Source organism: Aphis gossypii, chromosome 2 (genome assembly GCF_020184175.1).
Source record: "Aphis gossypii isolate Hap1 chromosome 2, ASM2018417v2, whole genome shotgun sequence".
In the NCBI taxonomy this organism is placed as follows: domain Eukaryota; kingdom Metazoa; phylum Arthropoda; class Insecta; order Hemiptera; family Aphididae; genus Aphis; species Aphis gossypii.
Window position 1 is genome coordinate 74,559,547 of NC_065531.1, and position 536,634 is coordinate 75,096,180.

General features: G+C 27.0%; 20 protein-coding genes, 5 long non-coding RNA genes and 2 pseudogenes across 51 annotated transcripts; 16 read left to right on the forward strand and 11 right to left on the reverse strand.

Moving 5' to 3' along the window:
* LOC126550484 (uncharacterized) overlaps positions 1–721 on the reverse strand; it is a 1,733-nt pseudogene extending 1,012 nt beyond the window's left edge.
* Positions 722–9,394: 8,673 nt separating this feature from the next.
* LOC126549857 (uncharacterized) lies at positions 9,395–15,642 on the reverse strand (annotated as a pseudogene).
* A 10,941-nt stretch (positions 15,643–26,583) lies between these two features.
* Positions 26,584–27,059, forward strand: LOC126550487 (uncharacterized). Its single transcript, XR_007604602.1, has 3 exons — positions 26,584–26,677; positions 26,739–26,789; positions 26,847–27,059. It is a non-coding gene; the product is annotated as an uncharacterized LOC126550487 (long non-coding RNA).
* A 9,181-nt stretch (positions 27,060–36,240) lies between these two features.
* On the forward strand, positions 36,241–36,751 carry LOC126550489 (uncharacterized). Its single transcript, XR_007604604.1, has 3 exons — positions 36,241–36,359; positions 36,475–36,560; positions 36,635–36,751. It is a non-coding gene; the product is annotated as an uncharacterized LOC126550489 (long non-coding RNA).
* A 2,271-nt stretch (positions 36,752–39,022) lies between these two features.
* On the forward strand, positions 39,023–39,861 carry LOC126550488 (uncharacterized). Its single transcript, XR_007604603.1, has 3 exons — positions 39,023–39,189; positions 39,244–39,518; positions 39,736–39,861. It is a non-coding gene; the product is annotated as an uncharacterized LOC126550488 (long non-coding RNA).
* Positions 39,862–60,633: 20,772 nt separating this feature from the next.
* LOC114128478 (uncharacterized) lies at positions 60,634–67,471 on the reverse strand. The gene is made up of 8 exons (XM_027992996.2): positions 67,033–67,471; positions 66,889–66,961; positions 66,372–66,642; positions 64,386–64,590; positions 63,160–63,554; positions 62,463–62,646; positions 62,094–62,390; positions 60,634–61,634 (listed from the first exon to the last, which is right to left on the reverse strand). The coding sequence occupies exons 3-8, from the start codon at positions 66,626–66,628 to the stop codon at positions 60,837–60,839; spliced, it is 2,136 nt and encodes a 711-aa protein (XP_027848797.2). The 5' UTR covers positions 66,629–66,642; positions 66,889–66,961; positions 67,033–67,471; the 3' UTR covers positions 60,634–60,836.
* A 1,364-nt stretch (positions 67,472–68,835) lies between these two features.
* LOC114128479 (uncharacterized protein KIAA1143 homolog) lies at positions 68,836–70,878 on the forward strand. Its single transcript, XM_027992997.2, has 4 exons — positions 68,836–69,191; positions 69,482–69,608; positions 69,712–69,874; positions 70,539–70,878. Exons 1-3 carry the CDS (start codon positions 69,084–69,086, stop codon positions 69,867–69,869), a joined length of 393 nt encoding a protein of 130 aa, XP_027848798.1. The 5' UTR covers positions 68,836–69,083; the 3' UTR covers positions 69,870–69,874; positions 70,539–70,878.
* Positions 70,879–73,492: 2,614 nt separating this feature from the next.
* Positions 73,493–76,243, forward strand: LOC126549765 (antifreeze protein Maxi-like). The gene has a single exon (XM_050200125.1). The coding sequence runs from the start codon at positions 74,544–74,546 to the stop codon at positions 75,324–75,326; it is 783 nt and encodes a 260-aa protein (XP_050056082.1). The 5' UTR covers positions 73,493–74,543; the 3' UTR covers positions 75,327–76,243.
* A 6,089-nt stretch (positions 76,244–82,332) lies between these two features.
* LOC114128477 (uncharacterized) lies at positions 82,333–131,244 on the reverse strand. 4 transcript variants are annotated; one of them, XM_050199141.1, is made up of 7 exons: positions 131,138–131,244; positions 130,981–131,075; positions 92,331–92,482; positions 84,945–86,202; positions 84,372–84,829; positions 83,353–83,494; positions 82,333–82,605 (listed from the first exon to the last, which is right to left on the reverse strand). In XM_050199141.1, coding segments are annotated over exons 2-7 (2,094 nt in total). In that variant the 5' UTR covers positions 130,983–131,075; positions 131,138–131,244; the 3' UTR covers positions 82,333–82,523. The 4 variants fall into 4 exon arrangements, with proteins under 4 accessions (XP_050055098.1, XP_050055097.1, XP_027848793.2 ...); XM_050199140.1 differs by having other exon boundaries at positions 130,981–131,217; XM_027992992.2 differs by lacking the exons at positions 130,981–131,075; positions 131,138–131,244 and adding an exon at positions 108,501–108,889.
* Positions 131,245–148,338: 17,094 nt separating this feature from the next.
* Positions 148,339–256,552, reverse strand: LOC114123005 (G protein-activated inward rectifier potassium channel 3-like). 6 transcript variants are annotated; one of them, XM_050199143.1, is made up of 8 exons: positions 256,549–256,552; positions 166,940–166,981; positions 155,306–155,420; positions 152,456–152,690; positions 151,969–152,243; positions 150,897–151,089; positions 149,974–150,192; positions 148,339–148,718 (listed from the first exon to the last, which is right to left on the reverse strand). In XM_050199143.1, coding segments are annotated over exons 2-8 (1,236 nt in total). In that variant the 5' UTR covers positions 166,942–166,981; positions 256,549–256,552; the 3' UTR covers positions 148,339–148,521. The 6 variants fall into 6 exon arrangements, with proteins under 6 accessions (XP_050055100.1, XP_027841644.2, XP_027841647.2 ...); XM_027985843.2 differs by lacking the exon at positions 256,549–256,552 and adding an exon at positions 178,062–178,803; XM_027985846.2 differs by lacking the exon at positions 256,549–256,552 and adding an exon at positions 178,054–178,187.
* LOC114122999 (DNA excision repair protein ERCC-6-like) lies at positions 193,432–202,571 on the reverse strand. 3 transcript variants are annotated; one of them, XM_027985830.2, is made up of 17 exons: positions 202,343–202,571; positions 198,514–198,648; positions 198,209–198,450; positions 197,943–198,121; positions 197,731–197,859; positions 197,479–197,644; positions 197,128–197,408; positions 196,778–196,935; positions 196,408–196,605; positions 196,058–196,339; positions 195,858–195,974; positions 195,675–195,785; positions 195,411–195,614; positions 195,154–195,324; positions 194,597–195,092; positions 194,294–194,507; positions 193,432–194,148 (listed from the first exon to the last, which is right to left on the reverse strand). In XM_027985830.2, exons 2-17 carry the CDS (start codon positions 198,640–198,642, stop codon positions 193,872–193,874), a joined length of 3,354 nt encoding a protein of 1,117 aa, XP_027841631.2. In that variant the 5' UTR covers positions 198,643–198,648; positions 202,343–202,571; the 3' UTR covers positions 193,432–193,871. The 3 variants fall into 3 exon arrangements, with proteins under 3 accessions (XP_027841631.2, XP_050055096.1, XP_027841630.2); XM_050199139.1 differs by lacking the exon at positions 202,343–202,571 and adding an exon at positions 198,883–198,898 and having other exon boundaries at positions 197,731–197,856; XM_027985829.2 differs by lacking the exon at positions 202,343–202,571 and adding an exon at positions 198,883–198,898.
* Positions 200,114–202,345, reverse strand: LOC114123000 (sarcolemmal membrane-associated protein). Its single transcript, XM_027985832.2, has one exon. It carries the CDS (start codon positions 202,268–202,270, stop codon positions 200,168–200,170), a length of 2,103 nt encoding a protein of 700 aa, XP_027841633.2. The 5' UTR covers positions 202,271–202,345; the 3' UTR covers positions 200,114–200,167.
* Positions 202,725–206,213, forward strand: LOC114123004 (protein KRTCAP2 homolog). Its single transcript, XM_027985842.2, has 5 exons — positions 202,725–203,218; positions 203,365–203,519; positions 203,983–204,046; positions 204,653–204,719; positions 205,853–206,213. Exons 1-5 carry the CDS (start codon positions 203,215–203,217, stop codon positions 205,965–205,967), a joined length of 405 nt encoding a protein of 134 aa, XP_027841643.1. The 5' UTR covers positions 202,725–203,214; the 3' UTR covers positions 205,968–206,213.
* On the reverse strand, positions 206,892–213,550 carry LOC114123003 (BLOC-1-related complex subunit 8 homolog). Of its 4 annotated transcripts, none has more exons than XM_050199151.1 (5): positions 213,383–213,550; positions 208,635–208,713; positions 208,383–208,560; positions 208,190–208,297; positions 206,892–207,783 (listed from the first exon to the last, which is right to left on the reverse strand). In XM_050199151.1, exons 2-5 carry the CDS (start codon positions 208,678–208,680, stop codon positions 207,633–207,635), a joined length of 483 nt encoding a protein of 160 aa, XP_050055108.1. In that variant the 5' UTR covers positions 208,681–208,713; positions 213,383–213,550; the 3' UTR covers positions 206,892–207,632. The 4 variants fall into 4 exon arrangements, with proteins under 4 accessions (XP_050055108.1, XP_027841641.1, XP_027841640.1 ...); XM_027985840.2 differs by having other exon boundaries at positions 208,635–208,787; positions 213,383–213,549; XM_027985841.2 differs by lacking the exon at positions 213,383–213,550 and adding an exon at positions 207,900–208,000 and having other exon boundaries at positions 207,638–207,783; positions 208,635–209,114.
* LOC114123002 (enoyl-CoA delta isomerase 2-like) lies at positions 209,401–212,669 on the forward strand. 4 transcript variants are annotated; one of them, XM_027985836.2, is made up of 7 exons: positions 209,401–209,673; positions 210,016–210,107; positions 210,202–210,356; positions 210,452–210,572; positions 210,630–210,719; positions 211,143–211,289; positions 211,375–212,669. In XM_027985836.2, exons 1-7 carry the CDS (start codon positions 209,658–209,660, stop codon positions 211,543–211,545), a joined length of 792 nt encoding a protein of 263 aa, XP_027841637.2. In that variant the 5' UTR covers positions 209,401–209,657; the 3' UTR covers positions 211,546–212,669. The 4 variants fall into 4 exon arrangements, with proteins under 4 accessions (XP_027841637.2, XP_027841638.2, XP_050055105.1 ...); XM_027985837.2 differs by having other exon boundaries at positions 209,402–209,680; XM_050199148.1 differs by having other exon boundaries at positions 209,402–209,630.
* LOC114123001 (eukaryotic translation initiation factor 3 subunit H) lies at positions 213,802–217,175 on the forward strand. Its single transcript, XM_027985833.2, has 6 exons — positions 213,802–214,022; positions 214,106–214,259; positions 215,109–215,276; positions 216,310–216,559; positions 216,637–216,772; positions 216,843–217,175. Exons 1-6 carry the CDS (start codon positions 213,948–213,950, stop codon positions 217,053–217,055), a joined length of 996 nt encoding a protein of 331 aa, XP_027841634.2. The 5' UTR covers positions 213,802–213,947; the 3' UTR covers positions 217,056–217,175.
* On the forward strand, positions 222,802–225,197 carry LOC126549582 (uncharacterized). The gene is made up of 3 exons (XR_007603678.1): positions 222,802–222,895; positions 224,748–225,016; positions 225,088–225,197. It is a non-coding gene; the product is annotated as an uncharacterized LOC126549582 (long non-coding RNA).
* On the forward strand, positions 232,578–242,421 carry LOC114123007 (protein tweety). 4 transcript variants are annotated; one of them, XM_027985850.2, is made up of 11 exons: positions 232,578–233,356; positions 236,924–237,131; positions 237,190–237,350; positions 237,424–237,535; positions 237,601–237,839; positions 237,902–237,997; positions 238,082–238,154; positions 238,232–238,626; positions 238,702–238,803; positions 239,064–239,249; positions 240,806–240,954. In XM_027985850.2, the coding sequence occupies exons 2-10, from the start codon at positions 236,991–236,993 to the stop codon at positions 239,245–239,247; spliced, it is 1,503 nt and encodes a 500-aa protein (XP_027841651.1). In that variant the 5' UTR covers positions 232,578–233,356; positions 236,924–236,990; the 3' UTR covers positions 239,248–239,249; positions 240,806–240,954. The 4 variants fall into 4 exon arrangements, with proteins under 4 accessions (XP_027841651.1, XP_027841652.1, XP_027841650.1 ...); XM_027985851.2 differs by having other exon boundaries at positions 239,064–239,275; positions 240,806–240,948; XM_027985849.2 differs by having other exon boundaries at positions 232,579–233,356; positions 239,064–239,177; positions 240,806–242,421.
* On the forward strand, positions 242,819–264,248 carry LOC114123010 (pH-sensitive chloride channel 2-like). 5 transcript variants are annotated; one of them, XM_050199146.1, is made up of 9 exons: positions 242,819–245,291; positions 248,949–249,138; positions 249,799–250,031; positions 250,936–251,018; positions 253,146–253,316; positions 253,573–253,728; positions 258,776–258,941; positions 260,171–260,330; positions 263,702–264,248. In XM_050199146.1, exons 1-9 carry the CDS (start codon positions 245,218–245,220, stop codon positions 263,921–263,923), a joined length of 1,455 nt encoding a protein of 484 aa, XP_050055103.1. In that variant the 5' UTR covers positions 242,819–245,217; the 3' UTR covers positions 263,924–264,248. The 5 variants fall into 5 exon arrangements, 4 of the variants coding, with proteins under 4 accessions (XP_050055103.1, XP_050055104.1, XP_050055102.1 ...); XR_007603677.1 differs by lacking the exons at positions 242,819–245,291; positions 263,702–264,248 and adding exons at positions 245,298–245,663; positions 259,441–259,594 and having other exon boundaries at positions 260,171–260,303; XM_050199147.1 differs by lacking the exon at positions 242,819–245,291 and adding an exon at positions 245,299–245,663 and having other exon boundaries at positions 260,171–260,317; positions 263,702–263,856.
* Positions 264,249–264,666: 418 nt separating this feature from the next.
* Positions 264,667–270,572, reverse strand: LOC114123008 (maspardin-like). The gene is made up of 7 exons (XM_027985852.2): positions 270,206–270,572; positions 268,711–268,845; positions 268,522–268,627; positions 266,276–266,402; positions 265,817–265,931; positions 265,479–265,730; positions 264,667–265,418 (listed from the first exon to the last, which is right to left on the reverse strand). Exons 1-7 carry the CDS (start codon positions 270,305–270,307, stop codon positions 265,353–265,355), a joined length of 903 nt encoding a protein of 300 aa, XP_027841653.1. The 5' UTR covers positions 270,308–270,572; the 3' UTR covers positions 264,667–265,352.
* LOC114123009 (peroxisomal membrane protein 11B) lies at positions 266,621–273,684 on the forward strand. 3 transcript variants are annotated; one of them, XM_050199149.1, is made up of 3 exons: positions 266,621–266,746; positions 272,040–272,155; positions 272,605–273,684. In XM_050199149.1, exons 1-3 carry the CDS (start codon positions 266,670–266,672, stop codon positions 273,135–273,137), a joined length of 726 nt encoding a protein of 241 aa, XP_050055106.1. In that variant the 5' UTR covers positions 266,621–266,669; the 3' UTR covers positions 273,138–273,684. The 3 variants fall into 3 exon arrangements, with proteins under 3 accessions (XP_050055106.1, XP_050055107.1, XP_027841654.1); XM_050199150.1 differs by lacking the exon at positions 266,621–266,746 and adding an exon at positions 267,840–268,250; XM_027985853.2 differs by lacking the exon at positions 266,621–266,746 and adding an exon at positions 270,723–271,203.
* Positions 273,685–289,128: 15,444 nt separating this feature from the next.
* LOC114122998 (putative ferric-chelate reductase 1 homolog) lies at positions 289,129–332,918 on the forward strand. Of its 2 annotated transcripts, none has more exons than XM_027985827.2 (14): positions 289,129–289,566; positions 325,678–326,084; positions 327,113–327,207; positions 327,358–327,481; positions 327,582–327,782; positions 328,641–328,908; positions 328,985–329,253; positions 329,997–330,104; positions 330,196–330,352; positions 330,498–330,724; positions 331,094–331,340; positions 331,436–331,548; positions 331,659–331,772; positions 332,024–332,918. In XM_027985827.2, exons 2-14 carry the CDS (start codon positions 325,734–325,736, stop codon positions 332,156–332,158), a joined length of 2,409 nt encoding a protein of 802 aa, XP_027841628.2. In that variant the 5' UTR covers positions 289,129–289,566; positions 325,678–325,733; the 3' UTR covers positions 332,159–332,918. The 2 variants fall into 2 exon arrangements, with proteins under 2 accessions (XP_027841628.2, XP_050055787.1); XM_050199830.1 differs by lacking the exon at positions 289,129–289,566 and adding an exon at positions 320,175–320,194.
* Positions 332,919–341,057: 8,139 nt separating this feature from the next.
* Positions 341,058–344,286, forward strand: LOC114123016 (cuticle protein 18.6-like). Its single transcript, XM_027985859.2, has 2 exons — positions 341,058–341,194; positions 343,527–344,286. Exons 1-2 carry the CDS (start codon positions 341,183–341,185, stop codon positions 343,959–343,961), a joined length of 447 nt encoding a protein of 148 aa, XP_027841660.2. The 5' UTR covers positions 341,058–341,182; the 3' UTR covers positions 343,962–344,286.
* A 4,749-nt stretch (positions 344,287–349,035) lies between these two features.
* Positions 349,036–349,950, reverse strand: LOC114123015 (uncharacterized). The gene is made up of 2 exons (XM_027985857.2): positions 349,635–349,950; positions 349,036–349,541 (listed from the first exon to the last, which is right to left on the reverse strand). Exons 1-2 carry the CDS (start codon positions 349,796–349,798, stop codon positions 349,181–349,183), a joined length of 525 nt encoding a protein of 174 aa, XP_027841658.2. The 5' UTR covers positions 349,799–349,950; the 3' UTR covers positions 349,036–349,180.
* Positions 349,951–355,277: 5,327 nt separating this feature from the next.
* LOC126550157 (uncharacterized) lies at positions 355,278–358,811 on the forward strand. The gene is made up of 3 exons (XR_007604201.1): positions 355,278–355,381; positions 358,328–358,427; positions 358,495–358,811. It is a non-coding gene; the product is annotated as an uncharacterized LOC126550157 (long non-coding RNA).
* A 4,331-nt stretch (positions 358,812–363,142) lies between these two features.
* LOC114123012 (protein HBS1-like) lies at positions 363,143–364,426 on the reverse strand. Its single transcript, XM_027985855.2, has 4 exons — positions 364,204–364,426; positions 363,912–364,145; positions 363,689–363,853; positions 363,143–363,610 (listed from the first exon to the last, which is right to left on the reverse strand). The coding sequence occupies exons 1-4, from the start codon at positions 364,340–364,342 to the stop codon at positions 363,162–363,164; spliced, it is 987 nt and encodes a 328-aa protein (XP_027841656.2). The 5' UTR covers positions 364,343–364,426; the 3' UTR covers positions 363,143–363,161.
* A 22,210-nt stretch (positions 364,427–386,636) lies between these two features.
* On the forward strand, positions 386,637–520,081 carry LOC114126333 (probable G-protein coupled receptor CG31760). The gene is made up of 14 exons (XM_050199889.1): positions 386,637–387,154; positions 404,083–404,483; positions 479,545–479,899; positions 490,867–491,050; positions 499,242–499,365; positions 502,241–502,384; positions 502,489–502,689; positions 507,811–507,879; positions 508,724–508,833; positions 510,146–510,360; positions 510,679–510,817; positions 514,427–514,532; positions 517,496–517,645; positions 518,593–520,081. The coding sequence occupies exons 2-14, from the start codon at positions 404,178–404,180 to the stop codon at positions 518,815–518,817; spliced, it is 2,328 nt and encodes a 775-aa protein (XP_050055846.1). The 5' UTR covers positions 386,637–387,154; positions 404,083–404,177; the 3' UTR covers positions 518,818–520,081.
* Positions 520,082–536,634: the final 16,553 nt, after the last annotated feature.

Sequence of the window (536,634 nt, forward strand, 5' to 3'; positions counted from 1 at the left end):
CAGCCATAAAGTCAGATATTATACATGGTTTTGAAGATATTGTATTTGATGATTCACTTGCATCTTTGGTCTGAATTTTTTGGAATGTATATTTTTTAGGCTGAGCTAAAAAAATATAATATTAATTGGTATAAAATACTATATTTAAAAGTGAAAAAATTCCAAACCGCCATCATATATATATTTATAATTTTTAGTTACTTTCTGAACATATGTGATTTTTGTCATTCAAACCCATCAAATGATTGCACTTTCTGCATAGAATACCCTATAACATTCAACATTGCACTTAGTCAAATTCCTGGGATCAATAATATTGTTGATTATCGAGGTTTCATGAATTTACATATCAATTTTTCTAAGTAATATTTAATGCTAGATGACATGGAAATCCACTTCAAGATACCATTAAGATTAAATATGAAGTTTTTTTTTGCATTGTTTTGTATTGTATCATAAATGAAATTGTGTGTACCTAATACCTATGTAGTATATTGTATTGAGTGGACAACAAAATAGTAATAATTGATTATAATAAGTAAATATTTTAAGGTACTTACTAATATTTTAGACGACTCCATTGTGAATTGTGATCAAAATATCAAATACTGTAAATGATTTACATATACATTTATTTTTTTATCATTTACAGTATTTGTTGTGATTCCACAGATTTATTTATATTTTATATTGATCTGATCTGATATTTGATAACAATGTACTGTGTACACGAAAAATGTTAAAATAAATTTATGTATGTATTAATTTATGGATCTAGTGATATGGCCATATGGATATGGACTACTATATTATTATAATATTATACATTAATTAAATCTACATTAAATTTGTATTTTGTTGTTATTCATACCTACATTTGTTGTATACTTGTCTATGGTTCATACTATAGTTGCGTTTGTGGACTAGTACTATGTTTAGACTTTAGTGTATTTTTAACTATTCAATAATAAGTACCTACTGGTAAGTAAATGTTATAGTTATACTAATTTATATTACTAAATACATGTTTAAATTATTAAAAGTTTAACATTGTTTTTTCTAGTTGTTTATATATATGTCAAGTGATGACAGTAATGACACAGATAGAGAACTACAACAACCTCACATGGCAAAACGGAGAAAAAAATCATACCAGCATAAATTTTGTGCTAGTTGGCTGAAATTACCAGAGTTTAAATCTTGGTTGACTGAAACTAAAAAAGGTTCGACATTTTACCATTGTGAAGTTTGCCAAGAGGATCATACAGGAGATATTTCAGCCGTACGGAAACATTTCAACTCGAAACAACATATACAAGGTATGAAATCAATAATGAATGTTCTGCCAATTAACCAGGTTATGCAAAATAGCCGTATTGTGAATTTGGATAATCTAACTAAAGAAGCTGCCATACGGGTGTAGTAAACCGACGTTTTCAACATAAAAACGTAGTTCTAAAGTCCAGTGGCCTAGAACTATATCACGCCACTGAGTCGGACCACTGATGCTGTCTCCTGATTGGATTAGACACATCACGTTATTTCATAGACGTAGATCATCCTCTCCTCCATCACGGCATGTTCCATATAAATATGAGTCCTCATCATAGATTTAATTAGAGTTAGTTAAGAGTCAGTTAGACTTAGTCAGTGTTGTCACTTGCTCTCCGGTAGTTTAGTACTTGTGCTTACGCTATCGAAAGCTTTTTCATTTATTGTTTAACAAGTTAATAAACATCTTAATTATCTTATTAATCTATTGTTTAACTTATATACCTCATCTGTCCAACCTACGACGGAACGTGCATTCGTCGTAAAAGAGGCGTGCAGCAACCATCATTGGTTACTACATAAAATTTGGTGTCAGGTGTGGGGTCCTCTAATGTTTTTTTTTTATTGTTATAAGTAGTCATAGTTATATCATTATTATTATTATTTAGTAAACTCGTTTATCAGGTATGTTGTTATTGGAAAATAATTAGATATTAATTCTTCCAACATTTATAATTTTTTCTTATTTTCATTGTCTCTTGAAATTGTTTTTGGAAATATAATTATCTTTAACTCCTAATTATTAGTCTAAATCCCATGTTCGGTATTAAGACAAATGCGAGACAGCATAAATACGAGAAACAGCAATCTTAACATTAAATACATTAAATGATATTTAGAAAAGAATACAATTAAACCAATTATTGTATTTTGGAATGGAAGTACGGACAAAGAAATAATGGAACGATTAGGTCTAGGAAATTATCCAATGTTAGAAATAAGTAGTTATGATGTAATGAATAATCATTTTTTTTATATACAACTCAAAAACATAAGAACAAAACAAGTAATTGTTTCAGAAGAAATAGGGCACGTCGAAAAAAAAGGAAGGTTACTAAATTTAACAGAAACACATAATCAAATATGTAATAAAAATCACGCGATAACATACGCGCACAGCCCTTGTACCGACGTGACCATAACTAAATGTTTATTCGATAAATTGTTTCGTGTATGTAATAAAAAACAAATTAATATCATAAGTTATTTATAAAAAAAAAAAAAAAAAAAAACGATAATAAATATATTATAATATATATTAAGAAAAATATCTAATTTTATTTTATTATCATAACGTATCTACAATATACACTATTTTCAGAATAACAGTTGTATTATTGGTTGCATGTTGTTCCATTTACGGCATTGAAAGATATGCTGACGAGAGAATCATATCGCATTCCGGTTTATTTTTCAAAAACCAGGGTCCAATAAAATTTATGACAACAAAATGGGATCTAGTGGCTTTTTATGATATATCATCATTTCGCCAACGAACAAAAGTAATTAACAATTTGATGGAGACAACCAATAGTGTGTGTGCTCATTTTGAGGAACATAAAATTGTTCAAACAAATTGTGAAACCAATTTCGCGCTAAGTAAATTATTAGTTTATACAGCAGAAGAAAAGAAAAGAGTAATTTTCACTTAAGAGTGATTACGCAACGGTATCCGGAGACGTTTACAAATCGGCGTTCAACAAACAATATAATATATTTTTTGACGCTGAATTATTAGACGACAACGGGCACGCTGTGTACATGAAAGATATTTGCGATTATAATGAGTTTTAAGGAGTAATCCAAAAAATGAAGTCGTTAAAATCAGCATTTACCACAAGCATGTCGAGTCAGTTTCCGGTTACGGCGTCGACCTTTCACAAAATATATTCGGAAGACGTCACCGGGCACGTGAATGTTGTACCGGATCCGGTCGGACGTGATAAAAATGGTATGTTTGTATAAAATATAATATTATATCGATTAAGTTTTATAATAAAAATATATACTCACTCACAATCACAAATAACCTTGGTAAATGAAAGACTAAACCAATTTATAAGTGTAATCATTTGTGGCTTTCTCAAATTACATATTTATATTTTTATTATTTCAGATGATGTAAGTACAAAACAATATGTTTTTTATATAATTTATATTTATTAGTTATATTTTGAAGATGACTAAATACAATATTTTTTATTTTTTATAATACTGAACTATGTTTGTTCGATATTATACTTAAAGATATAAATAAATAGGTGTAGCGTATATATTTTTACTAGATTTTTAGTTACCAAATTTTATTTTATTTCAGAACGATTATAACAATGAGAGTATGAATGATAAGGTTAAATCAGTTAAATCAGTGAAAAAACAAAACATACGTAATAAAAATAAAAAACAAGTAAAATCAAATAAGAACAAAACAATGGTTAAAAAAGTAAATAAAATAAAACATTTACAGTAAAGTAAAGAAAAAAAAATTTAAATAAATTTATTTATTTATTTTTTTGTTTTAGAATATTTCATATTTGGATAATATTGAAAGTTTGCTAAAAAATGAAAAAATTGAAACTGATATCATAAATACTATTACGGTAAAACAAGATGATGATTTGATAAATATTAAATCTCCAACTGACGAAAAAAGTTCCTAGTACTGGACCATCAGCCACCTAGCTGTATCAAGATGTACTTTTCAACAATAATACCTTCTCACTCATACAACAAACACTAGGATTCATTGCATATGACTGTAATGGACCTAAAATAAACATAACGGCTTTCAATAGTTTGAATGTAGATTTTTGTGACCATCCAACCGCAATCGATATCAGACCTATTCAGAGTGTTTAGTTATTACAAAAAACAGACACTTAATCAATACCTTATAAATCATGTTCAATAATAAACTATTATACTATTTAATAACGCGGTGCTCGGTACTAGAAGATGCTCAAATGGTAGAAGGTGGCTACTTCACAGAAATTTCAGAACTAGGCAGCTCACGTTGTTCGAAAATTCACCAAAGGTTAGTCTACCCGCTTCCACTTGACGGCATGATCACAGAATTAAAAATAAACGAAACAAGACTTTTTTCTACCACAATAGCTGGATTCGTTGACATACATGGTAATTGCAAAGGTACAACATTCACTTCAGACAAAGGTACGTGGCAAGATGTTATTGTACAAACTCACTTTAAAATATTTCTGATCACTGGGATGGCAATAGTAAATAGCAAAGACAGTATTCTAATACTCCCAACGGGCACTTCATTTAAGCTAACTGACCAATATGGCATAGATACATACAAAGGAGAAGTTATATATGGGATTTAAATGTATATAATTGTGATACCCATGAGTTTACAATATTATACGATGGACCTGCATCTATAGTCACATCGGATAAAAATAAAAATCAACAAACTTATTTGGTTGAATTTGACTAAATAGTTTTTGCCCTCACAACTATAAGACAAACATATGCTTTAGAACTTATAAAATATCTTTCTGAGAAAGTTGGATATAGGTATTTGATGACTAGACGTATCAAACAAGATGCCCTAGAAGTATGAAATAAATCTAAAACATTTTATGAATAAAATTTACCTGAAATTAACTACAGCGTAATTCAAAAAGAGTTGTTAGCCATCGTATGGGCCGTAAAATATTTCCGGCCATACTTATATGGACAAAAATTTCGAATCATAACTGACCATCGTCCGCTTACGTATCTGTTTAACATTAAGGACGCATCATCCCAATTAATGAGGTGGCGATTACAGCTGGAGGAATATGATTACGAGATTGTTTACCGAGCCGGGTCCCTACACGCTAACGCTGACTGTTTATCACGTATACATGTGATAACGGACGATACAACACAAAATGAATATGCGTCATTTATTAAAGCAACCGAGAAACCGATATTAAAAGCTAAAATTATAGAAATGCCTAACAGTATAAGGAATGCAGCGATAAGCGAAAATATATTATTACCTATTCCCAATGATCTAGTAATTACGCATGACGGTATACGAGCTTTTATGTCGAAAAACGCGATAACAACACAAATTAAATTTACGGACGAAAATAAATTTTATATGATAACTGATAATAATAGTCGATTAATAATTTTCTACAAATTGAAAGATAATTATTTAAATGAATTAACTGCGGAAGCATTTTTAAAAGCACTTATAGAAATCAAAGAGTTTTGTATCGACAAACAAATCACGCAGTTCTCGACTATTCGATTAGAAGGGGTAACCACACTCACCAGTTTTGAAAAAATTCGTACCATGTTCAGATACGTGTTTAAAGAAACCGACATAGGCATTTCTATTTATACCGAACAAAGCTGGACAGCGGAGGAAAGGGAAAAGTTAATATATGAATACCACGATACACCATTAGGGGGGCACTCGGGAGTGTCGCGTACCATGAAAAGATTGCAAATGAATTATAGTTGGAAAAATTTGAAAAAAGATGTTAAGCGATATATTAAGAAATGTGACATTTGTCAGAAAAATAAATCACATTTAAAAACCAAACAGCATATGCTGATTACGTCAACGGTCACAAAAACATTTGAGCGCATCTGTTTAGATATAGTAGGACCACTTCCACCTACAGTAGGGGGGAATGTTTATATTTTAACACTACAAGACGAGTTGTCACGTTATGCTCTAGCAATCGCAATAGCCACAACAGACGCGTTCACAGTTGCACAAGCATTCGTAGAGAATTTCGTATGCATTTACGGTATACCCAATTCAATACTTACCGATTGCGGTACAAATTTCCTATCAGACATTTTCAAAAACATGTGTAAATTATTGGACATAGAGAAGTCAAAGACAACGCCGTGGCATCCGCAAACAAATGGGTTTTTGGAGCGATCGCATAAGACGTTGAAAACTTATTTACGTAGTTTTGTCGATAGCGATAATAATTGGGACCGCCTACTCATTTACGCGATGTTCTGTTATAATACTACCGTGCACACATCGACCGCGTATAAACCGTATGAGTTAGTTTTTGGGCATAAACCCAACATCCCGTCTGCATTTTATAGAGAACCGGAAGCTCAATATAATTATGACAATTATGTGTTAGACCTAAAACGTATGATGCAGGAAGCACATAAGATCGCGCGAAACAATCTAATTACGAAGAAAGAAACCAATAAGAAATATTATGATAAGACAATTAATAATATTAATGTAAATATAGGGGACAAAGTCCTAATAAAAGAGCACAATAAAAGAAATACGTTAAGCCGGAATTGGACCTGGCCGTACGAAGTAATTGAAATACATGATAACGAAAACATAACGATTAATAAAGGTCGAAAGGGTTACCGCATACATAAGAATAATGCAAAATTATTCCACGAGACGGAACTCTAATGTAGTATGAATTAATAATTATTTTTTTTTTAATCGTTATAGTTTAGTTATTACATAGTATAGGAAATAGTAGAAAAGAATGTAGTTTGTTTTTATTAACGATAAAAGTATTAAATAGGAAATAATTTTTTTTTACTAAATAGAGAAGAGACGCATAAATTTGTCATTATGGATTTCGAGTTTTCACCAGTAGATCGCTACTGTAAAGTCTTAATATCCGGGGCAATATCTAATAGCTTGGACCGTTTCAAAACAACAAAGTTGGAGGGTAGACCGTTGTATTTACTCCTAGCACACGAGGAGGTCAGACCTATGAGTGACCAAGAAATGAGGAGAGCTATAAAAGAAATTCACCGGATATTTACTAAGAAGCCCGAAATAAGAGATGCGTGTCTAAAACAATTTACGTTAAGTTTAAAAACTTCAAAGAATACATTAAATACTAATTTTATACAAAATTATATAAAAAAAGACAATAAAAGAAGTGTAATCGTGCTGTTTAGTGGGTCTAGTGATATGGATATATTATTTAAATTAGGTATTAACCAATACCCGATTTTAAACATATTGTGCTATGATACCACAAACACACGAAGGTTTTATTTACAATTAGAGGACTTGCGTACCGGGAAACTTATCCATGAAATCGAATTGGGCCATTATGATAAGCAAGGGAGACTACTAAATTTAGTAGAAACACATAATTTAATATGCAAGAAAAAACATAAAGTGACATACGCACACGACCCGTGTACGGATGTCAAATACACGAAGTGTTTGTTCGATTTCATAATAAGGGATTTCCGGTATAGCAATTTAATAAAATACTGTTAAGAGTTTTCTTTGTATATATATATATATATAGAATAGAATTTCAAATAAAGCATTTGCAAACATGTTTTTTTTTGCTTATACGATATACTTTATTGTATTATAGTATGGTATGGTTACTTTTGGGAATACAATTGGCAATGGCACAATTACATTACCAAGACAATCAAATACGACAAAAATCTGGAATATATTATGAGAATTTAGGACCTATTAAAATCGTAACTAATACATGGGATTTAGCCATTTCTCTGGATACATCCTGTTACGGGGAACAATAGACCGTTTTTGAGGATCGTCTAGAGAAAGTTAAAACCATGTGTACTGAACTTAACAAGTGGGAGGACCTAGCAAGCTGTGAACCAATGTTAACGCACGCGACACTAAAGAAAAAGAAAGTATACGAACGTAGGGAGCTTTTGTTAGGATCTGTTGAAGCGCGAGCTCGTCGCGGCATTTGGCAACACGTTACACAGGCGGCACAGATACTCTATGGGTTATGTAATTTAGACTGTATGAAAAAATTTGATTTTTCTATTCATAAATTAAAAGATTCTCAAATTGACCAGATAAATATTATAAAAGAAAATATACGGGTAATAAATATTAAGCACGAAATGTACGAACAACGAATTACGTATTTAAATGAAACGCTTGAGCATTTTTTAAATATATCTAATACTTTATTGCCTAAAATAGAAGCTGATAAAATTAATAAACAATTTTTGATCATTAACCAAATTATGATAATACAAATGATGAGGGTAAACACTTTAGTCGAGATTATACAAAGTGCAAGGTTAGGTCAAATACACCCGAGCTTAATAAATAACAAGGCTTTATTGGAACAATTTAAAGACATGAAACTTGTTCTAGCTAGTGGGTGGGACCAATATGCCACTTGAGGTAGAGATTAATAATGTCTATGATTTAGTAAAATTATCAGATTTGACGGTATGCTATAATAAAAATAACCTTGTATTTATTTTAAATATTCCTTTAGTGTACCAGCACGATTTAAGTTTACATAAATTAATACCGTTACCGGTATGCGTTGCTGATAATAAAAAGAAATGTATGTATATTAGACCTAAGCATGATTTTTTAGCTGTTACTAAATCTAAGGAACTCTACTCGACATATGATAACTTTAACCCTACAATTTGTAAAACTGCTCACGAATTTCTGATATGTCCCGAAACCCATCCATTGCACCCCAGGAGTATGAGACCTGTGTGTGAAATACTCCTGATGCAGGAACCTAGGGAGGTCCCAGAAAGTTGTGAGATACGTTACGTGGAAATGGCTACTACAGTTTTTCACAAATTGAGACATAAGAATGAGTGGTTATATGTCACTAATAACGATTCAGTATTTGTCACTTGCGAAGAAGATAAGGAATCGAAAAATCACATATTAGAAGGAGCAGGCATTATCGCACTAAACGAAACTTGTCGCGGATATGCCAACAGAGATGTCCTTATACCCGGACGCATTGCCGGAAGAACACAATATACGGATTTCATTCCAACATCAGTAATCAAGGAGCCAGCAGCGACAGTGGAAATGACCAGTTTGTCAAAACAATGAAATTTCATCATATCAAGACAAACCAAATGAGCGATTTAAATGAGATTACAATCACGCAAGAGCAAGCTGCGGAACAGCTACAACATAAGTTATTATACCAACAAATGGAATCGAAAATGTATGTGGTTGTCGTCATTGGAGTAACAACAATTATTGTTATTCTAATAATCAGTTGTGCATTATCATTGTTGTTGAAATTGGTAACAAACAAAACAGGGCGAAAACCATGTGAGGAACCACTACAGCTCGAAGAAAAGTGGACACAAGTCAATACCAATGACCTGCTGGAAGCCACAGCACCTAGTAAGAGATCTTTAGCAACGATTCCAGAGGAAGTGACTGAGACAACTTTTTCATTTTACCCAAAATTAAAAACGTAGGATTTTTTTTTTATATATATGACTTTATACATTGTTTTTTTTGGAAAGTCGAGGGACTTTCATTTTAGAGGGGAGGAATGTAGTAAACCCAATAAACCTGCATTGTGTTATACTATATTATACTATATTATATTGGGTTATATTATTAAATTATGGGGAAAATGTGTATTAATTATGTAATACACCTGCATTATAAGCAATAGGCCAGAGATCAGAAAAACATGTTCTTTCCGTCGATTGATTAATGATTAACTCAGCGGAAACACTTGGTGATGCTTACGTAGGGCAAAGAGCACCGGAGATACGTGTTTTCCGCACATAGCAAGTTTAGCCACAATCAGCGGAAACAACATGATAAATTCCATAATTATGCAAATCATCATACCACTCTAAAATAGACTTAATTAAAATGATTAATAATACTAGTCCCCTGTACGTCATTGAGAACTCATATAAATACGAGTAGAGGACTTAGTATTATTCAGAAGGTAGTTAATTCCAGTGTAAGACTATTGATCGTCGTGGACTTTGTCACAGCCACATCGTCGAGAGTTTACGGTCATTCCCAGTACTTGTAATTTTACACAGCAGTAAGCTATTTTACTTTTGTTTTATGCTATTATTTAATGTTTCATTTTGTTTAACTTAATAAAACATTTACTTAATTTAAATTAAAACAACAAGTGTTTTTAATTTACGACACCTACCTTTCTCACAACTCAAGCTCAACCACGGAACGTGCTATGTCGTTTAAATAATTAATTTGTACGAAGTCGCAGTGTCCTGCACAGCGATCACTACACCGTTTACAGTAAATTTAATAGCAGAAAACAATAATTTAACCTTCGAAATTGATACAGTTTGTGAACATAGCAATTTCAAAAAGATTATGCAGTCAACTGGTTTAGTCATATCAAATTAATAAATAATGACATTTCGCTTTCTGATTACGTCGACAACGACATTAAACCGATGGGCATGGGAAAACTATTTGTCGACTCAGTATATCAAAATAAAAAAATTACAATGTGCTTATATGTAATCGACAATGGTGGTCCCCCATTAATAGATCGAAATGACATACAAAATATAAAATATTTTACTTTGTTCAAAATGGAAAATGACGTAAGTGTCGATAATATTATAAAAAAATATAACGTTTTTAAAGGATGAAATAGGTACTTTTAATAAATATGAAGTGTCATTAAATATCAAAGCTGGGGTGGTACCTAAATTTTACAAACGCAGATCTATCCCTTTAACATTAAAAGAAAAAATAGAAACCGAAATTGATCGTTTAGTTAAAAGCAATATTTTAGTTCCCGTTGACCACAGTAAATAGGCAACTCCAATAGTACCAATATTAAAACCAGGTGGCATACGGTTAGAATTTGTGGTGATTTTAAAATAACAATAAATCCAGTATTGGAAGGGACTGAATATTATAGTGCGTTTCACGAAATTAGAGACTCGATAGTAGCGCGACCGGTGGTAAAATATCGGTAGGGGTACTCAACATATGGACTAAATAGAGCGCGAAAATTGAACAGCTGTACGGACCGTAGCTGCATACCTACCGACACACCATTAATGAGTATCTTGATACAATATTGCTACTATTGTATGCTTACATACGGTTTTATAAACCACTGGATATTTTGATAACAAAATAATGATACCAGATTAATGATAATAATGTTGACACGTACAACACATCGCACATGTTTATTTTGTATATCGACGTAATCGTGATTCACAATTAATTATCTTAACCAGCTGTGCCATTATCGTTTGTTTTACTGATTGCCATTAGCCCGCGTTATTTCAAATACACAGTGTAATTTTATTTTGAAAATGGTACGTGCTGATATTCACTCGCAAACAAAAGAAACAATTTTTAACGTTTACAATTATTTTAAAAAATTGTCAAAAGACCAAACACATACCGAAGTTGCCAAGTATTTTCACCAACCTCAACAAATTACTGCGGATGCATGTGGAGTCAGTCTTAGCACAGTAAAAAGAATTACTAGTGGAGGTTTCAAATCGATGGTGAGTGCAGAACCAGAAGCTGGCCCTTCAAAGCCATCATTTACTTCTCCACGAAAACAATATAAGCGAGCTAAATATGCAACGGACATTGACGACTTTGATGCGGATATTGTACGGAGAACTATTCATGAGTTCTACGACAATCGTGAATATCCGACATCAACTAAATTACTGAGTAAGTACCATGAAAAAACTAATTATAAGGGATCCAAAACTTCAATGTGGCGAATTTTTAAGTCCTTGCATTTCAAATACAAGAAATGCAACGATGGTAGAAAATTTCTTATGGAGAGGAACGATATAGTGGCAATGCGAGTAAAATTTTTACGAACAATGTGTAATTTAAGGCACAATAATGATACGCACCCTGTCGTTTATTTGGACGAGACCTGGGTAAATCAAAACCACACTCGTGGATACATATGGCAGAACGAACAAAACTCCGAAGGGTTGAAGGTGCCTACTGGAAAAGGGAGTCGTTTGATTATCTGCCATGCCGGGTCAAGTTCGTTTGGATTTGTAGCAGGTTCGAAATTAGTGTTCCGTTGTCAATCTGGCACAAGTGTAGACTACCATACCCAAATGAATTCAGCCATATTTAAAGAATGGTTCATTCAAATGTTGAAACATTTGGAAGAACCATCCATTATAGTTATTGACAACGCGTCATACCACTCCACTACAACAATAAATTACCGAAGTCAAACGCCAAAAAATCTGATATTCAACAGTGGTTAACAGAAAAATGTATAGATATTTCGTCGATTGAAACTGTGAGTGAGTTACGTGAACGGGTAAAAGCTGCAACGCCTAGGGAAAAGGAGTACGAACTTGATGGCATTGCTTTAGAAATGGGACATACAGTTGTACGATTGCCACCATACCACTGTTAATATAATCCCATCGAGCTTATATGGGCTCAAATTAAAAATAAAGTGGCGGAATTGAACACCACTTTTAAAATTGCCGATGTCGAAAAATTTGTAAACGAAGTCATAGACTCAGTAACGGTCGATGATTGGAAGCGTTGTGTCAAGCAATGCGAACAATTGCAGAAATCGGATTATATAAAAGAAGGGTTAAGGGACGAGATTTTAGAACCAATTATTATGACTATAAATCCTGACGAAACTAGTGACAGTGAAGATGACGACAAAGACTTTTAATTTTATAATTTTTTTTTTAAATGTTATAATCTTTTTTTTATATAAATATTTTTGAAACCTAATAAAAATGCATACAATTTAAATTGTTATTGGATACTTGTTTGTATTAATTATTTATAGTTAGTATTATTAATTAAGGTTGTGAATAATTTAGTGGTGCGATATTAATATTATGAATGAAAACTCAAAAATACACTCACATATAAAAATGTTTAATTCATACGTACATATTATGAAAATGTACATATAATTTCAAATTTCCCGCACAAGTCGAAAGTTTGGATAACACTGAAATTCAAATTTTTGGCCGCTGGTCGAGCCACTATCGAGTCTCTAATTTCGTGAAATGCACTATAGTGATTGGAACAAACGAGAGAAAATAATCGAAATACTCGATTGTTTGAATCACTCGACTATATCGATTACTATAAAACTAATCGAGTGATTCATTCGATCTCGGTATCAACTAAAAACAATCGAATGAAAAATAACTCGTCGAGCGATTCTCTCGATCTCTCGAAATCAATCCTCTCAAAATATTGACTATAATATAAAGATAAACATTTCATTAAGTAGATATGTAAAAACTACTAACTACCAAGTATAAGCTATATCAATTATCAGTTTATTCATTTCGGTATTTGATTCTCTCAAAGCAAAACACTATTATAGTATTATTTAATATTTTTGTTTGGGTTTTAATTGTAATACTGCAGGATAATCTAAACTAAGAACTATACTATACTATATTTAGTATGTTTCAGAATTTAATATTTATTATTCTTATCTATCTCAATATAATTATTTATAGTTTACATTTAATTTCTTATTGGTACACATATTTATATTTAAACATACAAATAATAATAATACACACGATAAGAAAATCAGAATAATAATAAGTAGATTTTTAAATTATTTTAGTTTCTTATTTCTGATATGCACATGCCAGTTTTTGTTGTATTAAAATATAATTTTGATTTTTTCAACTTTAAATTGAAAGAGTATAATTAGTGATTACATACAATATAGGTGTACTAACATTTAAAATAAAATTGATTTCTAAAAATATTTTCTAGCATTTTTCTTGTATTATAATTGAATATAAAATATTGTATAATAATAAACGGCTGTTGTATATGACACGTTCTAATATTATTCTATAGCAGTAAATAAGATACTGATTAACTGACAACATTACAACAGGTCACAAACATTTTAAATATAACATGGTGCACAAATTGAGAGGGAATTTAAAACTAAAATAAACATGGTAACTTATAAAATATTATTGTACTTATTAATTAAAAACATAATAATAATAATATAAATAATGAAAAATATTTATAATAAAGTATATTCCTATAATCATAAAATTAGATTTTAATTAATTTTATAAAATGGATTTCACATACTATTCTGTCATGGTACTGCTCCTTCATTTGAAAAATATTCTTTAAAAGCATCACGTACTATAATGCCTTTTGCATTTGTAAATCCACTTTCATTTAAAAATGGTACCATGTTTTTATTTTGAGTTGAGTTTTCTAGATCAAATTGATAGTAAGCTCTGCCAGTATTTTCCAAATATGCTTCCCGAAGCATATTATGTAAACAACAAGTTACAATGATCAAGTCATCACAAGTTTTTGGAGATAAGTTAATTGGCTGATAATATACTCTAAACACTTGACTCAGAAGTCCAAAAGCATTTTCGGTTACTCGCCTAGCTCGACTTAACCGATAATTAAAAATAACTTTTTGAGCATCAGCCTTTGCAGCTTTTTGAAAATAAGGTTTTAAAATGTGTTTATGAAGTCTAAATGCTTGGTCACCCAATAAAACGTAGGGTAATACTTTATCTGTCCTCGGTAAAGCACTCTCTTTTGGGAAGTTGAATGAACCATTTAGAATTTGTTACCCTAAAATTGACTTTAAAAATATACCACTATCTCCTTCTCCACCAAACGAACCAACATCTATTACTACAAATTTATAATTCGCATCGACCATAGCCAATAAAACAATTGAAAAATAATCTTAATAATTATAAAATTGAGAACCACAATTACTGGGACATCGTATTTTTACGTGTTTTCCATCTATGGCCAGAATACAATTAGGGAAATTCCATTTAATCATGAATTCTTCTGACTTACTTTTAAAATCAACTTTGGTGGGATCTGGCAAAAATATTGGCATTAAATATTGTTTTAAAATTGCTAATGTTCCTTTTACTAAGACACTAATATAACTAAACGTTATACGGAAAGCAAATGCTAATGATCGGAATGATTCTCCAGTTGCAAGATATCTAAAAATAAAATAAATACATTTTATTAAATTTAGGTAATGGTCTATTTGCAAAGTGATTATATTGGTCATAGTGTATATCAATATCAACATATATTTTTATTATTAATATAATCGCTTAAATGCGAATAAAATTTATCTTAATCGACATTGAATAGAACAAGAATTATTTCATTAAATTTACATAAACACAAATTAATACAATACAATTTTATAAACAAATTATCTAGTAAAATTACATTATAAATTATTGCCTTAATGTAATTGCCAATTTTTCAACTGATGTTATTGGATCAGGAACTCGTAAAGATGGCTCTTTTGTAAGCGACTCTCTAACCAATCATAAAACAAAATCAAATTGCTGGCGATTGAGACGAAAAAACTCTCAAAATTTCTTGTCATCAGTAGAAAGATGTCCTTTGATTAGTTTTTCAAAAAACCCTTCAGATTTCTTTCTTGAAAATAAAGAACTAATTTGATTTCTTTTTTGATTTGTTAAATTAAAAAGTAATTCATCATCTTCAGCTTCTGCTTTTAACAACTCATATAATATACGGTTATTGTTTAAAATTTGATTTTAAATTATTTTGTGATCCATATTAAAAAATATTGACGATATCGTACAAACACGTCCACGCAGAACCAAAGTAAGAATGGTTTTAAGGTAATATACTAATATGAGAAAACTATGGGCCGCGATAAATGGTTGCGTAAAATTTGTTGCCAACATGAAACTTTTAAAAATTATACTATAAAAGGTATTTGCAGTGTACCACTCTGCTTTACAAAAGGCATCAGAATATATGTGTTACCTAGTTGAATGCAATGATATATTTAATGGTATTGTAATGATATTGACGCGGTCCCGCGTAACAGCCGTTTGAATCCAAACGGCATTTACGCGGAAATCCGCCGATTACTTCTCTTACCAACCGCCAGGTAACAACGGACGACACCGATGCGCGATAACCGCGCGCGGACGGATCGAACCGGTGACACCGCGCACCGGACCCAAGACCGTTAGTCTTGTGATCCGCGTCCTAGCACCCACACACACCTACTCGCCTAATATATATTTTCAGCTTCACATTTTTTTTGACTCCATCGCCAATTGTTTTTTTTTGTTTTTTTTTTTGTTCTCTTCTTTTCAAAATTACGTAGTGTAACGATAATAAAACACCACCTCATTTTCCCCAAATTGTGCGTTCAATTATTTATTTTGTTTTTCCTTCACGTCTCACACCTCAGCCATCCCGTCCTCATCCATCAACCGACGTCGTCGCACTAACAGGCACCCCGTCAATATATACATTATGATATATCATTATTTAGAATTATAATAAAATGTCAATACAACAGCTGCACAAATAAAATCGGAAAATAAAATATCTTTAGTTATTAAATACTTTTAGATTAAAGAAAATAAATAGAATATTATTTATACAACTGTATAAACATTAAACAAATTACTATTAATTAACTAATTTAATTAATTAGATTTTGGACAGTAAATAATCATAATCTTTGCAGCTGTATAAACATAAATTATCTTTTTTTTTTTTTCAGTTTGGAACCGATGACCGGGAGGAGACTGCTTTCGCATTACTTCCTCCCGACAAACATAAATTATCTAGTACATATTATAACAACTCATTCATAGTATCACGAATTTAGTTAGGTCCGAAGTCGCAAAGTCGAGTACAAGGGCGGCTATCAACATTTATAAAAGCCGATACGACAATCGACACGGCGCTCAGTCATCCAGTAGCTCACCCAATGTAATATTTTTTAACAATTTGTAATTTTTATATACCTATGTTGATTTTTATAAGTGAAAATAAATTCTATTTACCGTAATCACATTTACCAGTTTATTCATTTACAATATTCTAATATACCTATCACTACTTTGGTCAGTCAACTTCAATAGTACTTCAAGTCATACAAGATACAGTTTTCTGCCAGTGGGTTCTTCGAAAGGTAAGTAAATATTATACGCAACAAATACTCCAATACATTTATTTATTTGGAAAGAAAAACTCTCGTACCTATCCCCCGTAATTTATTATATGAAGTGATGAGTCAGAAATATATATAACAAATAATTGATACTTAGAATACTTTTCAATACGATAACTTTACTTCTTATTTTTAACTCATTACACTGATGATCGACATATATTTATTTATTTGCATTTTTTTTATACTAAAACATGAAGTTTATACAAGATATGTGTTATGGCTTAATTAAAAATAATTTTAATTCCCCAGCCACCAAAAATATAAAAAATGTATATAGTTTGTAAATTTATAACGGCGACACAAGGTCCCCAGTATAACCAGTATAATCAGTATAACCAGTATAATCAGTATAATCAGTATAATCAGTATAATCAGTATAATTATTATCAGTAAAGTTGGTATTTAACTTATCAAAGTAATAGTCGAAAACTGTTTGCATACGTTCCTAACTTGTGTTTTATCATCCAACTCAGACGCGGTGCGGCAGTTTTCTACCATTACTTTTCACTTTTTGCTTGCTGCATGTTCGAGAAGGTCGTCCGTGTGTGGCTCGACTTGTCTATTTTTTATGTCGTCAAAACACGTGTTGTCTTGGCACATTTTTACATTGCTGCCATTCGGGTAAATATCGTTCGATATTATTATTCATATTATTATTTACATTGCTGTCGTTAAATTTAGGATGTTTCGACTCTCGTTTGCATTTGATTATTTCAATTCTTCTGTTTACCTGCGTTAATGCGCTGTGATGGTAGTTAGCGTTCTCATCATTGGCAGCAGACTCATCGGTGACTCTTCTGTGAGTGAGTTAGCGGAGGTGCTGTGTGTGTGCGGGATCACACCTGTTATTTTTATTGTATTTAAAGAGTTACCTACAGATCCCGGCGCCACGCACCCCATAACCTCAGAATAGGTAGGTGGTGCACCACAATCTTTTATTTATTTGTATCTGTGCCACCAGGCCAGAATTGTTAATTAATCTATTATTTATTGTATCTGTGCCACCAGGCCAGAATTGTTAATTATTCTTTTATTTATTTGTATCTGTGCCACCAGGCCAGAATTGTTAATTTATCTATTATTTATTGTACCTGTGCCACCAGGCCAGACACATTTCATTTATATTAAATTTATATTTCACATTATTTGTTTATTGTTTTATTATTTATTGCCAACTGGTTTATACAACAACGACACCCTAAAAGGTCATTCACAAATACAGTCCACTAAAACACTAAAACACTAAAAATATTAAACCAGTAAAACATTCACCAAAGCCCGCCTAATAAGCTCTTTGGTCTTAACAATATGTATCGTGTATACATTTTTATTGCGATAGACTTAATTCCTATAAAGATCGACTGATTGGTGATGCTTTCTTAATTCCTGATTTCGATTTGTAAAAGTTTTTTAACAATTTAGAAAAAAATTGACAAAAAATTTGCTTTTGGTCATTTTTTGATTGAATATTTGTAAAAAAAAAATGGAGCGGTCGCAGCGTTTAGACGCTGTGTGGAAAACAGTTTTGATGCGGCGTCCAGACGCTGCAGGGAAAACGTACCTTAATGCTAGGGGTACATGGAACAATGTCATAGTGCAAGCTAAATACAAAATTCATTTATCCGAGGGTATAGCGCTAGCAAATAATAAAGAAAATATACTATATTACCTACGGGTTCCAAACTAAAATTATCAGAGTCATATAGACTTGACCAATACAAAGGGGAAATAATTTGGAGAAACGAGAAGTCAGACTGTAGCATTACAGAATATGACGTATTATACGATGGACCGGCCTCCTTAGTTATATCATTAGGTCATAACAACTACAAAACCGAGACGTACATTGTAGAGACAACATACATTGCATTTGCATTAAAAAAGACTTCCATGACATTTGCCTGCAACATTTGCCCAAACTGAAAACAACCAACTACTCATATTATCCAACCCCATGTACGTTAACATATTTTCACCCAAAAAAAATTCAACCATTTAATACTGATTTATTCTCATACATAAATACAAAATTCGTTTATCTAGAAAATACAATGAAAAGAACAGTCACAAATCTTTACGAAGATTTGACTAAAAAACAAAGTAACTTGGAAATGGCAACACTTATTGCAAAAATTGTCACTAGCATCGTACAATCTTTCTGAATTTGCTTACACCATAAGTGAAGGGCCCGGCTTCGTAGCCATTAAAAATGGCGAAATAATATATCTTCAAAAATGCAAGCCCGTAAACGTAGAGATATCGATACAAAATTCTTGCTTCAACGAACTTCCAGTACTATTTAACAGTAAAACATTCTTTATGACTCCGAAAACCCACATATTACAAACATATGGCAATCAAATAGATTGCAACGAATACTTATTCGTACTAATTAGGTACTGCTTTATGTGGAATGAGTCTCAAGCCAAGCGAGGAGCTAATGAAATTGATACCTGCTTATTCATATTCTTAAAAATTATGATAGCTAAAGGTGTTAAAGAATTTTCATTTTATTCAGACAATTGTGGAGGTCATAATAGAAATCGCTTCTTATTTTCCATGTGGGAGTATGCTAGTTTTACGCTTAAAATCGAAATAATACACAGGTTTTTAGAAAAAGGGCACACCCAAAATGACGGAGACAGCATGCACGCCACTATTGAAAATGCTAAGGAAAGTCAATTTATGTACCTGAAGACTGGATATCATTAGTAACTTCTGCAAAAATTAATGGTGAACCCTATAAGGTCCGGACAGTAAGAAGTGAAGAATTTTTAAATTTTAAACCATTGTTTGAGAATGATAATAATATGAATTGGAAAATTCAAACTAACAAAGACAAAGTTTTATGATCACAAATTAAAGAAATTTCAACTTCCTATAGAAATCCATTCCAATTTGAAATTAAATACAAACTAAACTGTACAGATAAATTCAATGTATCCCTTCTAAAAACAAACAACAAGGGAAGATTCCAACCTCGTGTAGAACCTACTCAAGCATACTTAGAAAAATTACGAATTGATAAAGCAAAATTAGCAGACTTACTATCTCTCTGTCAGATGGGTTTAATACCAACTGAACATCATGGCTTCTATAAATCTTTAGTAGCCAAGTAATTTTGGTTAACATTATTTTAATTAAATTGTATTTATGCATTTCAGATTATTATAATTAAATTATTAGACTTTATTATTAAGTGTTGATTATTTGTATTATCTTAATTATTAACTATGAATATTATTTTATCTATTGGTTATTTTATAGTATTAATGAGTATGTAAAAGTACTACAAAATCATTTGTTTTTAAATAAAGAAATACGGGACTGTTTTATTAAGTGTTTATTATTTTATTTAACTAAAAATGTGTACAAGTGCTGCAAAAATGTTACTTAAACCTTTGCTTGAGTGTCAAAAGTTATAAAAACATTTGTGTGAGTGCTCGTTTCAGAATAATTGACTTAAATAAAAATTGAATTGTATAATGCACAATGAATGAAAATGCCACAAAAAAATTAAAAATTAATTTTAATGCATAGTGTGCTGTGGCCGTAAGTATACCCATGGCATAAAAAAACATAAAAATAGCTTATCTTTGTTACCTGTGGATATTTTACACAATTCTTACAATAACTATGTTGGTAAGTTTTAGTATTAATTTCGTAAAAATTAGTTGTAACTCAAGATACAACATAAAATATCGGTCGAAAGAAGTCGTAACTCTAGATACATCATAATATTTCCGTCGAAAAAAGTCGTAACTGAAATCATTTAAGAAAAAATGTAAATTATTTAACTCCATCTCTAACTGTTTCAAAATTCTTAGTTATAATCTGTTTCCTTAATAGTTATAGTTAACATTTAAAACTTGTGTAAAAATCCATCCACGATAAGAATAAAAAATCAAATTTTAAATTGAGTATCTAATCTCCAGAAAAATAGTAAAATTCAGTAACGCGAGTTTTCGTTGCGGCAATCGAAGTAATCTATAATGATATAAATAATATTCAAATAAAATAATGATTTTTAACTTTGATTTTCAATCATATATTTTTTAATCTGATCGTATTTTACAAATTTTATTATATATATATAAAATAAATAAAATTAAAAATTAAATATAAATCAATATAAAACAATATAATAATAAATAAATTACAAAATATAATATAATAATATAATATACAAATTAAATTTAATCAATTAAATATAAAGTACATTCAATAATCTAAATTTTATGTAAAATAAAAAAATATGAAATCAGTATTTTATTTTATTAAAATATATTTAAGTCACATAGATAAAATAATACTATGATACTATTAATTTGTGTTGTTTAATTACAGGCAAAAACCAAAAAATAAAATAATTATAATTGATTTTGAATTCAGCAACTATCAACGTACAGATTTAATACTTATTTCTACAGTTATATCACAGACTCACGTAAAATCTGAAATTATTCGTCTACGAGTTCGACCTTTAATAGTATCACCTGATGGAAGAATAAGATTAATGAATAATTATTCATATATAAAAACTAGAGATTTGTTACTAAACATTTTTAAAAAAACCAGATCAGCTTCAAGTTATATTAAACGTATTACATTTAGCTATGAAAACAAAAACGTCGAACCTAACTACAAGCTTTTTAAAAAAACTATCTTGATTTTAATAATCAAAATGCAATTATTTTACTATGGAATGGTAATTCAGATAAAAATATTTTACAAAGATTAGGTTTTAATACAAATATAATGTTGAATATGACTGCATACGATACTGATAATAATAGAGTATTTTATTTAAAATTAATTAATTTTAAAAGTAATGAAATTATATTAAACCATAAATTAGGTTATATAATTAAAAATGGTAGATTTTTATCGTTGAAGGAATCTCACGATTCAATTTGTAATCAAAACCATGCTATAACTTATATACACGACGCAGTTAGTGATGTAAAATTAACGAAATGTATTTTCAACTATTTATGTATAAAAAACAATTATCAGTTTTTATTAAGTAAAATAATAAAATAATATAACACTAATAGTTCGCAATTAGTAACACATTATAAAACTAGTGCTATTAAGGACATTCCGTCACTTGAAAGGTAAAAACCATAATAAAAAAACCAATGATTAAATGATGAACTATAGTTAAACAACAGCGATACAGTCATTTATTGATCATCAGATTATTTTTTTAATTTAACCGTTAACTATTATTACACATCACAAATAAATTATTTAATTCTAATTAAAATAATAAGATTGAGGATTTTATCGTTGATATTTAACTATAACATGATTAAATAATAAAACATATTACGAATATTATTAAATAATGATTTTTTATAATAGATGGAAACATTCTGAAGCTAGTGTGAAGTTGTATACTAGCAATAACTATCCTGCTGATAACGAAATATCGATCAAAATAAATGAACTTATTCGCACAATTTTAAGTCGATGTTCATCGGATCCAAAACGGAAGATTGTAAAAAACAGTAAAAAATAAAAATGCAAATATATTATTATGTAAAAACTTTTTATTGGTAGTATAAATTAAAACATTTAATAAAATTATTAAAATTTATAAAATTAATTAATCTTATTCTTTTACTATAACATTGAAATCAATTCTTAGAGTAATTATAACAATTATAATGGTATAAAGTTCAATACAAATTTTATTTTAAATCGTCATTAAATCATATAATATCATATCTGATAGTGAATTATTGATGTATTTGCCAAATGTTCACAGAGAACAACAAATTGGACAATGAAGTATGTTTGAAAAAGTATTTTATAGTTCATATAGGTACTCTTTTCAAAATAAGAATAGATTATTTTTATTTTATTCTTCAAGAAGATAATGTACCCCACTGAACATGTTTGTGTGTAGGCCCATGAGTTCACAATTTGAAATATAAATACATTAATTAGTTCTTATAAATTAAATACTTACAATTATTACTTTGAATAATCTTATTCTGAATAGAGTATAGTTTATAATAAATGTTAGGTACTGATAATTAAAATATTAAATTAAATACATTTATTATTTTGAGTATTTGGAATAATATGAGTTTTATAACCTGTATGGGTGGTACCTACCTATTTTATTATTATTTATATTTTATTATTATAGGTAAAGTATACTGAACTGCACTTGGCATTGTTTATAGCTGAACACAATTTACCCTACTCAATTATGAATCACCTACCTAAGCTGATCAAAAAAATTTGTCCTGATTCAAAAATTGCACAACAGTTAAAATGCGGGGACAATAAATGCAAATCCATCATCTCAAACGTATTAGCATCCGTAAGTCACAATAACCTTATGAATGATCTCAAAACCCATAAATTTTCAATCATTTTGGATGAAAGCACCGATAGATCGGCAATTAAACACTTGGCTCTTGTAATCCGTATAGTCAAAGAACCATTTAACATAATGGATAGATTTGTAACTTTGATTGAAGTGAATAGTGCAACATCACAAGCTTTATACGATCATGTAATACAGTTTTTTAATTCCAATAATATACCATACCAAAATAATATGATAGGATATGCAAGTGACGGGGGCGAACAATATGATGGGATCACACAATTCATTGGCAACAAAATTGCGCAACGACATACCAAACTTTTTTATATTTAAGTGTATCTGCCATTCATTTCATTTATGTGCCTCATATGCCTGTATGAAATTACCTAGATATGTAGAGGATGTTGCACGTGATGTATATAATTACATAAGTAACAATCCAAAACGCCTATGCGAGTATAAAGAATTTCAGCAATTTTTACATTTAAAACCACATAAACTTTTACATCCAGCCCAGACGAGATGGCTATCTCTGCATTCAGTTGTAAAAAGAATACTTTCACAATATCCATCTTTAAAACTGTACTTCACATCTGCAGCATTAAATGATGGATTGGAGAATGCAAAAATTATTTTGGATAGATTAACAAATCCGTTAACATTACTTTATTTTGAATTCCTTGATTTTGTTTTGCCATTCTTCATAGACCTTAACATTGAAATGCAATCTACAACAGTCAAAATACATGTAGTCTATGATAGAATTGGATCTTTATATAAAGAAATACTGAATTGTTATATGAAACAGAATTATATTTCTAACAAAGATGTTATTGAAATTCAGTACAGAAATCCTGAATTCTATTTAGATTTGAAAGATTTATATTTAGGTGGTAAAGTTAAGGCTTCAATAAGCCACATGTTGGCTGAAAAGAAAATAACTAGTACAATGATATAAGACTTCAAATTAAGATGTCAATCTTTTTACGTAGAAGCAGCTAAACAAGTGTATCAAAGATTTCCGTTTAAGCTATTACAACCACTGAAGCATTTGAAAATTATTTGTCCAGATACTATATTTGATAATGAAATAAGTTCATTAGGATCAATGTTTGCTGATCTACCAATTTTATTTAATATATACCGTATATATTAGTTAAACACTCCAATGTTCTGTTAACCGAAAATAGAAACACCGAAGATGGAATAGACGTCAGTATTCTTAACATTCGTGAATGTTTAACCAGTGAAGTTATCGAATTTACTAATTTAATAACCAATTCTTTTCATCAATTTCAATAAATTAATAATGACTTGGCTCAAATTGAATCCAATTTTGGAACAAGTTATATTTAAATTTCAAACAGTTGTATGGATTTGTTAAATTAATTTGGATCCGAGGTATATACTACAAATAATAAATACATATAATATAAATAATGTATGTTAAATCTTCAAGACAGATAAATTATGACAATTATTTATTTTAAAGGCCTTATGCATGGATGGCCATAATTCTATCAGCGGCCTAGAGGAGGAAGGTGGGCAATATGTCACAGGATATGTTGCATCTAGATTTGCAAAAAAATATCCTCTAATGGTACTGAAGAGCAAACCACCAATGATGAAAATTAGATTAGATAGACCTAACCTCAACAGGCGGGACAGATAGTATAATATATTTTATTACTGCATTAATAGAATAATTCAATAAATAAATTTACATTAAATGTTTGATATTTTGGAATTGTATTATAGATAAAATAAAATTGTGTATATGTTCGAACACCACCGCCGTTTAAAAGCATTTTACATTACAATGCCGATTCGTGTTGCGACGTACATAAAAATATCAAAAACGGTGACATGATGTGCATTTCTAATCATTCGAAATGATGATCTCATTCGCCTTTGCCAAGAGGATCATACAGGAGGTTTTTCAGCCGTACGGAAACATTTCAACTCGAAACAACATATACAAGGTATGAAATCAATAATGAATGTTCTGCCAATTAACCAGGTTATGCAAAATAGCCGTATTGTGAATTTGGATAATCTAACTAAAGAAGCTGCCATACGGGTGTAGTAAACCGACGTTTTCAACATAAAAACGTAGTTCTAAAGTCCAGTGGCCTAGAACTATATCACGCCACCGAGTCGGACCACTGATGCTGTCTCCTGATTCTACTGATCCTAAGAGTCAGTTAGACTTAGTCAGTGTTGTCACTTGCTCTCCGGTAGTTTAGTACTTGTGCTTACGCTATCGAAAGCTTTTTCATTTATTGTTTAACAAGTTAATAAACATCTTAATTATCTTATTAATCTATTGTTTAACTTATATACCTCATCTCTCCAACCTACAACGGAACGTGCATTCGTCGTAAAAGAAGCGTGCAGCAACCATCATTGGTTACTACATAAAATTTGGTGTCAGGTGTAGGGTCCTCTAATGTTTTTTTTTTTATTTTTATAAGTAGTCATAGTTATATCATTTTTATTATTATTTAGTAAACTCGTTTATCAGGTATGTTGTTATTGGAAAATAATTAGATATTAATTCTTCCAACATTTATAATTTTTTCTTATTTTCATTGTCTCTTGAAATTGTTTTTGGAAATATAATTATCTTTAACTCCCATTATCAGTCTAAATCCCATGTTCGGTATTAAGACAAATGCGAGACAGCATAAATACGAGAAACAGCAATCTTAACATTAAATACATTAAATGATATTTAGAAAAGAATACAATTAAACCAATTATTGTATTTTTGAATGGAAGTACGGACAAAGAAATAATGGAACGATTAGGTCTAGGAAATTATCCAATGTTAGAAATAAGTAGTTATGATGTAATGAATAATCATTTTTTTTATTTACAACTCAAAAACATAAGAACAAAACAAGTAATTGTTTCAGAAGAAATAGGGCACGTCGAAAAAAAAGGAAGGTAACTAAATTTAACAGAAACACATAATCAAATATATAATAAAAATCATGCGATAACATACGCGCACAACCCTTGTACCGACGTGACCATAACTAAATGTTTATTCGATAAATTGTTTCGTGTATGTAAACGTAATTTAAAAATCGTTAAACCGCTCGTAATACAGAAAATTAATCAAATCGCGTCATACTTAAAAACAAATACCAAGGTTGAAACTAAAACGCTTGAAAATATGACAAATCTCGTGAAAAGCATTAACATTTTTATTGCAACACATGTAAATGACTACAATTTCACAAGTCAGTCTTATACCAATATTAATATATTATATTTTATAGGGATACGAGAAACCTTTTTCACCGCCATCATTTTACACTATATTTAATGAGGTAATATAACAAAACCTACTTTATAAAAAACAAATATTTTAATATTTCATGTTTTAGGAAATTCTTTCTGATATCTCCCCTCAATCACAGACAAGCTGTACAGACGAAAACGATGGACCATACGGACCACAGTATAACATTACCAACTCACTACCCAAAAGACGACACACTGTTTAATGTACTTTTGTGTAAAATAAAAACAAGTCAGTTATTTTTTAGTATATGAAGTATTCTATTTTTATTTGAATACTACGTTTGAAGAATTAATTAAAGTTACTTGTAAAGAATGTAGTTTAGATTTATTATGTTTAGATTGTAGGTTAAGAAAAAGAAATTTCTATAGTAAGTACCATCTTGGAAAAAGCTCAAGATGGTTTAAGTTTATTAATAATAAGTTTATTGGTAGACCGCAATGGTTAATCGAGGATATAACCAAATACTCGAGCTTCGATATTGAATTTTTCTTACGTGAAATCTTCGAAGAAGCCTATCAATTACATTGCGACGATGGGCATACCAATGGAAACTCCATCTAATAGATAATAGTTTAGTTTGTAATTATTATATATTTAAAATAAATCATAATAATTGGTTAGATAAAATATTAAATAAGTGTTTTTATCGTAACTCCTCCATAGGAAAAAACTATTGGGAGGAGTTATTATATAAGATTTATATTCATAGGTTAAATAATGTAAATAATTTTAATATTAGCTTAAGTAATATTATATTTAATTTAAATTTAAAATTAGGTAAAAAGTAAGAAAATAAGAAAAAATTAGAATTAGTAAAAACGAAAAAAATTAGATGTTTAATTTTAGATGTATTAAATATTGAATATAATTATAAGATATTAGAATATATGAACAAAAAAAAATCTTTCCATGAAAAAAATGATGAGTAGGAGTCATGGTGAAAAACGTATAGTACAATCACATCTTTAGGTGAGTAATATAAATCATATATAAAATGTGTTACAAATTAAATAATACGTCGTTGGGTTTTACGAGACTATTGGTTCGAGAAACACTACATGTATAAGTATTCTATTGTTAGCGGAAATGCCCTGTCCCAACCGGTCTATTCTCGACATGCGCAGGTCAGTTTCAGGAATTTTATCGATACCCAAAATAGTTAAAAATCTATAGTGATATACCTAATTGTCATACTCATATACACTTGCTCCGTTAACCGTCGATGTACGTTCAGTCTGTTGAACAGATGTGTTGCCAGGTCTGGTGATTTATCACCAGATATGGTGATTTTTGATGCAACTTGGTGACTGGTGAAAAACTTTTGAAAATTATGTAAAATCTGGTGATTTTAGCCCATTAATGGTTTTATATATTTTATCGTTTTTTAGCGTTGATTTTTTTTTAAAATTATACCACATTTTACACCATCCCTGAATAATATACCTACTATGACAAAATGACCAATGTAAATCAAAGGTGGGCGGGTGACGGGGGATGGCCCGCCCGCTAAAGGTGCCTCTGTTATCAACACTCATAATCGAATGTTTTGAAAGTGCTATCAGTGGTTTTATTTATCGTCGTTATAAATTTATAATATCATTTCCCCCCAAAACATTGTAAACAAATAAAGCAATGGACAATAGCAGCTAGTCAAACGTCAAACTGTCAAAGTTCACTATAGTTCGCCATCAGACGACAAATCCCAATCTCCACATTTGGTATTTCGTGTCACTATTAAGTATTTATTAAGTTAAAATGTTTTATTCTTCATACAATTACTTTATATGTATTTATTAATTTTAGGATGTCTGAATCCGATGGGTATAATACAGAAGAAGAGAAAAGGAGAAATTTGACAAAAAAGAGAAAACTAAATTATGATCACAAGTACAATACATTATGGGAAAATGAATACACATGGATATGTTCAAGTACAAAAGGCCCACGTTTTTTCAAATGTAAAGCTTGTCGAAGTGACTACAAAGGAGGTATTGCATCTGTCAAAAAACACGAATCTACGTCAAAACATGAAAAAAGTATGTCCTGTTCAAAATTACCTTCCGTCCGTGATCTGGCAAGTACTAAAAATCATTTAGTTGCAAAAAAAAAAAATAGAAATCGCTGAAATTAAAATAGCTTCATTTATAGCCGAACATAATATTTCTATTAATTCAGTTGATCATTTGGTTACAATGTTATTGTCCTTAAAACTTAATGAAGATTCTTCAAAAATAACGTGCAATCGTACAAAATCAACGGCTATAATTAATAATGTTATCGGTTTAACTGACTTTGATAACATTCTTAATGAAATGAAAACGAATAAATTTTCGTTAATGGTGGATGAATCCACTGATATTAGTTCCATTAAACATATTGCCCTAGTTGTAAGAATGAACATTGATTGGAATATAAAAGACAAATTTTTAAACCTAATGCCTTTATCTGATGCCACTTCCAAAAATATGTATTTTGTTATTAAAAACTTTTTTATTGAGCACCAAATACCATATCAAACAAATATGATTGGTTTTGCATCCGATGGAGCCAATTCCATGATGGGATTAAATAATTCGTTGAAAACATTACTTCAAAAAGATATACCAAAATTGTTCGTAATGAAGTGTGTGTGCCATTCATTAGCTCTGTGTGCAAATTATGCATGTACAAAACTTCCTGTTGAAGTAGAGACGTTAATCAGGGATATCTACATTTTTATGCACCAGAGTTATAAAAGGCAAACTGAATTTGAGGAATTCCAAATATTTTATGATTTAAAACCAAATAAGTTGTTACAACCATCACAGACTCGTTGGCTATCAGTCAATGCTGCTGTAAAACGTGTTATAGAGCAGTTTGAAGCATTAAAAGCATACTTTACCCTACAAAATTTTGAAAACGATAAGTTGGCTACCCATGCTTGTAAAAATATTTATAAATGTTTACACAATCCAATTTATAAACTGTTATTTTGAATTTCTTGAATATATATTACCTGTTATAACTGATTTGAATGCTGAATTTCAATCAGAAAAACCGAAAGTATATCTTTTATACTCACGTATGGCTGAAACGTACAAATTCATCCTGAGCTGTTACATAAGAGACAATATTTTAAAATCTATTGACATAAGTGAACTACAATACAGAAATCCTGTTAATTTTAAACCAAATGAGGACATTTATTTTGGACCTAAAGTAGCTGCAGCTTTATCCAATAATGTTTTAAATACCATCGATAAAATATTTTTTCAAACCAAATGTCTTGAATTTTACATTGAGTTGGCCAAACAAATATTTACAAGATTCCCATTTAACAGCAATGAAATGAAGATTTTAAAAGGAATGTCATTTCTTGACCCTAAAAATGTTGGTAACGTCGAATCATTAGGACCTATAGCACAGCATTTCAATAATTTAATACCTGATGTCAACAGTTTGGATAGAGAATGGCGATTGTTTAACACGTTGACTACCATGAGAGTACTAGGGTACTCTCATTATTTTTACTCGTGTGTACTGTGCATATTTTTAGGTTTTTCCCTCTTGTACCAAACCAATATTTCATTAACATTTAATGATACAAAAAATCGTCTTATATAAAATATGACTGAATTTACATATATTTTATGATTATGAAATTATTTAGGCGTGAGAACTCGAGTCTTCACACGGTACACAAGTGATATAATTGAGTGTTCAAATTTTTGTGAGTCCCCGAGTTCCCTCATAAAATTTTTATTTATTTTTAAGAAAATATAACCATCTGATGAAAAATTATTATTTTAATCTCCTTTGATAAGAATATTATCATATGATTATTGTTTTATCTAATTAATATAATATTAATTAATTTGGAGGGAAATCTAATAATTATTATCATTGATTATGGAACAGATATGAATATGATATAAGTTTGTATATTTATTGTTAATTTAGTAAATTTGATTCTAAATATTTGATCTTCATTTTATTATAACTCTACACAAAATATAATGGACTTAGATAATATTTTAGAAGCTTTAGACGAGTCTTTTGAATATGATTCTGGCAGTGATTATAAACCTACTAGTTCTGACCAAAGTTCAGACAGTTCAGATTCTGATATTCCTAGTGTAAATGATACTTCCCAAAGTAGTTTTTCTAATACCACTACTGAAAATTCTCAACAGTGGAATAATGTTACTAGTATGTATATGATATAAATTATAAATATTATACTTAGGTATAAGATATTTAGTTATAATTTTTATATCAGCATTCAATCAAAGTCATTTTGTATTTGAGGAAAACAGATCTTTGTTATGTGACTTAGGACCAGATTGTAAGCCTATAGATGTTTATAATTTATTTCTTAATGATGATATATTGGATACTATTGTTGTTGAAACAAATAGACAGGCATTAAGGTATAAAAATACATGGACAAATACTAATTCTATGGAAGTGAAACAATTTTTAGGAATTGTTATGTATACAGGACTTGTATCCTATCCTAAAATATCAGACTATTGGAGTAGGCAAAAATTTTTTCATAATACTTTCATCTCTAAAATTATGCCCAGAAATAGATTTCAAGAGTTGCTGAGATTTTTTCATGTAGCTGATAATGATTCAATAATTGAAGGTGATAGATTGGGTAAAATTCAACCTCTAGTTTGTAAATTAGTTAGTATTTTTAAAAAAATTAAGGTACCTGGAGAAAATATTGTGATTGATGAAACCATGATTCCATTTAGAGGCAGACTAATATTTAAACAGTACATACCAAATAAAACTTCTAAATATGGTGTTAAATTATTTAAAATATGTGATAACATAGGTTACACATATGATTGTATTATTTATAGTGGTAAAAATACAACCCCAACATGTTCTGAAATAACTACTGCTACTAAAGTAGTTTTACAACTTATGAATGATTACCTATATAAAGGAAGGACATTAATTATTGACAATTATTATACTAGTTTAAATCTTGCCCATATATTACTAAGTAAAGATACTCATATGGTTGGTACCCTAAGAAAAAATGCAAAAGGATTTCCAAAAGATATAACAAATGCAAAAATTAAAAAAGGTGAAATTAAAGGTAAAGAAGATGATAAAGGTGTAGTGGTGAGCATTTGGAAAGATAAAAGGGATGTTAGAATGGTGTCAACTAAACATGGTATAGAAATGATTAGTACTGGAAAGACAAGTAGAAATGGTGTTGTAATAAAAAAGCCAGAGGCTATAATTTTTTATAATAAGAACAAACAAGGGATTGATGTGTCAGATCAAATGACAAGTTATTTTACACCTCTTAGAAAAACCATTAGATGGTACCACAAAGTGGCATTTCAACTTTTATTGGGTACAGCTGTGGTAAATTCATTATTAATTTATAAAGAATTAACTGGAAATAAAATTCAGATCTCAAATTTTAGACAGCAAATTATAGAAGAGTTAGTCAAATCACAAGATTTTAATTTAGTTTCACCATCTTCTAGAAAACATAAATTTATTGAAACAGATGAAAAATTAGGACAAGGCAATAAAAAGAAAAGGCGTAGGTGTGTCAAGTGCTATGAAAAACTGGTCAGTGAAAAAGGAAGAGCAGTTGCACAAAAAACTTGTAAAACTACCACATTATATTGCAATTCTTGTGAAAAAAATCCAGCCTTTTGTTTAGAATGTTTCCAAGCTTCTCATAAGTAATTAATTTTAATGTTTTGATTTGTATATTTTATATACTTAATATTATATTTGTCATTTTCAGTTTATTACATTTTTTTAAAAAATAACAGGATGTTCATAATTATTAAAGGATTTAATATTTTATTTTTGTTTATTTTATCTTTTAGATTTATTGTAAAATGTTTAATGATTTTGTTATATTTTTTAAATTGTTAATTTTGCTGTTCAATTATATTTTAACATTAACAAAAGTATGAATTATATATAAATTATACACAATTGAGATATTTTAAAAAATAATTTAGTATCTTGATTTTTGAGAGAGCTCCAGTGCTCCCACGGCCAATAGAGGTTAAAAACATGTATTATTAGATAATTATATACTTTTGGTACAAATATAAACAAATAGATGGCGCTAATGATGAATAAAATAAAAATTTTATTGAGATAATTCGAGTATACTCATGGTACAGAATGAATGATTCAGTGAGAAAACTTGAGTACTCTCATGGTACTATAGGACAATTTTTAAAAATAATGCTTGGTAGTCAACGTGTTAAATCAAGAGAATTAGCAGTTCCTTATAGTAAAAGTCAAGATATAAATAACTTTTGGAAAACAAACTTAAGTGTTACAAAAGGTGATGATGAGTTGTTATTTCCTATGTTAAATGAATTCTTTTCATATTTATTTGTACTACCGCATAGTAGTGCGTGTGTGGAAAGAGTTTTTAGTTGTATAAGTTTAAATAAAACTAAAACTAGAAATAGATTGTCTACAAAAACATTGTCTGGTTTATTACACTCTAAACAGTTGATAACAAGTCATGGTAATAATTGTTTTGACTATGATATAACTGATGACATGTTAAAAAAGCTCAATAATTCAATGTATACCTAAGTAATTCTATTATATATTATATAATATATAATTCTTAAATTATATTTGTTATTTATACCTGTTTAATGTTAAGAACCTATGCGAGTTGCAAAATATTATTTCTTAAAGACTGTTTAATTTTTTATGTTATTTTATTAAAAAAATATATATTTGTTATTTATACCTGTTTAATATTAAGAACCTATACTATATAATACCTATGCGAGTTGCAAAATATTATTTCTTTAAGACTGTTTAATTTTTAATGTTATTTTATTAAAAAAATATATATTTGTTATTTATACCTGTTTAATATTAAGAACCTATACTATATAATACCTATGCGAGTTGCAAAATATTATTTCTTAAAGACTGTTTAATTTTTAATGTTAACTACCTACACAATAATATGTGAGTTGCAGATGTTAGGTATTTTATTAAAACAAAAAAGATTTGTTTATACCTGTTTTAACATTTTATTATTCATATACAAGACTATAAGACTATGTATATAAGACTTGTTAATGTTTATATTATACTATACGCTATATTATATCAATTACAAAATGTTGTTTCAATAAAAATAAAAGATATTTATTTGGTATATTTTGTGTCATTCTTTTAAAACTAATATTTCAATTTTCAACCTTTATTAGATCTATTATATATTTATATATTGTTATTTGTTCGACTTTATGCAGTCTAGTAACTTAGTATCAGTTGATTGGAAGTTCAAAAAAAAAAAAAAAAAAAATGGTGAATTTAGAACGATTTTTTGGTTATCTGATGATTTTTCCGTATCATATCGATGGTGATAACTGGTGATTTATGAAAGGAGTATCTGGTAATAATACAATATTTGACCTGGCAACACTGGTCTGTTCAAGACAATCATATCGTACATAGTATCTCCGCGTTTCGTCGCCTTTATTTTTTCGTTTTTACTTAAAACATTTACAACATGTTTAAATGCGAATAAGTGCCCATCGGTTTTTAACGCGAAGCGTAATTTGTCGACTCATCAAAAAACACATATCGGTATACGTTTCCCGTGCACTTTTTGCCCAACGACATTTAAATACAAGTCAGATCTTAATAGACACCAAAAAAAATCTTCATGGTACGTATTTATATGATATTGTTTTTCATCATTTATGATATTAATTTATAATAATTTTTTCAAGGTATCATTAACGTGCCTGCACATCGTCAACCCACCGTACGTGAAGATATACAGATAGCACCACAAATAACTGTTCCAGATATACCGGCTGGTGGTTCAAACATGTTATCTGATGACGATATTTGTATGCTTGCAAACACATTTTTAGATATTAATTAGGTTTTTTTTGTTTACATATATATATATATATATCTTATTAGAGCCCCAGTGGGACGAACCACCATCATTTATCGTGAATTAGTACCACCGACTCTGACAGGAGAGGAAAGCATTTTGAGGGCACTTCAGACCCTAGCGTATAGAGTATCATCAGAATTCTATGAGGCAAACCCCAGTATAAACTGAGAGTCATGGAGATGCTATGCTTATAAGTGTATGAGAAAACGAATGATAAGAAGAAGTCGTATTCACATTTCAGAATAACTGAATAATTTGATTATATATATATATATATATAAAAGGGGGATAATTGTATTATTATATTATTACATTATTATTATTTTTTTCTTTATTTTTATTTTTATTTTATTTAATATATTTTCGTATAGATGTAGTAAACCCAATGCACCTGCATTGTGTTGTACTATATTATATTATATTAGGTTATATTATTAAATTATGTAGAAAATGTGTATTAATTTAAGTAATACACCTGCATTGTAAGCAATAGCAATAGGCCAGAGATCAGAAAAACATGCTCTTTCCGTCGATTGATTAACTCAGCGGAAACACCTGGTGATACTTACGTAGGGCAAAGATCACCGGAGATACGTGTTTTCCGCAAATAGTAAGTTTTAGCCACAATCAGCGGAAACAACATGATAGATTCCATAATTATGTAAATCAGCATGATAATATAATACCACTCTAAAATAGATTTAATTAAAATGATTAAAATGATTAATAATATTAGTCCCCTGTACGTCATTGAGGACTCATATAAATATGAGTAGAGGACTTAGTATTATTCAGAAGGTAGTTAACTCCAGAGTAAGACTATTGCTCGTCGTGGACTTTGTCACAGCCACATCGCCGCGAGTTTACGGTCAATCCCCAGTACTTGTAATCTTACATAGCAGTAAGCTATTTTAACTTTGTTTTATGTCATTTATTTATTATTTTATTGTTCAAACTTAATAAAACATTGATTTTATTCCAATTAAAACAACAAGTGTTTTAATTTACAAACATCTATCTTTCTCATAAACAACTCAAGTTCAACCAAGGAACGTGCTACGTCGTTTAAATAATAATTAGTACGTAGTCGCAGTGTCCTGCACAGCGATCACTACAACCGTTACAAAATTACGAAACTCGAGGGCAGGCCATTATACCTACCCCGAAACGAAGAGGTCAGACCAATGAGCGACCGTGAAATAGTCAAAGCCATGAAAGAGATACACCGGGTATTCGCGAAGAAACCAGAACTGCGTGACACATGCCTTGCGCAATTTAAACTAAGCATAAAATCCAAAAGCGACAATTTAAACTCCGCGTTTATACGAAATTATTTACGTAAGGATAATATCCAATGCGTGATCGTGCAATTTGGGGGATCAAGCAATAAACAAATATTAGATAAACTAAACATTAATGAATACAGTATGTTAAACATCATATGTTACGATACCACTAACACACAACATTTTTATGTACAGTTAGAAAATTTGCGTACCAGAGTACGTATTTGTGAAATCGAACTGGGCTATTATGAGAAAAGGGGGAGACTACTAAACCTAGTCGAAACACACAATTAATATGTAAAAAGAAACATAAGGTCACGTACGCGCATGACCCATGCACGGACGTAAAATATACGAAATGCATTTTCGATTTCTTAATAAGGTTCTATAGGTACGAAAATTTAATAAAACGTTGCTAAAGATAAGAACTTAGATATATTTATAATAATCGGAATAAATATTTTTAATACTATCGATTATTTTGTTTTGTTTTATGTCCGATTCAGTCTGATTATTATCCAGATAATCACCGGATGCTATCTAGTGGTGTCCCAAGTACGTTTTTCCGACAACCGATTTACACCAAAATCTGGTATATATTATGAAAACTTAGGACCAATTAAAATCATTACTAATAGTTACTAATACTCAGCATACTATATACAGGACTTAACATCTCACTTCTCTACCAAACTTTTGGCTGGAACCTAAAAATTATGGCTGGCATCTTCTCCAACCTCACTCAGTTCTTCATGCACAAACAACATAAGAACAATTACAAAGAAAACAAAAAAAATACCATAGAACAAAAAAAAGACTTGCAACTACAACACCAACAGAACCAAGATGTCTGGATAAAAACCAAGGATAACATACCTAAGGAAACAACTGAATGTAAAATTCAATGGTCTCAAGCTTCCAATATTAGGAAAATATCTATATTTAACTATTTTAAACAAAATTATTTAACCAATTTTATTTATATTATATAACTATTTTAAACAAAACTATTTAACCAATTTTATTACATAACTATTTTAATCAAACTATTTATCCACTTTCAATTTATATAAATATCTTTATAACAAATAAAAATTCTTATAATTGAGGACATAATATAAAAAAACTAGGGTGGATGTAAATATGTAATGATATTCATAATATTACGAATATCATCATTTCAATTATGTTAATCATAACACACCTATTATTAATATCTAAACGCTGTATTTAATACAATATCCAAAAATATTCATAATATCAAAATATATATCTGACCATAACACATCTTTGTACCTTTAACCTTGATAATAAACGACAATAACATAACAAATCTGTCAACAAGTACCAAGAGTCAATACTATAAGTAGAGCCCTCTTTACATGATACAGCCAGTGGCCAGTCTGCTAATATCATTCTAGCCTGTCATATACCTTTTACACCGACTTATTGAGTTGATCGCTATACTCTCCATTCACGGATCATTGCTGCTTGGTTGACGGAAATTGTTACTGTTATAATTTCTTACAAATTAAAAACATCAAGTGTTATTAATTGATTTTATTATATACCTCTTGATTTCAAAAGATCTTTGTAACCTACCATCAATCAACCAACTTCGATACAGTTAAGGTAAGAAATTATATTAATACATCTGATAAATAATAAAATATCAGATTATTATAAATAAATATATTCACGACATGCAGACTCAGGCATCCTAGTTGATTTAAATAATCTTAATAAATCCATACACTCACGACCTCTATTAATCGTAATAATACATGGGATTTAATAAAAAAATAAGATATAAAATTGAGAACGTCGACACTCTTGATTTTATCACTTATAGTTCATTAAAAAAATACTTAACTATTGACATCCCAGCTAACATATTATTATAAGGTGAAGTTTCATCAATAGCAACGCGCAAGCTTATTTTTGATTCATTACAAAATATTTAACTGCCTTTTTTTTAATGTAGGTTATACATTTTAATAAATAATAGTATTTAAATAGTAAAATAGTTTTAATACTTTAAAGCTATAATACCTTTTTATTTGAACATGGAAATACCACGTTTTGTTTTGACATTAAATGTGGCAATACCACGTTATGCATTGAACATCGGTTTTTAAATCGATTTTATTCACAAAAATAATCGGTATAATTTAATTCTGACTACAAAATCAAATTTTTTGCATTTTTTTCCATAAGAATCGATGTTTAACTCGATTTTCGAAATTTTAGCAATTAAAATCGGTGTATCGGTATTTACAGTCAGCCGTTTGGAAATTTTTTTGGGTATTTTAGTAATACCTTTTTCCTACGGGAGCCGTTTGGGAGTTGACCTGTTCGTAAAACCTTTTTCGACGGGAGCCATTTGGGAATAAGCAAACAATGGACGGGAGCCGTTTGGGAATAAGCAAACAATGAACGGGAGCCGTTTGGGATGCGCCGAAAATAATATATTTAATATGGGTTTAAGTTTATGTTGTAAGTTAAATATAAACATAAATAATTTTCATAATAAATTAAAAATACAGCTGATAAGTACTTAAATTTAGTTTTCTCTTTTCCATAAACTTTATTATTGTCTAATTCTGATACAAAACATCTTTATTAAAAACTAAATTGAACACCTCCCATGGAGATCGGTGTATGTTACAATTTTTCAAAAACCGTTTTATTACATTAATTGATAAAGCTCGAGTGTTGCCAACAGATTGTTGTACATAATGTATGAATAAACGTACGTTAAGAATTCAGAAAGTTTATTTCAAGAAAGATTTTTTGTATGTGAAGTTGTTGACGTTTTTTGAAATCGGTGTATGTTACATCTGATAACATAATCAGTATATATTAGTCAATACGTTAAAACTTGAATATTACAACTCACATGTACACGTTTTTCGTTTCAAATTTTCAACAATAAATTTTCAAATATGGAGAAAGCAAAAACGGTAACACAATGCACACCCGAGTCAACAGTTGTTTATAAATGCTCGTATGAATGTAAAAAATTGATTGTGAATCGTATTGTTATGACTCGTAAACAGTTTGCGTCTTTGCGTTATAAACAACAAGCAGATTATTTGTTGAGCAGAATTTCCTTGATCAGTATTCAGCGGCGTAGAAAGGAAAAATAAGAAATTCCTGATAGCAGTCGTAAACAATGTTCAATCAAATATACAGTGCCGGGCGAAGAGAATTTGCTACAGGTTTGTAAACAGTCATTTATGCGTTTACTTCCCTAATCGAATAGTTGGTTACAGAATTTAATTGAGCACACAAAAAAGGGTAAGATATCTTTTATAAGTAACATCGGAAAGAATCCAAATTTACATGTACATAAAATAAAGTACTAAGAAGAAACGCGAAACTCTATTATATTACACGTGATGCAATTCCCAAAAGAAGAATCACATTATACTTGTAATAAAAATAATAAAAAATTTATTCTGTAAGTTCTGTTTGCTCAAATAGGTATTGAACATGTTATTGCTACTCTTCCTATACCAAAAGTTGAAACAGTTGAAGATAATGCAAGGTATTTATTTTTCTTTGACATAGATATAAAGGAAGCATAAACTGAACATGCTAACCTTTTTATAATGTAAAAATTATTATGTTTTATCACATTTTCATGCTTAAATAGAACAGCAAATTACTTATTTTATTAATTTTTACTTATATTTTTATTGGAATTTTATTTTTTGTTTATTATATTAACATGTTGTAAAAGTCATACCTAATAAATATTTAAGGAATAATACAATTTTCTTTGGAGACGCCGACACCTTTGATCGGGCCGCCGATGACTCTGGTGGGCATGACCAAGTCATCTCCTCTCATCAGTGCATGAGCACCCTTCAAAGCAATAAGTGCATGAGCGCCTCTCGATCAGACACAAGTGCAGAAGCCCCTAAAACTACCCAAGACACACTCACAAGATCCTGCGAGCGACAACTGAGCCGTTTCTTTTTTTCTTAAAACGAAATTAATCAGTGTAAAATAATTCTTTTCGTCCTTATCACGTCAACTGCATGTTCAAACAGCTACGAATAAGGTAAGGTGCATGCGCATCTATATTTATATAGTTATATAATTTTGTAGGTATTACATTTTATTTATTAAATTTATTATAATTTAATAATTTAATAAATCAACAAATATTTTACTAACTGTATACTTGACCGTTCTCAAACTACGACCTCAAGAGCCCTCCGACGATCAGGAGGAAGGTAATCGCGCAAATTTTTTAAATAATAACTCATAAGTTAAAACAACTTCTAATGACTAACTTCTTATATGAATACGGCATTCGTTCAAGGCGTATGTCCCTTGTGTTTGCCGGTGATTTATTTAAACTAATATTCCCCAATATGTTCTTATCCTCCATTTATAATTAATTGTTTCTTTTATTTTTCTTTCTACGTTATTACAGTAAATAAATACTCAAAAAACGATTTGGTGAGACAGCGTTTTCGTTTTGCAGTAGTTAATAATGTCAGAAAAAAAATCCCGACTTCATCTACAAAAAACACACAATCGTCGTCTGGGTTCAAGCCTAAAGAATAACTACTAAAAGTCTATGTTGATATGCGAACAGAAACTTTGCTGAAAACGCTCGAATGAAAGATGGTCTATCACCGTTGGACAAACATACACCGAAACCGCAGTTTCCGCTATTTAGAACAAAACAAAACTTGAGTCAAATGAAAGATTGTGTAATGATGTGCGCTTAGCCATCATATATCTTAAATTTTAAATGTATAATAAATAATATTCAATAAAATACAATAATATGTATAATAATTGGAATAATAACATATGTATAATAATTATAATAATTGATAGCTTTAAATGTAAGATAAAACTCACACATATGAACATATACACACGCACACACTCTTGTCTGTATAAGAATTAGAGATATAAGGAGACTATTAGTCGCCGACAGGGCCGTGTGTGTTGTTGCCGTCTTTTTGTATTAGGATTCATTATATAACAAGTAATTATTTAGAAATATATAATAGTCCCCGATTAACTTACCACCGTTTTCTCAATCATTACAATTGGAAAAAGAAATGATACCAATAAAAAAAAATGTGCATCAATCATCTTGCGAAAAATAAATGAACAAAAAAATAATTTTAAATTCATGTCATGAGTTTGATGTAAGGGCACATCACAAAAAAATTGGGGTACATGGAATGATATATATATAATACTGATGTATGGGGGTGCATATGTAGATTAGGAAGGGAGGAGCTCTTGAAATGTTTAGACAAACTTGTGAATACTTGAGAAATGCTAAATACGGTAAGGGTCAAAAGTATTTACGTATAAAGCCAGTTAAACTAGTTAACTCGGCTGAATTTCCGTTAGTAGTCAAAATTGAATTCAAGACTACCACATATGTCGTTAAAGTCAGAAATATAGAACTCACTTGGTTAATAAAAGTAGCATTTATACCGACTCTGACCAGATTGGTTGTTTTAAAAAACAGGCAGAGGGATTTCATGCATTACGTAAAATTCCGGTAATTCAAACAGAACATATGCAATTAATTATTCTTACAGATGTCGTGTTTTTAAATAAATTTCAAACAAAAACCCATTTCTCCGCAAAACACTAATTTAATCGCTTATGTAAATACAAAATGTGTATACATCGAAAATGTTTTTAAATCAACGATAACCGCATTATATAATGACTTATTATAGGTAAAAGCCATTGCTTTTTAATTGAACGACAATTATTACAGCAAAGATTTACATAAGCCTCTAACAATCTTCCAGAGTTCGCATATATTATGGACGAAGGGCCTGGATTCATGGCCATCAAGCCCGGTGAAATAATTTATTTAATTAAATGCAAAAGAGTTAGTATCGATGTATCTAAAAAAGACTTGTTATAATGAATTACCAGTGTTGTATAACAACCAGACATTCTTCATGGCTCCAAAAACACATATGTTGCAAAAATGTGATATCCACCTGCATTCAATTTAGATAGTAATTGGTATGGATTTTTCCCTAATGTCTAGGAAATAAAGATGTCACCAAAATTGAAACCAAATAAAGCATGGACATGGACATACAACAATTTAGATTTTCTTATGAATTCTGGCTTATATACAAAAGATACAATTAAAACTTTCCAACAACATATAATACACCCCAAGAAGTGGACGGCGTCAAAAACAATATATAGTTAGACAGTCCATAGGTATATAAGTTCAACATTCCTCGATTAGAAAAACATAATAGAAATTTTATAAATTCTACAAAAGTCCAGGAAAACATCTATTCAGTTGAGAGTATGAGTGACGATGTTATTGATAGTATACTTGCCAAAAGTTTAAAAAATACAAAAGAAATGGCAACAAACCTTGGTAATTATAAATAATTTAAAATACTATAGTTATTTTTTTTTTAATGTTTGCTAATTTTTTTTTATTTTAAGGTATATAAATATATGAAGATTTTTTGTTAAGACCTCAGTATTTATCAAATTTAGTTCTTCAAAATGTAAATGAAGATTTAGATGAACTTATGGATGAAAATATATCATCATCTGTTAGCATGACAGCTTCAATAGTTAATGACGAGGTTAATGACATTTCAGAAGATACATTTAAGGATTTAAATAATATATCAGAATTTGGTGATTTTGGTAGTGCTTTAAATTTAAAAGATTTTTCAATATCTGACAAATTCTTAAACACTTTATATTTAAATCAAAAAAAAAATTTAGGCAGCAATAATATTAATTCTCAAACAGAGTTTGTTAATGAATCATTAGATGAAGATTCAATGACAGTAGTGAAAAAGTCTAGCCTTTGCTGGCTGTTTGATAATAAAAATAAAAAAGTAAGCAATGAGCGGCTACAAAGGTTTATAAATAATAAGCCTGGTAAAAACTACAATACAAACAAAAGGAATAAGCAAAAAGTACCCTCACACAAAGATAAATCTAAATCCATTTACAAAAAACAAAAGACTAAAGTATTGTTTCAAGATTCAGAAGACTCTAATGGAGAGTTAAAATTATGTGTTAATGGACCAGATAATAATGATGTTGTTTTGTTGGATTCAAAAGAGTTACAAGTTACTAACACCGAAGAAGAATATAAAAAACCGGAATGGAATGACATTAAACCAGGAGTTTATTTATTAGTAAGATTTATGGGATACAATAAAAACCTCGTAGAGAAGAAACAAAATTTCAGTATGTTTGTTGTGATTCAAGTAGAAACTGATGAAGATGAAGGTATCATACAAGTTCAAGGCATGGCAAATGAAAAAACAAACAAACATTTCTCTATGAACGAAAATGACACTTCGTGTTAGTATGGATATGGTTTTAACAGTTCTTCCCGAACCCATACAAGACAATAGAAAATTATTATATGTCTTTCCCATAAATATTGATGTATATGAAAAATAATATTAATTAAAAACAAAAAATAATTTTTACATACATAATTTTATTATATATTTTGTTTTAATTAATTTATTATGTATATTATTAATGTGTAGGTACCGAGGTAGGTAGGTAGGTACTTTATTGTAATGTTATATTAAAAATTATTTTAATTATTTTAAAATATAGGTTTAACTGAGGGTATACATTTTATAAAATAATAAATTTATATAGGTACCTATATAATGTGTGTGTGTATTCAAATACTTTTTTATGTAGGTATTGAATATGTTTTTAAATATTATGAGCCTCAAAGTATTTTCAAAAGTAGGTATTTTAAATAATTTTTTTGAATTAAATACTAATTTATTATGAATAATTTTGGTTTTGTTTTTGAACATTTTATTATTGTATTGCCTACTCTAAGAATAGATTTATTTGGTGTTAAGTGATAGCCAAAGACAGCCAGACATGTGAAACCTAAAAATATTTAAATTTTATTGGTAATCATAGCTAATCAATGGTAATCAAAGGTAATCATTGGTATTCATAGGTAATCGGTAATCTGGTGCACACAAAAGTTAACAGTGGTTTACCCCTCGCATTTGGCTATAATACAGTAGGTATGCCCTAATCGAACATAAAGAGATGCAATTGATTTTATATTTTGGTGTAACAATTGTACAGGTCAAAATAAGAATTGGATTCTATTTACAGCATTAGTTTGTATTTTAAATTCCTATCATAATTCTGTAGAAAGTGTAACTATAAAATATTTAACAAAAGGTCACACTCATATGTCTGCTGATGGAGTACATGGAAATATAGAAACAAAAATAAGGTAAGTTAGAAATATTTACGATTATGATGACCTAAAAAATACAATTAAAGCTAGCAGGCAGAATTTAGATATAATTGATCAAAAAAATTTCAGACAATGGATAAGTAAAAAGAGCTATAAACATTAAATCTGATCCACTTAAAAATTTTTAACTAGGTAATATAGTATGGCTAAATTTAAAAGAGGTTTTGTTACAATGTTTTATTCAACTGACTTTGATAATGAAATTCTTCAGGAACTGGACTTTTTACAAAAAAAATTCACAAAAAACATCACCAGTTTATGAGCCAGACATAATAATACAAAACAGAGGAATACCTCCAACTAAAAAAAAATATAATTAAAAAATTAGTCCCATTGATGCCAGCTAATAGAGAACTATTTTGGACTGAACTTCCAGTCTTGTTGACTTCAACTGACTTGGTTGAAAATATTGATTTGTCTGATACTTTCATTAATGAATGTTATTAATAATTAGTAATTTTTAAAATGTTTTAGGTAGTTACTAGTTTGATATACAGACATTATAATTATATAAATATTTGGTATTTTATATTTTTATGATTATGAGTTATTTATTGTTTATACTAAATTAAAAAATTGAAAGCTGTATTTTTTAATATTTAAATAAGTTTATAATATGTTCATGATATTTTTAATGAAAATAGGTTGTTGTTTAAATTTGCAAAGACTGCCAAAATGTAACATTGTCAATTTATTAATTAATTGTGATACTTTTAAAATGTTTCAGTTATAAATAAAGACTGCTTATTATAACAATATGTTAACATAATATTTGTTATGGCTATTTACTTTAATAATATAAACTCATATTAAACAATTAAATTATCACTTATAATTTAATATTAGAGATTTATTCAGATTTAATATCATTTATTTATATTTTGAAAACCAAAATTAAAACACAGTAAAAGCCATTGCTGTGTTTTTAATTTTATCATACTATTTAATTCTCTACCATTATCAAAATCAAAACAAAGTAGCTGTCCTTAACTCCTAATTGACAAACAGAAAATGACAAACTATTGATATCAAAAAATGTAGAAAATGGTCCCAATTCATTTATAAGTGAGGTTTCAGGTTTAAATTTTGTGAGATAGATAGCGGCTTTTTGGTATTTACTGATATTGCTCTCCTATAAAATTTTGTCAAACGTAGTTACTGTGTTATGTTTTTGGGTAGCCGTACTGTAGAGACTACGTTAGTATGAGATATTGAATTATAGAAAAAAGTATGGAAAGAGACTCCAAATTCGCGACAGCTGCTTGAGTTTCGGTAAACATATTTTATGTCTGCGACTGTTCTGCCGGTTCTATGTTCCAAGGAGTTTATGTGATCAAAATAGTAAATGACAAAATTAAAAAAATAGATTTCAATAACGAATTGAAAGTAGAAATGATATTGATATGATTTTTAGGAACTATAATGCTATTACGGTGTATATAATGGAAAAAGAGATCATACTGAAATTGACCAACGACAGCATAAGAGCGATAAATTCTAAGAGATCAAGATAGAAATCGAGAAAAAGCAGATATTTCAGTTATAAAAAAAATTAAGCAATTATATCAAATTAAGAGTTACAGATTTCAAAATATTATACAAAAAAAGTAATATAAAACACAAAGCTACATATAGTTTTAATTGTTACATTTTATTAATAGTTAACTATTTTTGTAGTATGTATACTATATTTAATTGCTGGTCACGTCACATCATGATTGGTCATTTAATTTAAATTTTTTCTAATATTATTATTTAAAATATTAAGATATGAATCAATTTTATCAGACATAATTTAATCATGGTAATAAATATTTGCAAAATATTATGAACGTTACTCAATTACCTTCTCTAAATTAATATTTTAGTTAATTTTCTAAAATGTATTATAGCTTGTCATTTTTTCTTATTATTAGCACAGAAAAATTTCCCAACAAACATAATTGAATATGAAATATGACAAAACTCTTTGAATACTTATTATACAGCAAAGTTATGTATACAAATTATTAACAACAAATGCTATATTAATGTATATATTTCAAATTATGTATAAATACAAATTATATTCTATTATAAGACTAACTTTCATAAGTTTAGAGGAAATAAAGACACATCAAAAATGGCTCAAAAATTGTATATTTATACAGTCAACTTTAAGCTTAGAGAACGCAATGTCATGCCAGGGGCTTAAAAACATTAACTGTCCACATACGTGAATCATATTTTGAGCTATATGTTTGTCATAATAAGAATACAATTAAAAGTAGCAGATGTTATGTTAAAATATTGTATATAAATAACAGTGAAGTATAGAATCAAGTGGTAATATTGTATAAAAATACATAATAATATGTCTCATACATATTATGTTATCAGTACCTCACCTGTAAGTTCTCATCAAACACAATTATGTCAATTGATCATTTTCAATCAAATTTTGATTACATATTTAATAATTCATTTTTTTATTAGATGCCAATAATAATTCATAATTAAACCTTTTTTAAGTAATATAATTTATTTTCATCATTACTAAACAATTGTAAAATATTAAATTAATTTAAATCTATTTCATAGTCAATTGCAAATATTTCCAAATTATATCATTCACGAAAAAATTAAAACATTAAATAGTTTAGTACTATACTTTATTTGTATTATATTCAATGAAAAGAGAAGTCTATAAATAAATAGACATTTTAGTAGTAATTTATATCTTTAATCTCAACTATACACTAAAGAAAGACATTTAACTTATGTTTTCCATTTTTAAAGATTTAATGCAAGTCTACAAACAATAATAAAAGTATTGATTCATTTTATGTAAATATAAGTCAATGATTAATGTTAAACTAAATGTATTAATTATTATGTTTTGTTTTAAACATTTATTATCTTTTATTCTGAAGTATAATATTGTTTTCTACTTAAATAAATGAACATAGTTTTGTTTCAAAACATGATGCAATAAAAAAAAACAATACAATAAAATTCAATCACTCAAAATGCGGTCCAACAATTTTACTATTTTTAAGGGTCAATAAGTCTAAAGGAATGTTGTATAAAACATTGTAGCATTAATTATATTATAATAATTTGTAGTTACTAATTAGTATACAATTAACACGCAATGTTTAATACACTTTTGTATAATATTCTGTATATTCTGTAACTTGTAAATATTGTACAAAAAAACATTTTTAAGCTGCATTACTTTTAATACGTTTTTGTTTAAATAATTAATGTTATTTTTGATTCAGATAAATCTAACTCAATCTGGGATATACTCCCATTCACTAACCATGCTAAATATATTCCACAAATATGCTAATTTGCATACATCTTCAAAGAAACTTATTACACCCAGGTGTAATATGGAGAATGTATTAGGACCCTCAAAAACAATTGGCTGCAATATTTAATGATATCAGAAAGGACTATATATCACAAAAGCAAACGGGAAAATTTACTAAAAGACAAAGTAGCTCCACAGATGATAGGGGAACCACCAATGACCTAGACGATTCCTCAGATGACAATGGCTCAACCAACGGAGATGATCCAGACAACAAAAACAAGGGAGAAGAGGAAGCCGATGAACAACCGAAAACCTTCATCGCCAATTTGTAATGATATCTACATCATTACGCTTACACAGCTTCATGATTTAATATCATCATAATACTATTAAAATATATGTCATTACTAAAAAAAACCACAATAAATAATCTGTACCCATGTACCCATTATATTATAATTATACTTGCCACACACTGTCTTCACTGGCCACTTGGCCAGCGTTAACTTTATATTCTCATTTTTGGTCTTTAACTCTTGTTGTGAATTATTAAAGTGATTTTTATTCAAATGAAAATTGTATTTACATTATTTCAAAAATACTAACGTCATCATAACTCATGCTTCAAAATCCATCATCATTCAAGTCAAGCAACACCATCCAGATAAGAAATTATAGTTACACATATTCACATATCCTCAGCAGTAAAATCATCATCAATGATAAATTAACAAAGACACGCAGACTCAGATGTTTCACAAATCATTTCATCCTACGTTTATAAATCTATACTCATGATACTAAATCGAAACTGATACTAAATTGTGCGTAGCTGTATTTGATTTACAGAAAGTATTAATATCACCTCAAAGTGAAGTTAGTAGTTTCTATTAGAAGAGAAAATTTGCCAGCTATAACTTTACTATTTTTGACATAGGGAAAAAACATGGATATTGTTTTATTTGGACTGAAACAGATGCAAATAGAGGTTCTAACGAGATATCTACATGTTTATTGAAGTTTATGAAAATTATGAAGGAAAGAGGTGTTGAAGAGTTCAGTTTTTTGTCTGACAACTGTGCAGGGCAAAATCGAAACAGATACATTCACGCTATGTGGGAGTATGCAGCTTTTACACTTAAAGTCAAAATCAAACATACATTTTTAGAAAAAAGACATACACAAAACGAAGGCGATAGCATGCATGCAACCATTGAATGCTCTAAAAAACATACAACAATTTACATTCCATCCCAATGGATTACGTTAGTAAGACGTGCCAAAATATCTGGGAAACCTTATGAGGTGTTTGAATTATCATATGAAGACTTTTTAGATTTTAAACCCTTGGTAGAAAATTCACAATTATCAACTGATAATAAAGTAATTGAATGGAATAGTGTGAAAGAAATAACTACATCATATAAAACACCAAACAATGGTGCAATTGTACAATTTAAATAGTACAAGTACAGTTACCATGAGCATGTTGGCTAAAAAAAAAAGAGGAAGGTTTCAAGAGCGATGTATACCGTTAAGAGCTTATAAAGAAAAATTACCAGTTGATAAATTGAAAATCGATGATTTATTATCATTGTGTAACAAAGGCCTTATACCATCTTGTTATCATGACTTTTATAGATCCTTGGCTTCAAAATAATTTATGTTATAATATAATATTAAAATAATATAATGTCACTGCTTAATAATAATACTATTATATTGTTTTATTTCCAATATTATTTTTAATTAATGATAATGTTATAAAGTGTTGTTTTTTTTTAATATTTATTTTATCAGTTGTTGTTTTATTTAAATAAAAATGTGTAATAACAATGTTATAAATAATAACAATAATAATGTTTATGTTTATTTATTATTTTTTAATACTTAATTATGTTTATTAATAATAATAATGACATAATGAGTTGTCAGCATATTGATATTATTATTAAAAAAGTTTTACAAAAGAAAAAGGTTATAATTTGACTTCCTTTTATATTTATATTTATTTTTCTACCGAAAATATGTAGTCGTAACTTGACTTACGTTTAAATTAATATTTTTTTTTCAAACGAAAATAGTTGTAACTCAGATATTTTTTAGATAAGTCCATTTTATTATGGTTAAAAAAGAGAGTTACCTGAAAATGAAATTAGTGGATTTTAAGATCCGAATGATTAAAAAAATATTTTTAAAATCTATAATTTTTGAAATCTAAAATTAGAATATATTTTCGAATGTTTATATTATTTTTCCTGAACATTTGTGAAAAGTGAGTTACGACACTCTTCTTTGGGGGCGTCGTTATACAAACTGCTTTACAATAACTATTAAGCACATTTTTGCAGAGGAACCAAGAGCAAACAGTTTACTAGAAACCGTTTTGTCGATAATTTTAAGTCAAAACTGTTAACTATTAACCAAAATGTTTGGTCCTATCACTAAACGACCATTTCAAGTTTTTTACCGTTTCTGGTAGGTACCTTTGATAATGCAATAATTGGATCATTTTACATTAGATAAAAGAGACAAAATAAATATATTAAGTACCAATTTGCAAATTTGCATTTTCCGATGTGTTTAGTTGTTAACGTGAAACGTCATGTAGAGTTGTTCTTATATAGTATACTACTTTATATTATGTTTATAATACCTACAACAAATATCTTATATAATAAATATAGGTATAAAGTGTTTACAAAAATGTCAAATTGTAATGCACTTAAATTTGTATAACTAGTTTTGAATAAAAACAAGATTCGAATTTATCTTGAAAATAACTCAAATCAAGTTTTGTGTGAAGTACTAACACCAGGAACGAACGTATGAATAACAATTATATTTACAGTAACGTCGCGAAATATTTCAATAATAATATAATCACAATTTATTTAAATAGTGACTACTGAGCTTTATCAACAAAAATTTAAAGATAAATGAACACCAAAATATAAAGTTTGGCAAGAAATTATTATTGAACTATATAACCTGGGTTACAAAGTGGCTGCAAATGAAAAGGAAAGTGGTAAAAAGTGCTATCAGAAGTGGAGGAACTTAGAAAATAAATACAATGCTTTTAAAGATAATGCAAATCAAACAGGAGAAGCTGCAACAAAGAAACCTATGTATTATGATGTTTATGCGATCAAAATAGTAAAAGACAAAATTAAAGAAGTTAATTTCAATAACGAATTGAGAGTAGAAATGATATTGATATGATTTTTAAAAGCTGTAAAGCTATTACGATGTATATAATAGAGATCATACTGAGATTGACCAACGACAGCATAAGAGCGATAAATCTTAAGAGATCAAGATAGAAGTTGAGAAAAAGCAGATATTACAGTTATAGAAAAAATTAAGCAATTATATCAAATTAAGAGTTACAGATTTCATAACATTATACAAAAAAAAGTAATAAAAAGGAAAGCTACATTAAAGATTTGCTCCCATCTGTAACATGTATAGAAGGCGCGCCCATATGGATAGCAAAACCCCTCAGACAAATAGGATACAGTGTACTCAGTCTGTATAATGCTCACGTTGGATCAAACGTCTCATCCAAGGCATGGTGCTGTTCCCAATGATACACGTCATGGGAATCATTCTCACGTTATTTTGCTGTCTTGTACTATTATGTAGATATTCAAGGCGTTTGATCATCTTAAGATAAAACCAGTCAATCTGTTATATGTTGAGGATACCCAGAGATTATAAAAATTGAATTTATTTATTTATTGAGCCAAAACAAATGCATGCGCTATTCAGAATGATTGTAACCTAGAAATGGCATGATCATAACAAGGGGAAAATAATTAGGTAGCATAAATCCAAGGGCAACAGAGATTCAAGAAGTCTGCATTGGGATACGGACGTCATAGTGTAATAATCCATACCTATTATTAGTTTATCAAATAATAATGTATGGGTGTATTTGTAGTAACTGACATTCAATGACTTTGCTAGAAAAGCATATTAAAGGAAAGCCTGTATAAAGATCAAAGGTGTAAACTAATGATAGAACACACCTCTAGATTGTACGGAGAGCATCATAACAAGGTGACTCCACTAAGTCTTAGCATAAATAGGAAAGTTATGGATTAAGTCGAGGAGTCGGATATTAGAGACAACGAGAGAATGTACTTGTAGTAATTAACCGACGTTTGATTATTGTAATAAAAAATACTTTAAGTATACGAAAATTTGTGTATCTTTATTATACCTCTAATTCGAATAAGAGTCCTAGAGCGGACACGTTACAACAGTAGTACTTAAGCTTCTGATTGTTTAAATGTATTGTAAAATACTTTGAAATATAAGTGTATTAGTGTTATTCATACTTGTATACCTCATTTCTTTCCATATCTCAGTTTTTATAAAAGTACTTGCTGGACACGTTACACAACAGTGCGAAAAATTCCAGTCAGAAGAGCACTACACTTTAAAATCGGCGAAAGATCCCACAGATCTTACGGCTACCACAGAATATATTTTTAATTGAAGCTCGAGGAGACCATTCAGAACTCGTAGACTAGTCAAAATTTATTTGTTAACTATAAATTGACATTGTAAAAATACTCGGTGTATCGAAACACTTACGATTGATAAATATAAAAAAATAAATAAAAACCGATCAACTGACCGGTCGAACGGGTTCCTTTCGACACGCTCAAAAAGTCATAATTACCATGCAAATTATTACAACGATCTGGTTTATCAGAAATGCGAATTTCCACAATGACTTTCAAATCCAAAAAATCGAAGATCATATTAAAACACTAACAAAAAATGTCCACTATTCTCTCCCAAACTCATCAGGTGCAGTTCACTATAATCTCCTCACTCATCCAACTCATCGTCGCTTAAAACGAGGTCATCCCCACGACCTCCTACACTAAATCACCCTCAACATCCAAATCTTCACTCTACACATGCGCTACTTCCAGATCACTCTTCGACCTCTCTGTTACTTATAGTTACTAAATTATTGTAAATATGTAAAGTAAATATTAGTATAGGTATTATTATTCACATTGTTACCTTCTGTATAGCTTAAAATTACCAATTGTTAATTATTATCCATAGTACTTATGAAATATTTTTAATTATCACGTTAATCTGTTAAAAAAAATATATATATATGTAAATTGTCAATATCCCTAGATATAGATAGCCTTAGGCTAGGAATGTCTTGTTTAAATAATAAACAAAAAAAAAAAAAAATACGACGATCATACCCACCAACCGGTAACCTCATCGGTCTTCGCGGAATCGTGAACCGCAGCGGACAAACAGCTCGGACGGTCTGGCGTAGGCGAAAAAACCAAACCGACGATGGCGACCGCGACGAAAACGTGGTTTTGGGCGGCTGCAAAACGTGGAGCCGAGTGGACAGCGAGCAACAACTAACAAGTCGGAGAGCGGCTGACCGGCAAAGAGGGACTCCGGTCCGCAGGCCGCGACGGACGCGGAGCAAATGCGCAGTGCCGCAGTGGCGTACCCGCCACCCGGTACCGTCTTGTGAAAATGTGAACACGTTATAGTGTAGGAGAGAGAGTGAGTGAGAGAGAGAGAGAGAGAGAAAGAGTGATCGAACGAGCGAGAACGCCGATAACCGTTTCCGACTATACAGCCAAATGTCTTTAGTCCACCGTATAAATAATAAATATAATAATATAATATAAAATATATATAATAAGTAATATTAATGGGTATCGAATACTGATACTATGAACATTGGACTGAACCGAGTACAGTGAATAATATTGCAGCTAAAGAGCCGCGTCCGCCGAGGCGATTATAATACTGCCGTTCTGTAATATTGTTTGATTATTATTATTATTATAGGTCGAAGTCCGTCATTATTCAAATCGGCTTTTACCATAAACGCCGCAACAACGCAGCATAAATTATTAATTTAAGCCTTATAAAATACTAAAATATTTATAATATTATTCATTATGCATATTATTGTGTTTGAACTTAGACCCCGCAACAGAAATTACGGCAAACACATTTCGTCATTTCGACACACGCTTATATAACGCGACTATCGTACAGATAAAATATTATGTTGTACATTTTAATTCGACATTTATACTGTACTACTGTACAGTGTATAAAATTCGTATAGTTTGTACACGAAAGGCTTTTGATTTTTGAATAATTCAATACACCACAAACGGCCCGTTGAAACGAATTTCAAATTTGTAATATTTGAAATTTTAATAAATAGGTACACTTATTTACATTAAATATATTTACAATATTCGACATTTATGAACGATTTACTAAATTTATATATTTAAATGTAAACGTTTGACAAGGTATTTTTCCAGCTAACTAATTTTTAGACTTGAAATTTCAAAAATAGTATTAAAAATCAAAAATTACAAAATCATTTTTTTCTTTTAATTTAATTTTTAGAAAGAAAAAATGTAGGCTCCTGGTGTCTTATATAGTCTAGAATTTTATGCTATTATTTTAACACAACTAAACAAGACGAAAACACACGATACGAACAAACGAATTGATCACAGGCCTCGAGTATACTACTTATCAGCCGATTTTATGTTTTTCATATTTCATAACACACAGATATTTGTATTCGAAAAAATACACGATAGTTATAAAAAAATAGGTTTTTTAATGAATTACGCCTATATTTAATTATTTTTTGTTATTAAAATTTATATTATATATTTTTTAATTTTATTTAAAATTGAAGACAGACAATATTGTTATTTCATTAATACAATTTTAATTAGATCAATGAATTTTTATTCAGAGTTTGTAGATTATATACCTATGTTAAAATATTAAAAATATGATAAATAAAAATAAAATGTGTTACAACTTTTATTAATTCATTATTCGAAATAAACATATAATAATATGTATATATATAATAAATTAACAATTTAACATGGGTTAAACGATTATCATTGTAAAATCCGAACAGATGTTTGAAATCCGAACGTATAGTAACCCTCTACTAGGTATATTACTATATATCTAAACGAAAGATTATGACAACCATGGCTAAATACTAAATAGTAAATACTAAGTATTTAGCCATGATGACAACTAGCCAAGTCAGACCTTAGGCTTCAAAACATTATCCTAAGTGATAAGAAGAAATTATATTTTATGTTGTTATAAATAAATTTCAGGACTGACCATTGAACTTGGCATCCATTTAGATCTCACTTCTTTTGTCGTTGAAGTCAACAACCAAAGCATATTATTTAATTGAACTTGGCTATCATTTTACATATATGTTTTGTTGGGATATAAACTTACAGCATACTTTTGAAACTAGTTAACGAAAATTTAGGTAAATATAAATACTAAAAATTATATATATTTTCAATTTTCAACTACAAAATAACTTACAAATTTTCACGATTTTGACATAGGTACTTCATAAAAATTTAAACTTTAAACACATAAAAATATCATAATGATTTATAATTATATTTTTCTTAATTGTTGTTTCATTATCTGATTAGTGTTAAAATATAAATAATGATGTAAGGTCTAAAGAGTCTAATAATAAGTAAGTTTATGTGAAAGTAAATCTAGTAACTCCAATGATATAATGAATAAAAATCAAATTAAAAAATCAATTAATAAAATAGTTAATGATCTTGATGAGAATGTGTGTATTGATAAAATTATTAAAAGTCAAGATGTTTAACAAACCCAATGAAATGTATCAGAAATATATTATTAGGTATATTATAATATATATTGTTGTATTAAGATTTAATGAATTTCAATAATTAAGCAATAATAAAAAAAAGAATTTAAATAGGTTATGATAACAATTATGAAATATAGTGTTGTTAAACTTTTATATTTTAGTTAGCATAGTAATAAAAACATAGTAGTAAGAAATGTAAATAAAATTAGTTATTAATTGGGTTAAAATAATAATTATGTAAGTTAAGGTGTATGAAATGTAAATTAGTATATAAGAGATATGGTTAAGGCAGAAAAGGGGTCAGTGGTGGTAATCATGTGACTCGATCACCACCGGACGTCGCGTTCAAATAAAGTATTTCACATCATTTTTGGTTTTACTTTATTTTGGTATACGTCCGAGTAATCGGAGTATACGACAATATTTAATATCTAACCCGCCTAGTCTTAATCCTATAGGTACTAGAATATTAATTTACTTTATTTTATTTATACTTAATTAATTAAGTATTACTTTATTATGTAATTGTTTTTGTATAAGTATTTTACTATAAACGAATTATGATATTGTAATTGACTTAGTAGTGATAGAAATGACACTACAATATCGAGGACAATTATGTGTTTTACTGTTGTCTTTAAATCTATTACTTAATAGTTAATATATTATAATTTAGTAATTATATTACTTCTCCGATCCTAATAGCGATTTGCTCGTTTGAACCGTGGCTAGCGTCTGATATGTGAAATGAGGTGACCGATTTATATTTCAGAGTAAAAAGACTTTTTTCTTTGAATCACTACTTGTTAATTTTATTTAATTTTTTGACACACATTAATATATATATATTATATTATATATATTAAATTATTATTACAAATGTTTATAACTAATTAACTATGTCTTATTGCCCAGATGATCTGACTGTAGTCTTTTACACTAGCCTTTGACCGTCCGACGTCCGTACAAAAAGACAAACGTAGCTTAACGCGACAGCCGCGTGACTGAAAATTGGACTCCTTATATAGTTATATCCTATGTTATGTGTGTAAATAATTCTATCTATCATCTATGTAACATTTATTGTCTTAATTCTAAAGATTATTAATTGAAGTTATAAATTAGTATATAAATTGATGTAATGTATAATAATTATAATAATTAATGTTGTCTGAATAATATGTATAAATGTATAATTATAGTGTACATAATAATATGATCTTTAAATTTAAATATCATTCGATAAATATTATGCATAATTAAATATGACATATATTATACCATATATATGTACATTATATACATTATACTTAAATTTCGTTCGATAAACATTATATATAATTAAATATGATACATAAACATTATATATATATATTTTAAATCATTACAATATCCATGAACTCCGTTTACCAAGTACGAGCTTTTAACTCAGTTGGTGTACGTTATACGTATGACGTATTACTGTATTAGCTATTATTAATGTAATTGATTGTAACTGTAATTGATTTGACTGAATAACTAAACTGTTTGTGACATGTTTTCTCTTATATTGATAGGAATGTAAAAATAGTCGCGGAAATAATGCAAAAGCAGTCTCCGCGGCCTCAACAAGTCAAAACTGAAAAAAAAAAGGAACGTAAAAATTAAATTGTTATGTATAGATAGTTAGAACTTAATTTTAAAGCATTCATTTCAACTAATTAATGTGAAATTTTAAATTAACAATAGCATTTTTCTCTAATAAATAAAATGTCTCCATTGATTTGATAATTTAAGGGAGCATTTTCCTCCATCTGATATTAAAAACAATCCGATGGGCTGGTGTCAGGTTGTTGCCGTTTAATAATTAATAACATTTTTATATTTTATTAGCTCAAAAACATGTCTATTTTAAATATTTTTATAATATTTTCAGAAAATATACTGTGTAGTGTGTACCAAGAAATTATTGTCACAATACTACATTTTTAATTAACAATTGATATTTGGAATATATCTACCTATCTTTAGACACATGCAGGAACGTGCATGTATATTATAATATGTTTGTGTTTTGTGAAGGAAAAGGAACATAATAATTAATATTATTGTATGCACTACAATATTAATAATATTAATATCAAAATCCCGTAGTTTTATTTCTAAAATCTAAAATTAATACTAATTCTAAAAACAACAATCTATTGGCATTAACGATTAATATTTATTATTTATTGATCTCAAACTTCTGTAGTTCATTTAATCATCGACAGGTGACTGTCGTGATCTTAATCTTGTGAACAATGTGAAATATTCTGAAATTTGTTTATTTAATTGAGTATTCGGATATCTGACAAAAATGTGTCTAAATAAAAAAGAAACGGTGGTACCTATACGGATAAAAACCGACGTGCCAAAAATATTAAATTGCTGCAAAGTGCAAATCGTTCAAGAATCGAAAAAAATTTCCGATGTGGACTTAACCAGTAAGTGAGCAATAAAAAAATAAAAAAATTATTATAACTTAAAATAATATTAATTTGTAAATATTATATCGTGTACCTATATATTTAAATTGATTTACAATTAATACAACCAGTAATTAAAAATATTTAAATTATAAAATAAGTGAGCTGGGAATAGTAATTTGAAAAAATGTAAGTAGATTTTTGCTTTTTTTTTTTTGAATGCGAAGCGATTGGTTTTTTTACTCATTCGAGCCGGTATAAACCTTTGCTCCTTCTATTGAAAACTTAAATGACGACCACTGAATTACTACCACATTATGGAAACTATTATATCTATGAATATAAATTATTTTTTACAAAAAAATAAAAATTTGATTAACACTGCTCTTGGCCTATAGCCTGTCGCCACTATAATATTCCATAAACAATAGGTATTTGTAATTCATAATCGAGTGTACTTAATAAAAATTACTTGATAAAACAATTTTAGTAATATTTATTTTGTGATATTTTATATTACATAATCATGATAATTTACCCAGAAAATATCCAATGGACAATTGCCCCTACTTGCCCCCCTGTAGACGCTCTTGCATCAGCTATTAAACAGTTATGGATATTTGACCAAATAAAATATGTCTGTTAATAAGTACATTGGATTTTTATTCTTATATATACATTTTTGAAGTTTATTTATTAGAATGTGTAGAATATAATATAAATTGATAATATCAAAGATACCTACATAGTGGTATTTTTATTGAAACTATCAGTCTATAAATTATTGTCTATTGGATGAATGTCTATAATATGTAATATTTTGTATATTTCTTGAATATTATCTTCATTAAATTTTATAGAGGTTTGTAAATTTTCAGATTGAATATTTTTCTGTTTTTCTAACAAAAACTGATCTGGTGTAATTATATAAACATCTAATTTATTTGTGAAATTAATAAAAATAAAATGTTCAAATGTCAAAATTATCAGAAAAATAAACCACTCTATAAAATGCCTATCTTCATTTTATTTTGAAAATAATTAGATACCTAGGTAAATAAAAAATATTTTTTAATTTTTTTTATTTAAAACATTAAATTAAATTAAAATATAAAATACTTGTAGTGCTTAACTCCATGAGTCATATACCTATATGTATATAAATATATTTATAAAAAAAAGAATTATGAGATCTCCATTATTTGAGAAAATACAACAATAAGTAAATCCATTCAGGACACCTGTATATATGATACATATATATATATAAGCAAAAGTAACTGTGATCACTGGATGGTTTCTTCCCTTACCTTTTTTCATTTATTTATTGCTTGTAGCACATTTTATTAATATGTCCTTGGGTATAAATTGTAATAATTGTGTGTTTTTTATAAAAATAATAATATAAAAAAAAAAATTGTGTAGGTACAACAGGAAAGTCCCATTTTAAAAGTTAGATAGCAAATATAATAGGGCCTCTAGAAAATAGTGTTTGTATTATTGTGGTTTGAATATTAACAATTTGAAATCCTACGGTACATTTATTTTCTGAATAATTTTTATTTTTGATGCCTATATTTTTACTAGCTGCTAAAAGTATATTAAAAGACTATCCCCCAAAAAACATATAAAAATTGAAATAGATAATACAAGAAAAAATAAGATAAAGAAATGCTAAACAATTAATATTTATGCTTTTATGCTTATATTATTGATCACTTGGGTTGAATGATTCAACTTGAATGTATAAGTATTATATTTTCTTTAAACTATAATAAATCAAAAGAAATAATGAACATGTAACTATATTAGAAATAAAAAGTTAATTGTTAAGTAATATAACTAATGATATTATTTTAAAATGTAAAATAAATAAATAATTTTCTTAAACATTTTCTTGTTATTAGATAATACAGTAAATATTAAATTAAATTATTACTATTATTTGTTTAATTAGTTAGATGCAAGTGATGCAATAGTTATTTGTCCTTGTAACCTCTTTTTAAAATTTTCCAATAGGCCAAAAATTGACTATAAATACATTTTTAGATAACTTGGTTAGTATTAAATTGGATTAATAGAAAAAAAAAACAATGCAATTTCATATAAACAACCATTTTCTACTAATTAATGATTACTGATTATAGTGCGGCCAACAAGATTAGAAGTGTGACCGTCACACTCCCGGTGGCTAATTTCCTTTAGGGCTTCTACAAATGCCTTCCCTGCATAAAATATATATATAATGAAGATTTGTAAAAAAAAGGTAGTAAAACTCTTAGAGACTTTGATTTTCACGAATATGGCCACTAAATGCGTGACGATCACACTTCTAATTTCGTTGGCCGCACTATAGTACTTAGGTATGTATATTTTATACTATAGTATTTTAATTTTTCATTACTAATTATAACACATTGTGTTTTATTAATATATAATAATATAATAAGTTAATTTATGTTTTTTAACTTGTAAATAGTTAGAAGTTTTCTGCAAATTAAAAATTTATTTTTACATTATATCATATTATTTTTTTTTTCTTGTATTTCGAGTAATTACAAATAAATAAAAAAATCATATTATAATCCAATGCAAAACATTTCTTTCGATGTAGTTACATAGACATAATTATTGTACAAATCATTTTTTTTTTTATTCTATGACCTAGTTAAGACTAGCGAATTGTCAAATAGCATGTTATATAGACATGTATCCTATTAACAACCACTATCAATCACTACTAATCTACTTGTCTAATCTTAATAAATTCCACTTCAGATTATTAAATTTAAAATTTAAACAGTTAATGGTTATTGCTAAGTGTTAAGATAATTATTATTGTTTTAAAAAATTAGTTCTATAAAATTTTTTTTTTTTTTAATTTTATTTTAATTGTTAAAAAAATGTAAATAATTTAGGTAAATAAAAAAATGATCAGTTATTTAATTAACTCAATACAGCTATAGTCAACATAATATAAAAATTCACAAATAACAGATGATAAAATTAATAGCTAATTGATTTACTAATACATAGATTATATATTATAATATAGAAAAAATAGTAAGTAAATAAGTTGTACAATTTCATTTAAAATAAAATGTGAATAATACATTTTACGCTAAATCATTAGTATCTTTATTTGACCGACCAAATAGAGAATGATTGCCAAATTCATGTTTTGGGTTTCCAGTATCTTGATTTTTCGAGTATACATTTTTATCTCCTCGAAAGCGTTGAGAATTAATACCATTACTATGAAATATTTCAAAGCTGTTTTGATTTTGAGAAACATCTTGCTGATTTCGCCAACTTGGTCTAGAACCATTATATCTGTTACTACCTCTAACATGTACTCTACTACTTAATGGTTTTTTGATAGAATTGTTTTCTAATGACACAACATGTAAACCTCCCAAGGAACTAAATTTGTTTTCAAATTTTTTTAGTTTTGTTTCAGTACTATTTGAATCTTTCAAACTCTTCATTGGTTCATCAATAGGGGTTTTTAAAGGTAATTCAACACTTTTATCAATTAATTTATGTTGATTTGTTAATGGTTCTATAACTGGAGTCCCATGATTTTCTAAAGACTTCTTAAAAGAAAATGGGTGTTGTTGACTCTTATTAGACAAATTTTCTGACGAATCAACTTTTTGTTTTCGCCAAGATTCATTTCTTCTATTATTATTAGGATATCTTTTGGTTTCATTTTTACTGTGAAAAGCAGTTTTATTATCATCATTAAAATGCAATCTTGAAATTCTAATCAACCGTTCGAATATATTATCTATCATCTTTTTTTCTTCTGAATTCCATTTATAATTGTTAACTAATTCTTTTACTTCCATAGATAGAACGTTTAAAAATTGTTTTGGTTTGAATCCATTTACCTTAAAAAGTGGATGAGCAAACTGAAATCAAACATAATAGTATTGTATTACTATAAAACATAATAATAAAAATAATGTTAACAATTTATTCATGCACATATGACAATGACATACACATCAATATAAGTTTCAACAAATTATTTTGATTATAATATAATTTATTAAAAATTGTATTCCTTGTTTTAATTTTATTTGTAATTTAAAATTATGTTGAAAGATTTTTCTCTTTTTATATATTTGTTAAGACACAAAAAAAATCCATTATTTACAAATTATTTAATTTATAATTATTAATTTCAAGAACAACAAAACTACAATGTAAAATAAATCTAAAATTGTGTATACCTACTTTAGTATAAGCTACACATTTAAAATTTAGAAAATTGATAGTGTGATAACTTAAAAAACGAAGATATATAGTTTCCTAAACATTTAAGCATTAAGCATATGGTATGAAGTAAATAAATTTTATTAACTTACAATTAAATGACGTTTTTTAAATGTATCTTCAATGTCTTGATCAATATACATTTTTAAGTAGCGCATCATTTCTTTAGGATTATTTTCACAGTAATTGTAATAAATCAATATTTGTGATAAAATAATAAGCCTTCTTTTTGGGCTGGGAAAAACATCATACATCATTTTTAATGTTTGAACAAGAGGAAATTTATCGACAGGTTGTAAAAGGCACTCTACTTTTATTAACTGCAATGAACTACTAAAATGACCAGCAGCCATTCCACGAGATAAATGAATTTTTGCTTTTTCATAATCCTAAAATAAAATAAAACCAACAATTTGTATTTTTTTTATCCACCCAATAACAATAATGAATAAATATTTTACCCTTTCATTTTTTAAATAATATTTGCCTAGAACTTGATCCACGCGGCTATTTTTCACATTTGTCAGTTTTGCAATTAAGTTGTCCATCATAGATTTTGATAATAACTCTTTAGGATAATCAATACATGTCAGTAGGCAAGAATAAAGCTGTTTTATGTCATCTTTGGCTAATTCAACTGATTTTCTATCCAAAAACCAACCAAATAAATATATATTTTGTAATTAATAAACGAATAAGTAAATAAAACTAGCAGGGATCATGGAGACAATATAAATTATTTGATTATACTATAATAGTTAAAATATAATTGATCCCAAAAAATAGAAATTATTTATGATAAGCTATAATTTAGAAAACATCTTACTGACAACCCACCTCATCATCTCAAAAGATGCTGATGCTGTGATCTTTTAATTTAAATAAAATAAAATCAAGTTATTAAGGGCTCTATCAATATATAGCCTCTCTTAACAGATTAGTCTAAGTTATATTTGTGTACAATAAGGTTAGATTAATTCTTCAGATTTACTTAGGTATTGTTTAATTTAAAGACAGATGGTAAGTTTTCTAATAATAAAAAAAAGAACATATAAGGACTTATAAATGTTAACAGAACTTTTAAATGATTGCTAACTTAGTAATATTAATTACTTTTTAATGTATTTTAGCTGATACTTACATAAAACAAATACTCACTTAGTAATATCAGACGAAAGTTTATAATATTTATTTGATTCTTCTTTATTATTTTTTAATTTATTAGCAAATGCTGCTTCCATATAAACTTTAGAAGCTTGAATTAAAAGTCGAGCCTTTGTTTTGGTAGAGCATAACATTTCTGCAGCGTCCATTTCATTGTCGTCTGGAATTGTATATTGTTCGTAATAACGTCTTACTCGTCCTTTAGCTTTTAGCCAAATTACTATCCATTCAGGTTCAGTAGAATGAAAGGTACGAGCTTGATCAGCAAATTTTAATGCTATATCATTTCCTTTAGGCGGATACTCCATAAAAATTCTAGCTTTAACAGCACAAACTGCAGCTTTTTCAGCTCGATTAAAATTGTTGATTTGCTTAAGATTCTTCAATAACTAAAAAAATAAAAAATAACATTAGCTTAATAATTCTAATGGTTTTTACATCTTTACAAACATCATAGTATGACCCTATATTAACAGGCAATATTGATATGGTGTATAGTAATATTTAGATAAAATATGTTTAAAATGGATCTGTATAACATCGATAGTGTGAACAGTGTACAAGCATGTACAGCATGCGTACAAATTTATAATATTATGTAAACTCCACCTTACGAATTTAACTTTTAAGGCTCCAAAATGGTATTAGAAGTGACATATGGTAAAATATTAACTCATTTTTTTTTTACAAACCTTAATATATTACAACAGTTATGTATTTAATTATATCTAAACATTCTAAACAAATATAATGGATTTAACAAAAAAAATATAATATTTTATTTATTTAATTAATTCTATTCAGTAACCTTATTTTAGATATTTTATCTATATATTGAATTTAAATGGTCTTAAATGATTTAATAAATATTATAATAGCCTTTATATTTCATTAAAGGCTAGATTAATAAATAATTTTAATTTGCAATATACGTAAAATAATAGTTTAAATAGTCAACAATTTAAAAGATTAAAATAATGAGTAGGTATTAGCATATTTTTTTAATCAACATTTATTACTTACATTGTATTAATAAAATTATAGACTTTTTGTAACTAATAAAAAGTAATTTACTTTACTCATTACTTTATTACTTATTAAATTAATCCATTTAAATTATAACAGATATTGGTTATTATAATTATAAATGAAGAATTTACTTATTATTGATACTTGATATATTTTTTGAATTAAATAAATGATAAGTAATTATAATTTACCTTTTCTGAGTCAATTTGTAATGTTAAAGCAATGTAAGCTAAGGTGGCACGAGCAATATGGTTATATGCATCAGAGTACTGTTCGTTTGATTCATCATATTTACACGTTTCCATAAATTTAACAACATTTTCGATTTCCCAGTATGACTCTTTATAACTTTTGTTAATATAAAGTTCATAACTAACTATTAGTTGTAAATAAAATCTAAAAAATAAAATAATTTCACTAGATATTTTATCTAAATTTATACATACAACAAAGTAAGTGAATATGGTAGAATACATTTCACATTTTCTAGAAACAAGTCTAATATTTCACCCATTTGCAAAAATCTAACAAAGACTCACAACTTTAAGTATATGGCAAAGAACTTCATCGTAAAAATAATATTTAATTTCATGCTTCTGTTGTCTGTCAATCATCTACCAATCTAAATTCATTCAGAGATGAGGCTACATATTAATTACCCCCTTTGCTATGCCACTGAGTGCATACAATTTGATTTATGAAACATTCGTTTTTCTAACAAAAAATTAATAATAATATTACCTATATTATATAAAATATTATCTAAAATTATATATTAATCACTCATAAGTCATAATGGACATAATGGTTTTAAAAATTAATATAGACCTATGTAAACAATATCTAATAAATAGAGCCCGGATTTGTATGTTTTTGCATATTTTTTCCTTTTCACTTTTTTATATTTTTGTTAATAATCTTCACGGATCACACTAATTGGAATTCACTGTTAAATTCTTATTTTGCATATTTGTTTATAAATGCTTATTTCAATAAATGCGCTGTTGCGAAAAGAATTTGGCCTTTTGAACGTGGAATTAGCGACACTGTTTAATCTTAATTTAAAATACGTACTATATGTGAAATATTTTATATACATTAGACATAGTTGAGGTGATGCTATCATATTAAAAGAAATAGTTCATCTGATATAATTTAATTGTATCGTTGTTATCAATGTAGGTAATACATTTAGTTTTATTAATAATACCTATAGTTGTTATATTTAGTTCTAATAACTATCAAGACCCAATTATTTTAATCTCTTTTAAATTTGCCTCAATAACTTCAGTTGATTGTGAACGATCATTTTCGATATACAAGCATTTATTAACAACAAAAGGCGATGAAAGGAAACTAATAATATTTGAGAGAAAAGTACTCCGTAATATCTATGGACCACGTTTCAACTAAGAGACCAATACCTACGAAAGAAGAACAAACGATGAATTACAGAAATTGTACAAAAGACCAAATATCCTAGCATTTATTAGAAACAAACAACTAGAGTGGTTTGGAGTTTGGACACACTTGGAGAGCAGATGGTCTATTAATAAAAAAAGTACTTGTTGAAAAAATTAACAAAACAAGGCCCCTAGAAAGAACAAGAACCCGGTGGATAGATGTGATAACCAGAGACTTGAAAGAGATAGGCCAAAATGTAACTTTTGAGCTGACGTACAACAGAGAGAGATGGCGAGACCTCTTGAAGGCAGCAATGGTTCTCAACGGACCGGTAAGCTGAGAAGAAGAAGAAGAAGCATTTATTAACAGATAGACGGCATAGTTTTACCAATGAAAATCTTGAATATCATTTAATAAACCTATTTTATTTTATTTTTAAACAGTAATATTTATGTAATTATTTATACATTTATATTTCATTATAATATATATTATCTTATATTTTTTTCATACTTATTACAACTTTGAATTTTTAAATAAAAATTTTGTAAATGCATATTTGTTTTATATATTAATGAATTTTACTGTATATTTGTTGCATATTTTAATGATTTTTACTGCATATTATATGGCATATTTTGATACTTTTTAGTGCATATAAATCCGGGCTCTACAGTAATAAATTATATTTTGGTACTTATGAGTCTCTGTATATTAATAAAACAATGGCATAGAAAATTTAGGTTTTACATGAATACATTTATTACAGTTACCTATTTAAATTGTATTCATCGTCCTTGTCAATAATCATTTCTATCTTTTCTCGAACCTTATCAATACGATTAATCAAAAGATTTTGATTACATCCAGTTAATCGTTGGATGTCCCATGAAAAAATACTCTCACATTCGTTTTCAATTTTTTTCAACTGTTTTCGAATATTTTCATCCAATCCAAGTTCATTCCAGTGGTCATCATTCACTGACAAAGTGCCCATGGCATCAGATAAGTGTTCAACACATCCAGCCATTTTTCAATATTATACTAAATGAACAAAAACACGGGTAAATATTACTGTTGCATTTGATTGGTGTATTAAACTATAACAAGAGTGATTTTCATGAAATTCATGATACATTGATACATAAATATATAATACAGTCTTCAAAAAAAATTCAAAAAATAAAATGCATTTAAGTAACACTCATAGACATAATAATAATTATAGTAACACTACTCAATAAGTAGTTGATAACTAATAAGAAACCATCTGATAGTGCGAGTACTTACTCTCGAATTTTCCAACCATAAATCGAAAAACAAGAACAGGAACTGTGCAATGAAAACCTCAAATGTATAAAATCTAAAGAAGTAATAGCAAAGTACGATCACGGAATAAAGTACAAAACAAGCCGATTATATAGGTAATATTACGTTACTATTAACAAAGTACTGCCTGCAAATTATTATAATAAATAATGTCCATAGAAAAAAGATAATTCCGCTTGATCGATTTTCTGAACAGTGGTACAGTCATAGTGTCATACGTCATAATTTCGAAATAATTAATATTATTATGTCTCATTAAATACAATATTTTATATTATTGTACTGTCAATAGTCGGGTCCAATAATAATATACCGGAGTATTGAAATGGTGGGAGTGTTTGACGTCTGTGCAGCTGTATGCAGTACTGCAGTCTGCAGTGTGCCTTGCATCTAATAAAATTAATAATTAATTATTGAGCTCGTTGAAACAAAAGACAAAACCACAGAGGCGTAAGACAACAATAGGAAGACCTGCGACAATTCGCGATTCGTTTGAATAACAGCTGATGATACTTTTATAATCATAATATTAATATGTAATCAATCGCAGATATTTTGTATAGCTTATTTATGATATTTGTATTTGTGATATTATACGTGATTAGTAAACGATTTTATTCTGCGTCTAAAATAATATCAAACAATTGATTACCTATTTATTTTAATGATAAATGTACGATTATATATTATTTATGTCGTGACACGACACGTCGTGGATTATACACATTGTTATAATATAATTTAGATTTTAGGTACATCGTACAATGTACATACTCTATATTATCATTAACTGTTATCGTCATTCTTTCTTATTTCTTTATTGGTCACCGACTTCGGAAAACTAATTTTGTACATTGTGTATCTGTAGGAATTGTAGAAATTAAATTATTACGTAATATTAATCTTAATAAGCATAAATCGGATCAAATCCGAATTCAACACATTTGTTATAATGATGCTGACTGCTGACTAGAGTGCTGAGGTACGCTCTACACCTGTAAGCTAATGGTTAAGGGGATTGGTGACGGTGATTTCCTGTCTTTGTCTAACACACGCACAACATAAGAATTCAGACGTTTTTTTTGTCCAACGTACCGATTGATACAGTAAAGCGATAAGAATTCTGAAAACAGATTTGAATTCGTTGTCAAGTCTACTTGAGAACGGCCAGTCCACATTTTTGATATTATCTGCCAAAATCTTAAAATTATTATATTACAAACGAGTAATTAAAAAATTTTCATATTTCAATTATTTAAAAAGTTATATTTTAATATAAAAATGTGGACTGGCCGTTCTCAAGTAGACTTGACGACGAATTCAAATCTGTTTTCAGAATTCTTATCGCTTTACTGTATCAATCGGTACGTTGGACAAAAAACACGTCTGAATTCTTATGTTGCGCGTGTGTTAGACAAAGACAGGCAATCACCGTCACCAATCCCCTTAATACCTAATATACAACAGAACGACTTCTCCAGTTTATTTTTATATTTTATTCGTGATATAACTAATACAACTAAGTACATCATAACTTATTAACTTATTTATAAAGTTATAATTTTATAAACTTTTAAATGATATTTTAGCAGAGAACATAAATTTCAAATGTCTGTTTTACGACTATCACAGTTAGTAATGATAATGTTATCATTGACAAGTTATCAATAGCTGCTTTAGTATTAACTTTTATTAAGCTATTTTATAAATAATTTATTAATATAATATAATAATAGGTAGTAATAAGAGTGTAAGATTTGTAAGTATCAAGTAATTTAATTTTTTTATTAATAAATAATAAATAATAATACTTATTAGTTATTACAATATAGTAATACAGTAGCTGTGTAGCTGTAATATTGTAATCAAATGATAGTGTGATAGTGTGATATACATCTTAATAATCAGTAAAGTTATTGAATAATTGATAAATTATTTTTTATTCAACTGTTAAATTTCATTATTCAAACTCCAGTAATTATAAACAGATTTTTACTTAGTGTTCTATTTTCTGGTTGGTTAATAGTATTTTAAAAGTTTTTGAATTGATTATAGGTATACTTCCCTAAGACACATTTATAAACTGTTTGTGTTCAAGATTAGGAATCTAAGTACTTAAACATACACTATTTGTATTTGATAAAATAAGTTTTAAAATGTCAAAACGAAATAAGATTTCATATATTAAACCTCGAGAACCATCATTTATAAAAAAATTAAAAGAAGCAGCCAACTATAAAGAAGGACCAACAGTTGATACAAAAGTGGGTATTATTATTATTTATTACTAAAAACTAAATATGTCAAAGCCCATGATAAGGTGTACTTTGAATAACAAATTTGAAAGAAAAGTCCTTTTTAATTATATAAATTAATAATTATTGCCATAAATTATAAATACTACAAAATTAATGCCTAAATAATTTATTATTTTTTTTTATATCTTAAAATGTACCTAATATAACTATTATATAGTTAATATTAATATTAATATATAATAATTAATGTAATATTCACAAACATTTTTTTAATGTCATATTTTGTTTGTTTTTAGAAACTTGAACTTCCAACTCTTGATGATGACGAATCATATGATGATGATAAGCCTACTGTGGTTGTATTAACTGAAGGTGATTTAACTTCAGAAGAAGCATCTAAAGAGGCATTAGCCAAAGAACAAGGTATACAATTATTAAATGTTTAATTTCCTTAAATAGTTATTAATATCATTTTGCTTTTAAATACCTGGAAAATCTAAATAATAAGTATTTAAAATATTTTCAGAAGAAAATAGTAAGCCAGCAGATTTATCTAAGCGGATAATCTTCAAGCGTCCAGCTAAAAGTACACCGCAATCTGAAGAAAAACATAGAGTTAATAAAAAGAAAAAACGAACAGAAAAATTAGTTTTATCTTTTGATGACGAAGAAGAATATTCTTAAACTTGGTTTGTTTAAAATGCATTAATTTATTAGAATGGTCTGAACTAGTTTTTAATTAGTTCATAGACTATTATAGAAAAAATAAAATTTGTTGTTTTAAATATTTTGCTATTATGTCAATAATAGCAATATAATCAGATTTTATTAAACATACGTTTTAGTAACAAATTAGGATCAATTAAAATTATTGTTTATTAAAATTGTGTTTATCTAAAGAAAACTATTTTTGTTTTATTTATATTTTTACTATGCTTTGGGAGTAGGTTTTCTGTTTTGGGAAAGTTAAGTTTCTATTGTATGTGTGTATGTTATATACAAATTATTGTTCTTTTAAATATTGTATACATGTTATATTAAGTATTGGTGGTAGGTACATACTATTTAAAACTTGTCTGTATCAATAAGATAATAAAGGTAGGTTAAATTAGTAGCTACGTTATGCTCTTGGTACATTATTGTATGTAATACCTTATTGATATAAAATCAAATCTAAAAGTTGTTTGTCTTATTTACATGAGTCATCTTATTTTAATGAAATCAGGGAAATATTTTATGGTATAATACGGTATAATAAGAGAAATTAAATTGTTTTAAATATTTATTATTACATTTAATAATGTAGTTATTTCAATAGAATATGTAATATAATAAATATATATATATTTTTAGGGTACTGCAAGATTCATTTTTTTTATCAAGATATGGTTGTCTCAATAGTTGACTGCAACAATGTCTTTTCAAGCAAACACCTATCTATGTATATAATATATATATTTTAATAAAATATGTACTTATAATAGCAATATATTTTTTTAACAAATTATGATGACTCATTTGATTGCCAAATAAATTAATTATATAAGCTTATTATCAGTAAAATATTTAAGAATTAAGTTATTTTAAGTTTATTTAAATTTTGTAAATTATTTCAAAAGAGTTTACTGACAATGTTATAAAATCTATTCTAATTATTTTAATTATCAAACAATAATAAACAATATTTCTTGAATATTTCTTTGTATTGTTTTTTTTTTTTTTTTTTAATAAGTGTTATAATTTATAATTATTTAGACCTAAGAACTTTGACTATTTTTTAAATTTTTATAGTGTTTTACATCATAAGTATTATTAATTGTTAATATTATAAGTTAAATTGTGAGTAAAAAAATATGTTTTACCATTAAAAAATTAATTTCTCTCAAATTTGAGATTAAAATAGAACTTATTAATAGAACTTTGAATTTAATACATTAAAATTATATTAGTTAAGTACCTATGTCCTATATAGTATATACGATCATAATGTGTAAGATATTTATAAGTGAAAAATTAAAAAAAAAATCATAAAATATGTGATAAAACTATAAAAATAATAATAAAATGCAAACTCATTAAAAAATTATTAATTAAAAACTCAAAAATAGTATGACTAATAAGTTTCAAATTTGAATTTATTAAAATGTTGTACCCAATTTAAACTTTGTGATAAAGAAGCCGTTTTGCAGAATGTGAAAATAATACATTTTTCTAAAAATCTACAACCTTTTTTTTTTATCTATTTAGCTATTCATTTTCTCAGAGTTTGTTAAAATTATAATTAGGTATAATAATTTATATGATGTATTATATAAAAATAAAATAACCCTTGTTTCCTTATATTATATGTTATTAAACAATGTAATTTTAACTGATATTTGTAAGACAAAATAATTTACATAGACATTATAAAAAAATTAAGTGTATTCAACTATATAAGTTATAATTGACTATAAAAATTTGTTTTATAGTTTCTTATAACTAGGGCTCGTGAGTTCATGCATTTGTATATCAATCTTGGTAAGTCGTATTTAATGCTAAGTGACATGGAAATTCATTTCAAGATACTGTGGTTGAGATGTGAAATGTTATTGTTTATATTTTGAATATTTTTACCAAAATTTGATCAAAATACAACAATTTTTATTTTTGCACAGTATAAAATAAATGGGAGTTTTTGCAACACTACATTATTATTAAAAATAAAATGTGTAGAGCAAATAAAGCGCTTACAAACGTGCAGACACAAACGACTGACTGACTGGATGTTTATTTTATTAGATTTTTGATTGATATTTTTAATTTTTTTTTTTGGAATTACATTAATTAAAAAAATGAACTATAACTTTTACAAATATGAATTGAAATTTTTTGTTATTCCAAAATTTATTTATAATATTTTTATTTTTTAATCTACATATTTTTAGATTTTTAGTGCATATAAATGCATATTTCTGAACTTTTAAAGGCATATTTCAACGCATATTTTTCCAGTTTTTAGTGCATAAGTGCATACTTGTTTAGACATTTTTTAGAGTATGAACTCACAAACCTTGCTTATCACTAATGATTAATTTTTATTAAATCTTAACACTTAAGCACTCTTGTAGCAGATATCTGCGGTGGAATGGTAATAAATAATAATCTGCTAATTTAACAAAAGCGATTTAATTCAAAGTTTGTATTCCTTCATGTATATACTGTTTATTATTGATTTTATTGCTTATTAGTTATGAATAATTATATATAGGTATTATATTATATTACACCAAGGGGATAAAGACTGGGTATAGGTACTGAATATAATAATATGTTGTGCATTATGGTTCACCACTGGGCAAAATATAAAACAGCTATGAGCTAACAGTCTATAATATATTATAATGTTTGCAATGTGTATAAAAACGGGTTCGAAATAAAACTATAAATCTGTTTATCCGTAATACATTTTATTATAATAAATACGTTTAGGCGACGGACGACGACTAAGATGATGTTGGGCCGGTGGGAGGAGAAGGAGGAGGTCATAGTTTTTGGCGCGCTTGTAACTTGGTCATCGTCGGCACTCGGTATTTAATAAGTACATATTATTATATATTGTTAATATAATACTTACTCGCTTACGACGTGCTCACGTCTGCGCGCAACAGTAGACCTAAAATATATACAATTAATAAAACAATGATGATTGTCATCCGTCCAAATACCGGCGACGACGAGGAGGTTGGCGCCGCGGCGGTAATAAGTCACGACGCGCGCTTGCTATACATTATTATATTGTGACAATCGCGACGTCCGCGCGAGGACAACGACCGCGAAGATAGTCGATAATATTATAATATTCTACCAATATCATAATAATATAATATAGTAGGTACATTATGTTATTATTTTAGTGTTATTTTATACGGCTCGTATAAGCGTTTGTAAGTTATTGCATTGCATATTTTTATCTGCATATTTTTATAAATATTATTTATAAATAATATTTTACAGTTTAATAAACTACCTACCTTCAATTTCAACTCATCATTGACTTTTGATTTTTTTTTTGGTACAGTTTTCGATGTACCGTGATTTTCTTGTAAATTATAAAAGTTCTCGTCGATTTTAGAGATACTATAACGACGTAGACGTGAAAATGCAACAATAAAAAATAAAAAAAAAAAAAAACGAAATTTTTCCATTTATATTCGTATATATTATATTTACTTATTTTTTTTTTTTTTTTTTGTAAAAATTGTTCGTGTATTCTCACGTGTCATATAAAGTTTTATCTTTCTAAATATTAAATCGTAATGATTTTGTAAAGTTAATAGTAACGACTAAAACTAGTAAAACTATACCTACATTATAATATACTATTATTATAGCGATTTATAGCCTACGAGTGTTACGCTCGCAGTGTCCACTCGACTATGACGATGACGTACTCACCTAACCGCGGATAATGTCGTTTTAAAATATTCTGGAATTATTACATATTTTAAAAACATCCGTGTAACGAGAAAAAGTCGATTTAGTGCGATTTCGGTTACTTTTTCTACGGAAATATATTATACACCGATACAGGTACACTTTGCTATATAATAGTCCTTTTTATAGACTTATTGGTACAGCAAAACTGCAAAACGTATATGAACCGCGCGGATAAATATACGTATTTGATTTTTGCAATTGCTAAAACTTAAATCATCACGTCGCCGACGACGACCGTCCGAAATATAATATACGTTCGATCGACATTTATTATCATAATATTGTCATGACAATATTATATAGTCGATCGCAGTGCGTCGTTTTTCCGGCAAAAATGATATCGCGTCAGACAAAAGTCGCCTTGTGTTTTCGAAACGCCGACACGAACGTTTTCGTACGACTCGGCCGCGTCCCTGGCACGTACCTACGTTAATAACAATAATAATAATATTACGCACAATTTATTATTATTACTATCGGTCGAGTCGAAGCGTTATCGTCACGCGCGATTCAGTGTTATTGCGGGCCGATGCGAAAATCGTAATCCGTTTCGGCGAAAACCGCGGTCTTGGCATCAGCGGACGAGGTTGCGGTTCAGCGGCGGCCGCTCGGTCCGCGCCCCGGGCTCGAAAAGATAGTTATAAAAATAAACGTCGCGGGGCCGATATATCGACGCGCGCGCGATATCTCGTATGGGCAATACCGACGCCGCCGCCGTCGTCGCCAGTACACAATAATAATAATATTATACGCGCATCATCGTTGTACCTATATTACTACTATCGTTTTATACAACGTCGTCGTCGTCGTCGTTTCGCGATCGCTCGCACGACCTACCGCGCGGCGTCATTCGATATCGCCATCATCGCCGCGATCACGATGACGGCGCGGCGTCACCGCGGGAGCGATGACGACGATTATCGCCGCCCGCAGCCGCTGCAGCAGAAGACGGTACGCCGCACAGCCGCCGTCGTCGTCGCCGCCGTGGCCGTGGTCGTCGCCGCGGTGGCCGTCACCGCGGCGCGCGCCACCACGTTCGAGGGCGGCGAGACGGCCACGGTGCCGCCCGACGACACGGTGTACATGACCGAGGAGGTGGCCGCGTGGAACGCGACGGCCGCGGCCGCTGGCGATTACGCGTACGACGACTACGACTCGTCCACCGCGGACGTGTTGCACGAGCCCGGCGGCCACCGTCACCATCCGTCCAAACCGGTGAAGCCGGTAGCGCGCGTGGACGCCAGCACCGCGGTGCCCGCGGCCACCATTACCGTGCAGATATACTCCGTCACCGAGGAGGTTCCCGTCACCGCCGCCACCGTCACCAACGCGACCGTCACCGCCACAGCCGCCACCAACACGACCGCCGCCGCCACAGCCGCCACCAACACGACTGCCGCCGCCACAGCCGCCACCAACACGACTGCCGCCGCCACAGCCGACAACACGACCGCGGCAGTGGATACGACCACGGCGGCCACCACCGAATCCGCAGTGCTGATGCAGGTCGCCAGTCCGCCGGGCTACGGAGCGACGACCGCCGTCACCGCCACCACTACGCCCTCTCCGAGCACCGCTCCGAATTCTTCGGCGTCGCTGTCGGGTCGCCGTCGGTGGACTGCGACACTTTTGCTAGCCCTAATCGCTACGGTCGCGTCATAACCGCGGTTAGGTTATACGATATACCTATATAGGTACGACCGCGATTCGTATATTATATATGTTGTATGGATATAGCGCGCGCGCCAACTATAGTCGCGACTGGCATTTTAAACATTTTATAGGCGAGCGGTAATAACGATATAAATATGGTACTATATAAGTTTTTTATACGTTTTCCGTCGTTGGATTTGTTTTTCTCCGCCAAGTATGTTTTATGTAGGTATACCGCGAAAGACGCGACGTCAATCCCATTTCTTAATTGTGCTATATAACTGCTTTTCTTTTTTTCAAACATTAAAAATCCCCCATACCTTTGCAGCTCGAGTCCGGTCTTTTATTGTGCTTTTTGAATTCGCACGACAATAAAAAATTCACCCCTCATTGTTGCGCATATAGTCTATATAATAATATATACTTTCTGATTTCAATCGATTATATACCTATCTAAACCTAATTAAGTTTATTTCACAATTTACATACTTTTTTTTTTATGTGCTTGGATTGCCATTGGCCAAAACGTCAGACTTTTTTCCGATCCCTAGCCAAAAGTATTACAACACTTTTATTTCGCGCGCGAATTCCTTTAGCTCGAACTGCAGAACTCTATATACTCTTTCAAATCTTTTCAAGTACTCACGCATACAATAATTTATACATATCTTTTGATTTTTTTGCCGTTGGCGTGGAATTGTACGACAACATTTAATTTTCACCAAATTGTCAATTTTGTTATGATTGTTAATAATATAATATATAATTGATATAACTATACTATATTTAGTATAAAAGCTGTTAAAAATATATTTTTGTAATACATAAACTATTGTTTGTAGTTGTAATGTAGCTGTAATGGCGTAATGATACTTATGTTTGTTAAACCTTGATTAAATTACAAAAATGATGGTTTTATTTAAAAAGTATATTTACTTTTCAATGTACCTGCTCATCTACATAATATACAATTAAATAATATTTTTACGTTTAAGTTTGGCTATAACCTTGACTATTGTACAAATTTAATTTGTAAACTTGCAGTTTACATATCGCATATGTCATTCGTATATTGATCATTATAAAAAAAATTGTTTTAACCACGGAAAAAAATTGAATCATGTATATGTCCTATATGTTCTATATATATACCTATCACACTAAAAATACTACGTTATAACTTTGTGTAAAAAAAGCTAAGTTAAAAAAAATTAAATATGGTAATGATTAAATCTTTAAAAGACGTGAATATTTGAAATTTCGATAAAACATTTTTGAAAAAAACTTAAAAATGTAATACAAAGTTTTTTATAAGTTATTCTTATCGCAGTTAAAAAAATTAAAAATCGTTAATCAAGATTTTTTTTTATAAGCGTTTAAAGTTCAAATTTTTATAAAATATGTCAAAATCTTAAAAATTTGCAAATAATTTTATAGTTGAAAATTTATAAAATTCAATACAAGGTTTTCCTTTTAATAGCTATAGAGAAAACTCGAGCATCATTATAGGAGAAAAGTGTTACGAGTGTCTAAATTTAAAATGTTTACGAAATCGCGTAACGATAACGATTTATCGTCAAATGATTTTAAATATATGTTATTATTCAAAATTTATAAGTTCTAAGTACTTTACCTTTACTACTTATACCTTTGCTACTTTATTTAGTTATTTAGATTGGCATTTTCTTCAGATGATTTAATTTTCAAAATTTCCGCTTATTTAAAGGCTCTTTACAGGCATTTGAAATACTCGTTTTTGCTTAGTTTTGTTTTTATAAATGTTAATAAAAATGTTTTGGCTGAGTCAATATACTTGAAAATATAATACAAAGTTCCTCATACGTTAGTTTTATAGTGGTTCAAAAATTATAAGAATACATAGGCATTTTAAAGTTCAAATGTTAACAAAAATTCATCAAAATTATGAATATTTGAAATTTATTTTGTAGTTAAAATTTATAAAAATGTTTGTATAAGTAGTTAAGAATCGAAAATTTAATACAATATTTACCATAAAGTTTGCAGGCTTACAATAATTATAAAAAAATTTGAAAGTTGGCCAATTAAAAAAAATTTATCCTTAGTTTAAATTTTTACGAAATCAAAAATGCACGCGTAAAATAACGATTTAGGTACTATCAAATAATTTTAGATTAAAAATTAATATTCGTAGAAACTTGAAACATACACCAGTTATTGTTATAAAATTGGTATTTTATGTACATGATTTAATTTTAAGACATTGACCACTTTTTTCATCAACCACTGGAAATTTTATCCTAGGCTGACAAATCATCTCCGTTAAGAATCGTTTTTCGTATACAATAATACCTATCAATTATCATTGGGTTCAAATTTAATACATCCATTATAGTGATCTACTCTATGTCTGAGGTCCACTCGATACCTACTATACAGCAAAGCTTGATAACCCTTTTTTTATTGATTAAAAATTCTATTTGAGAAATTCGCATGCAATTATAAGAGCCATTTATAATCAATAACTAGGTATAGTTAGTAGTCAAGACTGCTTATACAAGGACATATAGTTAATATATTGTTATATATTATTTATAATAATATAACTATAATAATATAATATTTTAGGAAATTTATATTTTATTTTTAGGTTTAAGAATTTAAGATCGACGGAGAAAGAATAATTTTTTTCCTATTTTGTATTTGGATAATACTGGCAATGGGTTATTGTATATTGTTTAAATATTGTATGTTATCTATTTTATTTCTAGGTATTTCAAATTTTAAATAAAATATTAGTGTTTAATTTTTATTTATTTACGTTAAAATCAAAACTTAACTAGGTTTTACTTTCTTGTGTTTATTATTATATTAAGTTTTCTTTAATTCTTTAGCATAGTGGAAAATTACCTACGAGTTTGCTTATTTTAAAATAGTCGGTGAATGATGATAGCCAATCAAATTTATTTAATAAATGGTTATTTTTCGTGTTTTTTCTTTAATGAAAAAATAAAGAAAAATAGGAAAATTATATTGGTGTAAATGTGTAATGTAACTACAATAAACTATATAGCACATAATATAGATATGTGTATATTTATTTGCACACTTAGAAATCAATATTTTATATTGTTTATAGTTTTGAAATATCCATTAGTACTCAAAAAAAAAAAAAAAAAAACGATAATACTTAATAATTTTGTTGTAGCGATTTTGTGAAGGATTTTTTAAAATAGTGTATTTAATGTCAATATTTTGAACTATTTTGTGTATTTTATTTTATATTGCTATAATTCATAACAAGGAAAAAAAATGTTGATGTCTTATACAGTCATACGTGCGTATTATGACAAATTGTTTAAATTGTTTCTTTTGAAGCGTAAGTATGGACATTGACTACTCTCTAGAAAAAACACGTATTCCATACATGATAATAGTGTGTTTACGTTATTATTTATCATGCAGAATGCAGATATGAATAAATTTGAATTTATAGTAAGACAAATGGCTCTTTCGGGACCGTACACATTTATAAGCATTTAGCTCCTACAAGTTTAATACATTGGCTTCATGCTTGATCCGTCTCTGATAATATTATGGGAATAGTATACAATATTATGACCTGTAGTAATCTATACTAGTATACTGTACTGACCGTTGACGATCGTTGTAGATCAATAAAATACTTATATTGAAATGAGTTAAAAATAAGATAATAAAAAGGATAACGGCGAAAGGTGAATTAGTTTAAGATTAGGATATTAATACTCTAGATTAAAGGTTATTATTGTATTTGCATTAAAGTGTATTATGAATACATTATAATATGATATCCTCAACTCATCACTAAGTCTTAAATATTATTACTTAATATAATATCTTAGTACGGGGATGAGTACGAGAGTTTTCCATTATGTATTTATAATAATATTTATATTATTTATTATACTTATATACATATATTAATATAATTAAGCGTGATACGTATTGAATACAAATGTCACACCTTACCTTTAGCAGAATTTGCACTGTGGAATTATCGTCTTGAATATTGAATGGATTGATATTTTAGGCGAGTTATAATAACATTTTTGGCACTTAGTTAAAATTATTATTTTGATGTATATATTATCAAAACTGTTGACACTTTACAGCATACTGCGCTTTTACGGAAGTCGATCTTCACATAGGCGAAGTAAATTTTTAGTAGATCTCGGCCAAAAAAAGTTTGGTCCATGGCTATCATTGGGCATTGTCCAATGCTGTAAAATTTGCTACCCACTATATGCGTATAGTAAACCTCGCCGTATTCAACCGATATTCCACCAGAGTTAATCTCAAACCATCTCTAACATGTAATATATCTGCAGTATATCTGACTGTTAGGTTAGGAATTCTCAAATACAGCGGCGCGATCTTATCGTTTTAAATTCTTCCACGTCCTCAGATATTGGCGGTTCGACGGAACAAACCGTTTCGCATATCTCCGAGAAAAGAACTCGGAGCGGAGTAATGTAAAAAACTTTCCACTGTAAAACAAGTGACCCGAGGCGCCATCGGTAAAAAGTGACAAATCGTTATGCGATTTTCGCCGGTGGTTGAGAAATCGTACATCGTCAGCAGTTGGCTCTTGGAGCTTTAAAGGCGGGGAAACAAGACACAATGAGATTGTATCACGGCCACGGTTCTCTATCGAAGCCTTTAGAGAGATCGACGAGCAGTTCCGTTTGAGAATTACCGACAAAGTGACGTTTTACGTAACCATCTCACCGCGCATAAGCGGGAAAGCCAACCTCGAACCTCGGAAATGCGTACGATTTATACGAATCACGACGATACCTGCAATATCGAGACCGTATGTATACCGCGAGTATATCGAAAACACGTTACAATTGTATATAATATTATTGTTATAATAAATGATCGCATAATATGAAACTCATCACTCGCCCAATAATAATATAATCAAAATATTTTAAATAGAATTATAAGAAAACGGTTCAAGTGGACTATACTCATACACAACACATTATAATATTATTATATAATAGTCAATCGCACGCGATAAAGACGTCGTCAATACGAATGGGGGCATTAAACGCATATTATCTAGCGAAATTCCGATAGCTCCTCTATCTCTGAGAATATCTACTGCAGCTGCCGCGCATACGATTCGCATTTGCGTAAATCCCAATGGACAGTGAAACGATAAATTTTGCATACCTATATACGAGGAAATTACGCGAGGAACGTCGCGGACAATATTATTGCGGCGGCGGCGGCGGCGGTCGTTTATCCGTCATTATTTTTCGACGAGACGACGTAGGTACCCAGATAATTAGAGCGATGACTTCCGGAGCCTTATATAATATATACGTGTATACATTATACATTCGTTGGTGTACGTATAAAATAATAATACACTCTTTACGGAGTCGCGCCGTGTTTGCGTCTAATGAATAGCGAGATACCGATCGTGCGAAATCCGGATTGATCTTCTTGTATAATACGCGTAAAACAATGAGACTGCCTTTATCCGTCTATTTATATACATATATATATATAATATATATGGCGTGTACCTATAACTATAATTTGAGAACGAAAAAAAACCGCCAAGTCCTCGTCTCCGTAGTACAAAAATACAATAGGCTTTTAGTATAAAAATAATATACGTTTTTGTACGCATGTATTATAACATCTTAAATGCGCGTGTGTGTCGTAAGCGAACATAATAATATAACATGCACCGCATTGTGGTACACTGGTACCTATACGCATAATTAAAACAGTTATATTATAATGTAGGTACCTTCTAAGTATGATAATATTATTGTTCACAACTGCACTAACTGGCTTTTTATTAAGTTATAAAGGATTGAGGTCTTGATAACATATTAACAATAATTACACGTTAAAAACGTGTACTCGTGCTACTCTAGTCGCCCAATATTTAGGTGCTTACTATATAGAAACTAAATTAGTACTTTTCTAATTTATTAAAATCGGTGTCATTAAGATGACCGTATCGTTGCGATGATAAACAAAAACATCATCTCACTTATTATTAAACTGACTTGAGAAAATTACAGTTTAATACTATTATTAATATAAATGTATTATATTTATTTATTTTTAAGTTGATAGGTATTATTCATTTTGAGTTTTATATTCTATTTCCACTGACTACCTAAACTTTTGGTTTCGAATTATATCCAATAGAGAGAATGAAAAATATATGTGATACTAAAATAAGTACATAACAATAAAAATTGGTACCAATACACTGTTATGTCATTAACTATATACTCTTCGCGAATTTTTCAGTTTTTTAAAAATATTATATTTAATTTTAAAAATTGATATTTTAGCAACCTTGCTAATTATTATACTTCACACTGATGTAGTGAAATGTCGTGGGTTACCAAACTACATAATTTTCTTGTTATTATAATAACTTGTATAATCTTGTTGTATTATAATAGATTACCCTTTTAACAGCATGACGATGATTGATGATATACTAATTTTAAAAATCAACTTATAAATCAGATAATACAACTCAAAATTGATCAGGCATAAATTACACGATGATAACACGTGACGATTATGGTTAATTTTTTAAAGTTTTAACACTAAATATTACATATAGGTAATAGAAAAACGAGGTACAGATTAATTATACACATGCATTATAATATCGTACGTATTCTACCTACATAGGTAGACTTAGGGCTTTAAATCTGTAGGGTGGCTTTAACGCTTTATACTATAATACCATTCAAAACTTTCTATTCAGCTACTTATTTTTTAGTCTCAGAGGGGGGAGGTAGGGCATAGAAAAATAAATTGACTGCCACACTTATGGCCTATAAGTATACGTATTATACAGCTATATATCGATAAGTATAGTCATATGGATGTATATCGTTAAACTGAATTTTTTAGATTGGGGGGAGCTACAACGCTCACTCAAAAAATCCTTTTATGTATTTGACGAATATTATTACACATCATAATATACAAAACATACATGTAAAAATATAAGAAACAACATATAATATATAATATAATACATGATATATACGTAAAACCGTAAAGGTACAATGTTTTATTATATTATTTTACAATTTTTCACGTGGAGTCATAATAATAATATAATATATAGGTATATACACACAAAATGTAACAATAAAAACGAAAACATCAAATCCATGAGCGAGTTCTTCAAAACGTTTGAGTACTTGTAGTCGTAATTGTCGTTGTTGACACCGTCGTTATTATGTCGTTGTTGAAACTTCGATTGTCACTGGAAAAACAAATATGGAATTAGCCATAGGTAATACGTCATAATGACATAATCATAAATATACTGCTGTCGACGACACACAAATAATTGAGGTGCATATTACCAGAAAAGCTTAAGGACTTTCAAAAAAATGTCACATAATAATATAATATTTTATTCTCTCGCTTGTATTTAAATAGTTATTTTTAGTTCTATAATGCTACATATTATTATGTGTAATATTGATTGGTGGGCTTAACTATTTCGGTGTTATATTTATCTATTTATAATATGTAAAATATGCTTTGCAGTACCGTGTTAATACATTTTCACATTAGGAAGATAAATTTCATAAAAATATCTATCGGTTATCGCAATAAAATGTAATAAAAAATAATTCACACATTGTTGCATTTTTATATTTTATTTAAGGTATTTTAGTTAAAATCACTTTTTTTTAAATCATGTTTTCCAATAAGCGTACAAACTATAGGAAATTGCTTAAAAAATTATTGCATGCACCAGTATATTATATAAAATAAACGTAAAAAACACTTAAACATTTTCATTTTACAAGAATATATCATTCGCGGCAAACTAGCTGGTAGCTAACATGTTTGTCTACTACCTTCATTAAAACGACGCTAAAGTTCTACTGTACGTATATGTAAAAAATATATAAAATTAATATCGGTCGTGTGTACAACAAAATTGGGTCATTCGGTTTTCAGGCGTAACAAAAAGATGGACGTCGTTCGCTCTACTCACTTGCTACAGGTGTCTGGAATTATTTTTCTCCGGCATAATTTTATTTCCAGTGGACCCTGACGCACCTTTTTAAAACAATTTATGGCCAGCGCGTGCGTCATCCCGTTGACGGATTCGCCGTTTACACTCAGTATTTCGTCACCTGCAAAAAATCCGAATACATGAGACGTTAAATAAAATATATAATTATCTTACGCATGGAATGTGACAAGCACTGCTATTATTGACTATAATGTATAATATAGTGTGTATCATCGAGATGTGTAACATATTAATTCAATGTAAAAGTGTAAAATATTCGTGATACACCCTGTACAACCGTAGCGGTGAGTCGGGATTGTGTGGGGGTTGACGAGTGCTTTCACGATTTTGAATTCCTCGTGTTCACTCTCGTATAATCTTTCTCCCTTTCTCCCTAACCTATCGTACCTATTTATATTCATTGAAATAGTTTTCTTTTATATTGTGTAGGTATACATTATACGCATTACGCGTGTACACAATTATATTATAGAGTCGAACGAGTCGCTTCGTCGGTGTACAGAGGTAGATTTACCACTTGTTAAACCCGACATAATATATTATTATTCGAACTTTGACCGCTAACAGTAGAATTTATTTATAACCTATGAGCTATAATACTTATAGCCTTATTTGAAGATATATTGGTAAATATTGTAAAAAAATAAAATGTGTTCCTTTTATTATACTATATAGGAAGTGTAAAACGTTTTTATTTTCGATTATAATAGGACTATAAAATACGATAATGTGTCGGTTATATAGATTTTATAATCATTTACAAAACCATTCTATTCTAGGTAAACGTTTTCATGCGATCAGTGTTCATATGATTTCGTTATTCATCTATAGTTTTTAATTAAAATCTTTAAATAAATCTTTAAAATTTTAAATAAACATTTCATTTAATCCTGTTAATCTTTTTTATTTTATTTACGGAGTAAGTATTATGTTTTACCATACGAGTATACGTTTCTATAATAGTATAACATACATACCTTCCATCAATGACCCGTTTTCGGCGGCCTGGCCACTTGTGAAAATGGTCTTAACAAATATTCCCATCTCGCCTTTCGGCGAATCGGACCCACCCACGATGCTAAATCCCAACGATTTATGACCGGTACCCTTGTAGAACGTTACGGACATGTAAACAGTACTCATGCTCGGGGTTGGGGATTTTGACGAGTGGTTGTTCATTTTGTTGGCCAGCACTCGGTTGATGACGGAAATTGCGTTCTGTTTAGAAGATTCAGCGGCACTGTGGCTATGATCAAAGGCCATCACGGTCGAGTCTAGTTGTTCGGATCTGGACAATACGATGTCCACGTAATACTTGTTTGCAATGGAAAAACTGTGATTCAGTATTTTCTCTACCTCGAACATGTCGGTGATACCACGCAATAATTTACCGTTGACGTTTATTATCTCATCATTGACTCTAATCCTGCCATCTCTAAATAATAACACAAATATAAACATTAGTAAAAATACAAAAAAAATTATATTATCGCCGTCCAGAAAAGTCATCAACAATGGACATTCCTCGTGTTGACGGGTTTTCATCATACCTGTAAGCTATTTTTCCCGGTTCTAGTTTTATCACGACGAACCGGGTCTCGTTGTAATTCGCTACGTGTTTGACAACCATTTTCAAATAAACGCCGATGTCGTCCTCGTACCGCGACTTGAGCAACCGGACCATTTGCATGCGGGATCGCAGGTTGTTGAGATCGACCGGTAACGACGACAGTTGGTCGGCGGCGGTGCTGGGCGGCGGTGACGAACGGTTCTTGATGAACATCCGACGGTGGAAGTTGGGCGTGTCTTTCGATGACTGTCTGTCCGACCTTATGCGATCGTTGATCTCGCGGTTCTTCTTGTAGAAGAGACACATAGACGGCACGTTGTAGTCCTTGTCGCTGTGGCGCCTGGACGGCGGCTCCGAGTGTTCCTCGAACTCGTTAAGGCTGTCCGTGGCCAACGATTTGGTGTCCCCGAACCCGCTGTCCTCGTCGGCGGCTTTCTGATGGCCGCCGTGATGGCTGTGGTACGTGTCGGGCGTCCTGCCGGGACCGTCGCTGTCGTATCCCGACTCGTTGGACGAACTCATGTTGCTGAACACCCGCCGGTATTCCCTGTCGTTGTCCATCTCTCTGAACAACTCCTCGGTGACCACGATTTCGTGAGGCGCCGGTCCGCCCGCACAGCTCCGCGGCCGGCAGCCCGACAACGCCGTCGGGCGGCCGCCGACCGCGCTACCACCTCCCCCTCCCCCACCGTTCTCTTCGGGCAGCACCGACAGCCTGGACCTGAGGAACGCGTACGGAAAGTTGGGCTTCTTGGACGTGCCCAACTTGGATATGTTGTCGCAGCTCCTAGTCTTCAGCGGCACGTAACCCGGTTCGGTGGGCGATTCGATTTGGGTGTCGTGGTCGGCGGTTGCGCGCGTCCGCGGCTCGCTCCCCCGGTCCAGGCAGTCGGCCGGGTCGTCGCCCTTCATGTACGACGTGGCCAGATGGGACGTGGACACACTCCTGTACAGCTGGCATTCGGATTGCTTCTTGGACAGTTGCAACTTGTCTCGAAAGCTGTTGCTGTACAGTCGCGAGTAGCTCAGCATGCCGGTGGACCCGATGCGCGTGAAAAACCCCTTAAGCGTGGACGACTTGTCGCCACTGGACGACGGCTGTCCCAGCGGCCACACGGGCTGGTGTTTGGCGGTGGAAGCGCTGTCCCTGGACGAAAGGCTGTCCAACGAGTCGCGAGACTCGCTCCTCCGCAACCCCTCCAGCCGCTTGCCCATTTTCCTGCCCCAAGTAATCAATTCTGCAACGATAAAAACAAATTTTAAACTCGAATATTATTATATCCATCTTATAATATTATATTATCATTAATCAGCTCGTGGTTTCCGGCAGACCGAAAACAACATTCTTGTTATATAGCTCATACATGTATTACAATATTATATCGGCAGAAATTTGGTATGATTTCCGGGAGGTGGGGCTGGCTGCCAAATTGTTTTGCACCTATACATACATCAAAATCGCATGACCCATTCGCCAAGGACTGTGTTGTCACAAAATTATACACTGTTTATTAATGTTTTAAATTACGCGTACTATAATAATCTGTTATAGTATAAAATACTATATAGTAATTTAGCTAGTGAAGTATTAATAATAAATACCAATACTGAATACATCACTATAGGCACCTTATAAAGATGGTTCGGATTCAGCTGTACTTAATGTAGTAATTTCATATCTGTTTAGATAATTTATAAAAATATCCTACTAATCTCTTACAGAGGATTCAAGTACTAAAATTATTTTTGAATATTTTGCAATTTTCGCTTATTTAAAGAGTTAATTTTTGTAAAGTAAATTGAACCAAGTATTACCTATATATGTATTTATTATATATTATGCATTTTAGCTGAAATACCTATGAAGTTATAAGGATAATCTACAACTATCGTAATATATAGGCAATAAGCTTTAAACTTTTTAAGGGACTAAGTCTTTTCACGGCAACACCACGATTCCTGTCTATGAGTACATATTATAAACAACTTACACCGCCGTATCAGAAGAAGATTTCAATGTATGAGGTAATGATTCTTTTCCTAGTAGGTATTTATATCAACATTCGTGTACATACCTACCTGCGCTACAACGAGCTGTCAATTAACGAACGCGTACTAATCGTCTCTCAAGATTGCTTATACACGCATTGTGCGTAGTGTGGATATACGAGTATACACAGTGGCGTATCTATGTGGTGCGGCGATATCGTGACCGGCAACAATCGCACTTAAGAAACCTTTTTTTTTTACTTTAGATTCCTTTTTCATAACGCTGCTAAAGTCGTCTTCTGATTTCCCTCACATCCGCCGTTCCTACTGAGATCAACCACTCGAGTACCACTCAAGGTTGTCCGGTTTACTGTACGTCCGAAATTTCATTACCGCCGTGTCCCAAGGTCGTTGGAACGAGACGACGTTGTTGTGTAGTGTTTCTTTCAGACCGCGGTGTATAATGGTATTATACGAACGTGCTACTGCCGCTGATATATAATAAAAGGGTTAACGTTTTGCCCCCGGGTCGAGATTTTTATTTAAATTAGTGTGATTTATTTATAGACACCGACTATAGGTATTAAGGACGGTTAGAACTTAGAATTAATTATTTTATTGTTGTGAATATTGTGATGCGGTTTAATAGAAATACTGCAGCAAATACATATACAAAAACGTATATGGGTTCTTTTGATTACACGGTTAGTTTGTTTGTTTTAAATAATTTTTTCACGCACAACCATGTCTACGAAAGTCGTCGTAAAACTAGTTTCGATGGTCGTATATTTTGTGAATATATAAGTACATATTGCGGACCAATTTTTTTTTATTACGACAAAAAAAGGTGCGGTTCTTTTTTACAGTGCACGATTTTGATTATTCAAAAGTGTTAGCATTATAATTATTATTTATAACATATTATAAGCACGTGGATAGGTATACATATTTATTGTACCAGGCGCCAGTGTTTTAATTGAAAAGTATCAATCTTAAATGTACAGTATAAACTATAAAAAATCATTTGGGAATTCAAAATGTATATGAACATAATACCTATCCGTGACCACCATATAGTTATGCCCTATATAGTATTATAATATATACGCATAATTTGAAAAGTAATTAGCAAAAATGTTTTACTCGTATTTTTATTTGTCAAAATAATAATCAGATGCAGTCAATGAATGCGCATTATTTTTGCTATGAAATTTTACAATTATAAATCGTATTATTTAAGATTTATTTATAATTTATTATGATTTATCAAAGTTATTTTAATAATTATAATATAAATGTTTACACAGAGTTTAATGATATGCATATTATGTTTCAAATAAATATCATATTATAATTGTTTGACAACGACGTAAAAATGTAAAACGTACATTATACAATATAATTAAAATCAAATGGAATAAATCATTAATAATAATTACATTAAATTAATTAAAATTTTATTACTACCAGAAAAATATTCCGTTTCATTTTGTCTATAGTATCAAATATATATTCTTTAAATATGTTTATTTGACACCGACATGACATTTATTATAATTTAATATAGGGGATTAATTGCCTTGAAAGTCACAAATAACAACCATTGTGTGAGTAGGTCAATACTCGGAGGATTATAAAAATAATAACAAACATAGAAGGTAGTAAATCTAATATATTATAAAATAGTGACTAAAATTAAGAACTGCTGATTTTCAACATGACTTTGGGTTCAGGGCTGTAATTAATAATTATAACTATAATATAATATATTAATATACATATATTATGTGAAACCGAATCACTAAGTGCTTTAAATTACGCGTGCTGTGCGCATTTTTTTTTCAAACCATCACTATGAAAATATGTCATAAATTTAAAATTGTTAAGAACAGTTTTTATAACGTCTCACCTGAGTATCGATCAAATACAACAGTGTGACCCGTCGTCTGCAGGTTATACGAATTACGAACTACACTACTCAAATGTCAGAATACGAATATTTTATATCTATACATAATATATTATAAATTATATATTATGTTCTGCGTATAAACATAATATGTAATATAACTTTTAATCAGGATTGTGTTGGATCAGAATGTTCAACAAAATCAGGTTCTTTAGTTTTCCAGTCGGTCATGTAGAATAATGTGTTTTAATATTTTAATAGCGGTTTGAACATTATAACATAATAATTTGCATGTTCTTATTATACACACTATGTATATCTATATATAAATATGGTTAAAAGAAACTACGTGTCTATTTTTGTATATAATTATCAAATAATTCGATGTAAATATAGTAATATTGACAAATTCTTACGGTTTTGTATTAAGATGTTACTGCACTTTTGAATAAGTAATTAGAGAGAGGTGAAGGAAAAACATGTTTATATTAATTTGAAAGGCGGTTGAATATGTGTTAAGAGGCACATGCGTTTCAGGCGGAGCTTTATACCACATATGGTTATCAAACGTGTAATGATCGAACACTGAGATTGTGAAACGACGTAATCAAGTAAATATAGGAAATTAATTACGGGGCTCCGTTTCTTGCTCTTAGATTTGACACTTGGGTTGTGTAATTTTTATCGGTACTCGTTCGATCTTCAGGCGAGTTTATTTCAGTAATCGTTCCAAAATCAGATAACCGACTTGTGAACAAAAATTATTTGTTACTCATAGAAATTATTGAGGAGTTTATTACTCATAGAAATTATCGAGAAGTTTATTATGTCTAGATACCTACACTGATACAAGCAATTGAAGCAAACCCTATATACAATACTAAAAATATAAGTACACCAGACTTTTTAGACGCTTAACGCGAAGACGTTACAACCGAAAAAATGTAAATCACCAGACAGACAGACTCATTAAAATATTATAGTGTTCGCAGTTAGGTATGTCAAATATGCGATCGAAAGCAGTGAAGGATGTTTACTCAAGGCATTTTGAAATGTTAAATATTACAATAAATATTATGTAAAACGGTCGAGTAAAAAAAAAATTAAAAAAAAAAAAAAAAAAAAAATACAATGCAACAAATACATTGACTGGAAGCGTTTTTAACGAGTTTATCTCTTTATATTGTACTATATATATGTACATATATACATATAGTACATATAATATAATATAGTCTATCTTTTCTCTCTTTTTATCGTTCTCGACAGACGTCTGAAGTCTTCCAGACTATATAGCTCATATGATGTATTTCCACCAAAACCTATATACCTACACATGTTATTTATATACGATTACGTGTGCGGTGTGCACTTGCATATTGATCTACAGCAATTAAACTGCATTGCAGTAGTAATTAGAACGTGTGCATATAATGTAAAACGTGAGTTACGTGGCGTGCTGCCTGATGTGCCTCTACCTTGTTTATACATATACATATATATATTTATAACAAGTTATACTATATAACACTATATACATAAGACACATACACGCACTCACACACACACACACGCCCTAGGTACTACTGTCGTAGCCATCGTATTATACATGTATGATATATTATTTCTTTCTTTCTTTCTTTCGTTTTATTATTGCCATTTTTTTTTTGCGTCCAGCCACACCACTACGAACCATGTAATACCAGTAACCGAAGCCATAAAAAATGTTTAATGGTCAAGAATCGTGTTTTAGAGATCTACAGTCTAATGGCATTTAAACGTATACTCAACAACACTCGAATACGTATACATATATATATGTGTGTACACAATATTATTATAGTCGGACATAGTGCGGCTGCTTCCAGTGAGATACGACGAAAACCACGTCAAATAATGAAAAAAAACCGATCACCGCAGCGCTTGTTACTTATTTGTTTATTTACATTTCTTTTCACGCCGCTACCCACTACACCACACCACACCACACCACATCACACCATAATAATATAATATCTTACACATACACTGCACTATGCGACGTAGACGTATAATAGTAGTGTAAAATAATGTAATACACTGGTATATTTCACTTAAAAATCTACACACAAAACCGGAATGCTCGGAGGACATTGTAACCGATGGTATTTGAATGATATGTAGTGTACACATAATATATACACGTACAGAACATACGTAAAACACACACAGATACCCACACTTACACATATAAATATATAATATGCAATATACCTATATTTACGAATATTTTAACGATTAGGTTAAATTGTAAATTTAAATGCCTATAAATATGTTAAATTTTCGACCATTATTTATACCGCGATATCCCATATACTTCTCTTTCTCTCTCACTCTGTATACATATATATATATATATATATATATATATCTACAATATATTATATACTATACATTATGCACAAACGTACTCTTAAAATGTGTTTGAACAAAGCGTATGCTAAAAAAAATGTATGTATAATATGTTTATATGTAAAAAGGTTTATGTAGAGAATCTTAACCTATAAAGGTTTATGCCAAATTCGTTTAGTGTATGGGTTCTTACGTGTATAGTGTGTGTCAACCGCATGGGGAGCTTGCCAAGCCCATAATATTGTGACTGGTGAATGTATTCTAAACGTGTTTGATGTCCTCTGCTTAGCGTTCAAACCACGGTCATTGTTACAAATAAAATGCATAACAATTTATTGTATACAATGTATATAGGGAAGAAATAGCGGATTGTGTATACGCACTGACGCACTGCAGTATTGGTTTTTTAAACTTTTAATTTACGAGAAATTTTTACAACACTGATTTGCCGTCTTATTTCAATTTTCAACATACTGCTATTGTAATGTCGTATCTCTTCGAATATCTGCAATATCTTTTTTTTAAATTTAATTCATCTTGGTAAGCCGATTTTACAGTATATTATTAATGTTTAAGAATTCGAAATTTGAAAGCCTAATAAAAATCAATACCTAACATAATTAATAACCTCGGTGTACCGTTAAATTATAGTAAATACACGACCTATAATATTTTTGAACGTAAACATGAGAAGTGACGGTAATAATACAGTGACGTAAAGTAATTATTATGACGAAACGTTGAATGTGGATAAAAACATAACGCATCTGTATTCGCGGTAATTTGTAGTTTATTAGTATCTAATTTATAGTCAAAATCGCGTCTAGATAATCACATATACCTTCAATGGTCGACTTAAAAGACCTTCGATGTAGAAATCGTTCCAGATTTTCTATTATTGTGAATGTAAATTCAAACTACAATGTACGCGTTTATAACTTTACAAAAATGAGTAAACACATTTTTAAGATACGTTTACCATAATAAATAATAATATACCTGCTATACTTAAATATAATATTATGATCTAGTTATTTATTATTATATTATAAAATAAACATTAAATAATGGACATACTTCTTTTGACTTCGGCAGATTTTGGGCTCTCTTCGAGAACGATCGCCGGTACGGCGGTAACCGTTTGGTAGAAACGACCGTCCATGTCCGGTGTTACCAACGGTTTGCCATTTTTTTCCGCAACGTTTGTTTGTCTAAACATTCGCATGGTCCTGTAAGACGGAAAAAAACATTTTTCAATAAATTAATAACAGCTCAACGGAAACAAATCGATAGCAACAAATAAAATGATTTTAAAACTGTGAGAACAGAAGACGAATACTATAAATACCTATAATATATTATACATTGTGTAATGGGATATAAACGCGTATATAAACCGATAGGCGCAGAGGTACCTTTACCGTATAGTGTACTCGTATCCCTGGTAAATATGGTTACGAAATCGAGCTCATGTAAATATATTATCGATGACGGTATACGATGATTAGACATTATAATATGTGTATTATTATTATGTATAGTGTTGTTGTAGCGGCAGCCGCGTCCGAAATTCTCGCGAAGTATGTCTCCGAGAAGAAACCTGCAGCAGCTGCCGAGAGGCGGGTGTGTTTCGTAATCTCCTTGACCGGAATATACCTACATGATAATATTGCCTATATCACATCAATTCCGACGTTCGCCGCGTACGTATAATATTATAAGTATTATATAGGTAGTATATTAATTCAGTATCGTACAGGTGCGACGAGACAAACCGATCGTCGGGCGAAACGTCGCGGTATTGTGCACAATATGATACACGATAAAATATTATAATATTGGCATCGAATTTTCGATACAACTCGAATAGGAAGACCAAAAATCTAATAATTCGATCATTGCACATTATTATTTAATTCTGTGTGCGGTGGGTTCGACAATCGCGTAGGTACTCGCGTTTCTAACTGACCGCCATCGTCGTTTATTATTGTCGCGGTCTGGTCTACGCACGCTGTAATAATGTAATATAATATATTATGCGCGCGATAATTCGATTATATCGAAACAGCTAGAGAAAATAGCCTGCAGGAAAAGCGTGGTGCGGTCTGCCGAGTATAATATTATTGTAAATGTGGTTTCTCGTTTATTATTATTATTATTATTATTTTTTAAGAATTCTAGAAATATTGAATTTCGTTTGTAAATCAGTTCTCTCGTGAATTGTATTCGTGCGATTTGATATTTATTTTACAATTTTGTTGTTTTAGACATCCTCTATACACCATTCGTTATATACGCGTATAAAAAAATAACCCGTAATCCTTAAGTGTAGAATTTTAAGGCGCTGGCTCCAATAATTAGCTGAAACACTGCATAAACAGAGAACTCAGCCCTTATAGATGAACTTCGTCTGCTAATGTCGCATACAGCACGACAACGGCAGAGATATAAGCGCTATAGTGGTTATGTTTAGTTGTATATGTGTACAGTGTACACACACTCACACATATGTATGTATTATATTTAATATATATTTATCATATATGCATATTTTAGTGTATATATAATGTATGGTAGCTGGACCGGAGGCAGGTGATCAACATCTGGCTCGTGACTGGCTCGGAGAGAAAAAAAAATAAAAATAAATAATAATCGTTACATTACCGTTCATGTATATAGTATAATATAATATCCGTATGAGACTCGCAACCCTCTTAGGCCAGAACCGTTCACATGAAACGATATTTTATATTTTATATTATGTATATACGAACCGGAGGTTTAGTCTATGAGACCCGCTATGTACACATATATATATGCATTATACATGGCGATATAGACACACACTTCTCCTCCTTGCCCGACCGACAATACTCTGGTTTGTTTATAATATAAATATACGTCGAACGAGACGCGTCATTGGTTGTCACTAAACTGTAGTAGTCTGCAATAACAATATTGTGACGTATAGATAGCTGGTGAGTCGTAAGTTGTATACATGGTATATTTAATATATATAGGTACAACATAATATATCCGATTATAATAAGAGAATGATTAACTTATTTTTAAAAATTCGCACTAAACAAAACGGAAAGAAGACCTTTCAATAAATATTTTTTTCCTATAATTCATTTAATATAGGTACATTTATATACTACATAAATAATATGTATTATGCACACATTTATATAATGCAATTTGCTAAGGTTTCGTAGTTATTAATTTTATCTTATTAACTTTTAAATAAATCTTAATAAAATATTCGAACACAATGTTGTTTAACTATCTTATATAAGACTACTTTATCTTATGAATGTTTCTAGATTTAATTGATATAAGTTACCTTTTTTGAGATAATATACATAATAGTATAAAATATGTACAAATAACAATTAACAGTATAACCAAACATAATATTTTTATTCCTGCAGCAAAAAATTAGTGCATTCTTTTATTTTTTAATTTATACTTATATCTTTTTTGGATGAAACTGGAGAACAAGACCCCTTTGGAGACGCTTGAAAATTATTTAAGAAAACTTAACCTCTGCCACCTTGATTTTGACTTATTATTATACCTAGCTACATATATTATTCTTATAATATAGTTGATAAATCTTTATATAAATATCACAAAACACATTGCTTGTATTATAATTTATAATAAACAGTATTATGATTTACGATCACCAAAATGATTCAATTATCATTTACGCGCACGTGATAATATATTAATTTATCGACAGTTTAGCCCACGAGGATTGTTTATTTGTCATGGTTCAATATCCGCTGTGCCAGCTATCCCAGACGCCGGATGAAAAAAACAAATTTTAAAATTAAATCCGGTTTGATTTTTATCGTTTTTTTCACTATATAAAACGATCGTGGTAACGGTTTTTTATTAGAATAGGTCATTGCGAAAATTGAAATTTCTTACTGAAACTAATTATCAAGAATGCAGGGGTTTATAATGTTTATATATATGTACGTCATTATCTCGCCCGTGTATACGTCGATCAATAATGCCGCCGATCATGTCGATTTTTCTATGCATTCTGATATTTGATCGAGAAGCGGTAAACTGCAATTGAATATATTATTTAGCGAATTGGCAATAATTTCGCCACAGCACGTAAATTATATCCAGAATAATACATACTGTAAAAGCATACCTATACTGCTGTTTAAAAGGTCGATTGACGGCAGCACGAACTCTATAATTGTATTATATGTTCATGGTGAACAAAATAAAAACCGCATACACGATAAATTCGTTTTCGGTAGTTCAAAATCAGCGAAGCTTGTATTCTACAGATTCTTTAGATCGTATTTTTTCACTTGTCCAAAATCATTGTGCGTTATTTCACAATTTTGTACATATGATATTATAATCGATCGACCTGTAGTCGATCCAATATAATTCAATGCCTTTTATTACCAAATGATATATAGCACGATATCAAAGAATATAACATAAATACATAACATGTGTATTACCAGTGCCGCGGGGGACGCACTAATAATTTTTAAAGTATTTCAATAGGATAGGTACCCGGTACCTACATTATATATTATAGTATAAATAGGTAGGTATAGGCACTAAAATTATACGTAGAAATGCGCAATGCGGCGCAAGGAACGGAATCAGTTGCAGACTTCAGTTGTCTAATAGTCGATTGATAAATAGTCGGACATCATCGGTCTAAACGTGACCACTGGCCACGTATCATGGCGTGCAGATATGATATAGCAATATTATACAACACGAATATTTATCATCCATACGCACGCGGCGTTTATAATAACACACGTAAATGGATAGTATGTGATCATTGTAAATCGTGTAAATTTAATCTGCGTACATCATGTATAAAATAATGCGTTAAAACGCAAACACACACACACATATATTTATATTATGTAATATGTTTGTGTGTGTGTATTTATGTATGTTATTATCTCGTATCTGCAGACGACTTACGATGAAGTTTTCACCAACACCCGTAAAGCTGCACGTACCTATGTTATAAGTTTATACGATGACTCTCGTGCACTAATATATTACGGTTTTCAGGACGCGCTTGTAACATTCTCGAAAGATAACCACCAAACAACTTATCAGTAAGTTGATGATACGTATGTATATATAGTGATTATACCCGAGTATATATTATAGTTGTTTTAAGCGAGTTGTCGATCGCTGCACGGTTGTCCATGGTCGTTCAAATACAACATAATATAACTTGGGTCTTGGAAGTTTCATAATCTCCGGTTCATAGCACATTCATCGTACATGTAACTATAACCTATTAGAATATAATATTACTAAACATGGATTTGGGTATATTATGTTTTACGCCGAAGATTTCAACCGAGAGTCATAAATTTGAGACCTATTTTCAAAATAATATAAATACATGAACTCGCAAGTGTTATTGACTTATCGTATTTACTATTTTGTCTGTTGACATTGGAGGTGATCATCGGCATTTGAAACGTTTACGATGTTGTACGCTCATACAGCGGTGGTATTATAAGTAATAATATATTGTACGTTTCGTATGATTTAAATATGTATTTGACGATAGAAAATGACGAAGATAAAACACTGTACATTAACAACGTGATCTAACTGCATTATTGTCTCAGTAGAGAAATGCTTAAGGGACAACTTTAACCTTTAATTTAATTTATCACCTATTCTCCCACGTGTTGATTTTTGTGAAAAAAAATGAAAGGAAACAACTTGAACGTTGAAAAACTGTATCGGATAAAAAATGCATTCATATTCCATTTAATTTATTTTTATTTCAAATTTTAATACTAAAATGAGTAAACCGTTGTTATAAGTTATTGTATCCTTTAAACTCTAAATTTTAGAGTCTTAAACAATGTATATTCTCATAAAGTTATAAAATATTTATGTATGAATGTATAATATAAAACTTGTTGAATAATCGACGTATGCATATTGCATACTCGTATGCATATTACATACGATTCTCAAAATCAGGGTACAGCTTTATAGTTTGCTCATTAAATTTTTGTTAACTAATAAGACGGAACTACAATTATTATTATATAGTCACATAATTTTAACACGGTGTGTCGGTGTATAATAATAATATGTTCATCAGTTCATGTCTATTTAGTAAGTTATGCCTGGAGTGCAGGTTATCTCACAACAATTATAATAGGTATATTACGTATGTATAATATCGTTCTAATAACTAGTTTACTTTTATAGAACGTGATATTTTAATGTATAGCGTACGCGTTACATCATTTTATAGATAAGGATTTTACTGTTTTACGAATCTTTACCTGGGCAATGTTTAAATCATTTCACCCGTTCACTGTTTATATGCGTTTGTTGCGTGGCGTATCGTACGAGGATTTTTTTCTATTTCGGAAATGATATTATATACGATTGTCATCGATCGCGCGCACACAAACACACGCGACTCATGTGTCATCACTATATAGGTATATTACGGCTATGGCGGCAGCATCCGACTGACAGACTCGTTTATCGTCGTATCGCGCCGACAGCATTGTTACGCGTATCCGCGAGAACCGGACGAATTATTTCGATCATACCTATATACCGCGGCGATACGTCTTAAACAATGTAATATAATCTCCATCTCCGCGCTGCAGTCTTCGAGCCAAATCGTTTTTATTATTGTACTTTATACTCGTCAGTTTCCTAACGAGTTTGATTCCGATTTGATGTTTCTCATCATATTCTATATATATTTACTCCTATACTCGTATGTGTAGGTACCTACGTCCTACGGTTGATTTATACAGGTGCGAATTTTTTTCCATCTTCATTTTTTTTTCGCCATTCGAATTGTTTTAAACGTACTCGCGCGACTAAGTCGACACCGCTGTAATGCTGCGGCAGTGGCGACGACTATAGTGACTACTACCGTCGGCGACGGTTAATGACTTGGATATACAATACGCGTTTCTTTGGTTCCCTTCATATACCCACCTACCTTCGTCGCAGAGGCGCATATACAATTCGTCTTTACTATACTCTTTACCTCGCCGGTTGTTGTAGTGCACACACATACACACACGCATATAATAATATAATATAATATAATATAATTCTTTTTAACGATCGCCAGTGTGTGCTATTTGAATATTCTACGCACAAACTATGCAGTCGGAATGTGTTTATGAATGATCGGCCCCCGAGGTACGTAGTCTCGCGTGTGTGTATAAGTAGAAGTTTTCATCGACGACAACGTCGTAACGCGTTTCTCGTTATGTAAACCGGAGCGGCTGTACTCTCTTTCTGCTGCTGCCTCTACCTACTGTAGGTACTGTATAACCGCCGCCATCGACTACCGTGTATGCATTTTTCGATTCTTCCAAGTCGGTTAACGTAAATATTTTCCAAAAAATGCCAACTATATATAATACCCGTCGAATTTCGACTATCGAGAAACATACCAAAAACACATCGCTAAGAATCCGCAACAGCTGTGACACTACGTTTGTGTAATAATATCTTATGTGTTCAAAAGTCTTGAAAACGAATTTAATTGTCACTACTTTATACTTCGTATAATCAAGTGTGTAGTCGGTGGTTTTTTGTTGGACGGAGGGTAGTAGCTCTTTAATATTTTATCCTTATTAATCTGCGTGGATATTTATTCTACACGCTAAATCTTTCTACCAAGTTGGTAGGTATATTTTTAAATGAGGTATATTTTAAATGTTAATTATGATGTATCCAATATGATTCAGCAAGCATGCACCTCTTCCATATTTCTCTTTAATAATGTAGGTATTTACTCAAATTTTAATTATTGAAATTTTTAAATATACTCACAGTACCATATTTTAAATTAATTCTTAGGTTTATTTTAGTACAAAATCAGCTTAATAATAAATTAATATAGAAATAAAGGTTATTCATTATTTGAAAAAATACGTTGATACGCTACAGGAAACTCCTTGAATGGTGCAAATGGTACAACAAATTTAAATATTTGCCTAATGTGAGAAACAGTCTAGCAGCATACTTATTCTTTTACCTAGTTGATGAAAACATTTTACGTGAGTTATTAACCAATATGTATTTGAGGGCCTAAGCCTCAAAAAGCTTTCACTTATAGTTGCGCCTATGTGATACTCATTCTCCACTGTAGTCATCAATCTTCATATTAATAACACCAATTATTAGACAACATATTTTCTACAAATCCAAATCATATAATACATACACATTTTGCATAAAAAAGGCCGACTTGTGAGGGGGGAGTATTTCAACCATAAATATTATACATATGTAGGACATTCCTATATTTAATACGCGAACACTGTGAGTGAAGAACCTATACTAGTTACCATAATGGCTGTATACAGTTAAGCCGGGTTCACGGGTAAGTTGTCTGTCGTGTCTTGTTCCTTATGTATCATATTCTGATTGGCTGTTGTATCCATGGTATCATTCATTAACCGCATGAGCAACCGTGAGTTGGATCGAACTCAACTTTTAGACACATCATCACGACAAATGACGTAGCTCTGAACCGTGCTTTATAAAATTATACATATTGGTATATAATAAAGATGAATTTCTTTTATCAGTACAATAACTGCCAATTTTTAATTTTTCAATTAATTTAAAATAATTGTTATCATTATTTATTACTATAATCACCTATACTAATTACTAATATGAATTATGAAAATAAAAAAATGATCAAAAATTAGATCTAAGTACACCAAATTAACATGATTTAAACACCAATAAATATAGCTGCTCATATTTTTTGTTATCGTTATTGCAGTTATTATTTTAAGACTTATTGTTTTTTTACTAAAAATATCTGTTTGTTTTTTTTCAGACTTGTTGTTTAATATTTTTTAAACAGAATTGTGAATTGTAGCGTTTGTCACGTATTACAGTAGTAAATAGTAATGATACTACAATTTAATTATGCATATAACCACTTTGGTAACTTTATAGTATGCTCTTCGATCACATAAAATGGTAAAAAATGTACTGCGTTTGATCTATAGTTTCAACTTCCAAAATACTCCCCTCTATAAACTATGTAACCAAGTATTACGTGGTTAAATTTTATTTGATTTTCCGGAAGTCGACTGATGAATCTGCCGGACTGCTCTACCGCCACGTCGTTACGAAATATAATTCGATTATGTATAGATAAATGATAATATAATTATAACAAGCGCATGGTGAAATTAAACGAGTTGCATATTATGCACGCATATACGTAGACCATTAAATCGAATCGGAGTATATTGTGCATCAATTATGATGTATACATAATATAATGTTCGATTGCGTCATCGAAAGTCGTCAGAGACGAGTTGAGTAGAAAATAAGCGGAAAACACGAATTATATTATAAATTGCGGCTCGTGTACATACTTACTACGATTCATCGATTCGACATGGATATTAATTCGATTTGAGACATTATTTTTGTGACAATATCGTTTTGGCAGTGAATTTCACGAACGCATTGGCCTCTGCGTGTGTACAGACTACAACAGGTGTATTATAATACTGTAACTTCGGGATTCGCAAACGCAATGATATAATATCTGCAGTAATAAACTTGCGGCCGTCTAAATAAACTCTGAAGGTAATCATAAAATTGTAGAAAAATATTATTTAATCCCGATAGGTTATGTGCAGCGTGCAGGGAATGCGAGGTGAAATCCATATTCCTAATAATAACGCAACAAACTGCTGTATAGCGCGTATAATAGTATAATCAATAATCATACCATTACTGCCTATATGCACGTTTATTCGTTGTGTATATATAAATTAAAGCGACACTAGTGATGGCTAAATAATATAAAATGCCGCATACACGACAAAATTAATGATAAATGCGCAGTGATTTCCCTTGACCTCGTGCGCGTAAACGGTGACAATATTGTTTGTACCTCTACTACTTATTATAGACAACCTATATGTAATAAATAGTTTATTGTCATTTGTCGCTATCTATAATATACAAAAACATATTATAGGTATCATATTATGTTTAAGATCGTTTCATTAAGTTTATAGCGATGGCACTGCAGTGTAAGGCTTCAATCTCTGCAGTAGGCATTTAAATAGCTATCGAATTACTGGAGTCTACCGGAAGGGACACCGTCTATATTGTTAAGCATGCGCATGTATAATGACTATGTTACATGTATAATGACTTGACCCACATATTATAATATATTTCTTGTATATCTTCCTTACTCGAATAGTAAGGCACCTATATAAAGTCTGTAATTTAATAAGTACTGCACTGACTTACAAATACTTTAACGTCTGTTATATTATTATAGAGCTACCTATATAATAATATAGGTCATACTCATATAGCAGTGTACGCGTAACATTGGTCTAACACAACTAAACTGATATATTATTTTCAACATAATATATAGCTAATAACTAATAGGACGTATGCGATGTATAACTTGGAAACCGAATAAGAAAAATCCATTTTACCATTTGGATTATTGTTTCATAAATTAAATCATACTTTTAAAAAGAAAAAAACCTACATCACAGACACATTATCCTGTGATTATATAACTATTATAAATTCTACTTATCTGAAACTACCTATAATTAAAAATGCGCGAGTTAGCTGTTTGGTAAGCTGATTTTATAACGTAAGTATAAAATCCTGCAGAATTCATAATTTTCCGTTTGTGTACACATACGAGCTTATAGTTCTTATACCTATATTATACAAAAACGTTTGAAGTTATTAGGTACAATTTTTCTACACGTATATATGGACAACTGAAACTAAAAAAAAAAAAATCTACTACCTATGAAATCCGTTATTAAAATGTAATTCAATGAATAATATGTATTATATACGAGTATACATACGGCGTCGTTATGATATAATTTATCGCAACTAGTAGTGAGTGACGTATACCCGATACTGTGCGTATTAGTTTTTCTATTAAAATTTCAGAACGAATGTAGGCAATAAGTTATAATAATTGCAAAAATGAAAAAACAATATGTACTCCACCCGAGGCACTCCAATGTATAATTTGGGTTAGGTTTGATGTCTATATATTATGTATGTTGCGGATCGCTGAAATGTGAACAAATCTAAAAATAAATTTGCGATACTTATACCTCTATACTCGATACACTAGAGTACTAGACTCATTATTTTGAAATCGATACTTCAATTATTTTATACATAGTGCCATAGTGGACTCGCTTTATACGTTGCGCATAGAATATTATAATATGTTATACTTTCAACCGAATATTTCAAGTTTACTTGTCCACTACAACCGTATAATATATATACTATGAAGTTTTCAAACAATATTGACATTGGATATTCTTGAAATAGTTTTTTATACGGGTTTACCTACCATTTTTTCAAACATAAGTAAGGTATAAATGTATATAAAAAAATAATAAATAATAAACAAATAATACTTCACCATTCTGACAATGCGAGTTTTAATAAACAGCGATTTGTTTGTGCAAAGACAATTTTTTTTTTACTCGATATACGAGTAGGTACGTTATAAACTTATAAATTATAATCGTTACGAAATAGTAAATACCTATTATTTGAACACACAGCGGTATAATTTGAAAAATCTAAAAAAAAAAAAATCTACTCCATTATTATTATTATATATTATTATGTACTATCCTCCGTAACTAACTATTACTTTCGGTCATTGACCATATTGTGTGTTAATAAACCTTCGTGAAATTAAAAAAAAAATGTTATATATTGTACTATGCATTATAAATTATAACATATAATAATATTACTCACTCTCAGTATGTTTATGTTTAAATAAGCATAATACATAAAAGCAATATAATTAAACAAAATTCTAACGTTTTTTTACCCAGTTAACAAAAAATATACTGAGTACATAATATAGACAATATTATTCAAATGATTTATAAGACAATATTTCGGTTTCGTATTTAAATTTTTTTTTTTTTTCGATAACTCGTAAATAAAAGAAATTTTTTATCTGTATTCGTAAAACTATTTTCACGATTTTATTGAAATTACAACGTGCGTGGTTTATCGTTTTCATAATAATATTCAATTACGTTATGGGCATAAACTATAAGTATTATCATATTATATGATAATTGACTATTAACACCAAAAAAATCACAGTTCCGTGAAAACAACTGATCACATAACAAGATTATCAGGAAATACGTAGGCACCTATACCTATGAAGTAATTTTGAACCGATGGGGGTATTCAAATTCGGTCGGGAAGTTTTATAGATAAACAAAAAACAACAATAAACACTAGGCGTATATAAAATTATTGGCTTTACCTATCCTATCCTATTACTTATAACCTATCGGCTTTACCTATAATGAATGATAATATTTTCCAGAGAAATGCTGAGCTGCAGCATCACAATATTATTATTATTATTATTATATATTGTAATTTAAAATACATCTCGTGCGAGCGCGACCATGATCACACCGCGTAGTCGGCCGTGATAAATTCGATACGCACACCGTATAGGCATATACAAAACCGATTTCTCGAATGATATCGCGCTTATGTAATTTATATAATATTATTAATCCGATCGATTTTCGAAATTGTTTTGGGTCGTGTTCGTGTTCTTCGATGGTCTCGGTCGTCGGACATTGTCGACTCCGGATGATGACCGACACGTCGCAGCACCAACCGCACTTTTCATTATATAGTTTCGTCTTTATAATATTATAATGTAATTCTTTACACTGGCCACACCTATTGGCTATTATTATCGTTATTTAATATTAGTATATATTGTTATTATTTTACTATTTACCCGCGATAACAATAAGACGACGGACACTCAACGAGAAGTCGAAAACTCACATCCTCCGGTGTCGCGCCCCGGACCGGTTCGCGCGTATTATAATATTGTATTATCATCACACTAATCGCACGTGCCCGATCGCGGACCGAAATATGTTGAATAGTGAATACGATACCGTGATCGTCTTTTCAAGGTGTCGTGTGGTCATTGCTTGTTAGGTATATTATTTTTCGGGAAATATTTACTTACATCGACAATCATAATTTATAATATGTGCAATTTCGACAATCCATATTACATAATATTTTTTTGTTATATACCACACCATCGGTATCGTTTCGGTTTTAGTACGAAACTGTTTTTTTTTCTAGCAAATGAACGAGATTTCACGTTTCAGTACAATATAATTCATTGTATGCAATTAGTCCTGATGTAGTAGTCGTTTATACCATAGCAAGTATAATATTGAATTTGTACGAAATCTATAAAAAAAAAAAATGAAGCGCGTAAAAGTTATGATGAACCTTCGGACAAGTGGACAGTTATAGTAGACATAATATTATAAATAAAAATAATATGCAACGTATTTACTCGTTGATACGCCTCAATATGTCATTATTCCGATATTATTCTGTTATCCGTGTATTTATAATGCAATAAATGCGTTTCGACTGTACTGAACATGCGATGCGGCAACGGCACATCTTATACCGGTGGTCTTATACAGGTGGAACCTAAATCTATTATGTATTATACTTAATATTACGTATCGTGTTGAAACAATAGTGTAACAGGCAACAGGAACATAATAATAATATAATTGTTTCAATTCAAATAATTTTAATTCGGCGATTACGCGCGTGCGCATTGTCTGCAGTAGTGCGAGGCTGCAGATGGGTATTTAATTTTTGTACTTCGTGTCCACTTTCACTCCACCAAGCAAATGTAGTCTTATAAGAGTAAAAAAAAAAAAAAATCGTTAATTCGAAACGTGTATGTATACAGGTAGATACCGTGTGTTTCGTAATGGTCGTGTTGTTTGAGCTAATAACGACACTCTTTTAACAACACACTGAATAATTAATTATAATTGCTATAACAGTGTAATTTATCATTTCAGGGAGCTTCTTTTTTTAAACTGTTCACGGAGGAGTTATGCCCGCAAATACCACTTGTTGCGTATAAAGCCGGTTAATATAAATTATAATCGGTAAAGCTAAGACATAATTTTTTTTAAAAAAAAAATAATTTTTATAATTGTATAATAAGTCTGCGAAGGATTAAAAAAAAAAACCGGTCGTCTATATAGCTTTAATATACTTAATTTTTTCCGTATATTAATACGAGGATTTTTATTTTATTTATTTTTTAATTTTATATTTTACATACTTTTGCGTCGCAACAAGCACACCCACTTGCCTTACCAATACTGATAAAGTCTTGATGGACCCACAAATGCATTTTACGAGACAAAAATTACCATAGGTCGAAAAGTTAGTAGTATAATAAGTGCTTATTTTATTGTCTGGAAAAGGCATTATATTAATAGCGTCCTGTCGGAACTCGGAAATATAAAAAGTTGTTCGGTGTTCCACACTTCACAGTTAATAAACATTGTCAAGTGCTAATTATGTTACCCATGCAATAATAACAATACTAAATATTATCCAGTACTTGCGAATGAGTCCATTTACTACTAAATTTTCTATAACTTTGATTTTTAACGTATATAAAGTATTTTTAATTTGTGATGTTTTTTTTTTTTTAGGCAACGATTAATATATCGTGTAAATATCATTTTACAATATAAATTATTATATAATACATTTATACTCAAGTACCTTACTTAATATTTTATTTTAATTACCTATTTAGATAAATATAGTTTGTTAAATTCTCAAATATATAACAATATTACTATGATCAATTAGTGCTATTATTTATTTGAATTTCATGATTATTGATATTTGATAAGAATATTAAAAAATAAAATCATAAAATAATGTTAAAATATTATGTTAAACGCTCCAAGTGGTGGAATCAATTTAGTTTGATATTAAACCTATTGTTCAATAATATTAATAATGGTAATATATTTATACTATAATAAAGTACTCCACATCACAATTTGCTGTGTAATATAACTATTCAATAAATTGTGAAAACAAATTTTATTAATAAAAATAAATAAACTTTAAGATGTTACTTATATTTTTTAAAAAGTGACTATACACTATCGATGCAATAAGTAGTATTGTAGTTATACACTAGAAACTGTTTATAATCATATACAAGGGACCAAGGAAAATAGGTCATAATAACCGTTAGTCATTATAACCAATAATAGGACTCTATATAACTCCATATAGGAGCTTTTGCAGGGACTTTCAATCTGAGGTCATTATACTCAATATGTCACTGCAACCGGTGTCATTATTAACAGTTTCTACTGTATTTAGTATCTACTATATTTATAGAAACAATTCAAATAATTTAATAATATGCTACTTATGCTACTTAGTAAAAATAAATGTGAAGTGTAATCTTATATTCATAAGTCTGAAATAATAATAATTTATGTTTATAGCATTGTGTTTTCTATTCATGAACATTTCAAAATCTAGTAAGTATATCTCAAGCATAAGATTAGTTTTATATTTGACAGAGCATGAACATTATGTTTGCGAAAATATTTGCAATACTTTTGTATAGTAAAAAGTGAATGCACTACTAATAATTATATACTTAATATCTATAATTATACTAATTTTATTTCTATTGTTTCTTTTTTTCATATATAAATATATTACTTATATAAACTATAACTCTTATGGTAAATTAATTTCCCATCATATCATATTAAAAATAATTCGTTAAAATAAATATTTTATAAACCATAATATAAATTGAAAAACAATATTATATTTTTCATTTATTTTTTCGTTTATTATTATTATGTATTGTATCATAAGTAATATGCATGAAATATTTTAAATAAACAGTATATTTTTAAAGTTACAAGCATACATTACGGTAGTAAAACGAATATTATAAATTTAGTGTTTAAATTATTATCCGTATACCAACAAAGTATGAATAATGGATAACAAATGAGATTTATAATAACAGTTAATAAATGACGATCCATGAATATAAAATGATTTATGTTCAACTAAATAGCCCTATATTTGGATGTATTTCATAATAAACTCGTTATTTATAGTCTGTAATCTATAACCCTTAATTATCAACGTACGTGAACAAAATACCTACATTTGTGATGCTGATGATTTTGCAATGTGTTTTAAAAACTGTATAATTTAGACTAAAAAAAAAGAAAACTAAAATGCATATCGGTACAATGTATATATTTCTGTTCACGGAATTCTTCACGCGCGATTTGAAATGTATTTAATCCAGTATTATAAGTATATACATCGAATACAATAGGTTGCATTGCTACAACAGCTTCATATATTATCTTTATGTAGGGTAGGGTGCATGTAAATATATAGGTGTTAAGCATGTTTTATTATGCCATCAATTGTGACGTTCAAAATAATATTATATAACATTATTGATTTCTTTAGAATATTATGAATTTTATCTAAATATTTTTTTAGAAGTTTCGTTTAATATCGACGGGTTCTATAACACGTACAAAGTTATAACATAATAAAAAGTATAGATACAATTTACTTATTTTCAGAGATAAATAAATAACTACGCTATGATCCTTTAAAACTGTAATACCAAACAACAAAATTAAAAAGCAATCTAAGAGCGGTATTTGAAACCTTGAACATTTCTAAAAACATATTGTATATAATTAATATATTTTTAATTAAAAATATTATTTTTTAACAATTTTTTATTAAGTAGATTTTTTTGAAAACTATGGGGTGAAGTTTTAACAAACGATATTTTATGAAACACGATATAGGTTATATCTCCAGCCTTAATTTAATATTAGGTACACATATTTACGAAAACAAATATGTCGAGTTAATATTATTCTGACATTTAAAACTTTTACACTTGGAAAATGATGAAGTAGCAAAATCACGTTTTTCTTTTACCAATAGTAATGGCATGGCCTTAATATACGAGTATTATGAGTATGTGATACGTATTAATAAGACAACCTCAAAGTTGAGCGGATATCATCGTGGTTGAGAAGAGAGACTACTATATATTCGACAGTATATACGCTGTGACTACAGACCGGGGAAAACGTTTATAAGAAATAAAATACGGCAAATTGCCCTTCTGACAAGACCGCATCATGATTAAAAAAAAACCAACAAATCTGTAGTTCACGTCAACGACGATAATAATAATATAGGCATATAACATAACATTATTTAGCTTAAAGTACATACAAAATTACAAACATATACCAAGATGAAGTCGACTGTGGGCTGCAGAGATCGATTGGCCGCTAATAACCATTGCATGTCCAGTCCGGGTATCACGATCGAGATTCGCGTGGTGGCGTCGTATTCCCACAGAAAACGTAAAACTCGTGTATGGATTACACTGGTTAGTGGTTATATCGTGAATATATCTCGCGTAATATTGTTAAATTTTTCGTTAATTGTCGTTGACACGCAAAACTGAGGATAATATTATAACTGCAGACACACGGGCACACAGAAAAAAAAAAAGGGAGACAGAGAAAGAAAGCGAGAAAGACTGACCGCTGCAGACGAGACGCGAGTGCGTGGCGGAGGAAACGCGCGACGACTGCGACTCGAGGCGGCCGCCGACCGGCGATTGTCGTGATAAACGATAGTAGTAATAATAATACGAACGAGTGTGTTGTATGCGGCTCTCTAGCCGGCGCGCGCGTGAAAACTTACAAGGTCCACCCACGCACCACCCCGCCGGCGCGTCACGCGGTAGGGAGACTCAACACACATATATGTATACATATACTGCACAATCCGTTCGGGATTTTTTCCTTTCCCATTTCGGGAGGTTTTTTTTAATACTTTACGTAACGCGTGCGCCTCGGTCGATCGGTCAGCGACTCGCCGCGGACACACACTTCCGGGTATAATAATATCGACTATATAATATTATATACGCGTGCGGGGCTGGCGGCGACGGCGGCGCCCGAGGGCCCGAAATCAAATAAAACACGTGTTGTTATTATTATTATACATACGGAATATCTATGATATACCTATAATACGTAATATATGTATAAATAATTATTATATTACACTGCAGCGCCGGTCGGATATAAGCACGGTGGCGGCGTGGGTGTGTACGATGTATAATATTATATACGTGGTTATAAACGGAAATCGAATATTCACGGGGACGACTCGCGTCGACGATACCGTCGTCGATAAATAATATCATAACCGAATAGGTGTGTATACCTACCTACACGTTAAGCTTTACGGATATAGGTACCGGGTCTATACCGCAAACGGTTTCCGGCCAATTATAACGATATATATTATGTGATATATTAATAATTTTTTTATGTATATATATAAAAGCGATACACGTTATGTTGAAGCTACTCGATCACGATGATGTGGAAATATCGATTTGATTCTTCTTGAATAGATGTAGATAGGTCCACCGCACCGTTTGCAATATTTGTTAAAAAAAAAAAAAAGTGTTTAATCGGTATTTGATCTCTATCCACTCCATAATATACCTATATATTTAGAGCGAATAATATGTATGTAAAGAACACGTTTATATGGTACGTCCATACTCGAAAACGCTAATCGATTTTCAGTTATAAATATTAATAGTAACGCGTATGCTATTATATATGACGGACAAATATTATGTGTAGGTGCCTATCATCATATACACCTATAAAAAAACTGTTTTAAAATATGCTCATGCATATATTACCTCGTATGTATATACATTGTGCAGTTGTGTATTTTACGATTATCAGAACATCGCGATATTATATGCAATTTTTTGTAACGTTTTTTCTGCATATCATTGCAGAATATATTCAAACGAATAAACGATATATTTATGATTTATCCACTCAGCTTTTTATAATATAGAATCTATATGGCTATGCATTATTGTTTAAAGTGCGTATCATTATAATTGTATTTTTAATAAATATAATACCACGATTTTGTTAATTTATATGGTATTTATGATTATTATCTCAGTGGATCTCAGAAATAATATTTAAATTTTAACGATAAATGTTCAATTTAATTGCGTACATTTATTAAATCATAATATTTATATACATATACCCATCATAAAAAAATGAGTATTAAACAAACGATGCATTTGCTGTAAACACGGATATCTTTAAGACATTTGAAATTAAAATAACTTAGCATCTGCAGTATTATAACCCATATAATATATTATGTAGATACCTATACATTTATAATATATACATTTATTAGTACTTTTTATTAAATTATAAATGTTGTTTTACTATACCATATAAATTTAATGAAATACATGGGTAATAGTAGTATAAATAAAATGAAGAAAAAAATTTTCTATTTACACGAGCTTTTTATACAGAAGGCTGGGCGGTCATTTTTTTTAGTTTTGTCTACTGTCTAAAGTTCAAGTTTAAAAGTAACTATTATATGTTTTTGTTACAATTAACATTGTTCTAAGGATAATGGTCATTAGTATAGTCATTTATTTCGGTCCCTTCTGTATTAATATTAATAAAATGTTGGAGTAAGTTTATCTGTAGGTATATTGTGTAATGTGTATTATAACTGCTGAGGTATGGTTAGGTTAATATGCTGTGTCGCTGTAATACAATGTTATATATAATATACTATATACATTAATAATTTTAAATATATTTATTTTTAAATAATTAAATATAATATATACTTATAAATTTTTTTAAAATATTTAAGCATTTAAACATACTGTTTTATATCTTTAGTTTGTTACATAGTGTTCTGAGCCTGAAGCTATTAAATTCTATTATCGTATAAGCCACTTTTAATTCTAAATAACAGTATGGTAACAAAAAACAACTGAATTCAATTAAAAAAAAAATAATAGCAATCTTATCAAATCACTATGAATTAATTTTCTACATACTGATAAAATAATTTAGTAATAATTAAGGAATGGAAAAATTTAATTAAACGCGAAATACGGTGCGTTTTTGTTGCACGAAACTCGTGTTGCTATACTGTTTACATGTATTGCCTCACCACTATATTATAATTAAAAGAAAATTCAAATCGATTTCTTTTCATTGTTATTAAAAAGTGAAAGAATTAGACACATAATTATACATAATTTACTCTAATGAATAAATTACGTTTGATTTTATTCCGATAAGTTTTTGAAAGTAACCTATCAATGCCATGAAAAATGATACGAATTTAAAACACTAAATTATTAATTCGTTAATATTACAATACACAGTACATATAATATACGGAATGTGATTGTGACAAGAATGTAGTTACTGGCACATACACACACACACACACACACGCACACACACACATATATTATATTATACATTATTATACACTTAAATAACTTCTGGTTCGTTGCGCTGCAGTTACAAACTACCGCCGATAGTTTCGGATAATAACGTATTTTGTTATTAATTGCCCGGTAAAATATTAATTACGGCCATTTGCATAAACGGATAATCTATTTGAATTGCTTTTCTAATCGATACGCCGTAATAATAATATTGTAATGGCACGAAAAGAATGCAGAGAAAAAATGATATAAAGTAACGTCTATACTCGCAGTTGCTGCCCTAATGCTTGTGTATATATACTGTATACGTAAATATAATAATAATAATAGTAATAGTAATAATATAGTCGTATAGTGTATAAGTGTGTGCGTATAATAACATATAAATGTATATATGTCGGTAACCAGTTTTCCGCGCGCGCTATAATATTATAATACATTAGCGCACAACTGTCTGCGACCAACAGCTCCAAGTGTCAAGCGGTAAGACACGACATAATATAATAATGATAATAATAACAACAATAAGACTGTCTAATAAGGATATGCATTTTTTCAGTTAACGCATTGTTTTTTGATATAAAGTTTGAATCGTGATTACTAATTACCATATATAATTTACATATATAAGTTTATTTTTTAACGTTTTTGGTTTTTAGAAAATGTTATGTAGTCGTACCTATTAGGTACTTGTAAAATTACTTCACAACGGTGATTATATATACAAAAAAAAAAATATTTCATAGATGTTACAAATCGCTAAAATATATACCTGAGAAAATGTAAAGTAAATGATTTCAAACTAGGTAATAAATATTGATTTTTTTTTTAAACTCGATTAGTTGTAATTTTTCTTTGTATTTTTAAGGTCTTGAGTTTTTTGTTATTTTAAAAGGTTTTATAAGTGCCATCATATCCATAACTTAATAAAAACTGAGTAACCGCATAGTATAAACCGCGTCTACATTACACGCATATACGATATCTTTACGGGATTAAGTTTCTGAAATCGAAACTCGAAACTAAGACGTAAACGGAGTTTTTGAAAAAAAAAAAAAATTCACGCATCTCTGAAAAACACCTGTGGATTAAACATAATTTTCTGTCCGTCCGGCATATGTCCAGCTCGAGTGTCTCGAGAACATTCTGTCGACTGGCGTGCCGCGAACACTCGCGAGTATTGCAAAGCTGATGCCGCCGAATAATTATTAGTACACGATTAAAGTCACACGACTGATCACGTAATAATTTAATAATAAGAACAATAATACCGTTCAGACACGTCATCTGCAACGGGCCTTCATTGTGGGTACCCTACGAATAAGTACTTTGTACATGCATATCATATACCTAAGTGGCTAAGTAGATATTATACAGTGTGGACACAAACACAGCTATATAGCAAATGGCGATACATATAATATGATTCGTAGCGCATTGACAACGTATAATTTGAACGGATTACCTACGTTTTCATTAGAAACATTCCGACGATTCTGAGCGGATTTCTGAGTGATCGCGAGTGATTCAATATTACAATATAATCGCCCACAGAATGGTATGCAAAAATGCATCATAGGTGTTGCTCTAGTATTATAGTATGCGGTATGTGTGTGTGTGTGTGTGTTTTTTAATTTTTCATCTCGTAAAACACTTTCTGGAAGAATACTATACATTAAGAATACTTATTTTTTTACGACCAAGTCATATATTATTATATTGTCATTATAATTTTTGAATCGTTGCGAGATAACATTGATTTTCTTCGTAAAATCTCAAACTGAGTTAGTCATTAATTATTTTAACACTTAAAACACTCAAAACATACTTTTACAATCTTGCTGCGTATACCTATAGGTACGAGCGTACCTACGACTGATTTCACAGTTCACATACAACTGCTGGAATTGCGGCATCCCGCAGACACAAACTCAATTAAAAAATTCTTTTCAAAGTGTAGTACTTCTGAGCATTTTAACATAGACAAGAAAATCATAAATGGACACATTTAAAACCATGACTACGCCACAAGACATCCTTCTTTCAGACTCTGAAATAGGAAATACCGCTATTATATTAAAGCGATGAACTCGTTTAACAAAAATATAGTATACCTATCTACCATGTATAAATATATCAAAACTAAGTATAATATTAGGTAGGTATGTAGGTATACATATTCTTATTACTTAACTGTTATTAATTACCCTTATATTTCTTTATTCCTTATCAAAACAGTTTTATTCAATTATTTGAAACATATATTTATTTTTATCTTGTTTCAAAAAAAATCAATCTCATTAATTCCGCATAAAATGTATAATGGAATAAATTCTTATTTGAAAAAAAAACTGACTTGAATCAAGATTTGTGCTTATTTTTTATATGAACGTTATTTAAACACATAACTTGACATTAAAACATATTGCCATAATTCATAAGCATGATTCCGTAAAACAATATGAGTAAATATATTATCATTATCCTTATATAAGTCAAGTCTAATGCATTTAGGTCTAGGATAAAAAAAGTAATAGTGAATATTATATAATATTATACTCGTGCCACAATACAAGCGTGTTAAAAATATATTTACAAACGAATGACTGCTGTGATAATTGTACCTAATACCTAGGTACATAAAATAATAGCAATAATTTCTTTTTAAACACTTCTATATAATATGATAATAATAACGTTTTAATGATCGTGTGCGACAAACTCAAGTTGATATTAATAACTTCAAATGATTTAAATAATTGTTATCTGAAAATGTTTTTATAATTCTCGAGAGTATCATACATGTAGATTGTAGGTACACAGAAACATTAAATATTAAATTGAGTACCTATATATAATTCTCCTAACGTTCGTTCAATGGCACTATTTATTTTGAAAAGAAATAATTGACATGAATTGTTATATTCAACTTTATAGCGTCAATGTGAAGAATATCGTTTCAAGTATATGAAGCAATATTCAGAATTTTTAAATGTACATCACTCCATTGGTTACACTAAGCACATTAACTTTGTGATGATTGATCTAGTACGCACTTGAATATTACATTCAATTTCTGTCCAGCAACACTTTGTTACATTGTCTTAAAAATAATTAATATTATTATTTTTAAGAGTGTTGTAAAGTAATTTACTTGGTTTAGGCTTAAATCTCACGCGCCTTAGGAATCTAGTTGAAATGTATGTCAATGACAAATTGTTTGATTTACAAATAATGGTCAGTTGTCTTATTTAGATTAGTGTTAAATCAATTTATGAGTATGTTTTCATGTTTTCTTTATTACGAAATTATCGTAAAAGTAATAATTTAACTCAAATAATATGCGGTTATGTCCCGTACGGACACAAATACTATACTATAACACAAAATTAAGTTAGGTTTAATTCTCCTTTTAAGTTTAAACGCCTTGAACGAGAAATGAAATAACGATTTGGAAGTAACACATTGTCGATTATTATTATTTGTTTTAGATTTTGTACAATATTTAATAAATACAATTACTATAAATAAAATTAATGTACTATTATATAAAACAACAAAACACAATATTATTAATCCTCCAGTATAATTTCGCGGTTTCGTCTAAAAACTTTGATACCTAATATGTTTGATAAGATTATATAGACACAATAAAGTTTTATCAATCAGTCTACAACCAATCATATATACCGATACAATACTTTACTACAGCTTCACAACAAGTGGTTTTAATTTATGACATTTTTATACATTATTATATATGGATGCGATTATTGCGATTGAAGAATTAACAAAACAAAAAAAAAAAAATCACGTATTTTTTTCGCGTTATTCTCTCTGGATGCCTGACAGCCGCAACTAGTATGACATACCTATAAAAATATGACGTATGTACTGCCCCGCGACGGATATCGCTTATTAATTTTTTTCCTCGTCGATATTGCACGTGCACGACGTCCGTCTCGTACGCCAAGGCGGGCTGATCAGCCGCTATTGCAGCCATTGCAGTGCGAGACGACAGACACGAAGATGCGACTTCCTTCTGGAAGTCGCGTTAAAAAAAACTTCGATAGTTTATTATTATCAAAGAGCCTAGTGGAGGGAAGGTAAAAAAAATTGAAAATACCATCAACGTTTCAACTCGCGCGTAGGTATATAAAATATATACAGCCTCATTTTTTTCCTTCTTACGATCGCAACTGCTGTCGTACATAATAAAGTATTATATACACATTCGCGACACACGTATTATAAATATATATATATATATATATATATATATATACATAGGCATATACAAAGAAAGATAGAGAGAGAGAGAAGTACACGACACGCATTACGAAAGAAACGATATAAAGTTTATGGAAATGTGTATATCGGCGGGACAGTTCATTACAAGTTCCGCCGTTACAGTCGTATGAAAACCTCGTCAGTGACTGCACAGCCTCTCGGCGACGGCGGAGATCGCTTTCGTATAATATACATATGGTGAGAGAGAGAGAGAGAGAGAGATACGTGTGTATACGTATACGTAGGTACGTTATGATGATGTCCAGACTGGAGGCTGTTGACGCGCGACCGTCCAATTAAAAGGTCAACAATACGAGCGAAACATATTATTATTATTCTTATAACGTCGATCTCCGTGTGATTTATGTACAACTGAGTTGTGCTCGCGTTTGCTCAGGATTTGCTCTGCATATACAACCCTATTTTCTCGTCGACTTTGACCGTTCCGCGGTTTTTATTTTACCTTGCTAACATTTAAATTATTTTATGCGACAAGTGAAATTTTACTCCAATTGACTTTTTGGAATTTTTATTTCGACTTTAATCATGATAATAAAACCTATCGGCACGTGTCAATAATCAATAAATTAACCAAAAATAGCCAAAAAGGCTATTTGATAAAAACTGTTTCGTTACAAATTTCGCTCTAAATCATTATTAATTTATAGCACCGATCCAAAAGTGTATTGTGCAACGTAATGTACCATATTAGTTGTGTTCAAGTGTACCTATACTGTATAATGAAATCGTATAATTATTATATTTTAATTTGGTGATTTTTAATTTAAATGTTTTTTTGTTTAAAATCAACATTCAGTTTTTGCAATGTACTAAAAATATGAGCAATTTATTATCCTATATTGACTCATAAACATAAGGTAGGTAGTAAGCAAGTATCATTCGAATAATATGAAACAATTTTTTCCCCCAAAAAATTACCATCAAATGATGAGTCTTATGTAAAAAAATATCACCATGTGCAACATACGAAAAACGACAACGGTCGACGCGGAGTCGGCAATCAAGCGTTTTATTTTCATTTTTATACAACCAAAAGTTTTTTATTCGGGTGTAACACGACACGGGAAACCGATTAACAACGCTTTGACAACGCTTCCTACAAGAGTACGTGCATCGTTGAATAAAAAAATAAAAATAAAACACGGTAATAAGTTGAGCTACTCGAATGTCAAACGGACGTATACTATGAAAAATAATATCATTGTTACCATAGTCGTTGTAACCAAAGGAGAACCCTTTAACCGGTACATAAAGCACAATATGGTGTTTTGTTGCACTCGACTGCCCGCGCTTAACGCGAGTTTATAGTAATATTTTGGGAAAAACTACACACTTACATTTTTTTTTTCATTCTTTTTACACACGAAGAAACTGTGATCGAACAATTATTTACTTGTATTATTATAAGACGAGAGATGCGATGAGGTAATGAGGAAGTCGCGGCCGATGAACCGTATACACCGACGGATACCTGCTGTCCGAACACCGAAATTATCTCAAAAAATTTTATGTTCCTGGTGTCTTAAATACATTACTGTAGCTTGCATGTACGCTCTATAATAAGTAATAAGTACGTAATAACTACATCATATATAGTTATGTATAATAATCGTTGAAGCACTGTGACCACATTAAATTTGATCGCAACGACCAACAAGAAAATAATTGACACCTGGTATTATTATTGATACCCGTATTCAAGTTATGTAGATCAATTTTTTTCAAGCGTCTATAAATAAACTTTAAATACTATAATAGTAAATATTTTTTCAACATTTTTTTATTTTACATTCCTCAAGACCTGTTGTATTATTTATATTGTATATAGTTACATTGTACACAGTACACGTAATTATAAAATTGTTAGGTTAGGCGTATAATTAGTTTCAATTAATGTCGCACATTGTCACTATAATTTTAACATAACTCCATGTTGTTTGACAATTAAAGCAATAACTATTGATATTCTGATTATAAGATTAAAAAATATTTAAAGACGCATTTACAGTTTTTAATCTTGAGTTGTTTTTGTTATAAAAACAATTTTTACAACCAAACTGGATTATATATATATATTTTGTTTATGTATTACAACTTTACCGAATAACTGAAATATAATAAGGTTGATTTTGTAGATTTATTTTTATTTTAACTATAAATTATATTATATTCATTTATAGGTAATAATTATTACAACAAATCTAAAAAAACACGTTTGTTGTTAGAGTTTACGATCGATGATGGTTATTAGTTATTACTTATTACTAATAACTTATAAAGTACCTACATAATATAATACCTATTGATATTCAATATTCATCGTATTCGAACATCGCCATAATAGATTAAGACTCGAATACTACTTTCATTAACATTGGAATACTCGGGATTGTTTTTGAATGACAAATATTCGCATTTTACTTATACATAAATTACATGGGATCGTGGTATGCTAATGCATCTATTTGAATGAACATAATCTATAATTACTATCGAGAACATTTTTAGATTCTATAAGTAGGTGTCTACGTAACGTTAGTTACGATTTATGAATGTAAATTTGAAATTCTCCAAATCACACTTGTAAAATGTAAATATATGTAATGTACTCAAATTTAAAGGTTAACAAATTTTAATAAAATTCTTTCAAGTTATTACCATTTACCAATGTAAATATTTGGATTCAAGATGGGTGTTATTTTGTTGTCATAATATTATAATATTTAATAAGGCTAATATAATATACCCTACCCTTAATGATATTACATATATAGACAATAGACATAATATAGTTATATACCTACTTTCTACATGTAATAACCACTAATGAGTAATGACTTCTGATTAAACACATTAAAATCACAAAATATAATTTATAAAGTTACATTTCGCTATGAACATAGGTATCGTTTTTAATCTTACTGAAAAAAAAAATCCTATGGACATTAGCTAAAGCACGACTGCTGTATCATCTATTTGAACACACAGGTATACGACCTAATTACGTAATGATGATTCCTGAATGTATTTTATAAGTTTTCTATTGATTTACATTTATTCAAAATATAAAACATAATTACCGAACATTTAACATTTGTAACTATAGTAGTAATATTATCATCATGAATAGTATTTGTACAAAGCAGGTAATTTACAAACAGTGACACAGTGTTAATATTTTAAAAACATCCAATAGTATATTTAGGTGGCACTTTTTATCAAAATTAAATGTATAACGATACAGCACTACAGCAGATTTATCAGCTTACTGTTTAGTATTTAAATTTTAAATTATACTTTAACAAGATTGAAATCATCAATTTTTTTTTCTTCTAAAAATGTAATGTATTTATTAACTTAAGAGTTATATCTTCAAATATGGTTTCCGTCTTACAAATGTAAAATATACTTAATTTAAGTTCAGAAGAATTAATTGTTAACAGTTCAATTTAATATTAGAATGAAATAATCTGTTATCAAACTTAAAGGTCCCTAAAAACATTACTTGTATTAAGTATACTGGTTGTTTAATATACAACATGTACACATTTATGTTTAAATAAAAAAAAGTAAATAAATAATAAATTTATAAGTTATTTATAAATAAACGTATAAGATAGTCATAAGTGTGTAAAATATTTCAATATGAAAATGATTATAACTCACTTAAAATTAAAGTATCTACAAATATTATATAGATAATATGATAATATCAAATAAATCGTACCTTATGGTAAAATTTTTAGAGCAGTTTTCAGAATTGTCACTAGGTAAAGGTTATTACTTTTAAAGCAATAATAAATTATTTGTTATTCAAGCAATCAAGCTATGCTCACAATAGTCACAACGCTAAGCAATACTGAATACAGTATACTAGTATACAATATACATATTAGGCCATCGTCCGAGTAATTTGCTGATGGTATAAAATTGTTTAAATAACGTAAACTACATTTTATGTGTAACATTAAATAGCTAACAATATAACAAAAAAAAAAAAAAATTGGAAGGGAATTTTTTAATTTGCAAAAATTCAATTCAATCGTTTTTCAATGATTCGGCGAGTCGCGTCCGATGTATGCACAAGCGTATAACGTCTATTATTATATATACTGGCGGCGTTTACAGAGCGAAATAACAAGGATATTATTATAGTACAAATTGTTTCAGACATAGTGATGAAAATTACATGCAATATAATGGTTCTTATAGCTCGTGCTACTACGGATCGTAATAATATTTTCCATCAAATCGATTTTAACCTGGTTTGTGTCCCATAATAGCTTAAGTCAGACTTCCATTCAAAATAATAATAAAAAAAAAAAATTATAAATATACATGTATAATATTAAAAACCGCTTTTGATTCCGATGTGTGTGTGTGTGTGTGTTGTGTTTACCTTGTGATTAACATTATACCGGCTACCGTATATGCATCCAATGCACACACACACACACACATACTCACACACAAACGCGTGCGTATTTATAATATATATATATATTTATAAATTTAAATATGTATAAAAAAAACATATATACAGAACACACACCTTAGATACGGTATGCATACTGCAGCACAGCATCTCATCAGGCCATCAGTTATTGTTTTTACCTCCTTATTATAAATATATAAGGTACACACGGAATATTTTTTTCCTTCTTTGTTTTTCTTTTTATACCTTATATATATATGTATACACACACACACACACACACACACCTAAATAGCGGCCCATAATTATCGTCGACCTTGGGCTCCGTTGGGTGGTCTGTCCGGACCGGTTGTTTCGCTTTTGCCTTCTGGGCCCCCTTCTCCCTCCCCTTTGACACGGAACGGGCAGGCGTGTGTGTACACCGTACGGTGTATATTATATAATATATATACATAGGTACTTACACCAAACATCACGCATCACGAGGACGCTTCGTTTGCACGTCGGATTTAAATTGCGGTGTGTGTGTGTGTGTGTGTGTGTGTATGTGTGTGAGGGGGGTTAGATCATTTGCACTCTTTTTGCAAGATTATCAATTGTGAACAAGTTCGGGAAAAACGTTTTTATATTTTCGAAACCGCCGTGTCCGTGTATAATTGCAGGAGGACATCCTATCCTATCCCTCCGGCAGAGGAAACGACAACAAACGAAAATAAGAACGTGCACCGCACCAATAATAACACGCCGCACCGGTTTGTTGGCTCATAAAACACACGAGCTAGTATTCTGATGATAACATGCAGCTCGTTAAACAATGCGTGTTAGTTACTCGGAATACAAATTACATTATGCGTGTAGACGCTGATGAGCCAGTAGGAAATTTTTTATACACATTATAATATATATGTACACACTTTTATACGCCTCTGGAATCTGCTACATTGCGAGTGGCTTTTGACGTTAGTGTTACTGAATAATAATATAAATAGATATAAATAGGTATATACTGCTGCAGCGTGTGAAGACTTAGCGGAAAATCTTAAGCTCTTAATCGTTTATTTATCTTTAGGTGTATAAGTGTGCTCTTATTAAACTAGGCTTTACGAATAGTCACACTTGCTATAATTTTCATTTTATTGTTTATTGTTATAAAAAAATAGAAGTATCACCGTGATTATTATAATATATAGGCATAAATATTAAGTACCTACGTAATAGATATAAGTGCCTACTCGATTATTTGAAATGTTTACGTTTAGCAGATGATCAATGGCTGACTCACGACTCGTTAATAAAAATCAGATGACGGCATTTACTGTGCCATAAACTATAGAAAATCATATTTATAATCGTAATAAAATAATTGTATGGTGCAGTTTTCTCTTGGCGACAATAAAAAAGCTCTTCCAGTGTTTCAGACTTTTAGTCTATAATCAACTGCATCTCACTAAGCATATACAGTCAACATATATCGACACGATAAAAATTAATTTTGTGTCTTTACTTAAATTTTAAAACTACTAATAAATAATAATATTAGCCCATCATATTCGTTATGTATATGTATATAATTATTATGTAAATAATATACTGTTAAGAACTCGAAATTATATCTTATTAAGTATTAAAAATAATAATTGTATATACATAATTTATAATTGTTTTGATAATAAATGTTTCAATGATTTATAAGCTGTACTTTTTATACAAAAATAAGTGATGATTACAACTTCTGATACTAAACTTAAATCTGAAGAAACATTATGTTTAAACTTAGAACATCTTCTTACGAACAATTAGGTAGTAAACAATAAATTCAACGACATATTTTCTTTACGATACATATATCACTCATTAAAAAATAAATATTATCTACTATTTATCCTCTGTATAATCACTACGGATTTATTAAAGTAGGTACCTATATAAGTGTTATAATTTATTATGTAAATATTGTCTACACGCTAATAACCAGATACATTGTTGAAGTATAGTGTTAAATGGAATAAAAATATAGTTATATAATTTCTTCAAAGAAATAAATTCTCGTGACTCTTGATGTTCGTTGTTTATATAAATTATAAATTATGAAGAGTGAGCTTGATTTTTGAAGAGTTTATGATAGTTTTAAAATGATTGCGATAAAAAAAATAGAATTGTTTTCATATACTAATAAAATATTTATGAGTTCGAAAATACTGTTTTTACTTATTTTTTTTTATAAAATTAAATAATCAATATATTACATTCTAAATAAATTGTAATATTTTAAAATTAAATTATCCCTCTTAGTAAATTCTAGTGGTGGGATAATTGAGTTATTATACATTTTTTTTTTATATATACTAAAGCTTTAAGAATTTCATAACATAGGATTTCTAAACGTTAAAATTTTTTTTTAAAAAGAATATGATTATTCTGAGATATGTTTTGTTGTAAAACACATTTTTAATCAACTGACATATTATATATTAATAATCTAACAAAGATTTATTCGTTGATTGCATTTTTTTCTATCCAAAACAAATGCTCATTGTAAGAACATAATAGAAATATATTAAAATATTATTAAAGGGTATAATAAGGCACAAAACCGCTTCCGGGGTTGAAGGTAAAAACAATAAGAGGTTACTCGAGAACGCAACGTGTGACGCGATATTATAATATTTTCTTTTCGTTTAAATCCGAACGCCGCACAAAAAGAAGGAAATGCGATATTATGGTCCAGTGAATCTGTCATATTGCAGTTATATGTATATTATATACACATAAATATATAATATATTCTACATCACAGCGTGCGGTATACCACTTTCCAGGTACATATATTATGTATTAAACTGCACAAATGCTTCACCTTCTGTCGATCGTCCCAGCGAACGACCACCTTTCGCAATTACTATTTACTAATAATACGATATTATAAATGTATACATTATAGGTACGGTAGTTCGGTGAAAACTTCTAAAAAGCCAATAATGATCGAACGTGCGAACCAGTGGACAACGACAGTCGATAATAGAAAGCAACACGAGCACATGAGGAGAATGTTTTTTCTTCTTTTTAAAATGACCACTGGTGAAAGTTTTCTCAAATATAGGTATATAATATTGAATATAATATTATGTATACAGCGAATGGGACACTTTTATTACGGTTGATTATTATTCCACACGCGTTATCTCACGTATTGGGTTGCGGTACGACGACTGCAACAGAGAGAATAAGACGATAGATAGAAATAATAAATATAAAAAAAAAAACATCGACACCGTCGAAAAGCCGAAATTATTATAACACACGATGAAATACCTGTATATATTGTAACCAGTGACAAGACTATAACGTGGTTACGAATAAAATAATGCAGCGGTTAATACCGTTAATAACGTCGGGGGAGGAGGAAGAGAAGAAAAATATAACACCGACTAAATATAAAACCCGTTTTTGATTTGTTCTATTTCAATATCACTATAATATATTATAGGTAGGCAGTAGGTATGCTATATATATATGATATTCGTGTATTTCTGTTTAATTAGCCAGGGTATTAATAATTGTTGCGTCCGTATAATATATTAAATAATCCCTGACTATCTGCCGTCGGTAATAATAATAATTGCTTTCGGTGGCTGAATTATGTGGCTACCTGAAGTTACGCCCGTAGACGGTAGTCCCGAAAGGTGGAGCGTATATACCGGCCCCGGGGGAAGATGCTCTCTAAGACGTGTTTCTCCGTGCTCGAGAGTACACACGAGCCGACTGGCGGCGAGCGGGTTGACGTGTAGTGAATAATATAGTATTATATTCTATAAATATTGTATACACATTGCCGAACCAGAGAAGATTGTCTTCGCTTCGATTCGGGTAGTGCGTTAAACCGCGAAGTAATAATATAACGTTTGGTGTGACGCGGCAGGTACCTATACCTCGCACAAGACACGGAAAACGATTTTATTTTTCGTATAAAACATTGAAAACAGACAGGCAAAAGGTGAAGAAAAAATAACCCGCAGATGCTCGACCGCTTGTATTATACATTTGTAAGCGTCGACTCATGCAGGTTTCTGACAAAGTGTTTTTTCAACAAATCGTTTTGCGATATACATACCTTATATAATAATATTATGATAAACGTAAAATATTATACAGGATGATTCATCAAGCATGTTCACCCCCGTTTTTTTTTTCATTTAATAATCGGTTTATTAAAAGTTTGATGTTTGGAGTTTTTTTATTATTCTTGAAATAACTTCAAAGTAGATGTAATATACTTATTATAGGATGTAGTATTCATTATACTTGGACCATATAAATTATAGATATTTATGGATTAATAAAAATTATAAATTGTTAAAATTATTAAATTACCATAGTCTAAAAATCTTCTGAACTTATATTTTGGACCTATTGTGTTAGTACACTATGTTAAATAACTGGTTAAATTTTTTATTAAAATATATATTTATATATATAATAAATAATTTATGATATAAAAGGGGGTTGTCGTTTTAAAACAGAATTTTGTATTTTCGCGGACATACTTGAAGTAGTACAAAAAACACAAGAACTTAAAAATAAAAATGTCAAAAATTAGATCTTGAATAACTGTATTACTGTGAAAGATAACGGAGGTGAATATACTTGGTGAATCACCCTGTATATTAAATTATGTTATACATTTGTATGAGATCAACTGATGCGTATGTGCTATAGCGCGCGCTTTTTCATGAGCTCCGCGCGCGTCAGTGTTGTGTATAGTGTGGACTGCACATAAGACATAACGTTACAAGAAATATTATAATATTGACGACCAAGAACGTCCAACGCGCATTCCGTTACAGCCGACAACGTTGTACACACCTTATAAGAGCTGCACATGCTGCAATGCGTACAGAAATCGAAATTTTAACTCGATATACTCATCGTGTGTCTAATAATGTATATAATGGATATGTATAAGTATATTTATATCGTATTATATACCTTGAACCAAGTGCTTATTTTTTCAAAAAAACCTTTGAGTGGATCTTCAAGACGTTATCGTCGTCTTAAATTATTATTAATTATTGTCAGTGGGTGGACTATAATATAAAACAAAAATAAATTCACAGTCCGCATCAAATACATATGAATATGGTTAAATGGAAAATAATGCCTTAGACGTATTTGGAAAAAAAATGACTGTAGACGTGTATGGTAGCTGTTGCAGTGATAGGTGCATGGTGCATAGATTATAGATTTCTGTCGGCGGGGCCGCGGGGGCGTTGATTTGAATTCGTATATTAATTTTGGATTTAATGGCTGTGCGACTGCAGGATAATATAATATATTATATATATAGTGCGTATACCGTAAAAAGCGTTCACGTCGACAAACGACAAAGAATTGTCGTGGTCTTCGCCCTTCGATAGTGAAAATATAATACGTTACAACTTACAACCGTATTATAATATTAAATTGTATTTGTGTGTTCGATAATATAGCTTCGACATTCAGTCGGTATATATATGCGTCTGCTGCTGCAGGTGGCAGTAAAAACGTTCAAGTACGTATATATTAGGTATATGTTCACGAGAATCGATGTCCATTGTCCCTTGTACCATCATTAGTGGTCACAGCACAACGGCGTATAAAATTATGTACCTAGCTATAATATATAACTTATAAGTGTATACTACGTATATATATATATTATAATATATGATATCAGAAACTCAGAACTCGGAAGGTACTCGTCTTTTTTAGATAATTCGGTATAAAACCTATACAGGAAACTCGTTACTAGTTTTAGTGTTTATATATTATATTCGATCGATCGATTATGGTTGTAGCAGACAGCATCGTGTTCCGTTTAAATATACGTATGCCTGGAATAACGTAATTTTTTAGTTAAAATTCCGTTACACACACTACAACAGTACAATACCACACACAATCACGTACGTTTCGCGGAAATACGAAACGTGTACACCTCATCTATATATTGTAGTAACGACAATTACTGATGTAATACACGGGAAAATTAATTCGGTGTATGCATTTTTATTTTTCCGCGTCATGTAAACTAATATATTATAACATTTATTTTATATAGATTTCTGTCAAACGGTATCGACCGATTTACTATACGGTACGTCCAACGTCTAATGTAGACGATTCTGGTTAATCCGGAAGTGACAAACGTAGGTGTACACGAGACGCGATGACGGTAAAAACAAGGAGAAGAAGAAAAAAAGAGTCGGTAGACCGTGCAATGATGAACGGGGTAAAAAAACCGTATCGGCCGTCGTAAATAGTAGTCGTCTCGCGCGATATATATATAATATTATTATTTATTTATATACCTACATCTATATATAGGTATATTTTATTATATTTTCGTGTTCCAGGGCAAGCGTACTAATCATAATAATATCTTCTCTCCGCCGAGCCGCTTCGTTGCGGTTGTGGTAGGGTTTATAATTTAGACGCGTACATCACGCTCGACACCACCGAGGGGTAAGTTGTATAAGACATACCATACAATAATAATGGGAATCGGTCTTTTTCGTTGTCGGCAGCAGCCGTCGAGAGCCGGTCGGGCTAATGATGACCGCGCGGTCGTTACCATCGTTATTATTACACATATTATACCTGCCCGGTACCTAGGTATAGTGTTCGGACTGGGAGACGTGTGATCTATAGCGCGCGGGGTGTACGCTCGGAGATCGATCTCTGACCGACCGTATCCGTCGACGTATGCACACCGTATTATATATTGTGTTATAGGTACACGTTATTGAGTATAGGTATGTACACTGTACCTATCTATGTACATAGTCTGGTTGCACCACCGCGATGCGGTTATCCACGCGATTATACCTCGCCGCAAACGCTTAATACGATATTGCAATATATGTACATATATACCGCAAGTACGTTATACATGTACAGCCGTCAGTGCAGGTCGTGATTCGTGGCTTACATATATGTAGGTAGGTATAAACCTGTGCGATCGTATAATAATGTAAAGTATATAAACCGCCCTCATACAAGTGGAGATGTGCAGTGATCTATAAACAAATAACAAATTTGACTTTTGGAAAAACGGGAATTTCTTTTTTTTATTAAATCTCAGGAGTTGTTGTTACTATATTCTTTTGTATTTTTTTTAATTTTCTACACATATCATTTTGCCCAATTATTGACAACGGATAATGTGTTTTAACCTCAAACAATATAATAATATAACTATTTACTTTAAAAATAATACATTGAAATAGTTCATAAGCAGTCGGTTTCCACAGCACAATGCACTACCCGTTGCATTATTATATCTTTTTTAAATCAAAATATTTTCTTTGTGTGTGACCAAAATAAATATGTTATATTATTGATGTATGCTTATACGAGGGTTCAATAATGATGTCGACAGTGGTTATGTAGAGAATTAATGACATTTTTTACTCAAATTTTGTTTGAATTTATAAATTTTTCAATTTTTAACACTGGTTGCAACCTTACTTTCTGGACGTTCCTCGTAGAAAAATAAACACCACTATACATTTAAAAAACTTAATATTATTGTTCTTTTTATAACAAAACTAATGTTCATTAAAATATTTTTAGCTTATAAATTACAATGAGGTAAAATTGTAAACAATTATAATTATAACATTTTTTTCTTCAGCATCAATTGATTTTTATTACGACATCTGCTTCATGAAGAATCAAGATTTAATTTCCATAATAACTACCGAAACGTGTTTAAAAAATAGCAAAAAGTGTCTTAAAAACGACCTAATTTTTATTTTATTATTACAAAAAATGAATAATATTTACAATATATTTTAATATTTAAAGAAGTCTAATGATTTTAGTATTGGATAATTATGAAAATAACTCATCGGCGATAGTTTTTTTTTTGTGAATAATATCAACTTATTATTCCTTTAAAACATACAAATATTCAATTATATTATAAATTCTACGTTTAAAATATAATTTTTATCTGTTAAATTATGAGTATTGCATATTTGCATATTGCATTAAGCCCAATAAAAATAATTGAGGTAATATTTTTGAATTATCTAATTTTACAATGAAAATTTGATAAATGAATAAATATGCTCTGGAAATGATCAAAGGCGATAAAAACTTGCAAGATAAAATTTTAATTTAAGTATCTGTTACATAAATCGATGGAAATGGAATGCATATTTCTGGAATAACCAAAATAAAAAACAAAAATGCACTTAAAATTGGAATTCAGGCTCTAATAATAGAATGTAGGTATCCTAACATTAAATATGTATCAATGATTTTAAATTACTTATTATATGAAGTGTAATGGGGTTCACGATACTTCGAAACTGTTAAATCTCATATTACATACTATATCAGTATACAACTATAAAATAAACATAGTAATATATAGTATATGAATATTCAATATCTATAAGTATACCGTATATACGTTAAGCTTTATTCCTTAACTAGGGTGTATTGTATTATATGAGTTACATTATAATATAAAACTGTTATACGTACAACATATGCGGACAGTATATTTTAGTGGGCACATATTACATTTAAAACAAGTCATTTTTACAGCAGAAGTTTAAGTTTTTTTAAAAAAAATAATTAATCGTCTGCACTTCTCCACTATAATAGGGAGGCATACTGCACCCTTAAATGCTCCAATGCGGTACAATGCGACGGGAAACAAAGATCCGATAACCACCAAGTTATAATCGTATAGTATAGGTATATACTACATACATACATACATTTTATATATAGTACGTAGGTTGACGACAACGCCGCTGCGGCCGTATAAGTCGTTTTGCGGTTTTTTCTTTATTTTATTATTATATTTATATACATATATTTTTCCCTTCAGGGGGGCGTGGCGCGTTTGGAATAAAATCTTGGTTTATTTTCCAACCTGCTACATTCGAATTCCACCGGACCGGGTCATCGCGTTATGGGCCCACCTGTCCACCTGTTAAAAGGTGTACACACACACGCACACACACACACACACACACAAATACACTCACATATGGTAGGTACGTGAACGCGCGGTCCAGGAGACATTCGATATGTTAGTCGAGTGGTACCACGCAGCAGCCAGCCAACTCGGTGATTCAAAGATGTTACTATGCTGCGATAACATTGCGGTTCTCGTAATACACTCTTGTCAGGAAAAAAATCTTCAAATGCGATAATTATAGTAATAATAATAATGTTACATCAAATTGACCGGTAGGTACATGAGTACGTATTATATGACGCAACGAAACCGGAAGCATCAATCCGCATTCTTCAAATCGGATGTGCATAATATTTATTCGGCGTTTACCCATTATAAAACACTATAGTCCTCAGACATAGTTTTATCTCTCTTTTTCTGTACCTCTACCACGCTTTTATCTACATTTATACACGACCACGGCATGACATAACCATATTCTAGGTATTATTTGAAGTACCTAGGTTACTATTATTAATTTCGTAGTTATTATTCTCGGCGTCTAATTGACGAGTATATTATGCACTACCGGCTTTTTAAGATGGACATTTTTTTTATTTCGTATAATCAAACCAATTTATTGATTCTCGTGATAGATTCCAAACTCTTTTCCCAAAATGAATGAACGCAATCATTCAGAATTCATTAATCGTTTTGGAATGCATACGTGCAATACAAAGGATACCGCCGAGAATTGTTTCGCCCACAGACATCAACGAAAAAAATTTGATCATCGATCAACTGACAAGTACAAAATAGGTTTATAAAAAAAGAGCCAAATCACCGTTTGTATTTATTTTTTATTTTTTTAAATTTTGTTTGTAAACATTTAGTTGTCCAATATAGTAAGTTTTTCTTTGTCGAAGAGAAGTTACCAAGTATTTTTATTTTATTTTTACTACTTTAAACGATTTTATACACGAGTACTCAAATAACACTATACGTCACTTATAAATGATGTATATGTATATACATTTTTTTTTAATCGAAAATGGGTAATTGAATTTTAATTTTTTTTATGCAATCAAATTTAAATGGTTTCTTGTATGACAAACGTGTAATTCGAAAGTGTAACAACATTAAGCGCGAATGTTTCGCACTGTTGCAAACTAATGCATACAGATTATAAAGCATTATAAGAATAACAAATAATTAAGTCTACAATAAAAAGGAAAACGCACACATACACTAGTTAAAATTAATTAGGATATGTAGGTGCTATAACAGTTCATAATTTTAGTAGGAATTAACAGACTACTGGTTTCACAATGCCTATACATTACTTAGGTATACATTTGATTGATACCTATAATGATAAATAAGAGCGGGTATACAAAAGCGGTTGTATTAAAATTACAGATAAATTTGTCTTTAATATTAAGCTTTATGTTACAGAGTTATAAAACCTTTAAATGGACTGTCTTTATTGGTTTATTTATGGTATTTAGCGTTGTAGTGTCCTGGTGTTTGGTTAGATTATAATACCTATTATTGATACTATTTAATTTGTTTATGAGATTACCTAATTAGAAAACACGGTTCATGTTCATGGTCAAATAATTATTCTAATAGCTCCTTTAAGCGTCGAGCTTGCCAATCGATTATATACTACAATTAAATTATAAATAAAAGTACTTACATTTATACGGTAGTTATAGTTTGAGTTTTTGGCATTCGTTTCATTATCAGCACATTGCACAATTTGTTCTTAAAACGTTTTGCACTTCAACGGTACTATTAACAAAAATATATATAAAAAAAAAAAATATTTGAAATTAAAGCACTTGGTAAAATACCTCGTATTTAAATTGTTTATAAACATTAATGACACAGACACAATCGACCGTGACAGACGAACACCGCCGGTGCGTGTGGAAGACTCAGCCCCAGACGCACATGCCACTACGAGTATACATAATATTGTAGTTGTTTAAGTAACAACCTACGCGCCATCTGGCGGATAAATATAAATGAGAGTATCATCTTTGACGAAAAGCTTTATTCTTGTTCATACTTCCAATAATCCAATACCTTCGTTGTTTTTATTTTTTTTAATCAGTGTTGTTTTATACCAAATAAATCATTAATCTATTTATGGTTTAAAAAAAGTTAATAAAATTAAAATTTTTATCATAATACTTGCAAGCATTTTAAGGGCCAGTTGTACCATCTCCGATTAAAGTTAACCGTAGTTGAATCGGCCGAATTTGGCCGGTTAAAAATCTGTTATCAGCTGATTAACTCTTAATCACTGATTAATCACGGACTGTACAATCAGACCAAAATGTTATTAAAATAATTAGTAGTAGGTAAGTACCTACCTACCTACCTATTACCATTGATTATACATGTATTATATTATTTAATATATATAATATTATACTACAATCAATGCTATTACTATTATAATCAATATTAATCATACAGTTCTTCTAAAAAATCGGTTAATTCGTATGATTTCAAAGTAGTATTCGTAATCGAAAGCTAAAATAGTTGTACATTAATATGTGTGTTAATAATAAATGTAACATTTTAGTAAAGGTTATAAACACATTTCAAATTGTAATATTTTAATTTGTATGTGCTTCTATTGCTTCTATCTACACATTAATATAGTATAGTTTAGTCATCATTAAAAATAATAGTATCAAAATTAATGATTCAAACTATATGTAAATAAATTAAACAACCGATAACAATTAGTTACCGATAGGATTGATATAAATTAGTTTATCAAAATTAGTATAAACAGATAACAATAAACTAAAAATTGTATAAATCATTTATTTAATTGGTATTGATTAAATTATAATATCCTATAGGCTATAGCTGATAAATAAAGAAATGACTTGTACAATCTATATATATTTGTTAACTAAGTAATTATTATAATTTTGTGATTTGGCTTTAGATTTTAATAGACATATTAATTAAAGATTTAACTTAAGAAAGATCATAAAAGGATAGGTACCGCATAATACGAATAAATTCATGCATTATTAATTATTAATGATTAGCATATTATTATTTCATTTTATGTAAGTACAAATATAAGTAGGTACTTATAAAACTTCAATTGCTGTAATTAATTCGTTGTACCTATACCTATACATTATTATTATAATAATATACAAAATATAATTCATGAATACTATTATGTTATACCTATGGTTTGTTGAATAAATTTTGATTTCAATAAACTATATGTAAACAAAATGTTATCAGTATTTGTTTTTAAATAATAAAATTTAAATACCTGTATAAAAATGTCATTCTTAATTTATTTTATATGTAAATATCAATTTATTTATTACTAAAGATAAATGGAAATGTCGGGAATACAAACTTGCATTGAATTATTAACATTTTTTATCTTTATCTATCAAAAAAATTATTTTCATATTTTAAATAATCTACGATTCATCAATATAGCTACATAAATTGATAATAACTATAGGTAGATATTTGTAATTACTAATTACTAACAACACTACATGTCTACATACAATTTTTAAGTCTTCAGAAAGTATCTAGTCAGTATTATTACTAATAGTACTATTCTATCGTAAAATTTAATATTCTATATTTTTATTTACTATATTTTAATCAACAAGTAGCATTATAAGTTATTAAAGTTTTAAAATTCAAAATTAGCTAAAATTTTAAAACTTATTAATCACCTGTTATCAGTTTTATCACTTTATTCAAAGATAACTTTAAAATTATTATTAAATCTCATATATTTTATCATACATAGTCGTATAGGACAAACATTATAATATCAGCGTTACAAATTACTGGTTTAAAAGTAAAAGCATAATAAAGTAGTTGTTAAAATGTCTAGCTCATTAAATACTTATGTATATGAATATAATATTAAAAAACTATATAACTAACTTGTTAAACTATTTTACTAGAATTTTGAAGAAGTCATGTAATTGTATTTTTTTTAATGTAAAAAATATATAATTTACAACTGCAATATATTTTTACTATAAGAAATGTTAATAACTCTAAGGTTTAGGTATACTTATAGGTACTGTATATATTCTGTAGGCTTGATTGGAGAGAAAACATCTATTAACATACCTCTATGGTTTTTATTTTTTTTTAGTACCTATACTTATTCCTCGACATTTATCTGTTTTTAAGTAATAGCTCTCTATTTTAATAATTGATTTAAGATAGTAGAAATCGTTACAACAATAAACTGTGAATTTGAAAATCCAAGTTTCAGTTTTGGTCATTGGGATGAATAATTCTAGTACACTGAATTTATATACCTTATAGTACTTAGTTTTTAAGGTCGGAACTGGTCAATTTTAAAATAATGGCAACGGATGTAATTACCTAAATACCAGGCGTCTCTGGCCTTCTTTGGTCAGTAACCAACGCCGATTATAATAGATTAAATAGAGAATAGCTTAGAATAGGCACCGGACATTATTGTACCACTGAATTGTTTACAGCATACCTACCCCTGAGCATACGCTGCGATGTATCTACTATTGTTATAAATGTATTAACTATAATCTAATTAGCTGCTATTATACTGTTATAAATGTATTTTCTAGACACTAAATCATATAGTGTGATACATAATGATCTCGAGATATTTAATTTAACTTTGGTTATATACCTACATCAAACTATTTTAAGATAAACGCTTTTATATTTTTTTGAATTATCTATATATTTATAAAAAGCATCTACTTATAGTTGAATATACTTAACAAAATGTGTCTTAGTATCTGTATTGTAATATTTCTGTCAAATAATATTTAATGAAACATACGTTTATTTTTAATTTTCATTATTTTTTAACAAGAGTTAAAACAATTTAAGTATAACTATCATCGTTCAATCATGTTTTAACAATATTCTTATATATCCAATACTCTCTCTTTCTTTTATATTATTTTATTTTTCCAAGTCATAATATCCACTTCAATGAATTTCTTATAGTCTATAGGTATGTTATTCCTAACAGTTCTAACTAACAAATATAAATAGGTAGGTATAGGTACTTATAACATATTTTATGCAATATAACCACAAACTCACACGAGATTTAACGAGAATTTATAGATATATTAATATATAACATAATGAAAGGTTATTTAGAATGATTTTATTTTAAAGTACAAACTGCAGAAATTATTATAGAGCAAAGATACCTTCTATACTCGCTACTAGTTAGTGAAAAATAATCTTTAGAGGATTTTGAGTAATAAAATCAAAAGTTATACAAAAAAAAATCTAATAATAATATCATTGTGAAACCAATACATTTTATTATTAATACCTACCTAACCTAGATAGGTGATTTGATATTTACAATATGCTTCTAGTTATATACTTTAAAATTCAAACAGTTAATTTCTTAAAATTAAAATCAGTGTTTTCATTTACATTTAATCAACACATGTAATATAATAGTTTTTTGAGTATCAAAATCACAAAATATATACAATATATAGTTTATTTATAATCAATCATCATTTATATTGTGGTGTATTTTTTTTTTTTTTTTTATGGGAAATGTCTCTATGTTTGGACACCTCCTGAATTTTTTAAAAAACAAAACAGCCCAATGTATTAGTATTTTAGTCATGTCTATCGAAATATATATTTCCAAGCCGCAAGAGTGAAATTAATTTTATTAGATATTTCGAGGAATATTTTTAAGGTAAGTTTACAACTTATCTGGAATATCTAAGAATTTTTTGAATCTTAACGTGTCGTAATGGGATATTTTAAATACTGCCCAAAACCTCATCTAAAATACATCTCTAGTCTCATAAGAAAATTACTTTTTTTAACTAATACCTGAAACTATTATATTATTATTAAAATACCTATTTATAAATTTATAAAAGATAATATATTTAAAATTTGTTTCAATGAATTTGTACTTTTTTTATGTTCTAACTTGAGAATTTTAATTAAATTTTTACCACAAATTATATCATTGTTGTTGGTCTAACTTAATTTTAGTTGCTTGAAAAATATTCTTATTTAGGTTAAAAATTATAAATACTCTTATTATACACAGACATAGTAGACATGTCAGCATGAGCCATGAATACCTATATTTATAAAATCACTGGAAATACGACTAAGTATATAATATTGTGAAGTTTTCGTTAAAATTCTGTTTAAGGCAACGAATCGAATAGAATTCTATCGTTCTGTAAAAGAATCTGAGAATATGTGTAGGAAAAAAAAACTATTACATTTATTACGAGCCGGCAGTAATCAGCGACAGTAACGTACCGCGCGGTCGCTTCAACTGTATAGAAATTCAACTCCGTAGATTTATGACCGACCGCTTGGAAAATGTCACAGGCACGACATGTCTATGATATGCCCCGTTTTTTTTTTACCTGCCGTTATTGTGACTCCCCCTCTTTATCCTTGTTCCTGCCGTATATGCGTCTCTATATACTTAAACGCCAATCTTTCTGCGAAATCATTACTTACGAGATGGGGTAAAAACCTGTTTAATCATTATATGAGTACCTATAATACACTATATTTCTATAATATACATATATACTACTATAGCGCAGTCCACCATTTGCAGTTCAGAGTTCTCTTAAAAAATTTTATCGCGTCTTTTATTTCGTACTACCATCGACTTTGAAGCGCATAGTTACGTGTATACATAATATTAATTTATTGATAACATCGTCGGAAACGTGTACACCGGAGAAATTTACTTAGGAACTTCCTATATAATTTTTGTAATTTTCTTTTGTCAGATTTTATTGATATTATTATAACATTATCTTTTACGATAATACTTGTTGTATACGATACGTTTATTTTTATGTGTAATAACGGATTGCAGAATTGCCCTCAATCATCGGCGCAGTTCATCAAAACCCCGTGAGCCTATCAACCGTGTGCTCGAGCACGGTGCAGAAAATATGGGCATTTTGCCACACGTTCTTATATGTATCTAGAAGCACAACGTATCAGCACAACTTAGAAAAATGAATTTGAAGATATATTTTCGGGCACTTTGCCATGTTTTTTATAATATTTCATTGCACAGCTATCGGCTTTTACATATCGTGTTATGTGGCTGTTAATTATAATTTACTGAGATTAAATAAATTATGATATATTCAGAAATATTTTTAATATAAATTAACGAGTGTACATTGATCTATATGACTATATATAGGTACTAAATATTGATGTATTAATATTGATGATCTGCGCTTAGTAAACTGTGAATGTGTTATGTGTGTGTGTTAACCAACGTAATGTTTGGGTTCTGAATTGTTCACTAACATTTTTCCCTATTTTTGTTTTAACGTCCAATTAAACGTGCAACAAATAAATTAGTTTTTAGAACGATATAACCAAGTAATTCTCATAAATAGGTACGTAGGTATGAATTTTTTTTAGTAATAATATTTATTGTTTTAGAGTAAATATTTAATAACGAAGATGAATAATAAAATATATTAAATTTAAACTACTCGTTTTTTTAGATACTAAATTTTTTATTTGTTATTAAATTAAATCGATAAATTTGTGGAAATCTGTACTAGTATTTATTATAAACCAACTATAATTACTTAAAAATGAAAAAAAAAACCTACTCAATTAACTTGTTTCTATAGAAGAAGAGTTAATGTGGTTACAGCTATTTAAATTAGTTAACTAAGATTACCTAATGTTACTCATCTTTTATAATGTAACTATATGTTTATATAAAAGCTTACCTATCATTTACAAAAATACATTTTTTTTTTCACAATTTATAACTTTTAAGCCTAGTTCTTTGTTAAAATAAATTATTGTTACTACTTGTGTGCTGCAATAACTACAATAGTTTATATCAAATAATGTAAAGTATTTTCTAGTGAAATCGAGGAACTTTACAACTTGAAATGGGTTATATTTTACTGTCGATTTTATGAAAACAATCGATTCATAAGTGTCATTTACAAGTGTATCTATTTTATTAGAGTACCGATGTTAAGTATATTTATAAATTATTATCTGTTCTAAATCATCATAGTATCATAATAAATTTAATTTAAGTTCTAATAAATATAAATATTATATACTGATGTGTAATTAATAATAATTATTAAGTTTTATTAGTTTTAGATAATCGTTTCTGTTGATAGTTAACCAATCATAACTACTATAAAAAAGATATATAATAAAGTACATAATATACTATTAAAATATAATTACGTGTGGTGATTCATATGAATTAAATATTTAATACTTATAAATTATAATACTATAGTAGCTTAAGACTCAACTACTCAAGTATTGGAATATTTTTAGTTATTTTATAACAAAGTAATTAAATAATAATGTTTTAGCTATAGATAATGAAAGTATATTTTATGTAGTTAGTAAAAAAATAAGAAAATGTTCAGTGGCGTAGTTATGATTTTGTTCTGGAGGGGATATATAATTTATTGGTTAAACATAAAGTAAGGGCTTAATAAGTCAATGCATCAAACATTAAAAAAAATCTCCCCCCCCCATATCTATACATTACTGCCTTGGTCAGTTATTAAAAGTACAATGAATACATATTTTATAAAATTAAACACATTTCTTAGTCTTAAGAGCTCTAGATAAATAACTATAATATTTTTGATTTCCAGACCCATGGTTTTTTTTAATCAAAATAATAATTTGTATTTAAAAAATAAAGTACGAAATTTTCGTCATAATGTAATGAATAATTTGAATATAACAATTATTATGAAGTAAAATAAGTAACATATAGTTAGAAGTTTATGTTTCAATAATTAATAAATAATAACCAAGTACCCAATAGATATTACTACAAATGTCAAATTCTAATAAAATAAATCTAAGACTAATAATATTATCGCAATAGCCGAACTTTCCTATTTTTCTAATTTCTAACTTAATAATCAAAAGAGTAAATATAAGATCACGATTTTATTAGTTTACCAATGAGCAATGTTTTAATATTAATAATTTATCATAGTTCAAATAGTATAATAATATATACAGTACATAATTTTAATTTATAATCTTATATAAATTATATTTTTAACTAGACAATCAAAGATTAAATTAATCTCCGATAGAAAATTGTTGTTATCAAATAATTATTTTTAATTACTGAACAAAAATATTAAATTAGTAATTACTTTAAACATCAAGAACAAATAATTGTCCAGCTACAATTTTATCTAGCTACGCTTCAAAAACTAAATGGTGGAAATTATTTTGCTTCTTTATATAGGCATATTATAAGAAGTATAATAACTAATAAGTAAGAACTAAGAAAATATTTGCCGACAAAGAATGTATTAACAGTTATCTTGGTAGATAATAGGCTGAGAAAATTGTTATGAATGTCCCACATGGCCACGTATATTATATGCTATTAATTATTATAAGGTTGGATAGTTTATAAAATTGTTATAATCAACATATAATTGTTTTAACTAATTTAATTTAAAACATTTAAATTATTTAAAAACAGTTATAGAAATAGAAATAATTAAAGAATTAAAAACTAATATAGTAATAGATGGGTATAGATACCTTTATGATGAATACCGAGATAAATATACGTAGGTACATTTTAATATGTATGTAATTTTAATATTAATAATAATATTATTAATTTTAATATTTAAGTAACTTTTCTTCACGTCTTATAAATGCATACCTTATACTTTATAGGTGCTGTAAATAATACTTAAAAGAACGTATTTTTAGATCCTTATATTTGCTATACTATTTTTTTAAAGTTCATTACTAAAGATAAAAGAGTATCCTTTGCAGATATTAGTTTATATATTTTTTTAAATTATTGGCAAGAATGGGATTTTACTGTGAATTGTTAAGCAAATTATTTTGCTGAAAATATTGGAGTTTCTTAATCAAATTTGAATGCCATTTAATATACTTGATGTACTAAAGGTGATAATGATGATAATAATGTATAAATGGTTTGTATGTATTTGTAGATGTAATTTTTAGTTTAGTATCAACTTATTATAATCAAACGATTTTTACAAATTAAAAAATTTAAATTAATTATTAATTTTTTAAAATCATTATATAGAGGTCCAATTATATGTATGTACCTATCTTCATTATAGTTTCATACAACATAGTATACGACTAAAATTAATTCCATGGATATGAAAACTCAGGAGGGGGTGACTATAAAAGCCGTTATATATTAATGTGAGTGTGTGTGTGTACTAACTGCAAAAAGAAACTATACCTATACATAAACAAGTCTTAGTTTTTTTGTTATATTTAAAATATTATAATTATTATAATTAAAACGTAGTAAATTAACTTTGCGCGCATCAATTTATAATTAAAAAAAAAATAATAAATCTTAAATCATAAACCTAAATATTTAATCAAATTAAATATAAAAAAAAGATAAAATATCTAAGATTTTTAAATAGTAATTATGTAGTAAAATAAAATGACCTTACCATTAAAATATTTAGTTCTGTTGAAATCAAAATTGTAAAATCTATGGATTTTAATCTTATGATGATAGCTGGTAAAATGGTAAATATTACTTAGTTACCAAACCTAACCTAACCAAAATCGAAACCATCGCTCTTATTTTATCGTCTAGCAAGACCAAAAATTTTAAAGTTTAAAAATAATTGGATTACAATAATTTCAAACAAACATTAGATTGACTATTAGGTGTATAGGTAAATCATTGGTAAGTATGTATATTTCCATGGATCTTGGATGGAAATTCACATGGAAAAAACAACACCGAATCTTCGATGTCCATTATACGTTCAAAAAAGCACTGGGCAAGCGACGGAATAAACTTTTACACCTGTAGGAGATAATCTGCTGGAGGTGCTAGACTTTCAGAAATGGAAATCCACTCATTCATATTTTTTTATAGACTCAAACCTCACCGACCTAGTGAAACGGTTTTCATTTGACCAACTCGAAGGCGGCTTCCAAACACCCGCGATCGAGTTTCCCCGGCTCCTATAGTTTATATGAATAAAGTCAGAAAATATCAATTCTTGCAGTTGTATTGTATTACGCGTGCAAAAAATAATGATAAATATTCATAATAATATAATCGTAGGTATAGGTGTTTTCACTATTCAATCGATTATATTCTAGGCTACAGCGATAAAAACCAAAATTTTGATGGCCGCGTGCGCTGCAGAAGTGCAGACGACAATAATATTTTAGGCGAAGGCAACAAAATAATATCAATACACTGCATACAGGTGTTATACATACCTGCAGGCAAATGCAATACGAGTATATGAGACGAACGGTGTGACCTGGTTTTCATGCGAAGTACAAAATATACGCGTTTGTCACAGACTTTATGGCGCTAATAAAAACAACACACTGCAGTTGTTTTAGCGCGCTTGAGTGTGTCTGGCCATCTTCCGGTGGCACGTTTGCTGTCAACCTTTCTATATTGCAGGTCGGTCGAGACCACTACAACGGTGTTGACACGGTTTCTTTACTTCGACAACGGTGTATAAATATTTAATATTAATAGTACCTAATTACTAATTAGTCGCTTGGTATTTGATTTCCAGTGCTATACGGTAAATTATTTTAGGGAAATTAAATTTTTCAAACAAAATTGATTGAAAGTACACTATATACGGGAGATTGTAAATTTTGCCCGAAATGAACAGGTAAAAATAAGATTTATGGTAAAAAAATATACATATAAATTCCACCCGAAAAAATATACAGTTACAAAAATGGATTTGTAAATTCCGTCCGGAAAATAAATATTTTTAAACTAAGCGTTCCGTGACTGTACGACATGTTGACGCGACCGTACTGTCGCTACTAGGCGTGTTAATAGTATTTGGAACTTTGGAAGTTCCAAATTTACGTACACTAAACAATCGTATCAGATGATAATCGTCAATCATGTCATATCACAGATAGAAGTATTGTAAAATATAAATTGTTTGATCACTTAAGTTTCGTTTAGAGTGTCTTATACGCACGTATCGAATATCGATCTATAATGGCAGTTCAATTTATTGAATCGGAACGTGGAAATAAATTGTTATTATTAAATAATTTTAAATTTTCCAAAGTAAATAGACCTTTGGCTTCTGGTTTAACAAAATATTTTGACTTTTTTTGAGCTATTTATAGACAACTGAAATTTTCAATTTTTCTGAAAAATTTTATTTTGAAGTGTCGATGTTGCATAAGTAGCTAAGAGTTGAAAATTTAATACAAGATTTTTCATAAGTTTAGCTTACAATAATTATAAAAGAACTTAAATTTTGGTGTATTTAAGCCATTAAAACATAAACCACCTTTTTCACCAACCACTGGAAATTATATCCTAGGCTGACAAATCATCTTCGTTTTTCGTATACAATGATACCTATCATTGGATTCAAATTTAACTCTCCTATAATATATATTAGTGATTCACGCGGTACCTAATGTACAGCAGAGCGGTACCCACTTATCTTATTTTTTTATTTTTTATATATACATGACATGTGTAATTATTGCTTATGATCATATTTTGACACGTTTTTATTATTATAAATATTACTACTTTCAATATTATATTTTTATTTTCAGGCGGAATTTACATGTATCTTTTTTATTTTTTTTTTTTTTTTTGAAAGATTATAGTTGGTGTTGTACTAGGTGTTAATATGTAATTTATAGTGTTAATAGTTTAGAAATTGGCTTAAGGCTTAGGCTAAAAACTTATAATGTAATAATTTATAGAAAGGTTAACCAATTTGTGATTTATTTTATACCTACTGTATAATTGTATTACTACATAAAACTATAAACAACTTCGATTTTTAAATTAAAATTAACTATGTGACTTTTTGTATAATTTATAATATATTTTATTAGCTAATAGAACTTGGGTAAATAAAATGAATTGTTAAAAATCAGCACTTAAAAACTTAAGTAGGTATCTATATATTTATTAATGAAAATTATACTGATAGTTTAGTAATATTTAGGTTTAGTAAACAAGTTTAAACGTTCAACTGAACTAATTTATTCATTTTATGCAGATATTTGGGCTTCAGTAATAGTGTCTAGTGATTATATATTTTATGGTAGGTATTAATACAAATATTACAGTGTTGATTAATATTCCAGAGAATACTTAATAATATATTATGTATTAATGTATTAATAATATAGGTATCTACGTGACTACGTATATAATTGATGAATGTTCAAAGTACATTGTAGTATGACAAATCTATACTTACTTACCCAACTTCACTCTAACACACATCTACGAAAGTACGAATAATAACGGGAACAATTTACTAATTTTTAGGCAAAAATTATATTTATTATTTATTTATAAATATTGTTATTTCGTTTAAAATATAATATATGTTATACCTAACTTGTATAATATTAGATTTCTAATCTTAAAGTGGGCTAAAAAGATATCTCTGTTGACTGTTAAGCTTTAACAGATATGAGATAATTAAATAAGAAGAAGATTGATAAGTTGGTACCGTTCTGTTGTACAGATATAAAAATCATTAGTATGTATTAGGTACTATTGGTACTTGGTAGCATTGGTGCAGTAGGTTAATTTATATTTTTCAAAAACATTGCATTTATTGTATTGTTAGTATTATAATAATGTATTATATATATACCATATTACCATATAATATTATGGTTATTATTTTAATCATTTTTGAGTTAATACCGCCTTACCATAAAACAGAGTGAGTATAGGTGCGTCGTATAAATAGATAATATCTTAAGATTAATTTACATATTTTGAAAATATTGTCGCGTATTATAGTAAAATTCATTACACTCATAAAAGTTTTAACTGTTTTAAATCGCCGCAAATAATATTTTTAAATTATAATAAAATAAATAACATTGTAATTTATTGTTAAAATATGTGATTGCATCTACATTTGAACTACAATCTTTAAAACTTCAAATGCATAAAAAAAAATAATATGTTTATGTACCTATATCTATAATTTTTTTTACAGATACAAAAATAATTTGTATGAGATCTTACATTAAATTTTAAAGAATTTTTATCAAGCTAATAGAATAATTTTTTATTGGACTTGATAGAAAAAGAAAAAAATATATCGAAAATTTCTCATTCCAATAAATGGGTAGTTCAAAAAGAGTGAAAATGTTTTGAAGATTTAAACATGTATTTAAAATGATGTCATAAATATTTGGTAATAATTTCAGGTATTTACGGATATTTCAGTATTTGATTTTGAATTACAACAAAATTAGTAAAAATGATTTTGTTGTATACAGGTTTTGCTAATTTACTTACTTTTGACTCTCTAAGTACCAATTAGATACCATTTACTACTTGAAACCATTCCCAAAGTTGAAAATTAAAATATTTTTTCTGTCTCTAAAAGCGACAGCAGAAAAAAACATATCATTGTAAATGTACTTAATCAAGTAAATTCACTAACTATACTCCACCTTTTTTTTCAATGACAACCCCTCTTTACCACTATAAAGTATAAATTATTTAACCGATATATTTTTCTACAAATGTTAACACATATCAGAATCAAAATTTAAAATAGCATTTTTTGAGATTGTTTACTTAGGATAAAAGCCAAAAGGTCTACAATAATATTATGGTGATGAATTTATGGAAGGAATGTGATGGCTACATACCTATATAGTGGTTTAAAAATTAATCCATTATTAATCCATTAATATTTATAGTTATAACTTATAAAAATAGTCCAGTATAATAAATCCTATACTTAGTATTATATCTTGTTTAAAATTTTTGTTTGTATTTTGTATTAAGTGCATCTTCAGCTACGTCAAAATGTTCAGAAAATTGTACGTTTTATACTAAGTACTGACTATTCCTTGCGTAAATGAAAGGGGTGCTCATTTGAAAAAAAAAGAACTTTATTATTTTGTCATAGAACACTTTTGTAGTACAAAAAATGTCAATAATTTTAAAATACTGTATTTAAGTATATTTAGAAAAATGTCAGATATTTTATAAATTCATTATTAAAATAAAAATTGCGATAAACATGCTTGGCGAATCATCATTCGCTTAGTTAAGTATACGTCGTGTACAACGTTTTAAATATTTAATACCCGTATGTGGTTAGTTGCATTTATAATTTTTATTTTTAACAATATTACAAATATTTAAATTATTATACGCTAAGTTAAACGGATTAGTATTATTGAGTTTTGAGTTTGTGAAACATTAAGTCGCTTCTTTTTGAAACTTCGTATACTTACAAGTATACATAGCAAATAAATTTTAATACTATTTAGTTGAACTAAATTATTGGTATTTGGATTTGTGAAACCAAAAAAGAGTGATTTTTTTACATTTTGTAGTAAAATCCTTTTTAATTTTCAGAGTTCATGTTTTCAGTTAAATTCATTCTATTGTAAATTTTAATATAATTAGCAAATTAGATTATTAATGAGTACCTAGGTATAATAGGTTTTGTGTTGGCTTATAGAATAGTTAGATTTTTTATTTTTAAACTAACATAGTTGTGTATAATTATTATTGTTAAGCTATTATGTTTTAAGAATATGCAACTACGCAAGTCCCAATTATGTTATTTTTGTATTTTAATTTATAAATTATTATTTCAATCGCTAGTCACTTGTATCACGATTTACTACATTACTGAATTCAAATATTTTTTTTTTTGTAATTCCTGATAAAAAAAAAAAACTTTTGATAATTCTTGGTATTACTTTTTTCAGACCAAAGTATGAAAATTGAAAATTTCATGGATTTTTAACTAAATAAATAACTTGTATGTTCTACTGATTTTGTTAAATTTTAAACAATTGAAAAATAAATTATGACTATATTTTTCTGATTTGAAAAAAACATTATAAATATAATAAAATTTCCAAAATCGATTAAATTTAAAACTAGTATTGTAGTATGATCAGATTAGAATATTTAAGTAAAAATATTATAAATATATTGTTTGGATTGTTGGGAATAAACCTTGTACATTATTATTAAATTGAAAGGTGATATTTACAGCAATACAGATAATACACCATAGGAATTATTACATACCTATCGGCTATCATGATATAACAAGTAACGACTTTATTATAGTATTAATGTATTATACTATATTAGTATAGCTTATAAGATATCATTGCTCTACACAGTATGGTATTTTACTATCTACCGAGTCATTTAAAAATAATAACTGCAATTTATAATTAGATTTTATCCAGGAATGTATTATGTATTGTTATTGCAATAATATTGTTTTGTACTAAAATATGTAATATATTATACTAATTCTTGCGATCACAGAAGCTAATCATTATTTTTAAGATCACATTATTAAATTTTGACAATTCATATTAACTATTATTTACACATATAATATTATTATACAACGTAATTTAAATTAATAATTAGTATTAATATTTAAATTTTTAACATTAGTTTTCGAGGTTTCATTATTGTGGCTCGCTCGTGTGTTTAATTGTGAATTGTCGTAACTGTCAACATTTATTGGCCGCTAGATAGCGCCAACTAACCAATTAGGAGGATTGTAGAAATATAAATTGCAGTTCATATAAATAAATTAGTATCTAAATTCTATAGAAATAGGACTAGAGGCAAGTTCTGGTCGATTTCTTTACCAGTAAGCAAAGCTTATCAAGAAAATAATTAATGTTTACGTTAAGTAGTATTATTACACATCATTTTTGAATTCATTACTAAACAAAATTGCCAGTCAAAGATAAAATAATACGTATTTTTAATTCCATTTAGATCCGTAATCGTAAGGAAAACGTTGGCCACGACTCGTATGTACCTGAGCTAAAAAACATTTGGGTAAAAATTAATTAAAACATTTTTTTTTACCGCAGGATGCAACTATAGCAACCTATGGCTAAATTAGATTCCTAACCTATGCGAAGTGCTTAAGTTTTAAGAAAATCTGAAAATGTATGATAAGACATTGGGGTGTTAAGATTATTTTATAAATTATTGGAGATTTATTTTTGGCACAAAGGCGGGAGCTATAATATAATATAATATCGTACGTTGTCGAAAGCTCATTAGCCATTGATTATAATGCTTATTGCTTCTACTCGGTTAATATTTAGATTTTTAGAAATCAAAGTGAAATTTCCTACACAAAACAGGTAATTTCATTGTTTTATAGTAATTTTTGTCAGTACCCACTTAATTATTATAAATATGCTGAATATTCCGAAAGCCTATAACATCCCACACGTTTTGATTAAATTTCTATAGTACCTTATCTTTTAACAAGATAAAGAAATTCTTTATTTTCATTTTTATCTAGATAAATATCAATTCAGTTATTTTTTATCTGTATTTTATAAAAGTACATTTTAGTTATGTTATATTTTTTGGTATTTATCTAGATAAAAAAAAAGTCTAATCCCAACATAGCTGCTGCAATAGTACAAAATTCCATCGCCATGTATTACACAGTAAAACGTAAAACTATAAGTTATAATAAGTTATATTAGCTACTATATAAAACAAAATCATCAGGAAATTTAAATTATGTCTTTTATTTAAAATAAATTATATACAATTATGTAATGTTCATTGGCCTTCATTACTCAATAATTTTAATAGATTTTGATTTAAAACATAGGAATTCATTATGTAATCAGTCAAAATTGGTATAATGTATAAAACACATACAAACACATATTATACAAATATAAATAATAATAAATTTGTAAAATTTAAGTGTTAATCAATTAATACCGACGAGGAAAATTATTACATTTTTCGTGGGTCATAATATTTTCTACTCTGAATTTAGTAATTGATTGCATACCAAAATATATTTTTAATAGTTCGCATCATATTGAACTATTTAAAAAAAAAACACTAAACTATTAACAATGCGTAAAATATTGTAAATAATAATTTTGTACTTTAAAACATCAATAGATTTTCTTACACTTAAAATTGTTTTTATTATTTTAAGGTTTTGGGGACATATTTGAGGTAATGGGGATAAGTTATAAAGTATATATATTTTAATATAAAGTCGAAAAAAATTTAGTCGATGTTAAATTAATAAGCTTCATTGTTATGTACAAAAGTGTAAAATGCTATGAACCAGAATATCGAAGTAATATTTTTGACTTTTATTCAGTATTTTTCACACTATAAGCTGATGAAACTGAATAACGTATAAAGTGGTCACTGGACTCCCTTTTCATCTAGCATCATCCAATTTTTGTAATGCACAGTTAATATTTACTCAGGTATTGTTTTCAATTTTACAGATTTTTAAATTAAATAATTATATTTATTTATTATTAAAAAAAAAAAAACAAGTATAAGTACACACTGGACTGTGCTCGAATCAAACGTATATGTGTAGGTAACTTTTAAAGAAAATGACTTCTTTTTTTTTTTAATTTTTTTTTTAGTATCTTTGGGGAAAGGCTTTATAATAATTTTATAATTATTTTAAAAACCATACAATTTACATGTATTACACAATATACACAGATGTATATTTATTGTTCGTATGCCATGTCGTGTTATATCTACATTGATTAAGACAAAATTTTCTTTACAGAATGTAATACTATTAATAAATGTTTATATAGTTAAGTAGTTTTAAAAATGGTTTGATACTATTATAATACATTAATTTAATTACATTTTAATTTGTAGAATTATTTGCCCTTATCATTGATTTATTTCAGTAGCTAAAATTAACTATACAATTTTTTAAAAACATTATAAATTTGAACTGTTATATTTTTAAAATAGAAATTAATATAATCAGGAGTATTGGTGGTAAAATAAAAAAATATACTAAGTGATAACTACCAAAAGGATTATTGGATTAAGGACCGTCCAGTCATTAAAAGTACCTAGATAAGTAATTCGTTTGCAAATATAATATGCATAAAACGAAATTACGTTTCTTACTAATATCACATTAGAACCATGACATCAAATTAACTAATTTTATTAAAAACCAAAGTACAATAAATTATAATAATCAATAACGTCTAAGAAGATCACAATAATTTTGGGAGTGGAAGATGATTGGGATACCTCTGCTTATTACGAAACGATGATGGTTCCAGCGTTCAGCATAGGCGGCAGAAAATGATCGTTGTAGATCATTAATCGTCACAGGAATGATTCTGGCCCGGGCAGTTCGCCGGGTTTTATGAGGAACGGCTCCAGTTGGGCCATCATCAGGTCACTGGTAGACAATTGCTTGTCATGTAGTTCACTACGGGGCTTGTAAGTCCTAGACCCAGAAGTACTGTCCGATGGGTCACTGTAGTTGGTAGAGTGATCCAGGGGTTGCATATGGTGCATCTCTGAAAGTAAACCGACAATGACAGTTCTAATAAGGATCGAATACTCGATATTAGCTCTCTTTCAGATGAAATCATGCATTAACACAAAATTACCACTATAGTTTAAGGAAGTTCAATTTCCAAGAATATGAAAGTCCAGTAATGAAATACATAAATAGTATTATAGGTATAATTTATTATTACAAAATATATAGGAAATGTAATATGTGTGACTTCTAATTGATTTAAAAAATCATATATAGTCATATAGATAATTAATAATTGGTTAAATATTAGAATTAATAACAAATAACAATATCATATTCTTAACAATTAGAAGCTAAAAAAATAATAACAAAATAAATATTATTTAAAATGTATATTGTTTTTAATATTTAATATTTTAATATTTATTTATTAATTGAAACAAAAATATTATAGTAAAATACTTTTCAAATAATTTAAAAAACGTATAACTTTAATAAGAAACAAACATAAAAGTATATAATTTATTATAGCAATGAAATATTAAAATATACAATGATTTTAACTTACTAGAATTTAAAAAACTTTTATTGAGAGTATACAAAGTATAGTAATATAGTTTATTTTATAACAACTTGTATAGGTAATGGAATTATTAGGTTTTAGTGCGTGAAGATTAAAAGTTAAATTTTATAAATTATATTTTGGTTAAATCAATAAATATAATATGCATAGGTATTTGTATAGCATATTATGTATTATATTATAAGCAAATTACCAATTAATAGTTATGATTAAGTTACTTATCGCTAATTAAATTATAAGTATGGTAATGTTTTCATTTTAAAAATAATTTATGATTTTATGTAGTTAATAATTAGACCAGTTATCTATATGGCTATATACCCAAAATCATTTTGATTAAACACGAACAAGTGTTATTTATTAAAATCAAAATTAAAAATTAATTTTGACTACATAAATATAGTCTTATCAACATAGATAACACTTATGTTATTCTCTCGATGTCGTATTATGCCTACCCACTGTTTTTACAAATAATGGGTATAGTGATAAAAACTTCTACTTATCGTAATTGTTCTATTGGAATGTTTAAATATGTGGATATGTTTAAATAAAATGTACAAACATTTTAGGTAGGTGCTCATAGTTTTAAAACGATAATGTTATAAAATGTGTATAATGTTGCGTTAGTTTATGGGTACGTTAAAAAGCTGTAAGAAGAGGTTAATTTTTTTCTTTTTTTCTAAAAACGAATCGTCAATTTTACCAGTATGGGCCCGAAGCGAAATGAGCTTTTTCAGATCGTGTGCACTGCAAAGCGGAGTGTCTACAACATAAGTATTATTGAATAAACTATAATCCACTTCGTGTTCACCGGTTTCTTTTTTGAATGACACTAATGTATCAAACCTATGTCCCCAAAGTATTTCATTTGGTAGGTACGATGACCTAGCTTGTGTCGTCATTCCCGTTGACTCGATTACTCCTGTAAAATGAAATGAATATTTAAAAAAATATCATAATCTGTGTACTTTAAAGAAACAATTGTTTATCGTGATTGAAAAACCATAAATATAATATACTGAAATTATATTGTGTAAATTAATTTTTAATATTTTGAAATAAACATAATTCTGATTTATAATAATTTATTATAGATTATATTAATGTTATACATCATTTAGTTATAATGATTTGTTAAAAATCTTAATGACTTAAATTCAAATACAATGCTTAGGTATATGTAATTAGATAAGTAGATATTGTTATGCAAATATTATTTAATATAAATTTTGAAATTTTTATATTTAATTGAGTTTTCTGATTAAGTACCAAACGTGTTTCAGACGTACAGAGTTGAAATCTAGTTAAAATTTACAATAAAATCAATAATATTATAAATTAAAACTAAAATAAAGTAATTTAAGTATAAGGCTTAATAAAACAAAAATTTAATATGTATAGTAGTTGAAGATGTTAGATGTATATACATTTTAATGATTTAAATTTTTAATTATTAACCTAACTGTTCTATAAATAGGAAATATATATTTTTTATTTATTAAATATTATCTTTGTACAAAAACTAACAAAAAATGCTGTGCCCGAAATTCCGAAATTTGAGTAATTACGAGTCAAAAAATTTTTATCTTTTGCTGGTTTTATTTGTCTTAATAATAGTAAAGTTACCTTCTAGGACAACGACAATTTCAAACTTTTCTTGTAAGAAATCGGCAGCAGAAAGCATATACAGCGGTGACTGTGAAGTAATTTTGTGAACAATAGTCGTAGGCCATATGAAGAATATCCTATCCTCTTCACCGTCCCCGCCGACTTTAAGTTCCTGTTGATGGAACGGTAACAGCTCACCTTCTATTGTCATCTAATACAATTAAAATTTTCTCTTTGAGTAATTTGGCAATTTATCGGTAAATTTTATCATACCTTTTGCACAATATTTAATGTAATAATTTAATTATTATTAGGTGCACCTATTTTATATACATCTAATTCATGTTCGTAAAATTGCCAAAAGACAATTTTAAAGTATAACTGTATAATGTATTTTCATATTCTTTCATGATTAAATATGTGGTCGTCGTGTGTAATTAATGTGATTTAGCAAGTATACCATCCCCTTTTTGTTTTTCAATAATGCATATAAAAATTCCGTTTTTAGAATTTTAAAATTTTTTTATAAAGACTATATTTTCAAATTTTTGAGAGTTTTGTATTTGGTAATTAGAATTCGGTTGTAATGCAAAATTCTGTATTTAAATGACGATCTTTTAATATAGTAAATTATTAAGTAGATAATTTTTCTAAAAATGTTGATGAATAAAAGTTTTAAGTTATTTAATTTTTTGTATTAAGAATAATAGATCTATAATAATGGGCTGATTGGGCTGTGGTAATTTGAAAGTATTATTAAATATATTAATCTATATCAATATTCATAAACTTAGTTAAAGTATAATACGAGTAAATACAAGATTCGATATTATATCTATTTTGTAGTTTTGCAAAATTATTTTTTAAGGACTTTTTTCCTTAATATAAAAATTTAAGCAACTAAAAAACTACCTACTCGTTTGAATTTTAAATTATAAGATTTACACAATCAATAATTTTGCAACAAAAAAAGGGGGGAGGATTTCTCGTTTTAAACTTCACAAAAGTTTATATCGCTACAGAACACTCGTTAATGAGATAATCGATTGGGGTGATTATATGTTTGGTGAATCACCTTAAATATACTCACTTTTTTCTTTATTAGCTGCGCCCTAACGTGTGCCTCAATAATATGTGATTTTCTCATGTCACCCACACGGAACATGAGACACAGAATGCCATCTCTTTGGCAAATTACAGCGTTTCTGCTGAACAACAGGGTCTGCGTCCGTTTTTTTGGCCTGGACAACTTAGCGAACACTACGCCCACCATAAATGCCTGGATCATAACGCCTACTATGCTCTGTAGACACATAATGAATATTGCTTCAGGACATTCTTCGGTTGTGTGTTTGGAACCATAACCTGATATATACAGCGCAAACAAGAAGTAGGTATTACATACGAATTATGATGTTTTGGATGTCAAGGGACCACAAAACAATAATGATTGTGTACGTTAGTAAGCTTTAGTCAATTATATTATAATAAATTAGGTGTATAAACGCCCAGTTTTAAGGAAAACGATGAGATAATAGCATCGTATATCCGTCCAAACAATACGGTTAAATGTTTACCTATTGTGTGCTGAGTTTCGACGCTGAACAGAAAGCACGAGGTGAAAGAATACATTTCTCGAACACATGGTACCCACGTTGAGTTATTATCCCTTACCGAGAGTTCCAAATCGCCGTGGTTTAGTGCGATCAGCCACCATACAACGGCAAACCCTAACCAACTGAGCATGAAATTCATTGAAAATACTAATAACGTCCATCGCCATTGAGCATCAACAAGTGTCGTAAATATATCCTAGAACATTAGAAAAATATAAATAGATACACGAATCCATATCATCAAAAAATTTTAATATTCAAATTATTATTATTGTAAAACTCTGTAATCTAAGATCAAAACAGTTTTTTTCTTATTGTCGGAATATACATAGATGGAAAAAACAATTAAGTTGTACAAAACTATACTATACGTATGTTGTATAATATTATCTATTAATCATAATAATATATGTATGTATAATTGTATTATCAAGTAAGGCATACAATTATTATAAGCGAATAAAGAACATTTTTTTTCGGATAAATTTGAATAATACATTTTTAAAAGTATTAAAAATGATTATCCTATTAATAAATAATTTGAAAATAGTATCATGTAGTTATAGATTATGTAATTTATATTAAGCTAAACTATTTGCGTTCAAGGTGAATCCGTGGGAGCATAGAAAAATGTCGTAGAAATAATTTTTGTTACTATTATGAGTACACAATAAGAACAAACAAATTGCTTTAAAACAATAATGTGCAATGTATGCAATAAATACAATTCATATTCATTTAAAATTCAAAAATATAATGTTTATTATGATTTTAATAATTTTTCTACCACTGTTTTATTTTTTTTATTCTTTTTATTTTAAGTTACATTTTAGCAAAGTATTTATTTTGTTTTAAGTTTCAATAATTAAAAAACAAAAAGTTAATTTATTAGATGAATCGCAATATTATATATTCTTCTGATTTTGTCAAATAAAAATCAGTCATCAGTGTTAGTGTGCAGTTTTAAACAATCAATTTTAATTTTAATGAATGGATATTTATTTTATTATACGGTACAAAGTTGTGAGTGTCAAGAGAAAGTTATACAAATATAACACAATAATTATGTAGGTAATTTTAATTTTAAAATCTCTTAGAGTATCAGTTAATATAGATATACCTATAAACAGTACCTTTATGTATTTACTATTCCTCTGTACAAATGAAACGTAAGTACTTCTAAAAGCGTATATGATAATAACGGCAAATTATGGTAATAATATGTTAGCGGTATAGGATTAAATATTGGGACATTGCCACTATATAATGTTAAGACGTTTATTTTTCATCATGTCAATATAAAAACGATTGTGTTTAACCATTATTTGTTCTTTTGATGCATTTTAATTTTTGTATTTTTCATGAATATACTTGTGCATTGATGGTATCCAGTTTTGGGTTTGACGAGATAAAATAATTTTTATTATACACGGCCATTGTCACGCTCTAGATTTCAAATACAGCAGTGACAGCAGGCTGGTAAAAAAAAAATACATTTAAAAAATAGTGTGCTATGTCAACACTAAAAATAGGCTAGTGATTTAGACTCCAAGATGACAAGGAAATTGGTGTGCAGTACACGGCAAGCGCAGTACTCAGTCGGGAGACAACATTAATTCATATAACAAAAAAAAATTATGATTCTGAGGGTACTTGAGTTGATAGTAGTCTATTAGGACGGGATTTTTAATCTGATATTAAAATTTTAAATTTTAAAACAATGTTAAAACATCGGATTCTTAAACACTACAATCGAAGCTTATTAGAAATATCATATTTAGTTTTATATAATTTGATTTTACACTTATGATAAACAATTTAACAGAGAACATTTAAAAAATAATTTCATTTTTAATAGCAAATTAACTATATCTAAGGCCACTATTTTACTTTTAATTTTTTTTATAAAAATAATTTATAATAATAAATTAGTATTATGCAATATATCATGTATTATACATTTATACCTAATATGAATTATTATTGATTTTTTTTTTTCAGAATTGAAAATAAATCAAGGGAATGCAATTTAATAGCCATTTAGATCGATAAATTATTACTGAATGTTAAACATAGTTAAATAAATCCTCGTATTTCATACATACTCAGTATAATATGGAATAAAAAGATTAATTAGTTTTGTGTAATTTTAAAAAAAGAATTTATTTTTCAGTTTATTTGTTAAATATAAAATAAAAAATATAATAAAATAAACGTGATGATTGAAAATTGTTAAAAATTATTTTAATAAATAAATATTTTAACACAATTTTACTCAAGGTCATTTTTTCAATATTAGAACTAATTATACAGTAACACGTTTTATTAACATTATTTTATTTGGAGCTCAAATTTTAAAAAATTTTAATTAAAAAATGCGATGTGTATTAATTATGTACGTTAATATAATAAATTATAATTATATACCATAAATATTATTTCATATTAATTATTATAATTATAGTATATATATATATACATACATTTTTTTAAACTAAAATAATAAGCATATTTTGAAATGTTTATTTTACTTTATATTTTAATTTATTTATGTAAATATTTACTCATTTAACTAAATTGGTTTTAAAAAATAAGTACATAGCTATATGGTGTCTTTGGTGCAAATGTTCAAAAATTTCAAAATAGAATTGAAAAATTATTTATAAAATTTCTTGTATAAAAAACGTATATATTTACTAGAACTAACGTTTAGATGCGATAATTAAATTCCTAACTAAATAGTAGCTAATACTATCTATAGGCTATAGCTTATAATTATTAATTCGTGTTTAAAATTTAAATGATATTCACCTGTAAATATTTTCTTCTTCGTTTAGCTACTTTTCCTTGAACAACATTACATTCGCCGTGCTTGAATACTACTCTTCTGTATTGTCTCCTAGAGCTGAATCTTGGTTGTCTGTACCTATTAATATCAAAAATATATTGTTTTAAAATTTCAATTTAGTCAAACTACCTAAAAAAAGAGAATAACTTTATTAAAGACTCTATTATATTACAATAAAATAGACGCTCATAAGTAATATTATTTGAACTTAGGTACCTATATAATATTATAAATATAACTATAATATAATATAAACATTACTAATAAACATACTATAAATATATGTAATAATATTTATTAAATTAACTTTTAAAACTTTTATTCAATAAGTCAATACTTTAACCAGCAACTACCTTTAAAGTTAATTATTTATTATTATGATGAATTTTAACCAAAAAAAAAAGTGTACATCCATCATTATTTGTCAGATGTCTGCACTACCTTTTTTTATTTAATAAAACGTTAATAAGTTCATTAATAATTATTATTTATTTATATAGTACTCTTATTAAGACATAGACAAATCAAATCAAAAATATTATGATTATATTTCTATAAAAGTATAGTGAACATGTTTACTCTATTTTTATTGAATTCAATATCCATCAATTAAGAACATAGGTAAATCATCTTATCGTTGACTAAATGTTATTGGTAACTTGCCACGTTATAAACAACATTTTCCCACGTTTTTCAATAGTTTATAGACAAACTAATAATCCAGTTACATAAAATATTAATTTGTCCTCCCACAGCCCATTTGTATGAAATTATGCATTAATCATACATGAAACTTTACAAGGGCATTAACAAAACTGTCACTTTTATTCTATCCTAGTTCTTATTATTTTACATATTATAATTGTATGAGAGTAAGTATATTTTTAAATATGTTTAAAAGGTTCAGTGAAATGAAAACATACGAAATTACTTTACAATTTTAAATGAATCGAGACAGATACATTATATTTATTTTAGTAAAACCCAACGAACTCATTAAGTCATGAGTAAAAAATAAAAATGTTAATTTTCTTGTAAATTTATTAACCTTATCTAAATATCTTATGTAAGTACAAATGTTTTAGGCAATAAACAAAAATTACCTAGGTTCAAATAAAATGTAGTGATGTACTCGTATCTTTTACTCTATTATTTAGAAATAAAATAAAGTTATTAAAATAATATGAATATCACTTAAATTTTTAGTCATCTACTTAAGTCACAATATTGTCCCTTTTTACAGTTTATTTTATCGAGATGTTGTTTATATGCACATCTTAAATTATAAAGAATTTGTTAAAATATTTTTTTTCAAACAATTTATATTATGTAAAAGAATTATTATAGTTTGTTATTTTGTTTACATATTTATAAATAATAAATATATGTATATAAGGAAAAGTATATTGAATGGATCATTAAATACATTTATTGTTTATTCATACTTTTAATTATCCTCACCCTCTTATAATATGATAATTGAATAAATAATAATTTTTGATGAATAGGCTAAATTATGTAATACTCACAGATATATAATACAAATTAATAAGGAAACTGTTGCTGAATGAAATTTTAATAACTATTACATAAGTTTCAAATAATTTCCACTTTTCACGATATCTCTGTTATTATTTTTTTTCATTGCGAAATTTAATTAGGTAGTTACTTTTGTTGCTTTAACGGTTTTAAGTTTTTTTTTAAACAATATAAAAGATTTTGATTGTTTACATTAATACAAAAATGAACTATCTATTTCATGTGATTAATCTTAGCGATACAAAATAGAAAATATTATATATGAATAAAAGCATTATCGTCATTTAAAGTACGATTATAAGTATAGTTTTGCAATACTCTTTACCTCATATTTTAATAGTCTATAGTGACATATATATTATATACTAGTGGTTCTTAAACTTTCATAAAATACGGACCCGCGATGAAAGATTTTTAAAAATCATAAACCCCATTACCAATTTTCTTTTGAATACCTTTTTTTTTTACAAAATATATCACGTTATGTGTCAAGGTCGAAGCCACTATAATAATAGAACCTTAGCGGTCCCCCAAAGTGCCGCGTACCACAGTAGAAGTGCTGATTTGTACTATAAACATAATAGGTATGTAATATTATTACATGAAACAATTTAAAAATTATAAATTGGTAAGCACTTAACTTACACATATTTTGTTAACATCAAACAAAATATTTATTTAATATATAATAGACAATAGACACTGCATAAACATAACAATGTATTGTATACTTGTATATCTACCTGTCATCTATGTAACTTAAATATTTGAATTATGTTATGTTTTTACCTATTTAAAATATAATATAATACTTAACATATATGTATATATTTTAGATGTTAATATAGTTAAAAAAGTAACTAACCTATGTAATTAATAATACCATACTAAAAGTGGGAATCATAGACTATGGTCATAAATCATAATACATAATTAAATAAGTTTCAGTAATCTTTTAAAAAATAATTTAAAACTAATTTCTTAACTATTAGAAAAGTTAATGGAATCGATAGAATAGTTAATTTGTTAGCCAAATATTTTAAATATAATCATTTTACAAATTTACATTTAGACATATAAATTAATAAATCTTATGTTTGGGGTTATCAATCTTAGTAAATAAATATAGATCTTATTCTCGATTACACAGTCAATGTAATAACTAGGGCTTGGATTTTAAAGCATAATAATAGCAACTATAAACACACGATTGTTTTGAACATTTTTAAAAAAACAAAATAAAAAATTAACATGAACTAGTTATAAAAATGAATAAAAAAATTTAAAAAATTAATTAACTAGGTACCTATACCATGTATTTCCCTAGATTTGCAGTTGTGAAACTAACTCTATTGCCCGACAGAATATTTTTATACATTCAAAACGAACTCTCTACATCCACTAAAGTGATCGGTGCATCATAGTCATACTTCATACAAGAGGTTTAAAATTACAACACTAAATCTTAAATTTTAAAATGGTCGATATTGATGTTATAAGCTTAGGTACTGACCGTGTAGTTACTGCAGGCTATACGAAAATGATATTCTATAAGTTTCATACATTTAATAATCAAGCCGATAATGAAAACAATAATAATCCAATACAACCATTTAGTCCGGATTCTGAGTTTTTACATTTCTTATTAATTTTTTTTTTTTTTTTATTACAATAGCATAATAAATATACAGAAATTCCACAGCTAAAATAATTGAAAAAACATTTACATAAAAAAAGCAAAAATATATTGGTTTATTTGAAATCAAAGTGACGTGAAACGAATTTATGTATAAAAATTAGATTTCCAACTCATATATAAAAAAAGAAACATATGCTTTAAAATCCAAGTCCTAGTACCTAATGATCATATTATAATCACATATAAAGTTTATAAAATGTATTTAGATATTTTAATACTTTCTACATATTTCGTATATTTTACAAGTTTCTATTTAATCTTTATTTAATGCAATATAGTTTTATTTTTTATTTAATTAAAACATTTTAAATATAATATTAATTAAATACTAAATTATTATTGTAATTTAAGTTCAATTACCCATGAAATCTGTATTATTCTTCAAATTAAAATAATCATTAATCGTATTTCAGTAGATACTAATTTTTAATATTATAATTTATGATAAAAACAAGCTATTTATAAAATAAAAAAATATTTATATAATATATATATGTATACATATATATAAAATATATTAGGTATAAGGTTTATGTATATCACAATATTAGCATATAAACGTAAAGTATGTAGGTATTCAATTTTTTAGCGAACATACATTTATTACATTTTTACGTCATGAAAATTACAGTAGAAAATAAAACTAATATGGATATAATTATGGTTATCCTAGTGCAATTTCAAAACTATAATATTATAAGTATTAAATAAAAACATTTTAAGAAGAATACAAAGTTCTGTTGTTCTATTGATGTGATATTGTCTAACCAATGTGTGACATTTGTACAAATAGAATTTTAATAATCATCATTTGGTTTATTAATTTAATACCTACAGAAACATTGTACTTACGAGTATATTATCTTAACATAATTGAACTACAGCAAAGTATTGCTTTTTATGTGGTTTTGATTAAAAAATATTAAAGCGTAAAATTAAAACCTACATTATACCGACTGCCAGAAAAAGTTATACAAGATATCTCTACTTGGATCGTAGATAGAACATTTAAAATACTCATTTTTTTTTTTTTTTAATTAGTATAAACTATAAAGTATAATAATTAATACTATACATTAGGGGTAGCCAAACAGTCGATCTCGGACAATTTCAAAGTCGATCATGTTAGAATTTATTTTTAAGGCCGCGCGCTTTATGTTTCTTAATAATTATAGTTATTCAATAATAATAAAAAAAAATGTATGGAAGTCGATCCTCAAAGGCGAAGTATATTTTTAGTAGATCGTGACCAAAAATACTTTACATGTATTGGTAAATATTTCGAATAAAGATTTTCTAGAATACAATATGCTATACCACTTAAAAAATGTAAATAATTTGTGTACACGTTTACTTATAAGAATTAAAAGTATTTATTACCTATCGACCATCGTGTATGTATACTAGTAATAACAATTAAGTGTATTATAAATAAAGAATCTATAGTTAACGTTATTTCAAGCTATTGTTATATATTTTATTGCAATGATAACTTCATAACTTTCAATGCATTATCTATTCGTTTTAAATATTTTATTATTTCGTAATGATTCAATAGGAAAATATTTTATTACTCAGTGTTTCACTAAAATGTGTTAACTATTCAGTGTATCACTCGTTACTCACCCGGTATTCCCAGTAAATCATACGAAGATAGATTCTTTGAACTAAATAATTATACTCAAGTTGAGATTTTAAATTGTTGAAACTATATAATATAATATAATATAATAATTTTAATATTATTTTATAAATTATAGTTAACGTGATAGTTATAGCATATAGGTTATAACCGGTAAATTATAGGTGCGAGAAAAAATTATTTTTGAAAAAAAAAGAAGTGAAAGGATAAACTTAATTTTATTACGTTGTCGAAAGTATATAAACTTTATTGAGATCGTCCATAATAAACTATATAATTGAATAATTAAATGGAAATTAAAAAAAAAAAATACATTTTGTTTAACAAATTATTTTATTAAACTATACTTTTTTATTGAAAAATCGAATATTGATAATATTTTAAAGTATAGTATTTTAATTTGAATTAAGTGGATTCAAAATCGTTTATAGTCACGTTATCCGCAGGACATCACGTGAACTTTTACGTGTATTATGTGATTTTACTAAACCAGTTAATTTATCAAAACGTAGTTATATCATAAGTAATTCAAAAACGTCTTCTGTAATCAGACGTTATTGCTGTGGTTTATAAATGTGCAGGGTATATAATAAATAATATAATACAGTTTTAGCCAGCAGTCAAATATACATTATATATTTATATATATATATATATTATTACAAAGCACAAAAAAAAATTGCAATATATTTATTATACTCTTTGACTTGTTTAGAATATTAATGTTAAACGCATACTTGATATGTGGATAAGTGTCGAAAATGAAAAAATTAGATCATTTTAGTTGTATAAACCAATAATTTTGTAAAAAACACTTTGAGGCCCACTATCGAGAAATAATTGATAGGTATTAAGAGTGATGGTTAAAAAAACATATACTTCTACCTCTAAACCTCTTCCAAATAGTTGTTACATAGAACTTAGGTATAAATTTAAACGTGAATACTCTGTATAGTCATTGATAATAAGTATCTGAGCACGCTTAAACCACCGGATACACAACTATATTTACCAATTTAATTATATTCTAATTGGACGTTGTAGTAACGGTATCATTCACTAAAAATAATAATATAATAATGAAAAACATATATTTTAATAATTATATATTATAATAAATGTATAATCTTTGTCTAAATTCAATTAATTTAATAATGTGGAATAATGTGATTACGACGGATCGACCATCCCAAAAAATTATATATGTTTCGAATTCGATAAAGTACCGACAAAATAATTGAATACCCACATAGCTAAATAGGTAGCAACTTAAGTTCAAATTATAAATATTATTTTCGGTTATCTGTTGTGGTGAAAATCACATATCTATTTATTATTATGCAAATTAGAAACTCTTTTTTTTTTTAAACGAGCTCCATTGCGCGCGTTGATTACTATATACGCGAATTGCAAGTGCATAATATATGCAATGCACGCGCATATTCCTCGGGACGTTCGGCACACATCGTAATAATAATAATAATATACACAGTACACATATATTGCACATTCGCATAAACGTCAACCACCGTTTTTAAATTTTTTTTATTATTTATTTTGTCTCGTACTGACTTAAATAGTAATAATAATAATAATAATAATAATAATAATAATAATAATATACAAGGCGCACATCAAAGGGGGGTCGACCTAGTTCACGCTCAACACTCGATTTATGATTAACCTACAATCCGATATAGGCCCACTATACTATGCACGCGCTATTCTGCAGTCGCTTCGTTATATAGCACTGCGCGCCGGTTGCCAAATTGTTATAATTTTGAGACTCTTGGCTTTCGGAAACGGGACAAACGAGACAGCCTGTGACGCACGCAATGTCGCGCATATCCTGGACGGTGGCCAGAGGACTGCGCGACTTCTCCTCTTACCCGGACCGACAAAACACCCCTTCGTCCCACTCCACCACTATAACCACACATGCTCCATTCTCACCCACTGCGTGCGCTTATGTATAGTACGGTAGACCTATACTGCACACGTGCACATAATAATATGTTACGAGTATATATAATATATCTACGATAATATACAATTTAGTAATGTTCTACGGAGTGATCTGTTATTAGCAGCAATCCAGAATCGATTTTCATGATTGTATTTATTTATTTCAAATGTAACGCAAAAAAAGCATACAGTACAGAAAAAAAATGTTGAACAAAAAACAAATTAAAATACAAATTACAAATTATAATATCAACAGGATATTGCAGTTGACTTCTACTCGATTTTAGGATCATAGAAAAAAATCAACATTTTTTAGCTCATTACAAGACTTTATAATAACCTATTAAGTAATGACTCGAGTCCAAAAGTGATATTTACAATGATTTGACAGTGTATAGAACAAGTTAGCAGAACTATGAGAAAACTTTGGAACATTAATTTTAATCAACTCCAAGGTTTCAGAACAATTTTCTTAACCATTTAAAAGATTATTAGACCATAATACATTAATAAACTTTCTCCTTAACTCTAGATTTTTCAATTTAAATTTGATAATAACATATTATAAATTTTTATTTGACTATTGACTCAAATAGAAAACTTCTTTGAATACACTAAACTTTTTCAACTAAACCTTTCTAATGTTTGAGCTTAACTTGTATGGATCCTTACTAGCTCAGAATATAGTACTTTAAGGTAAACTGGGTTATTAAATTCCAAACCATTCCACCCTAAGAATTCCCAAGTTTATATATCTCTGTTACTTATCATATTTTTGTGATAAACTGCAAATAGATAAATTAGTGAAAAACAGTATCTCTATAGAACTTTAACTTGTGATATAGGTAACTGTTGAGAACTGATCGCCAATCTAATCATTAAAAATCATATAAACTCGATGGTGAGTGAAAGTTATTTAGGTGCATTGTAATGAAGAGAAAATACGTTGTTATAATTATTTAAGTTTGAAATATTTAACGAATTAAAACTATGCAATTTGACTAAAAAATCTATTATTTTCTACCATAAGTTTTAAATTGTTTTTTAACACTTTTATAAGCAAACTATGTTTTTTATTATTATTAAATTATCAACCAATATATACATAACGTAGACAAGCGAAATTAAAATAGTAAGTGGTACTTAGCAAAAGTTGTTATCTGAGTTTTAAAATGTTATTATTTAAATAAACTAAACAAACAAGTAAAAAAACTATTCGATACTTAAAACATTAATATTTTTAGAAATTTAGGTAAGCAAGCTAAAGTATATCTATACCTACCGCAGTTTCCGTTTTATAAATGCTTAAAATTATTATTTCAGTCACTGAAAGAGTTAGTGACTGTCAGTTAAATGGACCACTCCGTATGAATATATATATATATATACTCTAATATATATTATAGTATACACGCGTGAGACGCAAATAAAAATATATATTTCGGGCTTGAAACGTAATCGGGAAACGTCCGCGGTGACCGTCTACTGTAGCTAAGGCCGGACCAAGCGTCTGTCCCGCGGAACCTCGAAAACCGAAAAAAAAATGTATACCTAGTGCCCTAATATCTACCTACGACAAATGAAGATTATCAAATAAATTTCATATTTTAATTATTTATCTTGATATTATATACTCGTAACACAAGTGATGGGAGTTTTATAATAAAAAAAAAAATGTTTAATGTATTTTACGTTAAATTTACGTTTATTTTTTTTTTTTTGTTAGGTACCTCGTATTATTACATTTTATAATATTTTTTCAGTTTAATAATATTAATATTATCAAGGCGCACCAAGTAAAAAAAAAAGTATCGGTAAAATTAACTGAGCTCGCGTCTCTAAACTAATATCATTGTACAAAAAAATTGCATATAACAATGCGGTCACTTTATCGCCTACATCACCCACTGTGGCATTCGCGAACAGAACATGCCCACGTCACCACGGCACGTGGTTTGATTTCCTCCCCTCTTCCATTTATTGATGACCACGGTGTTCCTCACGGACCTTCGTTTTACTCATTTCACACTCGAAATCTTTTATTCGCGTCGTCTAAGTATACCGACCACATACGCATTTTACACAAGATAATCAAAATCGACTGCAGTGTCACATTGCCGCGAGACCTCGATAACGCGTAACGCGCCTGTCGGTTTCGTTACGCAAAATTTGATCGCGTTCTGTATAGAGTTATGATGTGTATAATGGGCATATTGACATCGTCTGACCTCGAAACGGTTACTCGCGAGTCTACTATGAGACGACGTTCGTTACGCGTACTTAGACGAAACTCCAGCATCCACACTGCAGCTAATATACATAGGTACACAATAATAAAGGATATAGACGATATAGTGGCGGTATTTCTGGTATAATTGTGATAATAATTACTATAGGAATCTACCGGAAATACATACCGAACATTTCCAGTACCTAATAATATAAGCTTATACTTTGTACTAACCATTATCATCTTTAATTTGTGTACCTATTAAGTATATTCAGACCTTGGAAAGTTAATTAAGAACATGAATAATTAATTAATAAGCGTAAAATCGAACTAAGTATATAAGTAAGTAAATTTTTTCTAAATTTTTTCTAAATGAATTTTTGATTTTTTTTTTCTAGTAAAATTAGTTAACTTTACCTTGTCTCGATGATGTTATTAAATACAGTGTTAGATTATTACTGCTGTGAAAATATTATTATTGCTTAAATAAATATTTGGGCATAAAAATAGATCTTTTGACACTAATATATTTTACTAAATATTAGTTAATATACTTATACATATAGATAATCCTTGTTAACGCATTATCACATTAACTTTAAATTAAACTAAAATAATAAATATTTTTTTATAATTTTACTCCAATATTGTAAAAAAAAACAATGCAAGTCTATAGTCACGTTTCACTAGATTATGTTGTGTACAACATTGTAACAATGTGTAATATATTATTGTGATAGTTTAAATATTAACAAATCTCATTGATCTCGTAAACAGAATTATGTAGGTATTATTTTATAATACACCTATTGGTTATGACTTTTAACTACCTAGTACGTATCTACTATTATTGTAAATGTTATTATATTCACATTGTTTGTGGAATATTAAGTAACATACTCAAACGAACTGCCGAGTGCAGATTGCGAATGTATATGTCTAATGAATCTAAATACTGCGATGAACATAATGATCAAAATCAGAATTTTATCTACCGATTTGAAATGGAAATAATATATTCGTGTATAGAAAAGATTTTCCAATTTATTCTACTATACAGGTTTTACATTATTTTCTCATAAAAACTGTTTAAATTACAAAATATAGCATTTATAGAGTAGTAGTAAATATTATATTTATATGTCTACTTACATATAAATCAAATTGCCTACAAATATAGACATGTATATTTTAAAATAATAAATAATTTATGTTTAATGAGTATAACTTATATTACTTAGGTATATTAGATAATAGATGTATAAAAATTTACTTTTCATGTTTGTCTAATGTTATACTTATTTGTAGCCATACATTTGTAAATTGCATACTTATATAAATGAATTAACCAATATCTATTGTAATATATTTTACATGTTTTAAATTTATAGAAATATAATAATTATAGATATAAAATTTTATATTTTATAATCACATTTTCATAAAAGCACCTACATTATCTATTATCAAAAATATTAAGAATTACAAATACATTACATTAATCTTATAAGAAACCTTGCATTTATCAACTGATTAGTACATTAATTTTACATTTTTTTTTTACTATCGTGATATTCAAAACGATGAATAATTTTGCATCACATACTAAGAAATAATTATAATTTATGAATATAAACACAACATAATTAAAACCAAATAAAAGGGTAATGTATAATTATCATATATTATATTACATTTTCCTCTCCTCTTTAAACTTTGTTCAATTGAAAGTCAATGTCAAGGTTAACAAAATTTTATCACGCACAGCTGCGTTTTATCATTACTGCTCTGTACCGTACGCAATGAATTTAAATTTAAAAAAAAAAAGATCATTAATAAATGTCTTCAATATAGTTTTATATTGACATTTCGTAGTACAATTTTATAGGTGTTTGAAATAGAAATTAAATCTTTTAAAAAATGTACCTATTTTTTGAACCACATTTCAAAATGTCTTAACAGGCAAATTTATTATCAGAAAAACGTGTAGTAATAAATTATAAACGATAAATCAATATTAGTTTCTATGAGATTAAATATATTAATAAACTCTATAAACATAATATTATAAATCATACCATCTTTCATCGAAACAACAACAATTCGAAATTTCAAAGATTGTATAATATTATGTTATATATTTTTCAATTACTCAATTTGACTTTAGATTGTCAATACTCTATCAAATTTATCATTTTATCAAAATTATAATTTAATTTTAAATTTGAGTTAATTAAACATAACCTAAAATATGATAAACCTATAAAAATATTTACTATTGTATCGAGCTAAAATTTATCTCTGAAAATCTAATTTATGTATTATCAAATGTTAAAACTTTTAAAAAATATATAGCAATTACAAATGAGCTTGCACATTTTTTAACTTCAATAGCAGAAAAATTTAAATAAGATATATTTATATGCAACAAGATAATAAGACAGTCGTACATACATAATTTATCATTTTCAAGCATGAGACAATATAGACAAAATGCGCAAAGCAATTAAAAGCGGACTCACATTGGTTGAGATTGTCCATTACACTTGACGTGATCCACATTTCTGAAACCAGAAAATAATGACTTTTAAACAAACATCTATATGGTTTTAATGATAATTCCTGTAATTTTTGTATTGCGACCACTCAAAAATTAAGTTCAGTTTTAAACATACCTATTTATTATCGTCTATATTGATAGCAAATAATATAATTATTATTAGAAAGAATTATTTTATAATGAGTTCACGATTCACTATAAATTAGCATAAGTATAATGTTTCCGGTTGTTATATACAATAGGTGAAAATATAAAATTGACAAACAATTCAAATTTGTACTTGCAAAAACTTAAAATTTTTGTTTTAAACTTATACGTCTATAAAATATGACATTGAAGTAGATAAAATAAAAAAATAATTTTTTTGAAACTCACTTAGTCCCATCCATGTCTCAAGAAATTTTGTTAACCATTTTTTTCATCATTAATCATTTGTGGGCACTAGAGTACTAGACACTAATTAATCGTATTACTATTATAGGTATGAATAAATTAATACCTAATGGAACGTATGTATGGTGAAATCAACAGAAAAACTGATACTGAGTTGAACAATATTTCTTTGTACAAATATTTGTAAATATGGACTTGGTTATCTCTAATAAGTTTCTTCAAATAAGACCAAGGACCTTTCATTAAATATAAATATACCTACTGCCTAGTTCCTATTAGGCTATATAGCCAAGCAATTCAATGATAATATTCAACGTACATAATATGTAGAAAAACATTTTCTTTTACTCGAGATAATAGATAATTAGTGTAAATTAAAAACAATATTGCGAGGAAAAAAATGCAAAAATAAAAATATGGTGATAATAAAAACGCATTTTTAAAATAATTGTATTGAATTAAAAATATATTTTTACTCGCGCACCTATTTTTAATCATGCCGATATGCGTGCTAGAACCAAAACTTGCAATCAAGTTCTTATAAGAGAAACAACAAATTTGAATGATTACAAGTTATTATTTTGTATCGTATTCAATTGAACAATTTTATTTTTGGCGCAAATACCGCTGTGATCTATTATGACTAATGTGAATGGGCAATGATTAAAAAGAATATCAAAGTTCAGCTGACAATAGATTTTTCCAGAATCCAATTAAATTATTTTGCTCAACAAATAAGTTTTTTAATTTAATTGCATTTTTATATGTATAGATAGAATCAAAAGTCTGAAATTCAAGAAAAAACAGCCGTGAAATTTGCTTACATAGACTATTATAAACAATTGATAATAATGTTCATAAGTGATATAAATATGTAGTATCTATAATATTACATTTAATATCTAACAGCTAACCTACACGTTATATTATAGTATTATACTATGTTTGACGTTCGTCGCAAATGTTTAGTTTAAACACTGGACGTATATTGTAATAATTGTACGTATCCTGTTTGATTATCTCTTTGGATGTTAAAAAAAACTGAAGAAGAAATATCCATAATTGCACATTACAACTCACAAGGAATACCTACATCATCAAATACCTGTATAATATATGTTATTATTAAGTATAATATTATGTATATAGTTTTGCGTTGCACAACAAAGTAACAAACGCCTTCTTTATAATAATTTTAAACTAATTTATTCTTACATATGAAGATATAGATTCTTTAGATACTCTCATTTTCCTTAGGTCGGATTATTTAAATGCATACACATAATAATGATAGTGTTTGGATATGTATTGTGTATACATACAGAGTGATTCGCTGCGCACGATAAATCCCATTTTATCATTTATATTATATATTATAGTATTTGGTCAAACTCTAATTCTTTTTAAGTGTACTAGTGATCATCTTCAAATACTTATAAGCTTTTAAGATTCGAAGATTATAGCAATATTATATTAATATTAATTTATTAGTATTTTATTGTTTGTAAACATTAATCAGCTATAATAATTATTATATAATATGTTCTAAACTAATTAATAATGTATTATATTTATTTTATAAACTGTTAAAGCATCAATTTATCATTTGAAACCAACCAAATATTTTGGACTACTTTCCTTGTTAAATAAAGATTAATAACTCAGGAAATACTATTTTGAATTTTGGTTTAGATAACTACAAACAAAAAAAAATAATTACATAAAACATATTCAAAATATTTTCAAACAAAGTAAGAAATATTACTGTGTCGTCACCTGGCACATTCTTTAAGTAGCTTAAAAGTTGAAGTTAATATTTAAAACGTTATAGTTTTTAATTTTTTTAAGTTCCTATAGATATACATTCATACATAGTTAAGGGATAAAATGGCTGGGAGAGAGCGTGCTTGGAAAATCACCCTGTATACATTATACAATCTAACTGCAGCGGCGATGGCAATGATTGGAAGTGACACGCAGACCGTAACACAGCGTAGGTATGTAAAATATTAAAATAAACTCGTGATTGATCGTATATATAAATAATTTTGTGTGTGTGTGTGTGTACCTTGCGCGTTGTTGTGTGACTTGGCGGCAAACCTATCATCATTATCAGCGATCGTTCGCCGTCTTCAATATAATATAAACTATATGTGTACATTGGACATATCAACATATTGACTAGCAAGAAATATACTATAAATTATAATTTCATTAACTGCAAGAAAAACCAAACGTATCACATTAAAGTAGTCCTATTTTTGTTCATTGTAGCCTGTAGGATATTACAGATCGATGTGTACCTAATATAAAGTTAAATTATCTTAACCTTTTTGGCTTTTTGAATTGTGCAGACTACCAATTTTGTAAAAAAGGCAAATTTAAACCTACTAACTTAATATACAGGTAAAAATACACACATACAAATGGATAACTATTTATGTATAACAAGAAAAATTGAAAAATAGTTTTTAAAAAAAGAAAAGAAATTTATTCTATATCCCATTCAAAAATAAGTGGTCAAAGTTAAAAAAAAAATTACCTAACTCAAATTTTAGCATTATTCGTTTCTCACTAGAGAGTTGATATTAGGATTACATTGCTTAGTTTTAGCTTCAAATCAAAGTCAACATTTAATTTATTTTTCAAAAAAAAAAATAATAAATAATTTTAAAAGGCTTGTTACATAGATATGTTGTCAGAAAGCCCAGCAATAGTATCGTAGTACAATTTTGGAGACTACTGGACAATTAATAGTCTTTCCGAACACTTATCCAGAACAGAACCTAATCATCTAGCTAATCTAACTAAAATTATTAAAATTTTTAATGTAATATTAGAATCTCGATGTTGGTGCCAAATGGCATGAATTAAAATTTACCGGCTCTTATCTTAGATTTCCGACCAGCGTCCATGGCCCAGTACCACGTTGTCTGTGGTCCATGGCTTAGGATCTTTGGTGTGCACTATAACACACATATTATATGATATGTATATACAGTATACTAGTATAGGTAATAAACATTATTTTATTTAAATTTTTTTTTATGAAAACCACTGACAACGAACACTTTATTTTCCAAATGCATTTTAGTTTATTTTACACAGGCTCCTATAAGTAATAGTAGATATAGGTACATCCTAAATATAATTAAATATTATAAAAAGATAACTACATTACTTGATTCGTTGGTAACGCAACTCGAAAAAATAATTTGCCAAGTCCCGGTGTCGATTATTGAACATTTTAGAGAGTTTTGAGTTAGAATTTTTTCTACAGAATGCTGGCGCTCACAAGATACAAAGTACTATAACCCGTAATATCTTTACGATTCACTATTAACGACAATAAGCGTGGTATATTAAACGGTTTAATAATATTATATTAATATGTTTAGTATTATTATCATAATAACTGTTGATAGTTAATAAAACAGAAAATAATTTGTTTATAAGCTTTATAAATTTCATTACATTAAACTTAGACATCATGGAAGAACAATTTTATCCGTGTTATAGTAAAATATTTTCTGTAACAATAATTAATTTTATGTTTAAAAACGACTTTTAAAGTTAACGTTCCATGTGTTTTTTCCATGTGATAATATTATGCTAAAATATACCTAGGTATAGTCTCTTATACAATTACGGTTACCAGTTGATATAAATGATAATAAAAAACCTAACTTACTTTCAATTCAAAAACTCGTTAATATCTATCGTTGACATTCGTTGTTAAGTGAGTATATTACAAAGTTACAAACACATGCGAGTATATAATATTATAATATATCTACAAATACTTTATACATGCGTTTTAATCAATCGTAAACGCAATTCTGTTTAAATGATGTTGAATGATGATTTAAATGATGATTAACCTTAATCAACGATAATGAATCGTATAGGCCGTTGCTCAACTAAATATTGAAGAAAAAATTAATAAAACTATAATTTTATATATCGATAAAAACTTTTAATGAAAGCTCTCGTCACATACCTACTATGTTGAAATTAAAGAATACACCAAGCATTTTTAAAACGTTTTTTTTTTTTTTGGTCATGTATAATAGATATCTGACATTATGATTTATATGAATAAACTTTATCAGATATTTTGTATTTTTGTAACATAACTATATAATTGTTAAAATTTTACAGCTACACTTAAACGGTGGAAAGTTATACAATGCACATTAATGGACCACCGAACTGAACTGGATTTTTTTTGTTGGAGTCTTGCTTAATATATTTACCACAATTCATAGATAGACTATCAATTATAGACTTAGGACTTATAGAAGTATTAAATCCATTGAACTCTGAGTCAGTCAATTTACTATATTATTATACCATTTATACCTATAATGTATTATACACATAATTTTTATTAACATTTTGATCTTATAAGTCATGTTATTACTTAATTCAGGTACGTTATGTATGTACTTAATTCAATACTTGACTTGATTTACTTACCTACTTATCAATACAACGAGATAAAATTAAGTATGAAGCAATTCTGTTTGAGTACTGTCCATTATGCGGGCCGATCGTTTTGAGTGTTTTGACACAAATTACTAATTAGTATAATACCTACGTTCGTCCTAAGGAATATATGTGTAAAAATATGACGTATGGTAATTTTTATTATAACTCTGCAGTCTGCAATTAAAACTAACAGAGCGAGGAAACAACTACAACAGACGTTTAAAAATGTAAATAAAAAACAACTGATGCATTTGAAAACGAAACCAAAACTGTGAAATATCCTATGGTTGTAGACAAGAGGACAAAATTAGAATTCATTAGCCGGTAGATATAATATAATAATTATCACATTATATGTAATATATACTTATAAATATATTATCATATTGATTTCATTCACGTGGATAAATGGTTATATTTTAATCTATACTTAAATATTTTCAGTGAACGAGTTATCAAGTATTACGCGTAATAAATATAGACAGTGAGTGTCAGTGGCGATAAAAATTATATTTTTTCGTAGCTAAGATAAAATATAAGACATGGGTAGTATAAATATTGACGACCAAATATGTATGCTAATACAATAGGTAATTAATATAGTTGATTATTTTTTATTGACCACAAAGCGCAATCGGGAAGAGCAAAGTCTTCAATAACATTTATCATTGCAATAATATTGAATTGTATCTGTCCATCACTTATAAATACCTACGTATAAATTATTCTAATTGTTTGAAAAAAATTTTTAGAGACTGAATAATTGTTTTTTTCGCTCTATTGCATATTAATTATTATGAGGTGTGTAAGCTTAAATTATGTGTTTTGTTAAGTACGTGCCAATCTGAAAATGTCACTGTGCAGTATAGTACTTATAATATTGGACAACTGAAATAATAGGCTGATAAATTAAAACTATTGTAGATGTACCTTTATAATTATTTTGGCTTATGTGTTCAATTATTGTTGTATATAATAAAAAAAGTCAAAACTCAAATTCAAATACATTATAATTTCAAATAACATTTTTATAATCTTGTTTGTGTAAAATAAATAGAACTTATCAATTTAAAAACATATTTATAAATAGCGAGTAGTTAAAACATTACCTACAATGTCTAGACTACACGCGTAAGAGTCAGTTTTGACATTTTGTGCTCTCTTTCTGATTCCGTCAACTCATATTTTTCATTTATCCAAATAATTTAATTCTAAATATAAGTACAATTATAAGATTAGCTAGGTAGTCAGCTGGTTCAGAATCTTAAGTGAGAATTTAAGTTTAAGGTTACTTACTTCTGCTCTTAATATTATCTAATGAAAAATAGTACCTATTATTTTTTTATAGAATATCCTTATTTTAATGTTTAAAATACTTAGATATAAACTTTTTTATAAATAAGTAAATACTTTATTTTTTGTTCTATGTTAAGTACGAAAATTGATCAACTTATCATTAAACAATTAAACTTTTGAGTATAGGAAATTTTTATTTTTTGCACCTGCGGTATTTGAGAAAATATATTATGTATAATTATTTTCTTTAATGATTAAAAAATAGTAAATATTGAAGTTGTATTACTATTATTATTATTTATTTATCGTAGCTATATGTATGAATATAACAGGATGTTTACTGACATCAAATGTTTATAAATAATTACTCTAATCAATCAAACTATAATTGAAACCAAATTATGTACACTGTACAGTCTATACTCTATTATCTAATGAATTCGATTTAGTCCCCGTGAAATAAAAGGATGATAAAAAGGTATTCATTATTTAAAGAAGTAATTAGATTAAAATTTAATACCTACTATTACTAATTATTTTTTCATTTTATTATTTAAAATTATTTGTAGTCATAATTTTCTAAAATAACCCATTTATAAAGCTAGTGTGAACAATACAAATATAAATAGTGCTTAGGTATAGTTAATAATTTTTAAGTTTACTAAAGTTTTCAGTGTTTAAAATATTTTGAAATTATAAAATAAACTTATCTAATTAAATATCTAACATAGTATTGTATGCATGTAGTATATCTGAGTCCCACATTTAGTATACTAGACACCATCGCATTCTACATCGACTGATCGATCTATGGATATTATGCCATTATGGGTTAATCGTATATTGTAAAAATAAAATGAAGAATTGTGATCTTCATCATTTTCCTATGGATCAAAGTTCAAATGACAAAAAAAATTATTCAGGAAATAATTACGATCTGACAAACCCCATAAATACAATGCAACATTAATTATGATCCGAATTTAAAATGAGGTTGAAATACGGCTTCAAAATACTTGAGTTAGTTGCACAGTTTATATTATTAAATCTATTTTCTAGAGATGTTTAGGCTAATACAAATGAAATTGGAAATTTTTTTGATCTAGATAAAACAATCTTAGAACTAGCAACATTGAAATTATAGAATAATTTAGTATTTAAATTATCTAAGAATTATGAAAGTATGCATCTACTTAAAAATATCCAAATCTACAAAACATTGCTCTTCGCTCTCCGTATAACTTCATATTTTGTTTAACTTGGTTATGTGAGTCAACATTTAAGAAATCCCGCGCAGGAGCCTGACCTACTCTATCTTGACTGTATAAAAAATGCATAAAGTACTTCTAAAATCTAAATAAAAGGATTTTACTGACCAAAAATTTAACATTTTGAATGTAGCTCACTTGTTAAAAAAAAAAAACATACATCATTGTAAAATCAATACATTCATCACTCCGTTCAGAATCTAAAATATTGATGACCTATGCTACTCACTATACACGTTTGGTATAAATATTTATTTTAGTATCATATATTTTACATGTGTCATGATTTTCTTTTATTACTTATTAAGAATATCTTACAGTATATGTTTAGATATACAATACTATATATACATACATAGAAATATTATTCGTGATTAAATCATGTATGTTTAGCATAGCATTTGAAATAGTTGACACTAATAAAACTAGCCATACTATTTGAGGAAGCGTGTTAAGACACTCCAAGTATCTTAATAGGTATTAGTGTATTACTGAATAAGGAGTATAAATATAAAAACTCAACTCGTAAACAAAAACCAAAAGAACTTCTAATAAAATGTTTAAATGACAATTTTTTAAATGTTTAATCTAATATAATGGCTCCGTAATCTAGAATCTCAATGCAAGCTACACGCCTGCAATCTCCTATTTACGACACTGTCACTATTGTATTTACATTATCGTTATTGTATACCTATTTTAGATTTGTGATTTATAATAAAAATAAAGAGGTTTTAGTTAACCAAAAGTTAGTATAGGTACCAAAATAAAATATGATGGTTAGAACAATAAATTGTAGTGAAGAATGATAACATGAATGTGAAATAACAAGGCATTATATATTTGTATAAAAATTATATACAGTTACGTAAAATAGTAGGTACATCAAGGCTTGGGTTGAAATTTTTTAATTATTGTTTAATATTATTTAAATAATAAATTAAATAGGTAAGTATGTATAATGTATATAATATAATTGAAGAAGTTATTATTTTACTATAACATATTATACCTACTATCATAAAAAAGTAATAATTTAAAATAGAACTCTTGTGCACTGTGCATATGTTTAAAAAAGACTAATGTTTTATAAAATTTGAATTGCTTATATTGCTTATAATTTCATGCATTTTTGGTTAACATTATATTTTTAAAAATAATAAAATAAATGTTAATATTTTGTTTCATAATAATATGAAAATAAAAATATGGTTTGACAACATGGAATGTAATGAAAAAAATTAAAAAATCACCATGAATATACAGAAAAAAAAGTAGATATTCATAATTACACAGAACTATTTATTCAAAAAATTCAAAAATACCTATTTAAGAAGAGGGTAATGAATGTCTTGCTTTAAAATATCACTCTGAATAATATATACCATATACCAAATATATGAATTAAATATATTTATTTAATGTGTAAATTTTATTATTTCTTCAATAAATATTAATATGTTTTGAACTGCAAAAACTAGCATAGGCACTTATACGTGTCAATGACCTGAAAAATCAAAAAACACGCAGTGTAAAATTCATATATTTTACACATCATTAATGTCGCTGAAATTTATTTTTTGGATATGTTTTCAAAAAAAAAAAAAGATAAAAAATAGGTTCATATAAAAAAAAAAACAATGAAATCTTTACTACAGGATTATACATTATAAATAGTACGTTGTTTGAAAAACGAATTTAAAATTTAATGAGTTTACTACTAATAAATAATAATAATATAAAAATAAACAATACATAATAAATCAACGTCACAACGGAATTCGTAATATTCACCTTATAGATATAATGTTGTTAATTTGTTATATCCCTAGGTCGTCCAGAAGTCAATTATTATTATTATGAAACACGGAAGATGATTCTTTGAAATTCAATAAAAAATTAATTCAAATCAAAGAAATGTAGGTACTTGCTTCATCAGTACAGATAATATATTAAAATTAGAACGATACAGAGACGATTAGTACGGTGCCCCCCCGCAGAACAGGTTTAAAAAAATAATTCAAAGGAAACCCACTGTATTATTAATACCTACATTTTTTTCAAAAAATCTATATTTTAATTTTGAAACATAGAATAAGATAATTTAAACATCAAGAACTGTATACATACCATTTTGTACATTCGAATTAAATCAAATTATTAATGACATCAAAATGTTAGATGAACAATTCTAGCTGATAAATATTGTTAGTTATAATATAAAACAATTTTATATAAGGTTTCTGTGATTTTTAATATGTTTTATATCATATGGGTTTACTTAAGTTGTACTGTTGACAATTAATTTGATTTTAAATAAAACTAAAACTAACCTTTGCATCGATATTTTGTAACTGAAGCACATATTATTGTTGGCTCACAAAAGTGCAGCACTTGTCTGGTTGAGGATCAATAAAATATCTTATATTAAACTATTATAGTATAGGTGTTATTTGATAATAAAAAAGGGGAGAGCGTTAGATTCATTGTAATGCAACACTATCACTGTCATCGTGTTTTAGTAAATTACATCACACACCATAGTAACGGTTATACAAGTTTCCGGTTTTACAATCCGCATGATTTAACTATCAAATCGCAATTCACTTGACGGAAATCAATCACTATATAATATATTATATATCTATCATCACAAATCTGCAGTATGGCAAAAAAAGAAATAAGTATTTACAAAATTAATGCAGTATTAATTATTTTATACAGCGTTATACAAATATAACACTGAAATTGTTTTACAGTCATGTGCCAGCTAAAACCAAACATTTGTTTTATACACTATAATACAATTCAACAATTGTTAGTAGTTACGATAAATAATTATTGATTTTTCACATTACTAAATATTTCCATGCACCTATAATATTTTATTAGTATCACATAACAGCAAATAAGTGATACAAAGACGAGTATAATATAAATAATACATATGAATGACTCACATTATTTTTTTTTTAATTGAAGTAACTAGAAACATTATCTCGTTTTAGAATTTTAACATGACTTATAAAAAATAATTTAGCATTATTATATAATAAAATGATGGTTCAATAAACCTTATTATACCTTACAATATTAAGAGTTTATGGTCAAATTTACATATTGTTTATCATTTTTGATTTTATGGTGCAAATTACAAATGTCAAATTAATAAATCCCAAAAACAAGTATTCTGATAATTACAGTTTTTGCTTCCAGAAAGCCACACAGCTGTGGCTCCTCCCTCATCAAGACTCTGCACATTTTTTATGATCAAAATTTAAATAAAATAAAAAAAAAACCCACTTGTTTACGGTTAAAATGTAAGTATGAGGAGGGAGTTTGAAACCGATAGAAGAACCCCCGGATAAGTGAGTAAAACGGCAAAATCATTAGATTTTTGAATTCAAACCGACAAACCCTGTACTATAAATATACCTATAAACAATGAATACAGTATGGATTTTATATGATCGATGGAGAATAATAAATTAACGGTTTAGAGTGTAGTGTGAATGAATTGGAACGAAAACCAGTATAGGGGAAATATAATATAGATAAATTCCGTGAAAGACTATTTTGGTCGTTGGACGGGCGCAATGGGACCGTGCTAGGTGTGTATAGTAGTTACCTACTAACCTGCAGTGCGCCTTGTCGGACTTGTTCAACGACAGCCTGGACAGTATGGGTATGTGCCTGTGCAGGGTGCCGAATATTCCGCCGGTCGTGCTGGCGGCGGCCGCCGAACCGCCGGGCAGCACGGTGCCGTTAGGATCCGTCGGTTCCGGCGGCTCGTCCGTGACGGCCAGCTTGACCGCCACCGCAGTGGTCGGCGTCATCGTCGAGCTGATCAGCTGTTCCCATGGCGTCGACATCCGGCAACCGGTGGCCGACCGCGGCCACGCGCATTTACCGCGGGTCTGCCTCCACGCGCGATCCGCACTGCACGCGGCGGCCGGGTAGCGCGCTCGCTAACGCACTGCAGACTGTGACACGCGCACGCACGTGAACGCACTACACGTTGATATTACGCCGGCGAACCGTAATTATTGATATAATATTATTATCTATAAATCGTAATGAAAAAAATGATGATAATTATTGTTACTGACGTAGCCGCGACACCGTGCACTACGAAGACGGACACTTCTTCTTCCGGCCGTTCATCGCGACGAAAATTTACTAAATAATAAGCGGCAATAATAATAATATAGTGACGATAAAAAATAAAACGGTTTTTTGCTATTATTATTATTTTTGTTTGACGTCGTGAAATTTTAAAACATCACGACCGTGTGTGCGTGTGTGCGATGTGTACACGCGACGTGACGAACGGATTAACAAGACCGTCGACCCGAGATTAACGTACACTAATAACGTGCGGCGACGGATTCGCGCAGCAGCCGACGGCCAACATCGGTGGTGGCCCCCGTACATGCGTGTGCGTGCGGGAGTGCGCGCGCGCCCGCCCGGCTGGAAGTGGTCGGGGGGGAAACGGAGCCAGCCCCGCTCGTACGAAATATATTTTTATTACTATTATATTATATAGGTAGTGTGTTTAATACCTATTTAATTATAGTATATATATATATATATATATATATATTATGTTACGCATTACACGAGATACAGTTGTTTAAGTAAGTATATGTAACTTATAACATCCAATAAGGTATTATTGTGTTTTATCTTGAACCTATTATTTTTCTAACCGAAATGTATTTGCACCATCTGATGGAGATATTATGATTGAACTTCAGGTGAGCTTAATTATTTTTAAAATAAACCTCACATTAGATAGGAAACGAACCCGAGTTATCATACGCGAGTGTCGTACCTGAAACTCGACTACGCGAAAAAGGTGGTCAATTTTTCATATTTTTAAAATAATACAATTTTGTATACAACGTTTTTTTAAATTTAATTCAATGCTAATTTAACTATACTTACTTATATGTACTCATAAATACATTAATTAATACATAACAAACAACAAAATATGTCCAACTTCCGAGGGAATGGGGGTAATCTACTCGTATCCTCTTCAACGTCGCATAATGACACACCACCTATGTTCGTTTTCAATGTAGCTTTAAAAGTAATCAAAAACTGTCATTGAAGAGGAAGTAACTCGAAATTTAAATTATTGCATTGTGCATTTTGGAATGTCTTCAAATCATACATGCAAATATTTTCAAACACACATAAATGATATTTAACCTAGAAAATGAAGAAACTTCTGGTACATTAAAAAGAACTAAAAAATAATAGATGCGATTTATCTAGTGTATTATATAAATTACCCAGAGCAAATAATCGTGGTCCGTGTAAATACACTACCTATATATTGTTTATATACATAGTATAGAAAAATCGTTTTTCCGAAAAATGCGACAAATTTAGCATATTAATATACATTTTACCATTGCTGTATATTAGTCATTTGTAAATGGTCTATTATAATAATTTTGTATGTGCACATGTCAATGCTCTGAATATAATGTATTACCTATGTATGTGTGTCCGCACGTGTGTGTGAGTGCCAAGAGACGCCGCCGCCGCCACCTAACTCGGTAGGTGTGCACATTATTATAACAATTTATAAGTAACGTCTATACGGCCAAATTTAGTGGCGTACAAAATAGTAGCTGATGTGGAAGATTTCGCAGCGGGTTCTTTGCTAAAAAAAAAAATAGTGCATAAGTTGTATTATTAGTTTATAATATGGAGACGTTTGAATTAAAAATTAATATTGTATATTATTATGTATTTACGTTATAATATAAAACACCGTTATTACATCATTCTACTATTATTCTGTTCGATTATTTTTGTACCTACTCTATTGCTTTACGGATTATTCATAAATATAATTTAAAATTTATAATGTCAAGTAAAGTAAGGCATACTCTAGAATCTAGAGTATAGGTTCTGTGTATAACACTATTCACATTGTTCACTATTCTCTCTATTTACCCAGTTTTAATCATAGTCTATATAGGTACTCTATACTCTATTGTACATAATTAAACAATTTTTTATATTAATATGGTACCTAATTTTAATTGTCAATATAATATAATTGTAAAATCTCAAATACGGCACTGACTATAGTCAAAAAAACTATTAGTCATAGTCATAGTCATAGTAATAAAGTTTTTTTTTCATTAGTCATATACTAACATAGGTATAATTTATAACTATATGGTTTAAGTTTGCAGTGATGTAATTACGAGGGGATTTGGGTATCGTATCCCCCTTGACCTTTTTTTAAAAAAAGACTGGGTAACTACATTTATTTACTGATATCTGATATTATTTTTTATTATTGAATATTTTGTACTTATTTGTTTCCGTACCATATGCGTAAATACACTTATTACACTAAAAATAGATACTTATAATAAATATAATTTTTTTTTTGGCAGGGGTGGTTATAAGTAAAGTGTAAAACATTTCATCCCCCTCCCCTTCAAACATGACCAAATTACGCCACTGTAAGTTTGATCGCTGATTACCCTAATTACCTATAGTCAGATACGTCATTAAGATTCACAATGTTTATTTGTATAAGTATACGAGTATCGTGTAATATCAGAATATCGTATAATCACGCGTATATTTCGGTGGTTAGTTCTTAATAAATTGATATGTAGGAATGCAACTCTCTCCTATGATGGATAAGATGTCGAAACACTTTATTGTTACGTTTCTTTTGACCACAACTTACTGTTCACTGTTCAGTGAACCATTGATCAACATCAAGAGTTTGTAAATTACGTAAACAAGTAAACTTAAATAAAATCAATGAATGTTAGTAGGTACAAATTAGAATTAAGTCAGGCAATTCTACTTCACTATATATAATATATCAACGTCCAGTTTTTCTTTTATACATATCTATAGTGCACTGATATTGATATTTGTATGTATCTAATAACTATTATAGGTATTTGTTTTAATGATTACATGGAATTATTTCATTTTTGATATTTTTAAATACTTATTTACTTATATAAGATTCCTTAATTTTTCACCATGTTTATTATTATTATTGATTATATACATTACACACTATATGTCTATATAATATACCTACATATGTTATATATCCACATCCTACTATCTATATATTAGTATAATCAATAATAATTCATACTACTTGTATCTTTAAGAGCAATAAAAATGATGTTCAAAGAGATTGAAAATTATTGGATATAGTAGGTAATAATTCCATAATTTTCAATATAATCTAAAAAAAAAAAAGAAAATAAGGAAAAAAGTAAATTTTCAAATTATTATTCGCATATATATCTCGTAGCGACTTGAATACATAAGTATACTATTATTATTTACTAGACAATAAAGCAGAGCAAGTTTCAAAATTCTTCAAATTTTAAAAAAAATATGAAGTATTTAAAAAAAAATTGTAAACATATATTAAAAATTCTTAAATATATATAGGTACTTGATATTATAACAGTACTTCGTATTTTTGTGTTAAATATACACAGTCATGTTTCAATATGAAATAATATATCGAACCATAATAAAATCAAAGTAAAATATTATTTTTTCATGTGCAAAAGAATTCAATAAGTATTCTGTTGAAGAAAACCAATACTCATTGCACATACAATATATTATTATTTAAGAACAATAGCACACAATTCATTAAATGTATGGGTACACTAACCTCATATAGTTTAATAAATATACGTATGTATATTACTATGGCAACATTACATTTATATTAGTTTATTTTTAATTTTGGATTGTCATTTACTTCAGGGTCTTTGTGACCGAAGAACACTAATTTAATTTTGTTATGGATACAGTTACTTTTAATTAACAATGAAATTTTTTATACTAAAATAAAAATATGATAATAAGCTCACAAATTTTACTTAATTTTTAAAAAATAATACAATTTTACTAATTTTAAGTTTTAATAGACGAGCATTCCTAACTTTGTTTTTAGTATTATAAACTTAATATTGTGCAAATTCTAAAAAAAAAATTGAAAATTAAAAATTATTATATAAGATCGTTCTTATTATGACTAGATATGTATTTAAAAAAAAAAAATTTACATAATTAGTATAAAAATCTACACCCTTTTCACTCAATTAATAATCTTTCCTTTAGTTGTATATTTTGTCTACATCAGCTTTTCTTAAACTTTTTTATCCATGGAACCCTTTTTGTGTCCACTTTTATTGGGGAACCCCTACGTTTTTTTTTTAAAAAAAATTGTTAACTATTTTTATTTAGCTTTCAACAATAAGTTACTGCAGTTCGATAATTAGAAACCCTACTCTGTTTCAATAGTTTTAATGCATAAAACATTTTTCCCTGCTAGTCAATACTAATTTTTAGTTAGATTTTTTAAAGTAAATTTCTTGAAAATTTTGAAAAAAGCGCTCAAATTTCGTGGAACTCTGAAGTGATTTTCGCGGAACCCTAGGGTTCCGCGGAACACAGTTTAAGAAACACTGGACTCTACATGTTACTTATTAGTTATTGTTTTAATTGTATAAATTTTATTTAGATTAGTTTTTTAGTGAAAAAAAAAAATAATAAAAATATATATTATTTATAGCTATAAAATTATGTTATTTTTTATTCAAACAAAAGTTTGTGCTCGGCGTTATAATATGACAATAACGTTTTTAAATAGACGACCTTTGAACAGATAATAGTAAAATATACATTATGCCATATTGCCATATACATTTTATTTTTGTAGTAAATATGTGGTATCATTCCGCACTGTTTTGTTCGAGGAAACATAATTTTTTTAATCTACCCATCTGTAACAGATGTACTCCAATAATACTCACTTAATAACATGACAAAATGAACTTTATTACTGTTATTAGATACATAGTTAACAGCATTTAACACTCTATATTACTTTAAAATAGCATTTTTACATTTCAATCCCGACAATAGAATCAAATAATAATTTCAAAGGAGTACCTAATACATATTTCATAAAACTTTTGAAAATTGTATTGCATTAAAAACGTGATTAGGCAAAAGGCCATTGTATATCAACTACTGCAATATACTTAAATTTATTTTGAATCAAATTATATGTATATTTTATTCTTAATTAATATTAATTGCAATCTGTGCTATTTTTCATATTAATTATACGTCAATTGTTTAATTATCATAAGACATAACATTTTAATTTTTAAAAATCATATATTAATTATTAAAAATTTGTCAGGATAACAATATAATAAAATATGTAAATAATACATTTACAACGTATTCATATATAAATAAAAATGAATCTATTAAATGTTAAAAAAATAATAACTCATTTATTTATAACACATATATACTATACATAATTTATAATATTAGTATTATTAATATGAATCGTCATATATGTATAACGTACATGTACCATGCCGTTATTATGTGTAGTCAATTTATTTTTATAGTATTTAAATTTTAAATTAAATCAGCTTAAAATGTAAGATAGTAAATTATAATATTTTAAAAAGAAATAAAAATGGTGAAATACTAATATAAATGTGTAACAGTAAACTATAGAATTGTTACAATAAAACGTGTTTGGATATTTCTATACATAAATTATATAGATAAATTCTAGTATACAGCTTATACAAAATAAACCACACCAATTACATTTTGCATAATATAAGAGCAACTACGTACTCTAATATTCAATATGTAGGTATATTATATAAAAACAATTTTTAGTACAAATACTCTATAAAGGTACCTAAACTATCATTTAAAGTCAATATTATGTACCTATTACTTGACTTTAATATAATATAAAATTCCAAAAACGGCCAATTCATAATTTACCGATCTTATTTTATGTATTCAACAAGTAAAATTTTGAGACGAAGAGTAAAAGCTATTTGTTTTATTCTAATGAGTATTTTTTTGTTCAAAGCACGTTTTCGGGACGAAGGGCTTCTAGCACTTCACCGAGTAAATTATTAATAGGTATTACTACTCCAGGTGTGTTTGATTAAATTTTAAAACTAGAAACATCATTGTTCATTTTTCAGTTAAGGTATATATTTCACGTGTTTTTGCCAAAATAATCTATTTAAGATTCGTAGATACGTATAAGAAAAATATGATGTTTTTTATTTGAATATTCGAATGTTTGTCTGTTGTAAATACTAAATACAACAGTACTAGGCGACCAGCCAGTATTTTTTTTTTAATGTAAAAGTAGATAAAGAACAAAGTAAAAAACATTTAAGGCAAACAATATATGTCAAAAAACGTTTAAATAAGTAGTTTTCCTAACATACTGTAAATCATAAATAATATAGTTTTATAGTTTCATAAAATATAAAATTGTTGTTATTCTTATGCCATATTGTTACAAGTTCTTATTTAAATGTTTCGACTGTATAATACATCTTAAAAAATATAACTTTAAAAAGAGTTTCACAGAATTTGTAATTACTACGTTTATTATAGATTTATAAACGAAAAGTGAAGAAATATTTAAAATTTAGCGTTAACTATATCCATAATGTAATTTATAATTTATCTATTATATGTTGAATCCAGTTTTATACTCTATAGTCTATACGTACTTGGTACTTATTAAAAGTATTATTTCTTTTGAAATGTTTGCCAGTTTTGTTTTAATTACATTTTAGAGATGTGTGTGCAATTTATTTTCTAAATTATTAATACCACAATGGTATATTAAATATTTATGCTTACATTGTATGTAGTCATACATGTCTATTATCCAATAGTTGGTTTTTTAACAAAATATATTCAAATATCCAAGTTGTTGTTATTTTTTTTATTTTTATTTTATTTTTTTAGTTATCATATAATTATATACCAACTACCTATGATTAAGTATCTCGATTTTAGTACTTGTAAAATCCATAACAATTAAAAAGCCGAGTATACAATAATATTATAACTTATAATTATTGTAATTTGAACTAACTATTAATTTAGTAAAAGATTTTTAAATCATAATAATATGACATTTTTTATAGGAAACTAAAAATTAATAAGTAAAGCTAGGTAATAAGAATAACTAATAAGTAATAGGTACCAATTGTGCTATTACCAAACTCTTTAATCATGACTCTAGTATGGTAATCACAAACATTTTTTAATGGAAATCAAGATGTTATGTATTGTATGATATAATATAATATATATATATGTATTATGTGTACTATAATTGTTGATACTATAAATTATACATATTCAAAAAAAAAATGAATGTAATACAATTGTCACGGAACACCCAAAAAATTAAATTACCGCACATAAATTTAAGAAATATAGAATGAGTCAAATGAGAAACAATAATATTATTTAATTTAAGAATTATTTGACAAAAGATTAACAAAAAACATGTCAGTAAGAGTACCTATAGTTCCTTCCAATCTACCATATTTATTTACTTGTTTTATTTTATTTCATACAAAAATACTGTGCCAGACATTTTTTTTCATAATATATGATTCTTAAAATGCTTAAATATAGTTTATAAGTTATAATATAAGTGAATATGTTACCATATAATATCATATTATACAAAATATTATACGTAACTTAAATAAATAAAAACCATCATAATGTAAAAAAATACAACATAGCAAAAAAAGTACAATTTATTAATATTATAAATTATAATAAACCAATGTTAAACTCAAAAAGAAGCCCTCTTATATTTTTTTTAAAATTTATGTAGTGGTAATTTATCTAAATATTTTGGTGTTAAATTAAATTATTTTGGATAAACAAAAGCATATTGTTTATGTTTAAAATAATATAATTCTTTCATCTTTGATTATAACTTAATACAATTAAAATAAATTTAGTAATTCGATTTCTTTGCAGGTTAAACATTAATAGATTTTTATTATTATTTAAATACACATTTTATCCCATTTTAAAATAATAAAAAATTATATTTACTTAACCGATAAAAAATAATTAGCATATACCGTACCTATCGTTTATATTTCTTTCTACAACTATGTGTTTGTACAATCATTGTATATTTGTACATACTTAAAATTGTATCTATTTGTATAATAAGAAAATAAGAAAAACATATAAATTTAGCATTAAAGAGAATAAAATGAATATTAGGTTTAGGTACTGTTGAAAAACAAATTAAAAAGTGATACACGAAAGGGGATTGATTTCCCCTTCCCGAGACCTTTTTTCTTTTGATGATTTACTGACTAAGCTTCCCTCCTCCCGATGCTTGCCTAATACATATATGTATTTGATTTTGTACTATAATTGGGTAAGTCGTTAATGGAAACGTCGAATCTCTCGCCAGTGGAATTATATCATGTAGTTTCTAATAAAGACGAGAGTGCGTGTTGGCGGTGGTGCACCTGCAGCTATATAATTATATTATTATAAGTATAACGATCGATTACCTATACGATTTTAATGATTATACTTTACTATCAAACAGTTTAAACTCGAATAAGGCTAGTCGAGTATCGCTAGTATTTAGAAATTATAGTGGTAAAAATACGTGTGAGACGTAAGTTGAAAAAAAAAAATGCAAAAACGTAAAGAAAAGTTGTATTACTTTGTCACAGCCATATACTACTTCTACTAATACTACACAAGTACCAGTAGGTACTATACACACGTCAAACGTTATCGTTATAGTTGCGTTGTTTGGCAATGTCGAGACGCGCGCGAAAATCGCCCGAGATGATCATTATTGCTCTCTATTTATAAAGTTCCCAGTAACGTCCGTATATACCCGCTGTTTGGCCATACGTCCGATTTGACAGCGGATTTGGCAAATAATATTATTTTTATTATATAGGTATATTATATTATGTAATACTGTAATAGGCTATACGCAGCACTGTTGTATTGTAATACATAGTAATATAATAATAATAAATGTACCTATACGCGTGTAGCCGTGTAGTTGCTTACATGGTATTTATTGATGCAGTCTGTAGACTGTGGTCATCGCACCACATAATTTTATTACTGTCTATAAACTGGTAGGTTACAGTTTAAATCACAATTTGAAATAATGACGGGCAAAGATACACAACTGTAAGGCGATTAACCTCCTTTTTTTACGATTTAAGGCATTCTTATACAACTATAGTTACTATCCAAGTCTACTGATGTGTACCTATGTAGGTACAAACAATTTTCTTCTTTCACATAATTACGATATAATAATAAGAATAACATTAATAATAGTAGGTTTAAATTAAACAATTATCATACCTGAGTACCTGACCGTGTTTAGTGTTCGTCTTAAGCGGTAGCTGATGGAGGTTTCCGCTTTCTTTGGTGGTGAGATCTTCATTAATTGTGGAGTTGTCAAGTTTTTTTGTATAGTATTTTATTACGTACAAATCAGGAAGCATTGATGTTATATTATAAGTAGTATTTTGTTTTGGTATATTTTTATTTTATTTAAATTTATTAATATTATTTATTTGACACAACTGCCCCAAATAGGGCATCACATAAGAGAAAAGATCATAAAACTTAGTTATATAATATCATAAGTGAGCATTTTTTTGCTCATAGATGATTTTCTATTTATTACTAGGAAAAGAACGCCTAATATAGTTGGTATGCTTGCTGGAGTTTAGCTGACAGGTTGACCACCAATTACGTTTTTTTTTATCTATAAAATAACACCTTAATAATTATTATCTTACCGGCAATTTTTATGCTTTTGGCTCGTTATCAAATTTAACTAGTTGAGGTGTTTGTGATCTAAGTTGGGTAAAAAGTAGTACTTAACCTAACCTTAATGGCTTTGTGGGTATTCTCCATTTTTAGCACCAAAGAGATATTTTTTGAAAATGGTTTTAAGAGCAGCTGTAATTGTTTGAATATCCGAAGCTTAATAATAGATTGTAGTATCTTTTGCAAATGTAGCAATATTTGTATTCGTGGTTTGTCGTTTGTAAAATATTAGAAATAGAAAAAAAAATTTAAAAATAGGGCCTATTTTTAAGTAGCTTAGAATCCAGGAGAACTCCAACTTAGATTAACCTCATATAATTTATCATAATATTTTAGGCATTTATTAAAATACTGATTTTTGAAATTTTGTTTAGGTACTTACGTGATATTTATAGTGTGGTACTAAATACTTATATTCAAACATAACAATTTTTAAAATTATAAAATACTACCTAATTTATTAATATTATACTTATTAGTTACTATGATATTATATCATAAATAAATTTAATACCTAGTATTAAAGTAGGTAGGTACTATAATTAATTTTAAATCATCATAATATTATTATAATAGTCTCAATATCTTAAAACCTATTATAGTGGACTTGAACTATTACCATTTAAGAGTTTGGTACTTACGGTTTAATACAATCTAGAAATTACTTGTTAGAATTTCTATGTACAGCTACTTAATAGGTATACTTAAGTATAAGTAGTAGGTACTCTTAGACCTTAGTACACCTATAGATAAGTATACCTGGATAGGTAGGTACTAAAATTAAAGAAAAAAAATCATCCGTTTAACAATTTATAGAAAAATGTCGTTATCATATGAAAAAAAAACTTGTTTTTATTAAACACTCAAATGGTACAAAAAATCTCAGTACACAGGAATACAGGATCTGCTATCTATTATTATAATATGTAAAATATAGGAATTTGAAATTATGTTCTTAAAGTAAGAATATAATTACAAAGCGGATTAAATCATAATTTATACATCGTAGCGGTTAGTGCGGTTTCCTTGGTAGGTACAGTGGAGCATTACAGCAATTCGCATATTGTACTACATAATTTTATCAATTATATTAGGTATAGCGTTTCTTGTGATTTTCATAAAGCCGCTTTTAGGCTCGAAACGATATAGACGCTTTTTGTGCATCAATAAATATAATTCAACGATTTAAGTTCGCATATAGCACGATGTTAACACTTGGATCTTATAAATAAATGATATATATTTGGTATTACAATAACCATAATATGACAGTATGACACGTAATATATATAGTATATATTTATATATACATATTACATACATTGAATATTGATAGGTAGGTAGTAAAGATGACATTTTAAAAGTCACGCAGCTCAGATTTAAGTATTTTAATTTTCAGCTATAGACTATAGGGGGTTAGAAAGTTACATATAGTAAATCATTTAGACTCAAAATACAAGTAAGGATAGTGGCCAGGCACATGGATCATAGTGATCATTTAATATATCCAAGATATTTACCATCTTGTGTAGGTATAGGTACCCAATAAAGTGCCATAGTATTGTGTAATTCATAAACGTATTTTATAGGTATGACGAGTAGCGATGAGTATAGTAAATGACTATATGGATTGACTAATTTGATTACAGTTCGCAAAGTTGACACCCGGAACAACGGAACGAGATCGAACTTTAACTATATCGAGTTGCTGAGTTATAGGTAAAAATGCAATGTCTATAGACGGTACTGTATCTGCGTTATGATTTTATATAGCTATATAGATATAGACACCTATATTTCACAGCAACAAGTCGGCAAATGACGATTCTCCAAATTTCCGCACTCGAATTTAAAACAGTAACCCTTACGTTTACTTTCAACTTCCAAGTGAATAGTGATATAAATGATATAATACTTAGTTATTAATGATGATATTAGTTTTTTTTTTGATAAATTAATATTTTAAAATAAATGGATATCTGACACGCTCGATGATTTTATGTAACTAATCTAGACTCTATAGTTATTAGTTATAGTTATATCAGCTTAGGTAATTAGGTATATAACAGCTACACCATACAGTAAAATTCCATTTAAAAAATTTGGTGACAATTTATTTTGTAGGTAGTTGTAATTAGTATTAATCTATTCACAAGACGGTACATTTACAAGGAGGATCGTGATTTATATTATTTCAATAGGTTTATAGGTCGTGTTAGTCTTAGTTATTACTATTATTAATAATTGTATGTTATATAATAATATATAGATACCTATACCTATATAATAATATAATACGTGTTCGTAGATATCTATACATGTACAAATAAAATTATGAAGTTGCGTTAGAGTTCAATACGCGACGTTTAACCACAGAATAATTTATGACATCTACGTAATATATTATATTTAATTTAGTTATTTTTATTAAACGGATATTAGGTATATAGCCCCATATTATAATATATAGGACCCGTATATAAAAAGTGTCTCTCATTTTCATATAATTGCATCTGAACAAACATTCGGATATTATATTACGCCCACGTCGACTGAGTATTTGGGGACCTAATGTTTTTCACTTATACATGTAGGTGGGTACTGTAAACTATTGTGTGAACTATGTGTATCATTAACTATTTTAAAGGATACGATTATTGTTATTGGCTCAAATAGAGACAAATTTCAAGGGGTGCTAAAATTATGTTACTATAAGAGAAACCTTTAAAGGTAAGTATTAAGAATTTGTTATGGGGCCCACCCGATTTATACAATTATAAGCATATCTATATTTGAACTGAGTCCAAATTGTTTTTTATTTTTAAGAATCAATAAACATTATCTATAGGGTACCACGATTCCATAGGCGCCCGGAAGGGGGCGATCTAACTGGGGCATTACCCCTTGATTTTCAAAAATATTTTTTTAAATTGAATGTTTTAAAATAAATTTCTATTTACTATGTAACAAATCCTAACATTGCCCCCTCCTAGAACAATTTCTACGGGCACCTATGCGCGATGGAAATACAATGCCTAACAATTATTTGTTAATTGACACTATCCAAAAACAATAAAAACGTTTTATATAAATATATTAAATCACGAGAACCTATATTTCACTGCAGTATTACTGAATTACGCACTTATAAAACATTTTCGTTGGAACGCCTATTTCGATTACGATTTTTTTTTTATGACTTATAGGCTATAGCCACAATAAGATACCATTCAACGCAATAAATAATGATTAATAATATATATTATCCTACCCTCTATATAGGTACCTATTATTTTAACCTATTATATCTATATCTCCAAAATGTATTATTTAAGTACATTTATTATACCTGTTTATTTCACGTTGGGCGTGTCTTTTTTCCTTTCTTCGACGCTCATGGTGCACCCGAGATCAGACCGTTGTATTATTTTGATTGAACATCGTTGGTATATACAGTGAGCCGACTGCGCTGGGACGACAATAATAGTTCATATATAATAGGAATTATATATTATATTAAATATATATATATAGATATTGATACTTTTACTCGTTATAGGTTTGGCCGTACCATATTATTCGTAATTCCTGTTTGATAATTTGATAATTTCCTATTATATGTATATATATATAGGTAGGAACCAATTTATAGGATTTTCCACGAGTTTAATGTTTTACCAATATCTTGGATTAAATTCTTCTGTAGTTAGATCCCCCGTAAGTAATAACATTTAAGCCCCTAAGAGCTGCAGCCTGCAGGTTTATGCATCAACGCATTTCTTTGGCAATAATATACGTACGACAGATACAATTTCGAGGCGGTCCTCTGTAGTAGGTTTTGAGTGAGATGAAGGTTGGCGGTCTGACCTACCTATAAATAATCGTTTAATTATTATTATAATATGATTAAACTGGTAATTCGTAAGTAGATACTACGAACTAAGATACTATATCTATAGTAAGATAGTATCTTAGTTCGTGGTAGATACCATACGACCATATAAATAGTATTATAATAATATAGTTAGATAGGTAAGTACTACCTATATGTGGCTATGTAGTTATTAAAACGAACGATTTAGGTAGGTATAGGTAAATGTGTATTGTATTTTGTATAAACACAACTTGCTGATACACTATCAACATGCGTACAATATTATAATCAAACCGATCCAATAGTTAAATTATTCTTCTCAAACTTTCAATTTTGGTAAAAACACAACTTGCTGATACATTTTCAACACACGTATAATATTATAATCAAACCGATCCAATAGTTAAATTATTCTTCTCAAACTTTCAATTTTGGTGAGTAGTAAATAGAAATAAATGGTGAGCACGACTCGATTCAAAAAACCGTGCACTTTAACATTTCTTGAAGAAGTACGTGCTATAAGCGTTAAGCAGTTTATATATATGCTCAAGCTTCAACTGCTTTAAGGTTGAATCAAATTAATTTCCTTTTCATTTTGATTTTATAAAAATATAAAAATATTTTATGAATTTAGAGATTAAACGTGCCTACAAATAGAACATATTTTTCCTCCACTACCTATCGATTGCTAAAAAGTAATAAAATTAAAATTTTAAAATATTAAGTATTGGGTAACCTAACCTTTTATAATTTACTAAAAAAAGTTCAAATAATGAAGAGATAATATTAATTAATTATAGTAACCATTGTCATTTTCAACTACTTTAAGCTTTGGTAATTTTAACTAAATAAATAATGAAATAATCGTCAATTTTGGTTCAGAAATATTTGATTTTATTAACAAATACGTATGGATTGTACCATACACAATAGGTTTATCGAAAACAATTATTTTTGTAGAAATAAATCTGTAGAAGAGAAATTAACCGTGAATTAAATAATTATTCAGTCGTAGTTCATTGATTCAATTGAAAACTTATTTTTATACTCATGGCAACTCAAATATAGACATGATAGCAGTCAAAACCACAAATTCTATAAAATATTCTTTATTTTATAATAGAAAAGATTAATAGATTCTGAGATTTACTTCGTCGTATTATTTATTTATGCAGTGACTTGAATAATTTAATGATTAAAGTTAAATATAAATGAAATTTAACATAAAGAGAAGGAGAGATTATAGGTAGTACCTATAAGGTACTTAACCTATTTGGTACAATAATTAGTCAAAACATGAATACAGGACTGCATCCTGTATGAATAATTATTGTCTACCTGTCTAGCCTTTTACATAATATAGTACATATGTAATATAAATTAAAATATACATGTATATATGCAACAATGAAACTTTTATTTTATTTCATACAACATTGAAATTTGTAATAATAACTTAAATATTACAGTTTTAATTAAATACTAATAGAACACATCATTATAAAATAACAATATAATATAGTAACTTAAAATTATGAATGCATACTAATAAAGTACCTATATTATTGTTTGATAAACACCAATTGACATTGTTACAAATATTTCAAGGTACAATATTATTATACATGTTAGACAGTCGATTATATCTTTAAATAATCTGATAACATTTATCTTAGTAAATAATAACACATTGGATAAAATAGTTATCCACAAATAAATGTGGAAAGTATAATCTGGCGAGGATGAATAAATAAAAAACAGAGGAACAGTTAAAACTTGTTTTTTAGGTGTTCAATAAAATTGTAAAATAAATATTATTTGTACTTAATTTCAATAGTTTAACAATATTTTGGTTTCAACGTCCAGACACCAGTTTTATCTGGGCATCTGTTGAATGTACAAACTTCACTTAACAATGACTTGAAGAGTGGGGTATCCTCAGCTGAGTATTTATTCCTAAATTGGTTTACTATTTGATCAGTGCTTACACTTTGATTGTTTTCTAACAAATATTCTCTTATACTGTTTAACATCTGCGTTTCGTGTTCTGTGGCTTCCACGATTCCACTACGTTTTTTCATCAAGGATAGTATTGATGGACCACTTGATTTATCACTGTTATTAAAAAAATAAATAAATAAATAAATAATTATTAACTAGAGGCATAAGTATTGTAAGGTTAGGTTAGGTTATGTAAGGTATACAATAATAGTGCTAACAATGAATATCATCTTAAAAAAAATTAGCATAGTTTACTCACTCATTTTTCATACTGTGAAATAACTTAGATCTAACTGTTCCTTGACTGCCAGTCCAGTTTAACCTACCAGATCCTGTCTCCCAACACTGTGAACGAGATGCTTCAAGATCTTCGATTGCCTTTTTAGCTAGTTTTTGGGCTTCGTTTTCAATTATAACATAATCAGATTTTGATGATTCCATTATTTTATCATGTCTCATCACTGCCTTTACACCTTAATTAAAAAAATTATATTGCATAATTTATTTTCTAGATAATACACAAGTGAATTGTTTTACAATTTAATGATTGAATGAAACTTACCTGATTTGTTGAATAATTTTTCTAGGACATAATCGTCTTGTTTTTTAGATGTGAGATTATCTACATGTTCTTCCTGATAAATATCACACTTGACTAAATATGGTATTTTAGGTTTTTTGTGCTTGGTATTTAAATATTTACTATTTGATCTTTTGAAGGCATGGTTTGATGATGGACTTTTGCTGCAAGATGGAATACTTGAACTGTCATTATTCGCAAAAGTTACAGATTTATCATTATTTTTAGAGGTGTCAATATCATTTTTACAAATAATATCAACATCAGAACAATGTTCACTATTAGTACACATATTATTTTCTAATGGTGTTATTTGTTGATTTATAACTGTTTTTGAATTTTGACCAATCATTTTACTAAGTTCTCGAGCTTTTTGTTTCATAGCTTCGATTTTATCATCAGAAAATGAACAAGTTGATGATGTTTTCTTGGACTTCTTTCTTTCACGCCGAGCTGTCATAATTTTTTTTAAATTGATCTAGAAAAATAAACACAACCATAAAAAATATTCAAAAAATTATAATTCATAATTTAATTACTTCAGAGCCTGTCCCAGAAAATAAATCAGATGTTTCTACTACACCATTATCATCCACATCTTGAAGTGTGAAAAGTTCATATAAATAATTTGACTTGAAAAAACGCCGTTGTTTTGGGTCCACTAACACTTTATTACTTAAAAACTGTTTGAAAATCTGACGATGATACATCTAAAATATAAAATAATAAAGTTATCATTATCATATTATTATATTAATAATAAAGTAAGATTTTTGTTAAATTAAAATTAAAATACCTTTTCTTCTATAGTTCCAGCAGTGAGTAATCTATAAATAGTGACTGAATTTGTTTGTCCAATTCTCCAAGCTCGTTCTCTAGCTTGTAAATCTGTGGCTGGATTCCAATCCGGATCAAATATAATAACCCGATCAGCACCAATCAAATTAACACCTAATCCACCAACTTTTGTAGTCAAAATCATTACAAATATTGATGGATCCTGAAAAAAAAATTAAATTTGTCATTTCTAAACAAAAAGTACCATAAAAAAAACTGTTACGTTATTAAATTTGTTAATAATAGGTTGACGAGAACCAATTGACGTTGAGCCTTCTAGTTTCAAGTATGAGTAATTTTGCTCAGTAATAAATTTTTGAAAAATATTAAGCATCTTAAATCAAATAAATAATATAATTTAATTAATATACAGCAATAATTTTGTTATGAACATATTGTATCTTACTTTAACACTTTGAGTAAAGAGCAAAACCCGGTGGCCTTGTTTTTTCCACATTTTTAATAAAGCTTCAACTACAATCATTTTACCAGATTTTTTCCAATAACCATAAGCACCAGTTTCCTATACATAAAAAATCAACAAAAAGATTCAAAATTATATGTAGGTAGGTACATTATAATAAATATATATATTATATATTTTACGAGATTTGTCTGGAAAATATCGGGGTGGTTGCAGATTGACCTTAATCGAGATATGCCAACAAAGACTTTACAATTTCCATTCATTATTTCAGATATTATATCCGAATTTTGAAGATATCCTCGATACATTGTTTTTTGTTCTTCTGTTAAGCGACAAAACAGTACTTGCTCACTTTTGTCAGGTAAAGATATATGTGACTGAATATCAGCTTTCATACGTCTTAAAAGATATGGACTTATTGTATCTTTAAGTATTGTTGCACATTTATAAGCTGTAGTTATCTAAATTGTAAGCAATGATTTAATTAAAAAATCTATTATGGTTTAAGTAACTTAATTAAAAATTATACTTGTAATTCAGTAGCATTTGCATAACCTCCGTGGGTAATTGGTACCGCAAAACTTTTAATAAATGCTGGTAAAGTCCCAAGTTTACTAGGAAAAATAAAATCAAATAGCGACCATAATTCTTTCAAATGATTTTGAATGGGTGAACCAGATATAATGATTTTATGACTAGATTTCAATTGTTTTGCAGCTACTGTTATCTATAAGGATGAATTTTATTTTATGTAAATATATACTCCAATTTTATTTTATTGAAGAGCAAATATACATTAGAAAAAATTTATATTGTTTCCTTACATAAAATATTATATAAATCAAATACAAAGTTAAGAATGTTAAGTTAATAAAACTAATAGTGAATTTACTACTAACTTTAGAATCAGGATTTCTAATTTTATGTCCTTCGTCTAAAATTACATAGTGCCAATCATTTTTTAACAAATGATTGATATGTTGAAGTAAACCATTGTATGTAGTAATTAAAACTCCTTTACTAGACCATACTTCTTTAATTAAGTCAGCTGGTTTGCCTAAAACCAAAATGAATAAGTGTGAAAATATATAATAATTAGTGATTACTAACACCTAACAAGTAATTTAACATTTCAAATTAAAAAGCTTACATTTCAATACTGATCAATTAAATTATTAAATGGACTTAAACTTATAGAGATACATACATTTTTGTTTTGTTTACTTTAATTGAATTGAAAATTACCTACCTTTATAAACTCCAGTTTCATGTAAAACCACAACACGAATCGGTGGACACCATTTATGAAATTCATCAACCCACTGATGCATTAAGGTTGCTGGACAAACAATTAAACTAGAACCTAAGCCACGTATACCAGTTATTTTATCTTTTAAACGACTCCAATAAAGAGCACCAAAAAACACAATCATTTGTATGGTTTTTCCTAATCCCATTTCATCTCCTAAGATACCACCAGAGCCTTGTTGATGTAATTCCCATAGCCATTTTATGCCAATCTTTTGGTATCTAATAACAACAATATTGTGTACATAAATTAAAGACCTACATATTATGTTACTCTATATAAATCATTTACTTGTATAATTTTTCCCAAATTTCTTTTGGAACTTTAAAATAATCCCCATCAATAGAGTGAAATACATCATCATTATCAGTAGCTATTTCAGGATTATTTTTTTCATAATCTCTCAATCGACACTCATAGTTCTCTACTATTCCATCATCGGATGATTTGTATTGACCTTAAAACAAATTGTGTAAATATGTAATAGTTATTTTGTTTTAAATATAAAGTTAAAACCAATAAAGGTTTTTTATAATTATTTACTTGAACGTCTAGGTTCAAAATACTCATCATCAGAACCATTAAAATCATCATCTGAATATTGACTACATTTTGGATGATTATTTGATCGTTTTTTACTTTTAATTTTAACCGGGGTAGATGATTCATCTTCTTAAATTAAAAACAATAAAATATTATGTAATAAACTGAATAAGAATTTTTACACATTGTACTATAACCTAATTTTTGTTTACCAGAATCTGTTGATGGAAAATATTCACTTCCCGATTCTTTTGACTTTTCAATTGGTTCTTTACTTTCCATATTTATTTTAAAATCTTTTTTTGTACTGGATGATTTAATTTTAGGTTTATGAACCATTGTTGAAAGTTTAGATTGAGATATCAAATATTTTTCAAGCATATCTTCAGAGCTGAAAGTTGTCAGGCCCAAATATATTTTTAAAAATATTTTACATATTAAATTAAAATCAATGATCTACATAACAACAATAGTATACCTTTTAGTATTTTTTTGTGAAACATCTGTTGAACCAAATGGGGTCATTTCTCCTGTCCTAATTTTACGTTCAATTTCAGTTTCTTCAATTCCTAAAACTCCTAATGTCACTGTAGGAATCTCAACAGTGTTATAAATAGTTTTATTATCCAATACTTCATTGGTAACTTGTTGTAAAACTTCTTGTTCAAAATGATTCACATCATACACAGTTAAACCTGTTAGATCTTGCAATTCTATAGGCTATAAAAATATATATACATTTGCATATTATTTATTATTTAATTTTTACACGTATTTTAGTACTTGATTAGTTTTAGGAATAGCTTCAATTTTGTTCCTGTCAATGTTCATTATACTACTATTAATAGAACCTCTTTCTACATCCATGACTTCTAAATCATTACAAGATAACTGATCCAATGATTCCATCATTAAAGACTGAAAAATAAAAATGTCGATTGGTGTTTTAATATATATAATGTTTTTGGCTTGCGTAATAAGACATTTTCTTATATACAATCATCAGGGAATCAAACCACACCTGATGAAATTGCATATAAATTATTAAGAACACCACCACCAAATTGTATACAAAGATTTTTCACATAAAATGTTGTATGTTATCTTTGGTTTGATATCCTGACAATTGATTAAATCATTGTTAATGATTACCTTCTATTGAAAGAATATTCCGTCTCAAAAATGTTTGTAGACATATAGTTAGTAAAAGAAACAAAGTTTAAAATAAAAATAACAATTTAGGTAATAATTTAATAATCTTACTATTTTTTGTTTAAAAATGACAACAATAATAATTAATGACTACAATGATTTATGTTTATAATAATTCAATAACATACAACATTAACTATAATATATAGATTTTTACAGTATTAATCGTATTTCGATGGTTCAGTCAACGAGTACATAATTTTCATTAAAATACAAAACTTCTAAATTTAAAAAAAAAAAAACAATGAGACAATATAAATTTATTTAGAACAATAAATATAATAAAGTACTAAAATAAAATTGAAAATCACTCCTGTCATCAAAATTTAAAAGAAACTAATATTTTTTAGAATAGAATTGACACACACTACATTGTTCAATAACACATTTTACATTGTGCATACATTTATAAGACAATTCCGAATAATAAATTGTACTGATACTAACAAAAATCAATAGGATATTGTAAAAATTAACAATTAATTTAAAAATAATTTTATGCAATACAGTATTAAATACATGAAATTAAATAATTTTAAAATTCTAAGATTTAAACTATTACAGATCTTAAATTATAAAACTCAATTATTTAAAAACAATAAATATAATTTAGTATCATAATAGTAGGATTTATAGATCAATTTTGCATAAGGAAACAACAAAAGCAATGAAAGCCAAGAAAATTATACCAAAATGTTAATGTAAAAAATAAAAAAATAAATTGTAATACTTTCATAGCATTGAAAATGTAAGAATATATTTGAGAATATTAATTGATGTCTTATGAAAAAACCAATAAGCATAAATGTATAAATATATTATATATATTTTTTGTTTTAAGTTAAAGTAAAAAAAGCAGGTTTAATTCAAAAAAATATATTATTATGGATGGAATCACATATTAAGTAATATCAGTTTTTAATCATAAAATAATACATAACTACAAATGGCAAATAAAACACAAAGCTGGAGAATAAATTTAATTATTATAAAAGATATGTGATCCAGCTTTAGTTTGAGAAAATTGTGTAATTATTTTAAACTTAAATTAAATAATTTATTAAATTTAGGTACTGGGATATTTATAATTTAATATAAAATTTTGTCTATGACAGGTAGTTTACATAATTCAATTTTTTCATATACATTAATACATGAGCTCAAAAAACACTTATCAGTTGTGCAACTTACAAAATAAAGTAATAAATAATATTTTTAATTGCACTCATTCAGCTGTTCCTGTTAAATAGGACAAATACGAATAAAATCTAATTACTAAGACTAAAAATAATACTATTGATGGTAACGCAAAAAATAAGTGGAAATTTGGAGTTTGTTCTAACTCTCTGCATCTCAATGTGATTTTCTCTAATTCATATTTCAGATTGTTTTTTTCAGTTAAACATAAATCATATTCATTACGAATTTGTTCTAATTCATTTTGGTCAATTACTGAATCTTCTTTAGTGTCCACTGTATCAGAGCTGATCTCCTGAATTAAGATATTGTTTATAATATCATTTTCCTGTATTTGGGATGTATTATTTAAACATTCTGTTTGAGATATTTTTAAATCATCTAAACTATGGTCAAGACTTTTGGAGTTACTAAAAGAGCAAAGATTCTTTTGCAGTATATCTGGCACATTATGTATATTATTAGAGTCAATATTTGATAACTGAGATAAATATTCAGACATTAACATTAGTACAATATCTTTACAAGAAATCTCTTTCTTAAGGTGTTTTATAGTAGATTCTTGATCATCCAAATTAGTTATACAGTCTAGCAGTACATCTTTTGCTTCAGATAATTTAAATTCAATGACATCAGATTTCTGTTTATAAAAATCTGATTGAATCTCAATGTCTTTTGATAAAACTTCAATATTTTTTAAACTATCATCATTCAATATAATCATTTTTAATTGATCAGGATCTGTATTGTCTGTATCATTAACATTTTTAATCTTTACACAGTTCACTAATGATTCTTGATTAAGTTCAAGTTCTGTCTGTAACTGACATACTTGATTTTCTAAGTCGGCTTTTTGTTTTATATGTTTTTGCATTTGACTTTGTAGAGAATTCATTTGATTTATGTATGTCTGGCGGTCTTGTAATATATGTACAATATAAGACATGATATCATTAAAGTACTTATTAAGAGAAATATCTTCAGTAAGCTCTTGTTCATTTTGTAAAGTCAAAAGAAGTACATTGCGTGTATTTATCTCATAATTCATTTTAGCTATTTCTCCTCGTAGCCTTTCAATTTCTTCACATTTATTTTGAAAGTTTATTTCTACTTCATTTTTGGTTTCCTGTAGTGTTTTTAATTCGGTTACATGTAATTCTTTTGATGCATCAAATTCTTTTACAGTATTTTCATGGTTAGCAACTTCTATATTTAACTTAGAACATACTTCTTTGATTTCATCTTGTGCATTATTCAGATGCTTCATCAATGAACTTTGTTCAGTTATGGAATGTTTCAATAGAGTTTCTAATTCTTGACATTTTTGCATCAATTTCAATTTTTCTTCCATTTCTTTTTTTAAACAATCTTTAGCCATTCCTTGGTATGAATATTTATACTTTTTTAGATCACATATTTCTTGTTTCATTTCATCTTCCCCATAGTCTTTTTTGTAATACTGCAGTTGGTTTTCTAAAAATTCAATTTTGGATAGTAAACGATCCTCAGCAACAAGGGCTTTCCAACTATTATCTGTTTCTCCAATAATGTTGGATAATAGCCTTTCCAAGTTAAATAATTTGTTTTCTAAATTTGCTTCCCTGTTCATTGCATCTCGTATGTAAGCATCAATGGTAAATAAATCTTGAGTAGATACATCACTAATAAAATTGACAACAGGATTAGATTTAGCCTCTGTACCATCGGCATGGTATAATTTTAAAACAGCTGTAATACAGCCATGAGATATGTTTTTAGAGTTTTCGATCACATCAACACCAAATTGGACTACATCACCACTAAACACTTCTTGTGGTTTAGACTCTTCACCGCTTTTACTAAGCCTGTGATTATTAACAAATGTACCATTACTACTTTTTGTGTCTTGTAAAAAGAATTTTCCATTTTCATGCCATAACAGGGCGTGGTTTCTTGACAAGACTTTACAGTCGAAAATTCCATTGTGTGGACTGACTTTGGCTTTAGCCAATAGACGGCCAATCTTAACTGGTTGATCAAGGGTTAGTGTACGCTCTTCAAACGGATGTGAATTGGCACAGTACTGAAGGATTGCTTTGCAAACAGAACTGGTTACTGTTATTGTGTCGTAATTCATATTTTCAATCATCATGGTTGATTAATGTACATTTTTGAATTTTTAAACCTAAATGACTGTTACTATAAATATATAGTCTTAAGTTACCTTATAGAAGTATTAATTAGTATTTTGAAACGAATGCGATTCGACAAGAACTTTTGAGTAAACTTAACACAATATAAACTACAAAATAGTAATAGAAACGTATAGAATCTACGCCACAACAATAATTATGAAAGGCGAGGAAAAAAAAGAATTACTAGAAGAGCCAAGAAACGATTGATAGAGTAATAATTACGCGAAATATCTATCGTATATCGATGGAATTTGTCTCTTGATAACGTAATTATAGTCATATTGTGTCAACACATTATGTTCAGATATATATGTATTTAAATATATACGACAAAAATAAAGAGTGAGGAATTTCGCAGTGTAACCAACATTATCGTGTTCAACGCGAATAAAAAGTATATTATCAAACACCACAGTTCCATTATTGTTTTAAGGTGCTATCACAGAATAAAACAATCGCGAATTCGAATTCGAATCCATAATACCTATTATCACAGAATTGAGATCAATCCTGTTGATTAACAGAATCGTCAAAATCTGAACTAAGAAGCTGAAGTGTAGTGTTTACAGTTTACTGTTTACTGTGTGTACTAGTGAGTAGTGTCTGGCCTACTGACGTTCTGACTGTTCTAAGTCTTAGCAAGTTTTTGACGTTTGCCGACGAAAGCATTTTTTGATCGGCAAATCAAAACACTACACTGTACACACGACACTCCGTTATTTTGATAAAAAAGATGAAATAGAAATTTAAAAAAAAATTGACGTCAATTGCCTTTACATTTTTTACTAAAACGCCGATCATTGAGTGCCGTGTTCAATTGTTATTCAAAATCGACGCTGCAACTTTTGTCTGTCTACGTATTCTTAACTTGGAAAAATAGAACACAATTGTAGTGCCAAATATGGGTAAATCAGATTTTCTATTGACAGTTGCTATTCGGACATGTAAATTGATTAGATGACCATCTAGCACTCTGGCGTCTGATGAATTATACTTAGCTGCAATGAAAATAATAATCGATACAGTCTTAAATTTTGCCTTTTATTTTCAGCTGTTTCCACGGGCATGTCGTTCCTTATATCAACACTTTTAGCATTGTCACTATTCTCGGTCATGCAGCTCAACAGCAAATGGTTGACGTCTAGCTCAGTGTTGGTCATTAGTACCGGTTTTCTTGGCTCAGTGTTGTTTACACTGTCCTTGACTGTATCCTTTTTTTCTTAGTTGTTTAATGTTTACCCAAGTACAATATTTTCATTATTGTTTAATAAGAAGTCCATCTATTTTGGTAAAACGTTCATGTACTTATTTAAAATAATATTTTCCTAATACACCATGTATTTTTTACTTAACATGTTTGTTCCATTTTTTACTTATTAGTAATATAAATATTCCATACAATAAATGTATCAATTTTAAATTAGTAAAAAAGTACATACATTAATTGATTTAAAGTAGGTTAAATAGTAGAACTAATTATCTCTTTGACAAATTTTTAAAGTAATTTAAAATGTATCATTTTGTATTTAAACAATTGGAAACTAATTAATATAATATCTTGTCTAAAATAAAAATAAAAAATACCTTAAAAGAGAATAGGATATATGTTTTATAACTTAGATAGAAGTAACAGGTTTGCTTTATGTTTCCTTAATTAAACGATTATCAGGCTGTAAGTAATCTAATGACGTTACTTTTGGGAGAAGGATATCAAGCTAGTTTATTCCCTGAAAGTAAGTAAAACAACCATGTTAAACTATAAATTATCTATTGAATGTTACAATTTAATTTAAATTGGGTATTCATTATAAATTTAACCATGTTTAATTATTAAAATAATTTTTAACTAATACTATAAATCAGTTGCATGCTGAACATTTTATCTTGAGGTAATTGCCTCAACAAAGCCTATGGTTTGCCACTGATATAGATATATTTCCATACTTAATGTAGCTTCAGGGTAAGATTAAGGGTTTTGACGTCCATAGGCTATAATACATTTTGTCACCTAATCCCATATGTTAATATTTAGTCCAAAATAATATTGCGGTATTTATTGTGATATTTTTTTCATTTTCATATCATAATCCATTCAAATTACTTATGCTTATATTAGTTATATTTATACTTAAAATAATTTTTCAACATCAAACATTATGTTGTGTTGTGCTATAAAAAGATATGCTAATTTCTTTCCTTTTTAGCCTAAACTTAGGTGGATTCTTTTAATAATAGACAATTTCAAAAAAATTGTTTATTTTAAATATTTTTCTTAAATACTGTTATAATAATTTTTGATTGCTAATAATAACATTTATTTTTTTTGTTTTCTTTTTCAGTTATATTGTCATTAATGTTCACTTTTTTCACATGTGTCTCTATCCACAGAGTATGCGCTACAACTGGGTAAATTATGAATGTTTTATATTTTTATTAAATTTATTTTACTACAAAGCTGGGCTAATTAATTAATTAAACTTAACATTTAAATAATAAAAATTAAATATATTAAAATATGTATTTATCAACTTGAGCTAATAAGAATTTCCTATTTTAATATTTTTTTATTCATATGATATTAAATTCGTCAAATTTAAATTAATGAAGAATTCATTGTACCTACTCAATTATTTTTAATATTAGAGTGAACCTGTTATCAAATTTAAAAGTAATAACATTATTCAGGTCCCTTTATAGGTTCTTAAATTTAATTTTGAAGCAAGATATGATTATTTTAAATTTGTAAGTATTAATAATACCTAACCTATAAAAGGTTCTGGGAAATATTTTCACCTTTAAATTTTATAATAAGCCATCATACTCTAGTACTATAAATAATAGAGAAAATTAAATTATTTATGTAAAATTTACTATTTTTAGTGTAAAACTGAATCAACACATTTTACAGGTATAATGTCCTCTTAATTTAAAAGTTACCATAGGGGTGCTCCTAAATAATTGTTTTTTTGGTGAAGAGAACAAACTAGTTTAACTCCATAATATCATTTAAAAGCTAATAATAGTAAATGAATAATTTAAAATTATATACCTAGTAAATTAGATATAAACTAAAATTAACATTGTTAATCCTAAAAAAAATTCCATAACTGTGCTGATGAATCAAACAACAATAATACAAAAACTTTTTGGATTTTAAATGTTTTATAATAATCACAAAAACAACAGTATTACAATAGTATATACAAGGTAATTATTTCAATCAAAAACATTAGTATTTATTTTACAAGCTTATGATTTTTACAAAAAATATTTGTGTGGTAACTATTTTTTCTCATAATACTATAACATTTTAATCATTATCATTTTATTTATAAAACATATTCATTTGTTTTTTAAAAATTGATTAAGGGAGGTTATAAGATTTCCCCTTTCCACCTTGGGAATTTACTAGAGTTACCAAGATCATATTTCTTATTTTTTTTTTTTTTTGTTAATTAGTACCCAGACTTATGTAATAATAATAATAATAATAATAATGAAATATTGATTAATATTATTAATGTATTTATCTTTTACAGTCTGCTGTTTTCTTTATTTGCTCTTTACAATATTTATAATGTTTCTCAAAAGACATATAATTCCAGTTCATTGCTCAAACAGCCTATTGTTCAGAACAAAAAGAAGAAACACTAAATGCCAAAATACAAATTGGTTTATACCATCTTCAATGTTCATAATCTACTGAATATATGATTTTTATGTTTATTATTTATTTTTCATTGTCATTCCCCAAGTAAAAATTTAATATCAACTATTGTATAGAAAGTAAGTTTCAATTATTTTTAACCCAATTTTTTATTTGGCAATGTTTAAAATTGTAATATTTTATATTTATTTATTTATTTATTATAACATTATATAATCATTGATTTATTGGAATTCACTAGAATATCAATCGCATTTAATGATATCGAAAAAAATGTATGATTCATAAAGTATACCGATACCAAATTATTGCTTTTTTTCTAAGTGATATATTTGGATATTATGATTTTTGATAATATCATCAAACAAGACTTAAGTTAATTTTAATATTGTGTACTCATATTTTGACTCTGAATAAGAAATTAGAAATCAAATTGAAATAAAGAAAACTTTAAAGTAATTTTTTGTTTACCAATCTCATTTTTTAAAAAAAAAACAAAAAAACAATGTTGCAATCATATGTTTGTAAACATTAATTATATTTGGTTCATTTTTTATATATATATATATGTTTACAAAACAAATAATGTATACTAAATGTATTCAGTAGTAGTAATATATTTTTTATGTTTTATAGACCCTTTTTTTTTTTTTTTTGTATAGCGTATATAGTCTGGGAGTAGGCCCGAAAGCCTAATTCGGATGCCTAACTAACAGAATTTCTATTTAGGCACCCATAGATTTCTGTCATACCCGGGGTGGAAGATGGCGGCCTCTCTTCAGACACCGTGAATTGCCCGAAGAAAGGTGCCGGCCGTGACCGAGGTTTGAACCGACGACGGTGCAAATCGCAACCAACGCCTTATAACGCTCGGACACTCTGTCTGATAGACTAAAATAACTAAATAATAATTCAAATAAAATTGTTTATTTTTTAAAAAAATTGATAAAACATTACTAATGACATTAATATCTATAAATGTCTATGTTCAACAATAAACATTTGAATAAAACATAAACAGGTGTACTAATATAATAAAACCAAAGCTTATGATTTGCAATTTATATTTAATAAAACTTATAACTAGACTCAATTAATGAACCCAAGTTCTGATTGTAGTCATGAACAAAAGGTTTTATCAACAAGGTTAACTCCTACTGTGGTACACTGGACTAGAATTATAATAAAAGATGTTTTTACAATACCTTACTAATTATTTTAAAAACAAAATAACTCAACAATTTTTTAATAAATAAGACAGAATAAAACCAAATGTATTACGTAATAAAATAAGTTTCTAAAATAATAGAAATTTAAAGGGTAAATTCAGTCAACACATTTGTATTCTACTATACTGTTGGTTTTTGCATAAATAATAATATGATTAGAACTTTTTAAAAAGTTCATATAGAACTGTTTAATATTTTCAATAAAATAAATTAATACACATAGAATACACAAGATGAATCAAATAAATGTTTAAGGGTATAAATATGTCTCATAAATATTCATAAAAATTAAAATTTGTTTAGTATTGCACTATTAGTACTTGTAGAAAGTTTTTAATTGCTTCAGTTATAAAATGCACTTCAAATATTAAATATTAAACATTTCATTACTATACAACAGTCTTATATTCTTCTTAATTAATATTAATATATATTAGAATGTCGTGCACTGTTCACCATAGATTCCACTTTATTGGCTGTATCTCTGATAGCTTCTGGTAATTCGGGTAGGTCTAGAGTAGTAGTCAAGTGAGCAGATAGACGTTTATACATGGAATCTTTTTTAGATTTTCCACTAAAATATCAAAATAAATAAATAAAATTATAAAACAGAATATGTACCCAAATTGTAAGAAAACATTAACAATAAGCTCAAGGTTGAATATCGACATTCAACTAGAAATGTCTTACCAGATAAATCTACAGTAAGCACACGCTATATAAACAATCATATTGGTACATTTTTATTATGCTTGGATGGTGCATCATTGTCTATTTGAGAAGTTTTCAATCTACATAATATAATATTTACATAAAAAATATAAATATATATAAGCCAAAATGTATTAACAATAATCTTTATAAAACAAAATTAAATAATACAATAATACATGCATGCATTGAATATATTAAACTGCAAATAACTATTGGGAGTACCTACCTACTTTACAATCTAAAATATGAATTGAAATGTTACTTACCGTCTAGTATGCTCATACTTGATTTGTTGACTAAGGAATAAAGCATTCTTAAGTTGTTCTTGAATATTATTCAATGGTTCTTCACAGTTCTTAATAGAATTAATAGCTCTGATTTAAAACATCAACATATTATGATTCATAAAAATGTATTAATTTATTAGGTAGTCTAGAAATGAAAAAAAGGAATTATTACCCTAATGCATATTCTACATCATAATAGTGCCCTTGTAAATCCTTATGAAGTTTTTGAACTTGTACTCGTTTTTCTATCATAGGCGGTACAGATTTCCGTACATGTTCTTGAAGTCGATAAAACGCCAAGGATGGTTCATTTGCAACAAAATGAAGATTTTCTGATAAAATTCCAGTGGCTTATATTGAAACAAAACAAACAAAAAAGTAATGTAAATGATGGAATTTGGTTACAGTGGACATAAATACACACCACGTCTTGATTTAGTTTGTAAGTCTGGATCGTGCATTTCTGTCATGATCAAAATTCAAAATATGGACACAATATGGTTCTTAAAAATTAAATATCACAGTTTATGATGATTATTTATTTTATGGTAGTAGTACTGTTGTAATAATCCTTCAACTACTTGAACAATAAAATAACACAATTAAATGATTTAGTAATGTTAAATAACAAATAGAGAAATATTGTATTCAGTATTTTGGTATTGAAATTGTTAGAGAGGTTGGACTCTTGCAGTCCTGCGGAATATTAATAAATAATAATTGTAATATGTCCACATATTTTGTAAAATAAATCTTTAAATACAGAACAACTATTCAAGTCAGTCAATTTAAAACTTAATAGTAATATTACAAATTATTAATTATTATATTAATTTATTCGTATTTAATTGATTCGTACGATCGTACAATCGACGGCATCGACAATAATAGAAATACTATATTAGTAATTAATACGATATAATCATAATATGATAAGATAGTCAGATGCTACTTGATAAGTGATAATTTTAATCCAAGATTTATAAAGAATTTTTAATTCTTATGGATCTTCTAGATATTCTTCGTAGATCTTGGATCTTTATACTTTGTGTACGGAGAACGGATAAAAAGTGGTACGGAGTTTAGTCCTTATCTCTAATCTTCATGTGCCTAAACTTTTTTCCTAACTTACAACAGTGTCTGTGGACGTATCAAAAAGTCGTAGTTCTGATAACCAGCTAACGGAAATAATTAATAATTATCTATATAATATCTTAACCAGACCTGTAGGTTCACTATATAGGTTCAAGGTTGTAAGAATGTCCCTAAAGAGTTAAGTTATGGGCATTATGACTTTATAAGTGTTATGACATATTAGTGTTTTCTAATATTTATTTAAAGACTTTTTACGTCTCATTGACTCAGTAAATAATGACCTCACGTTGAGAACTACTGGTGATTAGTGAATATAGAATAATATGTAGGTTATTTAAATACCAAACTGGTGATGGTGAAAGTAAATTGTAAGAGGTAAAAGTATCAGTAAATAAAATTACCGTTGATATAATGTATTATATTATGGTATAATCAATAGGAGTAGGTTGTAGATACATAATTTATATTGTAACAATAAGAATTTTTTAGTAGATAATTTAATCAAATTTTTTTAATTTGAGTAACTAGAACTAATATTATCTTAAGCAAAGGAATTGGCTATAGTAGTTTAATATAGGTAGTATATATTTATTTCAAGAGTTGTGTTATTGTAAAAACAATTTTTGAGCTAATCATAGACGCAATAAATTTAACTTATTCGTTTTATTTATTTTATTTTACTGACGATTGCTATTGTTAAATTTGTTTAGTCAGGATGTCTTCAATATTAGTTAATTACGAGGGGTCAGTTCAGATTATTTCATTTAATCGTCCAAATAAACTAAATGCCATATCATTTCAGGTAATTATATGTATAACTTGAGGTGCATATTATATCTATTATATTATTTATTGCATAAATTATTAAAATATTATCTTTGTTAAAATATATACAGTGCTACAATGAGGTGACTAAAGCTCTCAAAGAAGGAGCTAATAATGATACTGTTTTCCTTACCATATTAACTGGAGTAGGAAAAGCCTATAGTAGTGGTACAGACTTATTTGATAGTCCAATTATAGACATTGAAGATCGTTTAATTGCAACACGGTAAATAAATATATTTTTACATAAGAAGTTAACCATACTTAATTTTTTATTTTATATGTAATACCTACTAAAATATGAGATTTCATAATATACAGAGACTTTGTGAGAGCATTCATAGATTATCCAAAGTTATTAGTTGCATTAGTCAATGGTCCAGCAATTGGAATTGCATGTACTACGTTAGGACTTTGTGATCTTGTTTATGCAACTAAAACAGTAAGTCAATTCTATAGTATTAGTATTAATTTTTTATAAAATATTGTTCAATTTTAGGCGACATTTTCATGTCCTTTTCACAAATTGGGTCTTACCATTGAAGGATGTTCAAGTATTACATTTCCATTAATTATGGGCAAGACTAGGGTAAATAAATTTATTTTAAAATATGACTATCTTATTAGCGGCAGTATACCTTTAAACCAATGGTCCATTAATATTACAAATGTGTATTATTATGTATTACATAAAAATTATAACTCATTTATTATATTTTATATTTTCATTGTTTGCCGAAAGATTTTATTGATTAATTTAAAAACTGTAGTAGTTCACTCACTACTTTAATACTCATTGATTGTGTGGTACCACACAGCAAAAGAAATATTGTGCAAAAACACAATATGTGTATTTTACAATTATCTGCGATAATCAAGATAATTAAGCTATTACAATTTTAAGTCCTTAAATTTTTCTGTAAAAAAATTAAGCCACGCCCAGCTGTATACCTTTTTATTTAATAACTCTAATCTTAAGTGAATATTACTAACAATTGTATTTACTCTTTAGGCAACTGAATTTTTGTATTCTGGTAAGACATTGAATGCTATTGATGCCCAGAAGATTGGCTTAGTCAATGAAATTATCAATGACGGAGTTAGTGGAAGAAATCAATTAATTAAAAAAATCACAACTGAATTAGCTTTTTATAAATTGGTAAAATATTTTCTCTTTTCTTTTCCAAAATTATATTTTTTAGTAGTTTGAAATTTTAATTTTTTAATTTCAACAAACTTTATAGCCTATAGTTTACTCAAAATCAATGATGCTAAATGGTGTGATCACTAGAGATGAACTGCACGAAGCTAATGATAGAGAGATTGAAAGACTGAAAGAAAGATTCAATTCGGATGACTTTCAAAATTCAATTGCTAACTATTTTAAACAAAGAATGTTAAAGAATAAGTTATAAAGTTTCCTAAGAGATATGTGTTTAAATTATTCTTTATTGTTCACAATGATTTATTTTATAAACAATTTCTATTATTTACTTTTACATCACATTATAATCAATTTAATTATTTTTAAAAATTGGTTGCAATATTATCTAGTTAATTAATAGTATGTAGTAGATATATTTAATTTTTAAATATAAAATATTTTTTATTTTTTCCTTACTTATAAATGCTCCAAACACTTACTACAGAGTTGTGATATTTCAATTAAACTTGACAATGATATAAATAGTGGTAGTAGACTAGTAGAGGGCATTTTTAATGGTTATGATAGTTTTAGTTACTTGTTAGTATTTACTATAAATCTATAATAGATAAACTAAAATAATAGTTTATCTATGGTTACTGGTTAGTAGTTTTTAGTAGTTCTATATTTAATTATTTGTTGTTAGTGGTGGGCGGTGGTTATGAATCACGGATAATTTCCCCTATTTTTTTTTTTTTTTTTATATATAAATATTATAAATTATAGATGTATTTAAGCACTCTAGAAATCAAATTCACAAGCAATTATTAAATATCAAAAATTGTAGTTTTAAGAAAAAAAAAATAATAAAAACCAAGGCTAAAAATATGTGTTTAGAAATAACAAAAAAAACCAGAGATCAAATGTGTTTTACTAAATGTTTCATTTTCATGTTGGAAATTTTAGCCATTTGTATTAATTATTTAAGTATCTTTTACATAGGCTATCTTTTAGCTACCTATCATAAATATACAAAATTATATTTACAATATTATAATTTATTGTACTTATGAAAAATCAAAAAAAAAAAAAAAAAAAAAGTCATATTAAATAACAAATGATATTATCCAATTAAATAGTTAACTTTAGAAAAAAAATTATGAGGGAGGAATTGCCCATTAGTGGTGGTTATGCACTCGATAGCAACTAATGTTGTTTAGACTGATTGTTGTTAAATTATTAAGTGTTGCTGACATTTTCAGATAATATTTACAAAACCTTGAAAATACCATATAAAGATGTTTAAATTATAACATTGCTTTTTAATCACTTTTTGTTGAAAACATTGTATGACAAATAATCTGATTAATTACAATATACTTTATTAATTGTTCATTCTGATTTTTTATTATGTACCTACCTCCTACTTACTGTAATCATGTTTACTCACTACTTTATGTAGTCGTTTATATTGTGTTCTTCAACACTACCTAGTTAATTTATTAAATAATGCAAAATCATATTTAAACAACACTGATTTTTTGCTAACAAATTACTATTTTCTCCACTAAGTACAAGGATTTTTTTCTTTTGATATTCTGAAGTATCAACTAAATTTACTTTTCAATTAAAAAAGATATTGAAGTTGAAAAATAAATTATTGCTCCAAAAAGTGATGGCATACAAGAGAATATTTAATTTCTAGGTCATACTACATTCTTAAAATGAATTTATTATTTAAAATATTTGATTTGTCGTGTCTGAAAAATGACTGACAAGTATTAAGCACAATTTTAGCATGCTGAATTGCTGACTGTGTTCCAAATATTTTATGTTAGAATAATTAACTTAAAATCAATGATAATTGAATAAAATTACAAATTAAAATAGCAAAAATATTAGGTACAATATGGCTTAAAGGTGTTATGGTATATTATAAATTCACTTTAATTTACCATGTGTTATGATAGTATTAGGAACAGTATTATATATTATAATTGTACCTTGCAATAGTTATAAACTTAATAAAACTTGAATATTACAACTATAACTAATATTTAATAAGTATTAAGTAAAACTATTACTTATTAGTAGTTAGTGCTGCTTACTATGCTTAGTTAATCTTTTTTCTATGGTTTCAGGTTTGAAATTGGTTTCTACTGCATCTAGTATTCAATTGTTTCTCAGGATGTTTATTTTATTATGGTGTTTCTACAAAAACATGAAACGCATTAACGCAAATTGAATAATGATAATTTTGGTCATGTTATAAGATAGTATCACGATGTAGAGAAGATCGATGTAGAGAAGATCTTCTCTACATCGTGGATAATCATGGATGATAATATTTATAAAACATAAACCTCCAATTTTATTATCTTTGCCCTATGGAATAACCACGGTCTTATCTCGAAAAATCCAAGTAAACACGTTAAGAACTATTGGAATCGTGGTTTGGTTTAGATAATTTTCCCGTTGCTAACTTCTGACCATGGAAAAATCACGCGTCTCCGAGTGCCGAATAGTGAATACTGAATACCGATCTCCCCAATCCCCACCAATTGTAAGTGCACCACTGGCACCATCAACTTTATTACAATTTTCGTCTCTCGACTCTCATAGTTTTCTAAGTGTTTCTGTTTTTGGTTTTTGGTGATCTAACATAGCGTAACTATGGCGTCTAGACGAATCGATACGAAAATCAAAGAATCATATTCGGCCGTCAAATACGTGCAGGTCGAAGGACTAGTGAGTACATTCCCAATTCTCAAACATTTTAATTATTAAAAACATCATTATTAATACATACAAATGGTCAATTTTGACTGCAGGCATTGATGAAAATTGCAAAACACTGCCACGAAGAGTGTGCCAGTGACGTGATCATCGCTCAAGGAGCACTTTTGGGTCTGGTTGTTGAAGATCGTCTCGAAATCACCAACTGTTTTGCCTTTCCGAAAAGTGTCGATGAGTCTATCAATGATGGTCAGTTGCTTGTCATGTTAATGATATAGATAAAACCTAGGATAATAATTACCGAAACTAGTTACAGTACAGACTAATTGTTATTTAACCATACTGTATAAATTTATAATTACATAATTCTATTTATTTTACTGATTTAGATGTATTACATGATAATTTTGGTTGCATTTTAATTTTAAAAATTTAAAAATCAATTTATCTTTTAATTAAACATTTTAGGCAGTGGCATCACGAGCTTATTTTTTTTAGGGAAATAACCCCAAACAATTTTAGGTGGGTGGGTAATTAAATTTTGTTAGATCGTAACATTATTATTGTATTTAACAATCATTATTATGTATAAATATATATAAATGTTATAAATATTAAAATGTTTTATATTTGATATATAGGTATATTGGTAGGGTTTTTATGGGTAAGTAACTTAAATGTTTGCCCCTGTGAAGAAAATGTTTGTGACGCCACTGATTTAAGGTACTTAATTAGAATTCATACCTAGAAACTAAGAAGTACCAAACAATTCAATAAATTTTATTAAATTATGAGACATTAATTAATTTTATTCTATTCATCATTACAAAGTCTATTTTTATTTCTTCAAACATCCGCTTTAATATTCGAAATATTATAAAATTGTAGAAATAATAGACATACGTAAGTAGAAAACTCATAATTTAAAGATTTCTAATAAATTAGTAATGATAGGTAGGTATTTCCTTTTTTATATTTTTGTAGTCATTATATTCTATTAAGTACTTTTATTACAATTATAATTTATATTAATATGTCAAAATCCTAAATAAAATGTACTAGATTTAAAACAAACTTTTAATTTTGTTTATTTCATAGAAAAATATCAATTGGATATGATGAAAAGTCTTCGTCAAGTTAATGTTGATCATTATCACGTAGGATGGTATCAAAGTTCTGATGTTGGAAATTTTTTGAGTTTACCATTGTTAGAATCGCAATTTCATTACCAGACTAGCATAGAAGAATCTGTTGTTTTAATTTTTGGTAAGTATTACTGATTTATTTATGTGCTAATCATCAGTATATCATAGTCTAAGAGTTAAAAATGTTGAATTATAATAATTTACAGTGTTTGAATTTTAAAAAGGAACTTTGTTTTTTTCACTGTATCATTTTTCTCAATCAATTTGAAATTTTAATTTGTGTTCAATTTCCACATATTAATCTAATAATTCTTGTTTTGTATTTAAATTATTAACATTTTACAATCATATTATGTTTTATTTTTAAATACCTATAGGTAAACAATTATATTTTTTTTAATATTTAAGAATACTCTATCCCCGCATGATATATTATCTCCGTACTACAAATGTACATATCAAATTTGCGCCCATTAGAACCAATTTTATGTTGTGATTTTAAATTTTAGAATGAATTGATCTATGATCAAACTTAAAGGTAATAAGATTATTTGTTAACTCTTCTTGATTTTTTTATTGATAATTTAATATTTTATGAGAAATTATTGTAAAATATTAAAAAATAACAATGGTCATAATTTGTTTAGAAATTTGATCACCATATAAACGTTTTGAAAATATTAAACTAATTCTTAAAAATTAGTAATAAATTATAATCTACAGAAATTAAAGTTAACAACAAAATATTAGTTTTACTGAATGCAAATTTACTAAGGTTTTTTTTTTCTTAATGTTGGTATCTCTTTAATATTTAAGTACAGTAGATCTTCAATTATCCGGACTAATTAATGTGCTTGGGTGGTCCGGATGATTGACATATGACATATCAAAATTTATTTTATTTTATGTATATATTGTATCATATACGTATGTAATATAATTTAAAATTCGTAACCATAAACAAATAATTTTACTATAATATTTAACTGAAATGTCTGGAACAAAATAAGCTTTAATTATAATATGTGACATATTTTAAAACAAAAATAAAGCCGACTGGCACATTATATTTTTTTTTCTCGTCCAGTTGATTGGTGTTTGGATATTCGAAGTTCAGCTGTATATTAATAATCAATAAATTATTTTTGTTTTAGATGCTCCCAAAACCAATCGTGGATTTTTGTCCCTAAGTGCTTACCGTCTTACACCTCAGGCTTTAACTATGTTCAAAGAAAATGATTTTCTACCAGATACATTGAAATCATTAAAAGTTGGTTATGATCATTTATTAGTGAAAGTTCCAGTTGTTATAAAAAATTCTACATTGACTAATATACTTCTCTCAGAATTAAGTTTTAAAATTAAAGTTGAAGAAGGCTCTGAACATTTGGATATTGGCACTGCGTAAGTAATATAATGTGATTCAATACTTAAAACATATATGTGAGTTTATATAAATGACACATTATTGTGACTTTTAGTACTGTTTTGGAAGGACAATTACGTCATTTAATGGACCGAGTAGATGATCTTAATCAAGAAGCTATCAAATTCAATCGTTATCAGCAAGCAGTTGTGCGTCAATCTACAGAAAAACACCGTTACTTACAGAAACGAGTAATATTTTTAACATTAATTAAGTTAAAACAATATGAATCGTAATTTAAACAATTTTTATTTGAAACAGGCTTTGGAAAATCAAGCACGAGCTGCAAAAGACGAGCCACCATTACCTGAAGAAGATATTACCAAAATATTCAGAGCATTACCAGTACCACCTAGGTTACCACCAATGTTAATGGCTACCCAAGTTGATGCATATGCTGAAGAAATAGCCAAGTTTTCTACTCAGTCTTTGGCTAAATTGTACATGACTAAGGCTATGAATACAAACAACTAATTGAAAATTCAAACTTATGTAAAACATTCTGCAATTGAGTAAATGCATTATTTTATATTTATAAAAATAATAAAAAGAAATCATACTCTTTATTATAAGAGTAAATGAAATGTATAAGTATGCAATTGAGTATATTTATTATGTTTTTATACATTTTCATATTTTCATTTGTCATTTTGTGTCTTTAAAATGTAATATTTAAACACTGAAAATAATCATTTAGGTTGATTTTATAAAATCATTATTTCTTATTGAATATAGATGCAGAACAATTTATTTTGGTTATAGGTTCAACGTTTGACATGAATATTTCTTAAGACCTAATGATTCTTTTCCTTACATAGTGTTCCATAATAAGGTCTTTACTTGAACTGTAAAGTAAAAAAAAAAATTTTAATTCAACATAGTGTTCATTTTTCTACTAGATATTTACTATTTTAGTACTAAATTTAGTAATTTTTAGTATTAAATGTTCAATTAGTTGTGTTCTGCTTAATAAGTATCAATATAGATATTTACCTCAAAAAATAAACCTGTTCAAGCCTATCACTTGTATCAGCTGTTCTCAACCTATGGGTTATATACAGCACTGGGACCATGAATCATATTTTATTGACATTACTAATGTATATATTTAAAATAATATTATAAACCGTATAATAATTAATCAATATTAACTATATATAATATGTATATAAGTGTGCTATTAGTAAGTATTGGGTAATAACTTCATAGAATAGATAATATCAGAATGATAGATGCCTTGGTCGCCAAAAAAACAGTCCACCATATTGAATGCTAGCACTAGATTGACCACAAATTTTATCTATTCTGTGGTAACGTAATGTATTACAAATCACTAATAAAATTAATTTTTAAGCATAGTTTATATGGTGTAACTCATTATTTTTGACGTTAATAAAAATAAGTTATGAATGACGTCAAAACCTAGATGCATAACATTTAAAAAAAAAAATAAAAATCTATGAAATTTACTAACAATTAATGTAATGAGTAATATAATTTTATTATTTTTCAAAAGTAATTTAGCCAACACTGGACTCATAGTGGACCTGATGGATTTTTTTACAAAATTGATAGACCACACAACTAAAAAGGTTGGGAACTGATGATTGTTTCATGGATCAATTGTTCTATGGGACTTGATGGCATAATTAAAAATTTGATAATTAAATTAAAAACAAAAATATATCTACAAGTACTTTAATTGTTTTAAATTTATATGAACTTGGCATATTTACATACACAATATATTACTAGTCTATAAACTATTTTAAATAAAGTTATAAAATATCTACTAATGTATGTATGTTCTATTAAATACTTTATTTTAAAATTAAATTTTTTAATAAAAACCTTGGTATCTGTACTCCATAGAACACAAAACACAAAAAATGAATGTTTTATAGTATATACTATAATGAAAGTAGTGTAAAAGGCTTATGTCATGTAATTATAAGTACTTCTAATATGTTAAATAAAACCTTTCTCCTCAACCCACTCGATAATTTGTAAGTTGTTCTAATCTAAACTATAAATAAATTAGGTAGTGGATTTATATATACATATAAATTTTTTTCTTTTTTATATGCATAAAAATAAGTATACGTTGGCAACATTTTTTTTAAAAATGCAATTGAAGTTCAAAATCACAATAATTTACATCTTCAATTTGTTATGGCTTAAATTTAAAATACAAAGTTGCTTATAAATAGTGTTCATATTGAAACCAAAACAACTAAAAAACAAACACAATTATTTTTAAAGACATTTGAATTTCCAATCTGGGCGTAATTATATATTTCAAATTTTTAACGATGAATAATGATTACAATTATTTTGCTTAAAATTCAAAAACATTATTCAAGAGTACCTACTTAACTTTACTAAACGCAATGGCATTTTGAAATTGTTTAGATTGATTTTAAAATATTGTCTGTCTATTTATACTGTTAACATTTGCACACTATTTATGGTAAATGTGGTACTGTCTCAAGAGTTCACAATTTCACATCAATAATATAATAAAAAATGCAACGTTTTCGGAAAAAAACTAATCAACCTTCTGTATTAATAATAGCCAATAGGTAGTAAAATAACTTGAAATAGATATCTGATTTACCTTACCTACATATTGTAATTTACTGATACGTGCTAATTAACCATCTCCCCTCAAAAACGTTTTTCGTATACTTGTTATACTTACAATGATATCTTATTGTTGAATTTAAATTTATAGCACATAATGTGTTACACATTCGACACCTAATATACAGTATAGTGGTACCCACTTGCCCGCCGTGTTATTTTTTTCTCTATTATTTCCAATAAATATTTTTATCAAAATAATTTATTTTCAGAATTTTTGTATAAACAAGCTAGGTAGGTATTTAAATTTAATTTACTTGTCATACTAAATCGTTGTTGATTTTACATATTTTATAATTTTTATTGTATAATTCAGTATTTAATTATATCATTCATAATCTTTAAATATAAAAAGTCTTATTATTCCTAAGGTATTATAATTTCTGATGTGTATTGTGTTTTTAATTTTTAAGTGATGTAAATCCGATTACTATGGTTATGATGGAGACCACCTACTTACTTTATAATATCATAGATTAGATTGTATATTTAATCAATAATACTTTCAAAGTTTCAAAACTGCAAATGAAAATGAATGTTTAAATATATTAAATACCTACCTCAATTAACTAGCATGCGTCAGACTTTTATTAAATTGTTAATTGTTATAAATGTTAGACTTCAATAAAAATGTTACAACTACACAACTATTATTAAACTAATTTTGTATTATGTAGAATTGAAATGTTCTGAGTATAAAGTAAAAATATCAAAACTAGTTTACCAATATGGCAGTTCCTATATTTACCAAAGTCCAAAACAAAACCTTCTTATAATTGTAAGAATTAGTAGGATTACTAAGATTTGTGTATAATAATATACTATTTTAATTTTATATATACCCATGTGCAATTACAAACATACATATATTATATATAGTATATACGTAGTTACATAATATATATTACATAATTTTTAGTAGGTACTAATATACAATATTGTCATAATTTGTATAATTGTGTATGTTTTCTATAATAGGTTATAACAATACAGAGAAATCAATATGCAAAATATGTTAGATTAGGTAATAAAATTACTCTTTAAATTAAAATTATTTAACGTGTTACATTTTAATAATAAGTATTTCAAAATTACCTACCCATATAATATATTATCAAGAAAATTAGAAAATTTATTAAAATGAATCATCGCCGTGCATATCTATAATAGTGCAATTAATTAATTTGTGTACCTACCAACACAATTCAAATATCATAAAAAAATAAAAGAATTATTAAGCATTTATTATTTATACATATTATTATAGGTATTTCTATTAAGTCGGCAGTATTTTATAATGTTTATGGAACTTTAGTAGGATTTACAGTGAAATACTGAGATCAGTGTTTTATAACATTATGAGCTTGGTAGCTTGGCTAATGGTAATTATTTGATAAACACGAACTAATTTAGCATAGTAAATTAGTATAAGTCGCATTATCCTTAGCTACTTATGCCTTATGGTGCATTTTTAATATTTTGTTTTCATAAACAAACAGTAATTTATGTCGGTGTTTTTGAAGTACCTTAATCATTCATTTGATGTTTTTATACCTAGTTTTATGTTTTTATTTTATAACTACATGAGAGTATTTGTAATTAATAATTTGTTAACACCTACATTACAAAAAATTAAGGTTTATTGGATTCCTTAAAATTTTATCCAAATTACTTTTTAGACTATAATGACAGGTACAGCTACCGCCTCCTATTTGTGCTTGTGTTTAATAATTCACGGTTATTAATTTTCTATTAGAAAGCCGTTTTTATTTACTGTAGTATTCAAATATGACATATCACATATTAATATATACTATATCATATTATCACTCTTATGAGTCATCAGAACTCATGTTTCAAAATACATAATAATAATATTATAACGTGATGCAGTTTTTGCCCATAAATAGATAATCTATTTGATCTTTTTAAATTTTAATCAATGACCGAGCCAAAGTTGAGAAACCATAACCTCAATAATTATTAACTATTAATTCTTATCCATTGAATAAAACATCTATAACATGCGTATAATCTTACATTTATTATTAATAATATGTGAACATTTCAAAGTACATTGTTTATACTGTTTATAGCATCAGATAATTTAAATTTGATTTTGTGAATTCATCTGTATTGTAACGTACAATTTTCATAATTTTTTTTTAGGAAAAGTAGCGTATACTTCAAGAAATATCCAAACAAAACTTCTTTAAAGTAAAAGCTGTATTTGTATTTGTAATTTTCACAATAATAGAGCTGACAAATAATAATAAATTTAAACAACAACATTTTTTAACTTTATGATAAAGGTTTTTATCATTGTCCTTTACCTATACGCGTGGAAAAAGGCGTAGATATGGGGATGAGTATATTCTATACCAGTATTCCAGTACAAGCTGTACCTATATGGTGAATCTAGGAAAAAACAACACAGCAATACGTTGACAAGGTCAAAAACGTAAAATTTATTTTACTTTAAAATTACAAATATTAGTTTAAGTATAAGTATATTATGAGTCAATTGTTAAATTAAATAATTAAATAAAAATACATTTTAAATATCGAATAGTATATGCCAGAGGTTCCCAAACTGTGGGTCGTGACCCAAAAGTGGGTCGCGATTATACTTTTGGTGGGTCGCGCTATATTTTTAAATAATATTTAATATTTAATTACATAAATTATATACTAATATATTATACTTTTTTTTCGTAACTACATAAAATTTTTTGTTGTATGGTAAAAAAAAAAAAAAAAAAGGTCATTCTTTGATATTGTGGGTCGTCATATTTTAAAAAATTTTCAAATTGGGTCGTACAATAAAAAGTTTGGGAACCTCTGGTATATGCTATTGCTATTAAAAAATTTGGTAAATCTTTTTACCCATTTAAATATTTTTCACATAATATTTTTAGTTCATTTTGTAATTCAGCATATATTATATTTTTGTTTTATTTTTTTTCGTAATATATACCCAGAGAATTTCGAGCTAATTTTGATTCGTCATTTGCCACCTCCAATCGGATTTTTATTATTAATACCAATAATACCCAAATAGAGGATTGGCATATTGCAAAAATGAATATAAATGTAAAGTTTATTTCAACAAGCGTGCTTTTGAATTTCTATATTTACCTATATTTAAAAATAATTACGTTTTTTACCTGTCTTTTTTTTCCATATCGTTTTTACCGATTATCACCTATAATATACTGTTTAGATAATACCTAATGGAAACCTACACCCACGAATATTGTTATACTGTCGACTCTAAGCTATTTATAAAATAATAGTTTGATTTCGATACCACATTAATTCCTATTCCAGAAGATAATACTTTAGGTGAAAAATTAAATTAATACATTTTTTATGCAACTAGTCTATTAAAATTATAGACCCATAATATTATATAGTATTGATTATTTGGTAGATTATATAGGTAAACAATATACCTGTACATAGTCCCCGTAATCCTACCTACTTTTTTCATTTTTCTTGCGCTGGCTGATAAATTAATTACCTATGCATACATAATAAATTATTATTTAATTATTGTTTTTACATCCGTAAAATTGTATTTCCACAAATTAAATGATAATATAGTTGAAAATAAAATTTTTTGCGGAATTTACTTTTATAAAACGAAAACGAATCCTGTCAATTAATTGGTAAATATAATTTTAAATTTTAATTATTATTAATAACTGATATGAAAATGAATTGTGTGTTTAATGTTCTCCGCGGCCAACTTATATAATATATTAATGTAAACATTTTTATTTTATATGTACAATTTAATCCTCACAGCAACTTAAATGTGTTACTATGTAGGACTATTAGGACATAGGTACCTAATTGATTCAATTACGCGAGTAATACACGCGTCGTGTAATAAATATCAAGCAAATATATTATTTAATTTTTTTAGAATCTATTCGTGTTATACAAATATACAATAGTCGAAAAACAAAATTTTAGCTTTTACGGACAACTAAAACAGTTGCAATTTTAGTTTTGGTACCTATCTAAAATAAAATAAGTGAGATTATATGGGTCAGATGTGAAGGAAAATCTGGTAAAATGCCGTATTAATTTCATGATGCCCTTGCACCAACCGGAGATGACTCGTATTATATTTTTCTTCATTGTACTCTCGATGGCTCGATTATGTCATTATTATTATGTAATGGATCGTATATTTTCAATTTTGTGATATTTTTTTCATATAAATGAAAATTTATAAACGAAATTTTATAATCAAATACAGAAATAAGTAATAACTAATAACTATTGTTGATTTAGTCGGTTATACTTTCGGTAAATATTGCGGGCTCCAGTTTAGAATTCACCTACAATTCCAAGGTATAAGTATATTACGCCACTATATAGTCTGCCGTCTGTATACAACATATCATAATTTAAATCATATATCATATATACCAGGTGTTTAATATAAGTTTGGAAACTCTTAATATAACTGTATGTCTGTATGTTTATTTTAATATATATCTATATGAAGGCATGAAGATATTACAGATAATACTACTGTATATTTAAAAATGTAAAATATTTAATAACCTAATTAATTGTGTTATCATATTATAGTTGTATTAGTCTAAAATTTCGGTGAACATTTTGTATATTCTCACCATATACCTACATCTATCATAGTTGTACGAACATCGCATTAGGTTATTGATAAATTTACATACTCAGCGATTCACCAAACCTGTTCACTAGTGGCAACTGTCCAGTCCCACTTTTTCCTTTAAAAATGAATTTATTCTAATGCTGATTTTCGTAATTTTTTAATGTATAGGTGGTACTAGGTAGTAGGTATAGTTGCTAGTATAAGTACGACATATTATCTTCATGCGTAATGTATAATCGCGCCAGCAAAATAAGTACCTAATTACCTTTTTTTTTTTTTGCTTGTTTATAATGTATTGAAATATTATTGAAATATTTTTACACACATATTATAAAAAACATAAGTATAGTAATTCCATATTAATAAATAATCACATATAATATGATATATTTAGTTAACAATTGCATTAACATATACCTATTATGACCAATGCATAATTTATCATTTTTATAATAGATAGTTTGTTAAAATATAATAATAATAAGTATATTAATTATTTAATTTACTCCATTAAGCAAAGCTTGTGGCGAGGTAAATGAGTTGATACTTGATAGTATACAATAATAAAACATCTACATATTTAAATTTACAATATTAATTAAACTTATTTCCTAATAAGTATACACTATAGTACTATACAGTTAAAGATCAAGTAACAACCATAATTAACAATAATTTTTTTCTTAAATTCATAATTACAACCTTTTTTTCTAATTTTTTTTGTGTAACTAATATGCAAGTCAAATGCTCTATTTTTTCGTTTATTGATATTTTTAATAGTAAATTCACCTGATTTCAATAAACCTATACACTATATACGAATAAATAATAATAATATATTATTATGTTATGATTTTGAAAATACATAGTTATTGAAACGGTATTTTTGTTCTTCATGTCAACGAGTTTCGATATATCAAGAGAATTACGATTATAACTACGGGACGAGTCATGGAATGGTATATCTAAAGTTGCAGATGTTGCAGTGTCAATCATTGTCCTCCGCGTCTTTTTATCTTAGGAACGATTACTAGCCTCAAGGTAATTAAGGAGGAAATACTTTGACACCTTTTGTCATGCAAGACCTTCGATTTTCCGGTGTACAATAATTCAAGTCTAAATTTATATAAGTAACCAAGTAGGTATCAAATAAGTATATTAAATAATTAATAGTATAAGAGAATTTAGTACCTATATTACATAATTTAGAGTCAATACGGGAAAGCTGAATAATGAATAAGTACTGAGTATTTGGTCGTCTGGTAAGTCACTCATGCAAATTAACATCGTTTAAATAAATTCAAAATCGTTTTATTATTAGTTTTTTTACACAATACAATGTAAAAATATATTGTCATAATTAATTTAGTGTTTTGTATTCTTAAAAAGTGTTAAAATATTTTAATTGAAAATATTCAGTTTTACTTTTTACTACGGGATTCTAGAGACAATTAAGTAACTATAAGTAATTTAAAATTATACCTACGACTGTGTTGAACACATTTTTAATTTATTTTAAGTATAAATTTCTTCTACACTTATTGTAAAATCTAAAAATAAAAAATATATACTCAATACTTTTACACAATTACACATAATACATACATTGATGGAATATCATTTTTTGTAATACTGAAAAGATCTATTTAAGTATATAATACGATTTGATCAATTTCAATATTTTATTAACAAAGTAGCACAGACGCACTGTATACTGTATAGGTACCCGGTATTATACATATTATATTACAGACTACAATATAGCCACTAGCCAGCTTAAGTATATTATATATAACATTTAGTATCTATTTCCGCTGAATCATTAATAGACTTTAAAGTATCATTAGCTATTAAAATGCAGCCTCTCTACATAATATATACATTGACATTTATAGTTATACACTTATAATACATATACCTATATAATATGTGTGAAGTAAATGGTGGCTTTTATTACCTACATTCATTATCAAAAAAAAAAATGAATTAATTTTATGCGATTGACTTTAATGAATTTATTATATACCATAAACTGTATTATGTATATATTATCTAATATCTTCCAATCATTTATAAACATTTTTTGTATACAGAAATGGAATTTACGTTATTTATGCGAGTTAAATTCATAATGCACATTATAGCACTTTTCAATCAAGTATTTATAACATAATTATTTATTTATTATTCATTATTTATTAGAATTTATGTTAGTATCTAACCCAGTGGCTATTTTTCTGATTTTCCGTAATGCACATATTTAAATTTGAGCTTAGTTACTATCAAATCGACTAAGGTATGGTTGCAGAATGTTACATAGTACTAAAATGTAGTACACAAAGTGTGTCGTAGTACTCATAAAAATAGCCACTGAATTCTAACCTATTATAGACTATTATAGGTATTATAGTATAATATATGAAAAAAAATTATTATTATTGTGTAGTGTACAGTATAGGTACAGTCGTAATTCTTGAAACAAAAAAAAAAAAAAAGAAATTAATAAAAAGAATCATGGAGAATTGAGTTTTTCATCAAAAACTGAAAAACTAGTATATAATTATTAGGTATTAATATTTTCTGAACATGAAATAATTCAAAAATATTTTCGCTTTTTAAATTATGTTTTTTTGTTTGTCAAAATTTATATTTTTTTTTTTTAGGTGTATTGAAAAACTAAAAAACTTAGGTCTTAGGAAATGTTATGTGCAAAAGATACAGATGAGATACAATAAGCTATTCAACGACAAAAATAAATTTTTAAAATATCGATAGTATTATATAGACATATAGTCAACGTTTTATTTAATTTTTTTTTTTATTTTAAAGAGCTGATAAAATATCGTTCTTTTATTAAGTAGGTACGCAAGCTGCATAAAAAATTCGGTACAAAAATCTACCCCAACAAATAAAACTTTCAGTTTTCCACGTATAACTTTTACTAAAGGCATTAATCTACAATCCTTTACATCTATATCTTGCAAAGTTGTTGTTAAATTCCTTAAAGAGTAAAACCAAGTTCCATTCTACTCATACCAGACGACAAAATAAGTTAAACTTTATAGAACAGTCATCAAGATTCTGCATCCTATTACTGAATTATCTATAAGAGACGAATTATACTAAAGGTTTTCAAATCAGGAGTATAATGGATATATTATGTAACTTATAGGCTAACTAGTAAATAAGTTACCTAATATATTTTTATTGATTTAGAATCTGTAGAAATCAACTTAGAAATTTTTATGTTAAGTAACTTCTTTTTCATTAAACTAACTTAATTTAAAAAAAAAAACAAAATAAAAACTCAAACTAGGTTGTCACCTATGTGGCTTCTTCCCTAAAAAGCCTCCCATATAACTGTTCTCCTCACATTTGCTTATTATTTTATTATGTGTGCAGAATAGATTGTAAATAACGTATAAAAATAAGATAATTTTACTGTGCTATTTTAAAATTATAATCGATGCTCCACACATCAAAAAAATATTACTTCTTAATGTCTACCTTTATACAATTATAATATTATCGTATTCGTTATGATTATTGAATCTAAATCGTAACCACTATCCTATGCAGATTAGTAAAGTTTTGAAAGTCACGAAATCGAGGAATTGAACCAGTCAAAATCTTTTAATACTTTTATCCAGCCAATTATCTATACAGATTGTACAATTCACAAAAACCTTAAATTAATTCCTGAAATTCTTAATAGAAAATCGTCGAATTAATAATAAATTTGTTTGGCTAGTTATTTCCAACAACCAACGTTAACGATAAACACTATTAATTATATAGTATGTTAATATATTATGATATAGTCACGCAATTATATTTTATAATTTATACTAAGCTTAATTTGTATTTATATAATCATACCACACGGCACACATCTATAAGCTATTCACATTATTCACAGAATTTCAGAATAGTGGGTATATTGTCAAAAACATCTCTCTGTGACCTATTCACTGCGATCGTGTTTCTCCGTAGACTCTGCCAAACCATTTAATACAGGACTCATCATTTTAAGTTTCTCTCTTTAATTAGTATAAACTATAATCTGTATCGTCGCCACTGCTGTTAAAAGTCGTCAAAACGATCTGCGACGAATCGGTCACGCTGCTATACTGTGCAGAGGTTTTAGATAAATTCAGTTCAATCTAATTTTATTGAATTAGCTATATTACGATAAACGTCAGAAACTCAGAAATATTTCGGATTTCGGTTTTTTAAATTAACGAAATTTTTGAGTAGACAACAACTAGTTTATAGAACGTTTAATAGATGTGTATTATAAACCGAAAATTTTAAACTTTTGTGTACAATTATATTTTTTAAATTAATAATTATCAATCGACTATGTTATAATATTATTAAGTCGTTGTAATGACTGTAAAATTGCAAAAAGTCCACTAAATGTTCAGTTTCAGTATGATAAGTTATTAATTATTATTATATTATTATCTAAAATAAATATAATTAATAAAATAATCAAATTGAAGACGGAAACGGATAACATTTTTAATAATTGAGAGTAGAACTATATTATAAATATAATACATATCATATTATTATATGAATACTGAATATTGTGCTTGTATATTAATATTAAATTTAGTTTATTATTGAATATTTGCACTTATCGCAATATGTTTATTTATTTACTCATAGGGATGTTGTAGCTGTCAATAGTCTCAAATTTTCTAGGAATAAGTGAATGTTTTAAAAATAATCCATGAAAACAATTTATTATTGTTAGTACTTGGAAATTTCGTCATGAAATCGATAAATTTTAAATATTTAAAAACTCTTTTGAAGAAATAAAAGTGCTCCTGTAATTATTTTTCGTGGGTTATAGTTCAATAGTTGGTATAATTTTAGATTTTGAACGGAATGTATAGATTTTATCATAATGTGTTTTTTTTGTGTTTGAGTGCATGATAAATTGCTTATTTATGTATTTAGTATTTACAATAAAATTTTTAAAATATCTTAAATATTTTTGAGCTATTTATAGGAATAAGAAATTTTTAATATTTTTATTTTTTAAAAATTATTTACTGGGTAGAAATGCTTGAAAATTTAATACAAAACTCCTTATAAATTGTTTATTGCTCAATTCAAAGTATTGAAAATCTATTGTCACGAAATTCAACTAAATTCAAAAAATTCAAACTATTTGGTATTTAAAAATTATAATAATATGGTACAAATATTTGTTATTATTATTATTATATTAAATATTAAAAATTTGATAAATGCAATATTTTTGGAAAAAATAAACCTATAATTTATATAATATTAAAAGTAAAATAAAAGACTTTAATATAGCTACATAAAAAACATTATCACTTGGTAATAATATAGGCTGATAGGCTCTTTTCGTTCAAAATTGTCTATGAATACAATGATATACCTATATTATTAATTCAATTCAAATTTAACGTCTAATGGCCCTAATTTACAGCAAAGTGGTACTAACTTATTGAACTTTTTAGTTTTTAAATTATATAATAGTTAATACTTATATTTCAAGTTAATTGGATTTACTGTTATTATTTTTACTTTTATATTTAAAAAATATATAAAAATAGGTAGGTAGGTAGGTACCCATAAAAATAAAATCATGATGAAGGAGGGATTATAATCAATTTCCAATTTTATTTTATTACAACAAACTTTTGTTACTATTTCTATTTTGTAGTACCTACCTACCTACCTAAATATACAATACAAAAAAAAAGTATAATATACTTAATAATTTTAGTAGGTAAGTTAAATTTTTAAAAGTGTATAATATTCAAACACAAATGTATTATAATATAATAGTCAATAGCTATAATAGTAGTATAGTATTATGGGTATATAATATAGCTATGTAATATTTATTATGTATAACTATTAACTATTAACTAATAAAGTAGGTACCTATAAACATTAAACGTATATAGTACGTGTATAATATCCACTTAGGTAAAGGAAACCACAACCTTCATTTTTATACCTTTGAAGAATATTATATGAACGAATTTTTGTATCAATTTTCACAAATTCAAATCCTAGTTTGAATTGTATTCAGACTTTTAAAATTTTAACCATGAAAAATTTTAAATATATTAGTAGACAGTCAGACAGAATAGAAATATAAAATAAAATTAAAATATTCAAAAATGTATGAAAAACTGTGTACCTATATTTACACTTAACAAAAAGATATTTAAAACAATTTGGTGTAATAATCGACTTGAAACCTCAATTTTTCTCGTACTTTAAAAGTTTAAACTGTTCAAATTTCTTTTGTTCAAGATGTTTAAGGGTTCGCGAAGTTCGAAAACATTCCTATACGGCTATACCTAAATAACTATTGTTTGTTAAATTATGAAATTAAGTCGTTAACAAGAGAATCGTTTTATTATAGCTGTGTACAATTAATGCAATTATGCATATTATTACCGTCTTAAGTTTGTATAATATTTTAATTAAATCAAAAATAGCATAATACATAATATAATCATTATAAAACATTTTTAATTATAAAAGTCTTTTTAATTCCCAATAAATATAAAAATAGATTAGTAAACAGATTTGCGACTACATTATAAATTTGTCGTTTCCAATATTCCCATCACCCTTCACCAAAAAATTTTTCCCGCCTGCACCAAATGACGTACTTGCTTTAAACTTTATAGTGTGTGAATATGAACATACGGTATACCGTAGATATATATATGTAGTGAGATGTTTGTGATGTGATTAGAATCCAGTGGCATTTCTATGAAGCGGAAAAAATACTTGGAATAATATTGTTCTATAGGCTTATTGAAAGGTCAGAATTCTGAATTAAAGGCTATATACGTACAATCGTAATGACACACCCAAAGACTAAAGTCAAAAGGGCATTTTCAATTATAAATGTACAAATTGTGTTTTTTAGAAATGTATAATATCCATTATTGTAGTCTGTAAATAAAATAAAACAAGCCATAATCAGCATAAGGTATTCAATTATGACGAATGTACTTTAACGTACATTTTTCTACGGTTTACGGTAATGATTATTATTAATCATAGAAATAAACAATTTAATGGTTTATAATATCACTATGAGAAGCCGATCTTTGGTCGATAAATATCAAATTCACAATAGAATCTCTCATCGACGTGTCCGATTAGTGATTAGAGATGTCATTAACGCGCGATAATCTCATGAATTATACGATTCGGTAGATGATTTGACGATGAGCCGACCGAGCGTAATAACAATATTATAATAGCTGCAGTCTCCGAGACGATCGTCTAAAGCAATATTTCAACGGTGAACATTGGACACGATATTATTAATCAAATGTTTTAATATAAAATATTGTTTTTCTTGAATCGATAACAATATATTATTATTAACGGTTTTGAACGGAATAAAATATTTGTTTTTCGGCGTTTAAAAATATATAGTTTAAATCGTCTACAATAATAATAATAATAATAATAATTATAATTGAAATAATATAAGCGTACGGAATGAATCGATTGCCGGACACGCCACAACGGTAATTATTATTGTGATTGTCGCCGAATACGATTAATAGTACCATCATAAATCGTAATATTATAATTAAAAACAAACGATTCGGTTTTATCGACGTTTTAACACAGTCGTGTTCGAACACATCGAACCGTTCGTAGTAGGTATCGGCAAAAAAATAAAAATATATTAATAAAATAAATACACAACAGCGGATAGCGAGGCCGATTAGTAATACATATAGTTAGCGTATAGCCACTATAGCTAAGGTATGACTATTATATAACTATTTGGATCTTTAATATTATTATTATGATTCGGTGGTGGATTTTGCGCCGCAACGCGCAAATATTAATAATATTTTTTGCACGCCGATAATATATTATAGGTGACGTGCGTAGTCGAGATTATTGTACACCACCACCCCCCCCCTCCCCCCAATTCACTGGTATGAGTATTTCCTGCGGACGACCGAGCGGCGGCGGCGGCGTTCCCCACGCACACGACGACGATAATAATTACAATAAAAGGGTCCCCCTCGTTCACGTCGCCAAGTCTCTGAAAAAAAAAAACACACACACACGACAATACAGCACGTATAGTTACTGCGGCAGTAATAATAATAATACATAATATATTATTTAGGACGCGGCGCGTGTGACTCGAACCGGGAAAAAAGAACGAAATCATTATAAAAATCTTCACGGAAAATCGGTCGTCGCGTCAGTAGGAGTTTTACGCAATACCCGAAGCGGACAAAGGACTATATTATAGCTCAAGACGTGTGTACAAATTATTATAATAATAATAATAATCGCGTACTGGACCGCTGCCGAGTGCCCGCGAGTTTAGTGCGGAGAAAACCGTCAGAGAGGAAAACAACAACAACAACAACAACATAAAAAAACCCATTTCGAAATCCAAAGGGGTTCGACGACGACGATATCGTGGGCGGTTTAGAGGGAGCGGAGGGTGGTTGAGCCGGCGGGGAACGCGGTACCGACTACGACCGTAGTCGGCCGGCGCGCGTTAGGGCGTAGACCCTGCGAAACGACTGCCGAACGGGCCGATCGGGGGACAGGCGGCAGCACCGTTGCGCGCGGCGCGACGGGACCGGGCGAGCACCGGGGGCGGCGGCGAGAGCAGCGCCTCCGAGCACCGGGACCGGCCCGCGACGGGGCAGTCAGGCAGTCAGCAGCAGCACAGAGCAGCGGCGCAGCGCCCCCGCCGACTCCCGAGCCCGTTCGTAATGATTTTCTAAAATGGCGTCACACGCACCGACGTCCGACACCGCCGCTGACGCGACAATTGACATTTCCGGCAACGTCCGCTCGTAGCGCGTTGCACAACGCGTACCGCCGCCGACGGTCGTCTCCACTGCCGCCGCCGCCGACCGGTTACTGGTTAGATTAACGCACAGGCTCGTTCCGCGTTCGTCTCCGCCGCCGCCGCCGCCGCCGCCGCCGTCGTCTTGTTGTTTGTTATTGTTGATGTTAATTGTTGTTTTTTTTTTTTTTTTCAGTTTAATCTTTTAAATTTATTATTTGCGTCGTCTCGTTTCCCCTCCGAATTTTTTCACCGACCACCGTTTCGTCGGTTCTCGTTCCCCGTTCGTTTCCCTACCACTTGCACGGACGACGACGACGACGATTCGACAATCGCGGTTATCTCGCACTCGCAACTTCCGCGGTCGGACGACGGTTAGCGCGCTCGTTCCCGACGATCGATAAACCAGTCTCGTGCGTGTGGTGTCGTCGCCGCCTCCGCGATCGTCCCGAGTTTTCCACGCCGTCTTTTTCTCCGATGACCGCGTTGCTCGCGCCGGTGTTACCGCGGTCGTCGTCGTCTCGGTAGTCAACCGCCGGCACTCCGGTCCGAGGTGTGCGCAGCAGCCGCCGCAAGTCGTCCGACAGCGTTGGACCAACACTCCGACTACTACTACACGAGACATGGGTGAGTCGGTCGTATATTGTATCTTTCTTCTTCCGACGTCTCCCGGTCGTCGTCCCCGACCCCGAGGGGACGACACCTGGACACCGTCGTTCCCTGCACTTGAACAATATTTTGATCGTTGGGTGTCCACCTCGGGTCTTGTACCGGGTTCCACCCGAGGTCTTATGCCGTCATCGTCTCCTTAAGTACCCGTTAGTTTGATGTCTTACTCGTGTCATACTTCTAACAACGCCTGTAAGCAGTGATAGCTCGACGATTGCTTTGGTTTAGTATCGTCGTCTCTTGTGCAATAGGTATAGGTACGGTATAACTGTGCACACTGTTAATCTATTTGCCTACTCAAATCGTTTGCTCGATTACCCATAATAGTGTTCAAATATGATTGGTATCTAGGTAGTTAAACACCCAGTTTATTACTTGTCGATTAAGTGAGACGGTTGTTTTATTAGGATTAGGCTATCTGAAGAGGCGACTGGTTATGTATTTACGTCTAAACATATTTTTTTTATTTAGATAACTAGGTAAAATTAATATTAATTGGTAAATTGATTATATTTGGTACCTTTGTGTTGACTTTGGCATTATGTGATGTAATCAAACTGATTAGGTATTAAAAATAATGTACCATACATTATTTATTTAAAAAAAATCATTACAGCGTAGTAATTTAATATACTAATATAATAGGATATCTATGAATCTAACAGTTGAATTAAAATATGCTAACATATCATATTTTTTTATTCTTCTGAAGTGCCTTTAAGTTTGTTGATAAGTTAATTTACTCTATTTAGATAAAGCTAAAGACAGAAAATTAGTTTTGCTGAGCCGTGCTGAGCAGAATTTTTTTTGTTTTATATTTATAAGATGGAGACAACACATTATGCAAATTCAGCATTTTCTTATTTAAAGACCACTGTAATATGTTTTGTTGCAAAAATGCATCATTTTCTTGAATAAGTTGTCAAGATAGGTTCACAAACAAGGCCGTAGGTAACTGGAAATTAATTTCGGGGGGGGGGGGTTAAGGAAAAAAAAATGTGTTTTAAGATTGACATTCTTATTTTACTACCACATAATACAACACAAAAAAATTTCGGGGGGGGGGGGTTGAACCCCCAACCCCCCCAGTTACGGCCTTGTTCACAAATAAACATTGACAGGCTGTTGTATGCAATTATTGCCCTTTTGGTTTATCATAACACTTTTATATTATATTATTTTAATCTAACATATTTACTTTGTTGTGTGCAGTAAAATCATTTTTAATATCAAAAAAACAGTTCTTGCACAAATCGTAGTATAAACTTAAAAAGTTGATTATAGGTAATATTAATGTGTTATTACCTACTGTTATTAATCAATAAGTACTACTTAGGTACCTAGATATTATAAACACAAATTTTCTTTGTACTTGAACAACAATGATTTTTTTACAATAGAAGTAGTTAGATTATTATTTATTATTATTTCAGAATAATGTACATTTAAAATATAACTTATTATATAAAAAAATATAATTAGATAATATTATATTTATGATAATCAAACCAGCTAGTTCATGTTTTCCTCTTTATGCCTTTATTAGATACCTACTAATATTGATGATGAATTACTATGACCTTAATGCAAAGTTGTAAAAGTGATTTGGTTATGAAAACCATGATAGATAGGTATAGAAAAGAATTAATGTAGTTGGCTACCTTGATTAATATTAAGAGTATACATATGTACCTATCATGTATCATATTAAATTTAAGTGTACTTATAAAAATCATAGTTAATAAATATTTTTTTAGTACCTACCTAATCATATTTTTTCATATAATTAATAAGACAAATTAAATGTCTTTTATACGTGCTTCATAATGTTGTTTTTTGTTAAAATTTTAAAACTGAGTTAAAATGTGAAGGTAAATTTTATTTGTTTTTAAAAATTCAGTACTTTTTATTAGATTTTAATCATTTTGTATGTAGGTACTCTACCTAAATTATAGATAGGAAAGTAAGTACAATATAAATAATTTTGTCTTCTAATTATAAGTTAGTGAACAATATGGAACTCAAATTGCTTGATTAAAAACTAACAAAGTACCTAATGATTTTTTAATATTTTGCGAGATATTTTATTATCTATTTTTAAAAATTGTAGGTATTTTTGTATTTTTTTATCTCTAGCTTCTAGGTCATATTATTCATACTTTTATTTATTTATTTATTTATTATTTTTTTATTTTTTAATTAGAATATATACAATCTGTGTATTAATTTTTTACAATAAGAATATGAGCTAAATTAAGTATGACATGAATCGCGTGATAAAAGAAACAACCTAGCGGCTACACTTAACATTGATTTATTTATTGTTAGGTTTTTTTTTTTTTTGGAATTAAGAGTTTAAGTCACGGCACCATCTTCTCTTAAATACTTTTATTTAAACTTATAAAACTGGGTAATTTAATATTTTAGTATTGTTTTATATTGTTAGGACTATCCGACCAGCCAAATTCTATTCAGCTAAAAAATTCATAATATTTTGATATCATCTGACTTAAGATATAGACTGACGGCTTCTTTACATTTGATTAACATGGATCATAGGTATCTAATTATTTTGTTCTTAAAATACACTTAGTTTTAAAATAAATAATTGAGTACAGAATTGATAAAGAAATTATTTGAATAATTGAAGTTGTTTGATTTAACTAAATGTGCATACCTAATAAAAATTATCTATAGAGATCAAGGTTACACTTTTAAATTAATAATATTTTTTCACTCATAACATAAAAATTGTGTATCAGGTAGCAAGTATAATGGGTGACTTATTTATTAAAAATAATGTTAATGTTATGTAATTCATTTACTCTTCATAAAAGAGATTTATTATTCAGAAGACTAAGTTAATGATTATTTTGTTGTTATACTTACTACCTTCATATCTTGCTTCATATTGTTTGTCAAATATTAACTAGTTAATGTTTGATAATATTAATTTTTTTTTATATTTTTACAAGAAATGATAAGTGACTTGGATTTAAATTATTATACTGAATAAGATTAATGGTATGTTTTGTTGAAAATATTAAAGATCAGCTTGACTATACATAATATTTTATTTATTCTGTCAAAATATAAGTATAATTTAGTATTTAATTATCTGTAATGTGTAGGTAGATATAAAAATTGTCAACTATTAGAAACATTATTTTTGGTGATTTATTGTAGATATTTTGATAGGTATCTAAAGATATTAAAAGTGTTTTATAACTTTATTTTCATTATGGCTGTATGGCAAAATTTTTAATAATAATTGGTAGTAGATTCTCTCTATTTTGTTGATTTTTAAATGTTCGGGTAAGCAAACATAGTTTTAATAGAGTCAATTCACTGCTTAGAAAAAAACATTTCATCTAAACATAATAATGTATGTGCAGTTTATTATAAATTATGCGTAAAAAAAACAATTGCATATGTATTACCTACACTAGTTTTAGAATTTTAGTAATATTTAAATACAGCTAAACACTACAGAATGTTACAACTAATTTATGATTTGTTTTACAGATAAAAAATGCAGATAGAAATTAATTTTTGGTACGTACGTGCATAGAAATAAACAAAAAAAATAAAAATGGCTAGAATGTTACAAGAAAATGTTGTTACCTATAAAACACCAGCTTTGGCACATTTATTTCATTCATTCCCACATTTAAATGTCAGTGGTCACCATGTTAACTCTGCATTTGCCCCATGGAGTGAACTTTATTTGGAAGTAAGTTACATAAACATATATGTAAATGTAATGATTTTTAACAAATTTTATGTTTCAGTCACTTGGTATTCTGGGTTCTATTCCTTCCTTGTGGTTGATAATTACCATGTTTTTATTGTTAATTTATCTTATGACAAGATGCTGTGATCGAAAACCTCGACCAAGGCATAGTATTGTTGTGCTCAAATGGACCTTAGCAATATTTACTGTTTTATCATGGTGATTTAACAATGATTATATACTTTTTTGTTTTGTTTTCAATAAATACTAATAGTGTATTATCCTTTTATAGTGGTGCTGTTGGCGTTAGTTTATATGGAAATGACGATTTACATAATGGAGTTGTACAATTTCTGACATCAGCTAAAGCTTTGGATGAATTAGTAATTAGTGTTAAAAATCAGGTAAGATTACAATTTTAATATTGCAGATTTAATACATTTTTATGTTTTTCAAATTTATTTTTTAGACATCAGATATTGAAATATTGCTTCAAGTGAACATTCATGACAAACTAACAAACATAGGTGATATTATTGATTCACCAGTTGCTAATTTGACTGCTCGAGCACAAATTGTCACAGCTCTTAGTACTTTAGTGGGCAATGCAGCTTCAACTTTGACAAATATTCGTGGTATCAGTAATTCTTTACATGGTGTAAATCTAACTCCTTTTATTGATGATGTGTATTTAATGGAAACAATCAGGTGAGAAAATAACTTATTTTATTGAATACATAAAATGTTAATTGTATAATTTAATTTTGCAGATGGCCGTTGACAATGGGTGTTCTTAGTATACTATTGGTATTCTGTGTCATACTTTTGTTTGGAGTTGCCAGACATTCTCGTTGTGCTCTAATCATGTATAGAATTGAAATGCCTTTTTTTATTTAGTAATTACAGTTAAATAATTGCTAATTAATTGTATATTTGTTATTTAATTTTAGGTTTTCCGTTTTTGGGCTGTTTGCTGTCATCATATCTTGGCTTACTGCGTCTATTTATTTAACTTCTGCAGTTGTAAGTAATACACATTTAATAAATTATTTTTATTAACTATTGTAATTCCTGCTTAATATTTCTACTATTCATGGTAGGCATTGGGTGACTTTTGTATGAATCCAAATGAATGGTTGGAACGTGATTGGACTCCATCATCTTTACGTCCAGATACATTATCTTTTTATACAACATGTGAAGGGAGTAATAACCCAACTGGTAGCACACGGACCAACCCATTTAGTATGGCTATACGTCAAGCATCAACTTCAGTAGATGCAACTAATTACCAACTCGATATTGTAACACGCCTTGCTACAACTTTATATCCTCCCTCAACTACTAGAGAAGATATGCCATTATTATTACAAAAAATGAGAATGGATGTTGAAAATGCTGCTAGAATGGTTTCTGCTTTACCTGCTTCACTTGAGTGCCGACAAATACATGTACAATACAATCGAGCTTTACATGCAACTTGTGATCTTGCCCTGTAAGTTTATTTATAACAAAAAGAAAAACATTTAAATTTTAAATTTAAATATTTATTTTCACTTTGAAATTGTAGATTTGGATTGGCATTAATGTTATTGGCCAGTGTAGTATCTGGAATATTCTTTACAATTTTGGTATGGTTAGATTCTCATACATGGATATACATAAGAAAGAAGTAAGTTTCTAAAATTTAAACTTAAAAGCGCTTACAAACAAAATTATGAGAAGTGTTGAATGTTTTTGTTAGTTCATTCTAGAATTATTATGTTCTATTAATCTTGAACTTAAATGATGATATACATAATATTGATCTTTTGATTAAGTTCACAACACATTTTGCAATGCTTGCCTAATAAAATACTTTTGTCTGTATGCGCTTTTAAAGGTTATAGAGTTGATATTATATTAATTTATTTTAATTGTGCTTATTTTTAGGCAAGACTATGCAAAAGCAGAAGAAAGAGATCCTTTCCTGGGACGACCAGGATCCACAGCAAGTAGTTCACAATCTCATGGACATCAGATGTCTACACTTACACGAAACCAAGGGTCGTACTACTACCCGTTGTTTATTTCGCATCCGACGCCTGCTCAGCACGCTCAAAACCGCCCAGCATGACTGTTTGTGTTTTTGTTTGATTATTTTGGTATCTTATTATTTTTCATGTATTCTGTTTTCAAAGTAAAAAGAACAGTTTATGAAAAAAAAACCTATCATAAATTACATTTGACAAAATTTGTACACAGTACACACTTTCGGAATCAAAATTTGCATAGACCAAGAATAGTATTTCCAATTCCATCTTTCTTGTGTTAAAATAACCATATTTTCTTCTGCAGTTTTTTTTTAGCAAATTTAATTTTGTTGCTAGCTTCAATAATTTTATTGTCTATATCTATTTTATTGATTTAATTGTTTCCAGCAATAATTGACATTCAATCTTCTTACTTCTTCCACTGTAGAAACAAAAACAAAGTAATATCGATTGTAAATTAGTCTTTTATGGCTGTTTTATATTTTACACTAGTGCATGATAGTGTATAATATTTATGCTTTTCTATAATACAATATTTGAATTTATAAGTGACTAGTTATGATGTTTTATCAAAAAATAATTAATTGCATGATTTATTTGTAGTATTAAAATTGTTGTAACTCTATGTTTAATATATCGCAGGTATGTTTATGTTGTATTAATTGGATAAATAGCTTAGCTTTACATGTAAAAAAGAAAAACAGAATAACACATAAACACTAGTACACACATCATTAATTGATCATATTATCATAATATTTTAATATAAAATATTAAGGTTTAGTAAACAAAAAAAAGTGAACATAATTAATTAGTCATATATAAACAACTAATTGTTTATGAAAATAAATAAAATAATATTTTTTTTATGACTTATTCAATTTTTAAACTTAATTAATAAAAAATCTTTAGCAAGGCTTTTGTTAATTTTTGCTTTCTATACTCATATTCAACAACTTGAAAATTGCTTTAGACTATTATCTATTCTACTCTTTCTCTATGCTAACTTTTCTTTTATGTACAATTTTCATGGCCTTCATTGTTAATAATGGTGTTTATTTATATATAATATAATATGTATATTATATTTTAAACAATTAAAATAGTAAAGTAAACTTTAAATAAGTAAATATTAATTATGAAATATAAAATAAGATTAAAAAAGATGTATTGCTTTGCATGTAATCATTTTTTTTTTTTTTTTTTTTTTTTGTATATAAATAATAGATCTTATACTCATAAACGGAACTAACTAGTAGTTTCCGTGGTAAACGACGGCTGTGTTGCATGTGTTGTTCCATACTTTTGTGCATGCTTATAGATAAACCAAGTTATATTTAATACTATGCTTAGATCATTAACTATATAGTGTATACTAGTATATGATCTAAGATCAGACCGCTGCACTACTTGCCCTCATCCCCACGGATGCTCCGTCTATGAGTATAAGATTTATGATATAAATACACTTTTGTGAACATACTGTTAGTTAAATGTATATTAATTGTGTAATGTAATATAAATTTTGTTAGCTTTGCTATCATTGTTAATTATGTAGGATATATTAAGTATTACTTTTGATTATTTATATGTTTGTAGTTTTAATGAATTTACTAACTGTGTTACCTGTTTAATTTTTAGACCACGAGACGAATATGGAATGGGTAGCGGTATAGCTACGTTAAATGGCCGTAATGGTGGTTACATGCATGAAGGCGGTCCATCAAAAGTTGGGCCACAGTATGCTACTTTAAACCGTAAATTCCGCACACTTGAACATCCAGGTGCACGTGGTGCACCTCATCCTCCACCATCATTCCGTGGTGTACCTACCTATTCCAATACTCTAGGGTATAATCGCAAACCTAATCAGTCTAATGATCGTCAATACTCTACTTTAAGCCGTAAATGCAAAACACTAGAATCGTCGGATTTCTACTGAAATGAACCGACCTCTGCCGATCAAACACAAATATCGACTATAAGCGGCAGTTCACTGTCAACATTTGCAAGACCAACACCTGTACCTGACACTTCCTATCAGATTACAGAGTTGTAATGGTTTAGCAAGTATTAACAATTATTTTGTATGGCCTTTTAATATTATCATACTATCATTTTGAATTTGAGCACAGATTATTGAAAATTTACAAACATTTGAGGAGGATGGATATTAAGCAATATATGTCATCAGTTTTTAAGTTTATTTATGGTTTTATAGTTTTTTAAGGTCGTGTATGTTATTTTTTATTTTTTCTTAACTTTTTAAATATTCGTTGAGTTGTTTTTATTATTATGATCTTGTGTTAATTAAAAACTTCACAAATTAATCTTTTCTAATAGTTTTACGTTTGTTTCTTCACGTATTTCACATTTTAATGTCTTTGGGTTTAGTAATATTTATATAATTTATGATGGTATACTTTAACCCACTTTTTGTTTCTTCATTTTTAATAGAAGTGTAATGCTTAATGTGTTCAGCTTTCTTTGAATGATAATAATGACATTGGAATTTTTAAATGCTTAATAGTCTATCCTAAATCATAGTCTAGTCAATGATAACTGGCTCGTTTTCAATTATGAATTTGGTCCACAAAAATTAAAGAAATGTCGTTTAATGTGTTTGGCAGGGGTCGTCCCAAAAAAATTCCCAATCAGATATTTTTTTTTACTAGTTCCTCAGATTAAGAGATTAAGTAATCATTATAATTCTTCCTTTTTTCATATTATGTAAAACAATATTGTTATAGATAATAATAATATGTTTTTGTAAATAAATAATTAGTAACAAACATTTAGTTTTATAAAATAATTGTAATATTCACATGTACACATTGTTTTAATTTTGATTTTAAAGTAACACATAAGCTTAACAATGTTTTTTCATTATTCAAAAAATATTCCATGAGCTATTCATTTTATTTCTATTCCAATATTTAGAAACTGTGTTCTCAGTTTTAATATCCTTTGTATTATATTTTATAAATTATTATAATATTTTTTTTTCATTTTTAGAGTATAAAAATATGTTATTAATAGGTGTTTTATTAAAAATTATTAAAATCATAGTTTTTAAAAAAAAACTTACTAACAAGATTCCACTCAGAATAATAACTTTCTATGTATTTAAACTAATATTTATTATTTTTGTTTGGTTATTAACTTTAAAATTGTAAAAAAAACTCATGCATTCTGTAAAATGCAAATTCCTATACTAACAAATCAATTGGCACCAATCCAATCATTCCATTAATTAATGTTATCAAAAATATTGTGACAAACATTTTTAAAATATATTTAATAAATGTAAATACCCAAATCAAACATTATCTGCTATCCCAATTGTATGATTGATATTGAGCTGTGTACTAAATGTATGGTGCCAAATCATTTTCAAATGTACACGGATTTAAATTTTCGTTTAGGTATAGTTTATTTTTTTCCACATAAATTTAAAACGTTATTAGAAATTTAACATTATATCTTAATGGCTCTTTATAATTTGAATTTTTAAATTTGTTGTCAATTAATATTGATTTATTTTAAAATTGTTTTCAATGTTTACCTCATCGAAGCTCATAAAAAAAAAGATGTGTACCAAAACGAATGAAGCACAATGTTAACGCATTTTGTACTTTTATACCACTGCTCCTATTCAATTTGAGGTTGTAATTGTTTTTTTTTTTCTTAACTTGGTAACATTTTAGACATGTATAACATTTACCTAAGACTGAACGAGACTGTTAATTTGTTTTTTTTTTTTTTAGTTTTACGTTATAATTTGTATTCAAAATTTCAATATTCTCGTTATGGTCATACATTCTACATACAAATTTAAATAATATTAATCCTCTAGTACAAAAAATTAATTATTATTAATATTCTGTGTAACTAATTTTTTTTTATTATTATTATTACCTTGTTCAACCTTGACAAATTTTTGTATGTTCATATAATTTAGCGATAAAAGAAATGAATAATTAAAAACAACAATTATACATAGTATAAGCTTTTTGATTTATTTTTACATACTTCCATGCAAATAGAGAAAAGACTATTACTTTTTAGTTTGTGACATCAAATTTAATAATTTCTATCAAAAGATACTGTCTGACATATATAATGTATCATGGACGTAGTCAAAGAACTGATCCAATTTTGGGCAGCAAGGTTTTATGGCCATCAAATCATTATAAAAACAGTTTTCGACGTCTTCGGGTGACAATAAGGACAATCCAAAAAATAGTTTCAGAAGTTGCCCGATTTCTGAAGTATTATCTTTAAATTCATTGGAGAGACCAAACTGTTGAATTTTTCTCCACCATGACTGACATAAATGGAATCTGCAACCTCTAACTGTAACTTGCTGTAGCTGTGAAGTAATGGCACTATGGATAGCTGTTTCAAAATCAACGAAAACCGTGCCAACTGTTAGATAGTTTGAGACCTTATTTAATGCATTATGCAAGTATGTAAGTTTCCGTAGTCTTGTTCGAAAGTAGGTTAAATACGACAGGAACATAATTATTTTGCACCTTGATAAAAATAGAAAATAATTGGTAAAATTGCTTAGGACAACTTTTGAATGTTCCATCGACAAATAATGTAGTGGCTTTCTTGAGTTGTTCCAAGTTCTGCGTTCATGTAAATGTAATTAATAATATATTGTTGACAGAATCGTTGTCATAAATAAAGTTTTCTCCGAGATTAGTTATTAACGAATATTCACTGACACTTTTATGCAGTTCTTCAAGATTAGAAGGTAACTTGGGAATTGTTCTTAATTTAGCAAAATTCAAATTTTTACGGATTCTGTTAATATCATTTTGAAGTAGTGAGTCACTATGATTGTTTAAAGCTATCTCCTTGCGTATAATTTTAGATGGTCGCTCTGTAATAAGTTAATCACATTTTTTTTTTAATGAATTTGTCAATTGTTGTCGCACAAGTGTTGTACCATCGTCTTCTTTTTCGTGGTTACCTATGTGGCTATGTGTTAATACTTCTTTACATAAACAATCTCCATTCAACTTAACGTATGCTTTACATTTTCGTTTTGTACATATCCACCTCTGTATGTTATCTGCTAGGTTCTATTGGAATCCAAACTTGTAATTGTCAATAATCAACAACTTAGTTCCCTTTTCACTAAACATAAACTCCATAATTACGAAAAAATAAAATATGAAGTACAAATAACAAATTTATACGATGTGTTCGAGACTTATACGATTTGAAAGTGTACAGTGCTCACTGCTCACTAACATTATTGTCATTCGCACATAGGATAATATAGTGAAGATAGGTATACCATACAGCGATAAAATTACATATTATATCCTCAATCGTTATTTTAATTGATCATTTAATTATCAATATAATATCATCGATAATTTGCTAAACTGCCAATATATAAATATTTAAGATATTGCCATGAAGGCACATTTATATTTTATACTACCTATCTAATTTATATTTTGTACCAATTTTTAGAAATTAAAAATTACCTGTACGCAAACGGAAACCAATTCAGCTCAACTTAATAAAATACCTTTTTCAAACGGGAACCGATTCGGTTACTCCCAAAATAATAAATCGGAAGTTTTAATTATTTAAGCATACCTATACCTATATTGATACGTCACAAATTTACCAATTTTTTGCCAAAAAGTAATATAATTACAAGTATTATGACGCGCGCAGGTATAGTTTTACTCGTATTATTATTATATTATATATATATATATATATATAAGGTAGGTACCTATACACCTACCTTCGTACAGCTACGCGTAGTATTGTTACAACTTACAACCAAGTTGAGCGCGTGATATTTTGTTTTTCCCCTCTCGTCATCCGCGACTCGTGAACTGGTCCAAACACCTGACACTATAATATATAATGTGTATTTACTATTAACGGCGGCCATAAAATAATAATAATAATAATAGTAATAGTAAAAAAAAAGCCGAATTCAAAATGAAAATTAGGCATATGCACACCACAACGACGTGTATATACAACACTACGGCGTGTTTGCATTCGCGCTGAACATGTTTTACATAAAGTTGTACGTTTTTATTTGTGTTTTATTGTTTACCGTAGTGCTACCGTTACTGTCTGCCAAGTAAGAGTTTTGACGTATTTTTTTGCTGCATTTTTTTTTTTAATTCCGCCACGTTACGTATTACGTATTGGTATTGTGTTAACAATATATAGGCAAAAAACAAAACACAATAAAAAATATAATATCGCACCATTCGCACCAACCTCCCGAGTTATGCACTGTTATTGTAAATTGCAAAGTCCGATTTGTGCAGTAATTGATTTTGTTGATATTTTTATTTTCGAAAAATTACGGTAAAGTTTTCGAGTACCTATCTATATCGATGGCCGACGCCCCCGGCAATATTGCGGGTCGTCAGTTAAAACATGCTTCATCGTCGTCAATTTGGCCGAGTTTTCTCACGACTGCGTCCGGTAATAAGGTGTCAACCGAGTGCGTTCCAAGAAAAAAGGTCATATTTTAAAGTTACTCGAGTGCTTCCCAAATAATTTAGAGTTACACGGGGTGCATCACGAGGAGGTAAATTGGCTTATATCCCAAAAATGTTTGGTTACCTATTGTTATTTATTAAATTATCTTGACATAATATAATCATTTTATTAGATGTTGGTGGGTGTTGGTACCTACTAATATTTTTTAGTGTTTATAATATAATTTTTTTATTTAATTGATTTTTGATTGATTTTTCAACACCACAATTCCCACACAATCCATTCTAATTCAATTTTTGATGTGTTTTTGTATTATCTTCAATGAACTTAAATTTTTCTCGTTGCCCGGTCTAATTTTTTTAGTTACCTATTATAGATTTGAAGTTCAAATCTAATTGTTCGAGTCTACTTTTAATAATTTTAAAAAGGTACCAAATATTTTTTACGATTATTTGTAAGTATACCATTGGTACTTATGGAAACATTGGTTATACCGCTACAGTGCAAGTGCAAACCTACTTAGAGTAATATTATTATATAGGTATGTTCCGTTATAGACTAAATCGTACTATCAGTGATAAAATTATGGACGCACATGGAAATTTGGACAGGTATACTAAAATTATTATTATCGATATTAAATACGGACTCATTTGGGCGATGAAAAATGTACGTAATGGGTACCTCTAAACGGGACACACTTGGGCGACATCTGTGAGTTTATAATATAGCGTTAGTATTTACACTTACCTATATCTAAAACATTTAATCATAATTATTAGGTACACGTTATCGCGAGTCAAGGTGTACTGTTGGATTTTTGGATAAGTTGGGTACCTACCTACCTCATAATATTATATAATTACCACCGGATTCTGATTTCTGAACTATTATTATTATTTAATCTACTAATGATGTATTATTATATTTATGTACTTATAAATGCGTCTACTTATTTTCGTAGATAATCATTATTATTGTAGCTAAATTGAAGAAGGTTTCAGCTGCTTTAATGTAGGTAGATCAACAGTCATATACTCACATCATAATATCGTGGTTTGGTTTTACAAATCTTGTGTAAAAATATTTAAAAATTTTAAAGATTTAATGATTATACATTTTTACGTTATGATTTGAATCAGGCCCATCAATCATTTTAAAATTAATACATTTTTTATAATCTGTATCCTATACCCACATCAAAAGGTTAGGTTAGAACTAGAAATAAACCATAAATATATATACCTATTTACCTACGCAGTACACGTTTTGTCTCTTCTTATAGCTTTGTTTCAAAATGTATTGTTAATTGTTATACCTAATATACAGACGTTCATAATATTATAATATAGGTATATGATATTAGGAAGCAATGAAGCAAAATGGTATATATCCACCTTTAAAGGTATATAATAATATATTTAGGTCACATGACACGGGAACTTGGTAATGAATATAGTCGTTAGTCGTTAAATTATATTATTGTATTGTATTATAGTTAGTATAACGATGTTTATTTTTTGGCCACCGTTTTCTTTTGTTTAATCAAATAGAAATGCAGCCGAAAAGGGTTATCGTTAACGACGTGTCGTTTATGTATTATATTGACGCAAATGAAATGAATATAGGTAGGTTCTCGGTTAATTTCGCTTTTCTATTATTATATTTTGCATAATCTGTGCACGAAAAATACATATGTATTTTATTATTTGTTCTCGATGTTTCGACGTATATATTATTAGGTAGTATTATGCTTGACAAATGACAGAAAACGTTATGACTTATGAATATACCTATAATATATGTGTAGTGTAAGTTACCAACTGACAACTATAGTATGAATCTAATATCTATAACATTTTTTGTCAAAACCAAATTGCTTGTTTCTTAATTATAAAAATAATAGGTGAACGCTTGACATTGTTTAATGGCACTATCGATGTTTATGTTTTAGATTCTGAGCGATTAATGTATGGGTATACTTGTTTTACAATGTGTTTTTTATTTTGTGTGTCTATTAGCACACAATTTGTAGTAGAAACAATGCTACGATTTTCAAATTTCACTATCTTTTCTAGTAGGAAAATTCCGAAAATGAATGTAGTTGGTACCTTTGAGAGGTCGAAATAAAAAAATTCCCAGAACTTTTTAAAGTATCGGAAAAAAGCAAAAACAAATCAGTGAAAGATTTACGCAAAATTGTAGTGATTTTTGACAAAATCGATTGATTCTTATTTTTGTTTAAAACAAATTACCTACTATTAATTAACGGTATATACCTATTTGAAATTTTAGTCAAATATTAAAGATAAATAGGCACGATATTTTTATAAGCATTTGAATCCTAAATTCTAACAAAGTTCATTAAAATCATGAAAATTTGTAAATTATTTTTATTCTGTTGTGAAAAATGTATTTCATGTTCAAAATTTTATGGATAAGCCTTGAAAAGAAAGTTTATAAAGTTTCTCATAAGTAGTTTACCATAATACATTCACTCATTTTTTTTTTAATTTTAAGTTCAAATTTGTATGAATTGTATTTAAATTAAAAATCAAATATAAATATGAAATGTATTTATAATGTATTAAATACCTTAATATGCTGGTTTTAATATTGCTATAAATGTCGATGATATTATAATGATATTACATAATATTAGACGCAAGTTAAAAGCGTTTAATTAACAAAAGTAATTTGTTAGTTTGACAATTTTGATTATTAGTTATAAATTCACTAAATTTTTTTTGTTAAAATGACCTTTTTCTATTTTTAATTTTTTAAGTACCTATCTACTAGCATAAATTCATAATATAATTGTGTCTCGGCAGCTGTTGTAGTACAGCTGACTACAAATATTTAGTTGAATTACAAACTAAGTACCTCCGTGAAAACTTTTCAAAATAATAGTTACATTTTATAAAATACATACCTAAAAGTTATATATCAAACTGTATTAATATGATTAATTCTAGTAGATAATATGATAATATAGATATTAGATTGGTACATACTACATAGGATTTTTTTTCAAAATATTGAAAAACATTATCCATCTCATGAAAAGTTCACCATACTGATTAAAAATAAACGTTAATTTTAAAAAAGCTGGCAACAAGCATTTTGGTCTTTGGAGGTTTAAGTCGTTTAACTCGTATAATTGGGTGGTATTTATCATTATATAATATATTGCACGGCTCTCATGGTCGTAGAATCAACTATTTGCATGGTTCCAACCGAATACATTTTAAACAAAATATGTTTATCGTTTATATTTACTGTTTAGGACAAACCAAAATTGTGAAGTGGAGTACAATGATGAAGTGTCGTCATCGGAGAAAATACTTCGATGGTTGACCGATCCTTGTCGGTACGACAAAACAGTAGCCCCAGGAAAACTCGTTGCGCACAATCCAATCGTTGTGTCAACTAGAATTCATGTGTATCACTTAACTTCTGTGTATCCGCGTAACCTGGTACGTTAATATTTTGACGTTTAGACCTTCGAATAATATTATAATATAGATTTGATACATCAAATAATCGATAGATTTTTGTAAGTATATAAGTCTGAAATTTTTTCATATAATATTCTGTACAGCATCTACTAAACGTATATTATAGATTTAAATTATAAATTTATAACATTATATTTGGATACAAACCTGTACGCTGTAGCGTATTTCGGTAAATTTAAATATCACATTAATATTCACGTTACAGGTGTAATCTGGTTCAGTATTTTTTAAGGTTCTAAGTATTAATCTAGTGTTCTGTAGTTAGAGACCTAATTAAACATTTTTTTTTTTAAAATTAGAAACAACATATTATGGTGTTTTAAAGACTAATCTAGTATCTACTAATACCTATGTACCTATAATAAACTATGCTAGACTTGAATGTCGAGTCTAACTTAATGTTTTATTTTATTATAAAGTGATTTATATTGTGTATGTATTATAGTAAGTTTTTATTAATATCATTGGAAAAATGATAGGTAACTACTATAGTTTATTTTTGAAGGTTTTGTTATTTATGCCAAAAAAAAAAAAATAATAATAATACCTAAATACATCCATGCTTTACAATAATTGTAAAGTTTAATTTAAAGTTTACATCGAATTAATATAATATAGGACTTCAAAGTGAGGATATTGTTACAATTCCGGTGGAGAGATGTCCGATTAGCATTTGAAAATTTAGTACCTACGGAATCTTCTGAAGTGGTGTGTCAAAAGGGAGTATTAGAACGAATATGGATACCAAACGTGTACATTGCCAACGAAAAACACTCATTGACGGTGGCCGATATGACCGAAGACTTGATAGTCACCGTGTTACCTGATGGAACTGTGATGTTATCGGTCAGGTGCGACAGCGATACTATAGCTATATAGTTCAATGGCCTTAGATTGAAAAACGGTTTGCTGTGATAGATATAAGTGGTACTGAAGTGCACATTTTAGGAAAATTTCAAATTTTTAACTCTTTTAGTTTGCTCATGCGTAATTCAAATTAAATTGTTTTGAATAGCAACCCTTATTTTTGACACTAGATATGGGTAGATAATTTTTTTCTAAGACATTTTGATCCGTTGGCCATAGTTTTAAACCTAAAATTGACCGAGTTACAGGCCAACAGATTTTTATAAATTAAAATAATTCAATTTTTCGAAACAAAAAAAACATGGTAGGTACACTTGTAAATTGTATTGAATGGATTTTTTTCATGAATAGGTAGGTACATGAAAAATACATGAATATATGATACATACCTACGTAATACGTTACTGATAAATAACTCGACGACTGTAAAAATGTTTAGAAAATAACGGAGGACATATTTTGAATATTTTATTAAATAAACAAATTCACTTAAATAAAATTTCAAAATTAGATAATACAAAGTAATTTACCTACTTTTTGTTTCATTATTATGTATGTATACCTAATTATGTATATACCTATGTATCATGTATTCGTGTACTTTTTTATCTACCTATTCATGAAAAAATCCACTCAATACAAGTGTACCATGTTTTTCAAAAAATTGAATTATTTTAATTTTTAAAAATGCGCACTTTGGTACCACCTATCTATCACAGCAAATCGTTTTTCAATCTAAGACCATCGAGCTGAGATATTTAGTAGTACATATAAAACGGGACATACTGTATAGCTGAGTTATTGACAATTTGTTATTAATTTGGTAATTTAGTTCTATATTATATTACGTTTATTCGGTATCCACGGTTTATCTGTGCTGTGTTACAGGTTGAAGACATCCGTATTCTGTTGGGTGAAGCTAGGCAGATTCCCATTCGACCGTCAACAGTGTCACTTGATCATGGAAACCTGTAAGAGCATAACACCACGTCTAACTTGTTGTGTTATGATATGCGTATAAGTCGTATAATCGTACATAACACATTATTTTCTATCTATTATGTTTATACGCATATCGTCGACCTAACTCGAAATTATCTTAACTCTAAAATGACAACTTTTCAGGAGAGATAAAAACGGTTCATTAATTAAAAAAACTATTAAAACATTTAAAACCAAATTTCTTCAAAACTTTAACAGCTGATTTCATGGAAAAATAAGTAACCGTTTGGAGTAATAATGATTTTAAACAATGCATGAAATAATTATTAGATATGTAAAATAAAATAATCCCAAAATTACATTTTTGGAGTTGGGACAATTGAGAGTTAGGTTGATGATATTTAACTATTTAAGACGTAAATGGGCCTGGAATATCATATTATAATATATTATGTTATATTCCACGGAAGATTAAATTTAATGGTTAGGATATTATTAGTGATATAGGTAATCGTTTATCGTTCACTGCTTTGAGTGCTTCTAGTTCTATAATAGGTCTTAACTTACCTCCTGTAGCATCAGTATTTACGAACACGATTAGAATTTCTTAAAAAAAATGAATTGGCATGCGAAATGTTTAACCATTCTTACGTCTGTACCAAGGTGTATTGATACATCTATATATTATAAATCTTGATATATCTATCAATACACTGTAATAACGCAAAAATAAAGTAACTAAAAATATAGTAATTAAAAATATAAATATTAGTAAAAGTAAAAATATTAATATGTTAATTAATATTTTTATTTTTATGAAAGTAATAGTTTTGTTTTAATTGAAGTAATTAGAATAAATTGTATCGGCAACCACAAGGGACACAAGCCTTGAATGATTGCCTCAAATATATTTGTAAGTTGTTAGAAGTCTATTGATTATTTTAGCCTATATTTTATTACTCTAAATTTGTGGAATTACCTTCCTCCTGATGGTCGGAGGGTTCTCGAGGTCGAGCTTCGAGAACGATCAAGTAAACTCTACAATACTATTATTATTTAAATGTGGGTGCGCATGCACCTTACCTTGTCCGCAGCTGTCTCTGGTTGCAGTCGACGTAACAAGGATGGAGTTTATTAATTTTTTTATCACTCAAGAAAGAAATAACTAAACACTTTGACAAATTTCGTTGTATGAAAAAGAAACAGTAAAGTTGTCGTAGGCAATGTCCTCTGAGTGGTTGCGAGTAATTCTGCTGTGCTCCTGCACTTGTCTGTCTGGGTGGTGCTCATGCACTTCTCGCTATGGAGGGTGCTCATGCACTGATGAGAGGAGACGATTTAGGCCAGGTCCGCCAGAGTCATCGGCGGCCCGATCAAAGGTGTCGGTGTCCCCAAAGAAAATTGTCTTTTTCCCTGGTGAAAGCGACCCTGACCGGACCATCCCCCGTCTCCGGCGGCACATGAAAGAAGTTGCATGTGTTGCGCTGTACCGTTATAATCCCGTACAGTGTCCTGTACGAGACTAGATAATAGGAATCGTTCCAATCACCAGTGACATGATTTATTGGGGTTATTTTAGATTTTATTACATGCGTACGACAACTCGACCGTTATATATTTTATTAAATGAAAATAACGACTTTACAAAAATCATGATATGTAGAATCGAGCATATCATTACAACACCTTGGTCTGTACTATCTTCTCGCCACTTCAATGTTGACCGCGCAGTTTCATTTTTTCTATTTTTGACTATTGATTTGATTTCCTGAACGTTCCTTCTATCCTTTCTATATTATTTACCACGTTCTTTTCATTCTCTAGGATGTAGTATGTGCCTAATACGAATGTATAATACATGCTGTTGAAAATAGATAAATGTAATTTAAAAAATTAAAAAATATTGTGTTACATGCACGTTAACACGGTTAAAGTGATTAACAAATTATATTAATAACTCAAATTTTTTTTAACAAATTTAACTTTAGGAATTTTTATACATAAAAGTTAGGTATATTAGTTTATTGACTCATTATTAATGTCTAATTTTCTTATGCTGTATATGGCGCATGACTGCATGAGCGTATTGTGCAAATTACTATATAATATTGTATAACATATAAAGTATGAACCGGCTGTGACGATGTTTGTTGTAGGGAGGTACGACACCACACAATTGGTGCTTAATTGGGAAGTCGAATCTCCAGTCACCGCGGCCCTAAATGATAACTCGTGGGTTCCTTACTTGACGGAATACAAATTGCTGAAAATAATACCACACAGCTCCGAACATTATGTCGAACCAATTTCTCTGGACCCAACTTCTAGTAAGTACCCATACTACCTACCTATAACTTATAATGTTATACAGTTATATAAGTATTTACACGTTACACCTATACATAGATACGTATACATCTGTAGTATTATATTAAACTATATATTATATAAAGCCCTAATTCCTATATTACCTATGTACAATGTATTTATGAGTGCAGTACTTAAATATACAAACGAATCGCATATCCTAAGTTATTATAGTTATAACAAATGTATTAACCAAGCAGACTTTTCTCGTTACAGCTTACCGTTACACATCGTTGACGTTAACGTTCCTACTAGCCAGAGAGTACGGGTTCTACATCATGGACTATTACATGCCGGGCATATTGTTGGTGACGATTTCGTGGGTGTCGTTTTGGATGGCGCCCGACGCCGCGCCCGCGCGTGTCGCTATCGGTACGGTATAAATAAACATATATGATAAGAGAATAAAAAAAATCCTACGAATTTAATTTGAACGGTGACCGCGGTAACGGACAAACGCACAGAGCTTATATATAAGTATGTGTTGTAAGCAGCTTACACGGAGGGGTGAGGAGTCCACCGGCCCGCGGCTACCGCCATTGGTTATTTTTTACTCGGTATATCATAAATGACAGTGATCAATGTTGGTTGAAACAGTTAATGATTTTAATTAAGGTAAACCGATAGTATTTGTCGTTAAGAAATGGAATCAAAGACAAAAAACAAATTTTATACATTCACATAGGTACCTACGTACACCGGATATACTTCTGCAATGCTGCGTTATAACTGTAAGTGTCGGTAAACAATATCTTGTAAGTAGTAGGTAAACTACGAGTATATACCATCACTGCAGTGACAGTTATGGGCCATGTGGTTTATACTTTGGGCTTATAAATTAACATCTGAATCGTTTTCTGTTCACGAAAAAAATAATGTATTTTATTGTATAGTCTATAGATAGTTATTAGTTTGTACCTTCTATATGGGCGGAGGTCGTTTGGACTAAAGTAAAAATATTAACCGTGAACTTTACTATTTGACAAACGATTATGTGTGTGTATTTTATATATTTACGAGTATACTATACAGAACGTACGTAGAAAAAATTTAGGGGGTATTTTTGAAAATCAGTTATTGAAAAGTAGAAATTTTTTTTTAAATTCTTTTATACCCATCACGACGTCAATATACAATAGGTACCTATAATTTTATTTTATTTATAAATCCTGTTTAAGCATTTTTATTTTTGTTCAAATTATAATAATAATTTTAATTTGTTAGTATTACATTTTTATTACACAAACCAAATATTTCGTGGGGTGTTAGAAACACCAAAACACCCCCCCCCCCCCCTATGTACTTCCATTATACTATACAAGTATCGCAAGTATTATTGCAGAATTTAGATAGTGTATCATTTGATGTTCATTATTATTTATAACTGCAATATCCTTCTTTATTTTCTGGCTTGATCAACTCTATGAGAGTTTTTTCCGCTATTTATCAATATTAATTATTAAAATATTTAAAATTAAATAAATTAACAGATATTTTTTTAAAAAATTAAAAAGCACAATATATACATTAATGGAAAATATTCTTTTTATAAGCCTAACCCACTCACATAAGAAAATTATCGTGTACACCACTGACCACTCTGTGTTTTACTCTCGTGTATAATAATATATTGTATATAATATGGCATACAGTGGCGTAGCCAGGAATTACTCGAGGGGGGGTTTAATGACCTTTTTTTTGCTCACCTCTAAAATATATTGTCCAGGAGTGGTACAACGGGTATGGTCGAATTGCACTTATTTTAGTCGAATTGCATTTGAGTTGAAAAAAATTAATGGTCGAACTGCACTTGGGCTCTAAAAAAGTATTTCCACAAAAATATCATGCATTTGATGGGGTTAAAGTTTAGAAAACACTCACTTCCTTTCCCACTTACAGGCTTAGAACGTATAATGATTTTAATCATTGGCGTGGTTAAAAATGATAGTTTTATACATACATCATGTTATAATATAATATTATAAATATATTTTTTTAATCGTCAAATATACCTAATTATTGTAATTTTTACATTTTTTTTTCATTTCAATCATTTTTTTGTAGCTATAAACTAATAACAAACATCAATTAAAAATGTTAGCTAACTAACATACTAAATAATAGTATGTACCTATAGGTGTCATCGATGTATTATAGGTACAATGAATTAAGACAGTTTTACACAGATAAATATATATATATATTAATTATTATTATAATTTAGTGAACTATTAAATATAATTATGTATTTTATATACAAATTATGTAAAAATTAACAAAATGAAAAAAACTATTTTATATCACATACGTATAAGCATACGGCTATCAAAAAACATATACAATATATCATTATACATATGTCAACAAACGAGAAAGTACTACTCTGCTCAGCACATTTATGCGTGGTCGAGACCAGAACTGGTGCTGTTGTTTTTACCGGTAATAGTGTCGTACTAGGCGTTCGATTTTTATTGATGTTGACAATAACCTGTAAAATCAAATGACATATCAATATAAGAACACACTACATAGTGAGTGGCTGTATAACTATGAAAACTATTTTATTAATATGATGTTTAACGTTCAACGTGTGGTCTAGGCGTTCCTAGAGGCCCAAAGTCGTATAAGCCATTATCACGCTGCGATAAAACGGTAAATTTGTTTGTACTTTGAAAAGTAACAATATCATATATTATAGTTTATGATTCCGTTATAATCATCATAACAAAATAACTGCAAGTCACTATATAACGATACACAAATTGAACAATTGAAAAACTATAAATTGTATGTAATATTTTGAAATTTAAAAAAAAAATTTTCACTTTTGATTTCCCTATTATTAATTTGCCTGGTTTTACTAATTTATATGTTATAAATAAATATAACCATCCAAAAATAGCAGAATTAGAGCTGAATTACTTGTGATTTTACCATAACCCACTGTATCAATTTAATTCATTGCAATTTAAATTACGCAACTCAATTTTTAATTACAGTCAACTTTTGCATTATGCCAAGTATATTTTTAATAACAAATATGGTTGTATTCTGATAATATCCTAAGATATTGTTTAGAAAAAAAACATTCAAAAACCCAAAACGACTTCACAAATGTATAGAAAGATTAATTCAAATATGCACTTTAACAATAAGACATTTACGATCTCTTCATAAGTGTTTGTATATAACTTAGTCCCACCACTGACCAGTTTGACAGATTCGTAAAAAATATGAATAATATATAAGACGCTAACCTTATTGTCCATGATAAACTCTTTGTGATTTTTGCATTTTTTCATATTCTGCAGCTTGTTTTGTTCATGATAATTCTTACCATGACGACCGTCGCTGTTTCGGTTTTTAGCACAGTGCTTTTCATGGCGGTTTTTTTCAAAGGGCTTATCACACTGGTTCTTGCTACAGTGTTCCCGATGTAAGTTTTTACCACAATGCTTATCGTAGCGGTTCTTACCACCTTTGTTCTTCTCGTGTTTATTTTTACCAAATTTTTTCTCATCGTGGGGATTCTTACCATTGTAATTTTTACTTAAGCCCATACCACTGTAAGAAGATCCACTAAAAGTACTGTATTTCGCCGTCGTCCAAGATCGTTTCGAATAACTCATAGCAATTAAGTTCCACCAGTTTTGGAAAGGATCGATTTTTGTTGTATTTCGGACTTTATGGGTAGTGACTGGTGATCGTGTAATGGGTATAACCACCGCCGTCCATTCGTTTTCCAAAGTCAATGGCGAGGCGTTCACAACTACAGTGGATAATTCGAGTAGCGCCAACAGCATGATCGTCAATATCTTAAAGCGGGATAAATAAAGGTTCGTTAATCTGCTAAAGAAATGACCTTCCGGAGTAATTGATGTAGAATTCTTCAGTTTTGCCGACATCATTATCGTCCTAGTTAGTTAAGAGTTATACTATACTATTCTGGTGTACGAAAAAGTAACACGATTTTGTGAAAAAAACTATTAAAATATTATTATTACTGTGCTGTAAACGTTGAGATGTAGTTTTGTTTGACATACATCATTCATTTTATTGTAGCTAGGTTATGCTTTAAGAAAATTACAAATGTTTTAAATACACTTATTTAGCCAACTACTTTTCTATTTCGACATTACTTGAATTCTTAGACATAGTATTTCGTGAACATATAATATTTTTATAATACAGTATAAAAATTATACTATAATTTGATATTTTAATCAAATTCTAATCGTAGTTAGTATACAAAGATAATATTAGGTACGTTTAGTCATAAACTATTTGCATATATTATATAATTCCTAGTAAACTACTAGATTAACATGTTTATTAATATTAATTACTTATAATATTCTTAATAATTAAAAATATGCTACTGCTTTAAAATGTGGTTAGTTATTTTTGACACTATATCATATTCTATAAAATACATATAATATGTTGTACTAAACCCCGATATAAATGTTTTCATATTATTTTCAATAAAATATTATCCTTCAAGTTTATAATATGTAATATATTTTAGAAATGAAGCTTAAAAATTAATTTAGTGTTTAATCCCAAAATAGTATTATTTTCATTTATTTTACCTCAAATTAACTACACGCTATGACAGACGAGCGCCTAAACTCTAATAATATTTTTTTCTGAATAATGTATTATTATAATGTACTTATTAGATAATAAAATAATATTTAAAATTTAAATAGCTACTAGTATACTAGATAAAGTCAAAATCACTAAAATGTCATTCATACAATTTTTTCGATTAAATCTAAATAAAATTAATATTATTATTACTATTATTATTATTATCTAAACTATTATAAGAAACGCTTAATATACTTTAAAATAATTTAAAGTTTTGCAAGAAAAAAACGTGTAGTGATTAATTAATTTATATTTCTAATTAAAAACCATTAGATCTCACATAGAGGTATTCAGTAGAAGAAACATAAATTACCATATTTTTTGTAATACGACGGTAATAATTTTTAAAACAATACCTAAATTACATATATTACTTCTTATTCATATTTCATACCCTCTTTTGAACGTTAGTCTCGTATCATATTATAAAACAAGTTTATAATAGTCAACTTTTATTATTATAGATTTTCTCCTGAGCGTCATTAATTTAAACATATTTTTATAATATTTTGGAAATTTATAATACACTGTTTTGGTATTATCAGATGAATGTATTTATAGTTATCTATTTAATAAAATATTATCAATGAATATTATTAGAAAATTTTAAATACCTATGAGAATAAAATATTATAAAATATATGATGCCAAACACAATGTCATATATAATAATTACAATTTTCAAACACCACTGATGGCATGTGCATATTAGATATATAGGTAATAATAATTATGTAATTACGACACCGTGACTATAATATTGCAGGTACAAGCACAATGCTCACATACTTCCAGCTGGGTATCGACACGGGCTCCAAACTACCTAACGTGTCATATATTAGATCTAACGACTTATGGTTTATCGTGTGCACCGCGTTTATATTTCTCTCGTTGGCTGAATTTGCATTTGTCAACACAATATGGCGATACGGGTGAGTATATTATGATTTACATCTTTGTGTAGACTGTTGAGCACAGACTTTCTCAGAGAAGCTGATGCCAATGCTTTAGGCTAATTACAGTGAATTACTTTAGGTTTAGAGTGTTTAGATGTTTATTATAGAAAAAATTAGTGACGTAATTTTGGATAGATATTGAAGAGACGGGGTTCCGATTTAGAGGCATTTTATGAACATAGAGAATATTTTAAGGAACAAAACTAGATATATTACCATGCATTGACGAACTTAACCCTATTTTTAATATATTTTTTAAATAGACATTTTAATAGGTATTTATATAGTGTCGTTGCTTTACTCCTCTATAATCAAAAATTTATTTTGGATGGTTATGAACTTATGAATAGCGACATAGTGTATAAGTTATAACGATTATGAGCAGAATGTTTTATTGAAAAATGATGTTCTTCAAAATACAAAATATGAAAAGCTAGAAAAACATTGTATATATATATATTAAGGTTATTTATAGGTACGAGGTGCCAACCAACCAACCATCGGGCATAATGCTTCGAAGGTGGAGATACGTATACCACGGCCATTTCCAATTGAGTGCTCGCCTATAACATAAATGAAAAATGTCCGTGAATTTGTTATGAACAACTCACGTGGTCTACACATTCAAAGTACAAAAACTGCATTCTATATTGTAAAAATCAATACTTAGTATTATACGTACAGACTGCAGTGTAGCCGGTTAGGTATAAATCATGTATAAGTACTATGCATCATATAAATATCAACATACTATCACTGTTATACAAAAAAAAAAAAAAATATGTAAAGAAGTTGTGATTGAATATTTTCTTTTAATAAATGAAGTAGGTACCTACCTTGAGCATATATGCTAATACATAAATCTACGTATACGTATATCGAAACTTTAGATAAGTTAATTTTATTATAGATGTAGGAATGTAGGATACATATTAATACATGGCAGATATGGTACTACACCGTCTATACCAAATATCAGGTAGTCCAGTGGCATAGCCTGGGAGGGGGGTTAATGGGTTATAATCATTCCCCCTAAAAATGTCTTTTATTTTGTAAAACATAAGTATATTTATTTATTTATAATGAAATTTTACTCCTCCACATAAAAAAATAATATTCTTTTAGTTACGCCACTGTCAGGTACCAATTAATATAATATTAAATATTATTTAAGACATGAATATTTGTTATTGTTATTTTTTCAGATGTCACCCCGTCAAGTTAAAAAGTAAATCCAACAAACAAATGTTTAAGTCATCGATCAAAGCGAGCAAAATGTCTAAGTGGATAGTCAATAATGAGCAACCGCAACAAACCATTGCAGCCGGTGGTTTATTTCTCGACGGAATAAGGTTACAAAACAATGTAAAGTATTAACCTATCAAACTATCAAAATATATAATATATACGTATATAGTACAAAAACATTTTCTTTTATGTAAAATAATAAGCCCTATAAGTATATCTAATATAATAGGTATAGGTAGGTTGCGTTGAGTTGTTTTCCTTATTGTTGTTACTGTCACATGGGTACGTGGTTACTTCTGCCTACTTACAATAATTTTATATTATGCAAGCATGCGACGTTCGAATGATTTCCAGATGGGTTGTGACTTGCGGCTCGTAACACAATAGTTTTCTTGTGGAGCCTCTGGTTGATTTTCTATTCTTCGAGATTGCAGCTGTATAATTTGAGTATACTGTGTTATCGTAATATGTATTACGTATAGGTATAGGTAGAACCTTAGGGATATATGAACAGCTGCATAGGCATGATGTATGAATGTATGATAAATTGACATCGAGATGAAGGTATATAGCCATATAGTGATTCAGTATTCACCAGATATGTTCATTCAGATTTTTATTTGATTTCTGTGTTTTGGAATTTTTAAAAATACATTAAGTTCATATTTTCAAATTCTTAAGAGTTAGGAATATCATATGAAAATATAAACCTCTATTTTTAAAATGAGAACTGCTCTTGCATTTTAAAATTTATTTAATGGATAATTTTCTGAATATGCTGACTATTAAAATTTGAACTCGTAGTTTTTGAGTTATTTAACTTTGTGAACTTTAAATAATATAATATAACTCAATGTTAATAGGTTTGGAAGATCACAGGGGCTATAGTGACTTGAAAATGTTAGTATGTAATTAATTTTAATTTATCAACATTTATAATTTTTAGAAGTGGTCCAAGTATAATTATATAAATATTAGATCCAATGTTACATCTATTTTAAATGTCTGTAAAATGTTTAGGACTTCTATTTACTTTTTAATAATAACATTTAAATAATTTTTAAACAATTTGTTTGGATTTTGAATTATGTACAAAAAAAATATTCACATATTAATATAATCTACAATTTATTAAAGGGGAGGGCTTACATTAAAATAAATAAAAGTTTTTATCGCTACAAGACACTTTTTATGAATTATAAAAATTTTAAGAATTTGAAAATATGATCTTAAATGTTTTTAAAAATTCCAAAAATCAAAATTTGAGTAAATTAATTTTTATAGAAATAAATGGGATTGAGTAAAATAGTTGAATTTCTCTGTATGTATTTATAATATACAAGTGTGTCTTTGAAGTGTGCAAAGATTATTTTAAAATAATGTCAAAATAAGAATAATTTGTTGATTATTCATTATTGTAGGTACCTATCTACTCTAAAAAATATTTATTTATTTTATAATACTTATATAAAATGAATATACAAGTCATATTATAACTTACAAATCTTCAATATATTTTATTTAAATATTAATAAGTATACTCTTAAAATTGAAGGTTTATTTGGCATTCCTGTATTTTCTATTTCACAAAAAGAACTGTTGAAATGATTGGTAATGTGTTTATTGTGTATAGTATATTATAAAATAATTTAAAATATTCAATTACCGATGTTATTATTTAATTTATTAATTATTAGTTAAATATAAATTTATGAAGATATTATACAATTATAATTTATAACCAATAATTAATAATCATATATTGACGATTGATTACTGCAGTTGTAACTGCAGGTTACTATATATTGGTAGTTAGGTACATTAAAATTGTATATCCAGTTACAGCTTTACAAGATACAAGAAACTTTAGAATTGTTAACTTATTATGTTACAATAACTTATAGTTAATTTTAAAGTTATATCAGTTGCATTTTAAGTTACAAGATACTTAATTAAAGTATTGAAAAATTATTTGAATACTTTTACTTAAATACATCATTATATTGATACTTATTGGTAGTCATTGTATGAAATAACATTTATTTGTATATTTAGATCGAATGAGACTAGTTATACTTTAAATATAGGTATATAATAGTGATATTGATATTTTTTATAAACCAAATTTTATATCAATGTTAATTACCTAGGTACCTATATAAAATATATTTAAAAAATTATATATTTACTTTTATCAGTTCAATTATTATATTTTTAAACGTATACCTAACTTTAGATATCTTCATTAACTTTATTAGGTCGATTTAATTTAAAATTACAATAAAAATTGTTATTAGTTAGGTACATTATAATGTCAGATGTAGTAACTTGATAATTACGTACCTAATTGATTACAAGTTACAAATGTACAAATGTAACCAAATTAACCAGGTCACTTAAATTTTTGCTGATAACTGGCCAAGTCCAACCCTGTATATTGTATATTTGTACTAACAATGTACATACCATGACGTATTAGATAAATTATTATTATTATAGTAAAATGATGGGTGTGACTATGATAGTATTGCAGTTTCAATAAAGATTAAAGATCTCGCGTTAAGTGTATATTATGTACTATAAATATTATTTATAGTACATAATATTTATATTTATTTATTAAATATATACGTCATGTAGTCTAGGCTATATAAAGTAGGTATTAACATAATTACGCATGTTTACATTTTATGATATACCTAAGTTAATGACTTTATAATATTATATAATAAATGATAATACTAGTTTATAGGTTCTGCTCGAATTACATCTCTGCAGTGGCGTAATTTGGTCATGTTGGGGGGGGGGGTAAGAAATGTTTTTAAATTTTACTTATAACCCCCCCCCCCAAAAAAAAATAAGCATCTCTTTTCAGTGCAATAAGTGTATTTTTGCATATGATACGGAAACAAATAATTATAAAATATTCAATACACAATAATATCAGTAAATAAATGTAGTTGAGTACCCAGTCTTTTTTTAAAAAAAAAAAAGGTCAACGACACCCAAATCCCCCCCACCATAGGCCACAATTACGCCATACATATAAAATAGCGCTCTGATGAGGCAAAACATTTTTTTTTCAATCTTAAAGAAATACAACTTTGACACTAAAAAAGCACTGTGAGCACTCAAAATGTTACAGTCTCGAGGCGACTGCCTCTGTTGCCCCTGAGGTAATTACCTATGTCACTAACCTAATAGTGTAGGTAGTTTAGTAGTTTTACTATGAAATGACGTGTGCTAATTTTTTTTCTTTATCGTCACTTTTTGATGTACAAAAAAGGCTTTATTTAATAATTTGAACTATCGACACATAATAACTTAATGTGTATAGACATTTCATGAATGGCTAAGTCCCCCCCCTCGGCTATGCCTCCCTATTTATGTGTACACATTACAGTAATTAGTACAGGTACCTATACGGCTATACCTAATAATTAATATATAATATTATATTTAAATAATGGTTGGTAAATTATGTTCAGGGTACGACAGAATTGAACGCAGAACTGCCTTACACGATGGAAATGAAAGCGATGGGCAAGGTAAAATTCAAGGTATCTGAAGAATCAGCACGTCAATTGCATGGCGGTTTAACAACTACGGCTCAACAGATTTCGATTTGGATCGACGAAAAAAGTAGGATTGTGTTTCCAGCATCGTTCATTCTGTTTAATGCAGTGTATTGGAGCTTATTGTGGGTTTAACGAAAATTTCGATGACCTTTGGAAATGGTTGTACGCAACTTCAACGTGAAACGAGAATTTCGAGGGGAAATTCGGTGGGACTATAGGTATACCGGTAATCTACTAGTACCATCCAAAATGTTCTACGAAGGACAAAAAAATTAATGGTATACTGTATAATACCGTACACACATATAGTAAGATACTATTGCCTTTGTTTAAATGTAAATATAGCTAAATACAAATTCAATCGTCGCCTATGAACTAAAAATTATAATGTACCTACCTATTGTGTTTGTGGATTTTTAATGTCATGAATATATTTATAACTTTTTTAAATTTTTCATGAGTCGTTGATGTTAAGACTGCTTACATATTATTTTGATAAAATATTAAAATATCGTTAATTTCCAATTAATAAATAATAACAAATACATTTTTGCTGTGATACAAATGGTACATCGTACATCCTTACTGGTCATAGGAAAGTAAATAACTTATGAAATATTTTTAAATAATAATTCTATGCTTTATAAGAACCAGAAATTCCAACTTAATATGGATGTAAAAAAAATTTATTAAATCAGTCAAATGACATTATTATGACGGCAAAAACTCTAATAGAATTATAAATATCAGAGAAGAAGAAAAAGAAGAAATGACATTGAAGAATTATTTTTTTTTTTATAAATATGTCAACAAAATATCTTAATTACCAAATTAAAAAAGTAATAATATATATAAATAAATATATAAAACACATATTCAAAAATAAATTGGCTATATTGTATCAAAATAATAACGGTACAAGATTTGTATTCACAGTAAATTATTATATAAATAGTAAAAATATTAAGTATAAAATATATCACCACATATGCTTGGAGTATGCACGAGTAATCAATTTGTTTAATTTGAGAAAAAAAATATAACAAAAATATATATATATATTATAATATGAACTACAAACAATTGAAAAAATACATCAAATTAAGTTAATAATAAAAATATTATCACCGCATAAAATATAAGTATGTTGTGTATTTTTATCATGGTTTTTTCTGATTTTAATTAGGACAACATAGAGTAATTATGTACATAAAAAATGATGTATAAGAATCAAAGTTTTAACAATGTATACATTTGGTGTATATTATTAGAACATATTAAAAGGTGGTTAGCAGCAAAGTTGAAAAATATGGCATTTAGTTTTTGTAAGCAAATGTTTTATAATTTTAATACAGAGTATTAGAGAAATGTTGAACAATAAGTTTTAACTTTAAAAAAAATATAACAGTGATAAAACTCAACAATTACTATCACTAAATGCGATTATATATATTATGTATTTAAGAATAGGCCAAAATTGTTCACAGCACACTTTTATTCAGCAAGTCGGTCAGTAATAAAGTATAATTATTGAGCAGTTTTTGGTGATACATTATTCAAATTACTCTGTAATGGGAATGTTATCACTAGCACTGAAAGGAGTACCATCATACTTTCGCAAATGTATCTGAAATATGTAATTTCAATATAGTATACTTTGGAAATAATACTGATAATGTATATTTACCTGCAAGTGTAAATTCACTTCATCACTGCGACTTAGGTATGGAAAATTACCACCAGATTTGAGTTGAGCCAATTTTGCATCAGGATATTCCTGGTAAATTTTTTCTTTAATGGGTGAACCCAAAGCGTAATCATCAAATACATCCATAAGGGTGACACTTTTTAAGCCTCTCATCAATGATGTATTAACACGGCTATTTAAACAGTTCATGGTCAAACGAGATGCTAAATCAGCTTGTGATAATGATTCAATCTAAATAATAAAAGTACAACATTATTAATTTTTACAAAAACTATTTTGTTTTACCAAGATAAAACTTAGGGTATTAAACTAATTACCAGTTCAACTATAAAATCTATTGAATCCATTATTTGTGTATCGTAAAATGTTTCCCTTGATGACAAATTTGATAATACCATTTTCCTGAGCACCATTGCAGGTAAAATCCAAAATCTAAAAAATTTTAAAAGTAAATAATCATAATTTATAACAATGAGCTTAAAAAAATAATGTTATCAACACTGAAAACCTAACTGTTAAGGTAAATTGAAATAATTTTGAAAGTATGCAAGTATTTTTGTTTCTTTATAAAAAAATAATTTTAATATAATAGTAAATAATTATTCAACTATTTAAGTAAAACGTTTATCTCATTATTATTATTATTTTAACATTATAGTACTTACATTAAGTTTAAGATAAAAATATAAATTTAGAGACATGTACTGTTTACATATTATAAGACATAAGAACTAACTAATAATGTTAATATAAAATAAAAACAGAATTCAACTTACAAAACAGCAGCATCTTTGTATTTAAATATTGATGTATCAGTAAAAGAATTGCATAAAAATAATGATACAACTCTAGGCTGATGTACAATTGTAGAGAACTCTACAAATTTTTGTGCCAAAAATCCACCTAAACAAGAATTAGAATATACAATTACTAAATGGTAAGCTATGCAATCTCTACATGTTTATTTGTACTCATTTTTACTTTTAGCACCATTTAATCTCATGAACAATAGCGTATAGTTTCTATAGTGTATAGCTTATCTATGCTTCTGTTATGTACATAACAAAACCCAGCTACATGCATAAAATTGGTAACTACTATATGTTCAATGCATGTACAAACTCATAATTTGTGATGCAACTTTTGTTTGGAGATATATAAAAAAAAGAAATGGAGACGGAATGCTTAAAAATTAAATCTCATAAAAAAGGTATTGACTCCAGGAAATTTCTTATATTCTGGTTGAGGTAAGAAATGTATGCATTAAATATTAATCATTAAGCATAAAAGTGATTGATCATTAAAGATTTTTTTTTTTTATATATATAATAACTACAGTTTGTTTTTATATTTTTATAATTCTATTAAAATATTGAGTTATTTTTTATAACTGACTGACTATATAATAGTACACACTTAATTAGTGCACATTTATCAATATTCACTATTCAGTATCATTTTTAGATGTTAATAATGCACGTAAGTAAAAATTCTCATGTTTTTGACATATTAAATAGGTAAATAGTTTAATTACATCAAGTTCTATGATTCAAGTATAGTATGATAATTACTAACAAAGTTTAAAATAAATACAGTGAGAAGTCTATTTAACGAAGTCTCATGGAGAAAAAAAAATCCTTATTATAGAGGAATTTGTCATATAGTATTAATGAATGTTAACAATGAAAGTCATGGTTCTTAAAAATAATTTGTTAAATGGAAGTTTCACTGTAAATGATTTTAAAGACTTTTTAATTTATTTTAATATTACTATTTAATCTCATAAAATTATAAATAATAGTTTGATAAAATTTATCTTACACAAAATATGTTTGATTATTGTTATAAATATTATTTTAATTTAATTATTAAAGCTGAAATTGAAATTAAATAACATGGATTAATTGAAAAATGAACGATAAATTATTTTAATGTATTTTAAAGTAGTATAAGATATGAATTTAAGCCAAGAGTATTTTTACAGATTTTCGTAAGAAATGGAGTTAGCCATAAATAAAATATAAAAAATATTAAATATAAATGTACAAGAATTGACACATTGTAGTAATTTCTTATTTTGTTTTGCTCAATAGAAACTTTTTAATATTAAAATATGTACTTATAATACTTTTTACTTCAGAGATAATATAGCTCAAAATTATTGTTGATAAATAGTTATTAAATATAAAAATTAAACCAACTTTACATTTGAAATATCTACAGCATATGCTATAATTATACTATTACAATAAGTGTATGTTTTAAAAACAATTATAATTTATCGAATTTTGCATTACTATATTAAGTTGTTTTTGATAGGTTGATTAGTAGCATTTATTAATTATGTTGTATCTCTGCATTATTTAATCCCTTTAAAAGGTCCCCAATTTTTACATACCTAATATGTTAAATAATTTTCAACTGCTAAAAAAAAAATCAAGTACATATATTACGCTTTTTTTTTATATGCATTTGCATACATTTTTATAATTCATTAATGGCAACACTTCAGAAATTTATGCTGTACATGGCATTTATGAATTATTTATTTTTTTTTGTAGACACTGGACACTGTATAATTATGCTACATCAACAAATTATAAGCTACATTGGTTAAAATAAAATAAGACGTGAAAATAATTTCTCATGTGTATTTTCAGTTATACATAAATTATAGTTTTAATGATTTAAGTTGTATTTAGATTTATCAACAATTAACCATTGATTTCTCATGGCGTCATTCGTATTACGGTAAAATTGCATATATTTTTTCAATTACTTTTATGATTAATAGTTAGTTCAGTGTTCAGACAAATAGATTTGAAGCTCTATATGTTAAAAAAATTAAGTATGAATATTAAATTTAATTTTTAATCATAGAATTTATAGGTATAAAGTTTATTGAAAATCAATTTAGGATTTTTTATCAAACAGAACATTAACTAATATTATATAAAGGTAGATAAGAAACAATTAAGTGTGTGCCACTAATTTGAAAATATTATAATAATTATTTAATTACCTAATGAAGCACCAAATAAATGCACTTGTTTAATATCCATATGATCCAATAATTGCATGAATCCTTCACACCATTCAGTTACACTCCAATAAGGTGGATTTTCAGCCTAAAAAAAAAAAAAATAAATAACTAGACTGTTTAAGAATTTTTAGTTAGTTATTTTGGTAAAAGCTTATTAATACCACATACTGATATGACTCTGTAGCCTTTTGAACTGAGCGTTAGTAACTGTTTGAAAAAGACTTCGGCTCGGCCGCTGACTGCATGCAAGAACACTAATGGGGTTTCAACTGAACGAGGACCTGTGTCGTAAACTCTCCATCCCTACAACAATTAGATTTCAAATAATATTGTAGATCACAAATTATAACTTATAACTGTAAGACTTGGGGCACACCTATAGGATTCAATAATAATTCAAAACATAATAAGTAATATAAAAATTTGTTTCACTACACTAAAAATTTAAAGCAATCATTTTTATTTTGCATATTTTGCATGCTCAATTTTTTTTCCCCTTTAAAAGTGCATTTTTTGTTATATTTGTATTTTAAGTACATATTTCATATATTTTATTAAAAAAAATTAAAACAGTAGAGAAACATAGAGAATAATATTTAATACATCCTAGGTGGTATACAGTAGAGTAGGCAAGGTAGTAGAGTACACAGAATTAATTAATGGGGGGGTTACCATTTATATATATGTATAAAATGTTATTAATGTAATATTCCAAAAAAGAATTATACCTACAAGTTTCACTTCTGGGAGGGTTAAACCCTTAACCCTCCCCCCGTTAGTATGCCACAGAGCCAAGGGGGAGGCTGAAGAGTCTATAGCCCCCCATGGCCATATTTTTGAAATATTTTAATTTAAATATGGAAATTGTCTTACAAATTGTTATTGAAATTAAATAACATTGTTTATTTCTTGTTATTAGTTGTAAAATAAAATATTTGAGTCAAAAAGTAAATTAATATATTGTTGTTGCTTTGAATTTTCTATAACTCAATTAAGTGTTAAGACCCTACCATTAAAAAATCCTGGCTACATCTCTGTTATATATATTATACATTTAATAAGAATTTTCTTGAAATTGGAAAATAATAGAAATATGATTGAATATAAATTATTAAATAATCTATCTATCATGTGTTTTACCAATTATTTGTGTAGTAAAAAACATCAAATCGGCCGATGAGGAATATTCCGAATACATTCAGTTGATATCAATTCACTTGTTCGTACTGAATATATTTTCATCTTGCATTAATATAATTAGTATAATATTCTAGACTAGGTATAGTTTTTTATAATACATGCATGCATATTTTAAGGTTTTTTAGAGAATAAAGTCCTTAGTTTTATAAGCATTTATTAGAATTTTTGTTTGTACTTAACTTATAACATGGTATCAAGAGGTACCTATAATAATATTATATTCAAATTTCTAAATACTGGACACCTTTGGTTGCTGAGATTTTGTTTGCTATTAGGAGGTGTTTTCAAAAAATGTCCATCACTTGAAGGTGTCCGTTAGATGACGTTTCATTGTATGTTAATTTTATTATTAAATCAAAGGTGTGAATGATGTCCAAAAATTATTTAGGTGACAAAAAAGGGTCATAATTTATAGTAGCAGTGATAATAATGAAAAATAATAGTAATAGTAAAATGTGAAAACCTTATTTGCGCCGGTATCGTCCAATATGATTTGCTTAAGAGGTACGTTGCACCTGAAGCTCGTGTACTCCGGCGAACGAAATATCTGACTGGAGAAGCTCATCGTATGTCTTTTTCAACAATAGTAATTATTGTTTCCGTCCATCATCACGTTGATTTGGAATTAGAAATTAGAATGTTTTTACAACATATATACGCAAGCAACGCAAAAAAAAAACAACTTGTTGCTCAACTCTAATGTGGCGGCGAGAAAAACATCATAATAATAATAATATAGTCGAAAGACGTCCTATATATATATCATATAATAGTATATAGTAGTATGATATTATTATGTAGAACTGTTAGTCGACAGTCGCCAAGGTGTATAAAAATATTATAATATATGGTATAAATACACCTTTCCACCTTGATAGTAGCATTAGAATTTACTATAGGTTACTAAAAGTGCTAGGTAGGGGGGAGAGCACGATTGCAAAATTATTGTGATTATAGACCGTATGAAAACAAACGTAAACAACGAGAGTTCGGGTGATAAACATTTTGGGACGTTATCTCGAAATGATTTTCAATAGTAGCGCGTAAAACCCCACCGTTAAATCGTTTCCGAAAAGAGGAATAACTTACAATTATTGGAATAAATTAATAATATTAATGTTTATTTATAATAACGACGGCGATGGTCGTATTATTATTACTATTATGTACAATTACGGACAACGGTAGGCCATGAATGTAGTTTGTGAGGTACTGTCGTGCAACTCTTCCTGGAAAATGGTCGTGTGCGATTTATTGTTTTTAACGTCCGTTTTTGCACTCTTGTCACCGGATCGTCGCTGATCAGAAGACGTTTTCCACCAATACATTAAAAATATTCATTCGGAACCAAATTTCATTATTTTCACTTTCCACTATCCAGTTCTTTGCGTCTACGGGTGAAATAATGAATTTTGTCATCGATCTGAACAACAAGACAGCCGGCCGTGACAGAATAGCGAGGTACTTTTTGAATCAAATCGATATTGTTATTACCATTTTATTAGCGTTGTTATTTGCTGTTTGTGCGTTCGTGATGAACCTCTCAGATATCGAACGTGTGACGAGGAACGAGGAAAAATGATCTAGAAATTTCAAATAAATAAATAAATAAAACTATTAGGTTTTATAGTTAATTGTGTATCAGTATTTTGTTCAAATTGTCTGTTTTAGGGCCGATCTTATAATATCCCGTTAAGTGTCGGTGAAGACTAAAACGGCCCTAAGAATGGTCCTAAAAGAATGTTGCTGTATAATGTTTTCTCTCTTTGGCCAATACATAACCATAGCAAATTTACATTCAGCAGAATCAACCTTACCGCTGTAGCTACTATTACATTGATTTGATCATTATCAATTATAAAATATAAATTACCTGTTTTTACCTACTTTTGCTTTGTTACAATTTTTCAATTTTATGCAAATCTTAAGCACCTAGGTATGAAATAATGTATAATTTAAAAAGCTTAGGTATATTATGATTTAAATTGAAGTATTATAAAAAAAAATGAACAAACTAACATCGTATAGTTTGTTTCACCTTGCACAGTTACATTTATACTTAATATTAACTTAAAATCCTATAGTTAGTTATTGGCTATTATTAATTTTTATTATTGATGACTAGTGCAAAATTCTACTTCTCTATAGATGAGAGGTGCATACAATATTACAAGAAATTGTATATGATAATTTGATGTTGAAAGCATTAGCAGACAAGTGATAGTGTTATATAAATTATAAAGATGTATTGGTATATTAGAAATATTTGAAATAGATATTAATTGTTTTTTTTTTAGGTTTGTACAATATGGTTCAAAAACGACATGGCATTATATGGAAAAAAATGACTTTGATGACAAATCAATTGAAAAATTCAAACAGCTCGAACAGTCCTTGGCAGCATTTCGTAAAGGTAAATAGTATTTTGCCAATATGCGTAATTAAAAAATAAATTATCATTCCTTTAATTTTTTATTTTAAAATGACTTCTTACAATATAATATCATGTTGTATATTTAATATACTTAGTTTCTATTACGTTTGCATGTTTACTAAATGTACTTTCTTGAGTGATAGTAATCATTTTAATATGTAGTTTTATAGTAGGTATTCATTCTTTATTTTTGGGCTTAGCTTTTAAAAGTTTTATCAGTATTAGTAAGAGTATTTGGGTTTGGATTAATAGTAACTATTATTACAAATTAAATTGTATTAAAGTAATCAATTATGATAAATAAAACACAATAACACATTTTTATCTATAAACATAGGTAAGGTATTTTGTATTTTAACGTTTTTATGTAAACTGAATTGTATGTTTATTATTATTATTACTTACTAATAATAATTTTTTTTTTACAGTATTGAGGTTTGGCCGTTTTATCGATTCATTGCATACTGCATTGCGGACTGTTAATCATTCAGATAAAACTATTAGATTTTGTGTGACATTTTCAAAGATAGCTCATTCTTTGTATCTGTTTTGTGACCATTTTTTGTGGTTGAGTAGAAATAACTTGATACAAATAAATGCATCAAGTTGGGGTCAAGTAAGCAATAAATATTGGTTACTATCTATAGTTCTGAATCTTGTCAGAGATGCAATAGAGTTGAATAATTTATTTAAAGCAATTCTAAAGAAAAAAATTCTTAACACTCTGAATAGAAAAGTAGCTCCTAAAGATGTTTTCACTGGTGAAGCAGTCCAATTTGTTCGAAGCCATAAAGACTTGTTAATCGATACTGTAAAAAATAGCTGTGATTTAATGTTACCATTGACGAATTTAGGATTTATTAGGTTAAGTCCAGGTACAATAGGTGTTGTTGGTATGATATCATCAGTGCTCAGCTTGTACACATTGTTAGATCAGAAAGCCAAGTTACCTTACACGTGAATTATTTGTTGTCATTTAAACTTTTTGATAAATCAACAAGTATCAAAACAAGAATTTAATTAAATTTGGATACAATATGTTATAAACTTATAATCAAAAATTTTATTTTTATAAAGTTTTGTCAAATTAATTTTTTTTATTAAATTTTTGTATATTTTATACTTGAACAAATAAAATCAAATAAAATTTATAATGTAAAACTTTTATACTGTTAATTAATTTTATTGAAAAAAAAATCTTGTTGTTATTATTTTTTTTTTTATAAATGTATAATGATTTGTAATTTTTTAATAATTATCTTGTTTTTTTTTTTTTTATCATTATTATTATTAAATAGTTAAGTACTAAATAAAAGTACAAGTCTGTTAGAATAGTATTTTGTTGAAGCCATTGAAGGTGTTCAACTTTTGGTTTCTGTGGTATTTGGATTTTAGAAGGTTTATGATTGGCCTATTGAATAATTTAATTTATGTGAAATAAAATAATCAAATAATCAGTTAAAAAACAAGAAAAGCTAATAAAATACCTAAATTGTTTATTATTTTCATTTATTAGTTATTTTTATTTATACTCCTATCCAATCAAGGGTGCATTTTATTTCTTTTGTAACATGTTAAATAAATTATAAGTTTAAATTTTGTATTATTGCTTTGATAAAATCAATTTATAAAATATATATTTTATGTAAGCAGTGTATGGTAAAATTAATAGAAACATAAATAAGAACTGATTTGTAATACAATTCACTATGACATTTTTATTATTTCTTTGTGTTTAAATAAGTCAGTTTTAATAAAACTGCTAAGCAGTTGTAAATAACACAAGATACAATTAAATATTTTTCCACAAATAAATACATTTTACGTGTTACACATATATGTATGTATATATAATTTATTAATTAATAATTATTTGGAATATAATTGGTTCTATTTACATATACTGTTAGGAAAAAGTTTACTAAAAGGCCTGAACAGCAAAAATAAAATCTCGTGTTTGGCTTAATCACAACCTGACCTAAATATTAAGAGTTTTAAAATTGTAGAAAATTTACTGACATAATTATAAGATGTTATTGTATGTAAATGTTATATAAGTATTATTATACATATAAGTATATAATATTATAACATACAATTTTTAACAAATTATTTTTATGTAAAAATATTATTTATTGGGTTGGTGTTTTTTTTATTGGAGATATTTTGTAGTAGGTTCATGAATATACTGTCCATTTTCATTTTTCTGTAAACACCTATATGTATCTACTATCTATAATAATTTAAAATACATATTTACAAATGTAAGAATTTAAACATTAATTCCTGTACAATATTTTTTTTTCAAAACTGCTACTTTACAATTTTTCATGCAAATTTTCGATAATCTATTTTTTTTTTTATACATATAAAGATTTTAAGTGTTACACTTGGAATACATAGTGATTACTGATTAGTGCCTAATGGTATTACCTTGGTATATTACCTTATTTACATTCAATTTAAATAAATTATCTATTAAATTTGTATTGTGTGAGGCTGTAGATAACGCATAATATATATTTATTTCTTTACTGACAGGTGACAGTTACCTATACCATTTTTGTTTTATTTTTTTATTTGTTTATTGATTCATACCTATATCTACCTATAATGTTAATGACTATTACAGAACTGAGCCTTTAGCTAAATATGTAGTATTATATCTACATGAAAAATAATTTATTCATTAAATTATTTAAATACCTGTTTCAAATACATTATAGAAAGTATTGAGGTATGATAATACAATACTCATACATTTGTGCTATTAAAAAAAAAAGAAAACCATAAACATCATTAATTATTGACATTAGCTATTTAATATTACATTGTTGCAGAGTTTTATACCCAAAATTAGTATTGGTCTATGAATTATAAATTAATGCATTAGCATGTTGAAACATTGGAGTTTTGGTTAAGTATAAATGTGTAATATACAAAATATGCACTTGTGTGGTTGTAGGTACAATCCAAATATGTATGTAGGTATATGTATCTGTCCTACCTACTAATTAAAGTGATCGGAATTGATATTGTACCTAGACACACAATGAATACCTACCTCATAATTTTTTTAGTTATTACCCAATTTAAATATAGGCATTATGAATAGTTTCATGGAAGATATCGCCTTTTGATCATATTTTAAAATTTAAAATTTATATTACCTACTTATATTTATACAATTAATACTTAGGGATTTGATTTTTTGTATTAATATTTTAATGTTTTTAATACATATTATACATTATTTTACTAGTAGTAAAGTAAATTATTACGTAATGGTCATTTGGTCTAAATTATGTAAAATGTGCAAAATGAATAATGCTTACAAATCTCTTTTCACGTTGATGGTTGATATAATATATATTATAGTCAATATATAAATATTGTCATAATACGTTTAAGATTATCTCGAATTTCAAGAAAATATGCCAATAATTATTAAATTCCACAGTCTATTTGTGGTGCAGATACCAAGACATCGAGCACCATTGCTCTTCTTATTATTCATTTCTATAATTAATATATTACGTACGTACCTATATTGATAAAAGCATATTGGAGATATATTCGATTCCTCAGAATCGAATATTGAACATTATAATTGAAAGTATAAATAAATACAAATTAATTTAAATAGAAATAAAAATATTTAAAAATAATTAGTTGTAATTTGTTGATTTTAATAAAATATTTTAAAAACCTATTCTCACCGCCGTAACTTATACCCTCCGTGGCGCCTTTGTGGTGATTTTTATTTTTTGGCGCTAATTTTGTTTCATTTAATGAGTATAAATATAAGGAGATTTGCATAGTAGGTATTATTATGTTACATTCTTACGTGTTAATCAAAATATTGCTATATTTTTAAAGTTTTTGGGTTATTCGTTAATGAGTTATAATCGCTGTTACATAGTTGTGCGTTTCATTCACGGAAAAATAAAATTTATTTCGTTATATAAGTGGTATGAATGTAAATTAGTTAACACTAATAATTAATAAATAAACATCATCAAGTTGCAATTTAGTAGGTAAGTACTTTTTATACATTATACATTTACATTTGATTTTAATAAAAATAAATTTTATATTAAAAACCCATTTTATTTAACTTAAATGTTCCCCTTATTTTGCTACGCCCTTGGCAACCGCCCAACCTCCAACTTCCAACTTCTAGTTACGGTGTATTGTCTATTCTTATTTCTTAAAATGTCTTAATTTTTACACTAGCTATAAAAGATTATAATATAACATGCCATATTATTATGTATTTTTGTATTATTGTAAATCCCGATTATTTCAGGAAAATAACTATGAAAACGGTAGGTACCTATTTTAGTTTTCTTTTAAACTTATATATTTTTAATATTACATATTATTAGTGATTTATTACCTATGTACCTCATCTGTATAATTGCTGAGGCTCATAACTATTGTTGGTATATAAGGTCAGGTCATATCGTCTACCATGGCCTGATTAGCCTGACCTGTAGTAGTTTTGTCTGCGCCTTTGATAAAAATAACAACTAATGATGCTTCAAATTAAATTTTTAGCGGAACAATGAATGTTTTGATTTTACAATGATGTATTGACGTGTGTCTTATTTTTGTCTGTCATCACTTTTTGGGGTAGTAAAAATGCTTTGGAGAGGTCTCTGGTAAAAAATTGGATCTAATACCTAATTACTTTACATCCTTTATATTGATTTGTGAATAATAATTATTGAGATAAAAATATTTTTTTATATAAAAATAAGAGGTCTTCAGGTTTTAAGTTACTACATTAGTCACCTATTGCCTAGGGGCTCACACTAAACCCTTAATCTAGACTTATCGATCAATATAATTCCTGATTATCTCCCAGAATGTCTGAAGCAAAAATGGTGTAGACTACGTAAACTAATAAATAAAAAAACAAAAAAAGTATGGTGCTGACTACTGGAAACCGCTCTGCTAGACTATCATTAGGTGCACCTAATGAACCATTTGCTGATTTGCACCATTCATGAGTGTGTCAAGTGGGTCATTGTTCTTCATATAGGTATATATATATATAATATATATACGTAAATTCTTATATATAGATATTTGAAATTGTTCTTAGTTAATTGGCGTATAAGAGATTTTTAGGTTTAAAATGTTTGTTTTTAGATATTTCTGTTTTCGAGGTTTTTTTTTTATTAGTATATTTTCTAAGCAATATGACACCGGAAATTTTACCTATAGTATACCGGATTGGGCAACTAAACTACATTTCTACCACATTCCATTGTCCATCCACGGGGGGTGTTGTCGTAAAAATGTATAAATGCATTTAAGTGCACGATATATTATATAAAAAGTATTTTTTTTTATTAATTTATCATCGATATATACTGACCACGCTGTCACAGTGTGCTGGTCCCGCTCGTATTTTTTTCTGGACTTTCCTAATTGTGCGAAAACCCGCGTTGCGCAGTATGCGATGACCGCGTGAACTGCGTATAATACGATAACTAATAGGAGACTCACGTTTTCACTCAGACTTATATTTTCACCTAACCACTATCCCCTGCAACACAGTAGGTACCTACATGGACGCGTATACACACATTATTTCCCTCTCACGCTTGCAATAGTTGTAGAGTAATAATAATAACGGTCGCCAGTTCGTGTAAACATTAATAGAACGACTGAAGTAGCTTGATAGGTATTTATACTTTATACGTGCACGTGCACGCTGAAATTGTACGCACCTACACTATATTCAGCGTCGCCATCGGACTGGAAACTACCCGAAAACGGCGAAAACCATATTATACATCACACGCAAAAATCCGGAAACCGCCTTTACGAGGCACCTATACAGAGGTTGTCGCCCGTGTTATAAATGTGTGTAATAAATATATTTTAGTTTTACATTTTACCGGCGTGCCACCATTTTCGAAAAGAAAACTTTAACATTTTTAACGCGCCACGTCTACATTGCATTATGTATGTTAGTACAACGTTAATTCTGAATCGAGAACAAAAACAAACGATTACATTATGTATTATAGATTATTATTTGTCGTCAAAATTTATTTTTATGCAGGCAGAGAAAATGCTAAAAAAAACTAATAATTTCAATTGCGCGTAGGAAAGTATAGTCGTCTACGACACTCTACCTCAGATACCATTAAATTTATTTTATAAAAACCAATGTTTATAAATGAAAGTAGGTAATAACTAAATTGTAAATAATCCATTCAGACGCTACACAATATTATAAGACATAAGTAGTAACTAGTAAGTACGTATACTTACTAAGCAAATTCTTGTATATACAATTTTGTATGTATAGCTTTGAAGAATTCAACTGCGTACTTTCGCACAATTTTTTATGCCACATTTAAATGTAAATATTATTATATTATTATTTGTCTTTGACTCTTGAGGATTATAAATTCATAAAGATTTTGTAAGCACTTTTTAAACTTATAATTTATGTAAACATTTATCTTAGAAAATTATTTATACTAAATGTATTATACATAAAGTTGAATAGAAAAAACATTTCTTGTTTCCATATATTGGTAAATTTATATTTTCTCGATGAAATTATAAGAATATTAAATAATAATACGTTTTTATTTTTTACTTGGTATACATTTTTTAAATTAATTATTAATTACATCTAAATATTTTTCTATTTTAAAAGTTAAAACATCCAATTTTGTTCACTTGTGGACACGTTAAATATTTTGTTTATTTTATAATGTTGAAGTAAGTAAATGCGATAAAATATTATAGTTATAACGATATCCTATGATGAAACAATATATAATTATTAATTATTATTAAATTTGTACTAAATGAAGACATGAGGTCTCATCTGACTTGTAGTAGCTATTACCTAACCAGGACGATGTGTATTGTGGACGTGAAATTTATTTTATTTTCCTTTGGGAAAAGTGGTACAGTGGTAGTGGCGGGAAGAATGAAGATTTCTTTCGAGAACACAATTTAAAACGGTAAACGAAATGACATAAATTCCCCATGTGCAGCGTGTCCCATACGCATATACAAGTATCTATTTAAGCCGTGTTCAAACGTGCATTGTTTTTTGGGCTGGAGCGGGACACGTGTGGCGTGTTAAATTTTTTAGATGATATAAGAATAATAATAATTTATATTATTTTAGGTATAAGGTTGGGGCAATGCGGCGTACGAATTTTGACGTTTGAGTGATTTTGACGGGTGGTTTGTTTTTTAATTTTTAATTGTTTTATTCAACGTCCAGAAGGCTAGCTGCAATTCTCTATTGATTAACACACTTCTTATATACATATAAATATATGCGTCTTTATTTTGACGATCTTGACGAACTTGATGAAGACACTTAAGACAATGATTTTATCTCTGGTAATCATTTTGAATCTTTAGTTTTCGGTTTTGATTCTTTTGATTAGTTAATTAGAATGAAAAACTAGAAACGGCCGGCGTGGCCGAAAAAATGCATACATTTAGATCTGATATAAAGTAATATCTATACTTTAAATTTTTCAAATATTATAATTTATTGGCACGTTTTATACACATTTTTTATACAAATATTCATATATTTTTAAGATAAAAGAACTATAAAATAATTATTATAGTAAATCGTTAGTACCTAAGTAATATACATTTATTTAAAATTATTTATCATACTTAAATCGTTTGCACACACTATCACGACTGAAACACAAAACTCTTACTCTTGCCTATACAGAACGCCTTAAAACCCCAGTGCGTTTAGAATCTCTGTAAATGTAAATATAAATAATTTTATTAGTTAGTAAATACTAAATAGTAGCTAATATTTTAAATCACAGAGAATCTATTAATCTAGTTTAAACATTCATGGATAATAATCTAGGTAATATTTAAAATATCTGATATTTTTTTTATCAATATTAGCTATATTATGTTGGTATTATAATTTATAATATATACATACTATTAAACCGTTTGTATATTGAATTTTACTTCACATAAATACGGTTGTCATTATACTTACACATCGGAAATTATTTCTCGCTTCTCGTCCTTAACGTTGTTCAACCATTAAAGTTGCTTGGAAAATTTAGTTTTAGCTGCAGGTTAGTAGGTATAAAGTTTCGATTAGGATTTCAGGGTCTTTTAACGTTGTTAGGAACTTTAGGTTATAAGAAAATTCAATTATTTCTTAATAAAAAGTCCGATATACGGAACAGGCTACCATAAGTTAGCCATATTAAAAGTTATATATCTATATGACTTTTAAACTAGTGTATTGTTAAAATTAAAAAAATAATGCATCACTGTGAACAAAAATTCATACTTCATGTATTATATTATTATAATATTAACTTTTTAATGTAATATATTATTTTAGTTGTCAAAGAAGCATTTAAATTTATTATTTTAGAGTTTTTGTTATTTAAATTGAAATTTAATTCAATTTTTAGAATTAATAGCAAAATTTCCAACGAGCTTACAAATTGGTATTATAACGTATGTTTTAGAAATATTTATTCAGTAGGTATCGCACAAAGTATAATATTGTTTTTAAAAGATTTCTATCAATTGATAAAACTTATTAGAATGTTATTTTACTATAAGTAGGTATAAGAGAGTATTTTTTCAAGTATTTTTGGTAATACAAAGATGTATTATACATTTATGCATATAATACCTAATTGATAATAGTATATTTATCACTACATGGAAATAAAAACCATTGGTGAACTGATCTACAACAATTATTGTAATAGTTTACCAACTCAAATTTTTCATTTAGATAGGTTATAATATGTTGTCATCATTTTCTATTATATATTTATTAGAATTAATAAATCGAATTTTTGTTTTGAAAATACATTTCTAGTTGTATTCAGTTTGATAGTAATATTATTGATTCGACAGTAATTTTGAAAAATTCTTTTTTATTTTAGGTGCTTGTATGTACATTTTTACACTTTTAATACCTGTTACATCGTTACCTACTTCATATGTTATTAAAACATGTCTTTCAAATTGAACAACTTACTAACGAGTACATATATAGGCCCAATGTAATGTATTATTTTTGGACACATACTAGTTGCGGACGAATTATTCAGGTCAAAATTATAACATAACAATATTGTGGAAAGGAGTTTCGCTGTCAATTGTCGTAATACTAATTGCGTACAGAGCTTTTTTTTAATAAAAGCCACGGGAGTTGTGTACACAAATATTTTTCTTCACCACTTTTCAGAACTTAAGATAAGCCAACAAAAAATTGATAGGCGGGGTTAAAAATATGTGTCTTACAAAAGAGCAATTAAATTATTAAAAGTTATTATATTATATTATAATGTTTAAAGTTTTAATTTTGTGCAAAATTTTTTTGAAACAGCCTGTATAAATGATATTCTACCGATTTCACCACTTGAATATTGTAACATTTGTTTGCTAATAAATGTCTCCTTTCGACTTTTTTTTTGTCCGTTTTAAATTATTAGTATAATAATAATTAGTCCAATGACCAATAATGTCAATCATCATTTATATTATATAGGTGTATATCTATCGTTAATTCGTTATTATCAAACAGTAATTTCCCAACGTCCACATTCGTTTATAAAAAATAATTATTGGATATTTGTCTGAAATTCGTATGTTATCTTTTGTAGATTTCGTCTGCAATTCACATGGTTTTTGTCACTTTTGTCTGCAATTCGGAAACACCGTAATAATATAATATAACTAAAAACGTACTTATATAACATATATTACGTATAATTAAAAGTAAACATCGTATATTGTACGTAAAATTAACGTAATGAAGTTCAATGACTGATACCTACTGCAATTATTCGTATATGAAATTAATACAATAGGCATAGTGAAAACGGTATAAAATATGAAATATTTTATAGGGTACCCGAAGTATTCGCAAGCAACTTCTCTTCTAAAGATTTGTAACTTAATATAGTTTGTAGAAGTGCTTTTGAGGTAAACTACGTAGTATTAATGTCAATAACATTGACAGCGGATATAAAAACCACAAAAATATATTGTCGAAACCCAATTTTATGCCCGATAGCAATCAAGATAGGCTTTACTTATTTACCTTGTTACATTTTTGCGACATACTGTGTTTAATCGTATTTTATAACTATTATTGTTTATCACAATATAAGCTAACAATGAATTTAATTTTAAGACTGTTTTTAAAACTTTTAGATGGCGTGAACATTTTGTTTAAGTATAAAAAGTATAAAATAAAACTAAATATTATTATGTGGAGGTGGTGGGGAAAACTATGTTTAATTATTTTTGTGGAAGAAGATTTTTTGACCTGTTTATTCACCGAGTGAACTTTTTTTTACTATTGAGATTTAATACTGCTGTTATCGGATAAAAGTAGTTATTATTAATTTATATGTATAAAACTTCTTTAATACGAGTTAAAACTTTAAAGTTATGATATGGTAACACCGTATATAAACGCGAGATCATCTCATATTAATTTCAGTAAGATTTTTTTTTATTGAATAACTGATATTACATTCCGTCATGTATTTTTGTCAGATAAGTGACAACACAAACTTTTGAGAGTAATATTTAAAGTTTAAACTAACATTATCTGTTTTTATTATTGGATTTTGTAACTGTGAATTATAATACTTACGGATTGTAAACATGTTTTGAACTTTTTTCTTGGAAAATTATTAGAATATGTGTACATAACTCAAAAGTTAAAAAGTATAATATATCTATGCGTAAAAAAATGATTCGTACGACGATTCTCTTATTGCAAAAAACAAGTGGTTATACGCTGAAAACAAAAATGATACTATGTTGTGGTATGCTTAGACTGACAAAAATATTGATTACATGCAGAGTTGTAATTTGAACTTTCTATATCGTTTAAATTTAGTAATTACACTAAAATTAGTAAGTTAAAATTTATCAAAAACTTACTTAACTCAGTTTTAAATGTATATCTAAATAAATGTCGTAAAAAGTTTTTACTTAAGAACATTATGTTTTATGTACAAAAAGGGTCAACAATATAACATTTTACCTCAAAATGTGTTTTGTTAGTCCACACTATATAGCATATAAAAGGGTATTCAGTGTTTACCCTTTACCCATTTCAAATTGAAGTCCTTCCTACAAAAACATTTGATTATACCTTTAACACTGAGAACGGTTGTATAGATAACCATATTATATTGTATTCAAATAATGCAAATCACAAAAAAAAAAAAAAAAACATAAACATCGGGTTTTAATATTATTTAATACCCACATTAAATAAAATAATGAAATCATTTTAATTGAACTTAATCAAAATTTAGATTATTATACTTAAAGAAAAATCAAGTTAAACAAATAGTAAAATACAAAGAATTCAAAGTTTAAACGATATCTAATTATTTTAATTTAAAAAAATTTAAAAACAATTAACATAATTCTTTCATATTTTAGTTATAATTTGTTTTAAAGTTTATATTACGCTTTATAGTCTACCTCGTAAAATAAAAAAAAATATTTATCAAGTTTTTGGCTCACAACATGATAAAAGTATTGATGCACTGATTGTATAGCATTATATTTCGTCAAGGAATAATTGAAATGGAGTTCATACTGTTTTTTCATCATGCCAATAATTTTTTCTATTACATTATTATTTATTGACTAGATATTGACCTTAAAAATATGTTATATGTGTTATACTTATAAGTTATAACTAGCTTAATAGTTTTAATATCTTATATTATATAAATTTAAATTTGAGAGAAAATATATCATGAACACGAGGTTGTAAGTTAGGTACTATACTATATTTGTTACTTAATCTAAATAATATTATATTCGGACTATAAAATGCCAAACTGGAGAAAATATTAATTATATATTATAATCATTAGGAATTCATTTCAATTAAACTGTTACGGTATTGTGGTATAAGTTTTGAAAATGTAGATATAATATATTAATATGTTTAAATTACAATTACTGATTAATATAATATTGATCAGTAATTGTATATTTATCAGTATTGTACGAAAAACCTTTTGGAAATTGCATATACAAATCATCATTATTTAAACAACGGAAAAATAAAACCGATATCAATTTGTTTAAGTGCAATACATATACCTATTATAAATTGTTTCCCTGTATTCTTTCTTCAGTACTGATCTTTTATACATAGTATTTTTCCTTATATATTGTTGTTTTGCTCTGTTTATTGGGAATAGTATCAATCGTATCATACATAATAATATTATACATTAGATTTTATAATATTGTAATACAAAATATGTTATTGAATAAGTGCTACTTTGAGACTTGCAATGTCATATATATATATATTTTTTTTTTTCATGAATAAAAAGGACGGAGATGGTCATTTTAGCCCCAAACTTCATCGTTTATTAAAAAAAATCACGATTTAATTGGTACTGCGACACTCCCCCGATTTGTGTACATATCATTTTTATGCATCTTATTAGGGTTTCTATCCCCTTTAATTTTGCCGTTAGCTTACATACAAACAGTCTTAACTACAGGGTTCGTTATCGTGTCTGTTCTTCCTCTTTATTCTTCTCCAGTATTGTGGTTACGAAGTCTATTAATTATTATTTCCCATTTTTCTTTTAAGTACATTATCATTTACACTATGTTTTTTGGTTACACAGTCATGTATGTTGCTATTACTCTCAGGTAAATTTTCTTATTGCTTCTATCTAACATAATCCGTCTTTTTCGTTCCACGTAATTTGACCAGATTGGAGGACCGTATAGCATAATGCTTTGCGAAACCGTTGCAAGAAGCCTCCTTCTATAGGATTTTGTACCACCAGTTTTTAGCATTATTTATCTAAGCGACTAAGCCCTTTCGTCGCGTAATCTGCTCAGTTTTTCCTGTAATTTTTTTACAGTACTGTGCTTTTATAATTTATATATAGTATATTTTTCTCATACATTATTGTTATGCTCTGTTTATTGGAAATCGTACTATACATTAGATTTTAATATTGTAGCACAAATGTTATTGAATAAGTGCTATATCAAGACTTACAATGTTATATATTAAATACTTTAAAATAACAGAACTTAAAGAATATATAATGTGTTTTTATAAAAATAAAGTCAATAATTACAGAAGTGGGTATTTTATTATCTCGGAATAAAGTTAAATCAGATCTAATTCTCCAGGTTGTTAGATTGAATTGAAAAGGTATATTTTACGAGGGTTCTGAATTAATATGTTCGCACACACTACATCGGTGGTGATGAAATAGTGTTAGACAACATTTTAACTTCACCACCATTGCTATAGAGTGTGGAGACTTATGAAGTGTGCACTATAGTTAACAGTTTACACTGCTTAGATTTGAATAATTAATATAAGGTCTCTTATAAGTTTTTCTTAGAGAAACTTGACATTAAAAAAAATACAAATACACAGTATTAGTTTTTAGACGTTTCGAGTTCAAATTGTAGCAAAATTGGGTATTCAAACGGAAAATAATGATCATAGTTATGATGTTGTAATTTAAAAATATTATTTATATAATGACATTTAAAAAATATTTAAATTAATTTTAAGTTATTACAATAAAGCTATTTATTTTATGTGACGAACCTTTTCATACTGTCCCACAGTTCGTCTGTATCGATACTTGTATACCTATAAGGCTATACGTTATTAATAGCTAGTAATATTTTATGAAATGACTGGCTGACCCGACAAACGTTGTTTTGCCAATAAAGAATTTTGTATTAATTATTACTGTATGGAGTTGTCCGTAAAAAAACAGGAGTTAAAATATATTCTCCAAATGTTATTTTGACGAACTCGTGTTATTTATTGAATGAAAAAATATGCATGACCAATGCTAATTGCTACCTAATTTTTATCTTTTATACTTGTACTATTATTTTTTATTGTTTATGAATATAAGTAAATTTTTATGGGTTTTTCGTACTCATAGTATGCGTAATTCATAATTTAATGTGATACTTATTATTTGATAATGATGAGTATAATAATATGTTAATTCATGTGATTTAAAAATTTTTTTTTATAACTAAGTACCTCTTTTTTACTTATTCGTTTTTTTGTTAGGTGCAAGGATTTATAAACTATTAAGTGAAGTCACTCGGGAGCATGCCACATTGAATTTTTTATGTGGACTAAACCATTGGACTTAGTTTTAAAATGTTGGTGGTATGTTGTATATATCTTTAATGGTCTAGGGATGAGATGAACAAGGATTTTACTCCAACCTTATTCTTAATGGTAGAGTGATTTTGTTAGTTTTTCAAGCCTGAAAACAGATATTATAAGAGCGTATTCATATTTTTATATTTTGAATAGGTACTTTATACAAAAAACATTATAACATATTATGATTATATGAAAATATTATTCATTATGAATTTCGGACAATCCATTTATTCAAAATTATATTAATATTACAATAACATTAAACGGATACTATGTAGTGCACAATAGTGTCTTTTGAAGTTATGACTTCATTAAATATTATACATTATGTTATAATTTATATTTATAATTCCTCGAATAGTTAATTACCGATACTATACAGTAATTGTGCTTTCTAAATCGTTATTTCATAGATTCATAAACATCGATTAATGAGCAAAAAATGTACTAGTACACGAAATGCCGTCGAGACTGGCGAGTATTGATGAAAATATAAAATCAAAAATAAAGAGAACTTGTCACTTCATTAAAATCAATTAAAATTAAAATAAACATTTTAGCTCATAAATTATTTTCGCTGATGTTAAAAACACATGTTATTGCTATTTTGATGTAGATTTATTGAAACGAGCAAAACTTTAAAAGAAGTAACATAAATTATTAATAACTATCGACAATTAATGCTTGACGGTTTTCGTGAATTTCAAAGACTTCCTTCCTATTAAGTTATTATGTTTTGTTTATATTGAGATTGTAGGAACATAGTACATCGAATACTCACGAAATTAGCGGCACAATTAATAGTAATTATTATTTTTAATTATTAATATCTTTGAAACTTAAGTGTATATAATAATGTATAATAATTTTTGGGAGCAATCAACGTGTATTTTTTTTATCCAAACTCTAAAAAAGTAGACGCGAAATCAAAAAATTAAATTAAAATGTATGAAAATCTCATTAAATTAATCATCAACCCTTTTATATTTTAAAAATAAATTTTTTGTCTGTGGGCCAGATAAAGTTTGATCATGAGCTGCAACTTGGTGATTCATGCTTTAAATGGTTCATCTAAATCGTCAGCACAAAATAAATGTAGTTTAAAAATGACGATTATCATCGTCACACGCGCGTTTCCCGACTTAATTCTTTCCAATGTATGTGGTACACGGATTCTGTGATATGTTCGGCAATGTAATTGTACCGCTTGATTTATTATACCTAATATTATCATGAGTAGGTGCAACAATAACAAAACCAACAACTAGTCGAGCTGTGTCAATAACTTAATACTCATAAATAGATTATGCGATACACGCGACACCGTGCGTCCTGCTTGTGCATTTTCACCATCGTTGACTTTCAATCGTATAACTGCAGGTAACACGAAAACGGCATCGGAATGCGGTCGAGTTACCGCTTGCAGCCTATAATAATAGTAGGTACTATGATAATTTATAGCTTTGTAGTTCGTAAGGATTTTTATTTTTCTAACGTTGAAGTCAATACGACTGTGTGCACTGTGCACATAATAATATAACAGTACCTATTTAGTATTTACTAAGTTACTTACCTATATATAAATGTATATTATATCATAATTGATACTATTAGGTATAATATTGTTTCGTTTTATACACGCCCTCCGTGGTCCACGCAATGCACTCATATCGGTCGACGACAAATTTTAGATAACATGGTACGAAGTCGTGAGTCAGATAGAGACAGTGTATATAATAATATGGTCAATAAATAAAAAAAAAATCCCAGCAAAGTCGCTCATTTGTATAGTAGCCGTCGTCGACGTGTACCTCGATATTGAATAGATCACTGTAATGGATGAATTAAATTTGAATTCAATGATAAATCCATTGTATACACGCGAAAAACGATTCTGAGCGGAGACTGTCGGCTTCTTATATTTCTAATCATCTAATGGTATTTTATAAATTATTTATATTTAATACGTTGGCACTAATAGTATAGTACGTTGTGTTGAACATTATGTTTGTCAAAAACATCGCATAATACGCGTTGTATTATTAATTATAATAATATTATTAAACCGTAAATTATTAATGTTATTATAACTCATAAGCGAATATCACGTACAGTCTGTACAGGCATTGTAGAACTGTTATGAAAGTTAAATTATGTCTAACATCTAATAAATAAATACATTTTTAAATTTTAAGCAACCTGTGCAATTCATAATTCTGATAAGACGAAGAAAGTTCCGTTACTAATAAACTTCGGCTTATCGAAGTTCCATTGCTGTACAGGTGTGGTATTATAATATGGTGTATACATTTTGTTTACAGTGTTTCGTTTTGTATACACACGTACGCGCGAACGCGACTATATAATACGATTACTATATAGCTGCGGTTTATAGAAGGAGGTGAAGACTCGCCTGTGGGAACCGTACCGTAGCAACCAGCGGGGTTAGGGACACGCGCTTGTAAACACTACTATGGTTTAGGTTTTACGCGCATTAAAATACTACTACGTTAATAATAACAATATCCACATCCCCACCACTACAGTATTATACATCGGGTGCGCATGAGATAGAACGACGATAGAACTTATTACCTATATGGCTCTGCAGTTCTATATAATAAAATACTATATCGTAGTATAGTATTCTTATTAAAATGTGTACCTATATATAATTTTGTTTTATATACGAGTCTTGTGTATGTGCGCGCGCGCTTGGGTTTCTTTCACTCCGTCGCCGGTCGCCGCCGTGTTATTATTATTATTCCTCGTCGTCGTCGTCGTCGTCGAAGGCCATTGCCGCCGTCGCCGCCGCCGCCTCTGTCGGGCCCGAGAGTTCGTATATTCCGGTTGCACACGGTCGACCACTAGCCGCCGTCGCCACGCATTCGTCCGGACACTATTACGTCGGCAGAACGTATCCCGCGCGCGCGCGTATACGATGGTTCGACGCGGACGCGATTGATCGAACAGTTATTCATTTATTGCTGTATTTTTTTATCCAGTTTTTATCCTTACATAAAGAGTGTGCGGTTTCTTTTTTGTTTTTTTTTTGTATTCCATCAACAAGTTGAAAGTTGATCGACTACCCTTGACGATTCACCCGCGAGGATAATACTTTATAGTGCAGCGCTACTCAAATACTACGCCACATTTCACCTACGCGCAGGTTAGTTTTGCAAACACTGACTATAATAATAAAGTCGATATCGACAAAATTTTCACTAGCTATCGCACCGCCCGTCGGTTTCTAAGACTGTTATTCTGTTATTGGTTTGTTTCGTGCAATAACCTTTATTTGGGTTGATCGTACGCTTGACTCTATTTATGTATAATACTATACCTCTAAAGTAGAAGTAATTACGTTACACGCGATATCCAAAAATAAATATAACTCATAAGTAACGCTTGTTGATTGTATAGGTTATATAAATAATAAATTCGAGTTATGTATTATATGAAATCATTAATAGTTATAATAATATAATATATGTAATAAACTATAAGTGTATTATATTTTTTCATAGCTTACATAAATGCCGCATGTATTTAACGGAATGTAATAATTTGTTTTGTTAAATCGTATATACAGTTTAATATATTAATACTTAATATTAATGATGATGCGAACGAACAAGCGTTGTCTGCCACAGTCGGTCGAGTAGGTGACGCGTTAAAGTCTCCCGCAGACTCCGCGCAGTCTGCGGGACGCAACGAGATATTGAGATTTGCTATCGATCGATAACTTCGTGACTATAGTTCAACGACTATTTAGTATTATTGTCATTTATAGATCAATAAACGGGTGGGTCGACGTTTGATGAATAGTTTTGTCAACTCTACATGCAGCATACAATAGATTCAAATTTCGTAAGCCTATATAAGCGTTATTAAAGTATTTAGTATATAGATATATCTAAGATAGGTAATAGTGTTAGATTAGGTCATTGATAAGATATTAATGACTCAATAGTGTACGTATATAAAGTGGATAAATATTACCAATTTGGTAAAGGAAAAAACTAAAACGATATTTTATTTGTTCGTGTTTGTTTGGATATTTTGTGGCATATGTACATATAAATAATAAATACATATATATACCTATGTAGTATGTTTAACAAAATGGTTAATTGTATTGTAAAAATAGATATTCAGCTCTTATAGGTAATTAAATTATGATCTATTTAATACTTCGTCGTTAAATGTTTACTGTTTGGTATTGATTTTGTATAAATATATTAAATATATATATTTTTTTTAGAAAAAGTCATTGATTTTACAAACTGTGGTGTATTCAAGGTGTTTTATTAGAACGAAATTACACGAGTAACTCATTAGTTAATATAGATAAATATTTCAAGGCATTATTCAAATAGAAAATTGTAATGACATACGTTTCGTGGTGTTCAGTACTTTAAGTATTAACTATTAACTATGTAATATAAATTAAAATCAATTATCAAATGTCCTTAATTTCCGTATACATTCACCTAAATCAATTAGATCAAAATTTTTGTATAATTATATAGGTTTGCAGACATATATTAATATATTATATAATATACTACTATACTAGTAACTATATAGTTGTTAGTATACGAGAGGTTTCTTAATTACAGTTTTCTAGAACAATATTTTCTTATAAATATAGGTATATGGTGTAATCCATTAAAAATAATTTTATAGGCAAGTCAATTTAAATATTTGAAAAATTTTTTTTTAATAGTTGAAAGCATATAACACTTATTTTTACAAAAAATAAATTTTTTCTACTTTTTTGGTGGTTTGTTATTAATGACGTATAATATTATAAATTTGACAATAAGAAGTAGAATATATTTTTAGAATATTTATGTAAAATATCAAAATACATATTGAATAAATAGTTATTATTTATTAACTTTTAAAGATTAGATGAGCGGAGTAAAATGACAAGGATAGTACTCCGCAAAAATCGGGAATAATAATATAATATTAGTACCTAGTTAAAATATTAGATTTTTTGTAAAATGTTTTAAAATTGTAAATTTACAACTATATAAATATATATTTTTTCAAATATATAAAAATTGACTTGGAAAGTAATATAGTCAGTTCAAATGAATATAGAACAATGAATGCAATAGTAAATAAATAAATAAAAATAAATCGTGTTATAATATAATGGATTCACTACATCTCATGAGAATTATCAATGGATAAGTCTGACAATATTATAAAAATTGAATTTGTATCACGTTAATCAACATGTTAGCCATGTGTATCCAATTCCATTAGTTTGATTGAAAACTATACATCTCGGTGGGTCTTAGACTTTTGAAAATAAGTACACGTTATCAATCTATGTGCTACAAACATTCGTATTTCAATATTCAGTCTATGGTTTTTCGAAAGTTTCTTTTATTTTTAACAAACTTAGTCGTTTTATTAAATTTTAGTGTATACTGATAATATAAATGTGTTAACTATGTATATCTACAAGCACGTGTTGTATTAATGTATTCTATAAACACCATAATGAATTTCAAAAAGACTAGTTTTTAAGTACTAATAGTTGACTGCTTAGTGTTGACCAACCGTATTGTAGGTGAATTATTTTGTTCTTATAAAATATGAAAGTAAAGATAAATAATTACATATTATTCATGGAATTATAATATAATTATAAGCAAGCTGTTCACGTTGACATTTTTGAAAATTATTGGACTGTTTATGGACAGTTAGCCATATTTTTATGGTGTTAAACAGTTAAACATGACATATTATCGTACTCTACATAACATAATATTTTAATCATATCTATTTATTCAGGGGTTTAAGATTAATACATAATTTATAATACTGATATTGCCGATATTGTGATGAACTAAAAAAAAGTATTTGGATTCGGTGAAACTCGCTGGCACATTAATGAATAACCTATACGAGTATTATACGATTGACTGCAGTTAAATTCAGTATATATAAATATATTCACATTGATAGTATATATCATGATTCTACCTAGTTGAAAAATATATTATATACGATGGCACTTATTCTTTGAATATTTTAATCGGTGGAACAGGTTTTATAATTTTTCTATCCAACACGTATCAATGTATCATTGCCCGTTGGCTATACGTAGATAACATACCTAATATATTAAATACATGGTGTGCCGTCTTATGGATTGCAGGCTGCATCACGACAACTGATTGAAAAATCTCAGCAACACTATGTTAATGGTGTATCACTAATGAGCGGTGAACACGATCATAATAAACATTAAACATATACCTAAAATTATATTATATATAAATACATATATTTGATACTTTTCGGTTTCAACGAACATTTGGATACTGTGATAATATGTGGAATATTTTATCAACCAAATAAATCTCGAGAAAATAGATTTAATATTGTATGTATAATATATTAATTTAGTGTATGTATACTGCACGGATTAAACCACGTGAATTAAAATAAAATCCAGTAATTACTTGTTGATTAGTCTAAATTCTCGTACTTCGTAGATCACTGTGTATTAGGTTAGATCAGGTATAATATTATGATATAGATTTGGGCTTATTTAAACAACGAAGAGATTAAAAACATATCTTGTTCGTAGATTTACTATGCAGTCAATGAATTACTTAGGTACGTGTTTTTAGGTTTGTTTGATAATATGGATTTGTAGGATAAGCACATTATTTATTTTATTTTATATTGTTTGTTACGTAATTCAACAGTTAAAATAATTGACACTAATATTTTTCAGATTTTTCATAATTATTTTCAAAAATTATTTGACTATTTTCTTATTAGACACCTGAAATCTATTACCATAGTTGAGTTTTTTTGAAAAATTAAATTTGGTTTGAGACGCGTATATTAGACGAATACGAGAAAAATACGGGTATAATGTATATAATATACTATGTAGGAACATTTTTTTTCTATTAAAATAATCTTGAAATATACGTGGACATTTTCTAGTAATTTGTCACTCAATTCATAAATTATTATAATATATACCAATATTAATTAATCGATAAATATATTTTGTAAGGATGATGTACCAACGCTTACTTTTGAGTAGCAATTAAATCGTTTTTATGCTTTCAAAAGTCAAATCATTCTTGTTTAATATTAATTCGTGAATTTTTCGACGATACGTCGTTGTTAGCGTTAGGGATTGATATATTGTATATAATATATTTATTAGAACAAAGTACCCTCGATAAAGATAAAAACTACCAAGTTTAATTCGTTCTGTAATTTTTCTTTTATACGAATAGGCATAATTATTCGATCTTTCAGATTTACACGGTAGGTAAAATATGTTTATTCACTGTGAGGTTAATGGGGATGTATGGATTTAAATAGGAAAATGTGCTAGAATATGTACGTATAATATGGTAATTATATATATTAGTAGGTACCACGGATCTAAAGTAAAATAATCAGTATAAAAGTTAAATGAATTACCTACAATAATTGGGTTATTATCGTATTAACTGAAAACGATGTGTGTGGTGTGTGCAATGATGATGTGCTACCGAAACATCATCACCGTGTCATTAAGATAATAATTTTTTATTCGCCCGTCAATTTGTGACCGAACGATTAGTCTCACGAGGGAACCTTGGACATCGAGGTGGACATGTCTTGTCGGACTATAATGCAGTGTGTACTGTGCGCTGTCTATCATCAGTCGCATTGTTAGCGGGACGCGTATTGTGGTATAGCAGCAGCATCAGCTATATGGCGAAAAAATTCCGCCGAGTATAGTGCGTCGCTAGTACCTACACACGGGATCTGTCGATGCTGTTAAAATTATTATTCGGGGTCGAATGAGACGAGAGAGACGGAAAGCCCTGTAGGTCCGGATAGTCACCCATGGCGTGCGCGTGACTAATCGGAATGAACGTGACGTAATTATGTATAGAACATGTACGTTTATAATGTAGAATGTTGTTATTATAGTGGTCAAGTACGGGGAGTAAGTTTTTGACGAGACATCGATGATCATGCCGACCGGCTGTCTATTGTTTGAATTTTCTTCGATCTGTGTTTATTTAATATAAATCCTCGTATTGTTGTATATTATTTTATAGTAGTACTATGTTGCTTACAATATACACCGTAGAGAAACATTTTTTTTTCCACTAAAAATAATTGTTTTTTATTTCTATTTTACTTGATCACGACAAAAGAGTTTGCTTATAGTTACTGTTTTTCATCACAATAGTTTTTTCTATGTAAAACAGTTTTTTTTTCATGGAAACCAGTCTTGTTAATTTAATTTACTGAGGCAGTATTATTTTCATTTATTTACGTTTAATAATATTGAACCGTATTTTTAAGAATTTAAAGTTTAGAGTTATATGAACAGTAAGAATTTCGAAAAAGTTTTTAAGAACTCCTTTATTAACCTTTAAATGATGGTATAAATAATAAATTAATTAGTGTTCAATATTCAATATTTATTTTGAGAATCAACGTTTTCAGTAAAATTATATTTTACTTCAGTACACACAACTATTTCAAATTAGTGAGGGTTGTAGTTTGAAAACTTTAAATTCTAATTTAACATACCTACTTAGTAACATAAGGAAACGGATAAAGGTTGAAATATATTGATTTAAAATTGAAATGTATTAAATGATTTTGTGAATGTTTTTCAATAAATAATTCCATGTAATATTTTTAAACTTTTAAAAATATAGCCACATAATTATATTATATACTTGTCATAATTATTGTAATATTATGATTAATCGCTGTTAAAAATGTTACTTTTTTCTGGTTGATCTTAACATATAGATCTATGTATTATTATTAGTTATATAAAAATTTTTTTTTCGTTGCCGACGATGGTTTTGTGGTGAGTAGATGAACTTAGCAAAAATAATACACACGTTATAGTTTTAAACCTTGGCCGATATTCATAAGACGTGCGAAAATCATAATACCCATGTATATGATTAAATATCATAATATTAGAGAAAACAATATACCTACTTTTTTTATTTAATTAAATTTTATTAAGATTATTTTTTTACACACCGAAGTACCTAATCGTGATACTAGTTTTAAATTAATATTAAGCTTCTTGATAGTTATGTTTTATTATAAAATATTTTAATTATTCTCCTAGTTAAAATGATAGTGAAATGGTACATATAACATGGTTGAGTTTATTATTTTTTTTATTTAATATCCGCCATATTAAACATTACAATTTGCTAATAGGAAATCACTGATCAAATTATAGTTGTTGTAGTCTATAAGACCAATATGTTAATTATGTTCAACATAATGTGAGACATATGAGATACGTTCTCTAATAACTAATTTATTCAAATTCTGTTTTGAAAATTGTAAAATATACCGAGCTATGAACCATAATTTCAAAAACTTAGATCTTTCACAGGTCGTTAATTTTATCTCAGAAAATATTATATTTTATAAATTTTAATTATTATTAACCTATAAGATAGGTAGTACATGTTTTTCTTATAAAAGTGATTAATAATTTTGTTTTAAATTATTTATTAATGTAATTTAAATGTTATATATTATTTTTTATGTTAAACATTACTATCGTTTATCTAAGAAATAAAAATATATTATATTTTTATTGATCGTGGTTGGTTGTTGAGCACTAGGAATGTTTTTATTTCCTAGTTTTTCTTCCAATTACACTACTACATAAAAGTAGCTATGTGTGGTCGATTTTTAATAAGAGCTTGAATGCTGAAAACGTTTTTATACTCGAACATATTAATTTCATTTAAACGTTCTATTCGTGAATGTAGTCTTATACATATATTATTATACAGTCCTAAATATATTCTATATCGTACTTTGGTCGGTTTCAAAATATTATCATTTTTTTTTCAATATACCATTCAACCCATTGTGGTCGACAGAAACGTACGCCATTATAGAACAGAGATGTTTTTTCACCAGTCCTAATGTGTTTTTTTTTATTCCCATCGCAATATTATTTTCTGATGGCATAATTTTTCTCTTTTATTAATGTACGGTATATATATATGTATATATATTATTTTTGTCACAGCTGTTATTATAATATGTTTTGCACAATTTGGCGAGTTGAAAATATAACCTCGGAGTTTGGCAGTAAAAACGTACTGTTATGGTTGTGTAAAAAAAAAAAGAACAGAAAATAAAAAAAAACACAAGTATAGGTACTGAACGCGCGTATATAAGTCCGCATCAAACCGTAGCACATAATAATACACATATACGTACTTGAGACTTGACTTGAGTAAAAGAAACAAAGAAAAAGAGTTTTGATCAAATATTTGTGCAGATATATCGTTAAAATTTCCGGACACGAATACGTAGTTTGTGTTACGTTTTTCGCTTCATCGACGACTATAATACAACGAACCATTGGTTTACAATGATATATAATATCATATTATAGTTTCCTTCTAGTATTTTTTTTCCACGTACTAGTGACTTATTACCCTTTAATCTATTAGGTACTATATGCAGTATATGCACACACACACACACACATACACATATAATATGAGCCGAGTGTGTGTGATATTTTTATTACTTGCAATAATATCATACGGATATAAAATAAAATAACTATTCCGAGTTTTGTCGAAATACGGCAATATATTAAATATATATTTCGGTCCAATTTATTTTTCACAACACAGTTTTTTTCTTTATTCATTTGTGAAATATTTCTTTGTTTATTCTCCGTCGCAATCGCTGGTCACAGAATTCGTTGTTATTTTTTATTTTTTATTTTATAATTAGTTTATTTTTTAAATCTCATCCAATTTACTCCATGTTTCATAATTAATATCAATCATCTCGTATATTGCTTTAAACTATTTTTTATAGAATGAATATAATTTATTATACTCAGTTTTTGTAATTTTGTTAACTCTAAACTATATAAAGTCAAACATGTTAATATTAACTAATATAATTTTTATAGAATGTATTATAAAGGTTAAAAAATTTAGAAACTACTCTTACAATTTTTAGTTTAATTACATCAACAATAAAAAAATATCATCGGCTTTACAATTTATTTATAGTAAAAAATAGGTAGTTTATATTAATAAAAAAGTTTTAATCGCTACAAGATACTCCTTCAATAGCACAAAAAAGTATTTAAGTATTTAAAAAACCGATGTTTAGGTGGGTATATATTTAAATATTACAAAAATCTGAATTGTGAATATATATTTTGTTATTAAAAAAATAATGGAATTAGCACTCTTGGGTGAATCACTGGTATGACGCAACAAGGACACGGTCATTATGAAAAAAAGTAATTCGAGCGTTTCAAACAAATTCGATCGAATGATTTACAGGTTACTACGTATATAGATGGATGAATTATAATAATTACGAATATAATATGCATTGGGTAGGTACAATGGTTGCATTGTTTTTACCTCCTCAAACTTTAGATAAGTACATCAATTTTATTTAATGAAAATTGAATTGAGAAAAATTGATTCACTAAGCATGCTCGCTCTCATTTTTTATTTAATAATGAAACCAACCGAATTCTGATTTTGTAAATCTTAAGTATATTTAATAATCGTATTTTTAATTATTTAGATTTTTATACCACTTAAAGAGTGTCATCTTGCTTTGATATAAACTTGTTTTTATCCAAGAGAACTAACTTTTTTACTTAAATTGTTGAAAATATTGATTTATCTAAATAAAAAAATCTAACAAGTAATTTTTTAGTTATTAAAATGTATATACTAAAGATAATATTTCTAAAAATCAGTTTTATAAAATTTATAGTATGAATTTAATATTTAGTATTGTTCTATATTCATAGGTACTATCGTACAATTCTTACATATTATGAAATTGTGATAAAATAAAATAATTTATAGGTACTATAATATTAAAATCATCATAAATCTTATATAATCTAATCTTGTTATTATACCGACTAATATGTTCAGTTTAATAACTTATAACTTATGAGTTATAAGCTTACTCGTTAGAATTTTGATTCAAACTCACCAATACTTTTTAAAAGATTATCTCTTAAACAATTTACGGTAAAAATGAAATTCTTGTTTGATGAAAAAATTTTATCACTATAGAATAGTTCTTAAACTGTATAAAGTTCTAAGAATTTTAAAATATGGTTCTTGTACACATATAAATTCTTAACATCAGAATTTAAAAAAAAATTAGAGTTGAGCGTGCTTGGTGTATCACAAAGTATTTATTTGCTTTCGTATAAATTATATACACTTATATTTTAGTTTATTTGGGGATGAAAAACAATTATTAAAAACATACACTTTTTTATTGTCGTTGAATGGAAATAAATATGGGAAATAATCATGTATAATACGATCATAATATATCTATCATAATTGTAGTCTGTTTACTGTATAGTGTATACATAGTACATACTATATCATGTTTACGTGTAATGTGCATAAATGTATAATATTATGCATAATATGTTGTGTTATACGAACTGGCTGTCTAGTGTCTATTGTTAAACATTATATTTACGAATTCTTCTCATTATCGCAAGTGTATTATTATTTTTATTATTTACTTATGCAACTGCGGCTGTCTGAAATAACTATAAGTTATAGCACAATACTTGTAATCATATCACAAGGGTCAGTGGATGACAATATATTTTTAAATTTAAATATTTTTACAAGTTATAAGTATTTCCAATTTAGTTCGCGTTGCGGTCCCTTGATGTTTTCGGTTCATTTAATCATGATAAATCGTTTTAGCGAAATAAAAAAAAACCACAAACATTTGGAAATCTCATAATTTTTTTATATTCCACTTGTAACGTTCGCGTTTAAGTGGACATTAATTCATTAGTCATTTATGGTCGGTCTGTATACTGAAGTGATCATTAGTCATTTTTTTGAATACCACTGTTATTATTTATTATCACGCATGTAAAAATTCAGGTAATACACCTACTAATACATTACATTTTAGTTTTTAATTTGACAAAATATACATAATATATAATATTATAGAAGAGTATTTTTTCAACACAAAATGCGTTTGTTTACTATAAGCGTATTCAGTGTAATAAGTTTTGTGGTATATTGAAAAAAGAAAGAACTAAATGAAAATAATTCTTTCAGTAAAATAAAAATATGATATAATAATTTAAGTAAATCGATGTCCCAAAAAATGGTTTCAATGTATACGAGAAGAATGGAAAATTAGTCCACACGCGATAGCTTGTCGTTTATAACATATAAAGGTAGGTAATAATATTATATACTTATAATGCTTTAATGTCGTTAGACTGTTTTATTTTTAAAACAGTGTAGATATTTATTTTATAGTTACACTTTACTTTATAAAGCACTTCGGCTGGCAGAGGTGTATAATATTTTCATTTTCGTAAAATGTTTAAACATCCATATACTAAAATGTTTAATAAGGGACCAAACAGTATTATTAATATAAGCTAGTGTTTGCTGTGGTCCTGATTCTTGATCAGCATTTGCATTATGCATCACTGCGTAGCTCGACTCAAAAGATTTCCTAAAAAATAATTTCCGGGCCTAAAAACGCTTAGCACGTTGTCGTTACTTATTGGATATATTAATATTATAATAATATTATTGAATACTCGTAACTAGATTAGATATTTGTTATCACTGTACTCGTCACATCACCAAGTCGTATCTTATGCATTCCATGTCTTGTATTTTTTTGTTTACTACTGTGATTACCTATATAATTAGAAATTTAGTATTGACTTGACAGTAATAATATCTAAAATATTATATATTTTTATATCTTTGTCGTGCGCTTTAGAACAAGGAAAATCTAATTGCGGTTTTCCGTATAATGACTAATAAATAATTTGCTGTAGATTTATATTACGTCACATAGTGGGAATGGTTATTTACTCTGAGTCATATTATTATTAAATAAATATCATGTCCATGTAGTTTAGATAAATTAATAATAGTACATGACTTTGAAAATCGAATTCGAACAATTTATATTATGTTATAATTATTAGTTAAGAAAATGCATGATTAAAAAGTACATAGGTACATAATTATATACATATTATATTTTATTATAATTTTTTGATGACGAAAAAAATAAAAAAATAATATGTTTATTATTTTTACAAGAAGGTTTACAATAAGTTTTGTGCTGTCTAAAAATCTTAAATAATGATTTGCTTAAAAATGAATATACATGTTTACTTATCAATCAAGCAATTAAAAAAAAAAATAAAAATATATTAAGTATTAAAGGTACAATACATGAATGAATTCATTACTTTATACACTTGTTCATATTTTGTTTCACTTTAATTATAAATAACAATATTACGTATTATACTTGAATTAGCGAAATAATGAAAGTTCCTTAAATACATTAGGTATAATATTATATTACGATATGATAGTAAAATAATTTCGCATTGAATTGTTTAATAAACGGTAATAACAACAATGTGATTTGATATTCATTATACTGTTCTCTATATTGGTAAGATCTAGGTATACATATATCTATCCCAATTTAACTTAATTAGTTCTCGAAGAATCGCTGTTTTAGACCTGTTGATGTTTAATACTTAATCGATGATTATAATAATCATAATTATTATACATAAGTATATACATATTTTATAATAAAAACTATTACTTATTTATAAAAAAATACACAAATTATTTTGATTGATATCACGCAATTTTGTGTTATAAATTGCCTAATTTTTTTGCGCTCGTTTTAATGAACATGTGAGATTATTAAAAGTTATACAATTTTAAGTATAATATACCAATATCATAATATCGCCCAATCGGCAAGTGTATTAGAATTATACGAAATCATTTTTAATCACCACGATTTTGGCATGGAGGAAATGCATATCCAATATTTAAAAAAAAATATTTCCCTTTAAGAAAAATAGATAAATATTTCCCGTTTATGGTCATATATTTATATGCATGTAAAAGTGACAAAATATAAAAATTAACATTGTGCTGTCTGTGACATGATTACTTGACATATTATATAAATGTCGAGTATAATATAAAACGTGTACCGAATATGTATTATACTTGTATTCGCGTTGTGTACACATTTTACAATCCCATTACCAGTAACTTCTACACTATTATAGTGTATCCCCTGAACCAAACCCTGCAGTGTGATTTTCCACGAAAAATAGTTGATAAAATGTAATGTATACTTACATTCAATTTGAGATGTCAAATATTTGAATAATAATATTATATGTAATTACTAATTTGTATTCTAGTTTCGAAACTTACAGTCATCTCATTTGTATGTCCACGAAGGAATTCGTACAAATCCACTTTATTTTTTTTTTCAATGAATGCCTTTATACCAGCTAGTATGTATGGTATTTACATTCAACCGTTTTTCTGTCGTTGCATAATTGTATATGTTTTTAAACATTAATCTTGTATGTATAAAAATGAAAAAAGAGACGAAGGTCCCTTACTTAACCAAACATTGCGATTAAAATATTTAGCAGAAAGGTACACTATATAGTACACAATTTAATTTTCGGGTACTCTAGAAAATCTTACTTTATAACTTCCACATAAAATATGTATTGTACATGCGTTTCGAATGGTTTATTTTGGCATATTATACATGTTTAGTTAGATGTATTTGAGAAGTGCATTAATAATGAATTAAATAGTTTTGATTGTTATAATAAATATCCAGAAGTCAACATTAACTGGAATTAAACGAAGATGATAAAATTTAGCAGCCATTTAAACACAAACTATATCCTCGCACTAGTACCTATACTGTAATACCTGTATAATATGAATTAATATCATCGGACCAATTACAAAAATTAATCATGAAATATGTATAGTCTGTAATGATAGTATCGTTTTATTATTAAAGTGCAGGGAAACTTACACATTATATGAAGTCTCATGGGCAATAAAAATAAATTCTTTTAACAGAGAAAATCGTTTAATAGAATTACACATAATTTGTCTTAATTTGGTTATAATAAGTCTCAACAATATTTCATCCGAATGGAAGTTGATTGTGTCGTATAACCTGAATAAAATAAGATTACTAGTACCTATTATACGAAATTCAACAACTTTCTGTTTTTTCAAAAAATATTTTCGTTATCAAAACCAACACATTAAACGGCTGTCTTGGCTATCCCTATAAAAGGGATGTATTAGTAGAGTCCAGATTTTAAAACTATTATATTACTTAAAGCTAACTGATAATTTCATATTGTGTACATACTACATTGATCACCAGCATTAGATTGAAATGTGTTTACGATTTACGTCGAAAATGTATCTAGTGTGGGGTATCAAACTATCATGCGACTCGTTATGATTTCCCTGTTACATTTTGTATATTGATACCGTACAATAGTTATTATACTTCAACATACATAATAATATATAGTTAGTACACCAGATTTTATTATTTTCCGTTTTTCGATTATAAAATTGCGTTGTCATCAATATGCACCGGCGAAGAACTCACCATCTTGCGATGGCTGGTTATTGCTCTCACGGACGCGTTTCTCTATACATGCATAATAATATTACGTATTATTCATAATATTTACAATCCGTCGAGCTGAACATACCTACATAACAAGGCACCCGTACAATTTATATTATAATATAGGTACGTTATATTTATTATATAATTTATATTATTATAAATTATGATTTTATGTTACGTATAAAGAGTCATACAAACACTGACATATGACGTTCGAGTGTTTAAAAACTCATATTATATCCCCTCGAAAAAACTGCAAAACAGACGATGGCGCATTATTCAGACTAAAACCGCCGTAACGTTCAGCAGGGTTCGTTGGTTCGGTATACTGGCAGACCTAGGGGTTTTATACTTTATATGTCGCAGAGACGAAATTTTTGACGGGACGTGCGTGAGAATAATAATATGCACGTCGGCGTAGCGGTGTAGTTAAATAGGTGTGTTTATTTTACTATTTTTTTTTTTTTTACATACGAGGAATAAAACCGTAGAAAAAAGAAACGAAAAGAAACGTTTCGCAATAGCCGTCGACGCACATTCCCATATCGCTGCAGTAATGTTGTGTTATTATCGCCGCGTTTGTGTGTGTTCGAGCTAAATGACGCGCGTGCTCGTGTGCGTGTGTGTGTGTACTGTAGTATAGTCTTGCGGAAAAAAGAGAATAGTAAAAAAAAAAACCAAAGGTACGCATAGCATTAATAATAAGTACGCGTACGACGCGGCTGCGGGGAAACCTGCAACACCGCCGCCTCAGCAGCAGTCGCAGAGTTGTCCGGAGGAGGTGCAATTAACGTGGTCCGGGTCCCATGACCGTGGCACATATTGTCGGCCCATGTACGACTACGACAGTGACTATGTATGCGCAATAATTATCTCCGTAGTAATATATATACACGTAGGTATGCATATACTGCGGTTGGCAGAAGTTTTTACTATATACAGGTTGATTCACAAAACATGTTCGCTCTCTTTTTCTTCTCTATTAATACAGTTATTTGAAATCTGATTTTTTGACGTTTTTAAATATACTTAAGGGCCGTATTTTTAAATCCTAATATATTTTTTTCGTACTACTTAAAGAGTGTCCCCGGAGATACAAACTTCTATTTTTCAAACGAGAATCCCCCTTTATACAGTGAATTAGTTGGTACATAATTTTTCTGAAAATTTTGACACAGATAATAATTAAAGTTCAAAAAATGAGTTTTTGAATTATATAAAATTGTGTACTAAGAATAATAGATCCATGATGATGGGTTTGGAAAAAATGGGGCCTTGATGGTGTGTTAAAAAATTTAATATAATATTAATATAATATCAACATTCATGATTTATAAAAATAGTTGATGTATAATAAATACAAGATATAATATTAAATATAATATGATTATACAAACATTTTAATAACTGAATAACTACTTTTTCGAATTCTGAATAAATTAGACTCATGAAAATTCTCAAAAAAATTATCTCTTATATAATTTACAGTAAAAAGAAGGGTTCTAATTTTAAAAATATAAATTTGTATCGCCATAGGAACTATAAAAAATATGGAATATTATTAATATTAAGCAGTACAAAAACTTTTAAGAATTTGAAAATATATGGTTTTTAAGTAAATACGAGTATTTTTAAAAATTTTAAAAATCAAAATTTGAATAAACTCATTATAAAATGAAAAAAAAAATTAGCCAGCATGCTTAACAAATCATCCCGTATATATAAGTACACATGCCAATGTTTAAGTATACATTTTATGTTCGTACCAGACCGTCTGAAGGAAAACGATGTATGCGTGGTATTATAATATTTTATATATTTCGGTCGACGGTTCTACCTACTGGCTGCTGCTATCTGATACAAAGTATAACCCGTCTCGCAAAGTGTTGTGACAATAATCTATATTTATGCTATTACTTGCCGTCGATGGGGTGAGAAGAATTCGAAATCGCGTGAAACGCAAAATTTTCGCTTTTCGTCTGTATATGTATATACAGTATATGTATATGTATTTGTGTTATATTGTGTGTCCTATATAGCATACATACATATATATGTAATATGTATACATTATAGTGTAGTCAAGTTACTTGCACTCAATGTGTGATGTCGTCTCACAGCAAGTCCGTCTGTTCACAGTATGCCTACATACATAATATATGACAATTCGAAAGTTTTGTCACCGTTTTTATAAAAAAAATATCGGGTATTATTTATTATATATGGGCAAATCTGACGTCTTCTCCGTATGGCAATCGTTGAGCTATTTTATTGTTATTTTTTTTCTCCGCAAAAACTTACGATTCGTTTTTTATAATATAGGTTATATATATAACTCAGGTATATAATATATATATATTATATATTTCATACTATAGTGTATACATAAAATATAGTTTCTCTCGTCTTTTTTTTTTTTGTATTCTGTATGTTTTTTTAACGTAGGTGGTTAACAAATTGAAAATTATTGACGTCTTTGAAAATATTTTGTTTGCATAATTTGAAGTTATTATATAAAATGACAGTTTGGAAAATAATTAATATTTTTACTATTTTTTATCGTTATAATTTCTAAAGCTTTTATCATTGGCTACAAACATTTTTAATTTTGTATTCCAAATTACAATAGTTTTATTTTTTCTAAGCGTTTTGATAAATAAAAAACGAATTTCAAACATTTACTTAAATGTAAAACCAAAGTTGGCTGGTTAAATATGTCTAAACAAATATATCTTGTTTGAAAATGCGAGTACCTAAAATGTATCTTAGTTAATGATATAATAAATAAACCTGAATTAGTATAATAGATAATGAACGATTAGTTATTTAACTATAATTTACGAGTATAAGCCAATAATAAGAGTATTTAAATCTTTATAGAGTTATAGTAGACTAACATTTCGTAGTTTTCCTTTATACGACTTAGCTTATCTTAACTTTAAAATAAATACTTATTGTTATTAATAATAATCATTTACCTAACTATGTTAATAATTTATTAACTAACTATTCGTGATTATTACTTCTATTTGTTGGATGTGTTTATTTTTAACAAAATATGTTTGTTTAAAAATATTTAACTAAATTTATACACAGACACACGTAGAGTTTGGGTTAAGTTGTGTGTGTGTATGTAAATGAGTTATAAATCTAAAATACTACTCGTTGTATGAGTTATGCGATTTAAAATTTTATCAAATGTTTATTAATTTCATAATATGATTTCTGCACGTAGTCATGTCTGTATGAAAAATTATGTGAAGCGATGAGTAAGTACGATCGACGCTAAATGAAGAATCGTTTTGTTTCCGTATGATTTTAATATAATACTTCTACTAGCTGGCTGGTAATTGTTATAATAACATACATTCACGAGTCCTAACGACTACCTAGAAGTATATTATATATGAGTATAAATGTATAATGTAACAGTCAACACAACGAATTTTCGCTATGTTATGTCCAATCGTTGGTTCATATAACATTCACGGTAATACGATTAAAACAATATATATTACGCAATTTCTTAAATGTAGACTCGCAAACATTGTACATGACAAAACGTCATTATATTGATATTTAAAACACTATACTAGCTAATACTAGGAATCGTTTGAAAATATATTGGATGGTAAGAAAAGAAAACACTAATCGTAATTGGAGTAAAAACAAGAGAATTATTTCGCACAGTTTACTATTTACTTAGAAAAAATACATAGACTTATACGTGCAGAGTTAGCTAAACGTTTGTAACCAAATTTTCACAGTATATACATATTATATTGCTCACGGGCGGTGTAGGTAGTACGAAATCCTATCCTTCTATTCTCGACAGCATCCCTATACTCATACCTATACACATCATAATTTGATGTTATTATTTTTCTCTGTGGTTGGTATATGCTGTCAAATCCCGAGATGATATGATATTATAGTTTCACAACAATAGGTTTTCGTGGTATGTACAGACATGCGCGTATAATATATAATATTGTATATCTACGATAAATACACGACTAGAGCGCCTAGAGCTTTTGATCGAATGTTTCGTGTAAGTCGAATTGTCAAACTTCAGTAGATTCCGGTCGGGTGAACTCACAAACGTCCGTTGATGTGTCACGTAGACAAGTATAATATATAATAATATATAGCTACCATGTGCGTCCTTCTTATCTCAGTACGCCCACGTTTCAGAAGACAGAAACGCCGCCGGAAAACCATTAATGTCAATGAAAAACATCAGACCTTAGACTCCTAGACTTAGCGTTCGGATCTACAAATATATAACCAATAAAAATAACAACACCGTCGAGGAAAATAATATAATATGTATACCAATAATGTCTCAATATTTTATTGAAATCACACCATGTATTATAATGGTTAATTAAGTGTATAATATTTAAGCAGATTCGTACATTGTGAAACCCATTGAGCCATTGAGGTATAAAAATACACATAGGACATTTTTGAGGGACTCCAGCAATTTTTTCTTCGTAAAAAAGATTTATTTAGTCGTATATTATATATACAGTCATTGGTCGTGCTTAATAGATTTAAACTGATTTGAAAATTTCCATAGAATATAATATAATATATTTTTAGTTTAATTTATTTATCTAAAAAACAAGTACCTAGTGTAGTTTTTCACTATTATTTCTCAGTTTCTAACCTAATATATAAAATTATAAAAGTATTGGTATTATTATATTTTTAATACGGAATTGACTGTAACGCTAATATTTATACGATTGATATACGATTGGATGATGATATTTTTATAACTATTATCTTACATATGAGCAGGTATAGGTAGTAATATAGCAAAATATTATATTTTTGTGTTGACGAAAAGTTTTTTGTCATACCTAGGCTGACGATTAATGGTTTTTAAGACGATCCAAAAATTTTAGGTAGTGTAGTATAAATAATCGTTATTCAGGCCGTCGTCTTCATCTTTATATTGTCGGCGAAACAAGAGAAATACGCTCATACGTAAGCGCGCGCGACGATTATTATTATGATAATATTTATAACTACCGACACGTCATATCCTTTTCCGTGAAAGATCCTATATTTACGATTATATACATATATAAATTGTTTCTAATTTATATTATGAACGCTTTTGTTGTGTCACGCGCGAAGGATAAAATGCATGGGCGTAGGTAACGCAATTCTCTCAAATCTCATTTTCGTTGATGAATAATTGATACTAGCGTATTACAATATGTTTATATATGTATAATATATATACATACTCGCGTGTACATATACAGATCGCGTTCATTGTATTCAGTAAGCGAAAACGGTGTAACAATTATCATTGTCGAATCTTCGTACCGGAGTCTGTGTGTAAACATTCACTAACAGATTTGGTATAGCTGACGCCAAGGATTTATTTTTAATTATTTTTTAAACATAATATTTTTTATCACTACGTGTGTCAGTTCTTTAAAACCTAATATTATACTCGTATTATAGTTATCATTGTTTGACCAGCTTTCTATGTTGTCTACAATCTATCTCGTGTAATACCCAAAATTACGGGTATAATATTATGTGGCACAGTTGTTGCCGTCACCAAAACGTGACATTTAATACATAGGTAGGTACTCATTAGCTGACCGACGTAATGTATTATTAAATTAAAATATTTTGATAGTTACGTATTTGTTTAGTATTGTAGTATTGTACTGCAGCTCCCATTATTACGGGATACGATAATTGTTTTTCTATTCACTCAAACGCAAGACCAAGACTATTCTTCATAATATTATATTTTATTTCAGAACATTTTTTTCATTTTTTCACTGACACGGTTTTCCGCACACACAAATGCGTATAGAACTAAGTAATCACTAAGTTGGTAAATATTAAATACTATGCGCGTTTTATTTCCGAACAAGAGTAAAACTACGTAAATGCTAAATGTACGTCTCTCGCCGGTAGGAAATGCAGTTATTGGTAAATTTTCGTTCGTTAAAATTTAATGGCGTATCACTAGCTATAATAATATATATTATATATATACGTGGTTTTGACCACGTCCGGATGATTGTCTCTAATCTCTGTGTACATTACACAACTGTAGTACTGTTAACTTTTCCATTTAGGCGAGGCAGCGGCGAATTTAAAAGCACTTACCCGTGGGTACAGCTTATGGCGTATAGTAGTTATGATATTATTAATCGGCTTGATATACACGATTCAGTTCGAGCAACGGCTATTGAGGACATTGCGGGATTCCGGACTTCGCTTACTATCGAGGCTGCGTTGACCTAATCGACCATTGAATACCCATCAGCAGTGATCTAATGTCTCTGAATTTTAGCATCGAAATTCTAATCGGAAAAATGATGAAAAATATATATTTCTTGCACATATGTTTTCGAATAATGTATTATATTGTTATTCCATTCATACAGTGGTTCGAAGTATTTTGCAAGATTTATTGTTGAGTATAACATAGTATAGTTGTATGTTGTACAGTGCACATTATCAAGTTTATACAGAAATAATAACCTTTTAAACTGTTATACTAAATAAAATTTATTGTCCACCCGGCGTTGTGAATAAAACGTATAGAGCTAGGCTTGAATGATTATCGCTTAAAATTAAATACCATACTATTTAAATCTCCGAGCAAAAAAAGAGGATTTATTTAAACATAGATTTATTTTATAACGATTGTTGTGATATTATATTCAAATACAGAGTGATTATTAATCGACTCACAATGCGTCCATCGTATAAAAACATTAAAATCTATGTGTAAAAGTATCACAAAGAAACAAGTGAAAACAATGTTTATTGTTTCAAGCATTTTGTTCAAAGTATTTATTTGATAAAATATTAAAATAATTTTTATTATGTTTACAAGGTGGTCCATTTAATTGTTTTCACTCATTATTTCAAAAACTTTTAATTTTCTTTGTATAATTTGATGTACCTAATAACAAAACCTATTTTTTCAAAAAAATCTATTTTTAGAATTGTTTATCGTTATAATTTTGCTGAATAACAATGACATTTTTCATTCTTTATTCTAAATTAGAATAATTTTCGGAGTATTTGAATACATAAAATCAAAAATTGAAAGTGTATTTAATTAAATTAATTATTTAAAGTTTAGATGAACGCAGAGTTAAGTGATACAAGAGTTCCTTGTACAACTTTGGTCCATTATTGTGATTATAATACTTTTAACCTTCCAAAGTATCAACTAGAACCAATTTTCTACCAATAATTATCCTTAAAGTATGCCTACAATACGTAGTAAAATTAACAAAAAATATCCAATAATTGATAATTTTAAACATTACCGTTTTTATAATTTTAATTATAGTACCTTCCTAATAGCAAATAGAGTTACGAAATTGAGAATGTATGAAAAAGTATTTCATACTTTAACATTAAAATTTTATATTAATTTTTAAATGCGATTAATGATTTTCTCCTGTGGCGTTAGTATAATATATGTTAATAGATGTTTGTATAATACTGAGAAAGTTTGTTCAACATCAACGATCAATCAAAGTTTTTGGAGCATATCTAATACCTCTAGATTTTGATAAATTTTTTCGAGTCATAACGCTTTACATAATAACGTTTTATTGCTATTACGTAAAAATGTAGGCAGTGGTTGTTAAAAAATTTTCTTTATATTTTGTTATTTAGGTTATCTCTTTAGGTTCAGGAATCACTGTTTATTTTTTCTTTTACTTCATTACAAATAAGTCATTTTTAAACACAGAAATAGGTAAATAGGTAGGTAACATAAAATCTTAATATAAATTTATTTAACGAGGCACTACTGTATTAAGTGTATAGTCGTATGGGTGTATAGAATTGTAAAGACATTGATAATGTTTTATATTATTATTTCTGCTAACATTCTACTAATTATGATCTTCTTACATTTCTTCATAGATCTATATGCATAAACAATCATTAAACGTTTAACGAATCAATTAGAGACCTAATGGTCCATTAAATATGTTTTAGTGGCCCATGATTTTTTTTGTTAAATTTTAGTAAAATCATTAAATTATTCAATTTTTTATGCAACTTTGCTTTAATATGTTATTAATTATAACTTATAATTAATGAATTTTGTGTTTATGTTACTTAAAAGTTATTAGGTTATACTTATGTTAACGTTATCTAGCAAACTGTATTAAATCTTACAAACCAATCGTCAATACATATAGTTTTCTATAATATTTTTTTAACCTGGGTGTTCAAAAATAATGTTTTATATTAAAATATTTTTAAAACACTAACAACTCTGAATATAGGATACCGGAAGGAATTATTCTTTTATACCACATCACACGAACAGAAATTACTCGAAAGATTATGATTGTGGTTGTCACCGCTGATTTTAAATAAAATATTATTAATGACGAATTTCACATTGAACCGTTGTAAAAAAACGCGATAAACACTATACACTACCCATATAAGTATTTGTAGGTTCAATGTTGAAGTATATAACAATAATTAAGTAATTGAATAAGTCGCGACTATAATTATAATAAAACAAATATTAAATCAGTTTAAAATCTTAATGATTATTAATGACCAATTGCTCAATATTATATTATAGCAATGTAAAACGAATGAAGACCGTGAAAGTAAAATTTATACAACGCATGTGTTTATTTCACATATTGTGTAAAGTAATAAAAATGTTTTCGATTTGACGTCTGTCCATTCGTAAGGTTTTCATAGTGCAGTATGCTACATATTATCCACCAACTAATATGATATGATACAATTTCTATAACTGTTATTATTATTATAATTTTTATTATTATGGTTATTACTTATTATTATTAATACTCTTGTAAGTTTCTCTTATAGTTTTATTTAGTGTACGTTGTTAGTTAATGCCAAGCAGAATAACACTTTTAAAAGCAATATACAATTAAATGTAATGTCGGCTGAAACGAAAGCCGGCGAGGAAGATACGATTTTCACATTTTAATTAATTTTGTGTTATATTGTTTTAATTTGTTAACGTTTTGAAATATTAGTATTATTATTCATTATAGCTATTAAGTGTATTGTACACAGCCTAATTTCCTCAAATATATTAAAAATGTTAAATTCCATTTTCGTCGAATTAAAAAAAAGAATAGGTATATTGTAAGTATATTTACGTGACAACAAATGTATAAATTATTATTATTATTATTATTGTAACTATTTTATTAGTGCATAATTAAACCCATAAAAATGAATTATCAATTAAAAAAAAAAAATCAAGTAATAGAAAACAATAGGTAATTATTAGATGAAAAATTCAACAATAGCTTATATATGTTATATTACGATCTTAGAAACCTTATAATTCCATTTAAATGTATAATGTAAACGTTTCTGTATATTTTAAGAGATAAAATTAATATTAATTTTGAAATATAAATAGTGATTCATCAGGCATGCTTATTGTTTACCCTCATTTTTTTTCCTTTAATAATGAATTTAATGATTTTCAATTGATAATTTCTAGTTTTGTTTTTTTGAATACCTATTTAAGAGTCATATTTTCAATTACTTAGATTTTTTATATCATTCAAAAGTTGAAAAAATTATTGATAACATTTTTGTTTTACAAATGAAAATCACCCTTTTTCCTATAAATTATTAAATAAATAACTTTGTTTAAAAATACCGATGTTAGGTTAAGTTAAATTGAAATTAGAACGATTATAGTTTCTTTTAATATTTATATATTAAAAAAAATAATAGTCCTTAAAAATAGGTTTATAAAAATATAAAACAACAACATAATATTGGATCTAGTATTAATTGAACTTGGACATTCTTAAAATTTATAAAACTTTCATGGATCAATATTAATTAAGTTTTTTAATCATAGTCCTCATTTTCTAAAACCATTATTATGAACCTATATAATTCTTAGTAGGTATGCAAAGTTAAGAACTCTGAACTACTCGTTTGAATTAAAATTTAAATACATCAACATATTTTTCAAAAGTCTTCTGCTTAATAGTTTATAGGTATAAGGGTAAATCTCATTTGAAAAAAATTAGTTGGTATTGCTACAAAATAATTTTTAAATTGTATAAAAAAAATCAAGTATTTGAATATAAGATCAATACATAAATATATTCAACATTTTTAAAATATTTAATTATTGAAAAAACACAAGTGTGAATAATGAACATGCTTAGTGAATCACACCGTATAGTGAGTATTTTTCGATGAAACTAAGATGCAAAGATTTGAATTATATAAATCAGGTTATGTTAACCTAGACTATGTATTGCAATACACTTAGATATTGTACACGGTATTATAGCTATATATTATAATATGGCCAAATATATATTCGTTTGTATGATCCGTAATATAATACTATTGCATTCTATCTCTAAGTAATTGTAAGCTGACAACATACAGTGGTCAAATGAATGTTAACATAAAATTTCCAAACGGAAACCATTAGTGTAATAAGATCGACGAATACGTTACGATATATAGTAGATAAAAATGCATTGATAAATATTTTTAAGCATACGCAATTAAAAAAAAAAAAGTTGTAAAACTTCTACGATTGTGTCCGTGATAATAAAATAATAATGTCTATAGACTGTGATTGATTAAATTTTTCTTGAGTTTGTTAATCAATTTCCCATTTCGTAAGTCATTACACTATTCTGTTTATTATTTTTTTTACGGAAATATAGTATAGGATCTAAAATGCAATTATAAAAACGTTTAATTTTCAAACAGTAGGAGTTCGTAAAAAAAAAATTCTCATTTTTTCCTGTAAAGAACATACCCAAGCAATTATTGCAAAAAAATAGCTGTCAGGTTCCCACGGTTACGCTTTATGGGATTGAAACAACAAACTATATTTTATTGTTGTTTGATTAGATACACTTATACAGGTATGTAAGAAATATTTGATCAGTGCTATTGCTATAGAAGCAAAATAATATTCTTAGATAACCTTGTAGCTCGTATTATCTTAATTTTTCAACAAAAACAAAAATCGCTTTTCATTTTAAATAATTGTATATTCGTTTTTAGCACTTCATAATATTAAGGACTTACACTCTCTTATAATAATATATCACGTTAGGTATTTATCTTGTATTATTAAATCTACACGAATCATATCTTATTTGAAATTAAACATATTATAACGATTTTTAAGCTTTAACATTTATTTTACAGTTATTAATCTTTATGATACATCATGAATCATTTAAATACACAAAATTATAGTTTTTACCTGTATACGTCTTAACATAATTTTTATGTATATCGTTTTCACTTTTTCAAGGCATATAATTAGAAAACAATATGAATAATAAATATAATATATGCTATAACAAAAAAAAATTATCATAAAACAAGAAGTCGTCGTTTTACTTCGTTGCGTTCGTTATATTTTCAGTTAAATCTTCAGTCGTTGGTATAACGGTACCTATATATTCTCGATGTATATATTATGTACTATTATATTATGAATTATTCGGTTAAAATTATGAAATATTATAATGGCGTACAATTTAACCGTACTTAACGTATACTTTCGTTCTTATCACGTATATCAATGTCCCGGAGATAACAAAAAATAGACGCATTTTGTCTTTACAACTCTATTAATAAATATATAGGTACAATAGGTACATATATATATATTTATATTATAGTACTTGGATAATGGGCTGTATAGGTGTATCGATTGTTGCGTCCAATATAGTGTCGAAGGCTGCTGTTGATGGTAATTTACTGATATACGAGTATATACTGCTGTACAAAAATATTGTAATAGTACACCCATAATACAAATACAGTTTTCTACAGTTCTTAGACATCGGAGACGAGGTCACACCGACATTATATTATAGTACCTATGGGTACATTTTTGTTTATCAAAATCTACATTATATCATCTGAAAGATATTAACGCCCATAGGGAACGGAATCTCGTGTTTATTATTATATGTCGAGCCCACGGCGACGTCGTTTCCGTCATAGGCTTATGCGATACTGACTTGCCCTCCGTCTATACACCATACCTACATATTACACGATTCGTTTTACCCGGTAACACCTTTATCCTTTTTTGATTAGGTAACACGTCTATTCGGTATAAAATATTACACTCGGAGTTCTCGGGGTTTATCGTTGAGATTTTCGATTTCAATAATATTTTGTACAAAAACAATTATGATCGTTTCGAGATGAGATGACTGAGGATTTCTACTTCGGAATACTCGGATCAACGATTGATAGCAGTACTGTTACGATGGGTTAAGGCTCGATAAGTAATTCGCCAGACGGTGTGTTTACACGAATTCAGAATATTATACAGTACACAGATCAGTGAGGATTATGGCTTCAAAAACAAAAAAAAAAATCGAATGGAATTGGCAACCGCGATTACGCTCGCTGCACTCGTTACGTATTGCCGATATTATAATATAATTATTATAACATACACATATTACGTATTTTCACAAAAACAAACATGCAAGTCATTACGAAAGTGAAATTTAATTCGTTCTATAATTATTATTTGAATACGACCTTGAGGCGTCCCCGTCGCCGACTAGTTTATTTTTTTTTTTTTTGTCGACACACCGAATACGATAAAATAATGGCAACGCCAACACTTCGTCCTATACGACCTATTTACTCGATGATACAGTGGTAATTTAAGGTGAGGGGATCAAGGGGATTGATATCGTTCCTCTTAACTGAGTTTAACCCAAAAATATTTTGATACGTTTATAATATTGTTGTCATTAAATGAAATATTATTCTCCCCCCCTTTGAAAAATATGCCAATCGATGATTTTATGGCAAGAACAACACGATATTTAATATTTATAGGTCGTAAACCCACAACCAGATATATTATTCAACGCGAACAATGGACTGCAGAAAACTTAGAAATGGTTTTTAATAATATGAATTGAATTTCATACGCAGGCAAGAGAATTTATATAAAAGAACAATATACCTATTCTTAGCAAACGGTAGAGGTAATTTTTGGGCTTAATATCACCAAAAATGTTATGAAAATGACCAATAATTATGGAAGTATATATGATACGATTGTGTATAGCACGTCTCTTAAAATCGCAAATGATATTTTTTCTATTGATACAAAATATGTTCCTATAGGTACTTTAAATATTCATATTGATTATACTGTGTAAATTTAAAATTTTTAAATCTCTCAAAGTACTAATTTAATAATTATTCAATCAAGTATTAACTTGATTGATTGATATTATCCACGTGTAGGTATAGGTAATAAGTAGGTATAATTAATTTCATCAATATAGTTTATACTTAATACCTTCTACAGAGTGGTATTATATACACGTGACGCGGACATTCGGTTTGTAAATTTCCTCGGTCGTCGCGTATAAAAATTAATAATAATAATAATTAACGTTTAAGTGTGACCTGTCGACTGGCGGTGTAGACAGTGCCGAGTGGAGCAAATCAATCATAATAAATAATAGTAATTAAACTATCGAACTCGTATGTTATGTACGTTTTCATATTATATATTATTTCCGCTACCGAACTACACGTCGTCTTAATCCGCCCAATGCCGTGTTGTCGACGACCTTTATACGACGGCGGTAGTGCGATACTATAAATCGCTTCCAGGTCGGTTTAAAAACGTACACAAATAATGCGTTTTGATCTCGTTGATCCCGGCGGGTTAGCTGTCGTTCGGGGAAAATCGCCCGAAAATAGGACTCGCGATGATTTCGACGTACATCACTGCCATATACAGTCGAGCGGAGTGCAGACTCTTATGCTACTACGATGTTGAGATAACATCGTCATATAAGTGTCAATTTTGCAAAACGATCCGTAGAATAATGTACACGGGTTACAAATACGGGTACGTGCACTGGCGACCCGTTTGCAGATACACGGATATAATATTATAATAATACGATATAGATAACATAATATTATTTTAGTGGGTGAATACGCTTATATAGGTATTTTATAAACCTTGAAACGACGCCTAGCTTATATTATATTTAAGTGTATGTGTATGACGAGTACATATTATTATATTTTAATGGCGTTTTTTAATATTGCGCGGTTTAAATTTTGATCGTATCCAATGTTGGCCGTGCGATGATAATGTAACAACAATAATAATCGACGACCGAATGACCGATGGAAAGACGTTACCTAGCGTTTTAGCGATATGCTCTTAAGGTAAAACAGTAATACAATTAAATATGACGCCATCACGTAACGATATCATCGTCGTTATTATTACATTATATTATACACTATATAGTACGTTATTGTTGGCCATTTGCGCGCTGGACTGATAGTATCTCCCGGCGAAAATAACAATAACAATTAACGATTTAGACGATACTGCAGCGATATAGTAATAATAATAACATTAACATCCGTATAGATAATATTTTAATGATATTATTACATTTACGATGCCGTCGCCGTAGAAGGCTCGAGTAGAGGTCAAATTGGACGAAAAAGATCCGCGTATGATTTATAGACCCGCGTAAACGTGCGCGTAACCTCCCCGGGCCAAAGCCGCGCGCACATCGGGTGTTTTAATCATTGCAGTACGTTTCGTACAACATTAATATTATTTCAAGTCGGAAAATTCGCAAATATTCGTAACCGTTAGTCAATCCGTTCCGTATATTATATTCTTAATTAATAGTCGTTATAATATTATCATGTGCGCATATTGTTACGCGAGCGAAAATCTTCCACCTATACCTATATCGTGTATTATAATAATATATGCTTCAACTTTGTACTTTGATAATTCAAACGCAATTACTGCAGTACCTGTATCAGTGTATACGAATTCAATATTATTACCATACGCAGATGATGCAGAGATATTATGTAGGTACTCTGTACTGCAGCGGTGTACGCCCGGCTCGATTCGTTTGTGGTCTGGTCTTATGATAATAATAATATATTCGCTATGTAAATTCCGTGCATTTTAAGTGGGTTCGTTTTAGCAAACGAGGTCGAAAACACGGCGACGACGGGCCATTATATGGGTTTTAACGCGAAAACACGACGTGCCAGCCGCCAGGTGTATAATATTATTAAGTATATACACATAATACGCGTAATATGCACGTGCGAAAAACACATACGGAGAGTACAGAGCAGTGCGCGGGAAAAAAACGACCCATTAAATATATAATTCACGAACCGTCGCATAAAGCTCGACCGATGCGACGAGTCGCATAGTATAAATGCGCGTTTTGCGTGTTATTATATTGTGACGATGCGACGTAGACGGACATCTGTTCGAAAGAATATATTATACGAATAATTGAACACCGCGGGGCGAAAAATAAAAACAATAATATACAAATTGCATGTTATACTCGGTCTCATTTCGATAGTTTTCTCAACGATGTGGGTAAATACCACGGACGATATACTACACTATATATATATTACACTTGAGGCATTATAACAACACGCTCGATCGAGTCGGTCTGCGTGGACGTATTATTTTATGGTATACGATGTTTTGAAAAAATAACGCCACGCTAAATAAACACATAATATTATGATGTTTGGCGGAAGAAAACCTTCCATGTAAAAATGTTCTACCCAGCCGTCTCGCGCAATACTGCCCCGTGCAGTCCTCGGTCGTCTGCAGACCGCTGCATAATATGCTATATATTATAATATAATATACTAACCATTCGCTCGCCGAGGTTGCTATTACGATTTTTTGCGCAACTCGTACCATACAATATAATATTATAATAGTTGTAGTGCGGAATGTTCTATATAATATATTATAGTCTGGTCATAAATAGTCGTCCTTCCGCCGAACGGGAGTTTCAAATCGTCGCGGTTTTACTGCGAAGAATCGGTTGACTTTGTCGTCCAATTATTCGAAATGAACTCTCCATTTTCGCGGAGAAAACGCTAATATAAATACAACAATAATAAACGAGTAAAAAGAAATCACCACTATAGTCGTCGGAGCTCACAATGCTGCAGATCTCGTACGAAATGCACAAACGCACATAGTACGATGTATAATATGTAATATGTATACGTTGAGTTGACGACCCGTCGTCATTTATCATCGTCGGGTATCTCGGGGCGGTAGCTGTAATCCTTTGCGGCGGCGGCGGCTACGAAATATTTTACGACTGTGGCGCGTGACCCTGCGAATCCAAATTTAGAGAAGCTCGATTCTTATCAAATAATAACGCGTGCACACGGCTCTTTAAGACGGCAGTAGAAGCACTTTTTATATCTAATTTTTTTTTTGTGTCGTCCTTGACCGTTTGAGGAAATTACGACGACGACGACGACAATAATATGTAATGGCACGACTTTTTCGCGACAAATACGACGACGACGATGACGCCGCCGGCTATACCCTGCAACGTACTCCCTTCCCCGGAGGGCGATTGTGAAAACGACACTGCAATTTGTGTGTTTAAAACGTATACTGTATTATACATTACACAGTCATTGCGCGGCAGTATTATTATATTATGTATATTATGATCTCCGGCATTGGTCACGACTCCGGTCACGGCTAGACGATAAAACGTTTGGCGAAGAGAAAAGGAAAAAAAAACGAAGCCGGGCGTTTTATCCCATTATAATATTATATTATATATTACACGGAAGCAAACCGACCAAGGTCACCCCTACATATTATTATTATTGTATCGTTCTAGCAATAATTATCGCCAGCATCGCGTACTATACCTAAATATAGTATATCTTATCACGTATTATAATATTATAGTACGATGTAGTCTGCGAGTCTTGTACCGGTATATTACAATGGTTGATATGTTATGGGTATGCGACCAAGGTTCGAATGCGGGAAATATAATATATATATTATATAATATATAATAATGTACGTTTTCGTTTACAATAGGCGTAGGCGTTGGATAACGCGATGTGTATGTATTCTTAACGTCCGGTCAGCCAACTTCAGTGAGTTGTGGGCATTGCTGCAATCGCGTATTGACGTATTGCTTTTACGAACTCACGATGTAATATTATTATTATTATTATATATCATTTGGCGTGCGCAATTATTTCCGTTTCGGTGCTATCATCACCCGTCGTCGTTGTTACGTTGCTATTAAATCCACAGACTCTCCGCAGACAGACTTGTCGGCTGCACAGCGTGTTTGGCGGATTTTTATATATAGGTAATGTACTTTCGGTATATTATTATATATATATATAACAGTGGTTGATTCGAGTCTCCATTATTCTCTCCTAACGACCTCATTTGGTCCAAGGGTTATCCCGGAAAACACGCACTTTCAGGGTTTTTTTTTCGCGCGAGGCTTTCCCGTTTTGTGTTTACTCATCACGTATAATATGCTCGAGCATTGGGATTTATAATATATATATTATATTATATTTTATACATCGTAAACGACATAGTCTTCGTCCAATGAAAATATTCATATAACCGCACCTACACAAAGCAATTATTTAATCCTACGTAAAACGTTTTGTAAAATATTTGCGATTCGAAGGACGTTACATTGACTTTGTTCTTTTTATTTTTTTCTAATATAATAATAAAATATTATATCGTTATAAATCGATAAAACGCCGCGAGCTGACGATGGGACTCGCGGAGAGTGGGGGCAGCCAACGTCCGCGTCACGCAAAAAAGTTAAATGTACATTTATGCGATGGCTTTGGATTCTTTGAAACTTTCCAAGTCTTTGTCGTAAACTTTTACAGAATGAGATATATGTTTACAACCAAATTGAAAAATTTAGTTTCGAAAAACGGCTACAAAATATTATTAATTACAATTTCGGTAACCGCAGAATAGCGATTTCATTATCAGATTATTTATTTATTATTCCTGTAATTTTCTGAAACGGCTTAGTCTGATAATAATAGGCTATGCTTGAACGTTTATTTGAGTTATTTATTGTGTTTGTACGAGAAAACGATAACTGCCAAAAACCAACAATCCATACTGCTTCTAAAAAATATATCGATATTTCATTGTATTCATTTAAGTATCCAAAATCGTAAAACAATTATAGCTTATACTAAAAACTGTTGAAAAAAAGTACCTACAATATGGTGTAGGTACTTAAACATGTTTTCCTTATATACCTATACGTATTTACTTCTTATATAATTTAACTAAATGTATAAGTAAATAAGTAATTTATTATTAATTGTAATAACACCAACCTATTTGATAGAGGTCATAACTTATAAGGTATACTTTATTTTTTAAACTAACTATAATAATAGTAATATGTATTGAAAACCAATATTTTTATTACCTTGAGTGTCATTTAATAATGTTATTAATTAGCAATTATTTGGTTGCTGCAGTGATTGCGTTTTTTTTTCCGTAAAAGTAAGCCAATAATTATTTTTTTTCCACTTAAAAGCAATTATTATTATTATTTTAAATTTTCGTCAAACAAGCCATTTGCTACGATAAAAAAATGTTACCAAATTTATAAATCGCAACGCGAGAATGAAATATAAAATATATACTATTAGTTTTAGATATCGTCTAATTTCAGTACGATTTATGCGATACCAATTTAAATCGACATTATTTTCAATAATAAAATCACAGATAAACATGATCTTGACAATGGCTATAAAATTATTCAAATCCGTTTAACTCGTAAATTCTTTTCCAATATCTACGTAGTTCAAGTGCTTTCGAGTGTTGAAAACTTTAAAAATTCAACCCTTAAACACCGCTAGTATAATAACAATATTGATATAATACAAACCAACAGATGCGTTGAACATTGTATAAAAGTAAAAATAAATCAGAAGAAACTAAAACAAATTGCTTAAATTATAATAAAATATCCAAGACGCTCGAAAAATTTCATATCGACACATAATAATATACTAAATTATGTATTTTTGTGAAATATTTATGAATCCTTTTCCTATTGCCAACGAATGTTTGGTTTGGAATTTAAATGTCGTAAAAGTAGGATAAAGAGATCAGTGCCAGACACTTATCGAAGTATATAATATTTTAGCGATTTGTAGTTGCTATATTATGAATAAGTATACCTACATAATATTATTATGCGTTACATATACTCATTTACCGCAATGCGTGCTGTGTTAAGTTAAACAGCATAATATATTATTTTTATTATTTATTTTCGTTTTTGGTGTGCGTGTGCAGTATAATATTTTTACGTGTTAGTTTTTGTCGTATGCAGTGATTTCGTATAAATAGTCTAAAGACTAAAACACATAATTAGAAACCTAAACGACTCCTCTTGTCATCAGCCGTTTCCGTCGCCTATATGTACCTAGGCCGTGATTTATTTTAGAGCAAATACACTTTCTACAAAAATAAGGAAATATTTGTAGTTTCAATACACGCTTTTGTACAATAATACTGCTATGATTTGTTGTATCTAAGTAGGCAAGTAGCTATACTGCACGCTTGTAGATAATAATTAAAATGAGGTACACGACGTCACGACCCATGGGCTTAAGCGCCGGGTATGAATGATAGGTTATACGTTTGTATTTTGTTTATTTTCGTACCATTGCCTACACGAGTTGAATGTAATTTTGAATGGGTTATAAATTAATATTGTTGTCGTATCGTCTATCAGAATAATTCGTCGGCATGTAGTATGTACTATACTATATATGTTTATTGTTCAATAACAATAATATAACGGTGTTGTATTCCGTTCGTATGCGAAAGAAGTATACCACTACGGCTCTGCCTGCATATTATTATATATTATCGTGTCTGGAAGAAACGTATTTTTTTTTTTGTTTAAAAGGACGTTTTTCAGAAAACGGATCTTTTGATTAATATTATAATACCATAGGCAAAATATGTAGCTCACGAATAATTATATGTACAAATTGTACAATATGATATTATAATTTATATAGTATTGTGTTGTGGACGAATATTCTGCGGGACGATTATCGTCTGTATAATATGGTAGCAACTGGCAATGGCAGCGGAAAGGCGTGTCGGGGTAAATGTGTTTTAGCTAATAGGTAAATGTATTTTATACTGTCATACTAGGGACGCATTTCGGCAAAATTCCGCATAAATTAATCGCATGAGTTAAATGTTCAACGTGACTCATTCTCGAATGGGATTTATGCGATTTTGCTTAATCCATATTATATTAATGTGTTGTACACGTCGTGAAAACCAGGTATATCGTTGCCGTACAAGCTCTTATTCTGTTACACATAAATAATCACGTGACGTGTTGATTGCAATTGAACTGTATACTATCATAATATTATTAATATATATCTAATAACGTTATAATTACGATTATGACACTACAGCAATAAAGATTTAATTTAAAATATTTGCGTATAATATAATATAATATAATATTGTCTTTCGTCTTTGTATTAATGGTCATAAATAATATTAACAATGCCGTCGGGTTGGTACACGACGGAAATTTTTTTAGGAAAAAATCGTCACGCGTGTACTTAATCGGAAATTAAAATATAATATTATTATAACAACTGGTGTATGATAAATAGAAAATACGATTGTAAAATAATATTATTTATATTGTCAAGTTCTTTCAAGTCACGATGTTATCTTTTTTGTGGTTTTTTTTTTTTTTGGTGGGTGGGTGTGAAGAATGGTGTATGGCTAGAGAGGATGTTGAGGTTTAGGTAATTCGAGGCTAAAATATACTAATTACACATACGTGATGAGCTTATATACATATATTTTCATATGATACTTCGACTATAGGTTTATTTCTTTTTTTTGGACTAAAAGAGCTATCTTTAACTGGCCTCCCACTCATACAATATCGTGGTCTGTGGGTATAGTATATATTATGTATAAAATAAATAATAATATGAGCATTACGGTTTATAATATTTATAAATGATGAAGGCGCAGTTATAAAATCTGGAAAACTCCACTTTACAAAAATGTTCAGGGAGACCAATATAAAATTATTTTAAATCTCATTTTACTCCTATTGAAAATAAATATCTAACAAAATTTATGATAATTCAAAAGATATTCATCGGATTTGTGTGGTTGTTGCATCAAAATAAAAAATCTTTTTTTCCAAGAAGAAGTGACTTTCTATCGGAAATATTGGAGTTGTCCCGCGGGGTTGTTGCAGCAACCCCCAAAGCCGTATTCAGAACAAATTTTAGGATATAAAGCATGGGAGTTATAAAATATTTTAAAAAAAACCCGATATTTAATATTATACACTTTAAGTTACGTAATTTAAGAAAACTTTTTGGAGGGGGGGTTAAAACCTTCTTCCCAGGTTACGGCCTCGTAGCAAGCAATTAGGTATTTTAATAATATCACGATGACGTGATATGCGGCAGTAGGTTATGGTTTTTATTGCAGTTTGGCGAATAGTTTTAAGTTTGAGCATAATATAGTAACATATTATATGGTATCACAACATTTATGTGATACGTTACAGTGACGTGTGGGGTTATCACAGCTAAACATTATTATATTGACAAAAATATTCAGAAATGTCACATTTTATTTATCAAAAAATGGGAAAATTTCATCAAACCATATTGTATCGAATAATCATGATTTAAATGTTTGCGATTGCATTTCGCCTGAGTCTTGCTGAAGACAACAATAATGTGTATTTTGACTTGTGGCACACGTTTGCAGACACCGAAGAATATTATCATAATATTCAAGTGGTACCTATATAGTCGTGTTCCCGCGATTGATTTGAATCGATCTTGAGGTCTGTTTTATAGTTACACGTATCATACGCGCGCGTCTCAGTTTTGGTCTTAGTACATAAGTTAATTTTAGTTATACATACACTTCATTATGTGTCTCCATTTTCGGCGTATTAAGCGAATTTAAATTATACAAACAAAACGCGGCACTCGTCCGTGTATGATGAGCCCATGGTTCAGTGACTGTGAAATGGCTGACGAAATGTTAAGACTAATTTTAGTTAACTGTATCATCGTTGTGTTATTATCATTAAAATAACATAGCCATATTATTTTTACAATTCACGACGCATAGGTTTATTGTCTTTGTGCGTTATGTCCGCGCCCGATAATAAAACGGTGTACTCTTTAATTTTTAGTACACGGCGAGTTAATGTATTTACTCAAAAACGTTATGAACGTGATAATTTAAAAAATGCTATCAATTTTCAAATAATAATAATAATAAAAAAAAAATTCTAAAACGTGTCAACGACGACGGGGGTGAACGTAACGGGATTCAGTACAATATAATGTCGTGTGTATCGCGTGTACGCGTACGATTAATTGTTTTCGAAAACTCGTCGTCATTGGCATACTTCGACAACGGTATAGGTAATCATATCATAATAATAAATCAATTATGATTCAACAGCAACAGTGTATCGGCGTAGCCGAAAATACAATATGCCGTCTGCACAAGTCACGTTCGAATATAATAATACGTATGTGTTCGCGCGGACGGACAGAGATCGGTGACATCTTGACTATAATAACACGGGTTAGGTTAGGTTTCAGTTAAAATAATAATAAAAAAAAAAAACAAATCGTTTAGGTACCACATAAAATTTAGTTGTCATTGCCATCCAACAGTAACATTTTATAATATTCTGTAAATCATAATTTTGTACTCTTTTACTCAAGTTCTACGTCTGTTGACTGATTACAGCTTACGTATATTATTGTATACACTCGTCGTGACACATCGGTGATCTGCAGTGCGCCATGACTACCAGCCGGCACGCGGTCGCCGCGTTCGCCACCCTGGCGGTCGTCTGCTGTTCTATGCTCGTCGTCGTTCGCGGCTACGAATCCGGCGCGCCGGTGCTGACGTGTCGCACCATGATCCCGGGTCACGGCAAAGCGGCTCAGGTGTCTGCCGCCCCGTACAGGATCGTGGTGTCGGAGAACGTCACGTCCTCGAGGGTTCGCGTCACCCTGACGGCGCCCCGGCCCAACGACTACTTCATCGGGTTCCTGGTCGAGGCCCGAACGCCCGGGACCGGCGAGGATGCCGTCGGATCGTTCGTCCAGGTGCCGCAGGACTCGCAGACGCTCGACTGCAACGAAGTGATCGTGAGTACATACGCTATGCTATTTATACAACAATTAAATTATTAATGTCTAATAATATTATATTATAATAGGTAGTATGTTTGTGGGGTTGACGAGCGTGACCGCCGTTACACATAGTATACGGCGGATAAGTTAAGTGAAAGATAAAATCCCGGAAAAACTTGAATAATATATAGTACCGCGTTGGTACGTACCTACCGATTTTCCGAGTAAATAGTAGTGTCTTTTAATAAGCAACGATAAAACCACTATTTTCCATCGCGAGTAGAGCGAATTTCGGTACTCCAAACGTTTCATTTTTTAGCCGTTTAAATTTTAAACCTGCTATATTTTAATACAATCATTCGATTTTTGACGCGTAAATATATATGTATATATATATATATATATATATGTAGTGAAGTGTTATACGTGAATCTATAATGAAAACCGTTTAGATCATTATATTCGAATGTGTTTTGTACGGTTAGATGAAGAGGGTACGCTCTACAAAACAAATCGAAATGCAATTGAAACAGACGTAATAGAAACTAGTTGCATACCATTATATTTTATTGTTATAGAGCAGGTGTTGTAAAATAGTGAAAATAATGGTTAAATTGTACATACCTACCTGTTTTCTTGTTATAATAATAACGCTAGATTATCGCAATAATGCGTTCTCACGAGTCACGAGCGAGATGTGTAGACCAAGGTTAATCTAGTTGATTCCAACATAGAATAATAAAAGTAGGTTGTATCTTGTCGAAATAATAATATAGGGAATACAGAACTTTTGGTCATTTTTATTATTATTATTTTTTTTTTTTATAATTTTATTGTGCAAAATATGTATAATATGTGTGTATTATATTGTTTTGTATAATAATAATTGTAATGCAGGGTTTCTCGTATACAAAGTAATTATAGCGAAAGAGATAATTATTTAAAAATAAAATTTTGAGATATGTTGTCAATAATGATTGTGATTTAAAATAGTATATTTAAATTACAGTGATTTTCCTAATAGATTCAATATTAATGTTTAGAGCTCGGGCGTGACCCACAGCAGCAACACGAAAAAGAAGTCAGTAGAATTCGATTGGGAAGCACCGAGAAACTTTAACGGACAAGTGAACTTTGTGTAAGTCTTAAACATTTCATTAATACGTCTAACGGAATAATATTCTGAACTCGACAATATTGTGTGTTTTTATTATTCCGTAAAAATAATATCACACGATTAGAATAATAACTATATGGACACAATTGTGTAATATTTTGTTTTATACAGTGCTACGGTGTTACTTGATTACGAAACATTTTGGGTTGGTATAACTTCGACTCCAGTTCAGGTTAGCAGTGCAAAAGGCGGGCCTTCGGATGTCGAACCTATTGAAATCGGCAGATCAGAAAATGTATAACTATTTTAAAATAAATATATATTTTAATATTTACTATTGATATCGTACCACCGATGGAGATAATACTTAAAGTAATGTCTTGCAAATGCTATAGGGTCTCAGAGAAATCGAAGCAAACATTTACGATGGTTGTGGAAAAACTAAAAACTGCGTCGGAGCGCCTCTTGGTTGCATTCAAACGATGAATTGCCGAGCGGTTGTAGCTTTGATGCCGTCGAATGACAAATATCAGTTTGAAATGATGGCCCGTGATAGCCAATACGTGGCTTTTGGACTTTCGGACGACAACAAAATGGTATAAAATTTAAAACGGAATTTAAGCATATATTATTATTATATTATTTCCGTAATTTATACATATAATAATAATAAATGGTCAGTTAGAAGTATATAATGACGTATAATTTACATATTACCAGATGTCCTTAGAAAAATATCAATTTTATAATAGCCACGTCATACGTTTTAATATAGTACAATTATTTTTAATGTATAATAAATTTCAAACAGTGCGAATTATTGTAAGCCGATTTAGATTTATTTATAAAAGGTGGGCCCATCATCAAGTATATAGGTACAAATTCTTGTCTTCTAAGTGTTTTCAAAGAATTTCATTGTGAAACTTTTCTTGATTTTAATGGATAAACAAATGCTTGTTTTAATGGTTCTACATTTAATATTGAATATAAGACTTAAAACACAACTTAAAAAACTTCCGAGGAAAACATGCAGTGTAATCATTTACGAGATGATTAATTAATGAACTTTATAATTTCGTGTGGTAACTTCTTAGTTTTAGTTAATAAAAGCAAAAGAGCGAATAGTTGTTTAAATTTGTTGCAAGCTAAAATTAGTCTAAAAACCTACAATATATAACCTTTATAAAATATATAATATTTATATTACATATTACATAATGCTTTACTTTGGTGGTATTTTTCAAAATAATATTAAACTTATTTTTGGTAAATGTACTTGTTTTGTGGCATTTCAATTTTTATGTAGTAATTTATTAGTCAAAAGTATCGATTATGGATTTAAAAAAATTGATATTTCACAAAATATCATTCATAGTGCAGTAGTGTGCATTTATTTACTTAACTTAAAGTTGTCCGAAAAAATCTTATATATGCTTATTGCCTGTATTCATTAGGGAGGCGATGGCGTTGTCGAATGTGTTCATGAAGAAAGTGGCCGGAGCAACAGTGTAAGTGCTTACAAATCGTGGAATGTTCCCAATCGAAAGCAAAATCGACGCGTTGAGGACTTGTCGGGCGTGAATTTGGAAAGCGCATCGATCATCGACGGTGCTATTTACTGTAAGATTGTCGTGGATCCTGTTTTAAAAATAGAAGACAACACGTATGACTTAGATAACAATAATTATTTCGTCCTTCTGGCTGCCGGTGCCTCGTTAAAAAGTACGCAAATTGTATTAAAATAATAAAAAAAAACTTTCGATCGTAATAACAATTTATATTTGAAACTCTTGTTCAGCTTTCAGCGTTGGTTACCATGATGTAGCATTCATAAGTAGCCCCGACAAGAGGAAACTCGGTCAGTTGAGAGCGGCTCGTGTAATGGACCCGTTTTATGACAACTGTGGTCAGACGAAAACGTGTTTCGGATCGCCCGATGGTTGCTTGTCGACACAGGACTGCGCTGCCGTAACGGCCGTCAAAGTCGAAGGGACTAGGTACATGTTTGAAATGAAAGCCAGGAACGCTGCTTATGTGGCCGTCGGTATCTCGGATGATCAGAAGATGGTAAGTGGCGTTATACATTAAAGTTTGTAGTGTATAATTAATATTATAATGATTATTAAAAATATATATATATATGTCATACTAAATCGTATATTATATTTCAACAATCATATTTTTAAAAAAAACGTACAAATTAAAATAATAAAGTGATGACAATTTAACAATATAACAAAACATTCAATCAACTGATTTAAACCACAAACCAAAATTTACCTAATTAACTATTAAAAAATATAAATCATAGCAAAAAGAAAGGTGGAATCGAGAATAGTGATAATAATTACGGTTCTAAAGGTACATTATATTTTTTCAATGATGGAAACAACGAAGCTCTTTGATTATTTAAAGTGGGAAGATAAAATAACAGATATTGAAGGTCAAAAATATATTATTCATAATGCAGTGCGAACAAAGCGGAATTGTTACGAAAGAATGGAATGGAAGACGTTAATGGCCCCATAGTCTAGTAAAATATGGGCAACTTGTTATTGAGGACTTGGTTAAATTTTGGTTGTGGATCCGAGGACAAGAAAATGGATAGCGGCTGTTTTGTGGTTGATCATTATTATTGTCATTATTATTATTATTATTATTGTTATTTATTAAAATGTCTATACTGTCATCGTAATGTGTGAATATAATAGTCACGTATTCAACAATGTAAAAATCGAGCGAGTTGTGTAATACAATGCGAATCATTCTATTATAATGATGATAAATATTAATTTTTTTTCTTCTCTCAGGGAGGAGACAGCGTCATGGAATGTGTCCACGAAAACGTCGGTACGAACCTAATCAAAGCTTATATGTCATGGAACGTTCCTAATCAAAAGAGTAACAAACGTTTAACGGTGAGCAGCATATTTTTATCTATGAACACGGCACTTTTAGGAATTAGAATGCTATAAAAATGGTTGTTATATCCACTCTGTATTTTCATAGAGCCAAAACGGACTTACACTATTAAATTCATCGTTTATCGACGGCACGATTTACTGTAACGTTGTGCGGGACGCTGTCACTAAAGTGGAAGGAGTTAATTATGATTTGATCAGAAATAAATACTTTTTATTGATCGCCGCCGGTACATCGTTAAAAGGTAAAACAGATAAAAGATACCTACAATTATGATGTTGCTGATGATTATAATAACAACAAAAACACTATTATAACATTAGAAAAAAAATAGGAACGAATTAATTAGAACGGTAATTTATTAAATGAACGTGTTATATGTGTCCCAGAACGGAGTGTAGGCTACCATGACTTGGCCTATACCTCAACCGCGGAGGCGAGTGCGTTGTCGGAAATCAAGTCACTGAGAACCTCGTCAAAGTTGCTTTTGAGGTTACACGGATCGTTTATGATTGTCGCATGGATTGGAGCGGCCAGCATAGGTATTGTCGTCGCCCGGTATTACAAACAGACGTGGGTCGGAGGTTCGTGTTGTTCCAAGGATTTGTGGTTTGGGGTAAGCTGCTGAGAAAGCGTTCTGTATTAAAATAATTAAATTAATAATGTACTGGTACGTATTATAGTAAATTATACACAGCAGTCTCTGTTTAGTGTTGTGTAAAAAAAAATTCTCATTTCATATGGTTTTGATTAAACCGGAATAATAAAATAGAATTCTGCACGACTATTTTTTTTTATCTGCCTGCATGTCTTAAATAAATATAATTTGATAAAATTTTAATAAACGTACTATTTGTAAAAATTCGCTGATATATAATAACAGTATTCTAACAGTTTTAGTGTACAATACGTATACCTACGTATACGTGTAATATGTTGTGTCACTGTATAATTAAAATATGTTATTCCGTTTTCAAATCTGCAGTGGCATCGTTTGTTGATGATGTTCACTTGGATCCTTTCGTTGTCCGGGTCGGCTTGCATATTCGTGGAACTCGGCGAATGGGTGTCCGGTCCCAGTCAAACGCACGCGCTTTTGGGAGTCGTCACTACCGTGTTGGCATTTTTCCAGCCGATTTTCGCAGCGTTTCGGCCTCATCCTGACTCGTCGAAGAGGCCGATTTTCAATTGGATCCATTGGCTGGTCGGAAACGCAGCTCATATATTCGCCAGTGAGTAGCCTACCCAACATAGTATTTTTACTATTTTTTAACCCTAACGAAGATTTCCGTCTCTCATAACCGTGTTTTTTTGTGTACGTTTGCAGTTTTAACCATATTTTTCGCCGTCTCGCTTAGCAAAGCCGAACTTCCTGCATGGATGGATTGGATACTAGTAGCTTACGTAGGCTTCTACGTTATTATTCATTTAATATTGTCGGTAAGTACAAACCACACTCAACGTACACATTTATGTTATAGTTTTTCTTACTAATTTACCCGTACATTTATTAATCATTTACCGATTAAATATTAATCATTGTGGTTTAGATATCCGGTTGCTTGAGTGAAAAATCGGGAAGCATGCGCATAAACACGTTCCCCATGAAAGATCTTCACAACGGAAGGAATCCAATGAGCTACGAACAACACAAAGATGCACCGGTAAGTGAATTGCAAAGCTAAACATGTTATAATATTATGTTTTCGATGAAAAATTGTATTTTTAGTTTTTAAATTTATTATTTTCATGAGATATCAAATTTGAGAAATATTTTTCGTATTATAATAATAGTACAAATTTCACGTCAATGCATAATATTATTGTGGTGTATTGCCCTGTGTAATTGGTGTATACATAAAATGTATTAAGCATTACATTATTTTTTTTTTTATTATTATACTTTTTTTTTTAGCATTCTGGATTCCGAAAATTCTGGCTGTTCATTCATGTGCTGTTTATTGTTTTGATAACATCAGTCTTAGTGTTAATTGTTATTTTTGCCCCGATTGAAACCAAGTTAAATTCTCTCCGGGAACAATTCAGCTAAGAGTTATCAAAAGCTTTTGTAATATTTGTACTATAAATTTAATTTACTTTTAATTGATTTATTTTTTATATTATTATTTATTAAACCAAAATAATTGTTTTAAATACAGGATTTTACATATTGCCTGAATATAATGTACAGATATTCCAATTATTATTTTACTATGTTGTAGTAACCTACTAAAACACAGGTTGTTCGAAGCTTGTTTTGTATTATGTACCATGTTTACATGACTTGATGTAAATCCTTTTTGTAATTCATTGACCATTGTAACTCGTTTTATTAGTCTACTTAGATTTACAACATTATATACGTAGGTAAATAGAGAATATATTAAAAGGATATATTGGTGTAATATTTATTTTACAACAAAGGCGTTATACAAAATATTACATTATTATATTATCATAATACAAAATTACATAGATAATGTTATTATGTAACAATATAGCTAATTACTGTGCTAAAATATGAAATTCAAGGAATTTCCAAGTTAATCTTACAAAATTCGGCGCCTACCTAAAAACTACAAATTACAATGGTATTATTTAAAAACTAATATTTCATAAGAAATAATTAATATTTATACAATAATATGTTTATTAGAGTGACCGATATGTGTTTAATATAAAAGTTGCGTTATGATTGACTGTTAAGGGTTTATAAAACGCAACTTATATTTTTTCAAAAATGTAACGTTTTTAAATATATATGTTTACATGATAATAGGTAATATGAAATAAAATTATTTTATGCAGTATTATGAAGTGCACATTTTTTTAGTGTTTTTTTAACACTCACGGCTGTAGTTGACGATGTATTAATGTACCTATATTTATAACACTTTATCATGTCCGCGTAATCGTCCGAGGATTTGTGGTACATTAGCAAAAAGTTATTACATTGTATTATCGTAATATTATGGTTTTAAAATTTCATCAGACGAATCATTTTAATATTATTAATTAATACTAAAATCAGATCATAATAAATTCATTTCGAATTTGATGATAAATTAAATACTTATACTGTGATGGAAATTGCGTACATTTATTAAACATTTTTAAACTTAATATAATTCATAAAATTATATATGATATCGTATTATGACATTTTATCACGAGAAATTATTATACTTATATAACAAATGGTTTTCATATATTTTATATTTAATTGCACCCTCTACTAATATTGATACTTGATACGCTAAAACACCCAAAATAAGGAGCAATTTCTCTAATAAATCGCTCTAACCACGGTAAAACGTATTTCTAGGTTGAAATATGAGTATTTATAATTTGACGATAAAGTTAATTACTAATTACACAATATTGATTTCTACACTGAATTTATAACCGCCATTAACGTAATCAACTCATACTGTGTAATCAATTTAAGTTAACACCTATAAAATAAATAATTCACATTATGGGAAAACCCTATAACTGCACGGCTGTTATTATACTGACAAGTATACCAATAAGGCAATAACTGTATATTTTAAAGCAAACAAGTGATATATTATTAAAATTTAATAGTGTTTCAACGACTATGGAATAATTTACATACATATGTGTCAATGTATTTATCAACTGTTTACATAGGTGATATCTGATTAGAAAATATCGGTAAGGGCGTAAAATTATGTATAGTGTATAAATATATGATGCGATACATGGATTATTTAATATGGTAGTAGGTTAGGTAAGTACTTAGATTATCTATACCTTCACGGGAAGGACCTTTAATCCTGTTATTATTTCTTTTAAATTATTATTATTATTATTTTTTTTTTTATTAAATCACACAATTGACTAACTTATAAATGTTTACGCACTTAACGTTATTATGGTGTGATAACTTGTTTTGAGATATGACAAGTCTGAGTAAAGTTTTTGATGGTACCATTTATGTGTATGGGTTTTCCCTTATTTTCGATTCGGCGGTAGTGAACGGAGAGGGGAGAAAGTTTTGTGTGTGTTTGGCAGGTGTGATGGAAAGTTTTAGATATAATATGACTATCTGGTGGAATTAGTTGAGGTATAAGAAAGATTATGAGTGTTGGTTCGTTTTCTATATTCTCACGCTTTTCCGGCATTTGTTTCAACCGTTTGTCTAATTGTATATTTTCTGGGATTTTGGATTTCCATATGTATTCCGACGTTTTAAGTTTTGTGTTCATTCCTCCTGTTGAACCCTATTGTGTGAGTTTAAAGGCTATTTTTTTTCTACATGTTGAAATTGTGGCTTGTGAATTTATTTACGAAGTAAGTGATTCTGTCATCTGTGAAAACGATTCTGAATTCTATTTGATTTTTATCAACTGTTTTAAAGACTGGTTAGGTATCGTGGAGGAGCATACCTACGTTAGTTGGAACTGTCAGTTTGTCAAGATTGATTAATTGTCAATTGACAGTTATGATTTAAATTATATTATTATTTATTATATATATTTTTGGTGTATTTTCTATATCGAGTTGAGTATCTGTTTATCAGAAAGAAATATATAAAAGAGAGTGTTATAGATTTTCATATAAAATGCGATATTTTTGAGGCCGATAATATGGCCTATCATTATGACATATTCTTTTAGCGGTATCCCGTCGATTATGTTAGAGACGATAGACTGCTCTCCACAGGGAGTGTTTTCATTGGCTGCTGCATATACGTAATTTAATATTCTGTTTTGTCCGTAGTTGGTTCCAGAGGATATCTTTGGTTGAATTAAGTTTTCCGAGAATTGGAACGGATAAGAGAGAGAGAGAGAGAGAAAGAGAGAGGTTGCGTTGATGAAGATGTGGAAGGATTAAAAGCGGGGAAATGAGTATTTGTAGAGAGAGCTTTGTCATGGGTCGAAAAAGAGTGGATTGTGTATAGTGGAGACATTTTTATATTTGGTTAATAGTGTGCGTTTTGTTTGAATAGGAAGTTTGATTGTGTGTGGTCTGCTAATGACCGGAGATTTAGACGGTTTGTCCTCTTTATAATATTATCCCGGTTCGTTTTATGATAAAGAGGTTTTTATGTAATAGATATATTGCCCATACATATCGGTTCAGTGTTGATTTACCGTCTTATACTATAACGATAATGGTATAAAATACAATATGTCTCACTGTTGGCGGTAAGACACGTACTTATAATTAAGATGTGTTGTAAACTGATGGTGTATTGGAAAAAGTATAGGTAAAAATAAAATACGATAATTATTTAACGAATATTAATATTATATTATATGATGACCGCGGTGATTTTTAATGTTGAAGTAAATACGATATAGGTACTTATCTGTAAATTAGAAGTAGTTACACGAAATTACACGGTAATGTGCAATATTTTACAGATTTTAATAAACAAACACGAATTTTGTGTATTGATAAAGTTTAATTGATAAAATTTTATTCAAACAGTTAAGTCAAATTGATTCATAATAAGCCATACTTAGGTACATTGAAATACCTAAAGAATACGTATATCGTAAAACGTATTAACTGGATGATATACCGGGATAGTGAATCCACGATAGTGTAGTGTAGCTAAATAGCCTATCCAGGTTGCCGTGCTATCATAATTATTATAAACTTCCACGCATTTAGTATGGTAAATTAATATTAATAATATTTTCAAAGAATTCTAATTGAAATTTATTCATGAGCATCGATACAACCGTCATATAACACAATAATTATGACACTATTATATGAATTATTTTTAAATTCTGAGTGGAGTCTTCAATTTTTTTGATTTTACATCAATTTATGTTTTATATTTTTTTTTTGTCTGTCGTCGTCCTTTGAGACTGTAAAATATTAATTTTTTTATCGATTTTAAACTCGGCAGAATTTTTTTTTAAATGGCAAAAACGATTAAAAAAAAAAGGAATTTTTACGTTAAATCAGTTTTCGACAAAAATGATTTCTTTATTTTTTTATAATTTAAAATTATACAACCAAAGAAACTTGAAATTTTCAGTAAATATTTACCTAATCATTTTCTATGTATTATGGAAAAAATTTTAAAATATTTCAACTCTTTTTGAAATGTTTCATGAAAATAAAAATCTTTTTTCCGAGCGTCTTGACTTTTAAATAAGAATTTTGACAAAATTCACCAAAATCTCAAAAATGTACATATTATTTTTTTAATTAGAAATTCATAACAAATTTCAGTTTATACCTACAATTTAATAAATTAAAACAAGATTATTTTAAATATTATGCAACCTATTTAAAAAAATATTATTTCTGGAAAGTCAAGTTAATTTTATGATTGTTATTTGTTTGAGGTTTAAATTTTTACGACAATTATATACATGGTATAATTTATAAAAATGCTTGATTCATTTTGACTTTTTAAACATTTATAGACATTAGAAATTTTTAATTTTTTTATACAATTATAATTTTTTTATCAAATAAAATATCAGTTATAGATTTTTGAAAGGATACACAATTTTTCTTAGTTAATTTGTTACTTGCTTTATTTATTCGTTTAATTTAAGATTAGGGCCAATTTCTATATATACTTACTAAGAAATAATATTTAACAATATAATAAAGTATAGATTTGTAATTAAAAACACTGTATAGGTACTAAAGGTACTTATATAAGTTATAATCAAATGCAAATTTCCAAAGCTTTGCTTATTAAATGACAATACACTTAATCATTGTTTCATTTAATAAAACAAGGATAAACTATACAAGTAGTGAGTTATTTTAAATGCAATGTCCTCGTAAAGCAGGACGTTTATTTACAAAGAGGGGAACAATAGAAAACTGGTCGATTTATACTAAGGAAAATTGTAATTTTCTCATGTATTTATAATGTATATGACACTAAATTAATGTTTATCCGCTTTTTCTGGCCATAACTTGCGACTATTCATCTCAATCAGAGTTGAATTCAAGAAAGTACGCTGATGGTCCTGGAATTGGTTTTTGTATTACACCTACTTATAGATTAATGAATTAATATAAATTAAAATTGCATTTTTTTTTTTTAGGATTCCTACTACAGTTAGTCTATTGAAAATAGATACAAGTTTTACAAATTAATTAAACAAATTAAAGTTTAGAACGGCAAAATAATAGAATGGATTTTTTAATGTCTAGCAATTTTGTATTGATTTTATGGTTTTGCATTAAAAACAAATAAAATAACTAAAATAGTTTTAGTCAAAAACATAATTAAAAATAAATCATAATTGATTAAACATAAGAATAATATGAACAATAATTGGAAAATTGGAAAAAAACACTTGAAATTTAGAATAAAATTATAATTATCAAGGACCCAAAAATGTATGAAATAAATGTAGTTAGGTAAAAAATATTAACGAAATAAAGTACAAAAATTAATAATGTTAAGTTAAATATTTTCATCTTATACTAGTTGTATATATTATTCACTATCATCAAATCATTTTGAATCATTTTATAGGAAATGGATAATTAAAATTAAAACAAATGTCTAACAAATTGTAATAGCGTACCTTTTGAACTAAAAGATAAACTCCGTTTACTCGAATAATTTTCAGTTAATTGTTTGGAAACATTTGTATAAGTCTCCGATTATTTTGTACCATTTCGATGACTATATAGAAGGTAAGAGCAGAAAGGCATTATAGTAGTTGGAAAATTTACTAGGAATATGGCAAAGATCAATATAACAGGTCAAGACCAATTAAACTTACTTGACATCATTATTAAGTACATTGTGTTCTAATCGCGTAAAATGGAATTTTAATCATCATACAAAATGTTTATACGTTCCAAAACATTTGGTAGATACAAAACATAAAACCACGTAGTAATAACATTTTAAGAGGACGCCACATCCGCATGTGTTGTCTCCGTTTTACTTACATACCACATCAAAAGTTTTCATTAAGTGCAATCAATTGTATACTCTTAGCATAAATATATTAGGGTCAATAATTTACTTATTATCAAACTTAAAGGTAATAATATTATCTTGGGCATCTCTAATTGATATTTTAATTTTTAAGTGAGTTATGATTGTGTAAAATATTAAAACTTTAAAATACTTACTTATTTTAACTTACCTTAACTTTCTTAAAAATCAAAATGTCAATTAAAGTCTACGAGACGCCCTCTTTAAATAATATTATTAACTTTAAGTTTGATAATAGATAAATTGACTCTCATATTAAAGCTAATAGCATAAAATTGATTCCACTGAACAAAAGTTTAGTGTATTATTATTATATGTATGTAAGACGGATACAACATAATACACATGCGGGTATCACATCTTATTAGGAAAGTCACATTTTTAAGTTCTAATTGAAGGGATAAATAAATTGATTTTTGTGTTTTTTTTTTAAAAAAAAATAATAAATTGTATTTTTTTTAAATAACTGATAAAAAAATACTAAAAATACCTACCTCGTTAGTTATTATTAATAGTAAAATAAAACACTAAAATAGCAAATATAAATATATCATAGAATAAACGTCTAGCTGACAGACTGCTTTCGCCCAGAATCATTTATCGTACGCAAAAATCGTATATCAATTATCATTGAATTCAAAATTAATAAGTACATTATACCTATAGTGACTTGTTCTATGTTGATATGCACTCAAAATGTACAGTACAGCAGAATGTTTCCTTACTTTTCACCGTATTTAAATTTTAAGTCTTAAATTCTTATAAAAATAAAATACAAATGATTAAATTTAAAAACAAAACACTGAATTAAAAATAAAAAACTGGAATATATTTAAATCTAAGCAAAACGAACTTAATTGTACCATATTCATAAATTAATTATGCATTGAATATTAACCATCTAATTAAAATTAATATTAAAATCGTAATTTATTTTTAGGAAATAATTAATAATTATTTGTGTTTTTACTATAAAATTAAATTTTTATTTAATCAGTTTTCTTATAACATCCTTACTTGCATTTATATAGATTTTTTATGATCATCTAGAAGGATAACCTAATTATAGAAATAATTAAGAATTTAAAAGGTACACCCTACTCAATCGAATTATTTATCCTACACTATATCCATTGTACGAGATTATTTATGAATAAATAATAAAATAACCTTTACAGCTGTGATAAATAACGGTATTTTTTTCTTTTTTAACAAATTTTAAAATACGTTTTTGTGTTTTGTAAAATATTACTTTCTAAAATTAATTTAACAGCAGTATTGTAAATAGTATATATACTCTGGTGTATAAACAAATAAACAATGACCAGAATTACGTAGGTATAAACATACAACAACTTTTTGTAAATATTTTTTTAATTTTTAATTTCAGTTTCCTTACGTACAATTGTACAAATTGTAACGAAACAGAATATTATCCGTTTCTTTTGTTCAGAAAATATTATTTCAAAGCAAAAAAATGCTTTGATAATATTTTAGGTTTTTCATAAAAGTATTATTAAAATATTTTCAACAGATCTCTATAATTCAAGTTTTCAATTGTTCCATTATTATTCACATAATATCGTAATATACATAGGTTATTGTAGCTAAATAATTATTATATCTAAACAAACTCAATTTTGGGATTATACAGACCACTCAAGTGGTAGACGAATATATTATTATATAATATTATATATTTCAATACCTGTAATTAGGTAGTATTATATAATATTTTAATTTTTTATCATTATTTAATCAAACACTACAGTTGAAGAAGTACTACAAGCCATTTTTTTTTTATTATTTATTGTTAAAACTATTCATAAACTCATCCGGGGCTTTGGAATTAAGCTATTTCAATACGATACTTCAATATATAATATTATTGTTCTGCAGGAGCCTGCCGCGGACGAATAATAATTACTCACAAGTCACGACAACTCGATTTAGAGTGGCGTGTATGGCTTCAACTGCTGTAGTATTCAATATTATGGCATATACATTATTATGCTTATATTGTTTAGTTCGGGGCTCAGGTCTCAAATAATTATGGTCCGACGAGCGGCCTAGTTCAGGATAAATAATACCACTATTGTAGGTACCCATCACTGCCCGCCGACGAACCAATTGGCTCATGCCTCTATATTGTGAAAAACACGCGCCGTGTACTTATATTTTATTTAATAATTTCGTATGCGCTTTTTTGTGGGCACATGATATTAACGTTCTGTTAACACATTTTTAATTTTTTATTGGTAGCTGTGTGACTCGGTTGCATTCGTACACGAAGCTTTAGTATTTTCCAGTCATATTTATTGAAAAACTCTTTAAAATCGTTCGTCTAGTCGTCTAATGAATGCATCATATTGTGGAAATCGATACTAAGTAATTTAGAAAAATAATTGAAAAATCTTATAAATGTCATCGAAACCACATTTATTTCTATCTAATATCCGAGGTTTCAGGTTTGTATAATCACTTTAATCATAATAGAAAAACAAAATAAATACAGTAGTTTAATATACGCTTTTAATATATACCTTTGGCATCTACAGTATTAAACGCTTGATAAGTTAATAGCGTGATATCAGAAATGGAAATTTTTTTTTCGGTATTCCATAAAACATTTACATATTATTTTCAGACAATTTTCGAATGGTTGTAAAAATAATTTAAGTATCATACAAAGCTATCAAAATTTAAAATAGCTTCATTAAAATCGTCAATGGTGTCTTAAATTATATATATACCCATGTGTCCTGTATTACCTATCGTAGTTAATAAAAAAATCTTTGTACTACAAAAAAAACTAATTAACATACTATACAATTAATTAATACATTATGCAACATTTATACATAGGTAATGTAATCAAGGAAGACGATTATTTTGTGTAACTTTTTCTTAATGAGCTGATGTAATTGGACTACATAATGTTAGTCCAAGAATCTAGGTGAACAATCCAATGGTAGGGATTTAGATATTGTAGTATAAATACTGTAAACAAACTTTCAATATACATCAGTGTTCTTTTTCGATTTAGATACTTTGTAAAATAAAAATTTATATTCATTTCACCTACAATTGAAGTGACCATTTTAAAAAATGACTACCAAGGTAAGATTATCAAATTATTTTTAACTTTTTACATTGGTTTTTTGTATATTAGTTTTTAAATTTTTTTCATACTTTAATTTCAATTTCAATTGTTTATAATAGGCATATTATTTTGTCTTTGTTAGATAATAAGAGCAATATAACTTTTTAAAATACCATACAATAATTTATACAACTATAAGTATAATGATAAATATTAAATAAGTTAAATAATTCATAAATACATTTTATTATTTATGAATACGAAGAAGAGAGATCAAAATGAGATACATACGAATGTATAGGAAATAACATAAAAACGTGAGAAATGGCAGGGAATTTTAAAAAGAATTTGAGGCATTAAAACCCGAGAATTTATTTTACCATTTATTAAATTATTTAAATTATTAATAATTGTTAAATAAGTCACGTGCTTATAGTCACCTAAAGAATCTAAATACACCTATTATATTATAGATGTGCCAAATTGGAGTGTTACAGTAAATAAGGAAGCAATCAATTTAATTTAATTTTTTTGTTTTTAAAGTGAATATCTGGAAAACTTAAGGGAATTTCAATAATATGTATATTATCATTTATAAATTAATAGGTTCAATACTGATTAATATATTTGAAATAATATTTTATGATAGTAAAAAGATGATTAATTCCTCTTAAAATTATATTAAATATTATAATAAAATAAAATTATATGGCCATCATGATGATATTAATATGGGTTAGGAATGTAGGTTATGCGTTTAGTATTATATTATTATACGTAATTTCAAAAGAAAATAATTTGAAAAATGTACAATAATATATCCAGAAATAGTATTTGGTATGATCGTTTAAAATATGTCATAATAATATTTAGGTACGTTTATTAGTCTAATTAAACAATATTATGTACATATATACCTATTGTTGTTTCGTGTATCCATATTACACATTAAATAGTATAATATATTTCTACTTTAAAAATTAATTAATGATAAAAACTAGAGATTTATGTTATGATAAATTAATAGTCGTGAGGTAATTTAAGAGAAAAATGATATCTAAATAATAAATACCTAGTATACCTACTAATCAATATTTCATTTTTAGCGAAGCGATAAATGTATAATGATGATAGAATGATGTGTTTTTTCATATTTTCCTGTTAAGACATTTTGAAGCAATAAAAATGCTTAAATATTTCACATCGAGAGTGATTTCTTTTTGGAAATTAGATTTTATTAGTATTCAGAGTGAAAATTTTAAGAGTTAAAATGTTAAATGTATCCATAACGAATGTTTTCATTAGTCTTGGATCAATTCCGGAACACTAGGACTAATAAAAAACTTAGCCATTGCAGATGTTGCAGAAGTTTGCTCTGTGGTCGAAGTAGAGGCGTAGTGAGGATTTTTTATGGGGAGGGTTACACGCTTTTAATTTGAGTTATTGAAAATCAAAAACAACAACAAAATTAATAAACGCACTTTTAATAATAATTTGTTTAACTCAAATACTCTATTAGGTATACAACTAATAACAAGAAATATATTAATTAAATAATTAAAATGTATAAGAAAATGTCCACATTTAAATTTAAATATTTCAAATTAATATAAAAGCACGGCCAATAGGAGGTCTATTGCCCCTTTAGCCTCCTCTTCTTCGCTACTCCACTGGATCAAAGCGAATATACTCGTATATTCCTGCTGTTTTCAAGGGAGTTGATATGTGTGATAAGTGAGGGCGAGAGAGAACTATTTACAGCTGTCTATTAAAAAAGATCTTTCCTTTTCCAACTACACCATCACTGATCCGAACATCTCAGTGGTCCAGTTCGCTCCAGCTAGTAACCACAGTCACTCGTCATTTCCGAGTACTTCAACTATCATGATCATCTATGTGTATATATTTAAAGGAAAAAACGTATATCTATCGCACTCTGCATGGTTCTGAAATTCGGTACATGTATATAATATAGCAAGATATTCATCTATACCGGGCGACGTGCACTTTGAAGTCAATTTATTGAATTTCGCATATTATAGAGAGGCACGGAGGGGGTTATTTCGCGAAAAACGAACGGTTTTTCATTCGTACGGAATTGCCATCGATATAAAATAAAAAAAGGTATAGTTGCTTTCATTGCATACAAATACGCACGTCTATTCAAAAACCGTGTCTCGTCGAAAACCCTCCCGCGTTAAAAATATGTGTAGGGTTTCGTTTGACGGAGCTCGCTGTACAAAGGTAAGTCCGCGGGCCTTACATTTAATAATCAGACCAGCTACACAGACGCGCATATAGTATATTATGATACTTACACGAACGTTGTATATTTTATTTTTTACCCAGTCGATCGTAGCGTTCGCGGCGGCCGTCGCAACTCTGTTCGCCTACAACTTGGCCTTTGCTTATCCGCCGCCGGAGGAGTACAAGAGTTATTACGACGACGGCGAGAGCTATCTGCAGCATCGCGGCTACGACGATTACGCGCAGCACTCGTCTCCGGCCGCCGCCGCCCCGTACCACTTCGAGTACGGCGTGAAGGACTTGCACACGCAGGACATCAAGAGCCAACGGGAGGAGAGCGACGGCAACGGCAACGTCAAAGGATCGTACAGTCTGGTGGAACCCGACGGTTCCACCCGATTGGTCGAGTACACGGCCGACCGCGAGCACGGGTTCAACGCCGTGGTCAAGAAAATCGAAGCGCCCCGACACTATTACGATCATCAGTCGCACGCGGACTACAGCCGACAGTCGGCCGATTACCACGAGTACTATTGACCCGACACGAAACGACGTTATTATTATAATATTATGTCGCGATATTTATATTATAATAATTTACCGATTAATTCGTTATCGATTTGCGACTGTTTAGTGTCGTCGTCGTCGTCGTCGTTGTACACGCGTAATTACCTATATTGTATATTAACGATACCTAATACTGTGATGGGGTGATTTTTGCAATAATAATACATCCAATAGCCAATAGTCTCTATTGTTGCGCGTGGATCGTGTTATGCGAAAAATAACTATCTAAGTCGTTTGTCGAATAAAAGAACACTTATCGTAATTAAAGCACGTGTGTTATAATATTTACCTGAAACTATTGTGTTGACTCGTTTTTTTGTCAAAAATAATAATAATATGTACCTATTACCCCCGTCGAGTATAATAGACCTATAGTCCTTTATATTCATAAATAGAAATTCGGACGAAGGATTACACTCTACATTAGGCTTTGTTTTTGCAGCTGTGTATATTCAATATTGTACAATAATGTTATATCTTAAAAAAAAAATTGCGAATTTAGTTCGTGATCATTCTTAAAAACCAGAGTTCGTAATATCACTGGATACTTACTTGTACTTCAACATAGTCGGAGAATTTTAAATCACAGCAGACAAGATGACAAAAAAGTAGTTATATAAAAATAAAAATAATTAAAATTTGTAATAATAGGTTGTAAGATATACAGTGTATAGTGTATACTGTACATAGTAACCAATAGTACATATATAATGTATAAATGGGCGCGTATGTTATTGCAATACAAGTTAAAACCTCTCAAGTTTGAAACATATACGCATTTAATAGATAGAGTTAAGTATACATATAGTGTGACAGTATGTATATTACACTATAGTGAGTCAAAAATATATTATTTATTTGTTCAACTTGCACTGAACTTTGCTCTTAATTGTTTAAAGAAAGTAATAACTAATAAGTAGGTAATTAAACTTTTATTGATTTAAAATTTAAATTACACTTATAAAGTGAAACGTTAAAAAGCAATACCTACCGTATGATTGCACGATGTTGAACAAATAAATGGAGTTAATGTAAAAGACATTAATACGATACAAAACACACACCTTTATCATAATATTTAATTCAATTTTTAAAGGTAAGTACGTAGTATTGCGGGCAAGTTTCTCAAACATCTAACATCTTAACGGCTTAACACATCAAACGACAAATGCATATCTATGTCGTGTTCAATGTCACCGGAGGACTAAGGTATTACAAGTGGCGTGTTTTATTTTTTTTGTAGAAAATACGAACGTACCTACGTTTATGCATATATTGTGCCATTGTGGTATAATTTCCGATTTTCGCAAGAGGTGAATAACCGTAAATTGTTATATATTGTTATTTATTGTGCACTATATCGTAATTAAATTAATAGTTAAAACACAACATTGTATTCTATAATGTAGTTTACGATAGTTGACCTATTAAGATTTAATATCAAAGGTCTAGAGATCATTTAACGTCCCTCCGTTGTGGCACTTAAATCTTATCTATAGGTACTTAACTTATGTCATACAACTATGAGTAAGTATAATAAGCTATTTATAGTCTTCGCTATAATAGATACTTCTTATAAAATACCTAAATTATAATTCAAAGAAGTTGTAAACTTGTACTGTATTAAATATTTCTAAGATTATTTAAATAATCTGAATCTACAGCATAACTTTAATAGTTCAATCACAATTCACTCGTTGGCTTTTTTTTAATTATCATTTACACAAATACAATGAGAAGCAATTTTCGCGTATATTTCATCCGTTGTTCCCGTAACGGACTATATCATTTTGACCTTTTAAATACAATATAATATTATACCTTCATAATGTGCACCAGGGCGAACAAATAAAATTTGATGATCTTAGGATCCTATATTTTTACTATAGAAAAAAAAGTCAGTTTATGTTATATAATTCACATTAAATATTAAATTTGTATGGAATCGGCAATGGCAATATAATGAATTAATATCAAATTCTCATGATTTAATTAAGTTACAGGTACCTACATTCGGAAGACGCAGTAGTTACTTTTAAAATACCTAAAAATAAAAACAAAATTTTGAAATATATTTTATGAGGTGTAAAATTCGTTTTCTCGGGAAAAGTCTTGTACTATATATACGCGTTGGCTCCGAAACGACCGAAATCCTTGGTATTGGATTTTTGTTAGAATCTGAAGTATTATCAAAATGGCGGGGAGAAGCATTCGTTCTCCAATGGACGAATACCGTAACCCATAAAATGTTTTTGTCATCCTTATATTCTGTGCCTCAACAGATATAAATATATATATATCGTACACAATCGAATATTTATATGTACGAAGATTAAAAAAAAACCTGAGGTTGTATTTCATATTCCATAATATATGTAAGTATCTATGCCCCCACAAAAAATACACACACACACACATATTATATTATAATAGTCTTGGTCGTGAACTCGTGAACAAACTATATAATATATTAATATCATATAGACTTGTGCTTTTTTCAAGCCAAAAACTAACGTTGTTTTATCGTGAAATTATGCGCTTTACATTGTAAATCTCCACGGACTTTCATATTTTTGGAAAACGGCCAAACAGTATGGTAATGTAAGTAATTGTAAGTATTGTAATGTTCACACGACTGGATCTCCCTCGCAGGACGCAGATTAATCATGTCCATCGTTTCGGTGCAAACTAATTTTGCACATACACGTGTTGTTGCTCTTTATCATTATAAATACCTAACATGCAGTACTTTTATACATAACACATTGTACAGCTCAAGACCACGAAGTCCCATTACATGAGACATCTCATTTAAAAACATTCGCGATTTGCATTTAGTATTTTATATTTGTTTAATAACATTAATAATAAATAATAATAATACATTAAAATATACTATTGTATCCTTGCCATTGTCCATTGCCTGCATTATACGGCAATGCGTTTCTTCATGCTTGTTTCCTCTCGCATATCCTAAACCGACAAATCGTATAAAATGGATACATTCCATATTTGATAATTTTAACAAGAATTCATTTTTGGTGAATTTAAATCAGTATACTTTCACAGTTTCACACACCACATAATTTATTTACTATGAAATCATTATTATATATATTATAATAATATGAGATCATGTCTTCGTTGTATTTATTTCAATCGATTCGCGTATAAATAGCTAGTAGCGTATTTGAGGCTCAACCAGGGGACAGTCACTCAAATTTTTAATACAATTTTTAATAGTAAGGGCGAGGAGAACTCACTGCTAATCATTAATGAATTGCATAAAATTATTTTATTTAATATTAATTTGATAAATTTGTTTCATTTAGTTAGCTATAATGCCTATAACAATATGTTTATTTAAATCAGAAAGTTTTCTAAAAGATTATTGTAATGTATGTATTATTGTATTATTTATAAGTAGATAGAAAATATTGTGAAACTCCTATTTAATAATTAATATAATTGTGTGCACTGTAGGTTAATAAACGTTGGTACTTATCAATTTTTAATTCAAGTTAAATTTAATACATAAAAGATGACTGAAACAATAGTAATATAAAAAAAAAAAAAAAAAAATAGTAAAAATGTTTTGAAGACATTTATAGTTTTTTCATAGGTACCTATGATTATAATAGGTATTATTACAAAAAATAACACTAACAATTTTTTGTTATTTAGACATAAGTATTAATATCATTATGGATATTGTACATTATTGTACCCAATAGGAAAACTAAAAATAAATAAAGCAAATTCTTTTGATATTAATGATAATAATATTGTTACTGTAAAAATATAATAATTTAAATACAACAATAATTTCTGCATTGTTATTCAATAGTCTATTGGTAAAACAATTGTTTTGTATGCACTAGTGTGCAGCAGTGGATTCAGATAAATGTTGATGTAAGTTTACAAATTTGGTATTAGAGAAAAAGAAATTAAACAAAATTATCTTTATTTAAGAAAAGTAAAATATTTAATTGTTACTAAAACTTTTAAGTTTTAAAAATTATATTATTTATGTTACTGAAATATAGATTTTGCATTGAAAATGTTGTATGATGATTATAGATTTAACCAATTTAAGCAACATAGAAAAAAATGCATGTCAATTCATAGGCCAAGTTCCATACATACTAGCAATATAAAATCATACATCATGAACATTAAAAGAGTAACAAATTTTTCTATTTCATGTATTTCAATATGTGATCACAGAGTTAATTTATTAGTACCTAGTCTAGAATTATAAGTTATAATAATATATTATATAGTTAAACATGTTCATTATGAAGGATATTTAGAGTATAAAATGTTGTAGTATCCATACTATTATGTTATATTTTAAAATATTATAAAGATATTTATTATTTAAACATTCTATAAGTATTCTCTAAGTAATCTCATAAATTGCATTAATAATTTAAATAACAGAACTTATACAGAGTAATTATTTTATTGAATATCAACGTTTTTGAAAATATTTTTTTTTTACATAATTTTCACAAAATAAAATGTTTTAAAATAAATTTATATTCTTTAATACTTTTTTTTTAACTTTTTTGAATAGCTACACACATTTTTCATGTTATATTTTGAAGCAACATTTTTTTTTTGGTAGTATTTTAATACTTAAAAATTGAAATTAGGACAAGTAGTTTATGAATTGTGCACAAATATTTTAAGTTTAGGTGAGTGGAGTAGTTAACAAACAAGCAATAAACATTTAAAAATTCAAATTAGAAAATATAAGGTCCGCACAAAAAATGAACAAAAGTTTAAGATAATTTAAATTTTTATAAAAAAACTAAAATATTTTATTTTAACATCTGTGATACAAGAAAGTTAAAAAATGTTATGTTACATTTTTGAAGTAAATTAAAATAGGTCAAAAATCAATTTAAAATAAATTATGGTTGTATTTTAGACCTCTTTTTTTTTATAAAATAATCTTGAACAATAGTTATATTTGTATACACAATTATTACAACTATTTATTAAAAAATAATAACTTTCTAATGCAAAGGAAACAAAATTATGTTTCATTAATATGTATTTGTAATTCAAATCAAACACTATGTAACAAACAAAACATATTATAAATGATGTTTCATAACTACTTAAATTGTAAACTCACATACTTATTGCATTATTATGAACTGTTGTTGGTTAACTTTTATTTATTCCTTTCGTTCTTCAGCAGCTACCCATCCTTTTTCTCGAGGTTCAAATACAGTCCAATTATTGTATGGTGTTCTAAAATCTCCGTATATTGGTTTACGGTGATTGGGCAAAGTGGGATAGAATTCATAATTGTTAAGCTTGGAGTGCTTCTTGGCTGCACCGATGCACGCCATCGAGACTGCCATCCAAAAACCAAGGAATTTTTGTTTTACCAGTAAACCCGTCAGTATGCCGGTGGAAAAACCACCAATGGCATAGTTCAGCATGTCATCTTTTCCACGTAAGTTGGTGGCGACGTGTGTCACTATACAGAATGTCGTTGTGGCGGCGAACATCGGTCCCATCAACTGGCCATATCTGAAAATCAGTTGTTGTACAATCTTCAGATACACAATGTCATAGACAAAAACGAAGACATTACTACCGTCGAAGGCAATAATTTATTATTACCTGTATACGGTGTTCAGATATCCAAAAGGTTTGCTGACCAAGATGATTTCTGTTGACGCCAGCCCGAACCCAATGATGGACACTTTTTTATTGGTGTAGAATAGTTTTTTAACGAGGTCGTGGCCGTCCGGAGTATCGTAATAAGAATACTTGAATATCGACATGGTGGCTATTCGTTCGGTTGGCGTGGATATGAATTGGTCGTCAAAATGAGTTCGCAATGAAGAATCCAAAATACAGACGACCTGGTCGAGAGAAAAACTATATCGTTTTCGATGTAGCTGGATTTTTTTTTTTTTTAACTCACGATCACGGAATCGGCCGTGATAACACCAACATCTGTTAAACGATAAGCGGGAGCTGATATAGTGATATCCATATTGTTATATTATCAGCTATGGCAAGGTGAATTATATTTTATTTTGTATTTGTATAACATTATTATGATATTCGTCGGCTTGAACTACGAAAAAATCAAGAAAATATCATACAAAACTGTATTAAATCGCAATTTTGATAGAAATATTAAAAAATATACATTGCACGAAGCGTTAATCTATATTAATTTGTATTAATTTAAAGGGCATCGGCGAGTAGAGTGTTACCAACATAACCGTAATACGATACTGCGGTGGTTGCCGGTACCGTCAATGTCCGAAATTTTGTTATATTTAATTATAATAATTATTATTATAATGTTCAATGTTCCTAAAATATTAAATAATAAAATAGATATTATCTTAGATCATAATAATATAATATACTTAAATTAATGTAATTGAATTTTCAAAAACCTCTGAATACTTTTTAGTGTGGTATACTAACTATACTATAAAAAAAAAGGCACTAGTACACGACATAAATAGTAGTTTAACACATATTTTTATTTTTTTAAACATCATAAAAGTCTATTATCCGCATAATATAATAATAAACATAATTTGTTACCAAAACTGTGTCATTGGCTACTTCACTGAACAAAATTTGTTTTTGTAGATAACGGAATAAATTAAACAAAGTTGGCAGGTAATTTTTTTTGAAATCTATTCACTGTTGTAAAGTTTTAATTTTTTTTCTCCGTTTCAAGATTTTACATTTTGTAGCATTGAAAAGTGTTTTGACCATTTTGGTGAAATCAAGAGTTGCTATATTACCAATAAAACAATACTTCTTTTAAAGTTTTGGCGTTTCTTAAACAAAATATTTTAATTAAATATTAATATAGTTACCTAATTAATGTCATTTTTACTTATTGTATTAAGTGTGGATAAATATCATTGGATATTTTCTCTCATCGAGTGTATTTCAAAACGCTTTATATTTATCAAATTAACTCATTTTATTATTTAATAATATAGATTGTAAATAAAATGTTTTTATCGAAAATTTATCTCCATAATAATAAAAGTACAAATAATCAATTAGTATACCTAGAATGTTCTGAACAAACATAATATGCATTATCTTGTTGAGTAATCAACGTGTGTTCAATATTTTCAATTTTACAAAACCTAAACCGGCTAAACCAGCAATTAGCCAAAACAAACTAAAAATATAAATATTTCCGATAACGTTGTTCAGATTTATTCCCAGCATTATTGAAATGATAAATGGTCAATTTCTCCCCCCACGACTGTTTTTGGTGTAGATATTAGGACATTTTTACCCCCCCCCCCCGTTTTTTGTTTAAAAGTTAACTATTTAAAAATATAATATTATTTATTATTTGTTAAAAATTTATTTTCTTCATAAATAATTATAAATGTAGGTAATTTTATATAATTGTAATTATGGGTATCTACAAGATTTTCTGCATAAATTATAATTAATAACTAATAAAAAATGCTAAAAATCCAACATAAAATGATACATTTTGTAAAATCATTTGATTTATGATTCTTTTGTTGTTTCTAAACACATATTTTTTAGAATTTGTTCATATTTATTTGTTTATTTATTTTTAAACCGTACCAGTTTTGATGTTTATTTTAACAGTTTGATAATTTCTTGTAAATTTGATTTCTAGAAAGCTTCAATGAATAAACACACCTATACCTAATTTATTATATTTATATGTATAAAAAAAATATTATAAGTATTTTATTAAAAAAAAAAAAAAAACCTCATATTAAATAATAAATCGATACTATTATATAAAATAATAAGAGGTTTTCTACGACCGCGATACCGAGAAAACTACTGAACCGATTTGGCTGAAATTTTTTACTGATATACAACTTATACCCGACACTCTGCTAAAGGTTTTAGTACCACCTTTGTAAATAAACCCTAGTCCCAGGAGGTGCTCAAACAGACATTTTGAGATTTACGATTGGAATTTTGGTTATTTTGGTTGCTATTAGTTACAATAATAACAATAATTTTGGTTGCTATTGGTTGCAATAATTATAAAAATTAGCGCAAAAGGAATTATTATACCCGAATTTGTTATTATTTGTTTCCATGGCGATCGATGAATCAACACAATGCATCATATTGCCAATAAGTTTTTGTGAAATAACAGCAAAGACCAATGAGTTAATTGACAAAGTTTTCCCAAATCTACCAAAAAATTACAGATATATTACGGAACTTTTAGTGTGCGAGTCCGAATCGCAATTGGCCGGTTTTTTATGTTCCCATTTTGTGACAAAACTAATTTTTTTTTCACAGTTTTATGCCAATTATTTTCTTAAATGTCATCACCACATCATCAGATTTTTAATTTTTTTTGTCTGGAGGGAGTTGGGAGAGGGTGTATTGTAATTAAATGTTCCAATATTCTGACGACGCTATTGAACTTTTTTACAATTTTTTCACAGAGTTGTACTAAATGCTGTATTGGTTGTCACTACATCGCTCGATATTTAATTTTCTAGTCGGAGTTGGAGATATAGCATCACCGATGCCATAAAGACGAACAAAATATGTCCTTATGTATACACTATATACACTATTGTAACTACTCCATACGTCAAAATGCTCGCTCTCTTAGTGAATATATACTTGGGTATCTTTTTAAAGAATATATATGAAATTCTAATGCGCAACTGGCTGCTCAGTCTTGCGGCTAATATAATATAAAGTATTATAAATCTTTTGAATATATAAGTAATGCTGTTACATTTTCATAAATGTGGAAAGAAATATTACAATTTTCACTATTCTGGGAAGAAAGATCACCGTTTAATAGTTTAAAAACTATTTCAAACTACCTATACTCTGTTCGGAATGAGATCGTACCTTCGGCTTCGAACAGTTTTCGTTAGGTAAGTTAACCCCCCACCTATAATGAAACAATACTTAATTCCGATAAAGCTCGTGAGGCTAGCGCTATGGAACAAAGCCCCGTCCATGCGCACAAGTTGGTCGCTGAGGTATACGATCTCATTCTAAACAGAGTATATGTATAATATAGTACTAGTAAAATAAATATAAACATTATATTATTATTATTATATTATTACATAATATAATGTAGGTTTGTTGTTTTCTCTAAAAATTGTAATAAAGGTTATAAAAGAAAAAGGTTACAGCAAAATAGTCAACGAAGTTTTATTTTGAGTATACAACTACAAAGTACAAGTATTCAAAACAAGACCCCTGAGAAATTAGAGGAAAGTAAATAAGATAACTTCAGATGTCACGCTTATTTTCCTATCTTAGATTGTATAATTCAGAATATGAATAAATGATCTCGTCTGAAAGTTTAGAAAAAGTAAAATCGATGGATAACTTTACTTTTCCAAACTAAATTTTGAGCTAAGTACTTTATTAATCTTTATAAAGTAAATATAACAATTATATTTCATGGGAATTATATACTGTTAATACTTAATATCATATTTTATATTTTTTTAATATTTCTTAAGTACTTCTGTAAATTCATTGAAAGCTGAAAAGGAAGTGGTATCATTTCAGTTTTCAATAGAGGGGGGCAAAGGTTTAGACCAGCCCGAATGACTGGAATGAGTAAAAAACCATTCGCAAGCAAATATTTACTTATTTTGCTTACATTTTATCAAATTACTATTCCAACCTCACTTATTTTATAGTTTAAGTATTTTTAAAAACCGCTTGTTGTATTGTTTGTACATCAATCTAAAATATAGATATCCGATATATTTACTAATTAATTCTGTTTTAAATTATAATATTTTTTTAAATTTTTATAATTAATAAGTGTGCCAAACAGTTGTTGTTTTTAAAATTTGTATTAATTTTAGATTTTAGAAATAAAACTTGGTGTTTAAAAGTATTACACTGTATTTTATAAAAAATTATTATTATATGATGAATACTAGCATAAGGTGTAATAAAAATCGATTTCAAGTTTTCAAATTGAAAACTTCTATGATTATTTTGAAACATACTTTTGTACTTGGAAAAACTTCTTTCCACATCACAAGATACAAATGGAATATATATTTAAAACCACTAAAAAAATTACTATATTACTTAGTAAAACAAATTCTCAACTGGAAGTTCTTCGCCTTCGTTACACTTTGTTTCCTCGCCGTTGATTATAGGTAGGTACTATCGTTTATTTTCAATGTAGAACATCCATAATTTTTTAACAAAACATTAGTAAGTTTAGATCTAGCGAAATCTATCCTTGACTCCTCTTCTTTGAACTTATTTTAATAAACTTTTTTTTCGTTATTTCTTGATAACTTATCGATGTACAATAGTCGTTGTAATGAGTTATTTAAAATCAACATGTTGAATCTACTATTATTATAAGTGTTTGTACAGACGTAAATATGACTATTTTAATGAATAATAAATAAATAATAATTATTATTATTATAATTTAAGGATATGAAGGATTTATACAACTTTCCAGAAATATTGCAATTAATGTGCATTTTCATTCAAATATGCAAAAATATGCAAGCAAAAAAAAATAAAGAATCTACCCATTACAAAACGTCGATATTTATAATCAAAATTATTCTAAATGGCTTGTTGAAGAATATACATTTGCATATAAATCCGGATTCTAATGATAGCCATAACTATATTATTATTTATGGTAATCGTACATTGATATATTATATTATTACATAATCTATTGTCTATTGACAATTGTTGAGTGCTGTATTATTGCTATTTTTGTGCTCAATTTAAACACGAAACAATAATTAAACATATTAATATACTGTAATGGTGTTTCATACTTCATACCATTAAATTATTTATAATTATATATAAAAAATATAAATGGTGTCTTCTCTAAGACCAATAATTATTAACATCAAAATCCTCTCGTATTCTCCGTTTGGTATTACTCTATCGTGAATACTGCACCATATCAAAGATAGACAACGTTTTAAAGTTACTTCTATTATGTAACATTATTATTATTTAATGAGTACGTGTTTCTATTGGACACTGCTCATTAATAGGAAATCTATTGAAATTGACACAACTTAGTTGTCATTTAAGTTATATAACTTAATATAATATAATATTATTATTATGTTTATTAATTGCTATATTGCACTAGCATTATTATACATTTTTCGATATAAATCTACTAATTAACTTATTATGAATTATTTAAATGTATTTTATAAGTACCTCCTACTATTAGCTATGTCACCAGGTAACCGTGTATGGTATTAGTAATTAAATAAATTTATTAAAATAATTGCTCACCAAGTTACAACTTAGTAATGTATAAAACATCGATAAATAATGTTAAATCAAACGTAAGGGAATATGGAGCAGAACAGAAAGCTAAGGTATCAGAAGTTTTAATTAACTTAAAAATTGTGATATTGATGTGAAAACTTGAACTATATTAAAATCACTTTATAGAATACGATTAAATTTTTTTTAAACATTCTAAATATTCATTTAAGTCCTATAAAATTAAAATATAAATTAAGTATTATTTGCTTTTTATCATAATTTTATGCAATTAAATGATAAAATTGAACTTATTTTTATTGAAATAAGTTTTATTTACGCAATATAATAATACATAAATATTTATTGAGGTAATTAATAATAAATTGTAAAATAAAAAGAACGAATAAATGTTAAAAAAGTTAAAATATTTAGGTATTGTGATATATATAATTTATAAATTTTAACTTGTTTTTTTTATAAAAATTTTATACATAAAAAATAAATTATGTCTATGATCAGGTTTACCCCGTTGTACCCTTGCACTTTGAACTATTTCATGTATTATTACAAAAACTACTTCAGAACAACATTTGCTTACTGTTGCTCATCCGTGGGCTGCTACTAAACACCCTGATGATGTTAGTCTAGATAGTCGTTGTTTAGTTGTTGCAATAAACATTAAAAGTAATTTTGAAAATTCTTAATATTACTAAAACAAAATTAAGAATATTTGCTATAAGCACAGTACAAAAAATAAAGTTACAATAGGTAATCAAATAATAGGCAAATTTAAACATAAAATAATAGTTTAATATACTTCTTTTTTATTGATAAGAGGGACATTTCATTGAAGTGATTATAAAATAATTATAGGTATATTGTATTATTCACCTTGCATATGAAGATGTAATTGTTTTACTGATAAGATAATTAATTGATACGAACAGTGGCGTAGCCAGGATTTTTTTTAGGGGGGGGTTTTTTTAGTAATGAAATAAAATAAATCTACAACCGTATTGAAATAATAAAATAATTGAATGATAATGATTATTATCACCAGTGCAGTCGATAACGTGAATACGGCATAACAGAATACATTTTACCACGAATAAATGATTGTTTTTCTATATTATAAACATTATATTTTTGATAAAAATACGGCCCAAGGGGGGGGTTTCAACCCCCAAAACCCCCCCCTGGCTACGCCACTGGATACGAATAGAAATTTGTATCATATCATAAAGCCAAGAATTCTCTATATTATCGAGTTTTTAAATCATATTATTATTACCTACAAATATAAAAAAATACATAGTAGAATGTCATCCCTGTTTCAAGTCATACTTTAACCTATTTTGTCACACGTTTTTGAAACCAAGACGTAATAATATAGTAATTTGTAGTAATAATAATAATAATAATATTAATTATATGTTATATTATGTATTTATGTGGATATGAACATTAAACCCAATTGAATATTATTATTATTATTTATGTCGTTCGACTATTCGAGATTAATTAGAATATTGTTCATTTGTTCATTACGACGTGATGACTGATATAAACATTGATCGGACAAATCTCGAGTGCAATGATAATCCGAGACGCGAATGTCGGAATGTCACGATTTATCGTACCTTCATTATTATTTGTCACATAAATCCCGACTGTCACATCAATTAATTTATAGTACTGTTTCGTGAAAATCGGGTGTCACGGTATTGTATGGTCCCATAGGTATGTGTAGTACGATAGTAATATCAAAGTTCGTGAGATCTATATGGCAAATTGACAAATATACATGCTGGATCGATCGTAAGCGTGAAAAAATTAAATTTTAAATTAAATACATTATAATTACTTTTAATTGAATTTAAAACATAAATTAGTGCATGCACAAAGTATAAAGCAATTTTAATTAAGTTATATTAGTTAAATTAGCACACCTTATTCTCCTATACATTGTTATTAATAAAATATGTGTATTTTGTTTAGGTATATAATGAAAAACAAATGTTTCTTTATTTGAAACTTTTTTTTTTTATCTTAAAAGCAAAATATATAATCTTGACTAAATATTATATTGATTTGTTTAGTTAAATCGTTGATTCTGCAGGTTTATTATTTTATCGAGTATATAATCACAAGACTGGATTTAGGACACACGCTTAGGCGATTTAACTGTCCTCACGTCATATTTTTGTTGTAATCATACAATAAATAAATAAATCCTTATTACGTCTCACCTAATTGCGAACAAAAAAGATTGGATATAAAATAGAACACTATAAGAATAAGTATTATAAAAATAATTAATAAAATAAAATACAATTTTAGTTTTCCTTGCCGCGGCATGGTACCGAATGTCAATTTTAAAAGTGACTTTCAAATTGTATGATAAGTCAGCCTTCCAGCACCGCTTACCAGCATTAAGATAACACAAACACGTCTTGTTGTTTTGTGTTCTCATGGTAGATATCGATAGTTCTAGATCTAAGTTTCAGAAAGTCGGTTACTAATATCGGAGGCCCCCTTAAAAAAGTTGCTATTTACAAGTCATATCTCATTTGATACATTAATAATATTTTTATTAAGTATTTGATAAAAGGGAAGACCAATTTAAAAAAAGAAAATATTATTTCTACTGACTACTAGGTATATCTACCCTATGGGTTATATATATATATTTTTTAAATCAAGTTACTCTTAGGGATAAAACTAAGCCTAAAAAATTCTGTAGAATAAACGGGTGGAGTAGTGAGTTGGAATGTTTTAAGTATAATGTAATAATATTTAAGCTACAGCTTACAGTTTATACTCAGATATTTTGATACAGTTTATCTTACTTTCATCATAAGTTGTGGTTTGAAATATAATGTTCCAATTCCAGATAGCTTCTTTGCGGATTCTAATGGTTTTAGTATGTCAACAACGGTATTTTTAGTTTTCAATATTATTTAATTGGTACTCTATTTGATTCAATAAATAACAAAATATATTTTGATTAAACCAGATACGACTATACGAGGTATATTTTTGTTATACATAAATAGATATCATCAAAATTAAACATACACATAAATATGTGTAAGCAAAGGGGCTCGGATTCTATCATCGCTGGTCGTTCTGGGGCCTGTGCAGTTTTGGGTGACGGTAATTAAAAAAAATACTGTTTCTTGACCATTATTCAATTTTCTTAATACAATTTATCACATTGCAGCGTTAGAAAATTTAGGATATCAAACTAAGTCCCTGGAACATTGCACCTCTATACCTTTGCTAATTACGGCATTGGAGACTGATATTCGTATTTCACGGCACACTGTGCTGCATATATTATGTATATCTGTTTCCATTTTGTATGAAGCGTCGTTCGAAATGAATTTCACGAATATTTCAAATACTTTGCAGAACATAGTGGTTTAAAATATAATCAATTGAAAAGGAATCATAAAAACGTATGGTTAACCACCTTTACGATATAAATACAACAACTAATGGAAATAAATTTAATTAAAACAGTTATCAAAGTGCAACAACACAATAATAGCGTATTTATATTTGCCACAAACGTGGCAACTACGTGAACCTTTGCTGTAGTTTGATGTAGGTAGTAGACAGTAGTTGCTATGATTATATTCAGTGTTGACCTATATGGTGTTGTATTGGCGTACCTAAAAGTTTTTTAATTAACAATTATTGTTGTCAATATTGCACTGGTACAAATTAATAAAATAAGAAAGATTTGCTTTTATAATAATATTCTCATTAAACCATCAAATAATAGGATTAATCACTAAAAACAGTGCTATTTTTTACAGTAAAATTGTACATTTCATCAATCAAATTTTATAAAAAAAGCATTAGTCCAATTTTAGACCTTAATTTAAAATAACAAACATGTTTTTTCGAAACAGCACAATCTATTTTCTGGATGTTAGTATAGTCTTTTGGTAAAAAATGTCACTATTGTTGTGTAAATTTAATTTTTGGTTAAATTAAGTGTAGGTACTAAAGTAATCAACTAAAATCTCTATCTTATGTTTATAAACGTCTGAAATTGCCAATAAAAATTTACATTACTTATATACGTTTTTGAAAAATAACGATTATTGAGTTATGCTTCAGTTTATTATTGTGTTAGGAAAAATCGTACCTATTGTGAAGTTTGAAATGTTTGAATATTATATCTTCTATATATAAATGAATAAACATATTCTTTCTCATTTGATTAAAAATAATAAATTTTATTCTATAACCATGGCAATTAAAATAATCATAATTTCAAAACAATAAGGGTAGGTATATTCTATATAAAAAAATAGAACTAGTCAGTGACCCGTGAGGGGATTCATACTTCTCTACAATCACATAAATATAATAACTCATTCATAACACATTTATAAATTTTACAATACTTATAATTTAATACATTTTTATGTTTTATTATTATTTAATTTATTTGTATTCGCATTGATAACGTCATAACAATATAACAGCATGATGGTATTTGTTTACACAAATAAAGCACAATGTTTTCGTATTTTTAAACATTATAATTCATTATATTAATATCATTATTAAAACAAGAACTGCAGAATAAAGCGTGTCTAGTACAAAGCGTGAAACATACAACAATATAGATAAAAAAAACAACTCAAAGCGTTCTATATTTTTATTTAGAGGAACAATATTACTAGTAAGTAGTGCATGATATAAAATTAATAATTTTTCTCAAATTTATTTTCTAAATTCTTATTATTTTTGTTTTATTAATCTTATTTCTGCCTATACACATTAAGTTACAATTGAGTAATGATTTATAGTTTATATAGGTACACCAATGCAAATACATAATAATATGTTTGTTGAATATTATTATTATTTATTAATTATCATTTCTTACTATTTTGAAACCTATAATAATTATTTTGGTATAATGTCATATTTTAATTTGCATAAAATATGTATGATCATGTAAAAATTATATGTTATCAAAATCAATTGAATCTGTTATGTTCTGAATTATTTCATTGTAAATTATTTAAAATTTAAAATATTTAATATACCGGTATGATAACTTTACAATGTAAAGGTATGCAACTAAAATTTTTACAGCCTAAATAGTAAATAGTTATAAATTATACAGTTATTAATATTAATATTGTAAGCTAAACTTATAGAAAATGTTGTATTACATTTTCAACTTTTAGCTACTTATACAAAATTTTTTATGAATTATATCTATAAAATAATTTGAAAATATTCATGATTTTGACAAATTTTTGGCAATATTCAAATGCTAATAAAAAAAAATTGTTCCTATGTTTTCTTATAATTTTTTAATCACTATAAAATAACTTATGAGGAACTTTGTATTAAATTTTCAAAGATTTTGACTCGGCAAAAAAATTTTTATCGACACTTTAAAAAAAAAATTCTCAGAAAAATTAAAAATTTCAGTTGTCTATTAATAGCTCAAAAAAAGTCAAAATATTTTGAGAATTAAATCATGTAAAGAAAATGATAATACAAATAACTGGTGAAATTTTCAAGTATCTTCGACTTATAATTTTTGAATAATAATAAATATTTAAAATCGTTTGAGGATAAATCGTTATCGTTAGTCGTTTCATAAAAATTTGAAATTCAAACGCACTTAAAATTTTTCCTATAATGATGCTTCTAGTTTTCTCTATAGCTACTTGAAGCAAAACTTATGGAGAACTTTGTGTTGAATTTTTTATCCTTATATATAAACATATGATTTTTCAACTCCAATATTACTTACAAATTTTTGTGATTTTGACATATTTCGTAAAAACTTGAACTAAATGCTTTAAAAAAAAAAATTGTGACTAACAATTTTTGATATTTTTTTAACTACAATAATAATAACGTATAAGGAAGTAAGGAACTTTGTATTAAATTTTCAGGTTTTTTTAAAAAAATTTTGAAAATTAAGCCATGTATTAAGTTTTTGAGTTACAACCATATAAAGAAATCGATTAGAACAAAAACTAGTTTTGAGTAAAAATTCCCGTTTTACAGTCATTTTTTTTTGTTTTTCTCAATTTTTTTTTAAATTGTTGGAAAATGTTGACCTCTATAATACACCAAGGATATTCACTTTGTCGCCATCGGAAACCAGCCTCGAAGTTTGAAATTGAAGCATTATTTCGACTCGTTATGCTGTACACAGAAAAAAAACACACATCATTGTAGAATCAATATATTCAACACTCTGTTCAGAATCTAAAACGGTTAATAAAAACGTATTGAAATATTTCTATCGGTATTAATGATAAATATATTTTTATTGAAAATGGGAACATAAAAATACAATCCTCTCTCTCCCACTCCTCTGACTAAAAAATTAAATATCGGTCGATGTATGATGACATTCAAGACAGTATTTAGTACAACTCTGTGAAAAAAATTGTAAAAAAGTTCAATTGCATCGTCAGAATATTGGAACATTTGATTACTATACACCCTCTCCCAACTCCCTCCAGATAAAAAAAATTAAAAATCTGATGATGTGGTGATGGCATTTAAGAAAGTAATTGGTACAAAACTGTGAAAAAAAATAGTTTTGTGACAAAATGGGAACATAAAAAACCGGCAAAGTGCAAGTCCGACTTGCACAGGAAGGGTTCCGTACCATATCTATAAATTTGTGATAGATTTGGGAAAACTTTGTCAATTAACTCATTGGTCTTTGCTGTTATTTCACAGAACTTTATTGGCAATGTGATGCATTGTGTTGATTTATCGATCGCTAATGGAATTAAATATTAACAAATTCAGGGATAATAATTTCTTTAGCGCTAATTACTTATTATTATTATTGTAACTTATAGCAACCAAAATAAACAAAATTCCAATCGTAAATCTCAAAATGTCTGTTTGTGGACCTGCAGGGGTTAGATCTTATTGAAAAAAGTGGTACTAATACCTTCAACAGAGTGTCGGATACAACAGTAAAAAAATTCAGCCAAATCGGTTCATGAACTGCAGTAGTTTTATCGGTTAGCGCGGTCGTAGAAAATCCTTTACAATTTTATATAATAGTATATAGATAGATAGGTATTAGATAATAATAATAATAATAATAATAATAATAATAATAATAATATAATATATAATATATAGATTAACAAATAATAATATGTTTTTTTGTCACATTTGTCAGCATTAGTGTCATTTTGGAAGATTTATAACTATGAAATATTAGAGTCATAAAAAAATTGTTAAATATGACTTAAAAATTTCAAAATTGAAGAAAACAAGGCTGCGGCAGGAAACATCAAAACTGGGGCAGAAAGAATTTATTATATCTACTTAATAAGTACTTATACATATTATAAAAATAAAGATTATTTTATAATTAGTTTTTCTAGAAAAATATAAGAAATATGTACAATTATATTTTTATCTCACAGTTTAAATTATATTCAATAAATTTATCTTAAGTAATTCCCAACAATTATGTTTAAAGACTTATATCAAATTAATTGAAAAGTTTGTTACTCTTATGTTGTGTTGTATAAAAGTTGACTAATTTAATGGTTCTATACATTTTAGTAGATTCATTATGATTTATGGCCTACTAAATGACGTTAAAGTGATCACAAACTCTATTGATTCTTTAAATGTATAGTGATTGTTTATGTAACTCGGCACTCAGTATTAGTCACCAAAATAATTGTATTCTAAAATGATGTAGATATAATGTTTGATATTTATTTCAAATATTTTTTCATTTATTTAAATAATTCTAGTATTACTGTAGTACTTAATGGTTTAAAAAGTATCTACCAACTATTTAATAATATAAAAATGAGTGGGTAGAATAAAACAATTAATTTTTCAAAGTATATATTTTTATTTTTTATTAAAATTGACTTTAGTAACAAGACCAGTTGCTATAGTAGTACCACCAGATCGTAACATCACTCTACCCAATTGTCTGATGTCTGAATATACCTCTATACATATTGGTCTCGATAGAATTATTTTGATAAGAGCATAAGTATTTTTCTTTATTATACGAGGGTTTTTCATGGTGACTAAACCAGTACTTTTATTTAATTCTGCTAAAATTCTACTAATAACTGCTGATTCATATGCATTTTGATAGTGCAATACAACCTGTTGTCTACGAACAATAGGAAAGTCCATCACAACCACTCGTGCTTCTATTACAGATGTTATTGATATTGGAAGTGAAATTTCACTCAAAATACAACCAGAGTAAATAGTTTGTGCATCATAACCAGTAAGCGAAACACTGATTAAGTCACCAACTAAAGTAATTAGCTGCGGTAATTCATCTATTTCAATACACGATAAAAATAGTATTGGTAATATTTAATTATTTTCTTATCTAATGAAATAAGAAAAAAACTCACTTTTAATTTGTACGAGTTCCCCCTGTGGTTGTACCAAAACTTTATTACCAACTCTAAGCTGTCCTGTTTCAACTCTTCCAACAATTGAAAACCCTGATCCCAAAACATCAATAATACATAATCTCCATGATTTAGAAATTACCCGCTCTGGTGGTTTAAATGAATCTAAAAACAAAAAACTTTATTCTGTTTTGAAATATTTTTAATTTATAGAATAACTAACCAATGACATCCATTAAACAAGGGCCGTTATACCAATTGGTTAATAGTGATTCATTTGCTTTTGTGGCAAGATTTTCACTACTTAATCCAGAGCATGGTACAAACGTAACATCAGATTCTTTGTAACCAGTCTGTTTCAAAAACAGCCCAAGTTTTGTTTTGATCTCCTCAAATCGTTCTTCAGACCAGTTGACAGTATCCATTTTGTTTACAGCAACTCCAAGTTGAGTTATTCCTGAGAATTAAAAAACATTTAAAATTTTCTTATACAAAATAATTTTTCTATCATTTACCTAGAGACCATATAAAAAGGACATGCTCTCGTGTTTTATCAAATCCAGTTTCAAATTCTCCTTTATTTGCATTAACAACTAAAATAGAGCCATTGAATTGAGATGCACATGTGAAAATATTGTATAGATCAGGGCTCATTCTAAAGTGCAGTTGGGCTTATATTCCAGCATATTTGTTGTATTTATAACAATAAACAAGCAAACAGAAGTTCTATGGTTTCTATAGATTTGTATAAGAAATAATAAAATTATTTTATATACCTACCTACTTAGTACATTTATGATTACAAATTTAAACTAATAACTACCATTACTTGTAAATCAATGAGTCTACTAAATTATGTTTATTATTAGAAATTGTAGGCAAAAACTCTTTAAAGTTTGGGTTTTCTAAGAATACCTAATATCGTATACCGATAAAGAAAATCACTGATAAGCCATTTACCGCCGCATGTTCATATTATATTAAGGCAGAGATTTTAATCGCGTAAAAAAATCTTAACAAAATGAATTAACAAATAATAATATGTTTTTTTGTCACAATGATAAAAAAAAAGTGTAAAATATGTTCAAAACCAATTTTTACGGTACCGTAATATTAAAATGAATAATAAATAAATATTTTTTCTCACAATTTACTAAATATTCTAAAATATGCTAAATGGATTAAATATTCTAACCTATAACACATTCTTAAATATGCAAAAAAAATTTTTTCTACAAATTCAGAATTCAACGAATCGTCCTCATGTTTTACTCTCATAAGATTGCATAGACCCAGTAATGATATGTAAAAACATAAATCCGGTCTTTAGTTATAATTATACTATATTATATTAATAATAATCTAAGTCGGCCATCATTGGTACTAGTAAATTCTTACGCTACTCGCGTCTGTACAATCTGACTGCGTCGTCACACTCTGTATATTTATTATTAATGAATATGCTAATATTTGTGTGGATTATGTACATTTTACAAACTTTTATATAGATTGAATAACATAATATTATTATGCAGCATTTTTTTTTTTTTTATCAGCTTTTTATTTTAAATCTAACTCAACAATTACAATATGCAGCATTATTATTTATTATAATATGAATTATAAACATATATTATCAAGTTTCTACATTAAATCGTATGTACTATATCACATTAAAATTGGTGAAAATTTCAAGTTTTATGATGTTTTTATTTTGAACCGATAAAAAAAAATTGAGTAGAAAGTACTTTTTTCAAATATTGTAATGCAAAATAATCAATGTCAGGATCAGATAACAACTATGTACCTACGAGTAAATAGGTGAGTGGATACTTAACATAAATGTTACTATTTTTAGTAGTTTACACCATTTCTAGAAAATTTGAAAACTGTCAATTCCAGAACATCACTATTTCTAGGTAGCTATATTGAGGACTATTTATACATATTCGGTCCGTATTCGTACCGTTCGGCCAGTGCCGACGATTTTACAATGTATATTATGGCTTTTATTATCATTTACAGTGCTTACACTTGACCGTTCTGAATGCTATTTCGTTAATTTATTTTTATTCAAAACTATTTGTTGACTGATGGCACTGATACAAAGACGTCTTGTAAGGACACATAAATCTGGTTTAATCAGATCCACTCCAATCAAATGCATCAACATCTTATAAAGCAAAGAACTTTTAATTTTTTTTTTTCTAATTAATTAGGCAGAAAAGAGTTTTAATTAAATTTATTTGTACTTAGTTCATATTTAATTATTTTTGAAAAAATGAAAATGAACAACGAAAAGTTAATCTATGCTGTCAAAGAGTGCATAATAATCTATTCGATAATTTATAATCTCTACGATTTATCGCGTTCTAAATATATAGATATACAAAAATGCTATTTGGAAAGGAATTGGCCAAGATTCAAACAACAAGGTAATAATTTAAAAATTAGATATTATATTATAAAAAAAGTTTATAATATGGAGTACCAGTAAAACTACTTAGTAGTGGTTAGTACTATCTTATGATTCGTATATTGATAAGTACGTACAACCATAAGCAATTTTTAAACAAAAATTAACTATTTTTGTTTTGAGTACAATTTATACAATATCATACTTTTAATGTAAAATATTCATCATATTTGTCAAGAGAATCCTCTTAAATATACTAAAATATGCGTACAATTCATATGCTATGATAAATGAAGAAAAATAACAGTTAACGAAGTTATTTTTATGTATATATATCCTAAACAGTAAACATACATAATTATATAAATTTTCTGTACTTTTTTATTAACACGTTTACCTAATTATTCTTTTGAGATTTTTTTTTAATTAGTTAAAACTATAATATAATATGATTTAAATAACCTAGAACTTAAAATGTATAAAATATTTTATTTATTAAAAAAATTTAATTTTAACAAGGTAGAAAGCCAGCGTGTGAAATAGGTACTGTGAATTAAAAAAAGTTATTTAATATTGTTTCCTGGTTTTAAAGCTACTTGACAAACACTGCAACCTTGCTTAATATATTTTGTAGTTCACTGTTAATAGCAGGGTGATTATTGTGTTGAAAGAAAATTGTAAAGAAAAGTTGGTATGACTTCAGTCATTAATATATGCACAATAGTTCTTCATGTCTCCATAATTATTTGATAAATAGTAAAATGGCTTCATAGATAAAAAATACAATTAAATAGTTTTGAACGAATTTCTGGTTGTTAAAAATCTGAAATAAAATATTAATTTAATATGTAGGTACACTATACTGACTAACAAGAGCTATAACATTATAACACTAGAAAGTAAATATATTATTTTTTGGAATTTATTTAGACATGAACATATTACCCCTCATTTAATTTCCTTATTTTCAAGTTGGTTTTAGTAGAGTTTTGTAGGTACATAAAAGTTTAACATTAACGGATGTGTGAGTATTAATTAATATTACGAATATAATTAGAGTTTTTCGTATAAGTAGAAGATTATTTAGAGTTAAGACTTTTAGTTTTAATATAATTTAATGTTTAATCCAGTATTAGACCAAGATTAATTATGGGAAAATAAGAAATAGGAATATCATATTATAGAGAAATATTAGGTATGGGGACTAGGAAGTCTAGTTTTATAAATTGATTTATTTTTTGTTTACTTTAAGACTTAATTTTCCATACTGTTAATGTAATTTTGTCAATTTATTGAAGTAACGTGTAGATTTTCTTTAACTAGAATTCATATTAAATAAATGATAACTTTTTAAAATGTTAGTATAAATCTATTAAATACACGTAAAATTTCCAAAAACAATATATTCACGTAGATTTCTAATACAGTTCAATTTTAATAATTTTCTGAAATCATAATTAGGAAAAATATTGGCAGGAACAAATGTGATGTAACATACTATAAATATATAAATATATAAATATAGATTTGTATATAATGTAATCAATATACACTATATTATATATAATAAGTAGGATTATAAATAATATAGAATTTTATTATTATATACGTTATACATATAATATCTAAAACTCGATGTTTTCTGTAATCATAGTTCTATATTTATTTATTATTTTTTCCATAACTAACTTATAAGTAAACTCTTTAAACGTTTTATCTTAGCCGGATTAATGTATTTCAAAAATCATAACTAAGTCCGAAACCCACACCAAAATTCGATGACAAGATCGTATTTCATCGTTAGCTTAATTTATGAAAATTATACCTTTACTTTGACAATATTGCTCTATTATCTCGTATAATACTGTTAGATAAATTAAATATGTATATACATATATTGTAATAATTAGCAAATAGAGTTTTAAATAGTTTTGTAAATATTTGGATTTTATCCCGTTGGTGTTGCACAAGGTTGAAATAATATGGCCAGATATAGTTGTTTTACATTTTTTTTTTTTATAAATCATTTAAGTATAATATTATATAAACATAATTATTGATTTACTATTAAAGCAATATTTTTTTCAAAAACAACTGAAATGTAAAATTACTAATTAATAACTAGTAATTAATTGTAATAGGTGCATAAAAATAATGATTAAAAACATAATTTAAAATTTCGACTGACACAGCAGCAGAAGCCACACATTAATAATATTTACTAACCATGATTAAAAACTAAATAACACTTAATAAAGTATTCTGATTTTTATAAATGAAATAACTAATATTATAAAATTTCCATATCACTTGTTTGACAATAATGACGATACATGAAAACTATAGGTTATGAACAATAATTATACTGCAACATTTTTATTTTTAAATTTCTAAACATAAGAATTATTTCAAGACGATGGTATTTTTCACCTTTCCTAAATATGTATATTAAAGATTCTTTTATTATATAACAATATTATATTATATAGTTAACTTTATTCATAATAATATTATATGAGTAGTTCACCTATAGTGTTTCTATCTAAAAAAAAACAGATTTTGTACTTAAAACATATCAATTTAATTCACTTCTACAAAAATAAAAAAAAAAAACATATACGTCGAAGAATAACGAGAATATCATATTAGATTCCTATGCCAAGATATGCATTGTTATGTTTTAAACATTTATAACTTATAAGTTTAAACAATATAAAAACATTCTTTTCAAAAACAAAAATGTATGATACATTGATACGCTGCTATTACTATTTTGATTATGGTGTGTATCTGTTTCATTTTTTCCTATAATATAATATGTTTTAGAATATTTGTCAAGAATTGCTTATATTATGAGGTTTGCAAGTAGAAAATGAATTGAGCTAGTATTTTTTTTCGATAACTGCGAGTGCGATGCAATTTGAACTCGTATTGTTATATTCTTTGTCACGCCTTGACGCCGTTTTGAAATGAGTATAAGTGGGTACAGTCGTTTTAAGCAAATAGCTTTTCACGCCCACAAGTCGAAATTTTATAGTTTATATAGGTATATAAATGCATAATACATATATTCATTGTTAGAACGGTTACATTTTTCCTGTTCTATAAATCGTTAGTGACGGTGGCGACTGCCGAATTATCTCCGAGCCAAAGGTCCTTCCGGACGTTTTCCGGTACGTTAGTAGTTCTACACGTCATAGTTGGTAGTATTTACTATATACATATATATTATGTATGTTCTTTGCTGCAACGACTAAAAAAACAACAAAAAAAAGAATCAAATGGTGTTTGAGATTTGTGGCAAACAACTATATATAGTAGTTATCCTGTAGTAGTATAGTATTATGACATCAAAAACTTTGAAATAGAAGTTCAGAAAAATAAAAAAAAATGTATAAAAATGTATTCAAAAATTAAAATCCAGGAAGTATACGCGTAAAATCAGCGTACAAATAGGCCATTAAATTCGAATATTATTCTACATTTTTTTAAGGGCTTATATTAACCGGAAAACGTTTTGCTGGCTAGGGTTATATATTGTCAATCCATAAAAATTTCTATTGCTTAATCGAGCAGAAAAAGCATTGAAATTACTAGAGTTTTTCCTGTATACATATTACATATGCAATGAATATGTGTATTTTTTTTCTTAAATAATGAATACATTCAAATTCTGAAATTTTGGTATTTTTGAATAAACTTAAAAGCCATATCTTAAAATTCTTGAAATAAATTAAATTACTAAAAGAGTGTACTCTGGAAAAACTTATATTTTCAAAATGAGAACTTCTTTTTATATTTTAAATTATTTAGTGGATATAATTAAGAAAAATATATTCTTAATTATTCAAAATTAGAATGAGTATTTTCTTAGTTTTAAAATTTTTTAAAGTAATTGCTAAGAATAGTGGTTCTTAAAAATGATTTTTCAAAAATATAAAACATTATATATACCTATATAATATATATAATATATAACATTAGATTTAGTATTTATTTTACTTCGAAGATTTTCAAAAATTAAAAGCGTTGGTGAATCCATCAACGATTAATACTAATTACTAAACTTTTTAAATCACTAAACACTATTATCTTTCAAGCCTATTAACCCTAGTTGATATATTTTTTTCATAAAATATACAAAATTAAATAAATTAAAAATTAATCGATTAGATTTTGATTTTAGTATATCGAAATTTTTAAAAAAAAAATATCAGCTTAATAATTTATACGATGAAGGGGAGGGGGTTCATTTGAAAACCGAAGTTTATATCTCAAAAGGAAAATTTTTAATTAATATTTATTATATAATAAATAATAATATAAATGATTTCGTTTCAATACTAAGTTATAGTACGATTATTTGAGGTTTTGGGAATGAAATGTTCAACCAATGTGGTGATCACGAACATTGCAGCTGCGTTCGAAATATCTTTAACTATATTTTAACATCGGGTATAAAATTCTGTAAAGCTGAAATTATATAAACTACGTGATAATAAACCACCATATTCTAACCACTGCGAAGTATAATAATGGTATCTAACACAAATTGTATTATCTGAGTATGAGAAAACGATCTGCCGCCTCCCACTCATTTAAATTTAATAGATATTGTCTAGTATGTACAATATAAAGCGCATGTTGTCCAATGTGTCTTAAAATGTCAAACAAAATAAATTGTTTTTTTTTTCTTGTTGTTTATAGATTGATTGTTCTAATAACGCGTTTACGTTGTTAAAAGTTTAAACGGGTTTTTGGACGTTGGAAGCAACAATTATTGTTATTTATGAATACACATTTAAAAACTTTAAGGCGCTTTTGTCTGCATAACATACGATCAGTACAACTTAAGTTGTGAGTATATGTGCGGAACATGTAAGAAATGGAAAAATAAAATAAAAAAACATGCTAAAAGCTTTTATTTCAAATATCTAAAGACGCCGGAGAACAAATTAGCAAGATTACTTTTACGACTTATTATAGTGTTTATGTTAATCAATTTATGAAACAATTAGGAATGTATTTTCAAAATTCGAAAAAAAGTCCACAAATAAAAGTCATAAATACAAATTAAATGTATTTCTCACGTTATCGTTAAGATTTACGCATCAGTCACTTAAAGTTTATCGCTGAATTTTATCTTTAAACAATTTCGTAATACACAGCTTAATATACATCTGTACATTAAGCTATGTATTATAGCTTGTCGAATCAAGTACTTGATTCGACAGTCTTGAGTTATCATAGCTAGCTTAGCAGTATGTGTAATGTATTACAAAATATTTCGATTTTAAATTCGACTCAAACGTGAATATTTCTGTAAATAATTACTTTTATCCAATCACTTGTCCGATGAATTCTAATGGATATTAAGGACAATATTTTTGAAACAGGTTAAAACAGGTGTGTTTGATTCAAGTGATTCTAAAAATTTTATTATTATTTATTTTTTAAGAATTCGTATTATATTATTTGATAATGTGTAGGTTCCCACTCGCATGTTGAACGTTAATCAGACATATCGAGTTATAAATAAGTTATATATTATTTTATTATTTTCATTGTAGTCTTTAAAGTGTAGTAATCTATTCATTTTGAAATTGTTTGGCCAAAAATAATTTATGGTATTCGATTTTTATTTTTGATTTATAAACATTACATAAATATAAAAAGTTATAAATTAGGTGTTGACATTATAACCAAAAACCACTGAAATTTTTTACTTCCAAAAATTATAATAAGAAAAACTTTATTACTCTTTCAAATTAATGACATTTATAATATAGTTTTGGCTTAGATTTTATAACTTAAGTCTAAAAGTAAAAAAAAATATACCTTTTATTTTAGCCAATCTCATAAATTTGTTACTTGTATTGATTTCGTCGAAAGATTATAATATTACTTTTATCAATTAATTATTTTCAAAAGTTTTGACTAACTGCAATGATCGTACACTACTTAGTAGGTATATGACTTAAATGATTAGCGTTATTTGGAAAAAAAATAAAATAATTAGATGACATTAAAATAATAATTATATTGTTGTTTAAAAACTTTAACTGTTGAGGTAAATTCATCGTTTTAGTTAAACTATAAAGTATATTAAGAGCTTAAAGATAATCTATTATTTATTATTTAATACACCTATTTTCATAATTGAATATATGAGGATTCCGAGTATTGAATGAACGTTACACGATGCTTAGAAAAAAATGTATTAATGTATTAAGAAAATATATAATAATAAGTAATAAAATTATAAAACTAATACGTATTTTTGAAAGCATTCCTATAATCGATGATATAGTTTAAGTTGAGGATTTTTTTTTTCATGAAGTTAGTTGTATTATAATAGAAATTGTGTTGGACAGAAGAAAGTGTTTTACTATTGCCGGCTACCGAATAATACTTTTGTTGTACCTAATGCACTTGCTGTATTGTGTTGAGCGTTTTATGGTGTTACATTGTAGGTTTTATTTTTATTTATAATCAGGACTACGAGTTCAAATATTTTATACACAAGATAGTGTATTATATGTCGTTATACGCAGTATTTTATTGCTGGGGAATGAATAATGTACATTTTGATAGTATGAAAATATGAGTGCTTCTTTATTTTATATGGCTTCTTTATTTATTTATTATTATTATTATTTTGAATATTTAAAATTGTGAAAATGCTTCAATTTTAGCTTACATATCGATTGGGGTGTCACTAGTTTCCACCAAAAATGAACTTTCCGTTTTCTGCCAATACTTTTTTCCGCCAAATTAGAAAAAATGTCATTTCTTTTTCCGCCAGTTATAAAATATTATAGAATTTAAATGTTTGAGAATTCTTACGTATAGATTCAATTATATCATATTTTTTTAGTAACTATAATGTTTGTATATGAATACAAATTATTCTAATATTTCTTAATAACTTAAATAATATCCTTGTGATATTATTGTACTTTTATAATAACTTGGAAAAATCGTTGTTATGATTTACCTAGGTGAACAATTATTAATTAACTGCTGTATAGTGTGTACTGTGTACCTATAATTTAAAAAGTATAGTCTATTGTTAAATATTTATGTAAGGGTTCTCAAACCTAAAGTCTTATAATTTAAAACTGATGGGAAAAGTAATGACTTTTTATCTAATTTAACGAAAAATGTTATTAACAGAAAACTGAAAGTTAATTTTTGGCGGAAACCAGTGACATCCATCGATTAATTGTTTTTAAAATACTTAACATTGTTATTATTTTTAAATATCCCACTGTAAATTGATCGAGTTTATTTTTCTAAACATTTAATAATCGTTAAATTATAGAATCATATTTCTTTTTTTTTTATTAAACTTATTAAGTTAGGTTAATTAATAATTTTTTTTCATTAAAACTTAATCAACTAATTTCTAGTGTCCTTACCAGACTATTTTTTTTGTTACTCATAGAAATACTTAGCACCACTCTTAATAACACACTGTACAAATATATTTGTTTCAAGGTTTCAAACTATCGTAAACACTGACAATCATATGGTAGGTGATACGAAGAGAAAGTAATTAGTTTTACCAACAAAACAGTACTCTTATATATTTTACAATATTTCTATTACACAACAGACAATAGATAAAATTATATTTTATTAAGTTTCGGAGAAAATGGACTGATGTGCTACCAGTGTGGACCTAGTTTATTAATTTATATATTTGACACCATTAAATCATTTAAGAATTAAAAAGCTTTAATTGTAAATAAAAAAGTTAGAAAAAAAACAAAAATATTTAGTAACTCGAACATGAAAAATGCATATTTTTAACATAAAAATGAGTTTTTTATAATACCAAAAAATAGTAATAATGATTATATTGAAATATAGAGTATAATAATTTTTAATCGTTATTCTTCATTATATATATGTACCTATATTGCCTATACATTGCGCCGTACAACTAATAACTACACCTAGTTTATTAGGTATTGGAGAATTATTTCTGTTTCATTCAACATCAAGACGAACCAATCAAAAAAGATTCTGAGTGGAATTTTTGTAACTAAATTGTTTTTTAGTTTTATACCTCTTCATAGATTTTAATTTTGTTTTTTTTAATAATAGAAATGGTCAATTTAGTTTACAAATTATTTCACGTAAATATAATAATATTTTAATCGATAAAAATAATATATTTTTAAGTATTATTATTTTTTTTTTTTGTATATTCCGGTGTGCTTGGAAAGTAATTACTTTTTTTTTCAATTTTATTTCGCAAGACTTGAAATTTTTTTCTAAGTTAGAAGTTCTAACTGGTTATTGTTTTTTATGAACCTGCGAGCGTCGATGTCAGTCAAATTGAAAATTGATGCCAATTCATACTAACTGTGTCATCTATATTGAAAAATAAACAAAATTAATATTTTCTAATGGGTGGTGCTGGTACAATTGTACATATTTAAGTCCTTTTGTTAAAGAATAAGGTGGCTATTTATTTTATTCTGTTTCCCGAACATAATTTACCATAATAATATATCACAAAATATGTAGGTACTAGGTAGGTTAGCGCGTACTCCCTGGCGTTTCAAATCTATTCAACAATGCAAACGTCATAACAACTTCTGTGATTGATGTATCCGTATGATAATGTTTTAGTAGTGAGTGTAGCCGACCCAAAAGACTGTTACTTTCTAGATTGACAAAAATACAGTTTCTGCACTTAATACCATTGTATTTTATCTCGGTGTTTTATTTCTGTAGAGAAAAAAGAATTTTTTACTTAAGCATGCAAATAGGACTACAATTGTTTTTCACGTAATCCAAATTTTTGTAACTATTACCAACTGCCTTCTATGAATATGGTTACTGACAAATGTTATACATTATGTACTTATGTTTAAATGTATGTTATTTGATTCGTTTTGGCATTTTATAGAACGATCGTGAATAATAATATTGCGAATGTTCAGGCACGTTTCAACGAATCATATTATAGTTATGTTTTGAGTATTATTTGAATGATAATATTAATATTTATATTTTATCGATGTGTCTACCGGTAGTAATATAAACTCGTTGGTTGTGGAATTTTATATAAATTTCCAATGCAATAGGAATTGTAATACATTGTTGTAACAATCGTCCTACTGAATTTGTTGTTACCTCATTACTTGACACATTCTTGAATTTCAAAAATATAATAGGCACATATTACTGAAAAATAACCCTACTCGCTTACATTCTTTCCTGTGGTAGAATATGCCGATTTTAACGCTGACGACTCCACAATATTTAGTAGCACGAGTTTGATATTCGGTTTTACCAATTGATAATATAATGTATCTTTAAAATTGATGTGAAACGTTACGAAAAATAGGTCAAGTTTGTTAAGTATATTTTAACCAAAATATTAATAATGTGAATGAGCTCTACTGGACTGTTAAAAAAGGTATATAAATGATGCCGATTAGTGAAACATTTCGAGTGCACTTAGTGGGTAAAATGTATTAATTATTGGTGCAAAAATAAATAAATTAAAAAAAGGTCAACATTAAGTCAACTAGAAATCAAACTTAAAAGTATAATATCGATTTCAACGAAAAGAAAAATGTAAAATTCTGTATCATCCCTAATTTCGGTTATATAAAAATTTTTAAAAAAACTTTTCAAAATAATACTATTTTGTTAATATTTAAATAACCATAAATATTTGATTATTTTTTATAACAAGCTTAAATAAAAAACTATATATTTGATATTTGTACATTTTTAATAGTGTTATGCTAGTTGTTTTTATTATATTATAATTTTATTTTACTTAAATAATAACTAAAAAGTTGAAAAATTCACTTAATATATTTCGTGGTTAAGTAATATATATTTTTATGGATTTTACTATTTTTTCATTTTAAATATTTATTTGATAAAGAATAAAGTTGATTTATAATGAATATTAATGATATTATTACAATTTGTATATTATTTATGACATAATAAATACAGAATAAATAAATAAAATACAAATAAACATGGTTTTGAGTATGGAAATTAAAAACAATTTTTTTTTTTAATTTATTATTTTATTACATGATTATTTATATTACGTATAAAGTAAGTACTTATTGAATGTAATGATACATATTATATAATGTATTTTTAAATTATTTTGTTGTAAAAATGTCTAAATTGAAGAGTTTTCATTAAATCAAATAAATAATTTAACGTTTCTTTGTTTAACAACTAAAAAATGATTGTTGTCTATAAATAATATATTATGTTAAGAGACGTTTTGCATACATAAATTCGAAACATTTTGAATTGAATCCGATTTAAATTAATATTAAAATATGTTTAATTAATTTATACTTTTGTAACACAATTATAAATTGTAAATAATATAGATTATAATTATATTAAGTACATTTTTATTATAGTTGGTAATTTAGTACTTAGCCTTTCATAAGCGTACGTGATTGCTTGTATTAAATAAGTTTCATGTTGTACGAATTTATTTATATAAAAAAAAAAAAATACATCATAAAAATTCTTAAATAATAATATTCATTTATGCAGCTAATATTACATTTATTAATTATTTTTAAATTTATATCGTTATCGAAATCGTAAATTGTATGAAATATATTATACACATTTTATGAAAAAAGATCTGTGTATGGGATTTATGAATATAAAATTTGAACTTGTTTTTTTATCAATTAGTTGCGTTTGTTTCACATATTGTAATGAGTTTTATTATATAAAAGTTACTAATGACCAATAAACGACATTACACCTATGGACATGTAATAGAATCAATTTTATATTTTTACTGACCTTTTAATATCAATACAAATTTAAAAGCCCATCAGTTATAATATATTATGTAGATTAAACTATATAACATACATAGGTATTGAATAAGTACGTTAATGATTTATAGCTTTAAAGTTATGTTTTGTAGTTTTTAATTTAAACTATAAAATTTATTTTTGTTAGAGGATGTTTGAATTTTATAAGATTAATATTTTTTTTTAATGCAATAGGTATATTATATTATACTAATGTCTACGAGAATGAATCAAATTAATATTATCTTGGTATGCATAATTTATCAATACCTATGATACGAATGTTATGGATGAGGAACTAATTGCTGTAGACTGTTCATACGTCTAAATGTGTTAAGTCGTTTTGTGTTAAACATTTAGTTTTGGCATGAGTATATTTTTAGAATCTGAGGGGAGCGATGATGAATTAATTTTATAATGACGCATGTTTTTTTTTTTTTTTTGGTTTGACATTTACTTGAGGGGCTGTAAAAATTCATCGATTGTGGGGGGAGGGTATTTTTCGGTAGACAATTTTAGGATCTAGTTGGTACTTTGGGAGTTCAAAAGTAATATATCTATAAAGTAAATTTTGTAAAAGGAAAAAACAAGAAAAAAAATTGAATTTTTACGTAAATTCAACTGTTGACAATTTTTTTTTTTAATATAAATTGAAAAATAATAATCTTGTAGATCCAATTATTAAGCATGCTTTTTCTAACATATTATGTTATTCCTTTGATTACATAAACTAATTTTCAAACATTCCCTAAATAAATTCGGCATAGGACTATGCGGATAAAACTTTTTTTAAAACCAATTTGAACCATTTATTAAGGAACATTCTAAAGTATTATTGATACACTAATCAAAATATTAATAAATTGTTAACATTAAGAAATTAATTTAACTTACCGTTTAACTGTCATCTGATAAAATTATCTGAACCTATGTAAATATATTATCGATAAAAAATATTTCTTTTATATTTATGTGTTTACCGAAGGTTCAATTAAATTTTTTTTTTAATGTCTATAGTATGGGATTTTATTGAAATTTACTGTAATCAATAATTCAGTAATAAAGAAATGCTTATTTAAGTTTAACATACATAATATTTAATACTATTCGATCATACAACACCAGATAATAAGTTATTTACACAATAAATACATATTACTAGAATAGTATAAAATTAGATTAACTATGTCAGTTATAATTTGTTAAATAAGATAATGTTGATGTTTGTAAATAATATTTCCTACAAAAAAGCTATAAATTAAGAATACATTGTATTATCTACTCTCTATTATACGTTATAGGTCATAAAAAATAAAATATAACTTAATAGGAATTAAATACTATACTTAATTTATTAAATTTTAGTGATTGTTAATTTCAGTGTACAGTCGTTTGAAACTATGCTTAGGTTTGGGGCCATAGTATATGACTCAACGATTTGCATATGCATTTATGTAAACTATAAATTGTTTCACGCGTACTAAGGTACAGCTGATGTAATTAAACTAAGAGTTATTGCTTATAGATGAAAGGATTAAATAGAGGACAAATGTTTGAGTATTTCACAAAGCTCTTTCAGATTTGTATTCCATAAGCTTATCGAGTAGGATGATCAGTATATAAATCAAAATGTTTTATAACATTTAAGAATTTTAGAATTCGACCAAACGGGGTTTTTACTGCAATGTAATATTCGTTTGTCTATGCCAGGATCTTCCTAATAATTAATAGTCAACCATTTATTCAATTATTCCTATAACGAAGTTATTTTTTTTTTTGTCAAAATTAATAGCATTTAATATTTAATTTATTTTGTAGTTTAAATTAAATTTATGATTTTTTTTTTCTCATTTTCGAATAACTTTTTTGGTAAGTGACTTCAACAAAATTAACGGACACATAGTCCAAAATTAAAAAATATATAATATGCTAAATTAGATATTAAATATGTTTTAATCATGGCTAAAATAATAAAAACCGCGTGTATGATAATATAACATAGTCTCAAAATAACAAGATAATATTTGCAGGTGCTAATATTCTACTCTACGTTTATTGTTTTAGAAAATAAAAGAAGGTTAGCAGATACCGACTACAAGGTAGATACAATAGATGTAAAAAAAAAAATAAATTGAATAATTTTCAAAGAAAAAATGTTAGGTGTAGTAAAAAAGTTCTTCGATGACCCGGATACACATTCCAATCGTTTCGGAAAATCCGCTCTGTAGAGTTAAATATTTTCAAACCATGTATCATTGTGGAATGGGGTAGGGAGAGATTGGTGTCTAAGGTTGACGATGAGTCAGAGTATCGTATATTTTTCAACAATAACTTTTCAAATATTTTGGGATTGTTGAAAAATATCTGATCCGGTGGGATATATTCGGCATTATAACACGTGTTAAATATTTATTATATTATAATATATATAAATTTATATAAACTGGATAATCTATTTACTATTAGACACATATATTATTGTTATTAAACTTAAATGATATTTAATGCTTTTAAAAATAAATTTTTTTTAAGACACTAAATACAACATTTTACTTAATAAATTAATACTCTTTGAAAATTTAAAAAAATTTAAGTTATTTTTTAGTTAGAAATGCATAAGACATTTTCTATTTATACTAAAAATTATTAAATTAAATACAAGGTTTTGTGTATAATTTTTAACTTAAATATAATTAATTAATTATACCAGAAAAGCCAAATTAATTTTTTATGAACATTTTAACTTCAATTTTTTATACTTGTACCTATGTAATAAATATTTATTTTTTAACGATTTTTGTGTTTTGTTATAATTCAAAAATGAATAAACGTTTCAGATACTTGACGTTTTTACCAAGTATTTTTGCTATAATTTTCTATATACTGTAAAATATATACTATATTTTTTCTGTTATTTAATGTTGATTAAAAATACTGAGCCAAAATTCTTGAAATACAATAAAAGTTCCCACATAAGTTGTTCTTATATCTTTATAAAATATTATAATTACTATCACATTTTTTTATAATATGCATTTAATTTTGACGAAATTCATAAGAATCTTAAAATATTGCAAACTATTTTATAGCTAGTAATTCATAAAAACTTTTCGTTTATTTTCTTAGTTTTGAAAATTTAATATAAAATTTCTCATAAGTGTTGCATACTAAAACTATAAAATCTAAAAAAAAATATATCAAAAAAAATAATTTTTTTTATAGACAATTTTAAATATTTTTCTTTTTTGTTCATTTAAATTTGAAATATTTATATTTAATAAGCTACTTGTCTGAAATTTAATTTTTATTGATCGAAGTAATCCGAAAAATATTTTGTTCAAAGTATAAAATTAAATATTTAAGTTGATATTCAAAAGTAGGAAAAACATTAAAAACAATAAAAATTCAAAAATATTGAATTGAAATTACTTAAAATTATATAAAAGGAATCTTTTCAAAAAAATAAAGTGTTTTTTTTTTTTTTTTAATAATGAGTGTCTTGAGTGTCTTACGTCAAATGGATAACTCCATACATATTATTATGTTTACGATTTTCGTGATTCAATTGCAAATTTACCGCAAAACAAATCTTAACCATTCCATGACCCTTAATGTTTTCTTAACCATTTATGTAGTGGTGTAGTTATTATTATGTTAGTGGTCAAAAGTATTATTTTACTTCCTCTTTCCAGATGTGCTCACAATTAAAATATTTAAATCTTCTAAAATAAAGAAAAAATACACTACAAAGTAGTAAGTACAAACATTTAAAAGATAAAAATATTTTTTCCTTAAATTATTTTTATAATTATATAAGTATATTTATTTCATGTTTTTTTATGTTATCTAATATGTTGATGTGTTTTTAGCGTTATCGCATTACCTATAGGTTATATACATTTTATTTGGTTTATGGGGACAACTATTTAGTGGTAAAATTGTATCTAAAAATTGATAATATGTTTCATAAATCATAATCAATTATAATTAATTTAAGGGATCACATAACATTTTTTGTGGTAAAATAAATTAACAAGATAAAAAAAATTGTTTAAATCAATGGTCCTTTTTTTATTTTAACATTTACTTTGTACATTTATTTCATCGCATTTCTAAAAAAAAAAATACCGAACAAGTTACATGGTATTTAAATTTGATGTGGCAATCATTTATTTAATAACACAAAGACAAAGCCCTAAAGAAAAACACGACTGATATTATAAGTTGACAGAAACTGCACTCTTTGTCAAACATAATGAAATTCTTGAAGAAATAATGGAAATAATGTTAATTTCTTTGATTTTTATTAACACTTTTGAATTTATTGTGAACGCGAAGTTTAATGTATTTTTTTTTTTTTAATACTAAAAGTTACAGTTTTGTATTTGAATAAAATAATTTATAATTATATCGTAAAAATATCATGATTACATTAAACATTGTATAATAATATTCCTTATAATAGGCTTCATATCAACACACATAATTTGATCTTTTAATTTAACAAAGATAACATTTGTTTTAAAATATTTTATATATTAATTGAATTGTCTGAAACAATCGCAATTTTGTTTATCTAGATTTTGATAATTATAATACATCCATTATTCTCAGATGGAATTATAAAATAAAATAAGACTATAATGATGACTAATATACTTGTTTTTATAATTTTGGATTTTTTAAAATATTACCTATTTTTGATAAATTGTTAAATATTATTTCAATTAAAAATTAAAAATAATCATAATTTTTATAATGTATAATATAATTATATATATATTGAACATTTCTTATATTAATCGGGTCGATTAAAAAAACGAAATATTTTTTAATGTATTCACATTATTTTATTGTATTATATTTATGTTTAATAATCGTTATTATTAGTAGGTAGTATATTATGAAAATGTTAGTATTATTTCTATTGCATATTATGTGAATACATTTCATAGTTTTATTGGACCTAATTTCCACAATCTATACAAAACTTAGTGTTACCGCCCGTAAACACTTATCGCTAATACAATAGGAAGGTAGATAATATATTATATGAACGCAGGTCGCAGATAATACATTAACATTGATATATTTATATTAACATTTGGCTGATCTAAATAGCCGAGAGATATAGGGCTACCAGTAAAATACCTGCAATTGTTTTAGTTGAAAAGGTAAAAAGGCTGAAATGATGAAAAATTAAGTTATCAATTCGATACTGGTAATACATTTTTATCTTGGGAAATAATGTATGTGATTTAGCAGTAAAATCCCCACTATATTATTTTTTACATGTTTATTGTATAGTTTATTTTATTGTGAGATAAGTGCTTGCTACTAATCGTTGAAATCAATGTCAAGGTACTTTTAGGTGATTTGTTGCGTTGCATCGTACAAAGACTATGACATCGATAGTCGGTAAAAGTTAGAAATATTAAATTACAATTTTATTGTCGTATTGCCATATACAATCAGAGAAGTACTACCTATATGGTATTTGAAAATGTTTTCAATCTCGTGGTGTAGCGTTATTTCGTAATCGGCTCTTGTGTCTCCCCACAAATCACTAAAACGTCATAATTTAACAGACTTTTACAAGTCATACTTTTTAAAATGTCACTTAACTGTATTATGTAAAATGCGACTTGATATAATGTACTATTTTTTATAATATATTATAATATATACTGTGTATATATATATTATAATACGATTTACTTTATATTTAAATTTTTTTAAATAAACCATGTAAAATTTACTTATTTAACAGTATAAAATTATTTTTTTTATGTTTACCAGGTTTTTTTTTTGGTTATTTTGTATTTTAACATATTAAATACCGTTAATAAGGCTCATCATATCCATTAACAATCAATAATTACATATAATGCATACATTGTAATAATAAATTTATTCCTAATTTATAAAATTAAATTGACTATATAAAATTTATCAAAATGGAGAAATTCACTAATGCATGCATTTATTATAATTGTATAATATTTAGTATGGTGCTAACTGTTAATATAATTTTATATTTATTCGAAAAAGCCATTGTTCGTTAAATGACGAGTAATTTTATCATAACAAAATGATATAAAATAAAAATCGTTTATCATATTAACTGACAAAGTTCTAAAACGTTTTAAAATTTGATTACAAAATTACAAATCTAAAAGGTTCACTTCGGTGATCAGCCTACTATTATTATACTATAAATAATATATTACACTTTCACTCGCATGAGCGACGAGCGTATATTTTCTAAATGGCATCAAATATATTGATTTTAGGATTTTTTTTTGTTGATGTTATTTAATTTTGAAGATGTATATTTATTCTCAAAAATCCATTTTAATTTCATTTTCACTCTACAAATATTAATATTAATAATAATAATTAATATTAAGAAATGTAATAATAAAGCTAAAACTTTATTATAGTACTAAGTTATTCTAAACTAAATCAAATTAATTCATGTTTAATGAATTGTTTTTGATTCAAAATATTGTACTATTTAGGTACATATATATAATATGTATATTTTTATAAAAAATGGCACAAGTTAATGTTTTTCTGCACAAAACAATCATTTAACATTTTAACCAGCTGTTTTAATACGTATCGATTGATCATAAAAAAAAAAAAAAATAAATATTTGAAACATATTTTTCAAGATGAATTATATTTAAAATATTATTATTTTATAAAAATAAATTTAGATTTAAAAGTGTTATTCTAAAATATACAAAGAGATCAACTATAGATAATAAAAGTTTAAAATAAGATGTTCAAGTATAATTAATATTCTAAACATTTATTGTTATAATTAGAATATTAGATACTGTAATGTATTAAATCTATAATATTGTTATAACCAAAACTATGATAAAGAATAATTTAGTTATATACCATTATACGTAGTTGTACTTTAACATCACAGTTATAGCTATGTAATGTATGTTTAAACATATTATTATTGTTATTATATGAAATTATAGAGATTAGATATTAAATAAAAACAAAATTATATTTGTATATCATGTATAATGTATATTGTATATGTAAGGGATTTGTTGTGTATAAGTCTTATACTTAGGTGGTATTTCTGAATATTCTGATTTAGCAACATCTACAAAAGCTCACAATCTTTCAAAACCATTGTTATGATACAAGTTTATAGTAGATTTACATGTTATTGTTAATATGTTTTCTATAAACTCATCAATTAGTTATTTATTAATTTATTGTAGTCTAAAAAATAAAGCAAATTTGTTGTTACTAATATAATAAGCAATATGTTGTCAATTAAAAGAAAAACATCAGGAGTGTATAGATTCTTAAATTTTAATTATTTGATAATTGATAATTACACGTAGAAACACCTTTTGAAAAGTTAAATATTTCCGTTTAACTGCATTGGCGATGTATTTACTAAATTGTCTAAGAGATCAAATACAAATATTAATAATCCACTTGATTACTATTAAATCACAATTTTCATCCCATTTATTAACAGTGATTTAATTAGTCGTTTTAGTGATAAAATAATAATTGGAATTTTCGTTTTGGATTTGTTTTTACCTAACTCGTGAATTTTCGAATAAATGCATTATTGACAATAAAATAAAACATTTAATGGAAAAATTTAGAAATCTTCTGTCTACTGATTTATCTCTCAAGACGTAATTGAAAATAAATTAAAAGGAGAAATCGAATTAAGGTATGAGTTTTAGGTAAACAATGATGAAATTAAGTGAAATGAATTTCTGGACATAGCAATTTTCGATAAGCCAAAATAAATAAAATTTGATTTTACAATATACATTATTAAATCATCAGATTTATTTTTATAAACTAAATTGTTTTAGTATAACTATATAAAATCATTATTATTATTATTATTGTTATTACTAAATAAGATATTATTTATTTTTTTGTTGTGTACGAGAATGTGGAAGTAACATATTTGATACTACTATCAAAATTAATATTTTTAATTTTATTTATATCACGTGTGCCCTTTAAAAATTGCCACCTCTGTTATCGTGGTCTGTATCCGCATCTGATATAGGAGCATGTAGTTTTTATATTTATATTAATTTTAACTAAATAGTGAAATTTTATATAAGTTAAAAAGTAAAAAATATATTTTTTTCTGATAAAAATTATTAGAATTGTATGATTTTAAAAGTTAAAATGTCAACAAGTAGTGAAAAACAGTACTCTAGCTAGATAGGAAAAACATTGTTCATAAAATTATAACCAAATAAAAAATTATTCAAGTAAAATTAAAGTGTCTGTTTTTAATCGATATCGTTAAGTATGATGAGGGCTATTTTATGTCGGCTGGTACGATAATTATCATTATAATATTATGAAGTGGTTGACGTAATTTTCTGATTTACCGTCACTGTCAATCATACTCTGTGTTAAAACTTAAATATGAAAAATGTCGCGTATTATGTCGCATGTTGTAAAACTTAATAACAATGCAAAATACTATCTGATCCCTCTTACTTTTTTTTAAACGTTTTATCAACAAGATATATATATATAGATATAATATAAATTAATTTAACGCATAAAAAAAAAATAATAATAACCGAAAATTCACGCTTAATCGTATATACATGGGGAAATCGCGCGTTTGTGTTCTTGTTATTTAAACTCGACACACGGTTAATTTATCCTAACTTTTTAGTCCCGAAACCAGAAGTTTTGATCACTGGGATTGTATGTATATTTACAGCGACGCACGATTCATACATTATTATTAAGTATATTATGGTACATTAAATTTTTGGTTTCTTCTTTAAAATGTTTGCATACAATATCATGGGCACGATATAATTTATACATAACGAGGGATGGTAATATCTGAAGAAAAAACGCCCAAGTATAACCTATAGGATTCCATGAAACTAATACCGCCATACCGTCGGCATTTTATAGATTATAAATTATGATATTGTATTATTTGAAGTGCCGTGCAAAAACGTAGGAGCTTTTCGCGCTATGCTTTTGGATTTTGTAGTGGTTTTATTAATAAATTGGCGTGAGCACGAAAAATACGAGTTTAACCACGAAGAATATAATATTTTACTGTTAATATACGCTGCAGGCGTTATACACTCAGCCGACCTTTATATTTCGGGCAAGTGCGCTGTACATTTCTGAAACAAGCCATTATTCATAAATTAATATTCCTCCGTTGCAAACTGTTGCTCCGGTTTTTTGGCGGTGACGGGGGAATGCGGTTCACTCCTAAATCACTGTTGCCCCTCCTCTACTTCCAGAGAAATCCTGCACTAGTGTCGATAATAACATATCGTAATATACACTGTCATCGTACGATATCGTAACGCGACGCGGCGGTAGCGCCTCCCCGCAGGTTCGGGGGGGGGGGGGGGTTGTCATTTTTTTATCCGTTTTGGCGAAACGCGCGTCCTATCGTCGCGTTTATTATTGTCGTCGTCGTCGTCGTCGTGTCGTCGTTGCCGAGCCGGTTTGCACGATAACAACACGACACGGTGGTCACCGGTCGAACGCGCGACTGTACTGCTATTACTGGCTACACGGACGCACAATGCACGCGGGCACATCCGGTGCAACGCATTGTCAGTTTTAAATAGCTGGCTCGTCGGAGAAGACGGACGTACGCGGACGGACGGAGGAAAAATAGGGGCCGTCTGGTGCCGGAGCAGGGAAAAAACGATTACGCTCCTCCGTAGTCGTAGTCGTCGTCGTCAGGGCGTGTGTGTGTGTGTAGGTGTGTGTAAGTGCGTGCGTGTGTGTGTGTGAGGGCCCTATATCAGCGCACGCTGTCATGGGGACGCGCTCAGTGTACGTCGCGACGGTTCGCCGTGATCACGTTGGGTGTTGTTGTTGTTAGGCCGACGACGACGCCGCAGCCGACACGGTTTCGAGTTTCGGAAAACTTTTCTCCTCTTTATCTACCCTCGCTTGACGGTACACCGACGTCTCGGTCGTCGTCCGCCGTCGTCCGCCGTCTTCGTCGCACACGTCGGCAACAGACGTGATAATAATAATTATTATATTATATTGTTATAGTATTGTGTTGTCATTAATACTGTTATTGTTACCGTATCGTTACGTGTACGCGACGGAAACGGCATTTTGAGAACGATCATATACCTACGTTTCCTCCTCCCAATTTTCTCCGACCGAATCTCTATTGCCTATATTTTTACGGTGAGTTTTTCAATTCAATTGATTGGTATAAACATTAAAACCTCGTCCGCGGTCCACGCGTACCTACTATATTTTATTTTTACTTTTTTACACGATAATACTATACCCGACTGTAGTATTGTATTACTAGTCGAGTACAATATTATGTTTGCACGATATAAAAATATATTATATTCATTGCATGTCACGGTATGAATTCTCACGAAAAAGACTCTAAAATCATTTACGCGATAATATACCTGAGAAAATATACAAATAATATACCTACGTCCGATTAAAATACCCGATTATGATGACATTTAAACAGAAAATGTATTGTTAATGTACATTTTTAGTACAGTTAATAATATTGAAAATTAAAATAGGTGAAATAATGCTAATAATATGGATAATATTTCAATAAACAAGTATATTATATTACAGAAAAGAAATAATTTTACTGAGATGTTTGATAATAAATAAAAATTAATACTCTTTAATAGGTTATTCAAATCGATATATTAATTTTTGTTTTTCGATTATTTAAGGAGGTACTTAAAACAATGAGGTAATCCATTTTTAATATGTTGAATATACCTATATAAAGAATTAATTTATTGGAAATGAAAATTTAAAACATTATATTGGCTCAAGAAAGAAAATTAATGACTAGTTTAATAAGAAATACCAATATATATATATATATGTATTGATAAATAATTAATAATCTTAAATTCCAAAAAATGTTACTACCTTCTTTAAAAATATTTATTTTTATTTCTAAAAAAAATATTAAAATAAATTTTTTTAAGTCGAACAAGAAAAATACATAAGCATAAGCTTATGTTATAATGTTATTATATGGATAAATTATATAGTTAAAAAATTAAAGTATAATTTGAATTTGAATAATTTCTTGTATAAAATTATTGCTATAATGTAATAAATATACATTATAAATTCAAGTTTAAATATTATGCATTAAAAAATAAAAATAATAAAGGTTTATCCTAAGTTATAGTAATAAATGGTTATAAATAATTATAAAATATCTTTACAAGTTACAACAACATACAAAAATATATCTTAATATATTATTCTATTACAAGGATGTTTTTATGACCAAAATATTGTACATAATAGTAGGTACTCTGAAACAAATATAAATTTAAACCTTGTGGTAGAAAGTCTATGAAAACTTTGTGACAACATTTCAGTTCAAGTCTAATACGATATTATAGTCTATTGTATTTAAAAATTAGTTACCATCACGTCTCAAAAGTTGTAGCAAAACATAAAAATATACTCAACATTATTGTTTCGGTATTTTATTATTACGTAAAAATTAAAAAAGAAAAAATGCATGTAATTTTAGAAAATAAAATTCAACAACTTATTTAAATTTGTGTGTTATTGTTTTATATTAGTTCATTTATAATTTATTAGTCAATAATTTTTTTTACAATTAAGTGTAAAATTAAGTGTTAAATTTAGACATGTTAGACAAGTCAATGTATTGATGTGTTTGCTAGTACACAGTCAATTGATCGGATATCGCGTGTGAATTATATATATATATATATATATACTTTCTTAAAACTTCACAGCATATAATATTTTCAATAATTATTTAGAATGCACCTAGGCCCTAAGGTTTTTTGTTTATTATTTATTGCTATCATTGTACACGTTTATATAATACACATAATATCATATCGTTTGTAAAATATTCTAACTTGATTTAGGAGTTTTCGTTTAAATTTTTTTGCCAATTTTTCTATAATATAATAATATTATTAATAAATTTCTTGAATTATTATTATCGTTTATTATAAATGTTTAAAAATAATAATATTAATTTTAAACAATTGAAATATTATAAAAATATAATAGAAAGAAATAATGTATTTCATGTTCAGTTTTTGTTTGTAATATATATATCTCAAGCGGAACTACGAAGATGTGCGCCGGCTATACGACGTTCTTAAATGTTCGAGGGAAAGAAAACTATTCTACACACAATGGCCAACGTTTATTATTCGTCTTTAATGAAACGGTTTTATTATGGAGGCAGTACGTTTAATACACAATTTATACTTAAAAAAATATCCTCATTTAAGCAATAATGATTTGGGGAATTTCGTAGTAAAAGGGGGAGAATAAATTGGATATAGTGTCTACTGAAGAATAGGTAGAATAAATACGGAATTTCTGTAATATAGCCACGTTTTGGTTGTAACCCCATGAAAAATAAAGATAAATTTTCTTATACTGCAGTAAAGCTGTGTATGATACGATAAATCATTATCGTAGTAGTTCTATGTTTTTTCAGTTGCCACAATAATATCGTCGATATTATGTTAAATGTGATTTAGAACGTAATATTTTTTTATTTATTGCCAGTGCTAATCGAGCGCGATACAAAGGTCAAAATAACTTAGAGGAAACATAAAAACTGAAAAAACTAGATTTGGGAAAATAGAATTGGTAAACGTAAAATAAAGTCTTGTGTAAAAATTCATTCCAAACAATGGGAATAAAAGTTCGAACAAATATGGATAATAAGTTTATTCATTTTTATTTTATTTTGGTTTTTTATCACTTAAAAAAGTCTAAGGTATTTGTATATTATAGTTTTTCGAAAAACTTAAATTAAACCAAATACATTTTATATTATATTTCTATAAAATATGATTTTAGAAAACATATTATATTTTTTTGTTTTAAATATTTAACACTACTGCTATGATATCAAAATCCTTTAAAAAACATATTTCCGCATTACACTTAATCTAATATAATATATTAACGAAGTTACTTTTACGTATGGTATAACGAGTTCATCGTGTATTTTACTACTTCGTTTCCTGGAAAACGTACATTACGGTATTAACTAATTAAATATTAATGTTGTATAATAGCATAGCTATATTTAATTTCATATATGTTATAGGGATTGGGTTGACTTTATTTTTTTGAATTTTTTACTCCGTAATTTGATTTTTATGTTATTTTAAGTTCCATAAAATATTGATTTCCTTATTTACTCGAAATGTAAAATGTAATTAATTTATGAAATAATATATTTTCTTGAAATAAGTTTTTTCTAACATAATATTTTATCAGATTAATACATTTAGTGAATGCTAACATTTAATACCCTATCTATTAGATTTTTACCTGTATTATAATACTATATATTATTCATAATTTAATAGTTTAAATTTAAAACGTATTACTTAAGTATATTTTGTCATATATAGCTTTATTGGTGTTACTCAAGATTTTAATTTATAAAACTATAAACTATTTTGTATTTTGTAAACATTGCATTCACACTACCTATATATTTTCTATGTACAAGTAATATACTATTTAAAAATCAAACATTCTAAAAATATTTTTTGTTCATATAAAGCAATATCTGAAAAACGTTTTAATGTATTTTTTTACCGTATTCACTAAGAGATGAGCTGCTAGTAAACGCTTCAAGAATATTAATTTCGTATCACAATAGATGGTTTTGATTTGCATTTAAAATACCTAACTGCTAAGTATCAATACGATTGACAAATTAAAATGCAATTGTTTTGCAATCGAATATTGGTTTATATTATTGATTTTATCATGTTTAATAATCATAATGTACGAAATAATTATCAGGTTAATGAACCAGACTACTATAATTTATAAACATATTTGTTATTACTGACATATGAGTATTAGCTCTATATGTTTCCTATTAATATTTACATGTAAGTTGATATTATGAAAGTAAATATGTTAGTGTTTTCACTAAATCTGAAATAACAGAAAATATTTTAATATTAATGTAATATATTTAGGCAAATATTTTGGTTTTGGGAAAAGTACACATGTAAAACTAAATTATAATTTCCAAAATTAAAGCAACCATAGATGTTATTTAGTTATAGTAAATTTTGATGTATAATTTTTTAAAGCAGCGTCATAGATGTACATTCGTTATACCTTTTGATCATAATATAATATATAGGTAGGTACATACAACGTATAAACACGTACAAAGTGTTTTGTAAGTTTCGTTAGTAAATTAAAATTTACAAATTTTAATGTTTATATTGTATATATTATTTTACATTTTCTAATTAACAACATATTCCTGAATCGTGTCTGTATTATACTAGTGTGTATTATACATTTTACAACAAAGTAAAATGCTTATTACCAAACATCAACTAAAAGTCTTGCTTCTATACTAATTTATAATAATTACCTTTTAAATATGTTTAAATAACTATTAGAATCTTCAGTAAACACGATTTTAAAATTATGAATTGTAAATTTAACTGAGTGAAAAACATTTTTAAACTAATTCTGGTGAAAATCGCATGTTGAATAAGTATTGAGTTGCTTTTTTTTCACATTTAAAGAAAAAACTTTTTTGCGTATATGATTTAAAACTTTCATAAATATATTTTTTCAATAAAATTTGAGAAATTATTTACTTCTTATTCCGAAATACTTTGTGCTAGTTTTTGGATATTAAGTTTTCAAATCGAAGTATCTATGCGTTAGAAGTAACACGCTACAGGCTATTTCTTTATTGTAAATCACTTTGATACCAAGTGTGTTTATTGTACAGATAATGGGAAAATATTCTTACGTATCCATAGTTCAACACAATAAATAGCAGCACGTTGACATGAAGTCCAATGCCCACAGGGTTTGGCGAACAGGGCGATGAGACTAGATGGTGCGTAAGCATATATAATATGTTTCAAAATGCTTGTTTGAAGTGAAGAGTAAGTCACCGATATACGGTCGAAGTGATTGATTATTTCATTGTTCGTGGAATGGTTTGTCAATAACATGAGGGTACTTGACAATGATACGGATTCTCAGTCCGTATAACGAGAGAGCATACGAATGAAGTGTATTACACAAAATATTAATTCCTCTTTTATTTCTTCTAAAAAACCAACGATAAATGAGAAATTAAAAAAAAAATCTCAGCAACCTCAATTGAAAATAAACTGAAATCTTAATATGAATATTTTGCTTAACATAAAATTAAAACTGATCATGATGATATTTTGGGAGTAAAAAAAAAATTATCGGTATACTTCTTTTAATAATCAAAATAAAATACGAGAAACTAAAAACAAAAAATATGGTATTATTAAACAAAATATTTACACCTTTGAGTAATTTTAGTTTTTTAAATTTAACAAATATTTAAAAAAAAAATGTTGATAAAATGTTTTTGCATAGTCAAACAGATGTAAAATATAATATTACGGATTTTCAATTTTTTTTCAAGTGTGAATAGAAATGTAAAATGTTATATACTGTATTACTGTATCAAAAAAATTATCAATTTAATAATAATAATGATAAGTAACATAATATAATTATAGCAATTTCATAGTATTAAAAATATGTTTACACAATTTTTTATCATAATTGTTTGAAATTAAATGTTGATAAAATTTGCTAACTATTTTATTATTATCAATTTGTTATTTGAATATGTTATACAAGGTTTCTTATGCGTTTTTATAGAAATCTTTAAAAATTTAAAAAATAAAAATACATTAATGCAATTATTGTTTTGGACATTTCATGTTCAAATTTTTAAGAAATTTAATATTTAGTCATGAACTAAAAAAAAAATATTTTTATTGACTTGAAACTGTATTAATTTTACTATAGGTACACAAGGAAATGTTCATAATAGGAGTTGATTTTAATCTATTTATATTGTATACCGTAAAATTATTTTCACTGTTACACTGCGGTATGTCACTATCGGTATTAACTATAAGTTAATAATAACTGGTAATATTATATGAAATAATATTAACAGCCATAGTATTATAATGAATGAAATTAGTTTTTGACAATAATTAGTTCAATATACCGTATCTACTAAATGAAAAATAAATTACACTATACTAAAAATTCAAATATAAAAATATACCTATAATCATAAAATATCTTTTGAAATAAAATATGTTCAGACAAACCATCCAAGTTCAGAATCGTTTTTTGTATACTATATGATATACTCGTATCATTGAATTTGAATAACAAAATTATTACAATCACTCAATAACGAGGTACACTCTACGCGAACTAAGTATAGGTACAGTTTAGTGAATTTTTGAGGTTTTAAATTAACTTTCAGGTTAACAATATACATGGATATCTTAATAATACAATTCTTATATTAAATTAATAAAAAAATATTGCTCAAGTTTAAATTGGTAACATGAACTCTATGTTTTTTTTTAACAGTAATAATATTAAAAGCGTTAAGAAAACTATATATATATATATATGTATGTTGTCAGAACTGTTTGTAATATACCAATATATAATACTGAATGTTGTTGTTATAACGTAAAAATATATGTAAAAAAAAAAATGTGTTATATTTTTGTTCCTCTTTATAATATGTATTACATATAAAATTATCACTATATTTACTGTAAGTTGTACCTATGTATTTACAAATTTTCTATGTATGACAATTATTATTAATGATTTATAAAAACTATGTATAAGAGCAGCAATGTTTTGATAAAAACTTTATAACTTGTAAAAAATCGTTTATTAAAATTCTATAGATCAAATATATTTATAATTTTTTCAATATTATTATCTGAATATTTATATTATATATCTCAAAATTTTGAAACTTTTTAGGCAATTATATATTAATAATTGTATTCTATAGATTTTTTTTTTTGGTTGTGATATTATTATCTTAAATAATAGACTACGTAATCTGCAGTTTCAGTATATATAACAGTATGTAAAATTATTTTTGTAGCTGATATTACTATTTTGAGTTATCATTTAGAAATATTTTCAGAAGTATCTATTTTTTAAGATTAGATTCATAAACGTTTTTATCTATAAAGTTCAAGGAACATATCTGTAAATATACGCTAGCATTTATATTTATATATTTTGTTTGAATTTTTGATAGACGCCGAGTAATTGGATTTTGATGTACTTTTCATAGTTCATACCATTTGGTATAAAGTAGATTTGTATTCTTTTTTACAATGTCTGACATTTGCTATCTATGTTGTGTTTGAAACAAATGAAACTATAATATAAGTGGGATCATTTTTTTACATTCATTTGTGTAGATATACTTTTTTGAATGATATATATTTTTAATTTAATATTTCTAACAGCAATTTCATTAAGCAGTACGATATAAAGGCACCACGGGAGAAAGATTATAATTATTATGTATCTGATTAATAAGAAAATCACTGTAATAGATAAGTTAAATTTTAGTTATATTGCATACTGAAAACGATTATAATTTCTTTCTTTGATATAATTGAGTTATATTAGTATATAGTTTTTTTTTTATTATTATTAATACATTAGATTGAACTAATTATTCTAAAAATTCACAAACATTAAAAAAAATATTATAATAATATACATATTATTATTATTGTTTGTGAATTTAATTAGTATGGTATCAATATTTAAAGAATAGATGAATAAAGTGGTACTAAAGATACCCTTTGTAAGCTGTTGATCAATTATTACTTAGGTAATTTGAAATATAAATATTTATAACTTATTATAACTACTTGTTTGAAATTCGATTTTTATACACCTAAAATCTTAGAAAATATTATTTTAGGAATTTGGAATTAAAAGCATATGATTTCATTCAAAAAGTATAAAAATGAAAAACGATAACAATAAAAGAAAAAAAATGGTAAAAATATAATTCATTAAAATGACTTCACATTGTGTAAATAAAATTTTTTTTATAAAACGTCAATTATTTTTAGAAATAATTAGTTTGCAATGTTAAATTAATAAACCAAAATAAAATGCACTATTATACCGCGATACTAAATATTTTAATTGATAGTCTCTATGAAATTCGTTTTAATTTTAAACGTGGTCGTATTCTGTACACGGAATAAAATAATTTCAAATTAATTTATGTTTGAAAGAAAAATTTTTTTTAACAAATCAAAATGTATATAAATATTTGAAAATTGTACATGAAAATTGAAAAAAAATATATCAATGAAAAATTATACAAGGTAAAACATTTTACGAATTCCTTGTAACTTAACTGTAACTTACTTTTATATTTTTTATTTCGAAAAATTCTGAGAACTTTTTGTTTAAACAAATTCAAAATAGCATCTTTATATATCGATTGTGGGTTTAATATGTATAGTTTATTGTTTTTTCTGCCTTAAAAATTGTTTACCTATTGAAAATAAAAATAAAACTATATTATTATAAACGACTATATTATAATACTTTTGATTTGTATATATATATAATTTTTGTTATTGAACGACCAAAATTCTTAGTTCGTGTCAATATATAATCAAAAATAACGTTTAATACTACACAATATGTAGATCACATTTTAACGGTTATTTTTGCTATTTTTAATTAATTTTTCAGTCTTAAAAATCTTCTTTTGGTTTATATTTATTTATTTTTCTTTGTAGGTTTTAATGTTCCTAATAAAGTCCTTATACGGTTAAACCTTTTCATTTTATTTCTTTAATGTATAACAATCATGCTAGTTTGTTGTTAGATCATTAATTAATATGTGCAGCTTTACCAAAACTATTTCGTTTTAAAATGTAAAATACCAAACCGCCTACTATTATAATAAACTTACTTATCAAAACTAAAATAGCAGCACGGCATGTATTTATATATTTACGTACCTATGTATAAATACCTGTACAGAGTTAAAAAAAGAAGTGTTTGTTAAAACTTTCAAGTATAAAAGGATAATAGAATAAAATTATTATGAAGATTATAAAATCTAGTTTTAGTTTATAATGTACTTTGTGTAAATTATAATTACAATATAAAAGTAATAAGGTTATTAAACAATTTTTTTGAGACGAAATTTCAAACCTATTTACCTACTTGAAGCCTCTACACGTTACATTTAAATAGACTGTACGTGAGTACTACCAGCCTAAAAATGGTAAAGCTTCAGATCATATAGTTCAATATGATGTTCATCACATCCTCAAGATAATATATTTTATCGTTACTAAAAGAACATAAGGATGTTGTAATGGAATTATAAATATTTTAGATTAAATAAGAAAATATAAAGGAACAATAAAAGTATACAACTTTATTAGATTTTAATAATATCTGTTTCTTTTACATCTTAATAACGTCGTTTTCCTATTTAACTCCAGAGAATTCCATTAAGCAAACTCATTTTCATATTTTTGTGTCCAAGATATTTTTTTGTAATTTTAAAATATGACACTAATACCTAATATAATAAGTATAACGATTAAAGCGTAATTCGTATAATAGGATACTATACACAAAAACCATATAACTAGAATTATAAATTCTTTAATAACCTCGTCGTTTATGACAATTTTTAACGACTGTTAAATTGCTTGCTAAACCATCTTTAGTCTTTTGTCGAGATCAAATTTCCATGTAAAATGTTTTACGATGCTACTTTATAGAGGAAACCACTTTGCTGCACGCGTTTCGTTCATTATAATGCGTATTTCACTTACGGTTCACCTGTAAACTCTGCCAAAAAATAAACATACAAACAATTCAAAACCCCCAAAAAAATAAATTCAAATTAGCTTAGCTGAGAAGGGTGCCGTCGACTCGGGATGCCTGTTAGATATTTTATGTCATTATTATTAGTCACTCAGTTTAATGAGGACTATAAAATTAATTTCAGACAAGTTGAGTACGATATAGTTGTGTCGTATAAGTTGAAACATAATAAACACATTGTTTGTCGCCTTATTTTTGTTGATAATAAGTGTATAACGTTGGAAAAAGTTTTTATTCAATACACCTATAATATTATGCACGTAACCATTGCTGAAAGTTATCATATTTTATTGTACTAAAATCGGTATCTACTGTGTGGCGTTTACCGGTGGTAATGGCCCGCTGGGAATTCCAACTGAACAATTTTTACCAATGCACTCGATGCAGGCAATTGAAAACCATTCTCGAAAATTCAATAAAATACTTAAAGCTGAAATGTTATTATTAGTCTCTTGTAAAAAAATATTATAATCATAGTCTGTGCACAAGTAATAAAATTCGCGTTCTATCAGAATCGAGAAATTATTGTTATCACTTACCACAATTTAATTCAAAGAGTATCATATTTGCAAGTGTCTGGTGACTGGTAAAACGAGTCTTACGAGCCTCAAGCGTTATTAGTTCTTCAGTGAAGATTTTTCGACGATATTTTCTTTTTAGAATGAGATTAAACGCAACGTAATTGGAAAATCAAAAAAAAAAAAATCTTATATATATATATATAGGTATATAATTTTAAAATTCAATTACTTTTCGTTTATTATTTTTAAATATTTACATTATATTTTTTAATTTATTATTGTGCAATTAATAAAATAAAAGTCTATTGTTTATGATACTCAAAGGAATGATGATAAAACCTGATTGATTAAATAATTTATTTACAGTCTAGTAAAGAACACAAATCATCTGTTAATAAATTATGACTAAATAATTGAAACTGTAATTTTATGTTATCATCTCATTTTTGACAAAAAATTAAATATAGTAGATAATAAATTCCTTTTTTCTAGATTAATAATGTTTTCTTAGTATATTTTAGTTTACAATACTAATAGTTAGAATAACGTATAGCTTGAAAAAAACTCAAAGATGTAACTATCTTATGATATTATTGAGGTTATTTAATTACTTATTGTTTATTCATTAATGTAGCAAATTTTTCCTATTGGTTATTTATTTATTTATTTTTAATTTATTTATTATTAACATTTCAATACTGTAATGAACATAATCTTTTTATTAGTTTAATTTAAACATGATATATTTATAAATACATTTGATGTTATCATGTGTTGTTACATAAAAAAAATATTATATATATTTATGGACGGGAAATAATTTTCATAATTTTGACGATGAATTTTGTGTTCAAATTTTTGATAATTGTCCGATATTTGTGAGAAACTAATATTTTATACCAAATGTTTTAGATTAATTATGTTTGCTCAAAAACAAAAATTTATAGAAAATGCTAATTTAAATGTGCTGTAAGTATTTATTAATCATTATGAGTATTCTTTTTTGAAATACCAAGAAAAAAAAAAAATACATTTGATTAAAATCCTTCATTTATTAAATATCCACATTTTTTGTAGGTGTTTTTTAGTGATTCCTGATTATTTTGAATACTACTAAACCATTTTTACCCATTATTATTATTATTATTATTATTTTTTTTTTTTTTTTAATAACATAATTGTTTTTTTTTCTGATAATTATATAAATTAATTGCATGACAAACTGCTTTTTATATTTTAATATTTTATAAAAAGTAATTAGTACTTATAAGTTATAAAAAATATTTTATATTTTTCATTCAGTATTGGATAAATTAATCAAATTATCAAACACTTAGTTAATGTGATAGTTATAATGAATATCAGATTTTCTTTATTTGTTATTATTTTTTTTTCCGAAGTACTTTTAATTTAACAGTATTTCACGCGTACCTAAAGGATTTTCTTCGTTGTTTGCGATTTTCATTGGAATTATAGAGGACCTAACGTTACCAATTTTATTTTACTGTTGTAAACAGTAGACTTTTACTGTATTCATCTAATTAATTAATTATCTTCAACAACTGTTTTATTTTATTCAATTGTTGGAATTAAAAAACTGAAACGAATTAGTTGGTTACATTCATATACTTTTTATGACTTATGAGTAGTCTTGTGATAAAATACTATCTAAAAATGGTATACTATAAAATATATCTAAATAAAATATATCATAAAGGTATGTTACATTAGAAAACTTTTATAATCAGAAAAAAAAATTAAAATTCAAGAAAATTTAGAACGTTGTAAATAAAAAATATTACGTAGGTATAATATACAATGCATAGAATATTATATTATATACTTAAGATATATGTGAGAATAATTGTATTGGCGTTTCGAAGTCATTTAATAATATAATATTGCATATTTTGCAAAATGTATGTTTGTATATCATATTATATTTTTCACTGAGTTTTTTACAGCTTTAGAATCCGAACTCGTTATCAAAACCTATGAAATGAAGACGTCAAATATACATATAATAACATTAGACGTTAGAAAAATATTTTAGTCTTTTAAACACACATACTATGGTTTTTATTGGTTGAAGGCTATAGTTGTTTAGTAACTAGTTCGTATATTATATAACTACCGGATAAGACTCTGTGGCAATTCTAATAACTATATGGCTTACAGAAAACCATAAGCGATAAAATTGCTACTTCACACAAATCGACTTTTTTTTGGTCACATAAAAGATCTGAAAACAGTGCAGCATATCATAGATTTGTTGTCTATAATAATTACATTTAGTTTTTGGTGTATTGGGAACAATTTCATCCATCTGATGTTTTCCCAGATTCATATAATAACATATTATAGCGGCTTTTCGGCACTCGCCTATTGCCACAAGTAATATCCTCCTACTGTTTGTATTCTATTTTTCACCAAAACGATTCGTATTGTTTTTATTATTGCATTTTGCCCACTGTTTTTCGTTTGGTATGAAAAATATAGTGAAATATAAAGAAAACTAGATGTGGGTTCACTGGGTTTGAAAAATGTATTTGCAGTCGATCAAACTTTATACAGTTGACAAACTGATATAATCGGGAAATCATTAGTCTTCAAATGAAAATTCACTTAAGTGAACTCGCGTAGTTTCTACAATAATATAGTATAAAATATACCTAAATATAGGTGTTAGAATTGAAACTAAATGATTGAATTTTATGTTAGTAAAAAAAAAATTGTTTTTTATGTTGGATTGATATCTAGCTTTATCGAAGAATCTCTATTGAAAAATATTTCTCAACTATTATCATAGTACGCTGGTGTGTGCAATATGATGTTAAAAATATCAAACAAACAATAAAACATATGGGTACGTATAGTTAATGTAGATATTATTATTATCGATTGACAAAAATATATTTATTTTTTACGTATGAAAAATAAAAGGTAATTTAACAAGTATTGAACGGTACATATATTGTATTACGTAATAGCTTAGTTTACCGGAAAATATTAACAGTCGATGTTCGATTGTCTTCAAATAAAATTAAAATATAATATAAATAAGTAGGTATGTTGGGTCGACCCTGTTATACCTATTGATTATACCCGATGTCGTCTATACTCGTTTACTTTAATCAGTTGGAATTCCATAGTCTTAAAATATGGCACACGCAATTGTTGCTTGTCGAACTTTAACAAATCTAGTCACTTTATTATAATCTGATTTTGAAATGATAGCCATACAATAATGATTAATTAACTGAAATATATTATAAAAAATAAGTACTATGTAACTGTAATGTTAAGATTCAGCACGATATTCCTTATTCTCAGAAAAAAATATAAACTAACAAACTAACGAGATTGTGTTTCAGCGCTTTGCACAACTTCCGACTTCCGTCAACCAGTCATGAATTTCCGGGTAAGAGAAAAATGGGCGTCGCAAAATCTATTAAGCAGCATACCCAATTTGGGTGATTTGATACCCATTGATTATTTTCTCGTGCCCATCAAAAATCAGTATCTTATAGTAATATACAAATGTCCATAATATGCACAATGAATAAAGAAATATTGGTCAATCAGACTTTGAAATTTTTATATTCAATATTATTAATTATATATTATATTTGTCTGTATCTGTTAGGTGACGAACGACGTAAAATATAAAATAGTAACCATTTTTCCAAAATGTTAGTTTTATAATAATTTAAAATCATTTAATATACGAATAAAATGACATCAGGATTCCAAAATTATATCTATCAAAATAATGATTTTGATAATAACAATAATAATGTATCAGATATATTAATTATGCGTCTCATAACAAAATCATTAATTACTAATAAAATACTAATTTTAATAAATATTAACTTTGAAGTGTTATCTCATTTAATTTTCTGGTAAATTATAGTGTGGCACTATTAGTATTTCATTGTTTTACTTAAGAACGATACAATATAAAGAAAAAATATATAAATAGGTAGATATTTCATTTAAATTTCACGAAAGTTGATTGAATTGAATATATAATTTAAAATAAAGTAGTATATGTTTCAAATACTTAAAAATATATAATAATTTAATATTGTATCCGGTAGCTATTTTTCAAAATTTTTGTTATGTAAGTATTTTAGATTAACTATTACATATTTCAGTTATTTCAAATACACATTAAATACGAGTATTTGATATTTTATATATTTACTTATTTTGGTTTTTCTGTCATACACACATTTTAGACGAGTACCTCGTATTTACCTACATGTAAATAATAAATATAATTAATATAATAGTTAGTATATAATGTTAGAAAAAAATAAATATTTATTAAATAAAATTAAGTTTTATTTTATTAAAAAAGAAAAAAGAAAAAAAGAAAAGAATAATGATAATGTTATTCAAATAACTATTAGCCTATTAGCTGTATTAAAATCAAGATAAGTGTTTTGATATTGAATTATTAGTAATATCTAGTTTGAATTATTTCCTTGATTTTTTAATGTAGCGTACCTATAACATTTAAATGTATATTGGGACTTATCTAATACATATAAATCAATACAAATCCAAAGTTTTCTGGCTATGTTTTATATTATGTTTCGCTAAACAAGATATTACTAGTTTTAGTCACCCGATCCGGCCAGTAAAAAATGAATAAATATAAAATACTATGCTATATAATATGTGTATCACGGTTTTAGCGTACCTCAGTTCGCAGAAAATTGGCGTCGGTGTACATAATATATTTTTATGAAATAATTTGACCGAGATAAAGATTCCACCTGTGGCAAATTGTATATAGAATATTATGGTATATTTTCGAACTACTCTCTTACAACTTTCTTAACAGCTCTAAGAATAATTTGAAAAATCGGTCGAGTAATTATTGAGTATATTAAATACAAGAATATAAAGATAAAAATTAACAAAAATCCTATATAGATATAAGTAAAAAAAAAATATTTGATTGTCATGATTCAAAACAAATTTCAAGACGTGTGTGAGCCACCTTAAAAAGGATATGGAAACTTATAGGCATTGAAAAACAAAGTTATGAATACGAGTATTCCTCGAGTGTCAAGGAATGTATGTACAAACACTGGACTCATAATTGGATTAGTAGATATTGTTTTTTTATAAATCGATAAATTCAATATTATTGGGCTTAAAGGATCATATGCTGAGATTGTATAGCCTAGGGACTTAGGATCCTCCGAATTATATATAGCACCTTTAAGATTATTTGATAATTTTCAAATACCTAGATATTTTAATAAAAATAATAATTAGGGTTATTTTAGTCTTCACCCCTAATAAAAAAAAATAAATAAATAAATAAATATTCATACATATAAAATATCTGTCCATGTGCATTTCAATAATGAGTAATACAACTAATGACACATCACAAGATGATGCTATCACAATAGTTTCTACCAGTTTGTAAAGTTGTACACCACAACTCGACTATATATAATGAAGGAATCCCAACGTTTGTGGTTTTTCCTGATCAATAAGATATAATATTATACCTAGTAATAACTAATAATATATACGCATGTACAATGTACATAGTACACGAATATACATTATAATATTATAATACATATTATATTAATGCACAATATTGTGTTATATTTTATATTGTATGATATTCTAGCGATTCTGGAAAACCTCTTTGTCTTTAGTCTCATAATCTTCACTCTGTTATGTTTTTTTTTTATAGGTTTGCATAGGCGTGTGTTTTTTATCCAAATTTTATGATTATGTATACCGTATATGTGTAAAACAATTGTTACTACAATAAAATATGCAAAGACGACTAATAATTGTGTATAACGTAGCAAATTAAATAATTTATGTGAATTTTATTTTTATATCGGTATAAGTCATAAGGTATAAATAGTTATATAATAATGGGAGTTTTTTTTCAACACATATCTACACGATTGACATTAACGATTTCTTTGATAACTCGCACGCTATAGTTTTATAAACATTTCGGCATTTGTAAAATAAATCACCAGAGTACAGTAGAGTGACCGAATATTTATTTTATTTTGAATTTTATTATACTTATCGATAGATTTAGAAAAAAAATGTATGGCATTGGAAGGTGGATGTAGTAAATTTTCATCAACGTTTGCAAATCGCGTTTGTATAGTTTGCACCAAAATAAAGATATATGTGATTCGCACCATCTCAGATAGTATATATATGAGACATAATATCTTGTCCACAGTCCAGTTACTCAACTGAATAATCTTGGACGCATTATTATTTGTAAATGTTTTCATATAGACAGTATCAGTGGTAATTATTCTTCTTTATTTCCAAAGCAAACCCGTCGAGACTACCTATATAGATATACTTTCTTCTGCTATATAGTTGATCATAAATATATGTTTTCATCTCCTTTGGTATCCGTGATAAGTGACAATGTCTGCCGGAGTGTTAACAAAAGTTGAACGTATATAATGTGACGTGACAAACAGTACATTTATAATATCACCTACCTATATATTTTTGTCATAATATTACGACGGACAGTTTGATAAGTCATGAAACTTTAAAGCGATTTAGCCGTAGCGTATCTTTCACCGCAGTCTCGGCAAACTGTTAAAAAAATAATAACGTCGCAAAACACCTTCGAATGGACGACGTGGGTCGATGTGTTTATCTCTAAAAACGAAATAAACAACCAATAGTAACTTTGCTTATACCGAAGACTAAGATGGTCCTGTTTTTTTTTTTAGCTAATCGTAAATTAATTATATGCGTGCACCGTCTTGATGTGACTTTTTGCTCGATTCGTTGCAGGAGTGTCCGGACCGCAGCAACGGTGTTCGATGCGCCGTCGGTCACCGTCACCGCGGTCGCGGTAACCGCACACGGCCGACGACCGACCACACGCCATGTCAGCCGTGCTGCGGACGGCCACGGTGCTGGTGCTGCTGCAGTGCGCGGCCACCGGTTACGCCGTCGGACAGAGTACGGCCATACGGCACGGCCGGTCACGGAACGCAAGGAACCTGCGGCCAAACGCGTCGCAGCCGCCGGTCAAGCCACAGCAGACGGGCGCGCAGTCCAGCAGCGAGCTGGACAACGACATCGTCAACCGGCTGTTGCGGATCGTCGAGTCGCAACAACAGTTGGGCGACAACTGCACCGCCGGCACGCACCTCAACCTCGGCGAGGGCGTCGTGGACCGGTACGCCCAGGTGAGTGACGTTTTTTTTTTTTTTTTGAATTTGAATTTGAACCGCGACCGGGGGGCGTGTTGTGCAAAAAAATCAAATCAAATTGTACTCGTGATAAAGGTAAACGCGTGTTATATATTGTATTAAACACGATAAAAAAACGATTTGATAACCTAATTAAACAATTGACACTACAAATTAATGAATGTGTCGTGTTACTCTGTATTCTATTTTTTGTTATCACTTTTATCTTACTATATTTTCTATTTATTTATTTATTTGTTTATTTATTTATTTATTTATTTGTTTATTTATTTTTTTTTTTATGTTTTGTTTTAAATTGATTTCTCGAAATAATTATTATCAACATATCGTTTTTTTATATACTAATATGACGTTTAGCTGATAGCATTATATTGTTAAAAATAAAGGATTATAAAAGGCCATGTTACGCGTCATCAGTCAGGTCACGAACATTGGGATTTTTATTTACTTTTTTTTTCCCACAAGATAAAAAATTTTAAAAAATCCACTTCAGTTGTATGGTATATTATTATGAGCTCAGAATTATATCGATCAGTAAATCGAAAATCGTATTATAACAAATTGTGCTAATCACATATAGTATACATGGTAAATAGCATTACGTGTAACCAATGGTTTATTATTATATTCACGTTCAAATTAAAAAAAAAAAAATGTACAATGATAAAATATGTGTAATATAATATAACAAAACATTTGTTACAAAGGTTAAGTAACATTATTTAAATTGTACACTAAGGAAATACGAACATATCGTTTTACATTACCTTTATTTTTTTGGTATTATAAAAAATAGTTTAAATATTTAAAAAAATGTTATATGAATGTTATATATTGCTTGAAATATACTTTAGGTTGGTTGGTTTATTATTTTAATATTTACCTTTCAAAAAATATCATATTTGTTCATCTACGTTAACTTTCCTAACTCTTTTCTTGTGCACTTCCAAAGTTTGATTTAATTAAAAAATATATATGTTCTTTAAAAGTTTTTATTCTTTTAAATTAAATAATAACATTTATGAGACAAAACCTTTTTTTTTAAATCTGATAGATCAAAATAATATACAAAAAATAACTGAAACATGAATAATAACAATATTTAATATAAGAACTGTATTATTAATATAGATGCTATGTTAAAACAAAAGGTTATAAAAACAAAAATAACAATAATTAGTGTGTCAAACATTTAATTAAATACCTATTTAAGTCTAAGCTCTAAAATTGATTTAACATAAAATGTATATACATTCATTAATAATATAATCAATTATTAAGTAATACATCGAAGACACAAAATACCTAAAGTTTTGATTTTTTTTTTTTAGTAATATTCTAAATCTGTATCACACTGAAAAATAATAATAAATACATATTACGAAAAAATTGACATTTCATTTAAAATAGAAATATTAAATAATGTATAAAACCAATATTTGTTGTGATTTTGTGATAGAATCCATTTATTATTAAAAATTAAATTGGGGAGTGATGACATAATATTTTAAATGTATTAAAAAAATTTAAACTAGTATAAGCATTAGTATTACTTACGAGGAATTTAAGCTTTTTGATAAAGCATAATATTAACATTTTTAGGAAAATAATAATAATAAAAAATATAAATACACGTAGCTTAAAATAAGTCTTAATATTTTGAGAATTTCACTTTGTATACAAAATATTAAAATAACAAATACTAGAATGTTTCAAGTTCATATATTTTTTTTTAATAATAACAAAAACCGTTTAAGGAAGAAATATAATATTTCACTTTTAACCCATTATTCAAAGAACAATTAGATTCAACTGACTACCAGGAACCATCCTAATAATTGAAGATACAATCATTTTATTTACTATAAAAAGTTTCTAATGGTACCACAAACAAATAATATATATCAATATATTATTATTATACATAATACATAAATCATGTTTGACAGAATTATAGAAACAAATTAATCTTAAACATTTTTTCAAATTAATAAAATTAAAGAATGGATAATATTTTTAGAATTATTTTTGTACTTAATTTCATAGTTATTTAGTATAAATTTATGTTAGATATTATTTAATACAAAATGCATTATATAATCAGGTCATAATTTATTAACATTCAAAAGATGACTTTTCTTAGTATAGACATTTTTGACAAGGTACATATTAATAATATCTGCGTCGTGTATGTATTTAATTATTATAAACATTTATACCGTTTTTTTTTTTAATCAAACTGACATACTAAACTGTATTGAACAGTCTTGCGCATGACTCATTTAAATATTATTAAAGTTCTATTTTTAAACATCAATTTTTTTTTTTTATTTGAAGTTGAAATAAATTACAATTCCTGCGAAATGATCGTTATTCTAAGTTCCTATCGATTCGATTTACCCATAAACTAATTTGAAGTTAAGATAAAATAAACAAATCAGAGCTGCAGAAAAAATAGATAAAAAAGCTATTTTAAACTGTTTTAATATATTTATTTTTAACTATGTTAGTGTGTATACATGTATTTTAAAGACCTATTGAAAAAATATTGTAATATTTATAATAAAATGTCCAATACAAATACTTTGGTAACCATGCAAAACACCAGTAGTTATACAACTCGAATACATATAACGTAGGTATACACTATGTATATAACGAATGAATAATTAAAAAATTAAAATATTGAACAAATTATAATTTTTTATTTATTAAAATAAAAAGAAAAAAAATAATTAAACCTATACTTAATGTAAAATCATTTTTGGAAATTATCATTGGTGTAAATGAGTGGCTAAAATAATAGGATTAAATTAATTATTTTTTAAGGTTATCATGATCTGTATTGATTATTATAAAAAATGCTTCATTAAATTCAGAATAAAATATAATATAGAAATCGATAAAAATGAAATTTATTAAATTATTTATTTTCTAAATATAATTTTATGTTTGAATAAATATATTTAGTAAAATGGTAATTATTTGTAAAAATTGTTTCTGTGTTAAATTTATATTAATAATCTAATTTATCTATTTTTCATTGATTTATGGTTAAAACATATTTAAACAAATTTACTTAAAATTATATTAAAAATCATATTGTACATATTTTAAGAAATAAATCTATTCTATTAAAATTAAATAGATAGAATAGTGTATAAAATCCATAAACATGTAATTAAAATTATTATGTGTCAAAAATTGATGTATTTTTTATAGAATAGTTGTAAAACTAAAGGTTACAATGTAATAACATACGTATAAAAATAATACAATAATTGATTAAAACGGTATAAAATATTTACTTTATAAGTACTTATTTTAAATAATTTATATCTATAAGTATTTCGGGATCGTCAATAATAATACTCGATAAATGTACATAAATATTTAATAACTATTTGTGATTTTAAATCATTATTCAATATGTTGTCAGAATATATGTTGAGTACTTGAGTATACTGTGTAAAGGTCGAATTGTACAGTTTTGTAGAAACTTTAATCACTTGCTTTTAAAGGTTATAAAGGAATAGAACTTGACTATCTGATCGAAATGAAATGCTATTATCGATATTATTTATGGTCTAAAACATATTTTTTACATTTTCTCTGTAAGTATATATAATATATATTTTAAAGAATAAATGTCAGCGCTATTAAGTAGAATATAAAAACAAAATAGGTTTTTGAAGAAAACGTGAGTGGATTGTATAATTATTTAAAAAAAAAAAAACTGAAATAGTAAATGAATATTTTGATATGTTATTCGATCAGATTAGACTTGTATAAGCGTTGGAAAGGAAGAGTGAAAGTTATATATATATTTTTCAAAAACTAAAGTGTAAGTTCATCTAATTACCTATTATAAAGACATTCTATTGTTTTAAAATTATCCAATATAATCACGATTAATGACGAAACGTATAAACCTATTATTCACGCATTTTTAATAAGATTTGTTTTTGTTCAGACACAAAAGAGCATTTAAAACGCTTACCCATAAATTGTTTGTTGAAAAACTTGATAGATTTATTTTAACATTAATAATAAATTATTGAAGTCAGCTATTGTTTCAGAAAAATATATTTAAAAAATAAATATGGTAGCTACATTTTCATATTATAACAACTATCCCATTGTGGAATAATAATATTTTATTCGTATCATGAATATATTATTCATATTGAAAAGTGAAACGTAATTAAAATTGATACTTAATACTTGTGTAAGCCACGTATGCATGATGATGTTCCTAAAAAAAATAATAAATGGTCCTATTCATATAAATCATTGTTATATAAACCTATACCTAAAATACAATTACAATTTATCTTTTTTTATTCATTTAATCGATATTTTAAAATGCTTTTTCTAATAATACATTATAAACAAACCAGCAGTTGTTTAACTAATAATTACATGCACTGTTTTACAAATTGGATAATGTATTATTAATAATAGGTTATATATATATATATATATATATATATAATATTCATAACTATGGAAGGGTAAAAAGTGGTAATTGTAAATAAAATGTGGAAACACAATAAAAATACCGAGGAAGCCATTTTGATGTATTTCATATGTTTCAAATGTATATCATCATTGTATAGTTAATTTTAATGGATGTGTTAAATTTGAGTTCAATGTTAAATTAATTGCAAACAAAAAATGATTCTAAATAACAAAAACAAGTGTAAGCATTTATTTTTAAGGATATTGAATAATTTATATACATATATTACTATTAGTAATATATTTTTTCAAAAAGATGAACTAATTTCAAACTTACGAGTATAATATGTAATATTATTTTATTGATAATATAATATGTACAATACCATATTATTCTATTGTTTTTAGGTTATAAACCAATACAAAACTATTCGTTATACAAAAAGCTTAAATTTTTTTCTAATATCTTGAAATATACATTCTCTATAAAATAATAATAATAATAATAAATGTTACGGTAAAAGTTTAAAATTCCTAATTTTGAATTTTTTTGAATTATAACAAAACAATTAAAATTATCTGATCAAAAGACTGTTTTTTTTTTCGTTTCAATAAACTTACTAAATCTCATATAAAATTACCTTAATATGTTATCAAACAATAAAACAAAATCCATTCAGTGCCAACTACGCTACCTACTATCAAAACATCTTGATCTCAAAAATAAACTCTTATGAAATAAAACTCTGAGAGGCTACCAATCTCTCTAATATAAATAAAATATAAGTATTTCAATAAAAACTTACGTCTCTAACTATGCTCTACAGTCTACATAAATACCATCTAAATAGTTTTAAATACTGCCAAAATCTTCTATTAATGTTTTCAATCCAATACACACGATCATCAAAATTCACCAATATTTGAATGTGATATCACACTATTACTTAGGACCACAGTAAGCTCTTGAAACGATCGTGGTGTCGAAATCTACAGACTGGTTAACCACGCTTCTTGAAGTTCCAACACGGGGTGGCTCCTCCACACAAACCTATTGTATTGATATTGTTATATCATACATACTTTTTTTCATATTCTTTATATATAATATATAATATATATATAAATTGTTTAATACCTTCAGTAATACTTATAATTATTGTAAAATAATATTTATAGACTGTATGATTAAAAAATGAAAAAATAAATGTACAATATTTTGACTTATATAATTTTGTCAAAAATGAAATGTTGGTAAATTTATAAATATGATGTGAATAATATAGTATAAATTATAGTGTATATATATTTTAAATATTCTAAGAAAAAACGTACGAGGAATCTTGTATTACATTTTTAAGCCTTTAAAATGTAATGAATTTTAAATTATAAAATAATTTGCAAATATTCGTGCTATGTTCGTGGATTTTGTCATTATTTTTTTAATTAAAAAAAAAAAGATTGATTTCTTCGAAAATAGGTGTTATATAAAATGATTGGGTTTTCCATAATTAATTTTAAGTTTTTAATAATTATTTTGATGTATTATAAATGTTTAATAAAAGTACTTGAACATTATTTACATTTATTTTCCCCAAATATAATAACTTGATTTTTGTTGTGCCTAAAGGTGATTTAAAGATCATTGTATATAGTACGACGGCGTTCAGGGTATGCGATTATGTTACATACATGTTCAATGTATTATTAATATTAAAAAATTATATTGTTATTGTTGGATTATTTACTATATCCAAAAATAAAACTCTAGAAAGGCTCTAAATTTGGAGTTTAATAATATAAGATTAAGTACATCATATTCCTAAAAATATTTTGCTCTTAATTGATCTTTACACAGCTATTAATTCTTTGAACTTAAATAAATGTAGAGATAACTGTCAATTTATAAATTTATAATATCATTTAAATGTACTATCATTAACTGTTGAAAACATGAGAAGATTCGAATAAATGCTTCGAAAAGCACTGGAGCTTAATATAAAGTTTACATGGTTGCCATTAAACTCAACAACTTTCATTTTATATAATTAGTACAATACCTATGTAGGTATCCCAGCTTGCAGCAGACCTTGATATAACATTGGATAAATAGCTAATGTAGTAGTCATCAATTTCTATTAAACTACAACAAGGGTGCCAACGATTTTCAATGCTATTCCCACTTCCAAATAAACTATCTACAATACAAATAAAATTATCCACTATGAATATAATATAACCAAATATTACTACCACAACACATTAGCACTTACCCTGTTTAAATAAAATACTTAATTAAATGCAAAAAAAAAAATGTATAAAGTTTTTAAAATTAAAGCAAATAAACGTTATTCAGAAAAAAATAATTTTAAATAAATCATTTAAATTTGATATAGGATAATTTACATTACCAATATATACTCAAGTACATTTAATTTAAATATTAAATTTGGGATTTTATGTGTATTAGAAGTACATTATTTTTAATATTTAATCTGATTTGTCTAAAAGATCTTAGAAAACGTGCGTTTAAATAATTTTATCGATCAGATACAATTAAATTTCTTATTAGTACGTCAAATATTTAAAAAAAAAAAATCCTTTTTACGTATTTAATTAGTTAATTATAATTTTATTTATTTCCATAAATTTAAAAATATAAGTAATTAGCTAGTCATTTCTGCATACAAATGGTACCCAGTGTACCTTTAATTTAGTTACTCACTGTAATGGAAGTGTTAATTTTGAAATCCATGAATAAATCATTATATACGAAAAACGGTTCTAAGCAAAGACAATCCGTCGACCTAAACATAGTAGTAGGTGTATTTTATGGTGTATTATGAATTTATATTGCTATTATAATAATTTATTTTGCTTTTATTAGTATGGCTAGTTGAATTAATTTTTGTCAAAAACATCGAATTTATGTCAATACTGACTTACCGTTGAATGGTTCGTAGTATAAATAGGAAATAGCTTAAAATCAATCTAAATGTTTTAAAATATACATGAATGATATAAAATGTAGTAATATAATATTGTATATATAATAAACATTTCAAATATACTCGAATAATAATTTTTTATTACATAAAAATACCTAAAATTTTCATTCTTTGTTTATTAATCTGTATACTGTATATTATATATATATATATATATATTATATATATATATATTATATATATATATATATTTATTATTGAATAAACCAATAATAAATTAAAATGTAAACTATCTATAAAGACAATTTTGATTAAATTCTTTTTATATTTTTAGGTTTTATTAGGAAGTAGTGATGATATAAATTGTATTAAAATGCAAAGCCTTAATAAATGATGCACAAATTTAACGTTTTATAATATATTAGTGTAATTTTTGAATGTTTCAAGTTTTAACAGCTAATATATTTTAGTTACAACAAAAAAATAAAGTAATTCTTTAACCACCATACAAAAAATAATGATTATAGTTGCATATGATTTTTGCATACATTTAATTTTTAAGACGTGATGTGCAATAATTTTAAATAAAATAATATTTGTTGCTTCTAGTTATCTTATTATCTTATAATCAGATGAATATAAAAACATAGAGTTTTTTTTGTCATCATCTAATAACTTATTAGTTATATAAGAACAAACGAAATTTCTCTGGAAGTTATAATCATTTTTTGTCAAGAAAAATAATTTTCATCGGTCTTGTATAATTTAAATATGCTAATTAATATATTTATGTATATCTTGATATAATGTTTTTGACAATATTAAGCATAAAATTGCTATATCTGTAATATGTATATATTATTTTCATAATTGATATTTAAGAATTTTAGTATCTGCTATGTGGTTACTTTATAATTTTTTTTTTAAAAAAAAATATGTCTTGATATATTATAAAAATTAGGTAAATAATTATTGTATATTTAATTATTTAAATGATATAATATTTTTTTATAAACGTATTAAAAATTGAGTATAGATATTGAAAACGAATATATAACATACAAAATCTACCATCATCAGATAATTTATTTACATTTTTAATCAATTATTCTTTAAAAAGTAGATACATGTAGAGCAGTATTTTAAAGATTCCTAAAATCTATATATATATAAAAAAAATATATTGTTATATGTATATTGTTTTTAACTTCTAAAACATAAATTAAATTCGATAAACTAAAAAAAAGTATTTACATTTACAGTTATTCAAAATACATTTAAATGTATATTTACATTTAACGACATTGTATAAACTTAAAACTAACATTTTAACCTAAAAAAAAATTCTATTGGAAGTTGTCTATTATAATTTATAAATATATAATGTATCAAATAAATACATGATTTATTTTGAATTTAAAGTTGTTGAGATCAACTTTAATGTATTCGGAATTGTATAAACTCTCAAAAATATTAGGGAAAAGAAACAGAAATTCCACATAAGTAAAATAAACTTTACTAAAATTTTTATTGCATTTTCTATACACTGAAAATACTATTAATAATTAAAATAATTTCATAACTCATTCATGTATTTTTATTGAAAGTACGTTGTTATTAGTTGTTATAAGTTATAACACTTATATAGGTACACTAGAAGTGCATTTTAGATTTTATTTATCTGAAATAATATTATTATTGTTTATTGATCTGTTAATTTCATATACCTGCTCTAGGTATATACCTAGAGTAATATGTACACCTCATATGAGCCAAATCAAGTTTTATTCGACATAATTCGTCGGCATTGCACTAACGTAGATGTAGTAATAAAAACTTAATCTATTCAACTAATATTATTATGCGAACGTGTGGCTGACAGAAGTCGTCCGAAATTATGGAACGAGCTGTGTTTGGTCCAGACACAGCAATAAACGCTTTAAGTGGTCATGGTTGTGGTAACTCGCATAATAAGTACTATAATATGTGGTTAGCATTTCAAAAATTATACTACGTCTGCAGAAAATACTTGAATCCCGTTAAAATGGTATATTACGCCTTTTTTATTTTATCCGTTTGTTTTCACTAAAAGTATATTCTTAGAAACGTCAAATTTCAATGATAAATATAATATTTTCAAATTCGTCTTCGGTTATAAATAATATTTACGTTTTGCTCTTTTGGACGTCTTAGAGTTTTATTTTTTTAATGTGTTTTTTTTTTCTAATAATTTATTTATTTATTTTGAATTCATTTTTTAAAAAAGAGCAAATTATTTTATTCATGTATGAATCAATGTTTAGACATATAGAATGTAACTTTTTTCGATCACATGGTAACATATTGGTAATATAAAATACATTTTCAACATAGAACTTCATGGAAATAAAATTAAAATTGGCGAACTCGCTCCGCTGTTTAATAAGAGCTATATGTTTAACTTGTCATTGAGTAGATTATTGAAATAGATGTCTTAAAATTAAATCTAATGATAATCAATACATACGAAAAATAATTTATGAGTGGATACGATTTTTTTTGATATATTTCTAAGAATAATTTATTAAAATATACCTATAATGCTAATAGTTATTATGCTGTAGTAATTTATTTTTGTATCAATATACGGCTGGTTGAACTAATTTCATAACTAAATCACACGTATTATAATATAATTTCAAATAATAGGATTAACTTAAAATCTAAAACCGACGTATCGTAGACTTGTGTGAATAAGTTTGTATAGTATAAATAGTTAAATGGGCCGCAAAACTAACATTTGTTCCCCTATCTGTCTCTCGCACAATATACTATTAAAGATATTATGTACTTCTCCGATTAAATTATCTGGTTAAGTTTATAACATAGGATGCTACTATATGCTTTATATAGAAGGATAGTACTTTTTTTTTTTTAAATATGTCTATGTATCAAAGTTTAAAAATAAGAAAAACTGTGTTAAATTAAAACACGCATATCATGACAAGAAATTAAAATATTAAAAACCTACATGGCTAGTGCACAGAAAACATCTGTCTTCGTATACAATATATAAAAGTATCTTTGCCATTAACTGAACTAGACGGTAAAAGAAAATAAATGTTAGTGTGGCGCGGTGGGTCTTTGAAATTAATCTAAACATTATGAAAATCTGACTAGGTAAAGTAAATAATAATAAAAGATGAAACAAGTACCAACGAAATGTGTTGGTAACTCACAAGTTGTAAGGAAAAATTAAAACACTGTATTAATTTTTCAAACCTTAGATATTAAAATATAAAATACTATTCATTTTAAACTATAGAATGATTTACAAATGCTTCTAATTTTGAAAAATGTCGTACGTTTATAATACATACAAGTATACGATAAAATAGTATTTTTAATTTGGACGTGAAAAGTTATGAAAAATTTGTATTAAATTTTCAAGTACTTTTACTTAAAAACAACAATTCTAAATATCTACAAATATTGTAAATGCGTCCCATAATATTACCATCTCATTATAATATCTAAAATTAGAAGATAACATTTAAAAAAAATGTCATTCTTTGATTATTTTCGTATTGCTAACCATTAGACAATGGTTTACCAAGTTATTTTACGTTTATAATTAATATAACCATGCGTGGCACAATCTTGATAATAGGACAATATTACTCATAAATTACTCGATCATAGTAATATAATAATATACCATGCCCAAAGCCCATTGTCCATTAAAAATCAAATTAATAAGATATATGCTATGATGTGATTTTTCGATAAATCTGCTAAACATTTTGGGCAAAATACTATTTGTTTCGGGTTTTTAATATTATAATTTAAAAAGTATGAAATGTGTCATTTCGTGTATCTTGACTTTTCAGCTATAAACAAATTACCAGATTCTTCTATTTATATAAGTTATTATAAAACATAACAACAAACAAACAAAGCGCTTCATAATTTCACGAAACATCTTATGCGAACAATGGGAGTATTGTAGTGAAATTTGAAACTATTTTAGCCATTTGATGTATTAAGACTACCGTTCATACATGGAAATATTCAGGATGACATAGGACTATAGGAGTAACATATTATACTACCCACATACCTAGGGTATTTTTACATTTTTTAAAGAGTCGTACAAGTGTTTTAAGGAAAATATTTTTCTGGAAAAATGCAAATACAATTGAAGCAAGCATAATATGCTGATAAATGAAAAACAAAATTGTGTCCAATTATTCCGTGCCATCTTTGTTGTATTCAAACAACATAATGTTTCATGATCGTTGATCTGTACTTAAAATACCTTCTGTAATGTTTTAAAAAAAAAACGGTTCTAGGAATTTATTCCATGATATAGAGAGTCTTAGAGAGTTAGAGTTAGAGTCTTAGAGAGTTTCGTGTGATAATGGTAATAAAAACATATTATTCAAATCCAATTGACATTTTCAACATTATTAAAATATTTTCTCATATAATATAAATAGTATTATGGGTTTCATTTAAACAATATATTAAATTTGTAGTTTATATTTTTATTATTAAACAAAATGATACTTCAGTTTATATATTTTTATTTTTATTTATAAAATATACATGATTGCAAATTAACATAAAATAATATAATACAATTTATTAAGATTCAAATCAATAATTATTTCTGTTCTGTTAAAATACCTAAACTATGAAAATATACACAATATTATGAAAAACAAATTGAAAAGAATGAAATGAAATTAAATGGATTATAAAAGATTTTTAAAATAATGATTTTAATTAAAGGCAAATAAGAATAAGTGAAATTGTTGAATGTTTTTTTTTTATAATTTATAGATATTAAAATTTTTAATTTCTTTCAAAAATAATTTCTGTATGAACTTATTTGCACAGGAATACTTAATAAATGCTTATGTAGTAATATCCATTTTATGAAAATTTAATAAATAATTTATTTATTAATAAAAATATAATTCTATATTATTGTTTTATTTAAAATTGTTTGAATATTGTTTTAATATTTATAAACCCGCTTTAACTTATATTTAGTTAAATCTAGATTTTAAATTGTTACATCATTAATTAGTAATAAAACTTTCTCTGTAATTAATTAAACGACAAAATATAATTATAAAAGTTTTTGCGTTTAACATATTTAAGGGTTTGAAATACCACAATGTTAAGTTTGTATTTATTATTTATATATATTGTATATATGTTAAATACAATTTTTTAATTCAAAATTTAATTGCGAAACTCTAAAAAAAATCTTGGATTTAACTATATTATGTTGTAAAGTAGGTGTCGAGTGTACCTCGTCAATAAGTAGGTTACTTCATTCAATTTTTTAAGTAAGAATTCAATGTTAAATCATTGTATAGTGTATACAATAAAACAATAAATAAACGATTCTGACCAGAGACTACCTGTCAGCATATATATATAATGTTCTAAGAATATTTTATGACATTGTACAAATTTATTGATATTAGTTTATTTTTCTACTATAGTTATACACTTATAACGCTGATTAATTTAATTTTTGATAAACACAAATCGCACATAATATTACCTATGTAATAATTATTATAATAGTATTTCATATGATTTTTAGTTATTTATTATTTATTTGTATTAACATATTATATCGTTACACAATATCGAAGGGCAGTGTTTCTAGTTTAAACAGCTTAAAACTAATTCAAATATTTTTAAAATTTCATCAAATATAGAAAAGAATAATATTCTAAATATTGTTAAGTCTTTACGAATAAAATTTTGGTGTTACCTTAAAACAACATTTCAATAATACTTCGTCAAGCTTAAAATTATCTTAAAAAGATTGTATATTTATTATACTATTTTTAAGATATTTAGTTTTCTGTAAAAATAACTTAAATTTTTTTTTAACATTTTCAGGTCTTAACTTTTAAATTGAAAACTTGATGCATTTTTAGCTACGAAATAGTTTACAAATACTTAATTTTAAATGCTTATAAAATAATTTGAGATAATACATTTTAGGATATTTTTAATATACATATAAATATTACTTATCAACGATAACTTGTAATGAAAATTCGAATTTTTTGGATGAGCATAACATTTTTTATAAGTATTTAATGAAAAAACTAAATTAATTAAAACAATATTAAAGGTTTATAAATAGTTTAAATTGAGTACACACACACACACAAACATAAATATATAAAAAATCATTTAATCGATTATAAAACATGTAATTCAATCTAAATATTTTATCTACAGCAACTTTTTTTTAACTATTGAAAGACAATTTTATGAGTAATATTATATTGAACTTAACAAATTAATTTGTAAAAAAAAAAAATTAAAATACGTAATGTAAAATTAATAAATTCTAATACGGCGTATTTAATCTACTAACTATGCTATCCATGAGTGTAAGTATAAACTTTAAGCTAAAAAAAAAAATATGAAATATGTATTTAATGAAAAATCATCAAAAAGTGTTCATAAATAACAACGTTTGCATATGATTTTAATTTTACTGGCCATCCGAGCTACATGAAAATAGCGAGTGTAAGATTTCAGTAGAATGTAGAAAGGAAATGAAATGTAGTTCCCATGGGATAAATAATATATGAAACGCATACAGGTTTCATTCGCAACAATGTGTTAAGACCTTTTTTCACTTTAAAGGGTAATATTTTGTTGCGAATCCAATTTAGAAAAAAATAAAAGTAGCTGAGCATGAACATAAGAACCTTTTCATCTAACCTATATTGAATGATTGTATTTGGTGTTCCTTAAAATTAAGTTTTAAACATAAGATATGACTTATATTTAATTTATTTATAATATTATGTATATATAAAAAAAAAAATTTGTTCGCAATAAAAACAAATTTTTATTGATACTGAAGTAATTAATTTTGTTAATAATAAAATAAATTGTAATTATGTATTTTAAGATCATAAGTTTTTGGTAAGAATATAAAAAGAATCTCTTATTAATTGTTCAGGCTTTGATATAAATATTTAATGAGTCATTAATCAAATATAACTAGTAAATTTACTCGATTTTAATGAATTCAATAAAAGTTTCAACTTTTAATGCATATAAAAAATATTGTGAATATATATTTTCTATATTTTTTAATTGGTTTTGAAAAATTTATGAAAAACCTTAGAATCTTGTATCAAACTTTGAAGCTTCTTACAAAAACCAAAATTTTATGTTGCATAAATAAAAATAAATAAATACTAAAAAGTGATAAAATACATCGAAATTAATGACTAGTAACTTCTAACATTAATAATAATTATAGAAAATTTTAAGCCATGAATCATGTTTTGTATATAAGTTACTGTTTTTGCAATTTTTTTTTTTTTTTTTTGAAAAGTACTATTAATTTTTGTACCTAAAGTACTAACTAAGGACAATTTTTCAGGAAACATCCTAAAAATTAGAGAACAATATTGCCGCTTAAACAAGTGGTAGCATATACACAAAATAACAGACATCATTGCAAAATCAATACCTCCATTGCTTCGCTTAGAATCTAAAATAAAATAATACAAGGAGCTAACAAATAACACGTCGTGTTGTTTAAATAATAAATACAAAAGATATTCTAGACCAATTGGTAAAAAATTAAAATGTGGTGTATACAATGATATTAGAATAGGTTTATGATAAAATTTAAAATTTTTCTAAATATCATATTGGTTTGCCTGACGTTATTGTTTATTCAGTTTAGGCTACTGTGTTTCCAAAATTTACAACAATAATATATTATTATTTATCGATTATTAAGCTTACCGTTTTTATGTTATTATTATAATTATACAGGTTAATACAGGTTCAAAGTCATTATTGTAAAATATGGAATTATAATTTACCAATTCAAATGTATAGATCAAACAGTTCAGTATCATCTGACATAAACATTTTGTGCTCTTTTGTATTATTACAAAGATATTATCATACGAGTACGTGAGTTGATGGGATTTTAGTTGGAGTTAAACGTTGTGTGAAAACTAAGTACCTACATACAAACACTATTTCAATACTTTTTTTAAACTCTGCGCATTACATATTTATATAAACACGCGTGTTAATAACATTATGTCTATATTTACTATAATAAGTCGGTAACATAAACTTTACTGTTTTCAAGTAACGGGCGTGTAAGAAAATATTATTATATTTGAATTTCACTTTGAAAAATGAACGATAATAAAGGAACTAGAAACATTAAAGAGCAGCCGTAAGAAAATTTCTCAAGCGAAAATACGAACATGCGTTTTATTTTTAGTTCAATACACACTGGAATTATAAAACATTTCGATTTTTAAATCAAAGACATCGGGGAATAATTTTCTATAAGTACGCGCTGCATCCGTATTTAGAGAACAGCTGTAACTATTAAATAGTATTATTATATATTTGTATAGTTACAACCTCTAAATGTGAACTATGGACACAAAGGTCACAAAAGCCTCCTATTTTAAACGTGGTTCCTTTGAACATAATGTTGTATGCACATGGAGTATAATCAAATGTGACGATCACTATTCAGAGCTCAATTGTATACTGTAATTCATCATATTATTGATTTTGATCATGGACATTTAGGATGAGTTAAAAGTAAACATATTGAACACATAATACAAAATTAATGTTAAATAGAAATAGCCGTGTGCATTATAATAATTACGTTCTCAAAGCTGGTTATTAAGTTAAGATGTTCAGTAAGTTTAAACTGTGTTAAGTAACTATTGTTATTTTTTTTGTAACTTAGTATAAATATATTAAGTCACTTTTTAAAATTGATGTAAAATATTATTAACTTCATACCTATTAGCTGTTTTTAGAAACAGTTAAGTTAAATGTGTATGTAAACCACAGTTTTACATCACTCGAAATAATGAACTTAGATTTTAAATATTAAATCGGATACTTATTGAAAACTAGTATAGATACAACGCCCATTTGAATTTGAATTTTGAACTCTAGTATTGAGTAAGTATATAGTGAATTATTTCATAACTAAAATACTTGTGCAAATTTCATAGTTTGATTGTAAATAATGTTTAAAAAAAAAAACAATTTAAAATGACAAACCATTGTAAACCTGTACAATATTCAGTGTTTAAGTACTTATTTCTGAAAATCTTTGTTATATTTATATTATAGATGATATTCCAAGATAAGTAATTTAAATAATAACAGTATTATACTTCTGCGGATAATCATTTATTTTAAATTATAAAATTAAAGTAGTATAATTGTGAATTAATTATATGCATTGATGTCTGACAGATATGTATAAATTTTCACTCTTAAAAATTAAAATAGAAATTCTGATTGCATAATGATGTTTTATAATAATTGTAAAATCAATGAAAGTTTTGAATATCGCTTTTATTCGCTTTTTTTTTTTTAAAAAAAAGTGAATAATATAAAATAAAAAAAATTCACTTTTAGTAGAAAAAAAGTTTTATGATTTATCTAATGGATATTTTTATTTTTATAATAATAATAATATATTTAAATCATTAGAATTAAACCAAAAAGGTTAAGAAAAAAAAACAATTATTGTGATTATTATAATTACTTTAGTAGAAACGCTGTCATATACATTTTTTATTACACTAAATAATGTACTTATGTACATTTGACCCAAAACAATTTAGGTAAAATGAAAAAATAAAAATAATAAATGCATAAAATAATATTTTTATATAAGTACAATAGGTATAATGTTAAAGTATACACCAATTTAGGAAATAACTGAAATTAAAAACAAAAAACTGATTATGAAAAATCACTAGATAATATAGAATTGTTTTAGTTTTAATATTATTTATTATTCGTTGAAGAATAATGTTACTGAGTGACCATCCACTTTATTATACCATATTTAGACTAAAGATCATAATAATTATTTCCAGGCTGCAGCATAATAATGTTATAAAGTGATAGTAACTGAAGAACACTAATATAACTTTATTATTAGATTTTAAATGTCCTGTGAAATTTTCCTTTTAACAAATAAATTGTAATTTATACGGAGAAATAGGATTTTTATTTTTATTTACAATTGATTATAAATTATAATCCATTACTTGTATATTTAAAATTTTAAAATATTGATATTTTGTGCGTATTTTTCTTTATATATCATAATATGTATCTATGTATGCACAGAAGATTATCACTGACTATAACAACGTATCATGTACATCGTACTACTACTTATTACTAACTATCATTATTTTTATTATTTTTTTTTTTTTTTGATTAAATTTTATGCATTCTAATTAATGTGGTTTATTTTAATTTCATTAAATAATACTAAAATAATTTAAACGTGATTTTAAATGTTGTTTATCATCGTGTAGAGCCGATATATTATTAAACATTTAGTGATTCAATTAATTTAATTTAATTTAATTATTTTTTATACCATTCTAAAATTTATCGAGAAAGTTTTCATATTCATTTAGTATAAATTCTTACTTAAAATATACAATATATTATATTATATCACATAATGGTTGTCTGATTCATAAATGGTCACTTTTTGCATTTTAATGAAATGGATAAACATTAATTCTTCGTATATTATTTACAATATTATTATAAACATAATTAAATTTAAATCGGTACCTAATTTATTAATTTAATTTTAAATTTCCGTAGTTATTGGTTATATCACGTCATATCTAAATTATAATGCTTGAATAAAATAATTATTGTATTCAAATAAAAGGTTGTATAACATAATAATATATTGAATTATAATTATGCAAAACTATAGTATATTTTATGGAAATTTTTTAATTAGATTATGCCTAGTATATATTTTATATTTATTACTTCGATGCATCATATACATTTTTTTGAATTTTTATGAAGGCATCCCAATTATTTCGTTATATTAACGAGTAAATTATCAGACTATAATATATATAAGTGAATATTGTCACAAGTTAGTTGTAAAAGGAAAAAGTTGTGCTATCCCATTAGGTTAAGAAATTATCAATATATATCTTCCGAAAAAAAAATATTGGTCATGGATTGGCCCACCTGGGATATAAGTACTGTCATTGTCATTGATATTTCTTCTAGTCGTTTCGTATATTTTAAAATAATTTAATTTACATTATCATATAATTTCAATTTTTCAAATAGTATTGTTTATCGTTGTAATGGGTAAGCAATAAATAGGTACTAATTTTTTTTTTTGAATAAGATACGCCGTGAATTATAATAGATGACTTGACGGTGACTTGGTCTGTAAGATATGATATATAAATTATTCAATAGTTTGTCATTTATAACATTATTTTTATTTTGTTAAATAAATAAGCAAATAAGGATATATTTTACAATCTGTAAAATTTAAATCAATTATATGTATATTTGAGGGAGGCGGATATTAAAATAAAAATTGTATAACCTAGCTTCCCCTTAATTAAGTAAAATGTTAGGTAAATTATATTCACGTATAATATTTTAATTGTTTAGGTGCATGACCGCATGGCCGATTCCGTTTTAAGCGATGGGGCGGGTTCTTCGAGATATAAAATACAAAAAATAAATAAACTAACGAAAGTATTATGTATCTCATTTTTTTTTTTTTTTAATAAGTTTTTTTTTTTTAACTTAATTTTACAATCTAGCAATTATTATACATAATTACACTTAATTTTAAACGAACAGTATAGGTATAACAAAGTTGTTTTTTGATTGTTTAATTATATGGCGTGTCTACTCATAGTAAATATTATAAAACGTTTCTCCTTAATTTTTAATCGTATAGGTCATCACTTGCTCACTTCATAAAATTGTATAACAAGTGTCCATCTTACAAATAAGGCCTGGCATGTAACATATAAATAACACCCTGTACAAACCTATCTATTAATTAGAATACAATTTAACATTAAACCTCTATAATTATAAATGAGAAAAACGACTAAAAATTACTACCTTCCAGTCACAACGTCTTTTGAGTTTTTGACGAAACCAGATATGTTAAAAAGTTTTAATGTTTCATGAGTTCAATTAAAAACATAGTTTCTAAAAGCGCTATTCCAAAGTTTTAATAAATTTCCTATGTTTACTGTACGTTTAAATACAATATGTAATTAATTACCAGCTAACTTATATTGGCCTAGGTACTCATTATTTTAAGAAATTTCTAATTTCTTACAAAAATTAAATTAGGTAACAGAATAAAATTATTTTTTAAAAATCTAGTATATTTTTTGATTGTAGGTTTTATTATTAAAAATGAGTAAATTATGTCGATTTCGTCAAATTTTAAATTATGGTATCAAATGTAAGGTATTAAATTGTGATTTTGTTAAGATTAAATAGTAATATTGGCTTGAATTTGAAGAACAGAAACCAATTGGTTTTAGATTTTAAGAAGAGTGACTTGAATTTGACTGTTCTCTTTATTACTATCTATAGTATTAAAACATCTTCAATATAATAGAATGTATCCAAAATAAAGTAAACTCTTAAAAGGTTATTTATCGGTTTCTCAATGCATTATCAAGGTGTAAAGAAAAATTATCTGCAATTGTGGATCAAAATAAGTGTCAGCAAAAGTAATTTTAAACAAATCCGCTCAAGTTTTTAATTCGATGGTTTAAAATTTAATATTCGATACTAATTTATACTAAGAAATACTAAAATAAACGAAACTTTCTGAGTATTAAAACTCTAGTATATGTCTCCGTTTTAACTGTTTTTAATTGATTTTTCAATTTTTCCAACAACGATAAATTAATAATCCTGGTTTGAGTGTGCTAGTTTGGAAATATAAAAATTGTTGTTTTGCTATTATTATTATTATTATTATTATAGGTGCCGAGTCATAAAAATAATGAAAGAATAAATATTTTCAAAACATTGAATAATAAGGACATTGGATATACAGCTATCTAGTTATGATTGAATTATTATCGAAAAATACCATATTTTAAGTACCAACTGCTTCAAATCTCTGAAATTGTTTTATAGAACTGTGAAGTACTCATTCGACCTCAAAATGCGATCACAATATACATAAGAAAAACAACTTGATATTTTCTTCGCTTCATGAAAAAACAATGAATCATATAAATGTTTTTGCGAATCCTTGCAATAATTCAATATTTAACATTTCACATTTCTCTTTATTGGGGTTGACGAATTTAATGGTGTAGTGATCATAAACCGTTTGAATTAATGAAGTTCGTCTATGATGCGCATACTTCAACCATAGACTTAAATACTGGCGTTCAGAATTTGATATCTTAATTAAAAATATCAATACATTATTTTAGTACAAAGATGAGTTCTAATTTATCTAATACAACGCATACCAAATATGAATAATTCAAATTTATTTATATGAACATATTATTATGATGTATGTCAACAAGTTTGGTATGGAATGTAATTATAGTTTTATACATTAGATAATAGTGGCAACATAAAGGTATCGTATCGTAAAATTGTCTTGAAAAAAAATATTATACTTAACCAAAAAATATAATATTATCTCAGGTTAGTATAAAATGCATTAATATATAATACCTACTTTAACTTTCAATTATTTTTTTAAAGATTGAAAGTATAATTTTAAGAATTTGAAGATCTTTGAATAATTGTGAATTACGCAACAATTAATATTGAAATTTGAAGGTTATTTAAAAAACAACTGAACCTGCAAATTCCTCAAATCTATGGAATCGTGATATTTTAATAACATTTTGTATATATATATATGGCATAAACATAAAAACAAATATATGTATTATGTATGTATATTTAATATATACATTCCAAAAAAAATTGTTTGAACATTTAATAATATATTATGTGATTTCAAGTGTTTTTTTTTATGTGGCATTGCTATAACTTTTGTTTACTCTCGTTATTATAAATTACAAAAATATAATATAATAATGATTGATATTTACTTTATATTATTTTAACTGAAAAATCTACTATAGTTTCAAAATATATACCTATAATTATAATGAAATAAATTAAACTACACCTAAGTCAAAATTTGAGTATAAAAACGTTTAAGTGAAGATATCATTAATAATTATTATTATACTTAAAAAATACGTACAGTATTATTTTTATTATTTGCTGACATTTTTCGCATCTTATAGTAAGATACAAACCTCAGTTTTACCACTTCTGGTTATTTTAGATAACTATCGTTATATACTAAATGGTGGTAATAAAATTAAATACGTTTTTAACAGCGCGATCAGTGACATCGCACATCTACGTTATTTGCTTCTTTTAAGTGTATCAGCATATCGCAGTATATTGTGACAACGGTAAATATCGAAAATAAGTGAAAATTGTTTTCGATATCGACTTTATTGGACTATTAATGCTGGATATTGTTATATATATTTTTTATATATATATATCGCGAGTTCAATGATTGTATATTTGTTTCAATAGATTTCTTCTATGTTAGTTGTATTTCAAAAATGATTGGAAGTATGCATGCGATTTCTCAGTATATTATTACTATTAGATAGATTAAATACAATACAATGGGAATTTATAGTCAAAAGCATTAAAGTGGAACTTTGTTTAAAATAGTTTTTATAGTCCATATTCCATATTCCATGGTTATTTAAACAAATGTGTGTATAAATTGATACTCATGGAAAAGATTAAACCACTCAATATTTAAATCTATTTTAATTTATTACAATATTTTTTTTTTAAACCATTTTATTCATTACATTTTTAAATACAAGTATTTACATAAATATTTGTGTAATCGTAGGATTAAATTAATGTATTATTGGGTTTACCATTTGGTGTTTATTTTAATCCATATAGTGAGTAGTATCTATCTATAAAATAAACTCACCGTTTCCATGAATAGAACTGAAATTGAAAAAAAAATATTTTATAGAAATATTTGATCTAATTGTAAATAATTGATGGTGATTCTACTTTTTGTATGAATTTTATCGGTAATTTGCATGTTACATTGTTTATACAAATATGAATATTATTGTATACACACACACACACACAATTTATTAGTTTTTTCTAAAAATTTCTCCAGTATCAATAGAATTTAAATTACATAATGATTATGTATTATTAGTACCTGCTGAATTTGTCTTATATAGTTAATATCAATCAATGTCTTCCATTAATTAACTATAATAAATAAAAATCTAACATAAAAATAACAGGTATTTGTCTTAACAGATTTATCAATTGTATTATTTATGGACAATGAACAAACGTGTTTTAATTATTACGACTTGACATCTATAAGAAATCATTTTTAGAATAAAGATAATTTAATAATAGAATTAATTATTATCGAAGAAGATAATATTAAAAAATAAATATTCTTGGTAATCGTTTGGAAAAAAATAATTAAATCTATAGTAATCCTTTTTTTATTTATTCATTTTTTTTTTTACGTGATAATCTTGAAACTTAATTGGTCATTAATTTTTAAGTAAACAATTATCTAACGTCCCCTCTTCGCCGATTGCTACCGTTCCACGTGTACTATATGGTTTATTAACGAAGTCTTGGGGGCTCGCTTTGCTGTGTAATATCAATGCCAGAGATTAGGATGTTACCTTATTTAAGTAAAACACTCAATTTTCTTAGTATACATAAATATATTGTACATATACATAAAATGCAAAAAAGATAATGTATAATAATTTATAAAGAATATGAATGTTACCGATCTGGGTATAGTATGCCGACGTGTGTAAGTGTGGGTGTTCGCCGATGGCCGTGCTGATCCACTATCCTATTTTTGTTCATGTCGCTCACTTTCATCAAACACGCATCGGTCAATATTACATACCATAACACCTGCTGGAAAAGCTTAAGTCAGCAGTCAGCCCCGCACGCCGTTTCTCATACTCTGCAATTTATTAGCAGAACCCTACCTAAGGAACGACGCACGACGTCAATAGACGAAAATCGTTACACATTTTTCAAACAACTCAAATTATAAAATATGAAATATTAACAATATACGCTTGAGTTTCAAAACACCGAACTACCTTTATATGGTTTAAAATTATCAAATAAATAAAATATGTATATCAAATGACTAAAATAAAATTAATTTATATATTTTTCGTTAATGCATTTTTATGATTTAATGTTTTTATTTTAATTATGATAAAAAAAAAAAAAAACACGAATCAAAATACATAATACAAACAATATCATTAAATACCTTTTAATTGGATTTAAATTAAATAAATTCACTGTTCCATTGAGTAAATTTTTCCATCCTAAAAAATTATTGATGCCCATGGTGAGGAAAACAATTATGAATGCCATATTTACAAAAAAAAAATTAGTCATTCTAATAGTTTAAAAAATCACATAATTACTCATAGTGAAGATAAACCATTCAAATGTCATCTATGATCCTTTAACTTGTTAAATTTATAGTAAAAAAATAATTAATTTTTTTTATAAAAATATTTTATTTTATCAACATTTTTATAATATAATAATATTTTAATTTTTAATGAAAAAAAAACAAACATGGATGGCATAACATTTGGAAGAAAAAAAACAATATTTCATTCGTGTTGGTGAAAAAGTCGCCAAAGCGGCTTAAACTAAACAAAACATAGGTGTATCAATGAAAAAAAAAGTCGCCTAAGTGGCATATGGAATTATAGAATAATAATTTATAAAAAAATAAAACATAAACAAAAACTTCGGGTAGAACGACACAAAACTGATGAGAGAGGATATTATATAGGAGATGGCGTATGGTGGTGCATGATGTATATTGCATTTTCTATTGGTCACCTTTGCACATTTTCTCGACCGATCCTGCGCGGGCGAACGAGTATCGCGGACGCGCGACGCGTCGACCATCACGGCGGAAAGCGAGGTTCGATTGTCGTGCACTTCGACGGTGTATAGATTGATGAGATTTTGGCGACGACGGAAGGCGAAAAACGAAACACGGAACGAGCTTATAATATTATATAATAATATTTTGGTGCTACACATACGGAATCGTCGGCGGCGGCGTCAGAATTGCCGAGGGACATTGCGTTTTCGGACGGCGGCAGGACGCGCCGCAATCCTGATGCTTCCGCAGATTCGCCCCAGTGACATCTCGGCAGTGTCTCCGCCCGCAGCGGTGTTATGCGCCGCCGAACCCTGAAACGCCGAGTTTCTGAGGGCCTGTGGGGGGGGGGCACTTGGGCTGGCACTGACGTCCGTATTCCTGCGTGTATAACACCATACCATATAATATTATATATTACAGAAACTCGCACCGTGAACCGAATGTCCGCGCCGCCGTCGTCGTCGTTAGTAATCGCGATCAATCCACACTGCCGTCATCGTCGTCGTTATTGCGCAAAGTATGTTTTACGATTCTAACTGCTGTGTCGTCGTCGTATCCGTCGTCCCACGAGAAAACCGGGTGCCCGCACAGCCGCCGAAAGAGTAGAGCGACCGAGCTCACGAAAATCCCGCGAACTCGTCGCTCCGCGCAAGGTTAGGTTCGGAAAATGTGTGCGCCGGTGACATACCGTCGTGCACTTTCTCCTATACCTATATATATTATCCTCTGCAGTGTTATGTATCGTCGTAGTCGTTCTGCCCGAAATCTTCGGCCAAAGGGGGGGGGGGGGGTGAGTTGTCGTAGACCCACATTTTCAATATTATTTACCAAATAGTAGATACCTATTATAATAATTTAACGAGGATTTCAAGTATTTTGATTCGTACGTTGTATCCGTTTTTTATTTATATTTTTATATGATATATTATTCATTAATCAATAACTCTATGAACAAAATATGTATTTTAAACAAAATAGTTATACGATGAAGAGCTGCAAGTGCACATATTATTATCATTACAATGCCGTATAATTATGTTATAATTTTATAAATATTGCTTGTGTTTAATATATTATGTTTATTATACTACCATAGTCCAAATAATTTTTTTTTTTATTAATCATATAAAAGGGTTTACTACATCTCGGAGCTACCATATAAATTTTGGTTTGATATTGATAATATGATGGTTGTTTATCATTAAACAAATGATAATTTTTCCATCAAACAACTAAACTAAATGATTGAAAATAAAGATAAAAACATTTTTTTGAAAGTATAACTAATATTATTTTTATTTCAGGTCTTTGATTAATTTCTGAAGGTGTTTTTACAAGGGTATACGCCGTATATCGCGTATACCCTCCAATTATTGCTTGGTAACATCGGATTTGATGTCTAAAGCCTTTTATTAAATAATAATAATAGTAGAAAAATAATTTTTATATACAAATTTATTTCATTTAATATCTAAGATGATGAAAGTATTTTTTTTTTTTTTTTGCATTTTTATTTACGAGATCTGATAGTTTTACAAGTATACAACATAATATACTCACCTTCCAACGATACAAATCGATAAGTGCTTATTGTGAAAACGGCCACAAAAATGTTGTCAAAATGTGTAACTTGGAACGTTGGGATTTGTCCCGTCGCAGGTTCAATCTGGTGAATTATTTTTTAGAGTCCCCCCCCCCCCGAGATTATTTAAGTAGTTGCCTATTTTACTCCTTGAAATTTTCTTGAAAAAAATTAATTTGTAATAATTTGCAACACCAAAATATACTCTATATACGATTATAGTTTTTATTGGATATACTTAATATAATAATTTTAATTCAAAACATAATATTACTTATATGTTTTACTTTTTTAGAATAATTATACAACGTAAATTAAAATATGAAATTATAACATAAGTGCTTAAAACAAATAATATTTAATACCATTGATTATAAATACTATAATAATAATCATATTGTAATCAATTCTAATACCTAATAATAACAATTTATCATTTTTAATGAACAGTGTACTAAATAATGAATTACTTTTTTCAACTTTTTATTTTTTGAACATTTATAGTATAGTATATATATAGTATTAATATGAAATAGATTAAATACGTTTAATGATTTTTACTCATAACACAATATAATATACAAATATGAATCCTAAAATGCTATGCTACCTTTTTTAATAGCTCTACTAGCTTTAGCGTTTATTATTTTATAATATCCTTATATCTCGTTATGTTTTATAAAAACAGTTAATTATTTTCAAATCATAGTTGAATTGATTTTTATACTTACACTTTTTAATTTGTAAATATAATATTCACTTATATTTATATAATTACTATATAAGACGTGTATTTGTTGGTATTTAAAGTAATATATCTTATAACAATTTCAAGAAAAACGAAGTTTAATATATTATTATTTAACTATATATACAATTCTATACGAATCGAGAAATATATTGATTGGATATTTTGTCAAGAAAACGTTTTTTTCTTCGAGGTTAAAAAGTTTTAAAACTTTCATGTCCCTCTTTACAGATCAGAAACCTTATCTTAATGGTTCATTCATGAGGTTATTTTTGATTTTATCAATAGTTTCTTTACGCGTAAATAGAACAATGACAATTTTAACAAAATGGATATAGGTATTTTATTGTAATTCAAAAAATAACGAGCATTTATTATTTTAAGACCAATCAGTATCTTTTAAGAATATTATAGTAAACCGAGCTATAATACTACGCATAATTTGTATGCTCTAAATTGTAATGCTTTATTGTTTTACTATATTTTTAATGATGACAAATAAATAATAAATTACTATGCATTATCTTTTACACGGGCTATGCCGATTTGAACGAAGTGATATAAGTGCCCAATATATACCGTCTTATTGTTGTGTGTCTTACAGTTCACATTTTAGTATAAAGTATATTATTTACAATGTGTAGTACAATAAGTAGATTAAAATACTACATGCAAAGATAAAATCAATAACAAGACATGCTATTTTTTTTTTTTTTGTTATTATTAATATTGAGTATGTAATGAAAGCTTAAAAGAAAACCTAAAAATGGACTTAGTACTACAAATAATTAAGTTGAAATACAATAGGTAAAAGCTTTGTCTAATCAAATATAATATGTTTAAATATTTAAAATATTATAGAGTTAACGTAGTCAACAATTTAAACACGCGAGTAATATAAACACGCCATATGGTTTATTGAATAAACTAAAAGTTAAGTAGATTATCATCGTAAGAATAAAAGACTAAAAGAGTTTATCAGTTATGACTTAGTAAGTATTACAGAATTCGTTAATTGTTTTGTATTTCAGAAAACGTATTATTTATTATAATTTTTTTATTTTATTTATTGTGTCATAATCTGATTGGACAATGAAAATTTTAACAAAAGAAAAACAATTTTTAACCTAGAAATCTAAGTTTACTGATTTTATTAATTTGCTATTAGTTTTTGACTTAAAAATTAAATTTTTGAATATTCTGTTTCATACATTTTTCTTTCGACTAATTTATTAATGTTAACAAAAAATACTTATCCATTTTTATCAATGTTAAACCTATTTAAATATTAACTGTATTATTAATTTTATAAATTTGAATAATTTACATAAAAACAAGACAGTATATTATACCAAAAAAATTACTGTTACGTTTTTTTTTTTATTAAGTGTTTAGAAAAAATTATTATTAATTAAGTATTTTGGACAAGATGAAAAATTAGATCTAAGATATTTTAATTTTTTTTTTTTCAATAAATAGGTAGTTGCATTTCATTACGTTTACATAAATATTATGATTACTAGGAATGATACAAAGTTATTGAAATATTTATTAGTATCATTATTATTTGTTATTTACATAAAATTTTACGTTACAAACATAGAATATTACTTTGTGATAAAAGTATCATCGTTTTTACAACAAATAACGACTATATTAATCATACAGATATAATATTATATAGATATAATTATAGATATCTATAATGGTTAAATATTATATTTATCATAAAAGCTATTAATTAATACTAGCAATAAACAATAATATTTTTATAGTTTGCATATAGGAAACAGTGATTACTTAATCTTTCTATGGTAAAATTAAAATGTTCAGTGTAAATAAAGTTAACTCATCAGGCATGGTTTTTAAATAAAAAGAGATGATTATTAGGTATTTAATTTTCATAAGAACGGAAAAATCGGTTCGTACTATTTTCGTTTTATCGTCTATATACTTTCATTATTTACATCCACAAACGTTAACGTCTGCGTCGTTATGGGAAGTTGAAAACTGTACACTTAATGGGCGGATGTATTCCTGCAGAGATAATAAGTGTCCGAGCTAAGACCATTAATCATGAGATAATACACGATTTCAACTGTTATTTTCTCGCTTCCCGTACTATAGGTAATAACTTTGGGTGTGGCAAAGTAAAAATAAGTTAACAAAAATTTAAATCGTAACTTAGATAGAAGAGATTTTTGTAATTTATCCTATAGATATACTCTGAAATAAAAGTAGCTAGCTTGTCATGTCAATATTACTTGATAAATCTAACAACAAATAATAACAATAAATTAAATTGAATCACTGTTATTAATTATCATAAGTTTTTTTTTAAACTATATTCGTAAAAAAAAAAAAAATCGAAAAAAATTGTTTCAGATAAAAGAATAATCCAACTTAATAATATCGAAATTTGATAGAATATTTCAATGGATTAAAGTATTTTTCGGCAAAGTCAAGTTAGTGAGAGAAAATATAAAACCCAACGTGCCGTATATCCATTGTTTACAGCCATTAAGCTGGATGCATGGTTGGAACAACTGTTGTATGTAGTCGGTCTATACATAAAAGAATTAAACATGTGGTTTTATTCGTTGTAATGATGTTACAGCTTAAGACGGAATGAAAAAAATAATTGAGTAGATTTTGAATTTTTGCTTTCAAAATATATTTTAAATTGGTCGTGAAATTATTCAAAAAAACTATAAATTATATATTTTGAAATAATAAGTTTAATTAATTCATACGAGTAGTATAGTAATTATTGAATAACACAATAAATTAAAAGTAATTTTCAAATTAATTGAGAAAAACAAAAATACAATTAGGGGAAAACGAAAATTTGTACTCAAAATTAGATTTTGACCTAGTGGATTATGCTATTTTGTTACAACTCATACAAAAACAAATAAACACATACCTATGTAAGACATTACTATAAAGTGTTTACATAATATTTGTTTGTACATAGTTTAATTTTTAAAATATTTTGAAATATTTTTTTGTTATTAATAAACATTTATGATTCTTGAAATTTCATGCATTTTTATTAATTATGATTATAAAATTTTTATTTTAGATAAAAAAAAAAAACTGTACAATTTAATACAAGATTCTAAATAAGCTAAATTATTATATACTGATTCAAACATGTTAAAATAAATATTTATTTTTTATTATGATCAATATTTTTTTACAGATATTTGAATACCTATAACATTTTGAAGGAAAACATTTTTTCCTTTAAAACGTTTTGTTGTAATTAGTTAATAATAAAAAAAAAATAGTTTTTTTTTTTTTTTAATAGCATCCAATATCTAAATTTATTTAGCTCAGTTAAAAAAAAAATATATGATTCATACAGATTTTATGGTTTTTTTTTTGTTAATGTACATTATTATTTTATATGCTCAATTAAATTTTTAAATTTTTAAAATATTTTAATACATTTTAAGCTATTTATATAACGAGTCGTATATTAGTACTCTATAAACAATATTGTAATATGTGTGATATTGTTGTCTAATATTAGTTAAACCTTCCTTTTATTAACAAGAAAAAAACTACCTATAGTAATATAAATAAATTATAAAATACCTTTAGAAATAGAGGTTGATATTCCATCTCATAAGTATGTAATGATTAATCAAAGTTTTAAAATTTTTATTTAACATATCTATTAGGTACATTCATTAAAGTACTATTAAATACTTGCTAAGTATAGAAACTCAATAAAAATACAATAAGGCACTGGAAACATACCATACAGCAGAGGACTTGAAAATAAATTATCTGTATCGAATCGCTTTTTCTTCTTTGGATTCCTTTTATAAATTAGTATATTATTATGTGTTCATTTTTTATATTTTGAAGAATAAACTAGATTAATATAATATTTTTGTAGGAATTATGAATATTAATCACATTTAGCCATTGTAAATTTCAGTTGTATTATGGAAACTGTTCAAGTGTATATAACTACACTAAACAGTTCACATATTGAAAATTGCATTAGATATGCTACTATTTAATAATGGCATAATCGAACTTATCATTCGAATAAACACTAAATGATCATGTATTAGCGTATTCAGTTAATATAATTCACGTTATATATTATATTATATATATTAAAAGTTAGTTTAGGTCAGGGAAGTAATTAGAACGATGGTTTAAATGTCATACTATTGTGCAACCACTGGTGTTCATTAAGTATTGGTTCAATCCATACACTATGATTCTAATTGATAGATCAAGTATTAATTACATGCTATTACATTTCTATTGAAGTATTTTATAATGTATGATATGTAGTCATAATAATTAGAAAATGTATTTTTATAATGAATGAAAAAACCACAGATAGGTACAATAAAAATGTGGATGTCATTAATTATTACAAGTATACTTTTTCGATATAATATGTGAAGTAAACAGTGCTCAACATTATTTTATATGCATAATTGAAAATAAAACTCAATTGATTGTTTTTTTGAACGTAAGATTATCATACAGCTTATTAATTAATCAAAAAATATTATATCAATTTTATAAAAATACTCCTGTCAGTTGGAAATGTGTATACAAAATAAATTAAGACAATTAAATATTAAGTTGAATACAATATATCCTAGGATAGAGAGTAATATTAATCTATAATACTTTTATAGTAATCTCAAAAAGATTTTAAATAAATAGTAACGTGTTTACTAAAATATTTTTTTCAAACATAAAACTTAAATTGGTAATTTACTTATAATTTACGTTCAAAATGTTTCAAAATGTTTTTAAGAACACTTGAAAGTAAATAGCCGAACATTAAATGATAAAGGTTGAAGTTATCCTTTTATGGATATTTGTAAAAGCATAGCCATTTAAAACCCAGAATGATAAGAGAAATGAAAAATATTCATTGTTATTTTTTTATTTTGTTAACCATCTAGAAATATGACGTTTAATACGTTAATATAACATAGGTAACCGTGTTTTATGATTTCATTTGTTTAAGTTAAATAAGATAAATAATAAAGTGTACAATTTTCATATTATATAAATTGAGTAATTTTCTTATAATATTACAGTTTATTTTTAATTATTCAGCTTAAAATAATTTGTTTTATACCTATACTTGTTTTATTACCAATGCATTCAAATATTAAAAATTGCTGTAACCATTTAAAAATATAATAAAACATTATAAACTTTATGAAAAAACAAAATGAATAATTGTTATATAAATCATCATTAACAATAATTTTACATTTTTTTTTTTTTTTTTTTTTTTTTTTTATTATTAATAAAGCCTCGGCATCTAGGGCCATTGGCTACTACAAATTTATGGGGTTACATTGGAAATGTTATATTGGAAGATAATTGCTTAATATTAATACACATATTATTTTACAGAAGGTTAATTAAATTAGAATTGATTATAAATGATATCATGTTTTGAATGTTGGCTGGCTGAAGTGCTTCGGCGAGAATGTATGAAATTCCTGCTTCCCGTTTTTCTCTCTCAAATTGGCGGCATTCAGATATAATATGCTTGATTGTGAGCTGTGTGCCGCAGCTTGTACAAATAGGGGGGTCTTCCTTCTTCATCAGATGTTGGTGGGTTAACGATGAGTGCCCTATTCGCAATCTGTTGATTGCCGTTTCTATTTTCCTGGATGTGTTCGAAGGAGAGGGCCATGTTAGGGTGGTGTGTTTGATCTCGTTTAGTTTTGTAGAACCTAGTCTCCAAGCCCGAAGCCATATGTTGCTTGTGATTGTTTTAGCTAGAGATTTAGCGTCGTGTAGAGTAAAGACATTAAGTTTTATAGCGTCCGGGGATGTTATTGCTTGGCGAGCATTTTCATCGGCTCTCTCGTTTCCCGTGATTTGACTGTGGCTGGGTATCCATATCAAGATTATGGAGTATCCGGAATTTGTGAGGTTATGCAGTTGGTTCTGAATTTTTCTGGCGATTTCATTCGGAGTGAAGGGGTTTTGGATGCTCCTTAAAGAACTTAGCGAGTCGCTTAGGATAGCTGCTTTGAGTATGCGTCTTGTTTTGATGAGGTCTAGGGCGTAAGAAATTGCCGTTGCTTCCGCTGAGTATATTGAGCAGAAATTGGGGAGTCTTAGCATTGATACGTGGTCTTTAACTACTACTGCGGCTCCAACGCCGTTATCAGTTCTGGAGCCGTCGGTGAATATTTCAGTGTGGTCACAGAGATCGGAGGTGATTGATTGTAGGTGTTGGTTAAAGACTATGGGTGGGGTGTCATTCTTAACTAGTTCGCTAAGTTCGCTGTTTACATAGTTGTTGAATAGCCAAGGGGCCGTCAGAGGGATTTCATTTTTAATAACATCTGAGTGCGGGAAATGGGTATCATCTAGGAAGTCCGTGATTTGTTTCGATACTCTGAGACTGTTTTGGGTGCGTCTAACTGCAAGCAACATGGTGCTTTGTACCCTCCTGATGTCGAGTGGTGCGACTCCGGCTATGTTGAGGACGCTAGGAATTGGGCTGGAGCGAAAAGCTCCTGTGACTAGTCTTAAGCCCGTGTTGTGAACGGTGTCTAACATTTTGAGTGCAGATGTCTTAGCTTTTATGAACAGAAAAGAATTGTATTCGAGCTTGGATAGGATGAGTGCCTTATATTTGTAGTAGGCTGGAAGAGTGGCTACCCCATGACTTGTGAGCGAAGCATTTTAGCGTGTTGATTCTTATGAGCGACTCCTTTCGGATAGCCTTGAGATGAGGTATCCATGTGTTTTTTGAGTCGAACAGTATACCTAATATTTTTATGGACTTTTTGATGGGGATGGGTATGTTGTTCATTGTTATAGTGGTGGTACCAATGTTTCTTTTATTGGTGAAAAAAGTGCACTGGGATTTTTCAACCGAAAAGGAGAAACCAGATACAAGTGACCAGTCCTGTAGTGCCGTTAGCGTGTCCTGCAAGTGTGTTATAGTTGTCTTGGGACTGATGCTTCTACAGAAAAGGTTGAAGTCATCAGCGAACAGTGTACATTTTACGGGGGGTGCTATAGCTTGTGGTATATCGTTGATTGCTAGAAGAAATAAAGATACCGATAGAGTGGAACCTTGGGGTACGCCGTTGTGTTGTGTGTATAATTTGGACGATTTACCGTTGCACCTAACTTGAAAGGTTCTGTCGGTCAGGAAGTTCTTTATGAAATTGAATAATTTGTCGATAGATATGATATTTGACAGGATTTTTAATATGCGAGGACGCCATGCAGTATCGTAAGCTTTGGATATGTCGAGGGCTATGAGGCCCATCACTTGTTTCGTTTCGAGAGTGGAATGGATTTCCGCTTGTATATCATGTAGTGTGTTGCTTGTACTTCTATGTCTACGAAAGCCATTCTGGCGAGGATCTAGCAGATTGTTTTTTTCCAGAAACCATCTAAGTCTGGAGTCGATGATTTTTTCCAATACTTTAACCATGGTATTGAGGAGTGATATTGGTCTATATGATTTGGTTTCGAATTTGTTTTTGTTTGGTTTGGGTATCGGGATGACTATAGAGTGTTTCCATTTTTTTGGTATTGCTCCGGATGACCATATTTTATTGAATACCATGATAATTGAATCCAGGGCGGAAATGGGTAGGTTATGGATGAAGCAATACGGTATCCCATCTGGTCCTGGAGCGAGACTAGTGCATTTTGATGTAGCTCTGACCATTTCAGCTAGTTGGATTGGGGAGTTGAGTTTTATCTGCTCGTCTAGATTGGGGTTAATGCAGGATGTATAGTGTTGGTTTCTCATGTGGATGTTGTTATTAAGGAACGTTGCATTGTAGTTTTCGTCCGAACTATTTAGATAGAAGAGTTCACCAAAGAGGTTGGGTATTTCGTCGGGATCAGTACATAATTCTGTGTCTTTCATGATCTGTATGCGATGATTCTTGGGGTGACCGTGGATTGCCCTTACTCTGCGCCAAATTGTGGATGGGTCCGCCTGGGGCCCCAGACCGGAGGAGAACAGTTTCCAAGATTTGGCCTTGCCGCTTTTAACAAGGTAACGGGTTTTAGCTCTGAGCTGTTTCAGTTTTATATGGTCAGAGGGGCTTTTTGAGATTTGGAATGTTTTAAGTGCTAAGTTCTTTTTTTTAATTGAGTCCCTTATTTCATCGCTCCACCAGGGTACTTGGTTCTTCTTACGCGGGTTTGTGGATTTACCTATTGAAATTTCTGCGGCCCTGGTAATGGAGTCGGAGATAAACGTGATATCATCGTCAATTGAGGTGGAATCCGACTGTGGGTTCTCCAGCATGAAAGTGTCAACTAGGTTGGAAAAGAATCCCCAATCTGGGTTTTTTAACAACCATCTGGGGGTGGAGGATGTAGATATAGTCTTGGTGGAGAGCATAGTCATAAGGATCGGTAGGTGGTCGCTGTCGTATATCTCCTGTAAAACTGACCAAGAAATTCTTTGGGCTAGCGATGAACTTGAGATAGACAGGTCAATTGCAGAGAAAGTGCCATTTGAAGGGTTGAGCCTAGTTGGTTGGCCATTGTTGAGGAGTGCTATTGAGTCACTATCTAGAATTTTTTCGATTGATTTGCCTCGGGTGTCCGTTTTTTCAGATCCCCAAAGGACACTATGGCTATTGAAGTCCCCGAATAGAATGAAGGGTTTGGGTAGTTGAGTGATGATGTTGTCTAGGTCGGATGTTTTGAAGGGTGTTTGGTTTGGAATGTATATGTTACATATTGTGATTTTGAATTCCAGTGTTACCTGGACCGCGATAACTTCAAGGTCTGACTGGATTGGGATCTGTACGCTGGGGTAGTCGGAGTGTATTAGGGAGGCGACGCCTCCGCTGGCCCGAGTACAGTCTGGGCGGTTAGCATAAAAGATTTTGTAGTTCTTAATGCTAGGTATTTTGTCGTTTTTTAGGTTTGTTTCTTGGAGGCCAATGCACATGGGTGAATATTTTTGTATAATTAATTGTATATCGTGACGTTTTTTGTTAAAACTATTTATATTCCACTGTAGTATGTTTAGGTTCTTCATTGTAGATACTATATTATAAAAGTGGTGGTTGGCTATTTGTGGATTATTGTTGTTGTGATATGGGAGTGTCGGTGGGGTCAGCTGAAAGAGACGAGAGAAGTGAATTAACAAGTCTCGTGAGTCTGTTCTTGATGCTAAGGTTATTAATTTTCGGGCGAACCGTGTCGATAATTACAATCATTTCCATGGTTGTGATGTTGAATTTCTCTACGATGTGGGAGGGGTTTGGCTCGGAAAGTGTGTTTTCAATAATGTATTTAAATTGATTGTAGTTGATTTTCAGGTTTGGGATATTTTCAAAAGTCTTTTTTGCAGGGAGTAACGCTTCATCTAGTTTCATTATTATCTGCTCGATCGAGTTTGTGCGTTTTGGTTTTTTATGAGGGGGTTGTGGGTTTTTGGCTGATTCTTTTAATTTGGTTTCGAGTGTACCGTTGGTGGTCCGTGTCTTTACGATTTCTGTTTGGGGAGGTGTTGAATCGGTTGGGGTTTTTGCGATAGACGTGGTATCCTGGCAGCTGGAGCTAGATGTTGATGGTGCGGATCTTTTTTCCTGGGCGGGTGGTTCCTGTGTGACTGGTGGGTTGGTTGTTGTTTCCTTGAGGTTTTCATCATTGTGTGGTATATCCATGGGGGTGGGGGAGCTATCTGTGTTTTGGGTTGTCTGATCGTTGGTGTCCATGATCTTTTTAGGATTGTTGCCGAGAGTTGGTGCGGCATTATATTCTGGTGTATTTTTACAGTGGTTTGAAGTGTGGCCCGTTTGTTTGCACGAAAAGCATGTCACAGTGTCATCCGATAAAAATATACGATATTCCGTTTGATCAAATTGTAATAGAATCGAGCTCGGAATTTTATCACTGTGCTCAGGGTGTATATATAGTTGGCGTCTGAAGCTGCCTATGTGACCGAACTCGTCGTTAGTAAAACCGGCCTTCATGAACGTAATCGGTGATAGCATTTTAATTGAAAGATTGTTAATTGCTTTAGCGATTATGTCGTGTGGGATTATCGGTTGGACATTGGATAGTATTATGCGCTTGGCTGGGTTGATAAGGCGGCGATACGGTATTTCGGTGTTGTTTATTGTTATGTAATGTTGTTTTGCTATGATTTGCTCGACGATGTTTTTGTTTGCGAAGTATATACAGAACCTATTGTTCGACACTCGAGATGCGAATTTTATATTGTTTGGTGGCGTAAGTGAGCTGAAAGCTTTGATGTATTCTATCTGTGGTACATCTTGGATTGTGTTGAAAATTATAGCTTGGTCTTTTTTCGGGAAGGAGACATTTGCGGTTGTTTCGGCGAAGGTTTTTTGCGTGTCTGGCTGTGATGATTTTGGTTTGGAAAGAGGTGTGTTGATATCAGGGTCGTCCGACATGTCGGATGGACTCGTGAGTGCTATGCCTAATTGGTTAAGGGGGGCCGTAATTAAAGAGCATACCTTCTTAATTGCGGTGAAGTTCTCGTAGTTGCTATCGGAAGCTAAAAATGCGATAAGCGACTGACGGTAACACACGTGTGTATCGGTCGGCTGTGACACACGTACTGATTTTACATTTTTACGTATAACATTATTAGATTTACTATGCCATAACTATATAGCACCTAGTTTCATCTTTGAGTCTCCGAGAAGACTTTCTTTAAGGTTAGTAATATCTCTTTCAGTGAAAACTTTTTTAGTTTTTACTTTGATGGAGTGATTTTTGTTGTGCTTTAAAGATTGGACATAAAGTCATATTATATATATATTTTTAATTTCTTCAATAGTTTCCTTAAACTTACACAGAAAAAAAAATATCGAAAAATAGATAAACTTGAGAGAAAATAAACCAGCAAACAATGTTATGATTGAGCTCCTATAAAAATGATTTTTTTGAATATAATGCTTTTAAAATTGAATCAAGTATGAAAAAAGCGAAATGAATGCACATTCCTAACCATTGTTTCCTGGCTGTCAATAATATATAAATATATATTTTTTTATACACTTAGCTTCTATATTTCTTACTTAATAATATTGTTTTAAGCGTAAACTAGAGAGCCATTTAACGTAAGATATTCATTATTATTTTTTTTAATAAATATATATTATATACTTCTGCTGACAAATGTATTGCTTATGAATAACTACTTTCCACAAAATATTTAATTACATTCGACTAATTGTAAACTATTTATTTTTCTCTATGAATGATGAATAATTGAGTGTCTTACAACCTACTTGTATGCATATTCTTCTATTTCGCATTTATCATTGTTCCTATAAGAACAGACTGTAAATTCCTTAAAAAAATAAAATACATATATCCATATTCCATATAATAATTATAATATGTGTATTTTATGATTTTATTGTTAAAAACATTTTTCTGAAAAAAAATATATTTCTTACTATTTTGTTATAATTATCAATTTTAAATTTTTTCTATGACAACATTAATTTTTAATTCTATTTTCTAAAAAAAAATTTTTAAGAGTATTTCAATACATAAAAATCGAATTGGACGAGTAGTTATTCATAAGTTATAAGTATTTAATGTTTTGATAAGCAGAGTTGAATAGTACTTCTGGTACACTTCAAAATGTTCATCCACTTCTCCCATTTGTCAAAACTTCAAATAATTTTAACTAATAAACTCCTTGATTGAAATTTTATTTTGATACTTGAAATACTTTAAATAATATTCTGCTCCAAAATATAAAATTTCAAATGTTTGCGAGTTGTAGTTTAAAAAAGTAAAAACTTATAATTATAACGATAAAATAATTTTTTTTTTTTAAAGTTTTGTTTTATAGTTACTTTTTTTTATTCAAAGAACTTAATTTACAATCTATACAAAATATGACATAATAAATAAATAGTATTAAAGTATGATATTATAAAATTGGTTTAAATTACTTGATGCGAGAAAAGGATAGGCATGCAGGCGAACTTGAAAATGAATTAATATTGTTTTTCTAGTCAAATTTTGACCATTTTATGTTAGGTACAAGGTAGTATTAATAATTTATCAGTGAAATGCTCACTATTGTGTAGTGAAAAAAAATAACACTAATTATATACATATATTTATATAAATGTATTAGTTTTATATAAAATATTATACTTATAAAAAAAAGATAATTATATCGGAATATTTTAATTAACGTTCTAATTTTTGAGTTATTGATATGCAAGGAAAAAGATTATACTGTATTTATACATACATTTATATATATTTGTATACATATAGTATTATTACATACTATTATACGAAAAATATAGATGGGTCATTTTTTCAGAGTAAGTACAATATTATTATTGATTAGATGCTTGTATCTCCAATATACTAAAAATAATAATTGTGCTTTGTATTGATTTCCGCTGGTAGTTACGCATAAAAAAACATGGTACAGAGATTATGTTAATGGTAATAAAAACACTTTATAGAAACAAATTTAGCATTTATTTATAAGTCTTTTTAAGAACAAATAGCAAGTACTGATATTATGTTTTATTTTGTAACATCATTTGACGATAAAAAGAAATACTACGTAATATTATCTTAATATCTTGATATACAATCAAAATAATGTGAAACATGATAAAACTATTGGTCAAACATTAGCTTTTATAATATCTTGAAGAAAAAAAATTGTTTATTAATTTTTATAACTTACTAATAACATGTTAGATTTAGATAACATTTCAAAAATATTATTCATAGAGATTAGAGTTAACAATTTTACGTCAAATAAATTAACCAGACAAATTCGCATGTATTTTTTGGTCAGTAAATCTATCCTAGGTAATTTCCATATCGACTAAAAATACACTGATGTCGAGATCTTTTAAATCCTGACCTGTAATAATTAACTAAACTAAACGTCTACCTCCCAGTCAGTGTGTTTTCATACTGGTGGACCTCTCTTCTCACTTTATTTCCTGTTATTGTTATCATATAGTTAAGTCACTAAATTTATAATAATATTGTTTATAATATTGGTAAATATAATTTTGCTTAATAAAAAAAAAAAAAAAGTTTTTTTCTAAAATAGTTTTTAAAACAAGTAATATCATTATACTTATAATTTTATAATTTATGTTTATTGAATGTATATTTATAATAAAAATTGTTAATATATTTAAAAAACATATTATATTTTATTTGTTTCTGACACGGTTAACAATTGCTCCTATACTAGTTTATTAATATTAGTATTCATATTACATCTCTTGAAATGTTGAATGTAAAACTTTAATATTCATATTATATTTGTACATTTGATATGTAACTGATTAAAAATATAATCAAACAAAAAAGTTTATATCCTGTTTGAAAAAAATTGTAACAATTCTACTCAGTGTTTCCCAATAAAGCTTCGTCTGCACTACTCTATACATAACTTTTTTAATCGTGAAATAGCGGAAAACATAATATTATGTTTCGTTTGTTCTTAACAACCATTCAATATTATACAATGGAATAATATCCAACGTTTAATATTATGTAATGTTATAGCATGGAAAATAAAATTCATAATGCACTATACCTATCTCACGAGTTGTTCATATGTTTGAGGTAGATATAAACCGTTGGCTTCATTATACTTATATAAAACAAATATAAAATCATTATATATTTTATAAAAATTGTTTTCTCATACATGAAAGTATAGCATCAATCTTAATATTTCACGAGTAAAGCCTTGGTGGACGTAAAAAGATGGATCAATGTAACGGCCGTAAAATCAAGTAAATCAATTCACCATTTACCTTGTTCCAATACTAAATAAAAATAAATATATAAAATATATTATACCAATCCGAATATTTCAAGTTAAAACCAACAAATACTTACAATTATAATAATAATATTATTTATTGATATCAAATTATAAATTAAATTTACAATCATGTTATAAAGCACAATATTATATTAAGTAATGAATAATTTTAATGAAGTAGCTGACATTCCAAGAATTCAAAAACCTAACTCTTACACCTCAAAAAGCTATATATTAATTAAAATTATTGATATTTGCTTCATCAACTGAAAAAAATACTAATTAATTGATGTATTTTATCATAAAAGTTTAGTTGTAATTTAGTAATCGCAAATTACTATTTCCTGATTATGTATTAATGAATAAAAGTTTATATTGTATTTTAGTGAGCTGTTTGTGGCACTTAAAAATTATTATTATTATTTTTTGATAAAGAATAATTACGTAACATAACAATTTATTGATATTACTTGTGGGATAAATGTTGTTCTATGGAATAATAGCTGGAATAATGTTCAAAAAAATGCAAAAAAAAGCTAAGCAGTGATGCTTAAGCAAGGATTGAGATAAAAATTCTAGAGATAAAAAAGATTGACTAAAATCTTTCTCAATTTCCATATTGTTTTAATACTTTTAACACTACACTCCGCTAGTTATGTAAATTGTAAATTATAACCAAAACATATTTTTTAATAATATTATCAATTAAAATCGTAATACTTTTATCAATTTTATTAGGTATAATATTCAAAACAAAATATAATTCAATTTTCTATGTATGTCAATAAAATTGTATTGTTTAGTTACACTTTTTAAGAAGTACAAAACTAATCTAAAAAATTCCTCTAGCCGCAGCTACTCCTGAGTCTCCGTTATAATAAAATATCACAAAATCTATTTCAAAATGGAATGGAAAAGTACATAAATTAAGTACAATGTACATAATACATATAGTATATAGTGACTTTGTTATAAAAAAATAACTAAGTGTTATGATTGACTTAATACGAAAACAATAATATAAACCATTGATGAAAAAAAATGTGTGTACACTGAGTGTGAAAAAAAAAAACCAATCGGCAATTGCGATTTATTATTAGAAACATGATTATTTAACTATATTTTAAACACCCTTCGGATAACAGTGGCACAATGTCTGTTTGAAGAATTTGATTTGTTTGTAATAACGTAACTTTTAAGAACTCTCAACAACATCAGTAAATATAAGGACAAATTCATGAACGGTTCTGTGTAAACATTGTAAACAGCGATCGTTTTCTCTGCGCTGCCCAGGAAAGCAAATAAACAATGTAATAAATAACAATAGACAAGTAGACTCACTAATAAACCTTAATTCACCATCTATATGGAAATTTAAACACGCATTATTTATTAACGTGTGCGACATTTCTATCGTCAGTCTATATGAGTTACATGATTTGTTATATTAAATTTAATACCTATGACCTATAATATAGCTATATGGCTATTCAAATATAATATAATAGATTGTACTATGTTATTTGTCATATAATTGTAGTACATTCTGAATATTTAAAAATAATTATATAGTAATACAATATACATGATCATGTTGGTAATTTTTATGTTTTGAAATTATATAACTTAGATTGAAACTTATAAGATTAAATGTCTGGAAAAATGTGTCATTTATTTTTTTTTAAAGTTTCGTTTGACATTTTTAATCTCATATTATAAAGCATATTGTATATACACATTTTTATACATATGAATATTAAATACTGAACATTATTTTCTTTTCTAAAGTTTTAAGTTTACATTGCATTGTGTGTATGAATACTCCATGTTATTTTGTTTTTAAGTTCCTCAATGATTTAAATAATTTTAAAAATGATTTTTAAACTACCTTCAATCATCTTTATTTATATACATATTTTAATAATCAAATATTATGTTAAATAATTTGTTCCATCTTGGACATAAATCAATACTTTTATTTGATATTAATTCTAACGAATGTATAAACAAAATAAATTATGCAGCTCAACGTTGTGATAAAAATTTATCTAGCCTATAAAATTTACATAATAATTCTTATAGTATGGTCATACTGAGAAGAAAAAATAAAACTTTACATACCACATGGAATAATTTTTCTGACAGTCCAAGCATATAGTATCATTAAATAACTAACACGTTTCATATTTTTATTTATATTGTATTTGTAATAATATGTATAAGGTAACTAAATTAATTTACCTATTCATATTAATATATTTCATAAAGATGTTAACATAAGACAACACTAGTAAACTTAAAAAAATTAAACAATAAATAACTATTATAAGAATAAGATATCTAAATGGTTTATAACAATTTTTTTCTTTGTTATTTTATTTATTTATAATTACTTTACAATGTCATAAAGTAATAAAACTAAGAATAGCGTAATGGTATTATGTATATTGTATAATAATATAAAGTTTTAAGTGTTTACATTTTGTGTACATTAAGTTGAAAAAAATCCTTTTGCAGAAATGTTTTTGTAACAATTTGTCACTATAATATGAGTTACAATAAATTCGGTTTTTTATAGTTTCAGAAACAATAAAACGGTATAGCTTCGTACTTAAAAAATAGTTACAAAGTACACAAAAATATTATTATTAAAATGTTTTCAAATACTTAGTGTCACTGTTTAATTACATTATTCTATACCTCATTATATTTGAAATATTTACTATTTAATACAATTTAATATTTACTAATAATAAATTATATTTATTATAATAATCGCATATAGAGTAGAATGAAAAATAATTCTACTTATATAAAATAGGAAACTATATTAAAAGGGTTTAAGTAATAACTGAAAAGCAAAGGGCTAATTATGTTGAATAACTATTGCTGTACAATAATTAAATGTATCAATAACTTTATGGTTGATTTTTGTTTCTGAAATACTTTCGAATATTTTGTAGATTTATATATACTGAAATAAAATGTATTTTTCGGGTCATTTATCCATAGGTAAGTAGAACATGTATATCTTTTATCTTCTTATAAAGGTATAAATAACTATTAATATTAGTTTATAGTGAATGTAGAAATTAAAGAAATAAAAAAAAAAAATAATTGAAATTGTGCCCGACCTTTCTATAAAATGGTTATTTATAATTTCAGTCGATTCCACTTGACGCATCTTGTATAATCATCCGAGTAAACCATAAATATACAATATTAATTTATTATACAAATAAGAGCTAGTAAATGATCAACAAATTTCACATACAATTAAGAGGATCATTACATTTCTTTATTCTCAATTAGTTTTGGATAATTTTAATAACCATACCTACTTAAACTTAATTTAGTTCATCCCCCCCCCAAAAAAAAAAAAAAAATCTCAGATTTTTATAACTTTAATTATGATAGCATTATGTAACTATTACCAATTTATTTACAAACATTTTAATAAAAAACATAATAATTAAAGTTAAATTTAAATATTCCATGTAGTAATGTATAATGTAATATTAGATGTAATGTAATTATACTTTATTATTTTTTTTATTGTTAATTTATGTGGTTTTAATTTTAATTGTACATGCTGCATATGTTTTGTATAGGGGTTTTATGCATACAATACAATATTATTTTCAAATATGCTGTACATTAAGCAATTTATGTTTTATATGACACAAGCATTAATATTCTGTAGATGGTAGTCATGAAAATAAATTATTTTTACTATAAAAAAGTACGTTCTGAACATATTTTTGTTTAAATTTTGTCTAATGTAAAATGTGTATTTTACACTCATATATAATATTAATTACATTTTAGTAGAGCTTAAACATACAATAGATATAATAGTAACGATATCTATTGAGACTTTATTCATGATTTTTCTCAAAATATATTTTTTTAAATTTTACATTATTGGGCGGACTGTTGCCAATAAATAATAGGCAGCTGGAAAAATATATTTTAATTCAAATGACGTTTTCCCAGGTCTGTCTATTTGTGTTCAAATACAATTTATAATATATTTCTACTTATTATAATACAGTGTTAAAGCAAAAAAGTAACTTAAGTTAAAAATGAAAAACGGAGAGAACTAAATAGAACATTTTTCCGTTTAGCCCTTATGGTTTTTCTAGTCTTCAGAAATACAAAATAATATATTTGTGTTTTTATTACTTTTTTCCTCTAAATTAAGAACTCAAAAAGAAAAATAATCATAATCTAAAGTTATATACAGTTTACTAAGTACCATGATAGTACGATGTTAAGTCTGTTAAGAATTATTAAGATTCAGATCAAAAATGAATACATTTTTATATAATATTATATTATTATAAGTACTAAGGAAAACCCAATAAAAATATTTTTATGATTTTTTACAGTATGATAAATTATTATTTAGTAGGTAAAATAGTAAATATATATCAATGGCTATTACAATAAACTCGTAATACAACAAAATCTTACAATCATAATACGATAATAAATGTGTTATAATTAACACTCCGTATTTAAGAAAATAAAATAGCAAATTAAAAAAACCCCAAAAATAACACGATTGAGCACTAAAATAGGTCTGACGTTACCACTTTATACCATAGGATATTATTATTCAAAAATAAAATACATTAATTGAACATAAATATTTATAAATAAAAATTTTTTATTGTTTTTTTCTCGACACAATACACCAGTACTTAAAAACGTCAACATTTGCCAACTCTTTTCCTCTCTCAGATAATATAATTTGTATTTCATTATTCCCCATCATAAAAATCGAAAAAATTACAAAATACATGCACACTATTTTTGACGAAACACGAGCACTAGACAATAAATCACAGACTGAATGTGATCAAGTCTTGTTTACAGCGTAGGTACATACAAAACAACAGTTAATGACAATTTAATGAAATCGTTGTAGATAAAATTCTGGTTTCCTATCTATCCCAGTTATTTTCAATTTCCGTGGGTATTTTTCGACTTATATGTTAGTTATCTGTTAGTAATCTAAACAACATACGAGTATACAAACTAGTTAAAATCTGACAACGACGTAAACAATATTTATTTATTTTTTTATATCGTGCTTAATCGAGTCGTTAAAATGGTCGGCTGATAACGACCTCGCTCAATCGGACGTCACTGGTTAATTTTTTGAAAATTTAAAAATACAATATATTATGTGTACAATAATTACAATATACTTAAAACTGAACACGGAAAATACTAGACAAATATCTAATCTCAAAGTACCAACCATGCATAAAAAATTAACACAATCCACATACTTATATATTGGTCCAAAAATTTACAATATACTTCCATGAGAAATTAAACACAGCAAATCTTTTAAGATTCTTAAAAAAAATCATTTTAGTAATTACAAGAACAAAATATAGAAATACTCTTAACAAACCTATAGGATTACGCTTTATTATTTATCATATTAGTAGTTAGACTTAAGTAATTATAGTTAATTTTTGTTTTATATTATCATATTATATTGTATTATTAATACAATGAATTTATATTTCAAATTGTGAACTCATGGGTCCCCACACGAACATGTTCAGTGGGGCCTATTATCTTCTTGAAGAATACATAAAAATAAAATAAATATAACCGACTGTAATAAAAACAAATAAAAATTGGTCATGTATATGACTTAGGTACAAGCACATCAAGTGCTGCAGATATATTTTCTGTGGAAAGTCATTTTATAATTTGCCTACTGTCGTTATACTTTTACAGATTTACAAAAGCACTTGTAAATGGAATAATTTCGATTATGAATAACATTTTTCACACAAAACCAATTTCCTTGTCAGCACAGAGCAGCAAATTATAGGATTTAAAAAAATAATCAAATAAATAATAATAAATGTATAGTTTTAGCTTGACCCTTTTGTATTGTATAGTGAGACAATGTCAACAATGTATTATAGTATATATGCACAAACACGACACATTATATGATATATATATATATATATATATACAATATGAGTAATGCAATAAATTAAACTGGTACATTTTATACATTATGATGGCAGTTAGTTAGAACTAGATTATGCATTTATGTTATAGTGCATTAATGATATTTATTTTTGTTTTGTACATAAAATAATGAAGTTCTTGTAGTGTTTACTGGGAAAATATGTTTATCGAATCCGTATAGTACACAACATGGTAGGCAGACAATTTAATACCTACAAAATAAACGGTAAGTAGGTATTATGGTTTATAACCGAGCTGTAGGACCACGAGTACGTAATAACAGACAATAATTATACGATTTTATGTATGAACAATATAGCCAAATAGGTAACTGTTAATTTTAAATTATGTAAAATTTTATAATATTATTATCACAGTTCTACGAATATAAAACATATTTCACTCGTCTGTTATACATTATTTATTTTAGGCATTAAGTTATTTTAATGATTTATCAATTTTAAGTCAGACTTAGACGATTATCTGATTTAGTTGAAAAACTGGTGTTTTATAAATTTATATCATTCACATATAACTGCGATAGTAAACTAATCAAAAGAAATTTGAAAACGTTTTTTTTTTTTCAATAGCACAAATTGTAGTCTATATCTTCAGTTACTTAATCAATATTGTGCAATATCTAAACAAAAAGCTAGGTACAATAAGTTTAAATTTGTAAATTTAAAATGTTTTTATTGAATTGTAAACCATGTCAAAATACAATTAGTGATGGTACTAGACATTATAAGCTCAGTTTTGTCCTCAACCTGCGACCAATGTTTTTATTCTCTCTATAATTTAAATTATCTTTGTCTCGACGTTATGAACTGATATCGCTAAGCGACTATAAAGGATAACTAAATAGTAAATAAACTTATTCATAAATTGTTTAATTTTATTATTCCTTATAACGAAAGCAAATATAATATATATATATTGTTTTCATGTATAATGTATATATTATTATTAATTAAAACATTTTCTAAACATATTACATTATGAATTCAAATAGATCTATGTATTTTACATTTCACTTTATAAACGTTGGCACAGCTAAAATTAATTTCGTTCTATTGAATAACAATTGAACTTTGAATACCAACTATGTGAATGGTTTTTTTTTCAATTCCAGAATGCGGTATAATTTTATAAGTTTAACATTCCTAAATCCGTTGTTCACTATTATATACATAGTATTTTTAAATGAACAATATTGGTTTCCAACCTAATGTGCATTTTAAAAATACTTTTTAAGCATTTTAGATTAGGTAAAATGAAAATAAAATAGGTAGTTGTCCACCAATGAGGCATTAAAGTAGTATGGATCACTGGATAGGAATGACGACTTTGAAATAAAAAAAATGAATTTGAAATAAATAATAATGAATAAAGGCATTCGTAAATAATTTTGTGTAAAAAAGAACCTAATTGAATAAATCTCATTTTTACTTAATCTAATAATAAATATACACTGTTAAATTGCTGAACCTTTTCCCAGTACTATAAAAATCATATATATACATAAAAAGAAAACATTATTTTGAAATCAATATAATAATGATAATTGTTTTTATCTTGAATTTAAAATATTAGAAAAATGTATTTATAATAGTTACTCTAGAAATGGAAATAAATTCAAAATTGAAAATCTGAAAATCAATAAAATATTATAGGTTTTTATGTTGTAAAAATAATGATAAGTAGAAAAATATCATCGATGTTTATAGATTCGTAGTATCTTCTTCATTTCTTATATTGTTTTAAATATTACTATTTATTTAGTAATATTTTTTCATTCAACAATAATTTGCACTTGTAAATAACTCTCATGGTAGTTGAAATTAAAAATGTTTGTTTTTATTTACATACACATTTAAATGTAAGGAAGTATTACCTCATTTTTTTATCACTGAAAAATCTGAATAATGCAATTTTTAAAAATCTATTAATTAAAAAAAAAATCACTATTATGTTTCAGTATGTTTATTTTCTAGAAGTATTTATAAATATTTATTATATGGCATAACAATATATTATTCATATTATATTATAGACTATGATGGATATCGTGGCGACAATTGTTATCGTTTTCAATATGTTAACCTATATTTATATTTTATAACCATTTGTCATTCAATTTATATGATTTTAGTTATAATAATCTCACTACAGATTAATATCTTTTTTAAAAATATATTTTGACATAATGTTTTGTATTATTCACAACCATAGTCATTATTAAATTATCACGTATCCAATAATGTTTCCTACTCAACAATAAACATTTCTATTCGATTTTATTAATTTACTGAGTATGAATACGCATTCAATTTTTATATTGAAATTTAATTTCATGTCAGTTCCACGAAAGTGTTGCCATTGACATTTTTCAAATAAACTAGGCATGTATAGATATTTTGTGGGTACGTTAAAAAAAATAAAAATGTTTAAAGAAAATAATAAAGTATTAGATAATGAAATTGGGTTGCACTTAGAAGCACTTGAAATCATACATCGTTAAGTATTAGGTGCTAAATGGGTGATTTTAGTTATACTAATTAATTTAATTAATTAATAACTTAAAAAATCTGATCATAACAGTGTAGTACCTGCACAAAAATATTTCAGTCATAACTATTTATAATACTGCATTTAGTTTATTTTATATAATATTATAATATATGCAGTCGTTGTATATGAATACATTATTTCAGTAATAAAAATGTAATTTTGGATATAATTTTTAACGAAAACCGATCCTCGCATTTGCCTAGCTGTATCTAACTCACGATATATTGCAATTTTTTTCTAAGGTTTTATTTTTCTAACGTTCGATTATTACAATCAAAGAACTATAATAGAATATTTTACGGTAATTATTTTATAATAAAATTCAAAATGCCAAATTGTGTGTTTATTATGCTTTTTAATATTTCAAATAAATACGTGTTTAATAAGTTCTTTTTTTTTTTTTGAATCTATAGATCCATAATAATTTTTGGTGTATAACAACCTGAATCTCTATAGATCCCTTTAAATTTTTTATAAGTGAACTTGACTTTTTTACTTTATAGAATTTAATACCTAGTAAAAAATCATATTAGTTATTATAGGATATCATATAGAATACAATTTTTTAAATAGCTAATAAAATAACGGAGTTCCATTTATAGACGTGTGAAGCAGGGAAGGAGAGTACTGCGTGGCATACCTTGAGGTCTTTTCAGGAGCAGTTTCTTGTTCTGTAATCGTAGTAAGGTATTTTATAAAACTTGCTATAAGCAAAAATAAGTTAGTAATTTTGATAGTTAAACAACGTATTTTTTAAATTTTAATAACGGATATTGGAAGATTTCTACAAAAATTGATGATATGAAAAAATTACATATTATAACGGATATATAAAAAAAAAATTAAATTAAATGACATGTTTACTTCACCTTATACTAAATAATTTCTATAATGGTCTTGAAAATCGATTTAACAATGAAACATTAAGTATTATTTGTGCAATTGGTCGTTTATTTGAACTAAAAGCTGAACAACCTTATACAGAATTACTTTCAAGAAAGTTTGTACTTAATAGTGATAAATTAAAAGGTGAACTTAGACTACTGCGTTGTTTGCCCGATTTTGTAGCAGGCCCATCAAACAAAACAATTCATCAATAGTTGGAAAAATTATCAACAAGTAAACATTTTGTAAATGTACATAAAGCATTGAAACTGTTTACTACCATTCCTGTCACAAGTTGCTTTTGTGAAAGATCTTTTTCCAAACTAAGTTTAGTAAAAATAAAATTAAGAAGCAGCATGAAGCAAGACAGATTAGATACGATGATGGTGATGTTTTTAGAGTAATAAATAGCATCACGGATAAATTATGAAGGTGGTATATTGATGGGTTTAAAAATATACACCCTTTGACCGTAGATTTGAACTATGATAACATTTTACGTAAATTAAATGCGTACCTATTAATTATTTTAATAAAATTCAGTTTAAACTTTTTGTTTAAAATTATAGTTTAATATTAATAAGTACATAATATTATTGACTATTATTTTGTGAACTTTATGGACGTATAAAAAAAATACATTTTAAAAAAATTCTGATTTATGTGTTTATGATGGGAATTAAAAATTCATCTATTTTGAAACATGCCTGCTGGCATTCCATGTGAAAAGTCTGCGTACACTTATGGTTCTATTATAGCCCAACAGAACCACTTATAAAGGAAAAACATCAGAACATCAAACTAAATGTATGATACTCTGTACATTAGAAGAAATTAGTAACATGTCGGTAATTTATTATAATTAAATATGACGTTATAATAATACGGATTTAGCTCATAATATCTCATGCCTTCGCAAAGGATTTGACTCATAACTGTTTTGTCATCTTGGCGGGTTTATTTACAATAATATATTAAAGTGTTCATTGTAACATTGTGACTCACCATAGTGACCGAATATAGAGGATACAAATTCCTAATTGAGATAAGGCATCGTAATATCAATCTCAGATCTCAGATCAAATATGGAGGAATAGAATACAATTAAGTGTGTAAGTTTTTGAATATACAGTACCTAATTGATTGCGATATCGTAGTTTATCGGCCAAAGTTGTTCCTTATCGTCTACTGAAGTTTACTTTTTGAACAGATGTTGGACATAAAAAGACTTGAGCAGCCAGTGAAAGACAACGAATCTAGATAACCGATGGATATGTAGTGATAACTGCTGTTAGACGGTTGACTCGGTTGGTCGGTGGACAGAGATATTAAAAAATCAATAATTCTAATGATAACTGATAAGAATATGTTTGGTTTATAAAAATTAACGTGTTAATTATCTGGTTTCTGATTTATGCGTATCCTACTGTTTTATTATTTTCCACTTATTTTGTTTTATATCGTTACGATATTTGAATCTTGTCATCAAGGGTGTTCTCTCAAATTTCGGGTCTAATGATTTCATTAGTTTCTATTTCATGGCAGATTCATCATACAAGCACCATCCTTGAATCGTCAACTAATTGTACTTCCCATAATTTTGTATCACCGACGTCAATAGACTACCAAACACGCTGCCTGTAATTTTGTGATTACAGTGTATCAACATAATAACATTCTATAAACCTAAATTCATGTTTAATAGTATTTACCATTATGTAAATATTGTGTATCGTATTATATTTTTTATTATGTATTTTATTTAAAAACAATTTTTTTTCTTTATTTGACATACTCGTATATCTACTCAAATCTATAAATAATGTATACCCTTTAATTGTATTTAGTTGATATATGCGTAGCTAATACATATACATTATATATATAGATAGATACAAGTAGCGTGTATTTTGAAATTTTTATTAATTAGACAATTATATCGTTTTTATTCTCCTTGATAAGTAGAATATTTCTATAGTTTTCAGAAATTATATATTTTTTAATCACATATCGTAATAAGTTCATCACACTATTGAAAAAATAAACTAAAAAGCCGATTTGACAGTATATAATATATTTATACATTTACTGGATGCTTGGAATTTGTCTAACTTTATGTGTTTTTCCGCAGGATAAAAGTTAATTATAATGTTAAAAACGAACACAAAATTAATGATAAATAATGACATTTGAAATATGTTTTGATTAGAGTTTAGTTATTTTAAAACTATTGTTGCTATTATTGTTTAATAAATGTTTTTAATATTTCATTAATTAACTTATAGGAATTATTGAAAAATAATCTTATTATTTAATTTACTAATATTTGATAGTATTAAAATTTACTTATCCGATTTAAATATGAGTGTATGGTATTAGATCCAACGGAGTAATGAATGTAATATTAATTAACTTAAACGTGAAATCTAAACACATTGTAAATCCAATTTAAACATAAAGTCATGTGTCACTACGTATCTTCATTCTAACATATTATATTTATGTAAAGCATATTACCTATAGTATATTACACATATTTAATTGACCGAGTTTTTAAGTAGATATAAGATACTAGATTATCTACGGTAATAATCGACTTGACTGTTATCCACGATTAACCTATTTTCTGCTGATTTCAATATTGTTTGTCGACGCAATTATTATTAAGAATTAAATAATTCTGAACAGAGATTTGGCAGTAAATTTAGTCACAAGCTTAATGTTACTTAAATAATAATAAATAATAATATTGTGACAGATAAGCTGAAAACTAACTGCGGTTGTTAGTATTTTATTGTTATGATTCTAAACTGATTAATTAATTCGGATCTGATGATTGATCGAACAGATGATCAGTGAAATTTGTGTACAGACATTTGGAGACTTTTGTATACTAATAAAATTAAAAATAACCTAAAACGTGTTATAGAATATACAACGGAGTTTAATAGATATTGAGTATGTACTTATACAAAATATTTATAATGCTATTATTGTTTATTAATTGTTTTATTTTTTTACGTCATTATTCTTACTTTGAGAGAGTAGAGTAGGGGTTACATGGTCTTACTATGACGTATGCTTTATTTATTTTTTTTTATTTTTTTTTATCAAATAACAATTTTTACAACACTAAAATATTGTATTTAAAACTTCGATGCTTCATTTACAATCTCTATACGGATTCAAAATTAAAAACAGATTACACTTTATAATAAGGATTCTTAATTGTTGATAAAATATAATTAAATGTAATGTTTTTTGTCGAAAATAATATATTATGTAAAAAATAAACATAAACGCAAGGTGGTATAATACAATATCGTTTCATTAAAGGCACTATATAACGGTATTTTAGTTATTAAATACATATTTTGCATTATCTATTAAAAAGTTTATAATATGTATCCATATATTTTCAAAATGAAGGCACATCTAAAACACGGTTTCATACACCTCAATAATCAAACTTATAAGTTTATTTTATATTATTTAACTTTATCCGTATTGACTTAGTATTAATCTCAGATACCTAAAAATAATTACACGTTCACGATGAAGTAAATATTATTTTAAATGTAATATTCAATAAAACGATACATTTCAAACTTTTCCTTTCGTATAAACTTTACTTTTCGTTATCAGAGTTCAATATTATGTAGACATTGGAGTTACCTTATTACAACGATTCCCAAGGAGTTATTTCAAAGTAAAACTGAATGACATTTTGTTATATGAATTTAGTTAAATATATAATATATATATGAACCCGAATATATAATCGTATTTGAGCTATTAAAACGGTATAAACTAATGATTGCCATGCTTAAACTGAATGCAAAACTTTTCATACTCAAAATTATCAAATGTTCACATTATTATCTACACATTTTGCATTTAACTATTTAAAAAGAACATTTTTGGGGCTATAAAAATCCAGAATATAATATTTTGATCGCTATATTATTAATATGTATATTATATAAGCACTTAATATTTGCTACGACAATTATTTGCATGCGTCCATTCTCAGTTTTACAGGACTCATATTGTTATCGTAACCGAATAAATTGTCAATTTAATATGTATTTTAATAGTTGTATTTATAAATTATTTTATTTATAAAATATTCAAGTATAAACTGTTACAAAAATGAATAGTGTTATGTAATACGATTATATAGTATCCAAATAATATATCTGTAAGCTATGAACTAAATATAAGTTGTAATTAAAGCATTTTTATCGACCTATTTTATTTTAAATTGCGAATTGCGATGGTTAATTATTGTTCTTCATTACTATATACTATATTATAATATTATTATTAATAATACTATTATACCCGAAAATGTCACTTCATTTAAATACCACATAATAAACACTTTAATTTGTTGTACTGTATTAAATAGATAATAAAGTAACTACCTATCAAAATATTTACAGGTGATTTTATAAATCATAAGTCTAAAAATAATATTATAAAAGAAAATACTTAAGGGAGAACACAACATAAGTAATTGTTTTTTTAAAATTATTTTATAGTCTTATTAATAATCTGATGAAAATCGGATGAAAAAAAAAAAATTATTTTTGTAGATAATGAGAAACTTGAAAAAACGAATTATGCAATTGACTCGAACACCTATTTATCTATATTAAAATTATTATATTATTGTTTTTAATAATTCTATGTTATATGGTGTTTAAATATTTTCCTCAGTGACTACAATGGTTGAATCGAAAAATCAATATAACATTCTTTCAATTGTTAAAAGAAATTTTTTTTTTTATATGCACTTTAAATTAACACGAATTTAAATAATATCAAAAATTAAAAAAAATGTTTACGTTAAGTGAAATATTCATGAACAATTATTTTCTGCTACAAAAACTTAATAGATAGTTTAAGGACCACTATATTATACAAAAATTAAAGTAATTTGTACTAACTTATATACATTTTTTATTTATTTAATTTATTATTATTACTCACACAAATCATGTTCTTAATATTTTTAAATTAATATGAATGGAATAATATACGTAAATAAAATTTTCACAGAAAATAAATTACGTTGTAGAAATATTCAAGGAATAGCCTAGGGTTGTGTTATTATAATAACGCAATGATATCATGTTTGATATTTATACAACTAAAATGAGGCTGGAGAAAAGTATATTTATTTTTGGTTGAACTGGACTCTTTTCAGAATTGCTTACGATCTAAACAATTTGAGTTGCTTTTATATAAAAAAAGAAATTCTTGCTCAATCTAAATATCATGTATTTTATTTTTTAATTTATCATTAAAAAAACACTTCTATGTATTTAATTTAATTGTTTCATATTGTATTGAATTATATACCTTAATATAGCATACGAATGTTAAAATTATATTATTTGTTTATTGATATAACAAGTGAAATACCATTGTTGAACATGCTTGTAAATTTTTGAGGTTGTGCAAATTTAATTAATATTCTGTGGAAAAAAATAAAACATATTCTTTTTAAATTTCATCAACATCTAGTGAAAATACAATTATTTCCGTTGCCGAAATGCAAATATAATTTTACTCTCTTTACAATTCCGGCAGTTCACTTATTTCCGTCCTATACACAATACGAGATACTAGGAATCTCTGTAGCCACTTTAATTTATGTTTTCGTTCATTTTTTTTTTTTTTGGAATTACTCTGAGTTTTAATATTTTCAACACACTAACTAATATAATTATATGATTCGTTAAATTTATCAAAGTAAACAATACAAATTTTATTTGGTTAAAATTTACTTTTTGATTATATTTCACTAGTATTACTTTGTTTATGCTTGTTTAAATTTAAAGTAACGAAAAATAAGTAGTAATGATTTGTATATTTATTTATACTTTATTTTTAACAAATTGTTATAGTATTATAACTTCTACCTGCTGATTAGTGGTATTAACTTTTGAGACTTGACTTTTCTACTGACTATCTATACAAATTGTAATATAATTGAGAATTTAAAAATAAATAAAATCGTTATGTATCATAAAATACCTTTCCTAAAAATAAAAACAAAATTTAATTCATAATATCATCAAAAACAGACTTAACATCACAATATGCATATATTACTTAAGTACATATCATTTTACAACGTATAATTTAGATTTAACAAGGTGCTATATAGATGTATTTTGGTTAAGTGTACCTGAGTTCATGGATAAACGGCACCAATGTAGGTATTAATGTAATTATTGTAGGTGATATATCGCCTTGTGAATTAAGTCGATTGAAAAGAAGAATCACCTAAGGCGAACTTGTTATATTTTAAAACGTGACTCAAACTAAAATCTTTCTAAATTTGCTTGATACCTTTATTGAATTATTAAAAAATCAATTAAAAATATACTGACATAATTTATTATTTTTATAAACATTCGAAGAAGTTCAAATTTTAACAACATTATGTATTAAATGATAAATAACAATGATAATTATTTTCTTATAAACCAAAAACATTACTTGTGGGGAGCTAAAACTTTTACATATTATTATTCATTTTACTATATTATGCAATGACGTTGTTGTTTAAAACTATTATAATTTATACTATGAACCTATTTTTAATCTTTAACGGTATTTACAGAAAGATGTAATTACATTTTGAGTTTTATGAGTTGATATAAATAATATGTATAATTATAATAACTAAATACTTATAATGTAATAAACTCAATATTTTAGAATAATATTATATCAACCAACAAAAATACTAAAAGTAAAAAGTTACTTTATTAGTTATTTATATCATAAAATATACTTGGTGATATAGGCTGACGTTCCATATCCACTCAGAATTGTTTTTCGTATAATATATCATTGAATTCAAATTTTACACATCCATAAAAGTGACCCACTCGACACTTCATGTATTACAAAACGCTATCTATTTTCCTACCTCATTCACTATAGCTTTTTAGGTAAATATATGCGTCACAAGAAGATTTATTATTTAATATTTCTAAAAATAATGCAAATATATCTGAAATTAGTAAGCCCTCACAGAGAAAACTTATATACTACTTGTTTTACATTCATAAATTATTATTTAATAGTAAAATTGTATTGAAAAAAATCTTCAAAGCACCTACATACATACCTTCTTTTTTCTTTATACAATGACATTAGTAAAATCATTGATCAAGATCAATGGTAAAATATATATTCTTTAAACATTAAAAAAAAAAAACAAAAAAAAAAAAACAAATGCAATTCAAATAGGATAAGAAATCAACGAATATAGTTAAAAAAAATATTTACGAATTACTTGTTTTAACTGTGTTGTAGGATTTGAGTTTAGATTGATTAAATTCCACCATTTTTCTATGAATAATTTATCTTCTACATTTTTATTATTTTGGTGAAAAGTTTTAATATTCTACAGTCAATTTATTTTGTATTTCATATTATTAAAATTGTTCCAGGAAAAATCGTTAATATATTATGTTTGAACATTTAATTTTGTTAGAATTCCAACTTCAAACAATACGATAAAAAATAATTGTAACTCTATTGTATTTTCAATATTAACTGCCGTAATTATAAATGACATACTTATTTTGTGATTTTGTGATAATGTGAAGTTTCTACTATTATTTCTTTTTTAATTAAAAAAATAAACAAAACTATTGCTGTCACATAAATATCCCCGTATTCCTTATTTTTTTGTTACTTTAGGAATACCTAATACCTTTATAACTAGGAATACCAAAATACTAAAGAAGATTGAAGAAATTGTTCTGCTCCAAACGTGATGACCGGAAAAAAAATAAATATAATAAAACATATCATTGTAAAACCAATAAATTCTGCATTCCTTTCTTCGATTGTAATCTAAAAATAGGAACCTTATACTTATATTTATAAATATTTATTTTTAAACATTCTAGAACCATGACTTATAAGTAATAATTAAATAATTAGAGTAGGTATTTATGTACAAAAAAAAAAAAAAATACAAAAATTAATAAAATTGGTATTTTTAACAAAAATCAGTAAAATTGTTGTAATTTATCTTTAATGATAACTTATTCTATTATCTTGTTATATAATAAAAAAATTAAGAACCGTTACTTTTTTATTTATTGAAAATAATATCATAACGATAATTTTTTGTTTTAATATATGATAATAATTAGTAACAATTAGCCATAAAAAAATGGTAAATATATAATTCTTAACTATTTAGTAGTCGCTGATAACAATACAGTGTCAGGATCCAAAAATTGACATTTCATTTCATGAATTGTAATGAAATTACAATACATTTAAGTGTACAATTATTGTACAAAAAAAAAAAAAAAAAATATTCTTGAAATTGTTGCTAAATTTGTATCTTGTAAATTTACCGCACTCACGTCTCAGTAATAATGTAAGTATAATTTACTTTTTATTATATATTTGATGTTGAAACATCAAACAGTGAAAATACCAATATGACAAGTACTAAATATAACGATATATAAGAAATATTTATTTATTTTAATATATTATACAAAACTTACAATACGTGTAATCTACGCAGAAATGAAGTCTCCAGTATAATACTATATGCATTTTCAAAAAAAAAAAAATACAAAAATTAATAAAATTGGTATTTTTAACAAAAATCAGTAAAATTGTTGTAATTTATCTTTAATGATAACTTATTCTATTATCTTGTTATATAATAAAAAAATTAAGAACCGTTACTTTTTTATTTATTGAAAATAATATCATAACGATAATTTTTTGTTTTAATATATGATAATAATTAGTAACAATTAGCCATAAAAAAATGGTAAATATATAATTCTTAACTATTTAGTAGTCGCTGATAACAATACAGTGTCAGGATCCAAAAATTGACATTTCATTTCATGAATTGTAATGAAATTACAATACATTTAAGTGTACAATTATTGTACAAAAAAAAAAAAAAAATATTCTTGAAATTGTTGCTAAATTTGTATCTTGTAAATTTACCGCACTCACGTCTCAGTAATAATGTAAGTATAATTTACTTTTTATTATATATTTGATGTTGAAACATCAAACAGTGAAAATACCAATATGACAAGTACTAAATATAACGATATATAAGAAATATTTATTTATTTTAATATATTATACAAAACTTACAATACGTGTAATCTACGCAGAAATGAAGTCTCCAGTATAATACTATATGCATTTTCAAAAAAAAAAAAATAATAATAATCTGATATTATAGGTACTCTGTTTCATACGTATTATAACATGGACTTATTCACTATGTTCTACGGTACATAATCTTTGTTAATAAAATATAAAAGCCAAAAGGTAGTAAAATTAATGTAGTATGATATTATTATAAAATTATAATAGTTGGTAAAAAATAATTCAAACAATCATTTTACTCATAAAAACATAAATTACCTATAGCAATATTAAAAAATTAATAATTATATACCCTTAAAAATAAAGCTTATTTTATTATTTAGCTTGAAGCTATATTTTACGTACAAACGTTTTGATATTTAATACATTCCATGACGAAAAACCAAACTAAATTTACTATCAATGTAATATCGGTTTTCATTATAAATATTTTAATCAATTGAACTATGCAATAACGTAAATAACAATGTTAAACTATTATTACAGTAGTATTTTTATTAATATATTAATATTATAAATAGCGTGATCCACTTAAATATCACAAAATTCAACAACTCAGAATTTACATAATAAAACATATATTTAATGAAGTACATAATAGCAATACTTTTAGTTGATGTTGAAGAGATTCTAGTGAAACGGTGGAATTTTCTTAATATCTTCATATTATCTGCCAAAACTAACAATGTAAAGCTGCAATGAAATAAATTACAGGTTAGTTATTACATTATTTATATCACAAATCATCATAATTAGTAAAAACATGTTTGATGTAAGAAAATCAGTAATTCAATTAGGTGATTAACAAATCAATATTATAGTGATATAAAAAAATCTATAGCCTTAGAGATTTTTAAAAAAAAAAAATCTTTCCGGTTTATCTTACTGTTCATTCTACGCATAAACATACTTTTTTCATTTTAAAATATTCTAAAGGTTTTTTTTTTTTAATGAAAATATAAAACTTTAATATTGGAACAAAAATGTATTTTTTGTATTGTTTCATAACAATTCTAAATATTCTACGGCATCATAAATAATTATTAAAACAAGATGCTCATTACCTATTAATTAATTTTACCTGTAGGTATTTCATAAATTCACCAAAAGTACACTCTCGAATCTTTCATGCCTACTTTTATATTTTTATTGGGTGTATCTTTAGCAAGTTTTCTCATTGGCTTTTAGGAAATAAAATAAAATAACACAATTAAATAAAATACATTTTTAGTTAATATTTTTTATTTTATGGCATTTTCTGCATTTTGATTTAAATCTCAATGATTTTTTTTAAATATATTTTTCTTATAAAACTGTTTAAATTTTTTTTATTATAAATGTATGATTTTTTTTTTATCTGTGTATTGTTAAAAAAATTATATTTTAAATTATTTAAATTTCACTATTATATATACGTTTCTGGAATAAATTACATAAATACTGAAATAATGAACGTGGACGAGTCTTTGTATTCCTAATAATTATGGTATAGTAGACATACATATTTAATATTATATTATAATAGGTAATTATTATTACATGGCATACTACTAATCAGTAATTAGTATGTTATGTAGTATTTTTTGCTTAAAAATGCTTTGATTTTCTACTTTTAGCCCCAAAAAGTATCAAACACAATCACTGTAAAATCAATACATCTATCGTTCTACTCAGAATCTAAAACAGCATATTATATCTATTATAACACCTAACCGTCTCTGCTCAGAACTGTTTTTTGAATACGAAAAAATATAATTTAATATAGACATGTACGTAACTACTATTATACATCAAAAGCAATACCAACTTGGTTGACCGATTTTTTTTTTTTTTTTTTTAACTGTGATAGTTGTTTTCTTTTTGGTTTTGTTAATTTAATACCTAATCTAAACAATCAAACTACTGTATTCGAATACACCGAGAAACTTTGTAAACAACTTACTGCTTTAGTGGTTATATTCTTTATATTTCAATACATATAATGTTTATTCAGTACTCGATTCAAAAGATGATTACTTCATAATATTGTCCTTAACATTCCTAATAATATTTTGAACGTTCTTCGAGGACGATTATATTAGCTATATATAAAAATTTCTTCGAAACTGTGAACTTCAAGTTAGTGAATTTTCAAATATCATCGTGTACAAAATTGTTCTTGAACAAATATATTTTTAAATAATACAATAATATAGATTTTTAACGAGGTGCTTTTTTTCCAATATTAGTATTTTACAATATTTACTTTACTAGATTGAATAAATTTGATAAAACTGATATGAATTAATATAAATAAATTGATATAATCGCTATATATATATTATTTACGTTAGTATGGACTTAAAAGTGCCAACAATAAAGAGGAATACCATCATAAATATTATTTAATATAATGTACCATTTATTTAAAAAAAATAAATAAATTAACCTACCATATTACTAATACAGAAAAAAAAATAATAGCAATAAAAATATATAATAAAATATACTTAGAAATAAAATTTGTCAGATTTTTTTTTTGCTCAGAATCGTTTTTTGAATGCATAATTTACATTATTGAATTCAAATTGAACACATATAAACATATGTAACAATTATTTATTTAATGGTGTGGTAAACTCAACACAACGTAGATAACATGTACAAAAGAGCTATTAACTACTTTTTCTATTGAAATTATATTAATCTAAAATATGTTTCCTCAATGCAAATATTAGCTATAATTTATTTTTACATACCTACTTTTAATTATAATTGTATACATTCTTTTTTTTTCATATTAACAAGAAAAAATTTGGCTAATGTAATATTTTTTTCACAACCATCTCTTTACGAGAAACATATATTTCTTGCACGACTTACGCTAAGCTTTGTTTGCTGTAATAACCGTAGAGTTAATCTATAATAAATCTAAATAGTTTAAATTGAGTGATTATTAACATTGTCTATATGTGTATTTTCTATCTATTTTATCTAGAGAATGCATAGTATTGGGTAAACAATACCCGGATTGCTCGCATTGTTTAGGGTAACACCTAGAATAATATTACTATAAACATTTCGATAATGTATCACATTTGTATTTGATTTCTATAATATTATTAAAACAGACCTATACATTTAAGGTGAATGATAATTGTCTTTAACAAAAAACCCTAAAATGCAATATTTTACATATTTTAAAAATAATTTCTTGTTAGATATAAAATTTATTTTTAAAATTACACGCAATTTAGATTTTAAATAAAACTTTTATAAGAACCATTTTAACAATTATTTTATCGAATAATTTACTAATTATTCTTAGTTTAAAATAAACAGTTGTAATGGTAAATCTATTAAGTATTTATTGGATCTAAAATCATTTTGTTCAGATTCTGAAAAAAACCCATTCCCCCAAAAAAATTAAAAATAAACAAACTTTTACAATTATTATACATTGTACATACGTCTTATTCTAGATAAAGAAATATAGCTATTAATGATCATATTATCACCCTTACTGTATCACAACATTGTATATTATTACTATTTATATCTTGTTTCATATGAAATAGCAGTAAAAAAAAGTCAATATTGTGTGTGTATTATTTGTATAACTAATGTATAATTTATTTTTAGTTTTTATTTATCATTATTAAAATATCTATAACTAGATTTGTTGCTTTGTTTGTGGTACTCTGAATGACTTTAGATGTAGTGCAGTTTCATCAACTACATTTGTTCATATTTTTTGATTTAAAGTTCTAACCATCTGATATGTTCGTCTTACAAATGTACTAAAACTATGTTCCCATTCTTCTGTAAAATTTATTAGTACGAGCTTCACCGTAGAAAGTTGTTCGTGAACATTCCACAAATTATACCCAACAAGAAGTGGTAACTTTATAAGTGCTATTGTGTTACTCTAGTTCTTTATTTTGTCTATAATATTTCCATAACCAATTGTATATTGTTGAAATAATCTGATAAAGATTCAGTTTCTCTAGAATGATTTTCTCGAATATTTCATACCATCTTTAACATTTTATTATCAATTCCAATTCTTAAATTTTTCTTTTCTTTTATTGCGTTTAATAATTAAAATAGTTCAACAAAAATAATTAAACGAAGGTTATTTGAGTTGATAAATAATAATATAGTAGACACTTTGTTAAGCAGAATGATAATTCTTAAGACTTGAGCTTATTAAACTGATATATACATAATATTATATGTTTCTAAGAATATTATATTCTTTATATTGGCTTTTGAAATTATAATCGATCAAAATAACCATTGTGAGTATTCAATTAGAAATAGATTTTTATCGATTTTTCTGTTACGTGTTTAAAAACATAAATGTAATTCTATTTTTTATAATTGATTATAAAAATCTCAATAAATAAATAATATTTAACAATCATCAATTATGTTTTGTTAAGTTAGGTCGGTTTCCAATCGTTCTCGATCATAGTTTGTGCAATGTATTTCAAAATCTTATAATACCTACTGAATTCGTCATAATGTCTGTTAAAAGATAACTATTTAACTAAAAAAAAAAATAGAGTGGATTTAATGAAAATGTTTTATAATAATGTCACACGTGTTAATATTCCCACTATCGCTATTGCCAGCCAATAGCACACATACATTATAGTAACACGCCCAAAAACGCATATTTTTATTCAGGTGCTATAAATTTGAAAAGTTACTGAAACACGAAACCGAGCATTAGGTTTATGGGATATCTTTTTCTTTTTCATTTTTTTGGCAAACGTCGCAACGACCGTTTCTGAAAAACCCTTCCCATATATGTAGTTATTCAGGCAGTATTATTCACGGTACATTATCATTACACAGTAAAACTGGGTGGAACAGTATTCATCTGGAAACAGGTAGAAGAGTATAAAAATATAAATATAAACTAGGGAAAAATGACACGGAAGGGACTTCGATTTTTGTCACCACAGGTTGTAATACGTTATTATTGTTGGTGTTTTCGTTTTTTTTTTGTGTATTGTACAAGGAAACTTCTCTCATAAAGCTTTAGTTTTATTACTATCCTGTCGCATTTATTATTTTGTATTTTTTTTTTTTTTAATAAATAATAATCATACAATCATACATTGTAAAAACGAAAAGGTATAATTTTATAACATAATATAGCTATAAATTTATTTAATACATAAATATATATAAATACATATATGAGTATATATGTATTATTAGAATACAATAAAACTATTTTTTATAATATGTAAGCATAAGTTGGAATTTAAAATTATTTAAAAACTGAAACAACCTATAAAGCAAATAAACTAATTAATAAAAAAACTTATTTATTCTGATAAAAAAAAATACTAAAATACATTTTCTAATTAATATTAAATTAATATATTAAAACTATAACTACTATAAGTTAAGACATGAAATAATGTATAAACTAAGACAATACTGTTTGTATAAAAGTAAGTAAAATTGAATCTTTACAAAAGTGTTTTATTATATTACTTTAGCCATAACTCACAAAAAAAAAACAATTATTCTATTGTATAAGCACTTTGTACACTAATATATACCTAATTTTTTAATATTTAAAGATAGTACAAAATATATTTTTTTTTCAATTTGGTTAAGTCATTTTATTGTTTATTAAGAATCAACTGATTATCATTATTGTGTAAATAACAGTAATGTATATGTTAAGTATGAATTCAATGCATGGGGTAGATCCAAAAATTTATCAAAGGGGGGGGGGGTAATTCAATACGTAACGCTGAATATAACTAATATTTCTTACAAGTCACAATGTAATAAAATTGTATATAATAAGCTCAGGGGAGGTGTAATTACCCTATTACCCCCCCCCCCCCCTTGGATCCGTCACTGATTCAATGATCAGTATATCTTTTATAATTGTATACAAAGTACGATTCTGAGTGAAGATAGTCTATCAATAGTTTTAAGGACATTTCACTATAGATTTAGATTGCTATGATTATTTTTTGTCTGTTAGAAATACGGTAGGTTGAATCAATTCTCTCCAAAAACAAATCATATTTAAATTAAATTTTATCTATTAATATTACTTCATACAATAATAATATAATTTGTTATTTTTAAAATATAAATCTATACTGAAATACCATAGATGGTACATAGTTATGGTCTATATGTTATAGTGTATAAATATTATAAATAAATTAAAACTTACGAGATATTTTGGAGGTGACATGATGTAGAAAAAAAGGTTTATATGTTATGTAATGATAATTTTTTAAAGAATTTTTTAACTTTTTTAATTTAAATACTTATAAAAAAGCACGTGTTTTAAATATTTTATTAATGTAGTATCAACTTTTTAGGAACTTAATAATACAATTTCAAATTTTCTTTAATTAAAACAAAATATCTATAAATAACTCAAAAATAGGCAAAATATTTTTAAATTTATATTAAGTCTATAAAGTTCTTATTTATATTTTTTAATTTCCAGTAAAAAATTTAATTGTCTACAATTTCTTCTTCATTTTAAAACAATTAAAAATATAGGATTGAGTAAAAAATTGTTCTGATTTTTTAAAAAACACTTATTTTAAGTAATATTTACTTTTAACTCCTAAATTTACAATTAACTAGATTCGATTCACAACCAAAAACCACCATAAATCCTTCAAGTTTTCTATTAGAGACCATGCATTCTTTATGTTGAAGATTGAAGCATATTGATTTTATAAAATTTTTAGGTACAAAATAACTTATTGCTGTAAAACTATTATGATCAGTTGAAAGTTTTAAATAATATATTACATATCACATTCTATATCAATTTTGTTACCATTAATATTTAACGTTATAACATTGTTTATTAATAAAATAAAAAATTATAGAAAAAATTATGTTTTTAAATTAAATTAAATTCTATAAGTACAGTTACGCTGTGATGTGTGGATATGTATATGAATAAATATGTATATAGTACATACATTATTGATTATATACATAATATGACATATTATATTATCATATTTTAGTGTATGTTTAATAACCAAAGTAACCAAAGTAATAATTTCACTGATTGTTAAAGTTTGTTAAAATGATTGTTATGTTCATTCACTCAAATTTATATTTAAAAATAATTTATTATGTTTGTTTGAATCATAAAAATTGAATCGTAATGAATATTACTTACTAGTGATTCTGTACGTAGACCAGGGCTATTATACCTAGTATATACTATTATGTCCTCAAATAAATTATATTGTGCTTTATATTTTATATAGGCTCTATAATTTTATAGTTGTTTTTTTATTTCAATGACTAAAGTCATCTCTGAATAATAAAAATTCTTGAAGAGTTATTTATTTTATTATACGCAATACTCTTAAAATTTTTAAAAGGAATTTTTATTAAACTATTCAAGGAATAAATTAAGAAATTAAATTTCAAAATAAGCTATAATTATAATTAAGATCCTAATATATATTGGTGTTTTCAATATTTCACGAAATTCCAGTCTGATTATGTCAATAGCAGATGCCATAATCACGGCTTTCCAATATCGAGGGGAACTAAACATTTAACAATCACACAATCACTTACTTAATTTTATATTATTAATCATAATATAGTATTTATAGGTACATTACATCTAAGCAGTAAACATAAAATATATTTGTTTTATATCTTATTATATTTTTCTGGTACTCGTTGACTTAATATATTTTTTAATATTATTAATTATGAACAGAATTAATTGAAGTTAAAACAGCCTTAAAATATTTAATTTTAAACTCATACATACTATAAAATACAATATAAATTAATATAGATTCATTAGCAATTATTACTGATTTAATAAAACCTAAACATCTTTAGAATATAAATTTTTTACCATTTAATAATAATACAGTGTGCAAAAAGTCATACAAAAAACACTCAAGATTAGTCGATTCAAAAATGATGAGATTCTCATATAGATTATGGATACCTGATGTGAAAGACTAAAATAAGATATAATAATTGATAATTATTTTATCCATCAATATAACATGTTATTCAATGCAATACTAAAATGTAGTTTTGCATATTATGTTTATCCATTGTCCAAGATATCAAAAATATAAAAATAAACTCAACATTCCACATACTTCTATGGAGCAGCTAATAGCCCTTTTTCAGATGTCAAATCAGTAACATTTTTTATGAAGAAATGTAAAAGTATAATTTCATCTGATCCAATTTTAAGTTAAACGTGATGTATGTATATAAAATAATAGTTCTTAAACAAAAAGAAAGTATGAATACATTATTACTTTTAATTACAGTTTTACAGAAATTTCATAAATATAAAAACGCATAGTTAGACACCTTTGAATAATATGATAATTCCTATGGAGTTTCAGAAAAATATTAGATTCTGGTTGGTAGAACTAAAGTATTAAAGAAAACAATTTTATGAAAAGGTACTATTCTTTTCATTAATATAACTGCTTAACATTCATAAAAAACTAAAAGAATTAAAAATATTTTAATAACTAGATTATTTTTTAATATTCATATTACTATTAAATTGTATCTAATTGTAGTATTTTTTTGTATTTTTGAGGTCAAAAATAAAAATTATCAGTACTTACTAAATATTATCAAAAAAAAAAAAAAAAAAAAAAAAAATAGGAAAAAATGGAATTTTTAATACATATTAAATTTGAAAAGAAAATAGATTTTTTTCTTCGTTAGTCAACAAATTATAACTGGTAAGATTTAAATAGCTCACCAAATATTTTATATTAGAAAAATAATAAAACAATAATAATATTATTTTAGCAATTTCAAATTTCAAAATTTCTGATTGTAAATAAAAAAAAAGGTTTAATAAATTAATTTAAAGTAGCTCGTAAGTTGTTTTACTGCAATAAAAATATATCAATGAATATAGGTACCTACATTTATTTTATTATTGACCTCCCTAAACTTTTTTTATTTTTTAAGGACTACAAAATAATTTCTATGTTTAAAATATATATTCTGTCTATATAAAAATTAAAATAATTTCTTGACTTTAGTTTTATAAAAATAAGAAATCTCATTTAGAAATTTCGTTTTATGACGTATATTGTATGCGTGAGAATAGAAAATAAAATTATTAAAAATTACCAAACATTTATTATCAACAAGTTATCGATTTTTAATTATTTTGAACATTAAACCATTGAACTGACATGCAATTTGGGTATAAGATCGTGAAATTACATACTTACCGTTTAGTTTCTAAAGAAAAGTTTGATTATTTCGAATGTTATATACCAAATTTTTATTATACATACATTTACAAAGCTCATACATAAAATGATCCAAGGACTAGAAGTAACTGGCTAGTTTTTAAATTCAATATCATGGTTTCTAGTAAAGTGTTAAGTGAATAATATATTCAGTAAAACTGCTATCATTCTTAAAAATATTAATTTTTTTCAAAATATTTTATTAAAAATAAGAAAATGTTGAGTGCATAATATAATATTATACCTGTGGTAAACTGATGCTTAGTGTTGGACTGGGAACTACGGGCCCAACCAGTAATTGACTAACAAAGGGACTCAGCCACAGCTATAATTAATAATTATTCACTTAAATATGATGATTTATTGTTTTTGCCAAAAATGGCTATAACTAAATACACTTTATAATACTCAAAGTAAAAAAAAAAGTTTTTAGTTTTTTTTTTTTTAGATTGATTAATTTTAATATTATATGCCAATATGTCAGAAATTAAAGTTCGCAATAAACTAATAACAGATACATACAAATATAATAATATAAAACAATAATAATAAAAGTAAAAAATAACTATAATATGCCTTTATAAATTATAATATTATTTTTCTAAATTACTGTTTAATTTTTGGATATTTTTATAATCATTATTATATATTGACTTAAATGTATTAAACGTGATGGAATCTTTAAATAGGTACTTATTTACAATTTACATTATTTTGATTTAACAAATAGTGATTTAGTCTTTCTCTCTTTCCTCATATTTTAAACTGCATTATGAAAACTTGAAGTGTAGTTAAGATATTATTTTAACAATGTTGACATTATTAACAATCAATTTTGTGAATCCATGGTTGATATATTTATAAATTATACTTTGAATGGAAATATACAGCATTGTTTACCGTTCGATAATTTTCTCTCGACAAAGGGTATTTAGGGTACGTATATATAAAAACAGATACTCTCAAAGTTCAATGTTCCAACTGATAAAATCATATTTATCGGAGTAAATAACACAAATATATTTGTTTTCCATATGGTTCTATCAAAGAGACACCGATACAGAGCACTATATTTGTGTAATTTAATTTAAATAAACAGTTCATATTTTATATTTCATAATACTTTAGTTTTTAATAGAGTATCTTATACAGTTACACAGCTTAGGATATATCACTGACTTAACCAATACTGCTGAGGCGTGAAAGAGAGCATGACATACAGATACAGTCTTATAAAATTGTATATAAAATATTTTAAATGAATAACAATTTATAACTATTCCATAATGCGAACACACAGTTATAAACAAACGATGTATCTCAAGGATTGAATTATGTTATCACAAAATTAATGTAAAACGTTGTTAGTAATATATTCTATATTTTATATTACTATATAATAATACGAATAAGAAGATCATATTTCTCGAATTTAACCATATTATGTATTATAATGTGTTTAGTTAGAATGTTACAATAATTCATAAATAATTATTATGAAATTTCGAATTATAAACATTAAAAAAAGATCGAAAAAAGTTTGTACGTGAATTGATAATAGAATAATTATTTAAAAAAAATTTAAATATGTATAAGTTTTGAAACTACAAGTAAATAAATTTAAAAAACGATATTTAAGTATAACTGTTTTTAAATTATAATTTTGAATGTTGTTGTATATATAATAAAACTAAAATGCTGTCATTTTCACGAACTAGTTAAAGCTGAATTAATTTCAAAAACATAAGGACGGATGATTAACTATATTCTGTACCTTTATAATACTATACATGTTATTATTATGGATATAAAATCAACATAGATAACAATGTAACAATGCAATATAAATTCAAGCTACAATATCTTTATTTGCGTATGGACTAAAAAAAAAGCATGAGGTAGTATACAACGTATACTAACTTATTTGAATTGAATGTTTTAGTCAGATAATATTATATTAAAAATAAAAAAAAAACAAATAAAAAACGTTGATTCATTTTTAAAACGATAATAAAAAGTAAAATAATAAAATATTAGTATGAAATATATTTTATTTTGATGATTAAGTTTGACTATTCTTAATAACTGTTTCTTTAAATATTACGAAATGGGTTCTGTTAATTGTTTGTTGTTGTTTTTGTTTTTTTTTTATGCTCCAAAATGAAGTCATAAATAAAGAATGGTACAGTCTGGCAATATATTGTCGGGAAAGTGTATGCGTGGATAAAAGACTTAAACTATTAACCCTAAATAAACCGTTTCGTTGTCTAAGTTAAAGTAAATTAATACTATAGCTCATAAAAGCTATCACATTTTATGGACGATAATAGTATAAAATATGGGTCTATATTAGCCTCTCACCTTTCTCTATTTCTGTTAATCAGTTACATTCTACGTGTTGAAAATGAATTAATTACAATATATTGTGCAGTAGGTAATTAAAATAACACTGGATGGCTCATTGAAGAGTTTAATACAACTCTGATAATTTGTGAATCGTAAAAGATGTTTTAAAAATATTTTTAAATATTTGGTGATCGATGGCCTAATAATATTTTATATTAGTAAGACATAGGTACTATCATAATTTTAACAATTATAAGACCAGTATATTGTAATAATATATTATGTTGGGATATATACACCATGTATTTTTTTATTATTAAAAATGTCTACGAATTTGCATGAATAATGAACAGCAGGTAGGTACATCAGCGTTTGTATGACGCAGCACCAACCGTTAACCGTTTTCACAACAATACCATCTGAAATTACTGTTATTAATCATTCCGTTTCACTAAATATTTATACGAATACAATTTATTACTAAGTTTTCAATCGAATGTCCATTAAATCTTAAGGTAAGATAAATGTACGCTGTGTAATATACTTAAATGAACCACTCATCATTGGTACTTAAATTTAAAAACTCCAATTTCATTATCAATATTAATTATTATGTACACGTTTTACACACGAATTGATATTAAAATTAGTTTTGCATTTCAGTTATTTTAGAAAATTAATCTCTGTAATTTATACATAAATTTATTAGGTTTAATTTTAAAGAATTTATTTTAAGTGAAATAGTCATCAGTATTTCAAATTAAAAATTGTATTACTGAAATCAAACACATTACTCTACTTTAAAGAAGCTTAAACATAAATTAAAAATTGACATTTTGTTTCAATACAAAATAATTATAATTTATTTTAATATTAAGTAGAAAAAAATAGAATCACTTTTAACAGACTAATAAATACAATTTTTTACAATATTATAGGTATTTAAGATATAAATACGGTTAATATTTAATATATATATAATGTACAATTTCCTAGGTATACTGGTATACTATTGAATATAAATTATAGTTCCTATTCATTCCAAAATTGAATCATATTATTTTTAGATAAAGTAATATTTTAAGAGGATGCATAATTCTAATAAGTATATTGGTTTTACAATAATCTGTGAATTATTTTTGTTTCTTTAATAAACTTTTGATGTTTCAAACTTATAGTTTGAGAATAGTTTCTGGTAGAAAATTGAATTTAGTTGGCACTAAGGAAAAAAAATAAAAATTAATAATATATTTTTGTAAATATTTTTATACAAAAAAAAATATATATATATAAATAGAAAACGAAAATATTTATGCAACACCAATTTTTGACAATATTGGTTTTGATATTTTGTTGTAGTTTAAAAGCTAATAACCGTAGGTGCTTACAATTTTTACGAATTATTTACAATATCATTTTTCAGGAATTATAATATTTTAAGATTTTTTTTAGCCTTGTTTTCAAATGTTGAAAATATACATTTTTATTTAGGTATACTAATTTAAACATTTCTGAAATACATGGGCACATTTTATTAAGTAGCCTATTAGGTATATAATATAATTTAATTAATGTTTAAATTTTCGTCTACAAAAAAAAAAAAAAAAATTACAAACAGCAGTATTTTAAATTGTCATGTTTTATTACGATTGTTTTTGATAAACTATGATGATGAATATACACACTATTATGTATACATAAAAAATATAACCATTATATTATTTACATAATTTATATAATTATTGGTTATTTTGAAAATTAAACGAGTAAAAAGGGTTTTTTGGTAAGGACTTGCCTTTAAATATTAATATGGGATATTTAAACTGTCTTTTTGAGGCTATGCCCTCCTAGTTCACTCCAAGTTATGCTATTCCTGCTGGCTTAGCATAATATTTCAATCGAATTAAACTAGCGGATTAATATATGTTGTTATAATATATAATTAAATGGATGGTTTATATACATTGTTGACATATATTCTAGTTAAATACAACTAAATCGTTGAAATGTGTATATTAGTTATAAATGATGGACATTGGGTATTATATTAACGTTCATAATATTATGTCCCTTAAGTATACAGTTGGTTCCTGCTCATTAAATGGTAATGCTATTCAATATTGATTGAATAACTAAAAACAATGGTTTGTCTTTTTGTCAATGACATAATCTTCAAATAATTAGTTACAGTCAAAGATCTAATAGTTTAAATACCATAACTTTGATTTGGTGCACAAAGATATTATGAACAATTGAAATATTAAAGAACGGAAAAATTAATTAATAATTATTATTGAAAATATAATTTTATAGTAGAGCCATCACAATGTGTTCATTATTATTATTAAAAAAAAAAAAGAACATAATTATTATTATAATTTTTTATTCAATAAGACGCAAGAATGATTAGTTAGGTATTCATTTTTTTTTTTTATTATTATTACCCACTATTATTTAAATATAAATTATTTTTCTAATATTAAGCTATCAACGGATATTTATTAGGTATTAGAAGTTAACACTATTTGTAATACACCATAGATATAAAAAAATTATATACAAGTATAAACAATCATTAACACACTAGGATGTTTTCAATTTTGTTTAAAATATTTTATATTAAATAACAAGATATATAAATGGTTACAATACGTATATTATGAATAATTTGTTAATAATACATTTTGTGTTGAGAATAAAAATCTGAACATAAATGTTTGTATAACCTAGATACATAAGCAATATTAGACATCATAGTCCACATAGTAAATATTTATTAGACATATTTAATTATAATTTTGACAACTGATTACTAAATTTTACACCTGGAGTATCGTACAGTTTGAAATTGCATGGAATGTTTCTATTATAATTCCCTTAAATTGAAGTAATTGGTAGGCATTTTAATATTCTATAATGTGAATTTTTCCTTACAGAAATAGTTTTCATACAGCGTTATTAGTGCAATATTTCAACATCAGTATTTAATAATAATTAAAAACAGATAAAATGTTTTATTAACTCTGAAATAATAATGATTTTTTTTTGTTATTATTACTCGAGTACTCAATAAAAATTTTGTAGATACAAATATGCAATATTGTTGCATAATGAAATGATTTTTTCAATATTTAGTCAGTTTTTGACATTAATTCATCGCTATGTATTGCTAAAATATAATATTAATATTATAATTTATATTAGTATTATTATTTTATACTTTTATAATATTACGTTATACATACACGCAGGTAAATAATATATGATTTTACATACACACGCGTATGTGTGTGTATATGTATTGAATATATTAATATATTTGTAAATTTAATAAAAAAAAAAAAAAAAACCCTAATAGTTTATTTGTTGGTTCTAAAAAATAGATTACACTTTATAATAATTATATTAAAAAAAACCCCACCTACACGAGTATACAAGTATGCGTCATCTGGAATTGAATGTAAAATAAAACATAATATTTAGGTCAATGTCACTTGGAGGGATCTGTAGATGCGAAAATTGTAATTCTGAAGAAAGTTTGCTGGAGATATTGTCCAATCTCAAAAAAAGGAAACCGCGTTATTTTTTCCATAAAGATAACATAAAATATTATTCGTCTCACATATGAAATGTTAGGGATGATTTATGCAGTCAAGATAAACCTAGTACCACGACTAAAACGTTGAACGTGGGACCAATAAAATCGTTTAGACAATATAAGTATTCGAGAAGACCACATAATATAGTCAGTTAGGGTCAGGTTAGATGTGTGTGTGTGTAATATATATATATATATTCTTTCGTTTAGTGTATAGGATGCTTGGGATCATTATGGAGGATTATATGTAGTTTATGTAGTTTTTATAGTGTTGCATTCTGGAACTGAATTGAAATAGATAATTAAACAGCTAACAAAAGTCACGTACATATTTACTGAACACCGTTATTTATTTATATTGGTCGAAAATAAGAGTTACCTCAACGTTCAATAAAACAAAGACGTATATAAACCTTTCACGACAATATAAATTGTAATTTATGCTTATGTTTATGAAAAATAATAAAATAATATAAAACTATATTAATACTAATACCTATGGACATTAAATATGACGTGTATCACTGTTGTAATATTAAAAAAACCAAAATGCCATCTAAATAATATGTAATAACATTAACTCGCAACATGGCATTATTACGGTCAATGACCACGATGATAGCAAATGTATTCTTTAATAAAACAAAATAAATGGTACGAGCGTATCATATTATTATATTATAATGTGCACCATTACCATTTAATCAAAAACGATATTGACAAAATACTTAATAAAGATTGCAATTTTTAGGAACGGTTCCGCGTGGAAGCCGACGTTGCCGTTAATAGAGCCAACATGTTGACGAGACTTTGGAAGTACGCCGGTCCCGAAGTCATGGATTCTGAATATCTGTTGCACGCCGGCGTTATTTCCATGGTAGAGTTTGATGATGACATATTCGCGGCGGGCAACTGTTATGATCAGCACCAATACAAGCACTATCAGCTGTTTTGCCCGTACGCGTACCGGCTGCCTAAGGGTGAGGGCATATTGGCCAAGGACTTGGCCGTCGAGTACAAGTACTTGACCAACGCAAGCGAATGGTTTTTTATCGCCCGGAAGACAGCTGAATCGGTCATACAACGCAACAATCAGTATAAACACGGTAAGCGCATACTCGCGTTTTGATTTTTTTTTTAATATTCCTTATAAACCATAAATCTATTTATTTTTTTTTTTTTTTTGTATATTAGAATACACGTATATCGTGGTCATGTTAAATTATATATATATATATATATATATATATATATATATGTATAATGGAATATTAAGGGCAGGGCATACCTTAAATAGCTACGTCTTTCCTCCCGCATTCATTAAGAAGTTAAACTTTATTTTTCATGTTTATTTTGAAATTATATCTATAATAATAAAATACTTTCGACTTTGGCGTTAAATACAATTTAAAAAGTAGTAGCAAATAGGTGATCGGTCTACTGCTGTACAGTTAGTATGTATCGAGTGTATCACGTCATAAATTCCCATCGAGTCACTATAATACATTTTTGAACTAAATTATGTAACTATTATTTTATTCAATAATCAATATCTCATTTTTACCCAACCCAGATTATATATTATATATATATATATATATATATATATAAAGCTCAGGGTATAGTAACTTTATAAAAACAGTAATTTCGTGTCTAATATAAAATATGTGTTTTTACTTAGTAGTTGACACTAATATGTAATTTTTCGATTTATCATTAAATTCCCTAAAAGTAATGAAAAATTAAAGAAAATATAAATTTGTACAATAACAACAGTAAAATATTAATACTTAGATTGAAATAATATAATTATTATCATTGTAATTTCTGTATTAATAATATAATACAAACAGCTAATAAGTAATAACTCTAAAATTATATATTAGTAAGTTATAAGGCGTATGAGTTAAATATTCATAATTAAAAAACTAGTGGTTTGAATGTTCGATTTTTATGAACATAGGTTATTGAAATTAACAACAAATAATTAAAAAAAGTGTTAATGTAACTGTTAAAGTAGTGTTAGGCTTAGGAGGTATTAACTTTAAAATAATCATACATAGAAACGTTATGTAGGTATTTAATAAAATAAATCGAAAAAAATGTTAATATAAAAAACATTTTACTTTTTAAGCTAACACCATAATGTATGCCCTATGCTCCATGGATTTATAAGAAAATATTATTCATCATTATTAGTTTTTTCTTCTATACTTATATTATATTACTTTAGTAAAAAACAAAAATCCATTACTATATTTAATTTAATAAACATTTTGTTATAAAAATACAAACAAAGTAATTGTTGTTGCATAAAATTCAATAGTCATAGATGAAATATATGATAAATCATGAACTTTATTTTAAATATTGAATCACTTTTTTTTTTTTTTTGTATTTAAATCAATAAATAACTATTATTTTTTGCTGCATAATGTATCTATTTTAGGAATAAAAAAATTTCAACGAGGCTTTAATGTGCAATCAAGTGGAACAAATATTTTTATTCTTTTATTTGACTCTTAATTTTGGCTATAAACCATAAAATTAAATCGTAGGAATAATCTCCAAAAGCCCAGTGTAATCGGAAGCTACCGGAATTCAGATAATAAATCAGCAGCTTCCCGGAACAACAATAATTTTGAATAATAACCATTAAACCACACAATAGCTACACCCTAATAAATAGTAGGTATTGATAACTGGTCGGGTTTTAAATAGACAGGTATGTTTAGGTACGATAATATTATACACTTCTTGTTTTCTAATAATATTATTATGTACACAGATACCGAACAGATCCAGGACTGTTTTGTTATAAAAACAGCAACATTGTGTCATCATATATTGATATAAAATATAAAAAAATACAATGTATTTTTTAATAAACACAATCAAAACAACTGAAATAATGGTGTATTATAATTACTCGTGCTTATTTGATTTCTCTTAAGACTTTTTTTGTCCGCAAGGGAAATGATTTTTTTCGTATTTATAATGAAATTCAATGCAGTTTTATATTTACAATAGAAACAACCTGTGTATGCCTTTAAATTGAATGCATATACGGTTGACGACGATTTTGACAATAAAATATAAATTGTACCAATTCGTCGATATAAATTCCATTTTTACGTTAAAGTATTATCATTCACCTACCTATCAAATATCAACAATGGTATAAAATGTCTATTGTGTGAGTATGAGTGGTTGTCGTAGTTAGGGCGTAGAAAATAAAATATATTTGTTTATCTAAATGGCTTTTGAATAACGTACTTGATACAGTCATATATATTTTTATATATAAAAAAAAAATATAATTAAAGACAATACTAATTCACAAAACGACAATAGGATTTTGAATGGGTCAACACAAAATATTATTTCTTAAAATATGCAGTTAGGTACTTAATAATAATTTACATCACACACATTTTTTAATATTTCTTCATTATGTTATGGTATACGTACACACCAATTAAATTGTTTTAGACGAGTTTTATATAATATTAAAACTTATGATGATTATGGTTTTTAAGTTTAACAATTTTTTTGTTTAAGTTCATCAAAACATTAGTAATATAATATAAATTCTTCAATTATTAATTACAATACTATGTATATATCTCAATTCATATTTATCAATTAGTTATATTACAAAAGAAATATAATTAAAATGTATAATTATACCTTAAAATAATATATTTTATTCACTATAATCTTTTGATGCATTTGTTGTAAATAATGGAATATTAAGCAGTTTATCAAGAACTATATGAACTACATCAAACGATTTTCTTAAAATATATAATGCCTAATTATGTACCTAAAAAACAATAATATCATCAGATCAATTTATATTTGAAAAAATAAATTAAAAGAAACAAAGATAAAATATATTAATATCCCAAATAGGTACATGAGGATATTTTAAAACAATGAAATTCAGCTATGAAAAATATATTTCAGGGGGTGGATGAGGTAAAGTGGTGGAACACCTACTCACTCTTAACAAGAAGAAAAAAGTATAATAAAATATAAAAATTACACGAAAAAATATAATTTATCAAATTATATAATACTATATCTCTGAGATAGTTAAGTTGGCACATTTCACAAACATCTTATATAATATAATTTGATAGTTAATCATTGTGATCAGCAAGTTTCTTTGAACCATTGCCCATTATTTACATGACATTATACAGCAAACAGAAGTCTTTTAACAATGTCACCAGCATAATTATTTTGCTGTAAAATAATTGGTATAGAATTATGTTATACTTAATTAATACATTGTTTATAGAAGCAATTAAGCAGTAACAACAGGTGACTTATTAAAGCAAGCTTTGCAGCATTGCTACTTTTAAAGACTTCTGTGATAGTATGTAAATATTAGCTTAAAGTATTCTTTTTTAATACCAATAAAATTATGTCTTATAACTTAATACTTCAAAATAATTGGTGATTTGGTTTTTAAATACGATGATTATTTATATGCTATTAAAGTGAATGAATAATTTTAAAATAATAATCAATTATAATAAAATATACTAAACTAAAATATTTTATAATTTAATGTATAATATTATAATAATATGCAGACTATACAAGTACATTTTAAACACATTTACAAGTAATAATGTTTAGAGAAAAAAATTAAATAAGTTCCCCAAAAAACCTTTCTGTAAAAATATATTATATTATTATTTATTTTAGTATTTTTAAAAATAATATAAAGTACAGCAATACTGTGAATTTAAATCTGTAATGTAAATTCATATACCACCCATTGATTTTCTTTTAGAATCCTGTTACATATGTACGGTCTAATGAATTTTGATTGATTGTGTTTACAATGGTTTTTCTTTTTAAAATTATAAATTGTATTTTTCATATTTTTAATGGTTTTAATCTTAACATCGCAACTTTATGTATTTTTTCAACGTTGCAGTAATTAATGATATTATTTATAATAATTTTCTTTTGCAAACGGATATTTTTTTTTTTTAATATAATATAATAACATAGTACACTAGTAGTTAAATACATTTATTAAATGCAAGGTATCTTCTTTTAAATAATAAATTTAACATTGATGTAACAACAATGGTTGGTATAATATATTATTTAAGTATACGTTTTATTTATGTATAATTTTTAAACTTCTATAATACCTCGGTAAATTGATGGTTATTGGGTGCTTAAATATAATTAATTAAAAATTAAAAATTAAAAAAAAAATGGTAACTGTTATGTTTTAAATTAATTAACGAAATATTTTAATTTTAATTAACGGAGTCAATTGTGATTTATTAACTTATTGTGATTATATTATAACTTATTAGCAAACAATAATGCTTTGATGCCTATTTTAAGAATTTTTGAAAATATCGACTTGGTGTATTTGTATTTTTTGTCGAATAATTATCGGCGATTTAAGAATTAAGTAATTGTTTTCAAAACTTAAAAATACAATTACTATTTGTTGTATCCTTACTGGGATGTTTATTATAAAAATAATTTGTTATTGCTTCATATATCAACTTGTTTGCTCATTGGCCACTTCACAAAATCGAATATCTCTAGAATTCACCATTCTGTGAACAACATAATAAAGTAAATTGCGCAAGGTAAATGTTTATCTTACTACTTTCTTTGCGCATCGTTGGACAACATACGAATAACAGAATCAAATAGCCTTACGTGATTTCCACATAATGTTTAATCTGGTGTAACTAATATTTATACTCCAAAGTATTTCTATGAGTGAGTATGCTTTTAATCATGACTTATGGCATTCAAAAATAAGTTTACATGACAATATAAATAAAAAATAAGATAACTATTAAAAATCCGTTTATAAGCAATATATTTGTATTATGCATTTTTGAATTACTTAATAACAAGTACCTATACAATAAATACGTCAGTTATACTAAAAACTTAAATTATGTAATGCAAATATAGAAAATATAAAATTTTTAATATTTAACGTTAAGCGTTATGAATTTAAAATTAATCATAAGTAAACTTATTCAGAAGATTTCATCCAATGTTTATTAATTTTAACTTAAGAAACCACAACAGTAATTATCTATTGAATAGATAATTACCATCTATTCAATTAATACCCCAAAGTTTTTTTTTCTTTTTAATAAACTATATAATATTATTTTTATGATTTATTTGATTTATTTGAGAAAATAAATTATGTTGTAATATCTTTGATGTACATGAACATAATAAATAATTAAAATAATAAACATTTTGATTAAAATACGTCAAAAACCTAACAAACATTATCTTACATAATATTAGTATTTTATAGAGATCCAAGGAATAATAATACTGTAAAGAATATATAAGCATATTTAAAAAAATAAAAATAAAAATATTAACATTTTATATATTACCAAGTATCACAAGGATTTTTATAAAGAATATGCCTAGAATTTTTATTAAATGTTTTTAACGAAAATTAACCAGTAATAGTACTTTTTACAAGAATATAGATAGAATGATTTTTTTTTTTGATTTCAAGTCTAAAACTAGAAAGTTGAATACAAAAATTCAAATTTAATTTTTTTTTTTAAACATTATATATAGTCATATTTCAGATAACACAATTTGATACACGGTAGCAAAGATAATTAATTCCTAATTAATATATCATTGGGTAAGAACATTTAAATTGGTATTAAAGATTAAAATATCACTTTATGTTCAAGGTATATTTAAGTTAATTTATACTTAGTTCATAAAATTTTTATTTTTTGGCTACCAAATATAATATCATATTTTATCAGGAAAAAAACATAGAATTTTATGATTCATAAAATTTAAGATATGATTTAAATATTATTAATTTTTAACTCTCAATTTAGTTTAAATTAATAACTATTAATGGCATTTTTATCAATTTTTTTTATAATAAGTATAAAATTAATTCATGATTGAATATTAGTGTTAATGTTTGATTGTTATTTATCGTATCTGTTATACATATTAAAACCGAATTTCTACAAGATCCAAGATCGTATATCTAAATAAACGAAGATAATTTAAATGGGTATTTTATGCAATACGTTCTCATTCTGCAAGTTATTAAATAATTTAAATTATAATGATTATATTGGTAACAATATATTTATACTTCATTATATTAAACTAATATTAGCTATTCATGTGTCCTTATGGTATAAAACAAATATAAATATAGAATTTATATATAAAATATATAATATAATATATTAGATTTTTTTTTATTTAATAAAATTGTTTATTTAGGTACTATTTTTATAACAAAATAATATGGAAAAATTAGGTCAATTTTAGAAGAAAAATTATTTATTTTTTCGAATTCAAATTTATTTTTAAAAAGATTGTTGGGACTCTATATTTAAAATGATTTGTATTAAAATATATATATATATATATATATATATTTTTTTTTTGGTGTTTAATAAACATTTCTAATAAGTTTTGATCTTATATTTTCATTCCCAATAAATATAATACAAATATTATAAAGATATAAATCATTATATCACTATATAAATAAAGTAATTACAATTAAAATGATTATAATATTATATTATAATCATTTTTTCATTTATGTTGAAAACAGTTCTTTACACATATAAATAAATAATTCATTGTAATAACTAATTACCATATAAAATAATTGAGTATTTCAAAAATTTGCTGTAAATTATTTATGTAATATATAAATACATTTTTACGAGAATTAAATTACATTAATTTGTTATTTATAATCGGATTTTGTAGAAAAATAAATTGTTAAGAATCATTTTAAATCACAAAAAAAAAAAAATAATAATAATAATAATTTCCATAATATAATCTAAATTTATAATTATAGTTTTTTTATGTATTGATTGTAATTATTATTCATTGTTAGTAAATATATTATATATATTAAAAAAAAAATAATAATAAAAATTTCCCTTTTCAGGTATCAAAATGGTTATGTTGATAAAACTACAAAAACATATATTTCAATAATTATATTATCAGCCATCTAATAATGTCAATTTTAACAATATAATAACTATATAAATATAGAAGTTAATTTGGTTAAAATAATATAATTAATTAATAAATTAAATGTGCGTGAAAATTCTTCAAAAATTACGTTTTAAAGAATTCACACACAAATTCTTCCTCTATATGACATTAAGTTAAATTTATTACAGTGATAATGATAACATACGAATTTATACATGAGAAATATCTTTTTAAAAAAATCCCTGTCAAAAAAGCATTTGCTACAAAATTCCAGTCATATTTATAATTTATTTTTATATTGTATTAATATTTCAATAATCAAATATATGATGGAAAAAAAAATGAAATAATTTAATTTAGGATCATTAAATTGTTTATAAATTACAGAAGTAATCATTCCATTCTTTCAACCAAATGGATAAACACTTGAATTAAAATTTAATTTTGTCACAATTGGATACTGAAAAAAATAAAATAAAATAAAATACCAGGTGTTTATTATCTATATACAAATTTAGTAACATCTGGCATGGTTTGACTACACAGACAACTATTACAGTTGCCTAATTAAATCTTTTTACATTGGATGGTTGGTCTTCAAAACGATATTCTCCATAAACTTAGTTTATGTTAGCGTTTAATTTAGCTGTAGTACCTACAACTTACGTAGTTATTTTACCCTTTTTTATATATTTCAAAGATGAAACATTTTTTTCTTTTTTGTGATTAATTTAAATTTCGATAGTAACTGGGTTACGAAATGTATTGTACCTATTAGTGATCCGGTGTTACAAGGGAAACACAGCATGGTAAATAGTAAATACCATCAGATCGTTCTTCTACAAACTACTACAACTACACACAAATATATCAGAATAATATTAGGTTGAGCATGACATGCGGTAAGATAATCCACGGGTTTTGCGAATACTTACAACTATAGGTATTACATAATATAATTATTCTAATATTATGATTTGAACACGTCCAAATAAGCCCAATGTGGTCAATGCCTACATCATGCCATAATGTTTTACCTGTACGTGGCATGGGATGAAATCAAACAGATTTGGGAAGTTTATGGAACGAGTAAACTTTATTTGAAATTAAACATAATGGGCTTCGCGTGAAAGTATGCCGCGTACTGCACACAATACTACGGTTTAACACTGTACACGAATATAGTATTTGTTGTATATATATTGTACACAAATGATAAACGGTATTAGGACGGAAACACAATCACCAACATTTATAATATAATACATATCTTTAACCCGGTGGCGAAACTTACAGTCTGACAATATGCGAAGTTATTGTTATCTATTATAAATTGTCGTATTTTATTGTAGTAGCTAAAATGATATTAATTCTACCGAGTATTATGCACTTTACGGTTATTACAGTAGCATACTAATATATATTTTTTAATTTTAATTGTAAGTGATAAGTGCATACGACTTAAAAATAAAATATAATATAATTGTGTAGGCTTTTAACGTATTTCAATTCAAAATAAATCAATTAAATATTGTAATCATTATAATTTATATGAATTTATCAATTATTATCATTAAATAAGGCGCTGGCTTACATTTTCTTAGCATAAATAAATATTTTGAAATTAGGTAATAATTATTTACAGTGCAAAGTTTGTACTGAAAAACTGTATCCAATGCATTTTGTGAATCTACATTTCTACAACTACTGTTTTAGACAAATATTTTTATTTTTAATTATAGTTTAGTTTTACTGTTATATTTTTTGCTTCAAGATATATTTTTTGTATATTATTTATTGCTTTGCTTTTATTTCAAGTTGGTCTAATTGGACTCTTTCCAATACAAACTGAGAATATTATTTTTATTTTACTATGGTAGTAACTAACTCGGTTATAATCACCATGGTTAATTTACATTTCTAAAACTATAATATAAGGGAATAAAACTGAAAGTATTTAATTATATTATTTTAAGTCAATACGAATGCGAGTTTTTTTATGCTTTCTTAATTGTTTGAGGAGAAAATAAAATTACAAGTTATCAAATTTACCTATTTATCAACTAATTGTTAAGACGACTATATTTTAATATATTTTACATTTTTATATTTATAAGAAAGAAAGACAAATAAAAAAAGTGCTTATTATAAACTATTATTCGCCACTCACAATTTTATATCTTAATTTGAAATAAATAATTAAATTGTTGAATATTTAGGGGTTTGTTTTATTGTTACTGGTTTTTAAACGTGTCTGTTTTTCAGTACACAATTTTTAAGTTATTGATTTACGTTCAAATGTTATCGTTTTTTTAATATATTCAAAGCATCATTTAAAAACAATTAAATGCTCATTTAAGTATTGAATATTTATTGTTTCTGCTATTTTATGGATAAATAATGCAATCGATTGTTTCATTTGTCTAAAACCTTATAGTGACAGAGTAGAGTAAAAATTCTTTAAAAATAAAATAATGTGATAAAAACTAATTTATTGAAAATAATTTAATCGTATTTTAATGTAGCTATATTATACCTATATTATATTATGTCCATAGAAATTAAGCATATACGTAATAAAGTTAAATTATTATATTTTTATTAAAATATACGCATTATAAAGATTTAAATATATTTGTATTTTAACTATTACAACTTTAAAAATATGTATAGGTACCTTAAGAAATATATCAGAAAATTTATCCATTGTAAAATATATACAAATGATAAACAATTTTTTGTTTCAAGTTATTTTATTATTTTATAGTAAAATTACTCATTATAAAAATTATAAAAAGTTTATTTTTAAGGACGCGTGACATTGATTTGTATAAATATTGTATCAGAATAATTGTATAAGATGATTATAATAATGATAAATAAAATAAAAACCGATTTTAAACCCTAAAAACAATATTATTCTCTTTTTTTTAAGTAATTGTATTCCAAAATATCTCAATAATCATAAAAAAATGTATTCGTGAATACATTTTATCTGTATTGTGTTACATGGGGATTTGAATAAAAACAAAATATTGAGCTGATATCTTCACAAATGCGTAATTTATTTATATCTGTATATTTTATTTTGTTATATTAGTTTAATTACCAAGTGTATAAATTCAGTTAACTTAAATACATTCAAAAATTTAGTTTTTCTTTAACCCTAGATGTTAGTGTTATACTTAATACTTATAACATTAAAATATTAAGTCTTATTTTTTTATAGTTATTAAAAAATAAAATACTGCTAAAAAGATAATTAATATAAAATATAATATTATAGTATTTTAAGTTTTTTCGAGTTTTTTAAATTTAAATTGAACATACGTTATTATACCTCGACAATATTAAAATATTAAACATGACTATTATAGTAACGATTAACTTATATTATATTTGATCTATATTAACTGTACTTATAAGTGCAAACTACAAAGTGAATATGATATGATATAGAGTTTTTATAATGCTTTTTTAAGCTGGGCAAACATTATATTTAAGTATATGTTTTTTTTGCTTTAAAATAATTCAAATTTAAATAAACCAGGTGGGTTAAAAGGTTAAACATATACTGGTTTTTGGTCGTTTTACATGTTTAGTTTCACATAAGAGTTTTATTATATAAAATATTTAAGTTTTATGTAATTCCATGAATATGAATGAACATTATAGGGTAGTATAACATTGTAATGATCTGTTCTAAACCGTAATTTGATTTTCCTCTAAACGGTACAGTTTTTATTTCTCGTAATTTTTCTCGTAATAAAATATCTATTTAGTTTAATTTTTTTTCCAGTTAAAATTTTGTAATATATGCAAAATATATTGCGTAATATACTACTTTGTATAAAGTTTTACTATATAATGGAACACAAATAAAATTTCATTAGCTGTCTCAGTTTATTATTGTATATTGGATAACCATTATGAATGAACACTTGCCTAAACTATAATCTTATATCAATAATATAATATAATTATTAAACAATAAATTACTAGTTAAATATCTTAACAAGTTTCGATGAAAATATGTTTTCAGCAATCAACACATATACTTGGAATCAAACAAGTCATACAAAAAGTTTTCCTGATGATATTTTAGCAGTGTCGTATGAAGACGGAAAATGGAGCAAACCATATTATGACTGTGGAGGCGGAAATATATGGATGCTCACATACACTGTACCATTCTTTGCTTTCAAAGACGCCAAGTATTTTTTCAAGTAAGTTTTTAAAAGTGTTCGTTTATAATTTAATAGTAATATTAACACAACACATTTTACTAAAGGACAGCAAGACATACATCCATTTGAATGTAAACTAATATTTTTTAGAAGAGTAAATTTTTTTATAATAATATTATTTTAATAAAATTTATTTCACCGTAAAACACTATTTTTGAAAAAAAAAAAAATTATATATTTTATAACTTAACGATAAAATAAATTTTAAGAAGTAGAATTATGAAATATTTTGAAAAAAAATAGGACTTTGAAATAACGAGCGTAAAAGTATAAAACACTAAAACACTAAAACTTAGTACACCTGCCTACTATTTTTACCTATGTACCTTTAGCATCTTTATGAATATTTTTCACAAGGATTAAACTGGGAATATCATAATTCTTTTACTTATGTTATTTTTGTAATTAAAGTCAAGTTATTCATATTAAAAATACCACAAAACGGTTGTGAATCTTTTTTCGAACAAACATCCCAATTATGGGTTAACTTTCCGGAAGGCTTTACTTTAGCATTTCCCTGTTTTTAAGGTAGTAGGAATGTTTTGTAAGGACGATGACTATGGTTGGTTTTCTGTGACGTATGTTGAAGGCCATGTTATCCTTTGTAAAGCAATCTATACAATGATCACGAAGGGCACAAATACCTCGTTTGAAAACAATATGGTTTGAATTACTGCCCCACAGCATTTGAATATGACACGACGTGATTTAATATAATTGCTTTTTAATTAATGAATTAGTATAGGCATACTATTAGTATTTAGTATTTCACGATAAGTAATACGCATTCAACTGATTTCTTGTTAGTGTCTAAAACTTTTGCATAAACTTATGTCATGTCAAAGTATTTTCCAATAATAGTCATAGGGAACTCTAGTAAAAACTTATACCCGATTATGGTTATAAATGAGAGCCCAGTAAATTTACCTAGTAGATTTTACCAATATATATTTTAACATTTTAAAATTGAGTGACCATATTAAATTGTTTTTTATGTAAAAAAAAAAACGCTCTAGTGATTTACAAGTCATCTACTATATACTTTTAAGTATTTTATAAAATATAAATTACTATAATACATACAATACATGTATTATTATACAATTTTTAAATGGAGGATGTAATTAATAAAATTTAAAAAAAATATATAGGTATTATAACATTAAATTACTTCATAGTCAATAAGTAATCTAATTATATAGTAATACTTAACTATACTTAATAGTTTGTAACTATTATACAATACATTTTATTTTTAAGTCTGCAAAATAAAATAGTGTGTTTATTATAATTTTGATTCATATTATGTTTTATATGAATATATTATATTAATATAAAACATAATTGTTTTGGTGACATTAGGGATATTTTCGTTATTTATCTGTACATTCCTGATTAAATGTAAGTAGTGAAGATTCGAACAAAAATAATGTGTGCCTGCATATTTAAAAGAAAATTTGAACTATGCCATTGCAGGGTTAGAGAGAGATACATATTAACTGTTTATACGTTTTTAAATTTAACAATATCATAGTAAGTGCTAGTTACTATAATTTAATATTTGTGCAGTCATATAAACATAATGTGAAAAGGTTATGTTTTTAAATTATATTTAATTCTATATGCATAATTTTGTATTATATTCTACTCAAATATTATTCATAAAATAAAATAATGTGAACATTTATGAGGTGTAGAAATTGTATACATCTGACATTAAATTAACTCAAATAAAATATGCTTTTTTATTCAAATTTTAAAATATTAAGTTATATTCAAACGCATATCAAAACTATTATTTTACTTTGATATACACTAATGTTAAGTATATATTATGCATTTAAATTGTTATACTTAGATTGATGTGTATATTTACATTCTTTTATATTTTAAAATAATTTATTAAGTAGTATTTTTACATAAAAAGATTGAATTGCATATATTGATAATAAACTTCTTTGTTCATCACTAATGATAAAAATCGTTGTTTATAATCGACGAGAATTTTTTGAAAAAAAAGTAATAAAGATTAATAATAAAATAAATTATACAAGCTTACAAGTTTTTTTTTTTTACAAAATAAAAAGAACAATAAATAGTAATAACATAGCTAGTAATAATAAAAATAATAATAAATACCAGTATAATATGTATTATAACTCTCGTATTAATAAACTGTTTCTATATAACTATTTCGTTATTCAATAACCATCTAAAACTAATATTGACTAAAACAACTTATAATTTTAATATATTAGTTAATAATTTCGAATTTAAAAACATATAAAAAAGAAATCATGGCTATGTATTTTTAACTTGCTTATACAGATTTAAAAATAAATTATATTGAATTTCGTATTAAATTTTCAAGAACGTTAATCTAACAATTAATTTTTATCAACATTTATGGAATAATTAAAAAAAATGGTAATTTAAACTATCAATAGATAGCCAAAAAATAATATAATATTTAGAAAATGATGTCAAGTTTATGGAAACTAGCATAAATATTTAATAAAGTTTTTGAATTATAACAAAATAAAGAAGTACATTTTGTCAAAATGTGTGGACATTATCGTAAATAACCTGCTTTTCTAATTTAATTTTTTATTTTTCCCGATTATTAAAAACAGAATTTAAAATTTTTTACTTTTACTTCTTGAAATATTGACTAAATCGAATTTCCTACTAAAAACTATGCACACAATTGAAAATCGAAGCATTTTAACTACCCTAAAATATGATTATAAAACCTGTAAAATTAATACATTTATTGTTTCGTTCAGAATTTAAATTAAAAATGCATAGTTATCTTATTTGGTTCTGTTGGAAAATGATAGTTGAAATTAGAGAATTTAAATTGCTCGCTAAACATTGTATTAAGTAATATATTCGTAGACTATTCTCACTCTAGTTAATCAAATGCTAATAGACATAATTAATATACTAAAGTATATTATTTATCTTATGTAGTAGACAGTAGGTTGGTTGCCATTTATATTATATATGTATTATATATCATTAAGTCGTAACACAACCTATTTATTGCACTATTATAGGTACGTATTACTGGGGAGATCTTTTTAGGTAATAGTTATAAAAATCAATTCAACAACGTTATAATATTTAGTTTAAAACCCATTTTATAAATATAAATACTTGTGGGAGGGAGAGTTAGGATTAGCTACACGAGTATGTATAATTTATTAACGGTTTGTACAATACATATTATTATAATAGCGAATTTGTTTAATTGAAAACGACTGTTTTACAATATAATTTGAACACAATAACATGTAATTGGTTTGAAAAATAGAAAATATTGAGTAAAATTATGGTGTTAGTATTTAAGTGTATATCGCTTTTGTTTTAAAAAGTATAAACAATTATATATTATTAATCATAAGAATATTTTGTAATATAATAGGTATACCTACTCCCTATAATAAATACATAGGCATCTTATATTCCAAGAAAAAAATCTCTAATATTGTTAATAGTAGGTACTCACACAAATAACTGTAAAATATGGAAAAATAAATGTAAAGCTAATATTCAAAATTTGGAGTAAAATTGTTTAAAATTTTGGCATTAAATTACATTTAAAAAATTACTTTAAAACGTTAGCCTTGTACAATAACTTAATAATATTATTGAGTAAACAATAAATAAGTAAAATTAATTTATGATAAACTGAAATTAATAATTTGTCTATTATAAGATAGTATTTTAGAATTTTAAATCTATAATAGAAATTGAATGAGCATCGCACCATTGTCATCAAGTTATTATTTGACTGTGATAATAACAATAAATAATTACGTTTCATAATTTGTGTTTTATATTCAATGTTATTTAAAATATATAGGTTAAGAAAGAAAAATAAACATTTATCATACATTATATTATGCATATAGAAAGCAATAAAATAATCAATTTTCTCCTAAAAGTTACAAAGTATAGATGTTGAGTTGTATTCTCGATTTTTAAACTCGTCATTGCATAGGTAGCTCTGTTTTTTTTTTAGCTTGGTCTGCCATGAATCGAGAACAAATAGAACAATATGAAATGTCTACAACTTCTGAGCCCTATTTGTCGATCAAAAATTAAATCGTTATTTTTAGTATTGTAAATTATTGTATATAATATATTATGTAGAATGGGGCGGTTCTTACAAGGTGTCAGAAACATAGGAGGGGGAATCTATGTGTGGTATTTTGGCACTCAGCTAAACGCCTATATCTGTTGTAAATATTATTATTTACACTGGGATGTTGTTCATCAAGACCATGGTTCGATGGATTCATTGTGTGTAAGTGTGTGTAAGCGAGTAAGCGAGTAAGTTTGCGTGACATCGGTCGCTTTTCTTGCCACGGAACGGCGGTGAAGCTATTAATAATAATTATTATTCTCGACTAACCGTTGAAGTGTTCACCGGGTATTTCACCTACAACATCAAACACGAATCAGACACACTCGAACGACTACGACCCGCCGAAAACCGGACGCGCTTGGTATCGCATAATAATAATATCATACATGTAATAGTATACATTATATAATATATTTGTAGCACCATAGGTGGTGTTTTGTAACAGTTTGGAGGTTTTCTTAAAGAATGGTCAAAAAAAAGACCTATAGGTACTTATTTATTAACTATAGTTATTGTATTTATTTTACAATGATGTGTGTTTTAAGATGTACGTCATGTCGTCTTACCTATGGCTGAGGGTCATTCAGAAAATTTGTGCGCGACACCGAGAACTTAACTATGACGTAATGAACAAAACCGTTGCTTGTGCGACAATATGAGATATGTGATAGTACAGATAGATTTCTGATAGTCCAAAAGACATATCCTCGTACCGATGCAGAGTGGATACTCTCATTTTTTTTGTCTGCCCTCGCCTTCTATGACATTCAAAATGATTCGTTTTCCAGTTTTTTGGTAAAAAATTTGTACTAGTTACAGGAATAGTCTTATTCTCCACAACGGTATGTCGTAGTTAAAATGCATACAATTTTTAATAAATAATATTCATACCTATAGTTATTGGAAAAAAATATATCTTAAATTAACAAATACTTTTTATGAACATTCATCGAGTACGTGAAAGTTAACAAATAATTTTCTAGTCAAAAGTTAATAAAATTTCCAATTGTTATAGTTAATAATTGTAAATTTAAAACAAAGTTTTTTCTAAGTAGTGTAAGTTGTAACCGAAAACAATCTGAAAAAAGTTAACTTTTTTGTATAATAAGTGTACGTTTAAGTTTGAATATGAATAAAATTAGACATTTAAAAGAAGAATAATGATTTTTGTTATTTTGTTTTAATTTAAAAATATTATTCGTGGGTACTTGAAACTTTTAACCCCATGCTATTATAATTTATACACACAATAAAATTTTAAAATGCAATGTTGCCAAAAATTAATTCAACTTATTAGCTGTAATGTAATATATATATTATATAAGTTTTTCAACAGTTCTATAAATATTTCATGAAATATATTTAGTAATAATATTATAGACTATAGTAAAATAGACCATCTCCACTCATTATTTTTTCGTATGTAATTATTTATTATTGAATTAAAATTCAATTTTAAGCTTTAACACATACATTTCAGAGACTTACTCTTCAATAAAAATATATACTAACAACAGAGAGATTATTCTCTTATTTTTGACCGTGCTTTTTATTGATAACTTCCTTTAAAAAAAATAATAAAAGTTAATATAAACACTAAATTATAAAGATTTAATCATGATACAGCCATAATATTATTTGAACAAATTTAAAATGTTTACAGACAAGCACAAATATATATATATATAATATATATTTGTATAAATGTAAAAACAATATATTGTGCATTTGATAATACTAGGTAATCTGTAAAATATGTAAATCTAGTATAAAATCTATACCTGTGAAAACCATATTCCCATATTACATTTGGTTGGTTCTTCCGTTATTATTATTAAATGCATAATACATTTATAAGTACCATTATGATTTACAAGAAAATTAATGTAAAAGATTTTAGGTGTATTTATATAATGTATTTTTCCTTTAGGTGAATCGTATAAACATTTAATTCCATTCTTAAGCCATTAGCATTACACTAGATATAAATATAATGGTAGATGTTGCTCATTTATATTAAAGTTTGTGGTCAAAAAAATTGCTATAATGGGTTTGAATATATAATATCGCACGTTTAATATATTAATATAAACCATTTTCAAAGTGGAATGTTAAACCTACCTCTTATTTTTTTTATAATTTTTTAACAAAAAAATTATCTTTTGTATACTTTTTTTTTGTTTTGAAAATGAAATAAATTAAATTTTATTTAATAATATACAATATGATTCAAGTGACTATACACATTATTTTGAAGAGTTCTAAATATTTTTAAATTATTTATTTCATATAATTTTATATAAATTCTAAACAAAATAATTGAAAAAAATATGTTTACAATTCATATTAGGTCTTTTACTTTTTTGAACGATAACATACATTTTTAATTGTATATTTTGAAGTGGAATATTTCTATAGTATTTCGATATGTACTCGTTTGGTTTCAAATAAGTTTAATGAATTAGATATAAGTATTTAATGTTCAGATAACCACAGTAGAGTGGTAGTGTAGTACCTATAGAAATACTACGCAAAATGTTAGTGCACCGTATTCCGTTCATTAATTAATCTTTAAATATTTATGAGTTATAAGTTATAACCAATAAATTACTTGTCCTGCAATTCAATTTTTATAGATTGGAGTACTCCAAATAATATTCCAATTTAAAAATATTATATGAAATTGAAGTAAAAAATGTAGCGACTTTAAAAAAAAAAAAAAAACGATTAAGACAGTAAAAATGTTTTTCTTCTGAAATGTCGTTTTAAAATTACATTAAGTTATTTAAAAAATGTATTCCAAATAAATTAACACCAGAACACATAAATTAGTTATGTGATATATTATAATATAAAACTATTGTAAAAATAATCATTGTTGATGAGAAAAACTCATAATAATTTAGCTTCTTGGGTACTTATATACACCATTATTGTTAATTATATTTATTCATGTAAAATTAAAATTAAAAAAGTTTTTATTTTGTGGAATTAAAGTGTTTAACTCTTATTGCTAATAATAACTATAATCAAAAAGAAAGATGTATTTATAGAAGATTATTTTAATTTATGTTAAGTGATTTTAAATATAATATTAACAAGTACACAATATAATTTCTTTCAGTTTAATTAAATTGTTTAAATGATATAAGTAATACAATTACCATTTAATATAAAATAAATCATAATTAATACAACACAACTTACAAATCATAGAATATTTTAACATCATCTTCATTCGAGAGTTATAATAACTACACATTGTAAATTGATTTAATACAACTAATAAATACTAACTTCGATAATTTTTAAAATTATAACATTATATAATTTTTAAGCATTGTTTTAGTAAAAAATAAAAATGTCTTTAACGGTTTTTGCATTTTAAATTTTAAATTAGTAAAATAAATTATGTATGCACAATAAAATAAGTATGTTGTAATTATATAATTAAATAACTTAAACCGTTTCTCATCTACAAACGTGTTGGAAGACTTACGTTTTCAATTTTAGTACAATTTTAAGTTGAATCGCTTTTTTAACGAACTTTAATGCATATTATAATCCATCACGCAATATTTTTAGTTTGTTATAGTAAAATATATTTTCTTTATAAAATACAAGTTTAGAGGGCTTATCTAAAATATATTATGCATATTATACGGAAAAAAAATTGTGTTATAGTTTATAAATCAGTTTGCCCATATGTCCGTATAATGACAATGAAAATTGGAATGATTAGTGATGATGCAGTTAAAGTCTTATTAAATTATAAGATTGTGTTTTAATTTTTAGCTTTAAAAATTCCCAGAAATTCTAACTTTTATTTATAAAAAAAGAAAATGTCATTGTCCGCCGAGAATAATATTTGAATCACGTGCCAGAGAGTTTTATACTTTTTTTCATATTATTCAAAGTTCTTCTAACTATAGCATTCCATCAATATACTTTTATTATATTTTGAGTTAAATTATAATATTGTAGAATATAATAATATTATGGTTTGTTTCGTTATAGGGGTACCAGTGGAATCGATATCGACTTGAGGAGAGTGGATATTGATCAATGCAGCTTACCTGAAGGCAGTACAAAGCTGAATATTTTTGCCTCTTCTAATAAATGTAAAATAGAAACGACCCAAGTAAGATTTATAAACCATTATTATTATTATGACATTAATATGTTGAGTGTTGACCCATTTTAATATTTCATACATTATACACAGTTGTTCGTAATTGATTTAAAATGTTACTGTTCTGTATCTCCATCGCTGTGGTTATGAGATCACATCTCTCGCTTAAAGTACAACTATAAAGTTTGCTGATAAAATTAGAATGTTTAAAGTTAGCGTGTGTTTATTGATAATGTCGCGAATTTAATATCCACACTGTGCTTTCGCGAAGCCATAGCTGCCAATTGAATACAACATCGTATAGGCAACAGTGTATATACGTCTAACTTTCCGATATTTTAATACTGTCGTAGTAAAATTGTAATAATGAATTCCGTCCATTTAACGTCTCCTCGTCTGATATTCGTAGTGACTATACCGACTGTATTCACTATTTAAATGCGTGATTGTATTTTTAATAATGATATCGTGCGTGGTATTTATGAAACACTTTTACTAAAGAAAAAAAAATTACAAATGTGATTGAAAATTCTTGTGCGATTTATCTTCGTGGCATAATAAAAGCTACCGAACCAGGTTAGATGTCTAACACAATATAATAGTAGTGATATATTTTACAACATAGCGACTAAAATTATATTGTAAATACGGTGCACACTGTTTAGAAGATATGAGCAACATCTCTAACATCATACATATATATATATGTACATTATAATATATACAATATGAATTTATACTATATTGAAATTTACAGACATTTTCTCAAATATTTTATTTACACAATTTTTTTTTTTTTTTTACTATTATTTAAAAAATACTTTTCACACCTAGGTATTTTTTAACTTAAATTTAATTACATGATTTGTTTCTTTTGAAGCTGGTGATATTAATGATATTATGTTTTTTAGTAGGTCGGTTGTAGTGATATAAGTAATATTTTTGATATTCTGTTAAGATATGCTTAACAGTTAACTTACTATACACTCCGCATGTATCACATAATAACTAATAAGGGAGGATAATTTTTAGTTATGAGATGATTGCTTGTTATAAATTAATAATATATATATTAATATTATTGTTCTATATTCTATGGTGATTTAAAAATAGTATTGACTTTCCTTTTAAAATTATTTAATAGTTACGCAGTATTATAATGTTATATTTTGTTAAATTTAACTTAAACTTATTTTATTGATTTGTTTCTTCCATTCGAGATTATATTTGTTTCTTTTTATCTATGCGCGTTTAGGATGTAAGTAGTGTAGGGTAAAAATGGCTGTTTTAGACGCTTCTTGATCGGCTTTTTCATGTCCATTTATTCCACTGAGTTTTAAGTATTCATAGTGTGTAAAAAATATTGTCTATACCCATCTCGAGAGCTTTGCAGATTTTTTTTAGCTTCTTTTGATACATCGGTTGAATTTATAAATATTTAATTGAAAAAAAAAACAACATTCGATTTTTAAAAACATGTAATAGAAATAATAATAAGTTTCTTTGTAAAAGTTATTTTAACGTCGAACTTGAAATATGTATAAAGAAATGTAACATATTTATTAATAGATTTTTTTTTATTAATGATAATAATATTAATTATTTATTGTTATTTCTAAACGAATTTCAGTAAACATTAAAATTAATACTTTAATTTAATACCAATTCCAATTTATCACTTAAATATTTATTTGAAATATTATTATACATACTATGTTTAATTTCACCATAACTATTTACAGCTACAATAAATTTTTAGTAATTTAAATGTTAAAATCCTCTCTGAATCATGATTAGGTTCTACTAATTTAAACGAAAACCACTGTCATCGATAAACATATACCCCGTCGGAAATCAGACAAATCAGACCGTAATAACCATGTAACACATTCATTATTAATGTTACAGCATTACTTTAAAATTATCATAAACTACGTTATTGATGTAGATTATTGAATTATTTTTACTAAAAAGTTATAAATTATTAACTTGGTAATTTGTTAGAAAGCCAGTAAATTGTTGTATTATATCTAAAATTTATAAATTTGGCCCCTTTTATTATCATTACAAACAACTTAATATATGTGAACAAACCGAGCATAAAATGCCTCAAATAGCGATGATAAATATTTTATCCTGTCAATTACATTGCTAGGGTTCTCATTTCTCTGAAATTTATTTACAAATTACTATACAAATCAACTATGATATTCAATATATTCTATATATTTACCTAAAAACATTGTATATTACGATCAAATGGCGTATAATCGAATAAAAAATATTTTATAACATAATTGACTTGTTAACATTTTCTACAGAAAGAAATTTGACTCTCAATGTTTGTTTTATAACCACTTAAATATTTTATTTTTTTAATGAATGAAATAATTAATTAAACAGTAAATACTAATTATATAATTAGTCAAATAATATACAGGGTGTCTCACTTTGTTTGTTTCAGTCAATAAACACTTTTCTAATTTAAATATTTTTGAAAAATATGTAATGTATATAAGATTTATAATTATATTAAGAATCCATTATTAGTATTTAATTTTAAAATTTAGCTTAACTCAAAGTTATAGAAAAATATTTTACTTTCATAAATTTTAAAATAGCCAATTTATAGGTAGTATAGATTAATTCAAAATATATTAAAAAAAAAAAATGAATTTGCAATTTCTGAAAATTATAAAATTCTTATTTTCAGTGATAAAGTTTTTATTTTTTTCAATAGTAGGGAAGCGATTATTTTATTTTAATTACTTGGTAGATTAGTATCTGTACGATTAAAAAAAATGATAATAAACGCTATGTGTTTGATATGTAACTCTATTTAGTGGATAGTTTTATATAAATAAATATATATGCATGTTTTTAGTGTGTCTCGTTAGCTGGATTTGGTTTTCGTCGTGGAAGTTACAAGTGTGTGTGCCGTAAAGGATATTTTTTTCCAAATACCACAAGCACTGAAAAGTCGTTCAATGGAGTCGTAGTAGAAGAAGAGTACGAAAAGCTCATGTTGGTGAGATTATTGAACAGCTTATTTTCTATAACTCTATATAACTTGTTGAAAAATTATTGATTTATTATTATTTACCTATCACATTTTTATTTTTTTTTTTTAAGGGAAAACCTAATACATACAATGTTGAAACCAACTTTCAATGTAAAAAATGTGCAGAGGGTTGTGATGATTGCGTTGATTTTAGTCCATGTATCGCCACCTATGACATTATACTTCGAATCACAATACTATTATTAACGCTTGTGGTGATCGGGTTTTTACCAATGGTGGCTGTATTCACATTCAAATATAGTGATCTCAAGGTAAAACATTAAAAGTATTATAATATAACATTTAAATTTAATAATTTTTTTAAGCTTTTTTTTTATTAGAAATCAAATTACTATAGATATCGTTATTTAAAGTTAATGGTATAATTATAATTAAGTACACTTTACATGTTTATAACTACATAAATATTAATTGCTTTTTATGAAATTTATGTTGCTTTTAATCAAGTGCAAAAATGTTACACGTTTTTGCTACTATTTAACAATTTGTGTTTAGTATTACATCTATATTCATTATAATTGTACGTGTTAAATTTAATAACTTATGTTAAAAATAATAAATATGCAATAAGTGTTATACGAGAGGAGCATATTATAGAATTCGTTAAATAACCGTTTTACATTCGACTTTTTTCTGCATACCTACTAATATTCTACACGCAATTAATTTTTATGAATGGTCCCTAGAAAATTTATTTTTTTCAATTATTTTCTCTCGATGTCTAATAAATGAAACCATACTTGTGAATAGAATAATTCTATCCACAAATTATTGTAAGAAGATACTTTATGCTATAGTAGGATACGAATTTTTTTCAATTAGTCGGTTTAAAGATTACATATTATCCATAATATTATATTTTTATTTTATCCACCTAAAATTTATAAAATATCATATCAATTCTCATTTATGTATAATATACTATTATTAAAGGTAATTTGATTAGTCGTTTAAATATAAAACATAAAATAAGCACGGGTAAAAATTAATAATCCACGAAAGTTCCAGTCTGTGTTTTAACTTTTATGATATGAACATTATATTTGATATTATTATTTAAGCTCCTGGGAATATTTAATAGGTATTATAAAAAAAATATTTTATTAGTAGCTACTTTTAAACTTGATTACAAATAAAATATCAAAGTGTATAATTATTACTAATGTTTATATTTCATTTAGTACGATAATTTTCACTAAATTATTGTAAGTAAGATATTTTTTTTTATCTTTTAATCACATTTCAATGTTATTAATTAATAATAATATGAATCATCAATTAAAAAAGATTACTTACTCAATACCCAACTTACTTTATATTCAATTGTTTTTATTATTATGTTCAATAACAAAATATATAATTATTATATCTATATATGTATATTGAATTGATGTGGTCTCCAATATAAATTTTAATTGATAAACAAAATTATACAACATACATAAATAGTTGAATGGTGGAAGACAGCGTACTACTTGTCAGTAACACAACCATAAGTTTTTACGGGATAAATTGGGTTTATACCGATGCTAATAAATTGAGAAGAGTATAGATTATAATAAAAACCTTTATTAAACTTGTTTAAGGAAAATCTATTACTTTAAAATCTAAACTTTGAAGTTGTTTTCAAATCACTTTAGTGGATTAATTGATGGATAAAATTATATTTAAAGGTATAAACAACTAACAATCCATAATGTTATTTGCTTTAATCTCATTTCAAATATAAAACATGCCTATAATCTCATCTATATTGATTATGAAAGTATTTTCTTATCTTTGATTTATTATTTTTGTATTAATAAGCTGAAAATATACCAAACCAAAAATAATTGTTTAAGACAGCGTTATTCCTCTCAAATTTCAATTTATAATCATCCACCTTGTAGTTGATATCAAACACCGTTGGGTGCCCTATATTAATAATTTTAAGTACATCGTATCCCGTCGTGCCAAATTATTTTAGTCCATTACGGGCACTTGGTGGAAGCTCGTTTATCTGTACACTCAACATATTATAATATACTTCGGCCATTGTATTTCAAATGGATGACATTATAAAATACAAAAATATGTAAATATTTTTTCATCTTTTATTTTGTAATATGTTTGTATTTTACCACTCATCAGATATTATTAAAAAAAAAACAATGTGTTGAGTTTACCCCGTTGTTGATCAAATCAATGGGATGGAAGTATTAATATAAAATCGATAACACAATATCATTGTACACAAAAAAGAATAAAAAGTTATTATTATTATGTTCTGTTTATATTTTTAAGAATATTGTGTAACATAATATTTGTACTGATAGGTACATTAATATTTTTTTTCTATGAGTTAAACATTAATTTGGTCTAACTTTTGACAAAAATTCATTATTTTGAAGTAGGTAATTTTGCCAACAATGCTTAAAATAGTGTTACAAGTATTTATTAGTTTATAACTCAGTACAAACTTGTAGTAGAACGATGTGAACAGGTTCTTAGTATAAATACCTTACGACTTACAGCCTACAGTTTATCTAAATAAACTAAAAATTCCATCGCATATGGTTGTGTATACTGGTATTATACTTGGGTTGACTTAAGCATTAAAAAGTGCATTTTCATTAGAAGAATTATATTTTTTCAGCTTTTTGATTAAGCAAATATATATAATTTTTAAATTTATACAAACTAAAAAAAAAAAATATATTTTTTAATTAAAAATGCCTATAAAAGCTTAAAAACAGCCTTTATATTTTAAAAATTGCATTATGTATAGAAAATAATATATATTAAGTAATATTAAAATTATTTAAGTCTCAAAGAACAATATTTTATGAATTTAAACAAAATAATGAAAAGCGGATGAGGAGAAATCATTATTTTACGTATAAATATCCAATTTCGTCAACATTTGAACTTAAGTTGCTCTTCAGTAATGATTTATGTTCACGTGTGGGTTTATACAAAACTTTTTTTTTGACCACTGTAAAATAAAATTTCACATACATTTTCATAATATACAAGTTCTTGAAAATATTCAGTGTAGAATAACAAAAAAATTTTAAAATTTGGTTTGGAATAAAAATTATTTAGATTTCTAAATTTTATACTCCTGATTGTTTTGAAAGTATTGAGTATATATTAAAATTTTTAATATTTAAATCTGATTACCTATCAAAATCGCTTTTTATGATAAATAATTAAAATTATTTTTAGTATTCCAAAATCTGGGAAAATTACACAACATACAAAAAAACAACACAAATCATTGTAAAATCAACACATTCATTGATCGACTCAGAAACTACAAAATAATATTAATAAACGAATTTTATATATTTAACATATATTATAATGTATTATATAATATCGATATTATATACTTATCTTATTTTGTTTTGGTAAATATTTTTATGGATCAAATATATACTTACAATTCATTAAAATAGATCATGCGAATATGACTATTATAAAGGAAAAAAATAAATTATGGAATAGGTATACCAATTATAGTAAATTATACATAAATTTTCTTTTACGTAATAGACATTTCTCACCTGTTATGAGAAAAAAAATCACGTATAGACAATAAAGAAGTATCATAAATACAGTATCCTTTGACAGGGGTTCTGGAAGAAAGATAGAGCGTTGACTTATGTTATAAACTTTTTTAGCCGATACAGTAAATCTTGTTTATCATCATACATGTCAAAGTTTTTCAGATCTATCACATATAAAATTGTTCAACCTTTTTAGATTTAAAGATAAGTAAAATACGTATCGGTTTTAAAAGGAAATGTTTAGAATTTTGACCTAAATAGATATTATTATTAGAATCTATAACCAAATGTTTCAAAAATATAAGATAATAAAAATTATAGTGATCGTAAATAAATTATGTAATAATTATTATGATTATTAGGTATTTATGTCATTCTTGATATTATAATAATATAAAATGTAAAATATTAAAGTCTTACTGCTTATAAATGTATTTTTTTTGAATTTTTTTTACCGAAAATTGATAATATTATATTATTCTAAGAGGATGTTATAGTTATGTGTGTGTTTATATTAAATATATTTAATTTGTGTCATTCATATTATGTGGGAAGGTATATTAAAATATAAACTAAAAATAGAATTTTAAGTTATTTACCAAAAACAAAAATCAATTTGTGCAATTTATATAAATATTCTTCTGTATGTATAAATATATATATATAATACTATAGTACATATAATATTGTGTACCCTTCTGTTTAAAATGAGTGACTGGAAATGCTCATAAAGTGCTCAACCATGTTTTCTTGTTATATGTTGAGACGAATTTATGGATAAATATAATACTGTACATTATGTACCTAGTAAAGTATATTTATATAGTAAGTAAATAAGTGTAAATATATAACATATTCAAGAAAAAGTACTATACATGTTTGAAAGAAAATAATTAAAAAAAAAATAAGTATTTAAAAATATTTATTTATTATGTTATTATGTTTTTGTTATTCTCAAGTATTTACATACATTATGTATTTATAGCTTTTAATTTAAATACTAGCTCCAATATTACATATAATATTTACATTCTTAAATATTATTTTAAAGGTTTATCATGCTTAATATGAACATTTTAATAATTGAAAAACTACACTAGGTTAAATTTTGATTTAGATATATAAATATAAACATACATTAAAAAAAAAATAATAATTAAATAAATGATTTATATTAAAAAAATGAGGTTCTCATTTGAAAAAAAAAACAAAATTGGTATCATCACCCATAATTTCTTAAGTAGTATACAAATTATTAAGGATTTAAAAATGTTAGTTATTTCAATATTTAGTATTATAAAATATGAATTTCTGGTTGGAACTTATAAATCTATTACTTAATTAGAAAAAAATATTTTTTTAAATCCACAATATACTTATACTATAATGCATTGATGTTATTTTTTAAATCAACTAATTATTAGTGAATTCTTACGAATCATATAAAATATAATATTAAAAAAAAATGTTATTTCCTAATAATTCCATTATTATTTTTGAAAGTAGGTACTGGCTGACATATTTCAATCTTCTCATTATTTAAATTCATTGAAACTTCATAAAAATTGATAACACTAAATATATTTATAAAAAAAAAATCTTTTCAATCAAATAAGTAGGTATATATAATTTATATTGAAAATATATTATAAAGAATACACGTAATTTGTAATATAATATCAAACTACGATCTCGTGTTTATTTTTCGTATCTATACAATACATATTATATATATATATATATATTTTTATAGCATAGTATACATAATAAATATATTGTTCAGAAATTGAATTTGAATGAATTTCATATTTTATGTTTCAGATTGTAAAAGCCGCTAGTCCAGTGTTGTTACAGATAATAATCTTGGGAGCTTTTTTTATGTACACAACGGTAAGCTATGATGACACCGAGAATCCGGCATGTATACAGCGCTTTGATTAAAAAAAACTTATCAATATTGCAGACATAATTTCACAAACTATAAAAAAAAAAATAAAAATTTACAAAACTCTCCTCAAACATATTTGGGCTAATGGTCTATAACTATGGGGTGCAGCTAAAAAATCCAATTTATTCAATAGAGTTCAAACATTTTAAACTATTTCATTTTGAAAATATCTCACAACTAGTTTTATTCAATTGATAATGCTCTGCTTTTAAATTGTAATGTTCATAATTGTACTTTCATAACGACCTACATATCAACATATTTCTGTCAAAGAACCTAAGTATATTTATAATAGAATTCATCCAAAACTTTCAAGCGATCATAATCTACTGACATAAAATTGCATATCCTAATTATTCTAGTTTACAAGGGAATACTCATGTTATGTTAAAAAGTTGTTGAGAACTTCTTTATTTTTGTATTTAATTAAATTTATTTTGCAAATAGAAATAAAAGTACTAATAATAAATTGATTATTTTACATACCATTTTTTAAATCGTGGATCAAAATCTATTATACTACGATTAAAATTAAAATTAATTTAGAAATAAACTATTAAGTAGATATTATTGCACTGACCTACTAAAGTTTAAATACTTATCAATAATAATAAACAAAGTAAAAATTAATGACAAATTCATAAATGTTCAAAACATTGTTTCAACTTACTAGTCGACTTTGGCCAATTTTAAAAATGGCATTAAACTATTTTTTTATGAATAGTGCTAAGAATATGATAAAATAAATAATTCTGTTTTTATTATTATTATTATTATTTTTTGCAGATCATCGTCATGTACCCAACACCAAATTTAGTAACGTGTACTGCAAGATTTTGGCTTAGAGAAATTGGATTTTCTCTCACTTATGGCGCACTCATGTTGAAAACTTGGAGGTGAATTTATTCGCTTACTTCCTTTTAATAGTAGGTCCCCCGCAGTTTCGGAAATAATTCCTCGCTTAAGGTTCTGTTTTCCACTTGACTAATAAATAGCCGTTTACATTTATCTTCAACTTTAATCTGCTATATCCGTTTATTGGGTCCCTAACTTGATAAAATATGATTTTTCCTCGTCCAGATAGACGTGTGTGAATGTACTGTATACTGTATTTATACGATCCAAATTATTAAAAAATACGTTTTAAGCATATTCATTAATCAGACAAGTTATCATCTTAGTCATAATGATCATAACATTCTGATTGTTATTTTTATCATATAATTTTGATATAATATTAAACACGCTTTGAACTTAAATTAATCATATAAACTGGGCTTTGTTAAAATTATTACCACGAATTCTCTCATTTTAATAATGATATGTACAGAAACTGTCAGAGAACTCTTGTAAATAATATATTTACAAGCTAAACGTATTTACCTATACATTATTTATCACAATACTAAAATAAATATTTTATCTCAACATAATATTATTATTGAAGAAACACGAAACACAATTAAATTGAATTATAAATTAAATAGTCATAATACATCTGAATTCTAAAATTAAATATTGTTTTGTTAAATACATATAATTTTTGTTGATTTTTCACATTTTTATTCAGCAAGATTTTTTTTACAGCTATTAAATTTCATCTGTAATTAAACTACAATTTTTTTGAGGTTTTAACAAAACCATTTTAAAATTGAACTATAATATGCAATCGATGTTTTATTTAGGTACATATTTTAAAAATAACATCTTGACTAAGAATTAATACGTTTTAGTCTTATATTATAACGACCTTTTACTATCCATATATTTATATTAACAGTTTATAATACAATTGAATCAGTGCACCAACTTTTTTATTTTTTCGATATCTATAGCTTAATGCTGAGATAAAAAATATGTATTCTTGTCAGCTTTGAGTCATGGAATGCGCTGAGTCGATTTCATAAACCATAAAAATGGTAAAGTTCAATTGTTGGTTTTAAACTTTTGTTAAACATTGACAAGATAATTGACATAATATTTCATCCGGAAAAATAATGATATTTTCTTTGAAGCTTAATTTGTAATATAATTTATAACACATACGCACTACACTTCTAATGAGACTAATTTCTATAATGGTATAGTGGTTTAATATGAATATTTTTGGAGTAGATGCAAAAAGATAATTTAGGAGTGTTTTCAAATGTTTAATGTATTAATTTACATCATTATAAAACAGCAATAGTTTTCTTATTCCATTCACAGAGTATCTCAAGTGTTCAAAGTGAACTCAGCAAAGACCGTTCGCATCACTGACAAGCAGCTAATTAAACTTCTGCTTCTAATGATCGCATTTGTCACAGTGATACTGTTCATCAGGACGATGGTGTCTCCACCACACACGATTGTCGGTCGCACAGCAGACAATCTTAAGACAGATATTTGTCCCACAGATTGGTGGGATCACTCGTTTTCTATTTGTAAGTATTCATTATATTTAATGACTCTATTACATCACTACTGAAGCGCACAAATGAAATAATACATTTTAACATCAAACCCAACAATGTGTCTCAAATAAATTATTTTATTATATAATACATAATGCATAACGTCTATAATAATAAATTACCGAATGAGAGAAAAATCTAAATCAAAATAAAATAACAATAATTTGTATGTTCATAATAAACTGTTAATTATTATTTATTATAATATATTTATTAAACTATCAGTATTGAAATTTTAAAATTCAAATATGTATAAAAGTTTTAAATTTTATTTTTTTTTTTTTTTAGTGGAAGTTTTATTCTTAATTTGGGGTATTCGGTTGTGTGTAATGGTTCGGAAAACGCCGTCTGCTTTCAATGAAAGTCGGTTTATTTCTATAGCCATATATAATGAGTTTATCATGTCCGTATTTCTCAATGTTTCCATGTAAGTATTATATAATTTGTCACATATTAATTTATTACTTTAATATTTTTATAATGTGTATTGAGAAATTAGACTTAAAATTGTTTGAATGAGCGTATTAATTGATAATAATAATAAATAAATAAATTAGGTAGGCACAACAAAATTAAAAATTAAACAAATAATTTATTTATTCTTAATACTATTTTGAATAAATAATGAGCTACTAAATAGAAATATGCGTAGTAGGTATTGGCTATTTAAATATATTACAGTATAATACTATACCTAATAAAAAATATTAGATTTTTTTTCTATCCAATTGTATATTTATTTTAAGAACTAAAATGTTATTAAAGTTTATGCGAATGAATGATAAATACTTTAAGTACTTAAAAAAATGTACCACGAATAATCTAGGTACTGTTAAAATATCGTATTTTAATAATATGTTTATTTTATTAAATATAAACTATATAATATACTTAATGTTACTATTCATTTTTAATTGAGAATTGTATTTTAAATTATGTTAATTCACAACTATACTTCAATATTCTTACATTTTTAATTTCATTAAAAATAACGTTTGTTAAATTATTTTTAATTATATTTATGGACATTAACAATAGGTTAACATTATGATTGATGGAATTTGAATTAAAACAAAAAAAATATATATATAATTATCAAAAGTTATTAATCATTATATATTATATAAAAAAAACTATTTACATGTATATACCATCTTTTAATTCTTGAATTTCTATCAACTACATTGCATTGAGCAGTATTGTATAGTTTACTATAATTGAATACCGATCTAATTTGACAAATTATTGTTACCATTTTTTTCAGAAAAAAACAAAATTGTCATTATGCATTCATCAAAAACATTTTATAAAAATCAATTGTAGTATTATATAGAGTATATTAATGTATGCGTGTGTGTGGTTTTTTTTTTTTGATTTAATCAATTAATAATACATTTTTTATAATTTTAATTTTATTATGAACATTTCAGGTAGTATAATTTTTTTTCTAATTAATTAAAAAAATATTAAAAGGTACTATTTTTGGTTAAAAACTTTTTTGTACTAAAAAATGTAAAACATTTTGTACAGGAAAAATAAATGTTATTTGTTTATTTGCATATATTGTTAAGTGAAATAGCTTCACAATAGTTTTTGAAAATAACTAAAAAAAAAAAAAAAAAAATAGTATCAACAATGACGTTCTTAGGCAAAACTAGATTTTCTAGAAAGCTGAACTACACGTAGAATTATTTTTCGATTTATCATTCCTTACATACATCTGCAGCATAGTGCTTTCGTCTGTCTTAGTTTTGTGTATACTGTTTTTTCAAATTAATTTATTAACGTCAGTAAATTATTATTTTATAATATTATTTTTATTATTAATTTATTTATTAATTTAATATATAAATAATATAGTATTAATTTAGTAATTTTTATAACTTTATTGACTTAATATTTCATTACGATTTATTCCGTAAACAATGTACACTCAATCTGAAATTATTAGAAAATACATGAATAATACATAGGTAGGTATATATGCGACATACAATCCTTACTACCTACAACATAATATAATATAGTATATTTTAATGATACACAGAAATAATTTAATTACATTTATTGTATCATTCCTGTGGAATTTAGATTAGTTTCTATAAATATACATGACCGCGTAAACTTTTTACTGTAAACATTATATTTATTATTTAAATTGACATTATTTATATTTCAATCTTCTATAAGTAATATAATGCACACAATAAAATATTTTAATTTCAACTTCAACTTCCAAAATGACATGCTAAATACCTATTATAGTATACTATAGTCAAAAACTATAATATAACTGAACTTAATTTTGCTATTCCAGTATTTGACTACTTAATATTACATTGTTGTTATGTTTGGCCGTTAGGATATACAAAATACAAATTATTATAGTAATGTTTTATAAAAATATATTATACATGAAATTTATTTACTGACCTCATACTCTATTCATTAATTTCGTACTCAGTTTTTTTATTATTAAACATTTAACTTTTTATGCACAAAACAAAATATCTAGGTACCTACGTTTAAAATGTATTGATAAATGTTTATTTCAAAAGGAAAATACATTTTTAATTGAATCATATTTTTATTTTTATTTTTAATTATTTAATATTTTAGTAATATAATTGAATTATAATGGACTAGACAAAAATTCTAGAAATGTGTGAAATTTAGAAATCTATGATAATATTATTTATAAATTCTAAAGAATTTAACATTCTTAAATGACTATTATATTTGTATTTAAAATAAAAAAATGAGTTCTACTCTACTGTATGGTAAGTGTTGAGTGGGTTATTGTAATGAATGTGTTAAATTTGAATTTTATGATGTATAAATGTGAAAAAAAATATGAACATAGATAGTCTGTTAGTCTATATCACTAAATGTATTTTATGATGAATTTTTTGATATTTCTGTTAAAGTAATTTTTATTACTTTTAGTATTACGGTAGATTGATTTAATTTTATTCATTTTTCCATTTTTCAGTCAATACCATTTTACCGTAAAACAGTAAAACATTAATAGTATATATAAATGTCATAAATGTTGACCCAGTGAATAATATTTTATAATATTTGTAGAAAAAAAACTGAAAAGAAAAATAACATACTTAATTCAAAAAGATTCAAAATATTTTAACAACTTTAACATGAATAGTAAATTATTATAAAAGCATTTTGTGAAACTATTAAGTTTTTTGCTTAATTTTTATAAAATAAAGAAATCAATTTTCTCAAAAATTTATTTGACAGAAACATTTCCATTTTTCTTAATTTATTAGTTGCTTTTATCAATTAATAAGATAAGGATTGGAATTTTTTACTTTTACCTCTCCCTCTAAAAAGAATATCAATTAAATCCAATTTTCTACCAAGAACTATAGGTACAAAAAGTTTAATATTGAAGCATTTTTATTTTCCCAAAAAGTGATGACACATACACATACAAAAATATACACGTAATTGTAAGATCAATACATTCATCTCTCCACTTAGAATCTAAAATTAAAAATATGATTGAGTAAAATAGTATTATAGTATAGCATAGTTTTTATTTTAGCACCTATCAATAATATAGAATTAAATGCATTATATGCATTAATATGCATAATATATTTGTAAATTTGAATCGTCAACAATCTTAACCTAATATTAAATATTAAAATAAATTAGGTATTTATGTTTATATGTTTTAAAAGATTGTATAATTTCTATTTTTCTTAAATATATGATTTCTCTTAGCTATAAGTAGGTATAAGATAAGTACCTACTATATGTTTTATAGTTAAAAAACACTATCCTATATTATATATATATATATATTTATGTATATATATTTTAATATTTACTTCAATATGTATTTTATATCTTATCTTATACATTTCAAATTAATCTGTATTATGGTTTAATACTAAAAATTATTTTTTCTTTTAACTTAAATATGACTTATTTATGGATATATGGTCTTATGGCTTCATCATGTATATGTCGTAATATACTCAATAAAATATATATTTTAATCAATTTTCAGGATATTTTTAAAATACCCAGCTAATCCAGATTTACAATACGTCATATTTTTTTGTCACGCTCAACTTACGGCAACCGTATTACTGGGACTATTATTTGGCAGTAAGGTAAATAAAAAAACATAGTACATATATACTTAGTTAAAGTAGTTTATAGAAAAAAAGAATAGTACAGCCAATGAACTAATAACTTATTAGTTATTAGTTCTTACAAAGTATTATAATAATAACTTTTTACATTTTAGTTAATGTGAAAGGGAGAGTGATTTTTATTTAATATGAAATATTTGTTTTACATACATGTTGCACGCAATTCTGCACATCACTCTTAAATAATTACAAGTTAAGTTATAGTTATGTTACAAAAAATAAAAATAAAAATAAAACGATTGATTTTTATAGGTAGTCGATCAGGTATTCAATTTATGAAATTTAATATATTTCCAACTAAATAGTAAGAAATTCATTTTAAATAATGTCAAACTGTTAAAATAACAACTATGATTAGATTAGTTGTATAATAACGTAATTATAATTTCTTTTATATTAAATCTATCCTTCAAATTATTTTGTCACATAAGAAAAAAACAAGAACAATTATAATATCAGTAAATGTAATAATTTATGCTATACTTCCGAATGAAAAAATAATTTTGAAAATTTAAGACTTTACAATTATATTATCTACTAATTTTTTCACAAAAACCATAATGTAACATTATCATTTTTTTTATTTATTTTTTTTTTTACCAAATATTATGTTTTTTTTTTATCATAGTTTGATTGATGTTTAATGCAATTATTTTTTGTATTTTTTTAATATCTGTTATACTTTGAGAATATGAAGAAAACATTCAATAATTTTAATTCTACTGTATAATTTAGGTGGGGGGGGGGGATACGACATAAAAGTAAAAGCATTAGTGTACCGCATTTAAAATAAATGATTTAGAGTGACCTAATCTATTTAATTTTAAGTTATATTTTTACTGTAGAAAATTAAATACATGTAAATTTTTATTAATTGTTGATATTATATTGATTCGATTTTCTTTAATTTTTTTTTTTTTAACATATCCTAAATAAATTAAATACATATTTTGATATCTTGTATATTTTGATATTTCAGTTATCATCGTTTGTTTATCGCTGAAAAATAATAGATAATAAACATCAAAACCATTGACTGCGTTAAAGTTTCAATACCATCTAATAAACATCAATTTTTCAGTATTTGCCATCGTATTAATTTTTAAGAAAAAAATAAGGACGTAAATTTTACTTAAAAAAAAAATGGATTTAAGTTGAAGATACTTTGTTTTTAAAAAGAAAAAAAAATACATGGAAAAGGATACAAATTGACATTGTTGACATCTAAAAAAAATAAAATAAACATAAATTATTTTCAATACGAATGACGGAGTCTTTTTAGTTTAATGAATATAAATATAAAAAACCATTAACAAAACAAAGATTTAAGTAAAAATATTTAATGAACATGATACTAAACTGACGGGGTTTATTTAGAAACTAAATATATTATTCAATGCACTTTATTATTATCAAAATACTTAAATTTGTTAATTGTAAATTCTATACCTACATTACCATATAGTATTAATATTTACTATAAATTAACATACAGTAGTGTTTTTTTATTATTTTTACCACGGTAGATGTTATTATTTTATTGTAATGTCAATTAAAAACTAATACTAAGTCATCTTATTTTGAAAACAATTTTTAAAGAAGGCCCGCAAAAACTAAATAAAATAAATATAATAGTTGAGTGTTTTTTCTAAGATGTTAATACCACACCTAAGGAATCAATTGATACAAAATAATACATAACTGTTTATTAATTACAAAACATAAAAATAAATAAATACAAAAAACCTAAACAAATAGCTAACTATAAAGAAAGTCACTATTTTATATCTTAAAAGTGTCAAATGAGAATATTATGTTCAATAATAAACAATGTATGTAATTTAAAATATTATCTTCAAGTTTGTATACGCATTTTGTAAATGTATTGCCTATCTATAACTGTACAATGAAATCTATGTATTTTTATTTAAACCTAATTTAAATGTAGTAGTAGTAATACCTAATTTCGATTGGAACGTCATAAATTACAATTTACTGCAAATTCTACAGTAGTAAATTTCTACGTTGTAAAGATAATAATAAACTAATTTGGTTTATTGTCTTTTATTTTTTTGTTAGACATCCTGATAATGATACCTTTTACATACAAATAGCAGATATATTACTTGTTATTTAAACTTTTTTTTTTGTTAAAAATTATTGGTTTATGACTACAGGCCTAATTACCTACGAGAATACTAAAGGATATTATTCCCCCAAAGACCAATTATTTTTGCATCGTCGTGTTAATCTGAACGAATGCATATTGCATATAACTACATTTTAATTAACTATTTTTACCATGGAATTTTATTCCTGCTCAAAAATACAAGTTTAAAACCATTATACAATAATAATAGCTTTTTTGCTAGAACTTCAGTCGGTTTTAGTTCAATCACGTCTATCTATTTTGTTTCAAATATATTATTGTTTTATAAAGTAAACGTTAATACAAAATGTCAAACACTATTTTTCCTAACCTTTTTTTTTATTGATTATATTACTATTATGTAGTAGCAAGTAATATATTATATATATACACATTAAATTTCAGCCAGTAGTCCTTTTCTTAACGAAATAAATTGCAAATAAGTAACAATTAAAAACTAACAAAAATATTGTATTAATCAATTTATAAAATAAATTAAAATTGTCTATTAAGCATTTTATTTTGACTTTACATGGTACTTACTATTTGAAACTTTTACTATTATGTATAATGTATATACATAATAAATTATGGTTTTATATTTTTATTATTTATTTTATTATATTAAGCGTAAATTTGCATAGGTAATCATTTTTGAATAAAACAGCTTAAATTAATTTGTCAATTCAAATATTTCAGGAAATCTTGCAACTTTTATCAAGTTTTTAAGTTTATGTTATTTAGCTTATATGTTTTACTTGTATATCTACAGGCTTTGATAATATACAAAGGTGAACACAAGGTGGAAGAAACGTCTTCTCATAAAATAACTACACAAAAGCTGAAGTTCAATAGTAAACAAAAACATTCTGATCCATCGTATGAAAGTATAAGTGACAACAAAGAAATCACAGAACTCCAGGTACAGTAAAAACTGTATATACATTTAATAATACAATAAACTTTTTATAGTATAAACTTTAAACCATATAATTTAAAATAGTTATTTTTAAAGTTTTATTCATACTTTTTTCGACATTTATGAATTATTATTATTTTATTACGATAGTACCGTGAGTATAATATAATACGTACAAATATCGTGCATATATTATATCGTAGATCAGCTAATTTTATTAAACTACCCTTTTCAGAAGATAAAATAGTAGTCTGTACTGTTGATGATATATTTCAACATGACTGGTAGAATACGTTAGCGTCTGCAATAGCAAATCGAATTTATGATATAAATACATTTTTTAATTTTGGAACTAATACAAATAATAATAATTAGGTCCCATCATTTTTTTATAAAATGTAGAGCTATCATGTCTTACTAGAGATATTTTCTATCATTCCAATAAAAGAAAAATAAAATAAAAAAAACAATGTTCGAATATACCCATACTATCGGTATTATATTATTAGAATAACTTACTTACATAATGATATTTTCCAGTAGATATTTTTAAACAGTTGTTTAGTTTTTACTTACTCATAATTTGCTTAAAAATAACGTATCACTGAAACTGATAACAGATAACTAATAATTATTTTACCATTGAGTTGGATGTTAGCTAAATTCACTCTGACATTAAATCAAATCACTTCTACTAAACGCACATTTTTTAAGTTTTATGTTAAAGTAAGACGGAAATAATAACATAATGGTGTATCGTCTTCTTAATACTTTAATTTATTTCAAAGAATCTTATTTGACTAAATATTATTAGATGATTAATATGTATAAATTAAAAAAATTATGTATGCACTTTATGTCTACATGTAAGCAATACATAAAGTGAAAATTATTTAAATTTATTCAAAATACTTTTAATAGTCCTAATTTTGTAAATAATATACTTGCAGGAAATTCGAGTCTTAAGAACTACCATAGAGAACCTTATAGAAGAGTTTTTAAAGTGTGGACCGGCATATTCAGACTATGTATTAAGACTACAGGCTATGTTGGAAGTAATGAAAAACTCTAAACTGGGCGAAAGTGAAGAATTACAGCAGAAATTGGCTTTGAGCAATGGCTGTGTAATCAAAGTGGACAACAATAAAGACGAATCATGTACAAAAAAACATTAAGTTATATTTTAAATGCATTAAGATGGTAATTTTTAAAATTATACGATTGCAGTTAAATAGTGGCTCAATATACCGAATACCTAGGGATTTTCCGTCGTTTTTTCCTATGTAATATTTTCGTTTGTGATCTTAAGTTTTTATTTTTTATTTTAAATTATATTCGATTGCATTGTTAATTATCTCGTATTTTAATACTTAATAGATTTTTGATGTTTTGGTAATGATAATTTACCAGATAGCAGTGGCCAAATATTTGAAAAATGCACATCTTCAAAGGATAGAATGTAGTCACGAACATATTATTTTATAGTATTGTTATATGCAGTCTGATAAATTTAACCGATCCAGAAAAAATAATACTTAAAATATTAGATTACCATATAGTCATATCACGCCACATAATAGATACCTATTGATGATTAGTTCTTTATTCAATACAATAAATTATAATATAGTGAAAATCGTTTTACAAGAGCAATTAATTCGATAGTTAAAATATTCCTAATATTATAGCGTTGTTTTGTTTTATATTAGAAAAAATGTGTTATTTTATTTTAGATTATTATTAATGTATAAAACAAAACTTGTTTCTTGTATATTGTTTTTATAATAATAACTATTTTTTCTGTTACTTAATTTTTTACAATTAGAAGTATATTTATTCGATTTACAATAATATGAAATAAATATTATCTTTCCTTCTAAAATATAAATCATGTTATATTATATTATACTAATTTGTAGTCGAAAGACATAATTTAATCGACATTGACACTTAATATGTAAGATAGATATTGAATATTATTATTTTAATTTGTCCATACAAATTTGTATAATGTTTAAGTAAAAATACACTGTAATCGATATAAATTAAATCATATGAGTAGTACGATTTAATAATATAAGTATCTTAATATTTACAATATAAAAAACAATTTGCTGGTACTTCATCATTGACATTATAATTATATCGACACCAAATTCTTAAAAAATAAATGTGTTCCTTTCAAAATACAATGAATGAATAAATTATTAATTAGTTTATAATTTCATGATAAGTAAAACGATATTACAATAATAGTGTATGAACCAGTAGAGTTTTTTGTAAAAATAATTATCGCATTCGTGTAATAATATGAGTGTAACTTTTAATATTAATTATTCAATTAGTGTCGTTTACAATTTTAAATAAAATGCCATTTATATGATTAGGTAATTTAAATACTACATAAATATTATATAGTGTGTAGATACCTATTATTATTTATTAATGGTACAATAGTTAAAAATTTCCCTTATTTATTTAATCAAATTAAAGTATTTGAAGTATACAGTATTTACTATTTTATATCAATTGTAATTGATAACTTAGTATTATAAATTATAAAATATACTATATTTATTCTTACTTTCTGTATGGAAAGTTATACTACACAGTTTCAGTAATAAATTATTATATTTTATTACTTTGTGAGTTGAATTTAATCAAATCGTGTTTACATATCCTTATTAATTCTTCTTTACCTTTTACATCCACGTTATTACAAACTCCACACATAATAATATTATAACAAAATATTGTTCTATAGAAACTTCTTTCAAAGTTCATCATAATACATTTTAACTTTTTAAAATTTTACGTGACTTACTTCGAATTCAACCAATGTACTTAAAAATGTTAATAGGTCACTAAAAATATAACAATATAAGAAAAGTTAATCATGTGTATACGTATATAGAACAATAATACCAACCAAAATGATTAAAGACTACGGAAAAATAAAAAACATTGTTTCATTATTTAAATTAAGAGTGGTGTTATTAATTTTCCGTAATATTTGTCAATTTGTTACACACATCGTACAGACTTACAAACTTCGCACGGTTTTAATATTTATATGCGCGGTAATTAATTTGCGCAATATACTCCACACACAATTTAGCTCAATGATAGGACATCCAAAACAGTGAAATTTCTCGTCCAATTTTTACGGCGAATAATAGTTTATTAGAAACAAGAATACTTTTCCGAGACGCTGGTACGACGAAGATTTAGTGCCGGTGAAATAATCATAATAACAGTATAATTTGGTCAACAGCCGCGCCGTTTGGTTTCGTCTCTACGTGTGGCAAGCGCATTACGCCGCGCTGGTGAGAGTCGTTCGTATAATTTGACAACAACTCCCGAGACCGTGGAAATGTCACCGAAACACGATTCGCACAAAATACCCATTACTTTAAGTATGCATAAACGTCTTAAATCCAATTTATAACAAAACATATTGCTCGTTATAACGATGCCCATGGTTTACTATTTTTATTTTTTGTTTTACGTTTTTCCGGACACAAATTACGTAATAAACTCGACGTGATTGCTAGGCTGTTGTAATTAACACGCGATCGTTCGTGCAGACGTCGGTTTGATTAAAAATACAACTGCATCGGACGCGTGGAAAAAATCACAACTACGTGTCAATGTCAATTTTGCCGCTATTTTCTCCGGTGGTAATCTATTTTCGGTCAGTGGCAAAGTCTGATGTGTATGTATATATAAGTGTGTGTGTGTGTGTGTTTGTATTATTATTTATAATAAATTGCATTATACACGTTCATATCGAGTACTCCGATCGAATTGACTTTGGTTGTTTCCCATTTATTATTTACCTTGATATCATTCTGACTATTCTCAATTAGAAACTCCCTGGTGACTTAACGAGATAAAACTTTGATTATTTTTATGATTTCCAACATTTTTTATCAATCGATTAGTTTCCATCGTATTTTTTTTTTGCGAGTTTGATTTTTTTTGCACCACTTTTAAAGTTTACTATATGTTGCACTTTCAATCGGATATATTCGGCGAATTCAGCAACAGTTTATTAAATCATTAAATAAAAACTAACTAAAACAATAATTACATTTAACATTTTATATTTCATTTAAAAATACGATTTTTCTAAGATTTTAAAATTCGATGCTCTATTTTTTGTATTATATAACTGAAATATGTGTATCTTGAAATCTAATTTGAATTGTTGATTTTTTCTTGTCTTATACACACAGACATAATATTAAATAATATATATAATTATTATTTGCAAAAGTATCTCTACAAAAAAAATTGTATTATGTTTTTTTTTTTTACCACGAATACGATACTGTAATTATAGTTATGTCAACACAATCGTTACGATTAATTCTCAAATATTTATATTTCCATTGTTTATTATCGATATAATGTAAAATGATGGTCGCCCAGAATATTTTACTTGCTGTTGGGTATATAACAAGCTAATAAAGTAATAAACAAGTACACATTGTATCTGATACCCATTTAATTTAACAGTATATACATATATATATATATAAATAGTAGACGCCAGTAAATATAATATTGACCAACTGTGATGAAATGATTGATTATTTGATCGGTTTTGTTGTTTCTTTGACATTCGTACTTGTGATAGTTCGAGGTGTAGAGATTATCTGTACATTTTGTAAGCATTCTATTGGAAAACTCAGTTGGTATAAAAAGAATAACTAAACAAAAATCGACTATATTATATAGTTTGAGTGTGGAGCTGAGTACCGTATCTGAGATAGAAAATTCTGACAAAATTGATCACTATCTTTAATATTTTGAAAATGTATGTATAATAAAATAGTATGGTTTTGTATACAAAATTATAATGTAAATTACATATATAAAGTTTTACTAAGGAATAATGCATATAGATAATTATATATATTATACAATTTAACAATGTATATTTTTTTTTAGTGTATACTGAAAAAAAATATTAGTATATATTTATATGAATATCTACCTATGGATATTATCCATGGATAAAAATCCAAAGGTTTTACTGATTTTAAATTGTTTGTGACATATTTAAAAATAAATTACCATTGTAAGTTTGTTTATTTTATGTGTTTTATAGGAATTAAGAAAACTATAGAAAATCAATTTCCTAAAAAATTATATATTGTTATACTATACTCTCGTAATTAACTATATTGTAATTTACAAAATATTTTGTACTTATTAGAAGAATAAGCATTTCGACAAACCACAAATTATCCGTGTTATTGTGAATTTAATATATAATGTTATTATTTAATAATAATATTAAAAATATAAATATAAAATATATAAAAGCACATAAATATTATATAATTTGCAATATTGTACATACGATAACCATCGTGTCATCAACGCTGTCAGGATCATTTTTTTTTTACACATACCTAGGTACCGTTAGTAACTATGGAATTAAATTCTTTCAAAATGATCATTATAAAATAATTATATATATTTTTTTTTATGTGAAACATAAACGTCACGTTGCTATGTTGGTCGTCCTCGTTCATCATGATAGCCGACAACTACTGTAGTTATACCTCGTCGCGAGACGTCACTCATATTATTCATTCTCACCCCATCTTTGGTGGTCCATCAATAATAATATATACTAATACATCAACGTAATAATTTTCAACCGTACGTTTTACGAACTACGATGGTAGGTGCCTATAACCTATATAATTCTACAGTTTATCTGATATACCGCATAAACTAGGGATGGGTTGTTTATTGTAATGTCGTTTTGTTTTGTACATTAGGTTTTATGTATTGCAATAATAAAATGATGAAAAAAAAATACAAAACGGAGATGTGAACTTATGATTATTGTGATGTTGGATAATCAAATGAACATTTAAAATACGATGATATCGATATAAGATAGAAAGGACAATCCGAGTACAATCATAAGTCATAACATAATATAATTACAATGTTTATACGTAAAACGGTGCTATATTATTGTATCATATAATATAATATTACATTCTTCGGGTATTTTGTATTATTGAAAGGAAAATCGAAGGCGGTATACTTAATATTACGATTGGCAGTAAAGAAAATAACATTAATTTAAACACACACACAAATAATAATATAATGATAAATTTAGGTAATTTAAGGTTTGTACTATTGCTAGTAAAAAGAAAAAAAAACACTGCAGATAATATATTATTATATATATTACACGTTTGTATACAGAAAGTTGACAAATGGTAAAAATATTTTAATAATATTATGTGGTTCTGAATTTCCACGTTAGATTTGTCGACCAGATAAATCGCCAACGAGGCACAATCTATTATTTTATATCGGTATATCACCGCGTGTAATCACGTCGGATTGCTATCGTTATTGTTGCCTTCGGCCTTACGTATCATCACGTACCGGGTGATGGGTTCGGTCGATCGAAAAAATCTCAAGTCATCGAATCTGAGTGCCGGCTAAAGTCACGGACGGGCGGAGAGTGAAAATAAAATGCTACGCCGATGAGATCGTATAAAAAATAAATAAAACGTCGTTAAAGGAACCATTCGTCGTCGCCGCACTTTGACGAGAAAACAATAATAGGTATCTATGTGTGTTGTATAAAACACATTGACACAGTTAGGTATAATACGTGAAGGGATAACAATAAAAAACACACTTTTTTTCCACGACACAAGAAAACCACACGTATAATACGCACGGTCGTATTATATAATGTTATTACATTATTATCAATATATAAATGACGGTGTTGACCATAGGGCTTTGTAAATTCTGTTCATAGTATAATTTATATACATCCGTTATAACAGTATAATACGTACGACTGTTTTGAAGTGTAACCTCTCAGAACACAAAAAAGCGCAACTGCTGTCCTGTCATTCTGTTTAAAAATTTAAGTTAATACAAATACACAGATGCAACGTGATCGATAACTGCCGTGACAATCATGTTTTACGCATTGTAAATATAATTCTATCCAGATATATAGAATGTATTTCCAATAATTTCTTCTCTGCGAAATTTTCCCGGATTTTTTTAATGAATAACATTAATGCAATTTTTTTCTTCGTAATAATACAACATATTTTATATTGAGTTTCTATTCTAAAAAATCGATATTCACACAACAATAATGTGTTTACAATTATTTTATCACAATATTAATTTATAGTTGACGTATTTAAATTTTTTTTTTTTTTTCATAGTAATACTTTTATTTATTTATTACATTTTCTAGTTTTAATATATTATAATTTATACTCAGAAATGGGGAAAATAAATTCATTCTTTGTATCTGAATACAAAATAGGAATCGCATTTTAGGATTTCGTGGTAACGATGTTTCTTATATCTACTAGTTAAAAAAAAAAAAATCTCATTTTATTTACCTAGATATTTAGGAAGGAAATAAATAATGACACACTTATCCAATCCATGTAGGTAGCAATCGATATCACTATTTTATATAGTAATCAAACTAATGTTCTTATGCCTCTGATTAGACTTTTAATATATATATATATATATATATTACAAACTAAGGCAAATATCAGCATTGACAATTAATATGTTATGTACAATGTACTTTCAATTTAGTAAGATAAAAAAGTTTACAACTTGTTAATGTTATTTGTGTTCTAAAATTTAAATGTTGCATAGATGAATAAAAAACATGGCATTTTATTATTAAACTGGGATTGAAATTGAAAATATGTTCAAATATTAAACAGAATAATATGGTTAAATCAATCAAAAAATATTTTTTTATATTATATACTTACAATAAATTTGGTTTTATAGTTTGCTTTAATATTTAAGTCATATCAATATATTATATTTATTAAATTTGCTTATTGTAAATTTATAAAAAATATTTGCTTTATTACATAATAGTCATTTTACATGTATATTATGTATGTAAAATTCATACACACGCGTATATAGATAAGTATTTAAAATTACCATTTAGTATAAAGTGTATTTTTAGCTGACAGTAAAAAATATCTTTATACATACCGTTATGTATGATGTTATGCGTAACATTGGTATTTATTTTGCATATAATAATATTCAAAAATATTATATTATTATTTTTATTTAATACAATGTGAACTAAAATAATATTATTATAAAATATACTTAAATTCATCAAGTATTTGATGTTATTATTTGACTCGACTTGAATAATCATGTTGTTATTGTACTTTACTTTATTATAATATTTGTGTTCAGTTAAATAATATACTTATATCTCTATGGTATAATGCATTTTATTAACGTGTCAAAATTTGTATTTAAGGGTTGTTGTAGTAATGTTTACATATTTTTTTTTAGATTTCAATAGAAATGTAAGATGACGTGTAACTTGAAAATATCTGTAATTTAAAAGATAAAAAACAATAAAATATCGCAATCAACCGTAAGATCGTATAATTATTACACAAAAGAAAAGTTGAACGATTCATGCGCTTCAAATATGTCAATGAAAAGCACTCTCTGCTTTCGGTTATTACTAGAATCGTACGGAATCATACAAGTATAAATGGAAAACCCTACACTAAAATGAAAAAATTAAAATTAAATAAAATTACAACGTTGACAGAATCGTATTTGTCAAATGATGTATTTTTAAAATCTTAGAATTCATAACACAAAATACACACACTATTCATAGTGTTATATAGTATACATATATTATTGTGTTTTATTTTTGAAAAAAGTATCAACTTTAATATGCCTTAAAAAAAAACGTAAAAACATTATATTAATGGTTATATAATACTATAAAATGTTGAGCTCTATGTTATACAATTATAATCTTACAGTAAACACACGATTATGACACGTTATTATATTATATTTTTGGGAACTGCTAACATTTCGGTAGGTATACACTAAACACATAATATGCACGGCATTAAGTTTTTATAAATTATATGCGTAGGTACTGTGATTATTTATTTATTATAATAATTAATGACAAACGGCTTTTGGGACAATATAAACAAAGTAATAAAAATTAACAATATTATGATAAACCGAAGCAAGATATAGAAAAATAAATCGTAGGAACATATAAAACTAATAATTTTCATTAGTTGACGAAGAATAACCTGTAATAAAAAATATTATGTGAGGTTACATTATAGTTTTAGTGACTTTGCACACGGTAGTTCTATGTATTTGACGTTTAGCAGTTAGTAAACTGTAAGCATACAGTAAAATGTGTATGGTATTATTATAAGTAAATTTATTTTCCTACCACTGGCGCGTAAACGATTAAATGGAAATGACTAAAGACAAATTGAAAAGTACCAGTGATTTATACAGCTACGAAGGTTCGCGTGGAGCCGAATACCTTTGGAAAATATTAAATAATTATAATGTATTCGAATCTTTAAAAATCAAGACGAACCAATTACGCCCAGTGTTTTGTGTAAAAAATGAGCGTGACGGTTAAATAGATTTTTAAACGAGGAAATTAAAATGAAAATTGTCCATTGAAGGTAGTAATTTTCGAATTACGACGAGGTGTGTTATATTCGTTGGTGCACAAAGTAAAAGTCGAAATCTCAATGGAAAACTCGTGCGTGAATCTAAGTTAATATTATATACACGCATACTGTTATGGAAATTTTCAGTGTGCATGTATTTGGTTCATTAGCTAGAATAAGACGTAGGTATTGGATGTTTAATGTATAATATTATTCTAATGCATCTGTAGAACGAAACCAATACACGCTATAGTGTCTAAATTGAATACACTTAATATATCTTGCTTTCAATTTGTACTTCTAAAAAATATTTAATCAAGCAGTAAAAGTCTTACAATAATTATAAAAGAACTTAAACTTTGGTGTATTCAGGCCATTAAAACATAAACCACCTCTTATACCAACCACTGAAAATTATATCTTAGGCGGACAAATCATCTCCGTTCAGAATATTGTTTTTTGTATGCAATAATACCTATTATTGGATTCAATTTGAATACTCCTCTAATGACTAATATATAATAGTGTACTACAAGGAATATAATGTACAGCAGAGTGGTACCCTCTTGATCTCGCTTATTTTTAGTTAAAATGTATAAAAATGTTTATAATATAAGTAGCTAAGAGTTAAAAATTTAATACAAGATTTTTCATAAGTTTGGTTTACAATGAAATTGTAAAAGAAGATGAGCGTTGGCATACAACTCAAAAAAGTGTATCTAAAGTTTAAATTTTTTGAAATCAAAAATTCACGCATAACATAACGATTTACTATCAAATAATTTTAAATGTTCGTTATAGTTAAAATTTACTAGTCGTATAAACTTGAAACATACACCAATTGTTTAAATTAACATTTTATGTATATTATTTCATTTTGGAGTATTCAGGTCATTAAAACATAAACCGCCTTTTTCACCACCTGGTAAAAAATGTATGCTAGGCTGAAAATTTAATAATCTCCATTCAGAATTGTTTTTCTTACCTATATATACGTATAGCACGTATCGATATCATAGTTGCACTGCATTTAAAATAAGTGTATTATAGCTATCTAAAAAATCTAACGTAAAAACAAGAATATTATTTTCATCCTTATGCTGTCAAAATTTGATAATTGTACAACTACTGTAACCCAAATGAGAGCTATTTTACCGGTACATGTATATTTGAACTATTATGAACTATTTTCGGCAGTGTCAGTCGTCGGCTCGTCGCCGATAATATAATATAATGTTACCGACACACGACCGCGCCGGACAACCGCGATTGAAATTCATTTTTGACGTAGTTGGGAAAATTGCAACTGCCATCTCCAGCAGGTAGCAGCACATGACGGCAATAAAAATTAAATCTAACGACGTAAACATGTCCATGTAATGTAAAAAAAACGATATTAAAAAGTGGTTTTAAAGTAAAAATACCTATTATAAAATTTGTAGATAACAATATTTTGGAGGAAACCTCCGTTAAAAATATACATGATTTGTAATTGGATTTTTAATTTCTTTTTGTCGTATAATACCTATCTGTTGATAAAAAGTGTTTTTTGCATAAAACCGTTTTACTTGGAATTAATGTTTGTCTAGTACCGAAAAAACCTTGCCATTTTCGTGCTAAACACTATTGATTAGCACTCTAAAAAGTGTTAGATTATTTTTTCCTTACATATTAACTTTAGCCATTTTAAAATTAATTAATTATTTTCAATTAATAACCGTTCTCGCCTCCTACGTTATCTACTCACATCACAACACATAAACTTAAAATACAAACTTCTCTTATATAAAATTCTACTTAAACGAATCTGGACATACGGTATTCAACTATCGAGTGCAGCTAAACCGTTTAACTTAAACACAATTCAAATATTCCAATCAAAATGTCCGAAATTAAATTTCCGAGCCGATTTTACATTCTACCGATTTTTATATGACAGGGTGGAATTGCGTGCGAGAATTTTTTGGGACAGGTCCGAATTGCGAGCGTTAAAGTTTGAGTAGACAACCGGTTTTTTGATCGGTTTAAAAGGTTGTCAATCTTTACATATTATTCTGTAAAAGTACTAATGTAAATATAACTATATAGCAAATTCAATATAGGTACCTACTGTATCTTGAGTTTTCTCCAGGGAAGGAGGCTAGATTAGTAAATGGCGATTAGATAAGAGTACATTGCTATAATATGATAAGTATAACGATTTTAGAATATTGAGTTATTTGTGATTATCAAAAATCAGTTAACACCCAGAAAAGTTTAACGACAAACGATAAAAATGGAAGTTAGTGTAATGTATAGTGAAAAAAATAAAAAAATATGTATAATTAATGGCTATAAATTTCATTTCAAAAATATTTTAAATAATGATATTCAAAGATAGGCATGTACAAAATGAACGTGAAAAGCGTATTTTAAATTAAATATAAATAGTGAAATTTTTTTTAGTGTTTTAATTCATGACCAAGAAAAATATAATGTAAATATTTTAACTCAACAAAAGGTAGGTAAGCAATATTTTAAAACTAAAAGCTCTGGACAATCCATGTGAAAAACTGTCTAAGATTTTACATTGAAAATTACGTGAAGGAGATATTGATAGCTTAACTACTACAGACACCATGTGCATAAGAAAAAATATTCACTATGCACGTTCAAGTATAATTCCTAAATTGCCTAACAATTTAGAAGACCTTTATTTGGCTCTAGGAGGTGGAGCCATCCAGTAACTTAAGCAGTTCCAAATCGAACGCTTGATCTGCCACAAACTGCTTCAAATCCGGAGACATAGTGCTGTTGTATGGACCTCCAATCTGGACAGCGCGCCGGAATACTTCCCGGGATAATGGTTACAAGCTCTGTCGGTGTGTAATGTGTATGAACTGAGCCAAAAAACTTACATAGCGTGACTGTCTATCGCAATAATGCTTATCAGTTCTAGTCGTAAACATGTATAGCAAAGGCTTGTGGTCAGTATGGAAGGTGGTGTTTCTGCTCTCGATGGTGTGCAGGAAAAGGTTAACGGCTTGGTAGGCCGCGAGTAGTTCCCAGTCATAAGTGCTGTAGTGGGTTTGCGAGGGTAGCATTTTGTGTGAAAAAAATCCCGATGGTTGACAGATACCGTCCGTAAATTGTTCTAGGACCGCTCCGGTTTCGATATTGGAAATGTCGTTGCTTAACCTTAACTGAGTGTCCTGTCTTGCAGGATGAATTAGCATGACCATTTAAGCTAACGGCTGTTTGCAATTTTTGAAAGCTTAGTGAGTGTCGTAGTGTCTTGGACCCATATCAGTGGACCGTCTTTTTTACGAACGCTTGACGCGAGCGCGAAGGCTTGCAACTATGCGGCGTGTGGAATGAACCGGTGGTAGAAATTTACTGAACCTAACAAACTCTGTAGTATCTTTTTCAGAAACGTGTATACTGTATACAATTGTAAAATTTTAAATATTTTATACATTGTGGACATTTTAAACAAGTATATGAAAATTTAATTTTTGATTGAAATCATATTATGGATTTGTGCTTGGTGGTACAAAACAATTTGCCAAGTGCATGTGACAATTTTATTATGGTGATAATTTACTTCCCCGCGTACGATAATAGTAAAGAAATAAAACTTATATGGCATATAATATCATTACAACCTCACCATAAAATCAGTCAACAAACAAATTTCATTCCATAAAATGCATCTGGTGAATATTTTTTCAAATCGATTTCTATTGTATGTCAATAATATTTTGGAAAAAATAAAACAGCATTAATTATATTGTTTCCGATTCAAAATGAAATACAGAAAAAATAACCAAATAAAATCAACTGAATTTAAAATATTGTACATGTATATTTGTTGCTATATATTTTGTCAGCTCAAAAGGCTATAAAACTTGTATTAAAGAACCCGTGTAGACTGTTGAGCTTTACACGGTTGGAATACCGTATGGCCGTGTTAACGCCGCTGTGTGAATTTGCAACCGTAAGTCAATGCCTCCTGTATATTATATATGTATTTGTTGCATATTTTAAATGTAAGTCCAAAGAGGCTACACAATTTACATTAAAAAGATTAAATTGTAAACGTGATTATTATTTGTCATTATTTAACCATATTATTATTTATTAAAACAAATGTACTTGATTATAAAACCTACAAAACAAGGAGTTATAAATTCCATTACAAATATTGTTTGCTTTAAGCATTGATATTACGTGTTATATATAATTATATCAATATTCTCTCAACAAGATATAAATTTAAATTATTGACTATTTAAAATACTATTTATTGATAATAATTACGTTATCATGTATCGTATATCAGAACAAAATCGAAATCACCTCTTAATACTTCATTATATTTTATTTTTTCTGACCTATAAAATATAAATAGTTTTAAATTGATTATACAATGTATATGGCGTAGATGTGAATTTAATAAAACAAAACATAAGGACATAATATACAAATATGCTTATCATCTTAATATGTAAATTTATGATTTTTTTAATAATTTTTATTAGTAGTGTATTATTATAATATTGCATAAAATATTAAAATAAAACGTGTATTATTTTTATATATAGTATAGGAAGACTATTTATTTTGAATTTTAAAAATAAATCACAGCAAGAATATTCATTTTATTAGTTTACTTATCAAAAACACATGTAAATGACATAAATTATAACTATAATATATTATATTATAAAACTGTTAAAATAATGTAAGTACACATAACTATTAAATATATATTTATAATATATTAACAAATAATATTTCTTACTAAATATAATAATATAGTATAATAGAATTAAATTGTAATATGATGATATTTAAAATAGTTATATTGTATTAATTTTTCAGTGTCAAAAAAAAAAAAAAACAAACCATATCATAAGAAACAGATGCTGTCAGGCCAGTAAAAGTTTCTATTAAACTTGTTCTTCTAAAGAATTTGATGGATGTTATGGTATTCGTAAATGGTTTATGGCGTCAAAACTATATAAAACCGACATTATTGATGCTGACAGTAGAGGCACGACGATGATCGAACGTTAGACAGTCAGTTGGCGCAGAGACTTTGATAATTTGGACAGAGGGTATACCATGATCATGGAGGTCTGTGGTGTAGTTTTGCAAGGCCGTTAAAGGAAAAATTTCATAAGATGCATTCGATTTTCTATATAAATTATAGTAACATAATAATACCGGTATGAAACTGATAAAACATTATTGTTAACGGATAGGAAATTAACATGAATAAAAACCGTACCATATTTACAATAATTCAAATAAAATAAAGCAACGGTAAAATATCAATAGAAATATATTAATTCGAAAGTAATTTTATAATTTATATAACGACCAAATAATCGGATGCAAATTTAAAATGACGTGTTTGAACGAAATCGATGAGATTTTGACGTCAGATCGGGGGGTGCCGTTGATTGCAGAGTGTGTTTGTACAAAATATTATTTTGCCTTCCGAAACTATCCGTTTTAGACTGTTAAATGTTATGGCATTGCATCAGTCACCGTTCACTATTTTTATTTGCGATCATAAAACATCAAACTTTACGACACGCGTGCATTGCCTCCGAACTAGAATATATTGTAATATTATTATTAGTATTGTTGTTGCACTATTGCACTATCGATAAGTCGTAAACTCGCTGCAAAGACCTTGACAGATGATGCGGTTCTCCAAACCCAATGCATTGACTCCAGAATGATGCATAATAAAAATCGAATACTAGGTCAATGTCGACCAATATCAGCATAAAACTGGCTATAATATAAACGCATACATACGTTTGCTTGCAGTTAAATGTACCTATGAAATTCCATGGTCACGACGTTTGGGATTACTTTATTTTTGTTTTATCTTTTCTTGGTATTGAATTGATTTAGTTTAGATTACGTGCGATAGACCAGATAACATTGAGATTTGTTGTATACACGTACTAATTATAATATTATAGTACAATATATTATTACAGATGTGTTTAAAGCATTTTACTTTATAATGTAACATTTATATATTGAAGTTTAGACCATTTACGATTACTAGCTTTCAGACTGAAACAAGATACATTGTAAAACGCTAGTGTCTTTATTTTTACTGAAATAAACATCCATTGGGATTGAATTATGGTCAGGCCGAATATTATATGAAGTTGATTACGCTCAGGAGAAGTGCATTTGGCCGTGTTAAGTGTTGTCACCTCTTACACAGTGTGCAATGTTTTAAATAATATATTGAAATGAGTTTTATACAATCAACATTCGACACGATTCCACTAGGAGAATACAATAAATTATGTACTCGAAAAGTTATTATGTACAACACAGCGCTCCTGTAGAGCATTATTAAATATTTAACACTGAATTTGAGGGACAGTTACGTTTTATTTATGAGTCACAACCGTAAAACATGTACAATCCACTACGGGAATGATTCAAAACTATAAACATACATCGTACACGAGATAACATTATATATTCAGATATCCTGCACACATTGAAGCCTTTTTTATTTTAAGCATTCGGAATAACCGATATTTTTCGGAAGTTCATAAATCCATTACCAATACAAACGAATTGTATAATAGTAGTGTATACTACGTATATACAACGGTACTCTTACGATTTTACGAGGTTAGGACAAACAAATATAAAACGTGTCGGTGATGAAATAATATATGACCGTGCGATTAGTAATATTATAAGTAAATTATTACTCGTGACATTTTCGCTCTTCATTTTTAAATTATCAAAACTACTAGTATTTGTGTGTAACTTTATATTTTACACTTTAATAACACATTTTTATGTACGGTTTAAAGTTAATACATATAGTTAAACTATTGTGTTTGTGTAGGGTCGATAATAATATAATATAATATTCTACTACAAATTGCAATACGGCCGATAAAACAATGGATCTAGAACAAATTAAAACAACAATTTTATTACATTCCACCTCTTTCCATACTTAATATTTATTATGATAATTTTGTTTATTTACTTGACTAAATATTATAGGTTAATTTGGAGCAAATAAAACATTTATGTAAATATAATTAGTTATCGTACAAGGATAACGATATTATTTTATATTTAATGAAAATACTTAGTTTCAATATTGATCCATAATGTGTACTATTATAGGTAACTACGTTAAAAATAAAAATTTTATTTTTATATAAAAAAAAACATTGATTAATTACATATACCTAACTATTAAAGGTACTTTTTTAATATATTCTAGTAATAATATTATATTAATGTAATACAAAATGATAATTATCTATCTTCATTTCAAATAAAACAACAACTATAATAATTATAAAATATACCTACATTAAACAGTATTAAACTAAATTATATTTCGGTATTTCACTAAGATAGTTTCCTAAGACTACACAATCTCAAGGGACAAGTATGAAGGGGATTACTCAAAATGTAATTTTATAATATGTCTTATTATATATCCACGTCAAATTTAAAGTCTACAATGCGTCTAAATTATAATAGTCCAAACGTATTTTAAATACCTCTGTATTATAATCGTACCTACTATAATAAGTAATATTAACACCATCAGAAAAAATGTCATAAAGATGTTTCAAAAGGCTAGTATTGCAGGGTAGTGTAATACGATGATTGGAAACTTATGTTTATTTTTGAATATTCGTATAAAATATAAAAACTTTTTAGGCACCATACTTATTTCCTGGTATTTGATTGTTTTGCGTACCCAATTCAACAGCAAATAACTATCGACGATCATCACTCGGGTCTACATGTAAACCGTGAACGATTGAGAATAGTAATGGGATGTCAATGCATTTAATGTAATAATAAAATAATAATATTATGAACTTATAATTGAATGTTAACAATGTGTGTCGTTAGCCTCTTATTAGTTTTGTGCGACCCAAGCGGTATCGCCATAATAATGTAATTTTACTATATACCTATACAATTTAATACGTACTAAAAGTACAACTGCAAGTATGCAATGAGGACAACTGTGAAGTATATTTTCTGACACGAAGACGTTTAGTTTTATCTTGAATATAAAGTTGTGAAAATAAAACAATATTTTTCAAAAATTATAACTACTGTAATCATCTATCATATATAAACTTGTTGTATTTATGAGTTCAGGAGTGTTGTTAGTGAAAAGCAGGGTTACGCATTTATATCCTTTGGATTTTATTTATATGTTACACTGATACTTTATAAGCACAATAAGTGATAATATTTTTAATTTAAATTCCCCTTATATATTTATAAATAATAAATGTATTTTAATACTAAAATATATAGGTGATAAAATTTATTCTGCGCTTTAACAATATTCATTATATTTTCTAGATAATAATTATTCATATTTCAATATCATTTAAATTAAAACGTTTAAAAGTGGGAATAGTTTGTTATCAAAGCAATTGGATATTAAACGGTTGGCTATAGGTAAATTATTTTGAATTCTACACAATACTCTAAAAATATGTTTCTGTTGCAATACATATACATCAAAACTAATTCAATACAAATTAAAATTAAATTGCTTAATTTTAAGTTTTCAATATTTAAACTTTTAAAACACACCGCCTTAATTTAAACCCCACCTTATACTATAATAAAGACGTAGCAATATTTTAATTTGCACGTTGATAACATAATTTGATTGAAATATTTTTTTTATTATTATTTAATAATAAAATAATTGGAGTAATGAACTACAACCCTCGGTGATTTGTTAACCATTTCCATAAAACTTTTCTTATACAAACTTTAAATGATTATTATTTATAATAATATGAAAAAGGTGAGAAAGAAGGTCGTACTTAGTATAATAGGTTTTGAGTTTGCTATTATAATGGATGCGTTAAATTTAAATTCAGTGATATATTATTGTATACAAAAAAAAAAAAAACGGTTCTGAGCGAAAAAGGTTGGTCAGCCTATTTTTACATTTTATAATATGTTTTTGATATTCCGATTAAATTTGTTTGTTTATTTTACTTTAAGTATGGTTAATTACCTTATACAACAAATATGTGTTAATAGATTCATAGTATGAATAAATAATTCTTAAGATTATTCTACATAATAAAGTTTTTGCGTAGGTATGTTCAAATTCATAATATATATAAAAGTTGTATTCCAATAAATACTGTTTTCAATCATAAAAATATATAATTTAATCCGAATCTGAACCTTAAAAACGTCAATAAAAAATGTTTGTGTTTGTATGTATTTTTGATATTTAAGTCCCAGTATATTAACTATTAGGAATATTGTATTACATTTTTAAATCTTAGTTACCAAAAAAAAAAAATGAACTTTGAATAGATATACATATATATATAAAAACAAATGTGTGTACTTATTTTTAATTTATTTATGCAGATTTAGGAACAACTTTTGAAATTTTGTTTAACTTTTATGAATTTT

What these genes read in the sequence shown, in the direction of transcription:
- LOC114128478 (XM_027992996.2), bottom strand. Translation starts at nt 66,628, where the DNA reads ATGGCTGGATGTGTTGAACACTTATCTGATGCCATGGGCACTTTGTCA. An exon ending in GATGAATACAATTTAAATAG is followed by an intron (nt 64,591 to 66,371) that starts GTAACTGTAATA and finishes TTTATTTTTTAG; the next exon opens with ATTTTATTTACAACTAATAG. An exon ending in TACAAATTGACTCAGAAAAG is followed by an intron (nt 63,555 to 64,385) that starts GTAAATTATAAT and finishes TTATTTTTTTAG; the next exon opens with TTATTGAAGAATCTTAAGCA.
- LOC114128479 (XM_027992997.2), top strand. Translation starts at nt 69,084, where the DNA reads ATGTCAAAACGAAATAAGATTTCATATATTAAACCTCGAGAACCATCA. An exon ending in GACCAACAGTTGATACAAAA is followed by an intron (nt 69,192 to 69,481) that starts GTGGGTATTATT and finishes GTTTGTTTTTAG; the next exon opens with AAACTTGAACTTCCAACTCT. An exon ending in GGCATTAGCCAAAGAACAAG is followed by an intron (nt 69,609 to 69,711) that starts GTATACAATTAT and finishes AAATATTTTCAG; the next exon opens with AAGAAAATAGTAAGCCAGCA.
- LOC126549765 (XM_050200125.1), top strand. Translation starts at nt 74,544, where the DNA reads ATGACGGCGCGGCGTCACCGCGGGAGCGATGACGACGATTATCGCCGC.
- LOC114128477 (XM_027992991.2), bottom strand. An exon ending in ATCTGCCGAAGTCAAAAGAA is followed by an intron (nt 86,203 to 92,330) that starts GTATGTCCATTA and finishes TTATCGTTGCAG; the next exon opens with AATTGATTACTTGGGGCAGG. An exon ending in ATTCCAGACACCTGTAGCAA is followed by an intron (nt 82,606 to 83,352) that starts GTGAGTAGAGCG and finishes TTGTTTTTCCAG; the next exon opens with TGACAATCGAAGTTTCAACA.
- LOC114123005 (XM_027985843.2), bottom strand. Translation starts at nt 178,297, where the DNA reads ATGTCGACGCCATGGGAACAGCTGATCAGCTCGACGATGACGCCGACC. An exon ending in CGCAGCTAATAAAGAAAAAA is followed by an intron (nt 151,090 to 151,968) that starts GTGAGTATATTT and finishes TAATTGTATTAG; the next exon opens with ATGACAATAGAAGGTGAGCT. An exon ending in AATTGTCGTTGTCCTAGAAG is followed by an intron (nt 150,193 to 150,896) that starts GTAACTTTACTA and finishes TTCATTTTACAG; the next exon opens with GAGTAATCGAGTCAACGGGA.
- LOC114122999 (XM_027985830.2), bottom strand. Translation starts at nt 198,642, where the DNA reads ATGATGGAATCATTGGATCAGTTATCTTGTAATGATTTAGAAGTCATG. An exon ending in TGAAACTGGAGTTTATAAAG is followed by an intron (nt 196,936 to 197,127) that starts GTAGGTAATTTT and finishes TTTTGGTTTTAG; the next exon opens with GCAAACCAGCTGACTTAATT. An exon ending in TTATTAACAAATTTAATAAC is followed by an intron (nt 195,615 to 195,674) that starts GTAACAGTTTTT and finishes TTTTTTTTTCAG; the next exon opens with GATCCATCAATATTTGTAAT.
- LOC114123000 (XM_027985832.2), bottom strand. Translation starts at nt 202,270, where the DNA reads ATGATGATTGAAAATATGAATTACGACACAATAACAGTAACCAGTTCT.
- LOC114123004 (XM_027985842.2), top strand. An exon ending in AGCTAGTTTATTCCCTGAAA is followed by an intron (nt 204,047 to 204,652) that starts GTAAGTAAAACA and finishes TTTCTTTTTCAG; the next exon opens with TTATATTGTCATTAATGTTC. An exon ending in AGAGTATGCGCTACAACTGG is followed by an intron (nt 204,720 to 205,852) that starts GTAAATTATGAA and finishes TATCTTTTACAG; the next exon opens with TCTGCTGTTTTCTTTATTTG.
- LOC114123003 (XM_050199151.1), bottom strand. Translation starts at nt 208,680, where the DNA reads ATGACAGAAATGCACGATCCAGACTTACAAACTAAATCAAGACGTG. An exon ending in ACAAACTAAATCAAGACGTG is followed by an intron (nt 208,561 to 208,634) that starts GTGTGTATTTAT and finishes TTTCAATATAAG; the next exon opens with CCACTGGAATTTTATCAGAA. An exon ending in AAGTATGAGCATACTAGACG is followed by an intron (nt 207,784 to 208,189) that starts GTAAGTAACATT and finishes TTGATATTTTAG; the next exon opens with TGGAAAATCTAAAAAAGATT.
- LOC114123002 (XM_027985836.2), top strand. An exon ending in TAAATGCCATATCATTTCAG is followed by an intron (nt 210,108 to 210,201) that starts GTAATTATATGT and finishes AAATATATACAG; the next exon opens with TGCTACAATGAGGTGACTAA. An exon ending in AATTAGCTTTTTATAAATTG is followed by an intron (nt 211,290 to 211,374) that starts GTAAAATATTTT and finishes CAAACTTTATAG; the next exon opens with CCTATAGTTTACTCAAAATC.
- LOC114123001 (XM_027985833.2), top strand. Translation starts at nt 213,948, where the DNA reads ATGGCGTCTAGACGAATCGATACGAAAATCAAAGAATCATATTCGGCC. An exon ending in CATTTGGATATTGGCACTGC is followed by an intron (nt 216,560 to 216,636) that starts GTAAGTAATATA and finishes TGTGACTTTTAG; the next exon opens with TACTGTTTTGGAAGGACAAT. An exon ending in ACCGTTACTTACAGAAACGA is followed by an intron (nt 216,773 to 216,842) that starts GTAATATTTTTA and finishes TATTTGAAACAG; the next exon opens with GCTTTGGAAAATCAAGCACG.
- LOC114123007 (XM_027985849.2), top strand. Translation starts at nt 236,991, where the DNA reads ATGGCTAGAATGTTACAAGAAAATGTTGTTACCTATAAAACACCAGCT. An exon ending in TAATTAGTGTTAAAAATCAG is followed by an intron (nt 237,536 to 237,600) that starts GTAAGATTACAA and finishes TTTATTTTTTAG; the next exon opens with ACATCAGATATTGAAATATT. An exon ending in TTTATTTAACTTCTGCAGTT is followed by an intron (nt 238,155 to 238,231) that starts GTAAGTAATACA and finishes TATTCATGGTAG; the next exon opens with GCATTGGGTGACTTTTGTAT.
- LOC114123010 (XM_050199144.1), top strand. Translation starts at nt 245,554, where the DNA reads ATGGCCGACGCCCCCGGCAATATTGCGGGTCGTCAGTTAAAACATGCT. An exon ending in GCCCGCGCGTGTCGCTATCG is followed by an intron (nt 253,729 to 258,775) that starts GTACGGTATAAA and finishes ATAATATTGCAG; the next exon opens with GTACAAGCACAATGCTCACA. An exon ending in AACACAATATGGCGATACGG is followed by an intron (nt 258,942 to 260,170) that starts GTGAGTATATTA and finishes TTATTTTTTCAG; the next exon opens with ATGTCACCCCGTCAAGTTAA.
- LOC114123009 (XM_050199149.1), top strand. Translation starts at nt 266,670, where the DNA reads ATGGAGACGGAATGCTTAAAAATTAAATCTCATAAAAAAGGTATTGAC. An exon ending in TTTCTTATATTCTGGTTGAG is followed by an intron (nt 266,747 to 272,039) that starts GTAAGAAATGTA and finishes TTTTTTTTTTAG; the next exon opens with GTTTGTACAATATGGTTCAA. An exon ending in CTTGGCAGCATTTCGTAAAG is followed by an intron (nt 272,156 to 272,604) that starts GTAAATAGTATT and finishes TTTTTTTTACAG; the next exon opens with TATTGAGGTTTGGCCGTTTT.
- LOC114123008 (XM_027985852.2), bottom strand. Translation starts at nt 270,307, where the DNA reads ATGAGCTTCTCCAGTCAGATATTTCGTTCGCCGGAGTACACGAGCTTC. An exon ending in TTTATTTGGTGCTTCATTAG is followed by an intron (nt 266,403 to 268,521) that starts GTAATTAAATAA and finishes ATTCTTGTTTAG; the next exon opens with GTGGATTTTTGGCACAAAAA. An exon ending in TACAAAGATGCTGCTGTTTT is followed by an intron (nt 265,932 to 266,275) that starts GTAAGTTGAATT and finishes AAAATTTTTTAG; the next exon opens with ATTTTGGATTTTACCTGCAA.
- LOC114122998 (XM_027985827.2), top strand. Translation starts at nt 325,734, where the DNA reads ATGACTACCAGCCGGCACGCGGTCGCCGCGTTCGCCACCCTGGCGGTC. An exon ending in TCGACTGCAACGAAGTGATC is followed by an intron (nt 326,085 to 327,112) that starts GTGAGTACATAC and finishes ATTAATGTTTAG; the next exon opens with AGCTCGGGCGTGACCCACAG. An exon ending in AACGGACAAGTGAACTTTGT is followed by an intron (nt 327,208 to 327,357) that starts GTAAGTCTTAAA and finishes TGTTTTATACAG; the next exon opens with TGCTACGGTGTTACTTGATT.
- LOC114123015 (XM_027985857.2), bottom strand. Translation starts at nt 349,798, where the DNA reads ATGTCGATATTCAAGTATTCTTATTACGATACTCCGGACGGCCACGAC. An exon ending in TATCTGAACACCGTATACAG is followed by an intron (nt 349,542 to 349,634) that starts GTAATAATAAAT and finishes ACTGATTTTCAG; the next exon opens with ATATGGCCAGTTGATGGGAC.
- LOC114123012 (XM_027985855.2), bottom strand. Translation starts at nt 364,342, where the DNA reads ATGAGCCCTGATCTATACAATATTTTCACATGTGCATCTCAATTCAAT. An exon ending in TTGTTTAATGGATGTCATTG is followed by an intron (nt 363,854 to 363,911) that starts GTTAGTTATTCT and finishes TTTTGTTTTTAG; the next exon opens with ATTCATTTAAACCACCAGAG. An exon ending in GGAACTCGTACAAATTAAAA is followed by an intron (nt 363,611 to 363,688) that starts GTGAGTTTTTTT and finishes GTATTGAAATAG; the next exon opens with ATGAATTACCGCAGCTAATT.
- LOC114126333 (XM_050199889.1), top strand. Translation starts at nt 404,178, where the DNA reads ATGTCAGCCGTGCTGCGGACGGCCACGGTGCTGGTGCTGCTGCAGTGC. An exon ending in GTATTTCTCAATGTTTCCAT is followed by an intron (nt 510,818 to 514,426) that starts GTAAGTATTATA and finishes ATCAATTTTCAG; the next exon opens with GATATTTTTAAAATACCCAG. An exon ending in AAGAAATCACAGAACTCCAG is followed by an intron (nt 517,646 to 518,592) that starts GTACAGTAAAAA and finishes ATATACTTGCAG; the next exon opens with GAAATTCGAGTCTTAAGAAC.